Source organism: Mastigoproctus giganteus, chromosome 8, assembly GCF_048544385.1.
Source record: "Mastigoproctus giganteus isolate SK-2022 chromosome 8, ASM4854438v1, whole genome shotgun sequence".
In the NCBI taxonomy this organism is placed as follows: domain Eukaryota; kingdom Metazoa; phylum Arthropoda; class Arachnida; order Uropygi; family Thelyphonidae; genus Mastigoproctus; species Mastigoproctus giganteus.
The window spans coordinates 179,540,182-180,116,897 of NC_143582.1; the positions used below are offsets into that span (position 1 = coordinate 179,540,182).

Sequence of the window (576,716 nt, forward strand, 5' to 3'; positions counted from 1 at the left end):
TATATATATATATTTATATATCACACACATACCTATAAATAGAAATACTACATAGGTTTTTATATTTAATTGTGAATAATAATTCCTTGATAAAAATGCAAACTAAGAGGTCAAAAATGTTTTTAGCATTAGCACTAGCATTAGTAGAGGCATTTGATGCAAGAAAGCAAGCTTATGCAGCATCAGCCAAAAAAAAAAAAAAAAAAACCACTCCCACTTCACCCCTCTGTTCGTTCAAAATACATGTCCAGCTGAGCCTTAAACTTATTTAGGCTATCAACCTCCACGACAAGGGATGGAAGTCTGTTCCACCAACCAACCACTCGCTGGCTAAAGGCAAATTTCCGCACGTCTATCCTACATCTGTCTTTCCTCAATTTGAATTTATGCCCTCTCAGGTGATTATTCTGAGCTAGAGGAAGAATCCCATCAGCACTGAGCATGCTCAAACCATTCAATGCTTTATATCTACCATTGCCTTATACAAGGGAATAATCACCTCCTTATCCCTGCTACAAAAATTCCTATATATCATTGACAATACACCATGAGCTACCCTTGCAGCCCGTCTGCATTGCTCAGAGAACTTCATATCTGCCTGCACAACCACCCCCCTGGTCCCTTTCATTCTCTACCACTGTCAGTGTAGTACCACAGAGTTGATACGTTGCTCTGGGGTTGCTGTTTCCCATGTGTAGTACTTTACATTTGTCAATGTTAAACTTCATTTGCCACCTCTCAGCCCATCTGCTCAACCTTTCCAGATCCTGTTGCAGCAGCATAGTGTCAGTAGTGTCCTTGACAACCCTGCCTACCTTTGTATCGTCTGCAAACTTTGACATTAAGCTTGATATACCATCATCAATATCATTTATGAATACAGAAAACAATAATGGACCCAACACTGAGCCCTGAGGGACTCCACTAATAACATTAGTCCACGACGAGCGGTGTCCATTGATTACCACTCTTTGTCTTCTCCCCCTCAGCCACCCCTTTACCCACAGCAGCAATTTGCCTCCAATGTTACACTGCTCCAATTTGTGCAGCAGTCTACCAGGTGCAACAGTATCAAAAGCCTTTCTAAGATCCAAGTATATTAGCATTAGCATTAGTAGAGGCATTTGATGCAAGAAAGCAAGCTTATGCAGCATCAGCCAAAAAAAAAAAAAATTCAAAATACCTGTCCAGCTGAGCCTTAAACTTATTTAGGCTATCAACCTCCACCACAAGGGATGGAAGTCTGTTCCACCAACCAACCACCCGCTGGCTAAAGGCAAATTTCCGCACGTCTATCCTACATCTGTCTTTCCTCAATTTGAATTTATGCCCTCTCAGATGATTTTTCTGAGCTAGAGGAAGAATCCCATCAGCATTGAGCATGCTTAAACCATTCAAGGCTTTATACACCTCTATCAGATCACCTCGCTGGTGCCTAGTCTCCAGACACTGTAATTTGCAAAACTTAAGCCTTTCTTCGTAAGAGCACCCCTTTGTTCCATTCACTAATCTTGTTGCCCTTCTCTGTACTCGTTCCAGCAGCTCTACATCCTTCTTGAAATGAGGCCTCCAGACCTGTATACAGTACTCTAGGTGTGGCCTGACCATCGCCTTATACAATGGAATAATCACCTCCTTATCCCTGCTGGAAAAATTCCTGTATATCATTGACAATACTCCATGAGCTACTCTTGCAGCCCGTCTGCACTGCTCAGAGAACTTCATATCTGCCTGCACAACCACCCCCAAGTCCCTTTCATTCTCTACCACTGTCAGTGTAGTACCACAGAGTTGATACGTTGCTCTGGGGTTGCTGTTTCCCATGTGTAGTACTTTACATTTGTCAATGTTAAACTTCATTTGCCACCTCTCAGCCCATCTGCTCAACCTTTCCAGATCCTGTTGCAGCAGCATAGTGTCAGTAGTGTCCTTGACAACCCTGCCAACCTTTGTATCGTCTGCAAACTTGGACATTAAGCCCGATATACCATCATCAATATCATTTATAAATACAGAAAACAATAATGGACTCAACACTGAGCCCTGAGGGACTCCACTAATAACATCAGTCCACGATGAGCAGTGTCCATTGATTACCACTCTCTGTCTTCTCCCCCTCAACCACCCCTTTATCCATAGCAGCAATTTGCCTCCAATGTCACACTGCTCCAATTTGTGTAGCAGTCTTCCATGTGCAACAGTATCAAAAGCCTTTCTAAGATCCAAGTATATAATATCAAAGTTATTCCCTGCATCCAGTTCTTTTGTGACTGCTTCACAGTATCCAATCAAGTTGGTCAGGCAAGACTTCCCCTTAACAAAACCATGCTGTGTCTAAGCTATAACTGAAGTCTTGTCTAAATGATCCTGCAGTGCTTCTTTAACCAGTGCCTACATTAATTTTCCTGGAACAGAAGTTAAACTCACAGGTCTATAATTGCTTGTGTCAGATTTTGATCCTCCTTTGTGAATTGGGGTCACATTTGCACATCTCCAGTCTATGTTTTTGACTTGAAAAATAAAATAAAGTAATATTAAAAACAATTTTAATAGAACCTTTTAACTTATTTAGTGATCACAGTGTTCTGAAGTGGGATTTACTCAAAGAGGTAACTACCATGAGGGGTAAAGGGAAGGGGTATTGTTTTCGTAAAGGCGACTACGATGGACTGAGACAGTATTTAAATTCTATACAGTGGGATCAACTGATGATGTTACCAACAGCAAATTCAAAATGGGAAGCATTCAAAGAACTTATCTTGGAAGCTACTAGGCTTTACATACCAACTAAGAAATATTGTTCAAGGTTTAGGCCTATATGGATGTCAGATGAACTAATGAGGCATATGGCAGAGAAGAAAAATGCATGGGATACATACAAATTAACACGTGACACAGAAGCCTATGATAGATACAAGTTGATCTGTAACCAAGTTACAAAGGAGGTTAGGCAGGCGAAGGCAGATTACGAGAAATCCTTGGCAAGGGATGCGAAGAAAAACAGCAAAGAGTTCTTTACTTATGTAAACTCTAGAAGGAAGGGGATGAATCAGATTGGTCCACTTGATATCGATGGGCAACTGTTGATGATTCTGCTCAGGTAGCTAACAAACTAAATGAATATTTTGCATCGACATTCACACATGAGGAGTTATTCAGCGAGGGGAATGCCAGAGGTGTATTCAACTCTGGCAGTAAGCTAGAGAATCTTGTAATAACTGGCACCTCCGTAGCCAGGTGGGAAGGAGCAGCAGTGCGTAGTACATGCTTCTTGATTAGACTGGGGTTCGAGCCCATCACCACCAAATACGAAGCATGCGGAAAGGTCAGGGAATGACCACTGCACCGGAGCAATATGGCCTTAGTTGCTAATGCTCCTAAAAAAAAAAAACAAAAACAAAACAAAAAAAAAAACACAACTTGTAATAACTGAGAGTAAAGTGGAGGAGAAATTGTTGAAGATAAACACAAGAAAGGCAACTGGGGGTGGATGGGATCTATCCAGTTATATTAAAGGAGGCAGCAAAGGAAGTAAGCAAACCCTTAGCCATAATTATGAGAGCTTCCTTGGACTCAGGGGAGGTACCCATGGACTGGAGATGTGCAAATGTGTCCCCAATTCACAAAGGAGGATCAAAGGCTGACACAAATAATTATAGACCTGTGAGTTTAACTTCTGTTCCTGGAAAATTAATGGAGGCACTGGTTAAAGAAGCACTGCAGGTTCATCTAGACAAGACTTCAGTTATAGCTCGGACACAACATGGTTTTGTTAAGGGGAAGTCTTGCCTGACCAATTTGATTGGATACTATGATGCAGTCACAAACGAACTGGATGCAGGGAATAACTTTGATATTATATACTTGGATCTTAGAAAGGCTTTTGATACTGTTGTACATGGAAGACTGCTGCACAAATTGGAGCAGTGTGGCATTGGAGGCAAATTGCTGCAATGGATAAAGGGGTGGTTGAGGTTTGTTTGTTTGTTTGTTTAGTTTGGTTTTTAGGAGCATTAGCAACTAGGGCCATATTGCTCTGGGAATATGCGGTGGTCATTCTCTTGGCCTTTCCGCATCCTCCGTATTTGGTGGTGACGGGCTCGAACCCCGGTCTAATCAAGAAGCGTGTGCTACGCACTGCTGCTCCTTCCCACCTGGCTATGGAGGCGCCTGGGTGGTTGAGGTGGAGAAGACAGAGAGTGGTAATCAATGGACATTGCTCATCGTGGACTAATGTTATTAGTGGAGTCCCTCAGGGTTCAGTACTGGGTCCTTTATTGTTTTTTGTATTTATAAATGATATTGATGATGGTATATCAAACTTAATGTCCAAGTTTACCTGAGAGGGCATAAACACCTAATCGGGCATAAATTCAAATTGAGGAAAGACAGATGTAGGATAGATGTGCGGAAATTTGCCTTTAGCCAGCGTGTGGTTGGTAGGTGGAACAGACTTCCATCCCTTGTCGTGGAAGTTGATAGCCTAAATAAGTTTAAGGCTCAGCTGGACAGGTATTTCGAACGAACAGAGGGGTTAAGTGGTTATTTTTTATTTATTTATTTTACTTTATTTTTTTTTTTTTGGCTGATGCTGCATAAGCTTGCTTTCTTGCATCAAATGCCTCTACTAATGCTAATTTATTGTAAAATAAAAAAGGTACAAGAATAAAACTTAAACATTAACAATGCTTTTATTACACGTTTACTTGGTTTATTATTATTATTATTATTAGAACTTTTTATCGCTACTTTGGAAAATATTTACACTGAAAATGAGGGCCCCCACCCTCTTAGTGTTAATGCGGCCCTGGTAAAGATAACCAAGTTAAATTTCCTAATTATACAGCAGCAGATTTTTGATATGCGAATTACTGATAAATAAATGATTTTACCTTGTCCATGTATATCCTAATAAGCCACATAATGGCACATATACTCAACACTAGTAGAAGACAAATGCAGACTCGCTAACTAAATTATTTCAATGTACACAAAACCTCGTGAATAACATAAATGTGACACAAGAGTAAACTACCGAGTCTTGCGCGACTCGTTAGGTCATGAAATGTAAACCGCACAACAAATACCTACACTCACACAATCATTGGGCTGCCCATTTAGAAAGGAATTAGCCCAAATTAATCAGAGGGAGGCGATTGCTTTCTTATAACTTAAAGCAAAGGAGATTAGGCAGGCGAAAGCAGATTACCAAAGTTTTATGGGAAAGGTTCCAAAGAAAAACAGCAAAGAATTCTTTACTTATATAAACTCAAGAAGGATAGGGATGAATCAGATTGGGCCACTTAATATACATGGATTGACTAGCATTAACATTAGCATTAGCAAAGGCACATGATGCAAGAAAGCACGCTTATATAGCATTCGCCAAAACAAAAAAAAAAAAAAAACCTCTTATTTCACCCATCCACTCGCTCCAAATATGAGTCAAGTTCTGCCTTGAATCTATTTAAGCTATCAACTTCTACAACGACAGATGGAAGTTTGTTCCAGAAATCAACAACCCGCTGGCTAAAGCAAACTTCCGCACATCTATCCTACAACCGTCTTTCCTCAATTTGAATTTATGCCCACTCAGGCGATTATTCTGAGCAAGAAGAAGAATCCCATCCGCATTGAGGATGCTAAAACCATTCAAGGCTTTATACACCTCAATTAGATCACCTCGCAGGTGCCTAGTCGCCAGACATTGTAATTTGCAAAACTTAAACCTTTCTTCGTAAGAGCAACCCTTTGTTCCATTCACCAATCTTGTTGCCCTTCTCTGTACTCGTTCCAACAGCTCTACATCCTTCTTAAAATGAGGCCTCCAGACCTATATACAGTACTCAAGGTGTGGCCTGAACATTACCTTATTATTATTAGACATATGATGCAAGGAAGCTTGCATAAGCTTGAGGCTTCCTTGCATCATATGTCTATTATTATTAGACATATGATGCAAGGAAGCCTCAAGCTTATGCTGCAACAGAAAAAAATTTTTTTTGATAGAGAGAGCATGTCAGAAGTAGAAGGGAATCACCAAGAGAGTGAAGAATGATGATATCCAGCTAGGGACACTGGGTATGCCAAGCCCATGTGCAAAGTGGAGGAGAAATTGTTGAAGTTAAACATAAGAAAAGCACCTGGGGTGGATGGGATCTATAGAGTTATATTAAAGGAGGCGGCAAAGCAACTAAGCAAACTCTTAGCCATAATTATGAGAATATCCTTGGACTCAGGGGAGGTTCCCACGGACTGGAGATGTGCAAATGTATCCCCAACTCACAAAGGGGGATCGAAGGGTAACACGAGTAATTACAGACCAGTTAATTTAACTTCTGTTCCTGGTAAAAAAATGGAGTCACTGGTTAAAGATGCATTGCAGGATTATCTAGACAAGACTGCAGCAATAATTCAGACACAGCATGGGTTTGTTAAGGGAAAGCCTTGTCTGACAAATTTGATAGGATATTATGATGTGGTTACAAAGGAATTGGATGCAAAAAATAATTTTGATATCATATATTTGGATTTTAGGAAAGCTTTTGACACCGTTGCCCATGGAAAATTATTGTACAAATTGGAGCAGAATGGTATTAAGTGTAGGTTCCCATTTGATAAAAGGATGGTTAAGTGGGAGAAGACAGAGGGTGATAATTAATGGGTGCTGCTCTTCTTGGACTAATGTTATAATGGAGTCCCACAGGGTTCGGTGTTAGGTCCACTGTTGTTTTGTATATTTATCAATGATATTGATGAAGGTATATCAGGCTTAATGTCGAAGTTTGCAGATGATACAAAGGTTGGCAGGGTTGTTAATGACAGTAATGGCAGTGTGTAACTGCAACAGGATCTAGATAATTTGGGCAGATGTGCTAAGAAGTGGCAACTGAAGTTTAACCTTGACAAATGCAAAGTACTGCATATGGGTAGAAGTAACCCGAGAGAAAAGTACCAACTGTGTGGTTCTACACTTAAGGTGGTAGAAAATGAAAAAGACTTAGGAGTAATTGTGCAGTCAGATATGAAGTTTTCTGAGCAAAGCAGACAGGCTGCATGGGCAGATCATGGGGTTTTGTCAATGATATACAGGAATTTTGCTAGCAGGGAGAAGGAGGTAATTGTCACTCTGTATAAGGCAATGGTCAGGCCACGCCTTGAGTACTGCGTACAGGTCTGGAGGCCTTATTTTAGGAAGGATGTAGATGTACAGAGAAGGGCAACAAGATTGGTGAGGGGAATGAAGGGATCCTCTTACCAAGAGAGGCTTAAATTCTGCAAATTGCAGTGGCTGGAGACTAGGCACCTGCGCGGTGACCTGATTGAGATGTATAATGCCTTGAATGGGTTGAGCACGCTGAATTCTGATTGGATCCTTCCAATTGTTCAGATTACGAACCTAAGGGGGCATAAATTCAAATTAAGAAAAGACAGATGTAGAATAGATGTGCGGAAATTTGCCTTTAGCCAGCGGGTGGTTAATTGCTGGAACAAACTTCCACTCACACACTAGCAAGGCGTTTGTGGATTTATTGGATGATTGTTTTTATACATCAGCTTGTTCGAGCGGCAACTAGAGGGAGTAATACTCTTGATTTGATTATCAGTAGTAATTCTTCATGCATTAAGAATCTCCAGGTAAATGAAACACTAGGTGGCAGTGATCACAGTGTGCTGAAGTGGGATTTACTCAAGGAGGTAACTACCGTCAGGGGTAAAGGGAAGGGTTATTGCTTTCGTAAAGGCGACTACGATGGACTGAGACAGTATTTAAATTCTATACAGTGGGACCAACTGATGATGTTACCAACAACAAATTCAAAATGGGAAGCATTCAAAGAACTTATCTTGGAAGCTACTAGGCTTTACATGCTAACAAAGAAATATTGTTCAAGGTTTAGGCGTAAATGGATGTCAGATGAACTAATGAGACATATGGCAGGGAATAAAAATGCATGGGATATATACAAATTAACACGTGACACAGAAGCCTATGATAGATACAAGTTGATCTGTAAGTTACAAAGGAGGTTAGGCAGGCGAAGGCAGATTACGAGAAATCTTTGGCAAGGGACGTAAAGAAAAACAGCAAAGAGTTCTATACTTATGTAAACGCTAGAAGAAAGGGGCTGAATCAGATTGTTCCGCTTGATATCGATGGGTCAACTGTTGATGATCCTGCTCAGGTAGCTAACAAACTAAATGAATATTTTGCATCGACATTCACGCATGAGGAGTTATTCAGCAAGGGGAATGCCAGAGGTGTATTCAACTCTGGCAGTAAGGTAGAGAATCTTGTAATAACTGAGAATAAAGTGGAGGAGAAATTGTTGAAGATAAATGCAACAAAGGCACCTGGGATGGATGGGATCTATCCAGTGGTGGGATTCAAATAATTTAACAACCGGTTCGCTGCCCTAATGACCGTTCTAACTATAAAAAAACTATATATTATTATTATTATTATTATTATTATTATTATTATTATTATTATTATTATTATTATTATTATTAATGGCCATATGGTACAAGGAAGCCTGAGGCTTATGCTGCACCAGCCAAAAAAAAAAAAAAAAAAAAATTCCCAAGTTACCCCCTGAGAGAGAGAGAGAGAGAAGTAGAAAGGAATCACCAAGAAAGAGAAGAATGATGATATCCAGCTCAGAACCCTGGGTTTGCCAAGCCCATACTCACTAGATGTGAGCCCCCGGGGTTAATCGAAAGGTAGTTTATTATTTCTTGCAGTTAATACTTAAATAAGAACAATAAGTGTGGTCTACAAAACTAGGTTATGTTATAAGAAAGAGTTTTAAAATATTAATGAAAAAATATTAAATAATACCTGACAAAAAACTAAAACTGTTAATTAAGATATTTCCATATTGCTTCTTGATTAGCGTCCTCGCTTGCAATTTTCTTCGCTTTTTTCCGAGCATCATCGGCTGAGTGATTTATCCTTAACCACTGTAGGAGTAGGATCCCATTCCTTTAGAGGTAGGCCGATTAGACTTATAGTCATTGTGTTTGATATATTAGAAACAGTTAGGCGACTTCTCTTCTCTGACCATATTATGTTCATCTTTGAAAAACCCCTTTCCGCTTCTGCTGAACTTACAGCAATTGTTCTGACAATATTTTTAGCTCTTTGAACACTTTCAAGAATTGCATAATTCGGAATTTTTTAAAACGTTTTCCAAGAAATCTCGATAATCATTAATATCAATTTGGCAATTAAAATGTCATTAAATACGAGCAATTGTTCTTCAGCTGCTTTCCATGGACCGAGTACTTCTTCAATATTCCAGTAATCTGGCTCCAAAAAATTGAGAAATTGTAATTTATTCCTATCTTGAAATTGGCTACAACTTGCTTTTAAATGTTCACAATCCATTTTTTTTTGTCAAATTCGTTACGATGTTTTCTAAAAGTCTTTCTCGAGGAAGCCCGAGACGAATCGATGATTTTCTACAAATTTTATATTTTTGAAGGTTTCTGAAGTAATTAATTCATCAACTTTTTTTTCGTATGGACCCTTTTCCTTTCCAAGCATTTGAAATGCTTTAATAGATCTTATCACGAGTTTTTCAGCCTTTATTATGTCTATATTTCTTGCTTGCAGTGCATTTGAAAGAATAGAAATTTCGTTTAAAATATCAGTCATCAATCCAAATCAGTTATAAAATATATATTTTCAAGGTGGGCAGCCATACCTAAGTACTTTTTATTTGAAAAAACATAGTGATGTAGCGCTGGGTAAGCGCGCCACACAGCTAGGGTTGACCTTAAACTACAGACAGTCCATCTTGGTCCCAAAACTCTACCAATCTTTATAATTTCAATTCCAAGTTGTTCGGATATTTTGGAAAGTTCAATTTGGTTGTTATTGGATTGATGAAAAATAGTATATATCTTATCAATAAATATTTTAAAATGATTTACTTGCTTTCTTTCCTTTATCGAATCATCTAAAACAAGATGGAGGCGATGATTTATACAGTGCCATATTATTATGTTTGGAAACTCTTTTGCATTCCTAGTGCTCACTCCAGATTTTCTCCCAAGCATAACGCTGGCACCATCGGAGCAACATCCTATTAAATTTTTTTCTAGGTAGTTCTTAGTAAGCCCAACATTATTGAAACTTTCCATAACTGAAGAACATATTGTCTCTGCATCTTGTTTTTCCAATTCAACTAGTTCAACGAAAATTGTTGGTGATGTAACTGAATCCAAGGCCAATTCTAATACAACAAATTCTGATTTTAGTTTCTTATTGAAAAAAATCTGTCAAACTCTGTTGCCTTTTCATCCTTTTAAGGGCTACTGCAAAAAAATTTAAAAATGTTTTATTTTAATATATTATAGATCAGGAGCGGATATGTGCCAATATATTTGAATATTTTTACTGGTTCTGTCCACGTGTGGTCATATCTAAACTTTTATAAACAGGGCACTATGCTTATACCATTGATAAACATCAGTCAGAACATACATTTTCTTAATTTTATCGATACTAAACGAAAATTTCTTGCTGAATTAATAAATGGCATAGAATACCAGGCGTCCACCTTAGAGAGAACCCTGATCACAAGTGCCATTTGAACAACCGGTTCGCCGAACTCAACAAAAAATTAGGTATCGGTTCTGCCGAACAGGTGCCAACCGGCTGAATCCCACCACTGGATCTATCCAGTTATATTAAAGGATGCAGCAAAGGAAGTAAGCAAACCCTTAGCAAAAAGGGTTCCCCTAAGTCCAAGAGCTTCCTTGGACTTAGAGGAGGTACCCATGGACTGGAGATGTGCAAATGTGAACCCAATTCACAAAGGAGGATCAAAGGGCGACACAAGTAATTATAGACCTGTTAGTTTAACTTCTGTTCGCGGAAAATTAATGGAGGCACTGGTTAAAGAAGCACTGCAGGATCATCTAGACAAGACTTCAGTTATAGCTCAGACACAGCATGGTTTTGTTGAGGGGAAGTGTTGCCTGAACAATTTGATTGGATACTATGATGCAGTCACAAAAGAACTGGATGTAACGAATAACTTTGATATTATATACTTGTATCTTAGAAAGGCTTTTGATACTGTTGCACATGGAAGACTGCTGCACAAATTGGAGCAGTGTGGCATTGGAGGCAAATTGCTGCTATGGATAAAGGGGTGGTTGAGGGGGAGAAGACAGAGAGTGGTAATCAATGGACACTGCTCAGGGTTCAGTATTGGGTCCATCATTGTTTTCTGTATTTATAAATGATATTAATAATGGTATATCAAGCTTAATGTCCAAGTTTGCAGACGATACGAAGGTTGGCAGGGTTGTCAAGGACACTACTGACACTATGCTGCTGCAACAGGATTTGGAAAGGATGAGCAGATGGCCTGAGAGGTGGCAAATGAAGTTTAACCATGACAAATGTAAAGTACTACATATGGGGAACAGCAACCCCAGAGGAACGTATCAACTCTATGGTACTACACTGGCAGTGGTAGAGAATGAAAGGGACCTGGGGGTGGTTGTGCAGCAGATATGAAATTCTGTGAGCAGTGTAGACGGGCTGCAACAGTTGCTCATGGTGTATGGTCGATGATATATGGGGATTTTTCTAGCAGGGATAAGGAGGTGGTTATTCCCTTGTATAAGGCATTGGTCAGGCCACACCTAGAGTACTGTATACAGGTCTGGAGGCCTCATTTCAAGAAGGATGTAGATGTGCTGGAACGAGTACAGAGAAGGGCAACAAGATTGGTGAATGGAACAAAGGGGTGCTCCTACGAAGAAAGGCTTAATTTTTGCAAATTACAGTGTCTGGAGACTAGGCACCAGCGAGGTGATCTGATAGAGGTGTATAAAGCCTTGAATGGTTTGAACATGCTCAATGCTGATTGGATTCTTCCTGAGAGGGCATAAATTCAAATTGAGGAAGGACGGATGTAGGATGGACGTGAGGAAATTTTCCTTTAGCCAGCGGGTGGTTTGTTGGTAGAACAAACTTCCATCGCTTGCCGTGGAGGTTGATAGCCTGAATAAGTTTAAGGGTCAGCTGGATAGGTATTTCGAACGAACAGAAGGGTGAAGTGGAAGTGGTTATTTTTTATTTATTTATTTTTATTTTATTTTTTTATTTTATGTTATTATTTTATGTTTTTTTGGCTGATGCTGCATAAGCTTGCTTTCTTGCATCAAATGCCTCTACTAATGCTAAAGCTAATGCTGTCGTTGTGGAAGTTGATAGGTTGAATAAATTTAAGGAGGAACTGGACAGGCATTTGGAGGGAATGGTGTGACTTTTTTTTTTTGGCTGATGCTGCATAAGCTCATACACTTGCTTTCTTGCATCACATGCCACTATTACTATTACTATATTACTTATGTCAGCTTTGAGATGGATCTAGAATGTGAATCATTGACTTACAGTACTGTATTCATTTTAGACCTATTTTTTTTGCGACAGTTTCTTCAGGAACAGAACCCCGTTGCAAAGGAGGGCTACCTGCATTTGCCGAGGGTGGGAGAATTGCATTAATTTATTGCTTACGTTTTTTTTTTTTCTTTCTTTGAAACCCCAGTGGCTCACATATGGTGAGTATGGGGTTTGCACACCCAGGGTCCTGAGCTGGATATCATCATTCTTCTCTTTCTTGGTGATTCCTTTCTACTTCTGTCTCTGTTTCTCAGGCAGGGTAACCCAGGAATTTATTTATTTTTTTGGCTGGTGCAGCAAAAGTCACCAGCTTCCTTGCATCGTATGAATAACCATGGTCCCGGGCCTTATCATCATTCTTTTCTTTCTCGGTGATTCCCTTTTACTTTTGACTCTCCCTCTCAAGGTACCTCGGGAATTTTTTTATTTATTTATTATTATTATTTTTTTTTGGCTGGTGCAGCATAAGCCTCAGGCTTCCTTGCACCATGTAGCTAATAATAATAATAAAATGGCAGCGTGTTTTTTTTTTTTTTTTTTTTTTTTAACCGTGTAACGTTATAGTAACACGTCAAATCCACGTGGTGTTTTAAGCACGGAGTAGTATCTTACTACTCTGTGTTTTAAAGTAAATACTGTATTGTGAAATAGAGTATTTAATGCCTCATTGATCACTGCAATTTTGATATCGTGTGGTGCTATAAAATATGTTAGTACTTTGAGATTTATTCTTGTTTTGAAAAAGGTAATTATTGTTATTCTACACTTTTAATAAAGTTAATTCAACACTTTTAAATTTGCTTTCCCCTAAATTTTTCTCCTATAACTGTAGTTATCGGGCATATTTTGTTTGTTTACCCGGCCAAATTATGCCTTGACAAACTGCAAATTGTCTGGGTCATGTAATTTTATGTGATTCTTGCAAACGTGGCTTTAAGTTTTTTACTCTGCAATTTGGCAGGGTCGTATGAGTTCCCGGGCCAGGTTTTATTGCATTAACGTAATTGATTAAATATTAATTTAATTACATTAGGAGTGGAAGCAGTTGTTTTTGGATATAGTATGCACTATAGCAGTGACCAAATAACCGGGACAAAAATTAATTCTGTCCAGCATAAATTCTGGGACAGTGAAAACTTTTCCAAGTTTAGCTGATATGCCCTTTGATTTAAAAAAAAAAAAAAAAAACAACAACAAAAAAAACCTTTATGAAAGAGAAGCTATGCTTTAATATATTTATTTGAGAAATAAAGTTTCAACATATTGCTATCCGTTCAACTTTGCATATCTTAAGCTCAGTTTTCTGGAACAACACTTCCCTTCACACTTATTTCCCGAAAATTACAATCTACAGAAGTTCACATACATTGTTAACAAAATATTCAAATGTAAAAAGGGAATCCTCAAGCAAACACAAAAGGATATCTTGAACTGATCTGAATTAAACAAAATCGACCCGCTGCTTAGTTATTGGCATCCTAAACATGAAAGTTATTAGAACCTATAGCACTTGGTACTGTGCATGGGATGAAAGTTGAGAAAACAGAAGGTATCTATTGTTAACAGACTGAGGTGTTTAAGGCTGTGAATGGTATCAATTGTTAACAGATACCTTCTGTTTTCTCAACTTTCATCCCATGCCCAGTACCAAGTGCTGTAGGTTCTAATAACTTTAACGTTTAGGATGCCAATAACTAAGCAGCAGGTCGATTTTGTTCAATTCAGATCAGTTCAAGGTATCCTTTTGTGTTTGCTTGAGGATTCCCTTTTTACATTTGAATATTTTGTTCTTTTGAAACTTACACTATTTTCAGATAACTTTCTTAGTGGACCAATCTTTCATGAAGGCATAGTGTGCCTATAATTTAAAAGCCACCCACTTCTCCATTTTTATGGAAGTAAAAAAATTTAGTAAATCAACATGTTAGATAAATTGCTCAGGAATGAAACTGATGTGAGCAAAAGCTATTGTATTCAACCAAATACAATTGATCCTCCTAAGTCCATTATTCATTTTAGGAATATGGGCAAATATGTCAAACCATGTAAGAATTGGCAAATTTAATTCTCTGATTACCAGTTTTCTAAGTAGCATATCAGAGTGGATTGTTGTGGGCAAAGATTTCACCTGAGAGCCATATGTGTTTAGTATGCTTTAGCCACATCACAAAATTTGTTTGGTTGTGGAGTTATATGCTGCTGTTTATGAGCAAGATTAGTGATCCATTTAAAAATAGAAATGGATTGCCCAAGGAGTTTTAAGGGGTTTCACAATATATGAAGCATTAGGCTGATGTAACTCATTCAATGAATACTAAACTTTTTAGATTAAAATGAAAAATTAATAGCGTTAGACAAAATCAAATTATTAATAATTAGTTATATGCAGATTAATCAATTATGAAATGTACAACAAGAAACTGAAGAAGAAAAAAAGATGACAGTAGAGGGATTTTATCTAATATATCTAAAGATAAAATACTGCTACCACTTGGGCAATAGCTCTCCACCCCATTTTCTTCTTCAGTAACTTTTCTTGTCAAATACATAATAGACTAATTTGGAAATAATTCATCATGAAAATCCCATAATCAATTTTTGAACATGACTTGATTATGCCTATCACTAATAATTAAACACTATTATACCATCTATAAAGGCTGCTGCAATAAATAATGCTGAAAATGTATTTAGCTACTATTAGCAAATAAGCATGAAAAATTCCAAACTACCTAATGAACAAAATATAAAAATTGACAAGTATAAGATTGTGCTCAGCCAGAGGAGCATAGTAGCACAAAATCCTGCAGTAGTATGATGACACTAGAAGTTGATCAGTTTTCAGTCAGAGAGTGGAGTCTCTCATTGTTTTGTCACCTGCTGAATTCCATTCTAAAGCATTTGTGGTTTGGTTAAAGAATTAGCATTAGCATTAGTAGAGGCATTTGATGCAAGAAAGCAAGCTTATGCAGCATCAGCCAAAAAAAAAAAAAAAAAAACCACTTCCAATTCACCCCTCTGTTCATTCAAAATACCTGTCCAGCTGAGCCTTAAACTTATTTAGGCCATCAACTTCCACGACAAGGGATGGATGTCTGTTCCACCAACCAACCACCCGCTGGCTAAAGGCAAATTTCCGCACGTCTATCCTACATCTGTCTTTCCTCAATTTGAATTTATGCCGTCTCAGGTGATTATTCTGAGCGAGAGGAAGAATCCCATCAGCATTGAGCATGCTCAAACCATTCAAGGCTTTATATACCTCTATCAGATCACCTCGCTGGTGCCTAGTCTCCAGACACTGTAATTTGCAAAACTTAAGCCTTTCTTCGTAAGAGCACCCCTTTGTTACATTCACTAATCTTGTTGCCCTTCTCTGTACTGGTTCCAGCAGCTCTACATCCTTCTTGAAATGAGGCCTCCAAACCTGTATACAGTACTCTAGGTGTGGCCTGACCATTGCCTTATACAAGGGAATAATCACCTCCTTATCCCTGCTAGAAAAATTCCTATACATCATTGACAATACACCATGAGCTACTCTTGCAGCCCGTCTGCACTGCTCAGAGAACTTCATATCTACCTGCACAACCACCCCCAGGTCCCTTTCATTCTCTATCACTGTCAGTGTAGTACCACAGAGTTTATACGTTGCTCTGGGGTTGCTGTTTCCCATGTGTAGTACTTTACATTTGTCAATGTTAAACTTCATTTGCCACCTCTCAGCCCATCTGCTCAACCTTTCCAGATCCTGTTGCAGCAGCATAGTGTCAGTAGTGTCCTTGACAACCCTGCCTACCTTTGTATTGTCTGCAAACTTCGACATTAAGCTTGATATACCCTCATCAATATCATTTATGAATACAGAAAACAATAATGGACCCAACACTGAGCCCTGAGGGACTCCACTAATAACATTAGACCACAATGAGCAGTGTCCATTGATTACCACTCTCTGTCTTCTCCCCCTCATCCATCCCTTTATCCATAGCAGCAATTTGCCTCCAATGCCACACTGTTCCAATTTGTGCAGCAGTCTTCCATGTGCAACAGTATCAAAATCCTTTCTAAGATCCAAATATATGATATTAAAGTTATTCCCTGCATCCAGTTCTTTTGTGACTGCATCATAGTATCTAATCAAATTGGTCAGACAAGACTTGTCCTTAACAAAACCATGCTGTGGCCGAGCTTTTGTCACATTTGCACGTCTCCAGTCCATGGGTACCTCCCCTGAGTCCAGGGAAGCTCTCATAATTATGGCTAAGGGTTTGCTTACTTCCTTTGCTGCCTCCTTTAATATAACTGGATAGATCCTATACACCGTGGGTGCCTTTTTCATGTTTATCCTCAATTTCTCCTCCACTTTCCTCTCAGTTCTTACAAAATCACCTAGCTCACTGTCAGAGTTTACTTCACCTCTGGCATTCCCCTTCCTGAATAACTCATGTCTGAATGTAGATGCAAAATACTCGTTTAGTTTGTTAGCCACCTGAGTAGGATCATCAACAGTTGAATCCTCAATATCCAGTGGACCAATCCGATTCATCCCTTTCCTTCTAGAGCAAGGGTTTCCAACCTTTTTTTGCTTGTGGACCCCCCCTCCCGAGTCCTAACTTTACGTATGTGGACCCCCATATACGCATATATAATATTCCTAAATGAGATATTTATTTGTAGGTTAGTAAAAGCTAATAATTAAACAATTCCAATATAATATAAAAAATAGTGAAATTATAGTAATCTTATAATACCGTGATAAATCTGACAAAAAAATGAATGGCAAATGCTTAAAAAACCGTACTCACCTTGTATAAATCTGCAATAAATTTATTGGTAGATGGTGGCTAAATTTAGGTTGGAAGAAGCTTTAAAAAGAACTAAGGCGGAGAATGGGGTGAAAATATTTTAAACAGATTTTAAAATGAGTGCAAGGAAGCAGAAGTGCAGATCTGTAATCCTTGGTTGTCATAAAGAGGTTAAAAGATGCGAATGAAAAAATGAAAAAAAGAGAAGACCGGTGGTGCCAATAGTTGTTACAAGGGACTTTCGTTGAATAAACCGTCATCAGTTGGCAAATGGGAGAGAAGTGAGCGCGTGTTGTATTTATAGTTTATCTATACTCTCGTGATGCTCTTTTTGACACGTGGGAACTTTAGCTGCGAGAGGTTCCAAGCTGGTGAGAGGTTGAAGGGAAGTTTAGCATTAATAATACTGAGATCAGAATGGTGTTGTTACCATTCGATGGTGAGGGCTTCATATTGAAGAATTCTGTAGCTCGATCTAAGTTTAATAATAGTGATGGCAGAGTCAACAAGGGGGATGTTATTGTGGGTTTGAGCGTGAGTTGTTAACTCAGTGCAGGATTGACTTGTCCTGAAACTGTTGAAGTGGTAGTATGCGCGGGTATTGGAAGTTGTGGAGGAACCGAATTTGGTGGTAGTGCTGCCGATGTAACAGGTGTCACAGTTTGGTTGGCATTTTATGAGATATAACTGCCATCTTTTGGAATGGAGAGTGTTAGTGTGTGTCAGGGTAATTTCTAATAGTACATATGTGATGTTGTCTAGAAAAGTAAGTATCATCAAAGATAAGCATAGGAGCAGAAGAATCCTTTTTGTGAGATATACAGCTGCACTAAGTTATCTTTGCTCCTTTGGAGAATTACCTCGAGATATGATAAACATTTAAGGAATTGGTAGTGGATGTTGAAGATCCACTACCAATGCAGTGTGGAACAACTGGAAGGTGGAATGCAATGTGTTATCATCAGCAGAACTGTGGATAGGATTTCTAATCAACGGAAGTAGGTCATTAATATACAGTATTACCCCGAAGTTACGCGATAGGTGGGTCCGACGAAAATCACTTAAGTCGAATTCGCGTAAGTCGCGGTACAACTTTGCATATAAATACATATAAATTTTGTTTAATTGGGACCAGAGATTAACAAAAACACTAGTTTAGAAGAAATATATTTAATAAAATTGCAGTTCTTTATACATATTAATACAAAACATGTATTAAAAAAATAAATGAGTTATGTAAAAAAGTTATTTCGATGGCTTCCTAAAATCTAACAAATTCGTCTGACGACACAGCGCCATCTTTTTTTCACTCAGAATTTCTTCGTAGCGAGCTAATAATTTTTTTATTCCTTGTTTTGTAACTATGACGCGTTCTTCGTTGGAGTCTGTTCTAAAATTTTTAAGCCCTTTTCAATTGAGCTGAGACCTGTCAAGCTTGCAATTGTCATGTGCTTTTCTGGTGGAACTGGGTCTGAAGTGTCGGATACTTCAGTGACGTTTTGCCCACGCATCTCTATGAGCTCATTCATTGTCAGCTCCTGACTATGTGAATCCAACAGCTCGTTGACATCATCACCATTGACTTCCAAATCTAATTGCCTGGCAAGATTAACAACGTCTTCTATCACATGAGCGACATGATCAGTTTCTGGCATTGTTTCCGTCTCGTTTTTGAAAAAAAAAAAATGGACAAAGTTTCTTCCAGACACCATTCAATGGTGTCTGGAAGGAGGGTGACCGGGTGCATTGTCAATAAGAAGCATCACTTTAATTGGAATCTGTTTAGACTTGCAATAACGTTCGACTTTGGGTATGAAGTGGTGACCAATCCAGTCCTCAAAAACGGAAGCTGTCACCCAAGCTTTATGATTTGACTTCCAAATCACTCTTAAGCTAATTTTAGATAAACACCAAACGAAAAAATCAAGAACCGCGTAACTCCGAGTTCGCGTAAGTCGGGGTAGCGTAAGTTGAGGTATTACTGTATAAGAGGAAAAGAGTGGGAGTAAGAACTGAAACTTGGAGAATGCCAGCATTACTGAAGATGTTAGGTGACACTTTTTTTTGTCACTGGATACTCAATGACAAAAAAAAAAAAGAAAAAAAAAAGTCAGCAATCCATAAGATGGAAACTGAATTAAAACAAATTTAATGTTGAGGCCTCCACTAAGAACAGAAGAGTAGTATCCATTAAATTAATAACCAGTCTTCTGTCACTCAACCATCCCTTTATACATAGCAGTAACTTGCCATTTTACCTATCCATTCACTCAAAATGTTTGTCTAGTTCTGCTTGAAATTATTTAAGATGTTGACCTCCACTACAACAGATGGAAGTTTGTTCCAACTATCAACCACACCTGCTGGGTAAATGCAAATTTCTGCACATCTATTCTACAATTGTCTTTCCCCAGTTTGAATTGAATTTATGTCTCCTCAGGTGAGTAATCTGAGCAAGAGGAAGAATCCCATCAGCATTGAGCTTGCTCAAACCATTCAAGGCCTTATACACCTTAATAATAGACCACCTTGCAGGTGCCTAGTCTCCAGAAACTGCAATTTGCTGAACTTAAACCTTTCTTGGTAACTGCAACCCTTTGTTCCTCTCACCAATCTCGTTGCTCTTCTCTGTACTTGTTCCAGCAGCTGTACATAATTTCCTAAAATTACGCCTCCAGACCTGTATACAATACTCAAGGTGTTGCTGACCATTGCCGTATACAAGGGGACAATCACCTCCATACCCCTGCTAGCAAAATTATTCATTGACAAGACACCATGATCTACTCCTGCAGCCAGTCTGCACTGCTCAGAAAACTTCAGATCTGACTGCACAATTACCCCAGATCATTTTCATTCTCCGCTACCCTGAGCATAGTACCACCCAGTTGATATGTTACTCTGAGGTTACTGCTACCCATATGTAGTACTTTACATTTGTCAATGTTAACTTCAGTTGCCACCTCTCAGTCCATCTGCTCAACTTTTCCAGATCCTCTTGCAGTAGCATACCATCATTACTGAGATTAACAACCCTGCCAACCTTCATATTGTCTGCAAACATAGACATTAACCTTGATATATCTTTATCAGTATCATTGATAAATACAGAAAACAACAATGGGCCCAACACTGAACCCCGGGGGACTCCACTAATAACATTAGTTCATGACGAGCAGTGTTCATTAATTCATTAATTACCACACTGTCTTCTCCCACTCAACCATCCTTTTATCCATTATAGCAACTTGCGCTTAATATCACACTGCTCCAATTTGAACAGTAGTCTTCCACGTGCAACAGTATCAAAAGCATTCCTAAGATCCAAGTATATGATATCAAAATTATCTTTTGCATTCAGTTCCTTTGTGACCCCATCATAGTATCCAATCAAATTAGCCAGACAGGATTTCTTCTTAACAAACCCATGCTGTGTCTGAACTATAACTGCAGATTTGTCTATGTGATCTTGCGTTGCTTCATTTAATTTCCCTGGAACAGAAGTTAAACTAACAGGTCTGTAATAACTCGTGTCATTTGATTCCCTTTTGTGAATTAGGGACACATTTGCACATCTCCAAGCCATGGGGACTTCCCTTGAGTCCAAGGAAGCTGTCATAATTATGGCTTAAGGGTTTGCTAACTTCCTTTGCTGCTTCCTTTAATATAACTGGATAGATCCCATTCCAGAAGTCTTTCTTATGTTCAATTTCAACAATTTCTCCTCAATTTTGCCCTCAGTTATTACACAATCATTAGATCCCTGGCAGAGTTTGATAAACTTCTGGCATTCACCTCCCTGAATAATTCCTCAAGTGTGAATGTAGAGGCAGTATACTCATTGTTTGTCAGCTACCTCAGCAGGTGCATCAAAATCGAACCGTCAATGTCAAGTGGACCAATCTGATTCATCCCCTTCCTTCTAGAGTTTACGTAAGTAAAGAAGTCTTTATTGTTTTTCTTTGCATTATTTGCCAAAGATTTCTCATAATTTACCTTTGCTTGCCTAACGTCCTTTATGACTTGATTACAGACTACCTTATATCTATCATAGGCATCTGTCTCCTGATAATTTATATGCATTCTATGCATTTTTATTCTCTGCTACTAGTCTCACTAGGTCGTCTGACATCCATTTAGGCCTAAACCTTGAACAGTATTTCTTATTTGGTATGAAAAGCATAGTAGCTTCCAAGATTAATTCCTTGAATGATTCCCATTTAGAATTTGCTGTTAGTAACATCATCAGTTGGTCCCAACTGATAGAATTTTAAAAACCTCTGAGACCAGTGTAGTCACCTTTACGAAAACAAAAGCAAAGATGGTAGTTACATCTTTAAATAAATCCCACATCAGTATATTGTGATCACTGCCACCTAGTGGTTCCTTTATCGGCAGATTCTTAATGTATGAAGAATTGCTGCTGATAATCAGATCAAGAGTATTATTCCCTCTGGTTGTCTCTCGAACATGCTGCTGTAGAAAACAATCATCAAATAAATCCACAAAAGTCTTGCTAGTGTGTGTGAGTGACCAACCCACAAGTTCCAATCTATACCTGGGAAGTTAAAATCCCATATTATAAGACAATCTGATTTACTGGCCCATTTGTGAATAGAAGAGTGTGACATTTATATATTTTCAATCTGTAGGGATCTCTACTAAATACAAGATTGCTCTTATAAATTAACAAGTACAGGTCACTGTTGAAAAAAAGCCGTGAATTAGGGTAGAATTTGAAAGTGTCTGCAATTCTGCCCAGACATGATAGGAGGGAGTATATGATGAGAGCCCTGTCGATCAATTCGGCCCTGGAAAAATTGTGCAAGGCTCAAGGGGTAGAATTTTTTTCAGCCTGATCTGTGCTTGTTAACAGGAGAGACTGCTTCTACAGGGATGGGATACACTTAAATAGAAAGGGTGCAAGAATGTTTGCTGATGCTATCAAGGCAGTGTTAGGCAGGTCGGAAAACTGGATTGGGGGGATACAAGGACTAATAGATTAACGGTAGCCACTGGCAGAGGTGAAAGTGATTCTTGCACTGCTTCGATTGGAATGAGCAGCAGCCTGGAAAATAAGATATATGATATTTCAGAGACTGCTGGGAGTCATTGGGGTACAAGTAAACACATTGGTTGTGTTAGAGTAGCTAAGAAAAAGAACAGATGCATGTATACTTGCATGTACGCCAGTGGTAGGAGTTTGGTAAATAAATTTGATGAATTTGAGGTATTGCTCAAAGCATCAAAAGCAGATATTGTTGGGATATCAGAGACGTAGTGTCACACAGATATAAGTAATGCAGAACTGGAATTTGGGGAGTACAATGTCTACGGAAAGGATAGGAAGGGAGGAGGGGTTATGCTATTAGTTAAAAAACACATAAAATCCAAGGAAGTGAAGCCAGTCGACATCGATGGGCAGGGCAGTGTCGAGTCAGTTTGGTGTGACATAAGCATGGGTAAATCAAAATTGAGAGTAGGAGTGTGCTATAGGCCTAATGACTCTGATGAGTATAATAAGATACTGTACAGGGAAATAGAATGGACCAGTAAATCAGAGAGTCTTATAATGGGGGATTTTAATTTCCCAGATATTGACTGGAATTTGTGGGTTGCTCACTCACAAACTAGCAAGGGTTTTGTGGATTTATTGGATGATTATTTTCTACACCAGCATGTTCGGGAGGCAACTAGAGGGAGTAATACTCTTGATCTGATTATCAGTAGTGATTCTTCATGCATTAAGAATCTACAGATACAGGAACCACTAGGTGGCAGTGATCACAGTGTGCTGAAGTGGGATTTACTCAAGGAGGTAACTACCATCAGGGGTAAAGGGAAGGGTTATTGCTTTCGTAAAGGCGACTACGATGGTCTGAGACAGTATTTAAATTCTATACAGTGGGACCAACTGATGATGTTACCAACAGCAAACTCAAAATGGCAAGCATTCAAAGAACTCATCTTGAAAGCTACTAGGCTTTACATACCAACTAAGAAATATTGTTCAAGGTTCAGGCCTAAATGGATGTCAGATGAACTAATGAGACATGGCAGAGAAGAAAAATGCATGGGATACATATAAATTAACATGTGACACAGAAGCCGATGATAGATATAAGTTGATCTGTAACCAAGTTACAAAGGAGGTTAGGCAGGTGAAGGAAGATTACGAGAAATCTTTGGCAAGGGATCCAAAGAAACACAGCAAGGAGTTCTTTACTTATGTAAAGTCTAGAAGGAAGGGGATGAATCAGATTGGTCCACTTGATATCGTTGGTTCAACTGTTCATGATCCTGCTCAGGTAGCTAACAAACTAAATCAATATTTTGTATCTACATTCACGCATGAGGAGTCATTCAGGAAGGAGAATGATGTAGATAAAGTAAACATTGGCAGTGAGCTGGATGATTTCGTAATAACTGAGAGGAAAGTGGAGGAGAGATTGTTGAGGATAAACATAAAAAAGGCACCTGGGGTGGATGGGATCTATCCAGTTATATTAAAGGAGGCAGCAAAGGAAGTAAGCAAACCCCTAGCCATAATTATGAGAGCTTCTTTGGACTCAGGGGAGGTACCCATAGACTGGAGATGTGCAAATGTAACCCCAATTCACAAAGGAGGATCAAAGGCTGACACAAGTAAATATAGACCTGTTAGTTTAACTTCTGTTCCAGGTAAATTAATGGAGGCACTGGTTAAAGAAGCACTGCAGGATCATCTAGACAAGAATTCAGTTATTGCTCAGACGCAGCATGGTTTTGTTAAGGGCAGGTCTTGCCTGACCAATTTGATTGGATACTAGGATGTAGTCACAAAAGAACTGGATGCAGGGAATAACTTTGATATTATATATTTGGATCTTAGAAAGGCTTTTGATACTGTTGCACATGGAAGACTGCTGCACAAATTGGAGCAGTGTGGCATTGGAGGCAAATTGCTGCTATGGATAAGGGGATGGTTGAGTGGCAGAAGACAGAGAGTGGTAATCAATGGACACTGCTCAACGTGGACTAATGTTATTAGTGGAGTTCCTCAGGGTTCAGTGTTGGGTCCGTTGTTGTTTTCGGTGTTTATAAATGATATTGATGATGGGATATCAAGTTTAATGTCCAAGTTTGCAGATGATACAAAGGTTGGCAGGGTTGTTAAGGACACCACTTACGCTGTGCTGCTGCAACAGGATCTGGAAAGGTTGAACAGATGGGCTGAGAGGTGGCAAATGAAGTTTAACATTGACAAATGTAAAGTAGTACATATGGGAAACAGTAACCCCAGAGCAACGTATCAACTCTGCGGTACTACATTGACAGTGGTGGAGAATGAAAAGCACCTGGGGATAATTGTGCAGGCAGATATGAAGTTCTCTGAGCAGTGCAGACGAGCTGCAAGAGTAGCTCATGGTGTCTTGTCAATGATATACAGGAATTTTTCTAGCAGGGATAAGGAGGTGATTATTCCCTTGTATAAGGCAATGGTTAGGCCACATCTTGAGTACTGTATACAGGTCTGGAGGCCTCATTTCAAGAAGGATGTAGAGCTGCTGGAACGGGTACAGAGAAGGGCAACAAGATTAGTGAATGGAACAAAGGGTTGCTCTTACGAAGAAAGGCTTAAGTTTTGCTAATTACAGAGTCTGGAGACTAGGCACCGGCGAGATGATCTGATAGAGGTGTATAAGGCTTTGAATGGTTTGAGCATGCTCAATGCCCATGGGATTCTTCATCTTGCTCAGAATAATCAGCTCAGAGGGCATAAATTCAAATTGAGGAAGGACGGATGTCGGATAGATGTGCAGAAATTTGCCTTTGGCCAGCGGGTGGTTGGTTGGTGGAACCGACTTCCATCACTTGTTGTTGAAGTTGATAGCCTAAACAAATTTAAGGCTCAACTGGACAGGTATTTCGAGCGAACGGAGGGGGAAATGGGAGTGGAGTGTTTTTTTTTTTTTTTTTTTTGGCTGATGCTAAATGAGTTTGCTTTCTTGCATCATATGCCTCTACTAATGCTAATGCTTACGAAGAAAGGCTTAAGTTGTGCAAATTACAGTGTCTCGAGACTAGGCACCGGCGAGGTGATCTGATAGAGGTGTACAAAGCTTGAATGGCTTGAGCATCTGCCTCTTTCTGATGGGATCTGCCTCTTTCTCAGAATAATCACCTGAGATGGCATTAATTGAAATAGAGGAAAGACAGATGTAGAATAGATGTGCGGAAATTTGCCTTTAGCCAGCGGGTAGTTGGCTCGTGGAACAGACTTCCATCCCTTGTTGTGGAAGTTGATAGCCTAAATAAATTTAAGGCTCAGCTGGATAGGTATTTCGAACAAACGGAGGGGTGAAGTGGAAGGGTTTTTTTTTTTTTTTGGCTGTTGCTGCATAAGCTTGCTTTCTTGCATCCTATGCCTCTACTAATGCTAATTATGACTAAAGCTGTGCATACCCTTTTGCTGCTATTTTTAATATAATTCAGTAGATTCCATCAGCCTCAGGTGTCTTGTTTACTTTTAGCTTTCAATTTATAAATTTGCATATTTCTGGGTAAACTTCATATGTAGATGTAGAATATATATTCAGTTTGTCAGCGATTAATAGTTATGTTGTTCACACCTAGTGGAGGAATATGGTGCAGATCTAGATGTAATGTTGGGAACTCCATGAAGTTAACTGGTGCAGCACATGATCTTATAAGGAAACCTTTGCAGGAGGAATAGAAGCATTCAAAATGTTGCCTGTGGAATTCCCCTAGCACTAGGACAAGTATGCATTCCATATGGCACTACTGGTTATAGAAACAGTTTTTTTTTGTTTTTTTAAACATGTTAGCATATGTATATATATAGTAATGTGCTTATTGTTTTCATCATCTCCTATGTGCCCGACTGTCTGCATGTAACAACTCCCAGTGGACAGATTTTCATGAAATTTTTTATATTTGGTTATTTTGAAAAGATTTGTTGATCCATTCCGAGTTTCATTAAAATTAGACCAGTAGAAACTGAGCTCTCTCTCTCTCTCTTTTCTCTCTCTCTCTCTCTCTCTCTCTCTCTCTCTCTCTCCCTCCCTCCCTTTTTTTTTTTTATTTTTTTTTTTTTATGGCCTCCTGATAACTCAACTCCCAGTGGATAGATTTTCACAAAATGTTATTTTTTGTTCTTTTAGAAAAACTTTATTTTTTCTTCTAAAAAGAAAAAAAAAGAAACTTGCAAAATTTCATTAGAATCTGACCAATATAAATATGGCAATTGACTTTTTTTTTTTCCCTCTCCATCTGTCCACACATAACTACTCAGTTCTGTGGATCAATTTTCATTAAATTTTATATTTGGTTCTTTTAGAATGGTATTAGTAGTGGAAAATGCAAGAAAACAAGCTTATACAACATCAGTCAAAAAAAATAAATAAATAAAATGAAATTAAAAGCCAAAAATTTCTATATCATCCACAACACTAGATGGGAGTTTGTTTCAAAAATCAACTACCTTCCCCTATTACCTGTCCATGTCCTCCAACAATTTGTATAGTTCTCCCTTGAATTTTATTCAAAATACCCACCTCCACAACAGATGGAAGTTTGTTCCAACAATCAACTGCCTGCTGGATGAAGACAAATAGCTGTCCTTCAGCCATCCTTCCTCAATTTAAATTAATGCCTTCTCTTGTATAATCTGAGCAAGAGGAAGAATTCCATCAGTATTGAGCTAACTCAATCTATTCAAAGCCTTAAAACATCTCAATCAGATCTCGCAGCTGCCTAGCCTCCAGGCACTGCAGTTTGCAGAACTGAAGCCTTTCTTGGTAAGAGTACCCTTTGTTCCTCTAGTTAATATCGCCGCTCTTCTCTGCACCTGTTCCAGCACATCCATGTTCCTAAAATGAGGCCTCCAGACCTGTATGCAGTACCCAAGTTGTCTGACCATTGCTTTATACGATGGATAATCACTTCTCTTATCCCTGCTGACAGAGTTCCAGTATATCATCAACAAAACATCATAAACCTTCTCAAATTTCATTGGACCAATAGAAATACAGAATTTACTTCTTTTTTTTCATACACATCATATAGGCTATCCATGTATATTGTAGCTGAAGCACTGGATATTATGTTTGTTGCTATCCTCTGACTGGAGGAATGATGGACAATATGGCAGATGTTCAAAGACTAAATGCTTTGTTTTGTGCGTAAAAGTTTTTTTTTTTTTTTTTTGTTATTTATTATGAATTGTTACTATTTGCTAATGTGTCTGAAATTTGATGCACTGGTTACGTTAAACTTTCTTTTTTGTTAATATCTCTCAAGCTTGGACAGTGTACAATTTGCAGGAGTATACTCTCCTAGGAGCTACAGATAAAATATATCATTATTCATTTTTTTTTTTTTTTTTTTTTTAAATCCATTTTGGGAAAAGAGGTTATCTAAGTTTTTAAATGGTTGTAGTTACAGAGTGTAGCCACAGCATTTTTTTCCCTCCCCTCTCATTAAAGAACATTACCAACTTTAGAGCTTTATCAGATTTCATTTGCACAAGATTTGCTTGTTGCTGCTGTTGTCGTATCCATTTATATTGCATAAAAGTCACATATCGCTAGTCATGAGCTATACTCTGTATACTGACTGTGTTCAGTACCAAGTACACCTGTGTTGATTTTTTTTTTTTTTCTGTGTGTGCTCGAACCTTCCATTGGTTTTCAATACTGCTTATTCAGAACTTCATCTGTGGTTTGCTAATTACTCCTATATATGCTTTACTTTTGTAGCTAAAACAAAATAAAAATGAGGGAGGGTAGCATTATCAGGCACCTTGTAAAATGCAGACTTTTGATATGTTTACTCTTAACCAATATTTGAAGAATTTAAAAAAAAAATGTTATTATTATTTTACTAATATTATTATCAACGTAGAACATATTGAGTATTACAGCTCTGATTCATACTATCTAATTATTTTTTAATATATATAGAATGCTGGATTCTCGTCCTGTGTATACCAAGGATCAGCAGAGATCACCGTTTCATCATTTTTTGGTAGCCATTATTGATCTCACTGCAGGCTCAGCAGGTAACAGAGCAAAGTATTTAATGCTTTAAATTTATATCAGTGAAACTTTTTTAAAATTACACTGTTATTCAACAATTTGCAGAAGTTGCATGGTGATCTGTGGATTACAGTCAAAACTTGGTTTATGAAATGTTTTGAATTTCTCTACTCAAGAAATATCATTTAAAAGGCTATTTTTATGGTGAATTATTGTTGTGACAGGCATTGACTTTTTTTAACAGCTCTAAACTCTCACTAAACTGTTATGCATGAGGTTTGGGTTATATACATTGGTGTTCAACGAAAGTGCATTACCCCTTAAAATTGTAATTGTCATCCGAATAACGTAAGTTATGGCAATATTTCTTACAGATTGCATCATATAAGACTGACACGCGTACGTGATCATGTAATATTGCATCAGCTATTACTTCCAGCTATATAAGCACGCTCTGCAAGAGTTGCAGTCATTCCTTGTTTGTGTCAGGATGGCGAGTTACGTGCAGTTGACGCCACGAAGAAAGAGTGCTATTGTTGTTTTACATGAGGAAGGATATTCTTCCCGTCATATTGCTTATAGAGTGTCTTGTAATCAATCGACAGTGAGTAGATTTCTTTCCAAACTCAAGAATATTGGTTCTGCTGATAGGAAAAAAGGAACCGGATGCAAACGAGTCTCTACGTCAAAACAGGACCGCGTTTTGAATTGCTTATACCTTAAAAGTAAATTTTCTCCGTCTGAGCTGAAAAGATAATGGTAAGAACATTCAGGAGTGGTAGCAAGTGCAGTAACAGTCAGAAGTGAAATTTCTCCTCACACAAAAAATGAAAAAGGACCGATTAATTTGGTGTAATGAGCATGTCAAATGGACCCCCAAACAGTGGAAGTCAGTCATCTTGGATGAGAAGAAATTGAACCTGGATGGCTCTGATGGGAGACAAACGAGTAGATGTGGTGAAGAATACCATCCAGACTGTATGGTGTTTACAGTGAAATTCCCTACTAGCCAAATGATATGGGGGTGCATTTCGTATCGCGGAGTAGGTCACCTGCAGTTTATAAAAGGTTCCGTAAATGCCAATGGATACCTGGCTATATTGGAAGGCATATTGCTGCCCACCATTAGAGACCAATTTCAACCTGCCAAGTAACTCTGCTCATTATCATCGGGCGAAAAGTGTAAGTAGGCACTTCTGTAGCTACTTTAGCTTCATTTCTGCATTAGAGGTTTGACAGTAATGTGTTCACATTTGTCACAGGTGAAAAAAATGGTTGGAAGAACGGTCCATTACAACTCTTAGCTGGCCAAGAAACAGCCCTGACCTAAAGCTTATAGAGAACTGTTGCCATCGTGTGGAATCTGCAGTTGCCAGAAAGAAACCAAAGACCCTTCGTGAACTTCAGGAAGCCATAATTCATATTTGGAACCATGAACTATTAGTTGATTATCTTCAGAAATTGATCTTGTCAATGTCTCAATGGTGTGCTGCTGAATTAAATATAAGTTTGCACCTGGTGAACTTTTCATTTTGTTTTCCATTTAAAATGATAAACTGAAGCAAATTGATAATATTTCATAATTGTCGCCATAATTGTTGTGTTTACCAAACCTGTTGTGTAAAGGTTGCAGAAGCTCATTTTGGAATATTTTGAGAGCACCTGTCAATTTATTTATTATTTTATTTTTATGAAAAAACCAAAAACCAAACACGAGAGGTATTAGAACCTATAGTACTTAGTACCGTGCTTGGGTTTAAGGTTGAGGAGACAAAAGAAGATATTTGTTGACATTAGACTTTAACTTCTGAAGACTGTAATTTTCAGGAAATATGTACAAAGGAAGGTTGTTCCAGAAAATGGCTGTTGAATGAATAAATGAGGAAGATGAAAAGTTGGTTCTGTGAGTTTCAAGTTGGACAGTAAATGGATGTTGGCAGCACGTGTTTGGACAGTTTTGAAAGAGAGAGCGGCAATTATAGAAGCCAATTTAGAAGAACAGTGCCCATGGAAGTAACTGTAGAAAAGGAATGCAGCAGAAACAGTACATGATTGAGACAGTGAGCAGAGAGACTCTGTTAGAGATGAGTCATTAATTAACCTAACTGCCTTCTTCTGAATGGAATCTAGAAGCCTGAGAGAAGTTCTGGAGGCACAGCCCCAGGTGTGGAAACAATATTCTATGGTAGGGTGGATTTGCGATTTGTATAGAGTGAACAGCTATTTGGAAGAAAAGTAATCCCAGGAGCAAAAGAGAAAACAAAGTTTTTTAGATGCAGAGGAAGCAATATTTGTGATGTGCTTGTGCCAAGAGAGATTAGAAGTTAGGGTAGTCTCTAAAAGAGATTATATATCATCTTGCCTAGAAATTGGAGTGTCACCAAAGATAAGCATAGGAGCAGAAGAATCCTTTTTGCGAGATATAAGACAAGACTGATCTTTAGAAGGATTGAAATCAACTAAGTTGTCTTTGCTCCACTGGAGAATTAACTGGAGATTGGTAGTGGATATTTGAGAAGTTGAAGCTGATTGAGCAGGGCAAGGTTTCTCAAAATTGAAAGTGGAATGCAATGTGCTGTCATCAGCAAAACTATGGATAGGATTTCCAGTCAATGGAAGAAGGTCATTTATATACAAGAGGTCAAAGAAATGAACCTTCGGGGACACCAGCATTAGTGGAGAAGTTATCAGACAGAAAGCCATCTACTGTCATCCTCAGCAAGTGATCAGAGAGAAAACTGGATAACCAATTACAAAAAACAGTTGGCAAACCATAAGATGGAAGCTTGTTTAGAAGATCATTATGCCAAACACAATCGAAAACATTTGAGATGTCAAGAGCAACTGATTGTGTTTTACTAAACTTTTCCATTGAATTTATCCATAAATGGGTAACATAACATATTGTGCAGAGAAATAGAATGGGCCAGTAAATCAGAATGTCTTATAATGGGGATTTTAACTTTCCAGATATCGACCGGAAGTTGTGGGTCAGTCACTCGCACACTAGCAAGACTTTATTGGATTTCTTGTGAATTTATTGGATGACTGTTTTCTACAGCAATATGTTCGACAGGCAACCAGAGGTAGTGATGCTCTTGATTTGATTATCAGCATATTCATGCATTGACAATTTGCAGATGGGGGAGCTGCTGAGTGACAGTCATCACAATGTACTGATGTGGGAATTAAAGATGTAACTACCATCAAGGCTAAAGGGAAGGGCTGTTGCTTTCATAAAGGTGACTACAGGGGTTTCAGATAGTTTTTAAATTCTGTACAGTGGGATCAACTGATGATGTTACCAATGTTGAATTCTAAATGGGAAGCCTTTGGGGACTTAATTTTGGCAGCTACAAGGCTTTTCATTCCAACTAAGAAATAATGTTCACGTTTAGGCCTAAATGAATGTCAGATGAACTAATGAGGCTCTTGGCAGAGAAGAAAAATGCATGGGATGTATATAAAATATCAGGTGACACAGAAGTCTATGGCAGATATAAACTAGTCTGTAATCATGTCACAAAGGAGGTTAGGCAGGCGAAGGCAGATTACGAGAAATCCTTGGAAAAGGACGCAAAGAAAAACAGCAAAGAGTTCTTTACTTATGTAAACTCTAGAAGGAAAGGGATGAATCAGATTGGACTACTTAACATAGATGGGTTGACTATTAATGATCATGCTCAGGTAGCTGATAAACTGAATGAGAATGTTGCATCTACATTCACACATGAGGAATTATTCAATGAGGGGACTGCCAGAACTTTATCAAACTCTTAACAGGGAGCTAAGTGATTTTGTAATAACTGAGAGCACAGTGGAGGAGAAATTGTTTAAGTTAAACATAAAAAAGGCACCTGGGTGGACGGGATCTATCCAGTTATATTAAAGGAAGCAGCAAAAGAAGTAAGCAAACTCTTTGCCATAATTTTGAGAGCTTCCTTGGACTCAGGGGAGGTCTCCATGGACTGGAGGTGGGCAAATGTATGACCAAATCACAAAGGGTGTTCAAAAGGCGATACAACTAACTATAGACCTGTTAGTTTAACTTGTGTTCTGGGGAAAATAATGGTTTCACTGGTTAAAGAATCATTGCAGGATCATCAAGACAAGACTGAAGTAATAGTTAATACACAGCATGAGTTTGTTAAAGGTAGGTCTTGTCTGACCAATTTGATTGGATACTATGATGTGGTCACAAAGGAACTGAATGCCAAAAATAATTTTGATATTATATACTTGAATTTCAGGAAAGCTTTTGATGCTGTTGCACATGGAAGACTGCTATACAAATTGGACAGGTATGGCATTAAGGGTAAGTTGGTACAATGGATAAAGGGATGGTTGAATGGGAGACGATAAAGAGTGGTAATCAATGGACACTGCTCTTCGTGGACAAATGTTATTAGTGGAATTTCCCAGGGTTCAGTGTTGGGCCCATTGTGGTTATTGATGAAGGTATATCAGGTTTAATGTCCAACTTTGCAGATAATACAAAGGTTGACAGGGTTGTTAAGGACCGTATTCTGCTCCAACTGGATCTAGATATGTTGAGCAAATGGGCTGAGAAGTGGCAACTGAAGTTTAACATTGACAAATGCAAAGTACTGCATATGGGTAGCAATAACCGATAAGAAACCTACCAAGTGTGTGTGTGTGGTACTACACTCGGGGAAGTGGAAAAGATCTTGGGGTAATTGTGCAGTCAAATATGAAGTTTGATCAGTGCAGACGGGCTGCCAGAGCAGGTCATGGAGTCTTGTCAATGATACATAGCAATTTTGTTAGCAGGGACAGGGATGTGTTTATCCCTTAATACAAGGGAATGGTCAGGCCACACCTAGAGTACTGTGTACAGGTCTGGAGGCCTCATTTTAGGAAGGAGTACAGTTGGTAGAACGAGTACAAAGAAGGGAAACAAGATTGGTGAGGGGAACGAAGGAGTGCTCTTACAAAGACAGGCCTAAGTTCTGCAAATTGCAGCACCTGGAGAGTAGGCACCTGCCAGGTGATCTGATTGAAGTGTATAAGGCCTTGAATGGGTTGAGCAAGCTGAATGCTGATGGGATTCTTCCTCTTGCTCAGATTAAGAACATTAGGGGGCACAGATTCAAATTGAGGAAAACAGTTGTAGAATAGATGTGTGGAAATTTGCCTTTAGCCAGGGGGTATTTCATTGGTGAAATAGACTTCCATCTTTTGTTGTGGAAGTTGATAGCCTAAATAAATTTTTGGTGTCTCCGTAGCCAGGTGGGCAGGAGCAGCAGTGCATAGCACATGCTTCTTGATTAGACCGGTGTTCGAGCCCGTGACTACCAAATACGGAGGATGCGGAAAGGTCAGGAAATGACCACCGCATATCCCCGGATTAATATGGCCTTAGTTGCTAATGCTCCTAAAAACCAAATAATAACAACAACAACCTAAATAAATTTAAGGCTGAGTTGGAAAGGCATTTGGAACAAATTTTTTTGGCTGATGCTGCATAAACTTGCTTTCTTGCATCATATGCCTCTACTAATGCTAATAAGCCAGAATATCATCAGCTGATTGACTGGTGATATTCTGGCTTATTAGTGGATACTGGCAATCGTTGATCAGACAGAAGGATTCTAGGTAGTTTAAGAGTTGGCGGTTAATTGATTTCTCCATTATTTTAGAAAGAGTAGAAGTAATTTCAATGGGATGGTAATTGGATGGGAGAGATTTGTCACCCTTGGAAATAGAAGGAAAAACCTTCTACTTCCAAGCAGAAGAAAAAACCTTTGGAATAAGAAAGTGAAAAAAGCGGCAAAGACAGGAGTAAGTTCAGGAGCACAGGTTTTGAAAACAAGTGGAGAAATACCATCAGGACCTGGGCATCAAGTTTCGTCAAATTCCTTTTGACATTCTTTGACAGAAGACCACAGGAGACATTGAATGGAGCATGTTGGGAATGGTGGGAGGTATTTTACCAAGGTCATTAATACACAAGTTGGAAGAAAAATGGGATGCTAGCAGGTCAGCTTTATCGTTGGCCGAAGTGATAACAGAACCATCAAGTTTTGACAGAAGTGGGAGCAGAGATGGGGAAAAAGTTGCGGCCAATAGTGTTGGCAAGGGACCAGAATGCTCGGCTACCATTAGGGCCAGAAGCAAGTTTTCTACCCTTAGCCTGTTCAAAATCTGGTTTGGACTGATTAGTATCTGCTTTACAGTTGTTGCAAGCTTTGGTGTAGGCAGAAAATGAAATTGAAGATTTGGAAACAAGCCAATTACGATATGCAACATTCTTCTCTTTTGAACAGCCTTAGCATATGTATTGGAAAACCAAGGTTTAGATAAAGGACAAGATTTTAAAGAGGAGTGTGAAATACAGGATTCCATTCCTACAAGAATAATTTCACTGACATGATCTGAGTAAACGTTGACATCAGAAGTTTTGAAACGATAATCCAACCAAGAAAAAGAAGAAAAGAAATCTTGCAGGTCATCCCATTTTGCATCCTTGTAATGCCAAACAACACGAGATTGGGAATAGCCATGAGATAAAGCATTAGCATTAGTAGAGGCATTTGATGCAAGAAAGCAAGCTTATGCAGCATCAGCCAAAAAAAAAAAAAAAAAACCCACTTCCACTTCACCCCTCTGTTCGTTCAAAATACCTGTCCAGCTGAGCCTTAAACTTATTTAGGCTATCAACCTCCACCACAAGGGATGGAAGTCTGTTCCACCAACCAACCACCCGCTGGCTAAAGGCAAATTTCCGCACGTCTATCCTACATCTGTCTTTCCTCAATTTGAATTTATGCCCTCTCAGGTGATTTTTCTGAGCTAGAGGAAGAATCCCATCAGCATTGAGCATGCTTAAACCATTCAAGGCTTTATACACCTCTATCAGATCACCTCGCTGGTGCCTAGTCTCAAGACACTGTATGCAAAACTTAAGCCTTTCTTCGTAAGAGCACCCCTTTGTTCCATTCACTAATCTTGTTGCCCTTCTCTGTACTCGTTCCAGCAGCTCTACATCCTTTTTGAAATGAGGCCTCCAGACCTGTATACAGTACTCTAGGTGTGGCCTGACTATCGCCTTATACAATGGAATAATCACCTCCTTATCCCTGCTGGAAAAATTCCTGTATATCATTGACAATACTCCATGAGCTACTCTTGCAGCCCATCTGCACTGCTCAGAGAACTTCATATCTGCCTGCACAACCACCCCCAAGTCCCTTTCATTCTCTACCACTGTCAGTGTAGTACCACAGAGTTGATACGTTGCTCTGGGGTTGCTGTTTCCCATGTGTAGTACTTTACATTTGTCAATGTTAAACTTCATTTGCCACCTCTCAGCCCATCTGCTCAACCTTTCCAGATCCTGTTGCAGCAGCATAGTGTCAGTAGTGTCCTTGACAACCCTGCCAACCTTTGTATCGTCTGCAAACTTGGACATTAAGCCCAATATACCATCATCAATATCATTTATAAATACAGAAAACAATAATGGACCCAACACTGAGCCCTGAGGGACTCCACTAATAACATCAGTCCACGATGAGCAGTGTCCATTGATTACCACTCTCTGTCTTCTCCCCCTCAACCACCCCTTTATCCATAGCAGCAATTTGCCTCCAATGTCACACTGCTCCAATTTGTGTAGCAGTCTTCCATGTGCAACAGTATCAAAAGCCTTTCTAAGATCCAAGTATATAATATCAAAGTTATTCCCTGCATCCAGTTCTTTTGTGACTGCATCATAGTATCCAATCAAGTTGGTCAGGCAAGACTTCCCCTTAACAAAACCATGCTGTGTCTGAGCTATAACTGAAGTCTTGTCTAAATGATCCTGCAGTGCTTCTTTAACCAGTGCCTCCATTAATTTTCCTGGAACAGAAGTTAAGCTCACAGGTCTATAATTACTTGTGTCAGCCTTTGATCCTCCTTTGGGAATTGGGGTCACATTTGCACATTTCCAGTCTATGGGTACCTCCCCTGAGTCCAAGGAAGCTCTCATAATTATGGCTAAGGGTTTGCTTACTTCCTTTGCTGCCTCCTTTAATATAACTGGATAGATCCCATCCACCCCGGGTGCCTTTCTTGTGTTTATCTTCAACAGTTTCTCCTCCACTTTACTCCCAGTTATTTCAAGATTCTGTAGCTTACTGCTAGAGTTGAATACACCTCTGGCATTCCCCTCGCTGAATAACTTCTCATGTGTGAATGTCGATGCAAAATATTCATTTAGTTTGTTAGCTACCTGAGCAGGATCATCAACACTTGACCCATCAATATCAAGTGGACCAATCTGATTCATCCCCTTCCTTCTAGAGTTTACATAAGTAAAGAACTCTTTGCTGTTTTTCTTTGCATCCCTTGCCAAAGATTTCTCGTAATCTGCCTTCGCCTGCCTAACCTCCTTTGTAACTTGGTTGCATATCAACTTGTATCTATCATAGGCTTCTGTGTCATGTGTTAATTTGTATGTATCCCATGCATTTTTCTTCTCTGCCATATGCCTCATTAGTTCATCTGACATCCATTTTGGCCTAAACCTTGAACAATATTTCTTAGTTGGTATGTAAAGCCTAGTAGCTTCCAAGATAAGTTCTTTGAATGCTTCCCATTTTGAATTTGCTGTTGGTAACATCATCAGTTGGTCCCACTGTATAGAATTTAAATACTGTCTCAGTCCATCGTAGTCGCCTTTACGGAAGCAATAACCCTTCCCTTTACCCCTAATGGTAGTTACCTCTTTGAGTAAATCCCACTTCAGCACACTGTGATCACTGCCACCTAGTGGTTCATTTATCTGCAGATTCTTAATGCATGAAGAATCACTGCTGATAATCAAATCAAGAATATTACTCCCTATAGTTGCCTCCCGAACATGCTGATGTAGAAAACAATCATCCAATAAATCCACAAAAGCCCTGCTAGTGTGTGAGTAACCAGCCCCCAAATTCCAGTCAATATCTGGGAAATTAAAATCTCCCATTATAAGACACTCTGATTTACTGGCCCACTCTATTTCCCTGTACAGTTCCTTATTATACTCATCAGAGTCATTAGGCCTATAGCACACTTCTACTCTCAATTTTGATCTCCCAATGTTTATGTCACACCAAACTGACTCCACACTGCACTGTCCAGCGATGTCGACTGGCTTCACTTCCTTGGTTTTTATGTGTTTCTTAACTAATAGCATAACCCTTCCCCCCTTCCTATCCTGTCTATCCTTTCTGTAGACGTACTCCCCAAATTGCAGTTCTGCATCCCTTATATCTGTGTGACACCACGTCTCTGATATCCCAACAATATCTGCCTTCGATGTTTTGAGCAATACCTCAAATTCATCAAATTTATTTACTAAACTCCTAGCATTGGTGTACACGCAAGTATACCTGCACCTGTTTCTATTCTTAGCTACCCTAACACAACCCATGTGTTTACTTGTACCGCAATGGCTCCCAGCAGTCTCTGAAATACCATGCATCTTGTTTTTCAGGCTTCTGCTCATTCTAATAGAAGCAGTGCAAGAATCTCTTTCACCTCTGCCAGTGGCTACTTTCAATGTATTGGTCTTTGTCTCCCCCCAAGCTAGCAGTTTTCCGACCCACCTAACACTGCCTCGATAGCATCAGCAAATATTCTTGCACCCTTTCTATTTAAGTGTATCCCATCCCTGTAGAAGCAATCTCTCCTGTTAACAAGTACAGTCCAGGATGAAAAAAATTCTACCCCTTGAGCCTTGCACAATCTTTCCAGGGCCGAATTGATCGACAAGGCTCTCATCATATACTCCCTCCTATCGTGTCTGGGCAGAATTGCAGACACTTTCAAATTCAACCCTAATTCTCGGCTTTTGTTCAACAGTGACCTGTACTTGTTAAGGCTCCATTTGAGAAGAGACAATCACCAAGTTGTGATCTGAGTTGCCTAAAGGGCCACTCATTTTGACCATGTACTTAGAAGGGTTATTTGTGAGAAAAAGATCAAGCATGTTGGCTGTTATGGGTAGGATTGTCTGGTATTCTGGTAGGTAAATGAACAATCTGTCATTATTACTCATTTACCTACGATGTCATTATTGTTCATTTACTTTGATGTCATTAGTGATTGCAAAAGGCTCAGCATCTCGACCAGCTGGTTCAGTGTGACTAGAAAACGGAAGCCAGCTGGAGTTGTGAACATTAAAATCACCAAGGAAAATTACCTCACTTAGGAAAGTTGGACTGGAGAAAGTCAAGTTGCAAAGAGAGGAAGTCAAAGAGCTCCAAGTGATTGGTGGAGTTGGGAGAACAGTAGAGACAACAGATGAATTTGACAGAATGAGGTAGAGAAATTTTAAGCCAGAGGAGATCGAAAAGAGGAAATTCCAAATTACCAATGTCTTACCAAATGAATTATCAAATTCCTTGTCTCTCACAGGGAATATCGGAATGGACATATACACAAGTACCACCTTTGAGGCAAAAAAAAATCATACAGTGAATAATTTGGGCAACTGAGATGAGCAATTGTTTATTCAACAGATAACTGAGATTCTGTCAGAAAAAGTACATGGGGTTTGGCAGACTGCAAGTGGAAATGGACATCATTGAGATTAGAACTGAGACCAAGTATATTTGTGAAATGAACTGGGAAGTGTTTGGGAGGTTTAGATCTTTTCACAGATAAGCTTACTCTATTAGTTTGACAATTCATGGTGTATTCAATAGTAATAAAAAGTGTCGGGGGGGAGTGATGAGTCATCTACCACCTAGTATTGCCTGGTAGCACAGAGGGGTGGCATTCCTCCATAGGCATCACACCTCAACCCCTGCTTACGTTGGTTCACACATGCTCTATGAAGTAATGAAAATTTTGGATATACTGTACACGTATATCCAAAAGCCGAGAATTAGGGTTGAATTTGAAAGTGTCTGCAATTCTGCCCAGACACGATACAAGGGAGTATATGAAGAGAGCCTTGTCGACCAATTCGGCTCTGGAAAGAATATGCAGGGCTCAAGGGGTAGAATTTTTTTCAGCCTGGACTGTACTTGTTAACAGGAGAGACTGCTTCTATAGGGATGGGATACACTTAAATAGAAAGGGTGCAAGAATGTTTGCTGATGCTATCGAGGTAGTGTTAGGTGGGTCGGAAAACTGATAGCTTGGGGGGGGATACAAGGACTAATAGTTTAACAGTAGCCGTAGGCAGAGGTGAAGGTGATTCTTGCCCAACTTCTATTAGAATAAGTAGCGACCTGGAGCGTGGGGTGTTGGGGGTTTCAGGGACGGATGGCAGTCATCCTGAAATAGGTGGGTATATGGGATGTGTTAGGGTAACTAAGAATAGGAGTAGGAGCATGTATACCAATGCTAGAAGTATAGTAAATAAATTTGATGAATTTGAAGTGTTGGTCAAGACATCAAAGGTGGATATTGTTGGGATAGCAGAGACGTGGTGTCACACAGATATAAGGAATGCTGAACTGGAATTTGGGGAGTACAATGTGTACAGAAAGGATAGACAGGATAGAAAGGGAGGTGGTGTTATGCTGTTAATTAAGAAAAACACAATCAAAAGAAGTGCATCCAGTTGATATAGATGAACAGTGCACTGTTGAGTCAGTTTGGTGTGACATAAGCACTACGAAAGCAAAAATAAGAGTTGGAGTGTGTTATAGGCCTAGAGAAATAGAGTGGGCTAGTAAATCGGAATGTTTTATAATGGGGGATTTTAACTTCCCAGATATTGACTGGAACTTGTGGATTGGTCGCTCACACACTAGTCAGACTTTTGTGGATTTATTGGATGATTGTTTTCTGCAGCAGCATGTTCGAGAGGCAACCAGAGAAAGTAATACTCTTGATCTGGTTATCAGCAGTGATCATTCATGTATTAAGAATTTGCAGATAAAGGAACCACTAGGTGGCAGTGATCACAGTGTACTGATGTGGGATTTGCTTAAAGATTTAATTACCCTCAGGGGTAAAGGAAAGGGTTTTTGCTTCCGTAAAGGTGAGTACAGTGCTCTCTCACAGTTTTTAAATTCTGTACAGTGGGATCAACGGACGATGTTACCAACAGTAAATTCTAATTGGGAAGCGTTCAAGGAATTAAGCGTGGAAGCTTCTAAAAGTTTCATACCTATTAAGAAATATTGTTCAAGGTTTAGGCCTAAATGGTTATCTAATGAACTAACGAGACTCGTAATAGAGAAGAAAAATGCATGGGATGCATATAAATTATCAAGCGACTCAGAAGCCTATGGCAGATATAAGCTAGTCTGTAATCAGGTGACAAAGGAGGTTAGGCAGGCGAAGGCAGATTACGAGAAATCTTTGGCAAAAGATGCAAAGAAAAACAGCAAGGATTTCTTTACTTACATAAACTATAAAAGGAAGGGGATGAATCCGATTGGTCCACTTGCCATTGATGGTTCGAATGTTGATGATCCTGCTCAGATAGCAAACAAACTTAATGAGTATTTTGCATCTACATTCACACATGAGGAATTATTAAGGTTTGAAAATGGCAGAAGGTTATCAAATTGTAGCAGGATACTTAATGATTTTGGAATAACTGAAAGCAAAGTGGAGGAGAAATTGTTGAAGTTAAACATAAGAAAAGCACCTGGGGTGGATGGGATCTATCCAGTTATATTAAAGGAGGTGGCAAAGCAACTAAGCAAACCCTTAGCCATAATTATGAGAGCGTCCTTGGACTCAGGGGAGGTTCCCATGGACTGGAGATGTGCAAATGTACCCCCAATTCACAAAGGGGGATCGAAGGGTGACATGAGTAATTACAGACCAGTTAGTTTAACTTCTCTTCCGGGTAAAATAATGGAGTCACTGGTTAAAGATGCATTGCAGGATCATCTAGACAAGACTGCAACAATAATTCAGACACAGCATGGGTTTGTTAAGGGAAAGTCTTGTCCGACAAATTTGATAGGATATTATGATGTGGTTACAAAGGAATTGGATGCAAAAAATAATTTTGATATCATATATTTGGATTTCAGGAAAGCTTTTGACACTGTTGCACATGGAAGACTATTGTACAAATTGGAGCAGAATGGTATTAAGGGTAAGTTGCTACAATGGATAAAAGGATGGTTAAGTAGGAGAAGACAGAGGGTGGTAATCAATGGGTGCTGCTCTTCGTGGACTAATGTTATTAGTGGAGTCCCACAGGGTTCAGTGTTAGGTCCACTGTTGTTTTGTATATTTATCAGTGATATTGATGAAGGTATATCAGGCTTAATGTCGAAGTTTGCAGATGATACAAAGGTTGGCAGGGTTGTTAATGACAGTAATGGCAGTGTGCTACTGCAACAGGATCTAGATAATTTGGGCAATTGGGCTAAGAAGTGGCAACTGAAGTTTAACCTTGACAAATGCAAAGTACTGCATATGGGTAGAAGTAACCCCAGAGAAACGTACCAACTGTGTGGTACTACACTTAAGGTGGTAGAAAATGAAAAAGACCTGGGAGTAATTGTGCAGGCAGGTATGAAGTTTTCTGAGCAATGCAGACAGGCTGCCAGGGTAGGTCATGGCGTTTTGTCAATGATATATAGGAATTTTGCTAGCAGGGAAAAGGAGGTGATTATCCTTCTGTATAAGGCAATGGTCAGGCCACACCTTGAGTACTGCGTACAGGTCTGGAGGCCTCATTTTAGGAAGGATGTAGATTTACTTGAGCGTGTACAGAGAAGGGCAACAAGATTGGTGAGGGGAATGAAGGGATCCTCTTACCAAGAGAGGCTTAAGTTCTGGAAATTGCAGTGGCTGGAGACTAGGCACCTGTGCGGTGATCTGATTGAGGTATATAAGGCCTTGAATGGGTTGAGCACGCTGAATTCTGATGGGATCCTTCCACTTGTTCAGATTACGAACCTAAGGGGGCATAAATTCAAATTAAGAAAAGACAGATGTAGAATAGATGTGCGGAAATTTGCCTTTAGCCAGCGGGTGTTTAATTGCTGGAACAAACTTCCATCTGTCGTTGTGGAAGTTGATAGGTTGAATAAATTTAAGGAGGAACTGGACAGGCATTTGGAGGCAATGGTGTGTTTTTTTTTTTTTTTTTTTTCCTTTTGGCTCGTGCTGCATAAGCTTATACACTTGCTTTCTTGCATCACATGCCACTACTACTATGTGTTAAGAATATACACAGATCCTTGACATAACGTGGCCTCGACGATGCCCCGTGCATGCATACATACTACTCGGACTCCCTCCACTGTCTGGCAGAGTAGAAGTAGCAAGATTATACACTAGCTGATCCAGAAGCCTCCTAGAGCTTTACCAATAGGTTCGGTCTGGTACTAACTTGCAGCCGGCCTGCAAACACTGTTTTAGAGCTGTATACTTGAAATGTAAGGAAGATTGGATCTTGCCATGATGTCTATCATATTCTCCAAAGTCATCAGTCATACTGCATGATGGAAGTGATGACTAGAACTTAGCTCTGGACACTAAACATAGGTTCTACCTACCACTTCAAGCCTCCAAAAAGCAAAGTGGTGGTATTGCACCACTTGATGAGTCATCTACCACCTAGTATTGCCTGGTAGCATAGAGGGGTAGCATTCCTCCATAGGCCCCACACCTCGACCCCTGCCTACGTTGGTTCACACTTGGGTGGTCACCCACAGTGTGCTTGTGCATGGGGTTATACCCAGGATTACTAACAGTCCCACCATCGTGAAGGTGCAAGCAGAGGATTTGGTTGTCTTAGACCGTCTGGACCTCACTGAAATTGGGTCCACTTGGCTTCAGTGTCAGCCAAATATCAGTTCTATCAGTGGTTTAGACTCCCATGTAGCAAGTACAGCTTGTCTGGCATATCTGAGAGAATGTCTGTGATAACCTCAAGGACCGCATTATTAATTATTACTTAGCCTTGCCTTAACTATTAATAAATATCTTTTGTTTATATTTCTATTTGTGATGCTAGTCATTAATGTAACATACCATTGCAAAAATGGGTTAGAAATGTGAAATTTCTAGGTGATGCTTTCTTTGAACACCAGTGTATATATGTTGCAGATGGACCCTCTGCCAATAAATTATTGTTCAATTGTTTATTGTGAATTATGTTGGATTGTTTATCGTTTGACAATCAACATCTTTAACTGGAATAAATCAATGTTACAGTTATCTTTTTTATTTTATATCTCTGCAAAAAAAACTCTACTAATGCTATACTATACTGGGTGAAAAGAACTGTATTTTAAGAAATACTTAGAGAAGTACATCAAAATTAACTTTGATCTACTTTCTTCTGGTACTTCTGCCAAGATCTACTAGAAGAAAGGATGCCTTATTTGTGAAATAAAATGCAAAGTAGGATACAATTAAATAATAAAGGTATTATCATACTCCAAATTTAGTCTTCTGATTAAATATCATAAAGTCTACCACAGTCTCATGTAGTTAGAGACCATAAGGCAGTAGCATCTAATCAGGAATACTAGATAGTATTACTGATCAGAGAAATTCTATAAATATCAAAGGCATACATTATTTAAAATAAATAATTTTGACTCTGTGCAGTGAGAAGTGTAAAAAAGTTGGCAACAACTGTTGATGGATTAGTAAAGGAATGTGAGTTACTGAATAGACAGTTTTATGAGAAAATTAGTTACACAACAATGAAAGCTGGGAAAGACAAGGAAAATTTAGGATGCAGGCTAATTAACCAAATATTGGAACAATTTAATATTTCTATGTCTATAAATAGTTTTTAATGAAGATAGGAAAATAGACATGGACATAAACAGAACAGGTTAAATAAGAAGTGTAGAAAGCGAATTAGCAAAATTCATTTGGTGCAAAAGCAAAATTAGCCAAAAGAAAAACTTAGTTATTTATTAAAACAGTTTTTACTTTATTTTAAGCTATAGAGTTGAGAGCTATAAAATAAATAAGGGGATTGATTGATTGAGATTATGAAAAATAAATATAACTAATTGATGGAATCAATGATAGTACCATATTACAAATTTATTGGGGGGCTACCTTGGGATAAATAACATCTAATTGAAGGTCAGCAAAGCAAATTAAGGATGTAAACTTATGATGACAGACTATGGACATGTCTTCATAAATTTAGTACAAAGTTTTTAGAAATGAACACCATTATTTTACACATTTTATGTGCAAATTTAGTGTTCTGATAGATGAATATAAGAGCCTTGGTGCCCTCTAAGGAATTAAAATGAGGAACCCATCAAGCACCCCACTGCCTGTCTCAGTGGTTCATCTTACATTGTTGCATCAGACAACACAGCACCATCTTCAGAAGTACTGGTCTCACAGAAAATAGTTTTTTGCCATGGAAATGAGAAAATATATTGTGCAAAAAGGATAGGCAGTGTATGTCTGCTGGGGTCTGATCAGTGGTGGGATTCAGCCAGTTCGCACTGGTTCGGCAGAACCAATACCTAATTTTTTGTTGAGTTCGGCGAACCGGTTGTTAAAATGGTTGTTATTAATTCAGCAAGAAATGTTCATTTAGTATCGATAAAATGAATGTTCTGACTGGTGTTTATCAATGGTATAAGCACAGTGCTTTGTTTATAAAAGTTTGATATGACCACACGTGGACAGAACCAGTAAAAATATTCAAATATATAGGCACATATCCGCTCCTGCTCTATAATATATTAAAATAAAACATTTTTAAAATTTTTTGTAGTAGCCCTTAAAAGGATGAAAAGGCAACAAAGTTTTACAGATTTTTTCAATAAGAAACCAAAATCAGAATTTGTTGTATCAGAATTAGCCTTGGATGGTACAAAACAGTCACAAGCACAGCCACTCCAACTTGAAGAAAGCAGCACGTCAATTATTGAAATAAAAAACAATAACTCCAAAATTGAAAATAATCTTCCTGAATGCTGGACAGTGCAACAATATAACAATTTTAATACAGTTTACAGCCTGGCAAAAAGATGTAAACCGTTTTCAGATATAGAAGATGAGATAGAAGTGCAAATTAAAAATGTATTAGATATGGGAATAGGATTACATTCTCGTAAAACTGCTGTGAAAATAGTTGATTTCATTGCAAAGGAAATTAAAAAAGAAATATTTAATAAAATTATTGAAAATAATCTGAAAATATGTTTGATTATTGAAGAAGCTTCAACGATATCCTGCAAACCAGTTATTATACTCGAGGACAGTGCAAACAGTTATTATATAAAAGTTGAGGATTCAGTTACATCACCAACAATTTTTGTTGAACTAGTTGAATTGGAAAAACAAGATGCAGAGACAATATGTTCTTCAGTTGTGGAAAGTTTAAATAATGTTGGGCTTACTAAGAATTACCTAGAAAAAAATTTAATTGGATCATCGCCTCCATCTTGTTTTAGATGATTCGATAAAGGAAATAAAGCAAGTAAATCATTTTAAAATATTTATTGATAAGATATATACTATTTTTCATCAATCCAATAAAAACCAAATTGAACTTTCCAAAATATCTGAACAACTTGGAATTGAAATTATAAAGATTGGAAGAGTTTTGGGACTAAGGTGGGCTGGGCTGCCTGTAGTTAAGGTCATCCCTAGCTGTGTGGCATGCTTATCCATTGCTACATCACTATTTTTATTCAAATAAAAAGTACCTAGGTATGGCTGCCCGTCTTGAAAATATATATTTTATAACTGATTTGGCATTGATGATTGATGTTTTAAACGAAATTCCTCTTCTTTCAGATGCACTGCAAGCAAGAAATATAGACATAATAAAGGCTGAAAAACTCATGATAAGATCTATTAAAGCATTTCAAATGCTTGGAAAGGAAAAGGGTATATACGAAAAAAAAGTTGATGAATTAATTACTTCAGAAACCTTCAAAAATATAAAATTTGTATAAAATCACGAATTTGTCGGGCTTCCTTGGGAAAGACTTTTAGAAAACATCGTAACAAATTTGAAAAAAAAGACTAATGGATTGTGAACATTTAAAAGCAAGTTGTAGCCAATTTCAAGATAGGAATAAATTACAATTTCTCAATTTTTTGGAGCCAGGTTACTGGAATATTGAAGAAGTACTAGTTCCATGGAAAGCAGCTGAAGAACAATTGCTCGTAATTAATGACATTTTTAATTACCAAATTGATATTAATGATTATCGAGATTTCGTGGAAAACGTTTTAAAAAATTCCCAGAATTATGCAATTCCTGAAAGTGTTCAAAGACCTAAAAATATTGTCAGAACAATTGCTGTAAGTTCAGCAGAAGTGGAAAGGGGTGTTTCAAAGATGAACATAATGTTCAAAGAAGAGAAGTCACCTAACTCTTTCTAATATGTCAAACACAATGAGTATTAGTCTAATCGGCCTACCTCTAAAGGAATGGGATCCTACTCCTCCAGTGAAAAGATGGTTAAGGATAAATCACTCAGCCGATGATGCTCGGATAAAAGCGAAGAAAATTTCAAGTAAGGACACCAGTCAAGAAGCAATATGGAAATATCTTAAATAACAGTTTTATTGTTTTTGTCAGGTATTATTTAATATTTTTCATTAATATTTTAAAACTCTTTCTTATAACATAATCTAGTTTTGTGGACCTCTTTTATTGTTCTAATTTAAGTATTAACTGCATGAAATAATAAAACTACCTTTCGGTATATAGTTTTTTTTATACATAGAATGGTCATTAGGGCAGCGAACCGGTTGTTAAATTATTTGAATCCCACCACTGGGTCTGACGTTTATTTTATTGTTGAACAGAACAGTTATCTTTTAATGGCACAAAAGATAATATTGGTGTATACGTTAGTACTAATGATATCTAAAAATAGGAGACCTGAGAATTTAATTAACAGGTATATAGGGCATTGTCGAGAAAAAACTGTGAGCAAGTATTTAAGTTGAAAGTGTCTGGAATTTTGCCCAGACATGGTAGGAATACATGATGAGAGCCTTCAATCAATTTGGCTTGGAGAGATTGTGCATAGCTCTTGAGGTAAAATTTTTCTCAGAATAGTTTGGGCTTATTAATAGGACAGACTTTTTTTTACAGCGATGGGATATATTTAAATAGAAGAGAGGAGGCAATAATATTTGATATTGTGGCAGTGTTAGGTGGGTTAATAATAATTGCTTGAACTGCAATTAGTCAGTGCATTCCCCTCTCCCAAATTGCTGTTTGGGGAGGATATATAGACTGATAGTTTAAGGGCATCCAAGCATAGGTGAAATTGATTTTTGTGCTGTTTATATTGGGACATGTAATGTTTTTTTTTTTTTTTTTTTTTTTCAGTTTTGCAAGGCCTGATAGGGATACTCATGGGACAGACAAAAAAAAAAAAAAAAAAAAAAAAGTGTTGTGTTAGGATTACTATGAGCAATAACAGGTGCATATATACTGTACTATCTTTAATATCCAGACACCTGCATATCTACAAATAACTTTTATTTACAGGAAAACTAATAAAATGTATGCAGTAAAACCTTTAGACATTATGATAGCCTCTAGTCTCCGGAATTCTTTCCACAAGTTTTTTTTTTTTTTTTGCAGATGTCCTCTGATTATTTTCTGCCAAGAATGGCAAGAAATATCGGGGACGTCAAATCGGAGGATATTCAAAGTAACAATCAGTTCAGCTCTGTTTTTGGGACAGTCTTTCTTCACTTACACCGACCAATCCAATTCATTCCAAGAGGTTAGGACTCTTGCCAGGCTAGTCCAATGTTTTGAAACTTGTCCTCAAATCAGTCCATTACAATGCGAGCAGTATGAAATGGACTGTTGTCCTGCTGATATGGGCCTTCCCTGACATTCTGCCACAACACTGGTAGCACGTTGTCTAGAATGTCTGGACAGACCTCAGCATTCATGGTTTTGTACAAAAAAACCAGTGGTTCCAGGCCAAACCACAAGAAACAGTCGGAGATGAATTTTTATTATTAGTAAATAATTTGATGTATTGTTTAAGCCACCAAATGTAAGCATTATAGGGATATCAGAATCATGGTGCCACTCGGACATAAGAGATGCAGAAATTGAATATCATCATCATCAGCCATTTTCAATCCACTGCAGGATGAAGGTCTCTCCTGCAACTTTCCAGTTCCTTCTGTTTTGAGCACGGGCCATCCATTTACTACCCACAAACTCATGAATTTCATCTATCCATCTCCGCCTTTGTCTTCCAGGTTTTCTTCTAGCTCCTCTTGGGTACCATTCTGTTATTTTCTTAGTCCATTTGTCATCATGTCTTCGAGCTATGTTTCCTGCAAGACCATTTTAGTTCTTTAGTTTTGATAAGAATGTCCTATACTTGAGTTTGTTGCCTAATCCATGTGTTTCTCTTCTTATCTAACAGTCTGATTCCCAATATGATTCGTTCCATTCTTCACTGTGTAGTTCTCAGCTTCTCTTCCATTCTTTTGGTGAGTGCCCAAGTTTCACTTCCATAAGTCAAGGTGGGGAGTATACATTGGTTCATTATTTTACGTTTCAGACAAACTGGGATATTGCTCTTCAGTATGTGACTATATTTCCTGAATGCTATCCATCCAAAATTTATTCTTCTCTTGACTTCCAGCTATTTATCATTATTACAGCTAATAACTTGTCCCAGATAAGTATATGACTCCACCTTTTCAATTACTGCTCCTTAAATCATTATTTCCCTTTCTGTGGCATACTTGTTCATCATTACTTTTGTTTTAGCCATATTCATCTTTAGTCCAAAATCCTTACTAACTGTGCATAACTGATTAAGATTTTCCTCTAATTCTTTGGAATCGTGGGTTATGACCACAATGTCATCTGCAAATCGTAAATGGTTTAGGTACTCTCTGTTCACATTGACTCCTTTCTGCGACCAGTCTAATCTTCTGAAAGCTTCCTCAAGGGCAGCAGTAAACATCTTCAGAGATATTGTGTCTCCTTGTCAAACTCCTCTCTCGATTTTAAATTTCCTAATGTCTTTGTCTAGTCTAATAAAGGAGGTAGCACTCTTATATATTTTTTTCAAAATCATAATATATGGGGTATCTATGCCTTGTCTTTCCAGTACCCAAAACATTGCCTTATGCTGTATGGAGTCAAATGCCTTTTCATAATCCACAAATGCCAGGCATAATGGTGTTTTATATTCATTTGCTTTCTCTATTAGCTGTGATATTACGTGAAGGTGATCCATAGTTGAGAATCCTGTCCTAAAGCCATCTTGTTCTTTCAGTTGATTCTCATCAAATATTCTTTCTAATCTGTTAGTAATGACCCTTGTGAACAACTTGTAGATGTGGGATAACAAGCTAATTGGTCTATAATTTCCAATTTCTGATTTATCTCCTTTCTTATGCAGCAAAATTGTGATTGCATTATTCCACTGCTTAGGCATCACACCTTTTCTAATGCACTTTGTGAACAGCCTTGCCAGTTTTTGTGTGATGTCTCTTCCTCCCAATTTTAACAACTCTACAGTAACTTCATCTTCCCCTGGGGCTCTCTGATTCTTCATTTTCTTCAATGCATGTTCTACCTCATCAGGAAGAATATCGGGTATGTTGTATGTGTTGCTAATTTGCAATCCATCTTCCCCACTGCTGGCATCATTCCCTCGCTCCTTGTATAATTCTCTATAGTAGCCTTCTGCTATTTGAATTATGCCTTCTCTGCTGTTTATAAGTACACCATCGGTATTCAGTTTCAGTATCATTTGTCTTTCTGTATTACTGCTCATGGCTGCTGATTTAAATCCTTTGTTTTCCCTTAATGCTTGTTCTACTTTTCTTGTGTTAAATCTTCTTATGTCCTCTCTGAGTCTCTTTCTAATGGCTTTGCATAACTCAGTATACTCAATTTTCTCCTTGTCAGTGTTTATCTTGCTCTACATTTGTCATCTTTGGTTCATCACTACAAGTGTTTGTTGACTAATTTTTTCTTCTTTCGATTTCTTTTTTTCCCTATAGGTTTTTTGGGCTTTATCACTTTCAGAAAGTTGTAATATTCCTCATCGATATCTTGGTCCTGAGCAGTCTGCAGAAGCTCAAACTTGTTCTTAAGTTCCAGTACATACTGCTTTTTCTCCTCTTCTTATCTCAAAGACCTTTGTATTATTTACTCATCAGTTTTTTTTCCTTTCCTACATCTATATCAAGTGTACATCTTAACATTCTGTGATAACTTCCAACATTTACCTTATTCAAGACGGTAACATCATTCAAAGTATATCTTCTGTTAGTGAGGATGAAGTCGATTTCATTAGTTGTTAATCCATTTGGACTCTTCCATGTCCACTTTCTGTTCACCCTTTTCTTGAAAAAAGTGTTCATTACTGACAGTCCTTGAGATTCTGCAAATTCCACAAGTCTTTCGCCTCTTTAAAAATTTCCTATAGTTCCCCTTTTTGCTCTGTTTTGTCTTTTTCCAACCTTAGCATTGAAGTGCCCCATAATAATTGAATATTTGAGAACACATTGAACAATTGAATATGTTGAGCACCAAGTACTTTTTTAATTGTGTTGAGGTGGTTCTAGTCAACCATGCTGCTTAGAATGTGGTGATATGTTACTCAACAAAGGCTAATCAGCATAGCGATATACTCTAGTGTTTAGTGACCGTCCTCTTAGCTGAGATGATTGCTATTTTCAATCACTTGGCACATGGAGTGTGCCAAGTGATTACAGCAGTAGCCTTACTGCTGTAAGGTACTGTACATGGGTGGTAGTAAGCTGGGAGTCTTACTGCTGCCTATATACAGTACCTTGCATATTTGCCAATGTTAAACCTCAATTGTCATCTCTCAGCCCATCTGCCTAAGAGGTAAGATACCATTGATCCTGAAAACTGAAACTGATGGGATCTTACTTTAAGCTTCAACAATTCCTCTTCTATTTTCTTCTCAGTTATAACAAAATCACTCAGTCCCCAGTTATAACTTTGTATTTCCAACCCTAAAAACATTCTTCACATGTGAATATAGAACCAAAGTATGTATTTAGTTTGTCAGCAACCTGATCACCCATCTGATCAGGATCATAAATAGTTGTCATGCAAAGAATTCTTTGTAACTTTTCTTTGCATTCTTGGCTAAGGACTTCTCATAATTTGCCTTAGTTTGTTTAGTCCCCTTAGTGACCTGACTGCAAACTATATGTTGTTGCATTCCATGTGCCCGCTAATTTATAATCATACCATACATTTTTTCTCTCTGCCACTAGTTCATCTGACATCCATTTAGGTCTGAACCCTGAACAGTATTTCTTATTTGGTATGAAAAGCTTTATGATTACTTCCTTGAATGCTTCCATTTAGAATTTGCAGTTATAACATCATCAGTTGGTGTCACTGAAAGGAGCTTAACTGTAAGCCCCTTTAGTCACCTTTATGAAAGTAAAACCCCTTCCCTTTACCCTTGACAGTAGTTATACCTTTAAGTATAACCCACATCAATATATTGTGATCACTGCCACCTAGTGGTTCCTTTCTTTAGATATTCTTAATGTATGATGTGTCACTGCTGATAATCAGATCAAGATTATTGTTTTCTCTTGTTGCCTCTCTAACATGCTTCTGTAGAAAACAATCATCCAATAAATCGAGATATCTATGTGAGTGATGAACTTACAAGTTCCAGTCAATATCTTGAAAGTTAGTCTCCCATTGTAAGACATTGTGATCTACTGGCCCACTCTACCTGCCTGTACAGTTCATTATATTCATCACAGTCATTTTGGCCTATAGTAGATTACTTATGATCATTTTAGTTTTCCTAGTGCTAATGTCACATCAAAGTGACAGCATTGCACTGGCCACCCACATCATCTGGGTGCACTGCCTTGGATTCTATGTGCTTCTTAACCAAGAGTATTACTCCTCCCCTTCCTGTTCTGTCTGTCCCTCTTGTGTATATCATATTCACCATATTCCAAATCTGCATCACTTATGTCTGAGTGGCACCATGTTTACAATATCCATACTATGTCTGCATTTGTTAATTATTACTAATAATAATGATAATTAACGAGTACTTCAAATTTGTTTGCTATACTCCTAGCATTGTTGTACAAGCAAGTATATATGCACCTGATTTTGATGTTTGTTTGTCCCATGATGATGCCCAAAGGTCTTATCATCTCTGATACCTTATTTTTCAGGCTATTGTATGTCTAAATAGAAGTGCAAGGATCACTTTTGCCTCTGCCTATGGCTTCTGTTAACTTCAGCTAGCAGTTTTTCCAAACATCTAACGCTACCTTACTAGCATTGGTAATTATTCTTGCACCTATTCTATTTAAGTGCATCACATCCCTGTAAAACCAGTCTCTTTGCACAGACCGTTCTGAAAAAAATTTTATCCTGTGAACTTTGCACCATCTCTCCAGGGCCAAACTGAGTTTCAAGGCTCTCATCATATACTTCCTTCTCTGTCTGTCTGTCTGTGTGCAGAACTGTGGACATTTCCAATTTTATTCCTAACTTGCAAATTTCTTTCTCCCTTGACTTGTTAAGCAGTTCCTCAGCTCTGCTCCTCTTACTTAATATTATTAATACCAATGTGTATAACATTAACACCTTCTTGTGCCCTTAAAAGATATCTGTCCTACAACAGCATCAACTTTGCCAGATCACATGTAGTCCTCTATCCTAAACATTTTCTATCCCAAGGATAAAATCAAAATGGTACACAGAAAAAGTAGCTTGGATTACTCTGTCTTATTGGGACTTAAAAGAGAAGACCTGTTGACTTTGTACAATTGCATTTTTGTACCAGTTATAACCTATTCTGCCAGTGCATGGTACTCAAGGACAGTCGGAGCTTATCTTTACATAAATCTGGAGTCTGCCCAGATTACTACTAGTAGTTTCCTACTAGTAGTAATCTGGGAAACTACTAGTAGTACTGCCCAGGACAGTACTACTAGTAGTTTCCCAGATCTTTTTAGATCCATTTCCACCTATGCTGTGCAGGTACAAACTATTAGCCTACCAATAGCCCTTGAGGTTGCATATACCAGATTCAAGCACAGCATAGAGAGACAACTGTGCCTGGTGAACTCTTAAGAGATGCAGTTCCCTGACTAGTGGTAGATACCGTATGTGTAAAAACATACAAATTATTGTATGTTTTTACACATACAATTAGCATCACACACACACACACACACACACACACACACACACACACACACACACACACACACACACACACACACACACACACCATTCTCATTTCACCCATCCACCTTGCTCCAAATATTTGTCCAGTTCTGCCTTGAATCTATTTAAGCTATCGACTTCTACAACGACAGGTGTAGAAGTCGATAGCTTAAATATCGACTTGTGCAATCAACCACCTGCTGGCTAAAGGCAAACTTCCACACATCTATCCTACAACTGTCTTTCCTGCAATTTGAATTTATGCCCTCTCAGGCATAAATGGAGACTAGGCACCTTGCAGGTGCCTAGTCTCCAGACACTAATTTGCAAAACTTAAGCCTTTCTTCATAAGAGCAACCCTTTGTTCCATTCACTTTGGCTTCCATTCATTATGGCAATGAGATAGGGATGTTATTTGATACTCAAGTTTTGGAACATTGTAAACATTTAGAAAAGGTAGATACCAAGGAATCTGAAATATCAGAACATGCCTATCAATGCTGTCATACTTTTAATCTAAAAAATTTCAAAATTATTTGGGGGGAGGGTTAATAAGAAAAGTTATAGAAGATATTTATATAAGAAAATTCAAAGGTAAGACAATAAATAAAAATAATGGGGAGAAATATAAGTGCATTACTTAAATTGATATCTGTTAATAAATTCCTTAAATTTAACGATCAAAGCTTGGATATACATATATGAAACATCAGAATTTATGGTTAGCATCAATATTGAAAAAAGCTTTCAATATTACCTGGCATTTTGGCATTCTTAAACACCTCAGTATTCTTTTGGATTACATGGCAATCTCCCATGTCTAATTCATAAATTTTTTTTTAACAGAGCAGGTTCAGCTGGAAGGAGTTCCTCAGGGATCAAGGCTTGATGTAACATTATTTGTAATCAAAATTAATTGCATGAGAAAAGACATCCTGAATATAGATTTGGATCTACATCTATGCAGATGATCTCTCTCTCTCTCTCTCTCTCTCTCTCTCTCTCTCTCTTTCTCTCTCTCTCTCTCTCTCTCTCTCTCTCTCTCTCCCCCCCCCCCAGATCATCTGGAGAGAGAGATGAAAAAAAGGCTCAATATGAATATTAAAAATGATATTACTGTCAGTTTTTATTACTTTTAAGTTATCTTTTCCAAAAACACACACAGCTTCTTAAAACTATTATGTTAACATAAATCTTATATCTTATTTTTTTGATACCATGCAGTCAAAACTTGAATGGTCATTTGCTATTTATATATTGCTATATAAAATTTGGGTTTTAATAAGAATTTTTTTTTTCACCAGGTGGAACTGCAAACGTCTTAGTTGGTCAGCCTTTAGATACTATAAAGGTGAAGATGCAAACATTTCCTCATTTGTATAGAAGTAGTGTGTACTGCTTTAAGCAAACATTAATGAAAGAAAAACTGAGAGGCTTATATGCGGGTACTGTGCCTGCACTAATGGCAAATATATCTGAGAATTCTGTCCTTTTTTGTGGTTATGGAGTTTGCCAAAAAGTAGTTCAGTTTGTGTTACAAAAGAAAAAGATTGAAGACTTAAATCCCTTAGAAAATGCTACAGCTGGATTTTTGGCAGCTTTTTTCTCATCCTTTACTCTTTGTCCAACAGAGCTGGTGAAGTGTCGATTACAAGCAATGAGAGAGAAAAGTCTTCTGGCCACAGATGTGAAGCCACTAGAAACGTAAGTACCCCCCCCCCTCCTACACACCATACACTTAAAAACTAAAAGAACTTAAAAAAATGCTATTCATGTTAGTAATCTTATGATTTAATTAATATAAAAAGTAATTCCAAAAATTCATCTAACGTGTTAAATCTGCTCAAGTGTGGCTTACTTCAGTCTGTTATTTAAGTTTGTGTGTGTGTGTGTGTGTGTGTGTGTGTGTGTTTGTGTTTACATAGGCTGTTTCAAAATTATGTGTGCACCTTTAAAAATTTATATTTAATGAACAATATATACAAATTGTTAATTTTTTTTTAATACTTTGAAGATAAAAAACAATTATTTTTACAACAATAAAACTATAATTGTTAAAAATGCCCTCCATTAGCATTAATGCATGAACGGCATTTATCTTCAACAGATCTACATACGGAGATGCACAATTCAGGTGAAATGTTTTTGCTTCTTGTTGAATTTTCATCCACAATTTCTCTAATGTTTGCTGTTTTTGACTGGAAACCCAATTTTTTAAGTATCCTCAAGCAAAAAATCTAAAGGGGTCAGATCTGGTGGCCTTGGAGGATATTCAAAAGCACTCCCTCGATGACCCATCCATTGATCATGAAATTCATTGTCAAGATAATCAAAATAAAATAAAATAAAACAAAAATTAAATTATTGTAAAAAAATTGTCTATTTTTAAGCTACAAAATGAATTTAAGAAAATTAAATTGGTGCATATTGTTCATTAAATATAAATTTTTAAAGTGTGTATACATCATTTTGAAGCACCCTGTATATATAATGATATGGAAAGTCACAAAAGCTTAACTCTGTAGCTGACATAAAAAAAAAAAAAAAAAAAAAAAAAAAATGAGAGCGAGAGAGAGACGAGACAAAATTTGAACAACATGCAAAAGTAAATTTTGTTGTAAATTTGGAAAGTCAGCCATGGGAATGCATGAAATGCTCATTATTGTTAAAATTATGATGCCATGAGAGAAAAATTTAAAAACATCATCGCAAAGGCCAAAGAAGCGAGGAAGTCAAAATCACATGCAAGATCATGCTGATTTCATTTTTTGAGGGAATGATGTTAACAGAATTCATTAAGGTGTCACTATCAGTACAACCCACTATCAGGAAGTTTTAAAATGATTGCATCTTGCAATCATTTTAAAACTTCCTGATAGTGGGTTGTATTGATAGTGACATCTGACAGTGAGTTGTATATAGTTGTACCTGAAAAAGGTAAAAATGGGTAGCTCTGTGACCACATCACTTTCTGTCAAAATTGATTTTTTACAGAAAAACATTCCTGCTGTGCTAAACCACCATTTTGTCTGATTTGGCACTTTCATGTCCTTTTAATATTGGCTATACCCAACTTTCAAAAATGTTGTGGTCAGTGTGTAATGATGGAACAAGTGTTTAGTTGCAGGAGATTACAATGTAAAAATTACATTTATCAATGAATAAAATTAATTTTTTTTCAACATTTACTGAACTTTTTTTTGTTTAAGCTTTGTATATTTTAATGATGCCTATATTACATATAAGAAATATATAGGGCATGGATATATACATAGACCATGGATACTATACAGGTCTTTTTTCTGCAACAATCTGTTGTTGTTGCAGAAAAACAGATACATGACTGGTAGCACTGATTTTGTTTACTCAATATTTTTAGAATAAAGTAGAAAATAATTTAAAAATCATGCATTTTTTAATGTTATTCTTTGTTTTGACATTATATTGGAAACAAGAATGAAAAAAATATATTTAGTAGCAGCAGTCCTATTGTCTAAAAACTTGTTTGATTATCTTACTTCCAATGCAGTGTTGTAAGCCAAAGCTATAAGTCATTTACTTGTGGATATCACTCAAAAGATATACTGCCATAAGAATGAACTAGAATTCTTCACCAGTACAGTCCGTTTAAGGAGTAAATGAGTGATTGACGTGCATATTTCGATTTTTAGATTAATTTTAAACAAAAGTAATCATAAATGAAAAATGTATAGAATTGATCCTGATTTCATTTCAATCTGTCTGTGATATAAATATATATACATTCACTCTCCTTTTCTACTAACTTCACTAATCCCTCTTCTTCTTAAATAGGTTGTGTATGGTGGCAGTTTTTAGTTCATTCTTGTGGTGGTAGGATTATAGGTTATACAAGAGGGCACAATTTGTATTTTGTGCACATGCTGTAGAGATCAGATTTTGTTTTCTTAATGTCCCTTCAGTTCTAACATAATCTGTTTCAATCAGAGCAGATTGAAAGTCAAGACCACAGAAGGAATAACAGAATTTACACAATGTAATTATAATGATTGTTACTGTTTTTATTTTTTGGTAAACCCCTATACAAAGGGTACTAGGAAAGTTTTGCAATATGATGCAACAATGAATCACAGGAAGCTGCTTGTTGCTGCATGTTGAGACATGTTCATACATGCATAGTAGCCGCCGCGCCAAGTCGATGGGCTCAGTTATTAATTAGTAGTGAGAGTGTAAAGTGCTTGCGATGGCATCGTGGTCACGAAATGAGATAAGGACAGTTTTGCGATATAATTTCGTGCGTGGTTTAACCATAGACCAGTGCTTAGAAGAAATGCACTAGATGATGATTGTCCACATCGTACAACGATATTCAGGTGGTATAGAGAATTCCAAAGGGGAAATTTCACTCTGGAGGATTCTGAGAGGCCGGGAAGGCCACGAACGTCAGTTACGGAGGAAAACGTTACTGCTGTGAGGAAAATGCTTGACGAAAACAGGCGAGTGACCTACCAACAGATAGAGGATACTTTGGGCCTAAATGCACCAGCAATTCGTTCGATTCTGCAAGATCATTTGCACGTGAAGAAACTTTGTTCTCTCTGGGTGCCGCATCAACTGACTGAAGAGCAGATGACACAACGTGTGACTTGGTGCCGGGAGATGTTAAAAAAGTTTGATAAGGGACAATCTCGGTATGTGAACAACATCGTGACAGGTGACGAGACTTGGCTGTACTATTATGATCTGCCGACCAAGGCTCAAAACAAAGTTTGGGTCTTTGATGATGACGACACACCCGTAATTGTCAGAAAATCCCGATCTGTAAAGAAGAAAATGATAGCTGTATTTTTCAAATCGAGTGGAATTGTGGAACGTGTTGTTTTGGACACGCAGAAGACAGTCACAGCTAAGTGGTATACTGAACAATGCCTGCCTAAAGTCATTGGATCTATGAAGAACCTGCGGCCAAAGTCAAGAATGGACACCTGGTACCTCCATCACGAAAATGCTCCAGCTCACCGCGCCAAAGCCTGCACCGAATATTTGACCACGACAGGACTGAAACTTCTCGAGCACCCTCCCTACAGTCCAGACTTGCTCCCTGCGACTTTGCACTGTTCCCGCATGTGAAAATGAAGCTAAAAGGGAGGCGGTTTTCCAGTGATGAGGACCTTCTACGGGCTTGGGACAACGAGTGTGCTTTACTCCCTAGTGAAACTTGGCAGAACTGGTTTAAAGATTGGTTTCGGAGGATGGAGAGGTGTATTGAATGTAGAGAAAATTACTTTGAAAAAATTAAATAAACAAAACTGTATTGCAAAACTTTCCTAGTACCCTTTGTACTTAGGGGTTTAAGGGAATTGGGGAGAAAAAAAAACTAGAACTAGGCTGCATTTTTTCTACACAGTGCACTACACAGTATAGTACTATAGGATTGCAGAGGAGATTCTAGTAGTTAAGGGTAATGTAATGATTGTTTCGTATTTTAAATGAAGTTTTCTTTACATACATTTATTGTCTGTTCACTTAGCTGTTCACTGCTACACGTGTGCAGCTTTGTTTATGTGTATCAAGCATGCCTCCTTGTTAATTGTGCTTTATTCCCAAAAAATGAGTAAAATACTTAAAAAGGTGTGAAAAGGAAGCGTCTTGGTGAAGACACTGCAGATTCGGAGAGAAAAAGAAAAGCAATATCGATAAACAGAGGTGGACTGCGTCAAAAATTCTTACATGGGAAAATTTATAGTGGCCTCATACTATGGTTTATGGCCAAAATCACGCTTCTGGCCTCCGGCCCACCGGGGTTTCCCCATTAAGGCTTATGGCCAGTCCGCTTCTGTCGATAGAGAAAAAATAAGAAATTGTGAAACGCTTTGAGCGAAATGAAAGACCATGTGGTATTGCACGTGCTACAGACCTAAATGAGGCAACGCCGAGAATTACAAAGAATGCAGAGAGGCGTCTCTGTAGCCAGGTGGGAAGGAGCAGCAGTGCGTAGCACACGCTTCTTGATTAGACCGGGGTTCGAGCCCGTCACCACCAAATACGGAGGATGCGGAAAGGTCAAGGGAATGACCACCGCATATTCCCGGAGCGATATGGCCTTAGTCGCTAATGCTCCTAAAAACCAAATAACAACAACAGAATGCAGAGAAAATAAAAACAACTTTCATAGCAGGAACAGCTCAAAGCGTAATTAAAATCCATTAGATTAAGACAAAGAATTGGAAGAGATGGAACGGCTGTCATCTGTTTGGATAGAAAATCAAACAAAAAACAAGTTTGCTTACGATAGAAGCAAAAGCATTAGCAATATTTTGTTACGTAATAGTCATAATAAAATACATAAGTGTTTTATTACGATTATTTATTGTGTTTGGTAATGTTTTTGTTACAAATGTGTGTTCGCTCTTGGGTGGCCGGCACCTATTTTTCCCATAGGGCCTGTTGTTTATATTGCATGATTTTGCATTGCATGAGGGTTTCTACGAACACAACTATTGTGCTATAAGAGGACTGACTGTACTGCATATGGGTAGAAGTAACCCCAGAGAAACATACCAACTGTGTAGTACTACACTTAAGGTGGTAGAAAATGAAAAAGACCTGGGAGTAATTGTGCAGTCAGATATGAAGTTTTCTGAGCAATGCAGACAGGCTGCCAGGGCAGGTCATGGGGTTTTGTCAATGATATATAGGAATTTTGCTAGCAGGAAAAAGGTGATTGTCCCTCTGTATAAGGCAATGGTCAGGCCACGCCTTGAGTGCTGCATAGGTCTGGAGGTCTCATTTTAGGAAGGATGTAGATTTTCTTGAGCATGTACAGAGAAGGGCAACAAGATTGGTGAGGGGAATGAAGGGATTCTCTTACCAAGAGAGGCTGAAGTTCTGCAAATTGCAGTGGCTGGAAACTAGGCACCTGTGCAGTGATCTGATTGAGGTCTATAAGGCCTTGAATGGGTTGAGCACGCTGAATTCTGATGGGATCCTTCCACTTGTTCAGATTACGAACCTAAGGGGGCATAAATTCAAATTAAGAAAAGACAGATGTAGAATAGATGTGTGGAAATTTGCCTTTAGCCAGCGGGTGGTTAATTGCTGAAACAAACTTCCATCTGTCGTTGTGGAAGTTGATAGGTTAAATAAATTTAAGGAGGAACTGAACAGGCATTTGGGGGGAAATGGTGTGTTTTTTTTTTTTTTTTTGGCTGATGCTGTATAAGCTCATACAGCAGCTTTCTTGCATCACTTGCTTTCTTGCATGACATGCCACTACTACTACTACTGTGGATTAGTTATTACTCCATAGTTACAGTAGTAACTGTGGACTTCTTTGAGCTTCTCTTAAGAATTAAGATTCTGTAGATTCGGGTCTAGAATATACTTATCCCTAGTGTTTTCTCTAACATGCTGGTACAAACAAATAATAATCACATAGTTTATTTAAAAATTTTGTTCCCTGTGATGAGTTTCCCTCCCACTTACTTCAGCCAGTTAGGGGGAAAATTGAAATCACCCATAATAAGAAATTCATGCTTTACTTGCCCATTTTGTCTTCATGTAGAAACTCTGGTCATACCCTTTACAGCCTTCTGATCTGTAGATTACTCCCACTCTCATTATACCTTTGCTTCCAGCTAACTGATGCCAACAGATTCTGTGCTGGCAGGTGTAACTTCTGACTCCACCAAAGCTCCATTTGTGCTCAGGTTGCTTTTGATAAGAAGCATGACACCCACCACCCTGTCTATCTTCCCTATCCTTTCTAAATACATTGTACATACCATACACCAGCTTTAGTTGTCCTAACTGAATTTGTTCATTTTATTGACAACATTCCCTATGTTACTGTTGCACAGTTAGGACTAAGTATCCTTCTATAGTTTACTATCTTGACACACCCCTTGAAGATATTTAAGCTTGTTTCCCTGGAATGAGATTCCCATTTGTTTGAAACACTGCTGTCTTCAGGACCTCTGCTGATTTGGGGGGAAAAAAAAAAAAAATTGCAGAGTCTCAAGTCTTGAGTTAATCTAAGATGCTTTCAGTATATATTCCCTCCATCTGTGTTTGAGCTGAATAGCAGACACATGCATCCAGACTTAACCTGCAGAATTTTTTCAGCATGGTCTATATTAATCCAACAGATCTTCAGCTCATTGTATCAGTTTATCATTAGTCCTCAACGAATAATAATGCTGTCTTCAACCTCCCTTAAAATCTGGCAATTTATCGGTATCATCATTAGTTGTTACTCCTGGCAAACACATCAGGGTTTTAGTCTACCTATATTTGTTACAGAAAATGTTACCAGTCTATCAATAAAACTAAATCTTCTTGAACCACAGCACTATGCACTTAACTGTTCTGTTCTGAGGCCAGAATTGGGTGCATTATTTCACAGATCACAAGGTACCCGAGTACCTGACAAGTTCCCAGATTTATTTGTCTCTGGAGCAAGCACTCATTTCTTTAGTGACTCAAATTTATACAGTAACTCACCAAGTTTTAATTAGAGATTGGTAACGGCCTCCGTAGCCGAGTGGGCAGGAGCGGGAGTGCAGTAGCACACGCTCTTTGAGTAGACCGGGGTTCAAGCCCCTGCCTGCTGAATACGGTCGATCTGCCAACCCGCACTGGACCAGCGTGGCAGATTATGGTCCATTTTCCCTCAGCATGAATTGTTGAGGAGGCTTCCACCCTGCAGTGGGTTGATAATGGCTGCACTTTACTTTTTTACACTCTTGCATTGGGAGCAAAGAAAAGAATTGTCATTTGAGCTTGGTTTGTCTACTAGACTGACCTTACAGTATGTGCTACAGGCTATACAAGTAGTGAACTCGTGACTTATACTGGAAATACCTGCATCCATGCTTTAAATTAAAGTGTTACTGAAATTTTGTCTACTACTGAAGTTAAAAATTAAGCTACCAAAGTTACCAAAAAGAATGTAACTTAGCAGAAATGACGTTAGAAAAGGTAAGAATTAAATTGCAAACTATTACACAAAATTACAGAAATAAAAAATTTATAAGGTATTTAAACAAATTAAGAAAAGAAAAAAAAAATTGTCTACTATACACCCAATCTTAATCCCCTTTGTTAATCTGCTGGAGCCAACTTAAAATACAATCACACATCTAAAATAGTAGATTTAACATTGCATTATGAAATTCTCAGATGGTGGTGGTAATAATAATAATAACTGTCTTGAATCACATGACCTTCAAAATAAATAATTAGAAAGCTTTATGCCTAGACAAAATATCAGTACAGTGGTACCTCGGTATATGTCCGCTTTGGAATAAGTCCAACTTGATATACGTCCTGTTTGGACGAGAAAAATTTTGTTTGGTATACGACCTTTGTTTGGAATACGACTCGCGTGCATCAAAATGAGTCATGACACCTCACACTATTCTTGTTTACCTCTCTCGAAACAAAGCCACGACTCAGAAATTTTATGTACTACTGAAGTTAAAAATTAAGCTACCAAAGTTACCAAAAAGAATGTAACTTAGCAAAACCCGAATAAAAGCCGACCAAGGACGGACGCTAGCAAAGTACGCGCGCCCGCCCTCATTCGGCTTTCCGAATAAAACTGACCGAGGACATATGTGCGCGCTTACATCCTCAGTTAGGGGGAAAATTAAATTTGGTTTTTGGAGAGGGGGTAAGATCTGGCATCTCTGCCACGACTGTCCACGAGCATCAGTACGACAGTTTCTACCATTCAGTGACCAACCTGCGCAATAACTCTCTGTGAACTTTCACGTGATTGTGTTTTTTCGCGTAAATTTTTTGTAAATTCATTAACCATGAGTTCTAACAAAGTTAATGATAAGAGCCAAGCAACGAAGAAAATGGTTAGGAGCACCATGGAGGTGAAAAAAGAGATTGTTGAAAAGTATGAAGGTAGCATGCATATCCGAGACTTGGCTGCTGCATACCGTATGCCGAGAACGACGGTATCTACGATTGTGAAAAATAAAGACGTTATTAAATCTACTAACGTTGCGAAGGGGTGAAATCGATTACCAAACAAGGATCAGGGACATTAGAGCATGTTGAGAAATTGCTTTTGATCTGAGAAAAACAGCGTGCTGGCAATAGCGTATCGGAGGCAATGATTTGCAAAAAGGCAAAACTGATGCATGCCGATCTTTTGAAAAACAAGGCAGCCATGTTTAAAGCCAGCCATGGCTGGTTTGATAATTTTAAGAAAAAGACTGGTATTCATAGTGTTGTGAGGCATGGAGAGGGAGCCAGTGCTGATAAAGATGCCGCCATTTACAGAGTTTGGGGAAATTGTGGAGGCTGAGGGTTTTGTTCCCAAACAAGTTTTTAATTGTGATGAAACAGGCCTGTTTTGGAAGAAAATGCCTAACAGGACCTATATTACACAAGAGGAGAAGGCATTGGCAGGGCACAAGCCAGTGAAGGACAGGCTAACTCTCTTGTTCTGTGGCAATGCAAGTGGGGATTGCAAACTGAAGCCTCTACTGATCTACCAGTCTGAAAACCCGAGGGCCTTTAAGAAACATAACGTGCAGAAAACTCAGTTACCTGTGATGTGGAGGTCAAACAGCAAGGCTTGGGTAACTAGAGAATATTTCAGTGAGTGGTTTAATGTTATGTTTGGGCCAAGTGTAAAAAGTTATTTAGAGGAGAAAAATCTGCCTCTGAAGGCCCTCCTCATAATGGACAGTGCTCCAGCTCACCCTCCAAGCTTGCAGGACTATGTGCTGCAGGAGTTTGACTTCATCACTGTAAAGTTCCTCCTCCCCCTAACACGACTCCTCTCATTCAGTCCATGGACCAGCAGGTCATTAGTAATTTCAAGAAACTCTACACTAAAGCACTATTCCAGAGGTGCTTTGAAGTGACTTCTGACACAGAATTAACCCTGAGAGAGTTTTGGAAAGATCACTTTACTATCGTCCATTGCATATCTCTCATTGACAAAGCCTGGCAGGAAGTTTCCTACAGAACAATGAACTCTGCTTGGAGGAATTTGTGGCCAGAAGCAGTGACTGAAAGGGACTTTGAGGCTGTACCTATAGTGGAGGATATTGTCTCTCTGGGCAGGTCCATGGGTCTGGATGTGAGTGATGGTGATGTGGAGGAGTTAGTAGAGGGACACAGGGAAGAGCTGACCACTGAGGAGCTACAGGAACTTGAGAAGGAGGAGTACAAGACTAAGATGGATACACTCTCTTCAGGCTCGGAGGAGATAGAGGAAGCCCCTACTTCATTAATCAAGGAAATCTTTTCCAAATGGATGGATGTCAAAGCTTTGCAGAGAAGTACCACCCCAACAAAGCCCAAACAAGCCGTAATAGCATTGTCTGGAATGACCAGACAATGTCACATTTCTGAAACATCCTGAGGAGAAGGCAGAAGCAAAGTTCTTTGGACAGATTTTTAGTAAACGTCAAACATGGTGATCCTCAACCAGGTCCAAGTAGGGAAAAGAGACAGAAAAGAGAAAATTAAAGTTTGTTAAATTTTCATTTATTTCATCTACATTGCTTTTGTATTTATGTACAGTATTTTAGTATTAAGCAGTGTTTAAATTATTTTATACAACCCCATCAATGTATAATATGCCAATAACAATAGGATTTTTTTTCATGGGAACGGATTAATCATTTCCCCTTTATTTCTTATGGGAAAAATTCGTTTGGTATACGTCCTGTTTGGTATAAGTCCAAGGATCTGGAACAGATTAAGGATGTATACCGAGGTACCACTGTATATTGAACATAGTATGGATTTGAGTCCTTAGGTATGAGTGATACTGTTGAAATAGCTGTCAGAATGCTGGCACTCTACTGTGGCAATCCTATTCAGATAAATATTCAGATGGCACTCTACTGTGGCAATCCTATTCAGGTATTCAGATAAATACACAGTACTTCTCAATAATTACTGTGTATTTATCTGAATGAATAAAATAACAAGGCAGTTGATTACTTGTGTTGCATATGATTGATCAGTATCATTATAAAAAAAAAAAAAACTATTTTAAAATAGGTTTTTTTCTTGATGAAATGTTATATATGTATTTCAAAAGAAGTGGATCTAACATTTGATAGATTCATTTATTTTGAAATAGGAACAATAAAGCTAAGTCCTTTATTGTTCCTGTTATGCAAATAAGTAATTTTTATTTGCCATAAAAATGTGACATTTAACTTAGCTCATTATGGAGTTTTAATGAAATTTAAGTTGAACTCAACTCTTGAAAACCATTATATTTAAATGAAATGTACTAATTATTTCAAGTTTAGTCTTAATATATACTATGGTCAGCATTGCAAAAACCTGTAAACCTGTTACTGTATTCGATTTAATAGAGTAAATGAAAAAATTGGTTGATTCATTATATAGAAGTATATTTCTTATTTTCATGATGTCTCCTTACTGAAAACTTCTAAATAAATAAATAAAAATGATTTAATTCGAATTTCTAATACATGTAAAATTTCTCTTCAAATGTTTTACAGCCCAGTCAATGATATTTCACTTTCCCCTTCCTCTTCTCTCTCTCCTTAATTTAGAGGCCCATGGAAACTTACAAAACAAATATTAAGAGATGAAGGTTTAGCAGGACTATTTCGAGGCTTGACATCAACTTTTGCTAGGGAAATGCCAGGTTATTTCTTTTTCTTTGGTGGTTATGAAGCATCTAGGGTACTTCTGACACCATCAGGGAAAACAAAAGATGAAATAGGTGAGGAGAATGGGAATGAAAGGACTAAATAATGATTACTATATTTTATAGAACATTTGGTGTAAGAAATGAAATAATGAAAATGGAACTCCATTATGCAGCAGTATGAGGAGTCTCTGAAGTGTAAGGGTTTAGTTCCATTAATTCTCGTATGTCGAATTTTGTGTATCAGACATTACCATAATGTGTTATTATTGTTATTATATACTTTGATATCCTGTACTGTAGATTGTAAAATTACTTAACATCAACATTGCATCTAACATTCCTTTAAAAAAAAAAAAAAAAAAAAAAATCCTGCCTGTCCTAAATAATTAATTCGGATATGTATACAGTTGCAACGAATATGTAAACTCTTCTGATCTCTACTGTATCAAGATTAAGCCAAAATTTATTTCTTTTAAATCCCCTTTATTATTGAAATACATGTTTCTAAAAGGCTTAGAGGGGGAACAAGCATTCTGTGTATTATCAGACACTCAGTCTAAAACACTGATGGATCCAATATCTTTATCTCAGAAGATTTAGGAGAAGTCTGGTTGGCCTGCTTCCTTAAAATCCACTCAAGCACACCTTCTTGATGGTAAGTCCTGCCACGTCACTTAGGTGGCAACGAACACATACAGTGGTTCTCTTCAAGACACCTGATCAGTGTGAAGAGGAAAAGACCAAACCCTCCAGCACATGACATCACAACGAAACAAATGGCCCTCAGTCCCCAGCGGCTTTCACTCTCCCTCTTATGGCAGCGAGAATCTCCGGGCTCGACCAGGCTGCCATGCATGGAAACTGAACTTGGCCTGTTACAACGTAAGATTGCTCATCGGTGAAGACAGGATACTAGAGCTGGAAAAGGAATTAGAAAATGTGAATTGGAATAGCATCGGTTTGGCTGAAACAAGAACAAATGAATCACTTATAAGTTTATCAAGTGGAAATTTCCTGTACACCAATGGAAACAGTGAAAGGAGTGAAGGTGGAGTCGGCTTTCTGGTCCATAAAGATATAAAAAACAACATTTTGGAATTCAAAAGTACATCACCAAGGGTGTCAAGACTACTACTACTCAGGATTTCTAAGAGGTACAAGCTAAAGGTTATAATCATTTCAATTAAATTGTACTTTTTAACTAAATACATATAACGACCTAGATTACAAACGTTACATAATTAATTAATACATAACTTGATACTGAAGTTATATATAAACAGAACTTGTAGATAATACTCGATACTGAAAAAATATATATAGTGTTATAACTGTGTTGGGATACAAGTTTAGGGTTATAATTTTGTACTGAAATTGAAATTTTATTGAAATTAAATCGAAATCATGACTCAGACCAGAGCAGCAAAGCAAAAGGCTCAAGCTAATGGGAGTGCTGTGGCTCAGGGGAAAACTGATGGGGGGATGGCAGTTTCCCTCTGAATTACATCCTTTTAAAATGCATTACTTGCATGATGTTTGTGGAGCAATCGGGTATGGGACATGATATTGCCATGGGGGATGTCTTTGTGTGTGTGTGTGTGTGTGTAAGGAGTGTAAGGAAATCAGGCGAAAACTCAGCATTGTTATGGGCCTATATGAGAGCTTGAAGGACAGGGTGGATGCCCTCGAAGGATCTAAATTGAGGGGGCCCATCAAGCTCTCAGCTGCTCACATCAACGCCAGAGCTTGCACTTGGTCATCATGCAACACAGCGGCAACCCCCAAGGCAGAATGCGCTGGTCCCACAGGAACTAGTAGTTGTTGGTGACTGTATTGTCAGGGATATGGGGAACATGCTTTGTAAAAAAGGAAAGGATGTGTACAGAAAGGATAGACAGGATAGGAAGGGAGGAGGGGTTATGCTATTAGTTAAGAAACACATAAAATCCAAGGAAGTGAAGCCAGTCGACATCGCTGGACAGTGCAGTGTCGAGTCAGTTTGGTGTGACATAAGCATTAGGAGATCAGAATTGAGAGTAGGAGTGTGCTATAGGCCTAATGACTCTGATGAGTATAATAAGAAACTGTACAGGGAAATAGAGTGGGCCAGTAAATCAGAGAGTCCTATAATGGGGGATTTTAATTTCCCAGATATTGACTGGAATTTGTGGTTTGGTCACTCACACACTAGCAAGGCTTTTGTGGATTTATTGGATGATTGTTTTCTACATCAGCATGTTCGGGAGGAAACTAGAGGGAGTAATACTCTTGATCTGATTATCAGTAGTGATTCTTCATGCATTAAGAATCTGCAGATAAAGGAACCACTAGGTGGCAGTGATCACAGTGTGCTGAAGTGGGATTTACTCAAAGAGGTAACTACCATCAGGGGTAAAGGGAAGGGTTTTTGCTTTCGTAAAGGTGACTACGATGGTCTGAGACAGTATTTAAATTCTATACAGTGGGACCAACTGATGATGTTACCAACAGCAAATTCAAAATGGGAGCATTCAAAGAACTTATTTTGGAAGCTACTAGGCTTTACATACCAACTAAAAAATATTGTTCAAGGTTTAGGCCTAAATAGATGTCAGATGAACTAATGAGACATATGGAAGAGAAGAAAAATGCATGGGATACATATAAATTAAACGGTCACATGGAAGCCTGTGATAGATATAAGCTGGTCTGTAACCAAGTCACAAAGGAGATTAGGCAGGCAAAGGCAGATTATGAGAAATCCTTGCCAAAGGATGCAAAGAAAAACAGAAAAGAGTTCTTTACCTATGTAAACTCTAGAAGGAAAGGGATAAATCAGATTGGTCCACTGGATATTGATGGTTCAACAGTTGAGGATCCTGCTCAGGTTGCTAACAAACTAAACAAGTATTTTGCATCTACATTCAGACATGAGTTATTCAGGAAGGGGAATGCCAGAGGTGAAGTAAACTCTGGCAGTGAGCTAGATGATTTTGTAATAACTGAGAGGAAAGTGGAGGAGAAATTGTTGAGGATAAACATAAAAAAGGCACCTGGGGGTGGATGGGATCTATACAGTTAAATTAAATGAGGCAGCAAAGGAAGTAAGCAAACCCTTAGCCATAATTATGAGAGCTTCCTTGGACTCAGGGGAGGTACCCATAGACTGGAAATGTGCAAATGTGACCCCAATTCACAAAGGAGGATCAAAGGCTGACACGAGTAATTATAGACCTGTGAGCTTAACTTCTGTTCCAGGAAAATTAATGGAGGCACTGGTTAAAGAAGCAGTGCAGGATCATCTAGACAAGACTTCAGTTATAGCTCGGACACAGCATGGTTTTGTTAAGGGGAAGTCTTGCCTGACCAATTTGATTGGATACTATGATGCAGTCACAAAAGAGCTGGATGCAGGGAATAACTTTGGTATTATATACTTGGATCTTAGAAAGGCTTTTGATACTGTTGAACATGGAAGACTGCTCCATAAATTGGAGCAGTGTGGCATTGGAGGCAAATTGCTGCTGTGGATAAAGGGGTGGTTGAGGTGGAGAAAACAGAGAGTGGTAATCAATGGACACTGCTCATCGTGGACTAATGTTATTAGTGGAGTCCCTCAGGGTTCAGTGTTGGGTCCAATATTGTTTTCTGTATTTATAAATAATATTGATGATGGTATATCAAGCTTAATGTCCAAGTTTGCAGACGATACAAATGTTGGCAGGGTTGTTAAGGACACTACTGACACTATGCTGCTGCAACAGGATCTGGAAAGGTTGTGCTGAGAGGTGGCAAATGAAGTTTAACATTGACAAATGTAAAGTACTACATATGGGAAACAGCAACCCAGAGCAAAGTATCAACTCTGTTGTACTACACTGACAGTGGTGGAGAATGAAATGGACCTGGGGTAATTGTGCAGGCAGATATGAAGTTCTCTGAGCAGTGCAGACGGCCTGCAAGAGTAGCTCATGGTGTCTTGTCAATGATATACAGGAATTTTTCTAGCAGGGATAAGGAGGTGATTATTCCCTTGTATAAGGCAATGGTCAGGCCACACCTTGAGTACTGTATACAGGTCTGGATGCCTCATTTCAAGAACGATGTAGAGCTGCTGGAACGAGTTCAGAGAAGGACAACATGATTAGTGAATGGAACAAAGGGTTGCTCTTACGAAGAAAGGCTTAATTTTGCAAATTACAGTGTCTGGAGACTAGGCACCGGCAAGGTGATCTGATAGAGGTGTATAAAGCCTTGATTGGTTTGAGCATGCTGAATGCCGATGGGATTCTTCCTCTTGCTCAGAATAATCACCTGAGAGGGCATAAATTCAGATTGGGTAAAGACAGATATAGGATAGATGTGTGGAAATTTGCCTTTAGCCAGCGGGTAGTTGGTTGGTGGAACAGACTTCCATCCTTTGTTGTGGAAGTTGATAGCATAACTAAATTTAAGGTTCAGCTGGACAGGTATTTCGAACGAACCAAAGGGTGAAATGGGATTTTTTTTTTTTTTTTTGGCTCATGCTGCATAAGCTTGCTTTCTTGCATCATATGCCTCTGCTAATGATTTATGCACCAACATCGAGCCATGATGATGAAGAGATTGCAGAAATGTACACCGAAATTGAGTCTTGTAGATGAACAGAAAACCCAGTACACTATCATTATGGGAGACTTCAATGCTAAGGTTGGAAAGAGACAAAACAGTGCAGAAAGGGGAACTATAGGAAATTTTGGAATTGGTGAAAGAAATGAAAGAGGTGAAAAACTTGTGGAATTTGCAGAATCTCAGTATTGTCAGTAATGAACACTTTTTTCAAGAAAAGGGTGAACAGAAAGTGGACATGGAAGAGCCCAAATGGATTAACAAGTAATGAAATTGACTTCATCTTCACTAACAGAAGATATATCATGAATGATGTTACAGTCCTGAACAAGGTGAATGTTGGAAGTGATCACAGAACGGTAAGATGCAAACTTGATATAGATATAAGAAAGGAAAAAAGGAAAAAACTGACTCGAGTAAATAATATGAAATTCATTCAGATAACAGAAGAGGAGAAAAAACAGTGTACTGCAACTTAAGAACAAGTTTGAGCTTCTGCAGACTGCTCAGGACCAAGATATCGATGAGGAATATTACAAATTTCTGAAAGTGATAAAGCCTGAGAAACCTATAGGTAAAAAGAAATCCAAAGATGAAAAAATTCGTCAAGAAACACTTGTCATACAAGGAGAAAATTGAGTATATTGAGTATACTCAGAGAAGACATAAGAAGATTTAACACAAGAAAAGTAGAACAAGCATTAAGGGAAAACAAAGGACTCAAATCAGCAGCCATGAGCAGTAATACAGAAAGACATATGATGCTGAAACTGAAGAATAGTGATGGTGTACTTATAAATAGCAGAGAAAGCATAATTGAAATAGCAGAAGACTACTATAGAGAATTATACAAGGAGTGAGAGAATGATGCCAGCAGTGGGGAAGATGGATCGCAAATTAGTAACACATACGACATACCCGATATTCTTCCTAATAGAACATGCATTGAAGTAAATGAAGAATCAGAAAGCTCCGGGGGAAGATGAAGTTACTGTAGAGTTTTCCCAGTTTCATGACACAGAAACTGGCAAGACTCTTCACAAAATGCATTAGAAAAGGTGTGAGTCACACCTAAGGAGTGGAATAATGCAGCCCTAGTTTTGCTGCATAAGAAAGGAGTTAAATCAGAAATTGGAAATTATAGACCAATTAGCTTGTTCCCACAATTCCCACATCTACAAACTGTTCACAAGGGTCATTACTAACAAATTAGAAAGAATACTTGATGAGAATCAACCGAAAGAGCAAGCTGGCTTTAGGACAGGATTCTCAACTATGGATCGCCATCACGTAATGTCAAAGCTAATGGAGAAAGCAAATGAATATAAAACACCATTATGCCTGGCATTTGTGGATTATGAAAAGGCAATTGACTCCATAAAGCAATGTTTCGGGCACTGGAAAGACAAGGCATAGATACCCCATATATTATGATTTTAAAGAAAGTATATGAGAATGCTACCTCCTTTATTAGACTACACAAAGTCAGTAGCAAATTTAAAATTGGGAAAGGAGTTCAAGAAGGAGACACTATCTCCAAAGTTGCTTACTGCTGCCCTTGAGGAAGCTTTCAGAAGATTAGACTGGGTGCAAAAAGGAGTAAATGGGAATGGAGAATACCTAAACCATCTACCCTTGAGATTAGATTGGGTGCAGAAAAGAGTAAATGGGAATGGAGAATACCTAAACCATTTACGATTTGCAGATGACATTGTGGTCATAAGCCATGATCCCAAAGAATTAGAGGAAAATCTTAATGTTATGCAGAGTTAGAAAGGATTTTGGAGTAAAGATGAATATGGCTAAAATACAAGTAATGATGAACAAGTATGCCATAAAGGGATATAATGATTTTTTTTTTTTTTTTTTGTTAGTTGTTGGTGCATTGGCTTCTGTGGCTATAATGCATGATATAATGATTGAAGGAGCAGTAAATGAAAAGGTGGTGGCATATACTTATCTGGGACAAGTCATCAGCTGTAATAATGATAAATGGCTGCAAGTCAAGAGAAGAATAAATTTTGGATGGATAGCATTCAGGAAATATAGTCACATACTGAGGACCAATATCCCAATTTGTCTGAAATGTAAAATAATGAACCAATGCATACTACCCACCATGACTTGTATAAGTGAAACTTGGGCACTCACCAAAAGAATGGAAGAGAAGCTGAGAACTACACAGCGAAGAATGGAACGAATTATATTGGGAATCAGACTGTTAGATAAGAAGAGAAACACATGGATTAGGCAGCAAACTCAAGTAAAGGACATTCTTATCAAAACTAAAGAACTAAAATGGCCGTGGGCAGGACACATAGCTCAAAGACATGATGATAGATCTACTAAGAGAATAACAGAATGGGACCCAAGAGGAGCTAGAAAAAAACCTGGAAGACAACAACGGAGATGGACAGATGAAATTCATGAGTTTTTGGGTAGTAAATGGATGGTTATTGCACAAAACAGAAAGAACTGGAAAGTTGCTGGAGAGGCCTTCATTCTGAAGTGGATTAAAAATGGCTGATGATGATGATTCTAATTTGGAAGCACACACTGTGCTTCCAAAAATGAAAAATTTGATCTTCCAAAATAAAAACACTTGAAAATAAATTTTATTTGGTATCAAGAAGTACAGGCAACCCCTGTATAACATGGTACTTCTACAGCACTGTTTTTGTCTAACATGATTGGTAAATTGCAGCAATCCTCGCACAACACGTTACTTATATAATGCGGTTTCGCTCTAACATGGTTTGAGAATTGTGGGAAATCTTGCATCACATGGTATTTTTGAGCCTTTGTGCTGGGGAAAACCTTATTAGGTTAGATGTGATTTTTAATGTTTCCATTCCTTTTTGTGAATCCTTGCTGTTGATTCACTAGTCCTTATTGCCTTCGTGTTATTTTTCTAAAACACATTTCTGGAGATCACTAACATAAAACAGTAAAAACAATTAGCAGTTTCTGGTTCATTGGTCTTTTCTGTTAGTGTAATCAATTATAAACGGTTAGTAAACTTGATCTTCTTGCATTTGCTATAATACCAATTTCAGAAACTCATTACTCCGTATCTCACTTGTCGTATCATGTTTGTTGAAACTTGTGTATGCCATGTTCTTTGTAATTAATTGCTTATTTTTACTGTTTTAAATTTTACAACCAAAAAAAAAAGTCAGCAAACAGAAATATCAATTAATACATACATATTACAGTACGTATTAATTAAGCTATGCATGTAAGCGTAAATTGGATTTAAAATTGGATTTAAATTACTCTTACGAGTAATTTAAATCCAATTTCTTCTGGGGCCCCAACAAGGCCCCTACCTAATCGATCAGATGAGAGTGAGAGCAATTCTGCAAAAAGAGCCAGAATGGAGAATGAGGAAAAGCGGTGTCATTGATGGTGGTGTGAGGATAAAACACCACCATCAATGACACCGCTTTTCCTCATTCTCCATTCCACTGGAGAGCAGTCAATTGGAAAGATGTCACCCTTCTTTATCCAGAAAGGATTAGAAGGGTTGGCAGATTCACCAAAATCCGTTAAACGACCGTGTTCTGGCGACCTTTTGGTTGAAGCTTCCAGCACAAAACAAGCTAAAAAATTCTTGAACTCTACATCCATAGGGGGAATACCTATCATCGTAACCCCCCACAAAACTTTGAACTCTTCACATGGTGTCATTTCAGAGTGGGACCTTCTTCATGTTTCTGAAGAAGAGATCTGCTCTGAATTGAAAGAACAAGGAGTGACGGCTGTCAAAAGAATATCAATGAGAAAGGATGGGAATCTCATCCCTACCCGAGTTCTCATCCTAACATTTAACACCCCACGGCCTCCAAGTTCCATCAAGGCAGGCTATCTAAACTGCCCAGTGAGGATTTATATCCCAAACCCACTGCGGTGTTTTAGATGCCAAAAATACGGCCACTCACAAACATCTTGTCGTGGTAACCCTGCCTGTGCTCGATGTGGTGTTAAACACCATGAGATCAAGGAATGTTCAGCTCCAAAACCGACCTGTGTCAACTGCCAAGGAGAGCACCCCGCCTACTCTAGAGCATGCCAGCTGTGGAAGGATGAAAAAGAAATCCAAAAACTGAAAACAGCGCTGAATATTTCCTGCCCAGAGGCCAGAAAACATATCCAACTAATAAATAGTGGGAAACCTTCATATGCCCAGAAGGTTTCTGCTAAATGCACTATCGGTACACAAACTGAGATGACTATACCACCAAGAGAGTCATTCACCCCCGATTGCATGCTATTTATTGAGTTCACAAAAGCCCACCAAAAAAACACAATCAGCTGCCACTCCTATATCCGTACCTCCTAGTGCTCCACTACTACCAAAACCAAGTGGTAAAGAAAAGCCAAAAGCTTCAGAAGAGTCCTCCGTGACACCAGAAACAATGGATGTAGAGAACAAGGAGGTACCGGATGAATCAGTCTTGGAACTCTTTGCGGAGGAAGAAATGGACACCGGACAGCGTCCATTCTTCCCCAAAAAAGATAAATCCAAGACTGACAAAATAAAGCCCTCAGCACCTCGGAAGCTGCCTGACAGACCCACCAAGCCAAAATAATGGCTAAATTCCTACAATGGAATTGTCGTGGATTCCGGCAAAATACTGATGACATCAAGGCCTTCCTGCAAAAGCACAAGCCAGTTTGCTTTTGCTTGCAGGAGACTTATCTAAAAGCAAATAATGATCCCACCATGCATAACATCACAATTTTTCGAAAGAATAGAATTTCGGATGGTGCTGCTCATGGAGGAGTGGCTATCCTTGTGGGCAACCAGACCCCAGTTCAGCCCTTGCTAGTTACAACCAGCATAGAGCCTGTTGCAATTCGCCTTTCAGTGGGATTTTTATTAACTGTGTGCTCTATTTATTTGCCACCTGGGACTGACATCTCCCAGGAAGACCTTGATGATCTTGTAATGCAGTTGCTCCCCCTTTCTTACTTCTCGGGGATTTTAATGGACATAACACCCTGTGGGGTAGTGCTAACATCAATTGAAGGGGACGAGTCATAGAGCGTATGCTAAATGACAATGACCTTTCCCTTCTAAATACCGGAACAAATACCTTTTTTCCACATGCCTACCCGTACCTTTTCTGCCATTGATCTCTCTATATGCTCCCCTTCTCTACTCCCTTCACTTACTTGGGAAGTGGAGGAGAATCCATACAGAAGTGACCACTTCCCTGTGATAACCTCGTTACACAGTGGGAGACCATGTCTTCCCTTCAGGTTACCACGGTGGAAGATTGATCAGGCTGACTGGACTGCCTTTCAACATCAGGCAAATTTTGACCTCAGTACGGTCAGTCAGGAGCCGATCAATGATGCAGTAATGTACATCACAGAAATTATCATCCAAGCAGCTATGAATGCTGTTCCAAAAGCATCTACCCGGTTTCCACTATTTCCCAAACCTTGGTGGAATTCACAATGCACAGCAGCAAAAAAGGCTCAAAACAAAGCGTGGGATATTCTGCCGATATCCTACCACTGTTAATCTAATAGCCTTCAAGCGTGCACGAGCCAAAGCACGCTACATTCGCCATCAGAGTCAAAAGGAATCATGGATCCATTTTACATCATCTATTAACCAGGCTACCAATTCTAAGGTAGTCTGGGATAAAATCCGGAAAATGAAGGGAAAATATACATACCACCCTTCTTCAATCCTAGATTATAATGGATGCGCTATTGCAGATCCAACTGCAATAGCCAATTCTCTTGGGGAAACTTTCTCTAACATCTCTGCAACATTTTCGTATTCCCCAAAGTTCCTGGTTCTGAAACATAAAATTGAAAAACAGGCACTTAATTTTAAGTCCAAAGGCCTCTATCCCTACAACGGGGCATTCACTATAGAGGAACTGAAAAGAGCCCTCAATCTTTCCAATGCAAGTGCTGTTGGACCAGATGGCATCCATTATGAAATGATTAAGCATCTTTCACCAAAATCTATGGATTATCTGCTCCTTCTATATAACAGAATCTTTATTGAAGGGCAGTTTCCGGATTCCTGGCGCAAGGCAATCGTTCTTGCCTTTGTTAAGCCAGGAAAGGATCCAAAAGTCACTACTGATTACCGTCCTATTGCTCTGACCAGCTGTATGTGCAAAATTCTGGAGAGAATGGTTAATTTTTGTTTAATTTGGTATTTAGAATCAAATGACCTTCTCTCCAACATCCAGTGCGGCTTCCGAAGGAACCGGTCCACTTTGGACCATCTAATTAGACTGTAAACATCCATCCGGGATGCTTTCCTAAAATGCGAACACTTGGTGTCAGTGTTCTTTGACATGGAGAAAGCGTATGACACAACTTGGAGATTTGGCATCTTAAAAGATTTACATAGCCTAGGCCTTAGAGGACATCTCCCCTTTTTTATTCAAAACTTTTTAGCCAATCGATCTTTCCAAGTTCGTGTGGGATCCTCACTCTCTCGTTCCTTCAGCCAAGAGGAGGGAGTACCACAAGGATCGGTATTAAGTGTCACGCTTTTCGCCATCAAAATAAATTCCACCACAGATCAACTTCCTCCAACTGTAAACAGTGCCTCTATATTGATGACTTTAGCATATTTTGTCAGTCATGCAGCATGAGGGTTATTGAAAGACAACTGCAGAAAGCCATTGATCGCCTCAATTCCTGGGCACTTGCTAATGGCTTCAGGTTCTCGCTGGAGAAGACCGTTTGCGTACACTTTTTTCGTAAGCGTAATCTTCATCCTGAACCTGAATTAAAGCTCGGACAAAATGCTATTCCAGTAGCAGCGGACACAAAATTCTTGGGACTCATATTTGATAAAAAACTGACCTTTCTAGATCACATTCGTCAACTCCACACAAAGTGCACTCGAGGGCTTAATATTCTCCGCTCACTCTCCTCTACATCTTGGGGAGCAGATCGATGCACCCTTCTACGGCTTTACCATGCACTTGTGCGATCCAAATTAGATTGTGGGTCCCAGGTATATTCCTCAGCCAGAGACAGTGTCCTTCGATGGCTGGACCCTTTCCATCATCAGGCCCTCCGTATCTCTACTGGAGCATATCGCACATCTCCTGTCCAGAGTTTATATGTCGAAGCAAACGAACCACCGTTATCGCTTCGACGTAAGCAGTTGTCTTAAAAGTATGCTTTAAAACTGAAATCCCTGCCAGACCATCCTACGTGGCCATTCGTTTTTTAGCCACGATGGGAATATTTGTACAATACCCTTAAGACTGCCAATCGTCCTTTTGGTATTCGTCTCCAAGAGCTACTCAAAGAACTTAATATCAAGGTAGACAAGGTTGCCCAAACACCAAAGCAACCCCTTCCACCCCGGCATGTGACTTGTCCCTTAGAAATTGGGGAAAGTCGGACACTCCATCATCGGTCTACCTGCAGCTTTATTCAGCACACTGAGCTGAACATTCTGACTTTGCGCCAGTTTACACAGACGGTTCGAAGTCGGAATCATATGTGGGATCTGCTGCTGTCTTTACAGACAGCACTACATCGGAGCAGATTCCCTCTGAGTGCAGCATATTTACTGCAGAGCTGCATGCTATAGAGTTAGCCTTGGATCACATTAGTAAATGCCAATACCAACGGTTCATTTTATATTCCAACTCCCTTAGCTTGTTACAGGCTTTAATATCTGTGAGATATTATCCTCATCCAGTTCTGTCTAGTATTCAGCAGAAGATTCACTTCCTCCGTGAATGTGAATATGATATCCGCTTCTGCTGGATTCCTAGCCATGTTGGGATTAGGGGAAATGATTTGGCTGACACCGCAGCCAAATCAGCAATTCCCAATAATAATCGGTGCCTGTCAGTCCCCTATACAGACTACAGGCAAATAATACATCAAAAGATACTCCCAATGGCAGGATTCGTGGAATAGACAGACTGCGAATAAATTATATCTTATAAAGCTTGTAATTGAACCGTGGCAGTCTAGTCTGCGCAGGAAAAGTTGTTCTTGCCCGAACCCGCATAGCACATAGTCATTTGACTCATTCTTTTTTTTTTTTTTTTTGCTGAGGGCTGATGACCCTCCTATGTGTGAGTCCTGTGGCACAATTTTATCTATTAGACACATTTTAGTTGACTGTCCAGATTTTAGCAATATCCGTTTTACCGCTTTTAACCATCTGACTTAGCCTTATACACTCAGTCAGATTTTATCTGACAATGACAATGTGTCTGCTGTTTTTAGCTATTTTAAATCAATAAAGGTTTTTACTTGTATTTAAAATTTATTTGTTGATGTTATTTCTTTATTGATTTATCTTTTTTACATTTTATACCGTTGTTATTTTATATCTTGACTTGGTGACCTTAATAATTAGGTCAGTGAAATTAAAATTTTTAGATATCCCTAGTTTTGGCGCATTATAGCCTTAGTTGCTAATGCACCAATAAAACCTAACAAACAATCAGAGCAAAAATACTTTCAATCCAGCATGCATCACTGGAGTCCAACTAGAATCACGAGCACCACTTTGTTCTGCATTATTAGTCCTAGAGCACACCAGATTGATTAGTTTTTCATCAAAAATAAAGCAAAAAAATCTATGGGAGTCATTTCATCTGTATTGCCTTCAGGGCACAAACCTGGCTGTGCAGAAAATGGAAATCTTGGAGGTGGTGTGGGGAGGTCTTTAGTGCAGTCAATTTTGCACCACTCTCTAGCATCTAAAACACTGACATCACCATCTTCATCTGAATCAAAACCTGAAACCGATTCATCAGAAGTTTCCAATCCACTATACGAATCGTCACTAATCTCTTCTTCACTACTCATTATATAAATAAATTTAAAAAATCGAGTGAAACACACAAGCAATAATCGTGAACTAGCTACATTCTGACATACGGCCGCTGCAAGTGGATATCCGAGGTAAGTGTTGCTTACAGCCGACAGTTGAAGAAGGCACTGAAATATTTTTTGATATTGTTTTCTGATTGGTTAACGCTTATCAGTATTCAGCATTTATTTTATTTTGATTATTGGTGGCACATAGAACGCAAGTTGCTGTTCTGACATTGCTGTACAATATAAGTAAAATGAAAGCCAGTTGTCTGCTGCCAGGCATAATAAAATCTCTAGAAATCTCAGGATTTATCTGGCTAATGCAAAATTAGCCAGATAAATGCTTGAGAAAATAGGTTTCGGTCCTAAATTTGGAGTTATTATTGTTTGCTTTTATCCCGAGATATTTCGTGTAGTTCCAAATAACTTTTAAAACTAAAAATGATATATCTCAGGATAATCCATGGGGGGGTAAAGCAAGATGAGTTGAATGACAGTTTGAGATTTAAATTTATCAAAGGAGCAAGCAGAATTCCTTTGTTTTAGGTTACTAGGCTATAAGTAACTTCTAGCTGGTTATTTACACCTAGAAGTTACTTATAGCTGGAATTAAAATTACAGTATATTGAAAATGTCAGTGCTTTCAAAATATTTTGTCATGGAAGATGGTATGTGCTTCTGTAAAGATATTGGTGGTCTTCTGAATTAACTGGGGATTGTAATAAATATAAACCATTCATTACAGTCCGAATGAATGATTTATATTTATTAATGCTTCAAAATTAAATTTAAAAGCAGTTTTACTGCTTGATGGAAATACATTACCATCACTTCCTCTCTGTGCTGTTGTCTTGAAAGGAACATGTGAAAGTATGTCTAAGGGCCTGAGTGCAATAAAGTGCTTACTTTTTTTGGAATGTCTGTGGTGATTTTAAAATGACTGGATTACTCACTGGTCTACATATAGGTTTCACAAAATATTGTTTTCTATGTTTGTGGGACAGTTGTGCTACAGAAAAAAATTTATATTGTGCAGTAGTGGAAAAAGAGGTAGGAATTTTTACCAGGGAGAAGTAATATATGTTCTACTGATTAAACCAAAAAAAAAGTTCTTCTTCCATCTTTGCATATAAAGCTTGGATTAATGAAGAGTTTTGTTAAAGTTCTGGATTAGAAAAAAAAGGGAGGGGATTCTGCTAGCTAAGGGAAGTGTATCCCAATTTACCAAATACAAAACTGAAAAAAGGAATTTTCAATTTTTTGGGCCTCAAAGAAACTCAAAGATGATGTAGTTGAAACAAAACTCCATGATACTGAAGCTTGGTGCTGGTTCATTTAAAGCAGTTGTTCTTGAAAGAAAGAAAGAAGATAATTATGAATTTCTAGTGTCAACTTTACTGTGGTGTTCTAAAGATATGTGATGCTGATTGCCTTTGAAAATTCAATTTCTTTGTTCCTGTCTCTTTTTTTTTTTTTTTTTTTTTCCCTCTCTCTCTCCTTACATTTTTATAATTGAAAAGTGGTACCAAGGTTGCTAGGCTACTGCTGTGATAGGAGATTACTGATTTCTTAAGAGGGAAAGCAAAATAGACTATAAGAAAAACTGTGTGGTACACATTTCTAAGTAAATAGAATGCATTTGAGTACATTTTCTGTTTGATTAAGGTATTATAAAATGAATGACCTGTTTAATAATATGCTTACTCGTTTAAGGTACCATAGCATATTTATTGTACATAAAGAATTTAATTTTAGTAATAATATCTTTCAATTAAGATGTGATAAGCGAGATAATTTTGGTACTTTTGGAATCAACAGAATCCATTTCCTTGTTGACCAGTGTAATTTCCCAGTTTTTACTTTTTCTTTTCCCATCTCTTCTATAACACAAAGTTAGTGATTTTCTTATGAGGCTGTGCTGCAAGACCTTGTATTATAGCATCAAAAGATGCAAGGAATGTTTGATCTTAATCAAACATTCCTCACATTTCAAGGATATAACTCATATAACTTGAAAATGGGTGTGTAGATTTGTTTTTAAATGAGTCAGTTTAAATGAATTAATGAAATGAAATAAATTTTTAAACGAATGTGTAAAAATCTGTGGGGTGCAGAATGGTTTTGTCCAGATTCCGAGATAAAAGTTTAGGAACCCCTGCCATACATTGTAATCTCCTATTCAGAAGCATGTAAAAGACAAGAGAAATATTCAAGTTAACGCATACCCCAGCATAAAGATTAATATTTTTATGAGTTAAAAGTTATTACGTGTGATGATCCTCCTTTGGAATCTTAGTGTACTTTGTAAAAATATGTAAATAAAATAAATTAACCAGTAAAAATATGGCTATGAAAACAATTATTATAATAAAATAAAAATATATTTTGATCACCGGTGAGTTACAGGTTTTTTACCACTATTACTGTTATCACTTTTATTTTATATTGGCATGGCCACTGAAGGGTTAAGTGATCCATCCTTGTATTTATAAAACATCCCTTATAAATTATGCAGCATTTCTATATTAATAACAATAAAAGCAGCCCTTGATAAATAGTTCTGTAACATTGCTGGTTTTTAAAACAAAAACAGATGTTCATAATTGCAAGGATATGTATACCTTGCAGCTATAGAATTTCTCCATAAAAATGTTGAAAATAGACATTGCTATTAGAGACATTTGCTGTTTATAGGACCTCTACGCACAGTTATATGTGGAGGAGTTGGTGGTACAGCACTTTGGGTCTCAATATTTCCAGCAGATGTCATTAAATCCCGAATACAGGTGGCAGGATCCAAAGAACCAATGTTATCAGTTGCAAAACAGATTTTTCAACAGGAAGGTGAGTTATCTTTTAAGGTGTGTTAATCTATGCAAAAGTGAATACTTCTTTGAGCTTTGCAAATACTATTTATGGGTAGTGACTTAAATTACTAGGGGAGTATTGTATTAGTAGTGAAAATGATTCAAGGAAGCAAGCTCTCATTATCAGTAGGGGAAGGGGAAAAAAAAAACCCCACTTATCTGTCCATTCCCTATAATAATTTGTCTAATTCTGCCTTAAATTTATTTAAGCTAACTACCCTATAATAATTTGTCTAATTCTGCCTTAAATTTATTTAAGCTAACTACTCGCCTCTACAATATTAGCAATCGATTATTCTCTGGCTGAAAGAAAATTTTTGTGCTCGTCTTACACCTATCTTTTCACAATTTAAATTTATGTACTCTTCTGTGTGTCATTCAAGCAAGAGTTAGGATGCCATCCAGATTTAATTTACTTAAGCCATTTAAGGCTTTAAACACTTCAATCAGGTCAACTAGCAGGTGAATAGTAACAGTTATCCTTTTATGTCCTTGACTAATCTTGTTGCTCTTCTGTGCACCTGTTCCAACAGATCCACATTTTCCTAAAATTAAGCTTCCAGCAGTAGTCAAGATGTGTCTTAACCATTGCCTTATACAATTGGACTTTAATGGTTTGATGAATAAATTTGAAATAATCACATAGAAGAATGAAATCTGACAATCTCAAACTAATAATAAACTCTTCCAGTTTAAACAGGATCTGAAAATTTGGCGCTCCAATGTCCGTATTGCAAGACGAGAAGTAGTAGTCCTTTCAAGGGCAAGAATAGGTCATACTCATCTAACCCACCTTTATTTACTCACAGGAGACGATCTACTGCAGTGTCCGCATTGTTATATAAACTGACTGTTAAACACATTCTCATTGACTGCCCCTACTATAGACAAGACAGAACATCAACCCTGCTATCACTGGTAAATCTTGATAAACCAATAACTTTAGAGAATCTCATTGGTGACAAGGCAAATATTTCCAAATTTTTTAAGTACCTCAAGCAAACTGGACTTCTTAATCATTTCTGATTTTACAAAAATTTCTCATATCCTTATATTATAAATGAATAGGTGCATTATTGCCACAGCAGTATGCACCATCAAACCCCCATAACAACAACAGAAGAATGAACTTCCTGTTTGTTATAAAACAAAAAATTTGGAAATTTTAGGACTTTTAAAAAAACTAAGAATGTTAATTTATTTTTTTAAGGAACTTATCACTAGGATTGATGAAATGTATGATACATTTTTTCAGACAACACTGCAAGCACAGTTGTATAGAGTTAACCATCAATTTTGTGGACGATGGATTTAATTCTGTACAGTGGGACCAACTGGTGATGTTACCAACAGCAAATTCAAAATGGGAAGCATTCAAAGAACTTATCTTGGAAGCCACTAGGCTTTACATACCAACAAAGAAATATTGTTCAAGGTTTAGGCCTAAATGGATGTCAGATGAACTAATGAGACATATGGCAGAGAAGAAAATTGCATGGGATACATATAAATTAATGGGTGACATGGAAGCCTATGATAGATATAAGCTGGTCTGTAACCAAGTCACAGAGGAGATTAGGCAGGCAAAGGCAGATTATGAGAAATCCTTGGCAAAGGATGAAAAGAAAAACAGAAAAGAGTTCTTTACCTGTGTAAACTCTAGAAGGAAAGGGATGAATCAGATTGGTCCACTGGATATTGATGGTTCAACAGTTGAGGATCCTGCTCAGATGGCTAACAAACTTGCGTCTACATTCACACACATGAGGAGTTATTCAGGAAGGGGAATGCCAGAAGTGAAGTAAATATACTGAGAGGAAAGTGGAGGAGAAATTGTTGAAGATAAACATAAAAAAGGCACCTGGGGTGGATAGAATCTATCCAGTTATATTAAAGGAGGAAGCAAAATGAAATAAGCAAACCCTTAACCATAATTGAGAGCTTCTTTGGACTCAGGGGAGGTACCCATAGACTGGAAATGTGCAAATGTGACCCCAATTCACAAAGGAGGATCAAAGGCTGACAAAAGTAATTATAGACCTATGAGTTTAACTTCTGTTCCAGGAAAATTAATGGAGGCACTGGTTAAAGAAGCACTGCAGGATCATCTAGACAAGACTTCAGTTATAGCTCTGACACAGCATGGTTTTGTTAAGGGAAAGTCTTGCCTGACCAATTTGATTGGATACTATGATGCAGTCACAAAAGAACTGGATGCAGGGAATAACTTTGATATTATATATTTGGATCTTAGAAAGGCTTTTGATACTGTTGCACATGGACTGCTGCACAAATTGGAGCAGTGTGGCATTGGAGGCAAATTGCTGCTATGGATAAAGGGATGGTTGATGGAGAGAAGACAGAGTGGTAATCAATGGACACAGCTCATTGTGGACTAACGTTATTAGTGGAGTGCCTCAGGGTTCAGTGTTGGGTCTATTGTTGTTTTCTGTATTTATAAATGATATTGATGATGGTATATCAAGCTTAATGTCCAAGTTTGCAGACGATACAAAAGGTTGGCAGGGTTGTTAAGGACACTACTGATGCTATGCTGCTGCAACAGGTTCTGGAAAGGTTGAGCAGATGGGCTGAGAGGTGGCAAATGAAGTTTAACATTGACAAATGTAAAGTACTACATATGGGAAACAGTAACCCCAGAGCAACGTGTCAACTCTATGGTACAACACTGATGTTGGTAGAGAATGAGAAGGAACTAGGGGGTAATTGTGCAGGCAGATATGAAGTTTTCTGACAGTGCAGACGGGCTGTAAGGGTAGCTGATGGTGATATATATACAGAAATTTTTCTAGCAGGGATAAGGAGGTGATTATTCCCTTGTATAAGGCAATGGTTAGGCCACACCTTCAGTACTGTATACAGGTCTGGAGGCCTCATTTCAAGAAGGATGTAGAGCTGCTGGAACGAGTACAGAGAAGGGCAACAAGATTAGTGAATGGAACAAAGGGTTGCTCTTACGAAGAAAGGCTTAAGTTTTGCAAATTACAGTGTCTGGAGACTAGGCACCTGCGAAGTGATCTGATAGAGGTGTATAAAGCCTTGAATGGTTTGAGTATGCTCAATGCAGATGGGATTCTTCCTCTTGCTCAGAATAATCACCTGAGAGGGCATAAATTCAAATTGAGGAAAGACAGATGTAGGACAGATGTGCGGAAATTTGCCTTTAGCCAGCGGGTAGTTGGTTGGTGGAACAGACTTCCATCCCTTGTTGTGGAAGTTGATAGCCCAAATAAATTTAAGGCTCAGCTGGACAGGTATTTCGAATGAACAGAGGGGTGAAATGGGAATGGTTTTTTTTTTTTTTTTTTTTGGGCTCATGCTGCATAAGCTTGCTTTCTAGCATCATTTGCCTCTACTAATGCTAATGGATGAAAAAATGACTGACATCTGAGCATATTCTTAGTTGTGATAAAGGGAAAACGTGGACCTCATGAGTCAATGCAGCAACCAACGAACATTTGTCTGGTTATGAATATGCCCACTGTTTTATCTTTAAGTGCTCATCTGTGTCCTGTTTATTTATTATAACCTCGTAGTGTATTATCATGGCTCCATCTGTTGAAATATGACACTGAAGATTCCACAGTATCTTACTGTGGCTTTCTTCTCCTATTCTAAAGTTTTTCCAGGCACTACTATACTGTCATAGTAAATTGTATTCTATGTATCAATCAGTAAAGTCAAGGTGGAATCAATGAGACAGACAGAAAATCTTGAAGGCATAATTTTTGTTGTTTTACTTTATTTCAGTGTTTCTAATATGTACATTTCCAGAGTAACTGTTTAAATTTCCAATTATGTTGACACAAATTGTTTCAAAAAAAATGTTTAAGTTTAATAGACATTGAGCAGTAAAGGACACTTACTTCCCCCACTTAAATCATGGGTTTACTCTACTGGATTAAAAACAAAGTTTAAGCTATTATTCTGCTTACCACTGCAACAAGAAATATTGTTTTAAACTTAGTTTCTGTGTACAGTGCTATATTTGTAATTCTTTCAATAAGTTTAAAAACTTTATTCATGAATAGAACTAGATATATGTCAATGCTGTGATTTCTGCACTGATTTCTGTGAAGTTTTTCACATTTTTGTGAATTTGCCTGTCATGATTGAAAGGTCCCCCCCTCCCGTAATGAAAACTCCGAACACAAAAGATATAAGACCCATCTTTCTTAATGGTGTGCATGGGTTGAAGGCTGAGAAGATGAAAGATACTTGTTGACATTAGACTTGAATTTCTGTAGATTGTAATTTTTTGGAAAATACATAAGGAAGGACAGTTGTTTCAAAAAAAAAAAAAAAAAAAACAGAATGGATAAATGTTGAAGAAAAAGAGCATGTTCCTCTTTTGAATAGTCTGGAAGCTTGAAAAAGGTTTTGGGGACACTTGGGAATAATATTTCATGGTAGGGTGGATTTGAGATTTGTACAAAGTGAGTAGTTTTTTAAGAAGAAAAGTAATGCTGAGACAAACTTTTTTTTACGTGGTGAAGCTTTTGCAATGTACTTATGACAGGAAAGATTAGAAGGCATATCTCTATTAGGGATAATGTGTGATCTTGTCTACAATCTCAGGGTCATTGAAGATAAGAAGAGTAGACTTTTATTTCTCACAAAAAAAAAAAAAAGACAGTGCTGAGTTTTAGAGGGATTGAAGTTAACTGTTTTTTCCACCACACAGGAGAATTACCTGGTGATCACATTTAAAGAATTGATGAGGATATTTGAGAAGTTGAGGCTGTTTGTGCAGAGCAGAATTTCTCAAACTGTAATGTGGAATGCAGTTATTATCAGCAAAACTGTGGATAGAATTTCCAGTCAGTAGGAGAAGGCCATTAATATACAAGAAGGAAAAGAGTGGAAGAAAGCACTAAACTTTGGGGAACACCAGCATTAGTGGAAAAGTTAAAGATGGAGAGCAGTTTACCATCATCTGTAGTGAGCATTGAAAAAACTGAACGTCCAATTACAAAAAAAAAAAAGTCAATAATCCACAGACACCTTTATGCCAAACATGATAAAAAAAGCCTTAGAAATGTCAAGAGCAAATGCTTGAATTTCACCATGCTCCATTGAATTTTGGCTTATATCACTCACCTTTGAAAAAGATGAGTGATGGAATCCATACTGGCAATCATTGATCAGATGGAAGGTTTTGAGATGGTTTAAGAGTTGGCTGTTGATGAACTTTCTATTAATTTTGAAAGAGTAGAGGTAAGTGCAGTGAGGTATTGAGTATGGTAGGTTTACTAAGATTGTCAATATAAGATTTAGAAAGAAAGTATGATGCCATCAAGTTGGTTTATCATTACCTGACATTACCTGAGGATGCAGTAGTTAACTCTATATCACGCTGCTTCCATGTCCCTTACAGCTATCAGGTTGTTACAGATGTGGGAGTATGGATGTGCAAAAGTTGAAGCCAGTAGCTGTGGCAAGAGTACATTGCTCAACTATCATGCAAAATCAAGTTTAGATTGATTGAAAAAAATCTTTACATTTTTTGTGAGCTTTTTTGGAGGTACTGTAAGCAGCAGCAGCAGCAGCAGCTGCTGCTGCTGCAGCAGATGAAGCGGAAGGACCACCAAGATGCCTAGTGGACCACTATACAAACTACTTGAGATATTCTGCATTCTTATCTTGAACAACCTTGGCATATTTAGTGGAAAACTTAATGATTTGGATAAAGGATTTTGTCCTCACATGAATAATCTCACTGACATGATCTGAGAAAACATTGGGATCAAATGATTTAAAATAGTAATCCAACCAAAGAAAAGTGAAATAGAAATTGTTCAGCTCATCCCATGTTGCATTCCCCTAATGCCCAGTGGCAACAATGGCTGTGAGAGATAGGCTCATCGGAGAAGGAGCCAACATATTGAGAGGTGAGATGTCTAGAGGACCACTAAGTTGAAGGGTGGTTGATGAGGAAAATATCAAGACTGTTGGGTGTGCATGGCTAGGATTCTCTGGTATTCTCATAGGTAAATGAACAAGCTGTGTTAGGTGTAATAATTACAAAAACAACAGCCAGCTGGAGTTACAGATGTTAATACCAAGGAAATTTACCGTACTGTTAGGTAAATTAGATTGGAAAAAAGAGTTTCAAACAAACGAAGTCAGAGTTTTGAGTGATAAGTAGAATTCTGAGAATTATTACATGATGGTGACAGAAAGGGGTAAAGAGATTTTAAGTCAGAGCAGATTTCAAATTAAGAAGTCTCTGACAAAGAATATTAGTAAATGGAGCCTGGCAGATGGAAATGGACATTGTCGAGATTAAAATTGGGATCATGCATATTTGTGAAATTAGCATTAGCTGAGGCATATGATGCAATAAAGCAAGCTTATACAGCATCAGCAAAAAAAAAAAAATAAAATAATAATCCTCTCCCATTTCACCCATTTGGTTACTCTAAATGTTTGTTTAGTTCAGCCTTAAATTTATTTAAGCTACCAACTTCCACAACAACAGATGGAAGTCTGTTTCAGCAATCAACTACCTGTTGGCTAAAGGCAAACTTCTGCACATCTTTTCTACAACTGTTTTTCCTCAATTTGAATCTATGCCCCCTCAGGTTCTTAGTCTGAGCAAGTGGAAGTATTGAGCCTGCTCAAACCATTCATAACACACCTCAATCAAATCACCTCTCACGTGCCTAGTCTCCAGATGCTGCAACTTGCAGAACTTAAGCCTTTCTTCATGAGCGCACCCCTTTGTTCCTCTCAGCAATCTTGTTGCCCTTCTCTGTACTCATTCTAGCAACTTTACATCCTTCCTAAAATGAGACCTCCAGACCTGTATACAGTACTCAAGGTGTGGCCTGACCATTGCATAATGAGCAATTGTGCAGAGAAAGAGTGGGCCAGTAAATCAGAATGTCTTATAATGGGGGATTTTAACTTTCCAGATATTGACTGGAACTTGTGGGTTGGTCACTCACACATTAGCAAGACTATGGATTTATTGGATGACTGTTTTCTACAACAGTATGTATGAGTGGCAACCAGAGGGAGTTTTGGTCTGATTATCAGCAGTGATTATTCATGAATTAAGAATTTACAGATAAAAGAACTACTGGATGACAGTGATAACAATATACTGATGTGGGAATTACAGATGTAACTACCACCAAGGTTAAAGGGAAGGATTTTTGCTTTTGTAAAGGTGACTACAGAGGTCTCAGACAGTTTTTAAATTCTGTACAGTGGAATCAACTGATGATGTTACCAACGTTGAATTCTAAATGGGAAGCCTTAAGGAATTAATTTTGGAGACTACTAGGCTTTTCATTCCAACTAAGAAATACTGTTCAAGGTTTAGGCCTAAATGGATGTCAGATGAATTAATGAGGCTCGTGGAGAGATGAAAAATATATGGGATGCAGATAAAGTATCAGGTGACACAGAAGCCTATGGCAGGTATAAACTAGTCTGTAACCAAGTCACAAAGGAGGTTAGGCAGGTGAAGGCAGATTACGAGAAAATCCTTGGCAAAGGATGCAAAGAAAAACAGAAAAGAGTTCTTTACTTATGTAAACTCTAGAAGGAAAGGGATGAATCAGAGTGAACAACTTAACATAGATGGGTTGACTATTGGTGATCATGCTCAGGTAGCTGATAAACAAAATGAGTATTTTGCATCTACATTCACACGAGGGTTATTTAATGAGGGGAGGGCCAAACAACAACAGGGAGCTGGTTTTGTAATACCTGAGAGGAGTGGAGGAGAAATTGTTGAAGTTAAACACAAGGAAGGAACCTGGGATAGACGGGATCTATCCAGTTATATTAAAGGAAGTAAGCAAACCCTTAACCATAATTATGAGAGCTTCCTTGGACTCAGGGGAGGGTCCCCATGATCTGGAGGTGTGCAGATGTATCACCAATTCACAAAGGGTTTCAAAAGGCGACAAGTAACTACAGACCTATTAGTTTAACTTGTGTTCTAGGGAAAGTAATGGAATCACTGGTTAAAGAAGCATTGCAGGATCATCTAGACAAGACTGCAGTAATAGTTAATACACAGCATGGGTTTGTTAAAGGGAGGTCTTGTCTGACCAATTTGATTGGACACTATGATCTGATCACAAAGCAACCGAATGTCAACAATAATATTGATATCATATAATTGTATTTCAGGAAAGCTTTTGATGCTGTTGCACATGGAAGACTGCTATACAAATTGGACAGGTATGGCATTAAGGGTAAGTTGCATTAAGGGTAAGTACAATGGATGAAGGGATGGTTGAGTGGGAGATGACAGAGAGTGGTAATCAATGGACACTGCTCTTAGCATTAGTAGAGGCATTTGATGCAAGAAAGCAAGCTTATGCAGCATCAGCCAAAAAAAAAAAAAATAATAATAATAAATAATTAAAAAATAACCACTTCCACTTCCACCCCTCTGTTCGTTCGAAATACCTGTCCAGCTGAGCCTTAAACTTATTTAGGCTATCAATTTCCATGACAATTGATGGAAGTCAATTCCATCAACCAACCACCAGCTGGCTAAAGGCAAACTTCCTCACGTCTCTCCTACATGTCTTTTCTCAATTTGAATTTATGCCCTCTCAGGTGATTATTCGGAGCAAGAGGAAGAATCCCATCAGCATTGAGCATGCTCAAACCATTCAAGGCTTTATACACCTCTATCAAATCACCTCGCTGGTGCCTAGTCCCCAGACTCTGTAATTTGCAAAACTTAAGCCTTTCTTCGTATGAGCACCCCTTTGTTCCATTCAATAATCTTGTTGCCCTTCTCTGTACTCGTTCCAGCATCTTTACATCCCTCTTGAAATGAGGCATCCAGACCTGTATACAGTACTCTAAGTGTGGCCTGACCATTGCCTTATACAAGGGAATAATCACCTCCTTATCCCTGCTAGAAAAATTCCTATATGTCATCGACAATACACCATGAGCTACTCTTGCAGCCTGTTTGCACTGCTCAGAAAACTTCATATCTGCCTGCACAACCACCCCCAGGTCCCTTTCATTCTCTACCACTGTCACTGTAGTACCACAGAGTTGGTACGTTGCTCTGGGGTTGCTGTTTCCCATATGCAGTACTTTACATTTGCCAATGTTAAACTTCATTTGCCACCTCTCATCCCATCTGCTCAACCTTTCCAGATCCTGTTGCAGTAGCATAGTGTCAGTAGTGTCCTTAACAACCCTACCAACCTTCGTATTGTCTGCAAACTTTGACATTAAGCTTGATATACCATCACCAATATTATTTATAAATACAGAAAACAATAATGGACCCAATACTGAACCCTGAGGGACTCCACTAATAACATTAGTCCACGACAAGCAGTGTCCATTGATTACCACTCTGTGTTCTCCCCCTCAACCACCCCTTTATCCATAGCAGCAATTTGCCTCCAATGTCACCCTGCTCCAATTTGTGTAGCAGTCTTCCATGTGCAACAGTATCAAAAGCCTTTCTAAGATCCAAGTATATAATATCAAAGTTATTCCCTGCATCCAGTTCTTTTGTGACTGCATCATAGTATCCAATCAAATTGGTCAGGCAAGACTTCCCCTTAACAAAACCATGCTGTGTCTGAGCTATAACTGGTCTTGTCTAGATAATCCTGCAGTGCTTCTTTAACCAGTGCCTCCATTAATTTTCCAGGAACAGAAGTTAAACTCACAGATCTGTAATTACTCGTGTCAGCCTTTGATCCTCCTTTGTGAATTGGGGTCACATTTGCACATCTCCAGTCCATGGGTACTTCCCCTGAGTCCAAGGAAGCTCTCATAATTATGGCTAAGGGTTTTCTTACTTCCTTTGCTGCCTCCTTTAATATAACTGGATAGATCCCATCCACCCCCAGTTGCCTTTCTTGTGTTTATCTTCAACAATTTCTCCTCCACCTTACTCTCAGTTATTACAAGATTATCTAGCTTACTGCCAGAGTTGAATACACCTCTGACATTCCCCTTCCTGAATAACTCCTCATGTGTGAATGTAGTTGCAAAATATTCATTTAGTTTGTTTGCTACCTGAGCAGGATCATCAACAATTGACCCATCGATATCAAGTGGACCAATCTGATTCATCCCCTTCCTTCTAGAGTTTACATAAGTAAAGAACTCTTTGCTGTTTTTCTTTGCATCCCTTGCCAAAGATTTCTCGTAATCTGCCTTCGCCTGCCTAACCTCCTTTGTAACTTGGTTACAGATCAACTTGTATCTATCATAGGCTTCTGTGTCATGTGTTAATTTGTATGTACCCCATGCATTTTTCTTCTCTGCCATATACCTCATTAGTTCATCTGACATCCATTTAGGCCTAAACCTTGAACAATATTTCTTAGTTGGTATGTAAAGCCTAGTAGCTTCCAAGATAAGTTCTTTGAATGCTTCCCATTTTGAATTTGCTGTTGGTAACATCATCAGTTGGTCCCACTGTATAGAATTTAAATACTGTCTCAGACCATCGTAGTCGCCTTTACGAAAGCAATAACCCTTCCCTTTATCCCTGATGGTAGTTACCTCTTTGAGTAAATCCTACTTCAGCACATTGTGATCACTGCCACCTAGTGGTTCCTCTATCTGCAGATTCTTAATGCATGAAGAATCACTACTGATAATCAAATCAAGAGTATTACTCCCTCTAGTTGCCTCCCGAACATGCTGATGTAGAAAACAGTCATCCAATAAATCCACAAAAGCTTTGCTAGTGTGTGAGTGACCACTCCACAAATTCCAGTCAATATCTGGGAAATTAAAATCTTCCATTATAACACTCTCTGATTTACTGGCCCACTCTATTTCCCTGTACAGTTTCTTATTATACTCATCAGAGTCATTAGGCCTATAGCACACTTCTACTCTCAATTTTGATCTCCCAGTGCTTATGTCACACCAAACTGACTCGACACTGCACTGTCCAGCGATGTCGACTGGCTTCACTTCCTTGGATTTTATGTGTTTCTTAACTAATAGCATAACCCTTCCTATCCTGTCTATCCTTTCTGTAGACGGTGTACTCCCGAAATTCCAGTTCTGCATTCTTTATATCTGTGTGACACCACGTCTCTGATATTCCAACAATATCCGCCTTTGATGCTTTGAGCAATACCTGAAATTAATCAATTCATCAAGTTTATGAGAAGTCCTTGGCTAAAAAATGCAAAGAAATCTTTTCTTATGTTAACACTAGAAGGAAAGGATGAAAAATGTTCGTCCACGAGATATGAAGGACATAACTATTGATTCTGTTCAGGTTGTCGACAAACTAAATAAATATTTTTCATCTAAATTCATGTGTGAAGAAGTTTTTGGAATGGGAACTTAGTTATCATTGGGAGCTAAGTATTTTGTTATAATTGAGAAGAAAGTGGAAGAGGAATTGCTGAAGATAAAAGTAAACAAGGCACTAGGGACTGATGGGATCTATTCAGTTATATTAAAAGAGCAACAAAAGAGGTAACTAGGAGAGCATCCATGGATTTGGGGGAATTTTCTGTAGATTGTAGACATGAGCAGAGCAACATTTCCAATTATAGACCTGTAAACTTGACTTCTGTTCTATGGAAAATAATGGTGGTGATAAAGAAGTATTGCAGGATCATCTTAACAAGAATGGAACTATACAGAAATCACAGCATGGGTTTGTTGGTGGGTGATCCTGTCTGACCAATCTGATTAGCTACTATGACACAGTAACAAAGGAAGTGGATGCAAATAAATTTTTGATATATATTTAGATTTCAATAAAGCTTGTGATGCTGTTCCACACTAGAGCCTGCCATACAAATTGGAGCAGTGTGACATTAGGGGCAAGTTACTGCTATGGATAAAGGGTTTGAGTGTCAGAAAACAGAGTGGTTATAAATGGGCACCACTGTTCTTGGGCTAAAGTTGTTAGTGGATTATGTCAGGATTCAGTGCTGGGCCTTTTACTGTTTACAATATTTATTAATGATATTGAGGAAGGCATATCAAGCTTATTATCTAAGTTTGCAGTCTCTTCTAAACTTTTTTTTAGTAGCAGAGCCTTGTAAAAGGCCCTGCCTGACAGACACCCACCAGTCTTACCTTTCATAATTGTAGTTTTCTGTTGTTTACTGCAGTTACTGTTAAAATAACTCTTGAAACAGAAAGTACAAGTTAGTGGGTTGAATGTTTCATCCAGAATAATATCCAGAATATTACAAATATGGGTGATGTACTGCAAAAATTGTATGCAATTTTTGAAATGTTTTACGAGTGTTTATTCATGCCATAAAGACAAGTATTTATATATCTTATGAAAATTGGCTGTCTTGCTTGGTTTTTATTAATATTAAAATACTACAAAATATTTAATTTTTTGTTAATTTCTAGTTCAATTTTTATGTTACTTTTACGAACACTCCAACTGCAGTAAATTTTTACATATATTTGACATTCAATTTTGTTCTGTGGAAATTTTTAAATAGTTTTGATTTTAAAGGATATAATTCTAATAAACACACACACACACACACACACACACACACACACACACACACACACACACACACACACACACACACACACACACACACACACACACACACACACACACACTCTTTTATGTAGTGTTTAATTACTATTGACAGTGGCAAAAATGCAAGGAAGCAAGCTTATGCAGCATTAAAAAAAAACAAAAAAACCCTACTCATTTCCATAACACCAGCTGAGAGCTTATTTCATCCAGTTACTCTGGCTGAAAACAAATTTCCACACACCTCTTTGCAATAATTTTCCAATTTAAATTTGTCACCCTTTATGTATGTGTGTCATGTAAAATGCCATCAGCACTTTGCTTATTAACTCATTTAAAGCTATGAACATTTCAATCTGGCCTTACAGATTCCTAGTACCCAGGCACTGCATTTTACAAAACTCAGTCTTTCCTGAGGTCTGTAAATCACAATACCCATTTTGTGCCTCTGGTTAATCATGTTGCTCTTCTCTGCACTACATTTACATCCTTTCAAAAAAATACACCCCGTAGTATTTAAGTTATTATCTAACCATTGCCTTGTATTGCTTTGAACGTATAGTACAGGATTTCCCCGACTTACAGAATTTCGACTTTACGTAAGTTTCTGCTGGCCGGTGCAAATGTATTTTGCGTCCGGTAGGAATAAATGGAGGTATTGTTAAAATATCGTGACGTTAACCCAATAACACATTATTTTTTTTTTTTCCTAATTTGTTCCAAGTCCTTGGAAGTTGAAAATTTCTCTATATTACTAAGCTATTTATCTCTCTAAAAGGTCATATTTATAATGGAAATTGTACTACCCTTTCATCGTTATCATATGTTCTGTTATAAGAATCAATTTTGAATGCCTTTGTGATATTTTTCTACAGATTCCTAGTACCCAGGCACTGCATTTTACAAAACTCAGTCTTTCCTGAGGTCTGTAAATCACAATACCCATTTTGTGCCTCTGGTTAATCATGTTGCTCTTCTCTGCACTACATTTACATCCTTTCAAAAAAATACACCTCGTAGTATTTAAGTTATTATCTAACCATTGCCTTGTATTGCTTTGAACGTATAGTACAGGATTTCCCCGACTTACAGAATTTTGACTTTACGTAAGTTTCTGCTGGCCGGTGCAAATGTATTTTGCGTCCGGTAGGAATAAATGGAGGTATTGTTAAAATATCGTGACGTTAACCCAATAACACATTATTTTTTTTTTTTCCTAATTTGTTCCAAGTCCTTGGAAGTTGAAAATTTCTCTATATTACTAAGCTATTTATCTCTCTAAAAGGTCATATTTATAATGGAAATTGTACTACCCTTTCATCGTTATCATATGTTCTGTTATAAGAATCAATTTTGAATGCCTTTGTGATATTTTTCTAAAACACATTTCTGGATGTCACTACCGTAAAATAAAATAGGAAAGCCCTAGTAAACTCGATCTTATTGCATTTGCAATAATACCGATAACTGCAATTGTGTGGGTTTTTATGCTATTATGGTGAAATGTGTTCCTCTTCACTGAAATCTTCAATCATATAAAAAACAAATTTTCAGAAACTTCTCGTCATTCCTATTTATGTATTAAAATGATTAAGGGAAAGCGACCAACAAAAAGTGCAATTGGTGGTGCCAGGAAACGAAACAAAATTGATTTAGAGATGAAAATGATTAAGAAGTACGAAGCAGGACAAAGTTTGTCATCTTATGGCAAGGGAATTTAGGTCTCGCTGCTTCAACAGTGAATACAATTTTAAAGGACAGTGCACGTATAAAAGAACATGTTAAAGGATCAACGCACTTAAGATCAACAGTGATCACAAAATAGCATTCAGGTGCTATATTGAAGATGGAACGGCTGTTAATAATATGGATGGAATCAGATTCAGAAGAGAGTGCCCCTGATTCTAATGACCATCCAAGCAAATGCAACAAGTATTTATAAAGATATTAAGGATAAGTATGGCGAATCCCAACCCAAGTTTGTGGCAAGCAAAGGGTGGTTTAATAGGTTTAAACGCTGGTTTCCACAACGTTAAAGTATGCGGTGAAGTTGCCAGTGCCGATTTTGCAGCTGCAGAGAAATTTTGTGATGCACCGGAAAAAATTATTGATGAAGGCAGCTATTCAATGCGGCAGATTTTTAACGTTGACGAGACTGCGCTGTATTGGAAAAAAATGCCGGATCGAATGTACATTGTCAAAGAGGAAAAGATAATACCAGGTTTCGAGGCTTCAAAAGATAGGGCCACACTCTTACTTGGGGCTAATGCAGCGGGAGATTACAGATTAAAACCACTGCTTGTGGTACCATTCTGGAAATCCTCATGCATTTAAGGGCATCAATAAAGCCACCCTACCCGTGCATTTCCAATCGAACCAGAGAGCATGGATAGAGAGGATTGGTTTAAATGCTGCTTCATTCCCGAGGTTGAAAAACATTGTAAAGACAACGACGTTACTTTCAAGATTTTGCTTCTATTAGATAATACTCCCAGACATCCTACGCATCTAGATGATTTAAATTCGAATGTGAGAATCATCTACCGCCAAACGTGACTTCACTCATCCAAACCTATGGGTCAGGGTGTTATTTCGAATTTAAAAGCATACTATTTATGCACAGCATTTGCTCAGGCATTGTCTGCAGTAGACGATGAGAAAAAATTTACGTTAAGAGACTTGGAAATCTTACAATATTTACCACGCCATCTTAAACATTAATAAAGCCTAGGCAGAAATTACTGAAAGTTGTTTAAATGGCACATGGAAGAAAATATGCCCATGGCATGTGTAAGGCTTTGAAAAAGATGAATCATACGAAGAGGTTACAAATAAGATTGTAAAGGTTGGAGGTTGATGAGAAGACGTAGATGAGTTAATAGAAAAAAGAAGGAATTATCTAATGAAGAACTTATTGACTTGCAGGCAGCAATAGTAAAAGAAGAAAATGCTGACGAAGCTCAAGATGAAGGAAATGAGGAGCAGAGATGCTTCAGCACCACAAAGATGGCAATAGCATTTTGTGAAATTGCATCGGCAATGGCAAGGTTTGAGAAGATGGATCCTGACAGCGAATGATTCTTAAAAGTTAACAGAAGGGTGAATGATATGCTTACTTGCTACAAAGAAATCTACGATGAAAAGAAAAAACCACCGTCTAGTCACCCATTAATATGTTCTTTCGTAAGGTTGAGCAGCCAACCCCTTCTGAATCTCCACAGCGGTGTACTTATCAGCTGAATACATCGATTCTGGCAATGTTGCTTGAGAGGTAAAACTTACTGACGTTGCCTGTCTTCTCTTTTTTTTTTATAATTTTTAAATTGCATGCTTTTGTAATTTTTCCTGTGCATGAGAGAAAAAATTGAATAAATAATTCTATTTACATGCTCGTCAAACATTTCTTTTTTGATTCAATCAATTCAGCGAGCACAGTTGAGAGTGCTGCTGCTGCTGAAGTATGGGGGAAATTCCGACTTTTGTAATGTTCCGCGGAACGAAATCCTTACGTAAGTCGGGGAGTTCCTGTATATCCATTTATAATTCTATGACCATATCGAGAGAGTTTTGTGCTGTAGTGTAATTGTTTAGTTTTTTTTTTTTTTTTTAGGGCATATTTTAAAATTTTATCCATTCTTCTTCAGATCACCAGAATTATATCCTTAATAATTACTACTGTCGTAAAGACTAAAGCATGATATTTATGCTTATTTTTTTATGCTTTCTCTGCACAGAAAGCATAATGTGCATTTTGGTTGGAGGAAAACAGTCCTCATTCAAGTACAACAAAGATTTCATACATGTTAGCACTTTGTATATATAAATGACAGAAATCTTTAGCAAATTGGATGTTGTGGGATGTGTGGTAAGGACATTGGCAGGTCTACTGGGATGAGTGCTTCACCTTTTGCAGTTCAAAGTAGACTGTGATAGCAGCAAACTGTCTTTCACTGGTTGGAAAATGGTAACATTTCAGTTTTCTGATGTTACAAGAAAAAACATTCAGTAATTACTGAGTGTTTCGCATTCATGGGAACTGAGCAAGTTAGCCTGGAAGGTGGTCAGCTAATATATACTGAGTTTAATACAAGTTTCCTGGCCTTCCTTTTTTGATGAAAAGACATTTATTGGTTTTATGCATCTAGATATCTTTAACTTTGTTACCACCGTCCTGGAAGCAAGAATCATTTTTGACAAGACATGCATTCCCTTTTTTTTCTGCTGGGGCTCTGCATAAATCAATATTTCTAGGGTGGTGAATCAGTGTTAACAGCCCTTTAAGTGGAGTCTTCATTCACTAGACCTGATTCAACCAACCCAGTTTCTTTATTTGCGGTTTCAATCTGCCACTACTGCAACCATTAGTGAATTAGAGATTATTGCTGTTATGTTTTATAAAATATATTAGGAATTCCAGTTTGACTGGATTGTCTGCTCCACTACCAGACATTTTGAGCTCTGTAAACTTGATATTTTATTTATGTGAAAATTAGTCTTTACAAGATTTTAAAGTTTTAATGCTTTGTAATTATCCTACATCACTGAACATTTATCTAATTATCAGAAAGGCGGCTTTCTATATAATGTGTAGTTAATAAATAAAATATTCTCTTTTGGGTGTGTAACACAAGTGGTTATGATTGCTGTCTTTCCAAACTTTTAAAATTATGGGCCCTTTTCACACTACAGCTTTGTTGGCCAAGTCTCAAGTAAGGCATTGACCAACTAAGTTGCGCCACACTTTTTTAAATTCAAAGAGATACTTGCTGGAATTGAGTTTTCTTATCTGATGCTAAAAAAAACTGATCTTCCTTGCCTCTATAATTTTCAACAATAAATGTGTTGGATAGTATGGTCCATAATGGGTAGGCAGGTGAACAATATTAAGCAAGAAACAGCTGGATCTGATTTTTGCTTAATATTGGATATGTGTAAATAGGGAATCTTTTATAGACAAACTTATTTGATGAAATTTTATTTTTTCAGGAATTTTAGCATTCTACAATGGATTGGGACCAACAGTTCTTCGAACCTTTCCATCAACTGGAGCCCTCTTTGTTGCATACGAATATACAAAGAAATTTCTACATTACGTCACAAGTGCTGATATAGAAGTAGATGTTTAGTTAACAATTTGAGTATAAGAATGAGCAAAAATTTGCATTGACCAAAGGAACTAGTTTATTTAATGTACTGAGCATAACAAAATACAAGACACATTAAAAACTGCAGTTCCACTTTCAATCCAGCATGTCCGTGACTGTCCACTGTAAATCAGCCCACTTGAGACCCTCCATCCTTGAAATAACTCTTAAATGATGGATCTCATATGGTTAAAGATTTCTCCTTTCTTACACAAATTTGTTTCATCTTACACTGTGCTGCACAGTGTAAGATTTCATCTTAAATTGCAAAATCTATTTTTGGCACTTTTTGTCCTTGGTTAATAGCTTTGTATTTTGCAAGCCCAGTTTATTAAATAAGCAGTTTATAACACAGTACTTATTCCAATATATAGCAGTATCTGTGGCAGAAATATGTAAATATTATATTTTGTATACAATGTTTTTAAGTACAAATTGAACTATTTTGAAGGTTTACATTTTATACATCAGTCCTATACCACCAAGTGTATGCAGGCTGGCCTCAAACGGCCTCAAAAACGATAGCGTTAATCGAATGTAATAATCAATAGGAAAAATTATAATTGGTCCTTAACAGGAATATCCATAAATAATTTTAAAAATACCTTTTAAATAACTTTTTAACTGTATACCATGTAAAAGATAATGAAAATAATTATAGAATTAAATGTTTATTGTATAAAATAGAGGTTTCCAAACTTTGCTCCGTGTAATATTTTCAATTTGAGGGAACACAGTGATACTCAACATCTGTCGGACACTGTGCAAACTACTAGCTCAAGGTAGTTCACAGTTTCAACATTACTTATTAAGTTGTTTGGACCTAACTACTTAATAAACGGAACTGTTAGGTATTTCTTTGCCAAGGGGCGCCATGAAAAAATTACTGAGGCACTAAGGGTGCTGTGTGAACCACGAAAATTTGGGAACCTCCGGCATAAAATACAATGATGAAACTATTTGTTACGGAAATATTTGAACAGTGTTGGCCTTCTTTTTTTCATCAATCGGTTTCCGATAGCCGACAATCTTCTCTAGGCCCTGGCGAAATAAATATCGTAGAGAACCTCGAACCTTTTATTGGAGGTTCTCTGGGATACAAAAGATTTCATCTAGTTCTTTTACCGTTTTTTTGCGGTAACATTTTCATCTGGCTCATTTAAAAATTTGAATTTTTAAATGCAAGTGAATTTATTAGCAGGAGACAAACAAGTAACACATTACATCTTGTCTTGAATGTGTGGACTTACTCCCTCTTCAACACATGAGTGAGGTAAGTTATCATAAAAGTACCTGTAGTCATTCCAAAGGTGAAATTTGAGTTCTTGTAGATGTTTAAACTTCTCCATCCTTGAGGAGTATAGAGGTTTTGTGGGAAAAGGAAAGTTTACAGATTTGTTTGGTCTTCTAGGTAAATGACACCATTCCCCATTCATCGGAAGTTTATATTGGATTGTGCAATTTGGTCCATACAAAATTGCTTTCAGATCAGTGAAAACTGGGTCTCCAACACAAACTCCAGGACGAATGCTGGATAGTATAAATTGCTAAAGAAATCACTGAAATCCTGGAAAGTCATGTTTTTCAGTTCGAATGCAAGGTGAAGACCTTGCATTTTTACAGATTTCAACATACTGGGCAGGGACACTAATAAAGCTTGGCAAAAAGTTAATTAAACTGTGACATCCATCTACCTCCATTTGTGTATGGCCCTTTTTAAATATTTCTGAATGACAGTGATATCTTTTTGCACTGTGAGATTCAAAAATGCATCTGCCATTACCACATTCCGATTTTGATATGTGCAACCATCTGTCCATACAATTATTTTTTTCACAGTTGGATGTAAATTGTATTCTTCTAGTAAGGAAGTTGTAGAGAATTGATGAAAAAATATCAGCTGCTATTCCACCATCTGATTCATTCCATAGATAGCCTATTACCTCTTCTTTTACTTGATTGTACAGTAAGATCCCCCCCCCATATTTGCAGGAGATACGTTGATGGCTGAAACCGCAGATACAAGCGAACACCTGCTGACCCCATATATACGATTTTCTTGTATAATAGTGCTTAATTGATAAATTAAACACACAGTAAGACATTACCCACATTAAATACGGTAATAATAAAGTACAGCAGACTCTCGCTTTACCGGGATTGGATTAACCAGGACACTTCAAGAATCCAAATAAAAAATAATCAACCAGAAATCATAAAATTCAAGTAATAACTAGAATAGGTATAAACATATTTTGTAAGTCGTAAATAAGCTACAAGAACAGGCATTATAAGTCGTCATTGGGAGATTAATGCAACCCCACTGTCTTCACACTTACTGCTCAAAACAAAAAAAAAAAAAAAAGATTTAGTGATTTGATTTAGTGCATTGCGTCGATTGTTGTTCCGCTGCACCACAAAAGGACAAATTTTGTTTTCGTTATTTATGTCAGGGATGTTGGAATTTTTTTTGTTTAGAAATCGTGAAAATGATGGGCAAACGCAAGGGTTGTGCCTTGAAATTGTTCAAAAGTTTGAAAACGGTGCATCTGTTAAATTTCTAAAGAACCATTATAATGTTGGTGACCAAACCATACGCCACATTGAAAAAAAAATAAATGGAAGCTATTCAATTTAAAATCAACATCGTAAAAAATAAAAGGAAGCATTCTATTGGACATGCGAGTAGTACATGTTAAGTTTTTTGTTTTTTTTTTTCGTGGTTAACTGAATCAGTGGATACGGGGGCACAACTATATATTGTACAGTTGTGTACTTTGAGTTTTGTAGTACGTTGTAGATACATGAAGACTGGGAGACAGGAGTACATCCATAGTATAGCACCAAATACTAGGATCTAATTGTGCTTGTTCCTTATCTTTTGATTTCTCATCTCTTGCCAGCTTTTTTCTTTCTTGACATGCATCATAGACTGATTGTGGAAAGTTTCCCATACTGTATTTTGAGCAAGTGTTGCACTGATCCTTTTTTGGGGTGTAGACTGAAGATTCATGTCATAAAAGACTCTGAAATGTACTCCACTGCACTACCTCTTTGTTCTTTGCTGCTGCTTGTTTTTGGTATGCTTTGAAAAGATAGCATTTGGATTCCCATATAGGTTCCAAGTACAGTTTGGTCATATCTGCATGGCAGTAATGAGACTCCAATTTTGGTGCTTCAGTCAGGAAATCTCTCAGGTACTGCTTGTTTTCATTGTCAGTATCTCTCTTTTTATTAGTTTCTTTTGCCTTGTTACAAGGAGCAGTTGGTGTTCCATTAATACTTTTCAACACCCAGTCCCTAACCAAAAATTCTCCTACATCAAAATTAGCCAGGAACATTAGCTTGCAAACTTGTAACGGTTCGATATTATTCTTCTTAAGATGGGATTGAAAAGCATTACATTTACGAGACTACTCCTGCTCATGATAACCTTTCCTTCTAGTACTAGGGGCACTGCTTTTGACAAGTGAAGCTATGTACACTTTTTGCTGGTTCAATCCATGTTCTTCCATAAACTATTGAACCATGCAAGTCTCTCTTCATCAGAGAATTCATGGCAGTGAAATTTCTTGCTTTTTTCACTGCCTTTACAATCTGTCACCTATTTTTCTTTCATTCTTAAGCACACTTTGAGAATATTTTCCTGACTACAAGTCCTTTTTTACCCTCCTGAACAGCTTTCTTTTGTTTACTTCTTTACCAGGATTCAGGATCTACAAGACCTTTATGCTTTTTTTTTTTTTTTTTTTGTCCATTCATTTCACTAATATGTTCTTGTATCATAGGATTAAGAGTACAGTCTTCTTGAGGTTCTGATGTAGAAGTACACGGATAATCACTTGATACAGATGAAGATCCCTGTTGATGTGTGGGTGAGCACTGAGTAAGCCTGGTGTTTTTTTTTTTTTTTTTTTTTTTTCCCCTTTCTTGCATTTTGGTTTCCTTCTTCGAAAACGCTATGTTGCAATCCATTGGATTTTGGTCCCCAGTGGTGGGACTTAAAAATCATGGTAATTTCTAAAACAACTTTAGCAATTATTTAACCTGAGGCCTCGTTTGCCTCACCCTTGGCACAGCTCTAATAATAAGAGCTTTCTGTAGATAGGCTTTTGCTTTCACAAGAGGAATGGTGATAAATGTGGACTTAGCATCGAAACTAAAGTACCAGAACATTGCTTTGATCAGTTTAAATACTGTTTATTCTGTAAATAAGGTTTTTTGTTTTTTTTAAAGGTGAATGGGTTCTGAGAAACTATTTGGGAGAGAAGCTATACTAGCTAGCCATTTGGATATCTCTTGTCCTGGGTTGATACTTTCCACTAATGATAGGTTTGGCTGGATAACCATATTTATGGGCCTTTACATTTGCAAACAGATATGGAGTTTCCAAGTTGTTGGGATTAATTTCTTCTGTAACTCATTGTGTACTTGCTTGTCCAGTAGCAATTTTTCCTTTCAGCGTGGCTGGTGTGGTCAGATTCTAATTGCTTGTGTGTGTATTGGCATCTCGAAACAAGTTGTGGACGTCGCGTATGTAGTTGATGGCATTGATGATAATTGTAGTATTGCCTTTATCTGCACAGATGGGATTATTATATGTAATTAATTAATGCTCTTATTTCTGTGCCTGGTAGATTAACTTTCTGGAAAATCTTTGTCTATGATTTTGAGAAGAAAATAGCTACTAGCTCCATATAGATCTGGCATTGGAATCCTGTACATTCTTAAGGAAGTTAGAGTAGGAATCTTATTGCCAAGTGGATTTGAAGTTTAATTCTTTTTTCGGGATTGACATTTGGGCACAGAATTCTTCCTGTTATCATTTCTATAATTATTTTTAAATATAAGTTGAGATTAACTTAACAATATGATTAGGGTGTTGAGTTGTGCTTTTTGTTGCAAATGGCTATTAGTCTATTCATATTGGTGAAATCATTTTCAGAGAGATTTAATCTTAATGCCATAAAGCTATGCTTAGCCAAGGGTCTTGACATGTCACTGATATTACAAATTTAGTGTAAAGGTCTGAAGCACCTATTAATTATTTATTCCATAACTATATTAAATATGGTTGATTAGTTATAAATGCCAATGTCCTATAGAGTTGTGCTAGAACATTAAGTGTAGAAAATGGCATAAGCAAGTGAGAGGGCAAACACCTATCAATGTAGCTCATGCTGTTCAGAATAGTTATGCATACAAAGATTAGAGGGAGAAACAGAAAAATGCATATTAATAATTTTATAAAATGTTCTTTGTTTTTTCTTCTAGTAGCTAGTCTTCATAAACCAGATACTTTTCATCTTTCCTTGTATCTTAGTACTGTCTAAATGTTTTTTGAACATAGAAATCAATTCAAATTCTGTTGTATTCGTTTCTGTAGGATGATGCTTTCTTTATTATGAGAATTCCAGACAGGGGCACAACACTGCAATCTTATAAGTTTAACAAAATCTTTGTTGTGATTTTTACTGACAAACTCATTTAGCAATCAGAGCTGTTCTTGTTTGTTTATTTATTGTATTATACATCAATTATCAATTTATGATTTCCTGAGTTACTAAAAGTAACTCTTGTTACTTTTAGTAATTCAAGTAAGTTCTTGTACTCCAAATACATGGGGAATTGTAGATCTAAACTTGTAATTATATTTGAATTTTTGTTTAAGGATTAAAATATTTACTAAACAGTTTATTCTTCAAGTTCCAGTTCTAAAGATGATTCCTATAAGCTGTTTTCAAAAAATTAACTATTCGCTGAGATTTCCATGTGCCATAAAAACGTAAATAAAGAAGCTAAAATTGTAAAATTTTATAAATGTATTAAATGATAACTGGTTACAGTTGCATTACTGCACTAAATTAATTTTTTTCATATGTGAAACTAAAATTATGTAGCATATAAAATGAATAGGGAGAGAATGCTCCTATAAGACTTATCTATAGTGATTTTTACCCTTTAGGGTAAAAAAATATATAAAAATAAATAAATCTTAAAAAGCAATCCAAAAAGAATAAGGATGCTACAAACATATGCCAAAATGAAATAAAAAAAATTAAATACATAAAAATAAAACTGCAATATTTGATTTGTACTACTATTTAATCCTCTGTGGCAGTGTAAAAAAAATCATAACAATGCCAGGCACATGGTGATCTTTACCCATCAGTTTTTTTTTTTTTGGAATAAAAAAAAGTGGAAATTAGTTCAAAATGGGAAACTTTAAAATTTAATGCTGATACCATGTTGCACAAGTAGGAAAAACTTTGGTACAAACAAGTTTTGCTATCCAGAAAAAAAAAAAAAAACCCCAACCACCCTACAGCCAGAAATTATGACAGTGAGTAGCTAAAAAAAGAAATTGAAACTTAAATTCATAAGTTTTATTTATTTATTTGTTTGTTAGTTATATCAAATACACCTGTATGCCAGCTAAAAAGTTATACTGTTCAGTTGATATGATTACTTGATAAAATGAAATTTGTTTTGTATTGTGAATTTTAGAGACTCATGCATGTTTGAGTAAAACAAATCTAGGAAACAAGTTTACCTAACTTGGCATATCACCAGGTAAGAATTAAGGTACATGGATTTTTTTTTTAGAACAGAGTACTATCTTATAACTATAGTACTAATTCCTAATATTTATCAGCACACCTTCTCAAATATCTTAATAAAGTCAGATTTTCAACATATGTACTACTGCATTAAAGATATAAGTAATTATGCTACTCTGCATTTTGAAAAAAAATTGTTTTCTTAGAAAAGAGGTTTTTTGAAACATTTTATAATGCTCATTTCAAAAATGACTTCCATTTGTTTCCATCAGGTTTCTTTAAAAATCATGAAAGAAAATTAATTTTTCACAAATTTTTATTAATTTTGGTAGAATTTATGGACTAATTATAACAAATTGCTACTTTTAAATAGCTTATATTTAATACATGTTGAAAACACTATTAAAAAGGGCAATGTAGAAAAAGCCCACTAAACACAACCTCATTTTAGACTGCGGGTTTTTAAATCAATATTTGGGCCATCATATTGACATTCCACCTCCCCTGATACCATCTCCCTGTCTTTAATGTCCTGGTGAAACCTCTCACCCTGTTCTTCACTACCACTTCCTAGATTTTCTGGAAAGTAGTCAATGTGGGAGTGTAAAAATGTACCTTGACACTCACATTATAGCTCAGCTTCTTGAAGTTTGCCAACATATTTTCAACTATGTTGTAGTACAACTGAAAGGAATTCATGTGATACTTTGTTCCTGGGCAATGCAATGCTGTCACCCCCCCTCACCAGCATTGCATTCATGTAGATGGTAATTCATTGTCACTGTGGATAAACATAGTGTGGTACCTGACACGTGGGTCACTCTATTGCGGAGGTGGTACAGAAATCACACTATCCCCATTTGACAGTATCAAGAGTGTATCAGGAATATGCCATTTCCAGAATAACATCTCGTGTGCAGAGAAAGGTGGTGGATGAATGGGGCTGTTGACATTTCTCTCTCATTTTTCCAGCCAACCGGAGAGCGAGTGGCAAAACCACTGCCGACTTCATTGAGGGAGGTACCACAAACTCCACCAAGACCATCAGGTGATCATTAGCCAAAATAGATTATGGGAGTCGCTAACACCACGATACAGCACTATGCCTCAACTGGGCACTGGATGATTGGAGACGGGTCTCTTGGTCCAATGAGTCCTGTTTCCAGTTATGTCGAGAGGATAGGAGGGTGCTTATCTGGCAGAAACCACACTATGCTATGCTCCTGTTATGTCATCAACAAAACTGCTCAGGCAAGTTGATGGTTGGCAATGGTCTGGGGCTTGATGCATTAGCATTAGTAGAGGCATTTGATGCAAGAAAGCAAGCTTATGCAGCATCAGCCGAAAAGAAAAAAAAAAAACCCCACTTCCACTTCACCCCTCTGTTCGTTCCAAATACCTGTCCAGCTGAGCCTTAAACTTATTTAGGCTATCAACCTCCACCACAAGGGATGGAAGTCTGTTCCACCAACCAACCACCCGCTGGCTAAAGGCAAATTTCCTCACGTCTATCCTACATCTGTCTTTCCTCAATTTGAATTTATGCCCTCTCAGGTGATTTTTCTGAGCTAGAGGAAGAATCCCATCAGCATTGAGCATGCTTAAACCATTCAAGGCTTTATACACCTCTATCAGATCACCTCGCTGGTGCCTAGTCTCCAGACACTGTAACTTGCAAAACTTAAGCCTTTGTTCCATTCACTAATCTTGTTGCCCTTCTCTGTACTCGTTCCAGCAGCTCTACATCCTTCTTGAAATGAGGCCTCCAGACCTGTATACAGTACTCTAGGTGTGGCCTGACCATTGCCTTATACAATGGAATAATCACCTCCTTATCCCTGCTGGAAAAATTCCTGTATATCATTGACAATACTCCATGAGCTACTCTTGCAGCCCGTCTGCACTGCTCAGAGAACTTCATATCTGCCTGCACAACCACCCCCAAGTCCCTTTCATTCTCTACCACTGTCAGTGTAGTACCACAGAGTTGATACGTTGCTCTGGGGTTGCTGTTTCCCATGTGTAGTACTTTACATTTGTCAATGTTAAACTTCATTTGCCACCTCTCAGCCCATCTGCAGCAGCATAGTGTCAGTAGTGTCCTTGACAACCCTGCCAACCTTTGTATCATCTGCAAACTTGGACATTAAGCTTGATATACCATCATCAATATCATTTATAAATACAGAAAACAATAATGGACCCAACACTGAGCCCTGAGGGACTCCACTAATAACATTAGTCCACGATGAGCAGTGTCCATTGATTACCACTCTCTGTCTTCTCCCCCTCAACCACCCCTTTATCCATAGCAGCAATTTGCCTCCAATGTCACACTGCTCCAATTTGTGTAGCAGTCTTCCATGTGCAACAGTATCAAAAGCCTTTCTAAGATCCAAGTATATAATATCAAAGTTATTCCCTGCATCCAGTTCTTTTGTGACTGCATCATAATATCCAATCAAGTTGGTCAGGCAAGACTTCCCCTTAACAAAACCATGCTGTGTCTGAGCTATAACTGAAGTCTTGTCTAAATGATCCTGCAGTGCTTCTTTAACCAGTGCCTCCATTAATTTTCCTGGAACAGAAGTTAAGCTCACAGGTCTATAATTACTCGTGTCAGCCTTTGATCCTCCTTTGTGAATTGGGGTCACATTTGCACATTTCCAGTCTATGGGTACCTCCCCTGAGTCCAAGGAAGCTCTCATAATTATGGCTAAGGGTTTGCTTACTTCCTTTGCTGCCTCCTTTAATATAACTGGATAGATCCCATCCACCCCGGGCGCCTTTCTTGTGTTTATCTTCAACAGTTTCTCCTCCACTTTACTCCCAGTTATTTCAAGATTCTGTAGCTTACTGCTAGAGTTGAATACACCTCTGGCATTCCCCTTGCTGAATAACTCCTCATGTGTGAATGTCGATGCAAAATATTCATTTAGTTTGTTAGCTACCTGAGCAGGATCATCAACAGTTGACCCATCAATATCAAGTGGACCAATCTGATTCATCCCCTTCCTTCTAGAATTTACATAAGTAAAGAACTCTTTGCTGTTTTTCTTTGCATCCCTTGCCAAGGATTTCTCGTAATCTGCCTTTGCCTGCCTAACCTCCTTTGTAACTTGGTTGCATATCAACTTGTATCTATCATAGGCTTCTGTGTCATGTGTTAATTTGTAAGTATCCCATGCATTTTTCTTCTCTGCCATATGCCTCATTAGTTCATCTGACATCCATTTTGGCCTAAACCTTGAACAATATTTCTTAGTTGGTATGTAAAGCCTAGTAGCTTCCAAGATAAGTTCTTTGAATGCTTCCCATTTTGAATTTGCTGTTGGTAACATCATCAGTTGGTCCCACTGTATAGAATTTAAATACTGTCTCAGTCCATCGTAGTCGCCTTTACGGAAGCAATAACCCTTCCCTTTACCCCTAATGGTAGTTACCTCTTTGAGTAAATCCCCCTTCAGCACACTGTGATCACTGCCACCTAGTGGTTCGTTTATCTGCAGATTCTTAATGCATGAAGAATCACTGCTGATAATCAAATCAAGAGTATTACTCCCTCTAGTTGCCTCCCGAACATGCTGATGTAGAAAACAATCATCCAATAAATCCACAAAAGCCCTGCTAGTGTGTGAGTAACCAGCCCCCAAATTCCAGTCAATATCTGGGAAATTATGGGCATCTATGTTTAGATGCATCTCTGAAAGGTCCAAGTTGTGTCCATCCTAGCAGGCCATCTACATCCCTTCATGATCATTGTGCACCTACAGAGCAGTGGTGACTAGAACATATTTCAAAGATTTTACCATGATAGAATGGTCTCCCTGTTCACTGGATATGAACCCCATGGAGCATCTTTTGGGATGCTGTGGAATTATGGACAGTGGTACGGCAAGCATGGATGGAAATACTTCTGGACTCAATGTCTTGCTGAGTGACTGCTCTTAACCAGGTAAAAGGCGGGCCTACCCCATTACTAGGTAGATAGATATTCCGTGATTTCTGTCCACTCAGTATAGTCTGGATCCTTGTTGTTCCCTAATAATTTCTCAAAAACAGACCTGAAGCTAATCCATGCCTGTTTTTCTCTTTTAGTCATAGTTTGTGGCAAATTTATGTTTTAGCTTCTCAACTGTTTTGTGAAATCCAGTTTTTGGCTCTGTCTACTAGTATTTTATGAATTATGTTCTTTGATCCAGGCAACAAACTGTTGCCAAAGTCTGTCCTCAGCCAGACTTCGACATCTCGGTGCTTACTCCTTGTCCCACTGGCACAAAAAGCAAGTAATTTTCGTGTAGCCAGATTGCAGTCCACGTAACATGCCTATCATTTTAAAGTCAGCACAGACCAACCAACCATGTTCTTCATACTTAATTTGTAATCAAGTTCTCATGTTTCTTTCCAATGCACAGAGAGCTATTGGAATTGACCCATACAAGAACTCCCCGACTTATGTAAAGGTTGTGTTCCACGGAACGCTACGTAAGTTGGAATTTCCTCATGCTTGTGCAGCACTGAACTGTGCTTGCTGAATTGATTGAATCAAAAAAGAAACTTTAGACAAACATGTAAATAGAATTATTTATTGTATTTATTCAATTTTTTTTATCTCATGCACTGGAAAAATTACAAAAAAAGAGGAAACAGAAGCATGCTATTAGTTAAGAAACACACAAAATCCAAGGAAGTGAAGCCAGTTGAAATTACTGGACAGTGCAGTGTCGAATCAGTTTGGTGTGACATAAGCATTGGGAGATCAAAATTGAGAGTAGGAGTGTGCTATAGGCCTAATGGCTCTGATGAGTATAATAAGATACTGTACAGAGAAATAGAGTGGGCCAGTAAATCAGAGAATCTTATAATGGGGGATTTTAATTTCCCAGATATTGACTGGAATTTTTGGATTTATTGGATGATTGTTTTCTACATCAGCATGTTCGGGAGGCATACTCTTGATTTGATTATCAGTAGTGATTCTTCATGCATTAAGAATCTGCAGATAGAGGAACCACTAGATGGCACTGATCACAGTGTGCCGAAGTGGGATTTACTCAGAGGTAACTACCATCGGGGTAAAGGGAAGGGTTATTGTTTTCGTAAAGGCGACTACAATGGTCTGAGACAGTATTTAAATTCTATAGAGTGGGACCAACAGAAAAACAGCAAAGAGTTCTTTACTTATGTAAACCCTAGAAGGAAGGCAATGAATCAGATTTTTTTTTTTTTTATGTGAACCCCACACACGAGGTATTAGGACCTATAGTACTTAGTACCGTGCTTGGGTTGGAGGTATATTTGTTGACACAGGAACTTGAACATCTATAGATTGTAATTTTCAGGAAATACGTATGAAGGAAGGTTGTTCCAGAAAACGGCAGTTGAATGAATAAATGAGAATGATGAAAAGTTGGTTCTTTGGTTTTGAATTGGGACAGTAAATAGATGTTGGCTGGCGGTGGCACGTGTTCGGACTATTTTGAAAGAGAGAGCAGGAATTATAGAAGCCAATTCAGAAGAACAGTGCCCATGGAAGTATCTGTAGAAGAGGCATGCAGCAGAAACAGTACATCTATGAGAAAGTGAGTGGAGAGACTCTGTAAGAGTTGAATCATTAATTAACCTAACTGTCCTCTTCTGAATGGAATCAAGAAGCCTGAGCAAGGTTTTGGGGGCACCACCGCAGATGTGGGAACAATATTCCATGGCAGGACGGATTTGTGATTTATATAGAGTGAGCAGCTGTTTGGAAGAAAAGTAATGCCGACAGCGAAAGAGAAAACCAAGTTTTTTAGATGCAGAGGAAGCAATATTTGTAATATTGTTGTGCCAAGAGAGATTAGAAGTCAGGGTAATCCCCAAAAGAGATATATCATTTTGCCTAGAAATCGGAGTGTCACTAAAGATAAGCATAGGAGCAGAGGAATCCTTTTTGCGAGATACAAGACAAAACTGAGTTTTAGAAGGGTTGAAATCAACTAAGTTTTCTTTGCCCCACTGGAGAATTACCCGAAGATCAGCATTTAAGGAATTGGTAGCAGATTTTCGACAAGTTGAAGCTGATTGAGCAGGACAAGGTTTCTCAAAATGGAAAGTTGAATGCAATGTGCTATCATCAGCAAAACTATGGATAGGATTTCCAGTCAATGGAAGAAGGTCATTAATTAAGGCTTCTATGTCACATGTTAATTTATATGCATCCAATGCATTTTTCTTCTCTGTTACGAGTCTCATTAGTTCATTTGACAACCATTTAGGCCTAAACCTTGAACAATATTTCTTAATAGGTATGAAACTTTTAGTAGCTTCCTTGAATGCTTCCCACTAAGAATTTACTGTTGGTAACATTGTCAGTTGATCCCACTATACAGAATTTAAAAACTGTCTGAGACCACTGTACTCGCCTTTACGGAAGCAAAAACCCTTTCCTTTACCCCTGATCGTAATTAAATCCTTAAGTAAATCCCACGTCAGTACACTGTGATCATAGTAAAAGTTTAGAGCTAATACTATGATTACACATTTAGAATACTTTAACAAATTAGTTGTAAATGTATACATACATATAGATATGCAAAGTAGTCATTTTACCTTTATACAGGTTGCCATGCCAGATTCTGTGATTATCTTGTCTCTGATATTTTTGATCCAAAATGGATTGCAGAATGCTATGAAAGTTGGTTATGATTGTCAGAAACAAGGTTTAACTTTAACTGCAGTGATTCAATTTATTTAATCCATAAATTCCCTTCCTAGTCCTATGTACATTTTTCTGTCAATGAATAGATTTGGGATGGGGTGGGACTACCTCTGGATTTAATCATATACACCCAAAGTAATAAAAATATCCATGGAACTCTTATCCATTTTAATATTGGCTCAATATATGATTAATTTTCATTAATCTGTAATATTTCACTGTAATAGATCCTAATTCTAACTTGTACTCATCTAATATATTAGAAGTGCTTTATATTACAGTATTGCAAAACTTGAGACTAATATCAATAAAACTAATATCTTTGATAGTGTGTAATAGATCCAAACTACGACAGCTGTTCAATAAAGAATGGTTGTATTTCTTTAAATTTTTATTATTTTTTTTTCACAACATACCTCATCCATATTTTAATGGACCTTTTCAAAGTAGTCCCCATTTGATGAAATGCACTTACTCTGACGACATTTCTGCTATTCTTCAAAATCGCGGTGAAAGCCAATTTTTAATGTGTTTGAGAATCACCTCAAATGTCTCTATAACTTCTGATTACTGGAGCAATGTGAGGTTTCACATTGTCATGATGCAGCACTGTTTTGCAATAAGGTCCCACAACATGCTGGTAAACCATTCCTTGAATACTCTCTGGGTCAAAATGGTAAAGCCACATCTCATCCACCATTATCACCTTATGCAGAACCTCACCATCTTCACTAAACATCTGTTGCACCTCCTCACAAACTTCCAGTTGCTCAGGTGTGAGTAGTCTCGGAACCCGGAGAATACTGTGCATGCTTCCTACTGAGGCATACGATGCAAGAAAGCAGGCTTATGTAGCATCAGCCAAAAAAAAACAACCACTCCCATTTCACCCCTCTGTTCGTTCCAAATACCTGTCCAGCTCAGCCTTAAATTTATTTAGGCTACAAACTTCCACAACAAAAGATGGAAGTCTGTTCCACTAACCAACCACCCGCTAGTTAAAGGAAAACTTCCACACATCTATCTTTCCTCAATTTGATTTTATGCCCTCAGGTGACTATTCTGAGCAAGAGGAAGAATCCCATCAGCATTGTGCATGCTCATTCAAGGCTTTTACACCTCAATCAGATCACCCCGCAGGTGCCTAGTCTCCAGACACTGTAATTTGCAAAATTTAAGCATTTCTGAACAGTGCAGACGGTCTGCAAGGTCTCTGCCAGTTGCCTTACTGTTATATAATATCTTGTCTTGCAGAAGCAGTAGTTATGGTTTCTGGTGACAGCAGTGGTTGGAGCTTGAAGACTGCTGATTTTTGTGATTGAATCATGTCCATCTTTAAACATTCTAAACTACCTGTGCTATATGGAAGTGTAGATTCACCATAAGCCTCTTTTGACATTTCATATGCTTCAGCTGATTTTTTTTTTTTTTTGAGATAAAAAATTTGAGCAGCATATTGTTCCTCACATGTTATGCCAATTGTTACATAGGTGAAACTGAGAAGGCATAAACTTGACTGACTGTCTGGGTTACCTGTGAAGTTGCCACGTGATGTAGCTTGGTTTGGTCTTAACTTCTGCAGCTCAGCTAAGAATAGCAAGCAGTTTGGTTGATCATTCTTTAGTGAACAGGCCCTCATAGATCATTTTTTTTTTTCGTGTACCAATAGGAGACAGTATTTTAAAGAAGCTAACCAAGCAAAAAAGATTTAAGTGCTGACAATGGATTACAGTAAAGGGATTTTCTTCTGGTAAAATGTAAGAGGACTTTTACAATTCATCAATAATAAAAAACTACTGGTTTGTGTCTGGGCTATAATGGTTGTAATGCAGGTAAAAATTTTGAAGACTGCATGAAGCATTATGCTCTACACAGAAAAAAACTGTTTAGTGTTTCTTCTTAAAATGGGAAGATCTGATTACATTCAACTTTGCCATTTTCTAGGTAAAAAAACATTTACACTAAATATGTATATTTTATTTATTCAAATTTAACACTATGAAAGATCTGGACACTTACTACAATGTAAGAAAAATATCAAAATTCATAATAACTCACTGAGTTCTATTTACATTTCACCAAGGAATATGGATCCTTACCACACCAGTTTCACAAACCTGCAATGTGTACTTAGATAAAGGATTGCATATATTGTAAGTAAATTATTTATCTATATCTACATATGTGAAATATTTCACATTTAAAAATTATGGATGTTTCTGTACACTTTCAGAAAATTTAATTTTTTAAAAATAGCATTTAATCAATTCAGCTTTGTATTCTGACTAGTAAGGTTAAAATTTCATTCAACAGAGAAATATCACATTTAAAAATGATGCATGTCTCTGTGCACTTTTATAAAATTATTTCAATTCAGTTTGGTAAGAGGAAAATTTTCTTATTGCATGACCATATATGAGCTTTAAAGTGGTTTCATGATTTACTTTATTTCATTAAAAAGAAAAACAGGGGACTACTTCCATGAGCTAGCTGCGTTCTAAAATATATTTAAACAATTACTACATTTTACACCTGCCTAGACAGAACCCGAAGACAAACTAATTCTAACTTGTACTCATCTAATATATTAGAAATGCTTTATATTACAGTATTTCAAGCAGAAATTTTGCCCTCATGATATCAGGTATCAAGCTACTTTCAAAAGCATATAAGTGAGATTACTACATGGATATGAAGATATTTTGCATTTATTTCAGCTGTAGGTAAAACTTCATCTACAGGTTTCAAAGAACAATGCAAGTATTGGTTTCATACTAATAAATTACCAATCATGCAGCAGGTGTCATAAGTGCTTGGATATGAAAAGTTTGCCTTGTTTCCAAATTAATAATAAAAAAACACAGGAACTGCTGTTTTTATTAATTTATGGAATGGGAAAAAAGGCCTACCAGATTTGAACACTGTTGTAAGGGATTAGGTTATCTCAGTTTTAGAATTCATAGATTTCTTCAACGATGCAAATGGAATGGGAAAAAAGGCCTACCAGATTTGAACACTGTTGTAAGGGATTAGGTTATCTCAGTTTTAGAATTCATAGATTTCTTCAACGATGCAATGCCAACACGAGTTCATTTTAATTATATTGTAAGAATCTTTTATTTTTGAAAATACAAAATATTCCTACAAGAACCAGAACCAAAAATAGTCATGTCAGCATCTGATTAATATGACTATTTGATATAATTTTCAGTAAAGCTGGATTTTCTTTCCTGTTTAATACTAATGGAAAGGGGACTCATCAGTAAACATACCTAATACAAAAAAAACAGTTTACATTATGTAAGAGACAAGGTTCTGTCTACACAAGTTTTATTGGATCAAGGAAGAAACATCAATTCCAATTTTTCACAAAATATATAACCAACAACTCTGAATGTAAATGATTCCTATATCTAGTTTTAAATTAAATATAAAAAATATCTTTCTGTAGAAAAAATAAATTTTCATCGAATGAACAAACACAACAGCATTTGTTCGCATTTTAATATGCCATGTGACTGTAAGAAAAAGGTACAGTCAAAAATAGAGTATTCTTTAAAGGCAGTATAATCCTTTAAAAATCAGGCACTTATAGTTTTAAAAATCTTATGTAACAAGCTGCTTCACAACTTAATTAGGTCTTAAGAGAATATATATTATATATAATATCCAGTAATGCTCTGTATGGTTACACATTATGGTTCAAAATCCAAGAAAATCACCGTTTTATATAAACAATCATACTTTCCTTATTGACATTGTTTAAGTGCTCCTGCAAATATTTGGGCATATTTAGTGATATGTAGCAACTTTGAAAGCTATATTAAAATGTCTGTTATCAGTACATTGACCATCATTGTGTAAAGGATCTGCTATACTTGAATTTCTGTTTGTCAACGGTCAAGGAATGGAGGAAATGATACATCTTCTTCCTGTACTCAGTCTCAGAGCAACCATAGCCTGTACTTTTCAATTTATTAACCACATTCCAATAAGCTTTATTTTAAAATAACTCTTCCATTAATGCAAAATTAAATTTTAATGACTTGCTAATTCATTACTCTGTATTGATGCTTTCCCATGCTTAAGCCATCTTTTCATATATAAATTTGTTTCCACTCTGAAGAATGAGAACGTAATAGCAGATGTTAATCTGCACTAACAATAAACTCAATGAGAGATTCATATTTACAAAAATGTATGAGAAGAAATAACATTATTGCTGCAGTTTAAAGCACTTGTTATAGTGGAAAAAAACTTATTTCCCTATATTTTAGTACTAATTGTACTAAAATAAGACTTTTTATAATGAACCTTGAAACCTTCCAGTTTCTTGAAGGAATGATTATTCTAGCACTTATGTGCTTTGCAGCCAGTAGATATTTTAAAATACAGTTAGTATTGCAACTTTTGCTATAAATTTATATATTAAAAAAAGAGGAAAAGAACTATGTTAACTATACTGGGATGTAAAATAAAAATTGTTTGGGTAAGGAGAACTAACAGTTATATCAAAACTATTTTGAAAGAAAAGGAAAATTTTTCTCCCGAAAGATCTGTATGATCATAATAACCTGGTCTCAGTCAAACTAACAGTAACTATTAAAACAGCCTTACATTAACTTGTTAATTTTTTAAAATAATTAAGGTATTGTAATGGAACATTAACTAAATTTAGTTTTTAGTTGTACAAGAAAATATTTCTCCTTTAATGATTGATATTTGAATAAAACTAAAATAAGACTTTCAAGCCCTCTCCAACAACACACAGGAAGGGGGGGGGGGAAGTCAATATGGAAAATATATAACAAAATGCCATTAACTAGTCCATTTAAGAGACTAAAATAAAAATAAAAATGTTTTAAGAATTCTGAAAATGAACTATAAAAATTATTAAAGATATATCATTAAACAATGCACAATATTAACACTTCTTCCTATTAGGATTACATAATAATCAGATTTAGATGACATAATTTTATGACATAATTTAAATTTTCTCTACCAAATAGAAAAATATCTGCATGATATATACAAAAACAATGAGAGGTCCAGCCCCTGCAGTACCACCAAGACGACCAGGCAACAGAATTCTACATATCCATTTCAAAAATGTATTGATTAACCTCATGAAAATGTACCGTTTTCATTATTTATCAGTTTAATGGAACATCTGTCCTGTTATTAGGAAGACCAAATAATACTTCAACAGCAAACTTTTCCCTAAAAACTTTCCATGTCTTTGGCTTGTGAGGATTATCCAGTTGTTCTCTCTTCAGATATAAGCTAAAGGAGAAGAGAAAAAAAAAAAAGTTTCAAAATGGAGAAATTCTGGTCACTTAACTGAAAGTAATCTATGAAAGCTCCACTTTGGCATGAGGCAGAAAACCCATCCATCTGAATGCCGTTACAGATCCTTCCCACTGAATTTTTTTTCCTGGTTAATATAACACTTTCTCTGACTTTATAAATACTGAATACCATTTTAATACTAAATGTGATTTAGTATTAAAGTTGGGGCTGAATTAAAATTTGCTTTGTGTGCCAAGTGTGTGTGTGTAGGCTTTAAGAACACAATTTTCATTTTAACACATGATAATAAATTAAGAATTCTGTTTATCTGCATTTTTTGGTGCTTAAGAATTAGGACATGATTAGCTTTTGTATTTCTGGACAAACTTTTGCATTAAAGGTTTGTCCAGAAATGAGCGAAAATGTAAACATGCAATAATACTGTATCAAATTTATAAACAATGTTCAACTTTTATACACAACAGAGTACTAATCTTCAACACAAGTAAACAAGCTAAAAATTAAAGATACAAAATACATCATGAATTAATCCAAAAAAAAAAAAAAAAAACCACCATACATTCCAGGTGCATCTCCTCATCATATGATTTTCGCATGTATGCACAGAAGGTTACGTGAGACTGGTTGTTTCACGAGAGGTACCATGAATCGAGAGCGAACGACGAGGATGCCACACAATGAGGAGAATGTCCAACGTCTTGCAGAAGGCAATCCGAGTACGAGTACTCGGTTTGCCTTCTGCAAGACGTTGGACTTGAGCGATAGGCTAACAATTGGGTATTTCCCAATCCACTGTATGGAGGATACTGTCAACAAACCAAATGAGTTCATACCATCTGCAACGCTTCCAATCATTGGAGCCTGCGGATTATCCACTCCGGAGGACTTTTGCTACTTGGTTTCTTCAACAGAAACGGTTCGCAAATGCTGACTTCCAGTGGGATCGCTGTTCATGCAACCTCCCGTTCAACGTCCTCTACCACATAACGAAGGCATTTCGGACCTTGCAATGCTATGTGATTCTGATTCGTCTTTGTGCCCCCTACACCTCCTGCAAGTTTGTCGCACTGGTAGTGAATCACCCTGTATATTCTAGGAACAAAGGTTCCTGTAAGTTTGAGACAGAGCTGAATGAAAATAATGGGCATTATACAAATGCATATTTCAGAAGAATATGTGTTACTGTGAGTGCCACAGTCCACACACTAGCACAATGCATTTCACCTTTCAGTTTGAGAAACCTTGCCCTGCACAAACAGCTTCATCCTCTCAAATATCCACAACTAATTCCTAAATGCTGATCTCCAGTGGGGCAAAGAAAACTTAGTTAACCTCAATCCTTCTAAAATTCAGTCCTGTCTTATTTCTCACAAAAAAGTCTACTACTCATATGTCTAGAGAAGATCATATCTCTATTAGGGGATTACTCTGACTTCTAATCTCCCTTGGCATAAGTATATCACAAATATTGCTTCCTCTGTATTACAAAAAAAATAAAAAACACATCCCGGTTTTATTTTTTGCTCTTGGCATTACTTTTCTTCTTCTAGACAACTACTCACTTTATATAAATCTCAAATCACCCTACCATGGAATACTTTTCCCATATCTGGGATAGTGTCTCTAAAACCTCTCTGTAGCACCTAGACTTCATTTCAAAGAGGGCAATCAGGTTAATTAATAATCCATCACTTACAAAGTCTCTATCCCCCCCTCTCTCTCTCACACACACACATAACATTGTTTCTGCAGCATGCTTTTCCTACAGATACTGTGAAAGGCACTATGCATCTGCATAATCCTCCCTTTGGTTCTCTAGAACACCTTTTCTTCTCATATATTTCCCAAAAATTAATAATCTACAGAAATTCAAGTCTAATGTTAACAAGTTATCTTCTGTTTTCTCAGCCTTCAACTCAGTGCTATAGATTCTAGTACCTTTCATGTTTGAGGTTTATATATATAAACTTGTCACAATCAGTTTTGTTATTTTCACTCGTAATGTTACTAGGAAAGCCATTAACTACAAGGTGACGCAACTGCCAGGCATTCTGCTCAGCATCAGCTGTCTTCCAGTTCTTGTGAAGCCAACATCTGCTTGACCTGTGGACCAATAAATTTGCTGCCTTTCACAACAGCTGATTTTAGAAACAGACTGTAATATGACTGAAGGTGTGTCATCATGAGGCTTCAGTGTTTTAACAGACGGTTTGACCATTCGTATTTGATATGGAGTGGTGGAAGCAAGGCTGTTTCTTGGAACTAAGAGATCGTGTATTACATTGTGTGATAGGCTGAAACTGAATTTTTCCGACCAGTCTCCTCTTCTGCAGTGCTGATCTACAACTGCTCCAAAGAAAGCAATGGAACTTGGTAAACTTGGGGTTCGAGCCCGTCACCACCAAATACGGAGGATGCGGAAAGGTCATGGAATGACCACCGCATATCTCGGAGCAATATGGCCTTAGTTGCTAATGCTCCTAAAAACCAAAAAACAACAACAACAATATCCACAAACCTAGCACAGATTCTCAGTTCAGGTTCAGGATAAAGATTCTGCTTGTGACAAACACATAAGCAGATAGTCTTCTGAGGTAAGAACCTGAAGCCATTAGTCAATGCACAACAGTTAGATAGTCGGTAGTCCAATGAATATTATAAAGATTTTCCTATTTTGGTTTGAAACCAGATGTCCATATGGGGAAGGCTTGGCAGGGGACTCAGTTCAAAAGTATGTAGGAAATGACTGTTTCCACTGAAGAAATATAGATGATTCACATACTTCCCCATATAGAATCTGGATAGCAGATGTTCAGAATAATACTCCAGCAACAGCAGGACAGGGGTTTATTCACATTGTGCTTATACTTATATCCTATCCACTATCACCTGATGGTGGATGGCATTCAACTGCTAAAGTACACTGTTTCTGGAAGATACAGACATGGTACCTATAATAAGGTTATATCCCTATCCACCATCACCTGATGGTAGATGGGATCCAACCACCAAAAAGCAAAATGCATTGTTCTATGTTCCCACACAAAGGAGGGGGGGGGGAGAGAGAGAGAGAGAGAGAGAGAGAGAGAGAGAGAGAGAGAGAGAGAGAGAGAGAGAGAGAGAGAGAGAGAGAGAGAGAGAGTGAGAGAGAGAGAGAATTCAAACTTCTTGTACATTTTTTTTTTTTTTTTAAATATCAAATATGAGTCCCAAGAATTCTGTTTCAGATACTAGGAAAAATGCTGGAATAGCATTTTTCCTAAGTCTCAATTCAGGTTCAGGATGAAGATTCTGCTTGTGACAAACACATAAGCAGATAGTCTTCTGAGGTAAGAACCTGAAGCCATTAGTCAATGCACAACAGTTAGATGCTTGATTGATTTTGGTTTTTTTATGACACAAGGTTGACTAAGGCCATGATGCACCAACAGTTGATGCAATTAATGATTTGTTACAATTGCCATTCAATGGCCCTCATATTGCACAACTGGGAAAATATGATAGTAATCAACATAAAGGGCACTGTTTACAGTTAGAGAAATCTTTTCTATATTGAAATTCAGTTTGATGGCCAAAAGTGTTGCATTTAAAAGTGATCCTTGACAAATTCCTTTTTCTTGGCAAAATGGTGAATTCTATATACCTTGCAATGATTGATGCAATAAAAAGTTTGGGAGGTGACCTCTAAGACAGGTTATAAAGGTCTTTAAAAATACCAAATCTCCAAGTTATGCCATGTGATTTTCCACAACAAAGTAAACAGATACTATGTGCTTTTTATAGTCTAATTAAATGGGCCAATATGGATCTAATTCTTCAGAAGTCACATTAGAGAGGAAACATTGCTTCTAAATATCATATAAAATGAGTACAGTTTGTCCTCGTATAGCACGATAGTTGTGTTCCTAGAAACTCTTGTGCAATGCAAAATCGTGCAATATAAACAACAGTCCCTATGGGAAAAGTGGGGTTAGGTGCCGACCACCCAAGATTGAACACACATTTGGAACCAAAACATTACCAAATACAATAAATAATCGGGGGTAATTTTAATCGTTATAAAAAATATTTATTTTTATTATATTATAAAAAAGTATTTTTTACGAATAAAATACGTATTTTATTCGTAAAAAATTTATTATATTAAATAAAATAGTCGTAATAAAATATTGCTACTGCTTTTGCTTCTATCATAAGCAAACTTGTGTTTTGTTTGATTTTTCTATCCAAACAGATGACAGCCGTTCCATCTCTTCCAATTCTTGTGTCTTAATCTAATGGATTTTAATTACACTTTGAGTTGTTCCCGCTATGAAAGTTTTTATTTTCTCCGCATTCTTTGTAATTCTCGGCGTTGCCTCATTTAGGTCTGTAGCATGTGCAATATCACATGGTCTTTCATTTCGCTCAAAGCGTTTCACAATTTCATATTTTTTTTCTCTATCGACAGAGGCTGACTGGCCATAAGCCTTACCCGGGAAATCCCGGTGTGATTTTGGCCATAAACTGTAGTATGAGGCCACCATAAATTTTCCCGGGTAAGAATTTTTGATCCAGTCCACCTCTGTTTATCGATATTGCTTTTCTTTCTCTCTCTGAATCTGTAGTGTCTTCACCAGGACGCTTCCTTTTCACACCTTTTAAGCATTTTACTCATTTTTAGGGAATAAAGCACAATTACAAAACGAGGAGGCTCCCTTAATACACATAAACAAAGCTGCTCGCGTATAGCAACTGAATAAACAACACGGTAAAGGCCGAGATACGCTATTAATACCTCACATTTTACTAAAGCACATTTCTGGGGGTTACTACCATAAAACAAAAACAATTTCCAGTTGCGTTTCTGCTAGTGGAATCTGTTATAAACTGGTAGTAAACTCCATCTAATTGCATTTGCGATTATACTGATAGCTGGAATTGTGTTAGTTTTTACGTTATTATGGTGAAATGTGTTTCCCCTTCACTGATATAAAACATAAATACATTTTCAGAATCTTCTTCATTGCTATCGTTTTGCGTTCGGTTGGGGTGATTTCGCATTTGACTGCCATTTCTTGTAAATACAAAGGCGAATCGTGCATAAGCGAATTTGGTTCGTGCTATATAAGATAACATTCCCCTATTTATAAATCGTGTATGATCGAATTCGTGTAATGTAAACACGTGTTATACGAGGACCGACTGTGCATAAAACATTGTCTAGGATTTTGTACAAAAAACTGAAATTTCAGGATACTTTCCTTGTGTAGCAAAGACAAGGACAATTAACTGCATCAAGAGGGTGATCCCTAGATTCCCTCCAACCCTGGACAAGATAAAGGCAAGAGTTGTTGGGATAGGAGTACTGTTGAATGTAACCTTCAGAAAAAACATTCAGGTTTGAAGCCAAACAGGAATTCATCCAAAGGAAGCACTGAAAAATGATTTAAGGTTAAAAAGAAGTACTACTTTAATATTATAAAAAGTACTACTTTTTATAATATTCTCACGGACCATTTAATGAAAAATTTAGAGATTGCACAAAATAGAGTTGTGGAATTTAGCTGTAAAGGACCCTCGTGGCCAAAGCACCATGGAGTAACAGTACCATTTAATGAAAGAATAAATTACTGATAGTTTAATGTGGGAGATGTAGAAACCGAATGATTATTATATTTCGATGTTTACTGTGCTGTTAATAAGTTGCATGGCTTCAAGGATTTCTCAATAAATCAGACAGATAAACGTAGAGAATAGGACTTGAAAAGTCAAAGTTGGTACAGAAAAGGTCAATTTGGAGTGCAGACTAAATAACCAAAAGTTTCTAGTACACAAAATTATTAACTTTAAGAAATTAGTAATTTTGTTTATCTTGGAAAAGTCTTTAATGAAGGTGGAAGATTAAACATGAAAATAGTACAGGAAGCCAGTTAAATTTATTTGGTGGAAATCATTCACAGGATAATTCAAGTAGTCTAGAAAGTAGAGCAGCCTGCACCTTGTTTCATAATTGTGCACATTCAATGGAATGTGTTCTCCTTTATCTGTTAACAGTGCATGAGAATAACTAAATTAAAAATAAATATGCCATACAATACGCAGATCTAGTATAACAGTTAAAAAAGATTTAAAGTCAGTTATATCTTTCCAGTGAAATATTTTCTTAATTTTTTGCACGGGTTCTCTTTTCCCCCCTTTCCCAAATGTTCCAGCTAGATTATGGAAATGATGCATTTTTGTTATCTCTTTTCCTGGATTTTTGTTAGTTAAATTTCTTTTGTATTTAAACACTAGGCAGCTATTCTTGCTCCCAAACACCACATCTCAAATCTAGCCTTAAGATCAGGGAGTAATAAAAGCATTCAAAAGTCATCTTCAAAGAATACTGAAGAAAATAAGAGAAATGGATGCAAAAGAATGGAACTTTGGAGAAATTTAAATATTAAAATGGCTACTGACATTATCTGAGAATCCTGGTGTGAAGTAACAGAGAGCTGCTTAAGAGGCATGCATGTGGTGTGGAAGATTTGTTATTTGGTTTTTAGGAGCATCAGCAACTAAAAGGCCATATTGCTCCGGGATATGCGGTGGTCATTCCCTGACCTTTCTGCATCCTCTGTATTTGGTGGTCACGGGCTCGAACCCCGGTTTAATCAAGAAGCGTGTGCTACTTTCCCACCTGGCTACAGCGGTGCCGGTGTGGAAGAAACTGGACAGATGCAGTGAGAGAGAATTACCAAAATTACCAATAACCAATTTAAGAAATACAAGAGATGAAATTTGGACTGGCAAAATGAGTAGGCTCTGATGAAGTGTATAAAGAAAATGCTGAAGAACTAGATTCCCATCATTAAAAACTAACAAAATTCAATTGAGATATTATATACCCAACATAACAAAGAAAAAAAACATTCAGGAAGAAGTGCAAGCAACAAAAACCTCAACAATAAGTGGAATGACCAAGGCTTTTCAATATTTGTAATGTTATTTAGCATATTTTAATGAAAATGATCCAAATGAAAAAGAAGTGCCAAAGTTTCAAGATGGATGAAGAATGCAAATGCATGTTACAAAGAAGTTCACTGGGAGAAACAGTGCTGCACCTATCAGAAGTCTTCATTAAAAAGCTAGCTTCAAAGTCCTCAACTTTGAAGACTCTGGAGAAACTTCACATTCATTGTAAAGATGAAGCATCAGTGAGTGTCTGATGTGCATTTTAATTTTCCTATTATATGTATGTAATTTTGCATCAGAATAAATTACAAAGCATGTGTTTTTCCTTAGTTTGCATTTACATTAATGTTGGAAAAATAACCTCTTGAGTTACACAAATTTCAAGTTGCATTTTATCACAGGATGCACACTCATGCAACTCAGGTATTATTGTGTATGTGTGTCTAACAAATGAACATATCAGCTTCTCAGTATGCATTGAGAATTCCATACATTCAACTGAATGTTAACTTCATAAAACTAAAATTTATTTAAATCTTGATCATTTCAGATGACTAACAACTTACCTATTATTTTCAATAAAGCTGGTATGAAACCAAAAGTAAAATGGACATTTCTCATAACCCTTTGGTACACCTCTCTGGAAATAAGAAGAAAAAAAAAAAAAAATTAGGAAAAAAGAGGCTTCCCCAGGATTGGAGAGAGAATAGTAATTCCCTTCAACCCTGGGATACAGTCAAGACTGAAAATAAAAATGTCACTGTTTATCATTGTTTATCTTAATACTGCATTGTTTATATAAAGCATCCAACTCCGTTTTCCTATCCCCAAACTAATATTTTTCATTCTACCTCACCATAATTTGTCTTTGGTTCTTTTCACTCAGTTGGGATTTCAATATTTCCTTCTGCACATATATACATTTGACAATTCCTCTCCAATTCCCTTAACCAAGTATCACAATATAAATTTTACATATAAACAGGACCAAAACTTTGTTTCAGTCTACAGGGCTGGGTACAATTATAGTAACTGGCCACCATCAATGCCAAAGTTCACTTAACAAGTCATTAGCTTAGAAGTGAGTTTAATGAGTGAACATCTAATGCTATTTCTGACAACTTGCCATTTCAATATGTCCATATATTAATTTCAATGGCAGATTTACAAATGTATCAAATGCAAGGTACTGAATATGGGTAGCAGTAATCCCAGAATAACATTAACTGTGTGGTATACCACACGCAATGGAGAACAAATAAGACCTGGGGTAATAATGCAGTCAGGTGTGAAGTTCTTTGAGCAGTGCAGGTGGACTGCTAGGACAGCTGATGGGATTTTGTGAATGATATGGAGGAATAAAGAGGTGATTATCTTGTTGTATAAGGCAATGGTTAGGTCACACCTTGAGTATTTCATACAGGTCATGAATCTTCATTTTAGGAAGGATGTGGATCTGTTGGAATGGGTGCAAAAAAGAGCAATGAGAGTAGGAATGGGAACAAAAGGATACTCTTACTAAGACAGACTTCAGTTCTGCAAATTGCGTAGCAATTTGCAGAACTGAAGTCTGTCTTAGTAAGTGTTGATATAAAGTGGCATCTGGAAACTAGGCAACTGGGAAGAGATCCAATTGAGACATTTACTAGTATTAGAAGCATATGGTGCAAGAAAGCAAGCTTATGTAGCACAGCAAAAAAAAAAAAAAAAACATTTCACACATCCATTCCCTTTAAAATTTGTCCAGTTGCCCCTTGAATTTATTTAAGATGTAAACTTATACAAAGACAGATGGAAATTTGTTCCAGCAAACAACTACACACTGGCTAAAGGCAATTTCTGAACATCTGTTCTACAATTGTCGTTCCTCAATTTGAATTTATGCCCCTGCAGGTTCGTAATCTGAGCAAGAGGAAGAATCTCATCAGAATTGAGCCTGCTCAACTCATTCGAGGCCTTATACACCTCAATTAGATCACCTCACAGGTGCCTAGTCTCCAGACACTGCAATTTGCCGAACTTAAGCTTTTCTTGGTAAGAGCACCCCTTTGTTCCCCTCACCAATCCTGTTGCATTTTTCTGTACTTGCTTAAGCAAACTTACATCCTAAAATGAGGCCTTCAGACCTGTATGCAGTACTCAATCCGTGGCCTGACCACTGCTTTATACAAAGAGATAATCACCTTGTTATCCCTACTAACAAAATTCCTGTATATCGATGACAATACCCCACGACCTGCTCTTGGCAGCCTGTTTGCACTGCTCAGAAAACTTCATATCTGACTGCACAAATACTCCCAGGTCTTTTTCATTCGCCACTACCCTGATTGTAGTACTACACATTGCTTTCAAACTGCTACCCATATGCAGTACTTTGCATTTGTCAATGTTAAAGTTGACACATCTCAGCCCATCTGCCCAACTTTTCTAGATCCTGTTGCAGTAGTATACTTTCATTAACAACCCTGCAAACCTTTTTATCATCTGTAAACCTGGACATTAAAGCCTGATATACCTTCATCAATATCACTGATAAATATATAGAACAGTGGGCCCAACATCAAACCCTGCGGGACTCCACTACTAACATTAGTCGTCAAAGAGCAGTGTCCACTGATTACCACCCTATGTCTTCTCCCATTCAACCACCCTTTTATCTATTGTAGCAACCTGCCCTTAATACCATACTGACCCAATTTCACAGTAGCCTTCCACGCAGAACAGTATCAAAAGCTTTCCTGAAATCCAAGTATATGATATTAAAATTATTTTTTGCATCCAGTTCCTTTGTAACATCATAGTATCCAATCAAATTTGTCAGCCAAGACTTCCCCCCTTAAACCCATGCTGTGTCTGAATTATTATTGCAGTCTTGTCTAAATGATCCTGCAATACTTCTTTAACCAGAAACTCCATTATTTTCTCTTGAACAGAAGTGAAAATAACTCATGCTAAGGGTTTGTTTACCTCCTTTGCCGCCTCCTTTAATATAACTGGATAGATCCCATCCACTCCAGGTGCCTTTCTTATGTTTAACTTCAACAATTTCTCCTCCACTTTGCTCTTTGTTTTTACAAAATCATTAAGCTCCCTGTTAGAGTTTAATAAGCTTCTGTCCTCCACTTTCCTACAGAATTCCCTATGTGTGAATGTAGATGCAAAATATTCAATTCAGTTTGTCAGCTATCTGAGTAGGATCATCAACAGTCGAAGCATCGATATCAAGTGGACCGACCTGATTCATCCCCTTCCTTCTAGAGTTTATATAAGAAATATGTTGATCTCTCAGGGTAATAACTATAGAAGATTATTTAGTCTCAACTGTGTCCACAGTAATGTCAGAAGTGTTGTCAATAAAATGGCTGAATTTGAACTCCTGGTTAGAAAAACTAATGCTGATATAATGGAGCTAACAGAAATATGGTGCCACCCGGAAATTACTGATGACAAGTTCCACTACAGTATGTATAATGTATTTAAAGAAGATAGAGGACGGGGAAGGGGGGGGAGTCATGCTTCTTATCAAAAGCAGCCTGAGTGCAAAAAGAGCTTTTGCTGAGTCTGGAGTTACGTCTGCCACCATAGAATCTGTGCAGTGTGAGTTAGTTGGAAGCAAAGAAACAATGAGCATGGTAGTAATCTACAGACCAGAAGATTTCGAAGAATATGACAAGTCTTTACATGCAGATGGAATGGGCAAGCAAGGCTCAATGTCTTATTATGGGTGACTTTAATCTGCCTCAGATTGATTTTAATAAGTGGGAAGGAAACTCACCATGGGGAAAAACTTTTAAATAAAATAGATGATTATTATTTGTACCAGAATGTTAGACTAGGTTTGAGAATATTTTTAACCTCATAATTACGAATGAATCAGACATCACAGGGCTTAAAGTAAGGGAACCATTATAAGGAAGTGATCGTGCAATCGTCAGTTGGAAGATGAAGAAAGATGTTGCAGTAGTTAAAGGCATGGGTTTCAACTTCAGAAGAGGGGCCTTGGACAGTTTAAGGTGTTATACGGCATCTGTAAACTGGGTGGATTAATGAGGGATGGTGAATACATTTGAATTATGGAATAATTTTAAAGCAGAAATCACAGAAGCCATGAACTCATATATACCTTTAAGAAAATGTTGCAGGAGAAGGGTACTGAAATGGATGACTGCGGAGCTGACTGGTCAAACAGGGCAGAAAAGGATAGCATGGAACAGTTACAGAGCAATGATAAGTACTGAAGCCTACAACAGGTACAAGTTGATCTGTAATAGTACCACAAATAAGGTCAGGAAGGCCAAGGCTGTGTATGAGAAAGCATTGGCTAAAAGAGCAAAGAATGGGTTGATTTTTTTTGATTTGATTTGGTAGTTGTTAGCGCATCGGCTTCTGTGGCCATATTGCACCTTCCAAGGTTTTTGCAGTACTTTGATCCAAGCCCGAGGCGGGAATCGAACCCGCGACCTTTGGGTTGCCGGGCAGGTACTTTACCCACTCGGCTAGCCCGGTCGGCCGCAAAGAATGGGAACAAGGAATTTTTCATGTATGTTAATACAATAAAGAAGGAAGCTAATCAGATTGGACCCCTGTACACTGGGTGTGGGAGGATCTTAGATAACCCAAATGATGTTGCGGATGAATTGAATAGGTAATTTCCATCTGTCTTTACTGTTGAAAGACCTTTCATGCTGAGAATAGGCTGAGCTGTGTGAAATTAGTGATGTCATAATTACAGATGGCTGTTTATTAGAAAAACTTTTGAGCATAAAGGCAAGTAAAACTCCTAGAGTTGATGGCATATATACCTGTAGCTTTGAGAGAGGGTGCAAGGGAGTGTACTGAACAATTCAGGTTAATTACAAAAGCATCTCTGGTCTCGGGAGATTCCTTTGGATTGGAAAAATGCCAATGTATTGTCAATACATAAAAGCTGTTCTAAGAGTGAAGTTGGTAACTACAGACCGGTTAATCTGACTTCAGTGGTAGGAAAAAATCTAGGCAATGGTTAAGAGTGCAATCCAGGGACATTTAGATAGATATGGCATTCTGAAGGACACACAACATGACTTTGATAAAGGTAGATCATGCTTAACTAACTTGGTAGGCTATTTTGACATTTATGGGCTGGATTTAAGAAATAATTTCTACATAGTTTATTTGGATTTTAGCAGAGCATTTGACCTGGTCCCTCATGAGAGTTATTGTATAAGCTTGAACAGGTTTAGAATTACTGGTAAAAGTCTAAGATGGATTGCTAAGTGACTGCAAGGCAGAAGATAGAGGGTTGTGATTAATGAATATTCTTCAGATTGGTGTAATGTCAAGAATGGGGTCCCTCAAGGATCGGTCCTTAGCCCACTGTTGTTTCTCATTTTCATAAATGAGATCAATGAAGGCGTGATTTCAAAATTTGTAGATAATGTAAAGATTGGCAGAGTCTTTAATGATCAGTGACCAAGCAGTGCTTCTTCAGGATGACTCAAACAGACATCAAAGATGGTCAGAGAAGTGACAGCTGTGTTTTAATGCTGCTAAATGCAAGGTCTTAACACTTGGAAAATAGAAACCACAAATAAATTATACACTTGGTAGGGTTGAATTATAAACAGTGGAGGAGGAAAGGGATCTAGGAGTTACAATACAGGCAGATATGAAGTTTTCTGAACAGAGTAAACAGGCTGCCAGAAAAGCCCATGGTGGCCTATTGATGATTTATTGAACATTATTCTGTAGGGGTAGGAAGGTTATAATCCCACCGTATAAGGGAAATTGTAAGACCACATTTGGAATACTGTGTTCAGGTATGGAGACATCACATGAAAAAAGACATTGAGCTTTTTGAAAGGGCCCAAAGATGGGCAACTCGAATGGTGAGATCGGCAGAAGGATGACTGTATGAGAAGAAACTTCAATTATGTGGGGGTATAGAGCATGTCAACCAAGTGCCTCAGAGGTGACTTGATTGAGATTTACAAGACTCTGAGAGGGATTAGTAAAACGAATGAAGGTAGAATCCTCATCACTGTTATAAAGAATTCCAAAACTAGGGATCATAAATTCAAACTACAGGGTTTGAGGTTTAGATTAGATTATAGGAAGTTTTCTTTTGGCCAGCGGGTTGACAGCTGGAACAAGTTTCCCTTACAGGTAGTCAAGGCTGATAGTTTGAAGAAATTGAAAGGTCAACTAGATACTTTGTTGTTGTTGTTGTTATTTGGTTTTTAGGAGCATTAGCAACTACGGCCATACTGCTTCGGGGATATGCGGTGGTTATTCCCTGACCTTTCTGCATCCTCCGTATTTGGTGGTCACAGGCTCGAACTCCAGTCTAATCAAGAAGCGTGTGCTACGCACTGCTGCTCCTGCCCACCTGGCTACGGAGAGAAGAATATAATTTGTGTTTCTTATCTACTTGGTGTTTTTTTTTTTTTTTTTTTTGCCAGTGTGGCAAAAGCCTGTGGCTTCCTTGCACTATCTGGCAAATACTATTACTAAACTGATTTCTCATGTTGTTTTATATATTAGATCAGTGGTTTTCAACCGAGGTGCTGCAACAACATTCCAGGGGTGCCACGTAATTTTGGTTTAAGTTACTTAAACTTTTTATTATTATTTTAATTTATATGTTTATTTCAATATAAAAAGGTATACAGTATCTTTTTAATTTTGTGGTGATCTATAATTGATGTTTACTTAGTACCTCTATATAAAGAATAAAATTATTATACACTGTATATATATATATATATATATAATTTGTATTATGAAATGTAATTTTTATAATTATATTATTGTAATGACTATCATATAACATATATACAGGGTGTATCAAAAATATTGGTACAAACGTTTAGAGGAGGTAGGTAACATCTAAAGGAATGTGAATCGCATAGGAATTCATAACAGGAAACATCACCGTAAGTCGGTAGACAGTGCTGTTCATTAGTTTGCGAGAGGAAAAATTTGTGGCCGCACGAAGAGCATGCATCGATATATGAACTGTGAGCTGGCAGACATGCACCTAGTGTATGGATTAGCAGAGGGCAATGGACGAGCCGCTCAACGAATTTATGGAGAACGCTTCCCAGACAGACATGTACCGGACCACCGTTTGTTTGTGCGTGCATTAAAATTTTTGCGATTATGGGTCATTTAGAGGTAACAGGAGTAGTGTGGGCAGACCACATTCGACGCAAACTCCTGCCATGGAAGAAAGTGTGTTGAATGCCATCCAGAATAATCCTACTACCAGCACACGTGCTGTTGCCTCTGCCTTAGGAGTGTCCCATTGCAGTGTACAGCGTGTTTGGCACGACGATTCCTTATACCCCTTTCATCTCCAAAGGGTTCAGTTACTGCTCCTCCAAGATCATCCTGCATGTGTGGCTTTTGCGCAGTGGTTTCTTCAAGAAAGTGTTCAGGACTTTAATTTTCCAGCCTATGTTTTCTTCATGGATGAGGCTTATTTCACTCGGGAAGGCTTATTCAATCAGCACAATTGCTCATGTATGGGCAGGTATAGTCGGTGACTGCTTAGTCGGCCCATACCTGTTACCATCCCACATGAACTCCGCTAAATATCGGATCTTTCTTGAACAAGTTCTACCAGGGTTACTTGGCGATTTTCCAGCAAATGTAAGATGCAGCATTTGGTTTCAACATGATGGGCACCTACCCATTATGGAAGGTGTGTTCGTGACCATTTGAACAGGCGTTTTGGGTGTCGATGGATTGGCTGTTGCCTGGCCCCCACGCTCACCTGATTTATCGATCATTGATTTCTTTCTGTGGGGGGGGGCCCCTCAAATCTATCGTGTATGAATCGCCCGTGGAGAAGGAAATGGATCTCGTGGCGAGACTCGTCTGCACTGCTGCTACTGTCAAAGAAACTCCAGGTGTGTTTGACTGTGTTCGCCAATCTACGCTGCATCGGTGTCATGCATGCATCGTGTCTCATGATGGAACCTTCAAGCATCTGTTGTAACATCATGAAATGCATCCATCTCGTACTCCATTCTTAATATTATGTCAAATAAATGTTTGCCACTAATTACTGTCTTGTGTCATTTCTGCTTCTTGTGCCTCTGCTACTACTTTCCCGTGACGATTCCGGTTATGGGTTCCTATGTGATTCACATTCCTTTAGATGTTACCTACTTCCTCTAAACATTTGTACCAATATTTTTGAGACATTCTGTATATATTTTAATATTATTATATATATACAGAGAGAGAATCGGATCTAACACGCAGAATGAGTAGGGGTGTCGCAAAATAAAAAAAAATGACTTAGGGGGTGCCGTTATTAAAAAAAGGTTGGAAACCGCTGTATTAGATTAGGTAAACCCAAAAATAAATAAATTCAGTGAAAATAATGCTGGATTACAAAGGGTCAAAGCTGATGGAATCCTTCCTCTTGAGAATGGATGGTTGCAGGATAGATATGCAGAAGTTTTCTTTCAACCATCAGGTAGCTGATCATTGGAATGAACTTCAATCTAGTTTTGCAGATGTGGGTAGTTTGAATAAATAATAAATCCAAAGAACTAGACAAATTATTAGAAGGGATGGCCAAGTGATATGGGAGATTTTTTTTTTATTATTATTATTTGTAAATTTTTTTTGGCTGATGCTGTTTAAGTTTGCAACTACTAATACTAATTAATACACTATGTTTATACATACATTTAAAACGCTACACTTAAGTCTTTTCAAAGCAAGTGACAATTTGATTCATGTCTATATTTTATGCCTAAAACTGTTTTTTTTTATTTTCAGCAGAATTAATTTCTTTTTTGTGAATTAAAAAAAAAAAAATTACATGCAATAAATATTGCAACCTATGCAGAAAAGATGCAATATTGATAATAATGTTGAAGCAGTATTTAAAATACCCAAAATGGTCTCCAAAAATTAAAAAGTAAACTGGCATCTCTCAGGTGCCATGCCACTGTTTTCGCTACACTTTATGATGCCACAACCAGGTTAACATGGTTACTGCTTCCTTATGCAATTATGTGGTATTGGGTTTTTAATCCACTTGGAGGAGGAGAAGCCACTTTTAGAACTTTTTCTTCCAATTTTCTTTCTGGATATTTCTGGCAAGCAACCTTCACTAGAGGTTGATTAATTCAATCATGGTGAGAAGAAAGCCCAAAAATGTCTCTGCCCTTTCCAATCCAGATTGACTCAATCCCACAGTTTTTAATCCTGGGAGGGGAGATCTTTCATATCTTCTAATTTTGCCAAATGTTTTGGCTTAAGTGTATGTACTGTACAGTAAGAAACCAATAAGAAAACAACTTTAAAAAAAAAAAAGGATAGATAATGGCATCTGAAAAACTGCTATGCCAGGCCTTTTGGAGCCAAATGCTAGCTCAGTGTAGAATTAACTACTTTAAATTATATTCAATAGTGCATATACTGAGTTATGCCAATCATGGGCTATGAGGATGGAAGCCATACATCAGCAAAAACTAATGGCGAGGCAAAATGTTTTTAAATTTTTGGGGCACACTGAGTCTTTCCCAGTACACTGGTTAGGAATGTCTGATTTAGATTGTAACATAACTTGCACAATGGAAACATGTGAACCAATCAGAGGATTTTGCATACAAGTATATGGAATTCCCCCCCCCCCCCCATTGTATTATGAATTTGCCTTACAAGCAATTTTCATGGAACAAATTAAACTGAAGGATGCCTGTACTTAGAAAACTGTTTTTTTGATTGTCAATTTTCATTTTTGCAGAATAACAATTATGTTGAGCTAACAAGGGTTAAACATTTTAAAGTTTCAACAGTTTATAAAGTTTAATTAAAATGTTAACTTTTGCTTGATTTCATAATAACAGGAAATTACATTTCATATCATTCACATTATCTTCCTCACATTTTATCATATCAAAAATCAAAACTTAAATTAATTAAATGTTGAAGACTTACTGATGAGCACTGAAATCTTAGCTTCACATCCCCAGAAAGGGTTGGACAATTAAGAAGGGTAACATGGAGTATATCAGCCTCATTTTGATATTCTACCTAGAGTAAAAAATTAACTTATATTTTTATACACAAATAAATACAGTGGATTCTGCTTATTTGGGCCACCGTTAATCGGGGAAGCTGTTTATTTGGGACAAATCTTAAAGAACAGAACCCAATCGAGAAAATAGCCAGGGTTTACTTCGCTTAATTGGGACAACCTGCTGTTTAATCGGGGCAGGAGAACGCAGCACTGGAGATTACCCTGCGATTGTCTCCAACCATACCACATGGTTTGGTCGGATTTCTGCAGGTCACAACTATAAAACAATTAGCAGTCCCCTGTTTATTGGGCTTTTCTGTTAGTGCTGCTTCAATCATATAAAAAAATTAATTTTCAGAATCTGCTCTTCATTCCTATTTTTTAATTTTCAGAATCTGCTCTTCATTCCTATTCGTTACTCCGTTCTCATTTGCGCATATCGTGTTACCTGCAATTTGTGTGTGCTGTGTTCTTTGTTATTGATTGCTGATCTTTTAAACTGTTTTAAATTTTAACCCCCACCCACCCACAAATGCCAGTGAACAGAAATGTCAACTAGTTAGTATGTACATATTACAGTACGTATTAATTAAGCTATGCACATAAGCGTAAATTTATTTTTATTTTGCTAACCTGTGGAAAATATTCTTCCGATTTTCACGTATCGTTTAATTTTTTAATTGGTAACGTAATAAAGTGTAAATTTGTACTTAATACAGTATATCTTTACTTTTATAGCCTGTGGATAATATTCCTCCTATTTTTGCTAATTAAAATCGATGTTTAATAGATTTAAACTTTAATTCACAAATGTGATCACAATGACCAGCGCTTACTACATATCATATAGTAAAAGGGACTTTACTATGGTGACCATCGTAAAGTGATTTGATCGTACAGAAAATCAATCGTGAAGCTGCATTTTTAACTATTTATGTGAAACTTTGCATAATTGGGACAGCCGCTTAATCAGCCCAAAATGCATTAGTCCTGATGTGTCCCAAATAACCGGAATCGACTGTATATACATTTATGGGAGACTATTATATATTACATAAACTTCAATTCAGTGAAGAAAAGAATCTACAGTAGCTAACGTTCAAAAGAATAAATGGAACCCAATTTTGTACCTACTACAAATAATCTTTCAATCAGTGATAAGGTAAACCCTGGCACCAAGAAGATTTTGGCTGGCATTTGTAAAGAATAATCATTTCTTAAATCAAAACTAGTTCCAAAATCAGTTCCAGTAAAAATAATGAATGTTTATAAAAAAATATGACAGCACTAAGTGGATGCCACCAAATTAGAATGTTTAATGTGTAAGATATAGCACTACTAGTTAGTACCATATCCTTATTGTTCAAGTAATTTTGCAAATTAGATATATGGTACTGCTTCACATAGTGAATCCTATATATGTCATAAAAAAAAAAAAAAAAAAAAAAAAAACACTTGGTACATGAAAAAACACCTTATCAGTTATATAACTGTAATAAATATTTCTGCTTATGTATGTATACCCCAAAGAACATATGCACGTGCATGCACTCCCCCCCTCCAGTAGTGTTTCATTTAACAGGACAGTTCATTATACAAGGAGCACTTGAAAAGTTTGTAGAGTGAGCATGAAGGGTTTACTTGAGGAAGTTGGTAATGTTATTTTTCAACATAATTTCAATACACTTTTGCCACTGGTGCTAAAATGCAGTGATTTTAGCTGTGAAGTTTTCTCTTGGGCCTCCAAGAATGCATCCACTACAGCAATGATGTCACTGTTGGTGGGAAAATAAATGCCAGCCAGGTATTTTTTCAAACTAGCACCATCAGAATTTCATCTGTTTTTTTTCAAACAGATGAAAGTCTGATGGTGCTAGATCTGGTAAATATGGGGGATGGTCCAAGATTTCAAAGCAGCAGTTATGCAATGCAGCCATTTCAAAGCTGCAGTCATGCAATGACAGACTTGTGAGCAGAAGTGTTATCCTGATGAAACAAGACTCATCTGTTGAGTTTTCCTCAGCATTGGTATTTGATGTTTTCATGTAAATGCTTCAGATAGTCTGCATAATATGCCCCTGTGATTTAGCCTTTCTGAAGGCTAAATCTAGCCTTTCTCACTAGCAACACTCCATCAGCATACCAAACAGTATTATCAACAGTGGATTAACACTGATGGAATCCATATTGGCAATAATAGATCAGATGGACGATGTCAAGATGGTTTGGGAATTAGCAGTTAATGGAAAAATCCATTAACTGCTAACTCAGGAGTAGGCTCAGAACAGGTTTTGACAAGTGGAGAAAATACCATCAGGATTTGGAGCTTTCTTGGCATCAAGACTCCAGTTATACCAAATGGGTATTTCAGGACTTTCACAATGTGGTTATGCCCAGAGGTTACTAACAGTCCCACTATCATGAAGGTGCAAGCAGAGAATCTGGTCGTCACAGAATGTGTCAAAATTTTGTTCATCAAAATTCAGTCCACTTGACTCGAGTGTCACCTGAATATCAGTTCTATACATGTACAATTTCTTGGTATATCCAGGATGAACATTCAGCTCTTGGACTTGTATCAAACTGGTATGAGAAAAAGCCATTTCATTTTTTTCAAGTTGCATCTTGCTGAAACGGAGAATTGGGATTGACCCTCACAGCCAGAACTGGGATCCACCAGTTTGGTTCCAAAAGCAACAAAAAAGACGATGTGATCTCTAAAACCCCACTATCATCTTGATTGTGGTTTTTATTCTGGTTCGATTCTGTTTTGGAGTGAGATAAACCTAAGGTTTTCTAACGTCTGTGAGATGGATATTAGTTTGTAGCGTCTGAACTTGTATGATATCCTAAGCAGCAACTTCATAAATTCTTTACTGGATAATTTGACAATACACCATGAGCTACTCTTGCAGACTGTCTGCACTGTTCAGAAAACTTCATATCTGACTGCACAATTATCCCCAGATCTTTTTCATTCTCCACTACCCCTGGGTGTAGTACCACACAGTTGATACGTTACTCTGGGGTTACTGCTACCCATACGCAGTACTTTACATTTGTCAATGTTAAACTTCAGTTGCCAACTCTCAGCCCATTTGCTCAACTTTTCTAGATCCTGTTGCAGTAGTGTACTGTCATTAGCAACCCTGCCAACTTTCGTATCATCTGCAAACTTGGATAGTGCAGGGAAGCCACAGGCTTTTGCTGCACTGGCAAAAAAAAAAAAAAAAAAAACATGCAACCAAGTTGATAGGAAAACACCAATTATATACTCCCCTCCTCACACAGTGAGGTATCCAGTTGACCCTTGAATTTATTTAAATTGTCAGCCTCAATTACCTGCAAGGGCATCTTGTTCCAGATATCAACTCACTAGCCAAAATGAAACTTCCTACAATATAATCTAAACCTTAACCCCTGTAATTTAGAACAATGAGAATTCCACTTTCATTCATTTTACTAATCCCTCTCAGAGCCTTATAAATCTCAATCAGGTCACCTCTGAAGTGCCTGGTTGCCAAGCTCTGTAGCCCACATAATCAGTCTTTCCTCATACTGTCGTCCTGTTGATCTCACCATTCGAGTTTCCTGTCTTTGGACCCTTTCAAGAAGCTCAATGTCATTTTTCAGATGTTGTCTCCATACTTGAACACAATATTCCAATTCATATGTGGCACACATGTTCAGATGCAATGTCAATAATGTACCAAACTGTCACTCATTGATTATTCATCACCAGATCATGTACACAGTCAAAAACGTTTTTAGTGATGGCCATTGCCAGTCTTCCTCAGTGTAGGTCATCTTCCAGGCTCTCCCTCTCTTGTTTAAATTCTGCTGCCCACTTCTTAACCATGGAATAGGAAGGGGTGTCCTTCCTCATGTTGTAACTATATCCTCACAAATTGCCTTTGGTGTTAGCCCCTCTTTTCCCAAATACTGGATGACTGCATAGCGACTGATTTTGTCCATCTTTTCTCATTCACACAACTTGAACTTCATGACCTGTAACGGAAAAAAAAAAAAACTTATTGAAAATGCATGGAACTTGGCAGGTTACTATATGAATTGTTGTACATTATAAGTACAGAAAGTTTTTATACTGTACCACTACCATTTTTATACTCAGGTCACAAATTTTCCAAACATCCTTTGTAATGTCATTAGACAGTGAGAAGTGATTCAAAATTCAGTTCTTGTATTATTACATGTCTAAATATCTTCTCCTCTGACACCTAGCACTTGAGGAAATGTTAAATACTACAAGCATGACTGAGAAAACTTTTGGATTAAGTGGTCAGCAAAATACTCCAGCAATGAATAGAAAAACAATCACCCTCATCAAGCTTGAACTCTCATCAAATTTAATGTCAAAGTTTGCAAATGATATGAAGGCTGGCAAATGATTAATGACAGAAATCAGGGTATGATGCTGCAACAAAGCCTAGAAAAATTAAGCAGATGGACTGAGGTTAACAGATGGCATAGATATTTAACACTGATAAATGTAAGGTACTGCACTCGAGTAGCAGAGATCCCAAAATAACATACCGATTGGGCAAAGAATGAAAGATACCTAGTAGTACACTTACCTTTAGGCAGCTCTCATTATTGTACATTTACCATTAGGTAATTGTAGGTGACTCTACAATTACCTAGTGGTAAATGTACAATTTTACACTAGGTTCTCTGAGCAGTTCTCTTTCCTAGCAGACAGGCTGCTAGGAAAGCTCGCAGTATTCTGTCAATGATATACAGGAATTGTGTTAGCTGGGATAAAGAGGTGATTATTCCAGTATATAAAGCAACAGTTAGTCTGCATCTTGAGTACAGCATACAGGTCTGGACACTTCTTTTTAGGAAGGATGTGTGCAGAGAAAAGTAGTCAAGAATACATGTTAAGCATCCTTGACTACTCTTCTCTTACAATGAGAGACTCCAGTTCTGCAAGCTGCAGCACTTTGAAACTAGGCACCTATGAAGAGACCTGACTGAACTGCTTAAGGCTTTAAATGAGTTGAGCAAACACTAAATGCTCACGGCATCCTTACTCTTTTTCAGATAATACAACTCTGTAAAATCTGGCAAGTTTTACAAAAAAAAAAAAATCAACATTTTATAATTTGGAAATATTTAGAAAGAAAGCAATTCAGCATTAGCAATAATGACTGCACTTGTCTTTAATCTTCTTCTTTGTCCTCGCCTTCTTCCCACGTTCATATGGGGTCGGCATTCCCTTCCTTAATTCTTTTCCTCCATTCCTTTCTAACCAGGGCTTCCTCTCTCCTCTCTCTTTCAAATCCTCTGCCACCTTGTCCTTCCCTCTCAGCTTAGGTCTCTCTCTCTCTCTCTCTCTCTTCCCTATCACCTCCAGCTTTTCACACCTCTTCCCTACTTACTCCCCACTTCTTCGTTCCACATGACCAAGCCACCTAAACCTAGATTCCTGGTTTTTTTTTTTTTTTACTCAGAGGCCCCCGTACCTCTAATGTAGTCATTTCTTAACCTGTCCTTCCTCGTCGCACCACACATCCATCTTAACATCCTCATCTCCGCCACTTCCATCTTCTTCTCCTGGGCCCTTTTAATCGCCCATGTCTCAGCACCGTACATCAGTGCAGGTCTAACCACAGTTTTATACACTCTTCCCTTCATTCTACAACTAACTTTCTTATCACACAGCACTCCACTCATCTTTCTCTAGTTCAGCCATCCACATTGCACTCTGTGCTGTATTTCTGCACTCAATCCTCCATCCCTCTCAACGATCGATCCCAGATACTTAAATTTCGAAACAAATAGTAGCTTTTCCTCCTGCAGTTTTATAGAACTCTCAACTTCTCCATTCAATACCATATATTCTGTCTTTGTTCTACTAATCCTCATGCGTCTATCTTCCAATGCTTTCCTCCATTCCTCCTCTGCCTTTCCTTGGGATGATTCGCACAGTACAATTTCATCCGCAAACAGCATACTCCATGGTGCTCTACTCTTCACTTCTTTCACCAACACATCCATTACCAGATCAAACAGATATGGGCTGAGAGCTGATCCCTGGTGCAGCCCAACTTCTACAGAGAACCCCTCAGTCATACCTACACTGCTCTTAACCTGAGTCACCGCTCCCTCATACATATCCTTCACAAGCCTTACGTACTTCTCCGATGTATCCTTCTCCCTAATACATATCCATACCTCTTGTCTGGGCACTCTATCATATGCTTTTTCCAGGTCTATTAACACCATGTGCAACTCTACTTGCATCTCCCTGTATCTTTCCATCACCTGCCTTAAAGCAAAGACCACATCTGTTGCTCCTCTTCCCGGCATGAAACCAAACTGTTCCTCTCCTATTTCCGTCTCCTGCCTTAACCTTCCTTCCACAATTCTTTCCCGGATCTTCATCGAATGAGACATTAACTTTATTCCCCTGTAGTTCCCGCATTCCTGCACATCACCCTTTCCTTTAAAGATTGGCACAAGTATACTTTCCCTCCACTCATCGAGAAATTGTCTTTAATAATACATGCAAAAAAAAAAAAAGTGACATTTCTTTTTTAGCATCCAGCAAGATTTAAACTGCTTAAATACTGCAATTGTGTTAATTCTGAAAGCAGGAAAAACTTATCTTTGCAATGAGTTATCTGGTATTGCACTACTTTTTAAACAGATGGTCTCTCCCAAAGGTTAAATTGGCCATGTGCTTAAAAGATGAGACTGCTAGGACAGCCTGGTTCAGGACTAACTGGTCTGCCACTATTTCGTAGGTGGCCTCTATTGACTAAGACATAGACAAAACAGTTATAAAGATGTTGTGAGTTTCCATGCAGTATAAAAATCAGTTTTCAAAGTTCAAATCAGATAACATTCGATTATTATTATCAAATCAAATTATATCATTTCACTTAATGTTTTCTTCACAAAGTATGCCATCCATATATCTATCCTGTTGTATAAGGCAATGGTTATGTTGCATCCTGTTTGGAAGCTTTATTTTAGAAAGCATGTAGGAACACGTACAAAGAGGAGCAGCAAGACTAGCAATAACATCAGGGACACAAAAAGGTACTCTTTCCAGAAAAATAAGAATTCTGTAAATTGCAGCATCTGGAAATTAGGTATTAGGAAATTAGGCATTGTTTAAGGTTTTGAATAGGTGGAGTAAACTGAATGCTGATGGCATCCTTATGCTTTCTCAGACAACACAAATGAGGAAATACACAAATTCAAATTGGGGGGAAAAAATTGTAGCAAGCCAGCTGTGCAAAAATAAGGGATGAGCAAATGGTGTTTTTTTTTTTTTTTTTTTTTTTGGTGATGCTGTATAAGCTTGCTTCTTTGTATCATTTTGCCAATACTAGCACTAATATCCCACTTTCCCCTTCAGTATGAGTTGAATATTCTCCTCTGAGCTCCTGTGAGTCAATGCCGTTATCCAGAAATAAACATAAAATTTATCTATTTATTATTACAACCTGTACTAAGTTCTCCACCAAGTATTGCAACACTAGGTCCAAACTGTCTGAAATTTTCCATTTACTACTGTCAGCTATCCCAGATTGTGGTGGATCAGGCACTGAAAATAATGTTTTCGTCAGTATTACAATCTGATTGCCATCAAATTTTTGGCCCCCCCATACGTATTTGCACATTTACTCTAATATCTGTCTGCTGAGGCAGTACTAGATGTGTCAAAATGTATCAACTCAGGCTACTCATATATTCATTTTGTTGCTATCCCCACTTCATGAAAAGTGTCCCACTAATCCATTTGATCATCTCTGAGAGTTGGCACCTTGTTGTAATCACTTCTAGGCTTTCTATCTTAGCATGGTCCTGGTCTGAAGCTTCAAAGAGATTGGCAGAGAAAATATGTCTCACTGTAGTGGGTATCTACAAAACATATTCTAGAATTATCTAAATTCATTAGATATCTCTAATGAATTGTTTTACAACAGGCTGCCCACTGGACACCAACAATCCTCCGTTGAGACAGGCATCAATGCAAAACGTTCCAAAAAAAAAAAAAAGATATCCTCTGGGGAATAGATGAAACATAAATGCAAGGTATGCCCAGTAAATATCATGAAATATTTCCAAAATTTAAAATTTTTAATTGATGGAACATATTAAAATAAAATGTAATTCATCAGATATTACAACTAATTTCAATAACAATATAAAATCTATTACAAAAACTAATATTAACCAATGGATAAAAATAAAGCAGCAAAGATATCAATAAAATACCTGGCAGTTTTTGTTCTCGCCAAAGTGACATTCAAAGACCTTCTCTCTTGCTAAAAATATTTCACATGATAAATCAGATCCATTCCCCTTTCCAAGACCTACATAGATTGCAATGTATATAATTTTATTGTCAGAAATATCTAAATGCATTTTTATGTAATTTTTTAAAATATTTTCTACAATAGTAAAAAAGATTTTAAACTATAAATCTGTGGCTTAATACAAGAACAACCAATATCAACTTTTGGTCAAAACGAGAATCTCATTTTAGTTAAGACATTGGTTGTTCTTGCATAGAAAAGAGAGAGCTTATCAGATAAGCTAAGAAATGAGCTCACAGAAATGTGAAGTTTTCTATGCAAGAATAATCGTTGTTTGTTATTTGGTTTGGTTTTTAGGACCATTAGCAACTAAGGCCATATTGCTCCAGGGTATGCTGTGGTCATTCCCTGACCTTACTGCATCCTCTGTATTTGGTGGTGATGGGCTCGAACCCTGGTCTAATCAAGAAGCGCGTGCTACACACTACTGCTCCTTCCCACCTGGCTACGGAGGCGCCATCAAGCAAGAACAATCAATGTCAACTAAAATGAGATTCTCATTTTGACCAAAAATTGACATTGGTTGTTCTTGCATTAAGTCACAATAATAACATCTTTAACTGTAATAACCACACCCAATACATATATTTTTATTTCATTCAATATAATTTTTTTTGTATTGAAGGCAGCACATCTCATATTTTTCTGATATTAGTGATAAACACCATAAATTATGTTAAAAAGTAGTGTAACAATCTCTTTATAATGAAGGGTATTCCTATCTTATATGCTTAAAAAAAAAAAAAAAAAAAAAAATGAAAGGAGAAAAAAAGTGCCTTCATTTTATAGCTTCTCATTTACTGTAGTAACCAAGTTTTAAGAAATGCATATTTTATGAAGTGGTACTGATAGAAAACTGACTTCCATTCCCACTCAGGTTTATTATTTATATTGACTTTCTTTTAAAAAGAAGGGGTGTGTGTGTGTGTGTGTGTGTGTGTGTGTGTGTGTGTGTGTGTGAGAGAGAGAGAGAGAGAGAGAGAGAGAGAGAGAGGGAGAGAATAAAACATATGAAGGAAGGGGCAGAAGCATAAACTAGTCTAGCACTCAGTGAGACTATTTCCAGCGGGGGGAAAAAGAGAAATTCCCTCTTGAAATTGGTGACTTTTTCATTAGTGAATGATGCAGTTTCCACATACAAGATACCTTACTTTGTGACAAGCACAATGAATGCAGATGTTTATGCACACTTTTGGAATCACATTTGAATCCTACTATAATAGTCACTTTTATCATGCAGATTAACTGCCATTTTCAAGATACCTTTTCTGCATGACAAAATAATTTAATTAAATTCTTTACATTAGTTTAATTTATTAGTACATTTTTCTTTTCTGTCAATATCATACACAATTCATTGCAAATCAAAGGTTATTTTTAATAATAACGTTTCGAGTTTAAAAATGTCTTATTAACAATCCTGACCTGGTCTGATAACAGTGATCCCAATGAAAATTGGTGACATAAAAATAGAGCAAGTGATTGGTCAGAAATATTCTAGGTCAAAAAGGAATGCTTAAGGGATACTTTATGGCAATATTAGTTATGTCTAAAATAAGCCTATAGTCAGTCTGTAGTATACCAAAGATCACATTCATTTCCTTAGATGAAGTGTCAGGTGATCTAATGAGACTGAGGTTTGTCTATTCTTATGAAGCCTTATTAATCTGTCAAAAAGTTGTCTATGGATCGGGCCTCCACTTTCTTTTTTTTCCTAACTCAGGACTAAAAATAAAATATATGGCATATATGTTTTCAATCTAGCCACAGTTGCCTAGAAAGAGTATTATTCAGAAATAAATAATACTCTTTCTAGGCAACAGGCTTCAACTCTTTCTATTTTATTATATTTGCACCCAATAATATAAATTTGATTATGATGTGAATACTGTGGTATAAGGGCCACATAGAACTATATAATGGCATATCTGGAGAAAGTTGTTGTTATTTTTGGTTTTTAGGAGCATTAGCAACTAAGGCCATATTGCTCCGGGGATATGCGGTGGTCGTTCTCTGACCTTTCCGCATCCTCCGTATTCAGTGGTCACGGGTTCAAACCCCGGTGTTCTCCCTAATCTCCCTAATCAATCCCTCTCACCCCAGTGTTCTCCCTAATCAAGAAGCGTGTACTACGCACTGCTGCTCCTGCCCACCTGACTACGGAAGCGCCACCTGGAGAAAGAGGGCCCCCCCCATGTCTCAAAGAAAAGGCAGGTTTGCAAGGATGACAGATGTTCTAAGGAGGCTCTATATCAACAGGAGAGGCTATCTGGTGAATGTTAAAAGAAAACACTTCACTGTTTACAATAACAAAGAGGGCAATTATTTCCATAAAACTTTGATTTCTCTCCATACATACATAAATAAAAGTATTTTGGGAATTGTTCTATAGGGAAAAGTCAAATCAACACTGAATTTAAGGTTTTAACTAAGATTTTAGAATCAAAGCAATTCAACCTCTCACCCCAGTGTTCTCCCTATATATAATAATAAACAGAAAGAAAACTGGATTATATAAACTAATAAATATATATTAGTTTCAGATGTTCAAGCAGTACTTGAGATGGAATAGCCAGATTTACACCAAATTTTCAACACATTTGTTTTTCCTGGGAAGTTTTTAAGATGAATTAAAGCTTGAACCACAGTCCCCTCCCACAGAAATTTATATTTCTGTGGAACCAAAAGAAAAGTCCTATTGGGTGCCAATATGACTTTTCTGTTGGTTCCAGTAGAGATTTTAGGTCCAATTCTGACTCCACAGCCTCCTAGTTCATCCCCACGGAAACACTATAATACAGGTGGAACAGTCCACTCCTTTTCAAATTTCAGTACTTTTTTTAGAATATTCTTCTGAATCTTTGTATCAATTATGTCAATACAATTTAATAAATATTAAATATTAATATACAGCATACTCTGGATTTACCAGGATTGGATTAACCGGGACAGTTCAAGACTCCAAATAAAAAAAATAAAAAAAAATAAAAAATCAACCAGAAATCATAAAATTCAAGTAATAACTGGAATAAGTATAAACAGATGTTTTGAAAGTCGTAAATAAGCAACAAGAAGCGGCGTTATAAGTCGTCATTGGGAGATAATGTACCTATTATCTTGCAACCCCCACTGTCTTCACACCTGCCACTCAAAAAAAAAAAATAAAAATAAAAAGAAATGTTTAGGTTGTTTTAGTGCATCACGTCAATTCTTGTGTTCCGTTGCACCGCAAAAGGACAAATTTTGTTTCGTTATTTATGTCAGGGATGTCAATTTTTTTTTATAGTAAATATTTTTTTTTGTTTAGAAATCGCGAAAAATAATAAGCAATCAATAACGACGATTATGGCACGCACAAATTGCACAAGTGAGATACAGAGTAACAAGCAAAAAATTGGAAAGAAGAGAAGATTCTTAAATTTTATTTGTTTTTTTATATGACTGAAGATTTCAGTGAAAGGGATACACATTTCACCATAATAATGTAAAAACCCACAGAATTCCAGCATCATTGCAAATGCAATAAGATCGAGTTTACTACTCGTTTATATTAATTAGATGCACTAACAGAAAAGACCAATAAACTGGAAAGCGCAAATTGTTTTTAAGGTAATGAGTGACCTCCAGAAATGTGCTTTGGTAAAATGTAAGCTTGCGTGGAGTGATAATAGTGAGTTCTCGCCTTAACCCTGTAGAAGTTCTTTACAGAAAATTTCATTTTGATTGTTATGGTGCCAACTAAGAGAATAAATGACAGCGGTACTAGTAAATCTACCAACAAAAGGAAAGCGATCGATTTGGATCAGAAAATTAAAATAAGGATGTGTTGAAAATGGTCAAACATTAACAAGTAATGCGCCAAATTCAGATTTGTTAATAATAATATAGTGGCAATATGTTATTAGTCATTCCTGAGTTACGTAAAAGTCCACTTACATAAGTAGTCCTGGATCGTATCTCTTACATATTGGGGACTTCTGGATTTTTGGATTAACCGGGAAATCAAATATCCAGGATTTTTTTTTTTACCATCTATCCTGGAAAATCGAGAGTCTACTGTATATTCATGATACTGATATGGATTCCACGTTTCACATCTAAACTGTTGATGATACAAAGACTGGCACAGTGGTATGAGAGTAATCAGGGTATGCTACTTCAAGTTCTGGATAAACTGATCAGATGGGTTGGAAAATGGCAATTGAGGCTTAACAGTGATAAATACAAAGTACTGCCATTTGGGTAGCAGTAATCCCAAAACAACACAATCTGGGTGATACCAAACTAAAGGTAGTGGAAAACGAAGAATAGGGGTAATTGTACAGTCTGACATGAACTGAAACATGAAGCTGCAAGTACAGCCCATGGGGGTTCTGTGAATGACATACAGGAATAAAGAAGTGATTATCCCATTATATAAGACAATTTTTAGGACACATCCAGAATACTGCATACAGGTTTGGAAACCTCATTTTAGGAAGGACACAGATTGATAGGGAAGTGTGTAGAGAAGAGCAACAAAATTAGTTGTGGGCACAAAAGGATCCCTGAAGTCCCTCAGGACTGCCACAGACATTCTTCCAGGTATGACAGGACAGGGCTTGCTACCTGAGAGTCTAAAACACTGATAGAACTGACATTTGGGCCTCAGTTATGAGTAAATGGACTGAATTATGGTGAGGGCCAGTGATTCCTGGATTCCCTTCATATTGCACACAGGTTCCTGCCTGCTCAAATGCTTCAGGCAGTACAAGGCCTGGATGAGGATCTGAAATGCTTTGTGGAGGAGAGCATATATAGGAGGGCTATTCTTGCAGAAATGATCTTATGTTTTTCTGTAATTGTGTGCCATATTCAAACAGTATTTAAAATGAGCGAGTTTATGTTCTAAACGGTGCTTCTACTACAAGTCGGGAATCTGCTTATGGAATCTTTATCCTTTATCAGATAAAACTCACAAGAAGGCATAAATTTAAATCAAAAAAGGAATGGTAGAGAAGATATATGCTAGAATTTGCATTCAGCCAAAGAGTAATCAATTGTTGGAAAACGATCTTCCACCTAATGTGGAGGTGGGTAGTTTAATAAATTTAAGGAAGGTTTGGTCAAATTAATGGTAGGAATGGGAAAATTAAATTGTTTTGGGAGGGAGTTGATTCTTTATAAGATTTGTTTCCTTGCATCATTGTGTCATACTAATACTAAAAAATGCTATACAGATTAACCCATTATCAATGTAGAAGGGCTTGAGGTATGTTATTTGATAATTGAACATGCCTGAAATATAGCACAATGTGTACATTACCAAACTTGTTTGAGATTATCATCTGTGACAAACTGTCCAAAATAAAACAATAATAGCATCCTGCCAGCAGTCCTGTGTTAACTTACTGCTGCACTGCTTCCTGCACTCTTCTTGCACTTAATACTTTTCAGTTCTCGCTTTAGAAGTAGTCTGGTAAAATCTAATTGTCGGTTGATAGCAGCTTTTGTACACAAATAGTAGTGGTAGTAGTAATAGAGGCATGTGATGCGAGAAAGCAAGCGTATGAGTTTATGTAGCATCAGCCAAAAAAAAAAAATTCGCATAACTATTCCCTCTAAAAGTTTGTCCAGTTCCTCCTTGAATTTATTTAAGTGATCAACTTCCACAATGACAAATGGAAGTTTGTTCCAGCAATTAACCACCCACTGGCTAAAGGCAAATTTCCACACATCTATTCCACATCTGTCTTTCCTCAATTTGAATTTATGCCTCCTTAGGTTCATAATCTGAGAAAGCTGAAGAATCCCATCAGAATTCAGCATGGTCAACCCATTCAAGGCCTCAATCAGATCACCTCGCAGGTGCCTAGTCTCCAGCTGCTGCAATTTGCAGAACTTAAGCTTTTCTTGGTAAGAGGACCCCCCCTTCCCCTCACCAATCATGTTGCCCTTCTTTGTACATGCTCAAGTAACTCTACATCCTTTCTAAAATGAGGCCTCCAGACCTATACGCAGTACTCAAGGCATGGCCTGACCATTGCCTTATACAGAGGGACAATCACCTCCTTTTCCCTGCTAGCAAAATTCCTATATATCATTGACAAAACCCCATGACCTGCCCTGGCAGCCTGTCTGCATTGCTCAGAAAATTTCATATCCTGACTGCACAATCACTACCAGGTCTTTTTCATTTTCTACCACCATAAGTGTAGCACCACACAGTTGGTACGTTTCTGTAGGGTTATTTCTACCCACATGCAGTACTTTGCCTTTGTCAATGTTAAACTTCAGTTGCCACTTCTCAGCCCATCTGCCCGACTTTTCCAGATCCTGTTGCAGTAGCACACTGCCATTACTGTCATTAACAACCCTGCCAACCTTTGTTTGTATCATCTTCAAACTTGGACATTAAGCCTGATATACCTTCATCAATATCATTGATAAATATACAAAACAGTGGGCCTTACACAACCATGGAGGACTCCACTAATAACATTAGTCCAAAAAGAGCAGCATCCATTGATTACCACTCTGATTATGTCCATTGTCTTCTCCGACTCAACCATCCTTTTTGCTAATGTAGCAAGTTACCCTTAATACCATACTGCTCCAATCTGTACAGTAGTTTTCCATGTGCAAGAGTGTCAAAAGATTTCCTAAAATCCAAGTATATGATATCAAAATTATTTTTTGCATCCAGTTCCTTTGAGACCACATCATAATATCCATTCAAATTTGTCAGACAAGACTTTCCCTTAACAAACCCATTCTGTGTCTGAATTACTACTGCAGCCTTGTCTAGATGATCCTGCAATTCATCTTTAACCAGTGACTCCATTATTTTACCTGGAAAAGAAGTTAAACTAACTGGTCTGTAATTACTCGTGTCACCCTTAGATCCTTTGTGAATTAGGGATACATTTGCACATCATCAGTCTATGGGGGTCTTTTCCCCCTGAGTCCAAGGATGCTCTCATAATTATGGCTAAGGGTTTGCTTGGTTCCTTTACCACCTCCTTTAATATAATTGGATAGATCCCATCAACCCAAAGTGCCTTTATTATATTTAACTTCAACAGTTTCTCCTCCACTTTGCTCTCAGTTATTACAAAATCATTAAGCACCCTGTTACAATTTGATAAACTTCTGCCATTTTCCTCCCTTAATAACTCCTCATGTGTGAATGTATATGCAAAATACTCATTCAGATTATCAGTTATCTGAGCAGGATCATTAACAATCGAACCATCGATATCACAGGGACCAATCTGATTTATCACTTTATTCTAGAGTTTATATAAATAAAGAAGCCCTTGCTGTTTTTCTTAGCATCCTTTGTCAAAAATTTCTCGTAATCTGCCTTCGCTTGCCTAATCTCCTTTGTGACTTGATTACAGACTAGCTTATATCTACCATAGGCTTCTATGTCACCTGATAATTTATATGCATCCCATTCATTTTTATTCTTTGCCACGAGTCTCATTAGTTCATCTGACATCCATTTAGGCCTAAACCTTGAACAATATTTCTTAATCGGTGTGTAAAGCCTATTAGCTTCTGTGATTAATTCCTTGAATGCTTCCCACTTAGAATCTGCTGTTGGTAACATCAATCTGGAAAGTTAAAATCCCCCATTATAAGACATTCTGATTTACTGTTAATCCAAACTGTTAATAGTATGATGGATCTTACACAAATTCTTCTAATTAGATGAAAATAAGTTTTTCTGAGCTGAATTTCTGAAGTGGTCTTTTATCTTTACAGCCTGCTTTTGTGTGTCTGTGTGTGTTTAGCTATCACAAATAATTTATCAATGTATATCACTATTTCATTTAAGTCACAACAATAACTCAGCATAAATTCAACAATTATTTTTATATGGCCACTTACTGAAATAGGGCGCAGAGTGCCATATATTTTTAAGAATAATTGTAACAATCCTAATTCAAAATTACATGAATTATCACACAAGCATATTTTAATATATTTTCAAAATACCTTTATCATTATTTTTAAAATCTTTACTTGCAATTAGCAATTTTTTTTATTTAAATAAAATCAAACATACCAATTTTTTATAATTATATTGATTCACTTTAACAAGCACATTTATCAAACAAATAATTATGTAATATATTAATTATTTTCAGAAAGCAGTATAAAAAGATTACTTAATCCATCTAATTGGATATTTCTGTTAATATACTATATATTTTAACGATACATCATTAATACTGTTAAATTTACAAATGACACTAACCTGCATATCACACAACATATATTATGAACTGTTCTTAGTTATCATCTGTGGCAAAATAATGCAAAGAAACACTTTCTTCATCTATTTAAAAATAAAAAATCGTTCATACTGTTCCTTTTGCCAAAAAGTTTTTTTTTTTTTTTTGGTAGTTGTTGGCGCATTGGCTTCTGTGGCCATAATGCACCTCCAAAGGTTTTTGCAGTACTTTGATCCAAGCCCGAGGCGGGATTCGAACCCGCGACCATTGGGTTGCCAGGCAGGCACTTTACCCACCCGGCTAGCCCGGTCGGCTTGCCAAAAAGTGACCATCCATCTATGCCTTGTAACAAGCTTGTCATCTCAGCCACTTTGAGTGGTAGCAACTTATTTCAACGTTCTACAATTACCTACCTGCTGAAGGTAAACTTTTCAAGATCCAGCCTTTTGTTCTCTTTAAGATTTCATATTTGTAATCACTGGAATGAAGGTGGTGATTGCAAACTACATATTCAAAGCTGTTACTTTTAAGGAAAATTATTAGTTATATCTCTCTCCCATAATATCTCTCTTTTTCTGCCTTTCACACAGGTAAAGCTTCCAGACACAGGGGGTCCCCAGTATCCGAGTCCCTGCAGTTAAGAGGATTAATTTTTGAAACTGATAACAAGCAATGAAAATAACATGGAAATTCTATACAGTATAAAAATGATTGGGAAGCTTGGAAAGAAATTTCGTGTAGATTAATTAATAACTCATGGAAAAAGTTATACCCTAATGCAGTTCGTGAATGCAATTTGACCCGGTTACAAAATGAAATTGTAAGTCTTGCAAAAGAAGCTGGATTTCACGAAGTTGATAATGGGAATATTACTTAACTGCTTGAGTCAAGTTCAAAACCATTTAAAAATGAGGAGCTAGCAGAATTATACCAACTACCACAGAAGAGGAAGCCGAAACTGATGACGTGGCTGAATCACCAATGGATAAAGATTTGAAAATTAAAGAATTAAAGGAAGGCCTTGAGAAAAGTGACCACACTTGAATATTTTTGTGAGAATGGTCCTCTTCATGATCTTGCACAAAAGTTAAGCACAAAATTAAAGAGATAACTAAAGGCTAGGGCAATTTTATCTCAAAAAATACGGCAGGGGGAAAAAAAAAGAAGAAAAAAAGAAACACAACCTGGATTCGTTCTTTATTCGTAAAACTGAAAAATAGTGCAACTTCAATAAACTTTACTTAACCTTACATTGTTCAACACAGAGCCATGCTGAAGGTGAGGCGAACGAGGCTCTTGTCTCGGGTTTAAAGATGAAAGGGACGCCAAAAGAAAGATTAAATAATTTCCATCAAAAGCTTTCCTGAAATCCAAGTATATGATATCAAAATTATTTTTTGCATCCAGTTCCTTTGAAACCACATCATAGTATCCAAACAAATTTGTCAGACAAGACTTTCCCTTAACAAACTCATTCATTTTGATCGGCATGGCCCTGGTTCAATATATTATGATAAAAAATGTCTAATAAAATAATTCCCATTTTTCAGTTCCTTCAATCCATTGTTTCATTTCCAATATACAAGTACATAATACACATTATGAAAATTTGGTCCCCATTTTAAGTGGAATTTTCTGGAACCAATTATCCTCGGATAACGAGGGTCCCTGTATCTCCTTTTCCCTGCTTGCAAAGGGACAGAAAATCACCAATAGAATAAAAAATACTACCATGACTGCCTGTTTACACTGCTGGTTAAATTTCATATTTGATTACATCATAACCCTTAAGTCTTTTTCATCCCAAACCACCTTTATTTCCTCTCTCCTCCCAGCCTGCAAACTGTTCCTGTTTTCTGTTCCTCAGGTGCAAGACGTTTGAGAATTAGACCTTAGTTGCCATTTTTCAGACCAAATTTAGGCTAAGGTAAAGAAAGCCAACACGAGAACGATGAGAAACGTTGGATAGCTTACGCGGAAAATTAGTTTCCCAACACCAGACTCTAGCAATGCTTGCTCGGTAAACAGACGGTAGGTGTTATCGACCTGGAGCCGAAATCGAGAAAGATATATTGATTGACAGGTAGGCGTGGCAAACGATGAAATGATTGGTGGTGGGAGAAACAGAGGACAAGCTACTGTCTAGTCATTGGTTATCATTATAATGTGTATTTATGAGTAAAGAATGGTGCATAATAGTTTAACTTTAATAAAATCAACCAACGTTTTATTTTAAACGTTGGTTGATTTTTTGATGAAAACTAAATTAATAAAAATTTCGTTCTGTTCATTTTTTACGTTGAGTGACCACAGATTGGATTTCAAGAAATTTGCATTTAATGAGAGTGATTAATCATTGTAACAAACGTGTTAAAATGGAGAGTTTGTAATTCAAAGTCTGCTTGTGTTAAAGTGTTTCCTTGCATCCGGTGTTGATACAATACTGCTTATTCAATACAAATAGCATAAATATTTTAAAGATAACACTCTTCACACTATAAATTGATTCAAACACACATTTCAAAAATATATGTATATATTATATATTCACAATTTCAAAAATAAATTCAATCAATTTTTGCTTACCTGCTAGTGCATAAATTTTAATTTTTGATAATTTTAAAGGAACTTCATTTGGTGGTTCTCCACCATATTTTTCTTTAATAAGTCCAAAATAACCAACATAGCGGCTCTGAAATATCATAAAACAATGCATATTTTTTACTGGCAAATTTTCTTAATATTTAGAATATCTTATATGCCAAAAGAAAGTGTTATAAGTAAAGAAGAAAGAAAATTAACACGTTCGCTGCCTGCTGCTTATATTTTCAAGGGTTCTTTCCATGTGCCTTTAGCATAACCTAATATTTTTTTATAGATTTTGATATGATATCATACTTCAGTAAAGATTTTAGGAATCAAGTGTCTTTTACCACACAAAAGAAAGTGTCGGCTATTTGCATAATCAGTACAGGGAATGAACTGTGCTGAATTCATGTTCAGTAACATGCATTTTTGCACTTGGAAAATAGCAAACCCAAAATAACCTATACACTACTTGGTGGGATTGAATTAAAAATAACAGAAGAAAGGGAGTTGGAGTTATAGTATGTTTGAATATGAAATTCTCAGACATGTTGTAAGGAAGGCTCTGCATCCTATTAATGATTTATCATACATTTGTTTGTAGAGACAGGGATGTCATAATCCCAGTGTATAAGAGACTGTGAGACAGAACTTGGAATACTGTGTTCAAGTATGGAGACTTGCAACTAAAGAAAGACACTGAGCTTCTTGAAAATGTCCAAAGAAAGTCAGCTTAGCTTGTAAGATTGGCAAAGGGACATCCATATGAGGAAAAACGTTGACTATGTGGGCTGCTGAGTTTGGTAACGAAGCACCCCAGAGGAGACCTGATTGAGATGTATAAGGCTATGAGGAGAGAAAGTAGAATGAATGACGAAGTTCTCATTGTTATTAATTTCAGAACTAGGGACCTTACTTTATGGGAAGAGGTGTAGACTGGATTGGAGGAAGTTTTCATTTAGCCATCAAGTTTTAATTATTGAAATAAGTTGCCACCATGGGTGATTGATGCAGACAGTTGGAGAATTCAAGGGTCGTCAGTTGGTTAGGTGCTTATATGAGGAGGGAGTCAAATAGGTGGTTTGTTTTATTTTATTATTTGTTTATTATTATTATTCTAATGTGGCTAATACTAATACCTGTAAATAACAGGTCCTCCTCCATATTAGCATAACAGTAGCATAAGAAAATATCCTATGCATAACTAAGTTGCATTTTATCAATTTAACATCTATAAAAAATAAATAAAAAATAAAAAATTTATTTTATTTGTCTTGGTTTGGTTTAGTTTAGTTTTATTGGCGCATCAGCGACTAAGGCTATAATGCGCCACATATTTGTCTTGAACTGATATACATTCATATAAGTTTAAAGATAGCATAAGCTTTAGTTGTTGATGAAATTATCCATTACTTTGATAAGAACTGAAATAAGTGAAATAGGACATTAATTGGAAGGGAGGAATTTATAATTTTTTTTTTAGGAATTAGCTAGATATTAGCAAATTTCTACACATGGGAAAAACACCAGTGGAATAAGTTAATGGAAAAAAGACAACACAAAACAGGTTTAAATCTAGAGCACTGGCTTTAAGAAAGAATTGCCATTAGGACTTCTTAGAATCAAGATTGTTCAGGACTCGTTAACATTTAGTGAAAAGGAGGAAGGGGGAAATTTTTTTCATGAAGTTGTAGAGCAGATATCATCTATTCAGGGCACTAAAGGTGATACTGTTGTACACATTGGCACTAATGACATTAAGAGTAGATCTGCTGACTGACTTAACAAGTACAGGTCAATGTTAAAAAAAATTTGCAAGTTAGGATTAAAATTGAAAGTGTCTACAATTCTGCTCAGATATGATAGAAAGGAATACAGCCCCCCCATTAACGTAAAGGTTGTGTTCCGTGCAACTCTACGTAAGTCGGAATTTCCCTAAATGCTTACGCAGCACTTGCAAATTTGATTGAAGCAAAAAAGAAATTTTCTACGTACATGTAAATAAAATTATTTATTCAATTTTTTTATCTTGTGAGCAGGAAAAATTATAAAAGTGTACAAAATTACAAAAAGAGAGAGGAGACAGGAATAACATCAGCAAGTTTTGCCTTTCGAGCATCGTTGCCAGAATTAACTCTCCAGCTGATAAGCACGCCGCTGTGGAAGTTGAGGGCTGTGGAGATTTAGAAGAGGTTTTTTCCAACACAACCTTGTGGAAACCAGTGCAATGCTTGAACCTATTAAACCACCCGTTGCTTGCTACGAACTTGGCTTGGGGTTCGGCCGTACTTATCCTTAATATCTTCACAAATATTTCTTGATTTCGCTTGAATGACCATTGGACTTAGGGGCACTTGCTTCTGAATCTGATTTTCCATCCATATTATTAATAGCTTTTCCATCTCCGATGTTCTTTTAAACATGAACTGTCCCTTAAAATAGTATTCACTGTTGAAGCAGCGAGACTGAATTTCATGCAATAGATGACAAACTTCGTACTTCTTAATTAATCATCTTCATTTCTAAATCAATTTTGTTTCATTTCCTAACACTGCCAGCACTTGCACTTTACGTTGGTCCTTTCCTTTCCCCATTGTAATAAGTAAATAGGAATGAAGAGAATATTCTAAAAATTTATTTATGCTTTTTATATGATTGAAGATTTCAGTGAAGGGGAACTCATTTCACCATAATAATACCGTAACATAAAAACCCACAGAATTCCAGTTATTGGAATTATAGCAAATGCAATAAGATCGAGTTTATTACACACGTTTATAACAGATTGTGCTAAAAGAAAAGCCTAATAAACCAGAAAGTGCAAATTGTTTTTATTGTTTTTTGGTAGTTACCTCCAGAAATGTGTTTTATAAAAATATCACAAAGATGTCAAAACTGATTCTTATAACGTAACATATGATAACGACGAAAGTGTGGCGCAATTGCCATTGTAAAAATGACCTTTTAGAGAGATAAATAGCTTAGTTATACAGCGAAAAGTTCAACTTCCGTCTTGAAACGAATTACTCAAAAAAAAAAAAAAAAAAAAAAAAAAGTGTTATTGGGTTCAACATTACGATATTTTCATGATACCTCTGTTTATTCTTATGGGATGCAAAATACGTTTCCATGATTTTTTTTAAGTTTGCACCAGCTGGCAAAAACTTAGGTAAAGTCGAGTATTACGTAAAGTCGGGTAGTTTCTGTATATGATGTGAGCACTGTCGATTAATTTAGCATTGGAGAGATTGTGCATGGCTCATGGGGTAGAATTTTTCTCAGCATGGTCTGTACTGTTAACAGGAGAGAATGCTTCTACAGGGATGAAATCACTTAAATAAAAAAGGTAAGGTGAAAGAATATTTGCTGATGCTATTGAGGCAGTGTTAGGTGAGTTGGAAAACTGTTAGCTTGGGTGGAGATTCACAGACTAATAGATTAACAGGAGCCAGAGGCAAAGGGTGGAAGTTTCTGGGGATTTCAGGAAATGCTGGGAGTCACCATGAAACAAGTAAATAAATGGGTTGTAATTAGGGTAACTAAGAGTAAGAACAGGTGAATTCATGTTTGCATGTACACCCAAGGCTAGGAGTATAGTAAATAAATTGGATGAATTTGAAGGGCTGGTCAAGACATCAAAGACAGATATTGTTGGAATATCAGGGATATGGTGTCACATAGATATAACAAATGCAGGATTGAAATTTGAGGAGTACAATATGTACAGAAAGGATAGACACGATAGGAAGGGAGGAGTTATGCAGTTAGTTAAGGGGTTATATGCCTAAGGACTCTGATGACTACAATGAACTATACAGAGAAACAAACTGTGCCAGTAAATCGGAATGTCTAATAATGAAGGATTTTAACTTGCCAGATATTGAGTGGAACTTGTGGTTGGTCACTCGCACACTAGAAAGACTTTTGTGGATTTATTAGGTGATTGTTTTCTACAGTAGCATGTTCGAGAGGCAACCAGAGGGAATAATACTCTTGATCTGATTATTGGCAGTGATTATTCATGCATTAAGAATTTGCAGATAAGGAACCGCTAGGTGGTAGTGACCACAACGTACTGATCACAGTGAAACAAAGGCTACATGCAAAATGGAAAGCAACATCAGGCCCACCAGACAAGATTCCATACTCAAGAGCCCTGAATGCCGGCGTTGGTCTTCCCATGACCAACGCCGGCATTCAACCGATCTGTGAACAAGTCGGTAGATACCTTGTCCCTGGATGTACCTCCTGGTGGGGCCAGTGTTATGATGCTGTCCTGAACCTGCTGGCCTAGCCACCACTCTGCAGCCAGGCTGCACACACGCCATATTGGCGACCTGTGCCGGCTCTCTTGTCCGGCCCTTTCTATCCCACCCCGGCATGGGGTGGAGACGGTCATACTGTTTCCTCCCCTCCACGCCACCCCATTCTTCCTTCTGGCAGGGCATGGGCATGCCCTGCTGACACCAAATTGAGGCCTCCTACTCTATTGGCCTTATCCTTCCTCTTTTAACCTCCCCCCCAGTCTTCAGTCTCCCTCCCCTCTCTATCTTTACACAAGCGAATTCCCCCCCACACATAAATTCAATGAATCCAAATTAACTTACGGCCGTATTTCGGTCTTTATTTATTTATTCATCTATACATATATGTGTAAAAAAAAAAAAAAAAAAAAAAAAAAAATTTTTTTTTTTTAAGGACCTAGCCACTGAAATCTCAATGAAATTAGGTGGCAGGACCTGCCAGAGTGAACTAAAGACTACCGGGTACCTGGTCTGCCTCCATGGGGCGTAAGTGGGGCAACGTTGGGCCTCAGAAGAGGTCCAGTGGCTAAATGGCCAGAGGAACAACGGTACAAAACACCACACTTCCATAATCCACACACTTTTAAATCTCTGGCCTTCCCAGTGAACTGGTACACCCACAATAAAAGCAACGTGGAGATGGGGGAAATCCCTGGTGCTGTTAGACACTGAAAACACTTACACTTACACTCAAGAGCCCGTGCCCAGTTCAATAGAAGCAAATCTAAAGCCACGAAAGCCTACATTGACAAAACAATCAAGATCAGGAAGGCACCGTTTAAGGCAAGGCATGATGAATTCCCTCGACAACTTAATCCAATTGAATGGCTAGACTATATCACAAGATTTTAGCCAAAGTCAGTATCAGACCTTAAGAGCATTACAAAAAGAGAGCTTATCAAGGGCCATCAATGATATCCCACCAAGATCTTGCACCGGATATGATGGGGTCCCACAATTCATCCTTAAGAGCGTTAGTGTTTTCATGGTTGATGCACTCCTAGGAATCCTTAATGGAATCCTCACAACACAAAGTTTCCCAACAGCATGGAACCAATATATTGTCCAACCAATCCCAAAACACAAGGAGCAACCTGTTTCATAATTCAGGCCAATAATGAAAGCCCCATGTCTCCTAGAAGTCATGGAGAAGTGCCTTCTTCCCATCCTAACCAACCAGGTTCTGCATATGAATCATCATTCATTCACTAAGCCTTGAAACCCAGGTCCACCATTACCAACCTGTTGGCAACCACCAACACCAATCTGGGGCTCTACAAGATAGGGATGAGATGGCAATTGTTTATCTCGATATCCAGTCTGCATTCAACAGCATAGACATCCAGCCCCTCCTGCAAATTTGTGAGGAGGGATACTATATCAAAGGTAATATACTGGAATTCTTGAAGTTGCTACTTACAACCAGGGTCCATCACCTGACTGTGAATAAAAAACCACTCACAAGGAAAGTTTGTGTAGGTGTCCCTCTTAGGGTGGAGTTCTTTCAGGGCTTCTCTTTACGGCTGCCATCCACCCATTCCTGTGCCAGCAAACAGAATTTATCAGTTATGCAGATGACTTGAAGCTCCTCTACCAGATGGACGGGACCGCCTGACCTGATTTGGCTTCCGAAACCATCATTAACAGCCTTAAGAATCTGATTACATACTTAACAGTTTTCTCTTAGGATAAATCCAAACAAATCTGTACAAATGGTGTTTTCACTTAAACCAAACCCAACTCAACTAAACCTGGAAATCCATGGAACCCCCATCACCCCAGTAGCCTACCACAGTTATCTCGGCATTATCTTCGACCCTAAACTCAGTTTCAAACACAATGTTGCAGACATTCACAACAAGGTCTGCAGATCCAGATGGCTTGCCAAACAACATCTCTTTCATGTCACAGTCTGAGTACACGCTCCAATACACATACCAGTTTCTGCAGCCCGTCATCACCTACGGATCAGAAATATGGGTGTTGGCAATGAAAACCACGCTAAAAACCATCATATCTGATGAGTACTGGCTTCTTCAGTGGGTCTATTCAAGAATAAACTGCCACCCCTCACATATACTTCGGATATTACCAAAGTACTTCATTACAGAAAAGTTACGGAATGGATCTTCACCCTCCGCTTACTCATCACAATTAAAATGGAGGGTGAAATCAAAACACTACGTTTTTGGCAGATGTGCAATTGGAGGATCCTCTCAAAACCCTTAAGAGCCCTCCTCACTCTGTGGTGTGCAGGCCCAGGATAGGCGACAGATTCCTGCCCATGGAGATGCTCCACAACTTCCAGGAGATGGATGTGGACTACAAAAAGTTCATAGAGGACAAATCCTACAGAAGATGCATCATGAGGGAACAACTTTCGTCTTCAGCTATTTTTCTGCTGCATGATTTTTCATCATTTCAGCAGCAGAAAAATAATAACGTTGAGATTCAAAATTCAATATTAATAATTATATAACAATAATAATTATCCAAAACAGGACCGGCTAAAGGCACGATCGACACCCTCTCCCGAACTGGGCGTCACAAAATGCCCTGAAAATTCTCTGATTTGCTGTAAATTTCAGTCAGAGAGGGCACACCAAAAAAATCTAGCACAGGGTGGTGATTCTGATCCAAAATAATTATCAATATTAATTATATAAAAGAAAATGTAATAAATTTTCAATTTATCATATTTAATATAATTCCAAAAAGAATATCGATATCCATCTCTACTTAAATTAAAACATTAGAACTGACTCTCACTTCTGTCACTGGCAATTCTCACTGCATAAATGATGTTCAAGCATTCATCTTACCTGTATTTCTAAATTATTGGTCAGTATTGGATATAGCAAAGAAGCAGTTAGAAGGTGTTACAAGTGAATGTTCTTAGAATTGAAAGTAGGTCAACCCAAAATCCCAGAAAGAGGGATTAACGGTATCACACTTTTAAGAAATAGTATTGTAAAGTAAACCCCCGCAAATAGCGGGGGTTACGTTCTGAGAAATGCCGTGAATACCGAAAATGCGAATACTGAGTTATGGCTCCCATAGTAACAAAGGGGTTCCGTTCCAAAGTATGAAATATATAAGAAAATCTTTCAAACCAGCGCCTTTGCTAACTAAAAAAAAAAAAAAAAAAAAAAACTTATCCCGCCAGTGCTATCACCTGTTTCACTAAAGTGTTGATAAAGGAGTTTTGCCTTTTCACGAATAATGAGTGAACTTAAGGGAATTTTATTTTGAGTTCGGTCTTCTATCCACAGATTTAAAGCTTTTTCCATTTTTTCTAATTTAACATCACGAGTTACAGAGCAAATTTTTGAAGCAATTAGCGCGTTTTCACGGACACTACGGTGGATTTTTGCTTCAGATTTTTTGATTGATCGTACCGTTCATTCCTTGATTTTTAATGTTTTGCCACTGAGGAGACACTTTCACCATTAGAAATTTTGTCTAATAACTCAATTTTATTTGCTAATGTCATCACCTTCTTTGATCTTTTCACATTTCCCTTGTTATTCGTAGCCATATTTTTGTATGGGTTAGAAAGAACTTGTCCACGATAAAATCACTTTCTTCCGTTAACACACTCGAAAAAGTCTGTTCACTGCAAAACGGTAGATTTATCATTTTTGTAAGCATATCAATTTATAAATTGATAAATTTATTCAATTTATAAGCATATAAATTAAAAGCAAATGATGAAACCTTTCATGACAAGCGCATAGCACATATTGAACAAGGATTAGCGAGAAACATCCACGCTCGCGATTTTGTCACCCCTCTCCCCCCCACCCACTGAACACTGTTTTCACCGGGAAAGATAATTTTAGCCTCGCCCATGTTTTTTTATGGCGGAAAATGTTCACGGCACTTTAAAATTCATATTTTTTTAGGTTTCGTTTTTATATTAAACAAGCAACCACGAATACATGAAATACCACGAATAGCAGGAGTTTACTGTATACCGTACACATACAACTAAAAAGGGACTCGTTGCCAGGGGAAAATGACTCATATCATACTCTTGATATAACATAAATTGCAACTTAATACCTACTTAAAAGGAAAAGGCTACTTTACTGAGCAAAAATACAGACCGGGTCATTTCCACAAAAGAGTACAATTTCCGGTGAATTTTGGAGACGATGAAGTGTGCTTTATTGGTCAATTAAAAGGGTCAACAGACAACTAACATATTTTTAAAAATATATATGTAAGAAATAGCACAAAAAAAAAAAAAAAAAAAAAAAATCCAAAATGTCTGAAATAGCAATTCATTACGATTATTTGTACCCAACCAAAGCCCAACCATCTTTCATGTTACCTCGCAGGTGCCTAGTCTCCAGATGCTTCAATTTGCAGAAATTCAGCCTTTCTTGGCAAGAGCAACCCCTTTGTTCCCCTCACCAATCTCATTGCCCTTCTCTGTACTTGTTCCAGCAGCTCAACGATCTTCCTGAAATGAGACTCAACTCTAGACCTGTACGCTAGAAGTACAGATCTTCGGCCCAGCCAGGCCCAAGTCTGGAGTCTCATTTTAGGAAGGACGTAGAGCTGCTGGAACAAGTACAAAGATGGACAACGAGATTGGTGAGGGGAAAAAAATGTTTCTCTTGCCAAGAAAGGCTTAATTTCTGCAAATTGCAGCTTCTGGAAGCTAGGCTTCTGTGAGCTGATCTGAGTGAAGTGTATAAGGCCTCGAATGGTTTGAGCAGGCTCAATACTTGATTCTTTCTCTTGTTTAGATTACAAACCTGAGGAGGTATAAACTCAAATTGAGGAACGACAGTTTTAGAATCGATGTGTGGAAGTTTGACTTTAGCCAACAGTTGATTGCTGGAACAAATTTCCATCTGTTGTTGTGAAAGTTGATAGATAAATAAAAGGAACTGGACAAATTTTTATAGCAAATGGGAATGGATGAGTGAAATGGGAAGGTTTATTTTTTTTCCTTTTCTTTATAATAAGCTTGCTTTCTTGCATCATATGCCTCTACTAATGCTAATGATAATGCTAGTCTGCAATCAAGTTAGAAAGGAAGTTTGGCAAGCCAAGGAAGTTTAGGAAAAATCTTTGGTAACTTTACTTGTAAACACCAGAAAGGAAGGTGATGTGATGAATCACATTAGTTCATTTAATATCGATGGTTCAACTGTTGATGATCCTGCTCAGGTTGCAGACAAACTGAATAGCTATTTTGCATCTATATTCATACATGAGGTATTCTTTAGGGAAGAGGATGACAGAACTTAATTAAACTCTAATAGTGAACTAAATGATTTTGAAATAATGGGGAGGAAAGTGGAAGAAAAATTGTTGAAGTTAAAACATAAAAATGGCAAACAGAATAGATGGGATCTATCCAATTATATTAAGGGAGGCAGTAAGCAAACCCTTAGCTATAATTATGAGGGCATCTTTTGATTCAGGTCCCATGTGGACTGCAGATGTGTGAATATATCCAAATTCACAAATGGAGATCAAAGGGTGACATGATTAATTACAGACCTGTTAGCATAGCTGCTGTTCTAAGGAAGTCATAATGAAGTCATGCAGGACCATCTAGACAGGAGTGCAGTTGTATTTCAGTCACAGCATGGGTTTTTTAAGAGGAGATCTTGTCTACTCAATCTGATTGGATACTATGATGCAATAATAAAGAAACTGAATGCAAAAAATAATTTTGAAAGAAATATACTTGAATTTTGGAAAAGTTTTTGATATGTGCAACAGCATCAAAAGCACCAATTTATACACTGCTGTACAAATTGGAACATTGTGCATTAAGGGATGGTCACTGCTATGGATAAAGGGAGAATTGAGAGGGAAAAAACAGAATGGTTATCAAGGGACAGTGCTCTTCGTGGGCTAATGTTATTAGTGGAGTTCCACATGATTTGGTGTCGGCCCATTGTTGTTTTCTATATTATTACTGATATTCAGGAAGGTATATCAGGCTTAATGTCCAAGTCTGCAGAAGATACAAAGGTTGGCAGGGTGGTTAATGAAGGTATGCTGCTGCAACAAGATCTTGAAGAATTAGCCAGATGGGCTAAAAAATCTCAACTGAAGTTCAACATTGACAAATGCAAGGTACTGCATATGGGTAGCAGTAATTGCAGTGTAATATATCAACTGTGTGGTACTACCCAGCAAGGAGGTGGAAAATGAAAAGGATGTGGGGTAATTGTGCATTCAGATCAGTTCTCTGAGTAGTGGAGAGAGGTGGCCAGGACAACTCCTTGGGTTTTGTCAATGATATATAGGAATTTTGCTAGCAGGAATAAGGAGGTGATTATCCTTTTGTATAAGGCAATGGTCAGGCCACGCCTTGTATACTGCATACAGGTCTGGAAACCTCATTTTAAAAAGGACGTAAAGCTGCTGGAACGAGTACAGAGAAGGGCAATGGGATTGCTGAGGGGAACAAAGAGTGCTCTCACCAAGAAAGGCTTAAGTTTTGCAAATTACAGTGTCTGGAGACTACACATCTGCAAGGTGATCTGAGTGAGGTGTTGAAGGCTTTGAATGGTTTGAGCAAGCTCAATGCTGATGGGATTCTTCCTCTTGCTCAGATTATACACTTCAGTGGGCACAAATTCAAAATGAGGAAAGATGGTTGAAGAATATATGTGTGCAAATTTGTCTTTATCCAGCGAATGGTTGATTGCTGGAACAAACTTCCATCTCAGGGGCTCACATCTGGTGAGTATGGACTTTGGCACAACCAGGGTAATGAGCTGGATATCATCATTCTTCTCTTTCTTGGCAATTCCCTTCTACTTCTCTCTCTCTCTCTCTCTCTCTCTCTCTCTCTCTCTCTCAGGGTAATTTGGGAATTTTTTTTTTGGCTGGTGCAACATAAGCCTCAGTCCTTGCACCATATAGCTAATAATAATAATAATAATAATCTGTCATGGAAGTTGATAGCTTAAATGAATTCAAGGAAGAACTAGACAAACTTTTGGAGGGATTGAATAGGTGAAACGGGAAGTTTTTTTGGCTGATGCTGCATATGCTTGTTTTCTTGTTTATATGCCACTACTAATGATAACGCTAAAGAATGCAGTAATAGGAATGCTGGAAATTCCAGCATGTTTGTCCTATTTTAGTCTTTTTGGGAAGTTAGATGTCATGGCCCCAGTGGCAAAAATGTGCTGTTGTCCATTTTTGCTCCTTTTGGCCCTGAGGGTTGGCTTTACTACCTAGAGTTTTTGGTTCTGTCAGAGGGAGGCAGGAGTATTGTTGCTGGCATGACCAAGCAGGATTAAAGTTAGTGTTAGTTAAAAAAGGGAGACAAAGAAAGAAAGGTTAGTTTTTCTCTCTGAAAAATGCATACAGGTTGTAATTCTATCTACTTTTAATAAAACTGAAGATCATAAAAATTAAATATGAACTGTTTTAGGAAGAACGTTTTTGAAATCACACTAGGAATTACTTGGTGACGAGAATGCTTATCACCCGGGGCCCAGTCATTTGTGTGGATTAGTGTCAGAAGATTCATTGAAATCCATATGATATCAAAAATTATTTACAACCTTTGTTACTTCATCATATTAGCTAATCAGACTGGTTACACAGGATCTGCCTACAAACAAACCCATGCTGTGATTTCCATAAGTCCATTTCTGTTAAGAGGATCCTGCAAAATTTATTTTAACAGTGACTCCATTATTTTTCCTGTAACAGAAGTCAAGCTTACCAGTCTGTAACAGGTGACAAAGTTGGAAACACCTTCAATCTATAGGCACCCTGAAGCGAAGGATGCTTTCATAGTTATGGGAAAAGGTTTGCTTACCTCTTTTGTTGCTTCTTTTTTTTAACTGGAGATATCCCATCAGCCCCAGGTGCCTTATTTACTTTTAGCTTCAGCAATTTCTATTCAAACTTTCTTCTCAGTTACAACAAAATCATTTAGCATCCAGTTATAACTTCGGGTACTGTTCCAATCCATAAAAACCTCTTCACATATGAATGTAGATGCAAAATATTTATTTAATGTGGGGGGGGGGTCCTTGTTTATACTCTGGCATGACTGTCTGGTCAAAGGAGTTTATAATAAACCATGAATATAACGTAATGTAATTATCAACTGTATTTAGCAGTCACAGTCTTGCACCACAATCCACTCGGAGTTTGTGCCACTGCAATCTCACTCTTGACCACTTGGCTATATCAAGCCTTTAGTTTGTCAGCAACCTGAACAAGATCATCAAAAGTTATGTCATTCATATCTAGTGGGTCAATGTTTTTCATCCCTTTCCTGCTAGTGTTAACATAAGCAAAGAATCCTTTGCTACTTTTCTTTGCATTCTTAGTCAAAGACTTCTGATAATATGCCTTGGCTTGCCTAACCTCCTCAGTGATCTGATTGGAGACTAGTTTTACTTGCTGTAGGTGTAGTCCATGTCCCTTGCTAATTTATAATCATTCTATGCATTTTTCTTCTCTATGCACTGTTTGCTTGATGTTTGCAGAGCAATCGGGTACGGGACATGATACTGCCATGGGGGATGTCTTTGTGTGTGTGCGATGCAAGGAGTGTATCGATATCAGGCAACAACTCAGCGTTCTTGTGGGCCTATGTGAGAGCTTGAAGGACAGGGTGGATGCCCTCGAAGAAACTAAATTGAGGGGCCCATCAAGCTCTCAGCTGCCCACATCAACGCCAGAGCTTGCACTTGGGCATCACGTGACACAGAGACAACCCCCAAGGCAGAATGTGCTGGTCTCAAAGGAACTAGTAGTTGTTGGTGACTCTATTGTCAGGGAAACGGGGAACGTGCTTTGTAAAAAGGATAGGTGGAACAGGACCAGGGTATGTCTGCCAGGGGCAAAGGTTGATGACGTTGTAGAGCGAATATCATTTTTTAAGGGCACAAAAGGTGATATAGTTGTACACGTTGGCACTAATGATATTAAGAGTAGGAGACCGGCAGAATTACTTAATAAGTACAGGTCACTGTTGAACAAAAGCCGAGAATTAGGGTTGAATTTTAAAGTGTTTGCAATTCTGCCCAGACACGATAGGAGGGAGTATATGATGAGAGCCTTGTCAATCAATTCGGCCCTGGAAAGATTGTGCAAGGCTCAAGGGGTAGAATTTTCTTCAGCCTGGACGGTACTTGTTAACAGGAGAGATTGCTTCTACAGGGATGGGATACACTTAAATAGAAAGGGTGCAAGAATGTTTGCTGATGCTATCGAGCCAGTGTTAGGTGGGTCGGAAAACTGCTAGATTGGGGGGATACAAGGACTAATAGATTAATAGTAGCCATTGGCAGAGGTGAAAGTGATTCTTGCACTGCTTCTATTGGAATGAGCTGCAGCCTGGAAAATAAGATGCAGGATAGTTCAGAGACTGCTGGGAGCCATTGTGGTACAAGTAAACACATGGGTTGTGTTAGGGTAGCTAAGAATAGAAACAGGTGCAGGTATACTTGCGTGTACACCAATGCTAGGAGTTTAGTAAATAAATTTGATGAATTTGAGGTATTGCTCAAAACATCGAAGGCAGATATTGTTGGGATATCAGAGACGTGGTGTCACACAGATATAAGGGATGCAGAACTGCAATTTGGGGAGTACAACGTCTACAGAAAGGATAGACAGGATAGGAAGGGGGGGAGGGGTTATGCTATTAGTTAAGAAACACATAAAAACCAAGGAAGTGAAGCCAGTCGACATCGCTGGACAGTGCAGTGTTGAGTCAGTTTGGTGTGACATAAGCATTGGGAGATCAAAATTGAGAGTAGGAGTGTGCTATAGGCCTAATGACTCTGATGAGTATAATAAGAAACTGTACAGGGAAATAGAGTGGGCCAGTAAATCAGAGAGTCTTATAATGGGAGATTTTAATTTCCCAGATATTGACTGGAATTTGGGGGGGTGGTCACTCTCACACTAGCAGGGCTTTTGTGGATTTATTGGATGATTGTTTTCTACATCAGCATGTTTGGGAGGCAACTAGAGGGAGTAATACGCTTGATTTGATTATCAGCAGTGATTCTTCATGCATTAAGAATCTGCAGATAAATGAACCACTAGGTGGCAGTGATCACAGTGTGCTGAAGTGGGATTTACTCAAAGAGGTAACTACCATTAGGTGTAAAGGGAAGGGTTATTGCTTCTGTAAAGGCGACTACGATGGACTGAGACAGTATTTAAATTCTATACAGTGGGACCAACTGATGATGTTACCAACAGCAAATTCAAAATGGGAAGCATTCAAAGAACTTATCTTGTAAGCTACTAGGTTTAAATAACAACTAAGAAATATTGTTCAAGGTTTAGGCCAAAATGGATGTCAGATGAACTAATGAGGCATATGGCAGAGAAGAAAAATGCATGGGATACTTACAAATTAACACGACACAGAAGCCTATGATAGATACAAGTTGATATCCAACCAAGTTACAAAGGAGGTTAGGCAGGCGAAGGCAGATTACGAGAAATCCTTGGCAAGGGATGCAAAGAAAAACAGCAAAGAGTTCTTTACTTATGTAAACTCTAGAAGGAAGGGGATGAATCAGATTGGTCCACTTGATATTGATGAGTCAACTGTTGATGATCCTGCTCAGGTAGCTAACAAACTAAATGAATATTTTGCATCGACATTCACACATGAGGAGTTATTCAGCGAGGGGAATGCCAGAGGTGTATTCAACTCTAGCAGTAAGCTACAGAATCTTGAAATAACTGGGAGTAAAGTGGAGGAGAAATTGTTGAAGATAAACACAAGAAAGGCACCCGGGGTGGATGGGATCTATCAAGTTATATTAAAGGAGGCAGAAAAAGGAAGTAAGCAAACCCTTAGCCATAATTATGAGAGCTTCCTTGAACTCAGGGGAGGTACCCATACACTGGAAATGTGCAAATGTGACCCCAATTCACAAAGGAGGATCAAAGGCTGACAGAAGTAATTATAGACCTGTGAGCTTAACTTCTGTTCCAGGAAAATTAATGGAGGCACTGGTTAAAGAAGCACTGCAGGATCATTTAGACAAGACTTCAGTTATAGCTCGGACACAGCATGGTTTTGTTAAGGGGAAGTCTTGCCTGACCAATTTGATTGGATACTATGATGCAGTCACAAAAGAACTGGATGCAGGGAATAGCTTTGATATTATATACTTGGATTTTAGAAAGGCTTTTGATACTGTTGCACATGAAAGACTGCTACACAAATTGGAGCAGTGTGACATTGGAGGCAAATTGCTGCTATGGATAAAGGGGTGGTTGAGGGGGAGAAGTCAGAGAGTGGTAATCAATGGACACTGCTCATCGTGGACTAATGTTATTAGTGGAGTCCCTCAGGGCTCAGTGTTGGGTCCATTATTGTTTTCTGTATTTATAAAAGATATTGATGATGGTATATCAAGCTTAATGTCCAAGTTTGCAGACGATACAAAGGTTGGCAGGGTTGTCAAGGACACTACTGACACTATGCTGCTGCATCAGGATCTGGAAAGGTTGAGCAGATGGGCTGAGAGGTGGCAAATGAAGTTTAACATTGACAAATGTAAAGTACTACACATGGGAAACAGCAACCCCAGAGCAACGTATCAACTCTGTGATACTACACTGACAGTGGTAGAGAATGAAAGGGACTTGGGGGTGGTTGTGCAGGCAGATATGAAGTTCTCTGAGCAGTGCAGACGGGCTGCAAGAGTAGCTCATGGAGTATTGTCCATGATATACAGGAATTTTTCCAGCAGGGATAAGGAGGTGATTATTCCCTTGTATAAGGCAATGGTCAGGCCACACCTAGAGTACTGTATACAGGTCTGGAGGCCTCATTTCAAGAAGGATGTAGAGCTGCTGGAACGAGTACAGAGAAGGGCAACAAGATTTTTGAATGGAACAAAGGGGTGCTCTTACGAAGAAAGGCTTAAGTTTTGCAAATTACAGTGTCTGGAGACTAGGCACCAGCGAGGTGATCTGATAGAGGTGTATAAGGCTTTGAATGGCTTGAGCATGCTCAATGCTGATGGGATTCTTCCTCTTGCTCAGAATAATCACCTGAGAGGGCATAAATTCAAATTGAGGAAAGACAGATGTCGGATAGATGTGCGGAAATATGCCTTTAGCCAGCGGGCAGTTGGTTTGTGGAATAGACTCCCATCGCTTGTTGTTGAAGTTGATAGCCTAAACAAATTTAAGGCTCAGCTGGACAGGTATTTCAAACGAACGGAGGGGTGAAATGGGAGTAGTGGTTGTTTTTTTTTTTTTTTTTTTTTGGCTGATGCTGAAAATAAGCTTGCTTTCTTGCATCATATGCCTCTACTAATGCTAATGCTAAAATGCTAATATCAACAGTTTGACTGTAGATGATCATTCTCAGATAGATGTCAAACTAAATGAGTATTTTGCATGTATATTCACATATGAAGAGTCATTCAAGGAGGCCAGATGTTTATCTAACTCTAACAGGGAGTTAAATGATTTTGTAATAACTGAGTCCAAAGTGGAGGAGAAATCGTTGAAGTTAAACATAAGAAAGGCACATGGGGTGGGTGGGATCTATCTAGTTATATTAAAGGAGATGGCAAAGGAAGTATGCAAACCCTTAGCCATAATTATGAGAGCATCTGTGGACTCAGGGGAAATCCCCACAGACTGGAAATGTGCAAAATGTATCTGCAAATCACAAAGGGGAATCAATGGGTGACATGTGTAATTACAGACCTGTAAGTTTGATTTCTGTTCCAGAGAAAATAATGGAGCCACTGGTGTTAAAGAAGCATTGTAGGATCATCTAGACAGCAATAATAATTCAGACACAGCATGGGTCTGTTAAGGAGAAGTCTTGTCTGACCAATTTGATTGGATACTATGATGTGGTCACAAAGGAACTGGATGCAAAATATAATTTTGATATCATATACAGGCAGCCCCCGTATAACACCGTACTTCTACAACAGGGTCTCGCACTAACACAATTGATAAATTGCAGAAATCCTCGCATAACACAGTACTTTTGATCTTTTGTGCCGGGAAAACCCTGCTATTATATTAGATGTAGTTTTCAACGTTTCCATTCCTTTTTTGTGAATCCCTGCTGTTGACTTGCTAGTCGTCAGTATATTTTTCTGGAGATCACTACCATAAAACAATAAAAACAATTTGCAGTTTCCCGTTTATTGGGCTTTTCTGTTAGTGTAATCAATTATAAATGGGTAGAAAACTATCTTCTTGCATTTACTATAGTACCATTAGCTGAAATTCTGTGGGTTTTCACGTTATTATGGTAAAATGCGTTTCCCCTTCCATGAAATGTTCAATCATATAAAAAACAAATAAATTTTCAGAAAATCATTACTCCCTATTGTGTTTGTTGCAACCTGTGTGTTTGTGTGTGCTGTGTTCTTTGTTATTAATTGCTAATCATTTTTACTGTTTTAAATTTTACACACACACACAAAAAAAAAAAAAAAAGTCTGTGAACAGAAATATCAATTAGTATGTACATATTACAGTACATATTAATTAAACTATGTATGTAAGTGTAAATATATTTTTATTTTGCTAACTGGAAAATATTCTTCTGATTTTCACATATCGTTTAAAGCAGGGAACTGCCATATTTTGTTGGGAGATCCCTGGGTTAGGTGAACTTGTGCTTGTTTGAGACCATAAAAATTAATTGTGACTTTGTAGAGTGCAGTTCGTGACATTTAAAGAGAGCAGAAGGTACACGAAATCTAGATGCTGCAGAAGAGATGGTGCTTATCAGCAATGAAGAGGAAGAAAATTAAATGAATGTATGTTATCTCACATATAAGTATCACAGTTTGTAAGGCAAGACATTTGTTCAGTTATTACTATTTAAGTTACTACTATTATAAAAATAAAGTTAAAATATTAAGTTATTACTACAGTCAGTCCTTGTATAACATGTGTTTACATTACACGAATTCGATCATACACAATTTATAAATAGGAGAACGATATCTTATATAACACGAACCAAATTCGCTTATGCACGATTCGCCTTTGTGTTTATAAGAAATGGCAGTTGAACGCAGAATCACCCCAACGGAACACAACACAATAGGAATGAAGAGAAGATTCCGAAAATGTATTTAAGTTTTTTATATCAGTGAAGGAGAAACACATTTCACCATAACAACATAAAAACCAACACAATTCCAGCTGTCGGTATAATCGCAAATGCAATTAGATCAAGTTTACTACTAGTTTATAACAGATTCCACTGCAGAAACGCAACTGGAAATTGTTTTTATTGTTTTATGGTAGTAACCCCTAGAAATGTGCTTTAGTACAATGTGAGGTGTTAATAGTGTATCTCTGCCTTTACAGTGTTGTTTATTCAGTTGTTACACGTGCGCAGCTTTGTTTATGTGTATCAAGCTTGCCTCCTCGTTTTGTAATTGTGCTTTATTCCCTAAAAATGAGTAAAATACTTAAAAGGTGTGAAAAGGAAGCTTCCTGGTGAAGACACTGCAGATTCAGAGAGAAAAAGAAAAGCAATATCGATAAACAGAGGCGGACTGGGTCAAAAATTCTTACCCAGGAAAATTTATAGTGGCCTCATACTATGGCTTATGGCCAAAATCACACTGGCCTCTGGCCCACCGGGGTTTTACCGGTAAGGCTTATGGCCAGTCCGTCTCTGTCGATAGAGAAAAATATGAAATTGTGAAACGCTTTGAGTGAAATGAAAGACCATGTGATATTGCACGTGCTACAGACCTAAATGAGGCAACGCTGGGAATTACAAAGAATGCAGAGAAAATAAAAAAAAACTTTCATAGCAGGAACAACTCAAAGTGTAATTAAAATCCATTAGATTAAGACAAAGAATTGGAAGAGATGGAATGGCTGTCATCTGTTTGGATAGAAAATCAAACAAAAAACAAGTTTGCTTACGACAGAAGCAAAAGCATTAGCAATATTCTATTATGTAATAGTCGTAATAAAATACATAAGTATTTCATTATGATTATTTATTGTGTATTTTAATGTTTTGGTTACAAATGTGTGTTCAATCTTGGGTGGCCGGCACCTAACCCTATTTTTTCCATAGGGCCCGTTGTTTATATTGCACAATATAAACAACGGGTTTCTAGGAACACAACTTTGTGCTATACGAGGACTGACTGTACTATAAAAAAATTAAGTTTCCGATAGTAATAAAAAAAAGAGGAAAAAAAAAAAAGGCATATTTTTGTTAGCTTTTGGAAGGTAACTCCCCTCGTATAACACGGTTTCACATTATACGAGATTTTGTAGGAACCAAACTACCATGTTATATGAGGATTACCTGTAATTGGATTTCAGGAAAGCGTTTGATACTGTTGCACATGGAAGACTACTATACAAATTGGAGCAGTATGGCATTAAGGGCAAGTTGCTACAATGGATGAAAGGATGGTTGAGTGGGAGAAGAGTGATAATCAATGGATACTACTTTTCGCGGACTAATGTTATTAGTGGTGTCCCCCACGGTTCGGTGTTGGGCCCATTATTATTTTATATATTTATGAATGATATTGATGAAGGTATATCAAGCTTAATGTCAAAGTTTGCAGATGATACAAAAGTTGGAGGACTGTTAATAACAGTAATGACAGTATGCTCTGCAATAGGATCTGGAAAATTTGGGAGATAGGCTGAAAAGTGGCAACTGAAGTTTAACATTGACAAATGCAAAGTACTGCATATGGGTAGTAGTAACCCCAGAGAAATGTACCAACTGGGTGGTGTTACACTCAGGGGTAGTGGAGAATGAAAAAGACTGGGGGGGGGGGGGTAATTGTGCAAGATATGAAGTTTTCTGAGCAGTGAGAGTAGGTCACGGGGTCTCATCAATAATATACAGGAATTTTGTTAGCAGGGATAAGGAGGTGATCATCCCCTTGTATAAGGCAATGGTCAAGCCACGCCTCGAGTACTGTGTACAGGTCTGGTGGCCTCATTTTAATAAGATGTAGAGTTGCTTGAGCATGTACAGAGAAGGGCAGCAAGATTGGTGAGGGGAACAAAAAGGTCCTCCTACCAAGAAAGGCTTAATTTCTGCAAATTGCAGTGTCTGGAGACTAAGCACCTGAGAGGCGATTTGATTGAGGTGTATAAGGCCTTAAATGGATTCTTTTTCTTGCTCAAATTACAAACTCGAGGGGGCATAAACTGAAACTGAGGAAAGACAGTTGTTTTTCCTTTTTTTTCGGAAAACAGAAATTTTCCTTTTGGCCACTGGGATGTTGATTGCTGGAACAAATTTCCATCTGGGATTGTGGAAGTTGATAGCTTAAATAAATTCAAGGCAGAACTAGACAAATATTTGGAATGAATGGATGGGCGAAATGGGAAGATTTTTTTTTGCTGATGCTGTATAAGCTTGCTTTCTTGCATCATATGCCTCTACTAATGCTATTGCTAACTGCTGTTGAAAAAGAAAGTGCTGAAAAAATTGAGGCATTAATCGTGGAAGCTTGGTGTATTAGCATCAAAGAACTAGCTGCATAGCTCCAAATTAGTGTACAGTCTGTGGAGAACATCATCCATTAACAGCTGCATATAAGTAAAGTGTCTGCTAGATGGATTCCCAAACTTCTGACCTTTAACCAGAAGAAGAAAAGGGAATAATGTGCACATGAAATGTTGTTGATGTGGCATGAAAACTAAGAGGGATTTTTTTTAATGGCTAGTCACTATGGATTCAACTTGCATCCATCAGTATGATCCCAAAACTAAAGAAATGTGAAAACAATCAAAGTATGCAGAATCACCATGCCCCAAAAAAGGCAAAGGTGCAACCAAGTTTTTGCAAGGTGATACTCTATTTTTTTGGGATCAGCATGGTATCAGATAACCTTCAAAATTGCAGTACTGTGACAGCAAACTAATATTCCACATCCTCATAAAGCTATGTGATGCTGATATAAGGAAAAAAGACAGGGAAAGCTGCAAAAGGTGTGTGCCAACTCCATGATAATGCCCCTGAGCATTCCTCACATGCTGCAGTGAGATGTGCCAGCAAATGTGGGTTTGAAATATTGCTGCATCGTGCTTATTCCCCCGGTTATATTGCAGTTATATTTCAGTCACAGTATGGGGTTAAGAGGATATTTTGTTTGCTCAACTTCATTTGATACTATGATGCAGTAATAAAGGAAATGGATGCATGAAATAATTTTGTTACCATATACTTGGGTTTCAGGAAAGCTTCTGATACCGTTGCACATTAAAAAGACTGCTGTAAAAACCAGAACAATGTGGCATTAAGGGCAAATTACTACTAAGGATAATAGGATGGTTAAGTGGAAGATGATAAAGTGGTTATCAACGGGCATTACTGTTTGTGGATTGATGTTATTAGTGGAGTTGCCCAGGGTTCAGTGCTGTGCCCATTTTTGTTTTTAATATTTATCAATAATATTGATGAAGGTATATTAGGCTTAATGTCTAAATTTGCAGTTGACACAAAGGTTAGCAGGGTGAGTAATGACAATAATGATGGTATGCTACTGCAACAAGATCTAGAAAAATTAGATGGGCTGAGAAGTGGCAATTGAAGTTTAACTTTGACAAATGCAAAGTACTGCATATGGGTAGCAGTAATCCCAGAGTAACATACCAACTTTGTGATACTGCACTCAGGTTAGTGAAAAATGACTGAAGGGAAGGGGGGGGGGGAATTGTGTGCAGCTCTCTGAGCAGTGCAGACAGGATTCCAGGACAGCTCATGAGGTTTTGTCAATGAAAAATAGTAATTTTGCTAACAGGGATAAGGAGGTGATTATCCCATTGTTTAAGGCAATGGTCAGGCCACATCGTAAGTACTGCATACAGTTCTGGAGGCCTCATTTTAGGAAGGATGAAGAGCTTTTGGAACAGGTACAGAAAAGGGCAATGAGATTGGTGAGGGGAACAAAGGGGTGCACTTATGAAGAAAGTGCTTCAGTTCTGAAAATTGCAGCAGGGGACTAGGCACCTGTAAGGTGAACTGATTGAGGTGTTTAATGCTTTGAATGAATTGAGCAAGCTCAATGCTGAGGGGTACTTCTCCTTGCTCAGACTACACACATGGTGTCTAAATTCAAATTGAGGAAGGAGAATTGCAGAATAGATGTGCAGAATTTTTCCCTCAGCCAAATGGTGGGCGATTGCTGGCCATCCATTGTTGTGGAAGTGGATAGCTTGAATAAATCCAAGGAATAACAAGGCAAACTATCGGAGGGGTTGGGTTGGATAGGTGAAGTAGGAAGGATTTTTTTTTTTTTTTTTTTTGGTTAATGCTGTATAAGCTTGCTTTCTCTTGTCATTTGCCTCTACTAATACTAAACAAATACTAAAACATTATGACCATATACTAGTGGATATATCCTCTTGCTGTCAAGTACTGCTGCCACACAGTGAGGTACTACGGACTCTCTAAGGCCTCTAAACATTGCAGGAGGTATGTTGTACCATTTCACCAGGATTGCATCCTGCAGATCTGTTACAGTCCGTGAAGCAGAATCCAAACACTCGATCTGTTGATCTACATAACCCCAGAGATGTTCTGTGGGATTCACATACAGTGAATTTAATAGCTAATGTAGCACCTGGAAGTCACTTTTGTTTTTGGTAAACCACTCTTGAAAAATACCAGCAGTGTGGCAGGGCACATTATCCTGGTGGAATGAACCTGTGCCATTCAGGAAGATAGTCATCATGAAGGGTATACCTGATAAGGTTCAATTGACAGGTAGTTTTTTGCATTCAGAGTGTAGTCTATGAGGACTCCAACAGATTCCCAGGAAAATATCCTTCATGCTGAACACTACTACCACTTGTGTTTCTGTTAGACCAGGACATCAGAGTGATTCCTCTCCACAGTTTATCACTATACTCCATCTACCATTCACATGGCATAGTACAAAACATGATTCATTAGAAAAGAACTTTTTCAAGTTGCCAATGGCCCAATGATGCTGTTCTGGTGCAAACTTTGGGCATTATCAACAATGAATGGCTATAAGCTTAGGTCCTTCTGAATAGGCACGTACCCTGGTAGACCAGCATATAGGGTGGTGTGTACTCTGGTAGTAGAGAAGGGTTTGTCGGATTGTGGTCTTGGAAACACTCATCATCATCTTCAGCCATTTTCAATCCACTGCAGGACAAAGGCCTCTCCAGCAACTTTCCAGTTCCTTCTGTTTTGCGCAATGGCCATCCATTTACTACCCACAAACTCACGAATTTCATCTATCCATCTCCGCTGTTGTCTTCCAGGTTTTCTTCTAGCTCCTCTTGGGTACCATTCTGTTATTTTCTTAGTCCATCTGTCATCATGTCTTCGAGCTATGTGTCCTGCCCAAGACCATTTTAGTTCTTTAGTTTTGATAAGAATGTCCTTTACTTGAGTTTGCTGCCGAATCCATGTGTTTCTCTTCTTATCTAACAGTCTGATTCCCAATATAATTTGTTCCATTCTTCGCTGTGTAGTTCTCAGCTTATCTTCCATTTTTTTCGTGAGTGCCCAAGTTTCACTTCCATAAGTCATGGTGGGGAGTATACATTGGTTCATTATTTTACGTTTCAGGGAAATTGGGATTTTGCTTTTCAGTATGTAACTATTTCCTGAATGCTCTCCATCCAAAATTTATTCTTCTCTTGACTTCCAGCCATTTATCATTATTACAGCTAATAACTTGTCTAAGATAAGTATATGACTCCACCTTTTCAATTACTGCTCCTTCAATAATTATGTCCCTTTCTGTGGCATACTTGTTCATCATTACTTTTCTTTTAGTCATATTCATCTTTAGTCCAAAATCCTTACTAATTGCATAACTGTGCATAACTGATTAAGATTTTCCTCTAATTCTTTGGGATCGTGGCTTATGACCACAATGTCATCTGCAAATCGTAAATGGTTTAGGTACTGTCTATCCACATAGACTCCTTTCTGCGACCAGTCTAATCTTCTGAAAGCTTCCTCAAGGGCAGCAGTAAACAGCTTCGGAGATATTGTGTCTCCTTGTCGAACTCCTTTCTCGATTTTAAACTTCCTACTTTCTTTGTCTAGTCTAATAAAGGAGGTAGCATTCTCATATATTTTCTTCAAAATCATAATATATGGGTTATCTCCTCCCCATACTTCTTCAACCCATGCACCGTACTAAGTACTATAGGTTTTGATACCTTTCGTGTTTGGGGTTTTCATAAAAAAAAAAAAAAAAAAAAAATCTATGCCTTGTCTTTCCAGTGCCCGAAACATTGCCTTATGCTGTATGGAGTCAAATGCCTTTTCATAATCCACAAATGCCAGGAATAATGGTGTTTTATATTCATTTGCTTTCTCCATTAGCTGTGATATTACATGAAGATGATCCATAGTTGAGATTCCTGTCCTAAAGCCAGCTTGCTCTTTCGGTTGATTCTCATCAAATATTCTTTCTAATCTGTTAGTAATGACCCTTGTGAACAGTTTGTAGATGTGGGATAACAAGCTAATTGGTCTATATTTTCCAATTTCTGATTTATCTCCTTTCTTATGCAGCAAAACTATGATTGCATTATTCCAATGCTTAGGTGTCACACTTTTTCTAATGCACTTTGTGAAGAACCTTGCCAGTTTTTGTGTTATGTCTCTTCCTCCCAATTTTAACAACTCTACAGTAACTTCATCTTCCCCCGGGGCTTTCTGATTCTTCATTTTCTTCAATGCATGTTCTACCTCATCAGGAAGAATATCGGGTATGTTGTATGTGTTTCTAATTTGCAATCCATCTTCCCCACTGCTGGCATCATAACCTCGCACCTTGTATAATTCTCTATAGTAGCCTTCTGCTATTTGAACTATGCCTTCTCTGCTATTTATAAGTACACCATCGCTATTCTTCAGTTTCAGTATCATTTGTCTTTCTGTATTACTGCTCATGGCTGCTGATTTAAGTCCTTTGTTTTCCCTTAATGCTTGTTGTTCTTTTCTTGTGTTACATCTTCTTATGTCCTCCCTGAGTCTCTTTCTAATGGCTTTGCATAACTCAGTATACTCAATTTTCTCCTTGTCAGTGTTTATCTTGCTCTTCATTCGTCGCCTTTGGTTCATCACTACAAGTGTTTGTTGACTAATTTTTTTCTTCTTTGGATTTCTTTTTCCCTATAGGTTTCTTGGACTTTTATCACTTTCAGAAAGATGTAATATTTGTCATCGATATCTTGGTCCTGAAGTCTGCAGAAGCTCAAACTTGTTCTTAAGTTCCAGTACATACTGCTTTTTCTCCTCTTCTGTTATCTCGAAGACCTTTGTGTTATTTACTCGAGTCAGTTTTTCCCTTTCCTTTCCTACATCTATATCAAGTGTACATCTTACCATTCTGTGATCACTTCCAACATATTTTTTTAAAAATATTTTTTGGCTGGTGCAGAATAAGCCATAGGCTTTCTTGCACTATGCAGCCGTTACTAATACTAATACTAACATTTACCTTATTCAAGATGGTAACATCATTCACAGTATATCTTCTGTTAGTGAGGATGAAGTCGATTTCATTAGTTGTTAATCCATTTGGACTCTTCCACGTCCACTTTCTGTTCACCCTTTTCTTGAAAAAAGTGTTCATTACTAACAATCTTTGAGATTCTGCAAATTCCACAAGTCTTTCACCTCTTTCATTTCTTTCACCAATTCCAAAATTTCCTGTAGTTCCCCATTCTACGCTGTTTTATCTTTTTCCAACCTTAGCATTGAAGTCCCCCATAATAATAGTGTAGTGGGTTTTCTACTAATCTAGAAGACTCTCAATTTCGGTGTACATTTCTTCAACCTCTTCATAGTCATGGCTCGATGTTGGTGCATAAATCATTATAACCTTTACCTTGTACCTCTTAGAAATCTTGAGTATTAGTCTTGACACCCTTGGTGATGTTCTTTTGAATTCCAAAATGTTGTTTTTTAAATATTTATGGACCGGAAACCTCTGCTTCCACTCTGATCCTCTCGCTGCCATAAGAGGGGAATGAAAGCCACTAGGGACTGTGGGCCATTTGTTTCGTCGTGCTGTCATATTCTGGAGGGTTTGGTCTTTTCCTCTTCACGCTGACCAGGCGTCTTGAAGAGAACCACTCTACATGCTCGTTGCCACCTAAGTGATGTAACAGGGCTTACCATCGGGAAGGTGTGCATGAGTGGATTTTAGGGAGGCAGGCCAACCGGACCTCTCCTAAATCTTCTGTAATAGAAAGATATTGGATCCATCAGTGTTTTAGATCGAGTGTTTGATAACACACAGAATACCTGTTCCCTTCTAAGCCCCTTGGAAACACTACTAGTTGTCAATTGGTTAACATCCATGGCCAACCATTCTACTGTTTTCTGTTTACTGGCTTGCACAAGCAGGACAGCCTAAGTTCACTGCGACCACCGGTGAAGCATGGGTCCTGCCATTGGCCAGGTGACAGCTGCTCTGTCCATTACCCATCCACTCTTGGAACACTAACTACAGCACTCTGCGAACAGCCCACAGTTTCTGTAACACTTCCCTCCCCTTCTGCCTGTAACTGACAATCATTCCATTTTTGAGGCCCATCAGATTATGCCCCTTTCCCATGTCGATCCATGGGAGGAGGGGAGGGAGGGAGGGAGGGAGGGAGGGGGAGAGAGAGAGAGAGAGAGAGAGAGAGAGAGCATACAGGTAGTTCCCGACTTCACAAGTTAATTCATTCCTAGTGTGTGTGCTTGTAAAGCAGGAAGTTATTTCCCCATAGACTTAATGTTAAGTAAAGGTCAACAAAACAATAGCTTATGCTTAAACAATGATTTATTTAACCAAAGAAATTAAAATACAGCCTTTAAAATCAATTAAATTATAATAATAAAGAAATTATTTATGTCATAGAAATGTTAAAGAATGTTTGTTCTTCATCATCATCGACTAAATGCACACACATTGATGAATTGTCACTTGTTGATGTTGATCACTCACTGTTGGCTTGGCACTCTTTGGTTTGTTGGAAGTATAAGGAGCTGTCTTCTTCAGAAATGCTTCAAGAGTCATTTGTTTCCAAGAAAGTCTTTTCTTTTCTTCTTAAATTTCACGATAGTATGCATAAGCATTTTTTAAATCTGTAACAACTTTTCTAGTGCACTCGAAATTTGAATCTTGTGACTCGAAAATGTCAATTGCTTTTTCTGCTGAAAAGTTGAAAAGCTTTGTAAAGCTCCTTGAGAGTGAAGGAACGAACAGGAGTTTCAGCTATTAAACCTTCTTTGTCAGCTTTTTCACACTTTGCTATTTCAATGAGGTCTTCATTTGTGAGTTCTCCATTGTGTACTCAAAGCAGATCTGTGACGTTAGTTGTAGAACCCTCAAGTTGCAATTGGTTAGCAACATTTACGACCACTTCTGTTTCATATTGTATAATCTTTGCTGGTTCTTGAAATCCTTCAACGTTATAAACTGATGACAGTTTATTCCAAACACACTTCATGTTCTTCTCTGTAATTTTTTCCCACTCTCGTTTTGTTATTTTGATTGCATCTAAAATATGGAATTCTTTCCAAAATTCTTTAAGAGTTGGACCTCCCTCCTTATCTCTGCCTGAACAAACAAATGCATGCACAGTAGTACTATATTATATAGCTACTGGCATGGTTTGAAATGCCGTATTTATGAATGTTTAGCATTTATTTATTTATTGCAATTAATGTTTATATTTTTGATTTTGTTGATACTTGAAAAAAATAACTCGTAAACCCGAGAACTGCCTGTACTTCAATACACTTTAATCTCAAGGACTGAAATAAAACCGATGCAATGAATGATAAAACAAAATTAAATTAATAAAATGATAAAAAACATAAGAAAAAAGAAATGAAATAAATTGGCATGTGCTACCCCAAGAAATGAAGTGTGCCGCAAGGAGTGTGCACCCTACACTTTGGGTACGTCTTATATATACTGTTCGGAAGGTCTTTGAAAAAACAGTGACCTTGCACTTTCTTCCAAAATGCCCTCTCAGACAGGCTCCTGTATGCAAACATCCTCCTCATTCTCCTCAGTGATTTCTTAATTTAATTAGCAACACTCTTGGTTTTGTATGCATTAATTTTGATTACCTTAATGTAGAAACATCATTTTATTTTGCATAACTATTAGTTATGATTGAGTGATGCATTAGTCATATTTAATTCTGGTTCTTACTAGTTCTACGACTCATATTCTAGGAATATTAGACCCTGAACAGAACGTTTGCATTCCTATTTCCTTCCTTTTACAGTTGACATAACTTATGTCAGCAGTCTGAGCAGATGTGCCTGCTCTTGGTGCAGTTTAGCATTAGCAGAGGCATATGATGCAAGAAAGCAAGCTTATGCAGCATCAGCAAAAAAAAAAAAAACCCACTCCATTTCACCACTCCGTTTGTTCTAAATACCTGTTCAGCTCAGCCTTAAATTTATTTAGGTTATCAACTTCCACAAAGGATGGAAGTCTGTTCCACCAACCAACTACCCGCTGGCAAACTTCCGCACATCTATCCTACATCTGTCTTTCCTAAATTTGAATTTATGCCCTCTCAGGTGATTATTCTGAGCAAGAGGAAGTATCCCATCAGCATTGAACATGCTCAAACCATTCAAGGCTTTATACACCTCAATCAGATCACCTTACAGGTGCCTAGTCTACAGACACTGTAATTTGCAATATTTAAGCCTTTCTTCATAAGATCAACCCTTTGTTCCTTTCACTAATTTTGTTGCCCTTCTCTGTACTCGTTCCAACAGCTCTACATCCTTCTTAAAATGAGGTTGCCAGACCTGTATACAGTACTCAAGGTGTGGCCTTAGTACTGTATATCATTGCCTTATACAAGGGGATAATCACTTCCTTATCCCTGCTACAAAAATTCCTGTATATCATTGACAAGACACTATGAGCTACTCTTGCAGACCGTTTGCACTGCTCAGAAAACTTCATATCTGCCTGCACAATAACCCCCAAGTCCTTTTCGTTCTCTACCACTATCAGTGTAGTACCACAGAGTTGATAGGTCACTCTGAGGTTACTGCTCCCCATATGTAGTACTTTACATTTGTATTAGTATTAGTATTAGTATTAGTAACGGCCGCATGGTGCAAGAAAGCCTATGGCTTATGCTGCACCAGCCAAAAAAAAATAAAAAATAAAAAAAAATAAATAAAAAAATAAATCCGAACAAAACAATGATAAAAACAAAAAAATAAAAATAAATAACTAAATAATAATAATTAATAAAATAAAAAATAATAAAAAGGAAATTAAACCTATCATCCTATGTGCTTCCCTTACCCGAAAGTACTATCCAGATGACCTTTGAATTTCCCCAAACTCTCGGCCTCTACCACCCATGAAGGCAACTTATTCCAGTAATTTATAACTCGCTGGCTAAAATAGAACTTCCTGCAATCCAATCTAAACATTTCCCCCCATAACTTGAATTTATGTCCCCTAGTTCTAGCATCATTTATAATCTTGAAAATTTTGTCCTCATTCATTTTACTGATGCCTCTCAGAGCCTTAAACACCTCAATCAAATCTCCTCTAAGGTGTCTAGTTTCCAAACTCTGCAACCCACATATTCGAAGTCTTTCTTCATAAGGACGCCCTTTTGCCGATCTCACCAGGCGAGTTACCCTTCTTTGCACCCTTTCAAGAAGCTCGATGTCTTTCTTTAGGTGCGGTCTCCATACTTGAACACAGTATTCCAAGTGTGGTCTAACATAAGCCTTATATAATGGGATTATCACGTCCCTATCTCTACTTGCAAAAGTTCGATAGATCATTGATAGGACACCATGGGCCTTCCTTGCAACCTGTTTACAATGCTCAGAGAATTTCATGTCTGACCGTATCGTAACACCCAAGTCCCTTTCCTCCAGTACTGGCTTTAGTTGAACTCCACCAAGTGAATGAGTTTTTTTGGGATTACTGTTTCCCAGGTGTAATACCTTACACTTTGTTGGATTAAAGCACAGCTGCCATTTTTCTGACCATTCCTGAAGTCTATCTAGGTCTCTCTGAAGAAGCTCAGCTTGACAGTGATCATTAACTACTCTCCCAATTTTAACATCATCTGCAAATTTAGACATCACGCCCTCTATCCCTTCATCAATGTCGTTTATGAAAATTAAAAACAACAGTGGTCCTAATACTGATCCTTGGGGAACCCCACTTCTTACATCAACCCAATCTGAGGAATAGCCATTTATCACAACCCTCTGCCTCCTGCCCTGAAGCCATCCTTCTATCCATCTAAGGATTTTCCCAGTGATTCCAACCTGTTCCAGCTTATAAAGCAACCGCTCATGTGGGACTGAGTCAAAAGCTTTGCTGAAATCTAAATAAACAATGTCGAAATTATTCCCTAAATCCAGCTCGTGAGTGACCCTTTCGAAATAGCGAACCAGATTTGTTAAACATGATTTTCCCTTTACAAAACCATGCTGAGTATCCTTGAGAATTTCAATTCGATCCAAATGATCCTGAATTCCACCCTTGATCATTGCCTCCATGATTTTCCCTACTACTGAAGTCAGACTGACAGGTCGATAATTTCCAACTTCACTTTTAGAGCCACCCTTATGTATGGGAGATACATTTGCACTTTTCCAATCCAAGGGAATCTCCCCAGAGTCTAATGATGCTCGCATAATTAGCCTCAATGGTTCAATGCACTCGCCTGCCGCCTCTCTTAAGATTATAGGGTATATTCCATCAACTCCAGGAGCCTTACTGGTCTGTAGGCTCGAAAGTTTTTTCATTAAATGTTAATGTTAATGTTAAACTTCAATGTTAAACTTCATTTGCCACCTCTCAGCCCATCTGCTCAACTTTTCTAGATCCTGTTGCAGCAGCATACTGTCATTAACAACCCTGCGAACCTTTATATTGTCTGCAAACGTGGGCATTAAGCCTGATATACTATCATCAATATCATTTATAAATTCAGAAAACAACAATGGATCCAACACTGAACCCTGAGGAACTCCACTAATAACATTAGTCCACGAAGAGCAGTGTCCATTGATTACCACTCTGTCTTCTCCCACTCAACCATCCCTTTATCCATAGCAGCAATTTGCCTCCAATGCCACACTGCTCCAATTTGTTAAGTAGTCTTCCACGTGCAACAGTTAATTAGTAGTACGTTGCTATTTATCCTTAAGCCTTGGCATAACACAAAAACCTCATCAGCACTTTGGATCCTTATACAGCAGTCTTGGTTTGATAGTCAAGGATTGAGGGGTTATTATCAGGTATTTCAAAGGTGCGTAAATTTAGTTAATATGCACCTCTATTTAATTGTTTATGTAACATTCATAATTCTTTATGAATTAATGTTACATAAACATAAAATAATGTTTATGTAATATTCATTTATGTAGCTTTCATAATTTTTAAATGCTTCATCAGCACTGTGTACGATCAACTATTATTTTGTCCCCCTTTTTACTCTAAAGTTTAACTCATGTACTGGTTTGATGAAAAGATTTGGCAAAGGTTCTTGAAATGTCATCTTTGTATCAAATTTAGTGTAATTAAGTCATAAGTACTTAATAAACTACCTTTGAATTATTCATGTGGTATAAGAATGTTTCATTACATAATTAATCTAAGGGCAGAAGCATTGCTGAACGTAACCATGAGGAAGAACAGTCAAAAAGGATATTGCCAGGATCAAATATTTGCACTAAGATAGATTACAGAGAAGTCATGGGAAAATTACAAGAACTTGTATTTAAATAAATCCATATGCTTCATTGCATTAGAATGCCTCTGAAATCTTATGGTATTGAACTTGTATTTAGGATTTGCTGATCTTCAAAATGTATTCAAAATTCCTAAAAATCTTCTCATTTAAATTTTTTAATAATATGACATCAAGGATCTTTAAGAGGAATAAAAAGTTCATATAAAAATCGTAAATCTGCAGTGAGTATTCAAGAAAGCACCGAAAATGGTTTAGTGTTATGCTGGGCATGAGGCAGAGCTGCACCTTATTGCTACTTTTTATAATTTTCATGGGTCATTTAATAAAAGAATGTACATTACTGACAAAGTTTAGTAAGAGATATAAAAATTTGATCATTATTATATGAGAATGATACTGTGCTGTTAAATCGCAACTCACACAATCAAGAATCTCCTAATATATTATGTAAAGGTTACTTGAGAATTTGGCATGAAAATTAGTTACACAAAAACAAACCTATGAAAGTTAGGGGAGACAAGAAAAATTTAGAGTAGACTAAATAACCAAAAATTGGAACAATTTCATAGTTCTGTTTACCTAGGACAGCCTTTAATGAAGATGGGTGATTAAACATGGAAATAAAGAAAAGAATAATAAAAGCACAAAGTATAACCAAAAATAATGGAAAAAGTTCACAATATTCTATATCTAAGAATAGCCTTTAATGGAGATAGAACATTAGGCATGGAAAAAAACAAGAGAATAAGAATGGCATGAAGTATAAAGTACAGGTAACCCTAGTATAACATGGTAATTTGGTTCTAACAAAATCTTGTATAATGCAAAACCGTGTTATACAGAACTAAGACCAGTACAAAAAGGTGGGTTACGTTCCAAAAGCTAACAAAAATATGCCATTTTTTTTTATAACTATCGGAAACTTAATTTTTATAGTAATAATAACTTAATATTTTAACTTTATTTTTATAATAGTAGTAACTTAAATAGTAATAACTGAACAAACGTCTTACCTTACAAACTGTGATACTTATATGTGAGATAATGTACGTTCATGTAATTTTCTTCTTCACCATTGCTAAGCACAATCTCTTGTGCAGCATCTAGATTTCGTGTACCTTCAAATGGAACTAACAAATGGAAAAATGGCAAGACCATATTACAAATCAGGAAATGAAACAAAATCTTGGGGAATAACTATTCAAAGGCAAGAGAAGTAAACCTAAGATAGTATACGCATGATATATAAAAATTAATCACAATAGGCTCAGAAGCAGACCAAAGTGGATGGTGTCAAGCAATATTAGAAGAAAGTTTACACTGGGTATTGCTACAGATCTAACAGGAAGGAAGGAAAAGAATAATTGGAAAGTTAATAGTTCAGAAGAACTATAGTACACATGTACAAAATCCATACACTTAAATCTCTGGCCTCAACAGTGTTCTGTTTCACATGATAATGTATACTACGCGGAGATGGAGGGAACCCCTGGTGCCGTTTGACACGAATACACTTTACACTTACAGTTCAGAAGAACTAACTAGTCTCTCGTAGAGATCTGTACACTGACTGGATATAACATATTTGAATGATGATGACTTAACTTCACAAGCTCACTTATTATTATAATCTGTTCACTAAAAACTACTGATAAGATTAATTTCTAACCAATTCTTGAGAAAATTAAGCGGAAGACCATTGCAATTTCCATGTGGAAAGACTTATGTCATGGGTATAAACCTCTGCCTGCTTCCCCCCTCCACTGCTTTAATGATAGCTCCACACACAAAAGGTTGTTGGAACCTATATAATATGAACAGCAATTACTTTTTGTTTTTGCAAGAAATGAGATAGGACTAAAATTTTAGAAGAATTAAAGTCAACTAAGTCTTTCACCACTGAATAATTACCCATAGTCATCATTTAAAGAACTGGTGGCAGTATACAAGAAGTTCTAGTTGTTTGTAAAGAAAGGCATCAAAGTGAAAAGCCATCTACTATTATGGGCATTAGCTAATGCTTACCTGACTAGGTGTTTCAACACCCTGAAATTTTGATCCTACACTGAGATCTGTCCTCCGATTACCGAAATAATCCAGGCTAGCCTACAAAATAGAAAAAAATTTTCTTTGATAAAATAATGTTTTCCTCCCCCACTGTGGTAATAAGCTCTACAAGACTGCATCCCACTGTAAAACAAAATTAAGATAAAGAAATAAATCTATTTAAAATTCTCATTATCTTTGCTGTACAGATCCAGCATTATAAAGTTGTCTGATCTAAATTGTTCAAATTTAAGCACAGCAATATTTTTTTGTGTTTTGAATTTTCTAATACATTACCACTATTCATCACATAATTTCTCTCAGCTTTTGTTGAAACTAGCACATATTTTTGTAACCAACTGAACAACTAATTCAGTGATGATAAGTCACACTTTGAGATGAAAATCAAACTCTGTAGGGAAAAAAAAAAAAAAAAAATATAGATATTTTAAAAAGTAGTAACAATGAAAGAAAAACAAATTCATTTTGTGTGTTGCTTTGGACATTCTAATCACATGATCTTGATGCTTAGAATTAGTATTAGTAGAGACATATGATGCAAAAAGCAAGCTTATACAGCATCAGCCAAAAAAAAAAAAAAAAAAAAAAAAAACCCCACACTTCCCATTTCTACAACTGCCTTTTCTCAATTTAAGTTTATCCTCGCTCAGGTTTGTAATCTGAGCAAAAGGAAATATGGCATCAGCATTGGCCTGCTCACACCATTCAAGGTCTTAACACCTCGCAGGTGTCTAAGTCTCCAGATGCTACAATTTGCAGAATCTTTACGCCTTTCTTGGTAAGAGTGCTCCATTCCCCTCACCAATCTTGTTGCCCTTCTTTGTACTCATTATAGCAACTCTACATCCTTCTTAAAATGAGGCCTTCAGACCTGTACGCAGTACTCAATCTGTGGCCTGACCACTGCTTTATACAAAGAGATAATCACCTCATTATCCCTACTAACAAAATTCCTGAATATCGTTGACAACACCCCACGACCTGCTCTTGGCAGCCTGTCTGCACTACTCAGAAAACTTCATATCTGACTGCAAAAGTATCCCCAAGTCTGTTTCATTCTCTATCACCCTGAGTATAGTACCACACAGTTGGTACGTTTCTCAGGGGATTACTGTTACCCATATGCAGTACTTTGCATTTGTGAAAGTTAAATTTCAGTTACCACTTCTCAGTCCATCTGCCTAACTTTTCTAGATCCTGTTGCAGCAGCAGACTGTCATTACTGTCATTAACAACCCTGCCAACCTTTGTATCATCTGCAAACTTGGACTTTAAAGCCTGATATGCCTTCATCAATATCATTGATAAATATACAAAATAACAATGGCCCAACACTGAACTCTGGGGGACTTCACTAATAACATTAGTCCACAAAGAGCGGTGTCCATTATTTACCATTCCCACTGAACCATCCTTTTATCCATTGTAGCAACTTGCCTTTAATGCCATACTGCTCCAATTTGTACAGTAGTCTTCCATGTGCAACAGTATCAAAAGCTTTCCTAAAATCCAAGTATATCACATCAAAATTAATTATTTTTGCATCCAGTTCCTTTGTGACCACATCACAGTACAGTTGAAAACCGTTATAATGCAATGCTCGGGGGTTCAGAGAATCACAATGCGATATAAGCAGGATCATGTTAGAACATTATAAACATTTTCTGCATTCAAACTTCATATGTACTATCAATTTTGCTCGTCTGTTTGATAGTATAAAACACACAATTGCGTTGTTTCAATCTTTTTAAATAAATTACTTAAATTTTTAAATTTAAATATGTTATTGTACAGTGAACAATAAATATTGTGCAATCTAAAATAAAGTATTTAAAAAAACCAATATTCATGTTAAATATGCAATTGCATTGTTTCAATCTTTTTAAATACTTAAAAGTATTTAATAAAGTTTTAAAAAAAGTACTTAAATTTTTAAATTTAAGTACTATATTTAAATATATAAGCAATACATAAACAAGATAAACACACTTTTTGTCACAAAAACAAATCAATACTCACAAAAACTGCTTTACCACTAGTTTGTTTTGAAATTAACAAACGGTTGAAAATTTGGGAGAAAAACACAATGCACTCCGTATTCTTTCAACTGCTAAGGAGACATTCGTGAACAAACTTTTGCACATTTTAGTCGTTACTTTCAAGCCTTTCATATTTAAAAAAAAAAAAAAACTGTATCAAGGGTTGACTGTTTCATTCCATCTCTGTTTCTTTTTAACAATTTAAATAGGGCATTTTAAGTAAAATTGAAAGAGAAAATACCTTTTCTGTTTCAAGAAATTAAAGTCCAGTTTACAAACCAGCGAGTTTACAAACCAGCATATCACAGATTCGCGTTAAACTGTAAATATTTCCATGTGTTCACAAGGAATCCAAAGTGTTGATCTTCGGTGACTAAAAACATGTTTCAACTGATGAAAAAATGAGAGCCATGCTTGCATAGCTCTCATGTTATAAGCAGAATCACATTCTAATGAATCATCAAATTGGTCTTCCCCTTAACAAACCGATTCTGTGTCTGAATTATTAATGCAGTCTTGTCTAGATGATCCTGCAATGCTTCTTTAACCAGTGACGCCATTATTTTCCCTGGAACAGAAGTTAAACTAACAGGTCTGTAATTACTCATGTCACCCTTTGTTCCTTCTTTGTAAATTGGGAATACATCTGTACATCTCCAGTCCATGGGAACCTCTCCCGAGTCCAACGATACTCTCAAAATTATGGCTAAGGGTTTGCTTACTTCCTTTGCCACCTCCTTTAATATAACCAGATACATCCCATCCACCCCAGGTGCCTTTCTTACGTTTAACTTCAACAATTTCTCCTCCACTTTGCTCTCAGTTATTACAAAATCATTAAGCTCCCTGTTAGAGTTTAATAAGCTTCTGTCCTCCACTTTCCTCGTGTGAATGTAGATGCAAAATACTCATTCAGTTTGTCAGCTATCTGGGCATAACTAGTAAAACAGTTTATAACCTTTATCGTATTTCACATGTGAAAATTAATAAAAATTATAAAAAGCAACTTTGTTTTAAAAGGAAAAAAAGTGGAAATGTTATTTTAATAATATCTTATATAACAATCAATATTGTCTCCTATGCTAAGTCTCAAATTTAACTAATTTGCAATTTTCAAGCAACTTTAAAAAACATCACCGATCTATTTCAGTAATTTTGTTTCTCATCGTATAAGTAAGCGTGTAAACCTAAAAAAACGTGTAATATAATTAAAGAATAGAAATAGCAATAATACTGGGAATGGTATGAAATGAACAAGCACGATAAACCATGAAACTAAAATATTTCTAATAAACGAGGCACAAAACTAGTCTCCTATTTTTAGTAATTCTATCTTTACCATTTGTAGGACACAAATAGAATGTTAGTTCAACTCCACTATATACATACAACTTTTTCTATATAATATCGGTGTAGATATACCATAGTTTACCATAAATTTAAACTACATATGTAGTGTAAAAGGCATCATTTTAATTGTATCTCATATTGTGGGTGCCTTCACAACGAGATAGTTGGTATTGCACTACTTCAAATAAATAACGCTTCTCTAGTAGAGAAGACTATTGTTATTTATTTTCACTGGATACCACCACCACCCAGACGATCATTTCAAAGCTAGTTGGCTTCGTCAGTGTGGGCAGGTACCCTAATAATGCAACATGCCATCACAGTTGTGAAGTTATTTCCACAATATGAGAGATGCCAAATGGTGTATAAAATTTACACTACATACGTAGTTTAAATTTACGGGTAAACTATGGCATATCTATACCAATATTATATAGTTAATTACTTAACCCATAAGAAATTATGCCTTGCGCATTTTGTCTTCTAATACAACTTTTCTATAATAGCTTGAACATATTGTAATAACATATATTATTATACTTACCAACAAACCAAACACTAAAAATGAAGACAAAAGCCATAAGATTTGTTGTATTCAGTTATGCCTCACCAAAAAATTATACAAGTTGAAGTTTTAGAAACAGCATTAGTTGAGGCATATGATACAAGAAGGCAAGTTAGATCATCAGCTAAAAAAAAAAATCTTAACAATTCACCCATCTGGTCACTTTAAATGTTTGTCTCCTTCACGCTTAAATTTATTTAAGCTACTATCAACTTCCACAACAGATGGAAATCTATTCCAGCAATCAATTACCTGCTGGCTAAAGGCAAATTTCTGCACATCTATTATACCTCAATTTGAATCTATGCCCCCTAAGGTTCTTAATCTGAGCAAGTGGAAGAATCTCATTAGCACTGAGCTTGCTCAAACCATTCAAGACCTTATACACCTCAGTCAGATCACCTCGCAGGTGCCTAGTCTCCAGATGCTGCAACTTGCAGAATTTAAGCCTCTCTTGGTAAGAGAACCCCTGTGTTCCTCCCACCAATCTTGTTGCCCCTCTCTGTACTTGTTCTAGCAACTCTGCATTCTTCCTAAAATGAGGCCTCCATACCTGAATGCAGTACTCAAGGTGTGGCCTGACCACTGCCTTATACAAAGGTATAATCACCTCCTTGTCTCGACTAGCAAAATTCCTATATATCATTGACAAAACTCCATGACCTGCTCTGGCAGCCAGTCTGCACTGCTCAGAGAACTTCATATCTGACTACACAATTACCCCCAGGTCTTTTTCGTTGTACACCTCCCTGAGTGTAGCACCACACATTTGGTACGTTTCTCTTGAGTTACTGCTACCCATATGCAGTACTTTGCATTTGTCAATATTAAACTTCAGTTGCCACTTCTCAGCCCATCTGCCTAACTTTTCTAGATCCTGTTGCAGTAGCATAATGTCTTTACTATCATTAACAACCCTGCCAACCTTTGTATCATCTGCAAACTTGGACATTAAGCTTGATATACCTTCATCGATATCATTGATAAAAACACAAAACAACAATTGGCCCAGCACTGAACCCCGGGGGGACTCCACTAATAACATTAATCCATGTAGAGTGTTGTCCATTAATTACCACTCTCTGCCGTCTCCCACTCAACTATCCCTTTATCCACTGCAGTAACTTGCCCTTAATGCCATACCATTCCAATTTGTAGAGCAGTCTTCCATGTGCAACAGTATCAAAAGCTTTCCTGAAATCCAAGTATATGATATCAAAATTATTTTTACCATTCACTTCCTTTGTGACCACATCATAGTATCTAATCAAATTTGTCAGACAAGGCTTCCCCTTAACAAACCCATACTGTGTTTGAGCTATTACTGTAGTTTTGTATAGTTGATGCTGCCTCACTTCTTTAACCAGTGATTCCATTATTTTCCCTGGAACAGAAGTTAAACTAACAGGGCTATAATTATTTGTGTCACCCTTTGAACTCCCTTTGTGAATTGGGGATACATTTGCACATCTTCAGTCCAAAAGGAAACTCCCTTGAATCTAAGGCTGCTCTCATAATTATGGCTAAGGGTTTGCTTACTTCCCTTGCTGCCTCCTTCAATATAACTGGATAGATTCCATCTGCCCCAGGTGCCTTTTTTATGTTTAAACTTCAACAATTTCTCCTCTACTTTGCTCTCCGTTATTATAAAATCATTTAGCTCTCTCTTAGAGTTTAGTAAACTGCTGTCTTCCTCTTCCTTACAGAATTCCTCATATGTGTGAATGTAAATGCAAAATACTCATTCAATTTGTCAGCTATCTGAGCAGGATCATCAACAATCAATCCATCAACATCAAGTGTACCAATCTGATTCATCCCCCTTCCTTCTAGAGTTTACATAAGTAAGAAGTCTGTTGTTTTTTTTTTTTTTTTTGCATCCTTTAACAAGGATTTCTTGTAATCAGTCTTTGTCTGCCTAACCTTCTTTGTGATTTGATTACAGACTAGCTTATATCTGCCATAGGCTTGTCTGTCACCTGATAATTTATATGCATCCCACACATTTTTATTCTCTGCCATGAGCCTCATTAGTTCATCTGACATCCATTTATGTCTATATCTTGAACAGTATATTTTAGTTGGCATTTTAACATCATCAGTTGATCCCACTGTATAGAATTTAAAAACTCTCTGGGACCACCGTAGTCACCTTTACGAAAACAAAAACCCTTCCCTTTACCCCTAATGGTAGTTACATCTTTACATCTTTAAGTAAATCCCACATCAGCAGACTGATCACTCTCACCTAGTGGTTCCTTTATCTGCAAATTCCTAATGCATGAATCATCACTGCTGATAATCTGATCAAAAGTATTACTCCCTCTGGTTGCCCCACAAAAATGTTGCTGTAGAAAACAGTCCTCCAATTAATTCACAAAAGTCTTGCTAGCGTGCAGTGACCTACCCACAAGTTCCAGTCAATATTTGGAAAGTTAAAATCCCCTATTACAAGACATTCTAATTTACTGGCCTACTCTATTTCTCTGCACAACTGTTCATTGTACTCATCATAGTCATTAGGCTTATAACACATTCCTACTCTCATTTTCCTTTCCCAGTGTTCATGTCACACCAAACTGACTCAACATTGCACTGTCCACCAATTTCCTCCTCCTCCCTTTCTATCCTTTTTGTATACATTGTACTCTCCAAATTCCAATTCTGCACTTCTTATCTCTGTGTGACACTGTCTCTGATATCCCAACAACATCTGCCTTTCATGCCTTGATGCGCACTTCAAATTCATCAAATTTATTTACTATATTTCTAACACTTGTGTACATGCAAGTATACATGCACCTGTTCGTACTCTTAGTTACCCTAACACAGCCCATGTATTTATTTGTTCCTTGATGACTCCCAGCAGCACTTGAAATCCCCAGCAACTTGCTCTCTAGGCTGCTGCTCACTACAATAGAAGCAGTGCAAGAATCACTTTCACTTCTGCTTGTGGCTACTGTTAATCTTTTAGTCTGTGAATCCCCCAAGCTAGCAGTTTTCGGACCCACCTAACTCTGCCTCGACAGCATCAGCAAATATTCTTGCACCCTTTCTATGGAAGTGTATCTCATCCTTGTAGAAGCAGTCTCTCCTGTTGGCAAGCACAGAGAAAGGCTGAAAAAAAATTCTACCCTATGAGTCTTGCACAATCTCTCCAGGGCCGAATTGATTGACAAGGTCGCTCTCATCATATACTCTCTCCTATTGTGTCTGGGTAGAATTGCAGACACTTTCAAATTTAACCCTAGCTTGTGACTTTTTTTCAACACTGACCTGTACTTGTTAATTAAATCTGTAGATCTCTTACTCTTAAGTTCATTAGTGCCAATGTGTACAACAATATCACCTTTTGTGCCCTTAAAAGATGATATCTGCTCTACAACGTCATCAACTTTTGCTCCTGGCAGACATCCCCATGTCCTGTTCCACCTATCCTTTCAGCATAATATATTCCCCGTCTCCCTGACAATAGAGTCACCAACAATAACTAGTTGCTGTGGGATCAGCCTTGGAGATTGCCGCTGTGTTGCCTGATGCACAGGAGTGAGCTCCTGCACTGCATTGGCCAGCTGAGAGCTTGATGGGGCCCCCCTCATTAATTCCTTGAGGGCATCTACCTACACCTCAAACTCTCATAGATGCCCATCAGAATGCTGATTTGGCACCTAATTTCCTCACAGTCTCTGCACCTAGCGCACACACACACACACCTCCTTGGCTAGATCATGTCCTGTTCTAGACAGTCTGCAAACATTTCACATTTTGTGCATTTTTTTAGACTGTGATGCATTGGAGAATTGCCCCCTTCAGTTCTCCCCTGAGCCACAGCACTCTAGCTAATCTGTGATCATTGCTTTGCTGCTCTAGTCTTGGTCATGATTCCGTTCAAGTACAATTTAATTAACAATGAAATTTAATAAGATTAATAAATCTTACTGATTAAGAGATAATACTATACTATACTAAGCTAACAGATTTCTAATATAGTGCTACGTGTTTCGCTACTAGTTTTACATGAAACCTTACGCTATCTAGTTCGGGATATACGTTATATATATATACATGTTACGCTATTCCGCATCATATAACAATGGTGGCAAGTTATGAAGGGTAAAATCTATGGACACTAAGCATTAACTTTCAAAATTGATATCTAAATTCAAAATAAACCGAGGAGCTTGACTAAGACTATAAGTTGCTTATAGAAAATAATTTAATATAACAATTAAGTCAATAAAACGGCTAAATATAATTAAAAATTTAGCATTCGCCAGAACTGCAAAACCTTGTCCAAAGTGTGGATAACCTCTCACTCAAATCCTACACTATGTAACAGTATATGCATAATGGTCGGAGAACTTGAACAACTGTTGAACATCCAAACTGGAAGTGTCCGCTCCAATTGCAAGATAGATGTGCTGAAGAGTGCCTTCAGCCAGCAGGTGGTCGGTTGTTGGAACGAACTCTGTTGTTGTGGAAGTAGGCAGTTTGAATAAATTCAAGGAAGAAGTAGACAAATTATTGTAATTCTATTGGGATGGACAAGTGATATGGAAAGTTTTTTTCTTTTATCTGATACTTTATACGCTTCCTTTGTTTACACCTGGTGAGTATGGTCTTAGCATGTGCCCAGGGTCCTGAGCTGGATATCATTATTCTTCTCTTTCTTGGTGATTCCCTTCTACTTCTGACTCTCTCTCTCTCTCAGGGTAACTCAATTTTTTTTTGGCTGGTGCAGCAAAAGCCTCAGACTTCCTTGCACCATATGGCTAATAATAATAAAATTCATTACTAAATACCACATAATGTTCTTCTTCAACTATATAAGTTACAATAATTAATATTCTTGTAACTTTTGAACCACTAACTTAATTATGAAAATAGTCCTGCCTAAGAATAACAATTATATCCAGCATACTAATAAAAACTATGTATGTTACTAACTATCCCAGAAAGATTTAAATTTGACACTTACCTCTGCATTACCAAACAGCTCAGCCTCTACTAGCCAAATACATATCATGGTTCCTGTTCGACCTTTCCCCCCCTTGCAATGGACTGCTATAATATTTTCTTTGTCCAGATTTAACCATTCTTTCACACACTTCACAAATCGAACCATATCACTAATAAACAAAAAAATAATAATAATAATAAAATAAAATAATAAATAATTGCTCAGCTGCTGCACATTATAATTTTTTTTATTTTAATACAAATGTATTTATCTACTTAAAGTTAGCATAAAGTACTGGTAAAAAATCTGAAATGTGGTTAGTTGTACACCTGTTTAATCAGCAGGTAACCACGTACTATTCAATTTCATTTATTTTCATTCATTAAATTCAGTTCATTAAATTGTTACAGCAAATCTGGAGTTTTAAACAACAAAAAACCACAGTCATACTTTTAATGTCTTACTTGTTTCAGGTTAAAATTTTCTAATTGCATAAACAGCCTCTCAGATCCCGTACCTTTTCTCTCTCTCTCTCTCTCTCTCTCTCTCTCTCTCTCTCTCTAGAAGAAAAAGTTGAATTTCCAACTCACACACCATATGAAATTTCCCATTAAAGGTTCCTACTTTTCACTGAGATACACTCTACTTTGATCTAGCAATAAGAATTGAACTCAGACCTTTCAATATGCATGACAAGTGCTGTAACTATTCAGCTATCAAGAAGTACCATGATGCACATAAGAAAATATACAAAAAACAAGAGATCATAAGAGCACATGGTCGAAACTTGAAGCCTGTACAAGTAAAGAAAAGATTTTGGATGATTTGAAATATCTCAGAAGTTACACACGTTTTTTTCTAAAGAGATGTATATTCCACTGGTGAATCAGGATCTTGTGCTACTTTTGTTATCTCAAGATTTACGCAAGATATCCTTAACAAAAAAAAAAAAAAAAAAAATGCATCCACTGAGGCAAATCAGAAGCAGTAAAAGCAATTTAGGTAATATTTTGATGATAGTATAATTCATAAGAAAGTATGAACCAGAGCTGTAATGCTCAATACGTTCTACATTGATATCAATATTTGTAAAATAATAAGAGAAGTTTACCTCACTATAGTACATAGAACACTTCCGTATGATACTCTCCAGAAATTAAAACAAAAAACTTACATTAGAGTAACAAATAATTTAAAAAATAATTAAAAATCAATTTAACACAATTAAAAATAAGAAAATTAATTAAAAGAATTTAACGAAAAAAATTGCAAAACAATTTTCCTTCCTATTATTAAAAGAATTTAACGAAAAAAATTGCAAAACAATTTTCTTTCCTTTATTAAAAGAATTTAACGAAAAAAATTGCAAAACGATTTTCCTTTTTTTCAAATCGTAAGTTTTTCGATTTTTTCTTTTAATTTCTGGAGAGTATCATATGGAAGTGTTCTATGTACTATATCGAGGTAAACTTCTCTTATTATTTTACAAATTCATAAGAAAAGAATATTATAGCTTTGCAGTCACTCCAAGTGTTTGGATGAGCTTTGTGCATATAACATGGTGACTACAATGAGTGGAGATTCACTCAAAGCATTCAGTAAAGATATCAAGTTATCACTTCAAAAAACAGGTAATTATTAACGTGCATTGCAAACTTAGAATGGAAAGCACTGGAAAGTTGTTAAATGCAATTGTAAAGCCATACAAGTAAATAATTAGCCAGAGTTTCTATCAGAACTGTCTGGAGAATTAGGGCTGAAATTACAACCATTTCATTTCACCTCACTGAAGCCACTGTTAAGTACTGATAAATGATTCAACGTTACAGTGACAAAACACATGAAACAAACACTGCTATAATTTTTTATAATTTTATCAATCAGTCAGGCAAATAAGTCATTAAAATCCACAATTAATTATATATCATAGGTAAATGGTCTAAAATTCACATACAGCCTTCCCTTCATTCTGAAAGGTTGCCCATTTCCCATTGATATATTTATATACTGTGTAAATTGGTTACTCTCCAACTTACTTTAATTGGTGTCACTAAATATCGTACTCACATTATAGCAAATTCCTATATAAGGAGGAGGTACTGCATTACTGAAAGGCTAGTTTGCCATTATTTAAACTTGTTTTAATGGCACACTAGCCTTTCTGTGATGTCCTTTGTTTAAATGTGTTGCTATACCTCATATTGGAGTTTGTTCAATTGTGAATATTAACACAATTGAAATATTCATGACAGTTTAAAATCAGATAGAGGGGGAAAAAAGAAACACATGACCAAGCTAATGCAAGTGTCATTACTTATATATATTAACAAGGTCATAGTTTTTGCTATATTAAATATTAGAAGTTAAGTTCACTATTGCAGTTTCAACAATAGAAATAACAATTTTCAACAGGAATAAATATTGCAGACCATCCTTTTAAGTTTTTGACTAATTGGTTAAATTTTTATTAATTATGCATGCATGCATCATTTTGATTTAACTTTTGTATTGGCTACTATAATTCTATTTGATAACATTCTTGGCTGCATTTGCCTTTCTTCTTACAATTGGCTTCTTATGTCAGATCTTGTGTCCAAGTTTGAGTTTAATTTGCTCAGGGGTTTTTCGGTACAGTACCCATTCATTCTGCATTTGAAGTTCTTATTAATTTACCAAGTTGGTAGATGACTTTCATCAACTGGTGAAATACCACCACTTTGCTTATTGGAGGCTTGAAGTGGTGAAACGCATGTTTAGTCTCTAGAGCAAAGTTTCCAGCATCCCCCCCCCCCCCACTTCTCCTTCAACCTATGCATGGTACTAAGTACTATAGGTTTTGACACCTTTCGTGTTTGGGGTTTTCATAAAAAAAAAAAAAGAAAAAAAAAGTTTATTAACTTTAATGCTGTAGCCACTTACATCATCATTTTCAGCCAGTTGCTTTTTTCTTACCTCAAGAAATGTGTCACTTTTTTCAATCTTAACTACTTTAGAATACCAATCACCATATAAAACTTTAAAATAACTATATCACCTTATGCTTTGAAATAAATTATACCAAAAAATGGAAAAAAAAAAAAAAAAAATTCATAAACAAACTGTAGAAATATGCTGAAGAATAACTGAACATGAAGTCAAGAATATATAACTATATTATATTGCCAAAAGTAACTGGGCATCTGCATATTTCAAATGATCTTTTACTGATACAATAATTAATAACATGTTGACTTGACCTTAACTGAACATTGTATCCTTGTCCATAGCATCCAAACAAATTTTTGATAATAGGAAGGTAGTATTTTGGTCTACTGCTCATTAAACACAGCAGTTACTGATAATGGGCATGTTGGTTTGGCTCAATGCTGACACTCTGATTCATCCAAAAAATGTTCAATGGAGTTAAGGTCAATGCTCTGGGCAGGCCAATGGAGCCTGCCCAGAGCACTGACCACACTATAGATAGACTGTGCAGTGTGATGCTGAAACAGAAAATGGCCTTCCCCATACTGTTGCACAGTATAGGAATAGTAGAATTGTCCAGAATGTCAATGTACCACATGCCATTCACTATCCCAGGAACAACCAATTGCACAAACCATGAGAAACGACTTCAAAAAATATTGACGGCACTTTCACCAAACTTCATAGTTGGGATGACATACTCTAGTAAATAGTGTTCTCTGGGCATCTGCCAGACCCAAACACAGCCATTAATTTAGGAACCATTTAGCATAACTCATTAGTCCATAACACAGCATTCTAACATTTTGGAAAAATTACAGTGGGTGATAAACCAGGCAAATCAACGTTGCATATCATGCTGTAGTGTATCCTTCTTCAAACAAGTTGATTTTGCGGCTAGCTGCATATTGTCCTTGCAATGATACCAGTTTCTGTCACCTCTCTCTCTCTCTGAACTCCTGGATGTCAATTATTAGATGAGACTGACAATATCTATATACTACTCTTCTGAATATACCTGCTGGTCACCATCAGTTTCTGCAGTCTACCCAAATGTTTCCCAGCTGCGGTAACACCACATTTTCATCTGGTGATTATATCAGCCAAGGAAAATCTAGAGCATTGCAATTTTGCTGCTTGTTTGTTTCGGGATTTATTAGGCGCATCGGAAACTATGGCCATAGTGCACCATACATATGGTAACTATGCATGCTATTTCTTCTCAAATAGAGAAAATGGAAAAAAGGAACCAGAAAGTAATTTTTTTTTTCCCTTCCCTAAAGGAGGTGATATACTTTAATCAACTTGAGAAAGTTATAAATGCTTGAGACATTTGTTTCATTGTTTAAAAGTGAGGTAAGTGTAGGATCTTTTGTTGTGGCTGAAGTGCAAAGTTTCTGTCGTTCTCTTGTATATTTTGTGCATTCAATTTTGCTGCAATAGCATAAATAGATTGATTGCTAACATTGGCCTCCTATGAACTCCTCATTGAAAAGTTGCTTGATTTTCAATTGTCTACTGTATATCATTGAACTGCTTACTTTTAGCATAAATATAATTGACTTATATCCATTCCTGACACATGGATGGCCGGTGTCATTAATTTTTCCATAATTATAGTGTGCTTCCATATAGTCTAATCCTTTTAAATAATTAAATAACAGTGCCATTCCTATTTATATGAGGGAAAGCTATAGGAATGCAAGGAACCGCTACATCAGCCTCATTCAAAAATCCAAGCGGAAGGCCTGGGAACAACTGGTCTCCACCACCGGAAACAATGATCCCTTGGGAGTGGTGTACAAAATTACCACTAACAAACTTCCCAGAGGTGAAATCATCACATCAACAATAACGCCGCATGGTACATTAGCCACAATGTGGGATGAGTAAATAGGAAATATATTGAACACAATCTTTCACGAAGTAGTCCAGCCTTACACAGTGAAGCAGCATCAGATCTGCCAAGTCGATGATGAATACCACACAGAGCAACTGGAGCCGCCCTTCACTGTTGAGGAACTACAAATAGCAGCCACACAGATCAGAAGCAATAAGTGTCCGGGACTCGATCTCCCGGAACCAGAAATCGTGAAGAAAACAGTCAAAACCGCATCACAATTACTGCTACAACTGTTCAGTACATGTCCCTCTACAGACACGTTCCCAGAAGACTGGAAGACAGCAAACATAAAGTTGATAATCAAAAACCCAACGAAACCACCAGAGTCATACCGGCCAATTGCCCTGCTTACCGTGGCCAGCAAGCTTCTAGAGAGGTTGCTACATAAAAGAATTCAACACCACTACAATGCGGCCAGACTCTCAAGCCCGAACCAATTTGACTTCAAGTCTGGAACCTCGACCATTGATAAACTAAAGACCCTTCTGGATGCTGCTGCAGTGTGACAGGAAATACTTCTTAGTCATCTCAATCAATTTTGCGGGGGCATGACACAATATGGTGGCCAAGTTTCCTTGCCAGACTCAGGAAAGCATCCATACCAATGATATTGATGAAGGTATATCAGGCTTAATGTCGAAGTTTGCAGATGATACAAAGGTTGGCAGGGTTGTTAATGACAGTAATGGCAGTGTGCTACTGCAACAGGATCTAGATAATTTGGGCAGGTGGGCTAAGAAGTGGCAACTGAAGTTTAACCTTGACAAATGCAAAGTACTGCATATGGGTAGAAGTAACCCAAGAGAAAAGTACCAACTGTTTGGTACTACATTTAAGGTGGTAGAAAATGAAAAAGACCTGGGAGTAATTGTGCAGTCAGATATGAAGTTTTCTGAGCAATGCAGACAGGCTGCCAGGGCAGGTCATGGGGTTTTGTCAATGATATATAGGAATTTTGCTAGCAGGGAAAAGGTGATTATCCCTCTGTATAAGGCAATGGTCAGGCCACGCCTTGAGTACTGTGTACAGGTCTGGAGGCCTCATTTTAGGAAGGATGTAGATTTACTTGAGCGTGTACAGAGAAGGGCAACAAGATTGGTGAGGGGAATGAAGGGATCCTCTTACCAAGAGAGGCTTAAGTTCTGCAAATTGCAGTGGCTGGAGACTAGGCACCTGCGCGGTGATCTGATTGAGGTATATATGGCCTTGAATGGGTTGAGCACGCTGAATTCTGATGGGATCCTTCCACTTGTTCAGATTACCAACCTACAGGGACATAAGTTCAAATTAAGAAAAGACAGATGTAGAATAGATGTGCGGAAATTTGCCTTTAGCCAGCAGGTGGTTAATTGCTGGAACAAACTTCCATCTGTCGTTGTGGAAGTTGATAGGTTATATAAATTTAAGGAGGAACTGGACAGGCATTTGGAGGGAATGGTGTGATTTTTTTTTTTTTTTTTTTTTTTTGGCTGATGCTGCATAAGCTCATACACTTGCTTTCTTGCATCACATGCCACTACTACTATTACTATCTATACAGCATAATGAAAACTTACCTGTCCAGAAGAAGAAGAACCCAAGTAAATGCACCATACAGGAGTCTGGCTAGACCTGTCTACAGGGGCTGCCCCCAGGGATCTGTCCTGGAGCCACTCCTGTGGAACATGGTTCTAGGAGTTCCTGGCCATGGACTTGGAAGAAGCTCATACCCAGGCCTTTACAGATGATCTTATTTTGACAATAACTGCAGACTCCAGGGCCCAACTAGAAGCCATTGCAAATCCAGCTTTGACAATACTACAAGAATGGGCCTTAACCCACTACTTGCAGATATCTCCGACAAAGACATGCACAAGGCTCCTGAAAGGAAAACTAAAAACCCGAAGACCGCCACAGAGCAAGATTATCAACACAACTCTCAAACTTAACACCCAGGTCAAATATCTGGGCATCATCCTGGACCCCAACCTCTCATTTCAACCCCACTTAAATCACATAAGAAGCAAAATAAGGAATTACTCAGCCCTCATTGCCAGAGTTACCAGGAGAGACTGGGGACTCAACAAATGAACCCTAACCCTATACTACAAAACCACCTTTCTTCCCATAATCATGTATGCCTCACCAATCTGATACCAGAAAACCACAACTGCAGTCAACAGAAGAACGCTCGATACCATTCACAGATCTGTCCTCCTTTTGCTTACTCGTGCCTGCTGCAGAGTGAGTATACATGCCCTCCAGGTGAGCTCCCACTGGATCTTGAAGCTGCTAGAACAGTGATGCTATATTACCTTGCCAAAGGGGTACAGATTACCCATGTGGGACACACCACCAACCCTGCAAACAACTATAAGATGGAGAAAACCAAGCTGATTAAACACTTGTGGCAGGCATGGCAGAGTAGATGAGCCCACTCCACCAAGTGAGAGGTCACAAGAAAATTCATCCCAGACACTGACAGGGTGTACCCCCAGTTCCCTCCCTGGACTGAACACAACCGATCTGATAACAGGACATGGCCCTTTCAATGCCAATATCGACGAACCCAAAGGCTGGTTGATACCCCTCTCTGTTTCTGTGGAGAGGCAGAGACCTGGCATCATTTGATGCATAGATGTGAATACTACGAGGATCTACAATGCCTCCTAATTACCAGGATTAGACAAATGCTGCAGCACCAGGAGCTATATCTCCTAGACACTGAGGAGGAATACAGGGTACTTTCGCAATTTGCCCAGGACTTGTTCTCCAGAAGAAGAAGAACACTACTTGCGATTCACTGACCAGATTAATTAAAACAAGATAATGAACACCTCATAACTTGGGTGCTAGGCTGACTTCATCCTTAGACCACCCACGACTTGACTAAGACTGCAGCTGTGCTGCCACCACCAAAGAACCAAGAACATCATCTCCAGGACACAGATGAGTATGTCATTCAGCCGAAATATGCAAAATGCCTACAGCTGAAGAAGAACTGAACTTGCCTTCCACAATGACCGACAAACAAGGACATTGACTTTACCTGACCAAAACTGAAAGGAACAGAAAACCAAAATTGATGAGAAAAACATACCCACTTAAATGGACCAAGAACCAGCGAGAGTGAAAACCCACTAGGACAAGAGTGAACGGAGGATATCCCCAAATGATGTTGGACGGAGTGCAAACTCCAACCCTCCGACTGCACCCTGGGACACAGGGTTCGACTCAGGCTCATATCTAGAAATGAGATAACCAGACTTGATTCTGAAACTGACTGAAATAACCTTTGAGAAAACGAAACATAAGCCAACCAAGTGGACTAGAAACCCAAACATCACAAATGAACTGAACAGCAGCAATTGCTGCGCATGCCCTATTGGCAACCTGTGCTAGAGGCTCTAGCCCAACACACTTTCATTAAATTTCCCTAGCTGGGGGGAGGCAGCAGTGCTCCTGTCCCCTCCTCTTCCTGCCACCCCTGATTTCTTCTCCTGGTGGGGCATGGGCATGCCACACTGTTCTGCCTTGGGGTCGCCTTCTCTATCGTCCCCACACTTCTGTCTTTCCCATCAGTCTTCAGTCTTCCTCCCTACTCTGCCTATATCGCCAGTGAATGCCCCACACAATGAAATATTTTTAAAAGTGTCCAAATTCTCACTGCATACATGAACCCCTTTTGGCCTAACTAGATTCTAGCATCCATCACCCCCTATTTTTTTATTTATTTTTATTTTTTTTATTTTTTCCATAGGCCCTAGCATCCATCACCCCCTATTTTTTTTATTTATTTATTTTTTATTTATATTTTTTCCATAGGCCCTAGCATCCATCACCCCCTATTTTTTTTATTTATTTATTTTTTATTTATATTTTTTCCATAGGTCCTAGCTTCCATCACCCCCTATTTTTTTTATTTATTTATTTATATTTAAAAAAATTTTTTTTTTTTTTCCATATGCCCTAGCCACTGAAACCTCAGGAAACCAGTGGCAGGGCCTGCAGAGTAAATAATTTCTCAATACTGGTGTACCTGGTCTGCCTCCATGGGGCCAAGTGTGGGCAACATTGGGCTCCAGCAGGGGTCTAGTGGCTAAATGGCCAGAAGAACAACGATACACAACACTACACTCATATCCGTCCACTTTTAAATCTCTGGCCTTCCCAGTGAACTGGTATGCCTACAATGAAAGCAATGCAGAAATGGGGGAAACCCGTGGTACTGTTTGACACTAAATACACTTTACACTTCAATTATATGCATAATAGAAGATAGATCAGAACTATGGTATCCATTAATGCTACATGCCATATGAATGTATTTAGTGTACCATATGGCACTCTTTGAACATTGCATACCATCGCATTGCAGCATTACCTCATGTTATGCAATGTTCAGATTGCCTCATGGTAATATTTTGATATGCAGTAATTACCATAGAAATCCAAATGTTTGTAGGGTATATAGAAACATTTGGGCTTTTATGGAAAAAATTACTGTGTATCAAAATCCTGAGCAGAATCATTGCTTGAATGTACTGCAATTTGAGTGTCAAATTTAGATTCAACTGCAGCTGATAAATATGCAAACTGGATCCGTATGTTGTTATACAGAGTGTGAAAGGTGCTTTCTATGAAGGAAGGTTGTTTGTTTGTTTGTTATTTGGTTTTTAGGAGCATTAGCAACTAAGGCCATATTGCTCCAGGGATATGTGGTGGTCATTCGCTGATCTTTCTGCATCCTCTGTATTTGGTGGGCACGGACTCGAACCCCGGTCTAATCAAGAAGCATGTGGTATGCACTGCTGCTCCTGCCCACCCGGCTATGGAGGCGCCTATGAAGGAAGTGAAGCTTAATTTTAAATAATAATGAGAAAAAAAAAAAAATAAATTAAGCAAGTCCAATTTCATAAAAGTTCATATAGAATCATCATAAGCAACTATAAAGATATAGAAATAGGGAATTTACTTACTTTACGATTGGTACATTATGGTCATCAATTATGTACCTTTCTACACGACCATGAAAATAGGTGTCATCATATGTTCTTTCACCTTTATAGAGAAAATAAAGAGTGACAGTGATCAGATTTAATCCATTAAATGCCAAAAATCCACACACGCAAAAAAAGATGCTCTGCACATTTTTAATTTTAGATAAAGTGGCTCCTAAATGTAATCAGTAAAGTAGTTATTATTCTTCTTCCAATAATACACTGAATATGGTTACAATCTCACTTTCATAACTTATTCTCAATATCCACAATGCAAAACAATATTAGTTTACTTAAATTGTCCTCGATTTCTAATCTACTCAGAATACAGTAATGTTTGTCTGAACAGATTAGAAACTGCCTGCTCCTTTGTTTTAAGGTGCTTTGTCAGACCAGGTAAGGAGAATACCAAGTGCTGTCATTAGGACAAGTTCTTATGCAAGAACTTTTTTTTGATGAATAAAGACAGCAAAGAGGTAAAAACTTTCATATAGAAGCTGAATGACATAAAACATACTGAATATTTTTCTTTGAATTCCTCCAGACCCTCCCTGGATCAAAAAATAATTGTAATTTGCAAAGCATGCAAAAGATCTTTTAAATATATACAGATAGTCATCACTACCTAAGCTTTGGTTGTTTTTGATTTTGTTATATGGGTATAATGAAGCAAAAGTTGTGAAATTCTATAATCCATCTGACATGGAGGTGAAAATTTACTATCAATGCTCTTTATGAGGGGTGGTCACTAAGTATTTACTCTCACCTAGAAATATTAGAATAAAATTAAATTGAAATATACATTCATGATGTATATTTTAAAGGTGTGTGTGTGTGTGTGCGCGCACAAATATATATATTTTTTTGGTAGTTGTTGGCGCATAGACTTCTGTGGCCATAATGCACCTCCCAAGGTTTTTTGCAGTACTTTGATCCAAGCCCGAGGCGGGAATCGAACCCGCGACCTTTGGGTTGCCAGGCAGGCACTTTGCCCACCCGGCTAGCCCGGTCGGGCCCGCGCGCAAATATGCACGCTATGAAGTCTCATAGGTTCTAACTCTTTAAAGACACAAGCTAATACTATTCTTTCTAAGCAACTGCCAACATATTAACTGTTTCTGTAACAAAAACGATGATATTTAATGTAAAGCTAAACTATGCTCGACCACCCTCATCAAGTATCAAGGGACTTCTCTTTCACCTGTCAAGACACACAATCCAGAATCTCACTATGAAAGATTTTCTGATATGATCTTCAGAGTCAAGCATGGCTAGGGAATAAAGAATACCTTACACCTACTTTATAATAGCTATGAAAAGACTATTATAATGAATGGCTCCTGTATCTGATTTAGACATGCTGCTCTTCTCACTGATCTTTTCTTCTGGCAATGCTAAGAAACTTGTAATGCAGTGTCTACTTCTGCATTACAAGTTTTAGCAGGAATTCCACTGCTTGATCATCACCTAATATTTAAAGGATTTAGTTATCATATCAGAAAAAGTATACCACTAAATTTTGCAGATTTTTTTTTAGATGTTACAGCTGATCTTAAAAAAAAAAAAAAAAAAAAAAAGAGATTGGATTAAATGCTGGAATACTATTTCACAAAAATGGTAATCTAGATGGTCCACCTCTTCCAAAGGAACAACAACTAAATCTTTTATCCCTAACATCTCATTTACTTCTGCCAAGAATACACAAGTGGTTTTTCCCAGGATTTTGTCTTACCTTTTAACAGGCCATGGTTCACTAAATGCTAAATTACAACAATTTAATCTTTTACCTACTGATGCTTGTGTCAGTGGTTCTGTGGAGGCTTTTATCAAGTCTTGCTTTGTTGTATACTCTACCAAGGTCTTTGTCAAGAAATATCAACCTTAACACATGATTTCTCCTCTGTAAAGAACATGCTTATATTTGAAACCAACAAAGTTTCATTACCTTCCAAAACTTTGCCAAGAAATTGTTTGAAAGACACCACCAACTTCATGATTGGCCCAATCCTTCTCAGACTCAACTTGCTAGAGCTTCAACTATTTAAATATATCAATAATTCTATGCGACACAGTCAATGTAACCTACTGAGTCTATATTCTTTCACTGTCTTGAACCCCTTCCAATGAACTGAGAACTGAAGACCCATTGCCCTATTATTCATCAAGCATAGTGGTAAAATACCATTTTTCTAGTGTTAGAATGCCTATTGACCTCCAAACAACTGATTGGTGAATGATCATAAAAACTACAAAAATAGTCAGTTCTGTTATAACACATGTGCACATCTGTTCCTAAAAATCTCCACATTATGGTATTTTGCACATTAAAAACAACAGGGCTTATGGGAAAAATAGGAATGGGCAGAGCACAAAAAAAAAAAAATTTTTCGGTCTGGTAAGGAAAACACTAAAAAAAGTTAGAAATCCAATAAAATTGCTAACACAGGTTTAAACATCTTTAATTAAAATTTTAAAATAGATTTAAAATTTCTAATAAATAAATAAATATTACAGTAAATATAGCACTGTAATATATACATACTAACTGATATTTCTGTTCACTAATTTTTTTTTTTAAATTGTAAAAAAAAAAAGATTCTGAAAATTTATGTTTTTTATATGATTAAAGATTTTGTGGAAGGGGAAACACATTTCACCATAATAATATAAAAACTCACAGAATTCCAGTATTGGTATTATCGCAAATGCAATAAGATCAAGTTTACTACCCATATATAATTATGGGTTGCACTAACAGAAAAGCCCAATAAACCGGAAACTGCAAATTGTTTTATGGTAGTGACCTTCAGAAATATGTTCCCCCGCTCATGCTATCGCACCTCATGAAATTTCTGTTCGAACAGAAAAATGTGAGCTCCTGAAAACGTCAGTCGGCCTACAATATCAGGTGTTATCTTGTGAATACAGCGAATGACAACGGTGTCTCTCCAACCAATAAAACTACAGTAAATGAGAAATATAGCCTTCACACATTTGACGTTTTACATTTTTAAGATCGCAAACTTGTATGTATTGCTGAGCAGGTCACTACGTTCAAGCTTGGTGCCGAGTTTTGCATTCACCTGGTGTTACTTGCAGATGAAATTGCACATGAGCCAATGCGAAAATTGTGTTATGTTCGCATTGTTCCCTAATATATCAGTTGCGTTGGAGCAAATTCGCGTTACTAAAATGCGCGTTATAGAAGAACTGAGTGTAAGGAAAGAAACATGTTTTTTCCCTTATTTTTGTGGAACAGGCTTTTCAACAATAAAATTAAGTAGGAATTAATAGAATAGGGTGAGGGAGGGATTGCCAGAGAGCAACAGGCTGCAAGAATGCTAGATACAGCAGGCCCTCGTTATAAAGCGGTTCGCTTTACGCTGATTCGCTATAACGCTGTTCTTATGTTATAACCCGTATATGATTATAACACTGTCACAAATCACTATAATGCTCTTTTAAAGATTGCATTTTGGGCATATTTAAAGAAATCGTTTCATTTGATGGAGTTGATAGCTTGAAAATGAATAGCAAAACAGCATTAAAACGTTTCCCATGCCTACTTGAGAAATTTTCCCACGCTCAATGAAATTTTCTATCATGCTAATTTAATTGCAGTAGAGTGACTTGTTACGTAGTTCTGAGATCAACATTTTAAAAAATGATCAAGTATATTGCTTGTAATATTTGCATTATATGCATTTATCCGAAGTCATCACTCAGTCATCATTTATCATCACTCAGTACAGTATTAGACATCGTGCGTAACGTACAGTTTCTTCAAACATTGTATCGTAATTAATGCAACCAACACAGTTACATTTTCGAAAATGTTAATAATGATGGAAAAGAATGAAAAGCAACGTCTGAACACAGTACGAAGACTACAAATGTAAGAAAAAGACTGAATCTGAAAATTAAATTAGACTTTTGAAGCGAATTGATTCTGGTCAACGACAAGCAGATGTGCGCCATAATTTAGGGCTGGCATGTTTAACTGTAAGAACAATTATAAAAAAATAAAGAATTAATTTTAGCAGCAGGAAAGACAGCTGTTCCACTGCAAGCAACTAGGGCTAGGATGGCTATTAGGATTGAAATGGAGAGTAACTAATTTTATTGAAGATAATATTCAACGCAAAATTCAGTTAAGTTAAATATTATAAAAGAGAGAGAGAGAGAGAGAGAGAGAGAGAGAGAGAGAGAGAGAGAGAGAGAGAGAGAGAGAGAGAGAGAGAGAGAGAGAGAGAGAGAGATTAGCCTATATGATGATCTGAAGAAAACTCACATTAAAAAAAAAAAAAAAAAAAAAAAAAAAAGTGTTGAACCATTTAAAACTAGTACGGGCTGTTTGAATAGATTTAAAATCCAGAGAGAAGCCGCAAGTGCAGATCAAGGAGCCCAAACTTTCATAAAAGAACTTGCTAAAATTATTGAAGAGGGGTATCGTGTGTTATATTTCAACAAGTTTTTAACATAGATGAAGCAGGACTTTTTTTGGAAAGAAATGCATAAAAGAAGTTTCATATTGAAAAAAGAAAAAAACATGCCAGGTTTCAAAGCGGCGAAGGATCGGTTGACTTTATTGTTGGGTGGTAACGCTGCAGAGGATTTAAAATTAAAACCCCTTTTAGTTTACCAGGAAGAGGACCAAAGTACAACCCAAAATCGACACATTTTTCATGATTAAATTAATCAATTTAGATCAATTAAATTCATGATTTTAAATGGAATTTTAAGTTTAATTTTGATACGTAAGTGATTACCACATAATTATATAAGTATGTAATGCAGAATATTTTATATGTACAAATATTTGAATATTAAATATTTTGACCAACATTTGTGCATCTTTTCACTACCGTGAATCTGCACTCGCTTAGCACGGATTCACTTAGCGCTCTGTTTTTCCAGAACGAATTATCAGCGTTAAGCGGGGGGTCACCTGTACTGAATTAGAGACATCTCTTATGACATGATTTCAAGCAGTGTGACAAAGGCAAATTTCCAATCCTCAATCTTACCCATTCTACATGTGAACAAGCATATGGTAAAGTGTTTGATGAATAGTTTATTTCTTGATAAAAGAAAATAAATAAATAAAAAGTTGGAACAGTTTATTTCTTGATAAATGATACAACTTTCCCTCAAACCATACATTTAATTTGCATTAGCCATAGCAAAATATACTTCATTTTCCATGAAAATGCAAACAACTATGTACAGTATCAACCTCTACATTATTAACACAATATCCTAACCACTGCCATATGACATATCTGCATGTGTTGCCAGTCACAGAACTTTTCAAACATTCCTTGTATGCATTCTATATCACTTTTTTTTAGTTGTTTTCGGATCAAACCCTATAGAATATTCTGTTTTCTATAACATCCAGTCAAACTTTATTTTTTTTTATTAATATACCTCAAAATAAGCATTAAGATCAACAATTTTGTATTAAGAATGAAAGCAAAGAATAAAGCAAAGCAACTTATTAGCTGAAGCTACTTACTGCAAAGGTTAAACACTTTGTAGTGGTCTTTATGTTTGGTGTCCAAAAATCTTGCAACTTCCTGAAATTTGTTTGATATTTATAAAATAAAAATAAATTCAATATTTTTATAGATATAGCTAATAAACTGGAATGCAAAATTATTGCAAATTTTTTTTTTTTTTTTTTTCTTTTTTGCATGTAAAATTTTTGACTGGAAAGTATTATTAATTCATTTCAACAACATTTAAAAACATTCAGCCTAAACGATTAAAAATAATAAAGTTAACTCTTTACAAGAGTTCTAAATAATAGTTTTTTTACAAATTTATTCCCCTTTATATGATTGTAAGTTTACACAAGGGGTGAAAAATACAAATAAAGGTGTATATTTGTATATTTATATATACTAAATAGATACGTTATAGTGTAAAGTTAATATCTTTAAAGTTTGAAAATCCATATAGCCATAGTCCTGCCATATCTCCAGTATACATGAAAACCAAAATATAAATCATATTAAGTAAATTAATAAAATAATAAAATAATAAGCCCAACACAGGAAAATTATTTTGCAAGGAACTTTGTCGAGGGCTAAACCCTTACAAAATAACCAACCCATGCTAGACTGAGCCATCGGTTTCTGTTATCATCTGCCTGTATACTAAAGCCAAAATAATATAATAGTGGAAATGTGGAATAATTTAGTATAACATTAACGTAAGATTTGAGACAAATGTAAGTCTAGAATGCCAAAACAACAAGTGACTTTATCTGACATTATTTATGTCATACTTAAAGTAAACTTTATTAGGAATTAGCCATTCCGTTTTTTCCTTTTTCTTTTTCTTCTTTTTCTTTTTATTCGATTGATATATTTTTACAGGCCTTTACTACCTAACCAGGATCCCTACTTTTAGGGTCGGGAAGTTACGCTCCCGGTTAATATCCGATGTACTATCGATAAATTGACCTTTTCTTTCTTTTTGCTTTTAGCTTTCCTCTTGCCTTATTTTTCATACCTCGCGAACTATTAGAGTAATTCGAGGGGGAGTGAGGTACTATTGCTCTACTATACATTTTTCCGTTCTCCTTCGGTTAGCTTTATTAGCTATTTTCTGCAAAATTTTATGCTAAATTGTGTTCAGCAAAAATTTTAATAATTACTCAGTTGTGCTTATAATGTGGTAGCGATCGGTCGGGCTAAATATCATCCAGCCTGTATCATTTATAAATTGTTGTTATGTATTACGGTACGACACTTGTTGTTTTGGCATTCTAGACTTACATTTGTCTCAAATCTTACGTTAATGTTATACTAAATTATTCCACATTTCCACTATTATATTATTTTGGCTTTAGTATACAGGCAGATGATAACAGAAACCGATGGCTCAGTCTAGCATGGGTTGGTTATTTTGTAAGGGTTTAGCCCTCGACAAAGTTCCTTGCAAAATAATTTTCCTGTGTTGGGCTTATTATTTTATTATTTTATTAATTTACTTAATATGATTTATATTTTGGTTTTCATGTATACTGGAGATATGGCAGGACTATGGCTATATGGATTTTCAAACTTTAAAGATATTAACTTTACACTATAACGTATCTATTTAGTATATACATAACGTCCGATGTAATGTTCGATCGTTTGATGGCATTAATTGGGTGTTCTATATATTACACTTTAACTATAATTTTACATCTTTACAACCTAAACTCAGTAATATTATGGATGCTGTATATTTATATATATATATATAATATATTTTTTGTATAGTTTAAGTACAATTAGTAAAATAGGTAAGATATATTTCATATAGGATAAGCTGGTAGCTACTTAACCCTATAATAGCCATAACAGGTCAAACCTAGTAAAGGATGATCATTAGTCAAAGCAAAAGTAAAAATAAAACAATTAATAAACATAATAATAATATATATCAAGTTATTTATAGGTAATAGGACACATTGAAAGGGACTTTATCAAGGCTTTATATGTCCCCTACAATTAACCCGGCTATCAGTTTCTAATATCAACTGCCTGTTTAACATGGTCAAAAGTTAATTCATGCGATAAATGGATAAGTATAATTAAAGTTAGACAATAATTTTGTTGTTAACAGGCTGGATGACTAATGGGCTAAAGGCATCCAGCCTGTTAAACAGTACACAACGTCGTTCATAAAATGCTTTGATTATTTTCCTGTGAAGTTCAAGTGATTCAGCAGTTATGACCAACAGACAGGCGCCAGCAAGTGAATGGTTTGCCATCATAGTGCTGCAATTAACTGAGCAATATAACAGTTTCCTACAAAAAAGGATGCTTTTTTTGATGAAGCAACTTTTCAGGTTTAAAGATATGCAAATCAGCATAATTTTTAAATATGGGTATCTGAAACCCATATGCAGTGTGTGTGAAAAAATGCACAAGTTTTCATGCATTTTTTCACAGGTCCATTTGTGGTGGTGGTGGTGGTGCAGGCTTCATCATGACCAGATTATTGGTCTTTTTTTTCTCTCTCTTTTCCAACAGGACAGGCATCCTGCCTCATTGGTATTCTGCTATATGTAACACACAACACTTGGCACGGTTTTCCAAAATCACTGGATTAATTGTGACGGACTGATTTAATGGTGACCTTGGTTACCTGACATAGCTCTGCTCGATTTTTCTTGTAAAGTTATGTTAAGAATAAGGTATCTGCAACAATAGTTCCTCATTTTCCAACATTAAAGACAAGGATAATTAAATCAATCTCTGATTTTGCCTAAAATGCTAAGCAATACAATGGCAGGTGAAATACAGATTTGACATCCTCAGAGATACAAGAGGGGGAACATGTTTGAGTTTATTAATGTACATAAAACCTTTTTGAGCTATTATTTGTAACTGTGAAAACATTAATTTAAATAAACATGAATATGTTCAAAAGTTAAGATTATTCTAATATTAAAGGTATTTTTTGGATACCCTGTATAATAATGTAATGATACAATGCTTACAAATATTCTTCTTCTCCTTGTTCTAAAGTTTCTTTAAAGTTTTGATTATAGTATCATGTGCAGGGATGTCAATAATTGAAACTTCCAAACCCATTATTCTAGGCACAGAATAATGGGTTTGAAAGTCAAATAATCTTAAGATTGGTCTACCGATTACAACCTCAAGATCAATGTTAAGAGAACAAATGGAAGTTGTTCCAATTATGCACAAAGAGAATAAAAATGTGGCATTCCTTTGTTAATTTATTAACTGGTCCCTATGTATCTACCTTCTTATAAAGTCAGAAGTTGTTCTAAGCTATTTGTGCATGAACAATGCTACTTAAATTTGATTTTCTTTTTTTTAAATACATATATTGGCCTCTGTAGCTGAGGTGCAAAAGCCCACACTCTGGGTAGACCGGAGTTCAAACTCCTGAATACTAAATATGGTTGATCTGCCAACCTGCACTGGACCAGCTTGAAAGATTGTGGTCTATTCATTCAACAAGACTTGTTAAGGCCTCCATCCTGCAGTGGACTGACAAGGGCTGCAGATTTATTTACTTATTTATATATATATTATTTTCATGTCAACAGTGATGTTTTTGATTGTGGAAAATGTATGTCATAGCAAGAAGGAATTTTTATTATATAAAGGAAAGTTGTGCTGTATTTGTAGTAAAGTTGTGATTTTTAAGGAAACTCCTGTAACCTGATATATGGTTTAACAAACTGACTTAGTATAGAACCTGATGTAGTCACAACCAGCAATTTAGGTTTCTTGCATGACAAATAATTTTTTTAAATTTTGCAAACTCACTGGAAGATCTATTTGGTGGTAGTGGAGCACTGAGTACACTTCTTTCATTTCAACTCAAAGAAGTTATGAGACCAGAAGTAAAGTGCTAAAAGTCGGTTAGTGCTATTAAAAAAAAATGTTCTTGTTTATACTATGGCACAACCACCAGATCAGTGGAATTTACAATAAATCAATCAGTACAAATGTTAATAGTATTTAGCAGTCACAGAGTTGAACCCTGGTCCACTCAAGAGCATGTGCTGCTGCACTCGTGCTCCTGACCACTTGGCTACGTCAGGCCTTTTGGTAGGAGTGGTTACAAAAAGTATTTATGGCGTGTGTGTGTGTGTGTGTGTGTGTGTGTACACACACACATGTATTACTATCTGGGATACCGAAAGTATTATCTAAACATCAACAGAGTCATGACTAATGGCATAAAAAATAAAAATACATGGGGAAGGGGGTGAAGAGAAGAATAATATTTCTATGGTTTCAAGTAATATTAGACTGCCAAACAATAAAACCTTAACTCTTAAAATTCCAAATTCTTGAAAATCAAGTACTTCATAAAAATTTTATATAATAATTCCCTAAGGTTTCCCACAGAGACATTATTCCAGCTATCATAGCTGTAATAATGTCTCTGTGAGAAACATGGGATGTAAAGGTTTGATATCCACATCATCCAGAGAAATAGCTGCCCTTCTGTGTCACAAGCCAGTACTAAGTGGTACATGATTCTCATTACTCAGTGCACTACCACTATTTGCTTAATGGAGGACTGAAGTGGTAAAAACCATATTCAGTCAAGAGAACAAAGCTATGGCATTCTCTCTCCCCCAACTCTTCTATCATGCAGTATGATAGAAGCACAAAATCTAAGACAGTACATCCAAGTTTACAATGTGCAACTTGTGAAATGTTTTGAGGAACTCTCTGAAACAGAACATGATATTGCCATGGGGGATGTCTTTGTGTGTGCACGTGAGGTAAGGAGTGTAAGGAAATCAGGCGACAACTCAGCATTGTTATGGGCCTATATGAGAGCTTGAAGGACAGGGTGGATACCCTCGAAGGATCTAAACTGAGGGGCCCATCAAGCTCTCAGCTGCCCACATCAACACCAGAGCTTGCACGTGGTCACTGCGTGACACAGCGGAAATCCCCAAGGCAGAATGCACTGGTCCCACAGGAACTAGTAGTTGTTGGTGACTATTACCAGGGAAATGGGGAACATGCTTTGTAAAAAGGATAGGTGGAACAGGACCAGGGTATGTCTCCCAGGGGGAAAAGGTTGATGATGTTGTGGAGCTGATATCATCTTTTAAGGGCACAAAAGGTGATATTGTTGTACACGTTGGCACTAATGATATTAAGAGTAGGACACCGGCAGAATTACTTAACAAGTACAGGTCACCGTTGAACAAAAGCCTTGAATTAGGGTTGAATTTGAAAGTGTATGCAATTCTGCCCAAAACACAATAGGAGGGAGTATATGATGAGAGCCTTGTCGATCAATTCGGCCCTGGAGAGACTGTGCAAGACTCAAGGGGTAGAATTTTTCTCAGCTTGGTCTGTGCTTTTTAATAGAAGAGACTGCTTCTACAGGGATGGGATACACTTAAATAGAAAGGGTGCAAGAATTTGCTGATGTTATCGAGGCAGTGTTAGGTGGGTCAGAAAATTGTTGGCTTGGGGGGATACAAGGACTAATAGTTTAACAGTAGCCGCAGGCAGAGGTGAAGGTGATTCTTGCACAACTTCTATTAGGATAAGTAGTGACCTGGAGCGAGGGGTGTTGGAGGTTTCAGGGACGGATGGCAGTCATCGTGAAATAGGTGGGTATATGAGATGTGTTAGGGTAACTAGGAATAGGTGCATGTATACCAATGCTAGAAGTATAGTAAATAAATTTGATGAATTTGAAGTGTTGGTCAAGACATCAAAGGCAGATATTGTTGGGATAGCAGAGATATGGTGTCACACAGATATAAGAAATACAGAACTGGAATTTGGAGAGTATGATGTGTACAGAAAGGATAGGAAGGGAGGAGGTGTTATGCTGTTAATTAAGAAAAATATAAAATCAAAAGAAGTGCACCCAGTTGATATAGATGAATAGTGCACTGCTGAGTCAGTCTGGTGTGACATAAGCACTGCGAAAGCAAAAATAAGAGCAGGAGTGTCTTATAGGCCTAATGACTCCAATGAGTACAATGAACAATTGTACAGAGAAATAGAGTGGGCTAGTAAATCTGAATGTCTTATAATGGGGGATTTTAACTTCCCAGATATCGACAGGAACTTGTGGGTTGGTCACTCACACACTAGTCAGACTTTTGTGGATTTATTGGATGATTGTTTTCTGCAGCAGCATGTTCGAGAGGCAACCAGAGAGAGTAATACGCTTGATCTGGTTATCAGCAGTGATCATTTGTGTATTAAGAATTTGCAGATAAAGGAACCACTAGGTGGCAGTGATCACAGTGTACTGATGTGGGACTAACCTTAAAGATTTAATTACCATCAGGGGTAAAGGAAAGGGTTTTTGCTTCCAAAAAGGTGAGTACAGTGGACTCAGACAGTTTTTAAATTCTGTACAGTGGGATCAACTGACGATGTTACCAACAGTAAAAGCATTCAAGGAATTAATCGTGAATGCTACTAAAAGTTTCATACCTATTAAGAAATATTGTTCAAGATTTAGGCCTAAATGGTTATCAAATGAACCAATGAGACTCGTGACAGAGAAGAAAAATGCATGGGTGAATATAAATTATCAAGCGACTCAGAAGCCTATGGCAGATATAAGCTAGTCTGTAATCAGGACACAAAGGAGGTTAGGCAGGCGAAGGCAGATTACAAAAAATCCTTGACAAAAGATGCTAAGAAAAACAGAGGATTTCTTTACTTATATAAACTCTAAAAGGAAGGGGATGAATCTGATTGGTCCACTTGCATTGAGGGTTCGACTGTTTATGAGCCTGCTCAGATAGCAAACAAACTAAATGAGTATTTTGCATCTGCATTCACACATGAGGAATTATTAAGGTTTGAAAATGGCAGAAGGTTATCAAATTGTAGCAGGGTACTTAATGATTTTGTAATAACAGAGCAAAGTGGAGGAGAAATTGTTGAAGTTAAACATAAGAAAAGCACCTGGGGTGGATGATTAAAGGAGGTGGCAAAGGAACTAAGCAAACCCTTAGCCATAATTATGAGAGCATCCTTGGACTCAGAGGAGGTTCCTATGGTCTGGAGATGTGCAAACATATCCCCAATTCACAAAGAGGGATCGAAGGGTGACACGAATAATTACAGACCAGTTAGTTTAACTTCTGTTCGGGTAAAATAATGGAGTCACTGGTTAAATATGCATTGCAGGATAATCTAGACAAGACTGCAGCAATAATTCAGACACAGCATGGGCTTGTTAAAGGAAAGTCTTGTCTGACAAATCTGATTAGTTATTATGATGTGGTTACAAAGAAACTGGATGCAAAAAATAATTTTGATATCATATATTTGGATTTCAGGAAAGCTTTTGTCACTGTTGCGCATGGAAGACTACTGTACAAATTGGAGCAGAATGGTATTAAGGGTAAATTGCTACAATGGATAAAAGGATGGTTAAGTGGGAGAAGACAGAGGGTGGTAATATCAATGGGTGCTGCTCTTCGTGGACTAATGTTATTATTGGAGTCCCACAGGGTTCGGTGTTGGGTCCTCTGTTGTTTTGTATATTTATCAATGATATTGATGAAGGTATATCAGGCTTAGTGTCGAAGTTTGCAGATGATACAAAAGTTGGCAGGGTTGTACGGTGATGGCAGTGTGCTACTACAACAGGATCTAGATAATTTGGGCAGATGGGCTAAGAAGTGGCAACTGAAGTTTAACCTTGACAAATGCAAAGTACTGCATATGGGTAGAAGTAACCCAAGAGAAAAGTACCAACTGTTTGGTACTACATTTAAGGTGGTAGAAAATGAAAAAGACCTGGGAGTAATTGTGCAGTCAGATATGAAGTTTTCTGAGCAATGCAGACAGGCTGCCAGGGCAGGTCATGGGGTTTTGTCAATGATATATAGGAATTTTGCTAGCAGGGAAAAGGAGGTGATTGTCCCTCTGTATAAGGCAATGGTCAAGCAATGCCTTCAGTACTGCGTACAGGTCTGGAGGCCTCATTTTAGGATGGACGTAGATTTGCTTGAGCATGTTCAGAGAAGGACAAAATTGATGAGGGGAATGAAAGGATCCTCTTACCAAGAGAGGCTTAAATTTTGCAAATTACAGTGGCTGGAGACTAGGCACCTGCACGGTGATCTGATTGAGGTGTATAAGTCCTTGAATGGGTTGAGCATGCTGAATTCTGAAGGATTCTTCTACTTGTACAGATTACGAACCTAAGGGGGCATAAATTCAAATTAAGAAAAGATAGATGTAGAATAGATGTGCAGAAATTTGCCTTTAGCCAGCGAGTGGTTAATTGCTGGAACAAACTTCCATCTGTTGTTGTGGAAGTTGATAGGTTAAATAAATTTAAAGAAGAACTGGACAGGCATTTGGAGGGAATGGTGTGATTCTTTTTTTTTTTTTTTTTTTTTTGGCTGATGCTGCATAAGGTCATACACTTGCTTTCTTGCATCACATGCCACTACTACTACTACATTGGTGGCCACCAGTGCAATGTTGAATCAGTTTAGTATGACATATGCACTGGGAAAACAAAAATGAGAGTAAGAGTGTAATAAATCTAATGACTGTAATGAAAACTATATAGAGAAATAAATTGGGCCAGAAAATCAGAATGTCTTATAATAGGGGATAACTTTCCAGATATTGACTATTGTGGATTTATTGGATGATTGTTTTCTACAGAAGCATGTTAGAGAGACAAGAGAGAGAGAGAGAGAGAGAGAGAGAGAGAGAGAGAGAGAGAGAGAGAGAGAGAGAGAGAGAGAGAGAGCAACAGTCTTGATCTGATTATCAGTAGTGAATATTTATATAAAAGAACCACTAGGTGGCATGATCACAGTGTACTGATGTGGGATTTACTTAAAGGTGTAACTACTATCAAGGGTAAAAGGAATGTTTTTTGCTTCCATAAAGCAGATTACAGTGATCTCAGGCAGTTTTTAAATTCTATACAGTGGGACCAACTATTGATGTTACCAACAACAAATTCTAAATGTGACACATTCAGGTAAATAATCACATGAAATAAGCTGTTAGCTATACTGCTAAATTAGACATAAATGGATATCAGATGAACTAATGAGACACTGGCAGAGAATAAAAATACATGGGATGCATATAAATTATCAGGTGATACAGAAGTCTATGGTAGATAAACTAGTCTGCGATTAAGTTACAAAGGAGGTTGGGCAAGCGAAGAGCAGATGAGAAATCTTTGGCAAAGAATGCAAAGAAAAACACCAAACACTTCTTTATTTATGTAACCACTTGAAGGAAGAGGAGGAATCGCGTTGGTCTACTTGATATTGATGATTCAACCGTTGGTGATCTTGCTTAGGTTTCTGAATAGGTATTTTGTATCTAAATTCACACGTGAGGAATTGTTTAAGTAACTGAATGCCAGAATTTCATCAAACTCTGACGGGAGCTAAATGATTTTGTAATAGCAGAGAGGAAAGTGGAAAAGAAGCTGTCGAAGTTAAACTTAAAAAATGACCTGGGGTAGATGGGATCTATCCAATTATATTAAGGGAGGCAAGCAAACCTATAGTCATAATTATGAGGGCATTGCTGGACTCAGGGGAGGTCCCTGTGGACTGGAGAAATGTGAAAATGTATCCCCAATTCACAAAGGAGGATCAAAGAAAAATTTATTTATTTATTTTTTTGTTAGTTATTGGTGCATCGGCTTCTGTGGCTCTAATGCCCCTCCCAAGGTTTTTGCAGTACTCTGATCCAAGCCCGAGGCGGGATTCGAACCCGCGACCTTTGGGTTGCCAGGCAGGAACTTTACCCACCCATCTAGCCCGGTCGGCCAAAGAGTGATTTGAATAATTACAGACCTGCTTAACTTCTCTTCCAGGGGAAAATAATGGAGCGACTGGTTAAAGAAGTAATGCAGGACAATCTAGACAGGAGTGCATTTATACTTCAGTCACAGCATGAGTTCATTAGGGAGATCATGTCTGACCAATAAATTGGATACTATGATTTAGTAACAATGGAACTGGACACAAAAATATATCATATACTTGGATTTCGGGAAAGTTTTTGATATTGCACATAAAAGACTGCTGTACAAATTGGAGCATAGTGGTATTAAAGGCAAGTTACTATGGATTATGGAATGGGTGAGAGGGAGTGAAGTAAAACAATTTTGAGCTCCTAGAAAGAGGAAAGTTTTTGAAAAATTTTACCATTTTATCGACTTCATTGGCAAGTTAAATCATATTCTATAAATAGTTTGTGGCTATGTTCATTAGTTTATTTTTAATTTAGATAGAGATTTTGTAATTTACGACATATATAGAACCTTTGTATTAGTGATTTGGTGCAAATCTGTATCTTGTAACTTGTACTGTAGCACATGGTAGGGGAATTTTTTTAGTATTTTAACTGTGGTAAATAGGTATCTCTAAAGTTTGAATCATGTAGGTTGGTGTTAATAGATAATTTTATTATCTTTTATAATTAACTTAACTTTACAAGCATACTGGTATAGCACAATACGCATAGCTTAAACTTGATAACATAATGCATACAACTTAAACTTGATATTATAATGTATATATTTAATAACTATAAATCTAACGGCAACAAAGGTCCAATATATCCTAGGTTTAATCAAATTTAAAAAATACAAAAGAGTTACCTCAATATCTCTTCATAGGGTGACTTCTATTCACAACTCTCCTAAAGCGACTTATTTAAACACGATTTGAAAATTATTTAAAATACATAACTTCGTCAAAATTCCATTAAATGTGTTCAATCCTCTTAGTCCATGAATGATCAGACACCCCCGGGATCATAGTTGAAAGCCCCAACCTGACCTCAGACCTATCCAATTCACCACGAAACCTTGAGTGACTGAAGACATTATGTCAGAAATTATAAACAGTGCTAAAAATATAATATATGGAATATACTAAAACTTTGATGATGAAAATAAATAAATTACGATGAAAACGATTTTCTAAAAAACTTCCTTCCTGAAGGGGACCAAACTTTGACTTTTGTCGTGTTCGCAGGACGGAATACAAGTGCATTCCCCATGCTATTTATTAATGAGAGATTACTTGTTAATATGCATGCACATGAAAGTCCACAAATCCGAGATGAGAAATGGGCATCATTTGTTAATTGAGTTATTTTATATTCTAATTTTTAAGGTTTCCTCAATTAAAAGCTTTGTGTAATTGTGTTGTCAATGAACCATAGCTTCATTGAACAGGAAAATATGATCTTTGTTTATGGCGTGGAACGATAGTTTGTTGTTTGTTTGTTATTTGGTTTTTAGGAGCATTAGCAACTAAGGCCATATTGCTCCGGGATATGCGGTGGTCATTCCCTGACCTTTCCGCATTCTCCGTATTTGGTGGTGACGGGCTCGAACCCCGGTCTAATCAAGAAGCGTGTGCTATGCACTGCTGCTCCTTCCCACCTGGCTACGGAGGCGCCGCTGGAACGATAGCTCTGACGCCGTGGCATGCCCATAATAAAGTGTTTTTCCCATTATTTTAATAAAGTGTTTATTACAATTCTGTACATTCAACAATGGTATAAACAGCTTAATTCAAAGCCACTGAATTTAGGGTAACAGCGAAATCCACACAGAAACTTCATTACATATTAAAAAATCATTCCATACATCCCTCTTCAACCATAAGAATGTTGGACAGACAACTTATGTGATCGCGACCGGCTAATATTCATAAAATCAGACAGATGCTATACTATTGTGATTTTCTCAGAAATTACCGCTAAAAATATAATATATGGAATATACTAAAACTTTGATGATGAAAATAAATAAATTATGATGAAAACCATTTTCTAAAAAACTTCCCTCCTGAAGGAGACCAAAATAATAGCTGTGTGGTAGCATTAAATGAGGCCGTTTTCTCCTTCCTCAGTTCAAATCCACTCTATTCCCCCTCTTATACTTTCAAGTTTTCAAATTTAATAATTTTAATTTTAATGAAGTTGGTATCTATTTTAAATCGTTTTCAAATCGTGTTTAAATAAGTCGCTTTAGGAGAATTAGCATTAGCAAGGGCACATGATGCAAGAAAGCAAGTTTATATAGTATCAGCCAAAAAAAAAAAAAAAGTTGTGAACAGAAGTCACCCTATGAAGAGATATTGAGGTAACTCTTTTGTAATTTTTAAATATTTAATAACATAAAGTTGATAGCATAATATACATTATTGCTTCATAACTGGTACATGGTGCTATTATTTCACTGAAGTATATTAGTTTAGTGCTGGGTTCAAGAACTGAAAGGGGCAGTTGTCACAGCTGTCCTCTGAATGTACTACTTGTATGATGATCTATCTGGAACAAAACATGATACAGCCAAGGGGAATGTCTTTGTGAATGTTCGACATTAAGAGTGTGGGGATATCAGGCATCAACTCAGTGTTCTGACGGGTATTTAGGAGACCTTGAAGAACATGCTGGATGCCCCTGAAGGAATTAAACTGGTGGAACCATCAAGCACTGCCCACCTCAATGCCAGAGGTTGCACTTGAGCATCAGGCAACACAGTTGCAACCCCCAAGGCAGAATGCACTGGTGCCACAGGTGGTAACTATTGGTGACTCTACTGCCAGGGAAACAGGAAATATATTGTGCAAAAAGGATAGGTGGAACAGGAGCAGATTATGCCTGACAGGGACAAAAGTTGATGACTCAAATATCTTTTAAGGTGATATTGTACATATTGGCACTAATGATATTAAGAGAAGGAAATATGAAGACTTACTTTACAAATATAGGGAATTGTTGGGGAAAAGTCATGAGTTAAGGTTAAATTTGAAAGTGTCTGCAATTCTGCCCAGACAGGATAACGGAGTATTGATGAGAGCCTTGTCAATCAATTTGGCACTGGAGAGATTGTGCAGATCTCATGGGGGAGAATTATTCTCTGTGTGGCCTGTGCTTGTTAACAGGAGAGACACCAGCTCTACAGGGATGGGATACACTTAAATATAAAGTGTTCAAAAATATTCGCTGATGCAATTGAGAAGTGTTAGGTGGATCAGAAAACTGTTAGCTTGGTAGGGGGATACACAGACTAACAGAATAAAAATAGTTGCAAGCAGAAGTGAAAGTGATTTTGCACTGCTTCAATTCAAACATGCAGAAGCCTGGAATGCAAGGTACTGGGGATTTCAAGGCCTGCTGTGGGCCACAGAAATACACAGGCTGCGTTAGTGTAACTAAAAGCAAGAACAGGTTCATGTAAACTTGCAGGTACATCAATGCTAGGAGCATAGTAAATAAACTTGATGAATTCGAGGTGCTCGACAAGTCATCAAATACAGACATTGTGGGAATATGTCACTCAGATATAAGGGATACAGAATTTGAATATGGGGGGTACAATGTATACAAAAAGGAACATGTATGTATGTATATTTTTTAAGGTCGGCACCTACCTTCCTTTATCACTGGAAGGTAGGCCAGTTCTGCTGTAATATGCAGACTGTCTTTTTAGAGAGACATCTGCACTACAGGAGGAGTGCAATACCTATAATGAAGACAACCTCCCTGAGGCCCAAGTCAAGGAAAGGATAGGGACTAGTTAAACAACACCATCTGAACAGGAATGGAACAAAAAAAAAAAAAAAAAAAAAAAGCAGGCTGACTAATCAAAGCAAAAAAAACCTAAGTAGCCAAACTTTCATTATCAGTACTATTTACAGCATTCTGTGTATTATAAAGAATTTCTGCACTTGAAAATGACTGAACAAACTCTTGGAGAAAAAGATTTTTTTCACATTGAAGAAGGACATTAGCATTAGTAGAGGTACATGATGCAAGAAAGCAAGCATATACAGCATCAGCAAAAAAAAAAAAAAAAAAAATTCCCATTTCACTGATCCATTCATTCCAAATGTTTATCTAGTTCTGCCTTGACTTTATTTAAGCTATCAACTTCCACAACAACAGATGGAAGTTCATTCCAGCAATTAACTACCTGCTGGCTAAAGGCAAACTTCCACACATCTATTCTACAACTGTCGTTCCTCAGTTTGAATCTATGCCCCTCAGGTTTGTAATCTGAGCAAGAGGAAGAATCCCATCAGCATTGAGGCCTGCTCAATCCATTCAAGGCCTTAATACACCTCAATCAGATCGCCTCACAGATGCTTAGTCTCCAGAAGCTGCAATTTGCAGAACTTAAGCCTTTCTTCGTAAGAGCACCTCTTTGTTCCATTCACCAGTCTTGTTGCCCTTCTCTGTAATCGTTCTAGCAACTCTACATCCTTCTTAAAATGAGGCTTCCAGACCTGTACACAGTACTCAAGGTGTGGTCTGACCATTGCCTTATACAGGGGGATAATCACCTCCGTATCCCTACTCGCAAAATTCCTGTATATTATCGACAAGACCCCGTGACATACTCTGGCAGCCTGTCTGCACTGCTCAGAAAACTTCATATCTGACTACACAATTACTCCCAGGTCTCTTTCATTCTCCACTATCCTGAGTGTAACACCAAATAGTTGGTACATTTCTCTGGGGTTACTGCTACCCACATGCAGTACTTTGCATTTGTCAATGTTAAACTTCAGTTGCCACTTCTCAGTCCATCTGCCCAACTTTTCTAGATCCTGTTGCAGTAGCAGACTGTCATTAACAACCCTGCCAACCTTTGTATCATCTGCAAACTTGGACATTAAGCCTGATATGCCTTCATCAACATCATTTATAAATATACAAAATATCAATGGGCCCAACACTGAACCCTGGGGAACTCCACTAATAACATTAGTCCACAACGAGCAGTGTCCATGTCCATTGATTACCACTCTCTGTCGTCTCCCACTCAACCATCCTTTTATCTATTGTAGCAACTTGCCCTTAATGCCATACTGCTCCAATTTGTACAGTAGTCTTCCATGTGCAACAGTATCAAAACCTTTCCTGAAATCCAAGTATATGATATCAAAATTAATTTTTGCATCCAGTTCCTTTGTGACCACATCATAGTATCCAATCAAATTGGTTGACAAGACTTCTCCTTGACAAACCCATGCTGTGTCTGAATTATTACTGCTATCCTGTCCAGATGATTCTGCAATGCTTCTTTAATTTTTTAATATATTCTTGGCCCAGAGAATATTCTGGAATAGATAACATTAACTTTAAACAGAGGTCTTCATTGATAACACAATCATGTAGGATATGCCTCCAGTTTTCTTTGCTACTGCAAAAACAGAAATCAGTATTATGGAGACAGAGTAAAAAATTTCTCATTAATGACCCATGCCAGTTGATCAAGAAGGATTTCTCCTAACTGAAGGAAAACTAAGCTCTTGATTTTTTGTTTAGAAGAAATGTAACATCAGGAAGAAACTACCACATAGCAGAGCCCAAAGGAGGTGTCCCATCTGGTCTGCCAGATATTTATTAGTTCATTGAGCATCTTCTTCACTCATCCTTGGAATAAGCCTGCAGATTAATTTTGTGGTCAAGTATACTTGTAGAAACCATCTTTTTAATGCAGAAACAAACTCTGATAGATAAGTACGAGATCAAGTGGGACACAGCCAGTAATAACTTGAGGGGCAACTTTGGAAACTGTTCTGCATACATGAGTAACAGATAACATGATACTGCCATGGGGGATGTCTTTGTGTGTGCGCGATGCAAGGAGTGTAAGGAAATCAGGCGACAACTCAGCGTTGTTATGGGCCTGTATGAGAGCTTTAAGGACAGGGTGGATGCCCTCGAAGGATTAAAAGTGAGGGGCCCATCAAGCTCTCAGATGCCCACACCAATGCCAGAGCTTGCACTTGGTCATCACGCAACACAGCAGCAGCCCCCAAGGCAGAATGCACTGGTCCCAAAGGAACTGGTAGTTGTTGGTGACACTATTGTCAGGGAAACGGGCAACATGCTTTGTAAAAAGGATAGGTGGAACAGGACCAGGGTATGTCTGCCAGGGGCAAAGGTTGATGACGTTGTAGAGCAGATATCATCTTTTAAGGGCACAAAAGGTGATATAGTTGTACACATTGGCACTAATGATATTAAGAGTAGGAGACCGGCGGAATTACTTAACAAGTACAGATCACTGTTGAAAAAAAGCCGTGAATGAGGGTTGAATTTGAAAGTGTCTGCAATTCTGCCCAGACACGATAGGAGGGAGTATATGATGAGAGCACTGTTGATCAATTCGGCCCTGGAAAGATTGTGCAAGGCTCAAGGGGTAGAGTTTTTTTCAGCCTGGTCAGTACTTGTTAACAGGAGAGACTACTTCTACAGGGATGGGATACACTTAAATAGAAAGAGTGCAAGAATATTTTCTGATGCTATCGAGGCAGTGTTAGGTGGGTCAGAAAACTGCTAGCTTGGGGGGGGATACAAGGACTAATAGATTAACAGTAGCCACTGGCAGAGGTGAAAGTGATTCTTGCACTGCTTCTATTGGAATGAGCCGCAGCCTGGAAAATAAGATGCAGGATATTTCAGAGGCTGCTGGGAATCATTGGGGTACAAGTAAACACATGGGTTGTGTTAGGGTAGCTAAGAAAAAAAACAGGTGATGTATACTTGCGTGTACACCAATGCTAGGAGTTTAGTAAATAAATTTGATGAATTTGAGGTATTGCTCAAAACATCAAAGGCAGATATTGTGGGGATTTCAGAGACGTGGTGTCACACAGATATAAGGAATGCAGAACTGGAATTTAGGGAGTACAATGTCTACAGAAGGGATAGACAGGATAGGAAGGGAGGAAGAGTTATGCTATTAGTTAAGAAATACATAAAATCCAAGGAAGTGAAGCCAGTCAACATTGCTCAACAGTGCAGTGTTGAGTCAGTTTGGTGTGACATAAGCATTGGGAGATCAAAATTGAGTAGTAGTGTGCTATAGGCCTAATGACTCTGATGAGTATAATAAGAAATTGTTCAGGGAAATAGAGTGGGTCAGTAAATCAGAGAGTCTTATAATGGGGGATTTAATTTCCCAGACGTTGACTGGAATTTGGGGGCTGGCACTCACACACTAGCAAGGCTTTTGTGGATTTATTGGATGATTGTTTTCTACATCAGCATGTTAGGGAGGCAACTAGAGGGAGTAATACTCTTGATTTGATTATCAGTAGTGATTCTTCATGCATTAAGAATCTGCAGGTAAATGAACCACTAGGAGGCAGTAATCACAGTGTGCTGAAGTGGGATTTACTCAAAGAGGTAATTACCATTAGGGGTAAAGGGAAGGGTTATTGCTTTCGTAAAGGCGACTACGATGGACTGAGATAGTATTTAAATTCTATACAGTGGGACCAACTGATGATGTTACCAACAGCAAATTCAAAATGGGAAGCATTCAAAGAACTTATCTTGGAAGCTACTAGGCTTTACAAACCAACTAAGAAATATTGTTCAAGGTTTAGGCCTAAGTGGATGTCAAATGAACTAATGAGACATATGGCAGAGAAGAAAAATGCATGAGATACATATAAATTAACACGTGACACAGAAGCCTATGATAGATATAAGTTGATCTGTAACCAAGTTACAAAGGAGGTTAGGCAGGTGAAGGCAGATTACGAGAAACCTTTGGAAAGGTATGCAAAGAAAAACAGCAAAGAGTTCTTTACTTATGTAAACTCTAGAAGGAATGGGATGAATCAGATTGGTCGACTTGATATCGATGGTTCAACTGTTGATGATCCTGCTCAGGTAGCTAACAAACTAAATGAATATTTTGCATCGACATTCACACATGAGGAGTTATTCAGCGAGGGGGATGCCAGAGGTGTATTCAACTCTGGCAGTAAGCTAGAGAATCTTGTAATAACTGAGAGTAAAGTGGAGGAGAAATTGTTGAAGATAAATACAAGAAAGGCACCTGGGGTGGATGGGATCTATCCAGTTATATTAAAGGAGGCAGCAAAGGAAGTAAGCAAACCCTTAGCCATAATTATGAGAGCTTCCTTGGACTCAAGGGAAGTACCCATGGACTGGAGATGTGCAAATGTGACCCCAATTCACAAAGGAGGATCAAAGGGCGACACAAGTAATTATAGACCTGTTAGTTTAACTTCTGTTCCCGGAAAATTAATGGAGGCACTGGTTAAAGAAGCACTGCGGGATCATCTAGACAAGACTTCAGTTATAGCACAGACACAGCATGGTTTTGTTAAGGGGAAGTCTTGCCTGACCAATTTGATTGGATACTATGATGCAGTCACAAAAGAACTGGATGCAGGGAATAACTTTGATATTATATACTTGGATCTTAGAAAGGCTTTTGATACTGTTGCACATGGAAGACTGCTGCACAAATTGGAGCAGTGTGGCATTGGAGGCAAATTGCTGCTATGGATAAAGGGGTGGTTGAATGGGAGAAGACAGAGTGGTAATCAATGGACACTGCTCATCGTGGACTAATGTTATTAGTGGAGTCCCTCAGGGTTCAGTGGGTATATTATTGTTTTCTGTATTTATAAATGATATTGATGATGGTATATCAAGCTTAATGTCCAAGTTTGCAGACGATACGAAGGTTGGCAGGGTTGTCAAGGACACTACTGACACTATGCTACTGCAATAGGATCTGGAAAGGTTGAGCAGATGGGCTGAGAGGTGGCATATGAAGTTTAACATTGACAAATGTAAAGTACTATATATGGGAAACAGCAACCCCAGAGCAACGTATCAACTCTGTGGTACTGCACTGACAGTAGTAGAGAATGAAAGGGACCTGGGGGTGGTTGTGCAGGCAGATATGAAGTTGTCTGAGCAGTGCAGACGGGCTGCAAGAGTAGCTCATGGTGTATTGTCGATGATATATAGGAATTTTTCTAGTAGGGATAAGGAGGTGATTATTCCCTTGTATAAGGCAATGGTTAGGCCACACCTAGAGTACTGTATACAGGTCTGGAGGCCTCATTTCGAGAAGGATGTAGAGCTGCTGGAACGAGTGCAGAGAAGGGCAACAAGATTGGTGAATGGAACAAAGGGTTGCTCTTACAAAGAAAGGCTTAAGTTTTGCAAATTACAGTGTCTGGAGACTAGGCACCAGCGAGGTGATCTGATAGAGGTGTATAAAGCCTTGAATGGTTTGAGCATGCTCAATGCTGATGGGATTCTTCCTCTTGCTCAGAATAATCACCCGAGAGGGCATAAATTCAAATTGAGGAAAGACAGATGTAGGATAGACGTGAGGAAATTTGCCTTTAGCCAGCGGGTGGTTGGTTGGTGGAACAGACTTCCATCCCTTGTCGTGGAAGTTGATAGCCTAAATAAGTTTAAGGCTCAGCTGGACAGGTATTTCGAACGAATAGAGGGGTGAAGTGGAAGTGGTTATTTTTTATTTATTTATTTATTTATTTTTTTTTTTTGGCTGATGCTGCATAAGTTTGCTTTCTTGCATCAAATGCCTCTACTAATGCTAACATAGGCTGCTGAATGGAATTCAATTTTGAATTACCTATTTGTATTACCTACCCTATGGAACCATGCCCAGCAGCATAAATTACCATATGGAAAAAGACAGCCTGGCAATATAAATGCAGAGTTTTCCTTGACAGACCCAATTCACACCTATAAATCTGAATGAGAGAGAATATGAAAACATTTCAGTTTTGGAACTTAGATAAATAAGATGAGGGAAGAAGCTGAGTTAGTGATCAGTAATGACACCTAACTATTTAATTTCAGTCACAATGAGTAAACTTTTTTTTTTTTTTTTTTTGTTTTGTGAAAATCCAAAACACGACAGGTATTAGAACCTATAGTACTTAATATCATGCCTTTACTGAAGATTGAGAAGATGAAAGAAGATACTTGTTAACATCAGACTTGAATTTAGATTGTAATTTTCAGGAAATACATATGAAGGAAAGTTGTTCTAGAAAATGGAAGTTGAATGAATAAATGAGAAAGAAGAAAAGTTGATTCGATGAGTTTAAAGTTGGACAGTAAAAGGATAACGACTGCTTTGAAAGAGCGAGCAGGAATTATAGAAGCCAATTCAGAAGAACAGTGTCTATGGAAGTATGTATAAGAAAGGCATGCAGCAGAAACAAAATTCCTATGAGACAGAGTTTAGAGACTTTGTTAGAGATGAGTCATTAATTAACCTAACTGCCCTGTTTTGAATGAAATCTAGAAGGTCGAGAGAAGTTTTGGGCACATTGCCCCATATGTGGGAACAATATTCCACGGTAGGGCAGATTTGCAATTTGTACAGAGTGAACAGCTATTTGGAAGAAAAGTAATGCCGAGAGTAAAAGATAAAATCCAGTTTTTTAGATGCAGAAGAAGCAATATCTGTAATATGGTATTTATGCAGAGAGAGAGAGAGAGAGAGAGAGAGAGAGAGATTAGTAGTCACAATAATCCCTAATAAAGACATATGTCCTTGTCTAAAAATTAGTGTCATCGAAGATAAGCACAGGAGCAGAAAAATCCTTTTTGCAGGATATGACAGGAGAGATGTATTAGAAGGATTGAAATCAACTAAGTTATCTTTGCCCCACTAGACAATTTCCTGGAGACCAGCATTTAAGGAATTGGTAGTGGATATTCAAGAAGTTGAAGCTGCTTGTGCAGGGCAAGGTTTCAAACTGAAAGGTGGAATGCACTGTGCTATCATCAGCAAAACTATGGATAAGATTTCCATTCAATGAAAGAAGGTCATTAATATACAGGAGGAAAAGATTGAGAGAAAGAACTGAACCGTGTGGAACACCAGTATTAGTGGAGAAGTTAGAAGATAAAGTTATCTACCATCACCTGCAGTGAGTGATCAGAGAGAAAACAGGATACCCAATTACAAAAAAAACAGTTGGCAAACCATAAGATGAAAGATATTTAAAAGACATTTATGCTAAACATGATCAAAAGCCTTTGAAATGTCGAGAGCAACTGCTTGAGTTTCAAACTTTTCCACTAAGTTTGTCCATAGATGAGTAGCACAAGCCAGAATATTACCAGTGGATTGACACTGATGAAAGGTTTCTAGATGGTTTGAGTTGGCAGTTAATTGATTTCTCCATTACTTGAGAAAGAGTAGAAGTAAGTGAAATGGGACGATAACTGGATGGGAAGAATCTGTCACACTTTTTAGGAAATGGCTGGATATGAGCAAATTTCCAAGCAGAGGGAGAAAAAACACCTTTGGAATAAGAAGGTGAAAAAATGGCAGCACAGGCTTTTATAACTTAAATTAAAAATACCACTTATGAGCTCTGTCATTTTGATGACCATATTTATACAGTCTTTTGGATGTTATGGAACTCTTTTTTTGCATTCTTGATGAAACATTGACCTTGTTTTGTTACATTTAGATTTTTAGAAATCTCTTTTAAAATGCCTTTAAAATTCTGAATTATTTTTCAGATACTAAAAGACATCAGTCAAGAATTTTTCTGATCTGAACTGCAAAAAAAGAATAAAAATTCTTACCTTTATAGGATTTCTGTACAGAGACATCTGACCACGAGATGGAAAAGACATAGCAATGATCCTTTCTGTAAAATATTTCAGAATGTTCATATTTTTAAACTAGTGTTTTAGCGACAAAAAGTATTTATAACTTTCTTTTCTAATATGTGAGCATATTCCACAAAATATTTTTAATTCAGTTAATAAGAAATTTAAAATATTAGTATTTATCAAATTATACAAGTAATAACATACTATCAATCAATTAACAATGGACTTGTCAATGTTTGTCCCACTTCCCCATACACCCTTCCTGTTCCCAAAGTGGAGAAGTTAGAAGAAATATTGGCAATGTCTGTAACTACATAAATAAACTGCAACACAGAGGTCTGCTCTCATTATCTGAAGATCTGTTGGGTTTGTAGCATTCCAATGAAGTAAATTATACATGAAATATTATTAGTTATGTGTCATTAGTTATATTATTAGTTAGTTATTATTAGTTAACTAATAAATATTATTAGTTATTTGAAACATCCAAATTTGGGCAGATTTGCTGCCCAAATTTGGATGTTTCAAAAGAACATGATACACTCAACTGAAAAGTATGTCATGAATTGGGAAAGTTCACCAACTGGCTTTTAGAACACTTTTGAAACTCTTACCAAAATTATATGCTTTAACCCTTTGCAGTTTGGAATTATTTTCACTGTCTTCCTCATGCAATCCAGATTAAAAAAAAGTGACTATTTAAAAATTATTTATTTTTGGGTTTGCATTTTGCCACTATATTATCTTGCATTTTGCATAAAACTTCCATGAGCTGGTACCACTGCACTCTCACTGACTGTTTGGCAACTAACTCGGTCAGGACATTTTCAGGACAAGTTGTTCAAACAGGCATACTGAAATTTATGAACATTTCAGCTCGTTGAACTTCAGTTTAATGCACTATAATGTTGGTAAATTTCACCATTATTACAGTGTGCAAAATGTGTACACAAAAAAGTACACACATTTTCGATGGCACAATAACATTTGTTTTGTAAAGGAGTTTGTGAATACTTTCCCTTCTGTATTCTACTTCTTCCTCTATGCATAAAATAATTATGCATTAGTAGAGGCATACGATGCAAGAATGCAAGCTTATGCAGCATCAACCAAAAAATTTTTTAAAAATTTAAAAAAAAACAAAAAAAACCCAGATTTCACCCCTCTGTTTGTTCCAAATACCTGTCCAGTTCAGCCTTAAATTTATTTAGGCTATCACAACAAAGGATGGAAGTCTGTTCCACCAACCAACTACCTGCTGGCTAAAGGCAAACTTCCGCACATTTATCCTACATCTGTCTTTCCTCAATTTGAATTTATGTCCTCTCAGGTGATTAGCAAGAGGAAGAATCCCATCAGCATTGAGCATACTCAAACCATTGAAGGCTTTATATGCTTCAATCAGATCACCTCGCAGGTGCCTAGTCTCCAAACACTGTAATCTGCAAAACTTTAGCCTTTCTTCATAAGAGCAACCCTTTGTTCCATTCACTAATCTTGTTGTCCTTCTCTGTACTCATTCCAACAGCTCTACATCCTTCTTGAAATGAGGCCTCCAGACCTGTATACAGTATTCAAGGTGTGGCCTGACCATTGCCTTTTACAAGAGGATAATCACCTCCTTATCCCTGCTAGAAAAATTCCTGTATATCATTGACAAGACACCATGAGCTACTCTTGCAGACCGTCTGTACTGCTCAGAAAACTTCATATCTGCCAGCAGAATTATCCCAAGGTCCTTTTCATTCTCTACCACTGTCAGTGTAGTACCACAGAGTTGATACATTACTCTGTGGTTACTACTGCCCATATGTAGTACTTTACATTTGTCAATGTTAAACTTCATTTGCCACCTCTCAACCCATCTACTGAACTTTTCTAGATCCTGTTGCAGCAGCATACTGTCATTAGCATCATTAACAACCCTGCCAACCTTTTTATCGTCTGCAAACTTGGACATTAAGCCTGATATACCATCATCAATGTCATTTATAAATACAGAAAACAACAATGGACCCAACACTGAACCCTGAGGAACTCCACTAATAACATTAGTCCACGAAGAGCAGTGTCCATTGATTTAACCACTCTCTGTCTATTCCCACTCAACCATCCTTTTATCCATAGCAGCAATTTGCCTCCAATGCCACACTGCACCAATTAGTGCAGCAGTCTTCCATGTGCAACAGTATCAAAGGCTTTTCTAAGATCCAAATATATGATATCAAAGTTATTCTTTGCATACAGTTTCTTTGTGACTACATCATAGTATCCAATTAAATTGGTCAGACAAGCCTTCCCCTTAAGAAACCCATGCTGTGTCCAAGCTATATCTGAAGTCTTGTCTAGATGATTCTGTAATGCTTCTTTAACCAGTGCCTCCATTAATTTCCCTGGAACAGAAGTTCCAGGTCTGTAATTACCTGTCTCCCTTTGATCTTCCTTCATCTTGTCCTGGTCCTTCATCTTGAAATCTGCCTTTCACTTATAAAGCCAGCCAAATATTTTCTCACCAGGTAGTTAAATGCCAACCTTGAATTTGCTATTGTGTCCCTCAACATCAACTCTACCAACAAATTTAAATCATGTCTATTACTGTCCACTAGCAATACAAAGCTATCCAGCATACTGTGTCCTTGACCACTAGCCAAAGTCTGGGACCTTCCTCAATGGTGAACTACACCTAAGACCAGCAGAATCACTCCATTCCTCCAGTCTAAACTTTCAAGAATAAACAATTTGATTCTTCATTCGTCAACAGAAAAAAAGTATTTTAGATTCATTGATATCAAACTTCTATCTTTACCAGACTTGTTATCTAAAAACGTTTTTTTTTTTTTTTTTTCAGTTTATATTATTTTATTTCTTTTATATTTTATTTCTTAAGTCTCAATTGCCAATTTTGTGTTATTATTAGGTTTTTATTCAACATAAACTCCTCTATCTTGCTTGCCGGAGTGCTACTTACCTACTCTTTTTTTTTCATTGACCATAATTTTAAATACATAAAAATTTAAAAATTTCAGACACGTTGCCTCTATCAATAAAATCTGGTTGAATGAAAAGTGTTAAACACAAACATTGTGCATAAATAAAATTCTGGCATTCAGTAAAAATGTGCTTAATAGTATCATTGTACTCATACAAAAGGTCATAAGCTAAACAAGAACACTTCCTCTATAATTCTCATGCTCATTAGACTGCCTCAGTTTTATCACATGCATAATCTGGTAACATTTTCTTGTAATGTGTCCATGTGAGGGAACTGGGCATTAGGAACAAATTTTTCATATTATTTGCAAGTAATCTGTATATAGGATTAGCAGGCAAGGAGATCAGCAGGTTTGGTTGCAAAATCAGCCATTCTACCGTAGGCAGCTGAAGAGAGCAGACATGTTTTAAGTTGGCTCCAGTGGATTAATTGAAGGAGAATTAAGATCAGATGTAAGGTAGACAAAATTTTTGTTTCAAATTTGTTTACATTTAATTTCTGTAATTTTTAAACCTTTTTTTCAATAATTTTGTTTGTCATTTTGTGAAATTAATTTCTATAATATTTTCTAAATTTAATTCTTAAATTTTCTAAAGTATTTCTGCTAAGTTAAATTCTTTCTTGTTACTTTACAGCAGCTTAATTTTAACTGATGGAAAATTAAATGAAAATTAAAATGACAGAAAATTCATGAGTTTTTCGTTTGTATGGCACATGATCTCAGGTCAGTACAGTAGACAAACCAAGCTAAAGTGATAATTATTTTCTTTATACCTGATGTAATAAGTGTCCTGATCTCAAATTAAAACTTGGTGCATTACTAGAAGAATCTAAGTCTCTGAAGAAATGGGTGCTTACCATAGCAACAAATTTAACTAGGAGCTTATCAGTGACTCATGTTTCTCATGACCTGCTAAGTGATACACTCCCAGTTTGGGTTCCAGAACAGTCAAGTGTGTACTACTCTGGGCAAAGGAGATTTAGTTTTATTGGGAGACTATTGTCATGGAAATGGCAACATTTTTTGTAATAGACAGGTGAACAAGATGTTTGTTAGTTTGTTATTTGGTTTTTAGGAGCATTAGCAACTAAGGCCATATTGCTCCGGGGATATGCGGTGGTCATTCTCTGACCTTTCCACATCCTCCGTATTTAGTGGGCACGGACTCGAACCCCGGTCTAATCAAGAAGCTTGTGCTATGCACTGCTGCTCCTGCAGACCTGGCTAGGTGAACAAGAATGAGGATATGTTTGCTGGGAGCAACAATTGATGATGTTACTAACAACAGAAGACAACACTAGGGAAGCAAGCCAAAATAACTTGAAGGGGTGTATCAAGTCAGTAAAATTATAGAAGAGTACTTAGTTTTAACTGCATCTACAGTAATGTCAGGAGAGTCATCAATAAAATGGGTGAATTTGAACTCCCAGTTAGGACAACTAACAATGACATAATATGACTAACAGGAATGTAGCCACCTGGAAATTGTAGATGACGAGTTCCAATATAGTATGAAAGAGAACAAGTGTAAAAAGAACTTTATACCTATCAGCATACATTTTTTTTGGTACGAGTTAGTTGGAAGGAAAAATATAATGAGAATGGGAATAATCTACAAATCAGATGACTGTGATGGGTATGATGAGTCTCTACATGCAGATGGAATTGGCAAACAAGTATGTGAATGGGTGACCTCTTCTGTACATAATTGATTGGAATAAGTAGGGGCTCACCATGAAGGACAAAATTTTTAAATAAACTAGATTATTATTCGTACCAGCATGCTATAGAAAATATTAGGGTTAAGAATATCTAAGCCTCATCATTACTCAAGAATCAGATGACATCATAAGGCTTACAGTAGAGGAACCACTGGCAGATAGTGATCATACAGTCAATAACTGGAAAATAAAGATGTTGCAGTAGTTAAAGGTAAAAGCACTGGTTTTAATTTCAGAAAAGGGAACTATGACAGTTTAAGGCAATACATGGCATCTATTAATTGGGTGGATTGCGGAGGGAGGAAGAATACATTAAAATTATGGAATACCTTTAAAGCAAAAATCACAGAAGTCATGAATGTATATATACTCATACCATTAAGAAATTATACACTTGGGGAATAGCAACCCCAAAATGACTCATACACTTGGTACAGGAAGAAAGGGATCTTGGAGCTATGGCTATGGCAGATATGAAGTTCTCTGAGTAGTGTAAACAGACAGCAAGAAAGCCCCATGGTATCTTATCAATGATTTATTGAGCAATATCCTGTAGAGATAGGGAGATCATAATCCCAGTGTATAAGGCAACTGTATGGCTGCATTTGGAATACTGGGTCCTAGTATGGAGAAAAGACACTGCAACACAGCTTCTTGAAAGGTTCCAAATATTGACACTTACATGGCAAGATAAAAGGGTGACCGTAACAGGAAGGTCTTCAATTATGTGGGCTACAGAGCTTGGCACCTTAGAGGAGATCTGATTAAGGCTTATAAGGCTCCGAGAGGGATTAGTAAAATGAACGAAGGTGGAAAGAAATTTTTAGTTATAATTCCAGAACTAGGGGGCATAAATTCAAATTATGGTTCAGACTAGATGGTGGTGGGGTCATGCTTCTTATCTTAAGTTAAAATTTGGTGCATTGCTAGAACAATTTGAGTTACTGAAAAAATGGGTGCTTGCCCTCAAGAATAATGTAACTGGGAGTTTGTCAGGGACTCAAGACTAGTTAACCTACCAATTGATGCACTCCAGATTCGGGACCCCAGAACAGAATAACCAAGTGCAAATTACCTGGTTCAAAAAGACTTAGTTCTATTAGGAGACTTTTTTATTTTCTTTTTTTTTTGTCCTCGCCTTTTTCCCATTTTATATATGAGGTCAGCATTTATAGTGTTTTGGCATGCAATTTTTTTTATGGCTGGATGCCCTTCCTGATGCCAACCCTCACCCTTTATCCGGGCTGGGGATGTGTGGTGGTCATTCCCTGACCTTCCGCATCCTCCGTATTTGGTGGTCACAGGCTCAACCTCCGGTCTAATCAAGAAGCGCGTGCTACGCACTGCTGCTCTTGCCCATCTGGCTATGGAGGTGCTTCTATTAGGAGACTCCATTGTCAGGGAAACAGAAAATATTTTTTGTAATAAGGATAGGTGGACTAGAACCACAAGGGTTTGTCTGCCGGGAGCAACTATTAAGGATGCCATCAACAGACTGTCAGATTTTAAAGGAATAAAAAAAATATTATTATTCACGTGGGAACTAATGACATTAAGCATACATGATCTGTGGATTGGTTAGACAAATTATAAAACCATGATGAAGAAAAGTCGTGAGTTAGGTCACAATGTCTACACATCTGCCCAGGCACAATAGGAGGGATTATATCCTGAAAGCCTTGTGGATTAACTCAAGACTTGAAGGACTCTGCAAAGCTTTTAGGGGGAAATTTTTTTATCAGCTTGGCTCACACTTGTAGGTAGAAAGAATCTGTTTTGTAGAGATGGGATACATTTAAACAAAGGTGGTGCAAGAGTTTTTGCCAGTATCAGTAGTAGTGGCATGTGATGCAAGAAAGCAAGTGTATGAGAGCTTATGGAGCATCAACCAAAAAAAAAAAAAAAAAAAATTTCACACAACCACTCCCTCTAAATGTTTGTCCAGTTCCTCCTTAAATTTATTTAACCTATCAATTTCCATAATGACAGATGGAAGTTTGTTCCAGCAATTAACCGCCCGCTGGCTAAAGGCAAATTTCCGCACATCTATTCTACATCTATCTTTCCTTAATTCGAATTTATGCCCCCTTAGGTTTGTAATCTGAACAAGTAGAAGAATCCTTCAGAATTCAGCATGCTCAACCCATTCAAGGACTTATACACCTCAATCAGATCACCGTGCAGGTGCCTAGTCTCCAGCCACTGCAATTTGCAGAACTTAAGCCTCTCTTGGTAAGAGGATCCCTTCATTTCCCTAACCAATCTTGTTGCCCTTCTCTGTACACGCTCAAGCAAATCTACATCCTTCCTAAAATGAGGTCTCCAGACCTGTACGCAGTACTCAAGGTGTGGCCTTACCATTGCCTTATACAGAGGGACAATTACCTCCTTTTCCCTGCTAGCAAAATTCCTATGTAACATTGACAAAACCCCATGACCTGCTCTGGCAGCCTGTCTGCATTGCTCAGAATTGATTGATTTGATTGATTTGGTAGTTGTTGGCGCATCGGCTTCTGTGGCCATATTGCACCTCCCAAGGTTTTTGCAGTACTTTGATCCAAGCCCGAGGCAGGAATCGAACCCGCGACCTTTGGGTCGCCGGGCAGGTACTTTACCCACTCGGCTAGCCCGGTCGGCGCATTGCTCAGAAAACTTCATCTCTGACTGCACAATTACTCCCACTTGGGGAGTATTATTGAGGATACCTTAAAAGTTCAGGGAAACTGCCAGTTTGGGAGGGGAGAGACAAGAGTAATACAGATACATGTTTATCTGATAATATTGGTCAAAGTAACACTTGCACATACCTCAAGAGTTCTTGTTTGTTACTGCAACACAACATATTAGCCAGATGTTCTGAGAGCAGAAACTTTTCAAATGAGCGAGTAGCTAATGTTAGGGAAGCGAGCTTAAATAACTTTAAGGGGTGTGTCAGGGTAGTCAACTATACAAGAACACTAAGTCTTAATTGTTTATACAGTAATGTCAGAAGTGTCGTCAATAAAACGATCGAATTTGAACTGCTGGTTAGGACAATCAACGCTGACATAATATGGCTAACGGAAACGTGGAGACAGGGGATGACGAGTTTCAGTACAGTATGTATAATGCATTTAGGAAGGATAGGATCATGCTTCTTATCAAAAGCAGCCTGAGCACGATGAAAGCTTTCTCGGATTCAGACGCTTCACATGCTAGTATAGAAGCTGTATGGTGTGAGATAGTTGTAAGCAAAGGTATAATGAGAGTGGGAGTAATTTACAGGCCAGATGATTGTGAAGATTATGATGAGAGCCTCTACATGCAAATGGAATGGGCAAGTAAACATCAATGTCTTATTATGGGTGATTTTAATTTGCCTCTAATTGGTTTGAGCAAATGGGAAGGAAACAACACGACGGACAAAATTTTTAAATGAACTATATGATTGTCACTTGTATCAACATGTCAGGGAAAGTAAAAGGGAAAAGAATATTCTAGACATCATCATCATCACCCAAGACCAAATGACATAATAGGGCTGACAGTACAGGAATTGGGAAATGATCACTGAGTTCTTAGGTGGATGACGAAGAGGGAGGTAGCAGTAGTTAAAGGCAAAGAAATGGGTTATAATTTCAGGAAAGGAAATTACAACAGATTGAGATGCTATATGGCCACTATTAAATGGGTAGATATCTCACAGAGAGCGAATACAATTTAATTATGGTATAACTTTAAAACATTAATCACAGAAGCCTTGAATGCTTATATACTATTAAAAAGATAATCCACGAGGACGATTAAGTTGGATGAATAAGGAAGTTTCCAGATTACTCGAGCAGTAAAAGACATGGAAAAGTTACAGAGCAATAAAAAATACTGAAGCCTAAAATAGCTTCAAATTGATCTGTAATAGTGCCACAGAAAAGGTTAGGCTGACAAGGCAGATTGAGAAATCGCTGGCAAAGTGAGCAAACAGTGGGGGATAAAGAATTCTTCACACATATAAATGCAAAGAAGAGAAAGACAAACCAGATTGGACACATGTAATGGAAGTGGGATAGTATTAGGTACCCCAGCTAAAGTTGCAGATGAACTCAACAGTTACTTTGCATCGCTATTTAGAAGAAAAACCCTTTGTGTCAATGGGAAATTATGAGAGTGAAGTTGAAAAAAATGTAATTAATGATGTTAAAATTTCATGTTTATTTAATGAAAAAATTTTTGAGCCTACAGGCCAGTAAGCTCCTGCAGTTGATGGCATATACCTATAATCTTAAGGAGGTGGCAAGTGAGTGCATTAAACAATTGAGGCTAATTATGAGAGCATCACTGGACTCAGGGGTGATTCTGTTGGATTGGAAAAATGCCAATGTATATCCAATACATAAGGGCAGTTCTAAGAGTGAAATGGGAAATTATTGGCTGGTCAGTCTAACTTCAGTAGTAGGAAAAGTCATGGAGACAATGATCAAGAGTGGAATTCAGGATCATTTAGATAGAAAAGGAATTCTGAAGGATACTCTCAGCATGGTTTTATAAAGGGAAAATCATGTTTAACTAATCTGGTTAGCTATTTTGACAGGGTCACTCAAGGCAGAGGGTTGTGATAAATAGTTATTCCTCAGATTGGGTTGATGTAAGGAGTGGGGTTCCCCAAGGATCAGTATTAGAACCACTGTTGTTTTTGATTTTCATAAATGACATTGATGAAGGGATAGAGGGCAAGATGTCAAAATTTGCAGGTGATGTAAACATTGGTAGAGTAGTTAATTATCACTGCCAAGCAGAGCTTCTTTAGAGTGACCTAGATAGACCTCAGGAATGGTCAGAAAAATGGCAGCTATGCTTTTATCCAGCAAAGTGTAAGGTATTACACCTGGGGAACACAGAAACCCCAAAATAACTTATACACTTGGAGTGGAACTAAAGCCAGTAGTGGAGAAAAGGGACTTGGGTGTTACGATATGGTCAGACACTAAGTTCTCTGAGCATTATAGACAGGTTATAAGGAAGGCTCATTGTGTCCTATCGATGATTTATCAAACAATTGCTAGTAGAGATAAGGACGTTATAATCCCATTATATAAGGCTATTGTTAGTCCACACATGGAATGCCGTGTTTAAGTATGGAGACCGCACCTAAAGCAAGACATTGTGCTTCTTGAAAGGGTACAAAGATAAGTAACTCGCCTGGTGAGATAGGCAAAAGGATGTCCATATGAGGAAAGACTTCGAATATGTGGGGCACAGAGCTTGGAAACTAGGCACCTTAGAGGAGACTTGATTGAGGTGTTTAAGGCTCTGAGAGGCATAAGTAAAATGAATAAGGATGAAATTTCACAGTTATAAATGATTCTGGAACTAGGGGCCATAATTTCAAGTTCATTTAGATGTTTAGACAGGATTACAGGAAGTTTTATTTCAGCCAGAGAGTTAAAAATTACTGGAATAAGTTACCTACATGGGTGGTAGAGGCTGACAGTTTGGGGAAATTCAAAGGACAGCTGGATAATTACCAATGGAAGGAGGGAAATGCATAGGTTGTCTATTTCCTTTTCTCTTATTAACTATTTTATTATTTTTTTAAATTTTATTATTATTATTATTTTATTTATTTGTTTCTTTCTTGGCTGGCGCAGCATAAGCCACAGGCTTCCTTGCACCATGTGGCCATTGCTAATACGAATAATAGATTGTGGGAAGTTTTCTTTTAGCTAGCAAACTCTTGATTATTGGAACAAATTGCATCTGTAGTTGAGGTGGACAGGTTTAAGAAATTCAAAGGTGAACTGAATAGTTGCCTATGTGAGGAAGAGCATAATTTGTATTCTACTTTTTACTTGTGCAGCAAAACCTGTGTGTGTGTGTGTGTGTGTGTGTGTGTGTGTGTGTGTGTGTGTGTGTGTGTGTGTGTGTGTGTGTGTGTGTGTGCGTGCGTGCGCTTGCACTATATGGTCAATATTAATACTAAATTTCACCTAATCCTAATATGGCTGGGAATCCAACAGAAGTTAATATCAAATTCAGATTCAAAAAATAACAAGGCATTTGTTATGTGGGAGTACAGGAATGATAACAATTATACCTCACTGTTGACAAACTCTGCAACAAAATCAAGCAACCGGTATATATACACAGTCAGTCCTCGTATAACACGTGTTTACACTACACGAATTCGATCATACACGATTTATAAATAGGGTAACGATATCTTATATAACACGAACCGAATTCGCTTATGCACGATTCGTCTTTGTGTTTACAAGAAATGGCAGTGGAACGCAGAATCACCCCAACTGAACGCAACACGATAGGAATAAAGAGAAGATTCTGAAAATGTATTTGTTTTTTATATCAGTGAAGGGGAAACACATTTCACCATAATAACGTAAAAACCAACACAATTCCAGCTATTGGTATAATGGCAAATGCAATTGGATAGAGTTTACTACCAGTTTATAACAGATTCCACTAGCAGAAAGGCAAATGGAAATTGTTTTTATTGTTTTATGGTAGTAACCCCTAGAAATGTGCTTTAGTAAAATGTGAGGTGCTAATACGGTGTTGTTTATTCAGTTGCTACACACGCGCAGCTTTGTTTATGTGTATCAAGCGTGCCTCCTCGTTTTGTAATTGTGTTTTATTCCCTAAAAATGAGTAAAATACTTAAAAGGTGTGAAAAGGAACCGTCCTGGTGAAGATACTGCAGATTCAGAGAGAAAAAGAAAAGCAATATCGATAAACAGAGGCGAACTGGGTCAAAAATTCTTACCCAGGAAAATTTATAGTGGCCTCATACTAGCGTTTATGGCCAAAATCACACCGGCCTCTGGCCCGCAGGGGTTTCCCCGGTAAGGCTTATGGCCAGTCCGCCTCTGTTGATAGAGAAAAAATATGAAATTGTGAAACGCTTTGAGCGAAATGAAAGACCATGTGATATTGCACGTGCTACAGACCTAAATGAGGCAGCGCCGGGAATTACAAAGAATGCAGAGAAAATAAAAACAACTTTCATAGCAGGAACAACTTAAAGTGTAATTAAAATCCATTAGATTAAGACACAACGAATTGGAAGAGATGGAATGCCTGTCATCTGTTTGGATAGAAAATCAAACAAAAAACAAGTTTGCTTACAATAGAAGTAAAAGCATTAGCAATATTTTATTACGTAATAGTCGTAATAAAATGCGTAAGTATTTTATTATGATTATTTATTGTGTTTGGTAATGTTTTGGTTACAAATGTGTGTTCGGCACCTAACCCCATTTTTCTTGGCACCTAACCCCATTTTTCGGCACCTAACCTCATTTTTCTCATAGGGCCTGTTGTTTATACTGCATGATTTTTCTAGGAACGCAACTATCGTGCTATACGAGGACTGACTGTATAACACATTTTATATGGTGACAGGTTTGCATATGATACAAGGATAGCTGTAGAGTGTGCAACTCTGCATTATACAAGGTGTGGCAAAATGGCAAAACCAAAATGGTTTTGATTTTATTAATAGTAATCACCACCTAATAAATTCACTTATTACACCATTTTAAAAGTTTCTGAAAAGAGTCAGTAAAGGCATCCAAAGAAACATTTGCTTCAGTGGTTATAGTTTTATTTGTGTCTTCAACATCCTGAAATCTCTCCCCTTTAAGGGCAGTTTTTGCCTTGGTGATGATTTTGAAGTCCACTGCATACTCTGACACCTCGTCTCTAGGTTGTACTGAAACACTCAACACTCATTTCCAGTGACAATACAGCCAAGGAAATTAGGATTGCCTTAACAAGTCTGGAAGTCTTTGTATGATGACACTCTTCATTGATTCTGCTCATCCAAAAGGCTGTATGGCACAAATTTTTGTGGCTAAATGCATAAGAGTATGAAGAGTTGGTTTATGCACCGGTGCACTACTGCAACAACAGGGTAATTAGTCACCACCAATGAGTAAGTCAATAAGCTTTGAAACAGTGCTGTCTGGGTGGTGGTATCTTCCGACAATAAGTAACATTAGTCTTCTCAATAGGTGAAGCATTACTTATTCAAGGTAGTGCAATGCCATGGCAACACTTCACTTAACAAGTACAGGTCACTGTTGAAAAAAAGCCGTGAATTAGGGTTGAATTTGAAAGTGTCTGCAATTCTGCCCAGACACGATAGGAGGGAGTATATGATGAGAGCCTTGTCGATCAATTCGGCCCTGGAAAGATTGTGCAAGGCTCAAGGGGTAGAATTTTTTTCAGCCTGGTCTGTACTTGTTAACAGAAGGGACTGCTTCTACAGGGATGGGATACACTTAAACAGAAAGGGTGCAAGAATATTTGCTGATGATTTTTTTTTTTTTTTTTTTTTTGATTTGGTAGTTGTTGGCCCATCGGCTTCTGTGGCCATATTGCACCTCCCAAGGTTTTTGCAGTACTTTGATCCAAGCCCGAGGTGGGAATCAAACCCGCGACCTTTGGGTTGCCGGGTAGGTGCTTTACCGACTCGGCTAGCCCGGTCGGCCTATTTGCTGATGCTATTGAGGCAGTGTTAGGTGGATCGGAAAACTGATAGTTTGGTTGGATACAAGGACTAATAGATTAATAGTAGCCGTAGGCAGAGGTGAAAGTGATTCTTGCACTGCTTCTATTGGAATGAGCAGAAGCCTGGAAAACAAGATGCAGGATATTTCAAAGACTGCTGGCAGTCATTGTGGTACAAGTAAACACATGGGTTGTGTTAGGGTAGCTAAGAAAAAAGAACAGGTGCATGTACACTTGCGTGTACATGCAAGTGTACATGCGCGTGTACACCAATGCTAGGAGTTTGGTAAAAAATTTTTTTGATGCTTTGAGTAATATCTCAAATTTGATGAATTTGAGGTATTACTCAAAGCATCAAAGGCAGATATTGTTAGGATATCAGAAACGTGGTGTCACACAGATATAAAGAATGCAGAACTGGAATTTGGGGAGTACGTCTACAGAAAGGACAGGCAGGATAGGAAGGAGGAGGGGTTATGCTATTAGTTAAGAAACACATAAAATCCAAGGAAGTGAAGCCAGTCAACATCGCTGGACAGTACAGTGTCGAGTCAGTTTGGTGTGACATAAGCATTGGGAGATCAAAATTGAGGGTAGGAGTGTGTGCTATAAGCCTAATGACTCTGATGAGTATAATAAGAAACTGTACAGGGAAATAGAGTGGGCCAGTAAATCACAGAGTCTTATAATGGGGGATTTTAATTTCCCAGATATTGACTGAAATTTGTGGGTTGGTCACTCTCACACTAGCAAGGCTTTAGTGGATTAATTGGATGATTGTTTTCTACATCAGCATGTTAGGGAGGCAACTAGAGGGAGTAATACTCTTGATTTGATTATCAGTAATGATTCTTCATGCATTAAGAATCTGCAGATAGAGGAACCACTAGGTGACAGTGATCACAGTGTGCTGAAGTGGGATTTACTCAAAGACGTAACTACCATCAGCGGTAAAGGGAAGGGTTATTGCTTTCGTAAAGGCGACTACGATGGTCAGACAGTATTTAAATTCTATACAGTGGGACCAACTGATGATGTTACCAACAGCAAATTCAAAATGGGAAGCATTCAAAGAACTTATCTTGGAAGCTACTAGGCTTTACATACCAACTAAGAAATATTGTTCAAGGTTTAGGCCTAAATGGATGTCAGATGAACTAATGAGACATATGACAGAGAAGAAAAATGCTTGGGATACATATAAATTAACACATGACACAGAAGTCTATGATAGATATAAGTTGATCTGTAACCAAGTTACAAAGGCGGTTAGGCAGGCAAAGGCAGATTACGAGAAATCTTTGGCAAAGGATGCAAAGAAAAACAGTAAAGAGTTCTTTTCTTATGTAAACTCTAGAAGGAAGGGGATGAATCAGATTGGTCCAGTTGATATCGATGGTTCAACTGTTGATGATCCTGCTCAGGTAGCTAACGAACTAAATGAATATTTTGCATCGACATTCACACCTGAGGAGTTATTCAGTGAGGGGAATGCCAGAGGTGTATTCAACTCTGGCAGTAAGCTAGGTAATCTTGTAATAACTGAGAGTAAAGTGGAAGAGAAATTGTTGAAGATAAACACAGGAAAGGCACCTGGGTGGATGGGATCTATCCAGTTATATTAAAGGAAGCAGCAAAGGAAGTAAGCAAACCCTTAGCTATAATTATTAGAGCTTCTTTGGACTCAGGAGGTACCCACAGACTGGAGATGTGCAAATGTGACCCCAATTCACAAAGGAGGATCAAAGGCTGACACAAGTAATTATAGACCTGTGAGTTTAACTTCTGTTCCAGGAAAATTAATGGAGGCACTGGTTAAAGAAGCACTGTAGGATCATCTAGACAAGACTTCAGTTATAGCTCGGACACAGCATGGTTTTGTTAAGGGGAAGTTTTGCCTGACCAACTTGATTGGATACTATGATGCAGTCACAAAAGAACTGGATGCAGGAAATAGCTTTGATATTATATACTTCGATCTTAGAAAGGCTTTTGATACTGTTGCACATGGAAGACTGCTGCACAAATTGGAGCAGTGCGGCATTGGAGGAAAATTGCTGCTATGGATAAAGGGGTGGTTGAGGGGAAGAAGACAGAGAGTGGTAATCAATGGACACTGCTCATCGTGGACTAATGTTATTAGTGGAGTCCCTCAGGGTTCAGTGTTGGGTCCATTATTGTTTCTGTATTTAAAAATAATATTGATGATGGTATATCAAGCTTAATGTCCAAGTTTGCAGACGATACAAAAATTGGCAGGGTTGTTAAGGACACTACTGATGCTATGCTGCTGCAACAGGATCTGGAAAGGTTCAGCAGATGGGCTGATAGGTGGCAAATGAAGTTTAACATTGACAAATGTAAAGTACTACATATGGGAAACAGCAACCCCAGAGCAATGTAACAACTCTGTGATACTAGTCTGACAGTGGTAGAGAATGAAAAGGACCTGGGGGTAATTGTGCAGGCAGATATGAAGTTCTCTGAGCAGTGCAGACGGGATGCAAGAGTAGCTCATGGTGTCTTATCAATGATATACAGGAATTTTTCTAGCAGGGATAAGGAGGTGATTATTCCCTTGTATAAGGATGGTCAGGCCACACCTTGAGTACTGTATACAGGTCTAGACACCTCATTTCAAGAAGGATGTAGAGCTGCTGGAACGAGTACAGAGAAGGGCAACAAGATTAGTGAATGGAACAAAGGGTTACTCTTACGAAGAAAGGCTTAAGTTTTGCAAATTACAGTGTCTGGAGACTAGGCACCGGCGAGGTGATCTGATAGAGGTGTATAAAGCCTTGAATGGTTTGAGCATGCTCAATATTGATGGGATTCTGCCTCTTGCTCAGAATAATCACCTGAGAGGGCATAAATTCAAATTGAGGAAAGACAGATGTAGGATAGATGTCCAGAAATTTGTCTTTAGCCAGCAGTTGGTTGGTTGATGGAACAGACTTCCATCCCTTGTCATGGAAGTTGATAGCCTAAATAAATTTAAGGCTCAGCTGGACAGGTATTTCGAACGAACGAAGGGGTGAAGTGGAAGTTTTTTTTTTTTTTTTTTCTGGCTAATGCTGCATAAGCTTGCTTTCTTGCATCATATGCCTCTACTAATGCTAAACTTGTTGTGAAGGTATTCACAATATGAGATATAATTAAACAATGCATAAACCAACTCTTCATAATCCTTGTATTTTATAGTATGTAGAACCTTAGACATGCTTTCATGACTTTCTTTAAGTCCCAACTGAATGAAATAAAGGAACTGATGGAAATTCTTCACCATTATGAATTAAAACTGCTTTTAAACTTAATTTTGAGGCATCTATGAATAAAGGCCATTCATCTGACGTATACATGACACCTAGTGCTTTCAGAAGTCCAATAATGTCTTTGCAAAAACACATACTGTCCTCCATAAATATTTCGAAAACTTTTCATGTCTTTTTTAAAACACTGAAATATTTGTTCCTGCTGTGAGTATTCCACTGCTAACCTAGAACCTAATGGTTCAGTTTGTTCTTTGGGCAAATTTAAGTCTTGAATCAAGTCATTCAACTCATCTTGTTTGATTAAATGTACCTCACTACCTGAACTTACTGGCTGATAATTGATATCTTGTGAAGTGGAGGCTTCCAGGAAATCGTTAACTTGAACTTGATCACTATTATCTTCCCCACTACTGTTACCCCAGTGGGAGCACTGATTCTGGCAAATCATCACAGTCATCACTGTGTGGAAAATGGTCGAATTGCAGAAGGTATATTTGGATATATTATAGCATGTTTGCTTTTTTTTAGAAATACCAGATACATTTGTCATACAGAAGTAGTAATCAGTGGTCAGATGGTTCTTGCCCAACCATATGGACTGCAAAAGGTAACGCTTTGAGTTTGCCATGTAACCAGTTCCTAAGGTTTGTTGTACAGGTAATACAACACTTGTAAGGTGTCCAAGGTTTGTCTTGATCACCAATTTTACATCCAAAATAAAAAGAATACAAAAGTTTTGTAATGTCATAGATATTATTCCTTTGAGTCTTTGGGGTAAACTGTCCACAAAATAATAAAAATTGTCTGGATGACTGATACACTTCCTATGTGTCTGCTTATTCATTGTAGCACTAAATGAATTTTTGAAAACATAAATTCAGTTTTGAACACTACAATATAAAAACAACACAAATTCAATTTTTATCACTACACAGTACACAGACGTGGCAACTTACTAATTCTACTCATGCAAAAACACGGAAAGGAAAAATATTTGTAAATTGGCAGGTAGAGCCAGAAATTATTTTACTGCTACCGCAAGTGTTGCGGGCCACACCCTCCTACTCTTGAGGGGGCTGTTTATGTTTGGAGGATAGATTTACAACCCTGAGAACATGTCGCGATCACTATGTGTGCCCTCTTCAAATTGTAAATTGTTGCATCGGAACTTGAATATAAGAACCATAGGTAGAAGTATGATTATGTTTATCACAAGAAAACTAAGGCCAGAATCAATTACTAAAATTAAGCGAATTAGCTTAAATCTGTTAAAATCAATCAGTATGTCATACATTACTGGCTTTAATTATGTGAAATTGGCACATTTTGGTAAAATGTAACTCCCTTTATATTTAATAACTGTGACGTGATGTCATAAAAATTGGTTAAAAACAGCAGTTAAGTTCTTGGAGGTAAAAATCATGTTGGCTAGTGTAATAATTCAGTTGCTTGCCATTCATTCTTTATCCCTAACAATAAGGTTCCTGATGCCACACTGCTCTAATATCTGTACAGCAGTTATTTATGTGGAACAGCATAGAAAGCTTTACTTATATGATGTTAAATTTATTTTTTGCACCCAGTTCCTTTACAATTACTTCATAGTAGTCAATCTCATTGGTCGACAAAATCTCCTCTTAACAAATCCATGCTGTGTGATTACCATATAACTCCATTTCTGTCAGGGTAATCATACATTACTTCTTTAGTCACTGACTATTATACTTCCTGGCTTACAGTTTACTGATCTGTAATAACTCACTTCACTCTCTATTTCTCATTTATGAATAGGAGAGACGTTTGCATGTCTGTAGAGACCTTCCCTGAATCCAAGGATAATACTCTTATAATTATGGCTAAGGGTATAGTTACCTCTGTTGCTGCTTCTTTTAATGCAAATGGAGAGATGCTGTTTGCCTCAGCTACTTCATTTACTTTTAGCTTCAACAATTTCTCTTTCACTTTATTCCCAGTTATAACATGGTATACATTGATATTTCCAACACTAAAAATTTAGGCTGAATCTTGATGCAAAATATTTATTCAGATTGTTAGTAATCAGAACAGCATTATAAATGGTTATTCCATTCATATGTAGTGGGCCAATGGCAAAGAATTCTTTGCTACTTTTATTTTATTGTTAGCCAGTGGCTTCTAACAATCTACCTGACCTTTCCCCCTTAGTGACTTGATTGCAGATTAGTTTATATTTAATGTAGGTTTCTGTGACCTCTGATAATTTATAATCATCCCATGCATTTTTCTTTTCTGCCATTAATCACATTAGTTCATGTGGCATCTATTTAGGTCTAAGCCTTGAACACTTCCTAGTTCATTTCACAAATATATGTGGTCTCAATTTTAATCTCAACAACGTCCATTTCCACTTGCAGTCTGCCAAACTCCATGTACTTTTTCTGACAGAATCTCAGTTATTGGTTGATTCAACTACTGCTCATCTCAGGTGCCCAAATTATTCGCTTTATGATTCCTTTCGCCTCAAAAGTGGTACTTGTGCATATGTCCATTCCGATATTCCCTGTCAGAGACTTGGTAATTTGGAATCTCATCTTTTCGATCTTCTCTGGCTTAAAACCTCTCTACCTCATTGTGTCAAATTCATCTGTTGTCTCTACCATTCTCCCAACTCCACCAATCACTTGGAGCTCTTTGACTTCCTCGCTTTGCAACTTGACTTTCTCCAGTCCAACTTTCCTAACAGCGAGGTAATTTTCCTTGGTGATTTTAATGTTCACAACTCCAGCTGGCTTCGGTTTTCTAGTCACACTGACCCAGCTGGTTGAGATGCTGAGGCTTTTGCAATTACTAATTACCTTGCACAGATTGTTCATTTACCTACAAGGATACCGGACAATCCTAATCATACAGCCAACAAGCTTGATCTTTTTCTCAAAAAACAACCCTTCTAAGTACACGGTCGAAGTGAGTGGTCCTTTAGGCACCTCAGATCACAACTTGGTGAGTGTCTCTTCTCAAATGGAGCCATTATCTCATGGCTATTCCCAACCTCGTATTGTTTGGCATTACAAGAATGCAAAATGGGATGACCTGCGAGATTTCTTTTCTTCTTTTCCTTGGTCGGATTACCGTTTCAAAATTTCTGATGTCAACATTTGCTCAGATCGTGTCAGTGAAATTATTCTTGTAGGTATGGAATACTTTATTCCACACTCCACTTTAAAATCTCGTCCTTTACCTAAATGTTTGTTTTCAAATAAATGTACTAAGGCTGTTCTCAACAGAAGAATGTAGCATATCGTGATTGGCTTGTTTCCAATTCTTCAGTTTCATTTTCTGCCTACACCAAAGCCCGCAACAATTGTAAAGCAGTTATTAATCAGTCCAAACTAGACTTTGAACAGACTAAGAGTAGAAAACTTGCTTCTTGCCCTAATGGTAGCCGAGCATTCTGGTCTCTTGCCAAAGCTGTTTGCCACAACTTTTGCCCATCTCTGCTCCCACCTCTGGTCAAAACCTGATGATTCTGTTGTCACTTCAGCCAAGGATAAAGTTGACCTGCTAGCATCCCATTTTTCTTCCAACTCATGTATTAATGATCTTGGTAAAACACCACCCACCATTCCAACATGCTTCATTCAATGCCTCCTGTGGTCTTCCGTCTGGTGTGACATTAACACTGTGAAAGCAAAAATAAGAGTAGTAGTGTGTTATAGGTCTAATGACTCAAATGAGTACAATGAACAATTGTACAGAGAAATAGAGTGGGCTAGTAAATCAGAATGTCTTATAATGGGGGATTTTAACTTCCCAGATATTGACTGGAACCTGTGGGTTGGTCACACACTATAGTAAGACTTTTGTTCATTTATTGGATGATTGTTTTCTGCAGCAGCATGTTCGAGAGGCAACCAGAGAGGGTAATACTCTTGATCTGGTTATCAGTAGTGATCATTCGTGTATTAAGAATTTGCAGTGGCAGTGATCACAGTGTACTGATGTGGGATTTACTTAAAGATATAATTACCATCAGGGGTAAAGGAAAGGGTTTTTGCTTCCGTAAAGGTGAGTACAGTGGTCTCAGACAGTTTTTAAATTCTGTACAGTGGGATCAACTGACAATGTCACCAACAGTAAATTTGAAGTGGGAAGCATTCAAGAAATTAATCGTGGATGCTACTAAAAGTTTTGTACCTATTAAGAAATATTGTTCAAGGTTTAGGCCTAAATGGTTATCAAATGAACTAATGAGACTCGTTTGTTTTTTGTTTTTGTTTTGTTTGGTTTTTAGGAGCATTAGCAACTAAGGCCATATTGCTCCGGGAAATGCGGTGGTCATTCCCTGACCTTTCCGCATCTTCCGTATTTGGTGGTGACGGGCTCGAACCCTGGTCTAATCAAGAAGCGTGTGCTGCTCCTTCCCATCACTGCTGCTCCTTCCCATCTGGCTACGGAGGCACCATGAGACTCGTGACAGAGAAGAAAAATGCATAGGATGCATATAAATTATCAAGCAACTCAGAAGCCTATGGCAGATATAAGCTAGTTTGTAATCAGGTCACAAAGGAGGTTAGGCAGGCGAAGGCAGATTACGAGAAATCTTTGGCAAAAGATGCTAAGAAAAACAGCAAGGATTTCTTTACTTATATAAACTTTAAAAGGAAGGGGATGAATCTGATTGGTCCACTAGATATTGATAGTTCGACTGTTGATGATCCTGCTCAGATAGCAAACAAACAATGAGTATTTTGCATCTACATTCACACATGAGGAGTTATTAAGGTTTGAAAATGGTAGAAGGTTATCAAATTGTAGCAGGGTGCTTAATGATTTTGTAATAACAGAGAGCAAAGTGGAGGAGAAATTGTTGAAGTTAAACATAAGAAAAGCACCTGGGGTGGATGGGATCTATCCAGTTATATTAAAGGAGGCGGCAAAGGAACTAAGCAAATCTTTAGCCATAATTATGAGAGCATCCTTGGACTCAGGGGAGGTCCCCATGGACTAGAGATGTGCAAATGTATCCCCAATTCACAAAGGGGGATGGAAGGGTGACACGAGTAATTACAGACCAGTTAGTTTAACTTCTGTTCCGGGTAAAATAATGGAGTCACTGGTTAAAGATGCATTGCAGGATCATCTAGACAAGACTGCAGCAATAATTCAGACACAGCATGGGTTTGTTAAGGGAAAGTCTTGTCTGACAAATTTGATAGGATATTATGATGTGGTTACAAAGGAACTGGATGCAAAAAATAATTTTCATATCATATATTTGGATTTCAGGAAAGCTTTTGACACTGTTGCACATGGAAGACTATTGTAAAAATTGGAGCAGAATGGTATTAAGGGTAAGTTGCTACAATGGATAAAAGGATGGTTGAGTGGGATAAGACAGATGGTGGTAATTAATTCGTGGACTAATGTTATTAGTGGAGTCCCACAGGGTTCGGTGTTGGGTCCTCTGTTGTTTTGTATATTTATCAATGATATTGATGAAGGTATATCAGGCTTAGTGTCGAAGTTTGCAGATGATACAAAGGTTGGCAGGGTCGTACAGTAATGGCAGTGTGCTACTGCAACAGGATCTAGATAATTTGGGCAGATGGGCTAAGAAGTGGCAACTGAAGTTTAACCTTGACAAATGCAATGTACTGCATATGGGTAGAAGTAACCCCAAAGAAATGTACCAACTGTGTGGTACTACACTTAAGGTGGTAGAAAATGAAAAGGACCTGGGAGTAATTGTGCAGTCAGATATGAAGTTTTCTGAGCAATGCAGACAGGCTGCCAGAGCAGGTCATGGGGTATTGTCAATGACATACACTAATTTTGCTAGCAGGGAAAAGGAAGTGATTATCCCTTTGTATAAGAGCATGGTCAGGCCATGCCTTGAGTACTTGTTGATATGGAGGTTTGATGGCACATAAGCTACTTTGGTCCTTGAGTACTGTGTATAGGTCTGGAGGCCTCATTTTAGGAAGGATGTAGATTTGCTTGAGCATGTACAGAGAAGGGCAACAAGATTGGTGAGGGGAATGAAGGGATCCTCTTACCAAGAGAGGCTTAAGTTCTGCAAATTGCAGTGACTGGAGACTAGGCACCTGCACAGTGATCTGATTGGATTGAGGTGTATAAGGCCTTGAATGGGTAGAGCATGCTGAATAATGATGGGATCCTTCCACTTGTTCAGATTACGAACCTAAGGGGGCATAAATTCAAATTAAGAAAAGACAGATGTAGAATAGATGTGCGGAAATTTGCCTTTAGCCAGCGGGTGGTTAATTGCTGGAACAAACTTCCATCTATTGTTGTGGAAGTTGATAGGTTAAATAAATTTAAGGAGGAACTGGACAGGCATTTGGAGGGAATTGTGTGATTTTCTTTTTTTTTTTTTGGCTGATGCTGCATAAGCTCATACACTTACTTTCTTGCATCACATGGCACTACTACTACTAAAAGTCATCTGCACATACCTTGCCATTCTGACACAAGCAAGGAATCACTGCAACCCTTGCAGAGCGTGCTTATATAGCTGAAAGTAACAGCTGATGCAATATTACGTCATTACCTACGCGTGTCAATCTCATCTGATGCAATCTGTAAGAAATATTGCCATATACTTATGTTATTCGGATGACAATTACAAAATTTTAAGGGGCAATGCAGTTTCTTTGAACGTGTGTGTGTGTGTGTGTGCGCGCGCGCGCGCACACACACACACACAGGGTAATTCAGGAGGAATAAGTAAATATTTTGGGAGGTTATAGTATCGATTATTCTGAGTAAAAAAGTTCATATAAACATGTGTCCTATTCTCAACTGATATGGAGATACAGCTGTTTGAAACTGGCATACACAAAGCCATTATGAGAGGTATTAAAGAATGATAAATGACTAATTGTTTGTATTTGTTGACTTTTTGAATGATACAAAACACAAATAATTGACAAATTTTTTAGTTCACAATAAATGTTCGAAAATCCCACCACCAACCTCAATGTACTTTGCAAATCTTGGGTAATATGACGTGTTGTTCTTCTGAGGTCATCTTGGCATTCCTTTGTTAAAGCAGAGGTATCCAAAATGAGAGCGAGCAAAATTTGTCTCTTGTATTCACCTTTTCTTTGTATACTACACTTTTCATCCATCCCCACAAACATATCTAAAAGGTGTGCGGTCTGGAGACCTTGGTGGCCAATGAACGGGACTACAGCAGCCGATCCATTGTTCAGGGAAAATTCGATTTAGATATCATATCACCAGATGGGTATAATGTGCAGGAGCTCTGTCATGCTGAAAGTACATACCAATCCTTGTAGCTATGGGAGCATCCTCCAATTGTAGTGGAAGTTCTTTTTGCAGAAATTCTAGGTAAAGGGACCCTGCAAGACGATTTTGTAACACAACAGGCCCAATCAACTGACTGTCGATGATACTGCACCACATGTTTACAGGGAAGCGATGTTGAAAATTTGTTTCTATAGTGGCATGTGAATTTTCATCTGACCACCTATGAGAGTTACGGGTGTTGTTGATACCGTCACAGGTGAAAGTAGCTTCATCACTGAACAGTATTAATGGAATTAATCGGCGTTTAGCATTTACCCACCAACAAAATTCCAACTGCTGTGTATCGTCTCCTGGTTGAAGGCATTGCACCTGCTGTATATGAAATGGATACAAGCTGTGGTCATGTAATGTTCACCATACTCTTGTCTGTGGAACACCGATATGCATAGAAATTCTTCGTGTGCTAATAGTAGGACTATGTTCTGCCGACTGAAGAATGTGTTCTATTTCATTTATATTTTGTTCATTTGCACGTTTAGAAGTTTGGTGTAAACACTAGTAAATGCTCTTGAATCCGGTATTCTGCAGTTAGGAAACCGTCGACGGTATTCTCTACAAGCAGCAGTAGCACTTCCACCACAAAAACCGTAGACAAACATCATATTCAGCATGTGTGAAGATGTGCAGCATCCTTAACAACACTTCTAACACTAAACAGCATCAGGTTATAATTGCTTCTTTGTCACCATCTGATTCAGGGAGCTGTATGTGCCAGTTTCAAATAGTTCCATATCCATTTGAGAATAGGATATTTGTTTATATGAACTTTTTAACTCAGAATAATCGATACTACAAACTCGTAAAATATTTACTATTCCTCCTCCTCAATCATATTTTTGGCTAATAACACTAATCAAACCACATGAAGTAAATTACACTCCCATATAAAAGAACTACTTACTACTTATTGAATTTGTCATAGGGCCTAAGGAGTGAGATAATAATAAAACCAAACTTTCACAAATTTAAAACTAAATTAGTGTAGCTGTTATTTCATACTGTAAAAATAAATAAATTCCACTTACATTGTACAGCTGGAAATACAACTTAAATGTAACTGTTTTATTGCAGTAAATACACCAGCACAAATGCATAATGACTGACAGTGCATTTTTTTAATGGCAGAATACAAAGAGTGGTTGAAAAGTTTGTGGCCTGAGTATAAAGGGTTTATTTGAGGAGTCTGGTAACATGTTACTTTTCAACATAATCCCCTTTGGTGTCAATACACTTTTTCCACTGATGCTGCAATGCACTGATTCCAGCTGCAAGCAAGTTTTCTCTTGGGACACCCAGAACGCATCCACTGCAGCAATAATATAGTGTCGGAGAGAAAATGAATGCCAGCCATGTGTTTTTTTTTTTCAAATTAGGAAATCGGTGAAGGTACAATAGTGCTAGATTTGGTGATATAGGGAATGGTCCAAGATTTCAAGGCCCCCACTCATTCAATGACAGACTTATGAGTAGGCACACTGTCCTGGTAGACCAAACTCCTTTGCTGAGTTTTTCTTAGCATTTGTCTTTGATGTTTTCACAAAAATGCCTCACAAGGGCTGCATAATATGCCACTGTGACTGTCTGGCCATTGTGAAGGTAATCCACTAGCAATACTCCATCAGTATCGTAAAAAAAAGCAATGCCAGCAGAAGGAATTGCCTTGGCTTTCTTTTTGAGGGAGAGAAGAGCCATGTTTCCACTGTTTGGACTGCTCATTTGTCTCTGGCTGAAAGCGATGGACCCATGTCTCATTTCCACAGTCACAAACCCTGCAAGGAAATTTGCTGGATCTTCTTGAAAACCATGCAAATGTTCACTTGACTTGACAACTCGTGTATTTCTGATCTACTGTCAACAACTTTGGGACTCGTGCTAACACCTTCTTCATACCAAGAACCTTTGTATTATGTGGTAAATGCATTCAGATGAGATATCCAAGGTGCTTGCAATTTACTGAAATGTTGCTCATTGATCATGCACACTGTCAACAACTTCGGGAGAGAGTGATGGACGTTGCAGGTTGTCCACAGTGTGGGTCATCTTTCAGACTCTCCCTCTCTCATTTAAATTCAGTTGGCCACTTCTTAACCATGGAATAAGAAGAGACATCCTTCCCCAATGTTGTAGCCATCTCCTCATGAATTGCCTTTGCCATTAGTACCTTCCCCCAAATATTGGATAATAATATACATATTATTATCCAGTATTTGGACACATGGTGACTTAATTTTTCGACTTTCCTCATTCACACAAATTTGTTTTTCAGGCCTTGTAATTTAAAAAAAAAAACAAAAAAAACATTGAAACTGCACGAAACCTGGTGGGTTATTATTTGAAGTGTTATATATTAAGTACACAAATTTTTAAAACTATACCCCTATCCTTTCACATTCAGGCCATGAATGTTCAAACACCCCTCATACAAACTAAATATCATAATGAGTATATAGTAATACCCCGACTTACGCGAACTCGGAGTTACGTGGTTCTTGATTTTTTCGTTTGGCAACACTGCCGCCCACTATCTTCAAGGTCGTTTTTCATATGTTATCGATACACGGTGCGATGGCGGAGAGTGAGAGCGAAAGGTGAACAAAATTCAACTTTGCTGCGCATGAGCTGCACACATATACAAGAATTTGTATTCCAACGGTCATATTTATATGTGTGCATTCGAATTCGTGCTCAACGTTTGTCGGAAATTACATCGTTTTCACGAGAGAAATGGATCGCGTCGGTCGAGCCGTATACAGTCAGTCCTTGTATAACACGTGTTTACACTACACGAATTCGATCATACACTATTTATAAATACGGTAATGATATTTTATAATATAACATGAACCGAATTGGCTTATGCACGATTCGCCTTTGTGTTTACAAGAAATGGCAGTCGAACGTAGAATCACCCCAACCGAACGCAACACGATAGGAATGAAGAGAAGATTCTGAAAATGTATTTGTTTTAGGGGAAACACATTTCACCATAATAACGTAAAAACCAACACAATTCCAGCTATATCGGTATGCAATTAGATCGAGTTTACTACCAGTTTATAACAGATTCCACTAGCAGAAACGCAACTAGATTTTTATTGTTTTATGGTAGTAACCCCTAGAAATGTGAGGTGTTAATAGTGTATCTCTGCCTTTATGGCGTTGTTTATTCAGTTGCTACATGCGCGCAGCTTTGTTTATGCGTATCAAGCGTGCCTCCTCATTTTGTAATTGTGCTTTATTCCCTAAAAATGAGTAAAATACTTAAAAGGTGTGAAAAGGAAGCGTACTGGTGAAGAATTCAGAGAGAAAAACAAAAGCAATTATCGATAAACAGAGGCAGACTGGGTGAAAAATTTATAGTGGCCTCATACTATGGTTTATGGCCAAAATCACACAGGCCCACTGGGGTTTCCCCAGTAAGGCTTATGGCCAGTCCGCCTCTGTCAATAGAGAAAAAATATGAAATTGTGAAATGCTTTGAGCAAAATGAAAGACCATGTGATATTGCACGTACTACAGGCCTAAATGAGGCAATGGCGAAAAGCACATGACAATTGCAAACTTGACAGAAGGTCTCAGCTCAATTGAAAAGGGCATCAAAATTTTAGAAAACATAGACTACAACGAAGAACGTGTTATAGCTACAAAGCAAGGAATAAAAAAATTATTAGCTTGCTACGAAGAAATTCTGCATGAAAAAAAGAAGTCTCTGTATCGTCAGACGAATTTGTTAGATTTTATGAAGCCATCGACATCAAAATAACTTTTTTACGTAAGTCATTTATTTTTTTTATACATATTTTGTATTAATATGTATAAAGAACTGCAATTTTATTAATATTTTTCTTCTAAACTAGTGTTTTTGTTAGTCGTTGGTCCCAATTAAACAAAATTTATATGTATTTATATGCAAAGTAGTACCCCGACTTATGCGAATTAGACTTAAGCGATTTTTGTTGGACCCACCTATCGCGTAACTTCGTGGTATTACTGTACTTGTGATTCTTGCTGTGGTCCTAGAGTAATGTACACACATCCAAATACATTACCCCAGAACTACACAACCAGCACGCAAACAACATATCTAAAGTAAAGTTATACTTCCTACTATTATAGGTTGCATTGCAGTGTAGTGAACTACTATAGAATGCATGGTACCCAACTTACAGCCCACAGACCAAACCTGACCTTTGAAAAATTTTTGCACGACTCAGAAGGCATCCTCAGAAATATCATTCACAGCAAGGAGTGGCAAATAGTTGTATAATACTGACACGTGTTCTGAAACCATAGATTTATCTTTGCAAAATACTCTACTCTTTTTGTCTCTATAACCACAACAAAAATTCACAAATGAAAAGAAAATTTCACATGGATGCAATTATTGAACACATCCAGAGCAATTTATAAGAGTTTTGTTTCAGTTGCTTTGTATGGGAGTATATAGAATTACTCATCTATAAATAAGGGAGAGATTTCATATTTCTTTGTTAATGCCCATATAGGTGTTACCAGAAACCAAAGTATACATAGCACTGCCTAGCCACTTCATTTGAATTATGGAAGCATGAGTGATATGTAAAAAAGCATTATAAAGCTGTGTTATCTAACTAGTACCCAAATCAGTTCACTGGCAATGAAGAAGACCTTAGAGATAAAACTGTCAGTGTACATTTGGCAGAGGACAACTGTACTTGTCAAGCTAGAAAAACTATTGTTATTTGAATCTTCCCAACAAATAGAAAAATTCATGGAAAATGTCTGTGAATATATACAACTGCAACTAAAATTTAAAGTGACAGAATGAGATGCATGATGCCTGGAGTGGAATATCAAGTTTTATCACCACCAAATAATGGAAAATTAACCTCTGCATTTAATACAAGAACATCAAATGGCATCAGTACATGCAATGGTCTCTACAAAGAATTCGCTACAGGACTGGGAAATCTTCATGGAAGCCAGTCATCTTAGACACGAACTGGAAAAATACAGCTATGGTAGTGCAAAGAATGCAAAAGATGAAACAGGAGGAAATTCGTGTAGTCTGATGAATCCTGATTTATGTTTTTCAGCACTAAAGGAAGATTGCATATATATGGAAGTTACCCCACAAGGCAGTGGAATCAACCTGTTGTGTGCTGGCAGTACAAGTAGCTGGAAGATGTGTAATGATGAAGGGTATATCTTCATAACATATCCTTGGTCCCCTCATCTCACTAGAAGGCACCACAACATGCTAGAGCATATCTGAACATCACTGTAAGTATGCCTGATCTGCATATTTACCCCTATGGGCAGGAATTACTTTTGTGATGACAATGCAAAACTATCTAGTATGCAAAAGGTTTGAACAAGTAACTTGAGGAACATGAGGAAAACTTCAAGTATCTGTCTTGACCAGCTATATTCACATACCTGAGATAAGTTCATCGAAACTAATCCTCCATCCATGTCACTTCAGGAATTTAGGACTTTTTTTTTTTTTAAATAAATGGACCAATATTCCTCATATTACATTTCAACACTCTGTTGACTCCATACCATGTCATGTTAGAACCTGATTCGGGACAAGAGCAGTCCAACATACTCTTCGCTTGTAGTCCTGACAAAGTGGCTGGGCAGTGTATTGCAATAGGTTCTAACAGTCCAAACTACAGCTGAAAATTTTCATAAATACTATAATAAATAAATAAAAAAAAAAACCTTGTCAGCATATTAGGATATGTAAATCAAAGAGATTTTTTTAAAAGTAATATCAGTCTTCAAGAATTATAATGTTGATAGTTAACAAAGTGATCATAAAAAAAAAAGGGGCTGTGATAATCAAATATCACCTGTAACATATGTAAGATCCAAATCAAATCCATCTTTCTGATATCTTCTTTTGTTCTGTGAAACTAACTGTCTAGCTCCTTTCTTTACATTTTTGTGTTCCGTGTATAATCGAAGAAAAAGTACGATGCGAATTAATCTTCCTGCTACCACCAGTCTAAAATAAAGCAACAAAATGTCTCTTCAAACTTTATGACAGCTTGACTGACAGAATTTGAATAAATATATTTTTAAAGTAAGCTTGGCTAAAACAGCTTATTAGCAATTACTAATATATACAAGAATATATATATATATATATATATATATATATATAAGCTTTTTACTGCAATATCAAAGTATAAAATAAGTATACAAAATAATAATATATTTGTTGTTATTTGGTTTTTATGAGCATTAGCAACTAAGGCCATATTGCTCCGGGATATGCGGTGGTCATTCCCTGACCTTTCCGCATCCTCCATATTTGGTGGTGACGGGCTCGAACCCCGGTCTAATCAAGAAGCGTGTGCTATGCACTGCTGCTCCTTCCCACCTGGCTACGGAGGCGCCTAATAATATAATATAATTCTCATCGCATCCTATCAAACCTATTGAACTAATTCTATTAACAGTTAATTTATGGTTTACTTCACAAGAACACTATTTAAACATAAATGTGTTACAGGCAACATAAGATGCCAATGTAGACTGCCTGTAGTGTTTTAATAAAGTGTTTTTTCCCCCAAATTTTAATATTTGTATTCTGACCACGTGGCGCCTCCGTAGCCAGGTGGGAAGGAGCAGCAGTGCGTAGCACACGCTTCTTGATTAGACCGGGGTTCGAGCCCGTCACCACCAAATACGGAGGATGCGGAAAGGTTAAGGAATGACCACCGCATATCCTGGAGCAATATGGCCTTAATTGCTAATGCTCCTAAAAACCAAACAACAACAACAAAACAACTCTGACCACGTATGCCAAAAGTATTATACTACAACAAATGCTGATCATTGCATTAAATCCAATTTCTCCCTAAGAAATAATGGAGAAGGTCAGGAAGCAATGTTCCAAGTCAGAATTTCATAGTCATATATTTTTAACCTTTGTTGGCCATGTAGCAGTTCACATTTTTCTATTTTGCAATTGAAAACCATTCTATTCACTTCATAGTAACACGTAATGTTTTCCAAGTTAATTTTCTGCCTCAGCTTTTCTAATGAAATTCCAAATCTCAACAATCAAAAAACTCTCAAAGGATAAATATCACTAGTATGGGCACAAAAACTTTTTTGCTGTCAGGCCAAAATATTATGTTTGCTGTAAGCAATTTGTGTATGCTGCTTCAAAAAGCAAACCTTATGTTTGCTTTTTGAAGCAGCATATGAAGGATGAAACCATTTGGTAACACTAAGTTTGGTGTTACCCAAATAGTATGTTATTCAGAGATTACTGCATAAATGCCTTGCATTTGGATAGTAGTCTGAACCTCAATTTCCATTTTTCAGCTGATCCACAAAATTTATTCAAACATTCTTGAAGTAGAATTCCTGATTAATGTCATTAATCACCCTCACAATCTTTGTATCATAAACTTACACAAACACATCAAATTTGAGATACCTATATCAACATCATTAATAAATATTAAAAACAATAAGACCACCACCAAATCTTACAGTACTTCACTTATAACATTAGTCCATAAAAGCAGGCCATTTGTAATAACTCTGTCTCCTACTTGTCCATCTCTTTATTCACAGTAGTCACTTATCCTTAATACCACATTGCTCTAATTTAAATAATTAAAGAAGAAAAGCTTATACAGAATCATAAAAAAAAAAAAAAAAAAACCCCTTTCCAAATCATCTGTCTATCCCCTCTAATAATTTGTCTATTCTTCCTTTAAGAAGTTGAAATCAAATAAATTCATACACTTTACTGCATTTGATTTTTGATTCATGCAGATCATTCCACTCCCACTGAAGACTGACACTGAGTATTCAGTTCTAGGAGTCAAAGGTACACATAGCAACCACCCATACACCACCTGGCTGTTTACCAAAACAAACATTTATTCACAGTTCAGCATACATTTGCTAATAAAGGGCCACCAGTGAGAAGTAAGAATCGACAAAAACAGTAGTCCTGGCAGTGTTTCAGATTTTTATATGTATAATAGATTCACCTGTTCAAGTGATGCTATACAATTTAAAAAGATGTTAGAAACTTAGGCAGAACCATGGATAATAGCATTTGTCTAAACAGCCCAAACCTTAACACTGTATGCAGTGTTGATCTTCACTAGAAGAAGAATAGTCCCTGTGATCAAAAATTTAACACAGTGAAGCAAACAAATTTGTTTGAGCTGCTACTTACTAGTAGCAGATCAAATTAAAAGGCAGTAGAGATCCATTTAAAACAAGCTTCATAGGACAGTAAGCAATCAATATTCATATATCTGTGGTTTTGATTTGCAAGTAATTTCTTTCCAAGCTTATGTTACATTTCCAATATAAGTAGATATTTGTACCTACATAGTTATACCACAGAGGTGTAGACGAGACACTGATCTAATCAATGGATTAGGATCTCATTATAACATAAGTCTTATTATATCTACAGCACATTGGCAAGAATTCTTAACCGGACAAAATGTGATTCTTCTGTCAGTCAGCAACTTATGGAAAAAAGTACATCGCCGACTATATAACAAATATAAAGGAATCTCTAGATGAAATCAAACCATCAACTTGGAATATATGCTGTTGCCTGATGCAATGAAAGAGCTGAAAAGCAATCTCATTGGTAGAATTGCAGAGGATGGCAAGTTTGGCATATAATGTCAGAGGAGAGAGTTTCCAGAGCTCAGAAAAAGTAAGGTGAAAGAAGTGAAGGGAGCATTGCGATTCAAAAGTTGTCACTATCACTATCATTCTTGCAAATGTGCTGTAAAAGCATACGCAGAGATTTCTGACATGAAAGGATCTGGCTGACAAGATTTTTGAAATGGACCTGCTGATGGAGCATTTATGTAAAATTTAAGAGAATGAGGTTCACAAACGGCACACAAAAACTACAGGGATTTGTGATGAAAGATAAAGAAAACGCTAATAATGAGTTTTTAAGGATATCACAACTGAACCTTCTTCCTCTGCAGACTTGTTGGCTGGTTATTTGGTTTTTAGGAGCATTAGCAACTAAGGCCATATTGCTCCGGGGATATGCGGTGGTCATTCCCTGACCTTTCCGCATCCTCCGTATTTGGTGGTCACAGGCTCGAACCCCGGTCTAATCAAGAAGCGTGTGCTACGCACTGCTGCTCCTGCTCACCTGGCTACAGAGGCGACCCTGCGGACTTGTAAGACAAAGATCTTCGGGAGAACTCCACTTCTCTCTCTCTCTCTCATTTTATTTTATTCTTTATATAAAACATGTTCATAGTTCATTTTTACTGTAACAGATGTCATTACATATATTGCATGTTACTGCTTACTGTTCATTCTTTCTTATAAAAATGATTATTCATCTATAAAAAAGATTAATTTTTTTTCCCTGCCATAAGATTTTGGTCTTAATATTTATTGAAATTTTCAAGAACATATTCCCCATAAATATCAAGAGTTCACATAATTTTGAAATGCATTAACAGTTAAGGGGCTAAATACTGTACAACATAAAGTAACTTGATTTATGCTATTATTTATAAAAAATAATTTGCAAAAAGAAAATATTCTGGGAAAATTAAGTAGGGAAAAAAAAAATGCTTAAAGCACTTTTTTACCTACTTAAAAAGTAAAAACATCATCTAACTGGAGGATCAGTTCAGAGTATTTGTATTCGCTGAAATAAGAACGATTAGAAGAGCTTCTAAGTTTATAATTTTATTAAAAATACATAAAACATCTAAAACTTACTTTACATATCCAGACATTTCCACAATTGTATACACAACAGTGACAACAAAAGATACTACTATTACCACAAGGTCTACAACATTGAACCACGTCCCAAAAAATTCTTTTGGTCTGAAAATATATAACAATTCATAAAGACATTTCAAGAAATTAACCAAAAGTAAGCATTTCTTAAATAAATGATAGAAAGTATAAATGAATTTCAATCCACACTTCACTATTTAAATATATCATATCTGAATAAATACACTAGCTATAATTTAAATTCAACTACTCTAACATAAGTGAAAAATGGCAGATAAAACAGTTTTTATAGTTAACAGGACTATCATTGAGAAAACACAGATGAGAATCACACAAAATGGGGGAGGATGCAAAATTTACCACAGGTGTGTCGCACTTTTTTCTGAAATGAGACCAGATAGAAAAGTATGGAAGATAATTATTGCTTGAAAGCTATTATATTTTAGAACATTTTCTACACAGTGAAAGGCTCAACAAAGTTTCAAAATCTGCCAACATTTCGTCTTCATAAAGTTTATATAATATGTTAGTTGCCTCAATTCCCCCCCCCCTCTACATTGCTACTCTCACTAGTTCTTTGAATACAGTGCACAATGTCGGAATCACACGGATATTCTGCTATGTTGACCATGTAAACGTAGACAGGAGAAATTTACTGAAAGGTGTGGATCACTCACTTCTCCGAAAAACATATGCTCGTTTGTCGGAGTAAAGGGTAACCACAACACAGGTTGACCAGAGGCTATAATCAGTGTCGAGAATCTTCTTAATTCTCTGACTGGCTATGGAAAGCACATTGACTAGTGCGACTTCTTGGTATGTGACTGCATAAGTTTTATGAACACCACTAACTTTGTGGAACAGTAATCGTTTTCACCCTTAATTCACACTTTATTATTATTATTAGCCATATGGTGCAAGGAAGCCTGAGGCTTATGCTGCACCAGGCAAAAAAAAAAAAAAAAAAAATTCTGAATTAACCAGAGAAAGAGAGAGAGAGAGAGAGAGAGAGAGAGAAGTAGAAGAGAATCACCAAGAAAGAGAAGAATGATGATATCCAGCCCAGGACCCTGGGTGTGCCAAGCCCATACTCATCAGATGGGAGCCCTTGGGGGTTTTCTAATTACCTCAAGTGACTAACAGCCAGAGGTGAGAACAATTCATACACAGTTATCTCTCCTAATCCATTTGTTACATGGAAATTTTCTTCATTCAACGGAAACTATTTAAATTTAATTACCAAGGGGAATAAAAAAAATTCGCAATAAAGAAGAAAGAAATTCGCTATAATCTGCGTTAAACAAAGGTCTGACTGTAATTAAATCAAAAATTAAGCAATTTTAAAATACATAACAGATTGATTGTGCCATTAAAATGCTGGGAATGGGGCTTCACTCAACCCACCATAGTTTCGGCTCTGGATACTCAATAATTGCATTCAGGATTTCATTTGTAAAATAAATGATCATCTCAACAATGGGCTCGCAAATTTTCAAAAAAAATAACAATGGGCTCTCGCGAACCCACTATAGCTCACCACTGCTTACATCTGAGTGGCATCATGTTTCCACTATTGCTGCTATGTCTGCTTTTGCTGACATTTGTTAATACTTCAAATTCATCAAATTTGTTTACTGCCAGTATTGTGCACTTGTTTATGCTTTTTGTAATCCTAACACAATCCATGTATTCGCTTGTCCCATGGTGATCCCCAGCAGGCTTTGTAATCCCTGATACTTCGCTTTTCAGGCTACTATATAAAAAAAGATGCAGAAGTGTTATAAGTACGCCCTCATTATATACAGGTAGTCAATCTTTCAGTAGTGTAGCTAGGGGTCGTCAATGCCCGGGTGCAACATGCCTTCCTGACGCCCCTGATTGTGATAGATAATCCCCCCCCCTGCAATCTTTATGAATTTATAAAAATTACCACTCCAATGGTCTACGATTTGCATATTATTAATAAAATAATTTAAATAATACAATGAATATAACAAAACAAAAATATCAAAGAAAGTATATATAACTACAAAGAAATTAGAAAACCAGATAGTTTATGTTTATATATTTAGTATAAAATCATAGAAACAAAATATTGCAAAATATACTACTTTTAACATTATAACAAAAAACTAAAAATATGCAATGAAGGTGCCATTATTTTAATTGAATTTTTCTCGCTTTGAAGGACCTTTCACAAAACGCTACTGTTACAGGCAAGGTAAGAAAAATTCATAACTATTTCTATATTTGGATAAGATTCTATTAGACAATACTCATGAACGGAGAAGTTGTAAAGGGGTTACAGATTCTATATCCTGCAGAATTGATAAAACATGATTTTTCAATTATTTGTTGAAATATCAACAGATATTTGAAAAATTTGTTTTGTCCTCCAGTGATTAGCATTGCAGAACCAACCAAAAAGCTCAGAGGTGTGACATCACAAAACGGGCCATACTTTATAGAAGTTTGTAATTGGAGTTTCTCTGTTATTTTCAAATTTGTAAAACACTGTTCCTCCCTGATATTTTTTTCCTTAAGTGATTATAAATGCTGAATTTATAATTTTTTTTCACTCTCACAAAAAATTCTGGAATCATAAGTAGCACGTACAAAGATAATGCAGTATTTTTTTTAATAAATTTTTTATTTTAAACAAAGAACACAAGTTGACCAGAAACTATTATCCATGTCGGGAATACACCTTAATCTTCTGAGCAGCCTCCATAGCTGAGTGGTCAGGAGTGGGAGTGCAGTAGCACACGCTCTTTGAGCAGACCGAGGTTCAAGCCCCTGACTGCTAAATACGGTTGATCTACCAACCCGCACTGGCCAGCGTGGCAGATTATGGTCCATTTCCCTCAGCATGAATTGTTGAAGAGGCTTCCATCCTGCAGTGGGTTGATAATGGCTGCAGTTTTTAACCTTCTGACTGGCTATAGAAAGCAGTTGACTAGCATGACTTCTCGGTATGTGGGATAGGTGGCTACATGCGTTCCATTTACATTGTGGAATGGTAATCCCTTTAACCCTTAACTTTCACTTTCTAATTGCTTAAATTGCATAAAGGCCAGAGGTGGAAACAAAGCATACAAAGTAAAGTCACTCGTAACCCGTCTGTTATATGGAAATTTTCTTCATTCTACAAAAACTTTTAAATGTAATTACCAAAAGGAATTCACTATAAAGAAGTCCGTTAAACACAGGTCCGACTGTAATGAAATCAAAAATTAAGCAATTTTAAAATATACCTGGTCAAATGCACCCTTAAAATGCTGCACCTGGGGCTGGTGGCACACTTGCCCCACCCTAGTTCTGGCTCTGTGTATGTCCCAACAGAAGACATGCAATAATTAGTCACCTCTGCTTGCGGCTGCTGTTAATCTATTAGTCTGTGTATCCCTTCAGGCTAGCAGTTGTCTGACTTGCCTAACACTGCCTCAATAGCATTAGCAAATATTCTTTCACTCCTATTTAAGTGCCTCCCTTTCCTGTAAAAACAGTCTCTCCTGTTAACAAGCACAGATCAATCACACTGAGAAAAATTCTACCCAATGAGCCATGCACAATCTCTCCAGGGCTAAACTGACTGAGATAGCTATCATCAAGTACTTCCTCCTATCATGTTTGGTCAAACTGCAGACATGTTGGAAGCCAAATCCAAATGATTGCAATCAGCATTTAGAGAGCATATCTATCAGACTTGTTGAGAAATCCATAAAAACATGAACACACATTAATTTCATATGTGTAATAGAACTTCCTGCATCACAAGGGGATTGTCTGATGTACAAATTCTGCAGCTGTGCAACTTAGCATTGGTATTAATGTGTGCTGAGAAAGTGGACCATGATCTCCATCACTGTTCACATTACAGTAAAGCTGTGAGCAATCTCATTAAGAAATTTAAGGGCATCACTAAAAGAGACTATGGTCAAAAACAAATTTCATATAGGTAAAATTAGTAACATATGACCTATATAAAAAAATTAAAAGTACTAAAAGTAAATTGTTAAAATCTGAGTTGCAATTTTCAGTAACTTCCAATTTCTTTCCCAACAGAAAAACTTAAATATATAAAGGTTTTTGTATTACAGAATCACAGATCCATGACATCACTACTACTATGCCTAAGATTGTGAAATATTAGTCATTGGCTGCCATATGTTTGTGTGTATGAGGTAGAAGTGGTCTAACAGTCAAAAAGGCACCAAAATCCATCTATTTGAGCTTACTGTACTTAAAAGCATAACAGACTCAAAGATAGATGAATGAGTGACCCCTGTCCTAATAAATCTCGCATTGTCATACCTATGGATCAAAGGGTGACACGAGTAATTACAGTAATGTTAGTTTAACTTCTGTTCCAGGGAAAATAATGGAGTCACTGGTTAAAAAAACATTGCAGGATTATCTAGACAAGGCTGCAATAATAATTCAGACACAGCCTGGTTTGTTAAGGGAAAGTTTTTTCTGACAAATCTGATTGGATACTACACTGGTGTGCAAAACTTAAGGACCAACACTATTTCTAAAGGTGACAAACACAAAATCAAACGAAATAGCCTGTGGTGATTTGCATAACTGTGGCCATTCAGAAGAAAGCTGGTGCACATGCAAAAATTTGAATCGTGATGAGAGGGCTCAAACATAAACAGATAAAAGCAGCAGTTCAGCAGTTATGTGCAAATTACTGAATGGCGAGCACAATTGTTACAGATGTTTGATTGGTTTCATACAGTGCTACAGACAACGAAATGGCCAGTAGACAACATCTGGATGACTTTACCTGGCATCGAATAATTGGGAAGCTTGAGGAAGGTCGAAGTGTGAGGAGTGTGGCTGCAGAGTTCAGATCGCCCATAGCATCGTCTCACGTGCGTGTTCGGCCTTCAGAATGATAGGTACAGCAGTTCGAAGGACCAGTGGTGGTCACCCACAAAAAACAATTCCCAATGATGACCGCTATATACTCCTAGGCCAAGAGGGGCTGACACCAGACAGCAGGATCCATTGCAAACCAGCTGCACAGGACATCACAGTTTACTGTGGCCAGGCGACTCCAGAGAGGTGGACTGTTTGCCCGACGGTCAGTACGCTGTGTTCCTTTAACACCTGCCCATTGGAGACACCGTTTACAGTAGTGCATCGAACATAAGGACTGAACAGCATAATGTGGTAAGGTACTCCACCTCTTCTCTTTGTTCCATCTTTGGCAGTAATGCATCTCTATCATGGCAGCCAGTTATATGTTGCCATTTTTGAATAAAGTCCCTCTGTACTGTTTTGTTTCTGTTGTTGTGTCGGTATTGTTTCCTTCATCATTTCTGTACCTCACAAGGTTCCTTTGGTATGCTTTTCCCATATCCAGGCCACTCCTATGAGAAGGTGAAAACCTGAATGGTCCTTAAGTTTTGCACACCAGTATATGATGTGGTTAGAAAGGAACAGGATGCAAAACATAATTTTGATATCATTATACCTGGATTTCAGGAAAGCTTTTGATACTGTTGCACATGGAAGACGAACTGTACAAATTGGAGCAGTATGGTATTAAGGGCAAGTTGCTACAATGGATAAAAGGGTGGTTGAGTGGGAAAAGACAAGAGTGGACAGGAGAATTATACACAGAAATTTTGCTAGTAGGGAAAGGGAGGTAATTATCCCTTTGTATAAGGCAATGGTCAGGCCAAGGCCTTGAGTACTGCATACAGATCCAGAGGCCTCATTTTGGGAACGATTCGGAATGAAGAGGTCCTCTTACCAAGAAAGGCTGAAGTTCTCCATACTGCAGCGTCTTGAGACTAGGAACCTGCGTGGTGATTTGATTGAGATGTATAAGGCCTTGAATGGGCTGAACAGGCTCAATTCTGATTGGATTCTTCCTCTTGCTCAGATTACGAAAACCTGAGGGGGCATAATTTCAAATTGAGGAAAGACAGTTGTAAAATAGATGTGCAGAAATTTGCCTTTAGCCAGTGGGCAGTTGATTGCTGGAACAAACTTCCATCTATCATTGTGGAAGTTGATAGCTTAAATAAATTCAACAAGAAACTGAACAAACTTTTAGAGAGAATGAATGTGTGAATTTTTTTTTTGGCTGATGCTACATAAGCTTGCTTTCTTGCATCACATGCCTCTACCACCACCACCACCACCACCACCACTTTTGACTTTAAGAAGCTTGAGATCAGGTAACTGTAAGCAAGAAATTTAAAATTCAAACTTTGGACCTGAAATGAAATTCAATGACAACATATGCAATATACAGGGTGATTCACTACCAGTGCGACAAACTTGCAGGAGGTGTAGGGGACACAAAGACGAATCGGAATCACATAGCATTGCAGGGTCCGAAATGCCTTCATCATGCGGTAGAGGACGTTGAACGGGAGGTCGTGTGAACAGCGATCCTGCTGGAAGTCAGCATTTGCGAACCGGTTCCCGAGGCAGTAGGGTGGACAAGTATTCAAATGTTGAACTGGCCGACATGCACCTCGCGTATGGAGCTGCGGACTGTAACGGGTGTGCCGCTCTGCGCTTGTACCAGGAACGTTTCCCGCACAGCGTGCTCCTCATCATACGATTTTCGCATGTGTGCACAGAAGGTTACGTGAGACTGGTTGTTTCACGAGAGGTACCATGAATCGAGAGCGAACAATGAGGATGCCAGACAATGAGGAGAATGTCCTACGTCTTGCAGAAGGCAATCCGAGTACGAGTACTCGAACGATAGGCCAACGATTGGGTATTTCCCAATCCACTGTATGGAGGATACTGTCAATAAACCAAACGAGTTCATACCATCTGCAACGCATCCAATCATTGGATGCCTGCGGATTATCCCCCCCCCCCCCGGAGGACTTTTGCTACTTGGTTTCTTAAACAGAGTGCGGCAGACAGCGCATTTACTGCGTCCGTATTGTTCACGGATGAGGCTAGTTTCACAAAAGAGGGAACCTTCAATCAACATAACGCCCATTTGTGGGCTTTGGAGAACCCCCATGGTATGCGAACACGTGCAACCTCAACGCCGTTTCTCTGTCAATGTTTGGGCCGGCATTGTTGGAGACCACCTCATTGGACCGTACCTTCTTGCCCCTCGTCTGGACGGTAGGGCATACTTAATCTTTCTACAGCAAGTCCTGCCCGAACTTATTGAAGAAGCACATGTTCCTTAGTCGTTGCGGTGCTCAATGTGGTTCCAGCATGATGGGGCTCCCCCACATTACACCAATGACGTCCGCCACCACCTAAACGTTACATTTGGACAGCATTGGATAGGTCGTGGTGGTCCGGTTCATTGGCCTGCTAGATTGCCGGACCTATCATGCCTGGACTTCTTCTGCTGGGGTCAAATGAAGACATTGGTGTACGAGACCCCCGTTGATTCAGTTGAAGACCTCGTCGCTTGTATCTCTGTAGCTCCTGGGGAGATTCGAAATGCCAGGAATCTTCCGGAACATTAGGGGAATTCCATGCGGCGGCACTGTGAAGCCTGTGTGACTGCTTCTGGTCGAACTTTCGAACACCTTCTGTAGCATGGCTTTTTACCAATGTAAAACTTGTCATTAAAATGATTTCTGTTACACTAACAAATTGCTGTTCCTGTTCTTTTTCTTTGCTTCTTTGTTCACGCGACCTCCCGCATGACGAAAGCATTTCGGACCCTGCAATGCTATGTGATTCCGATTCGTCTTTGTGCCCCTACACCTCCTGCAAGTTTGTCGCACATAGTGAATCACCCTGTATATTAATACACAGCTATTGGATTATTTAGCAGTTAAGTTGTCAAAGTTCATTGATTATTCAGAGATACAAAGGACTGTGCATTAACGAACAGAACTAGGCACTTTTACCACAGAATAATTTACGAGGACTGGTATGAAAGTGATGCCTCCTAATTTTTGGCTTTCAAATGTGGTTTTGTAGATCATTTCGCATGTCACTGAGTGGTCACTAGAGGTTTCTAGTTTCACCATACTGAGTGAATTTTTACCAATAACATCTACAGTATTGTCACCATAAACAAAAATGTTTATGGTGACAATAATATAGATGAGAATACAGCTAGACGTTGGGTAAGACACTTTAAGAGTGGGAAAAGTGACATTAGTGGACAGTGTTTGTCAAGTAGTTCGTGGTTCCCCACAAATCTGCATTGAATGCTTTGTGATGTATGCACAACATTGCAAAGCCAGTCGGTGTGGGTTATGTGTGAATAGTGTGCTGTTCGACTGGCTTCTTAGTTACTGGAAGGCTCGATCACCATGGAAAGAGCCTTTCAGTATCCGTCCACCAGCATGAGGAGCCAAGCCAGGAAGGTAGAAGGGACGCCTGACAGGTTCCTCCAACTTGACCTCTCTCTCTCCACTTGCAAAGCGAGAGGGGTAAGAAAAGTGAAGGAAGCAGGAGTAGGCCGCATGGAAAGCTACCCCCCAGGCGAGTTGGAGCAGAAAAAGTGCAAGACATATAAGTGGGTGATCTCTATATAATGGACAGAGGTTAGGGAAGAAGAGAAAGTGGTAAAGTGTGAAAGAAGACTGCCTTGAAGGACAACTGCATTGTGAGTTGCAGTGTGTGTGTGTGTGCGTAGAGCTCTCAACAGATGAAGAACGTCGTGAGATAATTGTAGGCAGTAGAAGATCACCAAAATGGCACACTATTGAGTGGTGAAGGGTGGAGTTGAACATTTTATGGAGCAGGAGGTAACTTTGTAGATTGGGTGTCCACCCCCCCCCCCAGGGATTGTCCCAGACCAGCAGAAGAGCCTGAAAGCTCTAGGAGCAGCAGGGAACATGTTGGTGCATTGCAGAAGATGAAGTCATGATGGATGGACAGGGCAAAGCTAAAGATGGCTCTCAAGTGGTCACATAGTAGACACTGGTGATGTAACTGCAATAGTGCATCATGTGGAGCACAGAATCATTACTGGGATTAGTATATCCATATGGCTGACGTTACTTAATTTTTGTTGTGACTGATCGTGGAGGGGCTATTCAACAGAATGAGCTGCAGTAGTTATAGGTGTGCCAGTTGGTTTGAATGATAGTAGAATATGTTGAATGCCGCAGTAACATAGGCCGAGATGCATTTGTTTGGATGGTAAATCCTATTGCGATATTCTCTATGAAGGGCTCTCAATCTTTCTTGGTACTGATCAGCAATGCAGGGAGGCTCAGTCCTGTGTTTATGCTGGTATACTCAACGTGCATGCTTGAGATCATTCCATAGGCTAGTAAGATCCTGCCAACCACCGCGGGATAGCAGGATCTTATTTTTAGAACAGAACCTTGGACTTTTAGAACATTTCTTCACTGATGCTTTCAAGAGCAATGATTGAACAAAATCCATTTTCTGGGTACTGCTCATGGAGTGATAGCTATTGAGGACAGAGGAGCTGCAGGAGGCTTCCCAGATGACCTCATCAAAAATATCCCATTTAGCCAATCTTGTAGAGAACCTGGAAGTATCGTGCATATAGATTTGATGAGGGGTAACTCGATCAGTAATACAGTATGTGATAAGGTGGTGATCACTGTCACATATTCGTGAACCTGCCAATGTTGGAGACAATTGCTGAGGAAGGATGTTATAAGGGTAATGTCCAAGAGCAAAGGTCACCTCAGGCTTCCACTTTACAATAACCTCAGATAGAATATCTGCACAATTATATTGGCTATTAGAATTAATTCCTCGCCTATAAATTAACTGCTGGCAGCACCCCTTGGCTGTATGAACATCAGGTTTAATAATTTAAACTGATGTGCATACAGGAATAATTTAATTATTCAATCTTAGAACTGTTTATTAGCAAAATTGTAATGGTAATTGTAATCAAAATATTAGTAATTGTAATAATAGCAATTATGTTTGTAATATATTCAAATTTGTAACCCTTTCTATTTTTGTTCCCCCAACAGCATGGTCTGACGATGGGTATCAGTAAGATACCTGAAATGTCACCTTAATGTATAGTAATTTAGGTGAATAGTTTAATAAACTATATTATTAATTTCGTATGGTATAAGAGAGGCATTAAATATGGTAATAATCTTAATGAAAAACAACCATGTAATGTCCTTCCTAATTATATAAGAAAAATTGGTTCTGTGAGTTTGAAGTTGGACAGTAAATGGATGCTGACTGGTTGCAGCATATATTCGGACTGGTTTGGAAGAGAGGGGGAATTATAGAAGCCAATTCAGAAGAACAGTGTCCAATGAAATATATATTAAAAGGGCATGCAGAAGAAACAGATGTATATGGGAGAGAGTGAATATACTTTGTAAGAGATGGGACATGAATTACCCTAACTGTCCATTTTTGAATGGAGTCTAGAAGCCTGACAGATGTTTTGGGGACACCATCCCAGATGTGAAAACAATATTTCACGGTAGGGTGGATATGAAATTTGTACAGAGTGAGTAACTGTTTAGAAGAAAAGTAATGCCAAAAGCAAATAGAAAATCGGTTTATTAGATGCAGAGTAAGCAATATTTGCTTCCTTTGCATCTAAAAACAAATAAATTAGTGCCTTTTGTGTGTACATGTGTTCAACATGGCAACATATAAACTCCATTAATGATAGTATTGTTCATATTACATTTATATGTTTAATTAAATATAACCTTTTTAAGATTTTATTTAACAAAAACAAAAAAAAAATCTTAAAAAAAAAAACATTATCTAACAAAATATTGATTAAAAATGAAAAACTGAATCCAGAAATGCAGAGGGGTCTCCACTAACAACATTTTCTCGCCTCTTTGGGACCAGTCACATTTATTGGACTGGTCCAAAAGAAGGATTTAATGTGTATAAAAAAAAATACAAAAGTACAATGAATGCTGTGCTGGGTTGTGTTGTGTTTTTAATTCTGAACAGGGTGGAAATTGTTACTTATTTCTCTTCAATGTTGCTTAACATCAACATCAAAGATATAACACAAACCATAACTGTAACTTTTCTCTTTGTGTAAAAAAAAAACTTGAAAAAAAAAAAAAAAAAAAAAAAAAGAAGAAATCAATGTTATACAAAATATAAGATCACGAAGCATACCTCTTAATAAGCCTTTTTTTCATTGCATATCATTTTCATTTTGAGTAATTTCAATTCAGCCTATAATTTATTACTCCACAATACACTTTTTACTGTGGAGTAAATTGTGTGGTTAAATTAGGTTGACTCTAAACCAAATCAGATGTTACCATTAACTGGAAGAGTTAAAAAAATATGAACTTTTTAATTCTTTCACTATATATTAAAAATAAAAAATATGATGGATGGGAGTAAGCATATATTTGTGTGCATTAATTCGGTTATACAAGCCACAATAAATTTCTTTTGGTGATGTGGGGAGATTTTCATAACTCATTAGAGCAGACCTTCACTGCACATGAGATCAAGTACAATTAAGGGTTTTTTTTTTTTTTTTTTTAATAAAAAAGTACCTGTTTTGGATGGAAGGAGATTAGAAAATGACAAGCCAATTGCCAATTTACAGGTTCAACCACTGAAGTGTGCACTTTAGAATTACCATATACAATTTTATGGTAGCACCAGTATTCATTCTCCTTTTCTTATACAGCATATTTTTAAGTGGCCAAATAACCCAAATGTTTGAGGAATACTGTTATATACGCATGCATAATGCAAGAAAATAACAAATTTAATAATCTCACATTCATAATGCATTCTCTCATATTACCCTTTGGCAAATATCCTTAACAGCACCTCCACCACAAAATAACATATGAAAACTAGAGCTGTAAATTCATAAGCAACTTTTTGATCCTCTGGTTTATCAGGAGTCGCAAGATCAGCTATCAACACACAAATATCTATAATTACCAATGCCAAACTGAAGATTCTGAAAGAAAGAAAGAAATAAAAAAACCTAGTGACAAAAGAAGCTAAAAATTTCGATGTTATCTAACAAATGTGAATAACAATTCCTTAAAAAAAAAAAAATTATACATTTTAGTTATCAAAATCATAAATAAAAGGCCACTATGAGAATGGAGCTTAAATTGCCGTATTCTTCATTTGCAAGGCTACTATGTTACATGGGAAGTACAATGATTATACGTACAGGCAGTTCTCACTTTACAAGTTTTTTTCCCAAGTATTAACAAAATCGAAAATATGAACATTAATTGCAAAAAAATTAATGTTAAACATTCATAAATACTGCACTCCAAACCACGTGTGTAGCTATACGCAGTGTATCCCTTTTATGATATTAATCAGTTCCAAAGACACCATCGTATCGTTAAAATATCATAACGTGAACCCAGTAACACTGTTTTTTGGTAATTCGTTTCAAGATCTTGGAAGTTGAAAATTTTACTGTATAACTAAGCTATTTATCTCTCTAAAATGTCATTTTTAAGGTCATGAGCATGACCTTAAGGCCATACAAATGGTTGTGAGCATGGTCTGTAAATTGTATTAGTTACCAATTCAAATCATTAAAATGCACTACACTTTCATCGTTATCCCGTTATAATAATCAATTTTAAACGCTTCTTTGTGATATTTTTCTAAAGCACATTTGGAGGTTCCTACCATAAAAACTATTTGCACTTTCCGGCTTATTGGGCTTTTCTGTTACTGCAAACAATTATAAACAGGTAGTAAACTCAATCTTCTTGCATTTGCAACAATACTGATAGCTGGAATTGTGTGGTTTTTTATGTTATTATGGTGAAATGTGTTTGCTCTTTACTGAAATCTTCAATTGTATAAAAAAATTTTCAGAATCTTCTCTTCATTCCTTTTTTTTTTCAGCTTCATAAACTTGTTACTCCATGTGACTCGTGTTAGTTGCAATTTGTGTGTGCCGTTAAAAAATGCTTATGCATGCAATCGTGAAATTTATAATTAAAAGAGAGATTATCTTGGAAACAAATGCCTCTTGAAACATTTCTGAAGAAAACTCCTTGCACAACAAACCAACGAGTGCTGAGCCAATAATGAGTGATCAACGAGTGTGCATTTAATCGATGATGATGAAGAATAAACATTCTTTAACATTGGTAAGTCATAAATAATTTCTCTATTATTATAATTTGCTTGATTTTACAGGCAACGTTTTCATTTCTTTCAATAAATCAATCATTGTTTAAACAAACTAATTAGCTAACTAATTTCATTGTTGAGAATTTAACCCCTATTTTTAACCTTATGTTTATGGGAAATAAATTCCCGCTTCACGAGTGCGCGTTAGGAACGAATTAACTCGTAAAGTCGAGAACTACCTGTATACATAAATTTTTGAATTTGACGTTAAAATTGGACTAAGCTTATTACATCCTTATTACTGTGCAGATTTTACAGTTTCTAAATTTAAATTATACCTAATCAACTGGTTTTTTCATTCGGTGGAAAAGTTTTTTCTGTCATCAGTTTAGTCTAAAAAACCATCAATGTACTTAAATGAATGTAAATAGATTTTATTTTGAAGAAAAAGCAAAGAAACATAATACAGTAGACTCTCGATTTTCCGGGACAGACGGTAAAAAAAAAAAAAAAAATCCCAGATAATCGATTTCCTGGTTAATCCAAAACTAGTGTCCCCGACATACATAAGAGATATGTTCCAGAACCTCTTACGTAAGTCAAGTTTTACATAACTCAGGAATGACTAATAAAATATTTCTATTATATCCCTGATACACCAAAATTACAAAAACCACATAATATCCTCAGAAGAATGAAGAAAAATAGAATTGGAATTAATATTTTTAATTAGTTTAATTAAAAACTTTATTTCTTATATACCACTCTGGGGACAGCCAGAGTGGTATATAAGAAAAGAAAACATAAAAGGAAGAAAAAATGCATGTTATTGTACTGTAAAAACTGGTACTGTATGTATTTTGCAGCCTTTGTTATTATAGTTGACATCATTGGTGCCAATTCCTTCACCTCTTCTGTCTTTCTCCTTTATTATTGTGTTCACCATTGACACTGACAAATCTGAATTCCGTGCGATACTTGTTAATGTTTGACCATTTTCATACATCCTTATTATTTTAATTTTCTGATCCAACACAATCGCTTTCCTTTTCTTGGTAGATTTACTAGTACTGCTGTCACTTATTCTCTTAGCTAGCAGCATGATAATTGTCAAAATTAAATTTTCTGTAAAGAACTTCACAGGGTTAAGGCAAAAACTCACTATTATCACCCCACGCGAGCTCACATTTTACTAAAGCACATTTCTGGAGGTCACTACCATAAAACAATGAAAACAATTTGCACTTTCCGGTTTATTGGGCTTTTCTGTTAGTGCAATTCATTATAAATGGGTGGTAAACTCGATCTTATTGCATTTGCGATAATACCGATAGCTGGAATCCTGTGGATTTTTAAGTTATTATAGTGATATGTGTGTTCACTTCACTGAAATCTTCAGTCTTTATAAAAAAAACAAATAAATTTTAAGAATCTTCTCTTCATTCCTATTGTTAACCTTGTTACTCCGTATCTCACTTGTGCATGCCGTGTTCGTCGTTATTGATTGCTTAGTTTTTTTTGTTTTTTTTTACTGTTTTAAATTTTACAATCCTAAAAAAGAAAAAAATTGAGTGAAAAAAAATTAATGTAAGTCTGAAGTTACATAAGTCAGGGACTTACTGTATTGAAAAATGTTCAGCAACCTACGTAAAAAGTATGGCAATAGATAAAAAATGAAAAAAAACTTACCATGCACTACCCGCACGTTCAATACGATGCTTCCCTTTATTTTTTACGATGTCGAGTATGGTTTGGTCACCAACATTATAATGGTTCATTAAAGATTTAACAGATGCACCATATTCAAACTTTTGAATAATTTCAAGTTTTTGTTTAATTGAAAGCACAATCTTGTGTTTACCCATCATTTTTGTGATTTCTAAAAAAAAAATATTTATTATAAAAAAAAAATTTATATTCCTGACATAAATAACGAAACAAAATGTGTTTTTGCGGTGCGACAGAACACAACAATCGACGTGGTGCACTAAAACAAATTAAACTCTTTTTTTTTTTTTTTTTTTTTGAGCTACAGGTGTGAAGACAATGGGGGTTACAAGATTATAGGTACATTAATCTCCCAATGATGACTTATAACGCTGATTATTTATGACTTTCAAAACATCTGTTTATACCTATTCTAGTTATTACTTGAATTTATGATTTCTGGTTGATTTTTTTTTTTTTTTTTTTTTTAATTTGGAGTCTTGAAGTGTCCCAGGTAATCTGATCCCAGTAAATTGAGAGTCCGTTGAAGTTTTGTAGGATGTTTTCTCTTCAGCATGCATGTTTAGCTGTGCTGGTTATATGATTGCTTGTGCTGCATCTCCTCAAACTACAAATGTTGTATAATTATGTTCACTTTAGATTTTCTAATGTTTTTTAAAGGTAAAAAACATCAGGTAAAAAAAAAAAATATATATATATATATATATAGACTTCATAACTTAGTATCACTGGAATCTACATAGCCATTTTTTTAAAATTCAAACAACCATAACTCTAACTATTCAGAATAGGACACACGATAAACTTTTTCATTGTTTACAGGTCCTGAAATGATTGTGAAAATAGAGCCCATACGTTATGAAATTCCCCTGTATATATACTATTGCTATATACTTTGATTTTCACTTTATATCTGTATCTGTCACACTTAATTTTTATGCCTCGTGAATTATTAGAGTACTCGAGGACCGGGGTACTATTTCTTCCCTCACTTCGCCTTTTTCAGCCTTAGCTTTCCCACTCCCCCACCACCTCCTATTTGATGCATATAATTTGTGTATGTGTTTTGATATTTTTTACTTTTTTTTTAGGCTTTCCTTTTGTTTATATCTTAGGGCACACATACTTTTCCATGCAGTATTAACTAACTTGTTTTCCAATTTTTTAATATATAGCTGAAATTTTCCATATTTTATATTCTCTAATATCACAGTCTGATGTAATGTTTAATCATTCATTCAATGACATTAATCAGTTCTGTTAAGTTTAAATTCACTTTGCTTATTATCATTCTTCATTCATATGCCTTTTCTCCATTTCTTGAACTGTTAGTTTAACATTTGTTTCAATTAAACACACACCTCATATACATTCTGATGAAAATATACTATAAAACAGATTTAGAAATAATGATGGTGCTGATAAGAGATATACTAAATGACAGGAAAATATAATAGCATGTGTGAAACCATATGCATGTGTATGCATACTAGTGTACATGTTTGTTAAAACATCAATTTTTTTAAATTACACTCTTGCCCCAGGGCTGGCTCAGAAGGTAGGTAATATGGGCAAGTCACCTTGGGCTTCTGATTTTTTAGTTCCATGCACATAACTAATACACAATCAGAAAAATGAATTTGCTTCTTTAAACAAATGCACTAAGCAAAATTAATGAATGGGATTGCACTAATCATAACACTTTACAATATCATAAATACTGTGGTGTCATTTACTGCTCCAATTATTTAAACTGCTGAAAGGAATATTATTTTTTATTATTAGTTTCACTACTACTGGCAAATTAGTACCACTGTACATTTTTTTTTAAATTTATTTACTACAGAGATATCTTAAGACATTTTCAGAAAAATACATTAACTACAAATAAACAAGTTTATTTTGAGCATCAGATAATAAATTTCACACAACTGAATTAAATATCTAATTTTTTATGTACTGTGTGTAACATTAAAATCTCTATCAATAACACATTATCAAGCCAGTTATATTTTATAGTTCAATAATTTTTATAATAAAAAGCAGATTAATTGCACATTATCTGGCCACTTTATAAGAACCATGGGTGGTTGGGTTATGTGCAGAAATATGTAATCTGTATATAACACCATGTGACCCAACTAGTGTCCAAATTAGCTCACCAACAATGGGAAACAAGCAGAATCTGACTTACAAAGAAGTGTCAGCGAGAAGCCAGTGACTGACTGGTGGAGACTGCCCACTTCTTTCTCCTCTTTCCCCAGTCACGTGACATGGTGATGGTGAGTGCTGTTATTAGCGGCTCGACTCCAATGGAGCGAGTGAGTGCAAAAATTTTGTATCATTTGGAAAATGGAGGTTGCAAAAGTGTGATTGATTGGCGAATGTAGGTGAAATTGATAGCATCTGAATATAAGTGTTTTCAGTGTGAAAGTATAACAAGCTCAGCTGAGTGCAAGGATCATGCAGATGGTTTTGAGTGGGTTTGTAGAAAGAAAGGGGCCAATCCTCATCACGTTAAAAGTCAGTGCAAAATGGGTTGTGGTTCTCAGAGAGTAGGCTAAGTATGATTTTGATGCTCCTCCCTATTTTTGGGTTGGAAAGGTGCCCTGTGAATATGTCATAAATGAGCTGGGTGTGGGTTCCACAACTGCGAGTGACTGGAGAAGTTTTTGTCATGAGGTATGTGTCGATGTGTGCGAGTGTGAGAGAAAGTTGTATGATTGGTGGTGTGGGTGTTGTTGAGATTGATGAGAGTAAGTCTGGAAAAAGAAAATATAATCGTGGTAAAAAAGTGAATGGGAAATAGGTGTTTGGTGGGGTTGAACAAGGATCAGTAAAAGTGTTTTTTCTATGTAGTTGAAAATAGGAGTAAAGAAGTTCTCCTGGACCTCATTAAAACTTCCATTTTGCCCAGTACTACTACAGTATCAGAAGTCTTAGGTGACAAAGGGTTTAAGCATCTTGCTGTAAATCACTCGATTCACTTCAATGATCCTGAAACTGTGCTAACACAAACAGTATTGAGGGTACTTGGAGCACCTTTAATGGGCAGCTGTCGTTGAGAACAGTCAATGACCAGTTTGACTCCTACTTCGCAGAATATATGTGGAGTTGTAGCCATTCCAGCAGCATTGACTTGATGCTGTCGTTCTTCAATGATATAACAGAAATATACATGCCGGCAGACGAGGGCAGTGATTGAGGGCATCCCACTGATCAGATGAGTGTTTTTCTTTGTATTTTTTTGGTGGTGTTGTGTTTTTAGCAACAGTAATTATACAACTTGTTAGTTTCAATCCTAAAAAAATTTTTAGGTTTTTTTTTTTTTTGTTTGTTTTACATGAATTACACTCGCCAGAGTTAATCACATAACAAATCATGTGACACGACAATGAACTTTACAATGACACAGTGAGGAAGACATTGATTGACTGGTGGGCGAAGTCCCCACCAGTCAATCAATGAATTTTTCCTCTTCTTGCTGACAATCTGGTGGGTGCACTCTAATCTTAATATTTTACCGTTTGTTCTATTAATTTGACAATTCATGGTGTATTCAGTAGTAAGAAAAGGCGGAGGGGACATGCTATGAAGTAAGGAAATTTTTGGATATGGCATACACATGGTAAGAATATATCCAGCTCCTTGACATAACATGGGTTTGAACAATGCTCCCCACCTGCATGCACACTACTTGGACTCCCTCCAGTCCTGGCAGAGTAGAGGAAACGAGATTATACACTAGCTGATTCAGAACCTCCTAGAGAGTTACCAATAGGTTCGGTCCAGTGGATTATCTAGTAGCAGGTCTATGAACACTGTTTTAGAGCTGTATCCTCAAAATGTAAGGAATATTGCCATGATATCCATCATTCCCTTCTCTCTCTATCATTCAGGGTAATGTGGGAATTTTTTTGGCTGGTGCAGCATAAGCCTCAGGCTTCCTTGCACCATATGGCCAATAATAATAATAACCTCAAAAGACATCAATCATGCTGTATGATGGAAGGGATGGGAGAGGGTTTGCCAGAGCTTTGCTCTGGAGACTAAACATGGGTTCCACTTCAAGGTGCCTCTGTAGCCAGGTGGGCAGGAACAGCAGTGCATAGCACACGCTTCTTGATTAAACCAGGGTTCGAGCCCATGACCACCAAATATGGAGGATGCGGAGAGGTCGGGAATGACCAACGCATATCCCCGGAGCAATATGGCTTTAGTTGCTAATGCTCCTAAAAACCAAATAACAAACAAACCAACCACTTCAAGCATCCAATAAGCAAAACTGTGTTATTGCACCAGTTGATGAGCATCATCTACCACCTAGTATTACCTGGTAATACAGAGGGGTGGCATTCCTCTATGTGGTGTGGACAGCACACCTAGACCCCTGCTTACGTTGATTGTCACTTACGGTGTGCTAGGTGCCGTATTTCAGGACTTGCATATGGGGGTTATACCCAGAGTTACAGTCCCACCATTGTGAAGGTGCAAGCAAAGAATTTGGCTGTCACAGACCAACTGGACTTTGTCGACATTAGGTCCACTTGACTTGAGTGTCACCAGAATATCAGTTCCATATTCCCTAGTAGCAAACACAGCTTATCTGAGAGAATATCTGCGACAGCCTCAAGGAGCAAGTACCTCAAGAACCAGCTACTGATTACTGACTGTACATCATATCCATAATACTATCAGTACAGATAGCAACAGTTTTATCCACTTAATGACACTTGTTCTAATAAACACTGAATAAAGTTTAGTAAAAATGTCATTATGGCTGAGTTTTCATCCTTGATCTTTGTCTGATAAGAAAATCAGGAAGTAAAAAAAACAAAAAAAAAAAAAAAAGAAGAAAAATTCATTATTACCTTGAACATCCTTTAGAGAATAAGTAGGTAGTCATCTAATTTAAAAAGACATGTTCTTAATAAATGTGTTCTGCACAGTAGCAAAACATTTATTCCTTAACCTTTCAGTTCATGGACCTATAAAATAGGGCATCAAAGGGAAGAAGCTCAAAAATTTGAGCTTCTTCTCTTTGATACAGTAAGAGAGAGAGAGAGAGAGAGAGAGGGAAATATTATTATGAATTGCATCTATTTATTCAATACTGATACACCGTATACAGCAAACAGCGATACCAGTGTAGATTACATTTTAATTAAGGTAATATAAATAATACCATATAATATAATGTAATTACACAAAATAATTACTCATAAAATGTTTTCTAGTATCAAAATACAGCAGAAATGTAAGTATTAGTAAGGTCAAATGATGCAAGAAAGTGGACATGTTCTACATCAGCCAAAAAAATAAAAATAAATACTATTATAATAAACACAGCAGAATATTCATGCTATTTCCACAAGATAACCATCCAATACTACTTTAAATTCAGCTTGACTCACTGCCTCTGTCAATGTGAGGCAACTTATTTAGCGTTAAACAAACTGCTGCCCATAGCCAAACTTCACGAGATCACCTATTCTTTTATTCCTTGAGATTTTAAATGTGCACATTGGTTTCTGTCTTACCTATGAGAGAGAACAGACCTTCCTCATTCATTTTATTAGTATTAATAGTGAAAAATGATGCAAAGAAAGTAAGCTTATACAGCATGCAAAAAAAAAAAAAAAAAAAATTTTCCATTTCACCTATTCATCCCCTCCAATAGTTTGTCCAGCTGTTCCTTGAATTTATACCCTCATAGGTAGCACAGTTGGTAGGATTGCTGTCTCCCACACCAAGTTCAAGTAACATTAGCAGAGGCATATGATGCAAGAAAGCAGGCTTATGCAGCATCAGCCAAAAACCCACCCTCCCATTTCAACCCTCCAATTTGTTCCAAATGCCTGTCCATCTCAACCTTAAATTTATTTAGGTTATCAACTTCCACAACAAAAGATGGAAGTCTGTTCCACCAATCAACTACCCACTGGCTAAAGGCAAATCTAACATATTTGGCTCAATTGTGGCAGACTCCATGGAAACACTGAACTGGCATGATTCGGCAAATGCAATCTTAGATGCTCTTTTTCCGTTGGATGATCCAACCTCAGACTTAGCTGTTCATTCTAAAATCCAATCAGACAATGAATCTTATGTGTCCTCAACAACCACACAACCTTTTACATTGGATGAACTGCAGGATGTCTCGCATAAAGTTAATGTTCAGAAGTGCTCAGGACTAGATCTTATAGAAAACATTTTTATTATCAGAGTCTTGAAATTAAACTGTGATTTTTTAGTGTTTTAGTATCTTTAGTATCATAGTATCTTGAAATTAAAACCTTATGTTCTTCTAAACTTATTCAACAGATGCCTTCAGGAAGAAACTTTTCCGGATATTTGGAAGGTCACTCTAGTTAAGTTGATCAGAAAGCCGGATAAGCCTTCTGGAGCGGCTAGATCGTACAGGCCAATCGCTCTGCTGGCTAATTTGGGTAAATTGCTAGTGTGACTAATGGCCATTAGATTGAATACCCTACTGATAGAACAGGATCTGCTTTCAAGGAGTCAATATGGGTTCTGTCCTGGACATTCCTGTGAGGATGCTCTTGTGGACTTTGTCTCTTCAGTTCAAAACTCGGTACATAAATATACCCTGTCCGTTTTTATCGACTTCGAGGGTGCCTTCGACTCCCTTTGGTGGGAGAGCATCCTGGAGCATCTGCGATCGGTTAGATGCTCCAACCACCTTTACCTTTTAATCCGTAATTACTTTGCCAATAGAACCATAATAGTCAAGGCTAAACATAGTATCAAGATCAGTATCCAGAGGGTGCCCACACTGGGGTCCTTTTACATGGAACATGGTGCTGCAGCAGTGGCTCTCCCGATCTTTCAATAACGTCAAAATAATAGCACATGCAGACGGATCTCACCATCTTGGTAAATGGTAACTCTAGGGCCGATCTTGAAACTACCGCAAATTTTGTTCTCTGGGATCTCCACAATTGGACTGTGGCCAATAAGCTTGTCAAAAACAAAGATGATGATTCTTGGATGAAAGTTAGATATCCCTCGTCCTCTGTTGGGTCAACATTCGTCTCCCCATAGTTAAAGAGTTCAAGGTTCTAGGAGTGGTAATTGATTCCAGTCTCAGTTTTATTCCTCACTTGACAAACTTATTATCTAAAATACGTAGATTTATTGGTGCAATTGTTAGGGTGTCCCATGTTGAATGGGGGCTCTCCAGAAAAACTTTTAAGGATCTATTACAATGCAGTTTTCCTCCTTCTGGTCACGTATGCTGCCGGTGCATGGTTTCACAGGGCACGGCTCAAACACTTCAAAGCAAAACTTGCCTGGTTGCAGAACCATCGTGCGGTGTTTAGTTAAGGCATGCAGGACAGTCTCGACACAAGCTCTGCAAGTACTAGCCGGAACATTACCTTTAGACTTGCAAGTTACTTATAGAGGATTTTTTTACAAACTGAAAAACCACATTGAGACCGAAATTCTTGGAATAACCATCAACCTTCAAGATGATACTAAAAGAGAAAGAAGGAGACTGTGGAATAAGTTAGTTAACATCTAGCAGTCTCGATGGGATACAGCTCCTGTTGGTGCAACAACAAGAAAATTTATACAAGTTTCATTTCTCCTTGATAAACGTGTCCGACTGTGGTTCCGCATGGACATATTCACGTCCTACCTGTTGAGAGGACATGGATCGATGAACCAGTCTTTTTAGGTTCAATTTATCACAAACAGACCTCTGTTCATGTGGATCACCAGAGAGTTGGGATCACATCTTGTATCATTGCTCCTTGTATGACGATCTCAGAATTCCTCTTCATGCACTTACTAATTTTCAACCAGGACAGGAGTCGTCTCTGTTTAAAAGCTCAGAGTCATATCTCATCCTTAAGGCTTTTGCTCAAGGCATATTTCTTTGAAGGCCTTCAGTGTCGACAGATCTCAACAGGATGCAGCACAATGGTCCTGCTGATGCATAGCTGGTTAGATCTCCTTTAATAATATATAAACTCAAATCCTCAAGAAGTGAAGTTTTTCCTCAGCCTGCAGACAAAATTAAGTGCTTTCTTTTTTTTTTTTTTTTTTTTTTTTTAATAGTAGCATCACTTTTTCTTTTATGTATTTATTTATTATTATAATTTCTTTCTTTTTTTAGGGGCACCACTACTTTCTTTTATTTGTTTATTTATTAAATAATTTTTTATTATTATTTTTTTAATTTAATATATTAAAAAATCACCACTTTTTTTACTAATTTATTTGTTTTTTTTTAGCAGCACCACTACCTTCTTCCATTTTACTTATTTTTATTTATTTATTATCATTATTTATTATTATTATTTTTTTATTTATTGATTTATTTTATTTATTTATTTATTATTTTTTTTATTATTGTTATTATTATTATTATTTTTATTATTGTTATTATTATTATTTTTTTTATTATACATGTTTTATTTTATTTTCTTTTGCTTCATTTTTATTCATTTCAGTTCAATATCACACCATGGGTGATCATATACATATATATATTTTTTCAATCTGGAATGGGCCCCCAGAGGATTCTGGCCTACCTTCTGGCAACATCAGGTGGGTCAGAGTCTCTCTTGAGACAGTACGTGCTTTACATGGACTGGCCCACCTTCTCGTGGTGTGGACGAGTACCCAGAATCATCTGTCCAGGTGACTGATGCTTCTGGGTAGCCAAGAGGCCAGAACAGAACACACACAAACCTACATCACACACATACCTGGCCCATTTGTAGTGATACTATTCTTCACAGAGATATGAGGCAGAGTTGAACAAACGTTCTAGGAGCCGCCCTTTACATATACACATACCCATATGCAGTACTTTGCATTTGTCAATGTTAAACTTCAGTTGCCACTTCTCAGCCCATTTGCCCAACTTATCTAGATCCAGTTGGAGTAGCATACTGTCATTAACAACCCTGCCAACCTTTGTATCATCTGCAAACTTGGACATTAATCAATACCTTCATCAATATCATTGATAAATATACAAAACAACAATGAGCCCAACACCAAACCCTGGGGAACTCCACTAATAACATTTGTCCACGAAGAGCAGTGTCCACTGATTACCACTCTCTGTCATCTCCCACTCAACCATCCCTTTATCTATTATAGCAACTTAGCCTTAAAATTTGTACAACAGCCTTCCATGTGCAACAGTATCAAAATCTTTCCCAACATTGATGACATGAGAAATTTTTATGAGCCTTTTTCACAAAGTGGTTGAGTAGCATGTTTTTCGTCCAACAAACAGAAAATCAACCACAGAACACAAAATTTACAGACAATATACACGGAGCAATATGGCCTTAGTTGCTGATGCTACTAAAACCTTATTACAACAACGACAGATGGAAGCTTGTTCTAGCAATCTACCACCCATTGGCTGAAGGCAAACTTACACTTCATACTAAATTACACATCCTTTAGAACAGATAAGACACTTTACACAACTGCTTACATTCACAGTTGACAGAGTAAATTGTATGGCCAAGGGATCAGTATATTCTGGTGTGGCATGAATTGCTGTTAATGGAAACAAAGGGATTGAGCAAACAGTTCTGAAGAGAGCTCACACAAGCACCCTCTTGGGAACTTTATACATAATGGAGTTAGCCTGTACTAAAAGCCCTTCACAGTGTAGCTGATCTATACTAAATGGATTGACTGCATTGTGAAAAACTTTTAATACAGTTTAAATTTATTTGGTATTTCAAGGAGTAAATTCCAGAGACTACCTACCCTCAGTAATTCTTGTTCTAACTTGTCAGAGTCCAATTTTTTTTTAAACATATTTGCAGTGTATTGGCAGCAAAGTCATCTTAATTGTTTGGTATTATACAACATATGTTTTCAAACTGGGGTCAGTGAAACCCCCATTTGTTCTGTTGGACCTTTTTGAGATTTTTAATGAGAAAGAAAGGGTTTCGAGATTGTTTGTTTTTTAATGTAAGAGGAGCAAAAAATATAGAAAGAATTCTGTGATACAGTTTTGAGATACAACAACAATATAGTTATGCTGTTAAGAGGTATAAATAAACTAAAATAAATATTTTAATACAAATTACAAAACATCCAAGATACCAGAGGTCCTGGAAACATCCATTAATTTTTTTTATTTAATTTATATACACAATTGTTCTTAATCTGTTAGTTAATAATAACAACTGCTTTTAAAGATAAGACTCCTTTCAAGATTTAGATTTGAAAAGTGATCCCACAGTCAGAAAAAGATTGAAAAATTCTGCTATAAGGGATGCTATGAAATGAGTAACCTCATTTCTACCTCCTAATTTTGGACAAACAACTAAGTTTGGTACTTGACAGTAATCAAGGTAGCATAGTGATTTCTTAAATCACTGTAAGAAATTTCTTGAATTTTGTTTAAAGAACACTGGCTTTAGAGATGATAAATGGTTTACCAGATATTTTATTCAACTCTAATGTAAGAGACCCTTCTGTAGGGGATGGAGCAGAACATCAAACAGCATAAAAACAGAATAGGGAGCAGGCCGGCAATGGTGAAACTTTTCTGGCCTGTACAGCAAAAGTATCTGAAATAAAGCTATAACAACATTCACGAGCTGTAGGAGAAAAAATGACACTGACTAAAAGCAGTAAATAGTCTTTATTGATATTAAAAAAAGGTAAAAATACTTGAAAGCTTTTAATGATAACTTTGTTGCTCAACAATTTTGAGCACAATCACAGTTTTCGTGGCTAGATGTGGCTGACAGACTATAAAATTAATTTGTCTTCAAATCAAAAATACTTTTTTAATAGTACAAACTATTTGTGTGGCTGTCTGTTGGTATAATTTCTTTGCATGCCTTGTGGCACATGAACCATTGGTTTACCATTACCGAATTAGAAAATTTACTACTGCGATGTAAATTTCCATACATACTGAAATAAGGACTGCATTGTATACCCCTATCACTTCTTGCCTAAATGGCAGCATATGTCTTGTTAAGACTTAAATGATAGCAAAATAATGCAGAAAAGTGAGGTTAAATTCTCATTACACATCAGGCTGAGGTCTGCATTCAGGCTCTGTCTGTATTCTGTCAGGCTCACCTTATTAAGATGGGGATCCATTAATGTGATTAACATGCACAGATGAGTCAAAACATTAAGATCAGCGAGTCATTATGGAAATCAAAGCAACTGCAGGTGAACTACGGAGTGTGCGCGGGTCGGGAGATGGTATAAAAAACACCTTATACTGAGCTCTGTGAATCAGTGTTACTCTTGTTCTTCAGATGGGAAAGGCAGCGGACTTGAGCAAGTTTGACAAAGGCCAAATTGTAATGGCCAGACGACTAGATCAGAGCATATCCGAAACAGCACGGCTGGTGGGATGTTCACGGTCAGCCGTGGTTAGTACCTACCAAAAGTGGTCCGAGAAGGGGAACACACGAACCACCGACGAGGTGTTGGACGACCATGGCTCACTGATGCTCGAGGTGAGCAAAGGCTCTCCCGGATCGTATGTAGCAACAGTTGTTTGTTATTTGGTTTTTAGGAGCATTAGCAACTAAGGCCATATTGCTCCGGGGATATGCGGTGGTCATTCCCTGACCTTTCCGCATCCTCCATATTTGGTGGTGACGGGCTCAAACCCCGGTTTAATCAAGAAGCGTGTGCTACGCACTGCTGCTCCTTCCCACCTGGCTACGGAGGCGCCAGCAGCAACAGAAGGGTGACTGTGGCGCAACTTACCGGTAATTGGAATGCTGGTGACGGGAGTAATGTGTCACAACACACACAGTAGACCAAACACTGCTGAAAACGGGGCTGCGTAGTCGCAGGCCACTCCGAGTGCCCACGGCTCACTGGCGACAGTGCCTACAATGGACACTGTGAGCATTAAAACTGGATTTTGAGTGACTGGAAGAAGGCTGTCTGGTCCAATGAATCATGTTTCCTGTTGCACCAGGTGGACGGCCGGGTACATGACACCATGTGTCTGATATCCCCACAATGTCTGGATTTGATGACTTGATCAGCACTTCATATTCATCGAATTTATTTACTATGCATCGTTTACCTAGGGAAGTGATGCCGCCTGGATGCACCGTGGGGCAAAAACAAGCTGATGGTAGCAGTGTCATGCTTTGGGTGGTGTTTTACTGGGATACCCTGGGACCAGTCATCCAAGTGCTGGGCACTCTGACATCTACCACCTACCTAAACATCATTGCTGACCAGGTACACCCTTTCGTGGCACTGGTCTTCCCCTCTGGCGGTGCCATCTTTCAGCAGGATAATGCGCCATGCCACACCGCCTGGATTGTTCAAGACTGGTTCGCAGAACATGAGGAAGACTTCCAGGTATTGCCCTGGCCTCAAAATTTCCCGACATAAATCCCATCGAGCATCTGTGGTTTGTGTTGGAACAGCAACTCTGATCTGCAGTGTCTCAACCACGGACCTTACAGGAGTTAAAGGATCTGCTGGTTACATGTTGGTACCAGATACCACAAGACACATTTAGAAATCTTGTAGCATCCATGCCTTGCCGGGTACTAGCTGTTTTGGCTGCACGTGGAGGAACAACCTCATATTAGGTAGGTGGTCATACTGTTTTGGCTCATTGGTATATGTTATTCTTTCTCTTATACATTAACAGTCTATTGTGTAGTTTTGGAGGAACTTAAATATGCCAATTGCAGTAAATTATGTCTATTGTTGAATTTGGAAGTTGAAAATTTAGTAACTTCAGGCACTGAAGATAAATCTTTGACAATGATACAGTGCTTGAAGCAAGAAGTGTTCATGCTAGTATTGCTACATATGGAATTGCCAACAAAACACACTACCTGATGGACATTCCATGTTATGTATTTTCCCATATCTGTTGCCTAAAACCATACATTCTGCTTATTCACAGTCCTGTCTAAAAAAATGAAAATAAGCTTTGTCTGAAAACCACGTGTTACACAACCTGATTGCATTTCTCCCCTCTACATCAAATTGAAATATTTAATGCTTATCATTTTCAGAAAGTTTATGCGGCACTACAGCCTTATATGAGAACATTTTTAAATCCAACTGAAGTATTCAGTGAACAGAATGCTGAGATATTCCAAGTGTCCAAGCTGCTTTTCTTGACGACTTTCCTGGGCTACTCCAAACTGCAACCCTGAGGGCTTCAAGATTTTCTGAAGAAAGTACTGGCTGCATGAGATAGTTTCCAATCCTTTACATAACTCTCCTCTTTAAAGCATTTACTATGGTACTTGAAGGTGCCAGTGAGTTTAAAGAAAAGTCCAAAATCTTCTCTATGCAGCAATTACTCTTTGTCTTGAAAAAACGAACAATAACCTTCTTGATTGTGAGGCATGACGACCTCTCTGCCATTTTGCATACTGACAAGTGCATGTATGATTCACAAAAATGTAAAGTGCTTAATGCTCTAGTGAATTTTCCAGAATTGGTGCAGACTGCCACCAACTTTACATAAAATTCAACTAATAGTTCAGTTTTAATTTATGATATAAATGTATCAACATGCACCACCCTGTATATCATAGAATATCACATATAGGCATCACAAATAAAATAAAATTTCTTAATCTCTGGCATCAATAGCATGACTTTGATGTCCTTATTTTAAGAAAAAGTCTAATGTGTTATATTTAATATTAATACAATCCACAAAACATCAAAGCACCAACACTTACCTAAAAGCTAAGTGTTCAATAAACCTCTTCAGTTTTAACTGTGCAAACCTTAAAACAAAAAAGGATAATTACAAAACATTAATTACAGCATTTATTTTCTAGATACTTTGCAACAAGAAAAAAATATATTGAAATAAAATTAATAGTAGCATTTCACTAATATGGCAAATATTTTCACTTCATAAGTATATTTTCCAGACTATTATGCACACTGAGGTTTAAGGAGATAAATTTTGGGGAAAAAATATTTTGCTGTACATATATAAAACAGAAATTCACAAGTGCTTACTAAAAAAAATGCCAGAGCAGACCAAATTTAAAGGTCATAGAAGCCCAGAAACTGGTATTAATTTAGTGATGGCCATAAATTATACACAGAGCAATGGGTAGTAAATGTGATCACTAATGTTGGTAAGGAATTGTTTACAAATTTATTTGGGCTGCCTGACATAGTTACACCACTTCGCAAGGCCATAAGCTTGTTGGACTGAGAAATACTGTTTCAAGAATTTAAAAAAAAAAAAAAAAAAAAAAAAATCCAGTATAGTAGCAAATCTGTATTCAGCATTCAGTTTATGATATGTACACACAAAAAAATGTGGGAGTAGAACTATAACACATTTCTTTCAACAACAGAAAAAAAACATCCTTTACAAGTGACTGCACAGATAATTTTGACTAGTAACTTATGAGGATTATCCACAATTACAAGGTATCCACAAACCTTATTTACCGTATTTTTTCTACTAGTATATTATATTTTAATATAATATACTAGGGGGCTCTGCCCCCTGCTTGTCAACCCACATGGATTTATGACAGAGTAAGTCGAATCTTTTCTATGTAAAAGGCACCTGTCGAAACAAACTAATCAATATCTAATCAGGAAATGATCTATGAAATTATTTACCTGTGAATTCGTAGTGATGTAATTGCCCCTCCTACTTGTACCATGTGACCTGCATCCCTCTTCTCCCATTGGCTATCCCCAACCACATAGTCAAGGTTGAATAAATACCACTAAGTAATTATTTACCTGTATTTAAATAGGTCACTTTGGAAAAGGCCTTTTGCTTCGGGTTTCATTATGCATGAGGAACATTGTTGCATCCAAAAGAGCAGGACTAAAATATTTACAAACTATACAAACATTTAAAATATTTACAAAATTCTAAACTATTTACAAATATACAAACTATATTGGGACCCTTCATCAGTTAAAATTACAATAGAACATCAAATGATGCCATAATGTTCACCAACCTCGTGCACAAGGTTGGTGAATGTTATGGAGGCAGTTTGTCTTTCAATGCGATGAATGTTGGCATGCATCCCACGTACGTGCTCTACATTGTCAACAGCAAGTATCTGATTCTGCCAATTCGTGTTCCTTCAATGTAGTGTTCACCAACATAGAGGTATGAATGTAAATAGTTCAGTATTTGTAAATATTTTAGTTTTTTGGAAATATTTGTATAGTTTTGTATTGTATAAATGTTATTATTTGTATAATAATAACATTATACCAATATACTTACATTATAACGCACTGATCGAAATCTAATCAGGAAATGACCTATGTCAAATGAATTGTAAAACTAATAGAGTAAACTTATCTGCGAAAGATCTAAACCTCCCAAACACTTCCTAGTTAATTTCGCAAATATATGTGGTCTCAATTCTAATCTCGACGATGTCCATTTCCACTTGCAGTCTGCCAAACCCCATGTACTTTTTCTGACAGAAGCTCAGTTATCGGTTGATTCAACTACTGCTCATCTCAGATGCCAAAATTATTCGCTGTATGATTCCTTTCGCCTCAAAGGTGGTACTTGTGCATATGTCCGTTCTGATATTCCCTGTCAGAAAATTGGCAATTTGGAATCTCCTCTCTTTGATCTTCTCTGGCTTAAAATCTCCCTACCTCATTGTGTCAAATTCATCTGTTGTCTCTACCGTTCTCCCAACTCCACTAATCACTTGGAGCTCTTTGACTTCCTCTCTTTGCAACTTGACTTTCTCCAGTCCAACTTTCCCAACAGTGAGATAATTTTCCTTGGTGATTTTAATGTTCACAACTCCAGCTGGCTTCTGTTTTCTAATCAAACCAACCTAGCAGGTCGAGATGCTGAGGCTTTTGCAAATACTAATGACCTTGCACAGATTGTTCATTTACTGTTATTATTGTTATTTGGTTTTTAGGAGCATTAGCAACTAAGGCCATATTGTTCCGGGGATATGCGGTAGTCATTCCCTGATCTTTCCGCATCCTCCGTATTTGGTAGTCACAGGCTCGAACCCCGGTCTAATCAAGAAGCGTGTGCTACGCACTGCTGCTCCTGCCCACCTGGCTATGGAGGTGCCATTGTTCATTTACCTACAAGAATACAGTACAATCCTAACCATACAGCCAACACGCTTGATCTTTTTTTCACAAACAACCCTTCTAAATACCGTATTTCCCCATGTATAAGACACACCTTAATTTTGGGGCCCGAAATTTGAAAAAAAATGTATTACATAAAGTTATTGAACTCAAGTTTTATTCATCATAAAATTCATACAACTCATCACTGTCAAAACTCCCATCCATTAGCTTGTCCTCATCTGTGTCTGATGACGAATCACTGTCTTCATATATTGCCTCGTCCTCAGTTCCATCTATGGCATTTGAAATGCCACACTTCTTAAATGACTTGACAACGATCTCAATCTTGATATTATCCCAGGATCTTTTCACCCAGGTATAAACTTCTCCTATAGTTGGTTTCTTCATTCTTCCTGCTGGTGTAAAATTATCCCCAGAAGACTTCATCCATTGGTTCCATTCATCTCTCATGTCAGCTTTGAAGTGTTTGTTAATGCTGACATCGAGTGGTTGGAGCTGGGATGTCAAGGCATGAAGGCAAGTTTTGTTTTTTTTTACTCTGCAGCAATCTTCTTTGTATTTTTTGTTATGTGTTCCCTGAACTGATCAAGCACCAATAGGGCGGGTTTGCGTAAGAGGCCACCTGATCTCCTGCTCCAGACTTTCTCAAACAAGATCTTCATCCCATCCTCATCCATCCAACCCTTATCATGAACGTGGACAATCACTCCTTGAGGAATGTCTTCTTTGGACATTGTTTTGCGTTTGAAAATTGGTTCCGTCGGCACAACAAGCTAGAACAACTGTATAATGGCTCTTTTCATGTCTACTTGTCTTCACAGTTAGTTTTCACCCCCTTCTTATCAACAGTTCTGTTACTTGGGACATCAAATTGAAGGGGGACTTTGTCCGTATTTGCAATCTGTCCCAACTCTAACTGATGTGTCTTCCGACATTGAATGACAAAATGATGAAATTCAAGGACCTTCTGCTCATAGCTTTCAGGCATTTTTTGAGCAAGTCTGGTGCGTGTATGCATGCTTAGTCCATTCCATTTCATGAACCTGAAGCACCAATTGTGTCCTCCTTTGAAATCAGTAACTTCTTTTTCATCAGCAATTCTTCTTGCCTCATGCTGAACCATCTTTGTGGACACAGGAATTCCAATTGCCCTTTGCTCCTCAATCCATATCTTCAATTCATTCTCTAAATCAGGCCATTTTGCTGACTTTCCTCTAATGGCCTTCTTCTGCCGTGGCATTTTCAGTAGGGTTTTTCCCTTCCCGTAGCCAGTCTCGGATTGTTTTCTCAGTTGGAGGAGGAGGAGGACCAAACATGCGTTCAGCAGCACGATTTCCATTCACTTTTGCAAACTGGATCACTTAACTTGAATTCAGCATTGTACGAAAATCTCATTCCTCTCCAGAAATCGCTCAGAAAATCTTTTCTGAGCCATTTCTGGGCAGAACGTGGCAAAACGTAACCTAATATACCAGTAACAAGTGTGAAACAATGCGCGCAAAGACAACAAGCACGAAACGGCAGGAAATGCAAGTAAAAAAAATCTACAACCACTGTATAAGATGCACCCAGTTTTTATACCCCAAATTTTTCAAAAAAAGGTGCGTCTTATACATGGGGAAATACGGTACACGGTCGAAGTGAGTGGTCATTTAGGCACCTCAGATCACAATTGATGATTGTCTCTTCTCCAATGCAGAGGCATACGATGCAAGAAAGCAAGCTTATGCAACATCAGCTGGGGGGGGGAACCTCCCATTTATCCCTCCATTCGTTCCGAATGCCTGCCCAGCTCAGCCTTAAATTTATTTAGGCTATTAGCTTCCAAAACAAAAGATGGAAGCTTGTTCCACCATGATTAAAGGCAAATTTCCGAACATCTATTCTACAACTATCTTTCCTCAGTTTATAACTGTGCCCCCTCAGGTTCTTAGTCTGAGCAAGACAAAGAATCCCATCAACATTCAGCTTGCTCAACCCATTCAAGGCCTTACACATCTCAATCAAATCACCTCGCAGGTGCCTACTCTCCAGGTGCTGCAATTTGCAGAATTTAAGCCTTTCTTGGTTAGAGGACCCCCTTGTTCCCCTCACCAATCTTGTTGCTCTTCTTTGTACTCATTCTAGCAACTCTACAGCCTTCCTAAAATGAGGCCTCCAAACCTGTACACAGTACTCTAGGTGTGGCCTGACCATTGCCTTGTATAACGGGATTATCACCTCTCTGTCCCTGCTAGCAAAATTCCTATATATCATTGACAAGACTCCATGGCCTGCCCTGGCAGCCCGTCTGCTTCAGCGAACTTCATATTTGGCTGCACAATTACCCCCAGATCTTTTTCACTTTCCACTTCCCAGAGTGTAGTACCACCCAGTTGGTATGTTTCTCTTCGGTTATTGCTACCCATATGCAGTATTTTGCATTTGTCAATGTTAAACTCCAGTTGCCACTTCTCAGCCCATTTTCCCAACTTATCTAGATCCAGTTGGAGTAGCATACTGTCAATACTGTCATTAACAACCCTGCCAACCTTTGTATCATCTGCAATGATATTGATATACCTTCATCAATATCATTGATAAATATACAAAACAACAATGGGCCCAACACCAAACCCTGGGGAACTCTACTAATAACATTTGTCCACGAAGAGCAGTGTCCATTGATTACCACTCTCCGTTGTCTCCCACTCAACCATCCCTTTATCCATTGTAGCAGCTTACCCTTGATGCCATACCTCTCCAATTTGTACAGCAGTCTTCCATGTACAACAGTATCAAAAGCTTTCCTGAAATCCATGTATATGATATCAAAATTATTTTTGGCATTCAGTTCCTTTGTGACCACATCATAGAAAGCAATCAAATTAGTCAGACAAGACCTCCCTTTATCAAACCATGCTGTGTCTTAACTATTACTGCAGTCTTGTCTAGATGATCCTGCAGTGCTTCTTTAATCAGTGATTCCATTATTTTCCCCGGAACACAAGTTAAACTAACAGGTCTGTAGTTACTTGTGTCACCTTTTGAACCTCCTTTGTGAATTGGTGATACATTTGCACAACTCCAGTACATGGGGACCTCCCCTGAGTCCAAGGAAGCTCTCAATAATTATGGCTAAGGGTGTGCTTACTTCCTTTGCTGCCTCCTTTAATATAACTGGATATATATATACCGTCCAACCCAGGTGCCTTCCTTATGTTTAACTTCACCAATTTCTCCTCCACTTTGCTCTCAGTTATTAAAAAATCACTTAGCTCCTTGTTAACGTTTGATAAACTTCTGGCACTCCCCTCATTGAATAACTCCTCATGTGTGAATGCAGATGCAAAATACTCATTCAGTTTATCAGCTACCTAAGCATGATCATCAATAGTTAACCCATCTATGTTAAGTTGTCCAACTTGATTCATCCTTTTCCTTATAGAGTTTACATAAGTAAAGAAATCCTTGCTGTTTTTCTTTGCATCCTTTGCCAAAGATTTCTCATAATCTGCCTTCGCCTGCCTAACCTCCTTTGTGACTTGGTTACAGACTAGTTTATACTTGCCATAGGCTTCTGTATCACCTGATACTTTATATGCATCCAATACATTCTTCTTCTCTGCCACTAGCCTCATTAATTCATCTGACATCCATTTAGACCTAAACCTTGAACAGTATTTCTTAGTTGGAATGAAAAGCCTAATAGCCTCCAAAATTAAGTCCCTGAAGGCTTCCCATTTAGAATTCACTGTTGGTAACATCAGTTGATCCCACTGTACAGAATTTAAAAACTGTCTGAGACCTTTGTAGTCACCTTTACAAAAGCAAACACCCTTCCTTTGAGCTTTGATGGTAGTTACATTTTTAAATAATTCCCACATCAATACATTGTGATCACTATCGCCCAGTGGTTCCTTTATCTGCAGATTCTTAATGCATGAAGAATCACTACTGATAATCAGATCAAAGTATTACTCCCTCTGGTTGCCTCTCAAACATGCTGCTGTAGAAAACAGTCATCCAATAAATCCACAAAAGTCTTGCTAGTGTGCGAGTGACCAATCCACAAGTTCCAGTCAATATCTGGTAAGTTAAAATCTCCCATTATAAGACATTCTGATTTACTGGCCCACTATTTCTTTGCACAATTGCTCATTATACTCATCAGATTCATTAGGCCTATAACAAACACCTACTATCATTTTTCCTTTTGCAGTGCTTATTTCACTCCAAACAGACTCAACACTGCATTGTCCACCACCATAAATTGGATTCACTACCTTAGATTTTGTTTCTTAATTAACAGCATAACCCTTCCCTCCCTTCCTATCCTGTCTATCCTTCCTATACACATTGTACTCCCCAAATTCCAACTCTGCACTGCCTATATCTGTGTGACACCATGTCTCCGATATTCCAAAAATATCTGCCTTTGATGTCTTCACTAGCACTTCAATCTAGTGAAGACATCAAAGAATAACCAAGGAATAACCAATACTATTCCATAGCACTGGTTATTCCTTGGTTACTACTCTTAGTATAATATTGGTCATGGCTATTCCCAACTTCTTATTGTTTGGCATTACAAGAATGCAAAATGGGATGAACCGCAAGATTTATTTTCTTCTTTTCCTTGGTCGGATTATTGTTTCAAAACTTCTGATGTCAACATTTGCCTCAGATCTTGTCAATGAAATTATTTTTGTAGAAATGGAATCCTTTCTTTCACACTCCACTTTAAAATCTCGTCCTTTATCTAATCCTTGGTTTGCCAATAAATGTGCTAAGGCTGCTCAACAGAAGAAAGTTGCATATGTAATTGGCTTGTTTCCAATTCTTCAGTTTCATTTTCTGCCTACACCAAAGCTCACAACAACTGTAACAACTGTAAAGCAATTATTAATCAGTCCAAACTGGATTTTGAACAGGCTAAGAGTAGAAAACTTGCTTCTTGCCAAAGCTACTCACCGCAACTTTTGCTCATCTCTGCTCCCACCTCTGTCAAACCCAGATGGTTTTGTTGTCACTTAGGCCAAGGATAAAGCTGACCTGCTAGCATCCTATTTATCTTGCAACTCACGTAATAATGATCTTGGTAAAACACCTCCCACCATTCCTAGCACATTAGAAGGATTTTGATGTGCTAGGAATGGTGTGCTGGAAAGCATGTCAGAATTTTGATGTGCTGGAAAGCATGTCAGAAGGATTTTGACGAGTATTGATGCTAAGAAAGCTCCAGATGGTATTTCTCCACTGATTCTCAAAACCTGTGCTCCTGAACTTACTCCTGTTCTTTGCAGCCTTTTTTTAATTTCTTATTCCAAAGGTGTTTTTCCTTCTGCTTGGAAATTTGCTTATATCCAGCCAGTTCCTAAAAAGGGTGACAAATCCCTCCCATTGCAATTACTTCTACTCTTTTTAAAGTAATGGAGAAATCAATTAACCGCCAACTCTTAAACTACCTAGAAACCTTTTGTCTGATCAACGATCACCAGTATGGATTCTGTCAGTGTCGACCCACTGGTGATATTCTGGTTTATGTTACTCATTTATGGACAAATTCAATCGAAAAGTTTGGTGAAACACAAGCAGTTGCTCTTGACATCTCAAAGGCTTTCAATTGTGTTTGGCGTAAAGGTCTTCTAAACAAGCTTCCATCTTATGGTTTGCTAACTGTTTTTTGTAATTGGTTATCCAGTTTCTCTCTGATCACTCACTGAGGGTGATGGTAGATGGCTTTCTGTCTTCTAACTTCTCCACTAATGCTGGTGTCCCCCAAGGTTCAGTTCTTTCCCTCTTATATATTAATGACCTTCTTCCATTGACTGAAAATCCTATCCATAGTTTTGCCAATGATAGCACATTGCATTCCACTTTCCATTTTGAGAAACCTTGCCTTGCTCAATCAGCTTCAAATTCTCAAATATCTGCTACCAATTCCTTAAATGCCAATCTCCAGGTAATTCTCTAGTGGGGCAAAGACAACTTAGTTGATTTCAATCCTTCTAAAACTCAGTCTTGTCTTATATCTCAACAAAAAGGATTCTTCTACTCCTATGCTACTCTTTTGCTTATCTTTGGTGACACTCCGATTTCTAGGCAAGTTGATATATCTCTTTTGGGGATTACCCTCACTTCTAATCTCTCTTGGCACAAGCACATTACAAATATTGCTTCCTCTGCACCTAAAAAACTTGGTTTTCTCTTTTGCCGTTACTTTTCTTCCAAACAGCTGTTCACTCTGTACAAATCGCAAATCCACCCTACCATGGAATATTGTTCCCATATCTGGGGCGGTGCCCCGATAACCTCTCTCAGGCTTCTAGATTCCATTCAGAAGAGGTTAATTAGGTTAATTAATGACTCCTCTCTAACAGTCTCTGCACTCGCTGTCTCATAGACGTACTGTTTCTGTTGCATGCCTTTTCTACACATACTTCCATGGGCACTGTTCTGCTGAATTGGTTTCTATAATTCCCCCCCCCCCTCTCTCTCTCTCTTTCAAAACAGTCCGAACACGTGTTGCCATCAGCGAACATCCATTTACTGTCCCACTTTAAACTCCCAGAACTAACTTTTCATCTTCCTCGTTTATTCATTCAACTACCATTTTCTGGAACAACCTTCCTTCATACATATTTCCTGAAATTTACAGTCTACAGACGTTCAAGTCGAATGTCAACAAATATCTTCTTTCATCTTCTCAACCTCCAACCCAACCACAGTACTAAGTACTATAGGTTCCAACACTTCTCGTGTTTGGGGTTTTCAGAAAAAAAAAAAATAAAATGTAATTATTTACTTGCGCATTTGTAGTGACTTAACTGCACCGCCCTCTTCTCCCATTGGATCGAAAAAATATCACTAGGAGGAAAAGTTTTTTAATGTATAGAGAGACTAGTAGAAAAAATTATAAACAATTTTTTCTACTAGTCAACACTATTATAAGCACTATTAGAATATAAAATGACTAGTAGAAAACAACTGTTTGAAATTTGTGAAGTGAATGTGTTGAGAAGTGAATAATGCGAGTTTGATTAACACGTGTTTCAGTTACCGCTATCTGTAAAAATTATACCACTTTTCAATTTACTCTATGCAAATTTTCTGTTAACGCAATCTTTTTTTTTTGTGTTAGTTGAAAAAGATTTGAATCACGCGTTAAGCTTACCGCGAGTCGTACACTCAATAAACAAACGTTTGCCTGCTGCCCGCCTCAGAGTGTTCTAGCAACCATCAGAAGAAGACGTGTTACTTGTTTGTCTCCTGCTAATAAAGTCAATGCAGACTTGTATTTAAATATTCAAATTTTTAAATGAGCCAGATGAAAATGTTACCGCGAAGGAGATAACGGTAAAAGAACTAACACTGTTTCAACGTTCGTTCTCAAACAATGTTTGAGGGTCTCTGAGATATTTATTTTGCCAGGGCCCAGAGAAGATTGTTGTCGGCTATCAGAAATTGATTGATGAAAAGAGAAAGTCAACACTGTTCAAATATTTCTGCAACAGTCATTTCTTCATTGTGTATTTTATGTCAGAGGTTCCCAAACTTTCTCCCGGTTCACGGTGACCTTAGTGTCTCAGTAATTTTTTCACAGCGCACCCAGACCAAATGAAATACCTAATAGATCTGTTTAGTAGTTAGGTCCAAGCAACTTAACAAGAAATGAAGAATCTGTGAACTATCTCAAGTTAGTAGTTCGCGCAGTGCCCGACAGAGGCTTCCGGATCAGCTAGTGTATAATCTTGCTACCTCTACTCTGCCAGATAGTGACTGGAGGGAGTCTGAGTAGTGTGTATGCGGGGAGCATTGTCGAGGCCACGTTATGTCAAGGATCTGGGTATATTCTTACCACGTGTACGCCATATCCAAAAATTTCATTACTTCATACAGCATGTCCAGCCCACTTTTTCTTACTATTGAATACACCATGAATTGTCAAACTAATAGAGCAAACTTATCTGCGAAAAGATCTAAACCGCCCAAGCACTTCCTAATTCATTTCACAAATATACGTGGTCTCAATTCTAATCTCAACGATGTCCATTTCCACTTGCAGTCTGCCAAACCCCATGTACTTTTTCTGACAGAAGCTCAGTTATCGGTTGATTCAACTACTGCTCATCTCAGATGCCAAAATTATTCGCTGTATGATTCCTTTCGCCTCAAAGGTGGTACTTGTGCATATGTCCATTCTGATATTCCCTGTCAGAGACTTGGCAATTTGGAATCTCCTCTCTTTGATCTTCTCTGGCTTAAAATCTCCCTACCTCATTGTGTCAAATTTATCTGTTGTCTCTACCGTTCTCCCAACTACACTAATCACTTGGAGCTCTTTGACTTCCTCTCTTTGCAACTTGACTTTCTCCAGTCCAACTTTCCTAACAGTGAGGTAATTTTTCTTGGTGATTTTAATGTTCACAACTCCAGCTGGCTTCCATTTTCTAGTCACACCGACCCAGCAGGTCGAGATGCTGAGGCTTTTGCAATTATTAATGACCTAGCACAGATTGTTCATTTACCTACCAGAATACCGGACAATCCTAATCATACAGCCAATACGCTTGATCTTTTTCTCACAAACAACCCTTCTAAGTACACTGTCGAAGTGAGAGGTCCTTTAGGCACTTCAGATCACAACTTGGTGATTGTCTCTTCTCCAATGGAACCTTTATCTCATGGCTATTCCCAACCTCGTGTTGTTTGGCATTACAAGAATGCAAAATGGGATGACCTGTGAGACTTCTTTTCTTCTTTTCCATGGTCGGATTACTGTTTCAAAACTTCTGATGTCAAAGTTTGCTCAGATCGTGTCAGTGAAATTATTCTTGCAGGAATGGAATCCCTTATCCCACACTCCACTTTAAAATCTCGTCCTTTATCTAAACCTTGGTTTTCCAATAAATGTGCTAAGGCTGTTCAAGAGAAGAATTTTGCATATCGTAATTGGTTTGTTTCTTATTCTTCAGTTTCATTTTCTGCCTACACCAAAGCTCGCAACAATTGTAAAGCAGTTATTAATTAGTCCAAACTAGAGTTTGAACAGGCTAAGAGTAGAAAACTTGCTTCTTGCCCTAATGGTAGCCGAGCATCCTGGTCTCTTGCCAAAGCTATTGGCCGCAACTTTTGCCCATCTTTGCTCCCACCTCTGTCCAAACCAGATGGTTCTGTTGTCACTTCAGCCAAGGATAAAGCTGACATGCTAGCATTGCATTTTTCTTCCAGCTCATGTATTAATGATCTTGGTAAAACACCTCTCACCATTCCCAACACGCTCCATTCAATGCCTCCTGTGGTCTTCCGTCAAAAGGATGTCAGAAGGATTTTGATGAATCTCGATGCTAAGAAAGCTTCAGGTCCTGATGGTATTTCTCCACTTGTTCTCAAAACCTGTACTCCTGAACTTACTCCTATTTTTTGCTGCCTTTTTTCACTTTCTTATTCCAAAGGTGTTTTTCCTTCTGCTTGGAAATTTGCTCATATCCAGCCAGTTCCTAAAAAGGGTGACAAATCCCTCCCAACCAATTATCGTCCCATTGCAATTACTTCTACTCTTTCTAAAGTAATGGAGAAATCAATTAACCGCTAACCCTTAAACTATCTAGAAACCTTCTGTCTGATCAACGATCGCCAGTATGGATTCTGTCAATGTCGATTCACTGGTGATATTCTGGCTTATGTTACCCATTTATGGACTAATTCAATGGAAACGTTCAGTGAAACACAAGTAGTTGCTCTTGACATCTTGGCATTACAAGAATGCAAAATGGGATGACCTGTGAGACTTCTTTTCTTCTTTTCCATGGTCGGATTACTGTTTCAAAACTTTATGCCAAACACGATCAAAGGCTTTTGATCGTGTTTGGCATAAAGGTCTTCTAAACAAGCTTCCATCCTATGGTTTGCCAACTGTTTTTAGTAATTCGTTATCCAGTTTTCTCTCTGATCGCTCACTGAGTCTGATGGTAGATGGCTCTTTGTCTTCTAACTTCTCCACTAATGCCGGTGTCCACTAAGGTTCAGTTCTTTCTCCCACTCTTTTCCTCTTGTATATTAAATGACCTTCTTCCATTGACTGGAAATCCTATCCATAGTTTTGCCGATGATAGCACACTGCATTCCACTTTCCATTTTGAGAAACCTTGTGCTGCTCAATGAGCTTCAACTTCTCGAAAATCTGCTACCAATTCCTTAAATGCCGATCTTCAGGTAATTCTCCAGTGGGGCAAAGACAACTTAGTTGATTCCAAACCTTCTAAAACTCAGTCTTGTCTTATATCTCGCAAAAAAGATTCTTCTGCTCCTATGCTTATCTTTAGTGACACTCTGATTTCTAGGCAAAATGATATCTCTCTTTTGGGGATTACCCTGACTTCTAATCTCTCTCTCTTGGCACAAGCACATCACAAATATTGTCTAAAAAACTTGGTTTTCTCTTTCGCTCTCGGCGTTACTTTTCTTCCAAACAGCTGCTCACTCTGTATAAATTGCAAATCCACCCTGCCATGGAATATTGTTCCCACATCTGGGGGTGGTGCCCCCAAAACCTCTCTCAGGCTTTTTGATTCCATTCAGAAGAGGGCAGTTAGGTTAATTAATGATTCATCTCTAACAGAGTCTCTCCACTTGCTTTCTCATAGACGTACTGTTTCTGCTGCATGCCTCTTCTACAGATACTTCCATGGGCACTGTTCTTCTGAATTGGCTTCTATAATTCTCTCTCTCTCTCTCTCTCTCTCTCTCTCTCTCTCTCTCTCTCTCTCTCAAAACAGTCCGGACACGTGCCGCCACCAGCCAACATCCATTTACTGTCCAACTTCAAACCCACAGAACCAACTTTTCATCTTCCTCATTTATTCATTCAACTGCTGTTTTCTGGAACAACCTTCCTTCACACGTATTTCCTGAAAATTACAATCTACAGAAGTTCAAGTCCAATGTCAACAAATATCTTCTTTCGTCTTCTCAACCTCCAACCCAAGCACGGTACTAAGTACTATAGGTTCTAATACCTCTCGTGTTTGGGGCTCACATAAAAAAAAAAGAAGAAAAAAAGATGTCAAGTATCGCTGTGTTTCCCTTGAAAATTTTAAATATTCCACGGTGCACAGTTTGGGAACTGCTGTTTTATGCAATAAACATTTTAATTCCATAATTATTTTCATTATATTTTACATTGTATACAGTTAAAAAGTTATTTAAGAGGTATTTTTAAAATTCTTTATAGACATTCCAGAAGGTCGACAATTATAATTTTTCCTATTGATTATTATATTCGATTAATGCCTTTCCGTTTTGTGCAATGTGCTCGCGGGACAAATTAATCAAGGCCAGCCTGTACTATGATAGTTTTTTAGAAAAATTACTACTATGGTTATGAATATATTTCAGTTTTGTAGTCCCTATAGTATAATTAACCAAAGGGAAAAAATTTCATTGATACAACCTACATGTGGTGGTATTACTGGTTTAAAGTTGCGATGTTAAAATCACTAGCAACGACTTAGGGTATAAAATAATTTAACAAAATAAGAGGATATTTCAGAATTACAGGAGTTATGCTGTTATTAGTCAGGATAAAAAAAAAATAATAATAATAATAAAATATACAAAATCAATGGGCATTGTAAATCTAGATTTCTCAAGTTCAGCATTTTTAGGAAATTTTACAAAACAAAATTACAGATATTACTCTCAAAATTAAATGCTTCATTGTGGACCATTGCTTTGTTCATCGTTAATTTTATAACCACTGGAAACCTTAACATACCTTCCTGAAGTAGTGCATTTATGTACCACTGATAACATTATGTAACAGATTTTAGAAAAGTCTCTGTTCATCTGCTTTTCTTGGTATTTCTTTATGAACGTGGAGACATTGATCCCAAATATGACCTTAGTTTTTGCATAGCATTAATAGTTTGCCAAGAAATTAAAGAAAAGTAAATAAGCAACAATATTATATAAGATTAATTAACAATGTTTAACTTCTATGTGGAATATAGTATTAATCTTAAAATTTAAAAAAAATCAAATTAAAAAGTAGACCGCCCCCTCAGGTTAATCAAAAAAAAAAAAATCTTACAAAAATATACAATCAGAACTAGATGCAATCACCCATCATCGCTTCATCCCTCTTTTCCACTGACTCTACATCCTGATGGAATCTGTGTGTGTGTGTGTGTGTGTGTGTGTGTGTGTGTGTGTGTGTGTGTGTGTGTGTGTGTGTGTGTGTGTGTGTGTGTGTTCCACGCTAAGATCAACCAGATGAGGCCTGAAGAAATCCAGGTGAGAGTTCAAGTAATGGAGCTTGACCGACATTCTGCATAAATAACATTTTTCTATAATTTTCAACCAACTTGTCAGTTAGTTTGTAATTTTACTCTTAATATTACTGAGAATATCCATTCACTACAAGGCAAAATGACTACCAGGCATTTTGCTCAGCATCAATCATTTTGCCTTCCAGTTCTTATGAAGCTGTGGGCCACATGTTAGTTTTTGACAGAGGCTCCGAATGATTAACCCTTAACTAAGCACAAAAAATTTCTAATAAATTGATATGCAAAGAAGGTTCACCTTCTTTGTACATCAATCACTAGAAGTGGACCAATTATTAGAAGGAATGGACGAAAAGAATAGCTATTAAAGCAAAATAAATAATTTTTAACCAGTTTTGAAAATTCCCTCAATTTTTTCCTCCTGGAAAAAAAAACAAAAATCACTGGTGTCCCTTAGACCACCATGTCTGTTACAGAGCTAAGTAACAAGACCACATAAACACCTCTACAATAAAATAGAAAATAAAAATGCAATTCAAATTTGTAGTGGAATTATAGAAGAAAATTATGGCAATTACATTTTTATAAAATGGTATGGTATCATTCACCAAGCAGCAGACACAAAAAGGACTGTTCTTTCTCTAGTCACCTGGAATCATTTAGACCCCATGCACCAACATTTGAAAAATCAGCAAAAAATAATTCAAAACTGTTCACTTTTTTGATGCAGTCTATTTTTTCTGAGCACAACTGTGAAATGCATTTTATATTAAAAACATATATTTTAAATTAATTTTTGAAATTACACCTCCCTTAGACCTGTTGATGAACAAAATACAAATTTTAAAACCATGCTTCAACCGGCACCTGCAACCGGACACCAGCCTAGTCAGTAACATGAGCATGTGCTGCATGAAATGTGAAACACACACATCAACAGTGTGGTTCCAAACAATGCTTCAATGTCACAAAACTAGAGAGCATTACCAACTGGAGGAAAGTGCACAGCAGTAAAGCCAGCTTGGTAACAACAACTTAAGCGACACATGCCAATTAACACATGCATATGATTAGATTTAACTTAATTCATGAACTTTTCCTAATGGCATGATAATTAACAGAGATTTCTGGAATTTTAGCATTAGCATTAGTAGAGGCATATGATGCAAGAAAGCAAGCTTATTCAGCATCAGCCAAAAAAAAAAAAAAAAAAAAAAAAAACACACCACTCCTATTTCACCCCTCCGTTCGTTCGAAATACCTGTCCAGTTGAGCTTTAAATTTGTTTAGGCTATCAACTTCAACAACAAGTGATGGAAGTCGGTTCCACCAACCAACCAACCGCTGGCCAAAGGCAAATTTCCGCACATCTATCCGACATCCGTCCTTCCTCAATTTGAATTTATGCCCTCTGAGGTGATTATTCTGAGCAAGATGAAGAATCCCATTGGCATTGAGCATGCTCAAACCATTCAAAGCCTTATACACCTCTATCAGATCACCTCGCCGGTGCCTAGTCTCCAGACTCTGTAAATGGACTAATCAAAGAAAAAAATTTTCAAAAATAGATACTGGGGTATCAGCTGTGTAGAAGTAGAGCACAAATTTCTGAAATACTGTCTGGGGTTGAATTGCTCCTAACTCAGGGTTAAGTGAACTCAAAATGGAAGAAGAATCTACTATTTATTAAAGATAAGCCTTTATTAAAAAAAAAAAAAAAAAAAACGGGAATGCTATGGTACTGGATAATAATTAATTGGCAAAATTGGCTGAAACAATTCAATTACTTTAAAATTAAAATCAATTTGCCACCTCATGATTATCTAAATTAAAACAACAAAAAATATGAAAAACTTCCCTCAAATCAATTTGCTACTCTAAAAACATCAAAATAATCAAAATTTAAAAGGGAGATTAATTATCAAAATTTTATTCTTACCCCAATGAGCTATCCCTTTGATGAAATCGACTTCCAGCTGGATCAGGTATAGAAATTTTAATTTCAGGTTCTTTATTTTCTGTAAATGTTGAGTTTCCTACATTGAGAATACTGTTCACTTTTGGTGATATATTCTGCAAATTAACATCAATGTGATCTGGCTCTATAATTCCAGCATCACCATTATCAGACTCTTCATTTGTAAACTCAGTATACTTCTGCATTGTGTTCACTATTCGTAGCAGATTAATTAATGCTACAAAAAGGATAATATTTAAAATTAACATATAAATACAACCAAATTTCTTAAAAAAAAATAAAATAAAAAAACAGAGAGGGAGAAAAATCTATAGTTTGTATATACAGTAATATGAAATCAAAGCAAAATGCCTTTTAAATTGCAATTCCAGAGTACATGATTTCAGAAGATGGAGCTTCAAAACTTCTGTAAATGTTTACACTACAGTAACATGTGCTGATACTGGTAAAAACATATAGAGTTCAAGTTAGAGTTTCATGTTCATTTGTTACTGATTGCTGAGGTTCTCACATACAGTACACATAGTGTAAACAAAAAATGGTGACAAACACTGATATAGAAAGGGCACAATTTTTTGAACAGAGAAAAAAAAACAGTATACGATGGAAGTTAAGCAGAAATTTTGCATGTAGTCTGGCAAAACTCCATCACAGATATATTCATTCTATGATTGGCAAAAGACTTTCTTTTGCCAATCTGAAACCACACAAGTTGAAGATGGTACAAGTCATTATGGCTGGCAAGGTGGACATCTAGGTGGACATCCTTTCTAGGTGGATATCCCTACTTAGATTCCAGAAGACAAAGGGCTGCTTAACATTTAGTGTTTAGTAACAAGTGCATGTTCCATATCACAGGCAAGGTAATCGCATACAATGTGACTGTGGGGAAGTGAAAAAGGCAATGTGGTTTTGTAACACATTCCAGACATTCCCAAAGTTGATATGTTTTGTGATGTAACTGCAAGAAGGTATAGGGCCTGTTCTTCAGAGAGGAACAATTAGTGGACTCGTATTAAAAAATATTAGAGAATTATCTCAATCCTGCAAACTACTCAGGTTGATCCTGGTAACAATGTAGCAGGATCATCCTAAGAAAAGCAGAATAGATGAAATCCAATAAGATGGTGCACTCCTCACTTCCATAAGGATGATAAAACTGTTAGATCTCCACTTTCAAGTTAGTGAGTGGGGTGCACAGGTCCAATTCCTCTGTGACCACATCACTGTACCTCAACACCAAATCATCTTTTTGCATGTGTGTGTGGGGGGGGGGGAGTATCTGAAGGACCAGATGTACAAGTTACCACACCAACATCAAGTGATTAAAGAGAGGATCATTGAAGAGAAAAACACAGTTAAACCAGTCATGTTACAGCACATTTGGCAAGAGGCTGATTACTATTGGGATGTGTGTCTTGGGTTTGGTTTTATTGGCGCATTAGTTGGGATGTGTGTCAGATTACTGCTAGAAGTCATATGAAAATGTAACTGTTACGGCCGCTGAAACTTGGGATTTACTAATTTCTAGTATGTTTCTTCTATAATGCACTAAATGTGCAAAGCTACTTTTTGACTTGCCCTGTATTTCTTGAGTTCCTCAGGATCTGTTTAAAAAGTTTCATAGAGAATTTGATGAAAGAAATATTTCATGTTGTGAAATTATAGCAATAATACTAAAATTACAAAACAATACCAGAGTACAGTTTATACTCTGGTATTAATCATTTAAAAAAAAAAAATACTAACTTCATATTTTATCTTTGTCTTCAAGTATACAGGGCATTTCAAAATTGCATGGAATAAATGGAGTATATTCTACAGCCAAAAATAAGAAAAAGTTCCTGTAAACTTATGTCTCAAAAGTCTATTTCTGAGATATTAATTGTAAATTATATAACTGAAAAACAGCAAATCATTTTTATGTTCAAATTTATATCATTAAAAATGTGTAAAACAGGCTTTAAACAATATAAAATATATGTACCAACACCAATAATATATAGTGTTGTCAGTAAACCGGTGTGGCAGAATACTAGCAATATCAACGTGTCAGTTACTTAAGTTTCAGGTTCCATGATGACTGTCTTGTTTCCAGTACAGCATTTTTAAACTAAAATTATGGAAGACAAATTAAAACTGTTTACTTTTGTCAAGTTATCTGATATGATTTTAATTTATGGTAAGGTTTTAAGAAATTTGTAGGTGCTGTTTGCAGATGTGCCAAAGAATTTCCAACCTGACAAGAACCAAATTCAAAAAACATTTGTTGTGGAGGGAAAGATGACTTAAAGAAACAGGTATGCTGATGTCATTACAAATAAAGTTGGTAGAGGGCAATTTCAAACTGAAAATGTTGAAGTGCAAATACTTCATGCTGTACAAAAATCTTCTACCATGAATACCAGAAGGTTGCCAGTTCATGTGAATGAACTGGCAACAAGTGTATGGAAGAAATTATATGAATGGCATTACATCAATTTCACAGCATGCATGTACAAGAATTATTGCCACAAGATATGAATAAATGCAATAACTTTTGGCAGCAGCTAATTTTACAATATACACATTATCTTTCATTTCTCAGTCACTTTGTTGTTATAGGTGAAACATGTTTTATATAAAATGGAATTCTGAATCTCGACTTACACCTGGACCAAAGAAAACCCACATATATGACTGCCGGTACTCATTATCAGCATACCTTTTCCTTTAATGTTGGTGTAATGTCCTATAATCTTATTAGTCTTTATTTTTTTTCCATTAAGGCTTTCAGGAATGGCATACTTTCATTTTTTTCTGCAGACCAATTTATGGGAAGTAATGAAAACCATTGACCTCAAAAATCAGCAGAGAACGTGGTTTATTTTATACGACAGTGCACATATGATGTTTCCAAATTTTTAAATAGATAGTACAATAACCAATGGGTTGGAATGGCCTTGTACAATGACCACCATGATCACCCAACCTCACACCATGAGATTACTTTTGTGTGGGATCACATGGAAACCATGGTTTATTTTATGCATATTAAGACAAACTCAGGAATACCATTTTGGAAGTTGCTGAAATATTAAGAATAGACACAAACAATAAGTCATGCCAGAATCATGGATTATTGTGCTGAATGCTGCATGGAACAAAATGAAAGTCATTCTGAATAGCAAGTTTTAAATGTTTGCCTTTTAGAGGTTTATTTCACTTTATTTTTGTTTTGTAATTTACGATTAATTTTCAGTATCTTGAAAATAGACTTGAGTCCATGTGTGTTACAATGTATTTACAATGTGTGTTACAATCCAATTTGTATATAAAACATTTATAGGCAGCAGTGATTACAGTATACTGATTTATTCAATAACTGCTGATTAAGGTGATTACAGTGGTTTTAGGTATTTTTAAAATTCTTTTCAATGGGACCAACTGATGCAGTAAACAAATGCAAATGACAGGTGAAAAGTGATTGAGGAAGTAATCATTGAAGTTACAATGGTGAATTTAATGTACAGCTGGCTGGTCAAACAAGACCTGTCTAATCCCTGCACCGTGGCCTCTGGATTTATATAAATACATATAAAAGTGTCTTCAGAATCAGGAAAAAAAAAAAAAAAAAAAAAAAAAGAAAAGTCCATGAAACGTAAGGAAATCCCCAAAAACAAACAGCTAGCTGATTATATTAAAAGCAACAGAACTCGAGTAGAATGGTTCGGACTTGGTCTATTGGTGGCAGATTTTATATCATGAACATCTTCACAATGAAACTGAGTGACAGAAGACCTATGGGAAGGGCTGGGATGAAATGAGAAGACAGCATGAGGAATGATGCAGAAAGGTTTGGAATTGTAGATTGAAGACAGACAACAGGAGTTATGTGGAGGATTTCCATAGAAACTAAAGATGATGATGATGACACATACACCATTCTCTGAACAGTTCAGTATGTTACATGCCAGTATTCTCACTGACAATCAAATCTGCTCAGTGACTAACACTAGGGCTATAACTTGTTAATTACTGAATAAGTTACCTTCATGAATAGCTGAGGGTGACAGCTTGTGGAAATTCAATGATAAGACATGTCGCTTTTGATCGGCATGCAGGCATTTGGGGACCCATTCGGCAGAAAAGTTTCTGCGTGTCCAAAATGTCACGAATAACATATCTAAAATATTCCCTGCACATGCCTAGTCTCAGTTATCTCTTCAGCAAAAATTCATCTATCAGACAGAATGGTAACAATATTTTCAGGCACTGCTGCAGAAATTGGTATTTCATAACTGCTCCACCTTCAGTTTTGCCAAAAGTGACATTTTGGGCTGACATCCTTTCTTCAACCTGTAAAAAATAAAAAGGGAATGGATATTACGGTTTTTTGAGGCAAATGGGCTGTTTAACATCAAAAGATATGTTTGTCAAAAAAAAAAAAAAAAAAAGAGATTGGATGTGGGTCAGGCAAAGAATTTATCAGCATCCCCATTGTAATACCCCTGCTATTCCAGTTTTAAGGCCTACCATAAAAGGTTATTATCAACTCTAAGACCCATACCATTCTTTGAGGGAATTCCAGATATTTTCAGGTTGTTCAAAAGAAGGCATCCGATGCTGTAACTTGTAGAGTCATCATTCAATTGACTGATATTGAGAGCAAGCTGCTTCCGTTTTGATGATTGTTTTAATTACAAGAGGTTGTCATAACAAAATATAGCTTGGAATCACTTTGATTACAGCCATCTGCAGCAATCAAAAATGGCTAATTTTTCAAAGTCATCATTGCCTCTTCTTTCCCTATCTCTGCAGTTTTGACTAAAACTGCCTTTTGTTTTTGTTCCTCCACAACTGCATTTTGTTTTGCTATTTCACTAGCAAGAAACATTTCTGAATAACATGCCTGCATGATCAGCACGACTCAGAGGAATAATCTTAGTTGTGCTGATCATGCAGGCAATTATGTTCTATGATAAAATATGCAAATAAACATTCAGCACATAAGAAAGATATCACGACACCATTAAATGCAACATCTACTTTTGTATTTCTTCCTGGGACTGCATGCTGTCATTTTGTTTATTTGTTTAAAAATGTCTTATTACACTGCATTTCCTAGTGTTTGAAATTGAAAAAGCACATCTACATACAGTGCACAAAACAATTGCATTACCTTTTTCAAATTTTTCTTTGCATATTGCTGAAACATATTGTTAATAAGATCCCACACACTACAAGTGCTATCAAATGACTGTGTAGAAAACAACACTATTATTGTATATTTCTATTTTGCAATGTAGAGTACCACATCACACCTGATGGCCAATTCATTAAAAAAAATAAGCAGAAATCTGACAAAAAACTTTTAAAAAATTCCAATTTTACCAGTTTTATTACTTAAAAAAAAAAAAAGAGAAAACAAACAGATGGAGAAAACAGGTTTTGTGAGAATATAGAGAAACTTGTCACCAACTATATTATGACAGCAAGATGGAGAAGGTCAAATCAAGTAAGGAAAGACTGATTCTCAATTATAAATTTGAAGAGTTGGCAGCTATGCCTGATGGAGTGAGTCAACAAGAGAAAAAATTTTGGTGGAGGCAGTTGGAAAAGTGTGGAGCTGTATAATGCGATTCAGGCTTGGTTCTACTGGTGGCAGCGACTAAACATAAAGTCCATGACCATTCCAAAAATCTTGGAGGAGTATGAACTGTCTACAGTGTGCCATTACAATACTATGGAAATGGAACCAATCAGTATTAACACAATAGCACACCATGTCAAAGAGACCAATTTATGGACAGTAGTAGTAATAATGGCAAATAATGCAAGAAAGCAAGCTTATATAGCATCACTCAAAAAAAAGAAAATAAAGTTTACCCATTCATATAGTCAAGGAAAAGTTAGCATTAGTAGAGACATACGATGCAAGAAAGCAAGCTTATGCAGCATCAGCCAAAAAAAAAAAAAAAAAACTCTCCCATTTCACCCCTCCATTCGTTCCAAATACCTGTCCAGCTCAGCCTTAAATTTATTTAGGCTATCAAATTCCACAATAAAGGATGGAAGTCTGTTCCACCAACCAACTACCCGCTGGCTAAAGGCAAATTTCCGCACATCTATCCTACATCCATCTTTCCTCAATTTGAATTTATGCCCTCTTAGGTAATTATTCTGAGCAAGAGAAAGAATTCCATCAGCATTGAGCATGCTCAAACCATTCAAAGCTTTATACACCTCAATCAGATCACCACGCAGGTGCCTAGTCTCCAGACACTGTAATCAGCAAAACTTCTTTGTAAGAGCAAAACTTTATTCCATTCACTAATCTTGTTGCCCTTCTCTGTACTCTTTCCAACAGCTCTACATCCTTCTTAACATGAGGCCTCCAGACCTGTATACAGTACTCAACACGTGGCCTGACCATTGCTTTATACAAGGGGATAATCACCCCCTTATCCCTGCTAGAAAAATTCCTGTATATCATTGACAAGACACTATGAGCTACTCTTGCAGACCATCTGCACTGCTCAGAAAACTTCATATCTGCCTGCACAATTACCCCCAGTTCCTTTTCAATCTCTACCACTGTCAGTGTAGTACCACAGAGTTGATACATTACTCTGGGATTACTGCTTCCCATATGTAGTACTTTACATTTGTCAATGTTAAACATCATTTGCCACCTCTCAGCCCATCTCCTCAACTTTTCTAGATCCTGTTACAGCAGCGTGTTATCATTAGTGACCTTAACAACAATGCCAACCTTCATATCATCTGCAAACTTGGACATTAAGGACCACAGTTTTATACACTCTACCCTTCATTTTACAATTTACTTTCTTATCACAAAGGGATAATCAGCACCCCACTCATCTTTCTCCAGTTCAACCATCCACATTGCACTCTATGCTGTATTTCTGCACTCAGTCCTCCACCATCCCTCTCAACGTTCGATCCCAGATACTTAAATTTCAAAACTGATGGTAGCTTTTCCTCCTGCAGTTTTATAGAGCTCTCATCTTCTCCATTTAATGCCATGTATTCTGTCTTTGTTCTACTTATCCTCATGCCTCTCTCTTCCAACGCTTTTTTTTCCCTCCATTCCTCCAATTTCTTCTCTACCTTTCCTTGAGATGGTTCGCACAGTACGATATCATCCGCAAACAGCATACTCCATGGTGCTCTACTCTTCACTTCTCTCACCAACACATCCATTACCAGATCAAACAGATATGGGCTCAGAGCTGATCCCTGGTGCAGTCCAACTTCTACAGAGAACCCCTCAGTCATACCTACACTACTCTTAACCTGAGTCACCGCTCCCTCATACATTTCCTTCACAAGCCTTATGTACTTTTCTGATGCACCCTTCTCCCTCATGCATCTCCATACCTCTTGTCTGGGCACTCTATCATATACTTTTTCCAGGTCTATGAACACCATGTGCAACTCTACTTGCATCTCCCTTTATCTTTCCATCACCTGCCTTAAAGCAAAGACCGCATCTGTTGTTCCTCTTCCCGGCATGAAACCAAACTGTTCGTCTCCTATTTCCGTCTCCTGCCTTATCCTTCCTTCCACAATTCTTTCCCAGATCTTCATCGAGTGAGACATTAACTTTATTCCCATGTGGTTCCCACATTCTTGCACATCCCCCTTTCCTTTATAGATTGGCACAAGTATACTTTCCCTCCACTCATCGGGTATCCTCTCCTGCTGCCACAGTTTTTCCATAAAGTCCCATAGGTTATCGATCCCTTCCTCTCCCAGACTTCTCCATACCTCTACTGGTATCTGATCAGCACCTACTGCTTTCCCCCCCACCTTCATTTTTCTGAGTGCTCTTTCCACTTCTTTCCTGCTTATGCCTTCCACTATTCTTTCATTCATCTCTCCATCCTCGCATAGTGCTCTTGGGTTTTCCTCATTTAGTAACTTCTTAAAATAGTCTCTCCGCCTTTCCTTAACCTTCTCCTTGTCCTGTATAATCACTCCCCTCTCATCTTTAATCTGTTTTATTGATGAGAAGTCCTTTGATGCCTTGTCTCTCGCTTTGGCTATTCTCATCAATTGCCTATCTCCATCTTTCCTTTCCAGTTTCCCATAGGCCTCGTCCACTGCCCTTGCCATAGCCCTTTTTGCCTCCTTATTTGCTAATTTATATGCTTCTCTATCTTCCTGGCTACCTGTTGAATCCCATCTTTTCTTCTTCTCCTTCTTTTGTTTTATTACCGCTTGCACTTCCTCATTCCACCACCAGGCCTCCTTTCCCTCCGGCACTCCCTTTCCTGATGTTTTTCCCAACAACTCTTCTCCAACTTTCCTTATGATACAACTATTTAATTTCCACCACTCTTGCACATCTTCCGGTAACTTTATTCCTTTTAGCACCTTTTCCCTAAACTCCTTCTTCAAACCCTCCTTCTCTCAATCTCCATCATTTTATCCTTTTCTCCCCCTGTCTTGAATATTTCCTACTTTTGTCCACTGCAACCTCCCAATCGACCACGAGCAATCTATGTTGTGCAGACACACTTTCTCCGTTTATCACCTTGCTGTTCCTCATTTCCTTTAGATGCCCCCTTATGGCACATGATATAGTCAATCTGGCTTGTCCTTTCCCCACTCTTGTATGCTGTCAGCTGGCTTTCTTTCTTTTCGAAGTAGATGTTAACTATCGCCAGGTCGAATGCCACTGCGTGTTCTACTATCCTCTCCCCTTCTCTATTTCTTTCCCCAAATCTCCACCTTCCATACACTCTTCCTTCCTCTCTCTGGCTTCTTCCTAAATGTCGATTTAAATCACCCCCAACGATCAACCTCTCCTTCTCAGATATTGCCATGACCACTTGATCCATTTCCATCCAAAAACTGTATCTTTCCATCACCTGCCTTAAAGCAAAGACTGCATCTGTTGTTCCTCTTCCCTTTCCCTCCTTTTCTATTTCCCCGCATCCTACTTGTGGGGCATACGCACATACTATTGTCGTCAATTGTCCACCCACTTCCAGTTTGATGCTCATAATCCTATCACTCCTTCTGTTAACCTCACACACTCCATCTTTTAACTCCTTATCAACTACAATACCTACTCCATTTCTTCCTCTCTCATCCGCTCCCCTAAAGAACAACTTGTACCCTTCACCGAGCTCTTTTGCTTTATTTCCCTTCCACCTTGTCTCTTGTAGGCATAGGATCTTCACTCTTCTTCTTTGCATCAAATCCACAATCTCTCTACTCTGTCCATTCATCGTCCCAATGTTCAATGTTCCTATTCTAATACTTTTCATCCTCTTCTTCTTCTCTTGCTGGTCTAACTTCTTTAACTGAACCCGTCCTTTGTTCGGTAGCCCTGATCCTTTTCTCACAGTTTCCGGGCGACATGACTGTGTGTCGCTTATGGGGCACGCCCTAGCCATTCCACATCTATTTTCCGCCATTCTATCATTTTCTTTTGTTTTGGCATAGTTTTTTTTTTACGGCCAGATGCCCTTCCTGACGCCAACCCTCACCATTTTATCTGTGCTTGGGACCGGCACCTATTGAGGCTGGTTTGCACCCTCAATGGCTGGCTTTCCTGAAATCTAAGTATATGATGTCAAAATTATTTTTTGCATCCAGTTCCTTGGTCACTGCACCATAATAATCTATCAGACTGGTTACACAAGACTGCCCCTTAACAAATCCATGTTGTGATTGCCATTTTTTTTTTTTTGTTAGTTGTTGGCGCATCGGCTTCTGTGGCCATAATGCACCTCCCAAGGTTTTTGCATTTTACTCTGATCCAGGCCCGAGGTGGGATTCGAACCCGCGACCTTTGGGTTGCCAGGCAGGCACTTTACCCACCTGGCTAGCCCGGTTGGCGATTGCCGTATACCTGCATGCCTGTCCAAATGGTCCAGCATTACTTCTTTAACCAGTGATTCCCTTATTTTCCCTGGAACAGACATTAAGCAAACAGGTCTGTAATTACTCGTGTCACCTTTTGATCCCCCTTTATAAATTGAGCATATATTCACACTTCTCCAATCCATAGGGACCTCCCCTGAATCCAAGGAAGCTCTCACAATTATGGCTAAGTGTTTGCTTACCTTCTTTTCTGCCTCCCTTAATATAACAAGACAATTTCCATCCACCACCACATCCATGCCTTTTATATGTCCTCCTCAACAATTTCTCCTCTATTTTCCTTTCAGTTATCACAAAGTCATTTAGCTCCTCATTAGAGTCTGATAAACTTCTGGCATCCCCTTTCCTACAGAATTCATGTGTGAATGTAGATGCAAAATATCTTATTCAATTTGTCTGTAACCTGAGCAGGATCTTCAACAGTTAACCCATCAACATCAAGGGGCCCAATGTTATCCCACCCCTTCCTTCTACCGTTAATATAAGCACAGAAGTCTTTGCTGTTTTCTTTGTATTCTTTGCCAGAGACCTCACATATTCTGCCTTAATTTGCCTAACCTCCTTTGTGACTTGTTACTACTAATTTATTTCTAGCATAGGCTTCTGTTATCTGATGATTTATATGCATCCCATGCACTTTTCTTCTCTTTCACGTGTCTTAATAGTTAATCTGACGTCCATTTAGGTCTAGGCCTTGAACAGTATTTCTTTGTTGGCATGAAAAGCCAACAAAGATTCTTTGATTACTTCCCTGAATACTTCTGGTATTCAGGATTTAGAATTTGCTGTTGGTAACATCATCAGTTGGTCCCGCTGGACACAATTTAAAAAATTGTCTGAGACCTCTGTAGTCACCCTTATGAAATAAAAAGCATTTTATTTTACCCGTGACGGTAGTTACATCTTTAATTAAATTTCACGTTGGTACACTGTGATTGCTGCCACCCAGTGGGTCTTTTGCCTGCAGATTCTTATTGCATGAAAAATCACTGATGATAACCAGATCAAAGCTATTGCTTTTTCTTGTTGCCTCTCTAACATGCTGCAGTAGAAAACAGTCATCCAAGAAATCCACAAAAGCCTTGCTAATATGTGAGCTACCAACCCACAAATTACAGTCAACATCTGGAAAGTTGAAATCCCCCATTATGACACATCCTGATTTTCTGGCCCACTATTTCTCTGTATAGCTGTTTGGTATACTCATCACAATCATTAGGACTATAACACTCGTACTGTGAATTTTGTTTTCCCAGTGCTTATATCACACCAAACTGACTCAACATTGCACTCGTCACAAATTCCGGAAAAAAAAGTGCAACTGCTTCTGTTAACATTAGAAGAGGGATGAACTATATTGGTCTGGTTTTACAGATTACTAACAATCTGAATAAATATTTTGCATCTACACTCATACATGAACAAGTTTTTAGAGATGCAGTTAGTGAACATCTGTCTAATACTGATTGGAATTTAAATGATTTTATGATAACTGAGAGGCTATATACAGAAAGGCAAGAGAAATTTATGCAGCCAAATATAAACAAGGCACCAGGGGGCTGATAGAATCTATATAATTATATAAAAAGCAGCAGAAAAAAAGAGATAACAGTACTTGTTAATTATCCTCCACCAGTGTAAGTTACAAGTAAGTGTGACATAACCTAACCAGTGTATATTTATGTACATAAATAAATATACATAAATTTACACTGGTTAAGCTAGATTAGATTTACTTGTAACTTACACTGACAGGAGAATAATTAACAAGTACAGATATAATTTAGGCCAACACCAGATAAACTCAGACATCAGATCTTAAAGATAGAAAAGAACCAGTTAATTAATATACCGGTTAATTAATTAATGTACAAAAAATTGAATTAGTCAATTTTTTTTTGTAAATTAATTGAATTTCATTTTCTTTTCCTGTTATTAAGAGGTGAAAAGTAAATACAGTTATCTCCTTATCAATCAATTATTAAGATTATAACTTTAGAGAAAACTTAATAAACCTATAGTTTTAGATTCTCTAAAATTAGCTGTTCAGTTTAATTACAACTGTATAATATTTATTACACTCCTGTCTTTTTTTAAGTCTCTTTTCTCTCTATATATACACTGTGCTGCCACTTTATTAGGTACACCCCTGCAGTGCACACAAATGGTTTGTCCCACAGCGTTGCAAGTCACATGACCACAGTTATGGATATAAATGCAGCAGAACAACCTTTCTAGTATCAGTTAAGCGTACAAACCATAGCAAGAATGGGGAAACGGAGTGATCTAACAGACTTTGAACGTGGCATGGCAGTAGGTTCAAAGACGTGCTGGACAAACCATCTCTGAAACGGCAGTTCTCCTGAATTTTCATGCACCACAGTTTCAAGGGTGTATGGAGAATTGTGCAACGGAACAGAAAACATCCTCTCAACAGCACTCCTGAAGAAGAAAATCGCTTGTTGATGAGAGTGTAGAGTGTATTTAGTGTCAAGCAGCACCAGGGGTTTCCCCCATCTCCGTGTTGCTTTCATTGTAGGTGTGCCAGTTCACTGGAAAGGCCAGAGATTTAAAAGTGTGTGGATATTGTATATGTATAGTGCTATGTACCGTTGTTCTTCTGGCCATTTAGCCGCTGGACCCCTGCTGAGGCCCAAAGTTGTCCACACTCAGCCCCGTGGAGGCAGGCCAGGTATATCAGCATTATAATTAATTACACTGGCAGGCCCTGCCACCTAATTTCCTGAGATTTCAGTGGCTAGGACCTAAAAAAAAAAAAAAAAAAAAAAAAAAAAAAAAATTGATCTTTCACATGGGGGGGTAAGAGTGCTAGGATTTGAAAGGCCGAAACTACTGGCAAACAGTAATTTGGACATGATTAAATTTGGACGTGTAGGGCAATCGCTTGTGTACAGATAGAGTAGGGGAGGGAGACTGAAGACTGGGGGGGAGACAGAAATATGGAGTCAATAGGGAAGGCGACCCCCAATAGGTGTCAGTGGGGCATGCCCATACCCCACCAGAAGGAAAAATAGGGGTGGCAAGGAAGGGAGGAGACAAGAGGACAGGCACCTTCCCCCCCTGCCAAGGAAGTGGAGTGGAAAGAAAGCCAGGAAAGAGTGCCCAGCTCGGTCGCCAATTGGCGCACTGGCAGCAAATCTGCTGTTCAAGGTGGGGAAAAAGATATGGGTGCAACGAAGCAGTCGGAACCAGTTCCCCGATTTCATTCATTGGCTATGTGTCCATTCAGGTAGGTTGAGATCAGTCACATTTATGGGTTATATACACGACCAGGATAGTCTCGTGGAGTGTCTCTTTTGCATCCCGGATGGTCTGGTCTGTTGATCCTGTTTCCATCATCAGGAAGGGTGGTCTAGTGCTGCTTATAGTCCGGTGTTGTGGAAGTTTAATGTCTGCTACAAGGCCAGACTTGTTGATGAGAGAGGTCAGAGGAGGATGGCTAGAATTGTGCAAGCAAATAGACGGGCCACAATGTCGGACACCACATCAGAATACAACCTTGGTGCGCAGAACAAAATATCGCAACGGACCACTAGTCGCACTTTGTTGCGAATGTTCTAAAACAGCTGACGGCCACATCGCGCACCTTTGTTATCTATGAAAAACAAGAAAGCACGCCTCCTGTGAGCACAGCAACACCAGCAATGGATTATCGAGGATTGGAAAACAGTTGCTTGGTTTGACGAGTCATAGTTCCTGGTGCATCATGTTGATGGAAGGCTCAGAATTTGACGAAAACATGAATCCATGGACCCGTCGTGTCTGACGACTACTGTGCAAGGTGGTGGGTGCAGTGTTATGATGTGAGGAATGTTTTCTTGGCACACGTTGGGTCCATTGATACCCACAGATTCACGTCTGAATGCTACATCGTAGCTAAAGATCGTTGCTGACCACGTGCATCTGTTCATGTTGACAGTTTATCCTCAGTCAGATGGTTACTTCCAGCAGGATAATGTGCCGGTGCACAAAGCCTGAATCACTATGGAATGGTTCCAGGAACATGACAATGACTTTTCTTTGCTGCAGTGGCCTGTTCAGCCCCTGGATCTCAATCCTATTGAACATCTTTGGGATGAGCTGGAAAGGGCTGTTCGCTGCAGGCCTACACCTCCGTCGAATCTCAAGGAACTGCGTGACACACTCATGTCTGCACGTTTTCAGCATCTTGTTCAATCCATACCTAGACGAATTCAGGCTGTTTTGAAGGCTAAAGGAGGCTCCACACGCTACTAGGTAGGTGTACCTAATAAAGTGGCAGCACAGTGTATATATGTATATCACCACAAGCTACACCACATTCACATGTTTCACATAACCATACATGAAAATCATGCACAGACTGTCTAAGCTAACAATACTGCATTAAAACTACATTTAATCTGCGAATTTCTTTTTTTTTTTTCATACAATTGTATGGAAGAAAAGAAATAATAATTTCCAGATTCCTATTAGTCCGATTTCAATAAAATTTGAAATGGCTTGACAAATATTTTTAAAAGGCCCAAATATAAAATTTCATTAAAAAATCTATTCACTGGGAGTCCAAATGTTACATGCAGACTGATGATGGATGGACATGGTGAAGACAATAGGGGCAGTGTGTGTGTGTGTGTAAATATGCCTAAAAGTGCACGGAAAGTCCCTAAAGATTAGAGATGTGCAAATGTCTTCTTGTTCAAAAAAGTGATTCAGAAGGTGAAGTGAATAGTAACAGACCTGCAAGTTTGACTTTTGTGCCAGAGAATATAATGGAGTCAAGAGCTAAAGTAATTAAAGCCCATCTCAAAAGAATGGAGTGATGAAGATCACAGCATGAATTTGTGAAGAGGAGATTATCTGATCAATTGACTGGCTAATTTGAGATCATCACAAAGAATAATTTTACTTAAGTTAACTGAAGTACATTCTTTTACCACACAAGAAGTTGTATAAACTGTTTACTGAAATTGTAATCAATTTATATATACTTAATACAAGATATTTTTGTGCAACATTTTGCAGTTCAGCTAAAATCTTTCTTCAGGCCTAATAAAATGCTGGTGAAGGGACTAAAAGTGCAAGAACTATTAGGCCTAAAGAGGATTTTTAATTGAAATCTGAAACTGCCAAAATATCTTGCATTGAGTATGTAGTGACATGTTTACATTTCAACAAACAACGTACGTAACATCACACATGGGAAACGTATTTTTAAATTAATTTCGGTTAAGTTTCAAAGCATGTATTGTTTTTTTTTTTTTTTTTCCTTTGTTAGTTGTTGGCACATCAGCTTCTGTGGCCATAATGCACCTCCCAAGGTTTTTTCACTACTCTGATCCAAGCCCGAGGCGGGATTAGAAACCGCGACATTTGGGTTGCCAGGCAGGCACTTTACCCACTGGGCTAGCCCAGTCGGCAAAGCATGTATTGTCACCCAACCTATCAAAATAATTTTGATATCATATACTGGAATAAAGAGCAAAGTTTCTCTTTCTCTCTCTTTTTTTTTTTGGTGATATTATATTAGCATCCTTACAGTACATCATTTTGCTAATGCTGACACATAACCAATACACACAACTAATACTGACCACATAACTGATAGACAAGTTCAACGTCTGTAGTGGGTAAGATTATAGTGCCTATGGCTAAGAAGGATACAATACAATTTAATGAATTACAGCATAAGTTCGTGAAGAAGGGATGGCATAGTGGCCTGACTGATCTTGTAAATTAATGTAATGAGTGATAAAACATTTGGATACAAGAAACAGCTTACTGCTGTCACTCTATATATGATGATGAGGGAGATCAGATAATATACTGATGCACCTAAAATTGGTAAATACTGATAATAAATGTATACATGATGAACATCTCAGAAGGTAAGCAGCAAAGGGCTTGACAACTAGGTATCACAGGGGAACCTGATTCAGGTGACTAAGACTGTTAACAAGATAACTAAAAGGAAAGAGGAGGGTATGCTTTCAATAGTAGGCAGGACAATAACAAGAGCAGTATGATGTCAAACATGATTCATTCATTCATTCTCTCTCTCTCTCTCTCAATGGGAACAAGATAACAAGTTTAAGAAGGTTCAAGGTTGAACTGGCTGGTCACTTTTTTATTGTGGGGAAAGTAACATTGAATGGGAAAGAAAGTTTTTTTATCAACTCATTAACAGATGCAGAAAAAAAGATTCCTTCCTTGAATCATCTGACCATTTCAAATTCTAACTAGTTTATGGGAAACAATAGAAGTAGTGACAAATCATGCAAGGAAGCATGCTTATACAGAATCGGAGGGAAAAAACTACTAACTTCATTCATCCATTACCTCTAATTTTACTGGCCAAGATGATTTCTACCTCCACTAATTGATCAGGTATCTGCAGGCAGTCAATTTTAATACATAGATTTCAAAAGTAATTCTTAAAATTTCACACCATGTCACAATTTCTATATATATATATATATATATATATATATATATATATACAGGTTTTTGTGTTTACTTATAATATGTATATCTTACCACAATTTATGAAAGTAAATATGAAAATATGACACTGATCTGTTGTATTACCTGCAAACAATAATGTCTACATGTGCTATAGATGGCAGTAATGTTGAGGAATGTTAACATGTTCAACCTTGTTTGTCTGCTTCCCACCTCTCTTTCAGTAATAGAAAGATAATTGTAGCATGAGTACATGCAGTTTACTGCATGTCTCTTGCATAATGTTTGTTTCATCTGTGTTTTGCTTAGCATTGTATTGTTAAAATATTTAAGCAAAACTAAAGGAAGTATCTGAATCACCCACACAGTTTTTGCTATGTGTGTGGATGTCAGACTCAGAGGAGGAAAATCTGCAGTATTACTAAATATGCATATTACTTGTAATCTGGTTGGAAGACTGGTGATCAGAACAACACCCAGACTACAGATATGTGTTGTATTAGCTGCGCCATAAATGTGAGAATGTGGTTAACTAGGATAATTAAAAGTATGTCTTTTGTTGTTCCTATGGTGTTGCAAAAAGCAACCACACGTACAATTGTTATTTTTGCATAATACAAATATCAGGGATATTTACAAAAAGGAAAAAAACAGCATCAGATATGCCAACATATTATCCGTATATTATCTGCTCCACATAATGAACACCTGCCATCACCAGATCCCCCAAAAATCTGGGATAAAGGAAGCAATGATGAATATAGCAAGAATTCTTGTGTTGTAGACTTTGCTGAAGAGTCTACTTTAACACATTTGGACTATCAACCAGAATACTTTAACATGCCATACTTGTACATGTAATTAAGCAAAAAGAGTTGAATTACTTACTTTGTGATTTAAAGAGTGAGCAGAACTCCTTGGTTCTAGGTTACAATAGCAGAAGTTACTTGCAGCAGGAACTAAACTTACAGTATATTGAAAATGTCACAAAGTGTTTTCAAAATATTTCCTTATGGAAGATGGCATGTGTTTCTGTAAAGATATTAGCGGTCTCCTGAATGAACTGGGCACTGAACACAATCCTAATGAATGGCATATATTTACTGATGCTCCAAAATTAAATTTAAGAGCAGATGGAAATTCATTCCCATCAGTTCCTCTACTTCATGCTGTTAGCTTGAAAGAAACATATGTAAGCATGTCCAAGATCCATATTGTGTCTTTCTAATGGAGAAAAACTGTACCTGTGCCTGTACCTGTGTCGTTAAACTCAACAACAACAACCAAGATCCAAAGTTCAATAAAGTACCATGACTTTGCTTGAAATTTCTGTGGTGATCTTAAAGGAACAGATTTCTCACTGGTCTACAAGGAGGTTTCACAAAATACTGTTGTTTTCTATGTTTGTGGAACAGTCATGAAACAAGAAAACATTCAGAAAATAGGGAGGAATTTTTACGAGGGAAAAGTAATAAAAAATATGTCCTACCGATTGAACCAAAAAATAGGTTCTTCTTCCACTTTTGCATATAAAGATCGAATTAATAAAGAATTTTTTTAAGGCTCTGGATAAAGAAGGAAGTGGATTCTGCTACTTAAGGGATGCAGAAATGAAAAAAAAAAAATTTTCATTGGGACTCAAATAGAGGAACTACTTAAAAATGATATACTTTAAACAAAGTTACAAGATACCGAACTAGCTTTTTTTGGCAATTTAAAGCAGTTGTTCTTGGAAGGAAAGAAGATAATTATAAATCACTAATGCTATCTTTATTCCAATGCTATAAAATACACTGTCAAATTTCCTTGGATAAAGGGATGGTTAAGTGGAAGAAAACAAAGTGGTAATCAATGGCCACTGCTCTTCGTGGACTAATGTTACCAGTGGAGTGAGTCCCCCCAACAGAGTTTGGTGTTGGGGCCCATTGTTGTTTTCTGTATTTATCAATGATACTGATGAAGGCAAATCAGGCTTAAGGTTCAAGTTTTCAGATAATACAAAGGTTGGCAGGGTGGTTAATGAAAGGAATGACTATATGCTACTGCAACAGGATCTAGAAAAGTTAGACAGATGGGATGAGAAAAATGGCAATTGAAGTTTAACATTGACAAATATAAAATATTGCATATCGGTAGCAATAACACCAGAGTAACATACCAACTGTGTGGTACTACACTCATGAAAATGAAAAATATCTTTAATTATGCAGTTGGACATTATTATCTCTGAGCAATGCAGACAGCTCATGGGGGTTTTCTCAATGATACAGAGGAATAAGGAGGTCATTATTCCCTTGTACAAGGCCATGGTTAGGCTGCTCTGGAGTACAGAGGCTCACATCTGGTGAGTATGCGCTTGGCACACCCAGGGTCCTGAGCTGGATATCATCATTCTTCTCTTTCTTGGTGATTCCTTTCTACTTTTCTCTCTCTCTCTAACGCAAGAATTTTTTTTTTTGGCTGGTGCAGCATGAGCCACAGGCTTCCTTGCACCATATGGCTAATAATAATACTATATACAGGTCTAAAGGCATCAAACTTGAAGGATGCAGATCTGCTGGAACATGTGCAGAGAAATATAACGTTGGTGAAGGGAACAAAAGAGTGCTTTTACCAAAAAAGGCTACAGTTCTGCAAACTAGGCACATGCAAGGTGATCTAACTGAGGTGTTTAAAGCTCTGAATGGATTAAGCAGGCTCACTGTTCATGGGATTCTTTCTCTTGCTCAGACTATGCACATGAGGGGGCATAAATTCAAATTAAGGAAGGATGGTTGCAGGATAGATGTGAGGACATTTGCCTCTAGCCAGTGGGTAGTTGACTGCTGGAACAAACTTCTTGCATATGGTGTTGTGGAGATGGGCAATTTGAATGAATTCAAGGAAGAACTTGCACAATTTTTGGAAGGGTGCAAAGAAGTGATGTGGGAGGTTTTTTTTTTTTTTTTTTTGATACTTTCTGAGCTTGCATCATTTGCCAATACTAATACTAACATTAGACTTGAATTTCTGTGGAATATAATTTTCGGAAAATACACGTGAAGGAAGGTTGTCAATGGATGACAATTGGTTGTGGCACATGTTAAAACAGTTTGGAAGAGTGGAGGGATTACACATGCCAATTACAAAGAAGAGTGTACATAAAAGTATCTATAGAAAATGCATGCAGTAAAAATTGAACATCTGAGATAGAGAGTGGAGAGAATTTGTAAGAAACACATCATTAATTAACCTGACTTCCCTGTTTTGAATGGAATCCAGAAGCTCAAACAAGGCTTTGCATGCCCCACTGCAGATATGAGAACAATATTTCAAGATAGCATGGATTCAAGGTTTGTACAGAGTGACTGGTTGCAGTGGAAGCAATATTTCTAATGTGCTTATGCACAAGAGAGAGAGAGAGAGAAAGAGAGATTAGAAATCAGGATAATCCTTAATACAAACCTGAATATATGACATAGAACATTATCAAAGAATCAGCATTGTTCCTTTTATACATGTCAGCCCAGATGGAGTAAGGAACCCATCAGAATTTAGTTTGTTCCTTCCATTTAAAGCATTAAACACTTCATTAAGGTGCCTATTTCAATGATGGTGCAATCTGCAGAACTGAAATCTTTCCAAGTAGGGGTAACCTTTTGTGCATCTGACTAATCTTGTAGTACTTCTTTGTACCTGTTCCAACAGGTGCAGAGAAGCACCTACATCTACACCCTTCCACATCTGCATACAGTATGCAAGGTGCAACCTACCAATGCCTAATACAAGGGGATAATCCCTTGTACCTGCAGGCAGTAGTATCTGCAGAACCCCATGAGATAATCAAGGACTGTATGCTCAGAGAACTTTGTTGGATTGAAAATTTAGCTCAATATTTTTTGTTCTCCACTACCTTGAATTCAGTACCACTGAGCTGGCATGTTCTTCGGATTACTACTATCCATATGAAGTAACTTATATTTATTGATCATCATCATCAGCCATTTTCAATCCACTGCAGGATGAAGGCCTCTCCAGCAACTTTCCAGTTCCTTCTGTTTTGAGCACTGGCCATCCATTTACTACTCAAAAACTCATGAATTTCATCTATCCATCTCCACCTTTGTCTTCCAGGTTTTCTTCTAGCTCCTCTTGGGTACCATTCTGTTATTTTCTTAGTCCATCTGTCACATGCCTTCGAGCTATGTGTCCTGCCCAAGACCATTTTAGTTCTTTAGTTTTGATAAGAATGTCCCTTACTTGAGTTTGCTGCCTAATCCATGTGTTTCTCTTCTTATCTAACAGTCTGATTCCCAATATAATTCGTTCCATTCTTCGCTGTGTAGTTCTTAGCTTCTCTTCCATTCTTTTGGTGAGTGCCCAAGTTTCACTTCCATAAGTCATGGTGGGGAGTATACATTGATTCATTATTTTACGTTTCAGACAACCTGGGATATTGCTCTTCAGTATGTGACTATATTTCCTGAATGCTATCCATCCAAAATTTATTCTTCTCTTGACTTCCAGCCATTTATCATTATTACAGCTAATAACTTGTCCCAGATAAGTATATGACTCCACCTTTTCAATTACTGCTCCTTCAATCATTATTTCCCTTTCCGTGGCATACTTGTTCATCATTACTTTTGTTTTAGCCATATTCATCTTTAGTCCAAAATCCTTACTAACTGTGCATAACTGATTAAGATTTTCCTCTAATTCTTTGGGATCATGGCTTACGACCACAATGTCATCTGCAAATCGTTAATGGTTTAGGTACTCTCCGTTCACATTGACTCCTTTCTGCGACCAGTCTAATCTTCTGAAAGCTTCCTCAAGGGCAGCAGTAAACAGCTTCGGAGATATTGTGTCTCCTTGTCGAACTCCTTTCTCAATTTTAAATTTCCTACTGTCTTTGTCTAGTCTAATAAAGGAGGTAGCACTCTCATATATTTTCTTCAAAATCATAATATATGGAGTATCTATGCCTTGTCTTTCCAGTGCCCGAAACATTGCCTTATGCTGTATGGAGTCAAATGCCTTTTCATAATCCACAAATGCCAGGCATAATGGTTTTTTATATTCATTTGCTTTCTCCATTAGCTGTGATATTACGTGAAGGTGATCCATAGTTGAGAATCCTGTCCTAAAGCCAGCTTGCTCTTTCCGGTTGATTCTCATCAAGTATTCTTTCTAATCTGTTAGTAATGACCCTTGTGAACAACTTGTAGATATGGGATAACAAGCTAATTGGTCTATAATTTCCAATTTCTGATTTATCTCCTTTCTTATGCAGCAAAACTATGACTGCATTATTCCACCGCTTAGGCATCACACCTTTTCTAATGCACTTTGTGAAGAGCCTTGCCAGTTTTTGTGTTATGTCTCTTCCTCCCAATTTTAACAACTCTACAGTAACTTCATCTTCCCCCGGGGCTTTCCGACTCTTCATTTTCTTCAATGCATGTTCTACCTCATCAGGAAGAATATCGGGTATGTCGTATGTGTTGCTACTTTGCAATCCATCTTCCCCACTGCTGGTATCATTCCCTCGTTCCTTGTATAATTCTCTATAGTAGTCTTCTGCTATTTGAATTATGCCTTCTCTGCTGTTTATAAGTACACCATCGCTATTCTTCAGTTTCAGTATCATTTGTCTTTTTGTATTACTGCTCATGGCTGCTGATTTAAATCCTTTGTTTTCCCTTAATGCTTGTTCTACTTTTCTTGTGTTAAATCTTCTTATGTCCTCTCTGAGTCTCTTTCTAATGGCTTTGCATAACTCAGTATACTCAATTTTCTCCCTGTCAGTGTTTTTCTTGCTCTTCATTTGTCGTCTTTGGTTCATCATGACAAGTGTTTCTTGACTAATTTTTTCTTCTTTGGATTTCTGTTTCCCTATAGGTTTCTTGGGCTTTATCACTTTCAGAAAGTTGTAATATTCCTCGTCGATATCTTGGTCCTGAGCAGTCTGCAGAAGCTCAAACTTGTTCTTAAGTTCCAGTACATACTGCTTTTTCTCCTCCTCTGTTATTTCAAAGACCTTTGTATTATTTACTCGAGTCAGTTTTTTCCTTTCCTTTCCTACATCTATATCAAGTGTACATCTTACCATTCTGTGAGCACTTCCAACATTTACCTTATTCAGGACGGTAACATCATTCACAATATATCTTCTGTTAGTGAGGATGAAGTCGATTTCATTAGTTGTTAATCCATTTGGACTCTTCCATGTCCACTTTCTGTTCACCCTTTTCTTGAAAAAAGTGTTCATTACTGACATTCCTTGAGATTCTGCAAATTCCACAAGTCTTTCACCTCTTTTATTTCTTTCACCAATTCCAAAATTTCCTATAGTTCCTCTTTCTGCGCTGTTTTGCCTTTTTCCAACCTTAGCATTGAAGTCCCCCATAATAATAGTGTAGTGGGTTTTCTGCTCATCTAGAAGACTCTCAATTTCAGTGTACATTTCTTCAACCTCTTCATCATCATGGCTCGATGTTGGTGCATAAATCATTATAATCTTTAGCTTGTACCTCTTAGAAATCTTGAGTATTAGTCTTGACACCCTTGGTGATGTACTTTTGAATTCCAAAATGTTGTTTTTAAAATCTTTATGGACCAGAAACCCAACTCCACCTTCACTCCTTTCACTGTTTCCATTAGTGTACAGCAGATTTCCACTTGATAAACTTATAAATGATTCATTTCTTCTTCTTGTTTCAGCCAAACCGATGATATTCCAATTCACATTTTCTAATTCCTTTTCCAGCTCTAATATCCTGTCTTCACCGATGAGTGATCGTACGTTATAACAGGCCAAGTTCAATTTCCGTGCATGGCAGCCTGGTCGTACCCAGAGATTCTTAGCACCCTCTGCTTCCACTCTGATCCTCTTGCTGCCGTAAGAGGGAGAGTGAAAGCTGCTGGGGACTGAGGGCCATTTGTATTGTTGTGCTCTCATTGCTGGAGGGTTTGGTCTTTTCCTCTTCACGCTGACCAGGCGTCTTGAAGAGAACCACTCTACACGTTCGTTGCCACCTAAGTGACGTAACAGGGCTTACCATCGAGAAGGTGTACATGAGTGGATTTTAGGGAGGCAGGCCAACCGGACTTCTCCTAAATCTTCTGTAATAGAGAGATATTGGATCCAATTGCCACTTCTCAGCACATTTCCCTAATTTTTCCAAGACTTGCTACAGTACTACATCTTGATTCTTGACATTAACCACTTACCAATCTCTATATCATTTGAAAACTTGGTTTGCCTTCATCAATATCATTAATATATATTGAAAATTAAAGAAACTCAGACAGATACTTCACTAACAATATTAGTACAGGAACAACACCACCTATTTATTATTATTATTGCTCATATTATTTCTCCCTAATTGGGGGTTCCACCTTGTGATGGATATTGCTACCAAGTATACAGGGTGGTTGTTATGTCTGGTGTTACTGTTGGTCGAGGAACTCTCTGACTATCCTACAGGCGTTCAAGGATTGTGACTTTCTGGAGTTCCTTGTAGGTATTCGCTGGGAGACCTATTGCTGCAAGGCTGTTATGTAGGTTCTTTGGCACCATACCTGTGGTTGACATGATGATCGGGATGGTCATAACTTGTTGCATATGCCACATCTCTTTAATCTCCTGTCTTAGTTAAGTAAGCATACCTATAAGTAAGCAAACCATTAGACATAATTATGAGAGCATCCCTAGACTCAGGGATGGTACCCATAGACTGGAGATGTGCAAATGTGACCCCAGTCCACAAAGGATGATCAAAGGGAGACACATGTAATTACAGACCTGTTAGTTTAACTTCTGTTATAAGGAAATGGAAGCACTGGTTAAAGAAGCATTGCAGGATCATCTAGACAAGACTTCAGTTACAGCTCGGACACAGAATGGATTTGTTAAGGGGAAGTCTTGTCTGACTAATTTGATTGGATACTATGATGTACTCACAAAGAATAACTTTGATATCATATAATTGGATCTTAAGAAAGGCCTCTGATACTGTTGCACATGGAAGACTGCTGCACAAATTGGAGCAGTGTGGCATTGGAGGCAAATTGCTCCTATGGATAAAGGGATGGTTGAGTGGGAGAAGACAGGGTGATAATCAATGGACACTGCTCATCGTGGACTAATGTTATTAGTGGAGTTCCTCAGGGTTCAGTGTTGGGTCTACTGTTGCTTTCTGTATTTATAAATGATATTGATGATGGTATATCAGGCTTAATGTCCAAGTTTGCAAACGATAAGAAGGTTGGCAGGGTTGTTAATGACACTAATGACAATACAATACACTGCTGCAACAGGATCTAGAAAAGTTGAGAAGATGGGCTGAGAGGTGGCAAATGAAGTTTAACATTGACAAATGTAAAGTACTACATATGGGAAGCAGTAATCCCAGAGTAAGATATCAACTCTGTGGTACCACACTGACAGTGGCAGAGAATGAAAAGGACCTGGGGGTAATTGTTCAGGCAGATATGAAGTTTTCTGAGCAGTGCAGACGGTCTGCAAGAGTAGCTCATGGTGTCTTGTCAATGATATACAGGAATTTTTCTAGCAGGGATAAGGAGGTGATTATTCCCTTGTATAAGGCAATGGTCAGGCCACACCTTGAGTACTGTATACAAGTCTGGAGGCCTCATGTCAAGAAGGATGTATAGCTGCTGGAACGAGTACAGAGAAGGGCAACAACATTAGTGAACAGAACAAAGGTTGCTCTTAGGAAGAACCGCTTAAGTTTTGCAAATTACAGTGTCTGGAGACTAGGCACCTGCAAGGTGATCTGACTGAGGTGTATAAAGCCCTGAATGGTTTGAGCATGCTCAATGCTGATGGGATTCTTCCTCATGCTCAGAATAATCGCCTGAGAGGGCATAAATTCAAATTGAAGAAAGATGGTTGTAGGATAGATGTGCGGAAGTTTGCCTTAAGCCAGCGGGTGGTTGATTGTGATTGCTGGAACAAACTTCCATCTGTCGTAGAGGTTGATAGCTTAAATAGATTCAAGGCAGAACTTGACAAACATTTGGAGCGAGCGGATGGTTGAAATAAGGGTTTTTTTTTTTTTTTTTGGCTTATGCTATATAAGCTTGCTTTCTTGCATCATGTGCCCTTGCTAATGCTAATATTGGCTTCTAGGTTTGTATATTCCTAATTTTTTCCACATGGGTTTTCTGCAGGTTGCTAGCGTTGGGTACTGCTATGTCAATCAGATAGGTAGCCTTTTCCTTCTGTCCACAAGGGTTATGTCCGGTCTGTTGATTAGGATGGTCTTATCCATTATTTTGGCATGGTCCCAATACAACTTGTGGATTGGCGTCTCTCGTACTGCCTAGGGTTCATACTTGTAGTGTGGTACACTTTCTTCGATCAGCTGGTGTTTCCTTGATAGCTTCTGATGTATTATCCTGGCTACCTGGTCGTGTCTATGAGTGTACTCAGTCTGGGTGATCACCTTGAATCCCGCAGTGACGTATTGGATTGTTTCTGAGGCCAGGTGGCATTGTCGACATGTGTCATCGGATACTCTGGGCACCTTGGCGATGTATTTTCTATAGTTTCTGGTGTTGATTATCTGGCCTTGGATGGTGAGCATGAATCCTTCAGTCTCAGGGAAGAGCATCCCGCTTGTAGGCCATGCATTGGAAGATATTTTATATATGTGATCTTGATGGAGATCACTGTAGTGCCTGCCATGGAGGGTCTTCTCTGCCCATCTTTCTAGCTTTGTTTGTGCCTCCTGGTTGGGAGGGGACTCTTCCTTAAGTTGAGTGAGGTTTATGTATCTTGCTTATCTGGAGTGCTGCTGTGTGTTTCTGGAAGTAATCCTTCAGGTTAGGGTGGTTTTGGCAGCTCTTGGTCATCATTGTCCTTGTTTTTCTCATGATATCCTCCAGCTCGGTGTTAGTCCAAGCTATGACCACGAAGGAGTATGTTAGCACTGGGACTGCATAGGCATTTATGGCTTTAACTGTGTTCCCTCCATTCAGCTTTGCTTTCAGCAGGCTTCTGAGTCTCTGATGGTATTTTTCGGTCAGGCAGGTCTTAATTTCCTTGTGCTGTAACAGCTGAGCCTGCATCATCCCCAAGTATTTATAGGAGTCTCCCTCTGCTATGGCTTCGATTTCTTTACCAGTCTGCAGCTGGTAGTTTCGGTTGACTAATTTTCCCTGGTGCAATCCATGAGTCTTGCATTCCTCTAGGCCAAATTCCATCCTAATATCACTGCTGAATTCTTCAGTGATCTGGAGTAGTTGCTGGATTTGCTTATTATTACTCTTATATTATTTCTCCCTGATTGGGGATTCCACCTCGTGACGGGTATTGCTACCAAGTACACAGGGTGGTTGTTGTTGTTGTAATGTCTGGTGCTACTGTTGGTTGAGGAACACTGACTATCCCACAGGTGTTCAAGGATTGCGACTTTCTGGAGTTCCTTGTAGGTGTTCCCTGGGAGACCTATTGCTGCTAGGCTGCTATGTAGGGTCTTTTGCACCATGCTGGTGGTCGACACGATGGTCGTTACTTCTTGCATATGCCACATCTCCTTAAACTCATGCTCAGGTTCATGTACTTCCTAATTTCTTTCCTCTTGGGTTTTCTGGACATTGCTAGTGTTGGGCACTGCTATGTCAATCGGGTAGGTAGCCTTTTCCATCTTGTCCACAAGGGTAATGTCTGGTCTGTTGTGTGGGATGGTCTTATTCATTATTATGGCACAGTCCCAGTACAGCTTCTGGGTTGGGGTCTCTATCACTGCCTGGGGTTCGTACTTGTAATATGGTACACTTTCTTTAGTCAACTGGTATTATTATTATTATTATTATTATGAGCCATATGGTGCAAGGAAGCCTGAGGCTTATGCTGCACCAGCCAAAAAAAAAAAATTTTGAGTCACAGAGAGAGAGAGAGAGAGAGAGAGAGAGAGAGAAAAGTAGAAGGGAATTACAAGAAAGAAAAGAATGATGATATGCAGCTCAGGACTCTGGGTGTGCCAAGCCCATACTCACCAGATGTGATCCCCTGGGGTTAGGGTCAAACATCTCTATCCATAGCAATAGCTTGTCACTAATGCAACAATGCTACAAATTGTACAGCAGCCTTTCATGCAGAACAGTATGAAAAGCTTTTCTGAAGCTTTTGATACTGTTCAAAAGCTTTTATATCAAACTTATTTTTTGCATCCAATTCCTTTGTCACACAACAGAGAAAAACGATAGTGCATTGTGTATAATTGCTTTAGATATCTGTCAGTTCGGTGTAGTATTCTCAAGTTAAATTTAATTTAAATGGAAATCATGCCACAGACTAGACAAAACAATGGACTCAAAGGAGTGGGTGTGCTGTGGTTCGGGTGAGAATTGAAGGGGGCATATGTGACAAAATATGTGCTATATAAATGACAATCCTCCTTCATTCCAATGTTCTGAAGCAAGTCTTTATTTTAAAAATAGTTTAGAAAATGTGAGAAACTAATTTTATGACAAATAAAATCCTTTTTAAATATGTATTAAAAATCACTGTGAACAGTATTATATGTAATTTGTGCAAATATTTACACCAAAAAAGCACGAACCACTGGATAAGCAACATGCCTTTCTCCCATCTCATCTGGGTGTGGATGAACGAGTTCATGGATGAAAATAAAATTATCACAATTGGTTCTATTATATATAGCCTTCAATAAAGTTTTCTTTGAATACAGAGCAGTCTTTCTAAATGAGTTAATTTTGTGATTTATAAAACCTCGCTTTAATGGACTATCCAATTGTTCATTGAACTTGAAAGAAATCATCAAAGTTGCTATTATATTATGAAAAAAGTGCTTAACTGTAAAATAATAAACAATAAATGTAATACTCTATTTTACTGCACTTGTTTCACAGAGTAGAAAAGCTTGAAATTCTGCTGTCACATAGTGGCAGCATAAACTGACTAAAATTTATTCAGTCTGAAGAACTCGAGTACCCTTGCTAGAAGTTTGGATGACAGACATGCTCAGCAGCCTGATAAAAGGATGCTAGCAAGGAAAATCCAGACTGGAATTCTGCTTAACTGTGAAGATATTTTAAGTGATGATAAATACCATCAGACAGATGGGTTACATCACCAAATCCCATATGGTGAGAAAAACTACATTATTTCCAGTCTGTTAAACTGAGGACTGTTTAAAGTGAAGTTTTAATGTATTATTTGCAGTCATTCTGTAGTATGCAAACATTTAAACAGCAAAGTAGACTATCAGAATTTTCCTGAATTTGGCCTGAGAGAAAAAAAAAAAAAATCTGAGAAACTCCAAATATGCTTGTATACATCAACCATGGAAAAAATTGAAACAAAATTTTCATCTGTTGCTGGTCCTTCTTGAATCAAAGAAGAGCAGGAGGATGAAAAGAAGATCAATACTACTATTTGAAAAATTTCCTTAGCGCAAAGACAGGAGAGTTATAGGAAAAATAAACTAACAGTTCAAGGTCATTAAATAGCTTCCTTCCTCTCTCACACTCCATATATCTTTCATCCACACCTAAGTAGAATGTGCTGAAAGCAAAGCATAGTTGTTCTTAAACCAACAATTTGTTAGTGGGAAGAGGGTTATGTAGCTTGAGTGCAATGTGGAGAAGCTAGAATCACCTTGACCTGCCTGTGATTTTTTCCTGAGTACACAAGGTGTAATCAAAACGGTATGGAGACTGAACTAGTATTTGGAAAATGATGAAGAAAATCCATCCGAATAGCCTTACCAGATATTCACCTCCAAAGAAGCCTCTTTTGCACCTTCTGGCAGCATTCCCAACAGGCTTCTTTTGGAATTGCTAATATAGTTCCTGTGTTACCTTCTAAATAATTTTCTTAATCTTAAAACAGGCTTTAAGCTTTCAAAACAAAAAAAAAATAAAATAAATAAAATCACTGAGAATGCTGTCATGGTACAAGCACAAATTCCACGAAGTCCACTTGTCCAGCTGTTTTCTCCAAACGCCATCATGCAGAACTATTTTGTAGTATTCCTGATTCAGTGTTTGAAAATGTAAGCCAAATTCAAAAAGGGAACAATGCCCTGCAAGTCCAGAAATATAAACATGATCTTCACATTTGATTGAGATTTTACTGCTTTTCTGGGCCTTGGACAAGACAATCTTCCACTGAAATGACTGGCCTTTGTTTCTTACATGTGCTATAAGAAATACTAATTTGACAGACAGTAAACATCAATCACTCCGGATCAGATCACAAACACAACCAACTGAATCAGTGGTTTCTGAAACCGAAGGATGACCAGAGTGAGTATCATTTTTCACAGACAAGCAGCCCTCTTTAAACTTTACTGACCATTAAACCTTTGTTTCTTACATGTGCTATAAGAAATACTAATCTGACAGACAGTAAACATCAATCACTCCGGATCAGATCACAAACACAACCAACTGAATCAGTGGTTTCTGAAACCGAAGGATGACCAGAGTGAGTATCATTTTTGACAGACAAGCAGCCCTCTTTAAACTTTACTGACCATTAAAAAGTCTTCAAACAACAACATGCAGCATCTTCTCTGAAAGCTGTTTTTAACATTGCAGATTTCTGTTGCACTTTTCCTTAATTTGAAACAAAAATTTATTTCAAACTCGTTGCTCAATAAAATTACTTTTCAAAATGCAAAAAAAAAAAAAAAAAAAAAAAACGGATAAAACATCTATTCGACAGGCTACAATTCAGACTTACTGCAGATAAATTGGCAATTTATATGAGTCACTAAACATATTGCAACAATTCCCAACTTTCTACGATCAATTTCAAGATACAATGTCAATTCTCAGACTTTTTGATCATACCTCATACTTATTAATATAGAGGGACATGGAGAAAAAACACTAATTTCTTATGAATCAGTGGCAGGGAGGTGGTGCTCCAGTGTCTAACAGTTCAATTACTTACTGAAATCATGATCAACCCGAGGAGCTCACATCTGGTGCGTATGGGCTTGGCATAACCAGGGCCCTGAGCTGGTTATCATCATTCTTCTCTTTCTTGGTGATTCCCTTCTACTTCTCTCTCTCTCTCTCTCTCTCTCTCTCAGGGTAACTCGGAAATTTTTTTAGCTGGTGCAGCCTCAGGCTTCCTTGCACTATATGGCTAGTAATAATAATAATTTCAGCAAGGGAAGAGTTTTTGCTTCTGTAGAGGTGACTACAGTGGTCTCAGACAGTTTTTAAATTCTGTACAGTACCACCAACTGATGATGTTACCAAAACAGCAAATTCTAAGTGGGAAGCATTCAAGGAACTAATTGTGGAAGCTAATCGGCTTTTCATACCGATTAAGAAATATCGTTCAAGGTTTAGGCCTATATGGATTTCAGATGAACTAATGAGACTCGTAGCAGGGAAGAAAATTGCATGGGATGCATATAAATTATCAGGTGACACAGAAGCCTATGGCAGATATAAGCCAGATAAGCAAAAGAAGATTACGAGAAATCTTTGGCAAAGGCTGCTAAGAAAAACAGTGAGGACTTTACTTATATAAACTCTAGAAGAAAGGGGATCGATAAAATAGGTCCACTTGATATCGATGGTTCAATTGTTGATGATCCTGCTCAGATAGCTGATAATCTGAATGAGTATTTTGCATCTATGTTCACACGAGTTATTAAGGGAGGAAAATGCCAGACATTTATCAAATTGTAACAGGGTGCTTAATGATTTTTTAATAACTAAGAGCAAAGTGGAGGAGAAATTGTTGAAGTTAAACATATGAAAGGCAACTGGGGTGGATGGGATTTTTCCAGTTATATTACATGAAGTGGCAAAGGAAGTAAACAAACCCTTAGCCATAATTATGAGAGCATGCTTGGACTCAGAGGAAATCCCCACAAACCGAAGATGTGGAAATGTATCCCCAATTCACAAAGGGGGATCAAAGGGTGACACGAGTAATTACAGAAATGTTAGTTTAACTTCTGTTCCAGGGAAAATAATGGAGTCACTGGTTAAAGATGCATTGCAGGATCATCTAGACAAGCCTGCAGTAATAATTCAGTAATAATAAGGGAAAGTCTTGTCTGACAAATTTCATTGGATACTATGATGTGGTTCAAAGGAACTGGATGCAAAAAATAATTCTGATATCATATACTTGGATTTCAGGAAAGCTTTTGACACTGTTGCTCACAGAAAACTACTGTACAAATTGGACCAGTATGATATTAAGGGTAACTTGCTACAGTAGCAAAAAGAGTAGCTGAGAGGGAGAAGACAGAGTGGTAATCAATGGGTGCTGCTCTTTGTGGACTAATGTTATTAGTGGAGTCCCACAGGGTTCAGTGTTGGGTCCCCTGTTGTTTTGTATATTTATCAATGATATTGATGAAGGTATATCAGGCTTAATGTCGAAGTTTGCAGATGAAACAAAGGTTGGCAGGGTTGTTAATGACAGTAATAGCAGTCTGCTACTGCAACAGGATCTGGAAAAGTTGGGCAGATGGGCTGAGAAGTGGCAACTGAAGTTTAACATTGACAAATGCAAAGTACTGCATATGGGTAGAAAAACCCCAGAGAAACATACCAAATGTGTGGTACAACACTTAGGGTGGTTGAAAATGGAAATGACACGGGAATGATTGTGCAGTCAGGTATGAAGTTTTCTGAGCAATGCAGAGAGGCTGCCTGAGCAGATCACGAGGTATTGTCAATGATATACAGGAATTTTGCTAGCAGGGAAAAGGAGGTGATTATCCCTTTGTATAAAACAATGGTCAGGCCATGCTTTAAGTACTGCATACAGGTCTGGAGGTCTCATTTTAGAAAGGATGTAGAGTTGCTTGAGCATGTACAGAGAAGGGCAACATGATTGGTGATGGGAAGGAAAGGGGTCCTCTTACCAAGAAAAGCTAAAGTTCTGCAAATTGCAGCGGCTGGAGACTAGGCACCTGCTGATGGAATTCTTCAGCTTTCTCAGGTTACGAACCTAGGGGGTACAAACTCAAATTGAGGAAGGGGTTGTAGAATAGATGTGCGGAAATTTACCTTTAGCCAGTGGGTGATTAATTGCTGGAACAAACTTCCATCTGTCATTGTGGAAGTTGATAGCTTAAATAAATTCAAGGAGGAACTGAACGAACGTTTAGAGTAAATGGTTCCGCGAATTGTTTTTTTTTTTTTTTTTGGCTGTGCTACATAAGCCCATAAGCTTGCTTTCTTGCATAACATGTCCCATTACTATTAAGGCTCATGTAAATTGTATGATGCTTTTGTGTCACTTGCTCTTTTCCAAATGATTCCAAAAAAATTTACTTTAGCTACCAGCAATTTTTTTGTATATAGACACAGACGTATATGGTTTCTTATGCAATATATATATATATATATATATACATTTTTTTTTTCTTTTTTGCATTCTACTTATACGACATATCATCTGAGGTACATGTACCCCCAACGCAGAGAAATATTGGATAAACCGAAAATGAATTTAAACATCAAAGATGTACACGAGAATTGCATACGAACACTTACCCAAACGAACACGAAAACCACGTCAAATGCTTGGTTGCATACGAAATGTTTTATTACCAATCGTATAATTTAACATATTACTCTAGGTTCATGTGGTGATGATAATTTCTCATAAAGCCAGTTAAATAAACAAAAGTTTATTAAATTAACTAACTGCTCACAGGTATCTTCTTTTCGCTTATATTTTATATCACATTAAAAACGAATTATGCATTTATGCTCCAATGACTACAGACATGAACCGTGGACGGAAGAAGTATGCGAATTAGAAAAACGCCTACTGTGAATTTACTGAGCTTTCTATCATTGATTGTCAACAAAAAAGCGACCTCTATTATGTTCGCAAATTATTAAACTATGTTTACTATGTTTTCTCGCACAGAGTAGTAATATACTTAAAGTGACCAGACGTCCCGCATAATCCGGGACAGTCCCGGATTTCAGTCGTTTGCCCCGCATTGCAAACTGTCCCGGATTGGACACGTAGCCTCCATACTAAATTCCGGGAACCACTGGAACAACGGAAAGAGTTTTTTCGATAGTAAATAAGCTGTGGACGTCAACAAAAACACAGCTGACTGCAGAAACGCTGAAAGCAATATTATTATTATTATTAGCCATATGGTGCAAGGAAGCCTGAGGCTTATGCTGTACCAGCCAAAAAAAAAAAAAAAAAAAAAAACAATTCTGAATTACCCTGAGAGAGAGAGAGAGAGAGAGAGAGAGAGAGAAAAGAATCACCAAGAAAGAGAAGAATGATATCCAGCTCAGGATCCTGGGTGTACCAAGCCCATACTCACCAGATATGAGCTCCTGGGGTTGAATACTACAAGTTAAGTGCAATTTTCCTAGTTCTGAAGAATTTTAAGAAGAAATAGTAAATAAGGAAGAATTATTAAGAAAAATATACTCAGCGGAAAATATATTTAATTTCTCTTGTTTTTATTGTTAAAAGAAGTATGTATTATTATTCGATCTCAGGTTGTATTTAATGCTCTTAATACATTTGCTACACGTGTCTTCAAAAGGAAAGATGAACTTCGATCAGTTAACTCAAGATAGACTGTTGTTCTTGTAACTCTTTGTACCTCGGGGTTGGTGTACTGAAAATTGACTTTAACTACGAGTTCTCACAGTGATTATTTGTATTAGATGGTGACAATGTTATTGTTATATATTAGAACTACTGGATTTCTACTTTTTGTTCCTTGGTAATGCTACTCCAGTGGATTATCCTTTTAAACTTCTATTGTTTTGTGAACTGCTGAAGCCAACAAAGACTCATATTGATTGTACATAGTACATATATTTTTTAATGATAAATCTTTCCCTATTAATAACTGGTGGGGTGAAATTTGGTGCATGATATTTGGACTCTTTCCTCAACAAAGAAAATAATGTCTTGAGGAGCTTTCTTTGTATGCTGATCCTGATACCAGGATGGGACTTTTGGTAAGATGCCAGGCGCCCGTCACGATGACAGAAGAACAGAACACAAAACACTACAAACACATGACCGGTTATGGCGCAAGATTCACCACAAGAAGTATAAAAGCGGTTAATGGGGAAAACCCTAGGGTCCGCAACACTTAAATACTTCATATTGATTGTATATAGTACATATATTTGTTAATGATGAATCATTCCCTATTAATAGTTTGATGTGGTGAAATTTGGACTCTTTCCTCAACAAAGAAAAGAATGTCTTGAGGAGCTTTCTCTGTATGCTGATCCTGATACCAGGATGGGACTTTTGGTAAGATGACAGGCGCCCGTCACAATGACAGCAGAACAGAGCACAAAATTTACACATAAAACACAACAAATACGTGATCGGTTATGGTGCAAGCTTCACCGCAAGAAATATAAAAGCGATTAATGGGGAAAACCCTGGGGTTCGCAACAACTATACTTAAAAACTTAATACTCTAATACTTAATGATTATTATTAATTCAGACAAAAAAAACCTAACTTTTTTCGCTAAACAAAAATGAAAATCGATTAAAAACATGACATCTCTAATAATGTTTTTTCCCCTTCTAATTACAATTATTTTTCTCAGTTCATATCCTTCGCACAACCTTCTGTTCGTTACGCAGCTTAACAGGAGGGGTAGCGTATAATGATTTAATCCTATCTTTGAAAAAAAAAAAAAAAAAAAAAATTATATATATATATATATATATATATATATATATATATATATATATATATATATATACAGGCAGGTCTCGCATAACGTGATTTTCAGTTAATGCTATTTGAAAAATTATACCACTTTTCACTTTACACAATGCAAATTTCCAGTTAACGCGATCTTTTTTTTTTTTTTTTTTATGCGATAGTTGAAAAAGATTTGAATCACGCGTTAAGCTTACCGCGAGTCGTACGCTCAATAAACAAACGTTTGCCTGCTGCCCGCCTCAGAGTGTTCCATCAATCATCGGAAGAAGACGTGTTACTTGTTTGTCTCCTGCTAATAAAGTCAATGCACACTTGCATAAAAATTCAAATTTTTAAATGAGCCAGATGAAAATGTTACCGCGAAGGAGATAACGGTAAAAGAATTAGATGAAATCTTTCGTATCGCAGAGAACCTCAAACAAAAGGTTTGGGGTTTTCTGCGATATTTATTTCGCCAGGGCCCAGAGAAGATTGTTGTCGGCTATCGAAAATTGATTGATGAAAAGAGAACGTGAACACTGTTCAAATATTTCCGCAACAGTCATTTCTTCATTGTGTATTTTATGTCAGAAGTTCCCAAACTTTCTCGGTTCACGATGCCCTTAGTGTCTCAGTAATTTTTTCAAGGCGCACCCAGACCAAAAGAAATACCTTACAGTATACCGTTTAGTTGTTAAGTCCAAACAACTTAATAAGAAATGCTGAAACTGTGAATTATCTCGAGCTAGTAGTTCGCGCGGTGTCGAGTATCGCTGTGTTTCCCTCGAAAATTTAAAATATTCCACAGCGCGCAGTTTGGGAACCGCTGTTTTATGCAATAAACATTTAATTCCATAATTATTTTCATTATCTTTTACATTGTATACAGTTAAAAAGTTATTTAAAAGGCATTTTTAAAATTCTTTATGGACATTCCAGAAGGTCAAGAACCAATTATAATTTTTCCTATTGATTATTATATTCCATTAACGGGTTTCCGTTTTGCGCGATGCGCTCGTGGGACGAATTTTTTGAAACTTAGCACTTAATTTATGGCTAGAACAATCAGTTGAAAATCTGCATAAGATTGCTTATGCAGATGATTTGGTTTTATGTGATACTGGTAAATCCAGGGCTGTGCTTGAAATAAGAGTGGCCCAGGTATTAGAAAGTCGAGTGTCATGGGCTGATCTGCATAAATTATTGATATCTACAACTAAAACTGTTATGCTGCTTCTTATGGGGAAACTAAATGATGCGCGACCGCCAAAAGCTTTAATTAAGGGGAGGCAGATTTCCCTAATATCTGAGGTGAAATATCTAGGTATAAGAATTGATGATAGATTATCGTTTTTCCCACATTTAAATTACTTACACGAAAAAATTTTAAAAATTAGTGCAGCAATAATTCGATTAACTAGGTCAGATTGGGGGTTGAAAAGGAAAGTTTTAAATTTATACTACAAGGCAGTCTTCTTACCCATAGTTGCATATGGAGCATCAGCGTGGTACTTCAGAGTTACTAACGTTAAATTTAAACAGAAATTGTTATCGATTCAGCGCTCAATGTTTTATGTTATTTCTAATTTGTGCAGAACAGTCTCAACGAATGCTATGCAGGTTTTGGCCGGGCATTTGCCTCTAGACTTGTACATTGTGTATCGGGCCCTTTGTTATTACTTAAAAAAAGGCATAGTGGTTTCTTTCATGAATATTACATCTGATGTCACTATAGAGATAGCTAAAGCTAAGAAAAATGTTCTAACATAGTTGATTGGTATGTGGCAACAGAGATGGGATCTTAGTGTAACTGGGGAGGTGACTAGATTGTTTATTCCAACAGTTAAATTTACTTATGATAGTAACAACAAATGGTTTTTTCCTTCTATGGTAACATCGTTTATTTTAACTGGCCATGGCTCATTAAATTTTAAACTACATTACTTTGGTCTAGTCAGCTCTCCTTTATGCACTTGCGGTCAACCTGAGACTTGGAGTCATTTATTATATGATTGTAGTTTGTATGTTCAACTTAGAGAAAGGCTAAAAGTAAAGATTGGTAATTTAGTTAGAGGCTGTGAAAGTGATCTTATTGCTAATCAGGATAAATTTCAAGCACTGCAAGAGTTCTGTGTAACTGTTTTTCAACGGAGAAGACATTGGAATAATCTAATGATTACTAATTAAGATTTGGTTATATGCAATTTGATTATTTGTGTTTTTTTTTTTTTTTTTAAGTTTGTTTATATTATGTGTGTGTATATATGTATTTTATTTTATTTTATTTATTTATTTTTGCTGGCTCTCAGGTGTGGGCAGCCTGGGAGCGGGATTGCTGGCACCCACCGGTATGGCACTACTTCCGGTGGGTGCGGGATTTTTGTGCATGAGGCACTTAAAATAGAATACCAGGCCCAGCACCAAGTGAATATGGGCGGCCATTAGGGTCTCTTCGCCACCGGGGAGCGGCTGTGCAGATGACAGCTTCTCCCTGATTGCGAAGAGACCTTCCATACAAGTCTATTTTGCAGAGGTTCTGCACGAAGTCAGCTTTATCAGGTGGAGATAGACGGAAGTCTAGGTGCCACCTTAGACATAATAATAATAATAATAATAATCATAATAATAATAATGTATAGTGTATATACACTGTGATGCCACTTCATTAGGTACATCTACCTAGTAGCAGACTAGTGTACCTACCTACTAGTTGAGCCTCCTTTAGCCCTCAAACCAGCCTGAATTTGTCTAGGCATGGATTGAACAAGATACTGAAAACCTTGTGCAGGAATGGAGTACCATGTAGACATGAGTGTGTCACGCAGTTCCTTGAGATTCGAGCGAGGTGTAGGTCTGCAACGAACAGCCCTTTCCAGCTCATCCCAAAGATGTTCAAAAGGATTGAGATCCAGGGGCTGAGCAGGCCATTGCAGCAAAGAAAAGTCGTTGTCATGTTCCTGGAACCACTCCATAGTGATTCGGGCATTGTGCACCACCGCGTTATCCTGGTGAAAGTAACCACCTGACTGAAGAGAAACTGTCAACATGAACGGATGCACTTGGTCAGCAACGACCTAACTTCGACTCATCAGACGAAATAACTGTTTTTCAATCGTCGATAGTCCAGTGCTGGTGATGCAGTACCCACAGGAGGCGTGCTGGCTTGTTTGTCATTGACAATAAAGGTACGCGATGTGGCAGTCAGCTGTTTTAGCGATTCGCGACAAAGTGTGACTAGTGGTCTGTTGTGATAATTTGTTCTGCGCACCAAGGTTGGATTCTGACGTGATGTGCGACATTGTGGCCCGTCTATTTGTTTGCACAAGTCCAGCCATCCTTTTCTGACCTCTCTCATCAACAATCGATTTTCTTCCACAGGAGTGCCATTGAGAGAATGTTTTCTGTTCGTTTCACAATTCTCCATACACGCTTGAAACTGTAGGGCATGCAAAGTTCAGGAGAACTGCCGTTTAGGAGCTGCTTTGTCCAGTACTTCTTGCACCTACTACCATGCTACGTTGGAAGTCCGTTAGATCACTCCGTTTCCCCATTATTGCTATGGTTTGTACGCTTCACTGATACTAGAAAGGTTGTTCTGCTGCAATTATATCCACAACTGTGGATATAATTGTGGTCACGTGACTTGCAACGTTGTGGGATGGACCATTTGTGTGCACAGCATGGGTGTACCTAATAAAATGGCAACACAGAGTGTGTGTGTGTGTATATATATAATATATATATATACACATTGGTGTGCAAAACTTAAGGACCAGTAAGCTTTTCATCTCTAGATGTTCATATGAGTGTTCTGAATATGGGAAAAGCACACCAAAGGAACCTCATGAGGTACAGAAATGATGAAGGATACAACACCGACACAACGCAAACAAAACGGTACAGAGGGACTTTATTCAAAAATGGTAACGTAGCACTGGCTGCCATGACACAGATGCATCACTGCCAAAGATGGAACAAAGGGAAGAGGTAGCCCTCAGTAGATATGGCCACCCCTGAAGTCGATGCAGGCTTTGCACCGCCTGTTCATACTTAGAACAATGTTGTTGATACGTTCTTGCGGTAACATCATCCATTCCTATGTCGGCGCCATCTTCATTGCTGAACATTTTCTGGTGGGTATGGTCGTGCCGCTAGGCATTTCCCCACAGCGTTCCATATGTGTTCGATGGGATTTAAATCGCCTCCACGGGTAGGCCAATCCATACGAACAATGCCTCACTTTCCAAAAGCATGTCAACAGCTGCAGTGCGATGGGGTGTAGCAGACACACATGGGGAAGGATTACCTCAGTACAGTAGCCTCCATCAGTTACCGTACCGCCTTCCAGTATCTGGAGTTATGTACGTCCATCCAAGATAACACCTCCCGAGACGAGAACACATCGACTGCCATATCGATCCCTTTCAGTGATGTTTGTGGGGTGATACCGTGTGCCAACCTCTCTCCAGATTACCTGACGCCGAGAATCGCTGCTGAGACTGAATCTGCTTTCATCAGTAAAGAGTACCCTACCCCACTGAGCTGCTGTCCAGTCCTTGGGTTCGATACACCACTGCAAACGGTGTCTCCGATGGACAGGTGTTAAAGGGACACAGCGTGTTGGCCTTTGTGCAAACAGTCCACCTTTGTACGCATGGCAACAGTAAACCGCGATATCCCGAGTCCTCTGTAGCTGGTTTGCAATGGATCCCGCTGCATGGTGTCAGTTCCTCTTGGCCCTTAGGAGTATATAGCGGTCATCATTGGGCGTTGTTTTTTGTGGACGATCATCAGTGGTCCTTCGAAAAGCTGTACCTGTCGTTCAGAAGGCCGACCACGCACGTGAAATGATGCTATGGGCGATACCGAACTCTGCATCCACACTCTTCGCACTTCGACCTTCCCAATTATTCGATGCCGGGTAAAGTCATCCAGATGTTGTCTACTGGCCATTTTTTTTTTCACTTTATCTATTGATTTTAATTTTTTTATTATATTATTATTTTCTATATATATATATATATATTTTTTTTATTTATTTATTATTATATATATATATATATATATATTTTTTTTTTTTTAGGCCCTTGCCTCTGAAATCTTCGGAAATTAGGTGGCAGGACCTGCCAGAGTACTTAAGCGATTCCTCTAGTGCCTGACTTGCGTCGTCGGGGCTAAATGTGGGCAACGGAGGGTCCCACTAGGGGCCCAACTGCTAAATGTTCAGAAGAACAATAATAAAGGCTCCTCCGTAGCCAGGTGGGAAGGAGCAGCAGTGCATAGCACACGCTTCTTGATTAGACCGAGGTTCGAGCCCGTCACCACCAAATATGGAGGATGCGGAAAGGTCAGGGAATGACCACCGCATATCCCGGAGCAATATGGCCTTAGTTGCTAATGCTCCTAAAAACCAAAAACAACAAAAACAACAACTTCGAATAAGTAACGCTTCATTAAAAGAGACTATTGTTACTTATTCTCAGTGGTCACCACCACCCAGACAGCAACGTTTCAAGGCTCGTTTGTATATGTGTGGGATAATAACTCTACCATCCACTTATCCCAATTAGACTTAGAAAAGGAAAAAGTAGAGGGAAAGTTATAGTTAGGAGTGGAAGAAGAAAAGAAACGGTGTAGAGGAATGAAAGGGATAGTAACTCCTTCAACTCACACCACTCAAAAACATAAATTCCCAATAGAGAAGACTGTTGTTACCTACTCTCGGAAACTCTGTGAATATCAGGCTTCCTTGGTGTCCGTTTCAAGGCTTGTTGGCCTTTCATCGGTGGGTGGTCAGGTACTCTGGTATTGCAGACATCGCAATCCAGTTGTGAAGATAATCCTACAATATGAGATGCCAGGTGTACGTGATAATATTTAACTAAAATTAAATGCAACGTTAGTAGTGTTAAGCGAATTATTTTATCTGTATCTCATATTGTGCTCTTCCTTTTTCTTTTTTTTTTGTTTAAGAGTTGTCTATGGTGTGTTTACACTAAAATTAAATATTATTTAGGTTTTTTCATTTTTATACATAATAGATAATATTTTAATAAAAATTGGCAAAAAGGTTGGTCCTATTTTATATTGATAATTAAAAGAAATGAAACGTGATTCCATACTTTTAGGCAGCACTGTACACTGAGTAGACAGAAATCAGGGGATACCTACCTAGTAACGGGTATACCCACCTTTCGCCCGAATAAGGGCAGTCACATGGCAAGACATTGAGTCCACTAGTTCACGAAAGCGTTCCACAGGTATTTCCATCCATGCTTGCTGCACCGCTGTCCATAATTCTGTTACATTCCTGGGAGGAGAATCCAAAGCTCGAACACACCTTCCCACAACACTGCAAAGATGCTCTACAGAGTTCATGTCCGGTGAAGGTGGAGGCCATTCCATGGTGATAAAACCTTCGGAATGCTCATCAAACGATGTTCTAGTCACCAAGGCTCTGTGAGGAGGCACACTGTCCTGCTGCAAATTTCTGTTGTCCTTTGTGTGCACAATGACCATGAAGGGATGCAGATGGTCTGCAAGGATGGACATGTAATCTGGACTGTTCAGAGATGCATCTAGACGTACCAGAGATCCCAATGGGTGCCAGTTGAACAAGCCCCAGATCATTACTGACAGTCCACCTGCCTGAACAGTTCCTTGTTGACATGATGGGTGCATAGCTTTGTGCAGTTTCCGCCAGATACGTACCCTCCCGTCAGCTCGAAATAACTGGAAATGGGACTCGACAGACCAGGAGACCCGCCTCCAATAATCAAAGGTCCAGTGCCAATGTTCTTTTGCCCAGTTGAGGCATAGAGTCCTGTGCATTGGAACCCTTGTGGGTGGGCGGTTCCCATAACCTATTGCAGCTAACGGTCGCCTGATGGTCTTGGCGGAGCAGTTTCTGGAACCTACCTCATTGAAGTCGTCAGTGATTTGTACCACTGTTGCTCTCTGGTTGGCTGAAACAATATGAGACAGACATTGATGGCCACGTTCATCCACCACATTTCTCCGGCCACAGTGCTGTCTGCGATGAAATGTCATTCCAGAAATGATATATTCCTGATACACTCTTGATACTGTCGAATGGGGACAGTGCGATTCCTGTACCATCTCCATGATAGAGTGACCCATGCTTTGGGCACCGACTATCATCTCTCTTTCAGTCAGTTAACTCATGTTTATCCATACTAAGATCGAATTAATGTCTACGTGAATGCAGTGTACCTATATATCTGCCAAGTGGTGGGTTTGTCCAGGGATGACAGCATCGCATTGCCCAGGAACCAGGTATCCCACGAATTCTGCCCTTTCAGTGAAGATAAACACCTCTACCTGTTCTCCAACTGACTTGAATGTGCTTTACTTGCCATTGTCTGTAGTGCAGTGCATTTATGCTTGATCCCACCCTTCTGTAATACACATTCACAAAGCTGTCTCAGTCAAACCTGTTTCCATTAGTAGAGGCATATGATGCAAGAAAGCAAGCTTATGCCGCATCAGCCAAAAAAAAAAAAAAAAAAAAAAAACCAGTCCCATTTCACCCCTCCGTTATTTCGAAATACCTGTCCAGCTGAGCCTTAAATTTATTTAGGCTATCAACTTCCACAACAAAGGATGGAAGTCTGTTCCACCAACCAACTACCTGCTGGCTAAAGGCAATTTTCCGCACATCTATCCTACATCTGTCTTTCCTCAATTTGAATTTATGCCCTCAGGTGATTATTCTGAGCAAGAGGAAGAATCCCATCGGCACTGAGCATGCTGAAACCATTCAAGGCTTTATACACCTCTATCTGATCACCTCGCCGGTGCCTAGTCTCCAGACACTGTAATTTGCAAAACTTAAGCCTTTCCTCCTAAGAGCAACCATTTGTTCCATTCACCAATCTTGTTGCCCTTCTCCGTACTCCTTCCAGCAGCTATACATCCTTCTTGACATGAGGCCTCCAGACTTGTATACAGTACTCAAGGTGTGGCCTGACCATTGCCTTATACAAGGGAATAATCACCTCCTTATCCCTTCTAGAAAAATTCCTGTATATCATTGACAAGACACCACGAGCAACTCTTGCAGCCCGTCTGCACTGCTCAGAGAACTTCATATCTGACTGCACAATTACTCCCAGGTCTTTTTCATTTTCTATCACCTTAAGTGTAGTACCACACAGTTGATACTTTGCTCTGGGGTTACTGTTTCCCATAGGTAGTACTTTACATTAATCAATGTTAAACTTCATTTGCCACCTCTCAGCCCATCTGCTCAACACCTTTCTAGACCCTGTTGCAGCAGCATACTGTCATTAGCATCATTAACAACCCTGCCAACCTTTGTATCGTCTGCAAACTTGGACATTAAGCCTGATATACCATCATCAATGTCATTTATAAATACAGAAAACAACAATGGACCCAACACTGAACCCTGAGGAACTCCACTAATAACATTAGTCCACGAAGAGCAGTGTCCATTGATTTTAACACTCTCAGTCTATTCGCACTCAACCATCCCTTTATCCATAGCAGCAATTTGCCTCCAATGCCACACTGCACCAATTTGTGCAGCAGTCTTCCATGTGCAACAGTATCAAAGGCTTTTCTAAGATCCAAATATATGATATCAAAGTTATTCTTTGTGACTACATCATAGTATCCAATCAAATTGGTGAGGCAAGACTTTCCCTTAACAAAACCATGCTGTGTCCGAGCTATAACTGAAGTCTTGTCTAGATGATCCTGCAGTGCTTTAACCAGTGCCTCCATTAATTTTCCTGGAACAGAAGTTAAACTTACAGGTCTATAATTACTTGTGTCAGCCTTTGATCCTCCTTTAAACCAATGTGACATTTACACATCTCCAGTCTATGGGTACCTCCCATGAGTCCAAAGAAGCTCTCATAATTATGGCTAAGGGTTTGCTTACTTGTTTTGCTGCCTCCTTTAATATAACTAGATAGATCCCATCCACCCCGAGTGTCTTTTTAATGTTTATCCTCAACAATTTCTCCTCCACTTTCCTCTCAGTTATTACAAAATCATCTAGCTCACTGCCAGAGTTTACTTCACCTCTGGCATTCCACTTCTTGAATAACTCCTCATGTGTGAATGTAGATGCAAAATACTCGTTTAATTTGTTAGCCACCTGAGCAGGATCCTCAACTGTTGAACCATCAATATCCAGTGGACCAATCTGATTCATCCCTTTCCTTCTAGAGTTTACATAGGTAAAGAACTCTTTTCTGTTTTTCTTTGCATCCTTTGCCAAGGATTTCTCATAATCTGCCTTTGCCTGCTTAATCTACTTTGTGACTTTGTTACACACCAGCTTATATCTATCATAGGTTTCCATGTCACCCATTAATTTATATGTATCCCATTCATTTTTCTTCTCTTTCATATGTCTCATTAGTTCATCTGACATCTATTTAGGCCTAAACCTTGAACAATATTTCTTAGTTGGTATGTAAAGCCTAGTAGCTTCCAAGATAAGAATGGGAAGCATTCTTTGAATGCTTCCCATTTTGAATTTGTTGTTGGTAACATCATCAGTTGGTCCTACTGTATAGAATTTAAATACTGTCTCAGATCATCGTAGTCACCTTTACGAAAGCAAAAACCCTTCCCTCAACCCTCGATGATAGTTACCTTTTTGAGTAAATCCCACTTCAGCACACTGTGATCACTGTCACCTAGTGGTTCCTTTATCTGCAGATTCTTAATGCATGAAGAATTACTACTGGTAATCAGATCAAGAGTATTACTCCCTCTAGTTGCCTCCTGAACATGCTGATGTAGAAAACAATCATCCAATAAATCCACTAATGCCTTGCTAGTGTGTGTGTGTGACAAACCCACAAATTCCAGTCAATATCTGGGAAATTAAAATCCCCCATTATAAGACTCTCTGATTTACTGACCTACTCTTATTTCCCTGTACAGTTTCTTGTTATACTCATCAGAGTCATTAGTCCTATAGCACACTCCTACTCTCAATTTTGATCTCTCAATGCTTATGTCACACCAAACTGACTCGACACTGCACTGTCCAGCGGTGTCGACTGGCTTCACTTCCTTGCATTTTATATGTTTCTTAACTAATAGCATAACCCCTCCTCCCTTCCTGTCCTGTCTTCCCTACTTCACTTTGTATTGATATGGCCTGTTTTGCATTTCTGATTGGTAGGAAGTGGATATATTATAATTTTGATGTTACGATTTTTCACTGGTGGGGATTCCACCCTTTGATGGTTACTGGTACCAAGTGCACTGGTTGGTTGTTAAGCAGGATATTACTGTTGGTTAAATAACTCTTTGACTCTCCCACAGAGTTCAGGATTACGACTTTCTGGAATTCCATGTATGTGTTCTCTGGAAGACCTTTTTTTTTTTTTTTTTTTTTTTTTTTATAGTTGTTGGTGCATCGGCTTCTGTGGCTGTAACGCACCTCCCAAAGTTTTTGCACTACTCTGATTCAAGCCCGAGGTGGGATTCGAACCCACGACCTTTGGGTTACCAGGCAGGTACTTTACCCACTCAGCTAGTCCAGTCGGCTCTGGAAGACCTATTGCTGCTAGGCTCTTTTGTAGGGTATTCGGCACCATACTGCTGGTTGACACGGTGACCGGGATGGTCATTACTTGTTCCATATGCTATATCTCTTTGACCGCCTGCCTTAGGTCTGCATACTTCCTGATCTTTTCACAATAGATTTTCTGGAGATTAATTGTTGGGCACTGCTCTGCCGATCAAATAGATAGCCTTTTCCTTCTTGTTAACGAGGTTATGTCCTATCTATTGTGCAGGATTGCGTTATCCGTTATTATGGCACAGTCTTGCTAGTGTGTTGTGGCTCTAGTACAGCCTGTGGCTCATACTTGTAATACGGTAATGTTTCTTTGATCAACCGGTATTTCTTTGCTAGTTGCTGATGCGTTATTCTGGCAACCTGGTTGTGTCAATGATTTTATTCCATTTGGGTGATCAACTGGCATCTTGTGTTGGACAGTTTCTGAGGCCAGGTGGCATCATCAACATGTGTCACCTGTCATTCCAGGTTCCTTGGTGATATACAGTGAGTAGAAAGAAATCATGGAATATCAGAAATATGGTGTCACTCAGACATAAAGGGGATGCAGAATTTGTATATTAGGAGAACACTGTGTATGGAAAGGACAGGAGACAGTAAGGGGTTATGCTCCTAGTTAAGAAGCAGATTAAATCTAAGGCAGTGAATTCAGACAGTGTGTGTGGCCAATGCAGTGTTGAGTCAATTTGGTGTGACATAAGCACTGGGTGAACTAGTTCATAAAAGCATTCCACAGGTACTTCCATCCATGCTTGCTGCACTGCTGTCTATAATTCCATTGCATTTCTGGGTGGACGATCCAAATCTCAGGCCTTTCCACAGCATTAGCATTAGTAGAGGCATATGATGCAAGAAAGCAAGCTTATGCAGCAATTTGAGACCATAAAAAATAATTGTGACTTTGAAGAGTGCAGTTTGTGACTTTTAAAGAGAGCAGAAATTACACGAAATCTAGATAAAGAGGAAGAAAATTAAATGAACGTATATTATCTCACATACAAGTATCACAGTTTGTAAGGTAAGACATTTGTTCAGTTATTACTACTATAAAAATTAAGTTTCTGATAGTTATAAAAAAAAAAAAGCATATTTTTGTTAGCTTTGGAATGTAATCCCCCTTTTTGTATTGGTTCTTAGTTCCGTATAACACGGTTTCGCATTACATGAGATTTTGTAGGAACCAAACTACCGTGTTATACGAGGGTTACCTGTATTTATTAATAAATAATATTATTTATTAATGCTCGCTATGTGTAGGCAAACTAAACCAACAAATGTTCGTGGCTTGTGCTAAAACCAATGCTATATACACGTTGCCGCCTGCTCCTGCTCCACGCCGCACTTGTCATACATGTGGGATAAAAGTTAAAGAGCTGCAGTTACATGTTCAAAGAGCACAGGTTGCTGACCCCTGTCATAGTTATTAGAAGTATTAGATATTAGAACGCTAAGAAAGGGGTCTTTTTCGGGGTTTTTTTTGCATGTGTTAACTGTTTTATAGCAGAACCAAAAAATTATCGCTACTCTTAAAATTTTAAACCAAAAAAAAAAAAAAATGTACATATTATTAAGACTCCAAGTTAAAAAATAAACTTACTCAGTAAATCTAATGAAAGACCTGCAGCGACAGATTTTCAGCGATTTTGCTGAAATTAGGGGTCAAAGCTGATAACTGATAGCAAATGTCTACTGAAGTGTGGAGTCTGTTTCTCTTTTTCAATTTTGTCACAATATTTGGCAAACCCACATTCACATAAATAAGTTATCATAAATGGCAAACGTTCAAGAACCACTTTTGTCTGTTATATTCTTTCATTTCAGTTCACGAGCACAAGAAAAACTGTCAATTTTTAAAAAAATATCAGCTACTATTGCAGTGGTTTTCAAATTGTCACAGATAATAATGCCTTTGCATAGCTCACTATTATACAGGTATTGAACAAATACTACCAGATCACATAGGCTACTGTTATCGGTGCTCTCATTGAGTTGCAAGGTAAAACAGGGTGACAATTTAAGTCTATAAATGAGTTCATTGAGATCGGCTGAACAAAGTAAAATTCTTCTTTTTACAGTTTCATTAGACAATGCTACCTATTTTATTTTTGCTAATTTGTTGGGGTTGAATGTTGTCTCATACAGGTCAATAGTGCATGGCATTATCAAATTATTCCCAATAGTGCAAAATGTAAGAAAAGAGTCCAACAAATTAGCCCAGAACAAAGACAGTGGAACACTAAAAAATATTTCTTGGAGTGACATGTTATGAGATATCAATCAGTTCTTCTTTTGTGGATAGGACAGAGCAGTTTCAATTTTTTTTTACAAGAAAGGGTTAGCGATCCACCTGTAATTTTCAATGTCTGTATTGACAGGAAAATATTCTTCAAAAGAGATCGACAGTTGTGTGAGGTGGTCAGTTATTGCTTTCTGTAAGTCTGATTCTGCAGATTTTTTTTTTCAAAATTTTTAAAAATTAAAAAAAAAAAAAAAAAAAATTGTATTTAAAACAGTAAAATTACTGAAGGTATCATACTGTCCTGCTTCAGCTCTCTTTCTCCAAAGAATAATTTTATCTTTGAATGCAGAGATTTTATCATTAGCCAAGAAAAGCATTGTGTTTTTACACTGAATTGATAAATTCAGTGCATCCAGTTTGTCAAATATATCGGCAAGATATGCAACCCCTTGTGAATTATAACCACTAGACATAAAGTCAATGAATTTCTGCAGTTTATCTCGAGTTGATTTTCCTTTGGCCTCAGCTTTACGATCAGTAAGAAACACCATAATTTCAGAGCATAATTCAGAGAATATCAGCACTTTACCTCGATTCAGCCAATGTGCTTTAATGTAAAAAGTAAGCAGTCACCTTCACTGCCCATTTCGCTGCAAATCTGCTGGGAAAGCCTTGAATTTAAGCCACTAGATTTCATATAATTGGTGATTTCCATTAGTGTCTTAATTTTTTTCAGTTTTGCAGAAATGTTTTTCACAGCTACATTTTCTCTGTGGAGTACACAATAACTACTTGAACCTTTGGTTCTCATAACACCTGAAATGGGACCCTGCATAGCTTTGGCGCCATCAGTACAGATGTCAATACACTTATTCCAGTTGAGTTCATGAGCACAAAAACAGCTGTCAATTTTTTCAAAAATATCACCTCCTGTCGTAGTGATTTTCAAATTGTTGCAGATAATAATGTCTTCGCACAGCTCACCATTATACAGGTATCGAACAAATACTACCAACAAACCTAGGCTGCTGTCATCAGTGTTCTCATTGAGTTGCAAGGTAAAATAAAGCGACAAATTAACTCTACGAATGAGTTCATTGAGAAGATCGGCTGAGCAAAGTAAAATTCTTCCTTTTACAGTTTCATTAGAGAGTGGCCCTTGTTTTATTTTTGCTGATTCGTTGGGTCTGAATATTGTCTTGTAGGTCAACAGTGCATGGCATTATCAAATTTTCACCAATATCGTGGGCCTATCCTTGACAAGCAATGCAATGGCTCAATTTCAGTGAGGCTTCTATAAATTCTTCTATAAATTCTTTACAACTCACAGATATAGATTTCACCAACAAATTCTTTTTTATGTAATACTTCTTTTTCTCTTCAATATAAACAATGGACTTGTCATTCAAGTCTCGATGATCAGACAAATGTCTGATCAACAGAGAGGGTTTCATACAGTTATTGCTAAGTTTCTGTTCACATATTACATAGAGGGATTTTATTTTGCTCATCCCCACAATAATAGAAGCCATATTTCAAATACAGATAGTTCTCGACTTTACGAGTTAATTTGTGTCTAGGAATAAATAAACTCATACGCCGATCAGTAAATAAAATTTTTACTGTAACTGAAGTTTATACAAATACTATCAAAAAACAAATTATTTACAATAAACTGATGGTTGTATATTACGGAATGCTAAAAGCTAAAATCAAATCAAATCATTCACTATGAAATATGCTAAAATATTAAAAGCACTAAAAAACCTGAAGCTTTCAAGAGCATCAGCTCCCTTCCTCAACAGTAATAAGACTTCTTGAAACATCTCTTTATGTAGCAGGATCATGGTACGTTCCCACGCAGTATTTCTCCACGTGGTTCTATCGGCACATGGGCAGAACCGGAAGCGGAAATGGTTCAGGTACGTGGCAAACAAAATCGTTCAACCGACCTTAATACAATTGCTTTGAAAATAGGATGAATATGCCTCTATTCATAGTATTCTTACTGGATGAGCCAATCCATAAACCCTCGAGCCATTTCCGTTCCCAGTATCCATGTGCGCGATCCATAATAATAGTGTCCTCCGGGGAGATTTGATGCTGCTTCTCCCAAAAATGTTCGGCCACAGCAGACTTATTATAGTCAGCGGTTCTTATAGCATTTAAATGTTCCCCCAGATGATCCCTGAGCGGTCGTTTTGTTTCCCCCACATAACACTCCCCAAATCCGGTCATTCTATTCTGTAAACAACTCCACTACTGAGATCTTTCGGTATACGGTCTTTAACCTGGGACACCACTGTGCACACCCATCGCCCAGGAAGCTGCACACAGCGTGTCTTACAACCCCGTAAAATTCTCACCAGATGGTCAGTAAGGCCCAGATAGTAGGGGATGTATGCAGTGGCTACCGGGACAAACAGCTCCCTACGGTCAGATACTCCTCTGCTATATCTATCCAGGATCCTCTGGGGGTATCCGCACTTTCTAAGTTCTGCCGTGACACGATTAATTTCTTTTTCTTTATCCTCAAAAGTGGTACAGTGGGATCCTGCTCTGTCAAATAAAGCTTTTACTACACAATTCTTGTATTGTCCAGCTTTTACTGAATTATAGTGGGTGTATTGGCCTCTACACATGGGTTTTTTAAAAACTGACATCTTAAGTCTAGAACCCACCCTAGAGACCAATACATCCAAAAATGACAGGGTACCATCCGTTTCCACCTCTGAGGTAAATTGAATAAACTGGGAGAAGCTGTTAAGCCAGCAAATGGCATCATTCTCCCTCCCCTTCTGGACCAGGGCAAAGGTATCGTCAACATATCTTTTCCAATTTCTAATAGGAAAAGAACACCCACTAAAAACCCTGCTTTCCAACTCCTCCATGGCCAAGTTGGCCATGGTGGCACTAATGGGTAAACCCATGGCTCTACCGTGAACCTGTTTGTACATAGTTCCTTGAAATAACATGGTAGTACTAGCCAGACATAATTCTACCCCAGCACAAATATCTTCAACACCAAGTAGTGATCTATTACCAAGTGAGACATCCCTGGTCAATGCCATTTTTATACAATATATTGCATGATTAATAGGGATACATGTGAATAAAGATACAACATCAAAGAGATCATGCTCTCATTATCATTTATAGTCAAATTCCCCACAAAATTTACAAACTCCTACTGTCTTTAATAACATATTCGGACTGCCCCACTATGGGCGCAATTAATTTAGCCAAGTACCCTGATAACACATAGGAAGGACTCCCTATAAATGAAACTATAGGCCTCAAGGGTACTTCTGCCTTATGAATTTTTGGCAGTCCGTAAAATCTCTGGAGTTGACTACCTGTAGCGTGTAATGACCAGAAAGTCGCCTTGGAAATCTTTTCCATATTCAACCAGGATTGCACCAATTTGTTGGGTCGCCGTTCCAGGCCCACCAGTGGGTTTCTCTGGATCACCTTAGTGATCCAGAGAAACCCGTTGGTGGGCCTGGAGAGTTTGTAAATTTTGTGGCGAATCTGACTATAAATGATAATAAGAGCCACCTATTAATCATGCAATATATTGTATAAAAATGGCATTTACTAGGGATGTCTCACTTGGTAATAGATCACTGCTTGGTGTTGAAGATATTTGTGCCAGGGTAGAATTATGTCTGGCTAGTACTACCACGTTATTTCAAGGAACTACGTACAAACAGGTTCACGGTACGGCCATGGGTTCACCCATTAGTGCCACCGTGGCCAACTTGGCCATGCAGGAGTTGGAAAGCAGGGTTTTCAGTGGGTGTTCATTTCCTATTAGAAATTGGAAAAGATATGTTGATGATACCTTTGTCCTGGTCCAGAAGGGCGGGAGGATGATGCCGTTTGCTGGCTTAACAGCTTCTCCCAGTTTATTCAATTTACCTCAGAGGTGGAAACGGATGGTGCCCTGTTATTTTTGGATGTATTGGTCTCTAGGGTGGGTTCTAGCATTAAGATGTCAGTTTTTAAAAAATCCATGTGTAGAGGCCAATACACCCACTATAATTCAGCACAAGCTGGACAGTACAAGACTTGTGTAGTAAAAGCTTTATTTGACAGAGCAGGATCGCACTGTACCACTTTTGAGGATAAAGAAAAAGAAATTAATCATGTCACGGCAGAACTTAGAAAGTGCGGATACCCCCAGAGGATCCTGGATAGCTATAGCAGAGGAGTGTCTGAACGTAGGGAGCCATTCATCCCAGTAGCCACCGCATACATCCCCTACTATCCGGGCCTTACTCAGCATCTGGCGAGAATTTTACAGGGTTATAAGACACGCTGTGTGCAGATTCCTGGGCAGAGGCTGTGCACAGCGGTGTCCCAGGTTAAAGACCGTATACCGAAAGATCTTAGTAGTGGAGTAGTTTACAGAATAGAATGCCCGGATTGTGGGGGAAACAAAACAACCACTCAGGGATCGTCTGGGGGAACATTTAAATGCTATAAGAACCGCTGACTATAATAAGTCTGCTGTGGCCGAACATTTTTGCGAAAAGCAGCATCAAATCTCCCCGGAGGACGCTATTATTATGGATCATGCACATGGATACTGGGAGCGTAAATGGCTCGAGGGTTTACAGATTGGCTCATCCAGTAAGAATACTATGAATAGAGACAGAGGTATGTGTATTCATCCTATTTTCGAAGCAATTGTACTAAGGTCAGATGAACGATTTTGTTTGCCACGTACCCAAACCATTTCTGCTTCCGGTTCTGCCCATGTGCCGATAGAACCATGTGGAGAAATACCACGTGTGGACGTACCGTGATCCTGCTATATAAAGAGATGTTTCAAGAAGTCTTATTACTATTGAGGAAGGGAGCTGATGATCTCGAAAGCTTCAGGTTTTTTAGCGCTTTTAACTTTTATATTTTAGCATATTTTATAGTAAATGATTTTATTTTATTTTAGCTTTTAGCATTCCGTAATATACAACCATCAGTTTATTGTAAATAATTTGTTTTTTGATATTATTTGTGTAAACTTCAGTTACAGACCATAAAATAAAAAATTTTATTTAATGGTCGGCGTATGAGTTCATTTACTCCTAGACATGAATTTTCCCGACCTCAGAGGCCTCTTTCAGGATACTGTGAGTTAATTTGTTCCTAGTGCGCGTTCATAAAGCAAACTCATAAAGCGGGAATTTATTTCTCCATAGCCATAATGTTGAAAATAGGGGTTACATAATGTCATCGTTTTTTGATTCATATCTGGAGCCGATTTGGTCATAGATCGACTTGGTGAATGATCATGATTACACTCACCACTTGGTCTGTCATAATGACATGTTCTCTATTTGTCTTCACATATTTTCTCAAGATTTTCTGTTCTCTCCATAGAATCTAACTTTCTCTTTGTTCTTCTTGCTAAAAATTCATCCATGATTGAATGGTATGAAATAAAAATAAAAAATAGTTATAAAATAATAAAATAGTTAAAAATGTATACAGAAAAACCACCATGTCGCTCCAGCACAAACAGTTTCTGGGACTCATATCTACTGTACATCCATATTTCTAAGAGGGAAAAATAGCTAAAAATTGGCTGTGTATTTGCTTCAATATATTCAGTATTCAGTTACAGGGCCCATTGGCAAATAATTACCTGTAAACACAGTTTCTTCCCTCAGCTAGAGATGCAATAAAAGAGTATTTCAGTGGAACACTAATTATAAACAGGTACCTTTGGAGGGGAATACAGCTACCATTTGTCAAGTGTGGTACATTAGTTATAAAGTAAATTTTGTAAACAACAACAGATGACATCCTAAGTTACACTTAGGATAGCAAAAACTGGTAAGGGCTAAATTAGACAAAAATATACACAAACTGACAAGTGATTTATGGAGAAATCATGTGATGTCACTTTGGCACTGTGATAAGCCAGACAGTTTGGTTTGATTAATTTTCTCAAAACATGATAAATTCCAGGGCATCAGATATAAATACATAGTAAAATCAGTAAAATTTTGCAATTAGCTAATGAATATTTTACTAAAAACTAAGCACGTGGAAATCTACCATTTTGGATGCAATGCCCGAAGTACCCCTAGAGGTATGTATCCCCACAGGTGAGAACCATGAGCTTAGGAGGACCTCAAGGAAAAACACAGGAAACAAGCATGTAGCAGACGTTGCAGCTCCTGTCATAACGTGGAAAATTGTGTTCCTGTTCCTGAAAGAAGTGTGGGTTCTCCTTGAAATGAGAAATAAACATTTTTTGATTTTTGTGCCACAGTAAATTGCATGCTATTTGGAGACATCATTCCTTTCATAAACAGAAATTGTTTCAAAAAATTTCAGGAAACATTCAGATTTTTGTTCTTTCTGCATCACTTCAATTCATTACCAAATGAAGGGCAATTTGGTTTCATGCAGAGATCTTTGGTAGTCAGATGTCTTATTGTGAATGTGAAGACTCATGTTCCTATGACCATTTCAAAAATGATTTCCCTGGTGAATAATTCATAATGAACTCACAACTGTGCATTGTTCTGTTTGCACTAATGATTTTCCCAACCATATTATACTCTTAATGGAACTATTTCTCCTCCTGGCAAATACCATATTTTTTGGCAGTGTTGCTTTATTCCATTGATTATTATTTTTCTTGTATGTGGCCTTTCATGAACCCACTTGTACATAACTGTCCTTTCCTACAGGTGTGCAATTAGATTTGTCAACCATCAGCGCCAGACCAAGGTATTTCTGCACCTCGGGCAGAAACATTTTTCGGTACCCTTTACTAAGGATATATATATATATATTTTTGCCTCACTGTTCTTCTGTTTTTGGCACCCCTTAAAGAAGTGCCCCAAGCAAGAGCCCTGCTAGCCTGTACCTTAATCCGGCACTGCCAGCCATTTCTCATATAACTGTTTAATATTTGGCGCAGACAATGCCTACCATCAGGAAGTTAAATACTGCATATGCATTTGTATAAAACACACATAACTAATGTTCCATTTACCATTTAAACTGTGTATGTACAAGGTGAAAGGAGTATAAATTTGGTTTGGACTGGACTCTAACATAAAAGTAATTGTGGAAGTATCATATGCACATACAAATATGTGATCTCACAAGCCTGTTTTCCATTTTTGAAATAGGCTTAAAAAAAAAAGAATATTTTAAGCATACAGTAACTGCTATTTTAAAATTACTTGAATTATTCTTGCAAAAAGAATGTGATTTCCTCATGTTGTCAAATTAACTATGGGATTTCATGCCCTATCCGGTGTTTCCAAATTCATTTTTCCTGCAAAATATAAATGCAGGAAAGTTTATCAAGTTATAAATTTTGATAAACAACATAAATATAATTTATATTCTTTATAACCAAAATGGGCATGTAGAGTAACAATTTTATTGCACAATACTCATTCTACATTAGAATAAAACCCAGTTCACAGCTTCATATACAAAAATTTCATTACACAATCAACAAGTGGACCTCTTTAAACAATATGATCAGTTATGAATAATTGAATTTAGCCAATACAGCAAGCATGGCATATAATAAGAATTAATATATGGTATTAACAGAAAATTTTGTGCACACTAAAACTGTGATACTACTCTTATTACACTAGAAAGCAATTAACTGCTTATTTTAAATTTGAACTGTAAATTCTGCAGAATAAATGCAAAATCATTTATTCTGCGGAAATCAGCAAAAATAAACAAAATCTGACATCCAAGTCTTTCTTGGTTTTATACTGCACTAAAGAACACAATTCAAAAATAAATTACTGCCAGGCATAACAAACTTGCATTTTAAACAGTGAAAATGTTTATAATAGTAGATTTGAAGTAAGCCAAATATTTAATATGGTTTTAAGAGGATTGTTTTCCCTCAGTCTATTTGAGGAAAATAATTATTGTATAACAAGAAATTACAAACTTGTATGGCTGATTGTTTACAAATGTTAGTCTAATCCAAAAAAATAAAATAAAAGTCAATTTTAATGAAATTAAATCCTAGTGTAATGTACAATGATAGTACAAACATTTTCAACTAGAATTTTGAGTTCTCTTAATATGCAATCTCAATTACCTTTCATTGGATAACCTTCTTATTTTCTGCAGAATTTAGGGCAAATTCTCTTATTTTGGCAAATGTAACATATTTTGTGATCTAAGACATGTTGCCTTTGTTTTCTGCTTAAAGATGCTTCTTCACTCACTTAATTAGAAAAACAATGTTACAAACGTAGTAATTTTTTAAGATAAAAAATGCTTTCACCTTATATAAACTTTGATAAAATTAAATTCCTTATTAAATTCTATATCCTTTCAAAGTTTTATGACATCTTTTATTAATAAATGATTGCTACTTTCAGAAATGATCAGGAAACACATACATACACAATAACTTTCTAAGGGAAAAAAAAAAAAAAACTTTGTTAAAAAAAGAAGGGATCCTAAACTAAAAATTGAAAAATCATCAATATCTGGTATGTAAAATAAATTTGAAAAAAAAATGTAGTTAATGAAACATTTCACTTGGTTTCATGGCTAAGCACGCTAGACAAAATACCTATTACTGAACAGTGGTGGCCAAGCAAACTTTTCTTTCATGATGCCTTTTTGAAATGAAAAGCACTGATGTGCCACAATATGGTAAAAGTTCATTATTATGAATATAGCCTACAATCAGCGTTAATACTGCATCAATATAATAACATTATTTACAGAGGAATTCTATGGTAATAACAAGTGAACTATGTGTAAATATGTGAAACTTTTCTCGAGTGCTTTGAATTGCAATGATAATAAATTTTTTTTCTTGCTTCTGCAGATATCTTTCTCTTATTTATTTATCAACATGAAATAAATTTGTACAGATTCTTGGTTCATTGTTGCTGCTTGCATACTATGATGTATGATTTTATAGTTGTTCATCTTTCTCTCTCTCTGTAACCTGAACAAAGATATATTATCCCACTTTAAGGGAGGCAGTAAAGGAAGTAAGCAAACCCTTAGCTATAATTATGCAAGCATCTTTGGATTCAGGGAAGGTCCCTGTGGATTGGAGATGTGCAAATATATCCCTAATTCACAAAGGGGGATTAAAGGCTGACATGAGTAATTACAGACCTGTTAGCTTAACTTCTGTTCCAGGAAAAATAATGGGGTCACTGGTTAAAGAAGTAATGCAGGACCATCTATACAGGAATGCAGTTGTACTTCAGTCAGCATGGGTTTCTTAAGGGGAGATGTTGTCTGACCACTTTGATTGGATACTATGATGCAGTAACAAAGGAACTTGATGCAAAAAAATAATTTTGATATCATACACTTGGATTCCAGGAAAACTTTTGATACTGTTGCACATAAAAGCTGCTATATAAAGGCATTAAGAGCAAGTTACTGCTATGGATGGTTGAGTCGGAGAAGGCAGAATCAATGGACACTGCTCTTTGTGAACTAACGATAGTGGAGTCCAAAAGTCCAACTAGGGAGTTCCTAGGGAATGTGGCGCCTGGGTGCAAATTGCAATTTGGTGCCACCTTTAAATTTTCTTCATATGTGTATGTAAGTTTCGGATTTTCAGGCACCTCTTGAGAGTTGGTGTCAGGGGTGCACTGCAACCCTGGCATCCTTGGGACGGCCTTCCTCTGCCCACAGGGTTTAGTGCTCAGCCCACTGTTGTTTTCTGTATTTATTAATGATACTGATGAAGGTATATCCAGCTTAATGTCTAAGTTTTCAAATGGTTGGCAGGGTGGTTAATGACAGTAAAGAAGCTATGCTGCTGTAACAAGATCTAGAAAAATTAGGCAGATGGGCTAAGAAATGGCAATTGAAATTTAACAAGGCAAGTTAATGCATATGAGTAGCAGTAATCCCAAAGTAATATACCAAATGTACATTACTCTGGGATTTTTACAGTACTGGGATGGTACAACACTCAGGGTAATGGAAAGTGAAAAGGACCTGGGAATAATTGTGCACTGCAACAGGAAGTTCTCTGAGCAGAGTAGAGAGGCTGCCAGGGCAGCTAATGGGATTTATTCAATGATATACAGGCGCCTCTGTAGCCAGGTGGGCAGGAGTGGCAGTGTGTAGCACATGCTTCTTGATTACCCCCGGGGACTCACATCTGGTGAGTATGGGCTTGGCACACCCAGGGTCCTGAGCTGGATATCATCATTCTTCTCTTTCTTGGTGATTCCTTTCTACTTTTGTTTCTCTCTCTCTCTCTCTCTCTCTCTCTCTCTCTCTCTCTCTCTCTCTCAGGGTAACTTGGGAATTTTTTTTTCGCTGGTGCAGTATAAGCCTCAGGCTTCCTTGCACCATATGGCTAATAATAATAATAATAATAATAATAATAATAATTAGATCGGGATTCGAGCCCATGACCACCAAATACAGAGGATGCAGAAAGGTCAGGGAATGACCACCGCATATCCCCGGAGCAATATGGTCTTAATTGCTAATGCTCCTAAAAACCAAATAACAAACAAACAATCAATGATATACAGGAATTTTGCTAGCAGGAATAAGGAACTGATTATCCTATTGTATAAGGCAATGGCAGGCCACATTTTGAGTACTGCATACAGAGGTGGAGGCCTCATTTTAGGAAGGATGTAGAACTGCTGGAATGGGTACAGAGAAGAGCAATGAGATTAGTGAGAGGAATAAAGGGTTGCTCTTACCAAGAAAGGCTTCAGTTTTGCAAATTGTAGTGCCTAGAGACTAGGCACCTGCAAGGTGATCTCAACAAGGTGTTTAAGGCTTAGAATAGATTCAGCAAGCTCAATGCTGATGGGATTCTTCCTCTTGCTCAGACTATGAATGCAAGGGGACATAAATTCAAACTGAGATAGGATGGTTGCAGAATAGATGTGCAGAAGTCTGCTTTCAGCCAAAGGGCATTTGATTGTTAGAACAAGCTTGTATCCGTTGTTGTGGAAGTGGATAGTTTAAATAAATTCAAGGAAGAAGTAGACAAACTATTGGAAGAGATGGATAGGTGAAATGGATTTTTTTTTTTTTTGGCTGATGCTATATAAGCTTGCTTTCTTGCATCATGTGCCTTTGCTAATGCTAATATTCAAATCAGTGCTTCAAAAAACTTGTTAATAAGCCTCTGAATTGTATTATTTCTACAGTGGATTGATAGTTTCTGCTCTCCTCTTTATCAGTCAAACTGATCTATTCACAATTATTATATAAAGCCTAGAGTTCAATCATTTCCTTGAATTATACCAACAATACCTTAATCGGTGTTGGTGCAGCTGGTTATTTTTCCATGCATGACATTACATCCAAAGCTGTTGTTAACAAATAGTGGAAGAGTGATATGAGGAATGGAGAAATGAATATACAACAAGTTTCTCAACTTGTTATGCTTTTTAACCTTCATTTGTTATGACAATCCATTATAAATGAGTATTCTTTCATATTTTCTTTACTGTCATTTAAGATAGTTAAGAAAATTTAGATAGAGTAAGACACAGTAACTGTGTCTTACTCTATCTAAATCTACAAATGGTGCTGGTGAATTATGCTATTTTCTTTTTTGATTTTTCTGTAGGTAAATCATGGTTTCTATAGCATATTTTCCAGGAGAATATGCAATTCAAAATAGCTCTTAAGTAAGAACTTAAATGGCTATTGTGAAAAAACTGAAATGCTGAATTCCAAAAAAATAAAATAAAATAATAATAATTCATGTGTCCTGATACATATCACATGTAACAGCTCAGTGTGTTACACTTTGGCCACCACTGCTTTAGAACCTTATTTACTTCAGCCAAATTGAAATAATTCATTTTGTCACTTTGGTTCAAATTTAAATGAAACTTAAAATTCTTCCCCCCCCACAAATCTATTGAAAAAAATTATTTTTACGTTACAGAACAATCAACCCAGTGGCAAAGAATTTACAACTTTGCAGTTATGGCAAGCGCCATTACAACAGAGCTCAGTTAAACAGCTGTAAATGATTTGTAGTGACACAGAATTGAATATGCAAAATGCACACCTGTAACCACATATGAGGGCCAGTCAGTAAATTCTGCACAGCTCTCAATAGTTCCTAAAATATAAGTAGTGTAAATTGTATTTATATAGCATTTTGATTGCTGAACATTAGGAAATATACACTGATAAACTCATCAATATCCCTTCTCTGTCTCAGGGTATGCTTAACAAATGTGAAACCCATGGAATACTATGATGGGAAAATAAATAAAATCGACCGAGGAGCATTAAAATTAAAACAGGACATGGCAAATCTGCTAATGAGATGCACCAATTTTTGCAAGAGATTTGCTTACATACTCACAAATTATGGGCAATCTCCTGCTAGAAACTTCATTTTCTCATGGATGAATCCAGTGTTGAAGATAAACTGATCTGGAAGGTTTCAACTAACATAATTATTGAAAATGATCAAGAACTCATGCAAAAGATTGAGGAATGACTTTTAATGAGACTGCGTGCATTGCTATATCTGCCTTGATATAGTTTCTACAATTTTGATGGAATATCTGAAGGATCAAAAAACTACAGTCTCATTAGGTACCGCACCTCCATTAGACTTGATGAAATATGGTTATGGATTTTTCAGACTGAATTAAAAGAAAAAACTGCTGAATGGTGCCATCTTTCATCATTCATACTCAAGAAAGTTCAACAGGAGCCAAAAAAATGAACAAACAGCCACCACTGCATACATTTCAGATATTCTTTACATTTGGTCAGAAAATACTGATTCATTTCTAAGGAAATTTTTGGTTGATTTGCTAACAGTTCAGATTGCAGGGGGATGGATTTATCATCCTAGACAAATGCAGTATGGCTATGGCCATACTGCATTTAATAATCACCATGAAAGGAGCATTCGACAATATTAGCCCTCCTCTCCAATGGCAAATTGTTACTGACAAATAGGGGAACTATACTGAAAGTTTATAATTATACTTTATTCAGATTATTATGATTATTATTATTATCAGGCATATGGTACAAGGAAGTCTGAGTCTTATGTTGCACCAGCCAAAAGAAAAAAAAAAAAAGAGTTACCCAGAAGAGAGAGAGAGAGAGAGAGAGAGAGAGAGAGAGAGAGAGAGAGAGAGAGAAGCACAGAAGGAAATCACCAAGAAGGAAAAGAATGATGATATCCAGCTCAGGACCCTGAATGTGCCATGAACATCTGTACAGAACTTACTGACTGGCTCTTATATCCTATTCAGGACCACAGCCAGCTTAGTTATTTTTTTAAACCTCCATGACTCACATGGTATCTAATAGATAGTCCTGATGTTCTTTTATTTTTCTGAATTTGAAAGTAGGATCATATCCATGCAAAATACTTTTCCTCTCCAATTTTCTCTAAATGATGTGCTATTTTCTTATTAAATTTTAATTTAAATAAGGAAATTATTTAAATTTGTTAAATAATTTCCTTATTTAATTTTTTCCTATTTAAAGTTTATTTGGTATCCAAAAGATAAATACCAAATAAACAAGTGAATGAGTCTGTATTTTATAAGGGATGTAAAAACATCTCTTATTCAGCAAGCATAAACACAGTGGCATGTTATGTTATACTACCTTGCATTGCACTGATTTATATAATACTCTATGAAAAATATTAACTCAAAAAATTAAATATTAGGTAATAAATAATTTATACTAAAAGATCAATTCGCACAATAAATACCAGTTACCAAATACACTGCTGTTTGTTTACATTGTGCATACCAATCAGCATTCATGCAGCCACAGCTAGCTACATGTTCACATTCAAAACACTTTCTTATCCTTTGTTAGTTGCTGATTTGTTTACATTCAAAAAGCAATCAGCAACTGCAGTTCAACATAACTGCTCACATTTTTAGTGTTTTATTTGTTAATATCTATCTCTTTGTATAATCACAATTTTCAAATAACACCACGGTATAACTTCTGTATATAATGCAGTATCGTTATTAAATTATTACAAAAATTGGGATTGTATTTCCAGTAGCAATAAACTGAATTATCAATTTATAATGACAATGTTTAGCCCTAGTTTTGCATACTGCTCTGTCCTTGGGAATCAATTACGAGTACAATATAAGGTTCCACCATACAGCAATCTAAATGGTAGTCGAACAGATGAATAAAAACAATATCTCTGCAACTAGAGTGCTCTTTATAATTTGCCCATTGTATCTGTAATGTGTATTTTTCTGAAAATTGAATTTTTGCATACATGCTTGAGGGATGAAAAACTAGAAAATTGATGGATATGGCGTATAATATAAGGTCACTAGTCTAGGGTGGTCAGATATCCCATTTTTAATGGAATTGTCTCATTTTGAGAACTGCACCCAATGATGAAATAGGATGCCAATGTCCCATTTTTTTGGACAATGCCATTTGTTTATAATTAGGTGAAAATTTATCTTGTGCATGCATTTTGTAAGTGGTATGATACTTCTTTCAATTTTATTAGATGTTGATCAAGTTGAGTGCACAGTTAATAATCAATGAAAATGTTGAGGCTAAACACTTAACTTCATATATCTGTAAAATTTGGTGCTACAAACAAGACATCATATAGATAACTTTTCAAGTTGAAAGCATTTAAAGACAATTATAATAAAATAATGTTTACTGATTCAAACTCTGTTCCCAACAGACATGAATTTATAATGAACAACAGCAACATAAGCTAAGACAGGGTCATTGTGTGATAGATGCTGAAATAATGTCAAAAGTAACTTGTGGTAGTTCCATGTTTGTCATTTGTATGGGCACTATGCAGTCTCACATTTGCATTACTATTCAGCAGGCATGTCCTGTTTTTTATTGTTTTTTTTTTTAAAATCTGGTCACCCTATCCTCAGTTTCTGGGACAGTCCCTGTAAATTATTTGTCTCTGGGATGCTCTAGATTTTTAGAACGTGTCCTTGGAAAGGTGACTCCTAAGAAATGCAAATCATTTAGTACTTGAGACTACTCAAGTACTCCCTTGTAATGATCACTGGTGACATATAATCTTTATCTACTAGTTAGTGTGAATATCAGTATCTGCATTAATGTCAATGTCAGTAGAGTAACTAGAGTACAGCTTATGTGATCTTGGATAAAAGTGCCAAATGGAGTTAAAAAAAAAAAAAATTCAGAATAACTGATTTATTTTAAAAATAAGACTGTGACTTTATTATCTAAATCTATTAATTATTATGAAAGGCAGAAGTTTATATAAGAGCTAGAGACCTTTAGATAATAATCTAATATTTTTATAATTTAATGAATATTATGATATAATTATAATTTACTTTAGTAACGAATGGGCCTGGAGCACTGGGGTCCATAGTTTATAATATACGTAAGTTAGTTATAATCCAGTTTAATACAAATATATACTAACAAAATCAGTAGCTTTCGAGACGCGTGTCCCTTTGTCAACTGACAAATTAAATACAAAAATACAACGAGTGTATTTTTGTATTTAATTTGTCACTTGACAAAGGGACACGCGTCTCGAAAGCTACTGATTTTGTTAGTATATATTTGTATTAAACTGGATTATAACTAACTTACATATATTATATAATTTACTTTGTGTAACTATTAATTAAATAAATTGATAATTTCATTTATTTAATATTATTATTTAATTCTGCCCCTAGTGTGGTATATCTTAACCTTCCAAATTCTTTATGAAGCCAATTTGTCCCTGAATTTGTACAGGGAAAAAATGAAAACCTTGGTTTATTATATGAATGGAAAAAAAAAAAAAAAAAAACAGATAAAACACAAGGTATTTCAAGTAGTAAGGAATGTGAAAAATTGTATAAATCCTAATGAATAGCATTTCTAATTTAAGAAAAAAAAAGAAGCTAAAACTTATATTAAAAAGAAATAAATCCTTCTAACAGATGTCATGCAAGTAGCTGAGTTACATTTAGGAGCATAAGCAATGGAGTGTTATACCTTTTGTCTCATGATCTCAAAGCATTAAGGATCTTTATTCTTGAAAATCAATACTGATCATATGGAAACTAGTCCATTGAAACTGATATCATTTTGAAAACTGTTTACTTCCATTTTGAATTTACAGAACAAGGCATACTGTTTGAAGACCTTCTTTGATTAGCTTTTCACTCATTAATCCAATGGGAGCATTTACAAAGTGAACTGGTAAATAACAGATTAGTATGCTGAATGCCTGCATGACACCATTGCACCCAGATTCAAGATTTTAGTTTTCACAAATTGATTCTACATCAATGTTCTTATGTGACTGCTGCAAGTGAAGTTTACTGGCATGAAGAAGACTTCAGACCAGGAACAAAGTTAAGGATAATGACTAGGGAAAAAGATCTTTTCTACTCTCCAACAAATTTGAATCTAAGAAGTGCATTTGGGAGTGAGACAGCTAAACACACTCAACATAATTATCAGGTCTTTTGTAAATTTTCTTATTGCATTAATAAAGGTTCAGTAGGAGTCTTGAAATAGTATGCTTTATTCTGTAAATTTAAAGGAGAATAACCATTTTCAAAATCATAGTGGAGTGTTGAAACTACGGGATCTGCATGATCTTTGGCTTTAACTACAGAACATATAGAATATCCAAAAATTTTCGTGGACATAGCACACTTTTAATTTCAATTATATATTCTATTTATTTATGTTGCTGTTTGTACTCTATCTGTTCTATTCTATTATTTTAATTTTTGTTTATGAGAAGGAGTAAATTTAAATTTTAGCATAACAAACAATATCTTTAACTGAATATCTACATAATATTAATAAATGTGCAACTGATGATCTTTAATTTGCATTTTATAAGATCTGTACACATGTTTCTCAAGAATTTATACAGTAAAAGTTACACTGTATAGAAATACTATAGAAATGACGAAACTTGGATAATTTCATTATAAAAATTATCAGGGTTGCTGAATAAGGTGATTTCTGCAAAGAAAACCACTTTTCATAGCTGCGATTCTAATTATAACTACTTAAACAACAATAACAAAAAAAAAAAAAAAAAAACCCTAAATAAATAAAACTTTCAAACAAAATTCATATCATATTAGCAAAAATTGCTTGTATATATATATATATATATATATATATATAAAATGCTATTTTTAATTTTTCAGTCTACTTTAAAAAGTTTAAAATATCATATAACTGGAACTCCAGATTCTGCTGTATATATATGTAGGTACACACATAGGTTAACTGCATTTTAGCATCAATGAAACAAGCTTAGTATTGTGGAAAACTTAACAGATTTTCAGTTCTAACTGTGAGTGAACAACAGTTTTTGGCTCTGGAATATATCTCTTGTCAGCAAAGCACAACACTACTTCTTATACATGATTTAAATTTATTGGTTTTCAATGAACTGTCTCCCCACAGAGATTTGACGTCTCTCCACATTTTGTGTGATTTCATGTAATTATATTTTAGAAGATATAATACATGATTTAGGATCCCTTATTTATAGTTAACAAAATATTGATTTGTTAACATTAACAAATCAATATTTTTATGCTGTGTGTGTGTGTGTGTGTGTGTGTGAGAGAGAGAGAGAGAGAGAGAGAGAGAGAGAGAGAGAGAGACATTGTGATCAACTAGAGATCTATATTTTTGAAAATACTAAAACAGGCTTAAGACTGGTCAAAAGTTCTCAGATTTTACATATTTATGACATATCTTATATAAGGTGCCATAGCAAAAATTCATCTCTTTCAGTATGGTAATATTACACAAGTCAACTGGAAAATTATTGAATAAATTAATTAAGATGAATACATCATTATGACAAATCACAACTAATCTATTTTAAAATTACTGATATAATTTGTAATGAATAAGCAGAAACCCATCCTAGATGACAAACTGCTGTGATCCAGTCCATAGAAAAACATATTTTAAAAGAGAAATTTTATAAACAGTTTTCCCTAACACACTGTCAATTTATTTATTTATTTGAGCATCTAATTTATGGATACAACAATGTTACTGAGTGTAGCTTTTGTTACTGGAAAACTTCAGCAAAAAATGGCATGTTAATATTTACCAAGAACACCTTTAAATCTGAAATATCTCATGTTGTTTTTTTGTATATACTGATCTCTCTATGAAGCAAAAACATTAATGCAAATTAATTTCTTATAGGGTTAATAAATTATTTTAGAAACTGCTACAATGTGTGGTATAAGCATCACAATGTGCAAAATAATATGAGGAATTACAAACCATTCTATCAAATATCAAAAATTAAAAGTAATGATATGACCTCATTTTGTTACAAACTAAATAATATAGAAATGTACCCAGAAACAACCATAAAATCTGCATGTTTCTGAGAATGTATTATTTAGTGGGTCAAGTCAAAAGCTGAAACTGAAAATGAAATGACATAACACACCTCCTGCAAAATAAAAATCAAGATAGGCTCTTATAGTTAAAGAAGACTTTTTCAACCTGGTTGATTTTCTTCAGAGAGCAAAAACAGTATGATAAGGGGCCACTATTTTAGCAGAGAATGAGAACTGCTAAAATTGTGCAATGTGTATTCAGAAAGCAAGTTCAACTCTTATTAAATTTACCAAGCAAATAACTCTGCTAATCCTTCCATATGTCCCAGTGTACTTTGCATGCCTTGTGTTATCCTATGTAAAGCAACTTGAAAAAGCTTTAATAATTAAAGTTAGGAATAAAGAGGTTCGTTTGTTTATTCATCCAATGTCATTTATAAATATTGAAATAGATCAGAAACACATTTACAGCAATAAATTCAAAATGCTTCACAATGTTTCTGAAAGAAAAAACTGCACACTACAATTCAAGCAGTTACAACATGACCTATAAGCAGCATCAAAATTACAGCCTATGTGCATGAGGAAAATCAACTTCAATAAGATAATACTATTATTGACCAACAGTCCAACAAATTTAGGCTTATAGTTTATGAAATTCTAGCTGTTTGCTTTATTAACCAATCTGCTAATGTTTATGACCCAAAGGGCTTTCTTCCTCATCTTGAAGTCACTCCAAATTACAATAGAAACAGTCCCAGTAGTCCCACTAGTCAGTCTCATTTCCAGAAACCTGAATATCCTATATGTTCTTTTTCAAATTTTTGTTTTTTTTCTTTATCTTGTTCTTTTAGTTTCTGATACTATGTGGTTCTCTAAGGGTGGCTTCTTTCCTAGCTTTATTTCTACCCCCCCCCTTTTTTTCCTCAATAATTGAACTTGCAAATTTAATTTATAAAAATTCAATTTCCTCCATTTCTTAATCTCTGCTAAAGTAGCGACGCAATCTAATAGTATTTATCCCCACCTTGTCATACTAGCTTTGTTATTTAAAGACAACCAATCATAATTAAAAAGAACAATGGAATTTTTCATAATTAATCTGTCTCCAGGCACACAGAGAATTACTCTCTCTCTCTCTCTCTGCATGTGGGATTGAAATGATCCCATGTGCATGTATTTCGTATTTGAAAAATCAGCAAAAAATAATTCAAAATTATTCACTTTTCTGAAAACAAAATCCATTTTTCATATTAAAATTATATTTTTAATTAATTTTTGAAATTAAAACTCCTTTAGACCTGTTAGCAAATGAAATGCAAACTGAAAAACCTGCATGCTTCAAAAAATGCATGTAATTCGATGCCAGTCTGTCAATACCAGGAGCACCTGATGCATGAAATGTGAAGTTTAAGCATCGAGAGTTGGAGTCGAGATGACACTGCAATGGCACGAAGCCAGAGACTTACTGGCTGGAAAAAAGCACACATCAGTAAAAGCCAGCTGGCTGTCAATTTTTGTATGTGAGAGATACCACTCAATATGTGTATAATTAGGTTTAACTTAATTCTCACATTTTTCCTATGCAATAATAAACAGAGATTTCTGAAATTTTCAGAGCTAAAAGAAATTTTAACTCTGAAAATTTCAGAGTTAAAATTTCTAATCAAGTTTTATTTTCAGAAATCATCTTATTGTGTGAGTCCTTTCTTCTTATTACTTGTATTTAATTTACCATATCAGTGTATACAGGTTATTGGTTATTTTCTGACAAATGCAGTTTTTATTTCATATTTTATGGCCATTTCTGAGTAAGTTTTTTTTCACATCTGGCTTACTGATGAGGTAATAATAATAGAAGCTTACCAGATATGAAATAAGGGCTGACATCTATTTGCAATAAGAATAAGTTGAATAGCAAAAAAAAAATCACTTTTAAAAAATATACATGAAATCCTTTTTCTTACTAAGTAACTCATTCTTATTACTTACTAACTCACTCCATGGTACTTGGGCTGCGAGGATCTTTGACTGCCATGACAGCCGAATTTCAGAATTCTCTATTATGTGCAGGTCCTCATCAGTGCACCTCTCCTCTGAAATCTACACTGATATTTTTCTTTATACCATTCTCCATCTCAAGGGTGGTCTGCCAGCTTTTTTTTCTCAGTTAAGATTCTGGGGAGGATTTGATGGATGCGTGTTCTGTCATCGGTACAGATAGCATGTCTAGCCCATCTTAATTTTCTTTCCTTTACAATTTGGCTTATACTTTCACTTCTATATTTCTCCTTCAATTCATTGTTATGCAGCCCATTCCCCATTGATATCATCTTATTTTGTTCCAAAGATTGTTCTTGGAATTATATTTTCAAATGATTGTGACCTGTTCTCTGATTGTTTTGGAAGTAGCCAGCTACCTACTACCTACTGTAATCCATAGGTTACAGTAGGTAGTAGGTAGTATTATCATTCCGTATATCTTTCTTTTAAAGTTCCTATATACTTGTTTTGAAATTAGGATTTTTTGAACTGCATAAAAGCATCTATTTCCACTCTGAATTCTAGAATTAATTTCTTCTGTGATATTATTACACTCATTCAGAATGCTTCCCAAGCATTCTGAATGAGTGTAATACTCGAAGCTTGACACTTCTCATCCGTTTGATTTCCAATGTTGAGGTTATCATTATTCTTGTCTCTACTGTTTAAGGTATTTTGTTTTGTTGTTGTTTATTTTTAGTCCAATGAGAGCTTCTTTATCCAGCACTATTAAATTAGAGATGAGGCCCTGTATATTATCACTGACCAGGCATGTCATCTGCATATGAAAAGGCCTGGGTAGTCCTTTCAGGTGCACTTCTTTTTCTGTTTCTTCCACTTTTCTTGTCACTTTTTTCTAAAGCCAAATTAAAGAGAAGAGAAAAAAATGCACAACACTGTTTTAATCTTGTCACGATTTCAAAGGGGATCTGTTACCCCAGGGGCTCACATCTGGTGAGTATGGGATTGGCACACCCAGGGTCCTGAGCTGGATATCATCATCATTCTCTTTCTTGGTAATTCCTTTCTCTCAGGGTAACTTGGAAATTTTTTTTTTTTTTTTTTTGTTGGCTGGTGCAGCATAAGCCTCAGGCTTCCTTGAATTATATGACTAATAATAATAATATTTCATTTTGTATTTTGACTTTGTTTATCGATTCTGTCATGCATATTTTTGTTATGATGACTAGCTTCTTGGGGATTCCAAATTTTAAAACTGTATTCCAAAGTTCATCTCTTCTTATACCATCCTATGACTCAGTGAAGTTGATAAAGAGCATATGCATGTCCTGGTCATATTCATATTATTTTCTCCATGAGTTGTCTAACTATAAAGATTTGATCAGTTGTGGAGCAGAAACCAATGCAGTTTTTCTTAAAACTACATTGGTTTCCTTTGTTGTTTCCTTTATGTAGTAGGTTAGCTTCTGCAGTATGATGTTTGACAGAATTTTGTATGTAGTGCTTAAAAGAGGAATCCCTCTATAGTTATTACAGTCTGTTCTAGACCCTTTCTTGTGAATGGGACATTTTATGTTTTCTTTCCATTGGTTAGATAAGTGTTACTTTTCTCCAGATTTGTACTATCTGGAGAAAAGAAACAATTGCCTGATGATTGGAAAAAAAGCAAAATATGATTGTGAATAGGTTTACGCTGGATTTCAATTCCTACCTTGATTAGTTTCATTAGGTATATTATCACTTCTGAGTGCATTGTGATTTTTCAGTTTGAGGAGACTGGATTTTACTTCCAGTGCTTCTCTATTTCTGGCTCTGCTGTATAGATTTCTTCTCTTTGTCCATCCTCATCTTTGATTTTTACATTCAGAAGTTCGCTGAAATATTCCATCCATCAATTAAGAATTTCATCTTTGGATGTTAGGAGGTTTTGGTTCTTGTCTTGGACAAGGGTGTATGTTGGTTGGTAGCCATTCTTTCATTGATTATCTCCTTATACAACTGCCTCATATTTTTGTCTTTGTGGTTGTTTTCCATGTTTACTATTTGATCTTCCCAGAATTGTCTTTTCTTCTTTTTAAGGAGTACTTTAGTTTCATAACTCATTCCTATTACAAATCTCAATTCTGCAATTTAATTATCAATACTGTATTAGATAGAATGAGTTAAACTCCTCACATAGTTTTTTTTTCCACATTGCCATGTCATACCAGTATTCAAAATCCTTAGCAACTGCAATTAAGCAATGCATATCACTTACAGTGCAAGCTAAAATAGTATAGAAATTTGCTCATTAAGTAGAGTTGCTCTGAAATAATTAATAGATTTCTCAATTTCTTATTTATTTTTGTGTTTATCAAAAGATGGCACACCTTTAAAGAAGAAATCAGATTTAATATATATATATATAAACTACTCTTCTTTGAGAAGTTCCTCTTTAACTGAATATTCTTATGTGTAATACAGATGAGTGTTTTAAAGTATAATTTTCTATATAAGTCACAAATTCCCAGTATAATGACACATGAAAATTTAAAGATATGCTAGTTGTGCCACTATGCAATCAGTTCACAATTCTCTTTCAGTTTGTTAACTGCAGAATAGTAATGGCATTTAAAGTGCTTCAAACACTATAAGTGGAAAATGGCCAGCAAGTTCACTAGCAAAAAAGTCACAGGAAAAAAAAAAAAAACCTTTAAAAATGTTAAAACAACCTAAATCCCCCCCCCCAACCTTCTACCCAAGATTATTACAAAGTTGCATTTATACTTCTGCTTTATCTGCAAACAGAAAATATTCATGTGTTGCCTCCAAATACTGGAACCCCATTGTTTTGCTACGCTGTTACCCCAACACATAAAGGCTGGATTTGCCTTTATAAACAGTTTCAGTAATTACGGTTGTTATTTAAAAACCCTTGTAAAAAATATATATTTTTAAATCCTCTTGAATAGGGGCTGCAATTAGACTTGAGAGAGAGCGAGAGTGTTTCCCCTTTGAGTTATTCCGAGCCTAATCAGCCCATAAACACATACACTTGTGCAACGAGTGTATGTGTTTATGGGCTGATTAGGCTCAGATCCTAATATACTGTAAGATTAATAATAATGAATAATCACTAGCTTTTCTGGCATATATATATATATATATCTAAAAGAGAGAAAACAAAATTATATGAAATATATTTGTCAATGAAAAACAATTAAAAAAAAAACTATAAATGCGGCTGAAAAAAAATATAACAATTTTACAAAAATACAATTCTCAACATATGGGAATTGCATTTTTTAAAATTCTTATATATTTTTTTATCTTCTTAAATTATCATTTTCCAAATTTTAACAACTGATTTATCACTTTCACTTTTCCCTTTTTCATTTTAACTTTTTTACCTGACCAATTTAAAAAACTCCACTGATCTACCATGCTAAGTCTCTTCTAACTTACACTTAAACTGAATATATAGAAATACCTCAAAAAATGTATGAGAAAGTTTGAAAAATATTCAAAAAGACCCATAAAAATACTTAAGATAAAAATGCTTTCTTGAACTTAGTTTGAAATATATGAATAAAAATTCTGTGGATTTTTGTTGAAAATTCACATTTTACTTGTTTTTTAATAGTTTGCATTAAAAATTTCCACAAACTCAAGATGATTACAGTGCCCTCTTATAGCTTTACAGATATCTATACAAAAAAACTCATTATAAAAAACAAATAATTGCAATTTTATACTAATTAACCAACAAAACACATATGACAATGTTTTAAATGACTGCACTACCTCAACAGACCTGAGTAGCATTCAAATGCATTAATTCTGTTCCTTTTCAGTGTACTCTATAATAAATATCAATTCCAAAGTCAGACCAACTGCCACACAGCATTACTACCCATAGCAAAATATGGCTGGCTGAGGTTGTACCATTTTGTTTTAAATGATACAGTCAAGCCTTCATGTTTCCATTATTCTTTTTTATTTCCTTTGTGTCCCAATTTTAAAAAAGAGAAATATCTGTGCTTCTGTACAAAATCCTCCATAACCTCCCCAGTTGGCATACCACTGAGCTAAAGCACAGAAATTGCTTCTGTAAACATTTACACAAGGCTATTACAAGAGAAGAACATAATATAAGAGGTATACTGTTAGTAACAAGAAAATATAATGAATTCTCAGTATTTGTGGATTTCATATTCATGGTTTTTGTTGTGTTTGGCAATTATAAATCGCAAGTGACTACACATCACTAATAAAATATTCAATTAATTAAGTTAGTTTACCATTATTATAAACTTATTATTAACATTTCTAAGTTATCATATAATTTGTATTATATGCAGTATTACTATATAAAAATTCAAACATAATACTATACTAGTCTGTCCTTAAAATATAAAATTGATGTAAAAAAATATAAGTGACTTATTCAGTTTTATTTTTGACCTTTTTTTGTTTATGGCTACAAACTAGCAATATCTGGCTATCTTATCTTATCAAACATTATAATTTTATAAATTTGTGCCATTGAATAAATTCATTGTATTAATACCCATGAATAAGCATCACATGTTCCAAGTAAACCCCTTGTCCACTCCGACAGCACAAAGTATTAATTATATTTATATATTAAGCTTCTATATTATAAATAATACTCTTATATTACGCTAGTCAGATACAGGCATCAGTATTCTCAAGGTTAAACAGTTAAACTTTGAGAATAATGATAGTTTAGCATTAGTTATTTAAAAAACTGTTTCTTTGTGTACATCACTTCAATTCTTGCTTTTTTTTAGGATATTCAGGGGCTGTTTTCTATCTCTTAAAAAAATAATTGTAGTTCAATTTCTGACTGCCTTTTGTTCATCTCCCCTTCCTTAACAAAAAGCAAAACTGATATGAAAACATGAATATAAAATTAATTATAACTGAGCCCATGTCTTGTAAGAATGCAGATGTTAGTTAAAATACAGCTAAGGCAGGCAGCAGCAAAATCAAATTCTTAGCTTCAATTAAACAAAAGTGGATGGATTAATGTATTCCAGCTATATTGACTAGTCAAGCTTCATGAGTCAGTGAATGCAAAGTGAGCTTATAATTCTGATCACATCAGAAATTAATGACAACATAGATGATTTTAAGAGTGCAAAATTTGTCAAAAATCAAAGCAAGCTATGTGAAAAAATTTATTTGCAAAGCAAATATATTAAGTTACACATTTAAAGGGGTTCAAATGTTATTAATCATTATAATATGATTTTCTGTTATTACATTAGTTGTTATTACCAAACTGGCTATAAAATAAAACTAAATAATGTTTAAAAGAACTACTTCCCTATATATAAGAATACTGTTAGGATGTTAATCTATATGCAGCCATGGACAGAAAGAAAACTGCATATAATATTAGTATTAGATATTAGTAGTGCCAAATGATGCAAGAAAGCAAGCGTATATAGCATCAGCTAAAAAAAAAAAAAAAAATCCCAGATCACTTGTCCATCCCCTCCAATAGTTTGTCTAGTTCTTTCTTGAATTTATTCAACCTATCCACTTCCCATACAACAGACGGAAGTTTGTTCCAACAATCAACCACCCACTGGCTGAAGGCAGACTTCTACACATCTATTCTGCAACTATCCTTCCTCAATTTGAATTTATGTCCTCTTATGTGTGTAGTCTGAGCAAGGAGAATGCCATCAGCAGTCTTTCTCTTTCTTTGACTATACACATGAGGGGACATAAATTCAAAGTTCTATCATTTAAAGTTTCTACTTTCTAAGTTTACAATTACAATTTTTAGATTAATTAATTATTAAAATAATCAGTGCCCTGATATGAGCTTGGAGTTCAAGATACTATATTTGAGTTTCAAAATTATTATTTCTATAAGTAATAAAACTAATACATGTTAACATATTCATTAATGTAGATTATAAACATTTTGTCACTGCTTATAATAGTATTAGTCTTAATTATTCTATAGTAAGTTTTTCTTATTCTGGTATGTGTAGAGGTATGTATTATTTTTATCAGCGTATCTAGCTGATGTGCTTCTAGAAATAAAACTTTTTTAGCAGAAAAAAAGCTGTGGGGCACACAGCTACATATCTGAAACCTTTCAGAAATCAGCATATCTTTTAATACAGATCTATCTTCTGGTTAAAACAGCATTCCTGAATGGGTCTTTCAAATTAATAATAATAAGAAGAAATGATTAACACGTCATTCAGAACACAATAGTTCACAGTTCACATCAAATATGTTGAAACAGTAAATGGTATTGTTTGCAAACATATGTTACAAACTTCCTAGCTGACCAAGATTAAGATGAAATGGTAGAACTGAATATCCTTGTATGTATCTTTTGTTTTGAATGTGTGTTATAATGTGGCAATGTCTAGCAAATTAAGACTAGATGGAAGTTAATATATTTGTTATTAGATTAGCTTCCATTGGTAATAATCAGGAATAACTCTAAATACAATTTGATTATTTGCAACACCTTTCACTAGAATCTATTAGGTAGATTAATCTAAAGGGTAAGAATCCCTCCACTCAGGCCACAATTGGGCCCATTGTCAACCTCTGAAAATATATTTGTCTTAATGCAGTGTGTATGTGTGTGTTTCGTGATCAGTTTGTTGTTGGTGTTTGGTCATGCTGTTGTTGAATAAAAATCACAATTTTTGATTAGGAAGAGAAGGTGGCAATGAGGCCCTTCACCCGAAACCAGCTAAAATGGTCGTGTGAAAATAGTCCAAAAATATTCCTTTCATCTCAGAGAAAGTATCACTGCACTACACCAGCTACATAAATCAAACTCATGAGAGAGAGAGAGCAGCAATGCTATCTACTGCACTGCCCACAAGGGCACTAAGTTCATTTAGCATTTGTAGTGAAAATTAGCAAGTCATAGGGTCAGTCATTCAATAAAGCTGGAATATATTTGTCCAGTGTTTCTCCTGGTCAACTCCGTTGCATTTTCTAGAGAACTTCAAGAAAAGCCAATGCAGAAAATAAGGTCTAAAAAAGTTTTATAAAGTAATGCATTCAAGCAAAAGGTGTTACTTATATAAGTATAATCAGGTTAAACTAAAATTCAGTGTAGGTAAATTCATTATACCTAGAGGTGTTATTATTATTAATAAAAGTGTTTTTTTTTTTTTTTTTTTCTTTTTCAGAAATTGACTGTTAATGTTCTTTAATTGACCAATAATAACTACTCATATCTTTATGATAATTAAAGTATTTTTAAAAAGTCAACTGCATTTAAAGATATTTTCTGAACGTGCTCGTAAATATCCGGAATTAGAACTATGATTATAAGTTCAGTATTATTTTAATACAATACATATGTAAGGCAGAAATTTTACTATTACCATGTAGTACACTTTTGATTTTTGATGCTAGTAAAGTGATTAACATCACTGATTTTTATATATCATATGGTAAAAGCCTGAGTTTCAAATTGGCTGGAGAAATTTTTATGGGCTTGTTTTTTTACACCATTGTTGACCAAGCTGGGTGAGGGCTGCCTTTCCCCAATTTCATCAAGCAAAAAATAGATAACCTGACCACAGAATATGTACAATTTAGACACAATATGCTGACACTGCCTTGGTGCAAATCCTAAAAACAATTCAACAGTATACTGGTTTCTGTGATCAACCTGTTACTTATACTGATGTTTTGACAAGTACAGATGCTTCCATTTATTTTATACTGATGCAAAAAAAACATGCAATTGTACATTATAACCATTAAATATAAGTAATTATTAAACTATTTGGCAAGGATAGGGCAGATTCTCTGAAAGTGTGAGTAGCTGCCTGGAAAGTGATAAACATAGGGACTTGTCAGCTATGCAAGTGTCCAGCAATTTGTCAAGAGATCCTTTCCTGAAAGCTTAGGTAACAGGGATGAAAATCATCTGGCATGATCCCAGGATGGGTTCATGAATGAAGGTTATGACTGATTAATCTAGTTTACTGATCAAGTTATAAAATAGTTTGGTGAAAAAATAGTAACTCTAGAATTATAACACGTAGATTTTAGAAAAAAGTTTGTTGCAGTCTCCTCTCCCCCAAGAAGTTTTAATAAAATAAATTATTGGGGGGGGGGAGAATTGGGATTACTGAGAAGATTCTTGAGAGGTTCAGGGGCTGGAAGAAGGGCAGGAGGAGGCAGAGGATGTTCAGGGCAACATTCATAAATTTTCAGACTCTAGACAAAATATCCATACACACCCTGCCTACATAAAATATTCATATATGGGCCTCTTCAGAGGGGGTTCTGGTGAAAACTTTCAAATAATGATTCTTGAAACATTAGTGTTAATGAAGACTTCATTTTTAATTTAATTAAATATCTTAATTAAAAAAAATCTAGACAACCATACACATTATGTGCTTATTTCAAAAGATAATACTGTATTTAGTGGAACAGAATCTGGGTTGACAGTTATCAGAGGCTCTGCCAAATTATGGGCCACAAACACTTGTCTAACTTCTCTAGGCATAAATTTGGCCCTGAGGATGCCCATAAATGGTACCTTCAGAGTGGACTAGAATAGCAAGTATGGTTTCTTGCAGAAAATGCTGGAGTCCTTGTTAATGATACTGATGAGGGAGTACAAGAAAAATTATCAATTTTCTAATGACTTTTGAAGGCTGGGAGGGTTTTTAGTATTACTAGTAGTGGCAGATGATGCAAGATGGCACATCATGGCTTGGCACGCCCAGGGTCCTGAGCTGGATATCATCATTCTTCTCTTTCTTGATGATTCCTTTCTACTTCACACTCTCACTCTCTCTTTCTCAGGGGTAACTCTGGAATTTTTTTTTTTTTTTTTTTGACTGGTGCAGCGTAAGCCTCAGGCTTCCTTGCACCATATAGCTAATAATAATAATAATAATAATAAAGTCACTCATGCACCATTAAAAACAAAAATCACTAATTCACTCAGATGATGCTGCAAGAAATCAAACTCATAACGCAAAGCCAAAAAAAAAAAAAAAACACTTCCCACATCACCTGTCCATCCACTGCAATATTTTTGTCTAGTTTTTTCTTGAATTTATTTAAACCATTCACTTCCAATAACAACAGATGGAAGTTTGTTCCAACAATCGACTGCCCAATGGCTGAAGGCAAACTTCCACACATCTATTCTGCAACCATCCTTCCTCAATTTGAATTTATGTCCCTCCATGTGTGTAGTCTGAGCAAGAGGAAGAATACATCAGCAATGCCATTACCAATCATTGTTGCTTATGATTTGGACTTCTTACAAATATGGTCTGAAAAATGGAAATGAAGTTTTAATGCTTCTAAATATAAAATATTGCACTTTGGAACAGAAACCCAGAAGAAGTAAGTACTCACAATCTGAACAGATTGGGATGCGGGAGGGAGGAGTTAAAGATTCTGGATGAAAATGACTGGGGGGTTACAATACAATCAAATATTAAGTTTACCACACAGAGTAAACAAGTGCCCAGTTTGTTTGTTTGTTTGTTTGTTTGTTATTTGGTTTTTAGGAGTATTAGCAACTAAGGCCATATTGCTCCGGGAATATGCGGTGGTCATTCCCTGATCTTTCCGCATCCTCCGTATTTGGTGGTGACGGGCTTGAACCCTGGTCTAATCAAGAAGCATGTGCTATGCACTGCTGCTCCTTCCCACCTGGCTATGGAGGCGCCAAGTGCCCAGTAAGGCATATGGTATCCAAATGATGGTCAATCAGACCTTTGCAAATGGAGAGCAGTGTGTCATTAATTTTCCTCTATATATTGGTAAGGAGGACTAGTTCTTATCATTACGCATAGTTTTCCATATAAAACTCACTTGAAAACTAGATACCTTGGGATAAGGATGCATATGACTGTGTGTATAAAGCTCTGAAGGGAATGAATAAAATGAATGAGAGAAAAAGCATGTTGTAGATCACTGGAATAATTTACTTCTCAAATGTGGCTGATGCAGAGAGTTTAGTACCATTTCAGGTGGAATTTCACTTTTTGGTGAAAGAAAAAGTATGAGTGACTGAAGTTTTATTTTATTTGATTTTGCTTTTATTTACAGTGAAACTCTCTAAAGTGGACACTGCTGAGTCAGAAGAAAGCGTCTGCTATCCACTTTGCAGAGGTCAGCACGGCTCATTTCAGTAATCCAGAAAAATGAAATTCACTATATAACTGGTTGCTTACTCTTTTAATTGATTTTTATTAATTATCATTATATATGTGCAATTCAATTAATTAATTTTTAATAAATAACACAACTTTTGGTAAAAATGAATGAATACAAATGGCTTTATTTAGAGTATTTCCATTATGGATAATTAGATCACTTCTTCCTTTTTAAATTTCTGCAAACCACTCTGCCACAAACAGCAAGAAATGTAATTTCTTAAAAGATTTAGCAAGTAATCAACATAATGCCTAAGAAAATTTCAACCAGGATTCTAAGAGAAAATCTATGTACACAAACATACTTTGCATATAAATACTTAAATGACCACCATTTCTCACTGCAGAGCATAAGTGGCATGTGATGGCATTAGAAAATTGTCATTGTCCTTTAGTCAAAAATATTGTAGAGCATCACGTTTGTTTTTATCAAATATACAGGAATATCAAAAGTACAGGATGTCCACAAACCTCCTTTACAAAACCAAAATTTTATTGAGGATACATGATGCAAATCTGAAACCACTTCTGAGTGATAGAGGATATCTTCAAGTTTTTATTCACCAGTCAGACAATGTGCATGCTGCAGTAGTGGAAATATAATCACAGAGAAATTTACCAACAAAGTTCCATCTTAGTTTTGTCACCAAGCAATGCCTTCTTTATCAGTTATAACTTCTATGGTTTCATTCTTAGATAGTGGCATAATATGTTACACATTATTATGGATTTCTTTCAGCTCCACTGCATCCTCACTGACTTTTGTTCAACTTGGTCAGGAAGATTGCAAAATGTACAAACAAGCATCCTTTATGAATTTTACCTACCATTACAGAACTGTATGTCTACTAAGTGGCTTTTTTAAAACCATGTTCAAAATTTACACATAACAGCAGTGGCAGACTGTGGTTCACTGAACAAAAGTATGCATAGCACCTTCTCGGGATTGGTACTTTCCACCATAATTACAGTGTTGCAATCATGCTAACATCTACTGCAGAATCCAATTTTCCAGCTGATGAATAAAAACTTAAATATATCCTCTAACACCAAGAAGTGGTTTAACATATAACTTAAATATATCCTCTAACACCAAGAATAGGATATGTATCCTATTCGTACAATAATGTTTTAGTTTTGGAAAGGAGGTTTGTTGATACTCTGCATTTGTGGACATGGAAAATCCTAATGGGCATGGTCAAAATTATCTATGCAGTCTGTTGGTAGATTTTTTTAAAAAGAAATGTATTAATATATATATATATATATATTTTTTTTTGTACATATATACCATAAATTGAATCCCGCATACAGTACTTTTTTTTTTTTTTTTTTGTATGTACATACCACAAACTAAATCGTGTATACAATGGTCTTTTTTTTTTCTTTTTCTTTTCTTAATTCTGGAAACGTGGCAATTTTATTGCCTTGCTAATGACGCTCAACAGTGGAACTGCATCAGACAGCCCAAATAAGTTTTAAATATTCCTTACCAGCAGTGGCCAGCATCTGCTTCATGAGGAATTCATGGCCATCTCATGTCTAATTTGTGTTACTGTAATGACCTTTGCCTTCATTGAAAATGCCCACTGACCAATGAAAATGGGTATGTGTGTCAATTAACCTTGAAAGTGTCCCATCTAGGGAGGCTGAAAATACTAATAAGACACCTATTAGAGTGCCTGCTCCCATATTAGAGAGTGTCTGTTTTGGAGAGGTTGTCTAACGTGCAATTTCTAATACTTCTGGGCGGGAACCAACCCTGAGTGTCCACAACAAGGAGCGTCCATTAAAGGAAATTTCACTGTTGTTTTTTTTTCTGGCAAATGCCCTACTAAATCAGAGTTAATACTAAATCCCAATGTTTCATCATTTTTGTTTATTTTATTAGAATTTATATGATATTAATAATGTTTCCCTCTTCAAATACTGCTCTGCTTACTAAAGGAAATAAGATATTTTTTGTTTTCTGCATTACACTGATGATAATGCTAAGACTGATCAGCATCAATCAATCAATATTAGAGATTTGTTTGAAATTGGAGTCTCTCTCTCTCTCTCTCTCTCTCTCTCTCTCTCTCTCTCTCTCTCTCTCTCTCTCTCTCTCTCTCTCTCTCTCTGTGTGTGGGGGGGAGGGTATACAGACATAAAAACTTAATGAGATTACAAATTCATCATTTCAAGCTAAACTTCCGAATATTCAGAGCTTCACCAGGAAGAAATAAAGGTCAGCAAGTAGAAGATTTCTCTCCTTGTGTGAGCTATGAGAACATTACAATAACACCATTATCTACTTGGTCCATTTGAAACAGAGGAAAATGAATTTGAACTATTCAAGTTTAAAACTGTTTATCAATTAGGGTTACCAGACTTTTAAGATTGAAATCTGGTAAAAAATAACAGATTTCAGTCTTCTTTTTTTGAAGAAGAAAAAACATGACAAAAATGAGGTAGAAAATCCCAGGCAAAATAATTTTTTGGACTTTTATTGGCTAGTGATACAGGAATGCTTTTGTTTTCTGTCTTTTTTTTTTTTTTTTTTCTAGCACTTTATAAATAACTTTCAAAATTAAAATTGCAGAACAGTTTAACAAACTAACATTAACTAAATTGTTATTGGAATACTGTTCTGTAGAAAAAAACAAACAAAAAGAAAGGTTTACTTTGAAGAATTTAATTATGTTGCTTATAACGTAACTTGATTTTAAGTAGTCTTTTAAATCGACATGACCCCCAAGTTCTATAATTAAAAATGCCATGAATACTGTGCATTCACCTTTCCCACTGTCACTTTTTTTTTTTTTTTAAATTATTCCTTAGAATGATTTTCCTCATAGATGCAATTATATTTATGAATACCACCAACTAAGAAATGAATAAAATATTTAATGCTCTATGTCAATGGTTCCAACCTTTTGGTTGATGTGCCCTTTGGTCTCAGTGTGAGGCATCATATATCCTCTCAGTTTTGTACCCACTAGCTTAGTATTGGGCACAGAATGAAAATATTGTATTGGTATCCCAACAACTCTAGCAGCAAATGCCAAAGTAAGCAACAACAAAATGAATGTGACATAGTTTCTGCCAGTTATTCACAGAGTCAAATCTTTATATAGGCACCTGTGCATGCTAGAATGAATACAAGTGCAAATTTAGCTAGTTTAGCACATAAGGAAATTTACTTCATATATATCACAAATATCATTAAGTTGCTTATATATAACTTTGTTTTATATAATTTTTAATTATACACTATTATTATTGTAATTATTTTTCATATACTCCCTCGGAGTCCATAATAATAATAATAATAATAATAATAATACAATATGATCTAAGTTCTTTAACCAATTAAAGAATTAACACAACACACACTATTATGTATATTGTGTTAATCTAAATTATATGTGAAAATCTATATATAGTAGATTTTGCATGTAAGCTAGAGCATCTCTCATGTTCTGTTGTATCACCTGTTTTACAAAAAATGATAAAAAGATAAAGCCACAACTGTTTCCACTGCTTTCCCATTTTCCATCAATGCATCTCTATTTTCTGAAAATGTACTGGAGGATATTACAGTACTAATATTTAAAAAAAAAAGTTCTATTTATTGTCTGGGGCCAGGGCTGCCACAACTGGGTAGGCAAAGCATGTGTCAACTACACCTATGAGGTGCCAGTTCAGGAAGGCAGCAAAAAAATTTTTTACATTGCTTTCTGATTGGTTAACATTTATCAGTATTCAACATTTAGGGTGGCAAATTTTATTTTGCTTATTAGTGGCGCATAGTGTCACAGTGTTACTGTCTGAGGCAGCCATACAACAGGAAGAAAGCACTTGAAAATGCATTTATTTTGTGCAAAAATATTGCATAATATTTTGATATTCAAACCTACTAACATTTTATGAGCTCTTGTCCTACATTCCCTACATATTGCATATTAATTAACTGAAGAATATTTATAAGTCTAAAATTATTACTATTATTACACTTATGATTAATAGAGATACTATAAAAATGAGATTCTGTCCATTTTATATGCTTCAAGTTTTTGCATTAATTTGCAAAAATGCTACAATCATTATGAATGATAACATGCAGGAGAGTCATTTTCCCAAAGTCAAAATGATTTTGAGCAGTGACAAGCAGATGCCCTACAAACATTATGCAAAGGATTTTAGATTTCTTTTATGTTTATTACATTTTATTCTAAATGAAGTCACATCCCCCATGACCACTGTCAAAGTTTCCCAGCTAGCTAATGCATGGAAAATTGTGAAAAACAGCCAAAGGGGATACTGTTAAATATATATATTTTTTATTTTTTCTTCTTGCAAACTTCCAAATAACATTAAAAATTTTTACTTTTTTTAAAAATTATTATTTTTACAATAGAGGTAGTTATAAGTTACTGATGATTTGAAGATTGTGTAACTTTTTATTTGCGAAAATATTGACCAAAAATTTACTGAAAAACAAAGACTCAACCTGAAGTTTTTTCATGGGTGATGTGACAAATTCATTCCATCTGAAAGAAATTTTTTATCCTACATGCTTGTCAGAATGTCTCAACAATTACAGAAAAACTGAAAAGGAAATATGACATATATTTATAAAATTCATTAAGCTTTTATACCAACAAAATTTTGCTTTAATCAGCAAAAAAATTTCTTGTTAATTCATTTTATATTTTAAATTTTAGTGGGCAACCTTCAAGCTAATGTAATCTAAAATAGCAAAAAAAAAAAAAATAAAATAAATAAAATAAAATAATAAAAATAAAAATAATCTTAAGAAATACCAAATAGAACACCAAAAATGGAACTGTATGTTTGCAGATTTTGAATATTATGCTTTTCAGGAATGCAGAGTATATCTGGCATTCGTTTTTGCAAAAGCTTTATGTTACAGAAAATAGACAGTTCCACTTCTATACTATATTTGTGGATATACCTTATTGCTATTAATGATATGCTCACAGATATGTAGGCTTTTGCATAGCAGAATAACTGTGTAATGTGTTTAAAAAATCTCAAGTTTCAGTTTTAAAGAGGATAAATAGCTACATCTGTTTATCTGTCTATCACTCAATCTATTTATCTACATATACGGATATTTATTTATGGACACATCTTTAATATTATGAATGTGTTTTTAAGTTTTATATTAGCCAGTTTGGTAATTAATTCGATATCATGCATAGTTTGCTCTGATAAATACTACTGAAGTTGCATCTTAATAGTAGGGATTCTATAAAATAATTAAGATGCACTGTAAAGTTACACTAAAATTTTTTCACTAAATTTGCCACAGTTAACAAAGTGGCAGTTCACAACTAATAGCTTGTTGGAGGGTTGTTGCTTTTGATGGCTGGAAGGTTTTTCAAAGTTATAACAGCTCTAGACCTTTTTTAACTTTGACTAAAACATTGCTACAAAAGTATAGCTGAGTTGGTATTTATTTTACAGTGTAGGAAGGAATTAGTAAGTTATTTTATAGATACCATAAAAGGATAAGAGCACAAAAAAACATACATAAGTCTCACAGATTTTTCCACTGTGACAGTCCATTAAACACCATATCAGTTAACTGGAAAAAAAAACATATGCAACATAAAAAATTAACATGTCTACTATGTACAAACAAACACATAACTCATATACATGATGATGAAAGTAACAAATGTACAGTTATAAGATGAAGTTATTCCATATATATATATATATATATATATGAATTTTAATGTCCCTATTAACATATGACTGAAAACACTAATTTATTACTTAAACTGTTCCCATAAAAAAATAAAACAAAAGTTATCAAAGTCATATGAAAGCATTCAAGCATAGCTTACCTATTTTACCTATCTTTAAGATTTTTAATTCATAAAATTCAGAAATAACTCAGTACTGCAGTAAAGAATATTGCTCCTCACAGAGTACAAAAGTATAATTCATGCAAGACTTTCAATTTGCATTTTGTGAGAAAATGTGTCATTAACAGCATGTATCCATTTAGTTGTTCAAAGATAATCATGAGAAGACAGCTAATGCATGATATATTTGTCAGCTTAGTTAACATGAAACTGCAAGGTGGTCAAAGGAGGTACATATGTAGAATAATGCTACTAGTGAAAAAAATATACTTTGACACTAATCTGCTAATTATTATGGTAATTAGCTTTACTATTTGCATGAAAGCAAAACACAAAAGACTGCTTGAAACTGTTGAACATGACATTTCCAACAATTAGTGACCTTTTTATTGTTGCTTACAACTTACCATATTAGAAATACATATAGATTTCATTAGTAGTAATAATGATCAATCTAATTCTCTTTCCTTAAATATGGCCTTTATAACTCAATATGTGATAATATTTAAAAACTGCTGTCTATATTAACATATATCCTATGAAATTTCTTTGATATGTGGCTCTCTGTACTTGATTTCATAATAAAACACAATAAAATGACTCCAAATGAAACACTACATTATGGGTATTTGTAACACTTCACAGAAAGCTGCAGTTTCCCAAAGTATGCCCATTTAGTATCTGTTTGTGTTTGTCTGCACATCTTTACCTCAGTACTGAAAAACCCAAATATTTTGCAGATAGTGCTGGAGTCTTTGGAATGAAGATTAACCCATTTCCAGGTAATATCTATCTATGAGTTTATAATATTGAGCAACTGGCAGAGCAGCAACTTGTGCCTCTCTCTTTGCTCTTCTGTCGTTGGTCTGAAAACAAATAGAAAAAAGCATAAGTGACTATTTGATCTCCAGTGTTACCATCTGCAAAGCAGTATCTATGTTATCTGTTCCATATTATGAATTTGATCTGAATTAAAAACAATATTTCAAGAAGAAAGGAATTATCAGTTTTCTATTTGAAACTGTTTAATTATAACACACACACACACACACACACACACACACACACACACACACACACACACACACACACACACACACACACACACACACACACACACACACACACACACACACTTAATCAACGCATTACACAAAAAACAAATACATTACACAAAACAATGAATTTTGTTTCAATTCTGAACTTATGATAACATGTTCAAAACAGTACAGGAGTACAAACATATATTTTTAAAAATCTGATTTCCTAATATTTAAAAATGTGTTAAATAAGTTTGTTAGAACTCTGCTGATAGACAAAAATGTATAGAATACTAAGCATACTGTATTGGATCTTTTGCCTTTAACAGATCTTATTCCTTATTTAGTCCGATGACAGAATCTGCAGTGGTTCTAGACACATTACCATTCTGTAGTTTACTATATATATTGCACTTCACAGTATTGATTTACATATATGTAAATCAATACCATGATTAACAATTAAGAATGTAACCTTCTTAATTGTTAGTAATAAAATATACAACACATGGTCAAAAAAGTATTCGTTTTGTTAATAACTAATCTGAGAATGCCCACATAATGTCCATCTTAAGAAACATCTCAATGGTATTGAAATATCAGTCTTCAAGGATGTTTTGAACGCACAGGTGAACTACAGAGATGCATACAGGTTTCAGTTCAATTCAATGTCTATATTACTACTAATGTTGTGTAGGACAACACACCCCTACATAGGGCGCCTCCGTAGCCAGGTGGGAAGGAGCAGCAGTGCATAGCACACTCTTCTTGATTAGACCGGGGTTCGCGCCCGTCACCACCAAATATGGAGGATGCGGAAAAAGGCTAGGGAATGACCACCGCATATCCCGGAGCAATATGGCCTTAGTTGCTAATGCTCCTAAAAACCAAATAACAACAACAACCCCTACATAGCTAAAATGAATGCAGAGGCATCATAAAATATCTATACAAGTACCTATTAATTTGTAACCAAGCCACTGTTATTGCTTTGCCAGAAAAAGTTGTATTTATAGTATACTTTAAGCAAAATCCCTGCCAGATCACCTCATGTGGATCTGTTTTCAAGCCACACTGGGAAAATCTTTGCACCATCACTGAGGCAACTCTCCCATCCTGATATGCTCGTTTTCCAGCCTGTCACTTCTTTTGTAACCACTTTGGGAAGGCTGACACTCCATCTTCTGTCTACCTGCAACTCTGCTCAGCACACCAAGCTGAACATTCTAACTTCTTTTCAATCTACCCAGATGGTTCAAAGTCAGAACTGGCTGTGGGATCAGCCACTGCCTTACCAAATACTCTGATTTCTAAGCAAATTCCCCTTGAATGGAGCATATTTACTGAAAAGTTGCACACTACTGAGCAAACCTTGGATCACATACAAATTCACTACCACCAAAAACTACCACCATGTACTGGTACTGATTCTCTCAGTTCATTGTAGGCCTTGTCATCAATGAGTTGTCATCATCCAGTCCTGTCCCGATACAGCAGAGACTAGACTTCCTTTCTGAATCTGAATTTGATGTTCACTTCTGCTGGATCCACAATCACACTGAGATCAAGAAAAATGATTTTTTTTTTTTTTTTTTAATGAAAACCTCAAACATAAAAGGTATTAGAATCTTAGCGTGGTATTTAGTACCATGCATGGGTTGAAGATTGAGAAGATGAAAGAATATACTTGTTGAAATTACACTTAAATTTCTGCAGATTTTCAGGAAAGAGATAAGGTGGTTGTTCCAGTAAACAAAAATCGAAAGGATAAATGAGAGGTTGACTGGTTGTGGCATGTGTTCAATCTGGTTTGGAAGAGAGAGGGAGAATTATAGAAGCTAATTCAGAAGAAAAGTGCCCATGGAAGTATCTATAGAAAATGCATATAGCAGAAACAGAATGGCTATGAGACAGTGTGGAGAGACTTTGTAAGAGATGGGTTATTAACTTAAGTGCCCTGTTTTGAATGGAGTTTAGAAGCCTGAGAGTGGTTATGGGGGCACTACTCCAGAAGTAGGAACAATATTCAATGGTAGGGCAGATTTGAGATTTGTACAGTGTGAATAACTGTTTAGAAGAAAAGTAATGCTGAGAGTGAAGGAGAAAACGCAGTTATTTTAAATGCAGAAGATGCAATATTTGTGATGTGCTTATGCCCTGGGAGAAAATAGAAGTCAGTGTAATCCCTAATAGAGAAGTGATCTTGTTTAGAAAACTGAGTGTCACTGAAGATAAGCACAGGAGCAGAAAAATTCTTTTTGTGAGATATAAGACAGGACTGAGTTTTAGAGGGACTGATATTAACTAGGTTATCTCTACTCCACTGAAGGCCAGCATTTAAGGAATTGGTAGTGGCTATTTGAGAAGTTGAAGTTGTTTAGGCAAGGCAAGGTTTCACAAGCTGGAAAGTGGAATGCAATATTCTATCATTAGCAAAACTATGGGTAGGATTTCTAATCAACAGAAGGTCATTAATATACAAGAGAAAAGAGTGGGAGAAAGAACTGATCCATGGGAAATACCAGGATTAGTGAAGAAGTTAGAAGAGAGAGAGCCATCAACCATCACCCACAGTGAGCGGTCAGAGAGAAACCTTGATACCCAATTATAAAAACAATCAGCAATCCATAAGATGGAAACTTATTTAGAAGAGCTTTATGACAAACATGGTTTACAAGCCTTTGAAATGTCAAGAGCAATTGCTTGATTTTCACTAAACTTTTCCATTGACTTTGTCTATAGATGTGTAATATAATCCAGTATATCACCAGTGGACCGATGCTGATGGAATCAATATTGGTGATCATTGATCAGATGAAAAGTTTTGAGATAGTTTAGGAGTTGGCAGTTAATGAATTTTTCCATTACTTTAGCAAGAGTAGAAGTAAGTGCAATGGGAAGTTAACTGAATGGGAGGGATTTGTCTCCCTTTTTTAGGAAGTAGTATCAGCAAATTTCCAAGCAGAAGCAAAAACACCAATGCATTAAGAAAGCATAAAAAGGTGAGATAGAACAGGAGTAAGCTCAGGAGCATAGGTTTTGAGAACAAGTGGAGAAATACCATCAGGACCTGGAGTTTTCTTGTCATCAAGATTGTTCAAAATTCTTCTGATATCCCTTTGAAGAAAGATCAGAGGAAGCATTGAGTGGAGTGCACTCTGGGAATGGTGTGAGGTAGTTTACCAAGCTTGTCAACACAAGATACAGAAAAAAAGTATGATGCCAGATATTGCAGCCCAATGAACAATGACCCTAAATAACTATTGCATGTTAGTTCCCTATACAGACTACATGCAAGTAATAACAAAAGAAAGGGTTTCCCAAAGGCAACACTCATGATATGGTTAGGCTGCACACAAATTATACACGATTAAGGCTGTAATTAAATAATAACAGTCTAGTCTGTGCAGAATTGTTAAAGAAGAAGTTGTTCTTGTTCAGCTCAGCATAGTATAGTCATCTTACACATTCTTTTCTGCTGAAGGCTGACAAGCAAGAACTCTGATACAATTTTAACCAGCAAGCATACGCTTAACATCCAGATTTCTTAAATACATGCCTTTTATGTTTTAGCACCTTTAACTGTCTGACTGAGCATTCTACACTCAGTCAGATTTCATCTGAAAAAAACTATGTCCACAGTTTTCAATATTTAAAAATTGTAAACTTGTATACATATACACCTAGGAGCCAAAACATTATGACCAGTGAGTTATTATGCAAATCGAAGCAACTGCAGGTGAACTACGTGCATGCACGGATCGGGACACAGTATTAAAAAAAGGCAGCTGACTTAAATGAGTTTGACAAAGGGCAAACTGTAATGGCCAGATGACTGGGTCAGAGCATATCCAAAACGGCACAGCTGGTGGGGTGCTCATGGTCAGCTGTGGTTAGTACCTACCGAAAGTGGTCCGAGGAAGGGAAACCCACGAACTGCCGGCGAGGTGTTGAACGACCATGGCGCATCGATGCTCGAGGTTAGTAAAGACTCTCCACGATGGTATGTGGCAACAGAAGGGCGACTGTGGCGCAACTCCCCAGTAATTGGAATCTGGGTGATGGGAGTAATGTGTCACAACACACAGTTCATCGAACCCTGCTGAAAATCGGGCTGCATAGCCGCAGGCTGCTCTGAGTGCCCATGCTAACCACAGTTCACCAGCGACAGAGCCTACAATGGGCATGCGAGATCGAAACTGGACCTTGGATGATTGGAAGAAGGTTGTCTGGTCTGATGAATCACGTTTCTTGTTGAACAATAAGGATGGCCAGGTAAGTGTTCGTCATTTACCTGGGGAAGTGATGGCACCTTGATGCACTGTGGGAGGAAAACAAGCCAGTGGCGACAGTGTCATGCTTTGGGCAATGTTCTGCTGGGATACCCTGGGTCCAGTCATCCATGTGCCGGGCACTCTGATGTCTACCACCTACCTAAACTTCATTGCTGATCAGGTACACCCTTTCGTGACAACGGTCTTCCACTCTGGCGGTGCCGTCTTTCAGCAGGATAATGCGCCATGCCTCACTGCCCAGATTGTTCAAGACCGGTTCGGGGAACATGAGGAAGACTTCCAGGTATTGCCCTGGCTTCCAACTTCCCCAGACATCAATCCCATCGAGCATCTGTGGATTGTGCTGGAACAGCACCTCCGATCTGTGGCGTGTCAACCACGGACCTTACAGGAGTTAAAGGATCTGCTGGTTAAGTGTTGGTACCAGATACCACAAGACACATTTAGAAATCTTGTAGTGCCGGGTACAAGTTGTTTTGGCTGCACGTGGAGGACCAACATCATATTAAGTAGGTGGTTATAATGGTTTGGCTCATCGGTGTATATAACTGCTATTAATAGTCATTGTGTATTCTTTACACAATGACTTTACGAATAGTCATTGTGTATTCGATAGTTGAGAAGATGAAATATGATACTCACTGACATTAGACTTGAACTTCTGTAGTATGGCAATTGTCATGAAATATACATGAAGGAAGGATGTTCCAGAAAACGGACACTGAATGAATAAATGAGCAAGAAGAAAAGTTGGTTTATAGAAGCTAATTCAGAAGAACAGTGCCCATGGAAGTATCTGTAGAAAAGGCATGCAGCAGAAACAGAACTTCTATGAGACAGAGAGACTCTGTTAGAGATAAGTCATTAATTAACCTAACTGCTCCCTTTTGAATGGAATCTAGAAGTCTGAGAGAGGTTTTGGGGGCATTGCCCCAGATGTGGGAACAATATTCCACATTAGGGTGGATTTGCAATTAGCATTAGCATTAGTAGAGGCATTTGATGCAAGAAAGCAAGCTTATGCAGCATCAGCCAAAAAAAAAAAAAAAAAAAAAAACCACTTCCACTTCACCCCTCTGTTCGTTCAAAATACCTGTCCAGCTGAGCCTTAAACTTATTTAGGCTACCAACTTCCATGACAAGGGATGGAAGTCTGTTCCCAACCAACCACCCACTGGCTAAAGGCAAATTTCCACACGTCTATCCTACATCTGTCTTTCCTCAATTTGAATTTGTGCCCTCTCAGGTGATTATTCTGAGCAAGAGGAAGAATTCCATCAGCATTGAGCATGCTCAAACCATTCAAGGCATTATACACCTCTATCAAATCACCTCGCTGGTGCCTAGTCTCCAGACACTGTAATCTGCAAAACTTAAGCCTTTCTTCGTAAGAGCACCCCTTTGTTCCATTCACTAATCTTGTTGCCTTTCTCTGTACTCGTTCCAGCAGCTCTACATCCTTCTTGAAATGAGGCCTCCAGACCTGTATACAGTACTCTAGGTGTGGCCTGACCATTGCCTTATACAAGGGAATAATCACCTCCTTATCCCTGCTAGAAAAATTCCTATATATCATTGACAATACACCATGAGCTACTCTTGCAGCCCGTCTGCACTGCTCAGAGAACTTCATATCTGACTGCACAATTACTCCCAGGTCTTTTTCATTTTCTATCACCTTAAGTGTAGTACCACACAGTTGATACGTTGCTCTGGGGTTGCTGTTTCCCATGTGTAGTACTTTATATTTGTCAATGTTAAACTTCATTTGCCACCTCTCAGCCCATCTGCTCAACCTTTCCAGATCCTGATGCAGCAGCATAGTGTCAGTAGTGTCCTTGACAACCCTGCCTACCTTTGTATCGTCTGCAAACTTCGACATTAAGCTTGATATACCCTCATCAATATCATTTATGAATACAGAAAACAATAATGGACCCAACACAGCCCTGAGGGACTCCACTAATAACATTAGTCCACGATGAGCAGTGTCCATTGATTACCACTCTCTGTCTTCTCCCCCTCAGCAGTGGCTGAGGGGGAGAATTTGTACGCAATTTGTACAGCATGAACAGCTGTTTGAAAGAAAAGTAACGCCAAGTGAAAAAGAGCAAACCCAGTTTTTTTAGATGTAGAAGAAGCAATATTTGTGATGTGCTCACGCCAAAAATGAGATAAGTTAGTGTAATCCCTAATGAGAGAAGTGATCTTGTTTAGAAAACTGAGTGTCACTGAAGATAAGCACAGGAGCAGAAGAATCCTTTTTGCAAGGTATAAGACAGGACTGAGTTTTAGAAGGACTGAAATCAACTAAGTTATCTTTGTCCCACTGGAAAATTTCCTGAAGATCAGCATTAAAGGAATTGGTAATGGTCACTCGAGAAGTTGAAGCTGCTTGTGCAGGGCAAGGTTTCTCAAACTGGAAGGTAGAATGCAATTTTGTCATAGTTTTGCTGATGATAGCACATTGCATTCTACCTTCCATTTTGAGAAACTTTGCCCTGCACAAGCAGCTTCAACTTCTCGAGTGTCCACTATCAATTTCTGGTCAGTGGAAGAAGGTCATTAATACACAAGAGGAAAAGAGTGGGAGAAAGAACTGAACCTTGGGAAACACTAGCATTAGTGGAGAAGTTAGAAGACAAAGTCATCTACCATCACCTGCAGTGAGCGGTCAGAGAGAAAACCGGATACCCAATTACAAAAAAACAGTTGGAAAACCATAAGATTAGAAACTTATTTAAAAGTCCCTTATGCCAAACACGAGTGAAAGCCTTTGAGATGTCAAGAGCAACTGCTTGTGTTTCACTGAACTTTTCCATTGAATTTATCCATAGATGGATAGCATAAGCCAGAATATCACTAGTGGACCGATGCTGACAAAATCAATATTGGTGATCATTGATCAGACGGAAGGTTTCTAGATACTTTAAAAGTTGGCAGTTAATTGATTCCTCCATTACTTTAGAAAGAGTATAAGTAAGTACAATGGGACAATAATTGGATGGGAGAGATTTGTCACCCTTTTTTAGGAACTGGCTGGATATGAGCAAATTTCCAAGAAGAAGAGAAAACATTTTTGGAATAGGAATGTGAAAAAAAGGTGAAAACAACAGGAATAAGCACAGGTTTTGAGAAAAAGTGGAGAAATACAATCAGGACCTACTGGTATCACAAATATTCAAACTCCTTCTGACATCCTTTTGATGGAAGACCACATGAGGCAATGAATGGAGTATACTGGAAATGGTGGGAGGCGGTTTACCAAGATCATCAATACACAAGTTGGAAGAAAACTATGATGTTAGCAGGTCAGCCTTTACCTTAGACTGAAATGGCAATAGAACCACCTGGTTTTGACAGAGGTGGGAAAACAGATGAACAAAAGTTGTGGCCAATTTCTTTGGCAAGAGGCTAGAATGCTTGACTACCATTTGGACAAGAAGCAAGTTTTTTACTCTTAGCCTGTTCAAAATCTAGTTTGGACTGATTAATCTAAGACGTATTTCAGGACTTACACATGGTGTTTTACCCAGACTTACTAACAGTCCCACCATCGTGAAGATGTAAGCAGAGGATTTAGCTGTCACAGACCAACTGGACTTTGCTGATATTAGGTACACCTGATTTGAGTGTCGTCTGAATCTCAGTTCCATCAGTGTCAGGCTCCCAGATATCAAGCCTTGCTTGGCATACCTGAGAAAATGTCTGTGAGAGTCTCAACAACTATTTGTAGGTTACTGTTGTTTTCAATATATTTAATTATTGGACTTGCCATACCATGGCCTCAGTTATTCATGCAGCAAAAACTCAAATCATTCACTCATGCACTCACTTTGTAACCAACCCTGAACTACATAACAAATCCAGTAGTGATTCCCCTCTAGGAATCACTTACATATAAGTTGTCACGCTGTCTGTTTCTAATAATGAAACAAACAATTACTATCTGCTTTTAGCAATATTAATAAAAGACCACTGTCTGTTTTAATATTACATCCAAATACAAATAATGAAATAATCTAAGTCATCAAAAGATATCTTTGACACCATTTTTTTTTTCTTTCATTCCATATTATTGATTCTTGATTTAATAAAAATGTAATTAAGATATTATGTTTAACTGAAACCTACCTTGTGAGTTAGGTTCTGGTAAGTTTTCTCGGGGAACTAAATGCATTACTGTTGTCTTTCCTAAAGGAAGCTGCAAAGCTGTAAGAAAAAAAAACAAGGCAAGAAAAGAAATATTTAATTAAATTGAATTGTGGAATTTCAGCCATAATTCAATTTAATTAAATTTAAAAAATTATTTATTTTATTTTTTTTTTTTGTAATCACACTTCACAAAAATAGCAACATAAATTTTTTATACAATTTAAGAATAATCTAACATGGCAGAGATCCAGCTGATTAAATTTTCTCTTTCTGTAGAAATAAATAAAGATACGTGGAAGATTTGGAGCAGCAGGTGGCTATTAGCAGGATGATGGTAGTAACAAGTTAAGTGGGGTCAGAATTTAAATATGTCAGGAATTCCAGAGCCTTAAATGTTTCAAAGTTATAGAAAGATAGAAGAAAAAAATATAAGAGATGTCTTTAAGGTTCAAAACTAGACAAGAGTTACAAAAACAAAAGATAATTACTATCTGGCCCTAACAGTGAGAAGATGAGCAGTCCCCCCCTTCTCTTTCAAGCTCTAAGTGGCTATAACCTTTGCATAAAATTTGCTTTGAAACCATATGCAGAAGGCTTCATGAAAGGGGATTCAATGCAAGATGACTACGAGTTTATGTTCTTCTCACCTCCCACAGTAGAGTATTTTACTTTGTGCAGACAACATAGTCTAGGAAGTGAAGACCAATGTTCTCTTTATAGCTAAGTCAATTTCGGTCTTGAAATTGATCCTTGACATGTTCTTAGTTGAAAAGAATGCAGAACATATTACCATCCCCTCCAACAACATGGAAAAGGATCAGTATTGTAGTGGCAGTGTGGCTGGAGACATTGTGACAAATGGCCACATCTTTGAGGAAAGCATCTTGACCATCCAAAGGTAAAAGGATAGGATCTTTTTTAACCTATATGAGGCACAGAACTTCAACAACATTTTTCCAAAATAAGGCTTGATTGGTTGAAGAATTCTTCAAAATGAGGAATTCTCTGGATGAAGTGCCAGCCAGATGTCTGGAAATTCATCCATCTGAGCACATAGGGTCACTAAAGCAAGGGTACAATTTTATCCTGCCATCTCACCTCCCTTTTCTAGTTTCACAATTTGTAAATGAAATACTTGATCTGAAAATAAAATTTTGAAAACATGTTTAAACTCGTGTTCTGCCAAATACAACAGCTTGAAAAGTAATGGTGAGACAGAAAAAAAAAGTGTATTCTGGGAGGCCTTTCACCTAGAGAGGTGACCCTCCCTGGTTAAGAATTCATGCTTTAGAGAAAAGAATTGGGAATATAACATGCTTCATAGAACCTTCTGTGTGCTAAGTAAGTTTTATTACTAAATGGCTTAACATCAGTATTATAAAAAAACACAAGAACTTACTGTGGGAGTTGTTTAACTGTCAAGGTAATCGGACTAGCTATTAAATGTAAGAATGGCCCTCAATTATGTAAGACTGACCCTTTGGTTTTGGAAAGTCATGATCTCTGATTATGATTCATGAAAATAAAAGCAAATTTCTTTTCAAACTGAATATCATCACTAACTCATATAATGAATCTACTGACCAAATCATTTAAAAATTGAATAATAGCCATAAACCAAATGATAAAATATGTATTTTTTTTCAATATAACAGATTTTATGGTTGCATCTTAACTTTCACACAACAGAAAAAATTGTAATCAGAAGCTTTCCCTTTAAGATGTTGATGTTAATGTTTGCTAACATTCCCTTTTCAGAAGTGATTTTTATGTTCTTTTAGAGAGTAAATCCAGCCAATGTAAAGGAATCCTTGGCTACCAAGGCTTCCTTAATGTTGGTAGATCTGGTAATGCCTATTCTTCATTTTTATTAGTATTGGCAAACTAATGCAAGGAAGCTAAGCTTATACAGTGCCACAAAAAAAAAATTACCCACTTCATCTATCCATTTCTTCTAATAATTTGTCTAAAACTTCTTTAAATTTATTCAGACTACCACTTCCACAAAATTAGTAGAAGTTTATTCCAACAATCAATTACTCTGGCTGAAAGCAAATTTTCACTCATCTATTTGGCGACCATCCTTTTTCAATTTAAATTTATGTTCCCATATCTGTGTCATCTGAGGAGTAAAGATGCCATCAGAATTTAGTTTACTGAGCCCTTTTAAAACATTAAATACTTCAATTAGGTAATCTCACTGATGTCTAATTTACAGAGGCTGTAATTTATAAAACCCTAGTCTTTCTTGGTAAGAATATCCTTTTGTTCCCTCCACCCCCATTTAATCTTGTTGAATTTCCCTTCTCTGCACCCACCCGTTTCTGATCAATGACCTTCTTAAAATGTGGTTTCCAAACCTGTATGCAGTATTTTAGTTGAATTCTACAAAAACAAGTCTTAAATAGAGTAATCCCTTAAAATCTCCTTAAAAAATTAACAAGACTATTAATTACACAACTATTATTAATTTTTCCGAACTTGTAATGAAGACAAGTTTTAGGATCCTGAGCCTCAGTCATGATCCTCACACTAGTGAACCTTGGTGTGATCTAAGTATAAGAGAGAATATTAATTGTTCAACTAAAAAAACAATGTTCAGATATTTCAATGGGAATAAACGGTTGAAACAAGTTCTCAGATCTTTACACTCTCTACCTCCCACTTAATAACTAGTGACCTAGTCTATAAACTTAATCACATATATGGAAAGCAATTTTTTTATCCAAAATCTCTGGCAGTTCTAGTAGAGAAGAAATGAATATAGCCATCATCATCATCATTATTATTATTATTAGCCATATGGTGCAAGGAAGCTCAAAAAAAAATTTCTGAGTTATCCTGTGTGAGAGAGAGAGAGAGTCACAAATAGAAGGGAATCACCAAGAAAGGGAAGAATGATGATATCCAGCTCAGGACCCTAGGTGTGCCAAGTCCATACTTGCCAGATGTGAGCTCCTGGGGTGATATCCTAGATCTGAGGACTTAAACATAAATGATGTAGTCTTATGATTATGGAATAATGTGGATTAAATCTGAGAAACCAGAAATTTCTAATATAATTCATCACCAAAAAAGGAGGACTTTGTGAAATGATTCTACAATCAGAAGGCCTGATTCAATATTATCAACAGTAATAGAGGAAGCATAACCACCCCCCTCTCCACCTTGTTCACCTCATTCTGGAAATTACCACTTCTTTGTTTACAAACAGAAATTCTATTATCAATCAGTATAGCTTCAGGTATAGCTGGATGAGAGGGATGGGGGGTAGCCTTCATACATATTTTTCAGGAAATATGTATGAAGGGAGGTTGTTCCAGAAAATGGAAGATGAATGGATAAATCAGGAAGAAGAAAAGTTGGTTCTGTTTGTTTGACTTGGATAGTGAAAGGATGTTGACTGGTATATGTTCGGACTGGTTTGGAAGAGAGAGCAGGAATGCAGCAGAAACAGAACATCTATGAGACAGAGAGTGGAGAGATGAGTCATTAATTAACCTAACTGCCTTCTTCTGAATGAAATCCAGATGCTTGAGAGAAGTTTTGGTAGGGAGAATTTGCGATTTGTACAGAGTGAACAGCTGGTTAGAAGAAAAGGAAAGGCCTGAGCAAAACAGAAAATCCAGATTTTCAGATGCAGAGGATTTTTTTTTTTTTTTCCGATTTGGTAGTTGTTGGCGCATCGGCTTCTGTGGCCATATTGCACCTCCCAAGGTTTTTCCAGTACTTTGATCCAAGCCCGAGGCGGGAATCGAACCCGCGACCTTTGGGTTGCCGGGCAGGTACTTTACCCACTCGGCTAGCCCGGTCGGCAGATGCAGAGGATCAATATTTATAATGTGCTTATGCCAAGAGAGATTAAAAGTCAGGGTAATCTCCATTAGAGATATATGATCTTGTCTAGAAATTCTGTGAAAGTGATTCTTGCACTGCTTCTATTGGAATGAGCAGCAGCTTGGAAAATAAGCTGCAGGATATTTCAGAGACTGCTGGGAGTCATTGGGGTACAAATAAACACATGGGTTGTGTGGGTAGCTAAGAAAAAGAACAGGTGCATGTATATTTGCATGTACACCAATGCTAGGAGTTTGGTAAATAAATTTGATGAATTTGAGGTATTGCTCAAAGCATCAAAGGTGGATGTTGTTGGGATATCAGAGACGTGGTGTCACACAGATATAAGTAATGCAGAACTGGAATTTGGAGAGTACAATGTCTACAGAAAGGATAGACAGGATAGGAAGGGAGGAGGGGTTATGCTATTAGTTAAGAAACACATAAAATCCAAGGAAGTGAAGCCAGTCAACATCGCTGGACAGTGCAGTGTCGAGTCAGTTTGGTGTGACATAAGCATTGGGAGATCAAAACTGAGAGTAGGAGTGTGCTATAGGCCTAATGACTCTGATGAGTATAATAAGAAACTGTACAGGGAAATAGAGTGGGCCAGTAAATCAGTCTTATAATGAGGGATTTTAATTTCCCAGATATTGACTGGAATTTGTGGGTTGGTCACTCACACACTAGCAAGGCTTTTGTGGATTTATTGGATGATTTTTTTATAAATCAGCATGTTCGGGAGGCAACTAGAGGGAGCAGTACTCTTGATTTGATTATCAGTAGTGATTCTTCATGCATTAAGAATCTGCAGATACAGGAACCACTAGGTGTCAGTGATCACAGTGTGCTGAAGTGGAATTTACTCAAGGAGGTAACTAACATCAGGGGTAAAGGGAAGGGTTATTGCTTTTGTAAATGTGACTACGATGGTCCTGGAGAGTATTTAAATTCTATACAGTGGGACCAACTGATGATGTTACCAACAGCAAATTCAAAATGGGAAGCATTCAAAGAACTTATCTACTAGGCTTTACATACCAACAAAGAAATATTGTTCACGGTTCAGGCCTAAATGGATGTCAGATGAACTAATGAGACATATGGAAGAGAAGAAAAATGAATGGGATACATATAAATTAACATGTGACACAGAAGCCTATGATAGATATATAAGTTGATCTGTAACCAAGTTACAAAGGAGGTTAGGCAGGCGAAGGCAGATTAAGAGAAATCTTTGGCAAGGGATGCAAAGAAAAACAGCAAGGAGTTCTTTACTTATGTAAACTCTAGAAGGAAGGGGATGAATCAGATTGGTCCACTTGATATCGATGGTTCAACTGTTCATGATCCTGCTCAGGTAGCTAACAAACTAAATCAATATTCTGCATCTACATTCACACATGAGGAGTTATTCAGGAAGGGGAATGCCATGGATAAAGTAAACACTGGCAGTGAGCTAGATGATCTTGTAATAATTGAGAGTAAAGTGGAGGAGAAATTGTTGAAGATAAATGCAAGAAAGGCACCTGGGGTGGATGGGATCTATCCAGTTATATTAAAGGAGGCAGCAAAGGAAGTAAGCAATCCGTTAGCCATAATTATGAGAGCTTCCTTGGACTCAGGGGAGCTACCCACACACTGGAGATGTGCAAATGTAACCCCAATTCACAAAGGAGGATCAAAGGCTGACAAGTAATTATAGACCTGTGAGTTTAATTTCTGTTCCAGGAAAATTAATGGAAGCACTGCAGGATCATCTTGACAAGAATTCAGTTATAGCTCAGACACAGCATGGTTTTGTTAAGGGAAGGTCTTGCCTGACCAATTTGATTGGATACTATGATGTAGTCACAAAAGAATTGGATGCAGGGAATAACTTTGATATTATATATTTGGATCTTAGAAAGGCTTTTGATACTGTTGCACATTAGCATTAGCATTAGCTTCATTGAATGCTTTATTGAATGGGATTGCCGGGGTTAGCATTAGCATTAGTAGAGGCATTTGATGCAAGAAAGCAAGCTTATGCAGCATCAGCCAAAAAAAAAAAAAAAAAAACCCACTTCTACTTCACCCCTCTGTTCGTTCAAAATACCTGTCCAGCTGAGCCTTAAACTTATTTAGGCTATCAACCTCCACCACAAGGGATGGAAGTCTGTTCCACCAACCAACCACCCGCTGGCTAAAGGCAAATTTCCGCACGTCTATCCTACATCTGTCTTTCCTCAATTTGAATTTATGCCCTCTCAGGTGATTTTTCTGAGCTAGAGGAAGAATCCCATCAGCATTGAGCATGCTTAAACCATTCAAGGCTTTATACACCTCTATCAGATCACCTCGCTGGTGCCTAGTCTCCAGACACTGTAATTTGCAAAACTTAAGCCTTTCTTCGTAAGAGCACCCCTTTGTTCCATTCACTAATCTTGTTGCCCTTCTCTGTACTCGTTCCAGCAGCTCTACATCCTTTTTGAAATGAGGCCTCCAAACCTGTATACAGTACTCTAGGTGTGGCCTGACCATCGCCTTATACAATGGAATAATCACCTCCTTATCTCTGCTGGAAAAATTCCTGTATATCATCGACAATACTCCATGAGCTACTCTTGCAGCCCGTCTGCACTGCTCAGAGAACTTCATATCTGCCTGCACAACCACCCCCAAGTCCCTTTCATTCTCTACCACTGTCAGTGTAGTACCACAGAGTTGATACGTTGCTCTGGGGTTGCTGTTTCCCATGTGTAGTACTTTACATTTGTCAATGTTAAACTTCATTTGCCACCTCTCAGCCCATCTGCTCAACCTTTCCAGATCCTGTTGCAGCAGCATAGTGTCAGTAGTGTCCTTGACAACCCTGCCAACCTTTGTATCGTCTGCAAACTTGGACATTAAGCCCGATATACCATCATCAATATCATTTATAAATACAGAAAACAATAATGGACCCAACACTGAGCCCTGAGGGACTCCACTAATAACATCAGTCCACAATGAGCAGTGTCCATTGATTACCACTCTCTGTCTTCTCCCCCTCAACCACCCCTTTATCCATAGCAGCAATTTGCCTCCAATGTCACACTGCTCCAATTTGTGTAGCAGTCTTCCATGTGCAACAGTATCAAAAGCCTTTCTAAGATCCAAGTATATAATATCAAAGTTATTCCCTGCATCCAGTTCTTTTGTGACTGCATCATAGTATCCAATCAAGTTGGTCAGGCAAGACTTCCCCTTAACAAAACCATGCTGTGTCTGAGCTATAACTGAAGTCTTGTCTAAATGATCCTGCAGTGCTACTTTAACCAGTGCCTCCATTAATTTTCCTGGAACAGAAGTTAAGCTCACAGGTCTATAATTACTTGTGTCAGCCTTTGATCCTCCTTTGTGAATTGGGGTCACATTTGCACATTTCCAGTCTATGGGTACCTCCCCTGAGTCCAAGGAAGCTCTCATAATTATGGCTAAGGGTTTGCTTACTTCCTTTGCTGCCTCCTTTAATATAACTGGATAGATCCCATCCACCCCGGGTGCCTTTCTTGTGTTTATCTTCAACAGTTTCTCCTCCACTTTACTCCCAGTTATTTCAAGATTCTGTAGCTTACTGCTAGAGTTGAATACACCTCTGGCATTCCCCTCGCTGAATAACTCCTCATGTGTGAATGTCGATGCAAAATATTCATTTAGTTTGTTAGCTACCTGAGCAGGATCATCAACACTTGACCCATCAATATCAAGTGGACCAATCTGATTCATCCCCTTCCTTCTAGAGTTTACATAAGTAAAGAACTCTTTGCTGTTTTTCTTTGCATCCCTTGCCAAGGATTTCTCGTAATCTGCCTTCGCCTGCCTAACTTCCTTTGTAACTTGGTTGCATATCAACTTGTATCTGTCATAGGCTTCTGTGTCATGTGTTAATTTGTATGTATCCCATGCATTTTTCTTCTCTGCCATATGCCTCATTAGTTCATCTGACATCCATTTTGGCCTAAACCTTGAACAATATTTCTTAGTTGGTATGTAAAGTCTAGTAGCTTCCAAGATAAGTTCTTTGAATGCTTCCCATTTTGAATTTGCTGTTGGTAACATCATCAGTTGGTCCCACTGTATAGAATTTAAATACTGTCTGACCATCGTAGTCGCCTTTACGGAAGCAATAACCCTTCCCTTTACCCCTAATGGTAGTTACCTCTTTGAGTAAATCCCACTTCAGCACACTGTGATCACTGCCACCTAGTGGTTCATTTATCTGCAGATTCTTAATGCATGAAGAATCACTGCTGATAATCAAATAAAGAGTATTACTCCCTCTAGTTGCCTCCCGAACATGCTGATGTAGAAAACAATCATCCAATAAATCCACAAAAGCCCTGCTACTGTGTGAGTAACCAGCCCCCAAATTCCAGTCAATATCTGGGAAATTAAAATCTCCCATTATAAGACACTCTGATTTACTGGCCCACTCTATTTCCCTATACAGTTCCTTATTATACTCATCAGAGTCATTAGGCCTATAGCACACTCCTACTCTCAATTTTGATCTCCCAATGTTTATGTCACACCAAACTGACTCCACACTGCACTGTCCAGCGATGTCGACTGGCTTCACTTCCTTGGTTTTTATGTGTTTCTTAACTAATAGCATAACCCCTCCCCCCCTTCCTATCCTGTCTATCCTTTCTGTAGACGTTGTACTCCCCAAATTGCAGTTCTGCATCCCTTATATCTGTGTGACACCACGTCTCTGATATCCCAACAATATCTGCCTTCGATGTTTTGAGCAATACCTCAAATTCATCAAATTTATTTACTAAACTCCTAGCATTGGTGTACACGCAAGTATACCTGCACCTGTTTCTATTCTTAGCTACCCTAACACAACCCATGTGTTTACTTGTACCACAATGGCTCCCAGCAGTCTCTGAAATACCATGCATCTTGTTTTTCAGGCTTCTGCTCATTCTAATAGAAGCAGTGCAAGAATCTCTTTCACCTCTGCCAGTGGCTACTGTCAATCTATTGGTCTTTGTCTCCCCCCAAGCTAGCAGTTTTCCGACCCACCTAACACTGCCTCGATAGCATCAGCAAATATTCTTGCACCCTTTCTATTTAAGTGTATCACATCCCTGTAGAAGCAATCTCTCCTGTTAACAAGTACAGTTCAGGCTGAAAAAAATTCTACCCCTTGAGCCTTGCACAATCTTTCCAGGGCCGAATTGATCGACAAGGCTCTCATCATATACTCCCTCCTATCGTGTCTGGGCAGAATTGCAGACACTCTCAAATTCAACCCTAATTCTAGGCTTTTGTTCAACAGTGACCTGTACTTGTTAAGTAATTCTGCCGGTCTCCTACTCTTAATATTATTAGTGCCAACGTGTACAACTATATCACCTTTTGTGCCCTTATAAGATGATATTCGCTCTACAACATCATCAACCTTTGCCCCTGGCAGACATACCCTGGTCCTGTTCCACCAATCTTTTTTACAAAGCATGTTCCCCGTTTCCCTGACAATAGAGTCACCAACAACTACTAGTTCCTTCGGGACCAGCGCATTCTGCCTTAGGGGTTGTCTCTGTGTCACGCGATGCCCAAGTGCAAGCTCTGGCGTTGATGTGGGCAGCTGAGAGCTTGATGGGCCCCTCGATTTAGTTTCTTCGAAGGCATCCACCCTGTCCTTCAAGCTCTCATATAGGCCCACAAGAACGCCGAGTTGTTGCCTGATATCGATACACTCCTTGCATCGCGCACACACAAAGACATCCCCCTTGGCAGTATCATGTCCCGTACCCGATTGCTCTACAAACATCAAGCAAACAGTGCATTTTATAAGGCTGTGAGTCAGAGGACAGCTGCCCCCCTCAGTTCTGCTCTGAGCCACAGCACTTCCATTAGCTTGAGCCTTTTGCTTTGCTGCTCTGGTCTGAGTCATGATTCTATTAATTTATTAATTAATTATGTTATGTTATTAATTATATTACGTTTGTAATCTAAGTCGTTATATGTATTTATTTAAACGTACAATTTAACTGCTAACGAAGTTCAACTAACGCTATCTAGTACGGTATATAACCTACGGTATATCTAGTACGGTATCACAATGGCGGGAAAGTTACTAACGGTAGTTACGAACACGTGGAAACCCTTACCGATACTTTTACAAGGCCGAGTAAAGAATAAATACACCAAATTAATCAAAAAATCACAAAATAATGTTATACTACTAAATTTAAATCAAAAGTTTTAGAAAAACAATAATTTCAAATCAATAAATAAGAAAAATCCACTTAGCGGCTTTGAACACGACCGTCACTAGTAGCCTCGTCAGCAGACATGGAAGACTGCTGCACAAATTGGAGCAGTGTGGCATTGGTGGCAAATTGTTGCTATGGATAAAGGGATGGTTGAGTGGCAGAAGACAGAGAGTGGTAATTAATGGACACTGCTCATCATGGACTAATGTTATTAGTGGATTCCCTCAGGGTTCAGTGTTGGGTCCATTGCTGTTTTCTGTATTTATAAATAATATTGATGATGGTATATCAAGCTTAATGTCCAAGGCTGGCAGGGTTGTTAAGGACGCTACTGACGCTATGCTGCTGCAACAGGATCTGGAAAGGTTGAGCATATGGGCTGAGAGGTGGCAAATGAAGTTTAACATTGACAAATGTAAAGTACTACATATGCGAAACAGCAACCCCAGAGCAACGTATCAACTCTGTGGTACTACACTGACAGTGGTAGAGAATGAAAAGGACCTGGGGGTAATTGTGCAGGCAGATATGAAGTTCTCTGAGCAGGAGACAGGCTGCAAGAGTAGCTCATGGTGTTTTATCAATGATATACAGGAATATTTCTAGCAGGGATAAGGAGGTGATTATTCCCTTGTATAAGGCAATGGTCAGGCCGCACCTTGAGTACTGTATACAGGTCTGGAGGCCTCATTTCAAGAAGGATGTAGAGCTGCTGGAACGAGTGCAGAGAAGGGCAACAAGATTAGTGAATGGAACAAAGGGGTGCTCTTACGAAGAAAGGCTTAAGTTTTGCAAATTACAGTGTCTGGAGACTAGGCACCGGCGAGGTGATCTGATAGAGGTGTACAAAGCCTTGAATGGTTTGAGCATGCTCAATGCTGATGGGATACTTCCTCTTGCTCAGAATAATCACCTGAGAGGGCATAAATTCAAATTGAGGAAAGACAGATGTAGGATAGATGTGTGGAAATTTGCCTTTTGCCAGTGGTTAGTTGGTTGGTGGAACAGACTTCCATCCCTTGTTGTGGAAGTTGATAGCCTAAATAAATTTAAGGCTCAGGTGGACAGGTATTTCAAACAAACGGAGGGGTGAAGTGGAAGGGTTTTTTTTTTTTTTTTTTTGGCTGATGCTGCATAAGCTTGCTTTCTTGCATTATATGCCTGTACTAATGCTAATAAGAGCAGAAGAATCCTTTTTACAAGATATAAGACAGGACTAAGTTTTAGCGGGACTGAAATCAATTAAGTAATCTTTGCCCCACTGGAAAATTACCTGGAGATCAGCATTTAAGGAATTGGTAGTGGATATTCAAGAAGTTGAAGCTGTTTGTGCAGGGCAAGGTTTCTCAAACTGGAAGATGAAATGCAGTGTGCTATCATTAGCATATCCATACAACTATGGATAGGATTTTTGGTCAATGGAAGAAGGTCATTAATATACAAGAGGAAAAGAGTGGGAGGAAGAACACCAGCGTTAATGGAGAAGTTAGAAGACAGAGCCATCTACCATTATCCACAGTGAGCGGTCAGAGGGAAAACTGGATAGGATACCCAATTATTACAAAAAACAGTTGGCAAACCATAAGATGGTTTGCCAACTGTTATTTCGTAGACCTTTATGCTAAACACAATCAAAAGCCTTTAAAATGTCAAGAACAACAAGCATTCAACCATGTAACAACCACTGTGTTCCAGGGGTTACAGTTCTTTTCTCAAAGCATAAAAGGTCAGTTAGGTTAGAATGCAAGGCATCAAGAATGTCGTACTATAGTACCCTTAAAGGGGGCACCTCCATAGCCAGGTGGGCAAAAGCGGCAGTGCATAGCACACGCTTCTTGATTAGACCGGGGTTGAGCCCGTGACCTCCAAATACGGAGGATGCAGAAAGGTCAGGGAATGACCACCGCATATCCCCAGAGCAATATGGCTTTAGTTGCTAATGCTCCTAAAAACCAAATAACAACGACAACAGCACCCTTAGAGGTTGCTCAATGACATCTCCCATCCTTTCCATCTGGTGTGACCTTGCCCTACAACAAGTCTTTGTCTTTAACTTTGAATTTCTGGAATGTTAATTTTTGTTTTGGTGTTTTATTTCTGAGAAATGTAAGCACTCTACTTATATCTCTGTAGAATACACAGAGATAAGCATTCTACTTCTCTATTCTATTTTATATAAACTTGCCAATGATGAGAGAGCAAATAATGCTGTGAAACCTATAACTATGTAATTTGTTTTTAATTCATTATTAATTCCAAATTTTATAATGTTTGAGATCAGCATGGTGTACTTTCTTATCACACTTCTCACACCTGTACTTGTTAAAATGTCTTCCAACAACTTCATCTTTAACAAAAATTTTTCCTTTCTGATGAACATACAAGCAAAAGACATTTAATTTTCAAAAATGTGAGACAGACTGCCAAATTGCTGATAGGTTTACCAAGCACAACATCTGATTCTGCAAAGGCATTATCTGCCATAGTTGCAAGCAATACTACATTGTGTCAATGTTCATGGTAGGTATTAATGCATGTATTGAATTACATTACATTTCAGGCATGTTTGATTATCATATAAACCTCAATGGTTAAAAACTCTTACACTGTACTCAAGTAGTGTTTGCTAAAATTTTTCATATGATGTTTGTGTAATGGGTAACCATGAGGTACTTCCTCCATCCCAGTACTACAATAGAAATCCCACCTGGGATTTATATTGTAGTACTGGGATGGAGGAAAATATCAAGAGGAAATAGGTTAATTTATCAACATGAAATTTGGTAGAATGGTCCTAAGAATATTCTAAATAAGTCTTGGAATTCTGAAAATAATAAGAGGGGAGGGGAAAGAATGCAGGTGATATGGAATCATAATGACTAAAAGAATATATGCTGAAAATCTTCTTGTTATGTAATGCTTGCATATGTGAAAGATACTTCATTTGTGTGGGTTTTCATTCGTTTTCATTTGTTGGGATGCTTTCACATGTGTGTGGGGGGGGGGTTCATTATTTGGTTTTTAGGAGCATTAGCAACTAAGGCTATATTGCTCCGTGAATATGCAGTGGTCATTCCTGACCTTTCTGCATCCTCCGTATTTGGTGGTGATGGGCTCGAGGGCTCAAACCCCAGTCTATTCAAGAAGCGTGTGCTAAGCACTGCTGCTTCTTCCCACCTGGCTACGGATGCCCCATGTGTGTGGGGGGGAACAAATAATAGAAACACCTGATAAGAAAGTAGTAGCTTTTGTAATGGCTGTATGATGTATCTATAAACATGCAATCATGTTTCTTGCATGTTTCTCTATGAAGTAAAGCTAATAAAAGCTCATATTTATTTAAAGGTGATATAAAAAGGTACATGGAGAAAATGACTGACTTGTCTGAATTCGTGCATGTTTAACAAGAGCAACAGTGACTAGAACTGCTGTTTCTTTTATGTATTCAGAGCAATTTTATCAAAAGTGATGTCAGTATTCACCAAGCAATGGAAAAACAAAATCTGATAGGACGAACTGTGGCAGAAAACTGAAGCTGATTGAAAGAGATCACTGGATACCGAAAAGGAATGCATCCCGAAAACATAAAACTACTACCTCAAATAAAACTGTAGAACTTAATGTGAATCTCAGCAATTCAGTTAATAGCAAAACAGTTCATTGCAAACTTCATAAAGCTGAAATTTATGGCAGAGCTGCTATTGCCAAGTTACTTGTTACTGATGGTAATGCTAGAAAGAAGATGCAGGGGTGTAAGGAATATAAAAACTGGACACCTGATGATTGGAAAGATGTCATATTTTCAGACGAATCATCATTCACACTTTTTTTCCAAAATCAGGGAGCATTAGCATTAGTATTAGCTTTAGTAGTGGTACATGATACAAGCCAGCAAGTTTATACAGCATCAGGAAAAAACAAAAATGCACTTCCCATTTTACCTATCCATTCCACCCAAAATTTTGTCTAGTTCTTCCTTGAATTTATTTAAGCTATTAATTTCCATGACAGATGGAAGTTTGTTCCAGCAATCAACAACCTGCCTGCTACCTAAAGGCAAATTTCCACACATCTATTCTGCAATCTTCTTTTCTCAATTTGAATTTATGCCCCCTCAAAAGTGTAATCTCAGCAAGAGGAAGAATCCCATCAGCATTCAGCTTTCTCAAACCATTCAGAGCCTTAAACAACTCAATCAGATCACCTCACAGGTTCGTGGTCTCCAGATGCTACAATTTGCAAAACTGAAGGCTTTCTTGTAAGAGCACCCCTTTGTTCCCATTGTCCTTCTCTGTACTTGTTCCAGCAGTTTTACATCCTACCTAAAATGAGGCCTCAAGACCTGTATACGGTACAGGTCTGGAGGTGTGGCCTGACCATTGTCAAACAGTGGTCTCAGACAGTTTTTAAATTTTGTACAGAGGGACCAACTGATGATGTTACCAACAGCAAATTCTAAGTGGGAAGCATTCAAGGAATTAATCATGGAAGCTACTAAATGTTTCATACCTATTAAGAAATATTGTTCAAGGTTTTGGCCTAAATGGTTGTCAAATGAACTAATGAGACTCATGGCAGAGAAAAAAAATGAATGGGATGCATATAAATTATCAGGCAAAACAGAAGCCTATGGAAGATATAAGCTAGTCTCTAATCAAGTAACAAAGGAGATTAGGCAAGCAAAGGCAGATTACAAGAAATCTTTGGCAAAGGATGCTAAGAAAAACATCAAGGATTTCTTTACTTATAAAAACTCTAAAAGAAAGGGGATGAATCAGATTGGCCCACTTGACATTCATGGTTCGACTGTTGATGATCCTGTTCAGAGAGCAAACAAACTGAATGAATATTTTGCATCTACATTCACACATGAGGAGTTATTAAGGAAGGAAAATGCCAGAAGGTTATGGAATTGTAGCAGGCTGCTTAATGATTTTGTAATAACCGAGAGCAAAGTGGATGAGAAATTGTTGAAGTTAAACATCAGAAAGGCACCTGGGGTGGATGGGATCTATCCAGTTATATTAAAGGAAGCGGAAATGAACTAAGCAAACCATTAGTCATAATTATGAGAGCATTCTTGGACTCAGGGGAGGTCCCCACGGACTGGAGATGTGCAAATATATCCCCAAATCACAAAAGTGACACGAGCAATTACAGACCAGTTAGTTTAACTTCTGTTCCGGGTAAAAAAATGGAGTCACTGGTTAACGATTCATTACAGGATCATCTAGACAAAACTGCAGCAATAATTCAGACACAGCATGAGCTGGTTAAGGGGAAGTCTTGTCTGAGAAATTTGACTGGATACTATGATGTGGTTTCAAAGGAACAGGATGAAAAAAAGAATTTTGATATCATATACTTGGATTTCAGAAAAGCTTTTGACACTGTTCCGCATAGAAGGTGGAACAGTGTCAGCTACTGAACAAACTGGAGCAGAATGGTATTAAGGGTAAGTTGCTACAATGGATAAAAGGATGGTTGAGTGGGAGAAGACAGAGGGTGGACTAATGTTATTAGTGGAGTTCCACAGGGTTCGGTGTTAGGCCCAGTGTTGTTTCATTTATTTATCAATAATATTGATGAAGGAATATCACGCTTAGTGTCGAAGTTTGCAGATGATACAAAGATTGGCAGGGTTGTTAATGACAGTAATGGCAGTGTGCTACTGCAACAGGATCTAGAAAATTTGGGCAGATGGGCTGAGAAGTGGCAACTGAAGTTTAACATTGACAAATGCAAAGTACTGCATATGGGTAGAAGTAACCCCAGAGGAACGTACCAATTGTGTGGTACTACACTTAGGGTAGATAAAAATAAAAAAGACCTGGGAGTAATTGTGCAGTCAGATATGAAGTTTTCTGAGCAATGCAGACAGGCTGCAAGAGCAGGTCATGGGGTTTTATTAATGATATACAGGAATTTTGCTAGCAGGGAAAAGGAGGTGATTATCTCTTTGTATAAGGCAATGGTCAGGCCATGCCTTGAGTACTGTGTACAGGTCTGGATGCCTCATTTTAGGAAGGATGTAGATGTGCCTGAACGTGTACAGAGAAGGGCTACAAGATTGATGAGGTGAATGAAGGGATCCTCTTGCCAAAAGAGGCTTAAGTTCTGCAAAGAGCAGCGGTTGGAGACTAGGCACCTGCAAGGTGATCTGATTGAGGTGTATAAGGCCTTGAATGTGTTGAGCATGCTGAATTCTGATGGGATTCCACTTGCTCAGATTACGAACCTAGGGGGGCATAAATTCAAATTGAGGAAATACAGTTGTAGAACAGATGTATGAAAATTTGCCTTTAGCCAGCGGGTGGTTAATTCCTGGAACGTACTTCCATCTGTCGTTGTGGAAGTTAGCTTAAATAAATTCAAGGAGGAATTAGACAAACATTTAGAGGGAATGGTTGTGTAAATTTTTTTTCTCTTGCTTTCTTGCATCACATGCCTCTATTACTATATGCAAAGATATAATCACCTCCTTATCCCAACCAGCAAAATTCGCATATATTATTGAAAAAATTACATGAGTTGTCCGGGTAGCCTGTCTGCACTGCTCAGAGAACTTCATATCTGACTGCACAATTACCCTCAGGTCTTTTTTATTCTCCACTAGCCTGAGTGTAGTACCACACAGTTGGTACATTCATCATCATCATCATCATCAGCCATTTTCAGTCCACTACAGGATGAAGGCCTCTCCAGCAACTTTCCAGTTCCTTCTGTTAGGTGCAATAGCCATCCATTTACGACCCACAAACTCACGAATTTCATCTGTCCATCTTCATCGTTGTCTTCCAGATTTTCTTCTAGCTCCTCTTGGGTACCATTCTGTTATTCTCTTAGTCCATCTGTCATTATGTCTTTGAGCTATTTGTCCTGCCCACGGCCATTTTAGTTCTTTAGTTTTGATAAGAATGTCCTTTACTTGAGTTTGCTGCCTAATCCATGTGTTTCTCTTCTTATCTAACAGTCTGATTCCCAGTATATAATTCGTTCCATTCTTAGCTGTGTCATTCTCAGCTTCTCTTCCATTCTTTTGGTGAGTGCCCAAGTTTCACTTCCATAAGTCATGGTGGGCAATATACATTGGTTCATTATTTTACATTTCAGACAAATTGGGATATTGCTTCTCAGTATGTGACTATATTTCCTGAATGTTATCCATCCAAAATTTATTCTTCTCTTGACTTCCAGCCATTTATCATTATTACAGCTGATGACTTGTCCCCTATAAGTATATGACTCCACCTTTTCAATTACTGCTCCTTCAATCATTATATCCCTTTCTGTGGCATACTTGTTCATCATTACTTTTATTTTAGCCATATTCATCTTTAGTCCAAAATCCTTACTAACTCTGCATAACTGATTAAGATTTCCTCTAATTCTTTGGGATCATGGCTTATGACCACAATGTCAAAGCTTCCTCAAGGGCAGTAGTAAACAACTTCGGAGATATTGTCTCCTTGTCGAACTCCTTTCTCAAATTTAAATTTCCTATTGTCTTTGTCTAGTCTAATAAAGGAGGTAGCGTTCTCGTATATTTCTTCAAAAACATAATATGTGGGGTATCTATGCCTTGTCTTTCCAGTGCCCGAAACATGGCCTTATGCTGTAACGAGTCAAATGCCTTTTCATAAACCACAAATGCCAGGTATAATGGTGTTTTATATTCATTTGCTTTCTCCATTAACTGTGACATTATGTGAAGGTGATCCATAGTTGAGAATCCTGTCCTAAAGCCAGCTTGCTCTTTCGGTTGATTCTCATCAAGTATTCTTTCTAATCTGTTAGTAATGACCCTTGTGAACAACTTGTAGATATGGGATAACAAGCTAATTGGTCTATAATTTCCAATTTCTGATTTATCTCCTTTCTTATGCAGCAAAACTATGATTGCATTATTCCACTCCTTAGGCATCACACCTTTTCTAATGCATTTTGTGAAGAGTCTTGCCAATTTTTGTGCTATGTCTCTTCCTCCCAATTTTAGCAACTCTACAGTAACTTCATCTTCCCCCAGAGCTTTCTGATTCTTCATTTTCTTCAATGCATGTTCTAACTCATCAGGAAGGATATCGGGTATGTCCTATGTGTTATTAATTTGCGATCTATCTTCTCCACTGCTGGCGTCATTCCCTCGCTCCTTGTATAACTCTTTATAGTAGTCTTCTGCTATTTGAATTATAAGAGCGGGTGCTACTGCACTTCCGCCCCTGACCACTCGGCTATTTGAATGTACACCATCGCTATTCTTCAGTTTCAGTATCATTTGTCTTTCTGTGTTACTGCTCATGGCTTCTGATTTAAGTCCTGTGTTTTCCCTTAATGCTTGTTCTAATTTTATTGTGTTAAATTTTCTTATGTCCTCTCTGAGTCCCTTTCTAATGGCTTTGCATAACTCAGTATACTCAATTTTCTCCTTGTATGACAAGTGTTTCTTGACGAATTTTTTCTTCTTTGGATTTCTTTTTACCTATATGTTTTTTGGGCTTTATCACTTTCAGAAAGTTGTAATACTACTCATTGATATCTTGGTCTGGAGCCATCTGCAGAAGCTCAAACTTGTTCTAAAGTTCCAGTACATACTGCTTTTTCTCCTCTTTTGTTATCTCAAAGACCTTCGTATTATTTACTGAAGTCAGTTTTTTCCTTTCTTTTCTTACATCTATATCAAGTGTGCATCTCACCATTCTGTGATTACTTCCAACATTTACCTAGTTCAAGATGGTAACATCATTCACAATATAGCTTCTGTTAGTGAGGATGAAGTCGATTTCATTAGTTGTTAATCCATTTGGGCTCTTCCACTTTCTGTTCACCCTTTTCTTGAAAAAAGTGTTCATTACTGACAATCCTCGAGATTCTGCAAATTCTGAAAAAACGGAAATTAAGTCTTTCTTTCACCTGTTTGATTTCTTTCACCAATTCCAAAATTTCCTATAATACTACTTTCTGCACTGTTTTGTCTCTTTCCAACCTTTGCATCGAAGTCCCCCATAATGATAGTGTAGTGGGTTTTCTGCTCATCTGGAAGACTCAATTTCGGTGTACATTTCTTCAACCTCTTCATCAGCATGGCTCAATGTTGGTGCATAAATCATTATAACCTTTAGCTTGTACCTCTTAGAAATTCTGAGTAGTAGTCTTGATACCCTTGGTGATGTAATTTTGAATTCCAAAATGTTGTTTTTTTTATATCTTTTTGGATCGGAAAGCCAACTCCACCTTTGCTCCTTTCACTGTTTCCATTGGTGTACAACAGATTTCCACTTGATAAACTTATAAGTGAATCACTTATAAGTTGTAATCACTTATAACTTATAATCACTTATATTACTCTGGGGTTACTGCTATCCGTATGCAGTACTTTGCATTTGTCAATGTTAAACTTCAGTTGCCACTTTTCAGCCCATCTGCCTAACTTTTCTAGATCCTGCTGCAGTAGCATACTGTCATTAACAACCCTGCCAGCCTTTGTATGAACTCCAAACTTGGACATTAAGCCTGTTTTATACCTCCATCAATATCACTGATAAATATAGAAAACTACAATGGACCGAACACGGGGGGGGGGATCCACTAATAACATTAGTCCATGAAGAGCAGTGTACACTGATTACCACTCTCTGGCTTCTCCCACTGAACCATTCCTATATCCATAGCAGCAACTTGCCCTTAATGCTACACTGCTCCAATTTTTACAGCAGTCTTTTATGTGCAACAGCACCAAAAGTTTTCCCGAAATCCCAGTATATTATATCAAAATTATTTCTTGCATCCAGTTCTTTTGTAACCACATTGTAGTATCCAATTAAATTGGTCAGAGTAGATTTCCCCTTATGCAACCCATGCTGCATCTTAACTGTAACTGCAGACTTGTCTAGATGATCCTGCATTACTTCTTTAACCAGTGACTCCATTATTTTCCCTGGAACAGAAGGACCGGGGTTCAAGCCCGTGACTACTAAATACGATAAATATTTGTATTGACGATTTACTGTAAACTCTACTGACTTGGTTATCGTACCGGAGTATACACAGAAATTTATAAACTAACAGGTTTGCAATTACTTGCACCCTTTGATTCCCCCCTTTGTGAATTGGGGATACATTTGCACATCTCCAGTCTGTAGGACCTTCCCTAAATCGAAGGATGCTCTCATAATTATGGCTAAGGGTTCACTTACTCCCTTTGCTGCCTCCCTTCATAAAACTGGAGAGCTCTCATCCATGCCAGGTGTCTTTCTTATGTTTAGCTTTGGCAACTTCTCTTACCCTTTCCTCTTAGTTATTACAAAATCATTTAGCTTCCTGTTAGAGTTTGATAAGCTTCTGGCAACCACTTCTCTGCAGAATTTCTCATATGTGAATGTAGATGCAAAATACTCACTCATTCAGTTTATTAGCTGCCTGAGCAGGATCATCAACAGTCGAACCATCCATATCAATTGGACCAATCTGATCCATCTCCTTCCTTCTAGAATTTACATAAGTAAAGAAGTCTTTGCTGTTTTCCTTTGCATCCTTTGCCAAAGATTTCTCATAATCTGCCTTCATAATCTTTACTAACCTCCTTTGTGACTGATTACAGACTAGCTTATATCTACCATAGGCTCCTGTGTTGCCTGATAATTTATATGCATCCCATGTATTTTTCTTCTTTGCCAGTGTCTCATTATTTCATCTGATATCCATTTATGTCTACTCTAACAGTATTTCTTTGATAGTATGAAAGGTCCTGTAGCTTCCGTGATTAATTCCTTGAATGCTTCACAATACTGTTGATAACAACATCAGTCAGTCCCACTGTACAGAATTTGAAACCATCTGAGACCACTGTAGTCACCTTTAAGAAGCAAAATCCCACATCAGTACACTTTGATCACTGCAACGTGCTTCCTTTATTTGCCATAAATTCTTAATGCGTGAATAATCACTGCTGATAATCAGATCAAGAGTACTATTCCCTCTCGTTGCCTCTTTGTAATGTAAAAAATAGTCATCCGATAAATCCACAGAAGTCTTGCTAGTGTGCTGGTGGCCAACCACAAGTTCCAGTCAATATCTGGAAAGTTAAAATCTCCCATTATAAGACATTCTGATTTACTGGCCAAATATATTTCTTGTACAGTTGTTCATTGTACTCATCAGAGTCATTAGGCCTATAACATAGTCCAACTCTTATTTTTGCTCTCCCAGTGCTATGTCACATCAAACTGACTCAACAACATTGCACTGGCCACCCAAGCAACTGGATGCACTGCCTTTGATATTATGTAGTTCTTAACAAGCATAACCCTTCCCCCTGCCTATCCTGTCTGTCCTTTCTGTACACATTGTACTCCCCATATTGAATTTCTGCATTCTGTGTTATATCTGTGTTACACCACCCATCTGATATCCCAACAATGTCAGCATTTGATGTCTTGACCAGCATTTCAAATTCATCACCCTAACATAGCTCATGTATTTACTTGTTCCATGAATAGAACAAGAGGGGAAGAAGGCTCTAGCAGAATCTGAGGGAATGGACCTCACAAAGACCTACACTATACCAAAGCAGAAATCCAACAGAATCCTGTGGCAATTCACAGAGACCACCTCAATAAGTGAATAATACCAGATTATCTTAACAACAAGGAAGCACAGCCATTTAATGTGCTGCTGTAGCAGCCACCAGGATGATCATAATTTTACAGATATTCATTTCGGTCCCCAAACCTTTTGATCACATCTTGTTGTGTCACTAATCCTTTGAAATACAGGAATTTCCAGACTTACGCAAATTCAACTTTACATAAGTTTTTGCCAGCCGGTGCAAACTGAAAAAATTAATGGAAACATATTTTGCAGCTGTAGGGATAAATGGAGGTATTGTGAAAATATCGTAATGTGTAGGAAGCACAGCCATTTAATGTGCTGCTGTAGCAGCCACCAGGATGATCATAATTTTACAGATATTCATTTCGGTCCCCAAACCTTTTGATCACATCTTGTTATGTCACTAATCCTTTGAAATACAGGAATTTCCAGACTTACGCAAATTCACCTTTACATAAGTTTTTGCCAGCTGGTGCAAACTGAAAAAATTAATGGAAACGAATTTTGCAGCTGTAGGGATAAATGGAGGTATTGTGAAAATATCGTAATGTGTACCAAATAACACATTTTTTTTTTTGTAATTCGTTCCAAGTCCTTGGAAGTTGAAAATTTCGCTATATTACTGAGCTATTTACCTCTCTAAAAGATCACATTTATAATGGAAAGTGCACTACCCTTTCATCATTATCATATGTTCCCGTTATAGGAATCAATTTTGAAAGCATTTGTGATATTTTTCTAAAGCATGTTTCTGGAGGTCACGACCAAAAAACAATAAAAACAATTTGCATTTTCCAGTTTATTGGCCTTTTCTGTTAATGCATCTAATTATAAATGGGTAGTAAACTCGATCTTATTGCATTTGCAATAATACTGATAACTGCAATTGTGTGGGTTTTTATGTTATTAGGGTGATATGTGTTTCCCCTTCCATGAAATCTTCAATCATATAAAAAACAAATTTTCAGAAGCTTCTCTTCAATCCCACCTAGGGCTTGGATCAGAGTATTGCAAAAACATATTACAATGATGAAGGGAAAGCAATCACGGAAAGTGCAAGTGGTGGTAGTGCCAGAAAGTGAAACAAAATTGATTTAGAAATGAAGATGAAAATGATTAAGAAGTATGAAGCAGGACAAAGTTTGTCATCCATTGCAAGGGAATTACGTCTCACTGCTTCAACAGTGAATAACATTTTAAAGGTTCACAATAACTGTACAATCTTACACCAACTGTTATTAAATAAATTAAGAGTTATATGTATTAAGATAATAATGATAAAAATGAAATGAAATAAATAGAATGAATAATATAATTACACTAGATAAAACTGATAAAATAAGATACCTGTCTGTACAATAAAACTATAAAATTTTAAAATACAATAAAATAAAATAGAATGATTTAGATAAAACACCGGATAAAAGCAATAAAACACCAATAAGAGTGATCTAATACTGAAGCTTTCAAAGGTGTCCGCCTTCTTTTTTAACAGTGAAGTTTATCGTACAGTACATCCTTAAATATCAACAGGCTCACGATTCACAGTACGTGTTTCTACAGGAGCATGGGCAGTATGCCAACCGGGCTAGCTGGGTGGGTAAAGTGCCTGCCTGGCAACCCAAAGGTCGCGGGTTCAAATTCTGCCTAGGGCTTGGATCAGAGTACTGCAAAAACCTTTAGAGGTGCATTATGGCCATAGAAGCCGATGCGCCAACAACAAACAAAAAAAAAAAAAAAAAAAAAAAGGGTAGTATTTTCCCCATGTGCACTGGAACATGCCAGGCGGAACTGTTCATGCCATCAAAGAACCACAGCTTCGAAGAGGGATGAATGCAGATTCCCTGTCTCTATTAATAGAGACAGGGGAATCTGCATTGCTCACAGAGGAGCACATCCACAATCTCTTGAGCCACTTGTAGTCCAAAAATCTGTGCCCGGTCAATGATAACAGCTTCATCAGGAGATTTTTGATGGTGTTCATCCCAAAAATGCTCTGCCAGAGCAGACCTCCCATAACCTGCAGTCTTTATCATGCTAATATGCTCCCCCATGCAATCTTTAAACCAGCAGTTTGTTTCACCAACATAACATTCACTGCAATCTAGGCATTTTATCTCATATGCAACCCCCACTTACACATTTCATAGGTACGGGGTCTTTAACCTGTGACACAACTGTGGCAACCTCCGTCCTGGTAGCGGGACACAGCGTGTCTGGCAATCGCGCAACACCCAAATTATATGCTCAGTTAGGTCCGGACAGTAGGAATGTATGCAGTGGAAACGGGTGTAAATGGCTTTCTATGTCGGTGCCCCACTTCTCGGATACAGTTATCTATGATCCTCTGGGGGCAGCCGTATTTTCTGAGATCTGCTGTGACACGTTTAATTTCTTCTTCTATCCTCAGAGGTGCTGCAATGGGACCCAGCCCTATTAGCATTAGTAGAGGCATATGATGCAAGAAAGCCAAAAAAAAAAAAAAAAACTTCCACTTCGCCCCCCTCCGTTCATTTGAAATACCTGTCCAGCTGAGCCTTAAATTTATTTAGGCTATCAACTTCCACAACAAGAGATGGAAGTCTGTTCCACCAACCAACTAACCACTGGCAAAAGGCAAATTTCCACACATCTATCCTACATCTGTCTTTCCTCAATTTGAATTTATGCCCTCTCAGGTGATTATTCTGAGCAAGCGGCAGTACCCCATCAGCATTGAGCATGCTCAAACCATTCAAGGCTTTGTACACCTCTATCAGATCACCTCGCCAGTGCCTAGTCTCCAGACACTGTAATTTGCAAAACTTAAGCCTTTCTTCGTAAGAGCAACCCTTTGTTCCATTCACTAACCTTGTTGTCCTTCTCTGCACTCGTTCCAGAAACTCTACATCCTTCTTGAAATGTGGCCTCCAGACCTGTATACAGTACTCAAGGTGCGGCCTGACCATTGCCTTATGCAAGGGAATAATCACCTCCTTATCCCTGCTAGAAATATTCCTGTATATCATTGATAAGACACCATGAGCTACTCTTGCAGCCTGTCTGCACTGCTCAGAGAACTTCATATCTGCCTGCAGAATTACCCCCAGGTCCTTTTCATTCTCTACCACTGTCAGTGGAGTACCACAGAGTTGATACGTTGCTCTGGGGTTGCTGTTTCCCATATGTAGTACTTTACATTTGTCAATGTTAAACTTCATTTGCCACCTCTCAGCCCATATGTTCAACCTTTCCAGATCCTGTTGCAGCAGCATAGCGTCAGTAGCGTCCTTAACAACCCTGCCAGCCTTTTTATCGTCTGCAAACTTGGACATTAAGCTTGATATACCATCATCAAAGGCCTCCGTAGCCGAGTGGTCAGGAGCGGGAGTGCAGTAGCAAACGCTCTTAGCGTAGACTGGGGTTCAAGCCCCTGACTGCTGAATACGGTCGATCTGCCAACCCGCACTGGACAAGCATGGCAGATTATGGTCCATTTCTCTCAGCATGAATTGTTGAGGAGGCTTTCACCCTGCAGTGCATTGATAATGGCTGCACTTTACCTTTTTTTTTTTTTTTTTTTTTACCATCATCAATATTATTTATAAATACAGAAAACAATAATGGACCCAACACTGAACCCTGAGGATCAGTGTTGGGTCCATGTTGGACTCCACTAATAACACTAATCCACGATGAGCAGTGTTCATTGTTTACCACTCTCAGTTTTCTTCCCCTCAACCACCCCTTTATCCATAGCAGCAATTTGCCTCCAATGCCACACTGCTCCAATTTGTGCAGCAGTCTTCCATGTGCAACAGTATCAAAAGCCTTTCTAAGATCCAAATAAATAATATCAAAGTTATTTCCTGCATCCAGTTCTTTTGTGGCTGCATCATAGTGCATCATAGAAAAAAATTAAGCTAGGCTGGCAGAAAATATGGGTTTACTCCAGGTTGTGGAACAGAAGATGCGCTTTGGGCATTGCAAAACTATATATTACTTGTCGAACAGTAAGTATGTCCTTGAAATCTTTATTGACTTTGAGGGAGCTTTTGACTCCGTTCAATGGAGCAGAGTTCTCGTGATGCTGAGACTTGCAGGCTGTTTAACTAAGATTTTTCGGGTGGTAAAGGATTGCTTCATGCACCGTACAGTGACTGTTAAGCCGTCGGTTGGTACTATTGCAAGAGAGGTGACCAGGGGATGCCCACAATGATCGGTTTTTGGACCACTAATGTGGAACCTAGTTTTGGAGGACTGATTGCATAGGGACTTCGAGCATACAGAGATGGTGGCATATGCCGATGATCTTGTGCTGCTTACCAAAGGAAATTCACGGATGCAACTAGAAACCAGGTCGCAGAAGGTTTTGCTTGAACTTAATAACTGGTGTAGGTTATATAAACTGACTGTATCAGGAACAAAAATAAGGACAATAATCTCCAAGGGTCACTTTTTGAGTAGAAGACTCCCAGTTGTGCGAATGAATGGGTCAAGTCTAAAATCGGCAAGGTAATTAAAATATCTAGGCATTATGGTTGACGGATCTTTGACTTTCAACTCACATGTTACTTATCTATCAGAAAAGGTTGAGGAAATTTATTGGGATGATTACTCGAATCACTAGAGTTGACTGGGGAATAAAAGGTAAGATGCTGAACTTGCTATATGAATATGTATTTATCCCCATGGTAACATATGGTGCACCAATTTGGTTTGAGCGTGTAAGTGGAAAAGTATTTATAGAAATCTCAGTTCCATTCAAAGAGTAATGCTCCTTAGGATGTGCATGGCATGCAGAACTGTGCCGACCCCAGCTTTGCAGGTTGTGACTGGAAAATTGCCTATTGATCTGCATTTGGTGTATTCTATTATTTTCTATAAGTAGCTTATAGACCTAGTCAAGCTCCGTGGTTCATTTTGAATTTAGATAGCTTGATTTTGAAAGTAATTAATACCTTGTGTCCGTAGATTTCCCGTTTGTAACTTGCCGCCATTGTTATATGATACAACGTATACCCGATCTAGATAGCGTAAGGTTTAATGGAAAATTAGATAGCGAAAATTGATACTATAATTGGTACTATTGTTGGGATATCAGAGACGTGGTGTCACAAAGACATAAGCAGCGCAGAATTGGAATTTGAAGAGTACAATGTGTACAGAAAGGAGAGACAGGACAGGAAGGGAAGAGGGGTTATGCTGTTGGTTAAGAAACACATAAAATCTAAGGAAGTGCATCCAACTGATGTTGGTGGACAATGCAATGTTAAATCTGTTCGGTGTGATCTAAGCACTGGGAAAGGAAAAATGAGAGTAGGTGTGCGTTATAGGCCTAATGAATCTGATCAGTATAATGAGCAATTGTGCAGAGAAATAGAGTGGGCCTGTAAATCAGAGTGTCTTATAATGGTGGATTTTAATTTCCCAGAGATTGACTGGAAATTGTGGGTTGGTCACTCACACACTAGCAAGGCTTTTGTGGATTTATTGGATGACTGTTTTCTACAGCAGCATGTTCAGGAGGCTATTAGAGGGAGTAATACTCTTGATCTGGTTATCAGTAGTGATTCTTCATGCATTAAGAATCTGCAGAAAAAGGAACAATAGGTAGCAGTGATCACAGTGTGCTGAAGTGGGATTTACTCAAAGAGGTAACTACCATGAGGGGTAAAAGGAAGGGTTTTTGCTTTCGTAAATGTTGTTATTTGGTTTTTAGGAGCATGAGCAACTAAGGCCATATTGCTCCGAGGATATGCGGTGGTCATTCCCTGACCTTTCCGCATCCTCCATATCTGGTGGCCACGGGCTTGAACCCCGCTTTTGGAAAGGTGACTGCGGTGGTCTGAGAAAGTATTTAAATTCTATACGGTGTGACAACTGATGATGTTACCAACAGCAAATTCAAAATGGGAGGTTTTCAAAGAATTAATCTTGGAAGCTACTAGGTTTTACATGCAAACTAAGAAATATTCCTCAAGATTTAGGTCTAAATGGAGGTCAGATGAACTAATTAGACATGTGGCAGAGAAGAAAAATGGATGGGATACATTTAAATTAACAGGTGACACAGAAGCGTATGATAGATATAAACTGGTCTGTAACCAAGTCATAAAGGAGGTTAGGCAGGCAAAGGCAGATTACGAGAAATCTTTGCAAAGAATGCAAATAAAAACAGCAAAGAGTTCTTTACTTCTGTAAACTCTAGAAGGAAGGGGATGAATCAGATTGGTCCACTTGATATCAATGGTTCAACTGTTGATGATCCTGCTGCTCAGGTAGCTAACAAACTAAATGAATATTTTGCATCTACATTCACACATGAGGAGTTATTCAGGGAGGGAAATGCCACAGATGTATTAAACTCTGGCATTAAGCTAGATAATCTTGTAATAGCTGAGAGTAAAGTGGAGGAGAAATTGTTGAAGATAAACATAAGAAAAGCACCAGGGATGGATTTGGTTATTTTTGTTGTTGTTATTTGGTTTTTTTTTTTTAGGAGCATTAGCAACTAAGGCCATATTGCTCCAGGATATGCGGTGGTCATTCCCTGACCTTTCCGCATCCTTCGTATTTGGTGGTGATGGGCTCGAACCCCGGTCTAATCAAGAAACATGTGCTACGCACTGCTGCTCCTTCCCACCTGGCTACGGAGGCGCTGCAGGGATGGATGGAATCTATCCAGTTATATTAAAGGAGGCAGCAAAGGAAGTAAGCAAACCCTTAGCCATAATTATGAGAGCTTCCTTGGACTCAGAAGAGGTACCCGTGGACTGGAGATGTGCAAATATGACCCCAATCCACAAAGGAGGATCAAAGGGAGACACAGGTAATTACAGACCTGTTAGTTTAACTTCTGTTCCAGGGAAATTAATGGAGGCACTGGTTAAAGAAGTATTGCAGGATCATTTTTTTTTTTTTTTATGAAAACCCCAAACACGAAAGGTATCAAAACCTATAGTACTTAGTACCGTGCATGAGTTGAAGGATAAGTATGGGGGGAGGGGGATGCCAGAAACTTTGCTCTAGAGACTAAACATGGGTTTCACCACTTCAAGCCTCCAATAAGCAAAGTGGTGGTATTTCACCGGTTGATGAAAGTCATCTACCACCTGAAGCTAGACAAGACTTCAGTTATAGCTCAGACACAGCATGGATTTGTTAAGGGGAGTCTTGTCTGACAATTTGATTGGATACTATGATGTAGTCACAAAGGAACTGGATGGAAAGAATAGTTTTGATATCATATATTTGGATCTTAAAAAGGCTTTTGATACTGTTGCACATGGAAGACTGCTGCACAAATTGGAGCAGTGTGGCATTGGAGGCAAATTGCTGCTATGGATAAAGGGATGGTTGAGTGGGAGAAGACAGAGAGTGGTAATCAATGGACACTGCTCTTTGTGGACTAATGTTATTAATGGAGTCCCCCGGGGTTTAGTGTTGGGTCCACTGTTGTTTTTTGTATTCATCAATGATATTGATATTGGTATATCACGCTTAGTGGTATATGCAGATGATACGAAGGTCGGCAGGGTTGTTAATGATAGTACGACGCTGCAACAGGATCTAGAAAAGTTGAGCAGATGGGCTGAGAGGTGGCAAATGAAGTTTAACATTGACAAATGTAAAGTACTGCATATGGGAAATAGTAAACCCAGAGTAAAGTATCAACTGCGTGCTACTACACTGACAGTGTAGAGAATGAAAAGGACCTGGAGGTAATTGTGCAGGCAGATATGAAGTTTTCTGAGAAGTGCAGATGGTCTGCAAGAGTAGCTCATGGTGTCTTGTCAATGATATACAGGAATTTTTCTAACAGGGATAAGGAGGTGATTATCCCCTTGTATAAGGCAATGGTCAGGCCACACCTTGGCCTGACCATTTCTGTGAAATCGTGTATACAGGTCTGGAGGCCTCATTTTAAGAAAGATTTTTTTTTTTTTTTTTTTGTTTTGTTTGTTATTTGGTTTTTAGGAGCATTAGCAACTAAGGCCATATTGCTCTGGGATATGCGGTGGTCATTCCCTGACATTTCCGCATCTTCCGTATTTGGTGGTGATGGGCTCGAACCTCGGTTTAATCAAGAAGCGTGTGCTAGCACTGCTGCTCCTTCCCACCTGAATACGGAGGCGCCTTTAAGTTTTGCAAATTACAGTGTCTGGAGACTAGGCACCTGCAATGTGATCTAATTGAGGTGTGTAAAGCCTTGAATGGTTTGAGCATGCTTAATGTTGTTATTGTTATTTGGTTTTTAGGAGCATTAGCATCTAAGGCCATATTGTTCCGGGGATATGCGGTGGTTATTTCTTGACCTTCCGTGTCCTCTGTACTTGGTGGTCATTGGCTAGACCCCCGGTCTAATCAAGAAGCGTGTGCTATGCACTGCTGCTCCTGCCCACTTGGCAATGGAGGTGCTACATGCTCAATGGTGATGGGATTCTTCCTCTTGCTCAGAATAATCGCCTGAGAGGGCAGAAATTCAAATTGAGGAGAAACTGTTATAGGATAGATGTGAGGAAGTTTGCCTTTGCCCAGCAGGTGGTTGACTGCTGGAACAAACTTCCATCTGTTGTAGAAGTTGATACCTTAAACAGATTTAAGGCAGAACAAGACTAACTTTTTAAGCGAGTGGATGGGTGAAATGAGAAGGGTGTGTGTGTTTTTTTTTTTTTTCTTTTTCTTTTTTTTTTTTTTGGCTGATGCTATATAAGATTGCTTTCTTGCATCATGTGCCCTTGCTAATGCTAATTGTGCATTGGCTTATTTCATCCACTGTGGCATTCCCTGTTCTTTTCTGAATACAGAGGTGGACATCTTGGTAGATCCCAGGAAGGAAAGGGCAAGAATCTGGGATGCTTTGGTAAAAGTCTGGCAAGAGCGTTGGAGTGTTTGTGATAAAAGGCTGATTACACAAAAATTTTTCCCAGATTTAAGAAATGCAGACTCGATAAAACTCAAATGGTTTGCCCCAAACTTACAAGCTATGTTCTTATTGACTGGTCATGGTTCGATTAATGCAAAGTTGCATGATTTAGGAATAACTGAAACATCTAGTTGCCATTGTGCTGAAAGAGAATCATGGGAACATATTATGTACAACTGTCAGGAGTATAGCGATCTACGAATTGAATTGGTATCTCGGGTTAGTAATCTCAATCTTATGGCAGAAGGCTGCAAGACAGATCTAGTTGATAAACAGGAGAACTTCTTGGGTTTCCAAGCCTTTGCAACTGCAATATTTCTTAGGCGAAAGACTCTTCTGCATCTGGAAGCCTTGGATTTTGTAATACGGTATGGTGTAGTGCCGAATTACCTAAAGTTCTGTGAAATCATGGATGCCTGAGTCTGCAACTTCAGTTCCTTGTGCTGGCATTTCTGTTCTCGGCAGCTCCTGGCACTGCTGGCTTTCCAACAGACTGTGAACAGATGTAGCTCTTTTGAATGAAGTTTGGACTTTGTCTGAAATTTAATTATATGTATATTTATTTTTTATGTAATTTGATTATTCTCGGTTTGTTCACATCAATCTTTTTTGGCCATATCAGGTTTTTTCCCTCCCTGTACTTGGGCAAACAGGAGAGGGAGTATATAAGAGTACTGCTAAATTATGTGTAACTGACAGCGGGGTTGCCACTGGTTAGCTGGGACTGCTTTAACTAATAAATATCAAATCAATCCCCATGCGAGCATGGAAACGATATGTCGACGATACATTTTCAATTATTCGGAGGGGGAGAGAGGATGAAGTGCTTGGTTTCCTCAATAGCTTCTACCCGTTTATTCAGTTCACCTCGGAGGTAGAAGTAGAGGGAATCTCCCTTTCCTTGAAGTGTTGGTACATAGGGAAGGCCCTAGAGTGAAAACCAGTATGTATAGGAAACTCGTGTGCCGGGGCCAATACACACATTACAATACAGCACAAGCCAACTATCACATGATCAGCATCATTAGGGCATTACTGAATAGGGCTGGGTCCCATTGCAGCACATCCAAGGATAGAAAAGAAGAAACTAAACATGTCACAGCAGAACTCAGAAAATGCAGCGACCCCCAGAGAATCATAGATAAACGTATCCGAGAAGTGGGGCAGGGATGTAGAGCCATTTATTTATTTATTATTTACATCCTTTGCCACTGCATACATTCCCTACTATCCGGGCCTAACTAAGTGTATAACTTGGGTGTTGTTTGATTGCCAGACACACTGTGTGCCGCTACCAGGGTGGAGGTTGCACACAGTTGTGTCACAGGTTAAGGACCCCATAACTATGGAATGTGTAAGTGGGGTCGTAAATGAGATAAAATTCCCAGACTGCAGGGAATGTTTTGTTGGTGAAAGAAAGTGTCGGTTTAAAGATCACATGGGAGAGCATACCAGTGCAATAAAGGCCGCGAATGGTGCTCCTCCCAAAAATGCTTTGCCACAGCAGAGCATTTTTGGGAGGAGCACCATCAAATCTTTCCTGACGAAGCTGTTATCTTATCGTCGACCGGACACAGAGATTTTGGGACCACAAGTGGCTCGAGAGCTTGCGGATTTGCTCCTCTGTGAGCAACACTGTTAATAGAGACCGGGTAATCCACATTAATCCCCTCTTCAAAGCTGTGGTTTTTGGACGGGATGAACGGTTCCACCTGGCATGCTCCAAGCCATTTCCGGTTCCAGTGCACATGGGGAGAATACTGCCCATGCTCCTGTAGAAACACGTGCTGTGAACTGTGAGCCTGCTGATATTTAAGGATGTACTGTACGATAAGCTTCACTGTTGAAAAAGAAGGCGGATGCCTCTGAAAGCTTCGGTATTTTATCTACATTGTTCTATTTTATTTTATTGTATTTTAAAATTGTATATTTTTATTGTACAGACAGGTATCTTATTTTATCAATTTTATCAGGTGTAATTATATTATTCATTCTATTTATTTCATTTAATTTTTATCACTATTATCTTAATACAACACAGCTCTAATTTATTTAATAACGGGTGGTGTAGGATTGTACAGTTATTGTGAACATGAATATTCCCAATCCCAGAGGCCTATTTGAAGATACTGTTTTAAAGGGCAGTGCGAGTATAAAAGAACATGTGAAAGGATCAATGCACTTAAGATCAATAGTAATCACAAAACAGCATTCAGGTGCTGTATCAAAGATGGAAAAGCTATTAATAATATGGATGGAAAATTAGATTTAATAGCAAGCACCCCTGAGTCTAATGACCATTGAAGCAAAACCAACAAATATTTATGAAGATATTAAGGATAAGTACAGCAAATCCCAACCCAAGTTCATGGCAAGCAACAGGTGGTTTAATAGGTTCAAGCATCGCGCTGGTTTCCACAACGTTAAAGTATGCAGTGAAGTTGCCATTGCAAATTCTGCAGCTGCAGAAAATTTTTGTGATGTGTTGGAAAAAATTATTGATGAAGGCACTATTCAAAGCAGTAAATTTTTAACGTTGACAAGACTGCTCTGTATTAGGAAAAAATGCTGGATCGAACCTACATTGCCAAAGAAGAAAAGACAATGGCAGGTTTCAAGGCATCAAAAGATAGGGCCACGCTCTTGCTTGGGTCTAATGCAGCAGGAGATTACAGATTAAAACCACTGCTTGTGTACCATTCTGGAAATCCTCGTGCATTTAAGGGCATCAATAAAGCCACCCTACTCATGCAGTTCCGATCGAACTAGAGAGCATGAATAACAATATCTCTCTCTTTGAGGATTCGTTTAAATGCTGCTTCATTCCTGAGGTTGAAAAATACTATAAAGACAACGACATTCCTTTCAAGATTTTGCTTCTATTAGATAGATAATGCTCCTGGACATCCTACACATCTAGATGATTTCAATTCGAATGTGAGAGTCATATTTCTACAGCCAAATAGGACTTCACTCATCCAACCAGGGTGTTATTTCAAATTTAAAAGCATACCATTTATGCAAAACATTTTATGTTAAGAGACTTTTGGAAGTCTTACAATATTTTCCCAGCCATCTTAAACATTAATAAGGCCTGGGTGGAAATGACTAAAAGTTGTTTAAATGGCACATGGAAGAAAATATGCCCATGACATGTAAAAGGCTTCAAAGGATTTGAAAAAGATGAATCATATGAAGAGATTACAGATAAGATTGTAAAGGTTGTAGAGCTACTTCCGTTGGAAGTTGACGCCAAAGACATGGAGGAATTAATAGAGGAAGAAGAGAAGGAATTATCTAACGAAGAACTTAATTTATATTTATTGCATGTGACTACTGTCACTGACCTGCAGGCAGTCTTTCACTATCACTGACTCGCAGGCAGTGATAGTGAAAGAATAAAATGTTGACAAAGCTCAAGATGAACCAAATGAGGTGCAGAGATGCTTCATCATCAAAGAGATGGCAATGGCATTTTGTGAAATTGCATCGGCAATGGCTAGGTTTGAGAAGATGAATCCTGATAGCGAACGATTCTTAAAATTAACAGAAGGGTGAATGACATGCTTGCTACAAAGAAATCTACGATGAAAATAAAAAAGCCACCGTCCAGTCATCCATTAATATATTCTTTTGTAAGGTTGAGCGGCCGACCCCTTCTAAATCTCCATAGCCCTCAACTTCCGCAGCAGCATACTTATCAGCTGAAGACGCCGAGTCTGGCAACGATGCTCAAGAGGTAAAACTTACTGATGTTATGCCTGTCTCCTCTCTTTTTTTGTAATTTTATAATTATTTAAATTGTATGCTTTTGTAATTTTTCCTGCGCATGAGATAAAAAATTGAATAAATACAATAAATAATTCTATTTACATGTTCATCTAACATTTATTTTATGATTCAATCAATTCAGTGAGCACAGCTGCGTGTGCTGCACAAGCATTGGGAAAATTCCGACTTACATTGAGTTCTGCAGAATGCAACCCTTACGTAAGTTGGGGAGTGGCTGTAATTACAAAAAAAGTGCCATTCACATTGTAATTTCAATAAAATGTAAACTGGAAAACCACTGTAACAATTAATGGCTGCATGCCATAAGCAAGTATTTAACATACTGCAAAGCACTCATTCAAAGCTGTATACCACAAACTCATGCTGTGACTGACATCGTGACAGGGAAAATTGATAGTGTTAATCAAGTCTATTGCTGTAAAGTGCTGGCACAATGTCAAGTATGATACACAGAATTAATTTTGTAATGTAATAATATGTGCAATAATGTAGCTCTAAAAAAAACTGCTGCTAAATCAGCAATTTTAAATAAGTATAATAGGTGTTATGTACTACTTTATAATCCTTTATTCATAACTAAGTTCAAAAAAACTTTTATCATTCAAAACTGAAAAGAGACTATCAACTAATTACGTACCTCCAAGAGTAACATTTCCGTGGAGAAACCTTCCTTGATATATTAACCGCAAAATATCTGCTTTGGCTACTGCTTCTTCAAGCCATTCTGGAATAACAAGTATGTTTTAAAAAAACATAGTCACATGCAATAAATATAAATAACAACCATATAGCATAAAAACAGTTAACTTTACTATAAAGACAGTCTCCAGGTCTATTGTAGGTAAGGGGAGGGAATGCAGATTTCATGAAATTAATGTGGCAAATTATCCTAATTGTAGCATTAATTACTACATTGAAGTATTATATTAAAGTTCTCTTCACACACTAAAAGCAATTTTTTTTTTTAATAAGACAGATTTGAAGGGTATTTAGAGCAATTAACTTGCAAATCAAATTTATATTTAAAAAAAGAAAATGGTTCCATGTACAGCAAGTATGCCTATGTCAAGTCCTAAAAAATAAATCCAAACTATTCTGCTACCAACCACCACCACCACCACCACCACAGTGAAAATACCATGGGCATAATGCAGCTTTATGAAACTATTCCCTGGGTGCATGGCACATCCCTTTTTCAATGCAACAAAACAAGCACTAGCTGAAGTTGCAAAGTGACATATGCAAACCAGTAATAACAATTTCTGTAATTTTCTGATGGTAATTAGTCAATAGCTAACTCTCATTTTTTGGTGTATATCTGTTAATTATCTGATACATGTTTTAGTTGCTAACTTTGGAAATTGTTAATAGTTCGTTACTAGATTTTGGATACGTAGTAACACAGAACAATCCTCCCCACCTGCTTAACACTGTTAACTAATTAATCAGAGCAGTGAGCTCATTTTTCCATAAGATTAATGTAACTACATTTAATTTGTTGCTGTTGTATCCCATTGTGTGCTATAAAGTTGTTGGGGAAACAGGAAATATATTTTGTAATATGGATAGGTGAAAGAGGACAAGGGTAAATCTTGCCACGGACAAAAGTTGATGTTGTAGGGCAGCTATTTTTTAAGGGCCTAAAGGGTTATGTTGTTGTATTCATTGGTACTAACAATATTAAGAATAAGAGATCTGATGATTTATTTAACAAATACAGAGCAATGTTAAGAAAGAGGTCACAAGTTAAGATTAAATTTTAAAGTGTCTACAATTTTGCCCAAGAGAGAGATTGTGCAAGGCTCATGGGTAGAATTTTTCTCAATATGGTATGTGCTTGTCAACATGTGACTGTTTCAACAAAGATGGCATACACATGAAGGGGCATAAAAATATTTGCTGATGCTATCAAGGCAATGTAGATGGGTCAAAAAACTGCTGGCTTGGATGGGGGGGGGATATACAGGCTAATGGAATAACAACAGCTGCAGACAAAGGTATAAGTGATTCTTGCACTACTTCTATTGGGATAATCAGCAGCCTGGAAAGCAAGCTGTCAGGAATTACAAGACCTGTTGGAGGTCTTCATGGAGCAAGAAAATACATGGGCTGTGTTAGGGTTACTAAGCATAAAAACAGCAATGTTGCATGTACACTAATGCTAGGAATATAGTTAATGAACTTAATGAATTTGGAGTACTGGTTAAGTCATCAAATGTGGAAACTAGGGTTATCTACGACATGGTATCACTCACACATAAGGGATGTAGAATTTGAATATGGAGAGTACATTGTGTACAAAGAGGACAGACAGGACAGGAGGAAAAGAGGAGTCGTGCTCTTGATTAAGAAGTGCATAGAATCTCGGGCAGTACACCCAGTTGATGGCGGTAAATAAGCACGATATTTAGTCAGTTTGTTGTGACATAAGCACTGGGAAAACAAAAATGCAAGTGGAAGTGTGTTATAGAACAAATTACTGTGATAAGAATAACAAAAACTATAAAGACAAACAGAGTGAGCTAGTTAATCAGAATGTCTTATAATGAAGTATTTTAACTTTCCAAATAATGACTAGAATTTGAGGGTTGGTCATTCACAAAGTAGGAGGAATTTTATAGTTTTATTGGATGGCTATTTTCTACACTAGTTAGAGAGGCAAGGAGAGAAACAGTCCTTCTGATCTAATTATTATTAATGAATCTTCAGGCATTAAGAATTTACATATAAAAGAACCACTAGGTGAAAGTGAGCACAGTGTATTATGTGGAATTTACTTAAAGGTGCAACTACTGTCAAGGGTAAAGGGAAGAGATTTTGCCTTTGTAAACGTGACTACAATGGTCTTGGACAATTTTTAAATTCTATTCAGTGGGACCAACTGATGGCATTACAAACAGCAAATTCTCAATGGGGAAGAATTCTGGGAAGTAATTGTATAAGCTACTAGGCATTTTGTACTAACTAAGAGATAGTGTTCAAGGATTTTTAACCTAAATGGATGTCAGATGAACTGATGAAACTAGTGGCAGAGAAGTAAAATACATGAATGTGTATAAATTATGAGGGTATACAGACTCAAACAGTAGGAATAAAGTAATCTACAATCAAGTCATGAAGAGGGTTAGGCAAACTAAGGCAGATTGAAAAAAGTCTCTAGCAAAGAATGCAAAGAAAAGTAGCAAAGACTTCTTTACATAAGTAAACATTAAAAGGAAGAGGTTGAATCACATTAGTCCACTAGATATGAATGGTATAACTATTGATTAGAGATGTAAAACTGGTTTATAACCGAAACCAGTTATTTGAGCAGATTTATAACTATTCGATAACTAGTTATTAATGTCCAGTAACCGGTTATTTCCTTTTTTTGGTGCATTATAAAATTTGAATGGTACTCTACTGCACAACTGACAAGATTGTAGCTTTTGATAACATAATTTTCTGAAAGAGTGCATATTTTATGTTATACTGTTGCTCAATGCTACAAGTGTCGCTGTCATGTTTCAATATCTTTTAAGAGATAACAAATAAAAAATAAATAATCGAATGACAGTGAATATTTATACACAAAAATAGATCTAAAATAGTTTCTTTGTTTTATATTTATAATGATATATGATATGATTTGTTTTTATTATACGACAGTGGTGTTGTTTTATTATCAAATATATAATAAATGCATTAGACATTTTGACTGCAGTGAATATGTTTGCATATCCCAACAAGATCATTTATTAGTCCTTGATTATTTTCCGTTTAATTTTTTTGGAAGAGTTTCAATTTATATCAGTCATATTTTATTATATTAATTTATTTAAAATTATTTTAGGGGTTTTTCAAGATGCAGTCAAAGAAATCAGAAGTATGGAATTATTTTAAAAAAACCGATTAGCATTCTGCTCGCTGTTCTCAATATTCCATCACTATAGAGTGCAAAGGAGGTTCCACAACAGGACTGTGAAATCATCTACACAAACACAACATTACATTCAAAGATGACAATGCTACTCTGACTCTGAAAAAAAAACAAAAAATTGAAAGCGGTTCTACATTGACATATATAAAACACAAAAGTTTAGCATTAGCATTAGTAGAGGCATATGATGCAAGAAAGCATGCTTATGCAGCATCACCGGGGAAAAAAAAAAAAAAAACCACTCCCATTTCACCCCTCCGTTCGTTCGAAATACCTGTCTAGCTGAGCCTTAAATTTATTTAGGCTATCAACTTCCACAACAAGGAATAGAAGTCTATTCCACCAACCAACTACCCACTGGCTAAAGGCAAATTTCCCCACATCTATCTTACATCTGTCTTTCCTCAATTTGAATTTATGCCCTCTCAGGTGAATATTATGAGCAAGAGGAAGAATTCTATCAGGATTGAGCATGCTCAAACCATTCAAGGCTTTATACACCTCTATCAGATTACCTTGCCAGTGCCTAGTTGGCAGACACTGTAATTTGCAAAACTTAAGCTTTCTTCGTAAGAGCAACCCTTTGTTCCATTCACTAATCTTGTTGCCCTTCTCTGTACTTGTTCCAGCAGCTCTACATCCTTCTTGAAATGAGGCCTCCAGACGTGGATACAGTACTCAAGGTGTGGCCTGACCATTGATTTATACAAGGGAATAATCACTTCCTTATCCCTGCTAGAAAAATTTCTGTATATCATTGACAAGACACCATGAGCTACTCTTGCAGCCTGTTGGCACTGCTCAGAGAACTTCATATCTGCCTGCACAATTACTCCCAAGTCCTTTTAATTCTCTACCACTGTTAGTGTATTACCACAGAGTTGATACGTTGCTCTAGGGTTACTGTTTCCCATACATAGTACTTTACATTTGTCAATGTTAAACTTCATTTGCCACTTCTCAGCCCTTTGTATTGTCTGCAAACTTGGACATTAAGCTTTATATACCATCATCAATATCATTTATAAATACAGAAAATAACAATGGACCCAACACTGAATCCTGAGGGACTCCACTAATAACATTAGTCCACGTTAGATTAGAGAGTGGTAATCAATGGACACATCAGTGTCCATTGATTACCACTCTCTGTCTTCTTCCCCTCAACCATCCCTTTATCCATAGCAGCAATTTGCCTCCAATGCCACACTGCTCCAATTTGTGCAGCAGTCTTCCATGTGCAAACAGTATCAAAAGCCTTTCTAAGATACAAATATATAATATCAAAGTTATTCCCTGCATCCAGTTCTTTTATGACTGCATCATAGTATTCAATCAAATTGGTCAGGCAAGACTTTCCCGTAACAAAACCGTGCTGTGTCCGAGCTATAACGGAAGTCTTGTCTAGATGATCCTGCACTGCTTCTTTAACCAGCGCCTCCATTAATTTTCCTGGAACATAAGTTAAACTCACAGGTCTATAACTACTTGTGTCAGCCTTTGATCCTCCTTTGTGAATTGGGGTCGCATTTGCACATCTCCAGTCTATGGGTACCTCCCCTGAGTCCAAAGAAGCTCTCATAATTATGGCTAAGGGTTCACTTACTTCCTTTGCTGCCTCCTTTAATATAACTGGGTAGATCCCATCCACCCCGGTTGCCTTTTTTATGTTTATCCTCAACAATTTCTCCTCCACTTTCCTCTCAGTTATTACAAAATCATCTAGCTCACTGCCAGGGTTTACTTCACCTCTGGCATTCCCCTTCCTGAATAACTCCTCATGTGTGAATGTAGATGCAAAATACTCGTTTAGTTTGTTAGCTAGTGAGCAGGATCCTCAACTGCTGAACCATCAATATCCAGTGGACCAATCTGATTCATCCCGTTCCTTCTAGAGTTTACAGAGGTAAAGATCTTTTCTGTTTTTCTTTGCATCCTTTGCCAAGAATTTCTCATAATCTGCCTTTGCCTACCTAATCTCCTTTGTGACTTGATTACAGACCAGCTTATAGCTGTCATAGGCTTCCATGTCACCCATTAATTTCTATGTATCCCATGCATTTTTATTCTCTGTCATATGTCTCATTAGTTCATCTGACATCCATTTAGGCCTAAACCTTGAACAATATTGCTTAGTTGGTATGTAAAGCCTAGTAGCTTCCCAGATAAGTTCTTTGAATGCTTCCCATTTTGAATTTGCTGTTGGTAACATCATCAGTTGGTCCCACTGTATAGAATTTAAATACTGTCTCAAACTATCATAATCGCCTTTACAAAAGAAAAAAAAACCTCTGATGTAGTTACCTCTTCCCTTTACCTCTGATGTAGTTACCTCTTCCCTTTACCTCTGATGGTAGTTACCTCTTTGAGTAAATCCCACTTCAGCACACTGTGATCACTGCCACCTAGTGGTTCCTTTATCTGCAGATTCTTAATGCATGAAGAATCACTACTGATAATCAGATCAAGAGTATTACTCCCTCTAGTTGCTGATGTAGAAGACAATCATCCAATAAATCCACAAAAGCCTTGCTAGTGTATGAGTGACCAATATCAATATCTGGGAAATTAGAAGACAATCATCCAATAAATCCACAAAAGCCTTGCTAGTGTATGAGTGACCAATATCAATATCTGGGAAATTAAAATCCCTCATTATAAGACTCTCTGATTTACTGGCCCACTCTATTTCCCTGTACAGTTTCTTATTATACTCATCAGAGTGATTAGGCTTATAGAACACACTCCTACCCTCAATTTTGATCTCCCAATGCTTATGTCACACCAACCTGACTCGACACTGTACTGTCCAGCGATGTCGACTGGCTTCACTTCTTTGGATTTTATGTGTTTCTTAACTAATAGCATAATCCCTCCTCCCTTTCTATCCTGTCTATCCTTTCTGTACACATTGTACTCCCCAAATTCCAGTTCTGCATTCCTTATATCTGTGTGACACCACGTCTCTGATATCCCAACAATATCTGCCTTTGATGTTTTGAACAAGACCTCAAATTCATCAAATTTATTTACCAAACTCTTAGCATTGGTGTACATGCAAGTACACATGCACCTGTTCCTATTCTTAGCTTCCCTAACACAACCCATGTGTTTACTTGTACAGCAATGACTCCCAGCAGTCTCTGAAATATCCTGCATCTTGTTTTCCAGACTGCTGCTCATTCCAATAGAAGCAGTGCAAGAATCACTTTCACCTCTGCCAGTGGCTACTGTTAATCTTTTAGTCCTTGTATCCCCCCAAGCTAGCAGTTTTCCGAACCACCTGACACTGCCTCGATAGCATCAGCAAATATTCTTGCACCCTTTCTATTTAAGTGTATCCAATCCCTGTAGAAGCAGTCTCTCCTGTTAACAATACAGACGAGGCTGAAAAAAATTCTACCCCTTGAGCCTTGCAAAATCTTTCCAGGGCCGAATTGATCGACAGGGCTCTCATCATATACTCCCTCCTATCGTGTCTGGTGCAGAACTGCAGACACTTTCAAATTCAACTCTAATTCACGGCTTTTTTTTCAACAGTGACCTCTACTTGTTAAGTAATTCTGCTGGTTTCCTACTCTTAGGCGAACTATTGTGTGAATGTGCGGCGAAAGATAATTGTTCAATCGGTGCAATAACTAATTCTAGAGCTGTTCGCGAATTTATTGTGAAAAGGGGCTATGAAATGCCACAGAGTCGAGGAACAGTAAGAAAGTTAATTGTTTCATTGTGTAAGGAGGTAAAATTTGAACAGAAAGATGAGAATTCATAAAGTTAATTAAGAATAATATCAAATTTTCCATAATGGTTGATGAATGGACTAGCGTCACTATGAAGCATTATCTTAATGTGACTTTACACCCAGAAAAAATTAATTATAATTTGGGACTGATTTACATAAAAGGTAGTTGGAACGCTCTTCACACTAAAGAAAATTTCAAGAATTCGGCATTGAATTTGAAAATGACACTGTTGCATCTACACATGACGGTGCAAAGGTAATGTAAAAGTACGGTTTGTTAACTGGAATTGGGAATCAGTTATGTTATAGTCACGCTATTCACTTAGCTGTTCTTGACGTTTTTTTATCAAAAGAAAAAGGAATCACTTGACAAAGAGGTTAATGAAGATGAAACTGATGATGTATCTGATTCTGATGATGATTTACAATTATAAAATAGTTTAGATATTTCATATCAGAATAATAATGAACTGGAGTTAACAGAAAATTTAAGTACACTTGTAATGCATTCTCGAGCACTTATAAAAGTTTTTAAAAATTCAAGTGTGAAAAATTCAATTCTTCAAAAATATATAGTTGAAGAAAAGGGGAAAGAATTGTCGTTACTTCTAGACGTGAAAACTAGATGGAATTCATTAATTCCAATGTTTGAAAGATTAATTTTTGTTATAAATTGTATTAAAAAAGCTCTACATGATATGGACAAAATCATGTTTATTACGAGAGTGATTTCAAATCTATGGAATTATGAATAAAAATTTTAAAACCAATAGAATTAGGTGTGTAGTGGAACTTAGCAAAGAAACGACAGCATGATAATTGTGAAAGGTATTTTAAAATTCATGTTTGCAAAACTTGAAGAAATAGACAATGATTTAAGTATCAAAATGTTAGAAACATTAAAAAATAAAGTTTTCGAATGCAGGAATAAAAAATTAATATCTCTAATGAAATTTTTACAAACATGCCTAAAAATAATCAAGATCAAGATGATCTAAGCTACGTTCAAAAGTCAGTTTTATATCCATTTGCAAAAACATTAATTATGAGACTATTTCCTAATAAAGATACAAGCCTTTCTGAAAATAAGTTACTATGATGGATAGTACCAAAACAAATAGTAACACTGACATAAATATGTCACTTGTTGATGAACTAAGGGCGACTACTGACGGCTGTTTTAAGTCCAATAATTGTTCAAAAACTGATGACATTCAGAAAGAAATGAAATTCTTTGAAAGTACGGGACAACGCACAAAAACTTTGGAAAATCTTCATAATGCTCTATTAACAGTAAAGTCAACTTCCACTGCTACAGAACGAATTTTTCCTACATGCTCCGCTGTACAAACTAAGATTAGAAATAGAATTAATCCCGTAATTTTAGATGCACTTGTTTACTTTTTGAAAAAATAAATTTTCAGACTTTATACTGTTTGTTTTAATTGTAATAATTATTTAATAAGCAATAAATGTGATTAAAAAAGCAGAAATATTTTTACTTACTTTTTTTTATATTATCAATTTGTTTATGTAATTCATGCTATTAATAAAAAAATTGCAATTGTCAGCGGCATTTTGTTGTACTACTTCCTATAAGCCAAAAAATGCGTCGGTTAATCAGTTATTAAAAAACTCAAGTTATTTAATATCCCTACTGTTGATGATTCTGTTCAAGTGGCTGACAAACTGAATAGATATTTTGCATCTACATTTACATGGGAGGAATTTTTTTAGGGATAAGAAAGTCAGAAATATACATTATTATAGGGAGCTAAATGATTTTCTGATAACTGAGAAGAAAGTGGAAGAGAAACTGTTGAAGCTAAAAGTAAATATGATGCCTGGGCTGATGAAATCTAGTCAGTAATATTAATAGAGGCAAGAAAGGAGGTAAGCAAACCTTTGGCCATAATTAGGAGAGCATTCTTGGATTTAGCGGAGGTACCTATGGACTGAAGATGTGTGCACGCTTCCCTAATTCACAAAAAGTGATCAAAGTGTGAAGTAATCTAAAAGATGTTTCTTAGCTAAATGCCTAAGAGTATGAAGGAGTTTACTTATGCATGGATAATGCACACACATCATTTCTACTACAGACCTGTAAGTTTGACTTTTGTTACAGAGAAATAATGGAGTCACTGATTAAAGTAACTCATGCGAATTTATTAGATGACTGTTTTCTAGAGCAGCATGTTAGACAGGCAACAAGAGAAAGCAATATTCTTGATCTGATTATCAGCAATGATCCTTCATGCATTAAGAATTTGCAAATAATAGGTGGCAGTGATCAGTGTATTGATGTGGGATTTACTTAAAGATGCTTTCGTAAAGGAGACAAAAACTGATCTCAGATTTTTAAATTCTATAGAGTGGGCCAATCATAGAAGCTACTAGGCTTTTTATACAAACTAAGAAATACTGTTCAAGGCTTACACCTAAATGGAAGTGAGATGAACTAATGAGACTTGTGCCAGTGAAGAAAAATGCATAGGATGCATATAAATTATCAGGTGAAACAAAAGGCTATTTTGTATATATAAACTAGCCTGCCATCAAGTTACACAGGAGGTTAGGCAAGCTAATGCACATTACAAGAAGTATCTGATAAAGAATGCAAAGAAAAGTACCAAAGACTCCTTTACTTATATATACACTAGAAAGAAAGGAAAGGGATGAATCATATTGATACTGTTGATATCAATGGTTTAACTGCAGATGATTGCTGACAAACTGAACAGATATTTTGAATCTACATTCACACATGAGGAATTCCTTTGGGAAGCAGTCACAGAAGTTGAGTCTAACAGGGATCTAAATGATTTTGTGAAAACTGAGAGAAAAGTCTCACATACATAAAAGTATATGATATCTTTAATATCATATACTTTTATGTTTATCTTTGTTGAAGATAAACATAAAAAGGCACCTGGGATATATGGGACCTTATATTAAGGGAAGCAGTAAAAGATGTTAGCAAACCCTTAGCCATAATTATGAGAGCAACTTTGGATTCAGGGGAGGACTCTGCAGACTGAAGATATGCAAATATATCCACAATTCACAAAGGGGAAAGAAAGGGTGACATGGGTAATTACAAGCATATTAGCTTAACTTCTGTTCCAAGGAAAATAATGGAGTCATTGGTTGAATGCAAAACCATCTGGACAATACAGTTAATACTTCAGTAACCTCATGCAATTTTTAAGGATTGATCTTGTTTGACCATTTTATTGTGTACTGTAATGCAGTAACAAAGGAACTGGATGCAAAAAATAATTTTGATATATACTTGGATTTCAGGAAAGCTTTTGATACTGTTGCACATAAAAAAAAAAACTATTGTAAAAATTGGAGCAGTGTGGCATTAAGGGCAAGTTATGCCAATGAATAAAGGAATGATTGAGTTGAAGAAGGCTGAGTAACTGCCCTTCATGGACTAATGTTGTTAGTCTAGTCCCACAGGGTTCAGTGCTAGGCCCATTGTTGTTTTCTGTATTTATTAATGACACTGATGAAGCTATATCCAGCTTAATGTCTACGTTTACAGATGATACAAATGTTGGCAGAGTGATTAATGATAGTAACCAAGGTATGCTACTACAACAAGATCTAGAAAAATTAAGCAGATGTGCTGAAAAGCAGCAACTGAATGTTTAACATTGACAAATGCAAGGTACTTCATATGGTAGCAGAAATTACAGATTAATGTACCAAATATGAAGTTCTCTGAGCTGTGTACACAAGCAGCTAGGGCAGCTGATAGGGTTTTGACAATGGTATCAGAAATTTTGCTAGCATTGATAAGGAGGTGATTATCCCATTGTATAAGGCAATGATAGGCTCTATCTTGAATAGTGCATACAGGTCTGGATGCCTCATTTTAGGAAGGATGTGGATCTGCTGGAATGGATGCAGTGAAGGACAACAAGATTAGTGAAGGGAACAACAGAATACTCTTACCAAGAAAGCTTCAGTTCTGTAACTAGCAGCATCTGGAGACTGGACACCTGTGAATTGATCTGATTGGTGGGTTTACGGCTTTAAATGGATTGAGCAAGCTCAATGCTGATGTTATTCTTCCTCTTGCTAAGACTATACATATGATGGGGCATAAATGTTGATTATTTTATTCCCCATCAACATTTATTAATTAATTTGGACCCTAAACTTGTCAAATGGTTTATTTAATGAAAAGATGTACACTAAACAAAATTAATGAAATTAATGAACTGGGCACGTGTAGCGAGCAGGTAGTTGATTGTTAGAACAAACTTCCATCTGTAGTTGAAGAAGTGGCTAGCATTGATATTTAAGGGTAGAGTTTGATATGGCTAAGGGGCTTAGAGGGGAACAGGTATTCTGTGTGTTATCAGACACTCAGTCTAAAACACTGATGAATCCAATATCTTTCTATTACAGAACATTTAGGAGAAGTCCGGTTGGCCTGCCTCTCTAAAATCCACTCATGCACACCTTCTCGATGGTAAGCCCTGTTACATCACTTAGGCGGCAACGAACGTGTAGAGTAGTTTCCTTCAAGACGCCTGGTCAGCGTGAAGAGGAAAAGACCAAACCCTCCCAGCACATGACAGCATGACGAAACAAATGGCCCTCAGTCCTAAGCGGCTTTTACTCCCCCTCTTACGGCAGCAAGAGGATCAGAATGGAAGCAGAGGGTGCTAAGAATCTCTGGGTATGACCAGGCTGCCATGCATGGAAACTGAACTTGACCTGTTACAACATAAGATCGCTCATCGGTGAAGACGGGATATTAGAGCGGGAAAAGGAATTAGAAAATGTGAATGGGAATATCATCGGTTTGGCTGAAATAAGAAGAAGAAATGAATCACTTACAAGTTTGTCAAGTGGAAATCTGCTATACACCAATGGAAACAGTTAAAGGAATGAAGGTGGAGTTGGCTTTCTGGTCCATAAAGATATAAAAAAACAACATTTTGGAATTCAACTGTACATCTCCAAGGGTGTCAAAACTACTACTCAGGATTTCTAAGAGGTACAAGCTAAAGGTTATAATGATTTATGCACCAACATCGAGCCATGATGATGAAGAGGTTGAAGAAATGTACACCGAAATTGAGAGACTTCTAGATGAACAGAAAACCCACTACACTATCATTATGGGGGACTTCAATGCTAAGGTTAGAAGGAGACAAAACAGTGCAGAAAGGGGAACTATAGGAAATTTTGGAATTGGTGAAAGACTTGTGGAATTTGCAGAATCTCAAGGATTGTCAGAAATAAACACTTTTTTCAAGAAAAGGGTGAACGGAAAGTGGACATGGAAGAGTCCAAATGGATTAACAACTAATGAAATTGACTTCATCCTCACTAACAGAAGATATATCGTGAATGTTACCATCCTGAACAAAGGTAAATGTTGGAAGTGATCACAAAATGGTAAGATGCACACTTGATATAGATGTAAGAAAAGAAAGGAAAAAACTGACTAGAGTAAATAACACGAAGGTATTTGAGATAACAGAAGAGAAGAAAAAGCAGTATGTACTGGAACTTACCAACAAGTTTGAGCAGATGACATTGTGGTCATAAGCCACAGTCCCAAAGAATTAGAGGAAAATCTTAATCAGTTATGCACAGTTAGTAAGGATTTTGGACTAAAGATGAATATGGCTAAAACAAAAGTAATGATGAACAAGTATGCCACAGAAAGGGACATAATGATTGAAGGAGCAGTAATTGAAAAGGTCAACTCATATACTTATCTGGAACAAGTTATTAGCTGTAATAATGATAAATGGCTGGAAGTCAAGAGAAGAATAAATTTTGGATGGATAGCATTCAGGAAATATAGTGAGGAGCAATATCCCAATTTGTCTGAAATGTAAAATAATGTATACTCCCCACCATGACTTATGGAAGCGAAACTTGGGCATTCACCAAAAGAATGGAAGAGAAACTGAGAACTGCACAGCGAAGAATGGAAGAAGTTATATTATGAATCAGACTATTAGATAAGAGAAACAAAAATATTAGGCAGAAAACTCAAGTAAAGGACATTCTTATCAAAACTAAAGAACTAAAATGGTCTTGGGCAAGACACATAGCTCGAAGACATGATGACAGATGGACTAAGAAAATAACAGAATGGTACCCAAGAGGGGCTAGAAGAAAACCTGGAAGACAACGGTGGAGATGGATAGATGAAATTCATGAGTTTGTGGGTAATAAATGGATGACCATTGCACAAAATAGAAGGAACTAGAAAGTTGCTGGAGAGGCCTTCAACCTGCAGTAGACTGAAAATGGCTAATTATTATTATTATTATTATTAGCCATATGATGCAAGGAAGCCTGAGGCTTATGCTGCACCAGTCAAAAAAAATTCTGAACTACCCCGAGAGAGAGAGAGAGAGAGAGAGAGAGAGAGAGAGAGAGAGAGAGAGATAAAAGGGAATCACCAAGGAAGAGAAGAACGATGATATCCAGCTCAGGACCCTGGGTGTGCCAAGCCCATACTCACCAGATGTGAGCCCCTGAGGTTAAATGCTGTAAGCTTGTTTTATTGCATCCTTTGCCACTACTAACACTAATGCAGGACCACTTAGAGAGGAATGTAGTTATACAGGAGTCAGAGTATGTGCTGGTTAAGGGACTGACCAATCTGAATGGATACTATGACACAGTAACAAAATAACTGAATGTAGAAAATAAATCTGATGTCACATATTTAGAGTTCAGAAAAGCTTTTGATACTGTTCCACACTGGAGTATTGTGACATCAGAAGCATGTTACTGTTATGGATGATTGAGTGGGAGAATACAAGGAGAGTTATCAACAGGTACTGCTTTTCTTGGTTGAATGTTGTTTTCGTTATGTATTAAGAATACTGATGAAGATATATTAGGCTTAAAGCTTGAGTTTAGTATGATACAAAAATTGGCAGAGTGACTAATGAAAGTAATCAGGTATGCTACTGCAACAAGATCTCGAAATATTAGGCAGATCGTTTGAGAAGTGATAACTGAGGTTTAACATTGACAACTGCAAAGTACTGCATTTGGGTAATAGCAATCCCAGAATAACATACTAAATGTGTTACCACAATCGGGATAGTGCAAAATGAAAAATATCTAGGGGTAATTGTGCAGTTAAACAAGAAGTTCTCTAAGCAGTGCAGATGGGATACTGGGAGAGCTCACAGGGTTTTATTAATAATATCCAGGAATTTTGCGAGCACAGATAAGGAGGTAATTATTTCTGTATAAGGCAATGGTAAGACTGCATATCTTGAGTGTTGCATAAAGATCTAGAATCCTCATTTTATGAAGGATGTAAATCTGCTGGAATGGGTGCAGAGAAGAAAAACAACCAAGAACGATTTCAATTCTGCAAATTGCAGTGTCTGGAAACTAGCCATTTAAACTGAGGAAGGATGGTTGTAAGATTATGTGTGCAGAAGATTTTGTTTCAGCAGGCAGGTAGCTTATTGGTGCAACAAATATTTGTCTGGCATTGTGGAAGTGGGTAGTTTGAATAAATTTAAGGACGAAGTAAACAATTTTTTAAAGAAGATGGACAAGTGCTAAGGGAAGTGCAAAAAGAAGCATGCCATAAAACTTTTATTTTGCATTATTCTTTGCTGGAACTGTAATAGCATCTACTCATCTTCAGTTTATTCTGTCAAATACTTATTTTGTTTATATGAATCAATTTTTGATTACAAAATAATATAAAATGTTTTTTGCCATTATAAGTTTATTTTTATAGTTATTATTTTTTATTCCCAATATTTGTATTATTTTATTGTGAATAAAAATTTCAAAAATTAAAATTTTTGTCGTACTGTTTAGAAGGTCCTTCTTTAGCTTCTTTGAAAGTCTTCACCATAAAGTTAAAATAAATTTATAAGTTTGTTACAGCTGTGCTTTTTTGATAGTTTATCTATTTTATACTCATTTTTTTACTTTTCAAAGGTTAAAAGGTGCACAAGTTGTAACAATGAATATTCAGAATATGGCAGTTAGTAAAAACTTGGAAATAAACATTATAAAAATAAAGTTCGCTCTCTCTCTCTCTCTCATAATGTGATCACATTATAATGAATGGTATAATCAGTCTTCAGTCTCTTTGTCATAACCTGATGTTACTTTTGTCCACCTGAGAGGACAAGTGGAAAATATTTAATCACAATGACTCGTTTGATTGTAGATTAGCAGTTGTTACTTTTTGTACTTTCTTAATAGTATTTTTAGTCTTGTATGTGCTGCTTTTTTTCCCATTTATATTGTTTTTCACTTTGTCTAAGCTGACTGGGCCTGTGAGGCGATGCAATTATCATTTACATTACTCTATTGTGTCTGGGCAAATCTATTTAATTGTGTAGGGAACACTGCTTTTCACCATTTGAAAAGCAGTGTTCCCAAAAGCATGTTCACAGTTCACTGCTTGCCTGTGTGGTTATTCTCATGGAAAATAAGAAAAATGCCAGTAAAGTTTGTGGCCATGAACAGAAAATCAGCTAATGCCAGGGAATTTTCATTTAGTGAAAAGAAATGAATCATTTCATGTTTAAAATACTTCACACACACACACACACACACACACACACACACACACACACACACACACACACACACACACACACACACACACACACACACTTATACAAAAATTTTTCTGAAAATTTAAGCAAAATTAATAAACTTTTATTTCATTAAAATTAAGTGCTTAGTTTCAATTTAAAAAGCTTTAGCCACTAAAAATATCATGTTTGATACTTTTAGTATTCTAGTGGACAAAAATTTAGTGGACATTTGCAAAATTTACGATTCTTATTAAAAATAAATAAAAAAATAAAAATCTAAGCATTTCAATCTACTGGTAAATGGTCTAGCATCAGTCCAAACACAATTCAAAAAGCTCGATACTTTTTAATAATATTAAAGTTAAAATATGGAGCCTGTCAGGTTCACTCATGTCACAAAAGGAAGCAATACTACTGTCAGGTTAACATGTCTGTATTTAAGTAACAATAACAAATGTTTATTGATCCAACCATTAAACAAATAATGTAGCTGCATTATAAGAGAATTCAATTAAGAATTAATATAATGTGGGCACATTATATGTGGATGTAATGAGGTGTCCCATTTTCTTGTTCAGAAAATCTAGTCACCTTTTCTAAGGTGCCATTAAAAAGGAGTAGCAGGGTTGCACATGTCTCTATTACAGGTTTTCTTTTCTTTTCTCATAATGTTTTTTATTTTCATTATTTTTTTTTATTTATTTATTTTTTAACTTAAGGATTACTTCCACTTCCAATTTTCTATCCAAGCTTGTTTATAGGTCTTAGTTGTTTATTACAGGTTATTTATTTTTATTATTTTTTACATAACAGTTCTGTCTGAGATTTACTTCATTCTGTCTGGGGCATCCAAAAGGGGGCACTACCTGGTACTTTACAACTGAAATTTTCACAGCATAAGGCAACAGATCATCGACCTCAACAATGGCCAAGTTTGGGTGTTATTGAAATGCTACATCCTTTATCGTTTATTCACTAAGACGTGTTCCCTGACAAGATGGAGCCCCAATAGAAAAACAAAAATCTTGCTTTACATATTTTTATTCCTTTTATTCTGTTTTGTTGAATTTTATTTTACAAATTTTTCAGGTACTATATGAGTGAGCCACAGAAGAAAAAACACTATCTCAACAAGCCTTATGCATTTCATAAATGATTTCTAAAACATTATTTTAATTTCAACATTACATACATATATTATATAAAAGGCAGCTTGCACAAGCCTACAAATTTAAACTATAAAATTTGGTTTCTGTTCTAATATGTTTCCTTTTCTAAGTTTGCTATGCTGATTTCAAAATTAGTGTCTAAGGGCGGACTGGTCATGGTGGAGTTCACTACCAATAGCATTTGCAGCATGTTACCGCTGCAGTTGTTCACAGACAACTATTACTAAAAATTATGATAATTATCTTAAGAACATAACAACTACAATAATGTTATATAATGATTTTTCTGTAGCATATTCTACATAAATTGGATATTTACCTTCAGGCCAGTTATCAAATACATGCTGGGCAATATCACCTGCTGATTCATTTGGACTAAATAAAAACTCCTTAGTTTTGCCACTGACTAAGATTAGACGAAGATTGATCTGGGGGAAAAAATCACAATTATATTTTTACTATAACTTATGGCATTTACATTCAATAAAAATTTAAAATCAGCATATTACAATGGTATATAACATAAACCAACAAGATAATACAAAGAGCAGTTCTTTGAAAATAACCAAGACAGTGTTAACACAGAAGATTGGAAGTAGCTACATCTAAGCATTAGTCTCAAGAATGGAAAAATTAATAAACCCACTTTCCATATTTGCAAGGAACATGTTCCTGGGATGATTGCAGTACATATCCTTTTAACAAATTACATATGCAGTACACAGCATCAGCAAACCTTTTAAAAACCTGTTTCAAATCAAATGCAAATTTAAAGACAATTTTCACTTGCTAATACAATAATACAATTATAACCCCTACTAATATTCAGAACCTTGACGATCCTTCATTAAGAACAGAAATTCAACTTTCTCTTCAGTTTCAGTGCTATTGTCTTTGTGAGCAAGATTGATAATAAGTGACAGTGATTGCTAATAAGAGTGATTGATAATAAGTGACAGAGAACTCAAAAGAGTTTCTTGGTTTCCTGGTTCTTAGCATTTATTGGTTTTTCTGGTTCTAACATAACACATTTTCTGGAAACTAAATACTCATGACATTAGCATTAGCATTACTAGAGGCATATGATGCAAGAAAGCAAGCTTATGCAGCATCAGCCAAAAAAAACAAAAAAAAAAACTGCTCCCATTTCTCCCCTCCATTCGTTACAAATACCAGTCCAGCTCAGCCTTAAATTTATTTAGGCTATCAACTTCCACAACAAGGGATGGAAGTCTGTTCCACCAACCAACTACACGCTGGCTAAAGGCAAACTTCCACACATCTATCCTTCCTCAATTTGAATTTATGTCCTCTCAGATGATTATTCTGAGCAACAGGAAGAATCCCATCAGCATTGAGCATGCTCAAACCATTCAAGGCTTTTACACCTCTATCAGATCACCCCACAGGTGCCTAGTCTCCAGAAACTGTAATTTGCAAAATTTAAGCCTTCCTTCATAAGAGCAACCCTTTGTTCCATTCAATAATCTTGTTGCCTTTCTCTGTACTCGTTCTAACGGCTTTACATCCTTCTTAAAATAAGGCCTCCAGAACTGTATACAGTACTCAAGGTGTGGCCTGACCATTGCCTTATACAAGGGGATAATCACCTCCTTATCCCTGTTAGAAAAATTCCTATATATCATTGACAAGGCACTATGAGCTACTCGTGCCGACTGTCTGCACTGCACAGAAAACTTCATATCTGCCTGAACAATTACTCCAGGTCCTTTTCTTTCTCTACCACTGTCAGTGTAGTACCACAGAGTTGATACGTCACTCTGGGGTTACTACTTCCCATATGTAGTACTTTTCATTTGTCAATGTTAAACTTCATTTGCCACCTTTCAGCCCATCTGCTCAAATTTTCTAGATCCTGTTGCAGCAGTGTACTGTCATTAGTGTCTTTAATAACCCTACCAACCTTTGTATCGTCTGAAAACTTGGTCATTAAGCCTGATATACCATCATCAGTATCATTTATAAATACAGAAAACAACAATAGACCCAACACTGAACCCTGAGGGACTCCACTAATAACATTAGTCCATGATAGCAGTGCCCATTGATTACCACTATCTTTTTCCACTCAACCATCTCTTTACCCATAGCAGCAATTTGCCTCCAATGCCACACTGCTCCAATTTGTGCAGCAGTCTTCCATGTGCAACAGTATCAAAAGCCTTTCTAAGATACAAATATACGATATCAACTTTATTCCCTGCATCCAGTTCCTTTGTGACCACATCATAGTATTCAATCAAATTGATCAGGCAAGACTTTTCCTTAGCTGTGTCCGAGCTATAACTGAAGTCTTGTCTCGATGATCCTGCAGTGCTTCTTTAACCAGTGCCTCCATTAATTTTCCTGGAACAGAAGTTAAACTAATAGGTGTATAATTAGTTGTGTCGCACTTTGATCCTCCTTTGTGAATTGGGGTCACATTTGCACATCTCCAGTCCATGGGTACCTCCCCTGAGTCCAAAGACACTCTCATAATTATGGCTAAGGGTTTGCTTACTTCCTTTGCTGCCTTCTTTAATATAATGATAGATCCCATCCCCTCTGGGTGCCTTTTTTATGTTTATCTTCAACAATTTCTCCTCCACTTTCCTCTCAGTTATTACAAAATCATCTAGCTCACTGCCAGAGTTTAACTCACCTCTGGCATTCCCGTCCCTGAATAACTCCCTGTTAGCCACCTGAGCAGGATCATCAACAGTTGAACGATCAGTATCCAGTGGACCAATCTGATTCATCCCTTTCCTTCTGGAGTTTACATAGGTAAAGAACTCTTTGTTGTTTTTCTTTGAATCCTTTTCCAAGGATTTTTCATAATCGGCCTTTGCCTGCCTAATCTCCTACGTGACTTGGTTACAGACCAGCTTATATCTATCATAGGCTTCCATGTCACCCATTAATTTATACGTATGCCATGCATTTTTCTTCTCTGCCATATGTCTCATTAGTTCTTCTGACATCCATTTAGGCCTAAACCTTGAAAAATATTTCTTAGTTGGTATGTAAAGCCTAGTAGCTTCCAACATAAATTCTTTGAATGCTTCCCATTTTGAATTTGCTGTTGGTAACATCATCAGCTGGTTCCACCGTATAGAATTTAAATACTGTCTCAAACTATCGTAGTCGCCTTTACGAAAGAAAAAAAACCTCTGATGTAGTTACCTCTTTGAGTAAATCCCACTTCAGTACACTGTGATCACTGCCACCTAGTGGTTCCTTTATCTGCAGATTCATAATGCATGAAGAATCACTACTGATAATCAGATCAAGAGTATTACTCCCTCTAGTTGCCTCCCAAACATGCAATAAATCTACAAAAGCCTTGCTAGTATGTGAGTGACCAACTCACAAATTCCAGTCAATATCTGGGAAATTAAAATCCCCCATTATAAGACTCTCTGATTTACTGGCCCACTCTATTTCCCTGTACAGTTTCTTATTATACTCATCAGAGTTATTAGGCCTATAACACACTCCAACTCTCAATTTTGATCTCCTAATGCTTATCTCACACCAAACTGACTCAACAATGCACTGTCCAGCGATGTCGACTGGCTTCACTTCCTTGGATTTTATGTGTTTCTTGACTAATAGCATAACCCTTCCTCCCTTCTTTTCCTGTCTATCCTTCCTGTACACATTTTACTCCTCAAATTCCAGTTCTGCATTCCTTATATCTGTGTGACACCACGTCTTTGATATCCCAACAATATCTGCCTTTGATGTTTTGAGCAATACCTCAAATTCATCAAATTTATTTACCAAAATCCTAGCATTGGTGTACATGCAAGTATACGTGCACCTGTTCCTATTCTGAGCTACCCTAACACAACCCTACGTTTACTTGTACCACAATGACTCCCAGCAATCTCTGAAATACCCTGCCTTTTGTTTTCCAGGCTTCTGCTCATTCCAATAGAAGCAGTGCAAGAATCACTTTCAGCTCTGCCAGTGGCTACTGTTAATCGATTAGCCCTTGTATCCCCCCAAGCTAGCAGTTTTCCGACCAACCTAACACTGCCTCGATAGCATCAGCAAATATTCTTGCAAATATTCTTTAAACCCCCAGCAAGTTACGAATGGTAAATCTACGGACACTTAAGTATTAATTTTGCAGTAGATTACCACATTTGTAAGCAAAAATACCATTAAAGCTGGGTCTGCTACCTAAGTAGTGGCACGTTATTCTATAGAGAAAAACAGGAGAGACTGCTGTTAAGGATAGACTGCTTCTACAGGAATGGGACACACTTAAATAGACAGGGTACCCATCCCTGTAGAAGCAGTTTCTTCTGTTAACAAGTACAGACCAGGCTGAAAAAAATTCTACCCCTTGAGCCTTGCACAATCTTTCCACGGCCGAACTGATCGACAAGGCTCTCATCATATACTCCCTCCAATCGTGTCTGTCAGAATTACAGACACTTTCAAATTCAACCCTAATTCTTGGCTTTTTTTCAACAGTGACCTGTACTTGTTAAGCAATTCTGCCGGTCTCCAACTCTTAATATCATTAGTGCCAATGTGTACAACAATATCACTTTTGTGCCCTTAAAAGATGATATCTGCTCTACAGTGTCATCAACCTTTGCCCATGGCAGACATAGCCTGGTCATGTTCCACCTATCCTTTTTATATAGCATGTTCCCCGTTTCCCTGATAATAGAGTCACCAACAACTACTAGTTCCTGTGGGACTAGCACATTCTGGCTTGGGGGTTGCCACTGTTTTGCGTGATGATCAAGTGCAAGCTCTGGTGTTGATGTGGGCAGCCGAGAGCTTGATGGGGCCCCTCAATTTAGATCCTTCGAGGGCATACACTCTGTCCTTCAAGCTCTCATATGGGATCATAACAATGCTGAGTTTTTGCCTCATTTCCTCACACTCCTTACATCGCGCGCGCGCGCCCACACACACACACACACACACACACACACACACACACACACACACACACACACACACACAAAGTCATCCCCCTTGGCAATATCATGTCCCGTACCTGATTGCTCCACAAACATCAAGCAAGTAGTGCATTTTAAAAGGATGTGATTCAGAAGGCCACTGTCCCCTCCCCCCCTCAGTTCTCCCCTGAGTCAGAGCACTCCATTTATCTTCAGCTTTTTGCTTTGCTGCTCTGCTCTGAGTCATCATTTCGATTCAATTTCAATAAAATTTCAATTTCAGTACAAAATTATAACCCTAAACTTGTATATATCACTATATATCTATATATATTTTTTAGTATCAAGTATTATCTTCGAGTTTCTTTATATAACTTCTGTATCAAGTTATGTATTAATTAATTAAGTTATGTTAGTAAAATCTAAGTCGTTATATGTATTTAGTTAAAAAGTACAATCTAATTGACAGTGAAGTTCAACAAGATTAGTAAATTTTATTGATTAATTGATAATATTATATACTATACTAAGCTAATGCTATATAGTTCAGGATATAACGTTGTATCATACAACAATGGCAGCAAGTTACAAATGATAAATCTACGGACACTTAAGTATTAATTTTGCAGTAGATCACCGTGTTTGTAGGTAAAAATACCATTAATGCTGGGTCTGCTACCATAAGCAGTAGCACATTATTCTATAGAGAATAAAGACATCTGCCTACGGCCTCGATCAGAAGCGAGGCCCCAAAATCACTGTTTCAAAAACTCATTGCTATTTTTACTAATACTTTTTAAGTGATTTTTATCAGAAACTGAACTTTCTACTTGCCAAGGTCAATGAACTTTACTTGAAGATTAAATTGAAAATTAAGTTTTTTCAAAAATGGTTTTACCGAGTTTGATGAAATTTTGGATCTTATATCATATAATTTGTTTGTTTTGTTGTCAAAATAAAAAGAAATTGAAAACATTCTTTATTTGTTTTTTCTTTAGATGGGGGCCCCAAATTCCATTTTGCCTTGGGCCCCCATGAAGGTATATGCACTACTGAATGTTGAGGAGTAAAGGCTAATCATTTAACCTTAAAGAAACATCCTTTTTGCCCATTCCTTCTAATAATTGGTCCATTTCTTTAATCTTTTATTGGTTACATTGGTTTATTAGAAATTTTTCATATCTTCTTAAGGGTTAAATTTATACATCAGATGAAAGTTTGTTTAAACAATTAATTATTCTCATTGAAAGCAAATTTTTGCATATCTATCCTGCTGCCATCCTTTTTCAATTTAAATTTATGTCCCCTTATGTGTGGTGTCTGAAAAGGAGAAAGGATGCCATCAGCATTTAGTTTAAACAATCTATTTAAAGCTTTAATCACTTCAATCAGGTTTCCTCCCAGGTGACTAATTTCCTGATGCTGTAATTTTCAGAACTGAAATCTTTCTTGGTTAGAGCCTTCCCTAACTAAGCTTGTTGCTCTTCTCTACACCCATTCCAACAGATCTACATCTTTCCTAAAATAAGACTTTCAACCCCATATATATACAGTATTCAAGGTATGGCCTAACCAACTGTCTTGTAACAATGGAATAATCACCTCCTTATCCCTGCTGAAAAATTCCTGCGTATCATTAACAGAACCCCATGAGCTGCTTTAGCAGCCTGTTTTGCAATGCTCAGAAAACTTCATGTCAAACTGTACAATTACCATAGGTATTTTTCATTCTCCACTACCTCAGTATGGTATTTGGCATAGATAGCTAGCGAGAGAGTTTGAACCACATGGGTGGCAATAGATAGTTAAATTTATTATCTATTATAACTACTTAGATTTTAAAAATGTAACGTTTTAATTTAACACATATAACAACTTAGATTTTACAAACAATATTATAACTTAAACTTGATAGGAGATACGAAATTCATATAATGTAACTTGGTAGGAGATAAAACTCGATACGGAAATATATATATATATAGTGTTATTACTGCATTGAGATATACGTTTATTGTTATATTTTTAATTGTATTGAAATTGAATCAAAATCATTCCTCAGCCCAGAGTAGCAAAGCAAAAGGCTAACGGTAGTGGGAATGCTGTGGCTCAGGGGAGAATTGGGGGGGGGAGATGGTTGTCCTTTGAATCGCAGCCTTTTGAAATGTACTGCTTGTTTGATGTTTCTGGACTATCAGGAGTGGGACGTGAAAAAATCCCACAGGGAATGTGCGTGTACTCGATGTAAGGAGTGTGAGGAAATTAGGCGCCAACTCCAGCATTGTTATGGGCCATTATGGGAGCTTGAAGAACAGGGTAGATGCCCTTGAAGGATTTAAATTGAGGGGCCTATCAAGCTTTCAGCTGTCCACATCAATGCTTGAGCTTGCACTTGAACATCAGGCAACACAGTGGCAATCCCAAAGCAGAATGCGCTGGTCCCACAGCAACTAGTTGTTGTCGGTGACTCAATTGTCAAGGGAAACGGGGAATATATTGTGCAAAAAGGATATGTGGAACAAGACTAGGATATGTCTGCCAGGGGCAAAAGCTGATCATGTTGTACAGCAGATATAATTTTTTAAGGACACAAAAGGTGATATGTTGTACACATTGACACCAATGATATTAAGAGTAAGAGAACAGTGGAATCACTTAACAAGTACAGGTCAATGTTGAAAAAATGCCGCGAGTTAGGTTGAATTTGAAAGGGTTTGCAATTCTGCCCAGACACAATAGTAGGGAGTATATGATGAGAGCTTTGTTAATCAATTCGGCCCGGGAGAGACTGTGCAAGGTTCATAGGGTAGAATTTTTCTCAGCGTGGTCTGTGCTTGTTAACAGGAGAGACTATTTCTATAGGGATGGGATACACTTAAATAGAAAGGGTGCAAGAATATTTGCTGATGCTATTGAGGTAATGTTAGGTGGGTTGGAAAACTGGTAGTTTGGGAGGATACAGGGACTAATAGATTAACAGTAGCTGCTGGGAGAGGAGAAAGTAATTCTTGCACTGCTTCTATTGGAATGAGCAGCAGCCTGGAAAACAAGGTGCTAGGGATTTCAGAGACTACTGGGAGTCATCATGGAACAAGTAAATACATGGGCTATGTTAGGGTACCTAAGAATAAGAACAGGCATGAATACTTGCATGTACACCAATGCTAGGAGTTTAGTAAATCAATTTGATGAATTTGAGGTGCTGGTCAAAACATTAAAGGCAGATATTGTTGGGATAACAGAGATGTGGTGTCCCACGGTTGTAACAGACATTCAGATACTCCAGACAAGCTGTACTTGTTACCTGGGAGTCTAAAATGCTGATGGAACTGATATTCGACTGACACTCGAGTCAAGCGGACACAATTCTGGCGAAGTCCGGATGGTCTGTGACAGCCAATTCCTATGCTTGCACCTTCAAGACGGTGGGACTGTTAGTAATCCTAGATATAATCCCCATGCACAAGCACACTGTGGGTGACAACCCAAGCATGAACCAATGTAAGCAGGGGTCGGAGTGTGGTGCCTACACCACATGGAGTAATGCCACGTCCTATGTGTTACCAGGCAATACTAGGTGGCAGATGACTCTCATCAACCGGTGCAATACCACCACTTTGCTTATTGGAAGCTTGAAGTGGTGGAACCCATGTTTAGTCGCCAGAGCGAATTTCTGGTCAACCCTTCTCTGTCTCTTTCATCATGCAGAATGACTGATGACTTTTGAGGTTATGATGGACATTACCAATCTTCCATACATTTCGAGAGTACAGCTTAAAAACAGTGTTTGCAGGCCGGCCGCCAGTTAGTACACAGGACCAGACCTATTGGTAACTCTTTAGGAGGCTTCCAGATCAGCTAGTGTATAATCTTGCTACCTCTACTCTGCCAGATAGTGATGGTGGGAAGTCCGAGTAGTTTGGATGCAAGGGCATTGTCGAAGCCACGTTATGTCAAGGATCTGGGTATATTTTTACCATGTGTATGCCATATCCAAAAATTTCATTACTTCATACAGCATGTCCCTCCACTTTTTTTTATTATTGAATGCACCATGAATTGTCAAACTAATAGAGTAAGCTTATCTACGAAAAGATCTAAACCTCTTAAACACTTCCTAGTTCATTTCATAAATATAGGTGGTCTCAATTCTAATCTCAACGATGTCCATTTCCACTTGCAGTCTGCCAAACCACATGTATTTTTTCTGACAAAATCTCAGTTATTGGTGGATTCATCTACTGCTCATCTCAATTGCCCCAATTATTAGCTGTATGATTCCTTTTGCCTCAAAGGTGGTACTTCTGCATATGTCCGTTCCGATATTCCCTATCAGAGACTTGGTAATTTGGAATCTGCTCTTTTCGATCTTCTCTGGCTTAAAATTTCTCTACCTCATTGTGTCAAATTCATCTGTTGTCTTTACCATTCTCCCAACTCCACTAATCACTTGGAGCTCTTTGACTTCCTCTCTTTGCAACTTTCCTAACAGTGAGGTAAATTTCCTTGGTGATATTCATTGGTTCACTACTCCAGCTGGCTTCCATTTTCTAGTCACATCGACCCAGATGGTCGAGACACTGAGGCTTTTGCAATTACTAATGACCTTGCACAGATTGTTCATTTATCTACAAGAATAGCGGACAATCCTAACCATACAGCCTTGTTAACAAGCTTGATCTTTTTCTGACAAACAACACTTCTAAGTATACGGTCAAAGTGAGGGGTACCTTTAAGCACCTTAGATGACAACTTGGTGATTGTCTCTTCTCCAATGGAGTCTTTATCTCATGGCTATTCCCAACCTTGTGTTGTTCGGCATTACAAGGAAGCAAAATGGGATGACCTGCAAAATTTCTTTTCTTCTTTTCCTATGTCGGACTACTGTTTCAAAACTTCTGATGTCAACGTTTGCTCAGATCCTGTCAGTGAAATTATTCTTGCAGGAATGGAATCCTCTATCCCACACTCCACTTTAAAATCTTTTCCTTTATCTAAACCTTGGTTTTCCAAATAATGTGCTAAGGCCATTCAAGAGAAGAATGTTGCATATTGTAATTGGCTTGTTTCCAATTCTTCAGTTTAATTTTCTGCCTACACCAATGCTCTCAACAATTGTAAAGCAGTTATTAATCAGTCCAAACTAGATTTTGGACAGGCTAAGAGTAGAAAACTTGCTTCTTGCCCTAATGGTAGCCAAGCATTCTGGTCTCTTGACAAAGCTATTGGCCGCAGCGTTTGCCCATCTCTGCTTCCACCTCTGTCAAAACCAGATCGTTCTGTTGTCACTTTGGCCAAGGATAAAGCTGAATTGCTAGCATCCCATTTTCCTTCCAACTCATGTATTAATGATCTTGATAAAACACCTCCCACCATCCCAATATGCTCCATTCAACGCCTCCTGTGGTCTTATGTCAGAAGGATTTTGACAAATCTTGATACTAAAAAAGCTCCAGGTCCTGATGGTATTTCTCCACTTGTTCTCAAAACCTGTGCTTCTGAATTTACTCCTGTTCTTTGCTGCCTTTTTTCACTTTGTTATTCCAAAGATGCTTTTTCCTTCTGCTTGGAAATTTGCTCATATCAAGCCAGTTTCTAAAAAGGGTGACAAACCCCTCCCATCCAGTTATCGTCCCATTGCAATTACTTCTACTCTTTCTAAAGTAATGGAGAAATCAATTAACTGCCAACTCTTAAACTACCTAGAAACCTTCCGCTTGATCAATGATCGGCGGTATGGATTCCGTCAGTGTCGATCCACTGGTGATATTCTGGCTTATGTTACCCATTTATGGACAAATTCAATGGAAAAGTTTGGTAAAACACAAGCAGTTACTCTTGACATCTCAAAGGCTTTTGATCATGTTTGAAATAAAGGTCTTCTAAACAAGCTTCCATCTTATGGTCTGCCAACTGTTTTTTGTAATTGGTTATTCGGTTTCTCTCTCATCGCTCACTGAGGGTGATGGTAGATGGCTTTCTGTCTTCTAACTTCTCCACTAATGCTGGTGTCCCCCAAGGTTCAGATCTTTCCTCCACTCTTTTCCTCTTATATGTTAATGACCTTCTTCCATTGACTGAAAATCCTATCCATAGTTTTGCCGATGATAGCACATTGCATTCCACTTTCCATTTTGAGAAACCTTGCCCTGCTCAATCAGCTTCAAATTCTCGAATATCCGCTACCAATTCTTTAAATGCCGATCTCCAAGTAATTCTCCAGTGGGGCAAAGACAACTTAGTTGATTTCAGTGGCGTAGATGCCATGTAGGCAGGCAAGGCAATTGCCTCTGGGCCCAGGCTTTTTAGGGTCCAGCGTGTTTAGCTGTGCCCTCTTTTTGCAATTTTCATTAATTAAGTAGGGGCCCGAACATGTTCTTTGCCTCTGGGCCCGAAAAAGTGTAGCTACACTACTGGTTGATTTCAATCCTTCTAAAACTCAATCTTGTCTTATATCTTGCAAAAAGGATGCTTCTGCTCCTATGGTTATATTTGGTGACACTCTGATTTCTAGGCAAGTTGATATATCTCTTGTGGGGATTACCCTGACTCCTAATCGCCCTTGTCACAAGCACATTACAAATACTGCTTCCTCTGCATCTAAAAAACTTGGTTGTTTCTTTCGCTCGCGGTATCACTTTTCTTCCAAACAGCTGTTCACTCTGTACAAATTGCAAATCTGCCCTACCATGGAACACTGTTCCCACATTCGAAGCGGTGCCCCCAAAGCCTATCTCAAGTTTCTAGATTCCATTCAGAAGAGGACAGTTAGGTTAATTGATGACTCATCTCTAACAGAGTCTCTCCACTCACTGTGTTATAGACGTACCATTTCTGCTGGATGCCTTTTCTACCGATACTTCCATGAGCACTGTTCTTCTGAATTGGCTTCTATAATTCCCTCTCTCTCTTTCAAAACAGTCCGAACACGTGCTGCCACCAGCCAACATCCATTTACTGTCCAACTTCAAACTCACAGAACCAACTTTTCATCTTCCTCTTTTATTCATTGAACTGCTGTTTTCTGGAACAACCTTCCTTCATATGTCTTTCCTGAAAATTACAATCTACAGAAGTTCAAGTCTAATGTCAACAAATATCCTCCCTCGTTTTGTCAACCTCCAACCCAAGCATGGTACTAAGTACTATAGGTTCTAATAATTCTCATGTTTCGGGTTTTCATAAAAAAAAAAACAACACAGATATAAGGAATGCAGAATTGGAATTTGGGGAGTACACTGGGTACAAAAAAGGATAAACAGGATAGGAAGGGAGGAGGGGTTATGCTGTTTGTTAAGAAACACATTAAATTTAACAAAGTGCATCCAGTTGACATAGATGAGCAGTGCAATGTTGAGTCAGTTTGGTGTGACATAACACTGAGAAAGCAAAATTGAGAGTAGGAGTGTGTTATAGGCCTAATAACTCTGATGAATATAATCAGATTGTCTTATAATGGGGGATTTTAACTTCCCAGATATTGACTCAACCTTGTGGGTTGGTCACTCGCACACTAGTAAGGCTTTTGTGGATTTATTGGAAGATTGTTTTCTACAGCAGCATGTTCAAGAAGCAACCAGATGGAGTAATATTCTAAATCTGATTATCAGTAGTGATTCTTCATGCATTAAGAAACTGCAGATAAAGGAACGACAAGGTGGCAGTGATCACAGTGTGCTGATGTGGGATTTACTCAAATATGTAACTACCATCAGAGGTAAAGGGAAGGGTTTTTGCTTTCATAAAGGTGACTATGGCAGTCTTAGACAGTTTTTAAATTCAATACAGTGGGATCAACTGATGATGTTACCAACAGCAAATTCTAAATGGGAAGAATTCAAAGAATTAATCTTGGAAGCTACTAGGCTTTTCATACCAAATAAGAAATACTGTTCAAGGTTTAGGCCTAAATGGATGTGAGATGAACTAATGAGACATGTAGCAGAGAAGAAAAATGCATAGGATACATATAAATTAACGGGCGACACAGAAGCCTACGTTAGATATAAGCTGGTCTGTAATGAAGTCACAAAGGAGGTTAGGCAGGCAAAGGAAGATTAAGAGAAATCTTTGGCAAAGGATGCAAAGAAAATGGGCAAAGAGTTCTTGACTTATGTAAACTCTAGATGGAAGGGGGAATGATCAGATTAGTCCATTTGATATCAATAAGTCAAGTGTTGGTCTTGTCAGGTAGCTGACAAAATGAATGAGTATTTTGCATCTACATTTACACGAGGAGTTATCCATGGAGGGGAATGCCAGAGGTTTATTAAACTCTGGCAGTGAACTAGATGATTTTGTAATAACTGAGAGCAAAGTAGAGGAGAAATTGTTGAAGTTAAACATAAGAAAGGCACCTGGGGTGGATGGAATCTATTCAGTTATATTAAAGGAAGGAAGCAAACTCTTAGCCATAATTATGAGAGCATCCTTGGACTCAGGGGAAGTCCCCACGGAGGAAGTGCTCATGAGGATCCTTTGATCCTTGCATATTTCTATGACGTTCTGTAAGTTATTGGTGCATTGGGTGGAACCTTCGTGTAATTAGGGTTTATCCCATGGTGTTCAGAGAATGGATTAAACAATGACAAGGAAGAGTAAAATGTCTACTTCAGTCACCCTAAAATTAGCAGGTCTCGATCACACAAGTTGTCTGTCCAACATGTCACTCCAAAGCATGATTTTTCATTAAATTTATGGTTTTGAGGTCATTTGCCATTTTCACAACAGTGTTCTACCCTTGTCTATTGCTTTCTTTCTATACAACCAACAAGACTGGAATTTGTTGCTTTTAAAAAAAAACATTTTTATTATTATAATTATTATTATTATTAATATCCATATGATGCAAGGAAGCCAGAGGCTTATGCTGCACCAGGAAAAAAAAAAAGTTCCCGAGTAACCCTGATAGAGAGATACCTGTTTTATATGTATCTGTTCTGTTTTTGCTTGTGGTGGGAAAATTGTCGCAAAGTTACTTGAAGGAGAAACTGGGGAAACAAAACAAAAAAATTCAGCCAATCAGATATTTTCATTTTGTTTTATTGGCAAAGAAATAAAGTTCTGCAGCTCTTATCAAGCATCATTGTATTATTCTGAGATTCTAAATTTTCCAGTGTAGTGATTTGCACGAAAAAAATTCACCAATTATCATTACAGCCATTATTTTCTAACCCATGATAGAAAGGCTGAAAATGTAAGTAAATTTATTATTCCAGTTTTCATGATGGACTATTCTCAAATTTTGAATGATTCATGATGTCAGCAATTGTCAAACGTTACTCACTGCTGTAGATTTATTATTATTATTTTATTATTATATTTTTTTACTATTGTTTGCATTTTGTTACAAATTGACAGAACAATCTGTAATTTTGTTACTCTGGTGTCAGAGTAACAAATTTTTTTTTTTTTTTTTTTTAAATTTAAAAACTGTTGATGGATCATTTACAGATTAGAGAAAGATGTAATAGGAATTTTAAAAAGTTATTTTCTTGTCCTCACTTTGTTTTCTTCCTTTTGCACTCACTAAACAATGAGTTTCTTTTTAAGTAACTCACATCACTATCTGTTGGGCAACCACAAAAAACACTTTCCTTCAAATATCTCTACAAGAAAGTTATTTCAGTGAGGCTGGGGAACCTTGGTGGCTATGCAATGCCACTTACCTAGCAGATAATAAGGTGAGTTACTTAAAAATAAGCTCTTGCTATTTTTAATATTACAGCAGCTTTAGTTCTTAAAAACTTAGTTGGGTAAGTTATGCAGCTTTCCAATCTTCTCTTTTAATTCAACAAAATATGAAGAACAATCACAAAAAACTCTTTCCTTCAGATATCTCCACAAGAAAAGTCATTTCACAGAGGCTGAGAAACATTGGAGGCCATGCAACCAAATCTTGAAATAACATGATTGAGATTTATAGCACTTACTGAGATTTGTGGCACTGGAAGTGTAGGTTGTTGTGCCATCTTCTTAGAAATAAATGTCTACTCTGTTCCTATTCTGATATTGTAAAATAATTCATTAACTGATTTTGTAAAATGTCCTCAACAAATGAATGACTCATCCTGAATTAATGTAATTGTTTGACCTCTTGCTGCTCCTCCTTCTCATAAACGATGGTCTGATATGATTCTGAATGATGCAACTTCACACCATATTGTAACAATCATTTTTCCATACCGTGAAATTGTACTGAAAAAGAAAAACAACTAGTCCACTGTGCCACACCCTGTACGTAAATTATTACACAATTCAGCCTACATAAGTTAATTGCTCCCAAGTTCTGTGAGCAAACTGCTTTTCCAAAGATGGCTCACTGGCCACTTTGACAGGAGTTGCTAATCAATTAATTGCTTTGATGCATGATTTTATTCATTGACGTTATTTTAGAATGGAAAGTGAAAGTGGGAATACCTTGACCTAACCTGATATCATAAATAAAAAACTGCCTATTTCGCAAACAGTTAAGTCATGAATTGTGATTGAACTTCTCAAATTTCCTTACCCTATACTAAAACTGACAATACATACACTCAGTGATCTCTGAATTATGACTACCTACCTAATACTGCATTGGACCACCATTTTGCATGGATAATAGCCACTATTCGCCTAGGCACTGACTTCATTAGATGTCTGAATATGTCCATATGGATCTGCAGCTATGCTGCCTATAATGCTTTCCACAGTTTTGGAATAGATGACATTTGCCTATCAATAGCATTAGCATTAGTAGAGGCATATGATGCAAGAAAGCAAGCTTATGCAGGATCAGCAAAAAAAAAAAAAAAAAAAACCCGCTCCCATTTCACCCCTCTGTTCGTCTCAAATACCAGTCCAGCTGAGCCTTAAATTTATTTAGGCTATCAACAAGGGATGGAATCTGTTCCACCAACCAACTACCCGCTTACTAAAGGCATATTTCCGCACATCTATCCTACATCTGTCTTTCATCAATTTGGATTTATGCTCTCTCATGTGATTATTCTGAGCAAGAGGAAGAATCCCATTGGCATTAAGCATGCTCAAACCATTCAAGGCTTTATGCACCTCTATCAGATCACCTCGCCGGTGCCTAGTCTCCAGACATTGTAATTTGCAAAACTTAAGCCTTTCTTCATAAGAGCAACCCTTTGTTCCATTCACTAATATTGTTGCCCTTCTCTGTACTCGTTCCAGCAGCCCTACATCCTTCTTGAAATGAGGCCTCCAGACCTGTATACAGTACTCAAGGTGTGGCCTGACCATTGCCTTATACAAGAGAATAATCACCTCCTTATCCCTGTTAGAAAAATTCCTGGATATCATTGACAAGACACCATGAGCTACTCTTGCAGCCAGTCTGCACTGCTCAGAGAACATCATATCTGCCTGCACAATTACCCCCAGGTCCTTTTCATTCTCTACCACTGTCAGTGTAGTACCACAGAGTTGATACGTTGCTGTGGGGTTACTGATTCCCATATGTAGTACTTTTCATTTGTCAATGTTAAACTTCATTTTCCATCTCTCAGCCCATCTGCTCAACCTTTCCAGATCCTGTTGCAACAGCATAGCGTCAGTAGTGTCCTTAACAACCCTGCCAACCTTTGTATCGTCTGCAAACTTGGACATTAAGACTGATATACCATCATCATTATCATTTATAAATACAGAAAACAACAATGGACCCAACACTGAACCCTGAGGGACTCCACTAATAACATTAGTCCACGATGAGCAGTGTCCATTGATTACCACTCTCTGTCTTCTCCCACTCAACCATCTCTTTATCCATAGCAGCAATTTGCCTTCAATGTCACACTGCTCCAATTTGTGCAGCAGTCTTCCATGTGCAACAGAATCAAAAGCCTTTCTAAGATCCAAATATATAATATCAAAGTTATTCCCTGCATCCAGTTCTTTTGTAACTGCATCATAGTATCCGATCAAATTGGTCAGGCAAGACTTTTCCTTAACAAAACCATGCTGTGTCTGAGCTATAACTGAAGTCTTGTCTAGATGATCCTGCACTGCTTCTTTAACCAGTGCCTCCATTAATTTTCCTGGAAAAGAAGTTAAACTCACAGATCTATAATTACTTGTGTCAGCCTTTGATCCTTTCTTGTGAATTGGGGTCACATTTTCACATCTCCAGTCTATGGGTACCTCCCCTGAGTCCAAAGAAGTTCTAATAATTATGGCTAAGGGTTTGCTTACTTCCTTTGCTGCCTCCTTCAATATAACTGGATAGATCCCATCCACCCCAGGTGCCTTTTTTATGTTTATCCTCAACAATTTCTCCTCCACTTTCCTCTCAGTTATTACAAAATCATTTAGCTCACTGCCAGAGTTTACTCCACCTCTGGCATTCCCCTTCCTGAATAACTCCCAGTGTGTGAATGTAGATGCAAAATACTCATTTAGTTTGTTAACCACCTGAGCAGGATCTTCAACTGTTGAACCATCAATATCCAGTAGACCAATCTGATTAATCCCTTTCCTTCTTGAGTTTACATAGTTAAAGAACTCGTTTCTGTTTTTCTTTGTATCCTTTGCCAAGGATTTCTCATAATCTGCCTTTGCCTGCCTAATCTCCTTTGTGACTTGGTTACAGACCAGCTTATATTTATCATAGGCTTCCATATCACCCATTAATTTTATATGTATTCCATGCATTTTTCTTCTGTGCCATATGTCTCATTAGTTCATCTGACATCCATTTAGGCCTAAACCTTGAACAATATTTCTTAGTTGGTATGTAAAGCCTAGTAGATAAGTTCTTTGAATGCTTCCCATTTTGAATTTGCTGTTGGTAACATCATCACTTGGTCCCACTGTATAGAATTTAAATACTGTCTCAGACCATCGTAGTCACCTTTAAGAAAGCAAAAACCCTTCCCTTTACCCATCATGGTAGTTACCTCTTTGAGTAAATCCCACTTCAGCACACTGTGATCACTGCCACCTAGTGGTTCCTTTATCTGCAGATTCTTAATGCATGAAGAATCACTACTGATAAACAGATCAAGAGTATTACTCCCTCTAGTTGCCTCCCGAACATGCTGATGTAGAAAACAATCATCCAATAAATCCACAAAAGCCTTGCTAGTGTGTGAGTGACCAACCTACATCTGGAAAATTAAAATCCCCCATTATAAGACTCTCTGATTTACTGGCCCACTCTATTTCGCTGTACAGTTTCTTATTATATTCATCAGAGTCATTAGGCCTATAGCACACTCCTACTCTCAATTTTGATCTCCCAATGCTTAGGTCACACCAAACTGACTCGACACCCTTCCTCCCTTCTTATCCTGTCTATCCTTTCTGTACACATTGTACTCCCCAAATTCCAGTTCTGCATTCCTTATATCTGTGTGACACCACGTCTCTGATATCCCAACAATATCTGCCTTTGATGTTTTGAGCAACAGCTCAAATTCATCAAATTTATTTACCAAACTCTTAGCATTGGTGTACACACAAGTATACATGCACCTGTTCTTTTTCTTAGCTACCCTAACACAACCCATGTGTTTACTTGTACCGCAATGACTCCCAGCAGTCTCTGAAATATCCTGCATCTTGTTTTCCAGGCTGCTGCTCATTCCAATAGAAGCAGTGCAAGAATCACTTTCACCTCTGCCAGTGGCTACTGTTAATCTTTTAGTCCTTGTATCTCCCCAAGCTAGCAGTTTTCCGACCCACCTAACACTGCCTCGATAGCATCAGCAAATATTCTTGCACTCTTTCTATTTAAGTGTATCCCATTCCTGTATAAGCAGTCTCTCCTGTTAACAAGTATAGACCAGGCTGAAAAGAATTCTACCCCTTGAGTCTCGCACAATCTTTCCAGGGCTGAATTGATCGACAAGGCTCTCATCATATACTCCCTACTATCGTGTCTGGGCAGAATTGCGGACACTTTCAAATTCAACCCTAATTCATGGCTTTTTTTTAACAGTGACCTGTACTTGTTAAGTAATTCCGGCGGTCTCCTACTCTTAATATCATTAGTGCCAATGTGTACAACTATATCAACTTTTATGCTCATAAAAGATGATATCTGCTCTACAACATCATCAACCTTTGCCCCTTGCAGACATACCCTGGTCCTGTTCCACCTATCCTTTTTTAGAAAGCATGTTCTCCATTTCCCTGACAATTGAGTCACCAAAAACTACTAGTTTCTGTGGGACCAGTGCATTCAGATATGCTCACTTTCCATTCCAAAACATCCCACAAGTATTCAAATGGATTGAGATCAGGTAAATTTGGAGGCCAATCAAGATGGGTGATATCTTGACTGTGTTCCTCACACTTGTGTACAGTGTGAGCCTGATGACAACAGCACATTATTGTCTTTGAAGATCCCAACTCTGTCAGGAAAAAAATGCAATGTGGCAGGGTGCACATGGTCTTGTAAGAGTGGCTGGTAGACCTCTCCAGTGAAATGTTGATCCATATGCACCAGGGGGGGTCCTAGTTCTTGCCAGCAAAACATGCCCATATTAAGCAATCACTGCCAATTCCCTGCCACACATGATGGGTCCATGAACTTGTGTTACTTGAGGTACACACAAAGTCATTTTTCAGTGTGTTGCACCAGGTATTTGGCTCATCTGACTAGCAAACCAGATGTATGATCAGACATATGGGGTTCTGCTGTGGAACACCATATGTCTGAATGCGTGCCGCAATGTCATTTGGGATATTGTTTTTGCATTTCTTATATTGTATTGCAATGTCAACTGTTGTACAGTGACCTCTTGAGCACTACACCCTTCACTTACCACGAAGTCCCACCTTGCATAATCCTTTACAATTCTTTCAGCGGGAGGTGGTTTGACCCATTCGACACCATTCTTTGTATGGCTTAATCACACTGGACCATGAGCAACCAACACGACATGCTGTTTCCAATATGAAAGCACAGCATGCACAAGCTCCCACAATCATGCTCTTTGAAACTCCATGATATCTTTACTACTTCCCATAACTGCTTCTTTATCACTTTGACTTGCACAACCAGATGCAAATTACCACTGCTCTAGTGTATAAAGCTGTTTGGCTTTTTATACTGTGAAGCATAGTCCATTATGGATGGGGTGGTCATAATTCAGTGATCACTGAGTGTATATTTGGATGGATTTAGAAGATAACATGAAAAAGCAAAATTTATTAGTTTCACCAATAAATAAAATACTTTGAAAACGGCCACTAAAAACATTAAAATTTTATTTGAACACATGGAAAATGTACATTGCAGTTATGCAAAGTGTATATGATAATGTTAATATTTTATGTCATATTAATGAATAAACAACACACACTTTATTTATACATATATATATATGTGCAACACCATGAAGGTAATCAATCTATCATATATCTGTTTCCACGATCATTCACAACCGTCATTATTCTTGTTTCTCTCTTGACTGTCACCTTCTTGAGTTTTGGACAGGATTCACCATGAAGTATGCATTCAGCCTGGTTATCGACTTGTTGCTATTCTTTCTGAAATTCCTCAATGATCCTATACACACCAATATATGCACATCCAACTATACATTCCCATCTTCTATGCCAAGCCTCAACACTGTGGTGCATTATAGCCTTAGTTACTAATGCACCAATAAAATCCAAAATAAAAAAAAAAATGCTCAACACTGTTTTGGGTGCATGCAATTTCCAGCTGAATGGAATCGTACACAGACCACACCATTATGCATATCCATCTAATTCTTCCATATACATAAGTATAATTGTCTTCAAGGATATGATGATCCCTGAAGCATTTTTTAGAGGTATACAGCTATTTTCAAAAAATTTTAAAGCACAATTTCTCAACTTGTGGGCTGCACAAAAATTTGCGTGGATCACAAAATTTTAAATAAAGCACTAGAACAACATTAAAAATAAAATTACATGAGATGATTACCAAACAACTGCAGCTATTAGCATTAGCATTTGTAGAGGCATACAATGCAAGAAAGCAAAGCTTATGCTGCATCAGCCAAAGGAAAAAAAAAAAAAAAAACCCCTCCCATTTCACCCTTCCATTCGTTCCAAATGCCTGTCCAGCTCAGCATTAAATTTATTTAGGCTATCAACTTCCACAACAGAAGATGGAAGTCTGTTCCACCAATCAACCACCCGGTGGCTAAAGGCAAACTTCCGTACATCTATTCTACAACTGTCTTTCTTCAATTTGAATCTATGCCCCCTCAGGTTCTTAAGCTGAACAATCCCATCAGCATTCAGCTGATGGGATTGTTCAAGGCCGTATACACCTCAATCAGATCACCTCGCAGGTGCCTACTCTCCAGGCACTGCAATTTGCAGAACTTAAGCCTTTCTTGGTACGAGCCTTAAGCCTTTCTTCCTTTATTCCCCTCACCAATCTTGTTGCCCTTCTTTGTATTCGTTCTAGCAGCTCTACATCCTTCTTAAAATGAGGCCTCCAGACCTGTACATGGTACTCTCTAGGTGTGGCCTGACCATTGCCTTGTACAACTGGATAATCACCTCCCTGTCCCTGCTAGCAAACTTCCTTTATATCATTTACAAGACTTCGTGATCTGCCCTCCAGTCTGCACTGCTCAGAGAACTGCATATTTGACTGCACAATTACCCCCAGGTCTCTTTCACTTTCATCTTCCCTGTGTATAGTACCACATAGCTGGTATATTTCTCTTGGATTATTGCTACCCATATGCAGTACTTTGCATTTGTCAATGTTAAACTTAAGTTGCCACTTCTCAGTCCATTTGCCCAACTTGTCTAGATCCAGTTGGAGTAGTATACTGTCTTTACTATCATTAACAACCCCACCAACCTTTGAATCATCTGCAAACTTGGACATTAATCCTGATATACCTTCATCAATATCATTGATGAATACACAAACCAATAATGGGCCCAGCACCGAAACCTGTGGAACTCCACTAATAACATTAGTTCACGAAGAGCAGCGCCCATTGATTACCACCTTCTGTCTTCTCCCACTCAACCACCCTTTTATCCATTGTAGCAACTTACCCTTAATACCATTCTGCTCCAATTTGTATAGTAGTCTTCCATGTGCAACAGTGTCAAAAGCTTTCCTGAAATCCAAGTATATGATATCAAAATTATTTTTTTGCATATCATATACTTGGATTTCAGTTCCTTTGAAACCACATCATAGTATCCAATCAAATTTGTCAGACAAGACCTCCCTTTAAAAACCCATTCTGTGTCTTAACTATTACTGCAGTCTTGTCTAGATGATCCTGCAATGCTTCTTTAAGCAGTGACTCCATTATTTTCCCCAGAACACAAGTTAAACTTGTGTTTAACTTGTGTTTTGAATGAATGGAGGGGTGAAATGGGAGTGGTTTTTTTTTTTTTTTTTTTTGGCTGATGCTGCATAAGCTTGCTTTCTTGCATCATATGCCTCTACTAATGCTAAACTAACAGATCTATAGTTATTGTGTCACCTTTTGAATCCCCTTTGTGAATTGGTGATGCATTTGAACACATCCAGTCCATGGGGATCTCCCCTGAGTCCACGGAAGTTCTCATAATTATGGCTAAAGGTTTGCTTACTTCCCTTGCTGACTCCTTTAATATAACTAGATTGATCCTGTCCACCCCAGGTGCCTTGCTTAGGTTTAACTTCAACAATTTCTCCTCCACTTTGCACTCAGTTATTACCAAATCACTTAGCTCCCTGTTATAGTTTAATAAATTTCTGGCAATCCCCTCACTGAATAACTCCTCATGTCTGAATGTAGAAGTAAAATACTCATTCAGTTTATCAGCTACCTGAGCATGATCATCAATAGTCAACCCATCTTTGTTAAGTGGTCCAATTTGATTCATCCCTTCCCTTCTAGAGTTTACATAAGTAAAGAACTCTTTGCTGTTTTTCTTTGTATCCTTTGCCAAAGATTTCACATAATCTGCCTTCACCTGCCTAACCTCCTTTGTGACTTGATTACAGACAAGCTTCTTTGTCATCTGATAATTTTTATGCACCCCCACACATTTTTCTTCACTGCCACGAGCCTCATTAATTCATTTGACATCCATTTAGGCCTGAAACTTGAACAGTATTTCTTAGTTGGAATGAAAGCCTAGTAGCCTCCAAGATTAAGTCCCTGAAGGCTGCCCATCTAGAATTCAACATTAGTAACATCATCAGTTGATCCCAATGTACAGAATTTAAAAACTGTCTGAGACCACTGTAGTCACCTTTAAGAAAGCAAAAGCCCTTCCCTTTAGCCTCGATGGTAGTTACATCTTTAAGTAATTCCCATATCAGTACATTGTGCTCACTGTCACCCAGTGGTTCCTTTATCTGCAAATTCTTAATGCATGAATAATCAGATCAAGAGTATTACTCGCTGTGGTTCCTTCTCGAACATGCTGCTGTAGAAAACAGTCATCCAATTAATTCAAAAAAGTCTTGCTACTGTGCAAATGACCAACCCACAAGTTCCAGTCAATATCTGGAAAGTTAAAATCCCCCATTATAAGACACTCTGATTTACTGGCCCATTCTATTTCTCCGGACAATTGCTCATTATACTCATCAGATTTATTAGGCCTATAACACACCCACTCTCATTTTTCCTTTCCCAGTGCTCATGTCTCACCAAACAGACTCTACATTGCATTGTCCACGAACATCAACATCAATTGGATTCACTTCCTTAGATTTTATGTGTTTCTTAACTAATAGCAAAACCCCCTCCTCCCTTCCTATCCTTCCTGTACACATTGTACTCCCCAAATTCCATTTCTGTATTCCTTATATCTGTGTGACACCACATCTCTGATATCCCAACAATATCTGCCCTTGATGTCTTGACTAGCACTTCAAGCTCATCAAATTTATTAACTATACTCCTAGTATTGGTGTACATGCAAGTATACATGCACCTATTTCTACTCTTAGTTACCCTAACACAGCCCATGTATTTATTTGTTCCACTATGACTCCTGAAAATCTCCACTGCCTTGCTTCCCATGCTACTGCTCATTCCAATAGACGCAGTCCAATAATCACTTTTGCCTCTGCCTGTGGCCACTGCTAACCTTTTAGTCTGTGTCTCCCCCCCCCCCCAAGCTAGCAGTTTATCGACCCACCCAACACTGCCTCTATAGCATCCGCAAATATTCTTCCACCATTTCTATTTAAGTAAACTCCATCCCTGTAGAAGCAGTCTCTCCTGCCAAGAAGCACAGACCACGCTGAAAAAAATTTTACCCCTTGAGCCTTGCGCAATTTCTCCAGGGGTGAATTGATCGACAAGGCTCTTATCATATACTCCCGCCTATTGTGTCTGGGCAGAATTGCAGACACTCATATTCAACCCTAACTCGTGACTTTTTTTCGACACCTGCTCTACAATGTCATCAACTTTTGTCCCTGGCAGACATACCCTTGTCCTGTTCCACCTATCCTTCTTGCATAGTATATTCCCCATCTCCCCGACAATAGAGTCATCCACAATAACTAGTTCCTTTGGGACCAGCACATTCTGCCTTGGAGATTGCCTCTGTGTTGCCTGATGCACAGGAGTCAGCTGTGCCATTGAGCTGGGCAGCTGAGAGCTTGATGGGCTCCTCATATTAATTTCTTCAAGGGTATTTACCATACGCCTCATGCTCTCGTAATGCCCATCAGAAAGCTGAGTTGATGCCTAATTTCTTGACACTCTAGGCATCTAGCACACACAAAAACATCCTCCTTGGCTAGATCATGTCCCGTTTTAGAAAGTTTAGCAAACATTCCACATTTCGCACATTTTTTGAGACTGTGATGCACTGGAGAATCATCCCCTACATTTTCCCCCTGAGTCATAGCACTCACTCTGGTTTGTGATCGTTGCTTCGCAGCTCTAGTCTGGATCATAATTTCTGTTTAAATACAGTTTAATTAACAATGAAATTTAATAAGATTAATAAATACTTTTGATTAATTTATAATACTATACTAAGCTAACAGATTCCTAATACTGTACAGTGCTTCGTATTATGTTATCTAGATTTACGCTATACCTTACACTATTAGTTCAAGATATATACGTTTCGCTATTTCTTATCGATTACAATGTGGCGGCTAGTTCAACAATACTGGCGCCAACACCGGGAGTCATAACTTCCAAAAACCACAAGTTAAATTCAAAATAAGAAGCTAATGCCTGCTACTAATACCTTTTTAATATCTTTGTAAAACACAATGCAGTATGTTAATTAATGAAGAATACAGTAAAAGCATCAAAATACTTATCATTTTACACAGCCAAAAATCCATCGACTGTTCCCTATGATTAGGGAAGCAATTCCATTCCTTTCATAGTGTTTCTCACTTCATGTCTCCCCCCCCCCATGTTGGGTGCTAATCCCAATACGGGCTTGCAAGAAGTCTGTGTTCTCTGGCAAATTTCATGTTTTAAAAACAAAAAAAAAATGTTCCCTCCACCCAAGATTGGCCAGCTAACAGCCCTGACTAAAAGAGCCTGAAGAATTATTATTATTATTATTATTATTATTGCTCTTATATTATTTCTCCCTGATTGGGGATTCCACCTCATGACGGGTATTGCTACCAAGTACACAAGGCGGTTGTTGTTATGTTGGGTGTTACTGTTGGTTGAGGAACTCTCTGATTATCCTACAGGTGTTCAGGATTGCGACTTTCTTGACTTCCTTGTAGGTGTTTGCTGGGAGATCTATTGCTGCTAGGCTGTTATGTAGGGTCTTTCGCACCATACCTGTGGTTGACACGATGATTGGGATTGCCGTTACTTGTTGCATATGTCACATCTCTTTGATTTCTTGTCTTAGGTTCGTGTACTTCCTGATTTTTTCCCCGTGGGTTTTCTGCAAGTTGCCAGTGTTGGGTACCGCTATGTTAATCAGATAGGTAGTTAATCAGATAGGTAGCCTTTTCCTTCTTGTTCAAAAGGGTTATGTCCAGTGTGTTGTGCAGAATTGTCCTATCCGTTATTATGGCGCGGTCTCAGTACAGCTTGTGGGTGGTTGGGTCTCTAGTACTGCCAGGATTCATACTTGTAGTAAAGTACACTTTCTTCGATCAACTGGTATTTCCTTGCTAGCTTCTGATGTATTATCATGGTTACCTGATCGGCTGTATGAGTGTACTCAGTCTGGGTGATCACTTTGCATCCCGCAGTGATGTGTTGTTATCGTTTCTGAGGCCAGGTGGCACTATCAACATGTATCATCAAACACTCTGGGTTCCTTGGTAATGTATTTTCTATAGTTCCTGGTGTTGATTACCCGGTCGTGGATGGCGAGAATGAATCCTTCAGTCTCGGAGAAGAGCTTCCCGCTTGTGAGCCATGCATTGAAAGCAATTTTATCCATGTGATCTAGATGGAGATCATTGTAGTGTCTGCCCTGGAGTGTCTTCTTTGCCCATCTTTCTAGCTTCATTTGTGCCTCCTGGTTGGGGGGGGGGACTCCTCGCTTAGGTTGAGTGGGGTATATAACTTGTCTATCTTGCTTATGGCCTGGTGGAGTGCTGCTGTGTCTTTCTGGAAGTAATCCTTCAGGTTAACTATTGCTGTCTTCTGTTGCTCAATGAGGTCTATCAGGCCCCTTCCTTCTTCTTTCCAGGCAATTGTCAGTCTCTCCACGGCAGATTTCCGGTAGTGTTGGGGGCTCTTGGTCAACATTGTCCTTGTCTTTCCCATGATATCCTCCTGCTCGGTGTTAGTCCAATCATAGATTGGACTAACACTGAAGGAGTATGTTAGCACTGGGACTTCATAGGTGTTTATGGCTTTAACTGTGTTCCCTCCATTAAGTTTGCTTTCAACAGGCTTCTGAGTCTCTGATGATATTTTTTGGTCAGGCAGGTCTTAATTTCCTTGTGCTGTAACTGCCGAGCCTGCATCATCCCCAAGTATTTGTAGTCCTCTCCCTCTGCGGATTTCTTTACCAGTCTGCAACTGGTAGTTTCGGTTGACTAATTTTTCCTGGTGCAATCCTTGGGTCTTTATATAGACCAAATTCCATCCAAATATCATTGCTGAATTCTTCGGTGATCTGGAGTAGCTGCTGCAGGTGCTTCTCGGTTCTCGCATAGAGATTGATGCCATCCATGTACATCAGGTGTGGTGAGAGTATACAGGTTCTTCCTTCCTTCTTTGATGTTATATCCATACTTGCTACTGTTGAGCATGGTGGTTAGCAGGTTAAGTTCTAGACAAAACCACAATGAGCTCCGGGCATCTCTCTGAAAGATTCCTCTCCTGATGGGGATTGGCCTTGTTGCGATGTTTTCGACCTTAATGGTGGTACTCCATTTCACTACCGTTTCTCCTAGGAAGTTTTTCACTATCAGATTGACTTTGTAGATGTTCAGCGCTTCTATTAGCCAGCTATGAGGAGTCGAAGGCCTTGTGGTAATCAATGTAGGCTGTGTACATGTTGCAGCGTTTCTTGTAGGCTTGTTCCATAACCGCAGCATCTATGGTTAATTGCTCTTGCATCCTTTCTACTGTTCAGCCATTATGTTCTGGCTCTCTAAATGTTATGAAATCTTCCTGGTTATGCAGCTGGTCAAGATCTTGTACATTGTTGGGAGGCAAGTGATTGGCCTATATTTCCCAGGGTTTCTTGTATCTTCATCTTTAGGCTTCAGATATGTGATTCCTTGAGTGAGAAGCTTCGGGATTGTCTCTGGGTGCCTTATCATTCGGGAGAACTGCTCTGCCAAGTGCTTGTGTGTGTAAGTGAGCTTCTTGTACCAGTAGTTGTGGATGTTATCTATTCCTGGAGTTTGCCAGTTGTGAGAGTTCTTGATCGTCTATTTTACTTCTTCCCGAATCTCCCACCCTCTTATTTCTTGCACATCCTTGGTTTTCTTGTGTTCTAGTTCTCTCCAGGGGGCTCGGCTGTTATGTCTTACTTCCCTGCTCCATATGTTCCCCCAGAACTCCTCAATTGTCTTCTGCTCGGTTGGTTCATTTCCCTTCTTTTCTGTCTTCTCCGAGACTCCTGTAGAAGCCTCTTTGGTCCTCATTGAAGATTTGGTTGTTTATTTTCCTCTGCCAGCTCTCTATGTATCGGCGTAGTCTCTTGCTGAGTGCAAGGAGGTTCTGCTTCAATGTGTCTAAGTACTCTCCCATTCTCTGATATTTTTTGTCTCATGTTTGCTGTGGAAGCTGTCTCTCTGGAGGATGCTCTTCACTTTTCCAATTAATTTCTTACTCCTATTGCCCCATTGGTACTGGGTCAATTGGCTATCTTGACTCTTAATTATTGTATCTTCTGCTGAAACCTTCTTTCCCAAACTGGCTGTTCCTTTTGTTTTTGGTTCTTCTGCTGCTGGTCTCTCGTTTTTCTTCCATTAATCCTCTTGGCTGCTACCACAGCACAATACACAGCTGTTTGGATGACCTCCAGCGTTGCACAATTTCTGTCGAGGTAATGCAGTATTATGTGCCAACTGAGGTGGTCTGTGACTCTCCACAAGGTTCTATTCGGCCTCTGCTTTGGTATCACGTGAGACTGTGGGATCCATTCCTTTGAATTCTGTTAGGGCCTTCTTCCACTCATCCTCTATTCTGGATATCATGACCTCGTCTATTTCCACTTCGGCTGCAGTGGATTGTATTTCTTCTTGCTCTTCCTCCTCTGGTTCTGTATTCTTTATCCTATGTAGCTGATCGCTCACGTCCTGCTTGATTTTTTCCAAGATTGCAGGAGCTATCAGGTTCTTCATGACGATGGTCCTTCTCTGGTCCACTATTTGCTGTTCGGTGACCTGAATATCTGGGAATTATTCCAGCCACTTGGTATGTAGTCTCGTCCTGTAAGTTGTCATATCGATCTCTGGCTTCGCTTGCATGATGTACGTATTCATTTCGATGCTCCACTTCATGTGTTTGCATTTTCTCCCTTCCTGGATGGTCACCAGTGCGGTTGCGCAGGAAGCACTTCAGTTGGTAGGGCTGGATGGTCTTGCACTTATCTTGTGGTAGCCAAATGGGGGGGGGCAGTGCCACTTGCTCCAGTGTCTTCCTCGGGAATCCGTCTCTGATTTTTCGAACCGACCCCTCTGCCTAAGGCCTGAATGTGAGTGACTTTATCCTGCACCACACTCGATGCAGTATGATTAATATTTCTCTGCAACATCATCCACCTATGGAGGTGGACCTGTTTAGCTTATGTCCAGTGGTAGTTCTCAGGAGGGACACCAGATGGCACCACAATCTGCCTTACCCGCCACTCCAGTAATTTATTAATTTTTATTACTATTAATTTATTTATTATTATTCTAATTTATTACTATTATTATACTGGTCTCCCAGCATGATGGAGCCGCGTTCGTTTCTGCCAGGGAGGTACTCGAACCTGGGCCCATCAGGCTGCTAGTCCAGTGTTGTAACCGCTGAGCCATCGCACCCCTTTATTATTATTATTGTTGTTGTTGTTGTTGCTCTTATATTATTTCTCCCTGATTAGGGGATTCCACTCCGTGACAGGTACTGCTACCAAGTACACAGGGTGGTTGTAATGTCTGGTGTTACTGTCGGTCGAGGAAATCTCTGACTATCCTACAGGTGTTCAAGATTACGACTTTCTGGAGTTCCTTGTAGGTGTTCTCTGGGAGACCTATTGCTGTTAGGCTGCTATATCGAGTCTTTGGTACCATACCGGTTGTTGACACGATGATTGGGAAGGTTGATACTTTTTGCATATGCCACATCTCCTTTATCTCATATCTCAGGTTCGTGTACTTCCTAATTTTTTCTTCATGGATTTTCTAGATATTGCTAGTGTTCGGCACCAATATATCAATCAGGTAGGTAGGTAGCCTTTTCCATCTTGTCCACAAGAGTTATGTCCGGTCTGTCGTGCAGGATGCTCTTATCTGTTATTATGGCGTGCTCCCTGTACAGCTTGTGGGTTCGGGTCTCTAGTACTGCCTGGGGTTCGTACTTGTAGTATGGTACACTTTCTTTGGTGAACTGGTATTTCCTCACTAGCTTCTGATGAATTATACTGGCTATCTGGTCATGTCTATGAGTGTACTCAGTCTGGGTGATCACCTTGCACCCTGCAGTGATGTGTTGGATCGTTTCTGAGGCTAGGTCGCATCGTCGACATGTGTCATCTGACATTCCGGGCTCCTTTGCGATGTATTTTCTATAGTTTCTGGTGTTGATTACCTGGTCTTGGATGGCCAGCATGAATCCTTCAGTCTCGGTTAAGAGTGTCCTGCTTGTGAGCCATGCGTTGGAAGCAATGTTATCGATGTGATCTTGATGGAGGTCACTGTAGTGTCTGCCATGAAGTGTCTTCTTTGCCCATCTTTGTTTCTTGTACCGTTTGGGTGGGAGGGGTTTCCTCGCTTAGGTTGAGTGGGGTATACCACTTATTTATGTTTATTGTGGGCTGGTGGTGCTGTGTTGTTCTCGAAGTAATCCTTCAGCTTAAACATCACTGTTTTCTGTTGTTCTGTCAGGTCTATCAGGCCCCTTCCTCCCTCTTTCCGAGGTATTGTTATTCTCTCCACCGCTGACTTTGGGTGGTGTTGGCGACTCTTGGTCATCACTGTCCTTGTCTTTCTAGGCGCCTCCGTAGCCAAGTGGGAAGGAGCAGCAGTACATAGCACACGCTTCTTGATTAGACCGGGGTTCGAGCCCGTCACCACTAAATATGGAGGATGCGGAAAGGTTAGGGAATGACCACCGCATATCCCGGAGCAAATGGCCTTAGTTGCTAATGCTCCTAAAAACCAAATAACAAACAAACAAACAAACCTTGTCTTTCTCGTGTATCTTCTAGCTCGGTGTTAGTCCAATCTATGACCCCGAATGTGTATGTTATTACTGGAGCTGCATAAGTGTTTATGGCTTTAACTCTGTTCCCTCCGCTCAATTTTGCTTTCAGCCGGCTTCTGTGTCTCTGATGATATTTTTCGGACAGGCACTTCTTGATTTCTTTGTGTTCCAACTGCTCAGCCTGCATCATCCCTAGGTATTTGTAGGTCTCTCCTTCTGTCATAGCTTCAATCTCTTTTTCTAGACCAAATTCCATCCTTATGTCCTTGCTGAATTCTTCGGTGATCCGGAGTAGTTGCTGGAGTTGCTTCTCGGTTGCCACGTAGAGCTTGATGTCATCCATGTATATCAGGTGGGTGAGGGTGTACAGGTTCTTTCTTCCTTCTTCTTCTGATTATTATTATTATTAGCCATATGGTGCAAGGAAGCCTGAGGCTTATGCTGCACCAGCCAAAAAAAAAAAAAAAATTGAATTACCCTGAGAGAGAGAAAAGTAGAAAGGAATCACCAAGAAAGAGAAGAATGATGATATCCAGCTCAGGACCCTGGGTTTGCCAAGTCCATACTCACCAGATGTGAGCCCCTGCGGTTCCTCTAGAAGCAGGTGGGAATCAAATCAGAGCTTTCCAAAAGAAAAGTGGCAGGTGGCAATATATTGTGCTCTCTAAGCTGCCACAGTACTTTCTTCTGCAGCATCTAGATTTCGTATGTCTTTTGCTCTCTTTAAAAAATCAGTAATCTGGGTTTTTTGTTTGCTTTTGCTTGATAGATATTTGTAAATTTCTTGGTATGGAGCTAAACATGTTTGAAGCTCCCTTTTGAACTTTGTGCTCCTTTCAGTAGAAGGATCTGCATTCAAAAAATAAGATTTTAATTGGTCGGCTAACTTCATGCCTTCCCTTATGCTTTTTAGTGTAAAATTTAGAAGTTTAGAATTTTCATCTGCACTATCATCCTCTGAATTGATTTGGTTTACCTCCGATGCCATTTCCACCAAATCCGCTTCGCCAGCCTCTTTTTCTACCAATAATTCGTGAACATCTTCAGTAGTCGTATCATCAAAACCTCCTACCGACTTAGCAAGTACTACTATCGCACCGATTCCGTTTGCTGTCGGTTCGACCATATTTCCTGAATGAACTGACTCTGACAATACATTTTTCCAACACTCAGTTTGCAAAAATGTATTGCCAGTCGGTTGGTTTTACTTTGAGCGATAAAGATATGATTCTGATACAGTCCACAATTAAAATGTTTCCATGCCTCCATCACTTCAATAGATTCGGAATCTATTTTATCCAAAATCCATTGTAATGATTTTCTGATGTAATGAGTTAAAGGTAGATATAATGCCTGAAGTTCTATTAGATGGTAGGAACATTATTTCAACGTTTACATGACTTAAACCTTTTGGATGGCCTGGCGCGTTATCCAATAGTAATAAAAGTTTGAAATCTAGATTTTTAAATAACAAAGAACATGGCACGCACAAGTTGCAACAAACACGATATGCGCAAATGAGACACGGAATAACGAGTTAATAAAAATGTATTTATGTTTTTTATATGATTGAATATTTCACCATAATAATGTGAAACCCACAGAATTCCAGCTATCAGTGCTATAGAAAATGCAAGAAGATCGAGTTTACTACCCCTTTATAATTGATTGCACTAACAGAAGAGACCAATAAACTTAAAACTGCAAATTGTTTTGATTGTTTTATGGTAATGACCTCCAGAAATGTGCTTTAGAAAAATAGCACGAAGGCAATAACGACAAGCGAGTCAACAGCAGGGATTCACAAAAGAAAAAAAAAAAAAAAAGAGGAATGGAAACGTTGAAAAATTACATCTAACATAATAGCAGGATTTTCCCAGCACAAAAGCTCAAAAATACCATTTTATGTGCGGTTTCTCGCAATTCTCTAACTGTGTTAGAGCGAAACCATGTTATATAAGTACCGTGCTGTACGAGGATTACCGTAATATATCAATCGTGTTAGAGCGAAACCGTGTTGTAGAAGTACCGTGTTATACGGGGGTTGCCTGTATAGTGTTTCTGTACTTTCTAGGTAAACAGGTAATCGTGAATATAGTGATTTATAATTTAAATAAAACAACAAAAGCCCAATTAATTTTAGACATGCTACCATCGTAATCCATTCGTTATATGGAAAATTTTCCTAGTTCTACTGAAACTATTTTAAATAGGGGAATTCAAAAAACTCACTAAATAGAAAAATTCTCTATAAAAAAGTTTGTTAAACAGAGGTTCGACTGTACTTATTACTATTTATTATGATTTTACCAATTATCGAATAAAGGCACATAGCCACGAATTGGCCAATGGCGCCAAAAACCTAGCTACGCCTCTGACTGACCCTGCCAACCTTGTATCATCTGCAAACTTCGACATTAAGTCTGATATACCTTCATCAATATCATTGATAAATATGCAAAACAATAATAGACCCAACACCGAACTCTGGGGGACTCCACTAATAACATTAGTCCACGAAAAGCGGCGTCCATTGATTACCAACTCTCTGTCTTCTCCCACTCAACTACCACTCTCCCACTTATATTTTGGTTGTGAAAAACTGAGAGAAGCCCTTTAAAGGGATAAATTCTCTTCTATGTCTGTAAATATAACTTATAAAATCATGGATCACGGGTTTTTTTTAAGAGCAAAAACCAATGACTCTTATGCATGAACCGAGAAAATTTCGTTTCTATGCACATTGCCCATTCGTTCCTGGAACCAGCATAATGCAACACACTGGTGTGCAAAACTTAAAGACCAACACTATTTCTAAAGGTTACAACCACAAAATCAAACGAAACAGCCTGTGGCAATTTGCATAACTGTGACCGTTCAGCAGAAAGCTAGTGCACATGCAAAAATTTGAATCATGATAAGAGGGCTCACATAAACAGATACTCGTTATCTGTTAAAGGTACTCTTTACTGATGAGAGTAGATTCAGTCTCGGCAACGATTCTGAAAGTCTGTTAATCTGGCAAGAGGTTGGCACACGGTATCACCCCGCAAAACATCACTGAAAGGAATCGATATGGCGGTCAAGGTGTTCTCTTCTGAGGAGGCGTTTTCTTGGATAGACGTACATAACTCCAGAAACTGGAAGGCGATACTGTAACCAGTGCATGCTACTGTACTGAGGTAATCCTTCCCCATGTGCGTCTGTTCCGAGGTGCCGTTGGCCCCGAGTTCGTGTTAATGGATGATAACGCCACACCCGTGATATGCTTTTGGAAAGTGAGGACATTGTTCGTATGGATTGGCCTGCCTGTTTCCCCAGACCGATCTAAATCCAATCGAACACATATGGGACGCTCTGGGGAGACGCCTAGTGGCACGTCCACACCCACCAGAAAATGTTCACCAGCTGAAGATGGTGCTGACAGAGGAATGGACGATGTTACTGCAAGAAATTATCAAAAACATTGTTCTAAGTATGGACAGGGGGTGCAAAGCCTGCATCGACATTAGGGGTGGCCATATCTCCTACTGAGGACCACCTCTTCTCTTTGTTCCATCTTTGGCAGTGATGCATCTGTATCATGGCAGTAAGTGCTATGTTGCCATTTTTGAATAAAGTCCCTCTATACCGTTTTGTTTCCGTTATCGTGTCGGTGATGTTTCCTTTATCATTTCTGTACCTCACGAGGTTCCTTTGGTATGCTTTTCCCATATCCAGCCCACTCCTATGAGAAGCTACAGGTGAAAAAACCTGACTGGTCCTTAAGTTTTGCACACCAGTGTATAATATACAGTGATTCAGCTACAGTATATGGATAGCTCCTGTTATATGTATGTAAAAATAATAATACTAATTGCCAGATTTCTATTGGTCCGATTTTAATGAAATTTGGGATGGCTAAACAAATATTTCGAAAAGGCCAAAAGATAAAATGTCGTAAAAATCAATCCACTAGGAATCGCGTTATTACATGAGACGGAAAACAAACGAAATAATAATTTCTATTTAGTCCAATTTTAATGAAATTTGGAATTGCTTAACAAATATTTTTACAAGGCCAAAATAAAAATTCATGAAAATCTCTCGCAGGAGTCGTGTTGTTACAAGCGGACGAACATGGTGAAGACAATAGGCGTATTACGCATATATGCTAAAGCGCCTAAATAGGGCGAGAAATACTGTTTTAAGATACAGCAATTTTCAAAATGTTTAAGGGATACGATGGTTTTGGAACGTGTTATCTTCAAAAAAGTCTTAATGCGGTCTAACCCAAAATATACCAACATTACGGCTGGAAAATCCATTCAGTAAGAGAAATACAGTTTTTTTTGGACAATGAGGCTGAACAGCATGATTTAACACACCCTAAATATATGTCTCTAGTTAATAGTCAACTTTTCTCCAGATGATACATTTTGATGTAAAATTACTGGACTGTCACCATACGGTAAGCCGCGTTGGTTTCCTACCGAAAACAGTTACTGAAAGAATACGCCGAATACGTCTCGAAACCAGCTTTTGTAAACTTCCATTGATTTTTTCTCCTTGTACCCCTCCAGGATTTTTCTCTAGGTTTTTGCCGGGCCAATTAAACTGATGTGTAGCGCGTACCAATGCAAGATGCGGGCGGCAAGTGTCACCGCCAGCCTGCCCAGCATGCAACCAGCAGCATTTGTGCCTCGATAACTCTCTCTCTCTCTCTCTCTCTCTCTTGTCTGTCGGATGCTGAGAAGTCTGGGCCTCTTTAATCGATCGCTGCTGGTAAATGCATTAAAAAATGAATTGTTTTCGACTTCCTAAATTTAGCAACTAATTCTTATGTTGCATTATCAAAGCATATTAAATCGGTATTTTATTATGGAGTTCCGGCGACGTAGCCTGTAATTTCTCTCTCACACACATGTTACCAGATGTTATCATTTCGATATGTTTTTATACACAAAACACATTTTCATCACACTAATTCTTATACTATGCACACGCAGAGAATATCTCTTTAATGATAACTGAGAATTTCTACATATTACTAACCATGAATTGAATACCTCATAATGCTAAGGAATAAAATAAATAATGCTGTTAAGTAAGGTTAGATTTATCTAAAAGCGGTTTTAAGAAAACAACTTACAACGTCATACGTAACTTATTGCCTCTTAAATTTTCACTTCCTGAAATTTCTGGTTTGCCGATATACAGTAAATAAAAATCCAACTATGATGTTATTGGGCGATTTAGTGTTAATCAAACTTTGTGATGCATGTTTCTCATTCGTTGCCACTAATCATGACTAATAATTACCATCAATCAGAATGCACTTTCAGTAACCTAGCGTAATGTAATGAAACTTGCAAATTTGCAAATAATTGAATAGGAATTAGTTGCGAGTGTCAACTACTAAGAAAATAAAGACTATAGCAAATAACACGTCCTAACATCTTTTATTTATAATCAATAATAAAGGCATATTAAAGAAACGTATTATAATTTTTTTGGTACGTACGTATGAAAGATAACCGTAGTTTTAAAAAAAACCAATACTTTTTTTTTTAATTTTAAGCAACCTACCCCCATTTTACAAACGAATGCTAATACTATTACTACATACTATGAAGTACACTTATTTGTTTGTAAAAGAAGATTAAGTTACCTAAATTTAGAAGGAGTATTGGCTTTTTACAACTAGGTTCATCACATTCTAAAATGTCAAAAGTTTGGTTTTAGCGTCTATATGACATGCAGTTTGATTAATAGTAACTGAGAAACCAATGAGAAATCAGCATGGCTGAGTTTGATTGCCAACGAAACACCCAATAATATATAATTTCGACAGATATGAAATATGCATTTCTGGAAGCGAAAACTTGGGGTCGAATATTCCCTTGCAAAGCATGTAAAATTTGATTTGCGGTAGCTGTCAGTGTTGACACTTAAACAACAGTCGCGGTCAACAGAAACCAATGGGAGTGAACGTTATGCAATGAAATTGTCAAGCTATCGACCCATCGCACGGAACCTACTGGAAAGTTACCAATAGAAGTTCCATTGTCTCTTTTTTTTACCATTGACAAAAAGATTTAATTTCATAATCACAGTTTACCTTTAGCTTATTCCCAAAATGAACTTTAAAGCTACAGTAAGTCTCGTTTGCACATCTTCTGTGCATACCATTTCCGTTATCCCCAGCCAAACTGCGGCTTACAAAGAAACCTCTGAATCCATAACTAATTTCAAGACCATACTTTTTTTTTTATTTGTTTCCAAGATAACTGAAATAAAATATGGAACATGAAAGTATATGTGTACGTTCTAACCTTCCGAGTACCTATTGAGGATCCATGGTGCTTAAAATTGTCCTCAGCACTCATTCGGACATCCGTTCTGAAGAACAGGGGTAACTTCCAACCTTTTTATTCATTATTCCCCATTTTTAGTGATTTATTTTATTTTTTTAAAATTTCCTTTCATCTCTTGGCAACTAGATGGAGAGAAGGTGCAAAGTGTGTCGGTGTGCGGTAAGGACTTTGCTATACTTTTTCCTCTCTGGTTGAACCCCAGGGGCCCACATCTGGTGAATATGGGCTTGGCACACCCAGGGTCCTGAGTTGGAGATCATCATTCCTCTCTTTTTTTTTTTTGGTGATTTCCTCCTACTTCTCTCTCTCTCTCTCTCTCTCTCTCTCTCTCTCTCTCTCTCTCTCTCTCTCTCTCTCTCAGTGTGACTCAGAAAAAAAATTTTTGGCTGGTGCAGCATAAGCCTCAGGCTTCCTTGCACCATATGGCTCATAATAATAATAATAACAATAATTCATAATGATGTCATCCATGATAAGTACTGACAATAACAATGTCAGTACTTATCATGGATGACAAGTACTGACAATTATGTGTTGCACTCACTAGTGCAGAGGCAAAACTATAAATTCTGCCCCTTTCCGCCAGATTGCCGAACGACCCCCAGTGAAATAAACCGAACCAGCCGTCAAGCGATTACTTGCGATCAAGCGAACCAGCCGTTAGTGTTTCTTCTCGAATTCAAACCTTCATCACCTGCGTAATGCTGCAAAAATCATTATTCTTGTTAATACAATATCTTTTAAAATACGATTTTATTGAAAAATAATTTAAGGAATGTGTTGTACTGGTAAGTATTAGGAGTTAATACAACAGTTATAAGTTTAGGATTCTTAAAAAATAAATAAATAAAATAAGGCAGTACATGTATCTTATCTGGGTTAGGACAGCTTGTTTTGAGATCTCGTTATCCCGTCCTCGTTAGCACAGTTTGTATAATCATCGACCGCCACACGCCATCTTACACCAGGTGGAAAACATCTGAGTTCAATCCACTCAGGAATTCGAACGTGAGGAATTTTTCACAACGTGACTGAGTTAGTCAGTCTCAGGAGAGGACAGCATGGTTCTCCTCCCGGAAACTAGAGTTTTTTCGTCCAGCAAGCAGCAAATCGGCCACAGAATATACGCAATTTACACACTTATTATACGTATATGGTGCAATATGGACTGTTGCCGATGCGCCTAAAACCCTACAATGTTATCTGTGTTCATTTATTGATTATTAATTTATTTATTAGTTTAGTAATTTCTTTGGATAATTTAACTGTACTTGTAAAATTTGCCTCCAGAATTTAGACTAGATCTTACGCAGAGGAGCGATTAACGTCCACCCCATTAAAATCAGCAAGCTTCTGTTCTAATAAATTCATAAAGCTATCAAAAAAGATAAGGCAACTTCTTGTTCTTCTTTATACTCCGGGCTCCGGCATGACCGCCAGGTCAGAAAAATTTTAAATAAATCATAAATACAATTGTTAATCGTATTTAGCTGTCAGGAGCTTGAAACCCGGTCAAAGAGCGTGTACTACTGCACTCTCGCTCCTGACTACTCGGCTACATCCTTAATAACTTTGCATTTACGGCTCATTTTCTGAGTTATACACCAACTATTCAATTCGTGGCTGCAATGCCACTGCACTACAGTATAAAACACTGCAGTGTAATGTTCTGCAAGTTCAAGGTTTATTTTTTTCATTGTTAATGAAATTTTTATCTTTCTGGTTGAATTGCAATTTTTTTTTTATCTAGGAAGGGAAGGAAAAAAGAAGAGAAACTGGGATTCCTATCTAAACCTGATATATTTGTCATGTATGCGACGTCTGAATTGATTTTACACGTCAAAGATAAGATAATGTGTAGCTAACTTGCTAACACGCAACTTCAAGACCGATTTGGACTATTATGTAATGTTGCAGTTACCACGACATTGTTCCATCTAAAAATATCAGACTGAGAAGGAGTGAATTTTTTTCGTGAAGAAAAAATTGATAATCCACCTAATAAAGTTAAATATGTGCGGTCTGAAACATGGAAAGGTGCGAACCAGGTTTCACCGTTAGACACCCCATAGTCGGTGAAGGTGAGTTGGAGAGTTTAAAATTGTAATATGGCATAAGTGTAAGTAAAGACTTGTGATCGGTAGGCATTGTTATTACAAACCATATCAGGACTCATGTTTAACTAAATCCAATCGTGTTCCCTGTGAACACGTGACTGAGGCTGCTGATTTTGTTCAGAGCAGATAGAACCACTAATGCTTGTTGAGTAGTAATCCTATTCTAGGATAAAATGATGAGGCTTCTTTTCGGGAGCGTTTATTCTGCCTGACATACGTTTAGAGAAGATAATTGCATTTTCAGTGGTGATGATTTGTTTTCAAGGGTCATTCCATGCAGCATATATGAATAGGCCTAGAGATAAGGGGAAGGGGGGGTTCTCTGGAGGTTGAAAATCGTAGAAACCAATACTTAAATCCCAAGAACTTCCGTAAGCATGTTGGGGCAGATGACAAAACCTCTAATGCATAGAGAGCCACTATCAGACAGGTTTGAACTAATTTAATGACTACTTTGTTGTTGCTAAAATCTCATAGCTCCTATCGTGTAGACTAAAGGGCAGCGAAGAGATTATTTTTTTGCTTCCTTGAAATGTCACTGAAATGACAAGTTCCCATCCTACATCAAACCGAGATCCTCGTAGGAGATGATATTTTAAATTTGAAATCCATTTGAGATAGGCATTGGATTAATTCTATTTCTCTTCGTAACCATCATCTGGACCGATTTTTCAGCATTTAGTTCAAGCCCAATCAGTTGAACGAACATGTTGATATGAGAAATGCTGCATTGCGCTTTGGATTGATGACGCTTGCTCAAGCTGATCTGAATGGTGAAAAGCTTAAAATCACTAGCGTACAAAATGATGTTTTGGAATCTTGCAATAAAACTAATCACATGGTTTTATGAACATCGACTAACTCGAGCTACGTTGTAGAAAAGTGCCCATAAAAATTCATCACGTCACTGACGGGACTCGAACTTAGATCTTTTCCACGCGGTGTGGGGAGGATGGTGATCCTACCAAATGTGCTACCCCCGAGTGCAATATAAGTGAAGAACATGAAAATATAAAATAAAGTATACAATTAAGAAAAAATAATGATAATCCACCTGCTAAAATCTGTATTTAGATTTTGAAATCGGAACTGGAAATTGGGAGGAGGGGATAAGGGTGGATGCAGTGCCCCACTGTGCTTAATCATTTTAACCAACCAGGCAGTGGCGCGTTATGCCTTAATGGGGCCAAAGGCAAAAAAGTGGAATTTGGGGGGCCCCATCTAAAGAAACAACTAATAAATATAAAATTTCATCAAAATCGATAAAACGATTTTTGAACAGCAATGAGTTTTTGAAACAGTGATTTTGGAGCCCCCTCTGATTGGGGTCCTAGGCAGATGTCTTTTTCGCCTATAGGACAGCGCGCCACTGCAACCGGGTCATTGACAGGTAACCACAAAGACGACTGAAAGATCTTAGTTTTACTGGTTGCTTTGTGCAAAAGCATTGCTGCATTCGCTTTAGTACCGCGTGTGCGACTGGGGTATGCAGTTATGTCCAGTCTTTGTCAAGTACATTTCTCCCCTCTGTTAGAGACTGGGATTGATTTGATTCTTGCCATCCCTGCTAATTGCACAGCAAGCGAAAATGTTTTCTACATCTGGATTTCTAATCCAAGAAAGGAGAATATAGCTGAACCTGGAAACTCTTGATATCCTCTTTTCACATAGGCGCTTAACAAAAAAAAAAAAATTGTAAAATTAATTATATTATGAATGTTTCACATTCTTGCTTTTTAATTCAATTGTTTGGTTATTTTTATGTATTATATACAATAAAATACTGGATTAATATTATTGATCTTTTTTAATTTAAAGCTAACTATTGCATTATTAATAACGTGCAGAAAATGTAATATAATTTTTTTTTTTTTAATCGTTTCATTTCTTTTTTGCGATGGTCCGGTTCGGAAAAGATGTTGGAAAAGAAATAAGTAATTTTTTTACAATTCCCCACAATGCAGGATAATGGTCAGGGATTTTCTTTTGTAACCAAAATTCCTGATATGAATTTTGAAATTTTGGCTTCAGTTCAACTTCATTTTGTAACTCAATCAATTCTTCTACAAAACGTTCACCATCGTCATTATTTAAAAAAAGATTTATAAGCCAATCTGGAATTTTCAAATTAAGGAGATCTTCGAACCTTTCCTGCATATCTCTGTGCAACATTTCTAGATGATTACAAAAAGTTAGTAGACTTTCATCAGCTATTTTTTCTTTTTTCTCTATTTCCAACAGATTTGGAAATTGATACAATTCACGAGGTCCTACGTTGCGCATAAAAAGCTTTAATTTTGAAATAAATGCTGAAATTTGAGTTTTCGCCTTAGTAAGAGTTACATCTTGTCCTTGTAAATGTAAGTTCATTAAGTTGAATCTAGTAAATAAATCTGCAAGATAAGCAATATCAGTTTTCATTTTCTTGAGGTCATTACTAAGGTTGTTGTTCCTATCTTCAAAAAACTCGACAACAGTATCACAGAGTTCATAAAATCTGTTCAGACAGTTGCCTTTTGACAGCCACCGAACCTCGGAGTGAAATAGCAATCGTTCAAAATCTTCACTGTTTTGATCACAAAGTTTTCGAAATATAAGATCATTCAAAGAATGTGCTTTAATTTTGTTTATAGCAGTAATAACTGTAGAGAATTGTGCAGTTGATCACCAAGTTTTTTCGCAACTAAATGCTGACATTGAATGACACAATGAACAGTAATAATATTTGGCACAGCATTTTTTAAAGAAGCCATAAAACCCTTGTAACGGCCAATCATTGATGGGGCTCCATCCTCCCCCTGTCGCTCCCTTTCATGCCTAACGCCCCCATGGATAATTCAAACGCTCCCCAGGGGGCGATATCGCCCACTTTTAGAAGCACTGATTTAGATGATTTGCTGTGTTGTCGTTGTCTAACTTTATCAACAAGCACAACAAGAGCGCATACGAGTATCCAGTATACAGAGACTACCTGAGTTCATGGTTGAAAAGTGCAAGTCCGAAATCATCTAAAGTGCAAAGGAATTTGCAATTTAGCGCGTAATGTAATGGTGCAGTAAATAATGACAATAAAAAAACAGCGGTATGGTGAAAAATACTGAAGAAAACAAATCTGCTATTTGGAATTACTGTTTTCGCTCATCGTAAGCACTGGCATAAGGCAGTAAAAGGGAAGTGGTAAAGACTGTTAATGTTATTAAAACCGGCTGTTTGAATTTTTATTCAAAAACAGAAGCTAGTCACACGCACTTATTACAACACACCGAAGTCCGGAGCTGACAAGAGGGTATGAACTCTGAAGACCATCGCGCCTAACAGAGTGGTTATAACACCGTCCTCGCACACTGGGTGAAAAAAGGCTTGAGTTCGAATTTATTACGCGAGAGATTTTTAAAGTTTTTTTTTTTTTTTTTTTTTTTGCCCACAACGTGGCTCAGGCGACGGTTGCATGTTTTTCCTTTCGGAACTAGGGTTTTTCGAGTAGTAAACTGACTAAGGGACACGTAATTAAAGGCATAATGTACTGATGCCTCATAGCCTTAGTTGCATTGGCGCTTAACTGTTTTGATCACAAATTTGCATATTCAGTATGAATATGCATATTTTTCTAGTTGATTAAAAAATAAATGAACATCTGATTTGCCAAAAGTACTCTGATGATGTTTAGGTGATGAGATTGTCATATTTAGCCGTGAGCCGTTTTTAGTTTTTTGTGTTCCCCCTCCCCCACTTTTAAACGAAGTAAAATTGAGTTCGAAAGTTCAAAGATAATAAATAAGACATTTTCTATTTATACTCCAGGAAGAGCACATAAGGTCAAGGAGTTCACAAGATAAAAAACCAAATTATTTATTAGGTTCCCCCGTAACTGATTACATCTGGTTGAAGACATGTAGACATCTACTCATGTGTTTTGTATCTGTAAATTGCGTGTGTTCTCTGGTCGATTTGCCTGTTTTGCTGGACCAAAAACCCCAGATTCTGGGGAAAACACCTTGCTATCTACCCCTGAGACCGACTAACTCATCCACGGAGTGAAAAAAGCCCATTAAAGTTCCTCGGGTCATCGACGGGATTCGAACCCGGGCCTTTTCCACCCGATATGGGGGAGGATGGTGAAAATACCACTGTGCTACTACACGCGCAGAATTCACAAGACATGTAGATATGTGTAGACGTATATTATCTTGGGAAGGACGGCACCAGAACGTCAGTTCATCTCCGTCTTGGTACACTGTGATGGATACGGAACTTTGTAAAAGGCCAGAAATGTGTGTAGCGTTATGTTTGTGCAATGTGTGTATTATGTTGTGTAGTTGTTTCTGGCCTCTTTGTCACCAGGAAGGTGATCACCTGGAAAGCCTGCCCAATGTCCGTCTATACCGCGGGAAGGTGGGCCACAACTGCGCATGTGCTGTGGCGGACCAGTTCACAAGACAGAATAAAATAAATTACCATATTTAGCAGTCACGTGAGCTTCAACCACGGTCACTCAAATGCGCCTATACTCTTGCATCCTCGCGCGTGACACTCGGCTACGAAATTGTCCGATTGTGCAACAACAGCAGAGGTTCTCAAATGTGAGTCGCGAGCAATTTAGAGGGAGGTCTTTTTTTATTATTATTATTATTATTATTTTGCTTTTAAATTTGCCTGTTTTTTTTTATTTTCAATGAAGTAGTTTTATTTTACAAAGCTGTGAGGTTCTGTTACTGTTTTATTTTATTATACATATTAAAATTTAATTATTTAAAGTGCGTGGTATATGTATTTATTGCTCAACTCTTAACTCAAATGAATCATTTAGTTTTATTCATTTCGATATCGATATCCTGACCTTCTAAATATCTTTATAACTTTGGAAATACGACATAAAGATATTGCCCAAGATTTGGCGCCTCCGTAGCCAGGTGGGAAGGAGCAGCAGTGCGTAGCACACGCTTCTTGATTAGACCGGGGTTCGAGCCACCAAATACGGAGAATGCGGAAAGGTCAGGGAATGACCACCGCATATTACCGGAGCAATATGGCCTTAGTTGCTAATGCTCCTAAAAAAAAAAAAAATAAAAAAATAACAATAGCCCAAGCTATATGTTTTTAGCGGCGATGAAAATTCCCGGCAAAGAATAGCATCACTGAAATAAAACTGCTTGATTTCAAATGTTCTTCTGTACTAGGGGTTCTCAAACTTTGCAATATTTCAACTCTCTAAAATGATAAATGATTTTGTGCAACTCTAAAAAGAAACAACGAATCTGTGCGATTTTCCCCATAAATAAAACTGATTTTATTTTGGTTAAAGTTGGATAAGAAATAAATATACCACTTGACTTTTAATAATTAAATTATGGGCGTATGGCTATGTCAATGTGGAAAGTCCGTCTTTTCTAGGTCCAGAAAGCAGGAAAATCTCGATCAAACGGGAAGATCATGTGATTACTGTATTTATATATATATATATATATATATATTGAATCACATGGCATTTTTCATTATGAATTTGTCCCACATGGTCAAATAGTAAACCAGGAAAACACCAAAACAATTATACAAAGATGGGGCGACGCTGTTCGAAGAAAAGGGCCTGGAAAAGTGGGCTTTGGGAAATTTGTGTATCACGACAACACTCTTGCATACTCGCGCTTTCTATTCAAGAATTTCTTGCGAAGCACTCATCATAACTGTCCCTCATCCACCATACTTATCGGATTTAGTTCCCCGTGATTTTTTATTTGTTTGTTTCTCAATCTGAAAGTCCCCTTGAAACAGATTTGCAACGAGTCAGGAAATTATGAAAAAGAGCGTTTCAAGAATACCTCCAAAACGTGCAGAAGCGTTCGAAATGCTGTATAGGGTCAAGTAGACTACTTCGTAGATCTACCTGAATCACCATTTCACAAATATTAGTGTGTTACCCTGAACTTTTCGATGACACCTCGTATTGTACAAAACAGCAGACGCATTTTCACTTCAAGTTTCACTTAGCAGAATATAATGCTAATAAGAGATGGGTATTAAACAAGCAACAACAAAAAGAAAAGATCCGTACGGTGTTACCTAATCGCCCTGAATCAGTTGAACCGTTTAAAAGCAGACTTCATGTAATCTATCTTCGATAAACTATCTGCAGAATCCTTTTTTTTTTTCTTTTCCCTTAATGGCACTGCACATCCTCGACGTTGTTTCCATTAAACTTATTGATTAATAAGCAGATAGTTACATTTAAACTGATGATAGCGCAAAAATGCCAAGGATGCTTTCGTATTGGCACGGAAATACAGGAGTTTAATTAGTAAGAAAAACGATAATTAAAAGGAAACTAATTCATGCTTTATCTAGTAGCTAAACTATCTATTGCCTAAATGACAAAAGACTTGATCAAGTTGGAGTAATGCTGTCTAATGGATTTTGAATTACTGAGGTTGTTTTAGAATACTCAATAATGGTGGCACAGTTACGTGGAAAAACGCATAGCATTTCCATATTTCATCTTTATTTCATGTAATTTTTGCAATATATCTTTAGACAGCTGCATTGTGAGAACAGTTCTTGAATTAAAATAATAAAACAAAAATCATTAAAAAATAAAACGGTAATGAACCTTTAGGCGACTGTCACGAAAGAAAGAAAAAGCGGAGATAAAAATAAACATGGTTAATTCTCGAAATTTCGAGTGGAACTAGTTGCACCTGTCTGGGCAAGGCTGAATGGCCACGATCCAGGAAGCATTGGATCACACACACGCATACAGGCACGCGCGTCACTCACAATATGATGTCCTTGTGAGTGGGAAAATTTAACACTGTTTATTCATCATACCCGGTTAAAATACCGACTGAATTTCCTCGTACGATGCTGTGTCCACACACACTATATTCAGAATACTTATAAAGTTAGGTCACCCACCAATTATTTCATGTGAGCACTAGTTATGGTGTAATAGAGTGGAAATAGAAGTTCAGCTGGGTGAAAGTACAATACTCATGTTAAATATGGTGAAAACAAAATTTCCATTACGGCCAATAACAAAAATATTTATATACACACTGCCTTTGCCGGATAAATAAATTTTCTGTTTATACGCCAGACAACCACGCGGTCAGAGTTCACAAGATAAGAGAATACAAGAAACAGCACCGTATTTAATAGTCACGCGAGCTTGAACCATGGTCACCTAATAGCTCGTGTACTTATGTACCTTCGCGCTTGACCACTCTGCTATGTCCGCCATCAAGATGCACCTAGACTTGGAGGGGGAATAATACATCTATATCATGAAGGCCTCTCCAGTAACTTTCCAGTTCCTTCTGTTTTGTGCAATGGCCATCCATTTACTGCCCATGAACTCTTGAATTTCATCTGTCCATCTCTGTTGCTCTCTTCCAGGTTTTTTTTTTTGGCTCCTCTTGGGTAGCATTTTGTTATTTTCTTAGTTCATCTGTCATCATATCTTCGAGCTGTGTTCTGCCCAAGTCATTTCAGTTTTTTAGTTTTAATAAGAATGCCTTTTACTTTAGTTTGCTGTCCATATGTTTCTCTTCTTATCCAACAGTTTGGTTCCTAATATAATTCGTTCCATTCTTCGCTGTGTAGTTTTCAGCTTGATACATCTACACTGGGTGACCACTGAATTATGACCACCCCTATGAAAACTGAATGCGACCCGTTGACCACGTGAGATACAAGAGTGTGCACTTAATCGACCTACTTAGCATAGATAAGGTGTCAGTGGTTCAGTATGTAGTAAAATTCCGAGCGTGATGGGTAAAACGAAAGATTTATCGGACTTTGATAAAGGGCAGATTATGGGAGCTCGATGAGTTGGTGCCTCGATTTCCCAAACGGCTGAACTGGTGGGGTTTTCGAGAGCCGCCGTTGTTAAAGTGCACCAGGACTGGCATCAAAATGGTCAAACAACGACCAGACGGCAAAATGCAAAGGTCAGCGAAAGGTTGATGTTAGAGGTGAGCGCCGGGTCCGACGACTCGTACAGGCGCAGCACTGTTGAAGAGGTGACTACCCAATACAACATGGGCCAACCCTGAACAATATCTGCCATGACCATGCGTCGCACGCATGGGCTATACCAGCAGACGACCCCTACGGCATCCTCTCCTAACCAAGGTTCATCGGCGTAAAAGACACGCCTGGTGCAAAGAGCATGCAAGTTGGACGTTAGAAGACTGGAAGAAGGTGTGCTGGTCGAATGAGTCACGTTATTTACTCCACACCGTGGATGGTCGTGTACGGATTTGGCGTCAACAACATGAGGCTCTTCATCCATCATGCATGGTATCAAAAGTGCAGGCCCTTGGAGGCGGTTGTATGGTGTGGGGCATGTTTCAATGGCAGAAACTTGGACCCCTGGTGCATGTAAGGCAACGTATCGTCAACTGCTATCGTCAACTGCTTGCTGACTGTGTACATCCCGCTATGTTACACTTTTTCCAGAATGGTCATAGTGTCTTCCAAGATGACAATGCGCTGAGTCATAGGGCACTTGATGTGCAGGAATGGTTTGAGGAACACAGTTCTGACTTCCAGCATATAGATTGGCCTCTGAACTCCACCGATATCAATCCCATAGAGCACTTGTGGGACACTATGGAAAGGCATATCAGGCGTCTGGATACACCAATCACCTCCACACCTGCACTGCTAGCCACATTACACACAGCTTGATTGGCCATACATCCAGAACGCTTCCGTCATCTTGTCGAATCAATGCCAGGTCGGATAGCTGCTGTACTAAGGGCAAAATGAGGACCTATGAAGTATTAGGTAGGTGGTCATAATTCAATGATCACTCAATGTATATATACTGCACATTTGAAATACAACGTCACAAGAATGTCTTTCAGTTGTCCTGCTACCATGTTCTTTGGCATAATTTAACGCCTTCCCTTTGAAGGCAACAGTGCACAAAAACTTCTGCTTGTACCCATTTCGTCAGGACTAAAAATTTATAACAAATTAAAACTACCATAGTGCACGAAACACTGAAACATGAGCTACTAAAAAAATGTTTGTCTCCCCCACCACTGGTGACTCATTGATATACAGAAAGGATTACTCACTGGTGGGCCCACTGATTTATAGAAAGAATTATTGATTCTTGAAGGTCAAGGATAAGGCGTTAAGCAAATGATTAGTAAAGGCTGTCCTATATGCTCAAACTAAGATTTCAAACTTGTGATTAACACTTTCGTCCCAGTTAGGGTGTGCGCATATTCTGAAGCAATTAAGTGACCAAGTTGGTCAGGCAAGAACTTATAAACAGCATAATAAATAAATTTTCAATGTACCGAGATATGTTAAATATCGACGTATTGGCTGCGATAAGATTGCCACAAGATTACTTAATTGCTTTAGGGTATGCACACCCTAACTGGGACGAAAGTGTTAATCACAAGTTTGAATCGTTGGTTTAAGCATGTAGGGCGGCCTTTTTTCAGTGAAAAGTAGAATCAGATGTGAGATACAGGCAAAGTGGTCTGTGGACCACTTGCCTTGTTTCTCAAACTTTCGTTGCAGGAGAGATAGGGTGGATGTTCCGCAGACCACCTTCCCACCTTTCCTGTCAGTTTATGCAAAGTTTCAGAAACACTACCTCAGATCAATCAAGAAATCCTCCTGCACTCTAACATTTCTGAACTCTGAGTATTACCCGGTCAATTTGTATTTGTTAACGCCAATTTTATTCATTATCATATTTTGTAGTACCTTAGAAAATCAATCCCAAGTTCAGATGTAATTTTCTTACTCCTAATCTGAATTCCTCAACTAGCACAATTTTGTGTTTTGTAAACTTCAAATTTATAACGCAATTAATTCACAACCGCACACTGATTACACTAGCCAACACGATTTTTACCTGCAAAAACTTAAAATTAATCGATTTTTATGCGTAGATTGCGAAAATCACCATGATAGTTTCACATAACGTTACAGTTATATGAGGGAGTTTTACCAAAATAAGGCCAATTTAACATAATCTAACCACTAATGTATGATATACTGATTTATTATAACAGATATAAGCTAATTCTCTTAATTTTAGTAATCGATTCTGGCCTGCGTTTTCTTGTGATAAACATCAGACTTCTACCTATGGTTCTTAGGTTCAAATTCCGATGCGATAATTTACAATTTGAAAAGAGCACACTTAGCGTTTTTGGTGAGGATTTTTGTAGGCTGCGCCAAGGTTTTTCAAGTATTAACTGATCGTGACATGTTCTCAGGGTTGTAAATCTATCCTCCAAACATAAACAGCCCCTCGAAGTAGGATTGTGCGACCCTATCAGCCAGTACGTTCAGGTTGTGAGGTACATTTAATCAAACAAGATGAGTTGAATGATTAGGTTCTAGGTTACAGTAGTGGAATATACTCGCAGCAGGAAAAAACATTCCAGTGTTTCTAAAAAAGACAAGAAAAGTTTTCGAAATATTTTGCTACGTAGGACAGTATGTGTTTTTGCAAAGTTATCATCGGACTTGTGAAAGAACTAGGTGTCCTACATAAGTCAGATGAATGGCGTTTATTCATAGATGCCTCAAAATTAAGTTTAAAAGCAGTTTTGCTTCATAATAGCAAAGAAATTTCAACAGTTCCTGTGTTTCATTCAGTTTGACTTAAAGAAAGTCATGAAAGCATTTCTAAGGTTCTACATGCTAAAAAATACCAGGATTATGTTTGAAACATATGCAGTGATCTTAAGGTTATTGGTTTGCTTGTTGTTTGCAGGGGGGTTTCACAAAATATTGTTGTTTTTTTGTTTGTGGGACGCCATGCGACAGAATAACATCATGTTGTAAAACACTGGGACAAGTGGGACGAGTTCATACCAGAACAATGTAATTTAAAATATATTCCTTTAGCGCAATCAAACAAGGTTCTTCTTCCACCCCTGCACATCAAACTTGAATTGATGAAAAATTTCGTGAAAGGACTAGATAAAGACGGTAATGGATTTGGATACTTGAGAAGTGTGTTTCCTAATTTAGCATATGCTAAACTTAAGGAAGGAATTTTCGTAGGACCCAAAATTAGGAAACTCCTGAAAGACGCCGTGTTTGAAACCTAGTTAAAGAAGGTTGGATTGGCAGCTAGATGATCATTTAAGGCGTAGTACATGGTTTTTTTGGGTAATAGGAAAGAAGAAAACTATGAAATGTTGGTAGCAAACATTTTTTAAGGACAATTAAGGGTATGCTGATTATATATTATTGAAATGTAACTATTTCGCTATGTTTATGATATTTATGGAAGTTAAATGAGTTATAGAGAACGTATAATATTTTTTTACACGTATTACAAACTTGAGTTATACATATATATCCCTTTATTTTAACATTAAAAGTTCGTACATCTTTTGATGTAGACATGATAGACTTTTTATAGTGATTTGCAGAATCAGCGTGTTTATTTCTTCCACAATCACATATTTTCATTCCGGAGGTATGACTTTTTTTGTTGTTGTTGTGTAGTGATTGTTGATCTGTTGGGGGTAATCGATAATCAATGTGCACTGTTCATACATTTCATAATATATATATATATATACATATATATATATATATATATATATTATAAAATTAAAAACCTTATACTACACTGGTGTGCAAAATTTAAGGACCAGTCAGGTTTTCACCTGTAGCTTCTCATAGGAGTGGCCTGGATATGAGAAAAGCATACCAAAGGAACCTCGTGAGGTACAGAAATGATGAAGGAAACATCACCGACACAATAACGGAAACAAAACGGTACAGGGGGGGGGGACTTTATATTCAAAAATGGCAACATAGCACTGGCTGCCATGATACAGATGCATCACTGCCAAAGATGGAACAAGGGGAAGAGGTGGTCCTCAGTAGGAGATATGGCCACCCCTAATGTCGATACAAGCTTTGCACCGCCTGTCCATACTTAGAACAATGTTATTGATAAGTTCTTACGGTAACGTCGTCCATTCCTCTGTCAGCGCCATCTTCAGCTGGTGAATATTTTCTGGTGGGTGTGGACGTGCCACTAGGCGTCTCCCCAGAGCGTCCCATATGTGTTCGATGGGATTTAGATCGGTCTGGAGAAACGGGCAGGCCAATCCATACGAACAATGTCCTCACTTTCCAAAAGCATATCAACAGCTGCCAATGGCCAATGGCACCTCGGAACAGACGCACATGGAGAAGGATTACCTCAGTACAGTACCGCCTTTCAGTATCTAGAGTTGTGTACGTCCATCCAAGATAACGCTTCCCCAGACGAGAACACCTCGACCGCCATATCGATCCCTTTCAGTGATGTTTACGGGGTGATACCGTGTGCCAACCTCATGCCAGATTAGCTGACGTTCAGAATCGCTGCTGAGACTGAATCTACTCTCATTAGTAAAGAGTACCTTAAGTAAAGGTTTTGTGGTTGTAACCTTTAGAAATAGTGTTGGTCCTTAACTTTTGCACACCAGTATAGTACTTAACCTTTAAGTCCTATTAATATATTGGTAACACTTATCGTTGCATATCGATTATTACAGAAACAAACCAAAGTATTATTTTTAGGACATCCGAATAACTAAATTTATCTGCCGTGCATTGTGTATTATGTCCGTAAATTGCGTGTGTTCTCTGGTCGATTTGCCTGTTTTGCTGGACGAAAAACACGTGTTGCCGGGGGAAAAACCTTGCTATGTATGCCTGAGCCCGACTAACTCAGCCACGGAGTGAAAAAGCCCATTAAAGTTCCTAGCGTCATCGACAGGATTCGAACCCGGGCCTTTTCCACCCGGTGTGGGGAGGACCGTGACGATACCACTGTGCTACCGCGCAGACGTATTACAGAAAGAGAAAAATAGTTGTTTTTCCTTTCAATCTGGGTGGCTGACCCCTGGAAAAGTCACCCAGATTGTAGGTATACAACAATACTGTCGCCAGTAGAAGACATTCCGGTGCCTTGGGGAAAATGGAGCAAACCATTTTGCAGAAGGGTAAGGTAAATAGGCACCTGACTAAGCAATATATATGTAGTATATACTGTTGTCACAATATAGTACAATATATATTACAGTATATTACAATATAGCTATAAAGAGAAATAACTACTAATTACTAAAACGTGTTATTAATTTTTTTAAATTATGACTGTTGTTACAAACAGTTATAATAAAACGAGTTATTCATTTGTTGCACCAGACTGGTCACGAAGAAACTATATTGCCAAACCTAGGCTGACTTCTTTGATTCCAGTTACTTTATTGATAACCTACAGCGTTTATTCTTATTCTCTTGGCGCCTCTGTAGCCAGGTGGGCAGGAGCAGCAGTGCGTAGCACACGCTTCTTGATCAGACCGGGGTTCGAGCCCGTGACCACCAAATACGGAGGATGCGGAAAGGTCATGAAATGACCACCGCATATCCCCGGAGCAATATGGCCTTAGTTGCTAATGCTCTTAAAAAAAGAACCAAACTTATTCTCTTTTACAACTCATGATTACTGGTGACAAAATCTGGTCTCTCTACAATAATGATTTAATAACAAAGTAGAAAATGATAACCAGTGGAAATTTGCTGTTTTCGCATCCACTTACACTTAATATACTATATGTATAGTGTTGTATGTGGTTTAAGATGATTATGACAAGGCAAGAATTAAGCAAATAATATCAGCACCCGAGTGTGATTTATACAAGTATCAATAACAAATGCAACAATTATTGGGCATACTAAAAATATAAACGCTACGTATCAAAAACCTAAGTTTTCAGAAATGCAGTGAAGTCAGTTCAACTGAAGGATTTCTTATGATTCCTGCTAAGGACAGTCCAGTAATTATAACTAGAGACTGTTCTTTAGAACAGATTATATCAAACAGACTGTGGAATAATTTCCACAGTCTGTTTAATCTAGTAAAATACTAAGACAAAATGATGTGAAATGGAAGAGTTCACCCACCTGCTTTCAGATCGTGGCTAAACAAGTTGATATAATATATAAGAGAATATAAAAGGATGAATTCCAGTTTTTTTCTTTTTTTTTTTAAATTTATCCTCAGAAAAGATGCATTGATCTCCAATAATAGTGCATGAAAATTTTTATAAATACAACTCAATAAAATAGAAAAAACTTTAAAGACGTACAAAGACGAGTTTTTAAAAAAGTAATGGAGGCGACTGATACGGGACCGAATTTAAGCATAAGCCTAACTATTCGTGCCCCCCCCCGGTTTCCTTTTATGCAGATAAAAATGTAATTATATATTCTGTAGCTTTTCAAATGCTTTGGCTTGGGCCTCTATGTCTAAACCGAGCTCTACTCTGGCACTATTAGCAGCCTGTGTTTCTTGAAGAGTGGCAGGGAGCACATTACTGTTAGCAGTATGTTTTGTGTTGTACAAAATTTTGAATTGATCTCTGAGTGACCCTAGCTTATGCAACAAATCGAAAACGGAAGTACACGCGGCAGGAGAATGTGGGAACAGTTGGGACAAGAATTTGCATTGCACCACTGCAGTAACGCTTTCACAGCATCAGCCACATGACACCGAAAGAGCAATCATGCCTACATGCCCTATGCACACCGTGAAAACATTCTTTTGCATTTCTTCCCTGTGTGATGTGACTTCACTATTTATGACTGCTAATCTGGTGTTGCAGTTAAAACTTTTGTAAACGCATCTCTTCTTTTGTCTTCGAAATTCGAGTTCGAAGAAAAAACCATACAACCGTTCTCCAATATAAAATATTTTTTTGCCTTACGCTGGCGAAGAGAATCGAACCCACGCTTTCAGTGCACGATAAGAGGGAGAGAGGGGGGAGGCAGCGATGCTATACTTGAGGGTGGTGGATAGCATCCAGAACCTTGGGGTCTATTACACAAAATGTCTTGAAATAAAGTTTTTTCAGGAGATATCTATTATAGTGTAAGTGACAGCTCAAGTGAACTCACATTAGATTGGACCTCTACAGTTTCTGTAATAGTGAACAGTCTTTATAAGTTGGATAACATTAGACAGGACACGGATGAAGTCTAGAATAAGAATGGAAAACAGTTCATATAATACATCTATTGAAACTGAATTTAATATGCTTGAGTAATCAGTTATTAAACAGGTTAAGTTAAAAAAATAAACTCTACTAAATTCCTGGTTGGAATTTAGTAGAATATACAGTTACAGTTAAGATGTTTGAAATCAACCCTGAAATATTATTAAATATGTTTAATAAATGTCTATTAGAATTTGTTTTTCCAGGAATATGGAAGTTTGTAATTTTAAAAATGATTCTGAAACCAGTGAGGAATCCTTTGGAACCCAGAGCATATCGCCCTATATCTTTATTGGCTAATCTAGGAAAGATATATGAGCGACTTTTATCCATTAGAATAAATGAATTATAGAAGTTAGCTATACAGTTGGAACTAATCAATACGGATTTACACAGGGAAAGTTTGCTGAAGACTTTGGAAGTGTTTATAGACTTAGAGGGGGGGGGGGGGGGAACCTTGATTCACTGTAGTGGGAGAGTGTATTAAATGTGTTAGTTAAGATGAATTGTTCAGATAAATTATACAATACGAATCTTGTGTTAGATCATGTGGCTCTCTCGGGGTATTGAACACTGCCATGCTATAGCATACGCTGATGATTTGTCTGGGGTTCAAAAAATATTGGAGGATTTAATTCAACGGGTTTCATTAAATAAGCTTAGTATCAGCATCACGAAATCTAAGTTGGTGGTTTTGTTTTAAAGGGACTTTGAATTACGATCGTCCCCCGACTCTGCGTATTTAGGATTAATAACAGATGACATTAGGATTAATAACAGAAAGTGAACATGGAAGAGTCCAAATGGATTAACTACTAATGAAATCGACTTCATCCTCACTAACAGAAGATATATTGTGAATGATGTTACCGTCCTGAATAAGGTAAAAGTTGGAAGTGATCACAGAATGGTAAGATGTACACTTGATATAGATGTAGGAAAGGAAAGGAAAAAACTGACTCGAGTAAATAATAGAAAGGTCTTTGAGATAACAGAGGAGGAGAAAAAGCAGTATGTACTGGAACTTAAGAACAAGTTTGAGCTTCTGCAGACTGCTGAGGACCAAGATATCGACGAGGAATATACAACTTTTTGAAAGTGATAAAGCCCAAGAAACCTATCGGAAAAAGAAATCCAAAGAAGAAAAAATTAGTCAAGAAACACTTGTCATGATGAACCGAAGACGACAAATGAAAAGCAAGAAAAACACTGACAGGGAGAAAATTGAGTATACTGAGTTATGCAAAGCCATTAGAAAGAGACTCAGAGAGGACATAAGAAGATTTAACACAAGAAAAGTAGAACAAGCATTAAGGGAAAACAAAGGATTTAAATCAGCAGCCATGAGCAGTAATACAGAAAGACAAATGATACTGAAACTGAAGAATAGCAATGGTGTACTTATAAACAGCAGAGAAGGCATAATTCAAATAGCAGAAGACTACTATACAGAATTATACAAGGAGCAGGGGAATGATGCCAGCAGTGGGGAAGATGGATTGAAAAGTAGCAACACATACGACATACCCGATATTCTTCCTGATGAGGTAGAACATGCATTGAAGAAAATGAAGAATCGGAAAGCCCCGGGGGAAGATGAAGTTACTGTAGAGTTGTTAAAATTGGGAGGAAGAGACATAACACAAAAACTGGCAAGGCTCTTCACAAAGTGCATTAGAAAAGGTGACGCCTAAGCAGTGGAATAACGCAATCATAGTTTTGCTGCATAAGAAAGGAGATAAATCAGAAATTGGAAATAATAGACCAATTAGCTTGTTATCCCACATCTACAAGTTGTTCACAAGGGTCATTACTAACAGATTAGAAAGAATACTTGATGAGAATTAACCGAAAGAGCAAGCTGGCTTTAGGACAGGATTCTCAACTATGGATCACCTTCACGTAATATCACAGCTAATGGAGAAAGCAAATGAATATAAAACACTATTATGTCTGGCATTTGTGGATTATGAAAAGGCATTTGACTTCATACAGCATAAGGCAATGTTTCGGGCACTGGAAAGACAAGGCATTGATACCCCATATATTATGATTTTGAAGAAAATATATGAGAGTGCTACCTCCTTTATTAGACTAGACAAAGACAGTAGCAAATTTAAAATTGAGAAAGGAGTTCGACAAGGAGACACAATATCTCCGAAGCTGTTTACTGTTGCCCTTGAGGAAGCTTTCAGAAGATTAGACTGGTCGCAGAAAGGAGTCAATGTGAACGGAGAGTACCTAAACCATTTACGATTTGCAGATGACATTGTGGTCATAAGCCACGATCTCAAAGAATTAGAGGAAAATCTTAATCAGTTATGCACAGTTAGTAAGGATTTTGGACTAAAGATGAATATGGCTAAAACAAAAGTAATGATGAACAAGTATGCCACGGAAAGGGAAATAATGACTGAAGGAGCAGTAATTGAAAAGGTGGAGTCATATACTTATCTGGGACAAGTTATTAGCTGTAATAATGATAAATGGCTGGAAGTCAAGAGAAGAATAAATTTTTGATGGATAGCATTCAGGAAATATAGTCACATACTGAAGAGCAATATCCCAGTTTGTCTGAAACGTAAAATAATGAACCAATGTATACTCCCCACCATGACTTATGGAAGTGAAACTTGGGCACTCACCAAAAGAATGGAAGAGAAGCTGAGAACTACACAGCGAAGAATGGAACGAATTATATTGGGAATCAGACTGTTAGATAAGAAGAGAAACACATGGATTAGGCAACAAACTCAAGTAAAGGACATTCTTATCAAAACTAAAGAACTAAAATGGTCTTGGGCAGGACACATAGCTCGAAGACATGATGACAGATGGACTAAGAAAATAACAGAATGGTATCCAAGAGGAGCTAGAAGAAAACCTGGAAGACAAAGGCGGAGATGGATAGATGAAATTCATGAGTTTGTGGGTAGTAAATGGATGGCCAGTGCTCAAAACAGAAGGAACTGGAAAGTTGCTGGAGAGGCCTTCATCCTGCAGTGGATTGAAAATGACTGATGATGATGATGATGAACAGATGACAAAAATTTTGCAGGACATTTAGAAGAGCTAGCTTATAAAATAAGAACTCTTAGTGCTGCCTTAATAAGTATAACAAGAACTGAATGGGGGTTAAATAAAAAAAAAAAAAAAAACCTTAGATTGTATTATAAGGCTGTTTTTCTGCCAAATGTTTCATACTCGGCTCATATTTCGTACAGGATGATAAATAATGAGAAAATAAAAAAAAAACAAATTTAACTCAATACAGAGGTTGATTTTACTAGCAATAAGTCGAGTATGTAGGACGGTATCGACAAACGGCCTCAGGTGATAGCTGGGGGTGTTACCCCTGGATTTGTATGTAGCATATAAAGGGATGGTATACCATTTAAAGAAGGATAGGGCTGTTAGTTTTATGGAAATAACTACTAATACATCTGTTAATGTGAACACTGAGAAGAAAAGAATTTTCAATTAATTATTTAGTATATGGCAATGTACGTGGAATGATAGTACGACTAGTTTAGTAACTAACATTTTTTTTCCAGATGTTCATTATTTGTCATTAACTAATAAATCAATGTGGTTCTTTCTAGCTATGATGACATCTTTTATATTGACAGGTAATGGGTCATTAAATGCAAAATTGTTTCAGTTAGGATTAGTGGAGATAGTTCTTGTATTTGTGGGTTTGACGAAGATTGGAAAAATATATTACTGGAATATAACCTGTATACTGAAGAAAGATCACGGTTGTTACAAACAGTTATAATAAGTGATGTCAGTGAATTAATTAAACCTTCTTGTTTCAGAGAGAGGTATATTTAATGCTTTCCAGCATTTTTGTTTATGTTTTTAGAAAAAGAAGGCAACTGCTGCACGTCATTCAGTAGTGTCTTACTCTTGTCCATGTGACCCCCCCCACACACAGTTCGAGTTTCCCCACCCCTTCGGTTTTTTTTTTTTTTTTTTTGCTGATACCCAGGCTTGGACAACCTGGGTACGGGATTGCTGGCATCCACTAGACTAGCATTCCTCTCAGTGGATGCGGGATTTGTGCATTTTTGCTCAGTAAAGGGACACAGGCCCGGCTACCGTAGGACAGCCACAAAGCAGCAGCTGCCCACGTGTTCGCTGCTCCCTGGTGGCAAAGTGGCCTGAGACAAACAACATATACTGCAGAACTCACATATACACTTTGGTCAGGCACGTTTTACAGAGTTCTGTAGTTCATCACAGTGATACTAGGTGAAGATAAGAGTTAAATCTGGGAGCTACCTCAGACAGGGTATACATACATATATCCTCGAGGCTACCATCGTAACCTATGAAACAATTTAATTACGGTAAACAATTTCTGATTATCAAGATTTGAAGACGTCACGGGATCCAGCAGTAACCTCGATCACATATTCAATCATGACAAACAGAACTCTCCGACAACTATCACCATATCAAAGCACCAAATCTTGACAGTCTTGAATTGAACCCCGTTCTCTACAACTATGGATGCTGATGGAATACCGCAGTTCATGTTGAGGTGCCTGGGACCATATACACCGATGAGCCAAAACATTATGACCAGCGAGTCGTTATGCAAATCGAATCAACTGCAGTTGAACTACGCCGCGTGCTGGACGACCAGGGTTCATCGATGCACGAGGTGAGCGAAGGCTCTCCCGGACGGTACATGGCAACAGAAGGGCGACTGTAGCGCAATTCACCGGAATTGGAATGCTGGTGACATGAGTAATGTGTCACAGCACACAGCATATCGAAACCTGCTGAAAATGGGACGCTGCATAGCTGCAGGCCGTTCCGAGTACCCATGCTAACCACGGTTCACCGGCGACAACGCCTATAACGGGCACGCGAGCATCGAAACTGGACCTTGAGTGATTGGAAGAAGGTCGTCTGGTCAAATGAATCACGTTTCCTGTTGCACCATGTGGACGGGTACGTTTACCTGGGGAAGTGATGGTGCCTGGATGCACCGTGGGACAAAAACAAGCTGGTGGTAGCGTTTTCAAGCTTTGGGCGAAGTTCTGCTGGGATATCCTGGGTCCAGTTATCCATGTGCCAGACACTCTGACGTCTACCACCTACCTAAACATCACTGCTGACCAGGTACACCCTTTCATGGCAACGGTCTTTCACTCTGGCGGTGCCGTCTTTCAGCAGGATAATGCACCATGCCACACTGCCCGGATTGTTCGAGACTGGTTCGCAGATCATGAGGAAGACTTCCAGGTATTGCCCTGGCCTCCAAATTCCCTAGACATCAATCCCATCGAGCATAGCATCTGTGGTTGTAAATAGAACAACAGATCAATATAATAATGACAGACCTCCAAGACTGTACTACTCAGCATAAGCTACAGATCTCTCCACTCAAGACAGTACATATGCTCCTCAAGGGGTTATTAGACCCAGTAAGGCCACCCACGGTTAGGTACAATGGCCACTCCATTAAAAGCGTGGCCAGCACAAAATACCATGGAGTAATCTTTGATTGCAGGCTCTCTTTTTTCCAACATGTCAAGTATGTCAAAGAAAGAGTCAAGACATATATAAGGATTATTAATATTACTAAGAAGGAGTGGGGCCTTAAACCACAAACACTAAATCTAAACTACAATTGTATTGTGCTTCCAATAATAACATATGGAGCAGGGACATGGGGGCACAGAGTCAACATATAGGCTGTGAGAAATCAACTACTACAGGCCCAAAGGGCTGCCCTGCTAGCAACGACCAGGACATGCAGAACAACCTCCACCTTTGCACTCTAGGTCCTTACCAGCAAGGTTCTTCATGATATGGAAGTTGTTTATCACCAGATGAAGTTTCTCCGTAAAAGGAACATACAGGACAATGCTCACAACTTCCAGATAGACCTCACCATTCCAGCTAAACAAGATATGAATAGAATAAGAATGCCGTTAGTCTCCAGGTGGCAGGAGAAATGGAACAACACACAGCATGGAGCAATCACCCGTAAATTCCTACCAAAGGTAGCTGAGAACAGCAAAAACCACACTAAATGATTCACTCCAGGATTCCATGCCCTATTCTAATAACAAGCCATGGTCGCTTCAACGAAAAACTTCACAGCATGGGCCTCACAGACACCCCAAATTCCATCTGAGGAAACAGGGAATCTTGGGGCCACCTGATGTATGATTGTCACCTGTATGTGGACATCCGGACACAACTTGAAATTGAGACTGGCTGCTACACCTAAGATGAAGCGCCGGAATTAATTGCAACTCAGGCTAACTATGCAGCCTTCTGTAGGTATGCTAATGCTCTCTTCAAGTGCAGGACAACTATTACTCAAGGACAGCGCCAACGATGTGTAAACTCTAACAAGATCAGATTGATCAGACACATTAATGCGACCAATCCTTCGACTGTAACTAATCTAACTTCATTCATAGTTATATTTAGTGAGCCGCAGAAAACACTGCAAACCCTGATCTTCCAAGGATGAGATCCTCTGTGCTGATCACTGCCTGGGGCAGGATCTATGCTGCTGACCCCACCTAAGTTGGGATCTTCACTGCTGACCCCCACCTGGGGGTAGGATCTTCACTGCCTGCTGACCCCTACTGCGAGGTGGGATCTTCGCTGCAGACCCCTACTGAGGGGTGGGATCTTTGCTGCTGAACCCTACCTGGGGGTAGGATCTTCACTGCCTGCTGACCCCTACTGCGGGGTGGGATCTTCGCTGCAGACCCCTACTGAGGGGTGGGATCTTTGCTGCTGAACCCTACCTGGGGTGGATCTCACTGCCTGCTGACCCCTATTGAGGGGTAGGATCTTCACTGCTGACCCTTACTGAGGGGTAGGATCTTTGCTACTGACCCCTACCTGGGGTGGAACTTCACTGCCTGTTGCCCCTACTGAGGGATGGGATTTCAGCTGCTAACCCCACTTGGGGGGTGAGATCTTTGCTGCCTGCTGACCCGTACAGAGGGGTGATCCTCAAAGATCACCCCTCTGTACGGGTGATCACCCCTCACGCCTGCTGACCCCTACTGAACGGTGGGATCTTCGCAGCTGACCCCTACTGAGGGGTGGATCTGCACTGTCTACTGCCCCTACTGAGGGTGTGGGAATTCAGCTACTGATCCCCACCTAGGGGTGCAGTCTGCACTGCTGAACCCTACTAAGGGGTGGGATTCCTGGACATACTGTCTAGTGCTCTGCTCTATCACCTTAACTAACAACTCCTCTTTCCCATTTCTATGTGGATGCCTCTAACTATCATCTCCATCTTTCTATCACTATATATTCCCCAATCCCTCCTTCCCCATCTTCTCCCTGCTATATATGCACTCTCCTTTCCTATATTTCCACGGGCTTCCCCAGACCATCAGTTCTGGGGATGCCCAGCAGGAACTAAAAGATGAATCTGGCCTGCCTCTGCACAGCTAGAGATGTGAAACAGGGGGCAATCAAACTCGTGTTTGTTGCCCCCCCCGGTTGATAAATCGCCTGACACCGGCCACTCAACACAAAAAAAAAAAAAAAAAATTACAACTTCCAACACTACGCACAAACGGCCGGCGATGGTGCTTCCTCACCACAAGCGACAAAGCAGCGAATGGGGGAATCCTTGAATCCGCAAAAAAAACCACTAATAATAATAATTGGAACAGCAACCCCGATCTGCGGCATCTCAACCATAGACCTTACAGAAGTTCAAGGATCTGCTGGGTACGTGTTGGTACCAGATACCACAAGACACATTTAGAAATCTTGTAGCGTCCATGCCTCGCCGGGTACGAGCTGTTTTGGTTGCACGTGGAGGACCAACATCATATTACGTAGGTGGTCATAATGTTTTGGCTCATCGGTGTATCATCCAGCCCCTTGTTAGCATCTGCAGTTTTGACCAGAAGCATCTTCCCCATCAATGGAATGCATATCTGGTAAGGCCACACCCGAAAATAAGAACGCCGTCATTGGAAAAGCACTTCAGACACATCCCCAATTCCACACATCTCCTGAAACTACTAGAAAGAGCCCTCCTCCCAACTATGATAACTCACATACTTCCAGATGCCCTACCACAAATTCATTCATTACCAAATGGGTCCTTCATTACCAATCTGCTTGCCACCACCCCTCACAGTATCCTTACAGCATTTGAGAGAAAAGAAAAACTCCTCATAACATACAGCGACATCGAAGCAGCTTTTGATGCCAATCAGGTACCTGCCCTCCTACAACTGGTTGAAGACCACTACTCTATAGGCGGGGATGCATGGCACTTCCTCTCATCTTAAACTATCATACTCCATCATTCAAAAAAAAAAAAAAAACCTATACCAAGCAAATATCTACAGGAGTACCACAAGGAGGTGTCCTTTCTGGTCTCCTCTTTACTGCCATTATCTCCCCTTTCATAAGCCAGAGACCTGATGTATTGTCTTACGTGAATGATTTAAAAATACTGACCACCATCCAAGCAAAAACTCTAGAATCACAGAAGAAATTAACAGTGCTTTCCTCGCACTAGCGAGCTACCTTAAACAACTTGGCCTTAACATTAACCCAGCGAAGTCTAAGTGCATACTCTACTCCCTAAAGAAAGAAACAATGATCACATCATCCAACTGTATCATTTAGATTTGGGGGTTGTCTTTGACACAAAACTCAGATTCAGTAAGGACTCAGACTGACAAACTCATCAGTCGTGAGCCACACCTGAAATGGAGAGCGAAACAACACCTGCATTACATTTCAGACAGGGTTAAAGCGACAAACTATGTCAGGACCATTATAAACTCCCCACTACTTTATGCACTGAAATTTGGATGTCAGCAGCACCTACGATCAAAAACTCATTGGGCAGCAGAATATTGGCTCCTCAAATGGGTAATCTAAAAGCACAGGTTACAACTCCATGTTCATATAACTGAAATGGCCCAGGCCCTGGGAATCCCCAGGCTGCCCTCTCTCATTGATGAAAAAATACTGGTAATCACAGTAAAGTTGTTGACCGGTCTGATCACATCTCCTTAGTTCTGGGATCTCTGTGGCTGGAGGATTCCACCTACCCAGCTCAGAGCCATTCCAACTATCTGCCCTCTTCATTCATGCCTCCACCTATCAGATCGTTTCCTACCATACCAGATGTTCGGAAGAATCCAGGACATCGACGCCGACCTTAAGAAATTTGCCGTTAAACGACGATATAGACGTGGGATACTCGGCCCAACACACTCCATAGACCATGAACTATCAGCTGCATCTGCCAATCACCAACCTCTTAACTAATACAGGGGACGTCGCGCCATCATCTCTTGACAAAGCGTTGCAACCCATCGCAACCGTCTAGACCAGTGGTTTCCAAACTACTGAGATCTACGGATCCTTTCAAAAATCCAAAAAAGTTCGCGGAGCCCTTCAGATATTCAAAAAAGTTTGCGGATCCCTATATATAACATATGCATATATATATATATGGTCGACCACCGTTTCGCGGATCCCGTGGAATTGGTCCGCGGACCCCAGTTTGGGAAATGCTGGTCTAGACGGAAGTGAAACTGCCCCGGTTCGAAACCCTTGTGAATTAATTAGTGAGCATAACGGGAAGTGAGCCTGACAGTGCTCTTGCTGCTCTCTCCCATGAACTGTGAGGACAACAGTCACTACTGTAAACCGTATATGTATTTGTCATTTCGTTTTATCCCTATATCATTTAATGTAATCTTGTTTTTGTTCTTTAATGTCTTATGGTATTTAATGTTTTTAATATTTTTGTAATACCTCTTAGCTGTAAACCCCTGGCCTTTTGGCCGTGAAGGGAAAGTTGCAACACTTAACCTTGTAATCAGTTACAATCAAATGTTGCAATAAAGACTCTCTCTCTCTCTCTCTCTCAGTTTTATTATTTTAAACTGGTTAGAAAGAGCCAATTCTTTTTAATGCATTTCGCTTATAAAATACGATATTTGGTAATCGGATAAAACATAAACACAAGACAGTGCAACGTTGGAAGCAATGGTATCCAGGCGCAGCTCTAGGCGACAGCATAATATTAATGGAACCTTTTCGTGTAATGGGCATGGGTAGCATTTTCATGTTTGGATCTGTATATTTTAGTCTCAGCAAGGTTCTGTATGAACATAACCATACAAGTAGCAACGAAGAAGTTCAAGCAGGAAAAATCCTTCGTAGTGGTTTTGATAAATATGAGTTGATTCAATGATGAATAACCATTGCACGGTTCTCGAACAAGGTGGCCCCGACATATCCAGCCAACTTACCTGTCAACAACATCCCTACGCATATTCTCGCCACCGTTAGCATCACCAGGAAGCAGCTTATAACTGCTATAAATGGATTGCCACCCACCGCAACCGCAGGCCCTGACCTCGTGCCACAATTCATGATCAAGTGTCTCAGCACGTTTATCATCGATCCACTACTCTCAATTTTTAACCGTATCTTAACGCAGCACTACTTCCCCCCTCTCTGGAACAGATATGCTGTGAGACCACATCCTAAATGCCAATCTGCATCCCTCATTAAACAGTTCAGGCCAATCTCTCGCTCTTCCAGCCTCTTGAAACTTATGGAGAAGGCATTACTTTCAACCATCACAAATCAAATCATGCCTCACAAACCCCCACAAATTCACTATGCCATTCCCGGAAGATCCACAGTCACCAATTTAACTTCCATAACCAGCACCATTCTCAGTGCACTAGAAGCAAAAGCAGAACTTGCCGTTACGTATGTCGACCTGGAAGCCGCCTTCGACTCAATCAACATTCCCTCACTCGTTCACCTCCTAGAAAATTACTTCCATATAAAAGGTGACTTGTTGTGGTTTATAACAACCCTGCTATCAGATAGAATCATTGTTCTTACAGCAGAACAAGAGATAATCTCAAGAAAAATCACTGCAGGAGTTCCCCAAGGCGGAGTCCTCTCCGGAGCATTATTTACTGCAGTCATTATTCCGTTTGTTCAAGAGAGAGAAGATATAATTTGCTATGCTGACGATATTAAGTTACACACCCAGATTAACCCGGGGGAACATATCTCGAAAATTACTGAAAAGATCAATCGAAAGCTACACGATTTAGAATCCTATCTCCATCAATTTGGACTACTTATTAATCCTGCAAAATCAGCCCAAATTGTCTTTTCGTTGAAGCACCAACCCACTGAAGTCCAAGTTTCTCTAAATGGCATTCTCCTTCCAGTGGTAAATACACATACAGACTTGGGAGTAGTTTTCGATTGCAAACTGACCTTCAAGCCCCACATTGACAAGCTCATAACAAAATTCTCCAAAATGCGGTGGATTACCAAACAACAACTACTCCACGTTAAGGATCTGGATGTGACTCGGCGGTACGTATACACCTCTGTATACTCCGTCGTGTTATACGCCTCAGAAATATGGGCATCTGCAGCCCCCACGAATATCAAGCGTGTGTACTCCTCCGAATACTGGCTCCTTCGTTGGGTCACACATAAACATCATCGTCCACCCCAGCAAAGAACAACTGCGATGGCAACCGCACTGAACTTTGCACGACTGCCAAACCTTATAATGGAAAGACGCCTCACCCTAACTGTCAAAATGACCACTGGAATAATCTCAGAGCCAAGCATATGGGAACTGTGCAGCTGGAGGATCCCTCAACCCGGACTGAGATCATCTCCAACACTTATATCCAACCATAACAGACTAGCCCTTAGCGACCGCTTTCTCCCCAAGCAGATGCTTATCACAGTCCAAGCAATCGAAGGCGACCTCTACAAATTTGTCAAGGACCGCAAATACCGGAGGGAGATTCTTGATGACCTACTCTCATCCAGGCAAACTGCACAGTAATGTCGCAATATAATAAATTTAAATAGGATATCTGTATAATATTGTATATAATGTCAAAAATACTGTATAACATTCTTATGAATATTGTGAATAATTTAACTGAAACGTATTATATTATTGGCCCTGGGGGATGAACCCGAACCTCGATGTGGGCCCCGTCCTCAAGGCCTTTGTACACCAGCCAATGTGAAGCCCCTGGCATTCCTGCCGTGAAGGGTAAATTGTATACATTCTTTGTACACAATAAAGATTATATTTATTTATTTATAAAGAGCAAAAAGAATCCCAATGCAAATAACTAAAGAATTTGGTGTCCATATATGTATGAATAAAGCGTAAAGTGTATTTAGTGCCTAGCGGCACCAGAGGTTTCCCCCCATCTCCACGTTGCTTTCATTGTAGGTGTAAACAGTATCCTGTCGAGGCCAGAGATTTAAAAGTGTATGGATATTGTATATGTGTAGTGTTATGTTCTGTTGTTCATCTAGCCATTTAGCCGTTGGGCCCATGACGGGACCCACCGTTGCCTCCACTTAGCCACAAAAGTATGAATATATGAAAAGCAACCTGCATGAAAGAAAGAATCTCATTAACCATTGTTTCATTCTTTGGATAGGCATAAATAACAAACATCATATTGTTATTTATGCTTTATCAGTAGGCGCCTCGGTGGCCAGGAGCAGCAGTGCGTAGCACACGCTTCTTGATTAGACCGGGGTTCGAGCGCGTCACCACCAAATACGGAGGATGCGGAAAGGTCATGGAATGACCACTGCATATCCCCGAGCAATATGGCCTTAGTTGCTAATGCTCCAAAAAAAAAAGCTTTGTCAGTTGCACTGTTTGACAATAATACAGCATTTGCATAAACAAATACAGTATTTATTTATGTAAATGCGGGCGTTGTCGTAATACATTTTTGGGATTTTTATAGATAACCACCTAAATTCTTTATTACACACGTATATTACATTATGACCCAAAATGATATCATGTAACTATGAAATAAAATGTATTATTATGGTGAGCAAAGAAAGTACGAAAGTATTCACGCCGCCTGTTCGAATCCAGGTGATGCCATAATAATAATAACAATAACAATAATAAGGTAATATTCCATGTAGCCTCTATGTTGTAAATTCCTCTAACCCTAAGTGGCTGTTCAAAATATAAACAGATATCTATTATTTAATTTATTTAAATATATTATACCCACCCGGCCCATTTGGTGGGTGGGGGGGGGGGAAGAACCGGAGCTGTACGGGATCCCCAAATTTGGAAAAAGGAAAAGAAATGTCCGAATTTCCAACTTTGCTGTACAACAAAGTTGCGAATTCGGACCTTTCAGTGGACCTGAATGTTATTATAATGTACCCGATAGATTATGCACTTAGAAATTATAAAAAATAAAATAAAAGTATTAAAATAATGTATTATTAGAGAAAAAGAAAAATAAATGAAGTCTTCACTCACTTCCCCTCACCGGAACTTTTCGAAATAAATTTTATTGCCTTGCATTGTACACTGAATGGACAGAGATAATGGGATACCTATATAGGTATATCCGTTACCATAGTAACGGATAGACCTACCTTTCGCCTGGATAAGGGCAGTCACACGGCGAGGCATTGAGTCCTCTAGTTCACGAAAGCATTCCACGGGTATTTCCATCCATGCTTGCATCACCGCTGTCCAAAATTGCGTCGCATTCCTGGGTGGAGAATCCAAAGCTCGAACGGACCTTTCCACAGCACCCCAAAGATGCTCCACAGGGTTCACGTCCGATGAACGGGGAGGTCATTCCATGGTGGTAAAATCTGCAGAATGCTCTTCAAACCATGTTCTAGTCACCGTGGCTCTGTGGGGAGAGGCATTGTCCCGTTGGGAGAGTCCATTGCTCTGTGTGTACACGATGACCACGAAGGCATGCAAATGGTCTGCAAGGATGGACTGGACACGTAATCTAGACCGTTCAGAGATTCGTCTAGACGTACCAGAGGTCCCAAGGTGTGCCATAGTGTGCATAGTGTTGGGGTCGGGCGCCACCTGTAGTTTCGCACAGCTGTGCCATATGTGCACTGTGAAAGAATACAGAACACTGCAAATGCCAGAAAAAGTGTAGTGTGTTGGATGTGTAGTATTGTGTTGGGTTCTATTGTGTGTCCTGGTATTTGGCCGTAGGATCCCTGATGGGACCCCACATTGCCCGCACACACCACTAGGAGGTAGCCAGGCTGCCCATTATTCCCAAGGTGTGCCAGCTGAACACACTCCAGGCTATTACCGACTCCACCTGCAATAGTTCCTTGTTGACATGACGGGTGCATAGCTTCGTGCGATTTCCGCCAGATATGCACCCTCCCGTCCGCTCGAAATAACCGGAAACGGGACACATCAGACCAGGAGACTCGTCTCCAATCATCCAAGGTCCAGTGCCGATGTTCTTTCGCCCAGTTGAGGCGTAGAGTCCTGTGTCGTGGTGTTAGCAATGGGACTGTGGTAGGTCGGTGGCTCCCGATTTCTGGCATCTCCTTCGTTGAAGTCGGCGGTGATTTGTACCACTGTTGCTCTCCGGTTGGCTGAAAAAATGCGAGACAGACGTCGATGGGCACGTTCATTTATCACCTTTCTCCGCCCACAACGCTGTCCACGACGAGATGTTATTCCGGAAATGGTGCATTCCCGATACACTTTTGATACTGTCGAACGGGGATAGTGCAATTTCTGTACCACCTCCGTGATAAGGTGACCCATGGTTCGGGCACCCACTATCATCCCTCTTTCAAAGTCGATTAACTCACGAAGTTTATCCATACTGACATCGAATTACTGTCTACGTGAATGTAGTGATGCAATGTACCTATATACCTGCCAAGCGCTAGGTTCATCCATTAGCGAGAGAGGTGACAGCGTTGCGTTGCCCAGGAACCAGGTATCCCATGAATTTCGTCCTTTCAGTATATATTGAGCTTGTTTTCTCCAAGTAAGCACAAAATGATTACTATGCAAGCAATCTCCGGAGAAAGCATTAATATAAATGCTGAACAACAAATGAGGAATAGTATCGTTTTTGTAGCAATTTCATGTGATCCGAAAAAAAAGAAAAGCAACTATTGTATACATTAAAGAGGTTATTAACCCGTGGCCGATTATTGAGGATAAAGCAAAACCAATAGCGCATTACCAGAAATGAATCACTGTTCGAGAAAGTGTTGTTAAATGTGTGACGCCATCACGCACACCTCCAGTAGAGACCGCAAAGAGTTAAAAGAGTGCGAACAGTTACTTCATACACATGCTCTCCATGTACGCTGCTAACAATAATGGAGTGAATGAATGATCGATACGTAATTAGGACCACGCATGTCAGCGGAAAGGAAGAAAGAGTAATCGGATGGCACGCAAATATTTAGCGACACATTTGAAACAGTTTAGCGGCAAATTAGATAAATAATAAAAGTTTTTTTTTTAGGAAAAAAAGTTAACCGTTGGCAATTCAAAAATAAATGTCACTTTAAAGTGTTACGATAACTTCTAGCAAATATGACTGACAGGTATTTAATCTGTGACTCATATTTCAGGAAGGTAATCATAAAGGATATCGAGCTTTTTAAACCAAATGTGAAACAGTATTCAAGGTTTAGACCGAAATGGATGTCAAATGAACGGATGAGACTAATGACAAAGAAGGAGATAAAGAAGCAAAAGCAGCAGAAGTGGAAAAGAATTCTTCATGTATCTTAACACTACAAGGAAAAGGATGAGTCAGTTGGTCTTAGATATGAATTCCATAAATGCTAATAATCCTGTTCAAATTGTTTTCAAACTATATACTGTATATGTTCACGAGTGTAGAAGGGTTTATGGATGCAGATACCAGAGAAGTAGAAAAAGAGGTGGTCAAACCAATGGCTACGATAGTAAAAGCATTCTTGGATTAAGGGGCAGGTCTCGACAGACTAGAGATGTACAGATGTATCTCATATTCACAAGGGTGGTTCAAAGGATGAATTGGGTAACTACCGACTCCATTACTTTCCTTGTGTGCCAAATAAAATAATGGAGTCAACAGTTGAAGTATTGCGACATCATATTGATAGGACTGGAGATATAAAGCTATCGCAGCATGGATATGTTAAGGGGAGATATTTTCATCTAAAAAGAGGTTAGAGGACCGAGAAGGGAGGCGGATGCTATGGAGGTATTATATTAAGACTCCAGAGCTGCAATTTTATATTTATAAAATATTTATTATCAAAACTAAAATTAGATTAGATAAAATTAAACTAATATTAGATTAGATACATACTGTATGTATGTATCTAATCTAATATATGTATATTTCCTATTATTAAACTATTCACAATCTATTTTTGTATCCGTTTTCGCTCTATGTTATAGTAATTTTAGTTTTGATAATAATGAATCCAGAGCGCACAGGTCTCTTTAATCATAAAATATTTATGTTTAAAATGTATATATAAATACAGTATTCATATATCTCCGTAGGAGCCATGTCATGGTGGACCCCGGAGTTACAAATATTACGAAATCAAGTATAAATAAAGAGAAAAGAATACCAGAAGGCGCGGAGAACCTGGCCATCGGCAGATGTAGCCTATCTGAGACATCAATACCAACTATGCAATGCCTACACTGAAAAAATAAAGAAAAATAAGAAAGCCTCCTGGGAACGACTAGTCTCTACGACCGGAAATGAGTACCCCCGGAGGGGTGGTATACAAAATAACCACAAATAAGCTCCAGAGGGGGGGAGGAATAACGACGGCAACAAAAACGCCTCAAGGATCCTTCACTACAACATGGGATGATTCAATTAATAACATTCTAAATACAATCATTCGAGAACCCCCCAGATATCCTCAGTGAAAAGCAGGAAGAAATCTCCCAAGCGAACGAGGCATACACATCGCAACAAATGGAGTCACCCTTCATCATGGAGGAGCTACAAAATACTGCGGCACAGATGCGAAATATGAAATTCCAGGGACCGGGCCTCCTGGAGCCGGAGCTGATCAAAAAGGCTGTGGAACACATACCTGGCCTCCTGCTCAAACTATTAAACTGCTGCCTGCAAGCGGGGAAATTTCCGACCTCCTGGAAAACTGTAAATCTGAAACTCATCCAGAAGAACCCTAACAAGCCACCAGAACAACCGGATTTCTACCGACCGATCGCTTTACTGACTACCCTGAGTAATATGAAAGGCTGTTGCATAAAAGAATTCTGAGCCACTACAAATATGCAAACCTAGAATCAACAAAACAATATGGATTCAAACCGGGATTATTAACCATAGAAGCAGTCCAAAACCTTATATTCAAAGCAACCCAATGCGACAGGAAGTACTTCCTAGTCATCGCGTTAGGCGCTTCCGTAGCCAGGTGGGAAGGAGCAGCAGTGCGTAGCACACGCTTCTTGATTAGACCGGGGTTCGAGCCCGTCACCACCAAATACGGAGGATGCGGAAAGGTTAGGGAATGACCACCGCATATCCCGGAGCAATATGGCCTTAGTTGCTAATGCTCCTAAAAACCAAATAACAAGCCCTAGTCATCGCAGTGGACTTCGCCGGGGCGTCCGACACCCTGTGGTGGCCGAGAGACCACAAGACTGCAAAGAGCAAGAGGAAATCAAATTGAGCATGGAAGAAGACAATCCCGACTGAAGTGAGGCCACAAACGGATCAAAGGACTCAACAGGACCCTACAAAAATCAAAGAAAATAGCAAAGTGATAAAGAACCTGGTTAGACACAGCCACAGGAACAAACCGACAAAGATGAGTGCATGCAAACAAACCAAGTGACAAAAAACCCGGGATAGACATAAAAGCAGGAACTACCCGCGGTAGGCCATATGGCGGTCTGAATAGGACTCCCTAGTCCTATTCACCTTTAATTCTCAATCCCCAGGCAGGAGGGAGACGGTTTCCTCACATCCCCCTGCCACCCCCGCTTCTCTACTCCTGGCGGGGCATGGGCCTACACCACTGCTTTTGGGGACACCTACTCTATTGTCCCCATACTTTGGCTTTTCTCCCCAGTCTTCAGTCTCCCTCCCCTACTCTGTCTATACACCAACGCATGTCCTACACAATATCAAACATTAAAACAAACTGCGCACGCAAAACTCTTTCGGCTTAAAATTTTTCAGCGATTATTTCCCCACAATTTTTAAAATTTTTATTTTTTATTTATTTATTTAATTTTTTAGGCCCTAGCCACTGAAATCTCAGGAAACTAGGTGGCAGGGCCTGTCAGAGTAAAATATCAACTACCGGGTACCCTCTCTGCCTCCACGAGGCTAAGTGTGGAGAACGTTGGACCCCAGCAGGGGTCTAGCGGATAAATGGCCAGAAGAACAACGATACACAACACTACACTTACAAAATCCATACACTTTTAAATCTCTGGCCTTTACAGTGAACTGTTACACCTACAATGAAAGCAACGCGGAAATGGGGGAAACCCCTGGTGCCGCTAGACACGAATACACTTTACACTTTATTTATATTTATAATGGAGCAATTGCAACATTACACAGAAATGGACGAAATGAAGGGCGAATCTCGTGTTACCTACACAATATTAGTCGTATCTGATTACAACTTCCGAAAAGGGTCTGTAATCCTACATGATTAGCTGCGTGTGGAGGAAAAAAAAAAAAAACTTCGGAAAGACGAGAAAATGGCACATAAAATGACACACTCTCTCTGTCTTCATAATTACGTTACCCTTTTAATGATCTGTACAGACTTAACTGGAGCTGATGTTCATTGATTCTACTAGTAATTGCAGAACGGGAAAATTGCTGGAATGAAGTGACAATTTAACACCAGAAAAATCACTGTTCACTGAGGCCTTCAATGACAAACAACAAGTAAAGAAAGTTCCGTAAGATTCTATTGTCCTTGCGGGATTTGAGAAAGTATTTTATTGAAGAAACTACACGAACAGCACATCCTTTCCTTTAATACAATAATATACTAGGCAATCAACTTGAAAAAGTGGAAGTATTAAAAATATGACTTAACGTGATCAAACTTAGAGACGGATTTTTAGTTTTCAAAAGATAATATGGAATCACTCATATAACTAAATAAAAGGGTATATAACCTCTCTCTCTAATTAAGTATTTTTTCTCGCTGCTAGTTTTTTTTTTTTTTTTTTTGTAATGAAATTCAGAACTAATAATTCAGAATAAATCAAAACTTCTTTTCTACATTCTAATTTCTAAAATGATTCATCTTGGAAACTCGTATAGTGCCATTTCAGGAAATGGGTCTGACTAAAAATTCTCCATTCTTTTGAATTTCAGCATTTGTTTGTGACAGTCCCTGTCACGAACAAACTGCCAACGCAATAGGCCATATATTTACAGTTATATACGAAGTAAATTCAAAAGGTTTCTGGAAATGACTGTTCTATCATGAATAAATTTCAAAGCAGTAGCCCATATATTTATAGTTACGATATATAAGGCAAATTCAAAAAGTTTCCGGAATACAGGGTCATTATAAAGTCCTTGTACAGTTTTAAAATTTCATAACTTCCGTTCTATACATGATAAAATCAATCTGTAAAAAGGGTAAGGGAAATAATTTATTACAGTTTTATGTGTACACTTATACTTGGAATTGTTAATTCTCAACATGTCTGTCCACCGTCATTACGTACACAAAACTGAGATACGATTCTGAAGTTCTAGGTTTTGTTGAATAAACAATATTCTTAACATGTCCCCATATAAAAAAATCCAATGGGCTCAAATCTGTGAACGTGGTGGCCAAGAAAGCGGTTCGCCTCTTCCAATCCATCTGTTAGGAAAATTTTCATTCAGAAACTACCTAACACTGAGAGCAAAGTGACAAGGTGCACCATCTTGCTGAAACACTGTATCACGTGTCCTAAACGTGTTAGTTCAGGAATAAAGTAATTTTGCAGCATTTCCAAATAACTCTCACTATTAACAACCCATCCTTGGCCTTCCAGATCGTGGTTAATTACTGACGGAACCTGTTTCTTTAAACTTTTTCATCCAGTTAGTTATGGAATTCCTGTGTGGTGCATCTTTGTTGTAATGGGTTCTAAATCTTTTTTGTACTGCGATTACAGACTTTAACTCGGCCAACCACAGCACACAATTTACTTTCTCTTCTATTGAAGCCATTTGGTCAAGCCTAATTCTGCAAAAAGAATAATAATAATAAAAAAAAATTTGCTAAACTAAATAAAATAAATGAATCACTCTTAGTACATGCTAAACTTCACTAAATTACATTTCTAACGTTTTTTTTCAGATTGATTTTATCATGTATAGAACGGAAGTTATGAAAATTTAAAACTACACAAGGACTTTATAATGACCCTGTATATCATAATATATCTTCCGGTGACTGGAAAGGGTGAAACATGTCAAGTTTCTTCAATACGCTTACCTAGAGTGTGCAATTTGACATATTTAGAAGTTGAAGGACAGCTGGTAATCATTGTTACCAAGCGCATGATGAAGATGGGATGAAACATCAAACTGATTTTGTGATTTCCAGTATAACTTGTCCTTTGCTTCTGTATGAATGCAGAAGCCATCGTTCACTTATAATTTGGATCCTAAAGAAGAACTGTAACTAAGCAGGTACATTAAGTGCTTCATGGTCTTAAAGATATGATCAGAATAAGAGCAGAATTATAAGGGTCCAGTTTTTGATTAAATAGTATCTCACCAGATTGACTAGTGAGATACTATTTGCACACCATTCACAAATATTTTGCGACACCATACGATTTTTATCTTTTCGGCTGAAAGGTTATCGTTTCAAAAATGCTAACGAAGTTCTTCTACTTGTTTTTGGGAAATTTTGGCGCATCGACTGTTTGAGATCTAAGGTGCCAGTTCTTATGGTATTCCACTGTTTGAATTATGGCACTCCGCTGTTTGTAACAAGTGTTGTTTGTGCTCATGGGACGATGTGTGGGTTAAAAACTTCTAAACAACTCAATAGAGGGAATCCTATCCCTCGGTCTGAAGAATTCTTTCAGTCTCTGATGAATCAGAACTCAGACTGCTTAAAGCGAGTGACAAGCGACGAAATCATTATGCAGTCTTGGGAAAATTGGTGTGACCAGAGATATTTTTCAGAAAGATAAATTTATTTCATAATTCAATACAAAAAGAAAAAGGGCACTTTTTAATATTTAAAATGATCTTTTCTAGCCTTTATAATCATTTTTACTTGTGTTGGCATAAAATCAATAGTTTTTTTGAAAGTTTCATTTATTTCTGTTTCATGAAATCACATCCCTATCACAGCACAAATCATCTTCTCTTTCGTTGTATATCAATTTTTTGAGCCTGTCCTTACAGATAGCCCATAGATTTTCAATGGGATTGGGTTTTCAATGAGTTTCCAGGCCATTCTAAGCACTTTATATTGTTTCCTCTTAAAAAAATTGCATGAATTTTTTGGATGAATGGTAGGGTGAAAGGTGCAGCTGAAAAATTCATTCCCAGTTGTATCTAGCTCATTCAATTCTGATAACACTTTTATTGCTAAAATTGACATGCATTTGTCGCTATTCATCATCCCATCTATAGGTAAAAGGAATCCAGTATCTTGATATGAAAAAAAAAAACTCCAAAACATTTTTAAATAGGGTGTTTAGTAGTCTGCTGCATATGATTAATAGATAAACTTTCTCTACCTGAACCTCTTACATGCAGATTTCATTCCCTACACCGCTGAGGCAAAAGCTTTAAGACAAAAAAAAATCTTTAGCAACAGCAAAAATATCGTTGGCAATGCTTTACTGACGTTACTACAACATTACTTTAATGATTAACAAAGTTGCTTGATACGTCGATGATAATCTACCAAATTTCACCACCATCATCATCGGCCATTTTCAATCCACTGCAGGATGAAGGCCTCTCCAGCAACTTTCCAGTTCCTTCTGTTTTGAGCACTGGCCATCCATTTACTACCCAAAACCTCATGAATTTCATCTATCCATCTCCGCCTTTGTCTTACAGGTTTTCTTCTAGCTCCTCTTGGGTACCATTCTGTTATTTTCTTAGTCCATCTGTCTTCGAGCTATGTGTCCTGCCCAAGACCATTTTAGTTCTTTAGTTTTGATAAGAATGTCCTTTACTTGAGTTTGCTGCCTAATCCATGTATTTCTCTTCTTATCTAACAGTCTGATTCCCAATATAATTCGTTCCATTCTTCCTGTGTAGTTCTCAGCTTCTCTTCCATTCTTTTGGTGAGTGCCCAAGTTTCACTTCCATAAGTCATGGTGGGGAGTATACATTGATTCATTATTTTACGTTTCAGACAAACTGGGATATTGCTCTTCAGTATGTGACTATATTTCCTGAATGCTATCCATCCAAAATTTATTCTTCTCTTGACTTCCAGCCATTTATCATTATTACAGCTAATAACTTGTCCCATATAAGTATATGACTCCACCTTTTCAATTACTGCGCCTTCAATCATTATTTCCCTTTCCGTGGCATACTTGTTCATCATTACTTTTGTTTTAGCCATATTCATCTTTAGTCCAAAATCCTTACTAACTGTGCATAACTGATTAAGATTTTCCTCTAATTCTTTGGGATCGTGGCTTATGACCACAATATCATCTGCAAATCTTAAATGGTTTAGGTACTCTCCGTTCACATTGACTCCTTTCTGCGACCAGTCTAATCTTCTGAAAGCTTCTTCAAGGGCAGCAGTAAACAACTTCGGAGATATTGTGTCTCCTTGTCGAACTCCTTTCTCGATTTTAAATTTGCTACTGTCTTTGTCTAGTCTAATAAAGGAGGTAGCGCTCTCATATATTTTCTTCAAAATCATAATATATGGGGTATCTATGCCTTGTCTTTCCAGTGCCCGAAACATTGCCTTATGCTGTATGGAATCAAATGCCTTTTCATAATCCACAAATGCCAGGCATAATGGTGTTTTATATTCATTTGCTTTCTCCATTAGCTGTGATATTACGTGAAGGTGATCCATAGTTGAGAATCCTGTCCTAAATCCAGCTTGCTCTTTCGGTTGATTCTCATCAAGTATTCTTTCTAATCTTTTTTTTTTTTTTTTTTTTCAAACAGGCCTCTGAGGTTGGGTATGTTCATATTGTAGTTTTAAATGTTTTTCACCAACCTTATGTAGAAATAAAACACAAAGAAAACGAAAACTGGAATCTTGATAACTATGTATTTATAATAAGTTATATTTTTCTGTATTTACAATAAATTATATTTAACTTTACAACTAAAATATATGAAATATACATATAAAATATACATTAAAATATACTGGGTTAAGAACAATAAAATACATTAAAATATACTAAATTAAAATCGATAAAACCAAAGCTTTCGAAGGCTCCTGCCTTCTTCTTCAGCGGTATTTTCTTTGTTCTGCGGTGCGTCTTTAAATACCAGCAGGTTCACGGTACTCATCACGTGTTTCACACGTGATGAGTTTGAAACACGTGATGAGTACCATGTTTGAAACACGTGATGAGTACCGTGAACCTGCTGGTATTTAAAGACGCACCGCAGAACAAAGAAAATACCGCTGAAGAAGGCAGGAGCCTTCGAAAGCTTTGGTTTTATCGATGTTAATTTAGTATATTTTAATGTATTTTATTGTTCTTAACCCAGTATATTTTAATGTATATTTTATATGTATATTTCATATATTTTAGTTGTAAAGTTAAATATAATTTATTGTAAATACAGACAAATATAACTTATTATAAATACATAGTTATCAAGATTCCAGTTTTCGTTTTCTTTGTGTTTTATTTCTACATAAGGTTGGTGAAAAACATTTAAAACTACAATATTCTTTCTAATCTGTTAGTAATGACCCTTGTGAACAACTTGTAGATGTGGGATAACAAGCTAATTGGTCTATAATTTCCAATTTCTTATTTATCTCCGTTCTTATGCAGCAAAACTATGATTGCATTATTCCACTGCTTAGGCGTCACACCTTTTCTAATGCACTTTGTGAAGAGCCTTGCCAGTTTTTGTGTTATGTCTCTTCCTCCCAATTTTAACAACTCTACAGTAACTTCATCTTCCCCCGGGGCTTTCCGATTGTTCATTTTCTTCAATGCATGTTCTACCTCATCAGGAAGAATATCGGGTATGTCGTATGTGTTGCTACTTTGCAATCCATCCTCCCCACTGCTGGTATAATTCCCTCGCTCCTTGTATAATTCTCTATAATAGTCTTCTGCTATTTGAATTATGCCTTCTCTGCTGTTTATAAGTACACCATCGCTATTCTTCAGTTTCAGTATCATTTGTCTTTCTGTATTACTACTCATGGCTGCTGATTTAAATCCTTTGTTTTCCCTTAATGCTTGTTCTACCTTTCTTGTGTTAAATCTTCTTATGTCCTCTCTGAGTCTCTTTCTAATGGCTTTACATAACTCAGTATACCCAATTTTCTCTTTTTCAGTGTTTATCTTGCTCTTCATTTGTCGCCTTCGGTTAATCATGACAAGTGTTTCTTGACTAATTTTTGTTTCTTTGGATTTCTTTTTTACATATAGGTTTCTTGGGCTTTATCACTTTCAGAAAGTTGTAATATTCCTTGTCGATATCTTGGTCCTGAGCAGTCTGCAAAAGCTCAAACTTGTTCTTAAGTTCCAGTACATACTGCTTTTTCTCCTCCTCTGTTATCTCAAAGACCTTTGTATTATTTACTCGAGTCAGTTTTTTCCTTTCCTTTCCTACATCTATATCAAGTGTACATCTTACCATTCTGTGATCACTTCCAACATTTACCTTATTCAGGACGGTAACATCATTCACAATATATCTTCTGTTAGTGAGGATGAAGTCGATTTCATTAGTTGTTAATCCATTTGGACTCTTCCATGTCCACTTTCTGTTCACCCTTTTCTTGAAAAAAGTGTTCATTACTGACATTCCTTGAGATTCTGCAAATTCCACAAGTCTTTCACCTCTTTTATTTCTTTCACCAATTCCAAAATTTCCTATAGTTCCTCTTTCTGCGCTGTTTTGCCTTTTTCCAACCTTAGCATTGAAGTCCCCCATAATAATAGTGTAGTGGGTTTTCTGCTCATCTAGAAGACTCTCAACTCTCAAGAAACTACATTTCTTCAACCTCTTCATCATCATGGCTCGATGTTGGTGCATAAATCATTATAATCTTTAGCTTGTACCTCTTAGAAATCTTCAATATTAGTCTTGACACCCTTGGCGATGTACTTTTGAATTCCAAAATGTTGTTTTTAAAATCTTTATGGACCAGAAACCCAACTCCACCTTCACTCCTTTCACTCTTTCCATTGGTGTACAGCAGATTTCCACTTGATAAACTTATAAGTGATTCATTCTTCTTCTTGTTTCAGCCAAACCGATGATATTCCAATTCACATTTGCCCCATACTTGATTTCCAAAAAATTCGTGTTTTCCGTCCAGCAAACAGGCAAACCGACACAGAGATACACGCAATTACTGCCCCAGCAGATAGATGCCTCAGCCTTACTTGCGCGGGCGCGCGCGCACAACGACTGTTATAGTTGATAGAATAAATTTTTGGTTCTTCCCTTCATTTCATAAGGTTTCACCAGACACTTTTAAAACTTTATTGTAATATCTGTTGTATATTAAGTTCAGAATTTCCGTTTTGGTAAAATAAAATAAAATCATTCTTAAAACTGTCTGGAATAAAATATTTATTGCATTTTGCTTCCTCGACCAAAATTCTATGTACTTAATGGCTATCACGAATATAAGATTCTTCTGATTCTAAATAGAACAAGTACATATGAATAGGACATAAAAGTATAAACAGATCTGTTTTTACAGAGAAGCTATTTACATTTTTATTTATTTCTCTGAATACGAAAAAATAAAACAAATCCTATCTGCATTGCAACAGTCTATAAGATATCAGTAACTCAAAACAAGTGATATCTCTAAAGCAATTATAAAAAAAAGTCTGAAAGTGAATATCAAAATCTTGACTCAAAGGCATTTATATCTTTCTACAAATAGAGAGAAAGAGAGCGAGAGCAAAATAAGAATTAAAACATGAAGAGATGAGATAGAATGACCATTTCTATTTACCAGAACCGTGGCCCCTCAAAATCATGATAAAGTGCACATTTGGTGCTTGTAGAGCGACATAAGAAACTAAGTAAAACTGCTTTGACGTCACTAGGCATGGTGACTGCCAGCTGATGTGGAACGTTCCTTCAGTAAGTTGAGACATTTCCGGAGGCCAGAAAGAGCCTCAATCAGCGAAGGCTACATTGGTCGAACAGATGATATTATGGATCGGGTGGCTACACTTCTTCGCAGGGTGCTGCATATCGACTCCACTAACCAGAGCCACAAAGCGCAATTCTTAAATATAACATAAGCTGTTTATATTAAAATCAAAATATGTTTATCGAAAAATTTCGTAAACTTAGCAAGCGGCCGCAATAAAGAAAATAAAGAACACTTTAAAAACCACTAGTATGACAGTTAAGGTAATCGTATTAATATGATGAACTGTGATAACAGTGATTGCAGGAAATAAAAGTAACTGCTTGCTAAACTGATCACAAAAGAAACTAACGCGACTGATCTTCGTGACATAATACACTTACCAGGAAACAGAAGAGAGAGAGAGAGAGAGAGCGAATAAAAAATAAATTACAGTATATGCAAAATTATTTGGAATAAAAAACAGGTGGCATGTATGCTTCCTGAAAATTCGATCCAGTAAGCACACATGTACGAAATAAATTTTCGTAAGATACAGAAGAGTGATACTAAAGGAAAAACATACAAGACAATTTAAATATTAGATTGAGGTGTCAAGTCAACTATTGAATAAACTGATAAAAAGTGAATCCAAGTTACTGCATAGTGTTACACTAACACCATAAAAAAAAAAAACAAGTAATAGATAGATAAAAAATGCAATGTTTTGGCACCGTAATGTAGGAACGCTAAGGTATGCTTCTTACCTCAATGGCTATATCGAGATTACTGTATTAAACATAAATAAAATGAAATCGTTGTATATATGTTTTCGGACAGCTGCTCAAGTGCAGCTGTCCGAAATTGAATTAAGCCAGGAATATTTACACGACTTACTCCTGAATGATGCTAGAACACCTAAGCACAAAATTCCCAGCAAGCAGAAGACACGAAAAAAAAGTCGGAAAAAATCGTTAAATTTTCTTGCTTTTCAGATTTTTCGACTGCCACTTCGCTTTTAACTTCAGTTTTTAATTATGTTTTTTTAATTAAACGACTAATAGTGACAATTAATTAATTGCTAGTATTAGTCGTTCTGATTAGAGGCAAACGCTGAAATTTATCTAACATAACCATGCAGACAAGGTCTGTCAGCGGTGTGGGGGAATGAAGGCCATTTGGCCTGCACCTCAAGCTCAAAAGTAGACTCAAATAGTTTTTTCCAATAATTAACGCATTTGCACAGAAAAAAAGCTAAAAATAATTGTTAAATTAAAAAAAAATATATGTACTAATTGTCTCACTATTTTGTGCCTTATGTTTACACAAATTTTCATTTATGACTAGGATCTTCAAAATCTGGAAATGGCCGGGGCTCTCTGGGCTTCTGAGAGTGCCTGCTTACAGGCACTTTCTGCTTTTGTATTACATATTTTAAGCGACAAACTACCCAGGTTCATTTCAACTAACTAATCATCCACTATGGGTCAAACGCATCCCAAGAATTTTTCTAGGGGTGGGGGTAGGGGGGACACCTACATACGTTATGACGGCTAACACCAGTATAATATATTGTTTAAAATACTGGGGAGGTAAGTCTCCCCCCCCCAACTCTTGCAAGTTCTTAATATCCATGAGAGGAGTGTATCGATTCTAGGATAGCCGGAACATATCGATGAAATGGCATTCTGTATTATTTATTTGACTTTTAACGTTAAAATTAACGTACATCAATAATATAGAAACAATTAAAGTGAAATTGAGATGCATGAATATTATATTATTATACAATAATAGAATATTGGTGAATTGCGCAATACGCATCGATCGCGTATTGAGCAATTCACTACAAGTTTCCTTAGTATTGCATTTTAAACAAAAAACACTACTCTAATGGAAGGGTATATTATTATTAATCTAAAATGTATGCCATTTCTCACCTATGAGACCCCATAAAGGAGAAAACCACGATATGGGCAAATACTATACATTTTAAATAAATTTTGGTGTACTGAACGGTTGCATTACATGTACATTGTTCAGCAGCAGCACATCACTTTGGCTACGCCATGGCGTGATATGGTAATAAATAGTCTAATCGCAAAGCAAGGTTCAATATCGTAGCCTTTACGATCTGCTGACCATAGATCTGCCAATTTCTGGCTGTGGGAACACTTAAAGGTTGCAGTTGTTCACTCCCACATTAAGTGACTCGAAAGACACCGCACATGACTAACCTGACCGAGAACACGCTGCGTGCTGCCATTACATTATAAGGCCGTGAGTGATTGATGTTAGTCAGTGGCCATGCTAAATATTGGATGGAACTTCTGCATCGATCGACCTTTCTCTTTAATATGGACCAAGTATATGACGTCTACATAAGAGCAAGCTATTGATCAAGTTTTTTTACTTAGTGAAGAATATTATAAGAGAGCGGGTGTGCATATCTTGTCATTTCTCGTGCTCTGGTTTTCAACTGAAGTGATGTATTCCAAAAATTTATCCTTACTCTTCAGGAAAATACAAGGTGATTACATTTCTGTGTTACTACATATTTAAAACAGCTATTTCAGAGTTAAAACAAACAAACAAACAAGAAAAAGGGCTTTACATATATTAATCAATAACCTTCAGTGGGTGTGGTCGCCTTTAAATTGCTTTACTTCTAAATTTATAAATATTTTCTGTATCTAAATGTCTTGCCATGCCTAAAAACATTGCTGGAAATAATTTTCTAAAATTATTTTTCAGTAGCGCTAGCACACTGCTCTGAATGTCTTCAATTAGTCATCGGGGAAAGTACACTGGTGTTCAAAGAAAGTGATCCACCCATTAAAATTGTAATTGTCATCCAAATAACGTAAGTATATGACAATATTTCTTACAGATTGCACCAGATAAGATTGACACGCGTAGGTGATGACGTAATATTGCATCAGCTGTTACTTTAAACTATATAAGCACGTTCTGCAAGAGTTACAGTCATTCCTTGCTTGTGCCAGGCTGGCGAGTTCCGTGCAGATGACGCCACGAAGAAAATGTGCTATTGTTGCTTTACGTGAGGAAGGATGTTCTTATCGTCATATTGCTTATAGAGTGTCTTGTAATCAGTCGATGAGTAGATTTCTTAACAATACCAAGAATACTGGTTCTGCTGATAGGAAAAAAGGAACCGGACGCAAACGAGTCTCTACGCCAAAACAGGACCGCGTTTTGAAGCGCTTATGCCTTAAAAATCGTAAAGCTTCCGTCTGACCTGAAAAGAGAATGGGAAGGACATACAGGAGTGGTAGCAAGTGCAGTACCAGTCAGAAGACACCTCTTCAAAAATGGACTTGTAGCCCGTTGTCCTAAGAAGAAGCCCCTCCTCACACAAAAAATGAAAAAAGCCGGATTACTTTGGTCTAAGGAGCATGTCAAATGGAACCCCCGAGCAGTGGAAGTCAGTTATTTTCTCGAATGAGAAGAAATTCAACCTGCAATGCTCTGATGGGAGACAAACGATTCACCGTAGACATGGTGAAGAATACCATCCAGACTGTATGGTGTCTACAGTGAAATTCCCTACCAGCCAAATGATATGGGGTGCATTTCGTATCGCGGAGTAGGTCACCTGCAAGTTTATAAAAGGTTCGTTCCGTAAATGCCAATGGATACCTGGCTATATTGGAAGGCAAATTGCTGCCAACCATTAGAGACCATTTCAACCTGCCAAGTAACTGCATCTTTCAGGACGACTCAGCTCCTTGTCATCAGGCGAAAAGTGGAAGTAGGCACTTCTGTAGTTTAACTTCATTTCTGCATTAGAGGTTCGACAGTAATGTATTTATTTTTGTTAAAGGTGAAAAAATGGCTGGATGAACGGTCCCTTACAACTTTTAGTTGGCCAGGAAATAGCCCGGACCTTCCCTTCGTGAACTTCAGGAAGCCATAATTCGTGTTTGGAACCAAGAACTATCAATTGATTATCTTCAGAAATTCATCTTGTCAATTCCTCGACGGTGTGCTGCTGTCATCAGGGCCAGAGGCGGTTCAACTAAATATTAGTTTGCACCTGGTGAACTTTTCATTTTTGTTTTACATTTAAAATGATAAACTGAAGCAAACTGAGGATTTCTGATAACATTTCAGCCATAATTTTCGTGTTTACCAAAACTGTTGTATAAAGGTTACAAATGCTTATTTTGGAATAATTTGACACAGCACCTGTCAAATATTACTTAGCTTTTCCTTAACTATTAATAAATATATTTTGTTTATATTTGTGATGCTAGTCATTAATGTAACATACCATCGCGAAAGGGCCCCCGTAGCTGAGTGTTCAGGAGTGGGAGTGCAGTAGCACACGCTCTTTGAGTAGACCTCGGTTCAAGCTCCTGACTGCTAAATACGGTCGATCTGCCAACCCGAACTGGACGAGCGTGGCAGATTATGGTCCATTTCCCTCAGCATGAGTTGTTGAGGAGGCTTCCATCCTGCAGTGGATTGATAATGGCTGCAGTTTACCTTTTACCATCGCGAAAAAGGGTTAGAAATGTGAAATTCCTAGGTGATGCACTTTCTTTGAAAACAAGTGTATAGTGACCCAAACAAGTTTTCAAAACAAATGACAAGTTTTGCAACTTGTCATTCATTTGGAGAGGTCTGGGTTCGGATACTGGGAGAATTATTAAAGGTTTCTTCACTGAGGAATGTAGTTAGCCGATCTAATGGCGGAAGATGTATGGTTTTAGCCGTGAATTATTATATATTTCAGCCGTCACAGTATGAAAATTGAGGTGTGAACACACTTGTAGAGAATTATACGCTGGCGGGAGCTGTGTATACACTTGTCATTTAATTCAAAATCAGATCCTTTCGAGGCCATAACGAGCTCTGTTAAAATTAGAATACCAGAAACATACTTTTTGAATATGGAATAAAGCGATTTTCCGATTCTTCTTAGACTGTTATCGCCATCTTTTCTCTAAAGTGCGTATATAAGCACGCACGCACAGACACCACAGGGCATTTCTTAAACGGAAATTCAGATAAGAAAATTGAAGAACTATCGGTCAATGCTAGAGATTCGAAATAATCGAGTTCCACTAGCTCGCTGAAGTTGCTCTTCATACGCATGATTGCCATTAAATCAGTGGGTAGTAAAGTGCAACAATGAGGGAAGGAAACAGAACGAATTTGTTACAGATCATGAAACCATCCCCTGATAATACAATGGTTAAACCGACGAAGCAGTGAAATTGCACCAGATAAACAGAATAAGTTGAGTACTGAAATTTTTTATATATAGCTACATTGACACAGGAATGAACCTTCTCTTGTTAATATAGAGAAAACTGGTAAAAATATTCCAACGTTCCAATATTACGTCGGTCATGAACAGACAAGGGAAAACTTCTTTGGTAATTTTACTGATATGCAGTCCGTTGACTTGCTACTCATAGGGCGTGAAACCACGCAAGTATTTTCCACTTGCTCTGAGAAAGAAGTCAAGAGAAACGAAGACGTGACTACTCGATGTTATACATTCTGTGCACCGTTGCGTGTATTCCGGATAAGTAAGGCTTTTCTGTTCGGCTGCAGAATGCGGACCTGTCGACCACTAGCGGCAGCGCGCGACAATCAAAACCTGACGAACAGTCAGCTGCCACCACGCAACCCTCTGGATCTTCTTCCGGGTGGAGAGGATTCCTTGAGGGAGTTTGACCGCCAAGAGTCCTACGATCACGCGACAATATCACCCCGCCCACGGGTGGAGACTACATCCGGGATTTTAACTGGCACGTGAGCAAGTGATTCCAATATGTTTTATGTTGGAGAGAGAGAAAGAGAGAGAGAGCCTGTTCTGCACGAGAAGTGACTTGTGACTCAGACCGATGTCCACGAACGGGCACACACACTGCCTATCACATTAAATAATAAATGAAGCAAGTACGCTCCATTCTTTTCTATAATTGTTTTTTTTTTTTTTTTTTGTTTCAGACTGGAGAAATTAAAAATAAAAAGAACGTTCTACGATATATCGATACCTACTAAATCTATTTAAATCTGTTGATTCTACATCTAAAAAATACTATCACAAAGCAGAAGGCCGACCGGGCTAGCCAGGTGGGTAAAGTGCCTGACTGGCAACCCAAAGGTCGCGGGTTCGAATCCCGCCTCTGGCTTGGATCAGAGTAAAATGCAAAAACTTTGGGAGGTGCATTATGACAACAGAAGCCGATGCGCCAACAACTAACAAAAAAAAAAAAAAAAAAACAACAAAGCCGAAGGGAGAATGTCAGTTTCATCTGATGAAACTGACATTCAGATCCTGTTCGGTCGAATTACGTCGTTCTACTTCTACAACAACCAAATCCTCTGTTTGCATCCGCACAATGGTGGGACTATTAATAACCCTGAGTATGCCCAAAGTACAAGGTGTGAAACACTGCACCTAATACAGGAAGTGACCATTCTAGATGTGAACCAACGTGAGCAGGGATCATTGGTGCTATCCACATCATACAGAAGAATGCCGTCCCCTCCACGTCACCAGGCAATACAAGATGATTGATAATTCCCATCTATCACTTGACTTCTTTGAGGCATGAAGTAGTGAAACCCATGTTTGTCTCCAGAACATGGAATAGCAACTCACCTATTCCAACATGCAGCATAAGTAATGACTTTTAATGTTATGATAGAAATCGTGTCTTCTATCGAGGGTAGAAGTCTAAAACGTTGTTTTCAGGCCGGCCGCTAGACAGTCCACCAGACCGAACCTATTGGAAACTCTCTAGAAGACGTCGGGATCAGCTAGTGTATAAATCTCCATGTCTCTATTCTACATCTGGGCGGCAGCACATCCCCCCCCCCCCAACGAAGTGGGAAAGGCCCAGGTTCGAATCCCACCAATGACGCGGGGAACTTTTATGGGTTTCTTTCCCCCCCCCCCCCACTCCTCACTTCGTAGCTGAGTGAGTCGGTCTCGGCCGTTGGCAGCGAGATTTATCCCCCAGAAAATCGGATTTTTCACCCAGCAAAACAGGCAAATTTAACGGAGAAAACGCACAATTTACGGACAGGTTTTTTTTTTTTTTTGTTTGTTTCTACTCTGCCAGTTATGACTGGAGGGAGTCTGAACGTGTGTATTCGGGGTGGGGGGGGGCATTATCAAGGAGCTGGATATACACTTGCTGTGTGTGTGTGTGTGTTGTTATCGAGTTTTAGGCGCTGTTGTTATTGTTGTTGTTGTAATAGGGTTTTAGGCCTATCAGCGACTAAGGCCATATTGCTCCGTGTATACTCTCTGTAAATTTTCCGTGTTCTATGGTCGATTTTCTGTTTGCTGGACAAAAACCCGTTGTTCCAGGGGAAAAAAACTATGCCACCATTTCCTGAGAACGACTAACTCAGCCAACTTGTGAAAAAGACCTATACAAATTCCTCGATCATCGACGGGATTCGAACTCAGGTCTTTTCCATCCGTTGTGGGAAGAACAGCGATTATATCAACTGTGCTACCCACGAGGGTAGCACAGTTGGTACACTATATTAAAAAATTTCATTCATTCATACAACATATTCTCTCTACCAGAATACCAGACAACTAAAACCACTCAAGCAAACACCCATGATCTTTTTTCTCGCCAACAGTCCTTCCAAGTACACGGTAAATGTTAGTGATCTTCTACGAACTTCAGATCACAAATTCATGGTCTCTTCTCCAATGTTTCCTCTCGCTCATTGTCATCTTCAGCCGCGTGTCATTTGTCATTACAGGAATAATGCGGAACGAGATGGTCTACATAATTTCTATTTTCTTTCCCTTTGTTATATTACCGTTTTAAATCTTCTGATTACAATGTTTGCTCAGATGGTATCAGTGAGATTATTCTTCTAGGGATGAAATTCTTCGTTTCGCATTCTACCCTAAAATCTCGTTCTTTATATAAACCTTAGGTTTCCAATAAATATGCTAAGACTATTCAAGATAAGACTGTAACATATCGCAACTGGCTTGCGTCTAAATCTCCAGCTACATTTTATTCCTACACTAAAGCTCTTAAAAATTGCAAAACAACAATCAGTCCAAAGTCGATTTTAAACGGGCTGAAGCAGAAACCTGCTTCTTGTGCAAATGGTAGTCCAGCATTCTGGGATCTTGCAAAACTATTCGTCGCAACTTGTATCCATCAATACTCCCAACCTCTGTTACAATCTGATCGTTATATTGCATTCTCAGCCAAATACAAAGCTAACTTACTAACATCCGATTTGTCTTCTAACCCTTGAATCGACGCTCTAGGTAAACTTCCTTCTGTCACAGGCAATATATTCCACTCAATGCTTCCCATGGTCTTCTGATAAAAGAATGCTAGAAGAATTCTGATCGATTTAAATGCTAAGACAGCTCCAGGTACTGATGGCATTTCTCCTCTTGTTCTCAAAATCTATGCTCCCGTTCTGTGTCTTCTTTACACTTATTCCATTGATGTTTTGTCTTCTGCTTGGAAATTTGCTCATATCCAGCCAGTTCCTAAAAGGGGCGATAGATCCTTCCCTTTTAATTATCATCCAAGTGCGTGTATAGTATTTCCAAATTAATGGAGATATCCATTAACCGCCAAATCTTAAACAATTTCGAAACCTATCTGATTAATGATTACCAATATTGATTTCGTCATTATGGATTACGTTACTCACCTGTGGACAAATTCAACGGAAAAGTTTGGAGAAACTCAAACAGTTGTTCTTGATATTTCTAAGGCTTTTTATCGCGTTTGGCAAGTCTTCTAAACAAGCTCGATCTTAATGTCTTCATCATTTTTCACAACTGAATATTCAGTTTTCTCCCTGGCCACTCACTTCGAGTAATGGTAAAAGGTTCTGTCCTCTACTTGGTTCACTAATACTGTTATTCCCCAAACGTTCAGTTCTTTCTCACACTCTTTTTGTCGTGTATTAATGACCATCCACTGACTGAAATCATCCTGTTCATAATTTTGCTGATTATAACACACTACAATCCGCCATCCAATTTCAGAAACCTTGTCTTGTACAAATAGCTTCAAATTATTCAGTATCCACTACTGATTAGTTAATGCTGATTCTCGAATAGAGTGGAGAAAACATAGTTAACTCAATCCTTCTAAAACTGTCTTATTTCTCTAAAAACGAGTCTACTGCTCCTAACAAGATCACGTATCTCTATTATGAATTACCGCGACTTATAATCTCTCTCTTGGCATATGCACATCGCATATACTGCTTCTTCTGCCTCAAAACAATTGTTTTTTTTGGGGGGGGATTCCTTTTTTGCTCTCTACGTTACTTTTCTTACAAACGACTGTCCACTCTATATAAATCTCAAATTCGCCCTATCACCTCTCTCAAGTTCTTGACTCCATCTTTTATATGGGCATTGTTCTTCTGATTGGCAACTATAATTTTCCCACTTTCTTCCAAACTAGTCCGAACCCAGCCAGCATCCTTTCATTGACCAACTCCAGACTCGCAGAACCAATTTTCCCCATTCCTCATTTATTCCTTCTACTTTTCTGGAACAACTTTCCTTCACACGTATTTCTAGAAAATTTCAATCTACAGAAATTCAAATCTAAAGGGAACAAATATCTTCTGTTTTTTTAACCTTCAACCGACACACGGTAATAAGTACTATAGGTTCTAATACCCTTCGTGTTTGGGGCTCGGTTTACATAAAAAAAAAAAAAAAAAAAAAATGAAGATAAATTAGCCGATTGTAAGCTCGAGGATTTTTGCTGTTTCGCGTGTGTGTGTTCTCAAGTCAGTTTTAACACACACGTATCTGAGGCACCGTGGCTCGAAGGTATCTTGATACTAATTTACAAGTCACCAACTGGAGAACCGTGATCGCATTCAGACCACCAACGATTTTTCACGAACCGCTAGTGATCTGAAATTAAGTCAATAATTTGTATATAGGCGCCTCCGTAGCCAGGTGGGCAGGAGCAGTAGTGGTGGTTCGAACCCGTGACCACCAAATACGAAGGATGCGGAAAGGTCAGGGAATGAACACCGCATATCCCCAGAGCAATATGGCTTTAGTTGCTAATGCTCCTAAAAACAAAAACAAAAAAAAAAAAAAAAAAAATTGTATATATAAAGTAATTATTTTACTTTTTCATTTTTAAAGTTCCCTTAATTTGACGTGTAGCACATAAAATTAATATACATTGCAGTAAATGTATCTCTCTTTGAGTTCTGTAATAATAAGGAGGTGTTCTGTAATAAAAGGAAATAAAATAAAAATTTGTTATTTATGATATTTATTTGATATTTCATTAATTTTATGTCAAAAAGACATCCGGACCGCAATGATTTAGAATTTTCTAATACGAACCTGCTTACTTAAACCAAGTGAAACGGCAGTCAGAATTACTCCTGCCCATGACAGGACTCACAGGTGAATAAGCCACCATACTGAGAGAGTATTGCACGGAATACTGACACAACTAGAAATACAACAGCTTAATGCCCCCTCCCTCCCCCATCGAGACGTAGCTAGATAAATTAAACCCGAGGAAAATCCGTAGAATTGTGCACCTGTCTAAATTCGCATGAACTTGTGAATGCTGCTTTCGCCCCCTCTAAATTCCCCCAAGCCAGCTTTTCTGTTCCTAAAATCACTGTTCAAAGATCACCTTGAAGTGATGATACATCAGTTAGGCCACTTCAAGCCTCCAATAAGCAAAGTGGTGGTCTTTCAACTGTATTCACTTGTACTCATAAAAGTTATTTACTAAACTACCAATTTAAAAATGTATGAACAATAGCAATGTAACAACAATCAATATAATAAAATATTCGAATATTTTAGTATAATATTTTATTTTCCGAATATTTTTAGATGTTCAATTCAAATTCAAGTTGATAAAATTGTTAAAAACTAAATTTCAAAATTACACATGCGCACATATTTCTGCTTATGAAAATTCCAATTTTGATCACTTTGATTCTTATCTAAGTGTCAGCTACATAGTTTAAAATAAGCTGATACTAGCCTAGTACTTACTAGTACTAGGGCACTAACACTAGGTGGTAGATGATTTTCAATAACCGCTACAATATCACCACTTTGCTTACTGAAGGCTTGAAGTGGTGAAACTCATGTTTAGTCTACAGAGCAAAGTTTCTTGCATCCCATGCACGTAACTACTAGTACTATTAATAATATAATATAACACTAGTAATATAATACTATCATATACTAATAATATAATACTAATAGTTACTAACAACTAGGTGGTAGATGACTCTCATCAACCGGTGCAATACTCTCACTTTGCATATTGGAGGAGGACTGAAATGGTGAAACCCATGTTTACTCTCCAGAGCAAAATTTCCGGTATCCCCCCCTCCATCTCCTGCAACCCATACACAGTACTATGTACTATAGATTTTGATACCTTTCGTGTTTGGGAGTTTCATTAAAAAAAAAAATAATAATAACAATAATAATAAGCTGCACTTCAAACTTACATAAATGTTACGTCTCCGTTTATTTAAAAGGTTAGACACTGGCGATCTCTAACAATTAGAGATCACCAGTGTCTAACTTTTAAACTTTAAATACGTATTTAAATAAAAAACTTTAAACACATACTTTAAATCTTGACAGCCACGAAAATACAATAAAGTAGCAGGAGGGGAAGTCCTCCTACTTTAAATACTTTTGAAAAGGCCAAATCAAGTATTAGCTATTTTATAATCTGGAAGTGACATTTATTAAAATATACGCAATAATTTTTTCCTAATATACAAAACTTATTACTTTGCATTTCTCTTTCTTTGATAATAATAACTTTTTTTTTTTTTTTAATGTAAAACCCAAACACGAGAGGTATTAGAACCTATAGTACTTAGTACCGTGCTTGGGTTGGAGGTTGAGAAGACGAAAGAAGATATTTGTTGACATTGGACTTGAACTTCTGTAGACTGCAATTTTCAGGAAATACGTATGAAGGAAGGTTGTTCCAGAAAACGGCAGTTGAATAAATAAACGAGGAAGATGACAGGTTGGTTCTGTGAGTTTGAAGTTGGACAGTAAATGGATGTTGGCTGGTGGCGGCATGTGTTCGGACGGGTTTGAAAGAGAGAGCGGGAATTATAGAAGCCAATTCAGAAGAACAGTGCCCATGGAAGTATCTGTAGAAGAGGCATGCAGCAGAAACAGTACATCTATGAGACAGCGAATGGAGAGGCTCTGTTAGAGATGAATCATTAATTAACCTAACTGCCCTCTTCTGAATGGAATCAAGAAGCCTGAGAGAGGTTTTGAGGGGACCACCCCAGATGTGGGAACAATATTCCATGGCAGGGCGGATTTGCGATTTATACAGAGTGAGCAGCTGTTTGGGAGAAAAGTAACGCCGAGAGCGAAAGAGAAAACCAAGTTTTTTTTTTTTTTAATGCAGAGGAAGCAATATTTGTAATGTGCTTGTGCCAAGAGAGATTAGAAGTCAGGGTAATCCAAAAATTTAAGCATAGGAGCAGAAGAATCCTTTTTGCGAGATATAAGAGAAGACTGAGTTTTAGAAGGGTTGAAATCAACTAAGTTGTCTTTGCCCCACTGGAAAATTACCTGAAGATCGGCATTTAAGGAATTGGTAGCAGACTTTAGAGACGTTGAAGCTGATTGAGCAGGGCAAGGTTTCTAAAAATGGAAAGTGGGATGCAATGTGCTATCATCGGCAAAACTATGGATAGGATTTCCAGTCAATGGAAGAAGGTCATTAATATACAAGAGGAAAAGAGTGGGGGAAAGAACTGAACCTTGGGAACACCAGCATTAGTGGAGAAGTTAGAAGACAGAGAGCCATCGACCATCACCCTCAGTGAGCGATCAGAGAGAAAACAAACTGGATAACCAATTACAAAAAACAGTTGGCAAACCATAAGATGGAAGCTTGTTTAGAAGACCTTTATGCCAAACACGATCTAAAGCATTTGATATGTCAAGAGCAACTATCTGTGTTTCACTGAACCTTTCCACTGAATTAGTCCATGAATGGGTAACATAAGCCAGAATATCACCAGTGGATCGACACTGACGGAATCCATATTGGCGATCGTTGATCAGACGGAAGGTTTCTAGGTAGATTAACAGTTGGTGGTAAATTGATTTCTCCATTATTTTAGAAAGAGTAGAAGTAAATGCAATGGGACGATAATTGGATGGGAGGGATTTGTCACCCTTTTTAGGAACTGGCTGGATATGAGCAAATTTCCAAGCAGAAGGAAAAACACCTTTGGAATAAGAAAGTGAAAAAAGGCGGCAAAGAATAGGAGTAAGTTCACAGGTTTTGAGAACAAGTGGAGAAATACCATCGGGACCTGGAGCTTTCTTAGCACCAAGATTCGTCAAAATCCTTCTGACATCCTTTTGACGGAAGACCACAGGTGACATTGAATGGAGCGTGTTGGGAATGGTGGGAGGTGTTTTACCAAGATCATTAATACATGAGTTAGAAGAAAAATGGGATGCTAGCAGGTGAGCTTTATCCTTGGCTGAAGTGACAACAGAACCATCTGGTTTGGACAGAGGTGGGAGCAGAGATGGGCAAAAGTTGCGGCCAATAGCTTTGGCAAGAGACCAGAATGCTCGGCTACCATTAGGGCAAGAAGCAAGTTTTCTACTCTTAGCCTGTTCAAACTCTAGTTTAGCCTGATTAATAACTGCTTTACAATTGCTGCGAGCTTTGGTGTAAGCAGAAAATGAAACTGAAGAATTAGAAACAAGCCAATTACGATATGCAACGTTCTTCTCTTGAACAGCCTTAGCACATTTACTGGAAAACCAAGGTTTAGATAAAGGACGAGATTTTGAAATGGAGTGTGGAATAAAGGATTCCATTCTTGCAAGAATAATTTCACTGACACGATCTGATCAAACGTTGACATCACAAGTTTTGAAACAGTAATTCGACCAAGGAAAAGAAGAAAAGAAATCTCGCAGGTCATTCCATTTTGCATTCTTGTAATGCCAAACATCACGTGGTTGGGAATAGCCATAAGATAAAGGCTCCATTGGAGAAGAGACAATCACCAAGTTGTGATCTGAAGTGCCTAAAGGACCTCTCACTTCGACCGTGTACTTAGAACGGTTGTTTGTGAGAAAAAGATCAAGCGTGTTGGCTATATGATTAGGATTGTCTGGTATTCTTGTGGGTAAATGAACAATCTGTGCAAGGTCATCAGTAATTGCAAAGGCCTCAGCATCTCAACCAGCTGGGTCGGTGTGACTAGAAAACGGAAGCCAGCTGGAGTTGTGAACATTAAAATCACCAAGGAAAATTACCTCACTGTTAGGAAAGTTGAACTGGAGAAAGTCAAGTTGCAAAGAGAGGAAGGTTTTTTTTTTTTTTTGGTAGTTGTTGGCCCATCGGCTTCTGTGGCCATAATGCACCTCCCGAGGTTTTTGCAGTACTTTGATCCAAGCCCGAGATGGGATTCAAACCCGCGACCTTTGGGTTGCCAGGCAGGCAACCCAAAGGTCGCGGTTTTACCCACCCGGTTACCCCGGTCAGCAAGAGAGGAAGTCAAAGAGCTCCAAGTGATTAGTGGAGTTGGGAGAACGGTAGAGACAACAGATGAATTTGACAAAATGAGGTAGAGAGATTTTAAGCCAGAGAAGATCGAATAGAGGAGATTCCAAACCGGCAAGTCTCTGGCAGGGAATATCAGAACGGACATATGCACAAGTACCACTTTTGAGGCGAAAGGAATCATACAGCAAATAATTTGGGCATCTGAGATGAGCAGTAGTTGAATCAACCGATAACTGACATTCTGTCAGAAAAAGTACATGGGATTTGGCAGACTGCAAGTGGAAAAGGATATCGTTGAGATTAGAATTGAGACCATGTATATTTGTGAAATAAATTAGGAAGTGTTAGCCCTAACTTGCACTAACTGTGCTTATTCAAAGAATGTACTGATTGTGGAAAAAATTATGAACGTCCAGGGAGATCAATACCACATCTAGTAAATAACAGAACTTAATGTGATGAATTTTCATCTGAAATATCTCTTTAGCAAAACTCAATCACGTTTTAAAATAGGAAGAAAAAAGTGAACTTGAACTGCGTGCTACCCTCCTTATGCATTTTCTTTCAATACCCCAATTCTTAGTAAAAGATCAAAAATTCCGGCAGTAAAACAAAAGGTTTTACTGTCATCAAAATCGTAACCATCAGCACTATTTTAACTGAATTGCCACTTTCGTTTTGGAAAGTCATGGCAGATACAGAAGAATAGAGGTTAATGGTATCTTTGTAAAGGATAGACAAAGATAATGTAAAAGAGTTATTAATTGAGGATACGGAGAACATATTGGGACCACAACAATCAGCTCACTGGATGCTCAAGTTCGTGTTACAGGCCCATAACAACGTATTTGTGTGTGTTGTCGGAAGTAGTTTTCCTAATAGTTTGTTATCTTGCGTATTACTGAAGTGAACGTGCAAGGTTTGCGTACGCTTTACAGCCCTAATGATAAGATGAAATAAGGACAGGTAATCGCCATTATGCAAGATCTGTGAAATGATAAGGAAATCACGTGATATAAAAGCAAACGCAGAAACCAATTTGGACATCAGTCACGCAAGCGAAGCATCAGGAAGCAAATACTGGATATTATGCACTACAGGAGAAAACGTATGTAAATTTCATGACCTAAACAGATTGCAACACCAGCAAGGAGTGCACGTAATTCGCAGCTGAAGAGCAATCATCAAGTAAAAGGAATACAAATGTAAACATCGCAAGAGCAAAAAAAAGGAAACGGAGATGGAAAGAACACTGAATTTTCTGCAATGAATGCGGCAGGATCATAAGATGGATACTAGAAAAGCGGAAACGGAAGAAGCTATAAAGAACACGAAAAATGGGTACGCAGCAGAGAGCAGGGAAAGGGATGATCGAAATGATAAACGCACTAGATAGGTTAAAAGTACAGGGGATGAGTGTGGATTTTACAATAAAATGCGAGACAACGACTGGAAATAAAGTATCCACTATAAATTGAAAGCCAATGTTTTTAAGAATATAAAAACCATTGAGATGCCAAACTAAACGAGAAGTTATTAGCATTAGTATTAATAAAGGCAAGTTGATGTAAGGAAACCAAGATTATTCAGAACCAGCCTTCAAAAAAAACAAAAAAAAAACCGTAACCTAGTTCAGTCGAGGACGTCTGAGAGAATACGACTATTCGGTATATGTACGACAGCGTGATGTATGATAATTCGATGTAGGTGCGCATGCCGCATTATCAACAGGAAATTCAGTGTGCTCTGCTTTACAATGTTCGGGAAAATCGCATATGAACGGGTTAAAAACCCAGCAGAAGTACAGAGAGTAAATGCAGCTCATTATTTTTTTATTATTTTGTGGATGGTTCTCGAATCATATCCAACTGCAGTAGAATTGAAGAGTCAATAATTCGAAAATCTGGTTATAACACAAAATCTACAACATCTTTGACTTCATGATCTTACTTGCCATGGAAACTAAGGTCATGAGATGCCAAGAATACAGTAATACCAGATATGAATGCGCGAGCATTCAACATCGGATATTACTGTACTGTAAAATAAACAATTCGTGCCACTTTCGCTATTACACTGTAATTCAGCGTTTCCCAGACTTTGTAGTCTTTTGTTGTCGTTGTTTTGGCGCACTACTTCGTATTGTGATTATCCTACACACTCAGAACTCGAAGTGGACCGGAGCGTACTGGAACGACGTTCCGGTTCATGACACGATCCGTTAATGTCATGTACGCACTTGATTATTAAAAATAAAATAAAATATCTTATCTTATAATAAAATATTTCATATTATATTATTCGTTGATTTATTATTGTTATAATATTATAATTAAATTTACTATAATATTATAATAAAATATTTAATAAAATATCTTATTATAAGATATTTCATTAAAAATAAATGTCTGACTGTTAAAAATAAGATATTTTATTTTATTTCGTAATTCGTATTAAAAAAGCCGTCCATTGTGCAATTAAACATTTATGATGGGCATAATCGAATGATTTTTCCATAATCGAATGAATCATTCGATTAATATGAGTATATTCGAAATAATCGATTATAAACTCTCGATTATGCCCATCACTACAGTCAGCCCCCCTTAAACTACAGTGCTAACTACCGCCCCAACTGAAGAAGCCTTTAAGAATTTCCCCCACTTCCTGATGGCATTTGAACCACTCCGAATGATTGACAAACAAAAGAACTCGGAGAACATACTACACTGCGGCGGGAACCTTTAGTTTTTTTACATCCCACTAAATTAAGTGGGTATCTTCTGCCAGCCTTTCCTCTTGTTAGGTATTGTAGGTAAATATAAGTATCAAAATAATTTCGTAAACTTCAATTAATGATAGCTTATTTAAATATAAATTACTACGTGTTTCTCTTAAAAATAAGTAACAAATACAAATAATAAAAATTAATTCGTAGAAGAACTCTTTATTATATACAGAAGGCACACATTGTATTTCTTTTATCCTTTAACCTTGTTCTAGCAGTTCTTTTTAAAGTCTTTAAAATACTGTACATTTGAAGTGAGGCGATGTTAGGCGAGGCCTCCGTTTGCTGTAGTCTGCTACTTGTGGTCAAATTACATTTTATTGAGTCTCAAAAAGGTCTACGAATAGTAAGCGTATAGATTCATGTTCCCTCTTTCTATTAAAGTTTTCCACACAGTGAGTCCTTCAAGGGATGTTACCTCCAGGCTTCGTCATTCCCTGCCCAGGTATCCATGACTACATCGTGCTCTACTTGCTGACTCCTGAAACTTCCAGGAATGAGAACACTGCTGACACCAAGGAGCCCCTGCTTGTGGTATCACAAGCAGGGGCTCCTTGGTGTCAGTGTGGTATCACTCAGAAATGGGATATACTGTATTCTTCCCATAACAGGTCTCTCCTCTGAGTTGAATGCCCTCGCAGCCAATCCAATTCTGACTCAATTTTTAGGAGCCTAAAAATTGAGTAAGTTTAAATAGTTAAATAGTTTTAGGAACCCAAAAGGAGATGGGAGACCCTATAGAAGAGCAGAATGGAATAACCCTATAGAAGGGTGGGTTGGGGTATCCCATTCTACCCTTCTATAGGGTCCCCATCTCCTTTTAGGAAATGGGGATTTGCTCCTCCATCCTCCACTTCCTCTCTTCCCTGCTCTTAACCATTCTGTACTATCAACTCCATTCCTGGACCGCCTTTGCTCTGGTTACGGCCGGAAGTAACCAGAACAATACAAACAACACACCAACACACTACTCACATAACCCACACTACCTACACCGACTGGTTTTGCAAAGTTGTGCAGCATCACAGAGTACTTAAGCGCATTAGTGAGGAACCACTTAACAATCATACTATGTATATCCACGATATCCACAATGGCATTATCCAGCAAATAACAAAACTTTTAATAAAAAAATGAATAAATAAATGACAGTAGCATTTTGACGAAGAAATATAGAGTAGGCAAATCACCAATTTCGGACGTTAAAAAAATTAGGAAGATTTTAAAACTGCTTTGTCATTTTATTCGAACAAATCGATTTTCTTACTTTTTTTATATAATGCTTTAAGTTTAAACGTACACATCTGAATCGTCTTTAACAATGTCACCTTACCTATAGTAAAAATACTTGGGCCTAAAATCAAGAATCAGTTTACAAACGTTTCCCTTGTGACATTTCAAATCGATATGAGGAAACTTTTAAATCATAAGGAAAAAGTGAAGTCATGCTTAATAGATACTGCGTTACGATTTGCATTTCCTCTTTATACCTGTGGTAAGTTAAGAAAACGTACGAAATTGCAATTCCTTTTAGTTATAATTAAAACACTTTCTCAATAATCAAGAAGCTCAATTCAAGAACAGACCAAAACAAGAATAAAGGAGCATATGCAGCACATTTATCCAGTGGGAAATCAAAAAGCCTGCGACTACGGCCAATAATATCGATTTTCTGCAGGACAAGAGTAATTCTTCTAGTACGCTGTTATTGTCTGCATTCTTGGGCACTGGCTATATGCTCTAATGTACTTTTGTCGGATATCAGAGGCGGAAGAGAAGTAAGGGGTTTGCCTTCTCTCGCAAGATGCCAATTCTAAAGTTCTTCTCACATAAATCTAGGAAAAGTGCATGTAGTTCAGTTACTTCCAAAGGATACAAAATATATAAAAAAACCCAAAGATGAAAAGCATCGCAAAGAATACGAAGTAAACTTTTCGAAATAAGAGATAACTGCAAATGGAAAGGTGTAATTTAGATGTCCATAACACAGATCATTTCAATGGTCCACTTTGAAGAAGAAAAAAATCACAAAAAAAAAAAAACATGGAAACGTTACTGGTCATAAAACTGAACGTAAATAGGAAAAATTGTATAAAAGAAGTGAAGTTTTTTAGGATTCAGAGGGCTTCCAAAGTTGCATCATTACTATACTTGGACTTTTGAAAGCTCACAAGGATTCATAATACAAAAAAACTTGCATGGCTCAGACAAAATATAAGCAGGATAGTTTGCTAAGAATATAATCAAACTGCAACAGATAAGGACAAAAAAAAAAAAAAAAATTCACCTGCGAATTCTCCAGTAGTTATACAGAGCTAATCTAAGTATCATTATTTTAAATGATATTCTTTTGTTTTGTTTGATTTTAGCTGTTACACATGAACCCGTGCTTACGTAACCGAAGTATATTCACTTATGATAAAGATTATATACTAATGCCTGCGCTTGTTAGACACAAATAAAATGTTCGTAGATGTTTCAATTTTTTAGATGTTCGAATCAGCATCAAGAAAATGTAGGACATGAGGTATTAGTGTGAATACTCTGTATCCTGTGTGCGAAATCCTTTACCTTCTCCTGAGAGCATCTAACTCAGTTTCAATCCAAAAGGCAATAAATTTCTCACGTCATCAACCCGAATTTCGAACCCAAACTTTGTCAAATGAGAAGTGGTATAATCTTTTTCTATAAGAAATGGAAAAGTGGTAACCATATATCTAGTTGGACGGGTAAATTAACTGCATTACTAACAAGTTACTTATTAAGTATTATTCATATTAATTTCTTGATTTCTTATATACAGAGTGTTTATAACTTGTGGGCAGGATCGACTGTAAACAGCTGGAGGGCCATCCATGCCTGTTTGACTTTTAAAAAATGGCTATAGAGTTTTCAATGGTAAAAAAAGAAATAAGAATACGCAAACATGTACCTAGTATGAGTCAGTAACTATTCAAATTCAGATAAAAGTTTATATGAACTTTTCATTATTTTCAGGTACTGAACCGATCTTGAAAGTACGGCCCACATATTATGAAACACCCTGTACATATAAAATGCATTGTTTTAATGATGATAATGGCATCAGGTTTATTCATCTATTAACTAGAGTAATTTGTCGTCAAGGCAGCTGTTTCCGTATATGTTTGAAACATCAAAGCTGATTTTCTTAAAAGCTTATAGGATAAATTTCAAACTCCACTGAATTCAGTAAGTGTATGCAATACCAATATAATTAAGTAATAAACATGGTTATTTAAACTAAAATTATGCATAGAAACCTTATTTTGAAGACTTGGGATTAAGGTGGTATTTTGAAGACTTGGGATTAAGGCTCTGCCAGCAGAAAATTCTGCAGAACGTGTTAATTTCTTCATAACACACAAAGGAAGTGCATTCCAAGGAGCAAATGTGAACAGGCCAGTAAGGCACTAACGCTTCATGCTTCCGTCTTTGAATTGCGGTCTGTACCGAGGGTGCATCACATACATGCCTGCATTCCACTATGCAGGTCTTTTGAAGCAGCAATAAAGCTCCATAAATACCAGCACACAACCAAGTGGAAAACTGGCAGGAAAATGTCAGAGATGATAAATAACTCACTCCACACCTTACCGAGACTTAAATCCCCACAGAGTTAATACCGATGACTAGATACATAAAATAACTTAATAACATAAGCAAACTCAATTCTTCTATGCCACACGATATTTTCAGTACTGCGAATACGGTGATGGATTTATATTTAGTAGAAATCCTAAATTCGCTTAAAAAGTTTTGCATGAAATAGGTACTGGTAAACTAGTTTCTGCTAAATTTCATAAGACAGGCTGATAGCAAAAATAACAGGATACATTGCATAAGTTATGGTCGCATATCTGCAGTTGCTTTGAGACTGGCACTAACCTTTTTTGTAGAGAAAAAGATAGGCAAAATGAAAGTTTGTGTATACGGGACAGCCATACGGTTATGGGAGTGTTAACTTCATTGTAACCCACATACTACCGCGTTATTTTGTCGTGACGTGTAGGAGCGTCGATGGGAAGAGAGAGATAACAGTAAACAGATAAGTACTTCATCGGCCAGTTCAACAGCGTTATCGTAACATCAGTAGCTTTTTTTTTTTTTTTTTGTCGTTTTACTCGATTTTTATAAGACAAATAACATGCTCAATCATAATCATAAAAAGTAAGATCAAGGATTTTTAATCAATGTAAATACTTATTATTATTTTTTTTTAATTCTTCGGTCATATACTATGAAATTAATGAAGAAGGAAGTTAGATTCTTTAGCCTAGACCTAGTCTTTCACAAAGAAAGACTGTTGAGTCTTTAATATAATCCCTCTTTGTGTGTTTCACGAGATCGCAAAGGATATAAATACCACAGCCATCTTTATAATATAAATAAATCTAAAGAAAAATGGGATTATGAGTTTCATTAACATTAACTTTTGGGGAAACTTCTGAAAAGTATGTTACAGTAACGTTACAATAGGATCTAATCGTATTATGAGACCAAGTTCTCATTGGGAAAAGGAAAGGGGTGATTTCCACTCACTCTAGTGGAGCCAGAGTAATCCATACAGACAGTCCGATACTCCAACGACCAGTCCATGAAGGAGTTCCACAGAGTGGCACCCTATCCGGACTCCTCTTTACCGAAATGATGATCCAGTTCTGCGAGAGCAGGAACGATGTATACACGTACACAGATGACATTAAGATCATAACGACCATCCAACCGTCCTTGTCTAATAGTGCAGTGTGTAACCAGATCAATCATAAGCTTATGGATCTATTCATATACTTAGATAAATTTGGCCTGGCCCTAAATCCGGAAAAGACTGTAATGGTGGTGTATTCTCTCAAAAAAATCACCAACGCTCATACATCCAAAACTAAATGGGATGCCTCTCCCAACTGTCACAACTCATAGAGATCTGGGGATAATTTTTGACACCAAACTTACGTTCACGTCGCATATTGATTTACTTGTAAAGAGGATGAACTATCTATGTTGGATATCCAAGCAACACCTTTTGAACGTGAGACAAGCTGCAACAACCGCACGATACATAAGAACAACAGCGTATTCGGCCATATTGTACGGTGCTGAATTGGGGACCCCCGCCACCCCTACCCACATTAGGAGAATATATGGGACTGAATTCTGGCTGCTGAAGTGGGCCAACAATAAGCACCATCTCCCCCATCAGTTAAGAACCAAGCAGCTTGCGGAACAACAAACTACAGCGTTTGCCAGACATCATTGCCTGAAAACGACTCATAACTACAATAAAGATGATGACGGGCGTGATATCCTCAACGTACTCTGGCAGATTTGTGTGGCACATCCCGCCATCTGCCTTAAGAGGCACCAAATCCCTGAGGATCCCAAACAGACTGAAGATGGCTGATAGGTTCATACCAGCCAGGGCGTTGGAATTAGCCTGCTGCTTATCTCAAACTGGAATTAACCTCGAAAGGCTAATAGAAGATCTGAAGTGCAGAAAAAAAACCGCGATATGATTCGCTGAGGCTACGGTCGCCTAACAGATCTGCGGGTTTTTGAACTGTGTTTACTCAATGGTGTGCTTATGTGAACAAGTGTCTATAGTGTTTTCAGTTGTCTATAGTTGCTATACTGAGAACTTGCACGTTAACTGTCAGGAATGTTAACTACACAGAAATGCAGTGTAAATGTAACCGCTCTATATTTTCTATTCCTTTATATTGTATTATATGTAAATCCCCTGGCATTTATTTCCATGAAGGGAATTTGTCACTCACCATTATAACACTTTATTTAGTATGGTAGGACAAATAAAAATGTATTTATTTATTTATTTTCGAATTATTTTATTCTGGCCGCTAAGTTTTTCATACAAAATTCTCCAATTTCCTTATATACAAATACAGAGGAATTCGCCCACCCCGAAATCCTGAAGAGATAAAGCAGAGAAATTTTACCATCTTTCTGTAGTCAGCATCAAGGACAACAAACTTCACCGACAGCGTATTTAACTGAAAATGAACTGCCGGTAAGAGAGAATCAATTTGAGAATCGGTGACCTGCTCAGAAAATAATTTGCTAAAAATATAATTTACTAATTTTTTGACTCTGTATTAGTCAATGCTACGTATGTTCAAAAAAAATTTCTGCTAAGAAGCTAACGCCAAAATGCTAAAAAATCTGCTATGAGACTAAAGCAATGTGCGAAAATAGCTGCTAGGAAACTAATGCGAAAACTCAATTTTGCACTATACTTTCGTCCCGCATATCATAAAGGGACTGAAGGTGAAGGAAAAGGAAAAACAGCAACAGAGTACCAGGAGAATAAAATAAATAAATAAATTGGAAGGGGATTTTTCAGACCTGAAAATCAGCTAAAATCGTGCCACGGTTAACATAACACAGCATATATCCTTTCCTCCTGTCTCTGCAGTATCTAACATTCAATTTATAGTGATCTTTCGCGCAGAACGTTTCTTCCAAATAAGAAATAACATTGCCGCATATATCTGAGCTGATAGGCGTTTCTGGTGCACATTTATGATCACTGAATTTCTGTCGTGTTGGTTCTCAACTGGAAAACGAATTAAATTTAAAAAAGTTTCTGCATTTATGACTCTTAACTTTTCAGTTTTTAAAAGTAATATGCGGCTTCATATTTGGCTACTTCCTTCCTGCAACTCTATGCTGTAATCAACGGCTTAGCAAAAAATCGTGCTCTGCCCCAACAAACCTGTGTCCGTCCTCCCCTTTGGAAAAAATGCTCATTATAATATTAAATATTAGAATGCTCATAGCTCATAAGTGGAGCCCACTATATTTTATATTTCAGAAAAATTACACGATATTTTCAAAGGTATTTTATTTGTATGATATTTATGAAGCTGTTCGGGGGATGGAGGAAGGTGTCACGTATGCCAGGCATACAGGCGCTAGGTCCTGAGGGGCACCGCATCGTCACGGTACGGATAGTGACCATTTAAGTTACTTGCCTTCACAATATGTTTATGTCAAAGTAGCGACCGATTCCGCAACTATAATTCTCAGCAAATATTCACTGACAATCACCGTATTATTAGAGTGTTTACACAGTTGAAAAAAAGTTGCGAACCAAAAGCAACAGTTATGTAATTTTAAAATGTATGAGAATGGCTAATGTTTCTTAGCGGTAGATTTTTGGCATGATGGAATTTATTGGGGTTTTGATTAATTGGCGCAATGGCCACAATCATGGGCGCCGGCAGCATGCTGCAAGTGCACCACCTTCGAATTTCGAAGTAATACACAATTTTTAATATTTTCATTAATTTATTGTTATTGAAACATAAAATACTGCATGTATTCGAAAACTTGGTTAACAAAAAATTAAATTAGCGGAACTGTCCCTGTTGTCTTATTTTTATTTTAATATACTTATAATGAAATTTGATGGTTCTTTTCTTCTTTATTGAGTTGGCTATCTAAGCTTTATTGCGACAGTAAGCATTTTCTAATTTTTGAATTATAAAAGCCGTTTTATTTCCTTTGCTTATTATTACTATTACCTATGAAATGGCGCCTCCGTAGCCAGGTGGGAAGAAGCAGCAGTGCGTAGCACACGCTTCTTGATTAGACCGGGGGTTCGAGCCCGTCACCACCAAATACGAAGGAGGCGGAAAGGTCAGGGAATGACCACCGCATATCCCGGAGCAATATGGCCTTAGTTGCTAATGGTCCTAAAAACCAAACAACAACAACCTATTAAATAATTTTATTAATAAGAGATCCTTTAATAACTAGACGTCTTAACGGACAATCATAAAAAAGAAGAAAGGAAACGAGTTATATCAACAATTAAAGTAAAGTGCAGCCATTATCAACCCACTGCAGGATGGAAGCCTCCTCAACAATTCATGCTGAGGGAAACGGACCATAATCTGCCACGCTGGTCCAGTGCGGGTTGGCAGATCGACCGTATTCAGCAGTCAGGGGCTTGAACCCCGGTCTACTCAAAGAGCGCACACGCTCTTTCGGCTACGGAGGCCTTATCAACAATTACATGTCTTTAATTCAAAGTCCATCGACATTAATTAATGTGACTTGAATGATGAATTTCTTGTACTTTTCTAAATATTGCGATTTCTTTACGAATTCTTTTCATTTTTTCTTTGACTACTGCCACTGGAAAACGTTCTTTTTCTAAATTAAAATAAATAAAAAAAAAATCGATTTACAATGTCTCAGAATAGGCTATCAAATTTAGCAATAGCATCTATCGAAAATGAATTATGCGATGACCTTGATCTGCACAAAATTATCATTCAATTTTGATTAGAAGAATCCATAAAATTTGACTTTAAATTTTATTTTAATTTACTTTTGATTTACTTTTGTTTATATTCAGATACATTATTTATATAATTAATTCGTTTTTTATTCCTTTACTGTTGTGTTGTATATTTTGTTTGTTTGTTATTTGGAGCATTAGCAACTAAGGCCATATTGCTCCGGGGATATGCGGTGGTCATTCACTGACCTTACCGCATCCTCCGTATTTGGTGGGCACGGGCTCGAACCCCGGTCTAATCAAGAAGCGTGTGCTACACACTGCTGCTCCTGCCCACCTGGCTACGGAGGCGCCTATATTTTGTATATGCGAGTATATGAAAGTACATTATTATGTAATAACTGTTTTTCAATAATAATTATAATGAATGTGCATTCAATTATTTACGTATTTATTTAATTCACCAGAGTTTTAAATTAAATGTCTTGGATTCGTAGGTTTTAAAATTTGCGAAAAGGAAAGGGGAGCCAAAATTTATTTTGCCGACACGCAAAGAATACTTCGACGCTGACCTGGAAAGGGAAAAGGGAGATGGCTGAATACAGAGCTTCGTCGAAATGCGGGGTCTGTTGGGAACTGCACTACGGCATTGGCTCTTACTGTCATCTACCCAGAATTTATTCTTCTGTCACAAACATATATGGTTTCCATACATTTAAAAATATCTATACTTGAATATAAATATTTTTAAAATATATTCCCCTATATTTTGAAAATTCCAAATATCTCTAGTGGAATTTACAGTTTATAGGAGTTAAGTTACCCACATATGATATCCGGCTTGTCTTGTTACACCAGCTACTTAACATTCAGTATTCCAATATTATTTTCAACTCATTAAGTTGACGTTTTCATCAAAAAGCCGAACCCTGGGGAGCCCGACATATCATCCATAATTCAACAGTAATTTATATCCCAACTGTAGGAAACCGTAGTTATTGTAGAAAGAAAGACTACCTGTTTCATAATATCTGTTACGAAATAAACAACCTATGACACAGAAAACCGGACATCCATTAATACACACAGATATCGAGATTTTTTCGAATTTCTTAGAATTGTGCGTCATTTTACACAGGTACACTTCTAAGAACAATAAGAAATTTCAATATACAGCAGTAGCAGCAAACGAACCAAACAAAAATAGGCATGAAAAGGGAGGAAAAGCGTGTTAAATTGAACTACACAGGTATTTTAGCATTTACAGAAAGTTCTAAGAATAGTATACAATGTACTGACATTCACGAGAACTGTTTAAAAAAAAAACGAACTAATAATTAGACATCGGATAATATGCATTACGATGACATGCAACAAAATATATATGAAAATATGCACCAAAACGCTATTATATGTGGTTTTTTTTTTTTTGACGTGAATACGTCTTTAATTAAATTCGGTCCGGTATAGGCTGGGGGGGGTCTCTACGAAAACTTTAGCGACCAAAAAAATGGCAAGATTAGTCGCGCTTATATCTCGTAAACTATAAATGATAATCTAATGATTTAAATTTTGTTGGATAGAGGGTTTATGTCCGTATCTAAAATGGTGGGTGGTGGGGGTGTGCAGCGGTGATGGGGGAGGTAGTGCTTGCGCGTGAAAGCCCAAAGTTACACTGCCCAAACGCCACTGCCCGAGTGGCGTTTGGGCAGTGTAACTTTGGATTGCGAAGAGACAGGATGTTGAAATTGGTGCCGATTTGTAGAGAATAACAGGATCTACAATATTATTTAGCAATAATAACCGATAAAATAAAATTTGTAAAGTTATAAGCCGATAAGTGTGCTGAGTTGAAGAAAATTTTCGTAATGTCGAAAAAATTGCAAAGCAAATATGAACAGAAATGTAAGAAATGTATATCATTGGAAAGAAAAATTCAAAAGTTCAACGTGAGTTCAATTTGAAGTACATTTCTACATCGCCCACTTCTCTGGGCAACACTTGTATAGCTTTAACCTTTGTAAGAAACATCGATGTAAATACTATGCCATATGTATCTTACTTCTCCTATCATCGGCCTTTGATAAATAAAATTATACTTCACTTATAACCACCAAGGCTTTATTCATTTACATCTTACCCTTCTTCTAATAACACAAAGACGGAGTCAAGCCTTAAACGATTGCGGTTGTGTCCCCGTACACAACCCACCCCAATTTTTTTTGGAGCATTAGCAACTAAGGCTATAATGATTATGATGTGCAATAATACATTTATTATCAATTTATCACAACTGAATTACGATTTCTTTGTATTCAATATTTAAAAATAACAAAACCGTATTACCCAACGGGCACAGTTGGGTAATACGGTTATTTCAAATTATTTTAATCAAAATCATTTTAAAAGCAGAGAACGAACTTTGCACATCGACGGAAGTGACTGGGCTGAGAGCTCAGGAAGCTTCTACACCAAATGAAAGTTCCTATTCATTTCCGTCATTTATTTATTTATTATTATTTTTTTAATGTAAAATCAGGAGTTCTATTTTAAAGCATTATCGGTTTATTTCTTATTTTTTTCTCCTATGTCTTCAGGCACAGTTGAAATTTCTAACTGAAAGGTCTCTACCTCTTTAACCGCACTGATCAAAGAAAGTGCCATGTTCAAGTTCGGTTATAGAATCAGGTAACAAAACAAAACGACTCTCAAAATAGCAAATCCAATGTTTAGGATCACCCTCCTAGAGCGTAGCGGTCCTGGGGTAGTTACTTTGTGGAAATAAACAGATAATAATAATAATTCAGAGCCAGAACAAGACGGCCTACTTCAATCACTGTACTTGCTGCTACTTTACGAAAGAATGGAGCAAGGTTACAGTCTTTTGTATACTAAAATCTTGTAGAAAGAGTCCCCTCAGAGGTTTGCTGACAACGTCACTAAAGCCAACGGGTATCATATTAGATATAAATTTCCCTTTTCTTAGATTTTTTTTTTTTCCATTTAGCGTCTCAATACACGGTGAAGGATAGTATATACATTTTCATATATTTAGACTTGCAGTAACAGTCTTTCACTCAGCCCTTTTGCTTTAAAACATTATAAAATAATATATATATTATTTTTTTAATTATATGTATATATAATTTAACGTGTTTGGCGGCCGTTTCAGTTTATAACACAAAACAATTTTCGTTTAATTTTGGTTTTGGAAAAAAAAAAAAAAAAAAAGGAGGTCCAATAAACACGATATTGAATATTTATTTTATTATAAAAACAATATCTTCTTGAATTTTCATGATTTTATATATTAATGACATTCTGAAACCAACAATTTACTACCACTTTCGTTTCTATGCAATGTTTTATATATAATGCTGACATCTCATAAGGATCATACATGCCATTTTAACCATGTTCATTTATTACATTCATAAACGTTCAATTACAGGATCCTACGTGAACGTAGTAGAACTCAGAAAGTATAGTGGTTCGTAGCTCATCACTCATTTCCAAGCTTTTGTTCATTTCCACGAACAGTGCATAGGGAACTACTTTCTTCAACGTAGTTCCATATATACTTGGCAGTTTCCCAGTATAGGAAACATGTTTATGTAGAGTTTTACGTATAACTTCACGTAGAGCTGCCTAGTTCCCTTGAACAGCAGTACATGAAGTCATTCTCTTCTACGATTGGTAGCATTTCTTGTAACTCATTTACTGATATCGATTTTACAATCCGCTCGACGTACGCTGCCAGACTTCTTCAAAAGACTGAAAATTGTCCCTTTCGGGGAAGTTTTGATAACTGGGAAGGAAGAAAGAAGTTAGATCCAACTAAAAGTAGGGAGGATGTTGAACGTCCTCGCAAACATTTTCGACACCATCTTCGCAAACGTTTTCCATTCAAGGTTCATGGTTAAATTTGACGAACGGCTCCCTTTGTCCATTCCAATTGTTCTGATGGTCATTCTTCGATCGGTATGAACAAGCTCCGCATTTTTTCTATATTTTCATCAGTTTTCGCTGTTGTATGACGGCCAGATGGAGAATCTTCATGGATGTTTTCTCTTCCTTCAGAAATTCGTTTGTGCACTCGAAAACTAATCCCTTGGATATTGCTCACCCTCCACAAACTTCTCATAACAATTCGACATTTTTGGTGGACTCTATCTTCAATTTAAACAAAAATTTCAGGTTTATGCGCTGTTCCAAAATTTTTCAGACATTTTTATGTTTTGAAGCATAAACCACTTTAGTTTAATTTAATACTGTGATACACACAATCAATGCACAGCAGCATTCGACTGCTATTACAAGTGATGAAACTCTGACAGACACACTTTGGCCTTAGTTGCCCTTGTGTCGTAAAACTCATAAAAATGAGAGATGAATAAACACATGTATCGACACAGCTTTGTCACTGGTCGGGCGAACAACACTTCACCATGGCCATTCTTGTAACTTCCTACCACACTTCAATGCTTCCCAACCTCACAGAAACTCCAACCCAGTTCATCCAAGAAACATGGCAATACACTATTTTTCAATATATAATCACTTTCTACCTCTATACATTTATCCCAGCGACTGACAAACTTTTTTGGATTAAATCTGAATTTTCAATGTTGCTCTGGCAGTACGATACATTGACTTGCTGTAGGATTATAGTCTCCTCCTACTGCTAAGGAATCGTGCTCCTCTTTGGACAAATTGCTGGATACATTCAATCCATCACAAACTTCATCCAAACTGATCCATCTTTCCGTCTGAATAAGTTTATCAGCACAGTGAACAATATTAGGCGTTGTTGCTACTCAGAACAGTCAACGAGCAATGTTTAGCAGCGATGCTTGAATAACTATTTCTCAACAGTTCACATAATTTTAAACGCGTTTCGATAATAAACAACTGTCACATTCTGTCCATGCATCCTACAATACATTTCACTTCGGCGTCAACGGAGATACAACTGAAAGAGCGGCTGCAATTTAAGGTGACTACGGCACAATACTGCTAACTTAACATCGCAGAATCTACAAGTATGTACATTTTCAAACATACCGTACTAGTAGAGTATAAAGATTTATTGTGGTAATAAGAGTAAACACCGTCTTGAAAAGTTCTAATGACAATCTACTAGAGTTCCTCGAAAAATCTGCTATCTAGGAGATCACTTAAGTTCATTTTTCGTTAGTAATAATACAATCTGCAAAACTGTAATACAATCTAATAAAGAAGAAAACTCCAACGGTGGATCTCTGATCGCCCTGAGAAATATTTTTTTTGTTCTAACTCCGGGACGACCACGGTCAGAGTTCACAAGATAGAAAGAGAATACGTATAAGAAAACATCACCGTATTTAGCAATCAAGTGGGCTTGAACTATTGATCTTCACAGAGATATTCATATTCCCTGTGAAGACCAAATTCCAGCTTTCCTCATTACGAAGATGAAATCGTCCGTTACATATCATGTTCTGGGATCAGCGAGATAGACAGATCATCGTGGATAATCACAATGATTACCTCAATGATTTCTCAGAATATACCAAATTATTTGGCTTCTCAATAAATCCGCATAAATCGCAATATGTTATTTTCACTCTTCGAATGAGATGTGCTACATCCCACACATGCTGTAAAATTCCTCGGGATAACGCTCGATTGGAAGCCAGCCTTCTGATAACATTTCCAATCGCGATACTCCAAAGCCTTATAAGCATTACAAAGTAAAAAAAAAAAAAAACCCTAGACTTTTATAAAATGCGTAATGAGATGATTTTTATAAAATTCGTAATGAGATGATCATTATAAAATAACACACTGCTGAAGACTGTATCTAAGGTTACTCTGTTCCAATCTTGAATACAATTCACAAACCATGTGCTGAAAATCAAAGCTGTCCTACGCCTGTGCTCGGCCAAACATGATCATATAAAATGCCTGAAACTGGAATTTTATGGGATCATGTAAAATTCACAATGACAACACAAACATCTTCAGGCATTGGATAATAGAATATCCATTCAAGGATAGGATATAAGCCCAACCTAATTCTTTAATGGTCTGAAATGTTTCTTGTTAATGGTGTATACCAAAATTTTTTCTTAACATAACACCCATCCACTTAACGGAACTAGTATTTACGAGTAAATACTGTACTTTATCTTAAAAGTATCACAACTAAATGAGTAAAACAACGCTAACAGTAGTCCTGAAGATACCCAGATCCAATTATCCAAAAAGGGAGAGTGCTTTATGAAAGCAACCGCTGTTTTTAGCTGTCATATCAAATAGCATCTGAAAACCATCACAGATGGTGCTATGTTTAATGGTTAAGCTGTAAACTCGAAACCAAGTAGCCTCTAGATTTTCTTCAACCACGTTCATTGGAATATACTAATTTCATCGAAAGTCTGCCTACGATAACGCATAGCGCACCTATGCATGCCTATCTCTCAATATCTATTGTAAAGAGCTGCCTTCATCGGGTCGATCATGGCATAAACATGTTTATAACAGATTAGTGATTGGTTTGGCTGACAAAATTTTTAGTTTGGGAGTACACTATGACTGAAACTTCTGTGTAATCAAAATGAATTTAGCATGCAATCTGAAGCTATTATTAGTGGAACACACACACACGCACGTACACGGCGATATTATGAGATCGTACAACAGTGAAAACGGCTACAACGATGAAAAATGAAGAAAGGAATGGTGTTCCAAAAACAGCGTAATGACTGGTAATCAATCGAGTAACTTTATTTTTTTTTTAATTTTTTTTTTTTAGGGTTGCCCGTAATTAAATACATTAACCCGTATTTTGTGTCTGTAAATTGCGTATGTTCTAAGGTTGATTTGCCTGTTTTGCTGGACGAAAAAACCTCAGTTACTGGCGAGAAAAACTTTGCTATCTACGCCTGAGACCAACTAACTCAGCCACGGAGTGAAAAAAGTCCATTAAAGTTCCTCTCGTCATCGACGTGATTCGAACCCAGGCCTTTTCCACCCGGTGCGGGGAGGACGGTGACGATACCACTGTGCTACCCGCGCAGACGAGTAACTTTAATTGTCAATATTCTGGCATATTACCAAAGCTATTCTGTCACTGCGTGGTGTAGTGGAAATTATGGCAACCTTCCCCAACAGTCGCCAAGAAAAATAATGGTGACTGAGAGGTAAAAATAAAGTATAACCTCAATTACCATGGCAATAGTTCAGCTCACAAAGCACAGATTACAGGCTATTAAAGAGGAAGGGAAGACTTAAGCAGAAAACGGATTTGTTGTTGTTGAAGGGTTTTAGGGGCATCAGCAACTTAGACCACGTTGCGCCGCCATATACAGGGTGTCTCAAAAATATTGGTACAAACGTTTAGGGGAGGTAGGTAACATCTAAAGGAATGTGAATCGCATAGGAAGCCATAACCGGGAACGTCACCGTAAGTCGGTACAAGGCGCTGTTCATCAGTTCGCGAGAGGGAAAATTTCTGGTTTACTCATTCAAGCAGTAGTCTCCGCACGAAGAGCATGCATCTATATACGAACTGTGAGATTAGCAGAGGGCCCACACGGTGTGCACCCCATGAGGCACAACATCGCTTCGCAATAAATGTGTGGGCAGGTATGGTCGGTAACTGCTTAGTCGGTCCATACCTGTTACCATCCCGCATGAACTCCGCTAAATATCGGATCTTTCTTGAACAAGTTCTACCAGGGTTACTTGACGATGTTCCAGCAAATGTGAGACGCAGCATTTGGTTTCAACATGACGGGGCGCCTGCCTATTATGGAAGTTGTGTTCGTGACCATTTGAACAGGCGTTTTGGGCGTCGATGGACTGGCCTTGGTGGACCCGTTGCCTGGCTCCCACGCTCACCTGATTTATCGAGCCTTTATTTCTTTCTGTGGGGGCCCTCAAATCTATCGTGTATGAATCGCCTGTGGAGACGGAAATGGATCTCGTGGCGAGACTCTGCTACTGCTACTGTCAAAGAAACTTCAGGTGTGTTCGACCGTGTCCGCCAATCCATGCTGCGTTGGGGTCACGCATGCATCGCGTCTCATGGTGGAACCTTCGAGCATCTGTTGTAACATCATGAAATGCATCCATCTCGTCATCATCATCATCAGCACTGGTGATGATGATGATGAGCACTGGCCATCCATTTACTACTCAAAAACTCATGAATTTCATCTATCCATCTCCGCCTTTGTCTTCCAGGTTTTCTTCTAGCTCCTCTTGGGTACCATTCTGTTATTTTCTTAGTCCATCTGTCATCATGTCTTCGAGCTATGTGTCCTGCCCAAGACCATTTTAGTTCTTTAGTTTTGATAAGAATGTCCTTTACTTGAGTTTGCTGCCTAATCCATGTGTTTCTCTTCTTATCTAACATTCTAATTCCCAATATAATTCGTTCCATTCTTCGCTGTGTAGTTCTTAGCTTCTCTTCCATTCTTTTGGTGAGTGCCCAAGTTTCACTTCCATAAGTCATGGTGGGGAGTATACATTGATTCATTATTTTACGTTTCAGACAAACTGGGATATTGCTCTTCAGTATGTGACTATATTTCGTGAATGCTATCCATCCAAAATTTATTCTTCTCTTGACTTCCAGCCATTTATCATTATTACAGCTAATAACTTGTCCCAGATAAGTATATGACTCCACCTTTTCAATTACTGCTCCTTCAATCATTATTTCCCTTTCCGTGGCATACTTGTTCATCATTACTTTTGTTTTAGCCATATTCATCTTTAGTCCAAAATCCTTACTAACTGTGCATAACTGATTAAGATTTTCCTCTAATTCTTTGGGATCGTGGCTTATGACCACAATGTTATCTGCAAATCGTAAATGGTTTAGGTACTCTCCGTTCACATTGACTCCTTTCTGCGACCAGTCTAATCTTCTGAAAGCTTCCTCAAGGGCAGCAGTAAACAGCTTCGGAGATATTGTGTCTCCTTGTCGAACTCCTTTCTCGATTTTAAATTTGCTACTGTCTTTGTCTAGTCTAATAAAGGATGTAGCACTCTCATATATTTTCTTCAAAATCATAATATATGGAGTATCTATGCCTTGTCTTTCCAGTGCCCGAAACATTGCCTTATGCTGTATGGAGTCAAATGCCTTTTCATAATCCACAAATGCCAGGCATAATGGTGTTTTATATTCATTTGCTTTCTCCATTAGCTGTGATATTACGTGAAGGTGATCCATAGTTGAGAATCCTGTCCTAAAGCCAGCTTGCTCTTTCGGTTGATTCTCATCAAGTATTCTTTCTAATCTGTTAGTAATGACCCTTGTGAACAACTTGTAGATAGTGTAAGTGTAAGTGTTTTCAGTGTCAAACGGCACCAGGGGTTTCCCCCATCTCCGCGTTGCTTTTATTGTGGGTGTACCAGTTCACTGGGAAGGCCAGAGATTTAAAAGTGTATGGATTATGGAAGTGTGGTGTTTTGTACCGTTGTTCCTCTGGCCATTTAGCCGCTGGACCTCTTCTGAGGCCCAACGTTGCCCCACTTACGCCCCGTGGAGGCAGACCAGGTACCCGATAGTCTTTAGTTCACTCTGGCAGGTCCTGCCACCTAATTTCCTGAGATTTCAGTGGCTAGGACCTTAAAAAAAAAAAAAAAAAAAAAAAAAGTTTTTTTTTTTTTTTTACACATATATGTATAGATACATGTGTGATATCTCTCGATTGCGTAGGGTGATGTCGCTTGAATAAGGATAGACCGAAATATGGGCGTCAGTTAATTTGGATTCATTGAATTTATGTGTGTGGGGGAATTCGCTTGTGTAAAGATAGAGAAGGGGGAGAGAATGAAGACTGGGGGGTTAAAGGAGGAAGGATAAGGCCAATAGAGTAGGAGGCCTCAATTTGGTGTCAGCAGGGCATGCCCATGCCCTGCCAGAAGGAAGAATGGGGGTGGCGTGGAGGGGAGGAAACAGTATGACCGTCTCCTCCCCCCTACCGGGATGGGATAGAAAGGGCCGGACAAGGGAGCCGGCACAGGTCGCCAATATGGCGTGTGTGCAGCCTGGCTGCAGAGTGGTGGCTAGGCCAGCAGGTTCAGGACAGCATCACAACACTGGCCCCACCAGGAGGTACATACAGGGACAAGGTCTCTACCGACTTGTTCAGAGATCGGTTGAATGCCGGCGTTGGTCATGGGATCAAGGTCTCATCCACTTTGGTCGTGGTCATGGTCCTTCTATTTCCATTTTGGGTGGTCATTCTTGGTATGTGGTCACTTTCACTGTTTGTTCTGTTATCTGGGCGTCGATGCGGTGTTGTCACTCCTGCATATGGTGATTGTCACATTCTAGGGTAGTTCGTTGGGTAAATTACATGCGCTGTCGGTCCAGTTGACAGGGTGTCCGTGTTTGATTGTGATGTTCGTGGGAGCAAAGTCCCGTCCGATATCGTGGTACTTTGAGCTTTCTGGTACAGTTGACAAAGTAATGGCACTCATGAGAGCAGAGTCCCGTCCGATGAGTTGTAGTTGTAGTCAGGTCCTGCATCAAGCCTGGGGAGGTTGGGTCATTACCCTTAGCCGGGTAAACAGCTCATGTGCAAAGCACGAGAGGGCCTTGTAGTGCTCCTCCTCATGTAATATAAGGTGCTCCCGTTCCTTCGGATTAAAGCGTATCTTTGTGATGAAATGACATCTGATGTCCTCAAAGAGGGGACAATCGTGCATTAGGTGTGACCATGTTTGGTTTTCTCCGCAGTGGCATAATGGGGAATCCCTGATGCCGAAAGTTGACAGCTTGGCATTAAAAGAGCCATGCCCTGTTAGAAGAAAGGTGGTGTAGAGCCCCGGTGAGAACCAGTTTGGCTGTTCGGGATACACTTGGGTAATGTCCGGGATGAACTTCCGGGTTATCTCACCTTTAGTTGAGTCCGCCCATCGGGACTGCCAGGTTTGTTGAAGATATTTGGTTAGTCGTTTCTTTTCTGCGTTGCTGTTGTTGGTCGGGTCTGTGGTGAAGCCAATGCAAGTTACACTGTTCCCTCTTGATAGTTGATATAGCATGCCACAGCGGACAATCTCCAGGTCCAAGGGTAGGAGCCCTACAAGGGCCTGCAGTGCGCGTGAGCTGACCGTGCAGCATGCTCTGGAGACAGTGAGTAAGATGCTGCGCTGTATCGTTTCTAGCTTTCTTTTATTGACTGCGGTGGTTGCTTTTTTAAACCAGATCCCTGCTGCATAGCTGATGGCTGGAATGAAGAAAGCCTTGTAAAAGAGGATCAGGGTTCTTTTCCTTAAGCCCCAATCCTTTCGCGAGACTCTTGCTATGAGGGCTGAGTAGTTTTTGATCTTTTTTTGTATATATACGAGGTGTGGGGTGAATGAAAGATTTTTGTCAAGGATGATTCCTAGGTATTTTAATTCCGTGGTCAGTTTTATGGTTTTTCCTTCTATTTTTATCTGAGGTGGCCTCCTGATATCAAGGGAGCCTTTTAAAAGTATTGAGGATGTCTTATAAGGTGATATTCTTAAGTGATGATTTTTTGACCATTCTTGGAGGGTATCTATGGCCCTGTTTGCAATAGCCTCAAGTTGTGCACGATTGTCCGCCTCCAGCATCAGGACCAGGTCATCTGCGAAGGCTTGAGCATCTGCTCCGTTTAGATCCTGGTTGAGGAAGCCGTCCAACACCAAGTTCCAGAAGAGAGGGCCCCAGGACTGATCCCTGTGGGCATCCCCGGAACACCGGCCGGGTGAGTTGGCTATAGGGTGTAGATACTGAGATCCTTCTGTCCGAAAGATAGGTTTTGATGCATTGGTATAAGTTGCTGGGAATGTTTGCCTCCCGGAGTCTGCCGAGGACACTTGGCCACCAAAGTGAGTCAAATGCCCCGGCAAAGTCAATGGAGATAATAAGGAAGTATTTACTATTACTGTGTGTAGCTGCATTTATTATACGTTCCAGGGCATCCACGGTGGAACATCCTCGTCGAAAGCCAAATTGCTT

General features: G+C 37.7%; 3 protein-coding genes across 4 annotated transcripts in view; 1 reads left to right on the forward strand and 2 right to left on the reverse strand.

Moving 5' to 3' along the window:
* The first annotated feature begins 28,200 nt into the window (after positions 1-28,200).
* LOC150082040 (mitochondrial ornithine transporter 1) lies at positions 28,201-100,205 on the forward strand. The gene is made up of 5 exons (XM_090380408.1): positions 28,201-28,297; positions 54,693-55,092; positions 65,931-66,103; positions 82,148-82,297; positions 99,818-100,205. The coding sequence occupies exons 1-5, from the start codon at positions 28,201-28,203 to the stop codon at positions 99,955-99,957; spliced, it is 960 nt and encodes a 319-aa protein (XP_090236534.1). The 3' UTR covers positions 99,958-100,205.
* A 17,500-nt stretch (positions 100,206-117,705) lies between these two features.
* Positions 117,706-317,310, reverse strand: LOC150082041 (phosphatidylinositol 3,4,5-trisphosphate 3-phosphatase TPTE2-like). The gene is made up of 16 exons (XM_090380409.1): positions 317,178-317,310; positions 313,109-313,364; positions 296,512-296,559; positions 279,762-279,923; positions 268,025-268,135; positions 264,130-264,284; positions 234,440-234,504; positions 213,037-213,097; positions 207,498-207,579; positions 197,691-197,841; positions 188,717-188,797; positions 154,671-154,776; positions 143,762-143,859; positions 135,427-135,522; positions 126,051-126,124; positions 117,706-118,521 (listed from the first exon to the last, which is right to left on the reverse strand). Exons 1-16 carry the CDS (start codon positions 317,308-317,310, stop codon positions 118,392-118,394), a joined length of 1,809 nt encoding a protein of 602 aa, XP_090236535.1. The 3' UTR covers positions 117,706-118,391.
* A 79,416-nt stretch (positions 317,311-396,726) lies between these two features.
* Positions 396,727-576,716, reverse strand: part of LOC150082042 (ubiquitin-like protein 3) — a 269,809-nt gene continuing 89,819 nt past the window's right edge. The window contains exons 2-5 of one of the 2 annotated variants that reach the window (XM_090379931.1): positions 459,031-459,139; positions 441,949-442,035; positions 406,896-406,973; positions 396,727-397,140 (exon numbers count right to left, since the gene is read on the reverse strand). In XM_090379931.1, the coding sequence (XP_090236057.1) occupies positions 397,133-397,140; positions 406,896-406,973; positions 441,949-442,035; positions 459,031-459,139 (282 nt within the window). In that variant the 3' untranslated portion in view covers positions 396,727-397,132. Of the gene's footprint in view, positions 397,141-397,911; positions 398,293-406,895; positions 406,974-441,948; positions 442,036-459,030; positions 459,140-576,716 lie in introns of those variants that run through there. The other variant, XM_090379930.1, reaches the window with a different exon arrangement.

Coding starts and splice junctions, on each gene's coding strand:
- LOC150082041 (XM_090380409.1), bottom strand. CDS start 317,310: ATGTTATTCGTGACATTTTGGACACGCAGAAACTTTTCTGCCGAATGG. Junction 313,365..317,177: donor ACCCTCAGCTATTCATGAAG/GTAACTTATTCA, acceptor TCCTTTTTGTAG/CATTAATTAATCTGCTACGA. Junction 188,798..197,690: donor AGCTGTTTGGTAATGCAGAG/GTAAGTGTCAAA, acceptor TCTATTTTGTAG/GCTAGCCTGGATTATTTCGG.
- LOC150082040 (XM_090380408.1), top strand. CDS start 28,201: ATGCTGGATTCTCGTCCTGTGTATACCAAGGATCAGCAGAGATCACCG. Junction 55,093..65,930: donor GATGTGAAGCCACTAGAAAC/GTAAGTACCCCC, acceptor TCCTTAATTTAG/AGGCCCATGGAAACTTACAA. Junction 66,104..82,147: donor GAAAACAAAAGATGAAATAG/GTGAGGAGAATG, acceptor TGCTGTTTATAG/GACCTCTACGCACAGTTATA.